The following is a 576,716-nucleotide window of genomic DNA, read 5'->3' as shown; positions in this document are numbered from 1 at the left end:
GATGAGCACACGTCTTTAAGAACACAATTCAAAATACATATTCTTCTGAATAGTCTTTCTCTAGTAGAGGAAAATACTGGCTCCAGTTGAAGTTGATCGCAAAACTCCCATTGACTTTAATGGATCCTGTGTGTCCCATCAACTCCAACTCTCTTACCCACAGACATATCTCACTTAAAGATCCTTGGGTGCTCAGACATTAAGGGGATAAGAGAGGTTATAAAACCACAGAAAGAAAGGAGAATGGCAGAGGGAAAAGAATCCTTACTCAGACTGCTTTCGTGAACCTTTTAATGCTGTACTCAGCACCTAAATATTACAGTGATGGGTACTGTAGAGATAGGTGAACAGATAGGTCCCTGATGATTGTGATGGCTACCTTCTCGCCAGAGATCTCACCTGTGCCATTATACAGGACTTCATCCTCTCTTATTGGGATCATGATCTCACTTAACAGCTGTACTCTTCAGGAACAAGGGAAGGTTCAAGCACGGAGTGAAACACAGAAATCTCTTAAAGCAGCTGGACACATGGGGACTCAATTCTGCAAGAGATCAGGATTACCGTGAGTTTTACAATCTTCAGAACTCATTTGTTATTTCCTCACTTAGTTTTACCACATAAAAATAATTTTAAATTAAAAAAAAATCTAATCAGGGATAGGAAGGCGAGTACCAGTAATTGGATCTGTTGATGGAGTATATAATTGTGTAAGGCACACAGATGGCATGGTGACGAACACTGGGATTCTCAGTTGTACCTTTTAGAATGCCTGTGCATATAGAACAATGATGAGATTTTGCTGATTTACACCAGCTGAGGATCTGGCCCCATCTGTTATATAATATAGAGTGGATATAGGGAGTAGAATATGTCTTTACAAATTCATTTAGTGAATGACCGTTTCATAATGTGAATATTTATTGTAGAGTAGTTTTTTTTTTTCTATAAAGATAAAAAAAATGCAACAACAAAATGGTTGATTAAATTATAAGCATAGTGTTTAATAAAATATAATTGATTTTAAACACTAATAACTATATAATAGTAGTGATAGTATCTTAAACTCTACTACAGATATTCTTGTCTGTAGGCTGTGAAGTAGGACTAATTAAAAGGAACTGTAGTGATGTTCACCCAGCATGTGATATGCCTTATTATAAATTCATTCCCATATTAATTCAGTATACTCTTTGTGGTTTCAGGATTAATAATTAGTAAGGGGGGAGGGGAAATGAAGGTAATTAATTTGCTCTTTCTACAGTACTGACATTTTTCACCTTAATGAGCACTTAAAATGTAAATTATACAGTGAGATTTTTTTAAAAATAGAACAAAGGGTAAGTGTGTGAGGCTCTTTATTATTTTTCCAGTTTGAATTAGACTGCAATTATTATAGGATTTTTTTATGTTCCACAATATTCTATATCCAAAAGTAGCAGGCATGAGGAGAGGGCTCAGTGTTTCCAGGAATCCTGGTTATTTTGCCTAAACTGATGCAAAAACATATGGGAATGTGGTGTGGTGCATGAGCAAATAGTGAATTAACAGGACCCTGAGCCCATTTAGGCCACTAAGTAGCACCTAGAGAGGTGTTAGGCAAAACTGATGCACAAACCCAGATGTGGAGGAGCTGAGTCCTCATAAATAGGAGCAGCACAGAGCAGTGGGAAAGAAGTCTAGAGAGGTGATCCAGGTGTCATGTTACTGGATATTTCCTCTCTTGGGCTAAAAGCTGAGAGAAATCTAGGAGGTCTGAAGTAACTTGAACTAGGAGGCAATTTGGGAGACCACATTCTGAAATCAGAGCAAGAAAGAACTTTGCAGATATTGGGGTAAACCCCAGCAAGAAATCCTGAGTAAGGAGTGTTTGGGGCCTGGGAAGGTGAAGGTGCCAGGAAAAGCCACTAGAGAGAGGGAATCACTTTTTAAAAGGCAAAGGCTACAGGAGCATTGAAAGAGTCTTCAACAGGGAACTGAGACTGAAGGACTACTAAGATGGTGGGAGAGGAGGGGTTCTTGCCATGGTGAAGCTGAGGCAGGGTTTGGTAAAGTACTGGGAGCTGAATGGGACTAGACATACACAAAGTTGAGATATTTTTTTGAGTGGTCTACATTTCTGATCCTGGACCAGGACCTGTGGGTCTTAGTAACCCCCATGAAGAGGGGCTGAAGAGATGTGACTTTTGGATATTATTTTATGTAGACTTTGAATTGGAGTCCTCTGGCAGAGGTGGATTTAAATATGATCTGGACAGAGGATTGAGAGCTGAGTCTCAGAGAGAAAGACTGCCTCAAGATTGGGAGGCAGTGATAGATAAGATAGTTATGACACTATGGCCAGACATGAGGGGTGGATCCCCAGCTGTGAGTGAACTCTTCTCAAGGCTATTTTTATATTTACTTGCACAGGGAATGGTTAGAGTAGAGGATTGATTAGGATAATAGGACCCTGATTAAGGAAAGCACTTAAGTGCTGGCCCAAATAGCAATGCTTTTCCGAATCTGGACCTGGGAGTCCTATACTTCTTCTCAAGATAGTAGTTGACAGGAAGACACACAATCCTTCCAATTTCCTTAATACAAGGCTCTTACAAGGGTGAGGATTGCCCTTTTTCTGTGGCTGCATTGGAATTCAGAGCTTCATTTGGATTCTTTGGTGGTAGTGATGCCACCAAAGAAAAAGTCTCAAGATGGCACATCCCAGCAGAAACCATTAAATCATTCCCTGTTGTTCTGTTCACTTGGATCTCAGGAAGGGTCAGCAGAAACTGATATATCCAGTGCTGCCCAACTGTTCCTTTGACAGGGGAATTATTAAGACGTTTGAAAGCAATTTCAGCAGACTATTTTAAAATGCATTAAAGTTGCAGAATAAAAAACTGACTGGCAGGAAAAATAGAGCTCTCATACACACAAAGACTATGAGAGTGGGAGAGTCTTTTTTTTTTTTTTTGGTCTTAATTTTAGAAAATCAACTGAACTTTTTCAAAAGAACATACAATCATGAGAAAAAACTAACATAATCAAGTAAAGAAAGCGTGAAAATTTCTTCTGTTTGAAAATAAAAAGTATATATATATATATAGATATATATTATAACAATATAATGTTAAACACTGTTATGGAGTCATGCCATTGCCCTCTTCTCCCTGTCTTCCAAGTCAAATGCATATGGGATATGTTCTTCAGAGAAAGAGACTGTATTTTTTTTTATGCTTATACAGTGCCGAGCATGTTGAGATCCCAACCTTAATTTGGCTTTTAGGCACTACCATAATACAAATAACCATATGGACATGACTATCAAATTGGTTATTGAAATAGAGTGTTAATGTGTTTGACAAACTCCACCAAAAAAAATTGAAAAAATATTTTCACCCAAAATGAAAAATGTCAACAATGTCTTTTAAAAACCTCATAATTGATGGGGGAGGGAGGATACAAAAATGTCAACCAGCTATTCTAAGGAACTATTGGAAAACTTGTATAGTAGCCACCTTTAAAATACGTTTTTTTTTCTCCTCTTCCCCTTGCCCCTCAAAAAGAAAACTAACCCTGCTATAACATAGATTAAGGATGATCTAGTATGCAGAGTTGTGCCAATTTAATTGAGAATTTGGCTTGGAAAGCTTGCGGCAAAGTCTACATCCCTTTCTCTATAACTGCTCTTCTCTCTCCCCCGCATTCCTTTGCTCCCTTACTGCAGCCCATGGGTCTCTGGCTGAAGAGCTGATGCTTTATATAATCACTTCAGACACAATTAATTTCTTCATGGAGTAAACTACTAATCAGCACTTTTGGGGGCAACAGAAGGCTGTGGGGTTAGCTAATTACCTGTCAGCAGTTTGATGGTGCCCATGCTGGGTCATGCAACTTTTTCCTGACCCATCTAGAATGAAAACTTGAAGTGAAAAGTCGATTTTGTTTTTTCAAGCCAGCTTTGGCTTAATGTATGAAGGAACAGGAAATTTATTTTTCAATGATTGTAAACTCTAGTGCAATTTATTTTTTTAAAGCTATGTATACAGTCCTGACATCTTACATTTCCAGTTGTCCTGCAGGGGATTTTGTACCTGCGATTTTTCTGCAAGATATGGGGGTGTATATAGTAACTATATTTAGTATAGAAAGGGGAAAATGAATTGATCAAACTCAGATTATTTATTTAATTTAGAGTATGAAAGTGCTATCCAAAGCCCTACTGATGGCAGCATATTTGTCTTCTGATTAAATTAATATTTATGGTCCAGAGAACCATTAATAATTTCAACAGTTGTCTTGAAATATAATTGTGTAGCTTTCAATTATTCACCTTTTGGTTGATTTCTTATTAATAGTGTCCTTTTAAAACAGAAATGACACTGGATATGAAAACATCATGTTCTGAATAAGTTCTAAGATTTTTGAAAGGTTGACTTTATTTTTTTTTTATATTGCTATACAAAATATTGGCAGAAAGTAGGTCTGGTTTCCATTTGAGGTTTGTGCAAAATCTCTTAGTAGGTGCTGCATGCTTTAAACTCAAGCCTCATCACGACTTGCCTCTTGTTCTCAAATCATTCCTCCTCATCATCTTTTGAGCACCCATCTGTTCCAATAGATTGACAAAACCTGGGTACTGAAAATTGATTGTGTTTGTTCTTCTGGATACTGGTACACTTGGACAGTTTACTCATGGGTGACTAACTTCATTGCTTCTGCTGTATTATCACTGTGTGACATATGGGAATGTATACAACCATTGATTGGAATTCTCTCAAGCTGTTTTCCAAAAAGGACTAAGAGGAAGAAGATAAACATAGGGTTTGAGCTCTTACTTTCAGCAGGCTCTATTTACAACCCATCACAATTTATTTAAAAATAAGTCATAAATAAAAGTGAATTTAGTTGCAAAAGTATGAGAATTTGAGCTTGAATCATGAAATTGAAACATAAATATTGGCTGCTGGTTGTTCCTAATCTTTTGAAACATCATGAAAAATGAATCTGCTACTAGCATTGAATGTATGGTGTGAGTAATTCATATTTAACCCCCCTATTCACTTTAGATAATATTCCGATTGACACAAATCAGCAAGAGCAAAGTACCCTAGCATGTAGCGCTTTGACTTCACAGCACATGTAGCGTGATGTTCTGGATATACCTGTGAGCCCTTCAATATCTAATATCTTCATAAAGCTAGTTAAAGAAGGGTCCTAGTTTCAGAACACAGCTTAATTTAAATTATACACCCATAAACATGCTTAATAATGTTCAAGTTGCATAGTCAAACACACAAGTTAGGAAATGCTAGAATTAAGACTGCTTCTGCACCCTCTGCCTCTTGGGCATATGCATTGTAAGCCACTCTTTAATTACATGGTATTTTTTCCACAGGATCTCTGCCTCCTTTTAGCGCATAGTAGTTTGTGGAAGAACAGGGAAACTAACTCTGGTCTTCTCAGTCATAGGCTAGCACCTGAACCACTGGACCATCCTTCCTTCCCCTCTGGGTCATCTCAGGGGGGGTGAATAAGGGTTGTGTGGTGAAGGAGGCTATTGTCTCCAGTACCCTGCCTCACTTGTAGAAGTTGGATAGTGATTGAGGTGAGAGATTGGATTGTATCCCAGCTTGTGCCACAGCATTACTATTAGTGCTGGGCAAAGAAGTGGGGAAATAGTTATTTGATAAGAGAGTCAGTTTCAGTCATCTTGAAACTATCAGTGAATTTGACACCAATAATTTCTGCCATTCACAAAACAGCAGGAGGAGGAAGAAGAGGTGTTGGTGCTGCTATTGTGGCCAGTCTCCCTTTTAGCTTTTATCCATAGGTTAGAAAACTCCCCTGGGTCTTGATAGACCCAGGTTAGAATTTCCACTCTAAAGCAGACCCAAAATGGACATTTTCAAAAAAATGTTCAGATTCTGTTAGACCTGAACCAATTGGCTTATTTTTCAGAACTTCCACCAAAGTGAAAAATGAGTTCTGTTCTCAGCTCTAGTTTGGTTTAGGTGAAATACCTAGAATCAACAGAGTCTTCTCACAATGTGTTCCTCATTTTTTGGGGTGCCTAACTTGAGATACTTAGTCTGATTTTGTGGAATTATTGAGCACTTAGAACTGAAACTCAAGTCAATGAGCTATGCTTTGAACACAAAGTGTCTCTTAGAAATCAGGTCCTAGATGTTTCAAATGGGGCACCTAAAATTAGTGGCTACTTTTGACCTTAATTTCTGTATCAGTTCCTGATTGGGAAAATACCCCCTTCATTTCACAGGGATGTAGTGAAAATAAATCTATTATGTGTGAAGCACTGTTTATAATACAGGGATAAGCACCATAGAAATGATCGTGAGACAATTATTCATTCTGTCTTCAGAGCAGGGTTTGAATAGAGTGCAGGAAATAAGCCATTGAGAGAAACACACTGAACAATTAGGAGAAAATAAAATATTGAATATCTGCTTGCGGAGTGAGTATCGTCTATCCTGGGCACTGAAGGAAATGGGGAGGAAGGGGATCCTGGGGAAAAATATAGTATATGATATAATTAAAGACTCTCGATGTCTATGCACGAGGGAGACAAATTAAGGTTGCCATAGGCATTATAGCATTTTCTAACTTTGGAGTCCTTGACTTTTCAACCTTAATGTTCTTTAAATGAGGGGGTAGGGGTTGTAATTTCCCAGGTTTAAAAAAAAAACTTCATCACATGGCAGCATGCTTACACACACAAGAGTCATCAGCAGGACTGGAACTTTTTGATCCACCTGACAGACATCAGCAGTTTTTAGCTAATAGAGTAACTGATAACAGTTATAGGTTATCTTCTGTGAATCAGCACTACAGGGGCATGAGACTTTCAGTGGGTTTCACAAATATATGCTAACAGCAGAAGACTAGTCATTCTACTTTTCATTCAAAGTTCTGGAAGGGCATGTGCTCTATGCATAGGGCTTCTCTGTCCACTCCCCTCCATTCTGTCTTTGTCCCAGTCCTGTCTCTTCCCCTTTCAGCTGCTCATATCAATCCTAATTTCCACTCCTCAGGCTTCTTGTCGTAGTCTCTTTACCCAGCAAGTTCTAGTCTCACCCTCGGAACTCCACATCCCAGTCTCCATTCCCAGTTCCTCCTTCCCTAGGCTCCTCATCTGATCTGTTTCTCTACCCTACCCTGACTTTCAGTCATTGAGCATTGCAGCATCTAAATCCCTTTATGGATCTTACTAAAGATACCACAGGGAACTGAACGTAAGTCTTCAAAGTCTTAAACTAGCACCCAAACCACTGGAGCCTTCCTTTCAGTGGGTAAGAGCAACTGGTAACAATTTCACTAGTAATCAACTAAAATTGGGCTGAGTCCTCAGCTGCATCATTTAAAAGGGCCAATCATCACTTAAAAAGACGTCTTGCATGTTGGAAACTCCATTCTGCATGCTGAGTAGAGTAGTGCTTTTCTATGGGACTCTGACTTCATTTGGCAAAATGTAAACAGCTGATACTGAATCAAATTGGTTAATTTTTTAATTACTGCATTTGCATTTGTGTGTACACTCAAACTGGATAAGGGTGCACCATACCTCTAAAAATATCATAAATAAAATACATTAAATGGAATAAATAATCGGTCTTACTCCTTCTGTATGCTCCTGATGTTCCATGGTGACTTGTTTCTGAGAGTGTGTGTATCTCTATTTCACTTTTGTCCTGCTGATGTTTGATATTTCACTACACATCCATATATATAATTTTAAATCCCCAGCTTCCTGCCTTTTAAATTCATCAATACAACCTCACAATTAGTCAGGGGCTCAGAGCTACAACTGTGCGAAACATTCACATCAAACCCACCATCCAATCAAACCCACCATCCAATCAAACACAACCTGGGTTTGCAATTCTTTGCATGTGGCTGTGAAAAGTTAGTAAGCACAAATTGCGACTGTTCATAAAGCACTTTGGTTCACAACAGCTGTCTTCCTTCCTTCACAAAATCCAGCACTTTAATTGCATGTAATGAATTCATGGGGCTAATGGCATAGCTTTCCCCCCCCGCTTTCCCTTTTCAAAGGAGGGTGGGGTGGCTCCCTTCTTCCTCACAAAAGTGAACAAATAGCTCACTTCCTTCCCATCTGTATACGATGGTGCACTGCCTCTACCTCTTATGGAAACTGCCCATCCCCCAGTCAGGATACAGTCTATCCCCCAGTAGTGCAGCCAGAACAGGGAAGTACTCCAACTCTGAGTACCTCTGATCCCCTGAAAGAGCTAATGGCTAGAGACATTCAAAGCTCCATCATTCAGCAGCTGGGGCTGGTGGTGGTAGCTGCATCCCATTGCCAAGAGTCAGCAGCCAGTAGTAAATAGCTGCCTAAAGGACCTGCTTTGAGAAGGGGAACCTAAAAAAAAGACCAAAGCCTTTATTTGGACAAAAGCATAGTGCGAGGAATAGACCCTAAACTGCTAGACATATTAACAGTAAGGAGGTAGGTAGCCAGGACTTACGGGAGTAAGTGATGTGCTTGCTGTGGATGAAGATGTTCCCCTTGGAGTTTTGCATTTAGTGATCTTTAATTTCCAGACCTACACAAAGCAATTAATTCACTGCTAACTCCTGCGAACTCAACTGCAAGAGTCATTTCTCAAACCCTTCTTGAGTCAAACCCTGTGGAGTTTGCACAGCTCTGCTCTGAGCTTCTGATATTTCCTTTGGCAATGTTGCTATTGGCACAGCTGCTTTGTCATGGCTGCAGTGTGCAGCAAGTTTTGCTCAAGTGATATTGGCTGCTATTTGCATTTTAAATTGTTCATGCCTCTTTGTCAGCAGTGAATACCATCGAACATTAAACACTATTATCAGGGCTGGGGACCTCTCTTTTTGACAGCATTGGTACAATTTTAAAACATCAAGCTTATATATAATGTAATTTTATTCTGTTTACAAAAACAACCTTCAGCTGAAAGGGATTGTTTGATTGACTGATGATCTCCCCTTCAGTGCAAACCCTATTTTTAAAAAGCCAGGAAATGCCAAGCCACTTGACACCTCTGTATCATAAAATGGCCATTCATCTTGTTTCCATTGATGACATTCTCCAGAGAACTTCCTTCTGCTTCCAACAGTGAAGAGTGCACACTACTTGTCACACTTTAATTTCCCTTACAGTATAATGCAAAACATTAAGCATAACCTCAACAACACTGGCTGATGTACATATATGTCAACTCTGAATAAGTTAATGTATAGTATGTTGTGTTTTGGTGGGAGAAGCAAAAGGTTGTAATTGTGTTCTTGCACATATGAAAAGTGCAAAACTGATTGAAGTCCTCTGTCCAAGTAACAGGTACAGTATGGGTAGTGGCAATGTATGCTTCCCCAAACAGTGCTTTTTCCAATATGCCTCACTCTCAATGTGGAGGGAACTCCCCTTGGCGTGAAAAGAAACTCAGATCTTGGACTGTATTCAGTCCACAGAGAAGAAAACCAATTATGTGTGTGGTTTTTGCGATATTGATACTTGGCCACTCAGACCTGGACTGCAGAAATAGCAGCAAGTGCAGAATCTCAACCTGATGGATCCAAGTGTCAAAGTGGGCAAAGAAAATGTAAGCAAACCTGAGGTCTGAACTAAATCAGCATTTCTAAGGGTAGGTCTTATGTCCTCACTACTCCTCTCTGGCAGCAGGGCAGGCACTGACCGTGGCTACTGTGAGTCTGTCAGACTGGCAATATCCTGGACAAATCTTACGGAATTAAGATAAACTTTACTGAATTAGGTTAAATCTTATTGAGTTAGGTTTGATATTTTTGGGGTCCATGGTATTAAAAATGAAACTGTGTGTGATCTTGTGGAATTGTATGCAATTCCTCTAGTAGGATGGGGATGCTAACATAATTCCTCCAGTTACCAGGCTTTAAAGCCACCCTCTGGAAATGTTTGGATTTACTGATTCAAACTGGACTCTCCAGGGATCAACAGACAGGATTTTTGGATAAATAGCCTAGTTTAAAACAGTCACATAGCTTTTCTTCCTGATCCAACAAATGGACAGGACCCCTGGTCCATTGAGGGCTCCAATCCTTAGAGAAGGACTGGAAGAACTGGGCCTCCTGAGGCCTCAGGAGGCTGGGTGCTTGTTCTGAGCTGAAGCTGTGGTGAACTTGAAATCACAAGGAAACTGCTTGGGTGGGATTTTTGAAGCACTGCTCCTGCCAGAGCCCATGTTAGGGTTGGGTTGATCTCTGATAAGCTTAATGTGTGGGGTTTTTGTTTGTTTGTTTGTTTTTAATCTCTGTAGTGGTTTTACCTCAAGAATAAACCAGACTTGCATAAAAGAGCTCTGTGGTAACTATAATTGTGGGCAGTCAGACTGTTAATTATCTCTAAAGAGAAAACAAGATGGAGTGCTTGGGCAGCCTGTCTCCACTGGAAATAACACAATGGAAGCAGGGAACCATTCGGCTGGAGATGCCAAATCAGAAGGGAGAAGGACAGGTGAGGTGATGGCCAGGGGAGCCAGATACTGGAGTGGGTGGCCTTGTTGGACCATAGTGAGGAAGTACAGGTGCCCTTCTCTGTGACAGTGAATGAAATGGCCAAAGTAGCTATCACTCTCCTTATTTTTATTTTTGTAAGAGATTCTCAAATGGGCTCAGGGAGCCACTGGCACTCTGAAAACTCTAGCTGGTGGTCTGTAGAGAGACAGCTGGTCTCTTCCTTGTGTCCAAATGTCCATTTACACAGCTAAAAGTATACTAAACACTTCCCTCATATTTTGATTTCATGTAAGCAGTTGCTATAGGGATTCTGCAGGACTATGAATTGGAGCGAAAGTAGTTAACAAGCAAATCTCTCTGTTAATGTGTGGTCCAGCCTGTGAAAACTTTAAGAACCCTTGCTCTAAGACAAGTCAGAATTAAGTCAGGAGATGCCTGTTCATTTGGCTTGGACAATTTAAATTGTCAAGCCTTTCAAGTTATGTAAGCAGTTACAGTGTCTCTGAGAATAAAGATACAGATCTCTGTGGACACTGAAAAGCTATATTACATTGGTAATGTTCTTTTTCAACTTTAAAAGACTGTTCTAGGTAAAAAATAAATTGAGTTCAGAATGTTTTCTTGTCAGGACACTGCTTCAGATGTGACCTAATCTTGCCGTCTCAGCTCTGCTACAGCTCCTAAAACTTGTTATATCAATAGAGCTCTCCTAGTTCTGTCATTTAAAAGTTGTCATTAGGCTGTGATTGATGAGAAAAGATTCTCAACATGCTATTCCTCCTTTTGTTTGTTTAGACTCTACCCAGGTCAGAATAGTTTTCAATTCATCCTAGATTAGCTTTATACTTGCAGAGCTGCCAACAGCACTTGACTGTCTGTTTAAATATTGGCTAGTTAAACTATGAAGATAAGTGGGATTTGGTTTTCTTTTAATCCTTGGGCAACTGCTCATCCATTTTACCTCCAAGACAAGGGAAACTGAATTTACAAACCATTCTGCATTGTGAGGGTAAGGTGTGAAGGTTTGTTTTGGATAACAGATTTTTGCTAACACACATCCTACTTTGATTAGGCCAAAGGGTTAAGAACTAAATAGACACCTTTATCAGGTTGGTTGATTATGTGCAAGGGTTTGTTATTAGGAATGTGCAAATAAGATGCAGATTGGAGAGTCATACATGGACTCCGTAACAATATCTGTCTGCTTCCTTGTACTAGACAAAAAATGAGAAAAAGATCATGAAATTTGAAAATTTCAGAGTAGTTTTCATTTTGCGTGGTTCAAAATGGATCTATTCTAATTTTTTGTGATCATATAATTGTATTTATCAAAATTATTAACAAAAAAGTCACTGACTAAAAGCTGGATTTTCTCTGAATGAAAAATTGATACCCATTCCAATATGATTTTGACATTTTTGGTTTCCGTAATACTGGACTTTCATTAAATGGAAAATTGCTTTAAGCATTTTGATGAAAACGATTAAATATCATGAGAAAATTTCACACACCCCTCCCAAATCAACAATGTTGATAATCTTATATGTAAACTTTTGTTTGAGAAAAAGTCTACCTTTTAATTTGGGGTGGGGGGTGGGGGAGAAAGCATTTGCAAATAAATTTAACCATTTTTACTATTTACCCATTACCATTTCTTCAACCAGGGATGCCATTCTATAAGGAAAAGGGGGAATTTGTGTAATTTGAAGCATTTACAAAGATGGTAGCCTTGCCAAATCTGCCTTTGACCTTTATGAATTCTAACTTGTGGGCAGATTTTTCCTGCGGGAACAGAAAGCCCTGAACACAGTGAAATTCCCAAATCCCGTCCATCCCATCAGTACAATGAAAATCAATGGAATGGCTCTCTATCCATAAGAGAAGCTTTCCCTCTTATGATTTTGCAATTTGTATTTTTTAATTTCAAGTAAATTATAGTCTTGACAAAAATCTTCAATTTGCTCTTAAATTAGCCTACTCATGACAAAAACCAAACAAAATCCATATTCCACCTCATCTACCTAGATTATTTTTTCTGCTCAATGCTCTAGTACATGGGGGCCTCACTTATATTGATGAATTTCTTCTTGCAGCAGCCCTTGATATAATTGTTTTGTTGGTTATATAGATAAACTGTGGTCTCATTTCTACATTTCAGAACCTCTACTAGCTGTTACCCTGTGATAAGTTTGAATTTCCTGGTAGCTTGATTTTCGTTTCCTTTAGGCATTCTTTTTATTGCCAGTCTTAGTGCAATTCACACTAGAAATGAAGAACAAGTCTACTGAGCAAGTGATAGGAAGTTTTCTGAGTTTTATGTGAGATGCTTGTTCACCAGGGTTTGCAGCTGCAGGTATAATTATGAATTCAAAGTGTATATTTCATCTGATAGTAGGCACATCTTTCATGAACCACATTTAGCTGGGATCTGCTTATCTTTTTTGTAAGAATCCATTTAATTGATAAGGAATTGGCTGTGGTTGAGAATGGCAATGACAATAGTTCTGGGCTACTATGAGTACAAGGAAGACAGCAGATCTTCAACATTCACGTTTTGAATGATTGTGAATTTTTAAAGATTTTTTTTATATATTACATCTTATGTTGCATTTAGCCTCAAGGTGTTGCAACCTAGACTCTGCTAAAGCATTAATAATATGGAAGACAAAAAAAGAATCCTGTTCCTAAACATCCAAATTCCATGACTGAAACCGAATAAGAGTCTTCTGTACTGGGTAAAGCATGGTCAGAAGTCTAAGCACTGAGACTTACTGGAGGATTTCAGAACCCAAGAATTGTGAGGCCAGATGTTCAGAATACCTTTTTATCCTCCATTTAGACACCTAGTAAAGGGTTAGCATTTCAGAAAATCTCAGCTTCCATGTAACTACCTAAATGGATCAATAAATAGATTTTCAAAAATGCTCATCAGCCAGCAAGTCCCAGTGCATTCAATGGGAACTAACCTAATCTTTGAAAAATCTGGTCATCATTATGATTACTAAGGACTTCAGTAATCTTATTCCTGGTGTTCAGTAATCTGATCCCTCCATCCTAAGGGATGTCAAATCCAGACACTATAGGATTTGATTTTATCAATTATCTGTCTCTCAGAGCCTTACATAAACGTTTGAAAAATTCTGGAGAGTCTTTGACTTTTAGTGGACTTGTGCTCCGAACTAGAGATGAGTGAATAACTGGTTGGGTGGCTCAACTGAAAAAACAATATTTAAAAATAAAGTTTTGAACCAAAACTGATTTTTTGTTTGTTTGTTTGTTTCTTTTTGTAAGTGAAACAAAAACTGAAAAAATGTGTGGCTCAAAAAAAGTGTTCTGTTTATTCAAAACAACAATTTGAAACAAAACACCAATTAGAATCAATATTTCAGTTTGAAGGTGTCATTTTGAAATGAAATATCAAAATAGTTTTGATATTTTCAAAAATTTTGGATTGGATCCAAATTTGCAAATAGTTTCCATACCTTCCAAAAGAATTTTTCAGAAGATCTGCTATTTGCCAAAACGATTTTGCCCGGTTCTACTCTTGTATCACTAAGGTACTTTTGAAAATCCTCTCGAATGACTCCAGTCTCAACAATGGTCACATAGATACTGCTGCCTCATTGAATCAATATTCTGTTGTTTTCCTGCTTTCTCAATGCTTCCATGAGGCTTACATCTGCATGGAAGAGAACTGGCTGAAATTGGATCCTGGAAAGACAAAAGTGATACTGTGGAGAGAGGATGGCGATTATGACTGGACCTCCAGTTACAGGATATAGCCATCACCTTTCACCAGCATAGTAGGATCCTACTTAAATCCTCATGGCCTCTGGGCAAGCAGATATCAGCAGTGGCTTTTAGTTTGAGGCTAGACAAACTCTGAAGGACTAATTTGAATATTATGGGAAGCAGGTAAAGTGCACCATGTGAAGCTAACACATAGATTAGCAAGTAGGAGCTCACAGAGGGAAGTAAAATGTCACTTTAGGCACCTTATCCCCTTGTGTCAGTGCATGAGATTACTCACAGTAGTGCCTAAATAGACTGGTGATACAAATTGGGTAGGGAAAAAGGAACTTTGCCATCATCTCTAGAGATGGGAAGATTCAAGTCTTGAAGTGAAAGGTTAACAGTCTGACTTCGGCAAACTCCTTTTGGAGTGAAAAGAGAGGCAGCTGGATTTTCCAGTTTTCTTTCTGTTGGAGGCAGCTTAGAACTACCTCCTACAAAAGCTCCTTTCCACCTACTGAGGTTTTATCAATGCATGTTCCCCTTCAAAGAACTGATTGTCATATAAAGGAATACATATTTCAACACTAATATTCTTTAAATGAAGGCTTTCAACTTGCATAAAAGCTCGTATTTAAAGAGAACTTTAGAAGTTAAATTATTGTTTTTGTAATAAAGTCTTCAAATATGATCGTCTGTCAAAATATATCAACACACAGCTCTACATGTCAATTTCAATGGAGAACAAGATGACAGGCATGAATATTTAAGCATAAAACAACACAGCATTAATTTCCATTTTTATTCAAATGAATTTCTAGCTAGGCTCATTCTCATTTAAATAATTCTTCAGTATAGCTTGTAATTTTTATTCATTTTGTTGAACTTTGTTCTCATGAGATAAAAATTGTTTAAAAATAGCAGTTAGTAAATATTCTGTTGCATGTAGACTTCTTGGAGCAGGAATAATGTACCTGATTTTTTGACATGTCTGAATTGATTTTAAGATTAAAGCTATGCAGCCTTCTGTAGGTTATCTTCATTTAGTAAAAGGGCACATAGTTTCAACCAATAACCCATTTAAACTATGGCAATAACTGTGACTATATTCAATTGTCTATAGTAGATTATTGACATTAAAATATATGTCTAAACTACTAGACTGGACAGTATTTGTTATCATTATACTTACATAGATGGCAAATACATCCCATTCCTTGATTATTTTTTTTAAATCGGGAAATGAAGTTTGAAATAGAAAAACTGCCTTTATCCAGCTTCCAATTGAAGATTTATCTGCACATTGACAAACCCCGTTCCACTTTTTTGTGTAAAGAAATACAACAATAAACTCTAATTAATTTTGTTTCCACACTGCTTACCCCTGGTTTTGAAGCATCTCTACCAGAAAAGGGTCAGGTTAACAGTCAATGATCTAAGCAGGCTCTCTGTTGAACCCAAATGCAATGACAAACAGGGCAAAGGTAAAAGGTGGGCCACATATCTAGATGAATAGAAAGGTTAAGCCACTCATTTGATGCAAGCCTATGGGGTTTGTCATAATTCAATTCACTGAATCCAGTTACTATGAATTCCTTCATAGATTTCTCATTGGTGAGAAAAATCAAAAGCAAATATATTCTGTATTTGAGTGCTAAACAGGTCCATATGGTAAGAGTTCATTTCACAAAGAACTTGCCATCTTTTAAAAAGAAAAAAATATTCTGCAAATTTGTATTTAGAATGTTTTAAAATATTATATACATCAGCTTAACTGAGGTGTTTCCATCAATAGCTGAGTTCTTTTCCAAGGTAATATTGTTTAATGTCATGTTTATCCTAACATCTTCATTGCCAGTTCTTTCAACTAAAGTAAATTCAATTAACACTGGTGCCTCTTTACACCACTCTGTGAGAATCATGCTCTATACATATATAATGCGTGTGTGTATGTGTGTGTTCATTCCTGGTCTCTGGAAATTACTAGAAATCAATCTTTGAAATTTTGTGTACTTGGCATTTTCTTTTGTTAGACTCTAGATTGTGAGGAAAGATGATATTTTCATTGGATTTATGTCATCTTTTAGTATCTTTAAATGTTCATTTCTCCTACATATACACAGTCAATTAACATGCTTTAAAAATTCAATCAAACACAAATGACACATCAAGTCTCATGCTTTAAATTATCCAGATGGTATTACAAAAAAAAACTAAAAAAAGGAAAAAACAGTATGCAAAACCAGTAAACTTTACACCTGCAAGTTTCCAGCACCTGTCAAAAGGACAAATTGCAGACAGCATGGATAGCAGTCATGAGGAAAATTGGTAGCACTGTTTGTGAGAGAAAATGGTTAACGATGATCAACTTTTCTTAACAAATGTGTATAGCCCACCTGTACAACAGCAATGAAGTCATTTCAATTTACATGACTTGTTTAGATGTTGGTTAAATCACATATATTATAAAAGTAGACCGCCTTCTTTTTAGTAACATCTGGATAATCTAAAACATGAGAATTGATATGTCATTTGATTTTGCTTGAAGGAACTGACATTGAAGGCGTTAAGATAAACATGGCATGGAACAATGTTACCCAAAGAAGTGATGTAAATTAAAATGACTCCCTCTTCATTGCTATTATATAGGTGAGCTATCAAAAAAGAAAAGCTTAATCAGTTCAGTATAGAACAACAATTCTAAGTAATATGATGTGATGAACTGGGAAAATGTCTGTAATGTTCTTTTATGAATTGTGTGCGTCATTTTCACCATTCAGTTTTGTAGTGCTGCCTGCCTAAATGCATAGAGGTAAATCAAAGGAGGCTGTAAAGGGGTTTTTAAGGATCCAAGAAGGAAAGGTAAAATAATGACACAAACAAGACAGACTCTCAAGTACACAGTTTCAAAGGCGCTAAGAAATACACTGAGTGGGCCATCATTGGGGGAAGATCCTATCTGTGTATCTCCATTGCTGGCCCGAATGGCTTACTCTTCCCAAGGCAAGGTGTGGTATCAAAGAAGATCTAAAAGCTTAAAGATCCTAGAAAGGAGGGAGGAGGTGAGCAGAGAGAGCCTGGCCAGGAGGTGCGAGTGACGAGGCTGACAGTCTAGGCTGAGACAGGGAGGATGCTGCTGCTGCACAATCTGTTTCTTTCTGCCAAAGATGGAAATAGTTGGGCTGAAGGGAATTTACCAAGGTATAAACATACCCATCTTAGTAGGTAATTTATTGTTTTACCCTTTGCTTTGTACCTTTGGCGTAGTGAATAAGATTTTCTATTTTGCAAAAACAAAAACTATTAAACTGTTTCTGTATCACTGCGTGCACACTCTCCCAGGCCCCGAGAGAAAAAGGGGTTACAGGTGTCAAATCCATCTAGACCTGCTAAAACAGTCAATAATGGTTGATTAGAAGGGGTAGAATTCCACAACTCATCCAAAAAGTAGGGTAAACCCTGACACCTTTGCAGGGGTGCACTCTGTGCATCTGGAGAAAGGACAGCAGTGCAGCTAGCCAAGTAACTGTGGCATATGCTCATACATATGGCTTATTGATATGATTTAGAAGAGAGATGTAAACCCTGATTCAGTCAAACAACTAGACTGAGATTTTTCAAAGTTGTTAGGCACCCATTCCCATTGAATTTCAATGAGATTTGGGCACCTAACTACATTTTAAGCACACATTTGTATCCCATTGAAGCAAACTTCTGTTTGAAACTCATTCTTGCTTAAGTATCAGATAGGGACTCAAAATAATGTGGCTGCTTCACCAGGACAGCAATGGCATTACTTTTTAATCATTTCTAGTGAGCCTCTCAACAAATCAAAGGCTACCCCTTCTGCAATCAACAGCAGTACACTGGCCTTCAGGCCACTAACAGTACCAGAGTGCAGTAAGGCAATACTGATGAATATGAAAACAAAACCACAGGCCATTTCTGGAGTGAGGAAAAGTAAGTGAGATAACTTCTGTATGCCAATATAGTCCTTCTGATGGATCTTTCATTTAGCTTTTTTTCAACAAAACAAGATAGATATGATGGGGGGGGGAAATAAAGAATCACTTTCTTGAGCTTAACCATCTAGATCAGCAGTTCTCAAACTGTGGGTTAGGACCCCAAAGTGGTTCAAGACCCTTTTTTCATGGGGTCACCAGGGCCAGTGTTAGACTTGCTGGGGCCTGAGGCTGAAGCCAAAACCTGAGCTCCACCACTCAGGGCTGAAGCTGAAGTATGAGCTTCATCTTTGGCCCTCTTTCCTAGATGCCAGGGCTCAGGCTTCAGTCCCCACTCCCAGGGTAATGTAGTAATTTTTTTTGTCTGAAGGGGGTAGTAGTGCAATGAAATTTGAGAACTGTTGATCTAGATGGACAACAAAAGCATTCACAGTTATATTAGGCCAAAATAATATTGTATGTCCGACTTAATCATGACTCAAGATTGTAAAATAACAGGCTCAACTGGAATTATTTAATCAAAGATTGTCAATCCGAGATTAGTAAAGCATTATATGGAACAAATACATTACCCCTTTTATGTGCTGATACGGTAAAGAGCTTGTTCTGTGTCTCTTCCTCACTATAATGGGAGGGAGGCGGCAGATTTGTTCCCCCACTAAGTTCCCGCATCAGTGTGACAGATCCTCAGGGTACAACCTGGAACTGTGGGACCTCTGTGCCCCCTTTAACTCTCCTCTCTCAATGCTTTGTTAGTGACAAACAGCAACCCCTCCAAATGCTGTTATCACTAGCCACCAGCATACAGAGACACACCCAACTAAATTTCATGAATGCTTTCTAAGGCACTCATAAACTATAAGAGGGAGACACCAGCAAATCCCCCCAGACCTCAAGCTCTGCACCCCAGAAATGTACCGCTTTACACTGCTCAAGACCTTCTCTTCACAATGCAAGATCATTAATTAGTTTGCCACTTGGTCAAAGGATAGTGAAAATGCACCAGCCTTTGTAATCTGAGCCGATTTCCCAAGCACTTTATACAAACTCACTGCTGAAGATAAAACGTTAAAATAAGTTTATTAACAGCGGAAAGATAGATTTTAAGTGATTATAAGTGGTAGGCATAAAAGACAGAGATGGTTACTTAAGAAATAAAAGTAAAATTGCGGTCTAAATACTAAACTTCATCTGGCTAAGCAAGATTTGAATCAAGCACCCCACTAGACAGTGTAGGCAGTTCCCAATTCTTAATGCACAGGCTGAATTCCTTGCTCAGCCTGGGACCAATATCCCCAGTTCAAAGTCTTTTCTTCCAAACATTCTTGTTGCCTTCAGAGTAGGTAGGGGGAGGACAGAGGCCCTGGGCTGATGCCAGTCTCCAATTTATAACCCCCAGTTCATGTGCATGGAAAGATACTGTCCAAAAATGGAGTCGGGGTCACATATTCTACGTGCCCTGCTGAGGCATTGGGCCTCCATTGTCCCCTGGCTTTGGGAGGAGGGCCTGCTGGGAGAGTGGATTCTCCTTCTCCTTAATGGGCTATCAATATATTCTGGCTAGTCCTAATGTAAATCTGTCTTGGGGATGGTAGTTCCTCCTTCTTTGCCACCAAAAGGCTAGCTGTGGGTGTCTCCCAGACTCAAAACATATTTCAGTAACGCATACATAGCAAATCTTCATAACTTCACATACATTTAATTCAACAGGATAGTAATGTTCAACAGATCATGACTTCTCTAATGATACCTCACAAAGTACACTTTGTACAAAACATATATAGTCATCACTGTGGTGAATATGGGAGTTCCACGGTGCTATTTTGAGGTAGTGTCACAACTAGTGTTATTATAAAGCGTTTTCAAAAAAAGAGACCCTCTTTGCCAAAAGAAATATGTTTTGATGTCATTGCTATACAGTCTGTTTACCTGATTTACAGGTGAAGACATAATTTACAATTGAGAGGACTAACAATTCTTCAAGATCATATCTTTCAGTGGGTCTTCCTTCCCCCATAATAATTATTCCCTTTCTGCTGTAACAACCATCTCCTATCAGTGTCCCAGGTCTATATATGCTTATCTAAGCATTACACATACACACACACACACACACACACAGGTCATCGACCAATAAATAACCCTATTCAGGAATTCTGTATGTCTGAAGTTTTTTTAGACATGGAGAGTAAGTAGGAATATGTATATCAACCATTACTAACTGATGAGGTTAGGAAGAACCTTCTCAGTGGTCAGGTTATTCTATAATTAAATTAATTGTCCAGCACAGATTTTCTTACATTTGGTACTGACTTGTCAGGGAAAAAATATTGATATTGATCTAGATCTGGATCTAGATCAGTGGCTTTAAACCTTTCCAAATTATTGTATCCCTTTCAGGAGTCTGATTTGTCTTGCGTACCCCAAAAACTACTCACTTACAAAACCAAACATAAAAAATACAAAACTATCACAGCACACTATTACTAAAAATTGCTTACTTTCTCATTTTTACCATATAATTATAAAATAAATCAATTGAAACATAAATATAGAGCAGTATAACAAGTCAGTATCTAAATTAAATTTTAGTTTTTACTGACTTCACTAACGTTTTTTATGTAGCCTGTTGTAAAAGTAGGTGAATATCTAGATGAGTTGCTGTCCCCCTGGAAGACTTCTGCACAACCCCAGGTGTATACATACCTCTGATTGAGAACCACTGATATAGATCACACATGATTTGGTATGGTTTTCTGGTATGGTTACATACACAGTTGCTGTTATAATCTCCTATTGTAGTTTTGGTTAAGAATTATACCTTATCCACAGCAGTATGTATTTATTTATTTTATTATCTCCAATGTTCCAACTAATACAATATTTGCTTGGCACTCTAAATCTGACTTGAGTTTCCCAGTGAGGTGGTTCATTTAATCACAATGCAATCTAAGCTATTTTTTTTCCTTTGGCATCAATGCAGGATGATGCCATTTACAGAGATTCATAAAATATAATGGGTCTGATTAGATGTCTTCCTGAATAATTCATATGAACACATTGCATGCATTTCTGATACTTAAGCCAATGTATTTTCTATTGGAAAAAAATGTCCACAGAGTATGCTGAATTATTATTATTTTATTTAATTTGGCTGAAGCAAAAAAGGAATCAAAACCACAGATTGTACGCCTTAAATGATGTGTCATATATATATAGTTACTATTCTATTGAAGGTACTGCATAATACATACAATAGCATCAGGAAAATTGCTGAGAAGCTGACATTTGATCCAGCCTAATAACTAGAGGTAGGCAAAAAATTTTTACTGAAACTGTTTTTGGTGAACACTGAAATATTTTGTGAATTCATGTTGGTTTCACTGAATTGTTTTGGTCAGAAAAGGCCTTAAAAATTCTGGGAAAAATTGCAACACTTCCACACTTTCAAAATGAAACATTTTGAATTTTTCATTCAAAATTCCTTTTTCACTTTTCAAATTCCTTTTTTTTTTTTAATGTTAAGTGCTCAAAATCAAAATGTTTAGGGCTGAAGGAAAATTTTTTGTTAAACCCCAAGTTCTGTTAAACTTTCTTTTAAAAAAAAAAAAGTGAAGGGCCAAAGCCTGTCTGCTGTGAAGAGAACTCTTTAGTCTGTGATCAAAAGACAACTATTCTGGACTATGTGCTTCTAGACATGACAAATGGTGGAAAATTTAGACAAGTGATAATTTTGCCAGATCTGATCACTCTGTAGCTGATTCCCTGTTTCCCAATAAATGACATCTTCACCAGGTATTTAACTATCCTGCACACAGTATTGTTGCCTAAATTCACTAGGTATTTAACTAGGTATTCACTAGGTATTTAACTATCCTGCACACAGTATTGTTGCCTAAATTTTAGATAGAGAATATAGGGAATACAAGCAAGTGTTAAAAACCGCCAGACAAAAAGCAGGCATGTGTGACACCAACCATTGTCTATTTATATGTCACTACATAATTTATGAATAGGAAAGAGATGGAAAGATTTGTTGACTGTATTAGGTTAACAATTGATTAGTTTGAGTGGAGATGAAGAAAATGGGACACATCATTTAAAAATGAACAACTGATGTAATTTTATAACAGTATGTTACACTCATTGCTTTCACTGCTCCAACTTTATTGTATTCACTTAGGGCCTGATCAACCTATACTGAAGTCAGTTGAAAGACTCCCATTCACTTGGGCTGGATCATAACTGTTTTATAGATCTAAGGCCTGATTTTCAAAGGTACTCAGCTACCCTGGAGCTGCTGGATGCTCTCCCCCCCACCACCCCCCGTCATGCCCCTTTATTACTGCTTATCCAAGAAAACAAGTTGAACTGCTAACAAGTATGTTTATCTTTATTAAAATAATAGCAACTGAAATATAAGAGGAAAAGACTGAACATTTTTTTTCTCTGTACTGACTTCTTCCATTTATATTGGCTTTAGGAACCTAGAGCAATTATTCCTACTAATTTAAATCTGCTTTAAATATACTTATTTATACTAATTTAAATATAATTTAAATATATTTCATTTTCTTCCTTTCCTAAAATATATTATTTATATCAATTTAAATCTAATTTAAACAATTTTCATTCTCTCCATTTCATTCAATTTCCCCCAATTCTCATTCAATAGTCTAATTTAGCTTTTGCAATAGTCTCAGTGTGGACATAAATATAGCAACAGAGAGGAAATATTTTGAGAATTTTCTTTCGTCAGCTACTTTCTTCTCTTTGAAGATGTCAGGGTCTCTTTCAGATTTATTTCTCCTATTGTACTCTATATCAGGAACATTAAACAGGTTATCATTCAGGCTTTTTAATAGAAAAGGAAACTTAAAAAGAGACCAGGTCATCTGTGGATGGCTCTTCAAGTCAGCTTAGCTGAGAAAAGAATCCAAAGCCAAAAATATCAGAACTAAAATCTAAAATAATGAAACAAACAAACAAAATAAAAACACAGAAAAGAAGTAGTTCTGTTCCATTTTCCCCCCTCATGATTTTTACTATCCTTCTGTTATCTGCTATCTTCCAGCATGGAAACATCTGCTTAACTTTAGTGATATGCAAAAATAAGAATATATATAATAACTGCATTAAGAGGGAGATTTTCCAAAGCCCAAATGACAGCTGGGCATCCAACTCTATTCTAACCCAACCTGATCTAAGAAATACTTAAAATATTGTGAGAAATCTGATTCTTTTGCTATTTTCATTCCAGTTTCTCATACCCAAGAGGCTTTGACAGTTCAAAAAAGCTTTAAAACATCATCTGAACTTGTGGATGATTATCTTAACCAAACTTAGATGTCACACAGCATATTAGGTTTGGCAACTTGTTAAAATTACCTGAAATATAAATCTAATTATCCTTACATGTCTGCTAAGTTTACCTCTTCACAGATTTGTATCTCAGAATTCTTGGAAGTGTTGTAAACCCAGGGAGGAAAAGAAAAGCTTGCTGACCTCATTCTGTAGCAGGAGGATCATCCGATTTAGATCAGTTCTGTAGGTAGATTAACAATCATTTAATAACATAAAATGCAACCTCATTCTCCATGCAGCAAGCAAAACAACTTTGACATTGCTCACGATGATGGGAGTGAAGTGTTACTGATTGATAATACTGTAATATCATTCCAATGTTGCGCTGGATTTTATTTAACATAATATTTAAACAGAGAAAAAACAATTGCTTAACTGCATGTTAGATAATATTTTGGTTTCTTCAGACTTAGTAGAATTTTGAATAGTTCAGCAGTAGACCATTAAAGCCTTGACAGGATTCACTGACAATTTGGTATGTGAGAAATTGAGGCATCATTTGGGCACATTAGTGAAAAATATTGATCTTTCAAAACCTGCTTGTATATTTGGTGCTAATTTTGAAAATCACAATTTATATGGATGGGGGTCGGAGTGAGGCGTGGGTTGCTTCTCTATAAAGAAACAAAAATTAAATGAATTCATATGGGAATTTAATACATCATCCTTTCCAAGTATAAAATTTCAGAGGATTATTTTACTGCTTTTTTTATCACAGTGTGGACTACACCTGAGAATAATTATTAAGACAACATTTTACTGCAGTGAGTCAGTCTTGCGCATTAATGATTCTTAACCATGCTTAGATCTGAAATTGTACTTTTCAGAAAGGATAAAAGAACCATATTGGTAATATGACAATAGTTCAGTGTAATCTCCCAAAGTGCTCATAGTCAGCCCTGAACTATATCTGTGAACCATGAGTGGTTTGCTCACATTTTGTTCACATCCATCTAGAAGCTGTATGCTAATTATCTGTATAGTTATAACCTTTTTCAAGGTACTGTTCACTGTGTATTCAGAGTTTTATTATGTATTGTCACACTTGAGAGCCCTCAATCATGGACTAGGACCCCACTGTGCTAGGCACTGTACAAATGCAAAAGGTGGTCTCTGCCCCAAGAAACTGACAATCTATGTATATGACAAGAGACTACAGATGGAGATAGACAGATGCGGGTACAAGGGAACAAGAAGGCAATATTGGTCAGCATAATGAGGAATTGACTCTGCACAACAGCAGCCTAACTACTGTCAGCTTTTTTTGTAGGCATCACACCAAAGAGGGCTTGGGGAAGAGATTTGAAGGTATATAATGCTGTAGTGTGCAGATGTTTATGGGGAGTGCCTCCCAAGCATGTGAGGCAGCATGGGAGAAAGCATAAAGGTGCTTGTCTGAAAAATCTAAAAAGTGAGCATGAGCAGTTGACATCATGGGCCAGTCAGAGGTAGGAATCTAACCTGGTTCTTTAGGATGGTTCTGGTGATATGTCGCCTTTATCCTTAAGTAGTAGAGATGATCCTATGTAATAAGGAGAGGCAGCCAAGCACAGCAGAAGCGTATTTAATTCTAGAAGAAAGTGCTCTAGTTCATTTTTACTCTACTTTCTGTATTTTCTTTGAGCATTATATTATTTTTACTTTTGTATTTGATTTAATATAAGTTCAGCACCTCCCAGACATACAGTGGGGTATGTACAATATTTCATTCCCTGATACCTAAATTGTATTGTTCTATTAAATTGAGGCTTATAGTGAACTACTGGTTCACTGGTTAGAAGCCCAGAAACATCGCATGCACCCCCCCCCCCCCCCCCCCGCATTTAGTAAGGAGTTGTCTCAGCATCAAGTACAATATTAAATGAAAATGATGCTATTTTCCCCACGCCCAGCCTGTTTGAAAAAGGAGAATTTTCCCTAATATCTGAGTTCAATAGTTGCATTAAACAGAGCCATTAAACTAGTGCCAGACTGAGAGGCATGATATATTATACTTGACCAAAAAAAGAAATGGGAAGAAATGAGAGAGGAGCTTCAGCATATCTCTTTTTAACACCTAGTGCCAGCATCAAGAAAAATTTGTGAACCCAAATATTTATTGAAATGATATCCATATGCATTCATGTCATTGTTATTTCTTTATAGAAAAGCACCCGCGCTTCACTCCCACCCCCAACCATATAAGTTGTGATTTTCAGAATTAGCCACCGAATATACAAGCAGGCTTTGAAAGATCAACATTGCTTTTTATATTTGAGCAACATCTTGCTTTTCCAATCCCACCATCTGGGTGGAGTTAAGTTAGCTGCACCCAAAATTACAGTTTTCCCTACTGTGTTGGCCATAGGCAAGAATTATAATGGAGTTAGTCTGGATTTACATCAGTGAGTACATCACCAGATTCTTGGTTCATGTAGATCAGTCAGTAAAGATTTATTGAAACAGACATTTTATTTTATTATAAGAATCAATTAATCATTGTTAATTGGCTGAAATAGGTGCATTTGTATCTGTAACATCTGCAACAGCAATAAAAGCTTTCTCAAAATAAATGTTTGGAGGTAGTTGTGAGGAATTGGAACCTCTACGTGCTTAATTTAGACTTTTTTTTTCTTTTTGCAACTGATACGACCTGGTTTTCTTCACTGAGTGAATAATCAGAGAAAATCCTGAGGCTTCACTACAATCTGAATGGATGGCCCAGCCTTCAGTGACAGGGAGGATAGTATTTTTTCTACTCTTAACCTTTCCAAAAGAAAGCTGTTTTCTTAATGCACATCCCCAGCTTGTTTCTGACATGCCTGACCTCTCTCACTAATGAAGTAAGATATTTCATAGAATGAATCATCTGGCCAGAATGCTCCTCATGACTTGTCTGTGGAGCTATGGACTATTGTTTTGTGTGATACAATGCTCATCTGGAGTCCATCCAGCATCTGAAGAGCCAGCGTGAAGTATGGCAATAAAATATGCTAGTGCTTGAACCAGTTTTACCAGTTGAATATCTGAGAGGTCATTCCAGTCTGACTTGAGGGTAGGAAAAATCATGGTGTGCAGCATGGAGGAAGTAGAAGAGCAATAATAACACTGATGCATATTGGTGCATTATGTGTGCATAGAACTGTTGTGCGGGTGTTTGGTTTGTGTGTATTTGCCATGGTCACCTTTACCTGTTCCCTAATGCTAATAGTGGAGAGTCCCTTGTCTCTATCATTAATCATCTCTGACCCAGAACTGACACTCTTATAGTTGATCATTTGTCTTAACAGTCATACTATAGTTTGACTTTATATCAGGAGGAAAACATATATACTAAGTTTTTTGTTGCATCTGATTCATTAATGCACTTTATGAGAAGGTCCCTCTTTCATCATGCCTGCCATGTTGTCCACAAATGGCACCACATCATCAATCATTTCACAGTGTTCTTGCATTAAGATTTTCAGTCTTTCTTTCTCTCTTTGATTCCGATTTTGACAAGGTTATCACACGTTTAGCATCTTCTGTGTATCAATAAGCAAAACTCAAATGATTTAGAGTACAGCTGCAATTCAGACAAGCATGTATATTTCAAGTGTATATGTGAACTAGTCAAAACTCTTTAGTCTGCAGAACTGAGCTGGACAATTTGTAAGAAGATACTTTGTCCTCAGATCTTTTGCGTCTGCCTGTGATCCCTTTGTGTCTTGGGGGAGCTGGAGCAGAACGGTGGTTTGGGGAAGGGAGCAGGAATAATCTTTTTTTCATGGCATTCTGACCAGCGAGTTCTTTGTTCTGAATAACGTTTTCATCCACAGATGGATGGCAGCTTTTGGGTTCTTAGTAATATGTGTATGTCATGAACAGGAATAATTTAGTTAGCCACGGAATTCACAATAGAACCTCAGAGTTACGAACACCTTGGGAACGGATGTTGTTTGTAGCTCTGAAATTTTTGTAACTATGAACAAAACGTTATGATTCTTTGAAAAGTTTTCCACTGTATATTGACCTAACACAGCTTTGAAACTTTACTAAGAAGAGAAAAAAGCTGCTTTTAACCATCTTAATTTAAAAGAAATAGGCACAGAAACACTTTCCTTACCTTGTCATTTTTTTTTAACTTTTCCTTTATTTTTTTTAGTAGTTTATGTTTAACACAATATTGAACTGCATTTCCTTTTTTTTTCTCTCTCTCTCTGCTGCTGTCTGATTGCGTACTTCCAATTCCAAATGAGATGTGTTGTTGACCGGTCAGTTCGTAACTCTGAGGCTCTATTGTATATTAAACAGCATGGGTGGCAGGTATAATAGGCCAAGGGAGGCTCTTTTGGCTGGCAGGCTCATCAGAAAGTTCCTGGATTAAATGAATTTTGAGACCAAATTATCCTCTCACTTCTACAAGTTTTGCCTTTAAATCACTCCTGAGCCACATTGCGGTGATAGTTTTGGCCTTGTGCGGCTGCTTATGCCATATGTGTTTTGTGGATAAACAAAGGATTTCATAAACTAGGTCCATCAATTCATTCCCTTCCAAATAGCTCTAAATTCATGTAAAGGTAACATGAAGAAAGGCTGTAAGACTTGGTCTTCCATTAAAATAAATAAAGCACCTCTGTTTGTTAAAGTTATTAAGAACAACTGGTTTCTTATTAATGCATCTGCATACAGCAGGTGGAGTAAAGAGAATGCAATATGGATGTGATCCAATATCCAATTATTATTAGATGGCTTGACTCATTAATGATGTAAACATGATATGTATGTACAGTATAAATCACTCTGGCTTAGTCATTTGTCCCAACAGTAAAAGGACTGTGGTAGTTTCTATAGTTCTATCACAGCTGTTGCTAAGTGCATTGGCAAAGCCAGGATGTTTAACCTCCAACATCCTGTCATGCTGAATTGCAACAATACACTTGCACCTGCTGTGTGGAAAACCATGCAGTAGATTTCTAAATCTATAGCCAGATTTTTTCCCATACAGAGATTTGTTTGGTGCAGGAGATGGGATAGAACAATTACAGCTCACATTAGTCTCTATCCTGCGCAGTTTCAACCCCAACTCCGACCTAAGGATAGCTCTAATCTACGCAGTGTTCTTGAAGAGCTGATCTCTCCTGCCCATGGCATGCCTTTTATATCAGTCAGAAGTTAGCATCAGAGCCAGCTTAGCCAGCTCTACATTACTACCCGGAAAATTCTCAGCCAGCCAGTTATAACCAGTTTCTGATTGCTTTGTACCATCTGAGCAATTCCAAGGGACTGGTTTATAGGAGAAAATTTCCCCCTATCTCATTATATGTAAATCAGGTCTTCAGAGAAGAAATGGGCAGTACTTATCCAAAGATAAACATGCTTAAAATGTACTTTGTTTGGTGCCATAGTAAATTTACAAAGTCTTGTAGTAGCAGAAGTATAAACAACTCAGCATACCGCTTTTCACAGTGGAAATACTAATTTCACTGTGTGCCAAAGTCCCATTGGCTATGATTTTCAAAGAGCCTAAAGGATGTAGGCACCCAAATCCAATTTAAAGTGGGTGTCTAAGTCCCTTAGGTTCCTTTTAAAATTCCATCCATTGACTTCAGTATTTTATTGAACTGGGATGGGTTCAAGCAGGTGCTTATGCTTTGCTGCATTAGAAGCCAAATTACCCTAACAGCCTAGGGTGGGATTTTCAAAAGTGCCTCAGTAATTGAGGTGCATGTCTCCATTGACCTTCAAAATCCCACCCCAGGGAAATATGCTTTGCAAACACATCTCAGACACACTCTCCACAAAATTGCCAATAACATGGGGTAGCAATTTGTCAGGACCTCAGAAGCCAAATTACAGAGATCCTGAATCTTTTTCTTTAATACTCAAATGCCAAATTTGTGTAAAGCTAGATCATACAAAGGGATTGTTAGATGGTCCACTGAATGCTCCGTGCTTTAATGATAGGCTGGAAATTTTAAAGAATTCTCTTGCTAAATTTATTTTTAAAAGGGTCAAATGTTTGTCAGCTAACAGATTTGATAACAGATTGTTCAGATACCCAGTATTTGAAAGAACTATATGACTTTTTCTGCATTGTCCTTTTCTTGCTTGATTTTTTTAAAAACATTTTAACTGATTTAAAGACATCTGTTGCTTTTCCTGAATATATCTACCCTTTGCTCATTAATGGCAGTTTTATAAAACTTCTCCCTATAAATCATCCATAGTTTGGCACATGCTGACTGTACAGCATGTTGGTGAGAACTGCATAGCAATGCTTAATTCAGGTGGCTGGAATATCATACTGCAGATTCAAAGAAAGCGAGAAAGAGCTGTAGCATGGGTCATTTACAGGTTTAAATTAACGTAAATGGTGTGGGTGGATGAGGTTGTGTAGTCTGAAATGTGCAGGAGGTCACTCTAGAATAGATGATAATGATGGTCCCTTCTGGCCTTAAAGCCTATGGGTCTATAAGCTCTGTTTTAAAATAAATCAGAATGGAGTTTATTTCATTAGTCACCAGTTACATTACAACTATTCCCACATTAATATTAATTATAAATTGGGCCACCTTATCTCCTATTTGTTAGGCAGAACACCTCCTGGTGTCACATATTGTCCTGGTAGCACCTACAGCAATGAAGAACACAAATCACATAGTAAAGTACTTAATATATAGTGGCTGGAAATGAAGATGAGAGCAAATAGTGAGTGATCAATAGAGCTGGACAAAAAATGGTCTTGCCATCCTGCAAGATTTCATTCCCCCCCCCCCCCGCCATCCTGATTCAGGACAACAGTAGAAATCTTGAATTTTTGGGGGAATTGATGACTATAAATTAATAAAATAATTCAGATTGTGTCAACTGAAATGTTTTCTTCCTATTTTGATTTAGTTTAGTGTAAATTAACTAAAATTTCTAACCAATAAATCACGTAGAACAAAAAAATATTGTTTTTTTAAAAATGTCAAAATAGGATGTTTAGCCAACTTTGAAATGTTTTTTGAAAAAGTTTTGTCACAGAAATTTGTCAAAACCACCCCCCTTGTATGAATGGCTTTGGTTTGCCAAGGAAAAATGCAAATATTTTATTGGAAATGTCATTTGTCTCCATATGCAGTACAGTTATAGCCATGTTGGTCTCAGGATATTAGAGAAACAAGGTAGGTGAGGTAATATTTTATATTGGACCAAATTCTATTGGTGAGAAAGACAAGCTATCAAGCTTATACAGAGCTGTTCTTCTCCATAGTAATATCCACTCAACCTCTAGTCCTCTGTGGGGGGCATATGTGGTTCTCCAAAGAAGATTCAGATTCTTGTGCCAATTCCTGAGGCTCCTCCATGTTTGGACCAAGGCCTGTTCTCTTTGGGGCAAACCTCATGCCTCAACAAAAGGTCCTGGCAGTAACACTAAGAAAGGGATCCTCACAATATTGCATCCCACAGCACTGCCTCCTCCTGTGATTTTCATTGGTGGGGGTGAGCCAATCCCATATTATTAATTAAAGTTATTTTAAAAAGTATTTCTCTTCTGTATACAAAGGGCCAGATCTTTGGATTGGAGTAAATCAACACAGCTCTACTAAAGTCATGGAACTATGACACTATACACCAGCTAAGGATCTAACGAAGTATTTTCCCTTATACTGTAATGTGTCTCTAGTTCTACCCATTTGCTCCACCCCCTTTTTTTTCATAAACCCTTCATGATCTTAGTAATTGTTTGTACACTTTTACCTTGTAGGATTTTGTGCTAAAGCTAAGAAGAAATTTGTTTTATTAATTATCTTTCTTTCTGTGTCTGTTTTTAACTATGAGTGAAAATGATGGAGAGAGAGAAGCAGTCTACTTTAACAGACTGCAAAATGTATTATTTGTATCATTATAGAAAGATTAAGGAGCCAGCTCTTAGCCATGACGGTATATGAATAAAATAGCTATTATTTGATGGCTTAGATAATATCTAATAAAAAGATACTGAATTCACTTGTCCTGGTTACACTTTTTGGTCTCCACAAGCTGGCCATGAGTCTTCTGCTTATTAAGTAGAACTGGGCAAAAAATTGGAGGTTGTACTTTTTTCCAGTGAAAAATGCAGACGTTTGGTGACACTGAAACATTTCGCAAATCCTTGTCAGTTTCACCAAACTGTTACAAATGGGAAAAAAAATCAAAACATTACCTTTTTTTGGTTTCAAGATGTTCATTCTAGTTTTTAAACAAGTTTTAAAGCAGTTTGAAATCAAAACAGAACATTTTGTTTGACATTTCGATTTTGCAGAAAATTTCAAAAAAATCCATTTTCAATTTCCTCCAAAATATTTTTTCCAATCATGCAGTATTATGCGTGAACCCAAAAATCTATTATACTCATAACTCTATTATTAAGGGCTCAATTGAGAGCCACTTGATGTACCCTTGTGGTGGAATCAATCTTCCCTTACTCATCTGTGCAACCTGCCACCCATGCATTGACCAGTGCTGTGGGAAGAGAAGCCATTGCCAGGTTGCTACTCCCTTTCCATACAGGTGAGCAGGGGAGTTAAGGGACAGAGGCAAGGAATGGGAGGAACTTGTACCCCCCTCAACAGTGTTGCCAGCACAGCACAAACAGAGAAGTAAGGTGTGCTAGGAAAACAACCAGCACAACTTACTTCTCCCTGGAGCAATGGAGAAGTGGATATCAAATTGTGAGTCACAGTTCAGCACCTGCTTTGTTCCTGGGGCAGTGAAGCTATGCGTTGTCCCTTACACTATTGCAAGATGCTAATCCAGCTCCACAGTAAGTAATAAATTCAAGCCAAGTGAAATGTTCGTGCAAACTGAAGAAGATAAATGTGAATATTGTGTTAATAGCAATCTGAGTGAAAAAATGTGACAATGGATTCTCTAGATGCCAGGTCTGACACTCATGTGCATGCATGCACGCACACACACTTTTCATACAGGTCACAACAAAACTTCATTGTCTTCATTCATTACTTTGTTATAATATATTGGTCTGCAACCTATTGTTTATGAATTACATTTGCAACAAATTTTAAGTCCTTTTATCTTCTCTAGTCCTTTGCAAAGAAACCTTTCCTATTTATGAATCTGTGTTCTGTGTGTGAACTAAACCATTCCCTAAACTTCTGTGTGAACAAAATCCCCCTAACAGATAAGAGTGGCTAATTTCAGACGAATGCAATATTTATATATTAAACCATATTTTTTGTGGATTTGCATTCACTGGGCTAAAATCATGCCCAATATAACTCTTTTGAAGTCAATGGATTTCACATCTGGAATGAATCAAATCTGTTCTTTGAGTTTCTATGTTCATTCAAACCTAACAGTCAAAGTGAATCTCTGAGGAAACAATTAAATTTTGCCAGTTTGGGGGTGAAATTATAATTTAGATACATTTTAAACTCTACCTAGGCTTAATCTTTTGTCAAATCCAGCCTGAGATTGAGCTTTGGTTATGAAAGTTCCATATATCTTTACTCATGGGTAAATGATGATGAGCTCCAGCAGAGAAAGCAGGAACGAGTCAGTTACAAAACCAGGAACCTATTCATATTATTACAAATAAATTTGTCCACTCAATGTCAAAGTTGTTCTAACATACATACTATTATACTACACTACTATACTGAGCAGGTTGAAAAATAAAAAATCTAAAAGAAAATTTCAAAATGTTGAAGTTATTTTCATTTCAAAGTGTTTGAAACACATCCATTTTTCAATGTCTTTGATAGTCGAAACATTTTTAATAATCAAAAAAGTTTTCAAAAGTGTGTTGGTTTTGATTAAAACTTTTCCCCAAACCCCATCATAAAAAACAGTGTATATTGTAATAAACAGTGTTCCAATAATGTTGGCAATCTTTGGGGGGTGGGGTGGGGAGAAGGGGAATGTTTGAGGCAGGAGGAAAAGGTCTTTTTTTCACTAATTTCTCGTTCAAAAAATTCTGACCAGGTCTGATACTGCATAAAGGTTTATCTTGGTGCATTGGGATGAAAAAAATATTACAGACTTTTAATAAAATATAACTCAGGTTGTTTAAAATGCTTATCATGTTGGCTGCTACTGTATTGTAATTGAAAAATCTATAAGTGCATAACTCAGCCATTTATCAGGTTTCTCATTTTCATGGTGTGTATGTGATCTATTGATACTGTCTCCAAAACTGCAGCCTTTCTTAAACAAATTGACCCACTGCTAATCAATGCTAAACATTTTTCCATGAATCTTGCTTGCTTGTTGGTATTTACATATCGTCCCCTCTGAATTCCATTAAAAACAAACAACAAAAAATTGTTTTGAGCTTTGTTATTTTTCACTTTTTCTTGGCCATATAAAGGAACAGTCTGCTTAGATTCATCCTGCTGGGGAAATATACTCTGAATCTTCAGCATAGAGCAATGTTCATAATCTCTAGAACTACCTGTAAAACAGTTGTATTTTCCTTTCCCTGCATATACAGGAGGTGCATATATTATTAGAGATGGCTGAGAATTCATGTTAGAAACTAGGACAAAAGATTTGAACATGCTGTAGGATGCAGGAAGTTCATGATTAGATTTTGAGCCAGATGCTGCCACTTCCCCAAAACCCCATCTACCACCAACTTGCTTTGCATCACTCTGGTAGCATACAACAGCTAGAAAGCTGATGGATTTGACTGCAAAGCTAATGGACCTGATTGCCTGAAGATTCCCCCAACTTGTAGGATACTTTGTAGGCCCTCACACATGGAATATGGCCAGGGCATCTACGGACCCAGCAAATGGTCTCTTGAGAGCTAGTCACAAATTAGAGCAGCCCTCAGCCTTCTCTAACTTACCCTAGGTACTGGCAGCATTCCTTAGGCAGCTACAGGATTACTGCATCACAAAAATGGTTTACTGCCACCTTTGCCTTCCCCCTCTGTCCTGCACCATGTATAGCTCCGCTGGACTAATGGGTCCAGTCTTTTATTTATTTCATTTTTTTCATTTAATCATTTTCATGATTAGTATCTTCTATTGAAAACACTAATTTTATCAAAATGTTTATAACATTCATTGCAACTGAAGGCCAGATTCGTATTTATACCATGGCCCTTTTACTTCACTGTATAGGACCCTTTACACTGCCTTGTTATTCAGATACAAGCATGTCAGTTGACTTTAACCAACAGTGCACTGTGAATCCTTTCCTGTGATCTGTACAGAGGCTGGCCTCCGTTATAAATGAAGAGAATTATTCCTTCAAGAACTATGATTAGCTGCTGCTTACTCCCAAGAACTCAGTTTTTTACTTCTCCTGAAGAGAAGTAAAAAACAACAACAACAAATCAGTTGCAATGTCTTGGGGACTTGAACTGTTGTTATCTTAATGAACCCCCTGAAATCTCTCTTCTTACCAAGTCCTGTATCTCCTTCCAATATAATAACTCTAAAAGCTTCACTCTACCTCAGTGTATCTAAAGCTAAAACCCCCGTCCACACACTAGTCATCTTTCATCTGCATTACAATAACCTTTTCCTGTCTTACCTTACTGCTATCAAGGGTACCCAACAAAGTCTGTCTAAAATGCTGCTTCTAAAGTGAACTTCCTCTTCCACCACATTATTTCCTGCTTGAATCCCTTCACTGATGTTTTTCCTCTTGCCACATAAAATTAAACCAGCGGCCTATGGCTTGGGCTTCATGGTCCCCTAAATCAGTTATTGCACAGGAGTTATAGGGTTTAATTTTGGTTAAAATGCTTTGAGACCCTTCGATATTATAAGTGCTGAAAGTATTATTCTTCCTAAGAGGCAAACATTCCTTCCTTCATGGTAATTCCAAACTCTGAGACACTCCAATGACCCTGTTATTAACTCTTAAACATAATATAAAATGGAAAAGGAAAATTATGACTATGGATCTTTTAGGTTTTTCTTACTCTGTACTGTATGTTTGGAAGGGTGATCATATCATCTGCTACCTATAGTTCTGCTGAGCTCTTAAAAATTATTATCTTGAGAAATGAATGGCAAAATAAAGCCTTATCTTGATTTAACAAAGCAGGAACATCTGCTAGGGTCAAAATGAATATCTTTCTAAACTAGTTCAACACAAAGAAAGCTACAGCTGATCACTTCTTCTCATCAGCAGTTGCTAGTGTGCTTAATGAGAACAACTAGAGAAAGGAATATAAATATAAAGGAAAATAATGTAACTAGCCAAAAAAACAAGCATGAAGAAAGCTAAAGGAGCAGAGTAGATTACATTGAGGCTGCTAACAGTGTCTCTCTGTTTGGGAAAGACAGAATAGAAGTTTGTACAGTGGTTACTTTTTCTGCTCATTGGACACATTAAATGCATTTTTAGATGAAAAATAAGAACAAAATCAAAACTTGGAGCAGGGTGTACTTCTGATTGGAAAAGCATTGAGTACTCCAATGTTCTCAGAAAGGGTTTAGTGGTTATAGAAAAGCAAATGGATGGGTGCATATAAAAAAGAACAAGATTATTCCAAGCTAGCTGTGAAAGGGAAAAAATATGGAAAATGAAAATGGTTTCCCAGGGGGAATGACAAATGCACAATTCTGAATCCATGCTGTTTCCAAGATATTAATACTAAATATAGTACATCTGCAGTACTGAATCAAGATAATATATCACAGTGTGAAGTTTCATGATGATTATGTGTATTCAGCTGCTTTTCTGTATATTACAATTTCTTTCCTTCATTAACCAAAATTTAGAGAAGCTGCTATTAGGAAACTAGTAAAAATATAAATCTATCCAGGTGCTATAATAATGAAGTGTGTTGTAAAGTGAAAGGCTCATCTTTGACTGGATTTCAGTCCCAGGGCATATTATGTGGCACAATGACTAAACATTTGACGGTTGTGTACTCCGGGGGCTATGGTACTGTTCAGATCACTCACATACTAGTTCAGTCCCGTGCTAAAAATGTTGTGTGGTTTAGGGAAAACTGCTAATCCACCTTCTCTAGGGGCAGAGTAATACAGTGATAGTAACCAGGAAAAAGGAGGTGAATTATAACAGGAGTGTATACTCAAGGGTAAAATAAATGACAAAGGATTGCAAGGTATTAGAGCAACATGCTGCAATTCAGTGCTATCATGGTGCTTATGAAGCGCTCTAGTCACAAAGATACAGATTTCCCATATGGGAAACGTTAACATGAAATGCTATTTCTCTCTGCATTAGATTCAATAAAACTTTGAATTACTCTGTGCAATATAACATAGTGATACAATCCAGAGGAGGGGAAAAACAGTCCCAGATATCTGAGTTCATATCTTCATTATTACTGTCTTTTTATTATTAAATGATATAAGATCACATCATGGGCACTAGTATTAGAAAGAATGTGATGTTGCTTCACATTTTAATAAATAGTGTATGGATTTCTCCTTACTTATATGACACACACTACAGTCAAGAATTTCAAAACTTCCATTATCATGGGCAGAAGCTTATTATTAATGTGTTTTTCTATTTCTCTGAAATAGAATTCAAGACTCATGCTGCGACTCTGCAATGTTTTTCACTGCAAGAAACTATTTTGTTCTGCCTCAGAGGCAATACATTTTTATGTTTAATTTTGCCTTGGGTATATACAACACTTGTTTATGTCCTTAAAATGCCTTTTAAAGAGATTGATTTCAATACATCTCCAGTAAATCCTGCACCAAAGATTTAATTCTCTCATTTATGCAGGAAGACAGAATTTACATTTAATTTTGGGGGCTCACATGTCTATGAGATAAACTACAGACTTAGCCTCTGATCACATGCATGGAGATACATACATATATCTTTTTCATATCCTCAATATTGCTTTAATTATATAATTTTATTTAAAGTTTTATCACTAGCTTCAGATAACTCTTCAGCCTCAAGTGCTGTTACCAACTTTACATCTACAGTAAATTCAGTTCTTGTAAACAGAGCCTTTTTCTTTGAGAACATCAGTAAATAATACATCTATTTTTAAGAAATATTTGTGTTGACCCGCTGTTATTTCTTTGTAAACAGACATAACCAAAATTTAGTGTATATCTTTCTATCTAAAACAAGGCCCCCTAGAGGGTGTGGGTGGACGCATGCATGCATGGGAGAGAGAGAGAGATGTATATAATATGGAATCTGCTCCTGCAAGTGGCTGAGCATGGTGGATCTCTATGCATACATGAAGGCCAATGAACTTTAACGGTGCTCCACCAAGCTTCAGTGATTCACCTGCCTAAAGTAATTTGCAGATGGGGACCTTATTCATTTGAAAATATCCATTTCTTTTCAAGTATTTCCACGTAAAACAATGCCATGTCTGATTTCTGTTTCATTATGTTCTCCTTGTTTCCCTTTATTTAAGTTATGTATTATATTTAGTTAATATTTGATTACATTAAATGTGCTCATATAAAGTGACCAGATGTCCCAATTTTATAGGGACAGTGCTGATATTTGGGGCTTTGTCTTATATAGGTGCTTATTACCCTCCACCCCCGTCCCAATTTTTCACACTTGCTATCTGGTCACCCTATCACACTTTGAGGACAGTCTCCAAAATTTTATAAGATATATGAGGACAGTCTGGAATTTAAACTATGTGGGCCTGATCCCCACACACAATGAAGTCAATGGCAAAATTGCCACTAACTTCAAAGTTTAAGGATCTGAGTTTCTATATTTATATCCCTATTCAGGAAAGCATATAAGCACAAGCTCTCACTGAAAACACATGTTTAAGTCCAATGGAAATTAATGGGATGTGAGCATGTGACTAGGGCCTAAACTGGTATAAATGTTATGTTAGCCATTAAAAAGAAAAGATGATTTTTGTATAGGTTTTGACATTCTGATTATTTTTTTAAAGAAAGGGTTTTTCTTCAATCCTTGGATTCTATAAATACCGTTTAGTTTTGCTATGATTGTTTTTGGTTTAGTGTTTATAATTTTTTCCCAATGGGCTTGTTTTAATTGTAGGATAATCTCCCCATCATATGTACATGTAACTACAGCTTGTTACCTCTGCTGATGAAATAGATAATATCGAAGATTAAAATTAATAGGAACTGGGCATCCCAACCACCTCATTGCAATGAAAATCTCAGCATGCAGTCCTTACTTAGGTACAGATTTCAATGAAAATTTTGTATAACTGAGAATTAACTAAGAACTAGTAAAATGTGTTCTTAATTCTGCTTTTTTATTCTTATATTCGCCTTTCTTTAACAGTTTTACAGGAAACCCAGAACAATGCTATTCAGTTTTTTTCTTTATATAGTATGAGACAGAAATGAGATTTATAGAATGATTCATAAATACAATTTAAGGAGTAACCGACATGCTTTATATTGCAGCTTTTGACTTTGTTTCTCCTGGGAAAGGGGAGAGATAATGGGGAGGAGACATGCATCTTTTTAGTTAGGTACTCTGTGTCTCTGCACAAGTGCAGAGAGAGCAGGACCGGACAACTCAGCTAGAAGGACCACATTGGATACAGGCTGCACTACAGATTTCTGTTTCACCAGAAGCTGAGAGGACCAATCAGCTATTAACCCCAGGGGCTGAATTACTGCTAGCTGTAGAGATCCCTATTTGCTGACAGGGTTCTGAAATATTTCATAGGACTGTGATGCTACCATTTCTCAAGGTCTGAAGAGCCCAGGTGACACACATTACATATTATGGTCACATTATTAAAACTGAAAAATCATCACTGAGAAAAGATCAGAGTGTACTGTGTTTTGGAGTGGGTGGGGGTTGAGCACTTGCATGCTTAAGTATAGAAAACGTTATGTTGAAACCTTATGCTTGAATGTTTGTAACAGACACAAAAGGGGGAAAGTCTGTATAGAGAACACTAATAGATTTACTGTCTAATAGCTTTTGTATTACAATTATTCTTCATATTCCAAAGACTATTTACAGTATTTTATATTATTTACAATATGTTTTGTGTGCATTAAATATTTGTTTTATTGAGAAAATGTATGGTACCCTTTATGTGAAACTGATTGGGACTATTAACATCCACGTATCAGGGTTTTACATACAATAGCTCTGAGGTTTAACTATGTATAATGCTTTTTTGAAAAATCATGAAAAGACAGAACTCTGACATGTGCACCATCAAAGGGTTAAGCTGAGGTTCAGTAAGAGGGAGAGTGCAATAGTTACACAGAATATTGCCTGAGCATCCCCTGCTCCCCTTTACAAAAGCACAGTACAGAATTCAGCTTTAAAATAAGTAAATACTTAACAATGACATTAGGCCCTGGTCTTGCAAACACTTAAGCATTTACCTAACTTACTCATGTAAGGCGGTCCACTGACGCCAATGGAACTACACATGTGAGTAAAGTTAGGCACATGCTTGAATGTTTGCAGGATCAGGGACTTACTTTTTTAAATGTTACTCTGGGATTTGTAGTACTCTAAGTATTCATAAGGGAATATCACAAGTAATGAGATAAACTTAATTATTTATATGTAATAGCAAAGCTGGAATGTTTTCAAGGATGACTATTATACAATAAATTTTTTTAAAAGACTTTCCATATTAGGCACACAATGGTTTCTGTCCTGATATTTAAAACCCTCCATGAGTTACACCTAGTTACTTAAAATACTGCCTCTCCCTCACTTTCTCTTCACGGACAGTCTGCCTTTAACATTCCACTGGACCCATGAAACTGTCAACCAATGGGGAAGGCTCATGAGCAGTGGAGCTGGAACTTTCACTGCAGCTGGACTACTTCTGGTATAACTCCACAGGTATGATTTTGGCCCAATAAATTTGTAAGGTAAATGTAATATGTGTGACTATCTTCACAGTATTAGTTACTATCAGACCAGCACACAGAATCAATTAATTGAAATAGGAGTTTTGCTCAAGTGTTCACTGCAGGACTGGGACCACTACATGTTCTAAACATCAAGGCCTGTTTTCCCGTTGCCCTATAATTTGTAGAGGTGTTTACACTTAGGCAAAGTGGGTGTAAAAATGCTACCAAATGAAAATGGCAGCATTTTATACCTACTTTATACTCACTTTTCCTGATGTAAATGGCTACATGAGGTATAAGATGAAAGAGGATCATGGCCTCTTGCCTATGTCACAGACTTGGCAACACTAGTAGATCAGCTGTGAAGATCCCTTGATAGCAATGATACTAGTTATATGGTAGTTGTGTCTGCACATGTATGGTTAACATAAGAACTGCTCTTGTGGTGATTATGCAATCATCTTTTATTTTCATTCCTACTTGTAAAGAAGATACAGTTAATTGGTGAAATCCTGGCCCCACTGAAATGACTGGCAAAACTCCCATTGACTTCAGTGGGCAAGGATTATACCCAATGCTTTTTGTTTGTTTCAAAGTTGAGGATTCTTTCAACAAATTGCAAGTTTCTTTAAGGTTTCATGAAATTAGTTATTTCTAGATCATTGTTCTGTTGTGCAGAATTAAGTTTTTTGTTTTGTTTGGTTTTACGATCCAATGCCTCAAATGTGTTCATAAAATCTCTCACTGACTACCTGCATAAGTGTGTTAGAACAAAAGAATTAAATGAGGCAAGAATTGGTTCAGAAATAGCTGCTTCCAATAGTAGCATCTATGTCCTCATTTACCTATAGGCACTTCAAACCCAGGAAATGCCTAAATTTTACTATTTTTTATTCAAGGAAGACAACATTTCTGGAAATAAAATCATAACATCAACCAGCAAATAGTTTTCAACAATCCTAAGAGAAGAAATGTCTTGTTCAAAGATCTCGGTGGAATCAGTGATGCTGCATCTGTACACTTAATTTCTTTCCCAGAGGGACAGGAAGTTAAAATGTTTCACATGGTGCTATGTTTAAATGGCTCAATGTGCAGCAGTATATTAGAAAACATATTTAATTATCTGCTTCACATAAGAAAATCAAAGAAAAAATATGTTTCTATTCTATTCTATTCTATTCTATTCAGTGAAGTCCAAGATGTCATTGTTCCTTCCCAAAAGATTGTCACTAAGATTTAGACCCAGATGCAGCAAAGAATATAGGCATGTAAATAGTCCCACTGACTCTTATGGGTCTGCACACATGCTTAAAGTTAACTACATGCTTAAGTACTTCATTGGATTGGAGCCTAAGAAATGAATTATATCCTACCACAGACATACATATGGGAGAATGGATAAGTGGCCCAAGAAACCCCAAAACGGTCACCTTATTAATTCATAGACTGTTTTTACCTTTGATGATTTTTTTAGAAGGCCTGTGTAACAATGTCCCAATCCTGTAGTTCTCTAGGTTTCCTGGGAAAGGATACCCCCTAAACCCACTAACTAGGCCAGGTCTACACTAGTCTAGTCTACTGGTCTAGTAACTAAGCCTGGTCTACACTGCGGCGAAATTCAGCAGCAGTCAATGGGAGAGACGCAAGCTACATAGAGTACATAGTGTAGCTTGCGTATCTCCCATTGACTTTCTAACTTCTCTTACCGCGGCATCCCCACTACACTGCACCGACGGGAAATACCCTCCCTTCGACGCAGCATTACTCTTCTTGCTGAGGTGGATTAATGGCATCGACTTCTGGACTGATTGAGCGGGTCTCCACTGCTGCTCAATCGATCCCGCAGAATCGATCCAGCAGCGCCAACAGTGCTGCCGTCAATATAGATATACCCTAAGTGTTGTTCCACACTGCTGCTCTGAACTTCTCTCCTCTTTGGCAGCAGCTGTGAACCCCTTCCCTCTTCAAAAGCCCCTTTGTTCAGAGATTTCAGGCACAAATCCACATCAAGCACCATTAATGTGAAAGCAAATATCTTTCAGCTAGTGATGTGACAATGGCCTGACCAGCATCTCCTCCCTCACTCAACCTGTACAGCTCCCAGAACTCCAGTGAGGCAGATCCCACAGCTTCCTATGGAGGCATGTGTCATTATCAGGGAGACAACAGTGATTTGCTTCTGTCCCTCACAGGAATCATCCATTCAAGCAGGGTCTCCTACAGTCACAGAAATGGAGATAATCAGGGCCATTATTATGAGTCAGTCAGTTAAGGTATCAACTCAGCCTTAAGTCACAAGTAAAAATAAACCACGGGGTTGTGGAAGGGAGAAAGGCAAGGCCTAGTTCATAGTAGATGCTTCTGGACAAAACTGTCACACAAAGGTCAATCTATTCTCTGGAAAGGATGGATGGATGGAGAAATGTGGTATAGTCGCTCTGTGCTTAACTCTAACCAAAGTGTCATTTCCTTGAGTACCAAGGTTAAACATCAAGGAGTAAAATCTGTTAACTGAAACAAAGGAGAGTGGTTGCTTTTAGTATACTACAGAATTAAAGTTGAGTTATGCTATCATGAATTTATTCAAGATGGTTCTTCTTGAATAATTATGTCCATTCAAGACTTGTCAATACAGTTTGCTATCAATTTTCACTTTTAACAATCTGAAATAAGTTCAGATATGCATAAAATTGACTGTTACATGAATTTATTATTCTGTTCCTGGAAGCAGTAATACCATGATTATTTAATCTGACAATTAAAATTATTCTAACAGTTTGCTTTAGTGCCATACTTTGAATGACTATGCTCAAAAGACTCAATGAAATTTCAAATGTTGATTTAAAAATATTGTTTTGTTTTTACTAAACTTCTACCCATTTTTCAATAATCTCAAAAGCATTTTGTGCAATATTATGTAACCCAAAATAAGAGAGGTTATAGTATTTGTATACATTTTTATGTCATTCATCATAGTATCTGAATGTTGGAATTTAATTGGTATATTGTATATTCCTAAGGATAAAGGGAATTCTAGGAACAGGAAAATGTTATGGGTTTCAAAAAAAAAATTAAGTTTTGTCTTACTTCCACTTTCCTGCTTTGCAATTTTTCCAGACAGTAATCTAGTAAATTTCTTTTATACTCTATAATTATACTATAATTACTTTCCTAAAACAGAATTAAGATTTTTTGTGTCGTAGTTAGATTATTTTCTAGTACCTCGTGTTCTTAGCTAGTTTGATGCAAATCGGCTGATGAAATAGCATGGTTGAAGGAAATCTACAGGTCAGATTCAGACCTCAGTTACTCTGATGAAAATGGGGCATAACTTTACCAATGCAAGTGAAATTATTGCAGATTTACATTGGTGTAACGGAGTTCCAAGTCCAACACCATGTTTTTTAATGCTTGCTGACAAGCACAAAATAATAAATACACTTTATTGCTTTCCCTCAGATGAAATATTTCCCTTATACAGCAGCAGACTTCCTACTTTAATAGTGTTGATTAAAAAAATGTATCTCTGGGATCCAAGAGCACTGTTTTATAAATCTATAGCTAGATGTCCTATCGAAGGCACTTCTTTTCTGTTAAGACACTTGAGGATTAGCCTTCTCAGGATTACAGATTCTCTGACTTTTATCTGTACAATGCCACCAGGTGGAAAGACTGTTAGATGTTGAAATCAACATAGTAATTTATTCAATAAATAAAATCCAGTAGCAAATGCTTATGTCATCTTGTTATGTCAGTAGGATATACTATGAAATGAGATCAGGGATAGTAAATAATTCTGATACCAACTGAGCTGGCTGAGTGAAGGTCATTGGCATGACAATGAGCAATATGATATGATGCCCATATATGTTAATTTGAGGTTTTATGAGCTAGTTCACCTGTCAGTTGTAGCATTATCTCTGTCATTAGGAAAAATAGTATTTTATATTTTGCTTTAGGAAATTGCCGATTTTTATGACAATTTAACATTTCCAGATAGTAGTACAATAGATTATTGAAGATACAACAGTCAAGTAATGTTTTCTACTAAAATGGTAACTCCTATGTTAAAAAAAGAAAAAGGGGAAGATCTCCTAATACTTGGCTGGCAACAGTCCTATAGGAAAACACTATAGGCATGATTCACAGCCAATGTCAATTGATATTGCATCACTGAAGTCAATTTACATCAGCTTAGGATCTTGTCATAAAAGAATTATTCAACTCAAATTTCTCTACTTGTTTTTTTAAAAATGAATGTTAGTGCTGGTGAAAACTGGTGACTAGTCTTTTGTTTATCCATAGAACAGATATAACAATGTAAGCTTGTGGCACCAACTCATTTCATATAAGTCACAAAGCAGCCATCACAGGGTAACCTGTTCTGTTTTGTATCAGCTCACACCAGTAGAGTGCAAAATTACTGGATGTCGCTGCACCAATTCTGCCATGACCACCCCTCACCTCCCCACCACCCATTCGGTGCTAACAGTCAACCTATGACCTGACCTTATTAGGGTATGCCTACGTAATCGGCTGTGCCTTCAGTTCCCACGTCATATATGGGAAACGAAACTTAACAACAACCAGGAAATGAAACCTATTGCTAGTATCCCCCGGCCAATCTGGTGCTGGCACGAAGCCCATAAAAGGGGTCTCATCCGAGCCCCTGGCTGAGAGCCTTCCCGAACTACCAGCCTGATCACCTGGTCCGGACTCTCCCGCTCCCGTGTCCCCCCCGAGCGCGAATCGTCTGTTAGCCGGCCGAGTTCGAGTTCTTTGCTGTGTCCCTTTCGAGTCTGCTTGGTAAGGAGTTAATTATCAGCCCGTGTTCTTTAGCTAGCTGACTGTAACATTCCTTCATATCAGTCTGTGACTCGCAGTTAACTGTCTGTTGTCTCTTTAAAATTAGTCTGTGTCTTCCAGTTAACTGTCTCTTTAAAATTAGTCTGTGCCTTGCAGTTATCTGTCTGTTTAGCATTCCATCATATTAGCTTGTGTATTGTAGTTAATTGTTTGTTTAAATGTGTATAAATAGTTAAAATTCTATATTATTTCTGTTGTCTTATAATAAAATCCAGTTAATTACTAACTGACTCATTATTAACTCTCGGGGATCATTAACCTGTCGGAACACTGGAATTCAAATAGACTGCAAAAACTTATTTTACCTACTTAAGGACCTAATCCAAGGCCCATTCAAGTCCAATGGAAAGATTGTCTTGGACTTGAATGGGCCTTGGATTAGGCCCATTCAGTGTTGTTATATCTATGCAGCTACATTAATAAGAATAACTTAGTTATTACTAGCCTATATCATTGCCTGGATTTAAACCATGGTCTCTGAAGTAAAATGGTCCATAGCAAGGGGCAAATCATACAGACCTTGCTCAGAAAGGACTGAGTACAATATCAATCCTAATTTTCTGAGCCATCTAATCTCCCAAAGTAAACCAAATCATGAAGTGTTTAATTAGTTCAACTCAGTCCTTAGTTAGGCAACATTCCCATTGACTTCCAGTAAGAACTGAGTTAGTGAAAACTGAGAACGGAGTCAGGATTTGGATCTGTGTTTGGGAAATTGAAATGTAAGCTGCATACCTAAATAACAGCAGAATATATATGTCAGTTAATTGTAATATTTTCTATGTATTCTGATCTTTGAATAACACCCAGCAAATTGAGCCAATAGAACAGCTGAATGACACATTCCTAAAATATTTGAATTGATTAATGAAAGCAGATTCTAACATATTTTAATGTGTAAATTGTACTAGGTGCTGAACAGTGAACAACTCTCACTAAGTCATATTTGTTTTAACAGTTTGAATAATAATAGGCCTCAAAAAGTGTGTGCCAAAAATCTATGCATAGCTATTAATGAAAAAAGTAAGCTTTCCATTTTATTTTTGCAAAGATATTATTATGCTGTACTTTAAAGAAGTGAGATAGTTTCACTAGTAAAGAGTATGCTAGTAAAGATATATAAACCAGTATATTTAGAATTTCCTGCATAATGTCTGTATCTCTTTCTATTTAATTAGTCAACCCTCAGTAAATCAGCCTTAATTTATGAGGTTCAACTGGAGATATTGTTCAAATTCTGAATAGTAAGTTATTTATTTTTCCTACTACAAATTGACTCAAAGTCAAAAGTCACATTTTAAAATTGGAAAAGTAAACTCTTTAAAACTGCTTATTTGGGATTTTTCTTTCTTTTCTTTTCTTTTTAATTCCAGTTCTAGCAGCTTGTATCTTCAAGAACCTACCTGATTTGGGATACAAATTAAACAGCTTGCCTAGGGCATATCTGTTCCTTAGCTGTCTAATAGATAATACAATGACCCATTGTAAATTATATATATAATATGTTTGGAAGCTCTTGATACTGAAATCTGAATGCTACTTACAAAATATGCATCTGGGGAGGCATTAGTGACTAAGGAAATATACTCTGAAAATTGTCTCGAAACTAAAATTGTAGAAATATTCAGTTTCAGCTAAAACATATTAAAAATGATTTGAGAGACAACTCTGCTACATTTAAACAATCAAACAACAATGAATATTTCCACTGATCTTGGAAAGGAATGAACTGATCTAACCTATTCATCTACATGGCAATGCTTCGTGATTTTTTAACTCTCGCATATAACTTTCTTACGATAGCTTCTTCTTGAATTAGACTGCTAGGGAGCTAATGTCCATAATTATGTACTGAATTAAGGCTTTGTGTTATAAAAGTACCCTGAAATTTGATAATAACACACTTTGAGTATATTTTTCTGTTTTGAAGGTGAACCATTAAAAGTAACACACACATGCATGAATGCTTGGAAGGACAGGGACATTAATGAATAGGCAGATCTTCTAAAACATGAAATTAGGTATGCATGGGAGTGGCTGGTTGCACAAGAAGTTAGTTAGGAAATGGGAGTCCATTTTCATTTTATTAAAGCCTTTTAGCTAGTCTTGGAGAGGCAATGAACAGATACAAAATGGGGAGAGCATTTTGCAAACAACCCACATCACCTGATTCTATGGACATAAAGCAAACTTATTTCTCAGTTTTGACGAATCATCACATCCTAAGTCTATTGATTACTTTAGCTAAGGAGGGACATAAAATTCAATATATAGTAGATATATGCTTTTACACTTCCTTTATAGTACAAATGAGGCATCTGTAAGCTGCAGAAGGGGAAAGTAGATTTTGATTCCCCACTATAAAGTTGTGGTTGGGCTCTATCAGAGATCCCAAGAGTCTAGTAGATCAATTGTCAGCAGCTGAGATTGTTTATTTTATGGATAGAACCCATGGAATATCGCAATTATTATATTAATGTTATAACAGGCACTGAAAAACCCCAAAAGGTATGAATTTGGCTACATTTAAAAAAAACCTGTAACTGTTAGTTAAATAAATGCTAGCAACTTCACAAACAAAGGAAGGTCTTGAGAGCTCCACATCATAGATGACTTGGCTTGGTGCCTGATCCGTTATGTTGTACAGGTTTGGGTTAAAGCAGTTTGGAGGATACTGAATGACTTAAGGGAGTATAAACTTAAGCTATAGAGTCACCTCTATGCTGCTGTTTTCAAATTCAGTCTGGATTGGTAGGGACTAAATAGTCTGAATAGTATTTCAGTTTGAAAGCTTAAAATGGCTATGTGTAAGAATCAGAACAAATTAGTTCATTTCCCAACCTTGTCCATACCAGGACCCACCTTTTATCTGGACAAGATCTAGCTGGGATTCCCCTTCCATTTAGCAATGTGGGAAGGGCAGGTTGGTTATGACCCCTGACATTTGTTTAGAACCTGTTTGGGAGTTGTGACCCTGAGAAGGAGAATACATGGATTTTTCTGAACATCTATTCTCTGAAGACATTTCCAGAATTCACCCATCTCTCTCCACACATTTTAGAATGCCAATGGGCTGCAGGCAAAAAACGCTGCAGTTTGGGAGAGTGCCAATTAGAGCCAAGTATCACCTGACTCAACTGACTTGCCATGACATTAATACACCTAAACAAATTCACTTTGTATTAGTTGGAATATTGCGTCTATAAGTGTGTCAGTCATGGGAAGTTCCTGTATTTTAAAGGATATCAAGTAGTCTTGATATTGATTGATACATAACCCTCAGTATGACAGTTGCTCACCGTGAAGTTTATAACAGGATTCCGTATACCAGAAAATGTTCACGTGAAATTTTATTTCAATATATGACACAGAAATGTAGGGCAAAATCAATCCCTCATATAACTCCATTGACATCAATGAATTTACACTGGAGATGAATTTTATCCATTAAACCAAATGTGAAAGGATTCCATCACTGTATCTAATGATCATCTTTGTTCATGTAAGCGAGTCTGTTTTTGCACAGCAGAATGCACAGCAGAATGCTTATGTCAATACGTCTAATTGTCATTTAATAATTTCATATCATATTCACTGCCAAGTTGCTGTGTCAACTAAACCATTTTAACATGCTTTTTATGTTCTTCCCCACTTGAAAGTCATGTGTCCCATCAGACCACTGCCATGGGCTACTGATCACTATAGTAGTTTCTACTTCCAAACGTAATGAAAAGAGTAAATTACAAAAGAAAGAATTCTATGCAGCTCCCACTTTCATAGGTTTCACAAATTCTTTGACAATGAGCAAACTGCCTCCAGTAAGGTCACACTTCCATTGTTAGTAACCCTACTAAGAATGATATTGCTTTGATTGTGTTTCAGCTGCTGGGGCTTGCTTTGTCATTAGCAAAAATATTGAAACTCACACTGAAATACAGAGGCAGCTCTGTGTGTGTGCGCACAGAAAGGGCACCTTGCTAAACTTTAAAAAATATTCTAAATCCAGTTTTACATACTTTTTACAGTGCTAGTTACTTTCATCTATAGCCAAGAAATCTTGCTATTCTTAGCTTTAGTATTCACCTTTGGTCCTTCAATAACTTTTCAACTTTCATAATCTCAGAAGTGAAGAAATTATCATCTAATGGGCCAACCTCCAATCTGGGATAAATTGGTGTTGATTTCACTAGGGCTATGCCAATTTACACCAGATGAGGGTCTGGTCCAGTATCTCTACTAATAGTAATTAATATTAAAAAATCATCCTCACATATTTGACTGGAGTTCTAAGATTGTGTTGTTCTATGATTGTGTTTCTTTGTCATATTTTAGAAAGTCAGTCTTAAAGCTAGAAAAATTAAGACTGGAAACAAGATGCAAACTTTTAAGTCAGTACAATTGGCCATTGGAGCAACTTATCTAAGGCTGCGGTGGATGCTCCATCCCTGTCAATTTTTAGATCAAGTTTATTTGTTTTTTAATTCAGGGAAGTCCTATTCCCTCTATTATACAATACATCCAACTAGATGATCACGGTGTTCCCTTCTAGCTGTATGAGCTATGAATAAAAGCTAGACAGATAAAAACTATTTTTATTTATCTCACCTGTCCCCCTTCCTCCCTCCCTCCCTCCGTCCCTGAGTGATAGATTAAAGAATGATACCTACTGATAAACTAAGAATAATTCAGAGTTTGGGGAAAAATCTACAGATCCTGACTAGGACAGTCACTGTTCCTATGTGTTACATTAGCTAGGTATATTCACACTGAACACCACATATTAGCATTGGTAGTGGATCCGAGGGCTATTTTATCTGCCTACACAGTTTTGTGTGCCACCACTATTCAAATCAATCTCAGCTTGGTATGGTCATGCCATATTTGTTTTAATGTATGTATTTATTTAAAACTGTTTTTATTGCTGCAGTTTGCTTTCGAAAATAAGGCTCATTAGGTTAGCAGTATAACACAATTGCACTTGAAAATTTGGATACTCATGTTTTTGCACACACATTTTATACCTTAGTTCCTGCATACACCAACCGTTAATTAGCCATCTATATCCTTGCATACACAAAACTGATTCATTGGAAGCACAAAATCGTGACTGTGAAAAAAATTACATACACTTACCATCCTAAAATTATGGGTGCTATTTAACTGTTCATATTGAGGCCCTTTTGGAAATATAGACCTTTAGAGCCTGAATTAGGAAAGTGAGAATAGAGAACTGAGAAAAATTTCAGTATAATTAAACTGAAAACTATATCACAAAATTTGGAGATCGATATAATTTTGAGTTTTTGAGAACTTGTAACTTTTATCTTCATTTGTATTTTACCTTGTTTAGATTTTATTAAAATCATATTTTAAATTAGCAGTATTTGGTCATTGTTTAGTTTTTAGGTTATGTGGCAGAAGCTTGATATTGACAAAAAAAACTTTGAAAATCTAAAAATACTCATTTGATTTATTCTGGATTAATGGGTACTTCAGTCTAGCCATTTTCTTGTTCAACATCACAAAAGCCAACATCCTTTATCATCCCATCAGCATAATATGCCAGAATGGTCTCATCATTTCACAATTTATAAAGACAAGGTGTTGGGTCTCATCTATTCTGTTTTCTCATTCCAATTTTATTATACATATGGTCTTTCATCAAAGTCATCCTGCTTTATTTTTTTAGCTTTGAACTAACTCCACTCATCTATTACTTTTTAAATGACCCAAGTGGTGTAATCTAGCTGCATTTCTTCCTCATTGCAATGCAATGTATGTTGTCTTCTCAACATCAGCATATTCATGTGACAGAGAAGACTATGTCCATTTCCGCTTAAACTCTTTGATCTGAAAATTGTTTGATAGTGCAGCTAACAATTCACAACAGCATATCACATTGGGCAGGGCTAACTTCTACCTCTGGGTAGCCCCCCAATAAAATGAGACCTGATCATGTTCAGGGCCTCCTGGTACTACTGTGACAGTAAAAACAATAAGTGAAAATATGATTAAGAAGGATGAATTGTGGTTCTCTTCACACAATATATTCATTCAAGAATTATTATCAATATCTCAGCAAATATCTATATTAAAAGCAAAAAAAGAAGCAGCATTAATTTATACCTGAGATAGGGAAATATCACTATGAGAAAGGGCTAGTGTGCTGACTTTTTGTAAAAGTGTTGAGTAATGGAGCAAATTTGTAAGAGGTGATCATTCCCACAGTGCAAAAATAAAAGTATGTAATTGAAAAGATTTACTTAAAATGCACTAAAAAAGTATCCCAATTCTTCCCAATTAACATACAAGTCACTCCCACTGAATTCAGAGCTAATCACATCCTGCCTGGGGATAAATCAGATCCAGATCCCTGCCTGGGGATAATCAGATCCATAATACAGATTTGCCTGATATCAACTGATGAAAGAGTATCCAATTTGATCTGTGAGTGGCTGGTGGCAAAAGTGCTGGAGACTTAAAATTCTCTGCCTCATGTGGAACAAGAGTATGCTTTTTTTGCAGGAACTCATTGTTATTCAGTGGAATTCTCCTTTAGGGCTGAATATCTCCTGCTGGACTGGTAGAATTTTTAAGGCTCCAGGACAGCATTTGGTGATCAACAGAGAAATGTGGAGACAAAAGGACTTACTGATGTTACTGAAGGTATAATAAAACCATGAACAGGCTGGATCCTTTAGTGATATTTCACACTCAACCCATCAAGGCTTGTCTTCACCTACAGTGCTACAGCGGCAGAGCTGCACCTGTGCAGCTGTGCTCCTGTAGCACTGTAGTGAAGATGCTCCTATGCCAACTGGAGAGGTTCTCCCAACAGTGTAGTTAAACCACCTCCCCAAGAGGTGGTAGCTCTGTCAGCAGGAGAAGCTCTCCTGTCAGCATAACTCCTGTCAACATAACATGTTGAGGGTTAGGATGGTAAAACTAAGTCACTCAGAATTGTGGATTTTTCACACCTCTGAGCAACATAGTTCTGCCCATATAGGTCTGTAGTGCAGACCCTGGCTTCAGACATAATCTTCAAGGGCTTGCTCCTACTCCCATTGAAGTCAACTTGAATTCAGTATGAGCATGTCATGCTGTCTGGAGTGGTTCATGACCATGAGTGCCAAACCTCAGGCCAGACAGTCAAGAAGCAAGGCAGAGACCCCTAAACTGGATGTGTATTCCATAATCAGATTTCTCTAGCCCAGTAAAAAGTGTAAACTCCTAAAGCACTATAACAGCCTTACCATGAAGTCACAGACAGTCCCCTTGGGCATTCCAGGCTATCTTGCCACCCAGGCAACTTGGGAGTAATGACTGTTGGTTGCTATACACCACATATCACAAAATATTCAGGTTGCTCCCAGTCCCAAGAGGCCAGTCACTTACCCTAGGTCAACTTATTCTTATTTCTCTCACCAAAGACAATGGTTGTAGCCAATCCTGTAATAAATTAACTAAAGATGTATTGACTAGGAAAAAGAAATCAGAGAGTCATTACAAGGTTAAAGCAGGCAAACATATATACACAAATGAGTTACAGTCTATGGTTTTAAAAGGTGACAGAGTTGTTGTAATCTGTCAGCTCTGAATGTTTTTTAAGGCTAACCCAGGTTAGCCTTGGGGATCTCTGTTTCTGTTTAATAGCTCTGGCCCTGTGAGAGTCCAGTTGGGAAAAGAGAGTTGAAAATATTTCTTGTCAGCTATTTTTATTTCCTTCTTCCAGAATTCAAGCTCATGCACGTAGCCTCTTCATTGGTGTGAAGGGGCAATTAACAAAGTCTTTGTAGTGTGATTCAGCACTGGTCAGGCCTCATTTGTAGTACTGTGTCCAGTTTTGGACCCCCCACTACAGAAAGAATGTGGACAAATTGGAAAGAGTCCAGTGGAGGGCAACAAAAGTGATTAGAGGGATGGAGCACAAGACTTATGAGGAGAGGCTGAGGGAACTAGGCTTGTTTAGCCTGCGGAAGAGAAGAATGGAGGAGGGGGGATTTGATAGCAGCCTTTAACTACCTGAAAGGGGGTTCCAGGGAGGATGGAACTAGGCTGTTTTCAGTGGTAGTAGATGGCAAAACTAGGAACAAAGGTCTCAAGTTGCAGTGGGGATGGTCTAGGTTGGATATTAGGAAAAAGTGGTGAAGCACTGGAATGAGTTACCTAGGGAGTGGTGGAATCTCCATCTTTAGAGGTTTTTAAGCTGCGGCTTGACAAAGCCATGGCTGGGATGATTTAGTTGGGGTTGGTCCTGCTTTGAGCAGGGGGTTGGACTAGATGGCCTCCTGAGGTCCCTTCTAACCCTCATCTTCTATGATTCTATGCCCCACAATGGCCCATTTAGTTTTTCTTGATAAACAGAAAACAATCCCTCCTGACAGGTTCACTGTTTCAAAGCAAACATTTTTTACATTTATAAAGCAAATATTACCTTAAATATTACCTTATAGCATGTAATAATGATATTGTAAATGAGATTAATGGATGACATAACTTACAAGTATTTCATAAAATCTAAATATTAAACACATTGTTATAAGTTCAAAACCCATCTTAACCATACTAATGCACAGGTGAGACTGGTTTCCAGCAATTAATTTGTCAATGTTTGGCTGAAGCCTAAAGTCTTGGCAGGAGTTGGTACCTGGTTTGCCAGCATCAGAGCTGTACAAATACTTAACAAGCCACCTCTTTTCTGTTTTTCATGCCTAAAAGAGTACTCTGATGGGGGCCTGCAGCCAGAAGTGAAGGGGCCTAAAGTCAGGAAACTAGATATTATGTAGTATGGAACTATCAATACGCAGTCAATTTTTTTCAGTGCAGTATATTGCATTAAAGGGTAAAATTCAACCTGGGAGGGCAAATTATCTGAACTGGCAGCAGGATTCTCTCATGTCCACCAGTTCTTCATTTTCATAGGCTCTGGCAGAGCCTGTGCAACCCTTCATTGGTCTGCACTCTTGAAGTGTCCTCCAGTTATTCTACCAGTGTTTCTAAATGAATAAAGCCATCTGAATTCTATTGCAATTGGTCATTTTGACCTTCTGAATACTGCTGTTCTACTTATGCATATGTAGCTTAAGGGCAAAGTTCTCCTCTCCAACCTACAATGAATCTTTTATCTACAGGAAAAATCTTTGTTGTATATTCTGCACTCATGCCATGTAAGGGCATTATTATGTCCAGCTCCACTGGAACCAGGCCTTACAGCAGTTGTTTACATTATGATAATTGCTCGCAACATTTATTCTTTTTGTGTCTTGCTGCAGTATATTGGTGAAATTCAGCCTGGCTTTTATAGATACACTATATGGTTTATCAGTGATTGACACAAAGCTTCTTCTCCATGTACAGCCAAATCAAAGTTAAAGATACTTCAATGTGTTTTTTTTTTCATCTTAGGCAAAAACAGTGTACAACTTAAAAGGATTTTATCAGCTATATTATAAATATTTTTCTTTCTACAAAAAACAAAGATTTCAAATTAATCTTATCTGTAGTTGTCTCCCCTCTCTCTTTTGGCTTACTAGACAAACAACATCAAAGTGCTAAATGGGCAACATAAAGAGAGATTTTTCTGGTACTGGATTTAGTGCTTGTGAGGAGTATCAGGCTGACATCCTTACAGAACTAATCCTTTTTATTCCCAGAACAGTTACAAACTCAGCAGTAGCGGGGCAAATATTGTCATGCTACCTAACCCGGCATTCCAACACTGTCCTGGAAAGTCCCCCGGTTGAGTAGCTTCCCTGTTTTTTCAGCCCTTTTGCCGAGACTGCAAATCTCACTCCAATTGTGGTGATGTTTTTTCTGAGGTGGACACCTGTCTGTTAGAAAACTGGACTGAAACTACCCTCTCATTTCAATTGGCCACCAAACTACTATAAGAAAGTAACAACTTTCATCCTTACCGATCCGAGCAAGATTCAGACTAACAGCCACTGGCAACCCCCTAAACTGTCCAGTGCCCAGGAAATATAGATCTTAATCATTTGCACATTATGTGATTCACAGCTATTTGTCAGTACAAAAATCATAGTAAATGAAAGTTTTATTAAAATTTAAGCAATTTGCTTTGCCATCTGCCTCCTAGACTTGTCAATTAAATTGCTGTTAAATTCTTTAAAAGAAACATCTGAATAACTTTTCCCCCATCTGCCATTTACAAAATTGCTCAGTATGCAAAAATTATCCAAAAAGAATAAATGATCAGTATCGAAATAAACATTCAACAAAAGGGTGGCTGTAGAATCTTATGCTGATATTTCAAGGGAAGAGTTAGAACAAATCAAGTAAATGCTTAGAGTGTTATTTATGGACTGCCAGCTTCCCAAAAGCAAGTGACCAAATGGAGAAAGTGCAATAGATGTTTATTAATATTTGGTAGTCATTTTCCACTAAGTAATTTTATAACATATGCTAAGTACAATAATTACTGTGGCTGGAAATGGTTGAGATTCACGGCCACTGGGATGCTAGATGATACTAGAGAGAGAAAGAGATAAGGACATTACTTGTGTTAAAAAAGTTGAATTGGGTCAGAGGAGTAACCTTCAACTAACATTTTGATCACAAAACATTCAAATATGGTGGAGAGAGTGGCTATGAATCTCAGTCCATATTTCAGAGGTGACTGATACAGATTTAGGGCCAGATCTTCAGTTTGTGAATGTTGGCAAAGCTCCATTAATGTCACTGCAGCTATGCTGATTAAAACTAGCTGAGGCTGTGACAATAAAGCTTTACACAGCTCTGTTGATTTTGGGGACGTATTCATGTTACCCCTTTACACTTTGTTTGTCATCTGTTAGCTTGACAATTATTGCTGGCAGAAGGCCTTAACACATGCTAATCTTCTGAAGAGCATGGTTTTAATTAGGTTTTTGTTATAAAATTGGAATTTTTTCCCCATTTTTACATTACACTACATTAAATTTGGTAACCCCCTTGAAGACTCACTACAACTCAGCTGTGATTTCAAAAGTTTAATAATTCAGAGGAGATATAACTCCCGCCTCAGAGTACCCCAAATTGGTACAATATATTGATTCATTGTCAAGAAGGATATACAGAAAAAATATTCACACTTTCTAAAGAGATGTTTCCCTTTAGGGATATTGGCTCAGAGCACAGACATAAAAAGTACTTGAACTTTAAATATCAATAAGTCTGCTGTTTAATCCTGCAATGCTTCTGGAGATGTTGAACACAAGCCTAGTTGATAAGTTTGTTTTATGTGTCTGGCATTTCGGAAATCATGCTGAAGGACACAGGCACAAAGATTGGAGAAATTATGTTGTTTAGAAGTCAAGTAGGACAGAATGGGCCTGACTTTCCAAAGGGCAGAAGACAAGGTCTGTGTACAAAAATGTGCATGCAAAATTCATTCCTAATTTTTGTGTGAAATTATTGCAGTGGTTCGTACAAATCAGGTATTAGCATATGCAAATGGTCATTTAGCAACAAATTTCCAATCTGTAACCACAATTTTAGTAATTGAATGCATACATTAGGCCCATATTTAGTTACACACACATTGGGCCTCTGGCCTTTTGAAAAAGAAGTCTAGGAGATCTAGAGATCTCTGTTTCAATGGGCAATTTAAGTGATTAATAACATCTCTGCCATAATACATATAGCTCTGCAATATACAGTCTAGTTTCTTCATCATTGGAAAAGGATGGGGGGAAATACCACATCAGAACCTGGTTGTCTGTTCTGAGTGATGTGGTGAAGTACCTGGTAAATTAGAATACTGAAGGTGCTTAGAAAATCCCACAGTAAGAAATATCAAAGAATGGGCCGTGATATGGTAGAATAGGTAGCTATATAAAAGAAACTTGGAAGCTATTGTCAATTTGCTGAGTGGAGTTTTGCTGAAGATAATACTTTCAGTTAAAGGAAGAATCACGAGCATACATTGTGAAGGGAAACTGCTTTTCTGAGCATTCCTAGTAATCTGGAGTGGTCTTCTGGGCCGGTCACAGTTCACATTTGATTTCCATGTCTATCCCTTTTGTTAAAGAAATCTCTAGGGAACACAGAGCATATGGTGGATTACAAGATGCAGAGGGAAATTTTCAGTGTGATATAGGTGCAGAGATGGGTTATCAGATCAAAAGTGAAAAATACATGGAATGGGATTTTCAAATTTAACCAAGGGACACAGACATCTGACTCCCAAATTAGTGGTAAAAGAAGCCAAATTTCTTAGGAATCTGTGAAAATCCCACCCATCATGTCCAATATGCAATGGGAAAACAACTGTAGAGAATTCTTAATATAAAACTTTCTCTGTATATACAGTGAGGTTGGAGAAGTAAAGGCCTGAATTATCCCAATTTATGTACCACTCCATTGACTGGAGTCTCAATTCTCAGTGATGTAACTGGGTAGAAAACAAAGTCTAAAGTATTCCTTGGCTTTTCAACACTCAACATTGAAAGTCTCAAGCAAAATGTTTAGTGTATTGCAAGAGGTCCAAGAGAATATGTTAGGAATCATAAATGGTAAACCACACATCACAGAAAGGATTATCAAAGATGGAGCATTAGAGAATGAAAGATGCAAAGATTTTGGGTATCTTTTATCAATAGACAAACTATCTATCTGTGGATTTCTCTGGGGTAGTTAGTAAGTAGAACATTTTATCCTAAGTGGTATCTATAATTCTCCATAGTATTAGGAAGACTTTCTTCTTGCTCAAGTTACTATTATATTTATATTTACTTTAACCAATCTATGCAATGAGTCAAATTCAGAGCTATTGCCCTTTATATTAAAATATGATGTCAGTTATACATAAATATAAAGGCGAAGTAAAAAATAAAAAAAATCAGATGAAATCTGGCAAATGCTTTTACTTCCTTTTACAGTGTTTACAGAAATGAATATTTTCATCACCATGCAAAAGTGAGGAGAGAAATTTGTGTCATAGCTAGATATGGCTATGATATATATTTTTCATAAGAGAAAAAAATTGCTTTTAGAATACTATGAATCTCAATACATAAACTTAGCAAGATTAGTGATAATTCACTATTAAAATATTAATGACTGAGAATTCTGTTTACAAGTCATGCACAAGCTTATACTCTATTGCAAAATCCTGTAAATCTTAGTCTGACAGTTTGGCAAATTTGAAATATTGTTTTACGAGATGGACAAAATCTTCTGCATTTCATAAATATATAAGACTACTTGTACACCCATAAAGTAATACATGGCAAGAAAAATGTCCCTGGAGCCTTTTCACAAGATTCTTAGTTCAGTAGTGAGATGATTATTCTGATTAAATTAAAAAATAATTAAACTGCCATCAAAATTCCTTTTTCCTATGAGCTCATGCTAAACATGGCCTCTAAGTATACAGCTGAGTATCTTTATATATCAAAATATGGAGAAGGAGCAGAATTTCTCCATTTATGGGAGTAAAAATGCTTCACGTTTCCTAATCAGTTTTTTTTTTCAGAACATTTAATCCCTTGAAAAATTTTAATACTTTGTCTTTTGAGTCCAATTAGGGATGAAAATATATATTTAATTATCGGAATTTCCCATGGAATGGAAATTCTCATTTTTGTTCTGCCTAGATATTTTAGAACCTCAACAATTCTCAGTTGGATGAATGAAATTTTGGGTGGATATCTTTTATCTTCTGAATTGGGTCACCCTTTCCTATACAGTTACTACTGTCATAACAATAAGCGACAAGTTCTGTCTTCTAAAAGTTAATTCACTCAATTAAGACCCACATGAAAAATATGGATCCTAAATACAGGAAATAATTTGAAACTTGTGAAATTCAAAAACCATTTGGTTCTATCAAAGCTTTTGTGTTCCCTGGCTTCTGAGACCATGAAGGAGCCTCCCTGATCATTCAAGAAAGTTAGAGTAACTTCAGGCTTCATGATTGCTCTACATTATAGTCAGCTTTCCATGGTTTAGTGGTCTCTGAGAAGTGGAGGATAGCTATAGTACAATGCATTTCCAGTTGTACCTTGGCCAGAATCCCCCCTGAACAAGGAAAATTCTCAGGGCACCATTTCTACCCATTGCAATGCCTTCACAGTGAGAGGGTCCTAATGTAACTGAGAATTGGGCCTGGAGAGTTTTCACTGGTTTTTTAACATTGCCAGATCACAGAGCTGCTTTTTCTGTTGTATTTTTTTAAGTAAAAAGTTTCTTTGCTTTAATAAATGTGACAACCACATGCTAACACAGGACTGACTCCAGCTCCAGTATGCTGTGAGGCCGCATTTGGTGTAAGTGGTGATTATCTAAAGCTGAGTTTATTATAGCGTGTGTGCTGTTAATAGAACAGCAGGGCTCAAAATGCACACACAGGGCTGCCTGTCAATCTGCTGATGGTGTACAAAGCCCCAAAATAAATGACTGATAACTGGCAAATTGTCAAAGTAATCAGCTACTTAGATCACTTAGGAGCTATGCAGTCAGAACAACAATGTTTATTAGGGGGAGTTAGAAACCACCCTGGTTGTATAATATGCTGATTACCAGTATCAGAAACACACTAGCAAAACCTGCATTCCATGTTACAGCTGCCCAAATCCAAGTGGCTAGATTGAATGGCAGACTCATAACAGGGAAGTGGCACTACAAGCAACATTGTTCCCATTTTGTAGGCAAGATAGAAGTCCAGTCTACCAAATGTATATTTTAAATCTGCTGAATTATTTGAAAGTTTGTACAAATCACTGGCAGTCTCCTATAAAATGGTATAGATAACACAGTTAAGGAAACGGTAATCAGAACAAAATTATTCCTAGGGAGTAGGATGCTCAGTTGGAGACAATAATTAGGTAATGAATGGTTAATTGGAAGACTGAAGAGGTGGTGTGCAGGTATATTAAAGTAAATTAAAGGATCCCAAGAGAAGGAGAGAGAGAGGTTGAATGAGTGAATGCTGTCTTCCCTCCCTCTCAAGAAAACCTAGATCCTGTGGTGTTGCAAAAGAGACTTGGAAACCTGAAGTATCTGATGTCTGCACCAGGAATCATAATAATAATCATAATAATTAATAACTAACAATTAATAAAACCAAGAGCCATTTAAAGGCACAGAAGTCAAGATGATGATAGTGCATTATCTGTGCTGAACAAGAACTGGCTTACGGCTTATTTTCTTGGCCAAGAGAAGAATATGTTTTCTTAAGAAGGGAGGAAACATTTAAATGAGCTTTTAAAATAACTGCAGACTTTATTCCATTTTCCTTTCCCGCTTTAATTAGGATATTAAATAAAAATATCTGAGCTTTGGGAGGATTATGCTAATTCATGTGCATGAGATACATTTTATAAACTATTTTTTACAGTGGGGACTTGAGTTTATTCAGGCATTTTAACTATTGCTTTTTCAGTATTTAGGTGGTTTTATTTTTCAGTTAATGTATGGTGGCATTTGTTAAACATTTGTCACTGTTCTTTAATTGCTTCTTTGGAGGTTAAAGTTGTTTACTGAGAATTTCATTGTTCTTCAGGATGGAAGTAGGACAATTTAAAGCTACTCTTTTTTTCATGTGTCTGCATGTGATTCTCTAGTTTTTTAGTATTTGCTTTGAGATGAAAATTTGCCATGTGATCACATATGCACACGCTCTCTTTTGCTCTCTTTCTCTGTCACACACACACACATCACATTGTATTGAGCGTCAATTTAATAACATATCAGATACTTCAATGTAGACAGGGAGGCTACTGGTTTTTAATTGCCATCTCGGTGACTCTATTGGACTCACAGTAAATAGCATACATACACTCTCTGCGATCTGACGCAATGCACAGATTTTCTTTTCTTTCACACTGCAGAACTTTCCTGTGTCTGCTAGTTGATCTGCCCCGTCAACTGTGTGTTGATTCTATCCCTTCGGTAGCTGTGCTTCAATCAGCCCCACTAGAAGGCTACATTGTTGGCTATATAGGAAAATGAAGTGGGGAGCATAAGCCCCTTTGCCACTCCCCTTCTGGGCCCTGCTCAGATTGTGACTTCTGTAGTGGGGAAGAGAATGGGGCCCACTCACATGCTACCTCCCACTGAAGCCAGGAGACGAGTGGGGAGTAGGAATCCTGCCTCCAGCTCCTCCATTTGCTGTCACGAGTAGACAGCTGGGATAGAATGCACAATGGGGACTAACCTGTTCCAGAAAAAATGGTGAAGTAATTTGCTCCTCACTCAAAACAAGGGTCAAGCAGCAGAGATATTGAGACTCTGTTCCTGGGACAGTGCAGGGAAGATAATAGTCCAGGCCCAGCAGAAAACACTGCTTCTCTAATAGGGAATCCAGACCGAAACACATGAAGGGGCACATGAAGCACAACATTCAGATACAACACAACCTGGCAGTCGAACCTATGGGATAAAGAATTATTCCAATAAATACTGTGTTTCTTTTATAAACAGGACTATTGAAGAGGTGACTGCAATAAAAAAATCATGGGGAAGTATATAAGAATCAGTTGTGATGTCCAGGGGAAGGATGGTGTTGTAGTTAAGACACTAATTTGGGACTCAAGAGACCAAGGATAAATTAATGGCTTTGGCACAGATTTCTTTTGTAATCTTGGGCGAGTCACTTAGTCTCCTTTCTCTTTTCCTCTTCCATAAAATGGAGGTAATAGAACTTTCCTACCTCACAGGGGTGTCATGAGGATAAATTCTTTAGTGAAGGTGAGGAACTCAGATAATAGATTAATAGGAGCTATGTAAGTAGATAGAGTTGGATATCCAGAGTTCTTGAGTCCAGGAAGAGATAACTGAAGTAATAGTGTAATCATAGGTTCTGGAAATACGGGTGCAGGAGGTGTTGCTGTACCTCCTGGCTTGAAGAGGTTTCCATTATATACATGGTTTACAGTTTGGTTCAATGGCTCTCAGCACCCCCGTTATAAAAATTGTTCCAGCACCCCTGAGTGTAATAAACATATCTGGATTTAGAAGGCTGCATTGCACCCCATTATTGGGATTCCAGGTTCTAAATGTCCTCTAAATCTGAATGATACAGTGTTTTCCCCATTTCTAGAGACCCTCTTTCAGAATTCAAATTATTTTTCTTTCTTCCTGAAAGATGATTAAGGCAACAGAAAGCAAAACATAATACAAGTATGTCAAACAATTGGTTAATGCAAACAGAGATATAATTCTTTAGAAATGTTAGTCTATTTGGCTCTATTTTACATAGTTTTTATATTGCCCTCATTGTAGTATTTTAGGCCAGATTTTTAAAGGTATTCAAGTGTTGCACTACTTGGCATGACAAGTCCTCAGGGCAGATTTTTAATGGTCTTTAGGTGCCTAGATGAAAGAGCTGGTTCTGAGAGATTTCCTGTTTGCAGGTGACATGGCCTTGGTCACTACCCACAATGACTCTTCCCTGCATAATCTCTTGGGTTGATTTTCTGTGTCATGCAAGAGCTTCAGATTGACAATTAGTTTCAAGAAGACTGTGATCATGTAGCAAGGGGTGGAAGAATTAATGCCTGACATCACTCTGGAGGTAAATCTCTTGGCGTTGTTGACAGCTTTTTGCCACTTGGATTCTACAATGAGCAGGAATCTTGACCTTCAGACTGAACTGACTAACAGCCTGACAATTCTTATCTGGTTTTCTGATTCTATTACAGAAACATGCATGGAATAATAGCAAATTATCAACTAACGTGAAAATGTGAATCTATGAGACTTGTTTGCTGTCATCTGTGCTTTATGGTGCAGAAATATAGACTACATATGCTACGCACAACAGGACACTGTACAGCTTGCACATGAGATTCCTGAACAAGATCTTGAAAGTAAAGCAGGAAGACAAAATAACATACACACAGATGCTGAAGTGGGCGGGATTGACACACGTAGAAACTACTATCAAGAAGAGGCCTTTGCGATGGCTCGGTCATGTTAGGAGAATGGGAGGAGACCGTATCCCAAAGAATATTTTGTACAGTGAGATTTGAGATGGCTCTAGAAAGTGGGTTCGCCCTTTATGGTGGTACCATGATGTGCAAAAAAGATATGAAGCTGTTCAACATCAAGGTAGAAAGCTGGAGACAAATGCGTAGAATCCTAGCCAATCTATAGGGAATATCTGGCACTGGATGCAACTCAACACAAAGAGACTTTAATCCAGAGGATGGAAGCAAAGCGAGAAAGAAGAAAGCAGTGTGCTATAATCTTGGACTCCAACTCAGACAACACATGGATTTGTGAAATTTGTCACAAGCTATGTCACTCCCAAATTGGGCTTGTCAGCCATAAGCAGATTCATCAGCACCTGAGTAGACATTTTTCGTGTACACTATGATCCAGTGGATCGACGGTTGCCTATTATTAGGTGCCTAAAGATGCACAGAGGCATATAATGAGATTTTCAAAAGTGTCTGGACATCTCACTGCCTTTGACAGATTTCAATAAGAGCTAATTGCTTTTGAAAATCCCACTAGATGCCTATCTGCACCTGCAGACACCTAAATACATTTAAAAACTTAGCCCTAAGTGATTTAGATGCCTAAGTCCCATTTTCAAATGTTATGTAGGCACTTAAGAGGCTGAAACTCATTGAAAGTCAATAAGACATAGGCTCCTAAGTATTTAAGTCACTTTGGAACATGAGACTTAGCTGTCTAAATCACTTACTTAAACCTTGTAACTGAGTGGAACAACACCTTAATACCTTTAAAAATCTGAGTCCTAACACCTTTCAGTTATCCAGTAAGAATGTGACTCTGTCATTATTCTCTCTCTCATCCTCTGCTGAAGGGTAGGTTTATGTGTACAGTATAGTCCTTTCTTTTGAGAGGGATTTGTTTGTTTTGTTTTGTTTTTGTTTAATGCATATGCTGTTTTCTTTATGTTAGAGAAGGCAATGTTGAAATACATATTGTACTTGGAATGGAAGGTGGTGAGATTTATGATAGTTCCTGGCAGAGTTCATTCCACAGTCTTGGACCGGACCTTGAGAAAACTCTGTCTCCTGCACAGATGATCTTTATTCTTATTATAGAGACTTGCATTCTGCCTGAGCAGAGTTAGTGACCACAGTCTTCATCACAGAGTTTTTGGTGATGTTTAAGACATGTTGAGCCCAGGATATTGAGCATAAGGATTAGGACCTTGAACTTGATAAAATATTCTATAAGAAAGCAGTGTAAAGAGTAAAGGATAGGTGTTATGTGTTTGCAGTAACCTGTATTGCTGAGGAGATGTGCTGCAGACATCCTTTACACACCTATGAATTTCACAAGAAAGAATAACTTAAAATGTCAGAATAACACAAAGCTTGAGGAAAGGTATCAGAATCTGGACCATCACAGAGTCTTTGATTTTAATATCTGCATAAACTTATTTTTCTATTTTTATTTCTTTATTTACTTTCTTTAAGAAAACACTTATAAATGGGACAAACCAATTATTTTCCATATGAGATGCATATGGATCCCCTTTTAGAAATATGCTTTTAGACCAGAGCTTATATTTTAATAGAATCCTATCAATAAAAATCTCAACAGATAGATAACAAAGAAAGAAGAAATATTAAGTTAAGCTGTAATGAGAACAATTTTTGAGGGAACTCATTTCCTGCTGATGGTATTTTGTTAATGTAATTTGGATATTATGTAAATGATTCCAATGCGGATTTCTGGAGATCTAGAAAGACTCATGCAATTAAATGTAGATGGGGTATTTTGAAATTTAATTAGTGTTAAACTTGTTGTATATAGCAAAGTTGAAGATCATCCTCTTGTCAGAACATAAAGTTCATAACTGCTGAAGAAAAATAATGAGTGGCACTATAATTATTCAGTCTGATTCATCTGAAGAGTTAATCTCAGTATCCTCTCCAATCTCGAACATCTTGGTGTCTGTGATGGTAAATACCTCCTTTGGAGCTTTGAAATACATAGGAATGAATATCCCGTTCTGTTTCTCTCACCAACAGAAGTTGGTCCAATAAAAGATATTACCTCACCCACCTTCTCTCTAATAACCCATTCTAAATCCATTCTCAATAGAGAGATTGGAGTTGGCTTAAGGCCCAGTCATTTCTGTGCCTCACCAGTACAGATGTTTTAAATTAGAAATATTTTGATCTTTGCTCTCTGATAGTCAAGATGATTCACTAGTCTTGCCACAATGAAAAAAGAAAGTTTCCTGGAATGAAGCAATACATAATAATCAAAATACTTTTGAACTAGACAGGAGCCAACATTCTTTTGAAAGGATGTGTCTGAGAGAATGTTAATAGAGTCTGCAGGTCTGAGAAACAACAGCAAATACATACTTATTGCTAGGAAAACACAGCCATATATAACAGGTAAGTATTATTATTAATATACTGAAATTAAGTTTTCTAGAATGAAGAGATTTATTTCTAACTTCACTTCCATATTCTTAAAGCACTCTGGGCCAGATTTTGAAAGTGAGGTGTGTGCATGCGTATATTTGCATACACCTAATTAATGCATATATTATATATATATATATATATGCAAATATACGCATATATATATATATATATATATACACAAAGTGTCCATACACATATCACGTATTTGCTCATGCACAATGCCAGGTAGGTGCAAAATTTTCTATGTGTGGGAAATACCTGCTCTAAACATTTCCATGGAGTATTTGTATGGATAACTTAGGTAAATTAAATGGGTGCATGAAATTGCATGTATCTAACTTTCAAAGTATAACTTTGTTTCTTTAGGCACAACTGTCTACCTTTGTTATTAACAACTAAGGCAGTTTGCAAGCTAGTAATATGAAGTTCAATAGCTTGCATTTTTCCTGATAATTCTCCACACTCTTGTCATGTCATATCTGAGGATTCCTAGAGGCAAAACAACGTATTGTGAATTAACTCCAAGTCTGCCATAGTAACTTTCACCGTTAGGATCTTGTTTCCATTCTTTTCCTCTCTGCTGTTCATTATGTGGTCTATAAGAATCCGTGGGTATACACTGATATGGCTCCATTGAGTTCCATAGAGCTATATTGATTTACACCAGCTGAGAATCTGGCCCCAGAGATCTTTCAGGGTAGACTAATTAGCTCTAGGCATAATTTTTCCCCCTATACAAAGATGTATATAAAATAAAATATCAAGAAAAGTATTAAAATTAAACTAAGGAACTGATAGAAAATACAAACACTAAAAGTATCAAATCAGATGAGCCATCACTGTAATTTGCATATGCACATTCCATATTCCAGATTGACATTGGGCATCCCTAAATTATTTCTTTTTGAAACATAGATTTCAGCTTGATGGGATTTCATGGAACTATTTGTGGAGTAAAGTGCCATTTAGCTTGAGTAAAGGTATCAGACTCTGAATCACCACAGAGTCTTTCTTTGGCAATGTTGTTGATTTTAATATCTGCATAAATTTATTTTTCTATTTGTATTTCTTTATTTACTTTCTTTTAATTTTTTTTATAAATGGAACAAACCAATTATTTTCCTTATCAGATGCAGCTCTCCCCTTTTAGAAATATGTTTTATAGACCATAGCTTACATTTTAATAAAAACAACGAGAGTTCTGTAGCACTTTAAAGACTAATAAATTTAATTTCAGCAGGCATAAGCTTTCGTGGGCTTCAGCCCACTTCCTCAGATGCAGCTGAAGCCCACGAAAGCTTATGCCTGCTGAAATTAAATTTGTTAGTCTTTAAAGTGCTACAGAACTCTCATTGTTTTTGCTGTATACAGACTAACATGGCTACCCCTCTGGAACTCTTTTACATTTTAATGGAATCCTGACAATAAAAATCTCAGCAGGTAAATTACAAAGTAAAAAATAAAGAAAGAAATATTAAGCTGAGCTCCCGCAAAAAATTATTCTCATTACAGCTTATTTCTTGCTGACAGTATTTTGTTAATGTAACATATATTATGTAAATGATTCCAATGCAGATTTCTAGAGATCTAGAAAGGCTCATGCAATTAAATGTAGATGGGGTATTTTGAAATTTAATTAGTGTTAAACTTGTTGTAATAACGGAGTTGAAGATCATCCTCTTGTCAGAATATAAAGTTTATAACTGCTGAAGAAAAATAATGAGTGGCACTCTAATTGTTACCATGTTGGTAAAAGCACTAACATAAAGTGAACTTTGCATATCTCAGTAAATGAAAGTTAGGGAAAAACCTGTGTAGAAAGGATATGAGAATTCTAAATATTTCTGAGGAGAAAAATGTGGAAACAGAGAAAAATAATGAGCGCTGTCTGGCATGTGTTTTAGATACATAGGCATCAGGAAAGACTAGGAAAGATGACATGGTGTTTGTACATTTGTAAGATCAAATTTGCCTAAGCCCAGTGAGGGATGTCTGAATAAAGAAATCCATAATATGTTTAGTGTGAAATGACAAGGTAGATATATTTGGAAGCAAAAGGCATTTTTTGGGAAATCTATATAAATGGTTAAATGGATAATTTAGTGATTTTAAGTATGTTCTTAAGGACATATCAGAGAAGTCCATTACTATTGTATTACTTGGAAACCATATGTGAAAATTGAAGACACATCCTGGTTTTCACATTTTGGAATTCATAGTCACAAGATATCTTTGATGCCGAGAGCTTGGATGAATTGATTCAAAGGCCAGAAGGTACTATTGCAATCATCTAGTTTGACCTCCTGTACAACACAGGATGTAGAATTTATCCAAAATAATTCCTAGAAAAATTAGAAAAAACATCCAGCCAGTGAAGGAGAATCAACACAATCCTGAGTGAATTGTTCCAGTGGTTAACTATTCTCACTGTTAATAATTTACACCTTATCGCCAGGCCGCATTTGCTTAATTTCAATTTCCAGCTATTGGACCATGTTATACCTTTCTCTGCTAGACTGAAGAGTCAATTATCAAATATTTGTTCCCATGTAGTTTGTAATCAAGTCACTCCTTAATCTTCTTTTTGTTAAACTAACTAGATTGAGCTCCTTGAGCATACCACTAACAGGGATGTTTTCCAATTCTTTAATCATTCCCCTAACTCTTCTCTGAACCCACTCTAATCGTTTATATTCTTCCTGAAATGTGGGCACAAGGACTGGATACACTGTTCCAGTAGCAATCACACCAATGCCCGATACAAAGGTAAAACATGTCTCTCTTCCTACTGAAGAATTCAAAACTTGAGAGAACAATTAGATGGATAACTAGAATAGCCAGAGTTATAATAGTAAAAAGTAAACAAATTTTTTTTAAAAAGAGCTTTGGAAGGTCTATAAACTCTCAAGTAGCTTTCTACTAACAAGACTTTAGAATAAATGTCCTAAAATATATGCTTTACATCAAAGAGAAGTTATGGGTGTGAAGCAGAAAGTACTGGGTGAGGTAGTCTGGCCAGTGTTAAGCAGGAGGTCAGAGCAGATGGTCATAATCGTCCTTTCTGGACTTAAAATTTATGAAACTTTATCTGTGAATTGATTATTCAATAATTGCCTACTGCAAGACATGCCCACTTTCCTATGAAGTAGCTGTTTTAGTTCAATGTTATAGGCAGGATTCTGAAATTCTGGTCTGTACCAGTGTAGCAATTCCTATGTTCGTATTTCAGATCCTTTCACAATAATATAATGGACAGGTTTTGATGGATAACAGAGCACCTAGGCCAAGCTGGATATTCAAGCTGTAGACAGGTTGATTTACTTATATCCTTTCAATAAATTAAGTTAAAATTGGGACGACATACTCAAAGCTCTTTTCTTAAGTCTAGCCATTTGCACAAAGCTGTCACATAACATGTACATGTTAGCTGCAGTTAATGGATTGATATGGGGGGGGGATATCAATTGGGGTAAAGTAGGTAGACGAAACAGACATTTTTTCTCTCTCTTTTTTTCAGTGTTGATAACACAAACACAGACAAAGAAATTTTTTTCAAATACATACAAATTGCCATTGGGCTGAGAATTAGCACAAGCCATTTTATCTCAAGGTTTTTCTGAGGATGTTTCAGCTAATATCTGGCTAGAAGCTCAAATATGTCAGTGGCTAATTAAAGCTTCTTATCAACTGTTGTGCATTAGAACTACCAGAAAATATTTATTTTCCCTCCCAAATTCCAATTTTTTTATGAGAAAAGATTTTGGAGGAGATTTTTTTCAGGAAAATCTAAATGAAATGTTTCAGTTTGCTGACCTTCCATTTCAGGTCAGGTCAACATGAATGTCTGCTCAAATCACCTCAATGTCTCACAAGAGTTGCAGTTCCAGGTCCTTCATGCCCTCACTTTCTGCCATGGACCTGGATGGAGAACATATCTCACTATGCATTACAGTCTCTCCTTGTGGCTGAGCCACCATGGTGCATTATGTTGCTCTGTGGACTAGAGGAGGTCGAGACCACCAAGATTCCTCCTAGTAGCTAAGAAATGTTTTCATATACTGATTTTTTGTCCTGACTTGGGATAAAAACAAATGTCTAAATACAAGGGTTGTCTGTGGGATAGAAATTCTGTTTTTTTAATCAGCTTTCATTAGAACATGTAGATATCAAATTTGAAGCAATAGCTATTGCTTAATTTATAAATTACCTGCAGGTAACCTCTTAAACTGTTTTGAAAAGTGGCCATATATGACTGTTGTTATGATCTACTCCAGATAATAAGGTTATAAATATGTGCTATACTATGTACAGAGAAAAAAGATATCAGAGGACATGATCCATGCCCAGGTTAAACCCATTTGTACTGGTGTGACCTAGTGCAGTGGGTCCCTAATGGTGTAAAGTCCATTTGGAGGAGAGTGGTTCAAGGCAGTCTCAATCCCTTTTATGCCACAGCGGTTGCCAACATTGCACCAAAACTATGAGGCACCAGTCAGGTGTAGCCAGGCAAGCAATGAGATTGATTCTACTCATTTCCTGGGCAGCCTCTGCCAACTGAGTTCTTATAAGGTTCTGGCCAGAACTTAGGTTCCATTGAGGGTGCGGAGCTCTAAGAGATGTCATGAGAACAAACCTCAAATGTCCTCTCACAGACTTCACATTCCTCACTCAGCCACAGTACTTTTAAAAGCCATTGTTAGAAATGTAATAAGTGAGGCCCACAAGCATAAAAACATGAAAGGCAAGTGACTGAATATGTTGTTTAAATATTATGGGCTGGATCCCCAGTTTACATCAATTGAAGATCTATTCCTCCATGTTTGATATACAAAAAATGTGAAAGATAAAACAAAATAATTGGCACTTACTTATTAAAACCCAGTTCATAATAAGACAGAACAGTGTTTAGAATTTTGTATACCAGTTCTGGAAAATAAACAGTCAGCAAGACAGGGGTATGGTTATCTTGACATTCAGAAATGAAAGGAGACCCAGGGGAAATAAAACAGCAGGTCAGCACTGTGGCCCGAGCCATTGTTTAGACAAATGGCCACGGGCGGACTGTAAATAGCCCCAGAGTGGGAATTTATTGGACAAGAAAGTGCACACTTTGCAGTCTCTATCTGATCTGTGATGTAGACAATTTTTCAAAATGGCTTAATTAAACATTCTCAAACAAATCAAACAACCTAGTAAGTTAAAGATGAAACCACAAAGATATGTCAAGATTTCCTACTGGGTTTCAAAAGTGACATATAGAATTTTCTTTGTACATTGTTTTTTCCAGGACTGTTTCCTAGGAAAAGAACGGAAATGGATTATTAAAAGACCTACCATAATCAACGTGTTGGTAAAAGAAGGAACACATATCCATTTATCTTTTGGTCCTTGAACAGAATAATTCTGATGTTGGAGAGACTTAAGTCTGGAGATTAGTCTCCTTGAAGTCACTTCCTTGTGGTAATATCAATAGGACCCATCAATCATGGGCATTTATTAATTATCTTTTCCCCTTCTACCTGAAAAAGATGTCCAATTGTGTTACAACTATAATTATGATATAAATTAGGAATGAACTTTAGTTTCAAACATCCTGTGATGTGACAGCTGTAACCATTCATTGTAACTGGTAGATCTGCTGGAAATCACTTAGAAATTAATATAGTAGGTTTCACTGCTAGAACTAATCAAATCATTTCCACTGTGTTTTGTTTTGTTTTTCGATGAAGAATGGTTTTTCTACAAAATAGAAATTTTCACAAAGATATTTTTGTTTGCATAGACAATTTTTAGGTTTTCAAATTCCATTGGTAGTGATAGTACTCCTGTCTGTTTTTGAAAAAGCAGAAAAGATTCAATGAATGTTGAGAGCCATTTTAATAACAATCATTACATTACTAAAATGAAAACATTAATAAAATAATTGTTAATATACCTTCATAGCTCCTACACTTTAACACCAGAGCCAGGCTCACTGGTCTATATATTAAATTATTCCTTTCCTATTTCCTAAAAGAGTGATATAAATATCCCCTTTCTCTGCAGTTGCTCAGTATGTTGCAACTTTCCAAAAAGCCTTCAAAATCTATTAGTCATTTTCTCTGCTGTTCCCTTCAGATACTGAAGGGGAAACCCACAGTCCTGAAGCTTTATCTGGCTTTAGTGATTTTTAGCTTACACCAGACTTGTTCTGGGGTGATGCGCCTTCATTTTCACTACTCAGCCCCTGGAAAATGAGATTCCATTTATTTATGGCATTTCACCTCAGATTTCGCTCACGAATATTGAGGGGGTAGAAAACTCATTTAATTTTTCTGCTATATCCTCTTTCTTTTGGTATTAAGTTTCTTCCTAATCCCTCGGTGGGTTAATTACTTCAGTCTTCAATCTTTTATCTCTTCCTCTTTATATATTTAAAGAGTCTTATATCTTGTATTGCCTTTTCCTGCTGCTAGAGTCTTTGCCTGTGGCACGTGAAGGCTCTGCAGCAGAAAGCTGTCAGAACCTTTCTCCACTGTCTCCCCACTGATGGAGTCTTTCCCTGCTGTGGGAGAGGGCTCTGGTTGTAGAGAGCTGGCAGGACTTTTTCTCACTGCTGGAGTCTTTCCCCACTGCCTCTTCCTGCCAGAGCCTTTCCCCACTGCCAGAGTCTTTTCTGACGGTGGGGAAAGGCTCCACGTGCGTATATACACAGGCTTCAGGTGTGTCTTTACTTTACTCCCTTAAGCTGTGCTTCATCGTCTTCCCTGCTAACTATACCAGTGCTAGGGATGCTTGCTGTGTATGAAGTGTGCATAGACATACCTTTTGAGAGAGAGCAAAGGTTTTTAATGGTTTTGTAAGGTATCATTAAATAGTCTGGGTGGAATCCAATCACTTTCTAAATTAATATGTATTATTTGGAATAATATTAACATGCTGTATCTGCAGTTCTTGTCAAGGCCATTTAGTATAAGCTTTTAGCTCATCAAAACTAGAACAAAAATAATCGGTTAAACAAGTATGGTAAATAATCTTTAAAATATAATTAGGGTCTCACAGGGTCACTCAATATGGGAATAAGTATGTTTGATGTTCACTACTATTAAATATGCACACTTGGTGCAATAAAGTAATAGATCCCTCATACTGCACTCAACACCCATAGAATGTAGGTGTTGATTCAGGACTTAAAGACTCCATGGCTTGTGCTTTACAAGCAAAGTGTATAACTAGAACAGAACATAGTCACGCATATCTCCTGCCATGTCAATGTATGACACTAATCGGTGTAACACTGATAACCGTTTTTAGACAGAAAATAGATGTTAACCCATAGTTAGGATTACAGCAGACAGACTGACAAGTTTCTAGGAAAAAAGGTGTACTTTTAACCTTTAAAAATTGTGGGTTAATTAACCCATGTTAAAATCCTCATGAAGACAAGGAATTTTTGTTGAAAGTCCTAAGGATACAAGCCCTAGACTGATTAAGCTCTGCCCCCTCTACAGAGAGAAGGTGAATGCAGTGCTAGCCAGCTTCTTTTACATGAATTATAATAATGTTTACCCATAAATCCATGTACTGTGTTTCTTGTTTTGGTTGGATTTTTTTCTGTTTTGATGAGTAAATGCAATAATAGATTATTATCCTTTCTGTATGTGACTCAGGGATCCCTTGTTTCCATCTGGTAGAGGGCATAAGGGTTACATAGGGGGTTCCAAAGATCCCCTGCATCAGATATCTACACAATAGTTTACCAAAGGATGGCATGTACAGTCTCTACCAAGCACTTGTAGCTTACTGATCATCATGATCATTGAAAAATGTATGAATGGATGATATTTGAGGAGTTAATTTACATATCTTAAGAACATATGTATCTATACTTAAAACTAAGACTGAGCACCAGAAAGTGATAAACAGGTTCTTTCCCAGCAGAAGGTAATAAATGCTTGTCTCTCTGGCTGGTCACTATGTGTTGTGTGTTTCACAAAGTAAGTCTGTTTGCTAATGCTAATGAAGAAATTGTGAATTAACATAAGAGAAGACCTGAAGGAAAAAGCAAAAACAACAGGGGGCAAGATCCTGTTTATGAGTAAAGACAATGGATTTTGGGGGTGTAACTGGGGGTAATGACGTACACCAGGATCCTTCACCATGGAGATGAACTGTCAGCATGTTCTGCCTTCTGAAGGAGGTGACAGCCTGCCTGACTGGAAAACATAGCAAAGATTTTTGGGTAAGCTAAACTTAATTAGACAAGACAGTATCTTGTTAATTAAATTAAGGTTCTAGATGGTGTGCTATGATTTTATTTTACATGTAAACATTTGTTTCCATTACTCTGGTTTGCTACTTCTTGAATCACTACGCTTTGTCAAATAAACTTTTTCTTGTTTTCACTATAAACATATCTATGTGCTGTGTGTTTAACCAAAGTGATGATCTGAAGGAAACTTGTGAGCTGGGATGTTTGAACTCTTTGGGAGCAGAAGGTCTGTGAATTCTGTGAGGGTCAAGTGGACTCAGGGGCTGGTCACTCCAGTGGGACACCCAGAGATCTTGAGGATTGGCACGTGCCTATTGCTTACCTGCAGAGAGAGCGGGGCCTGCATAGTCCTGGAGGGCAGTGCTTGTTATTGCCCAGGGCTGGTGGGGCTGAGGAACTGACTGTTAGACAAGGCTTCTTCATGCTAAGGGTAGATGATAGCAAGGTGCCTCATAACCCTAGGTATCATTAGGAAGTATCACGCTGTACACATGGAAGGCCATAGGAATTATGCAAGATATGTTTTCAATAATGGTTTTTGTTTTGTTAATGAAGCTTAGGCTCAGTCAGATGGGAGGGAGAGAGGGGGAAATGGGCTTTGTCCTAGAGATGAGGAGTGCTATTCCAGGGAGCAGAGACTTTACAAAGGGTCCTGTGTTCCTTCTCCCTGTGCAGAGGAATCTGTGGGCGTGGATCAGATAGAGCAGCAGCATGGCTGACCCCACAGCGAGGCTCTTGGAGTGGGACCTTGCACTGCAGTTCTATCAGAAAGTCACTTCCAGACCTCCCTTGTCTACACGACGACTAATGTGACCTGTGATTGGGGGTTTTGGTGGGTGAGGTTAGGGGTGAGGCAGAGTTGAAGATATATTATTATTTGGGACCAGGGGGTTGACTAAACTTCTGATGTACAGATTCAAGTTACACAATTTCTTACCTCTTAACTTTTTTCCCCCCAAATAAAAAGATACTTATGTTCCATGCTCCCAAAGAAACAAGGTATTCCTGCATGTTTGTAAATAGGGAAGAACCACCTAGAAAGACAACCAGGGAGGTTTTATTTTAATTTCCCAGACCCAGAAGAAGAGTATGGATCAGTCAGTAGAGCTGCAAGCAGTCATTAGCTGCAAACCCAGAAAACAAAGCAGCAAAACCTCTACAGGTATAGATTGGTCTGAGAATCCCACCCCAAAACAAGACGTGTGGCTATTGATTTCATGGGACCAAAGTCCAGGCCTGTACCACAATTGAAGATGAAGAGTATGAATGACCTATGACCTTTAGGAAAAGTCATGGCAAATATTTTGAATTCTTGTGATTAGTTTTGATTTTCAAAGCTGTCTCCATTAGGAAATAGGAATAGACACCGACTATATTTAAAATGAAATACAAAATCTGCCTTGACACTGCTAGGTCCCTTAAATTAGAGTTATAGGATATGAGTGTGGGTTCCAAAGACTGACTCTCTCTGTCCTGAAGGGAAAAAAACCAAATCCAGATACGTTACAGGGAAGAAAGACTTCAAACAGCCTTCTGACAAACAATATAGTACATGACTCTAATTGTTCCAGTGCATGATATGGCAAAGTGGAAGCACTTTTAATGTACTCTATGGGAAATGGGCCATACACAGCTTCCATTATGTTTAAAGGAACATGCTTCACTTGGAATGAGCCCTACTCTATATTGTTCTGGAGGATCGAACAGGAATTTTACCCCAGGCCCATATATAATTTAGAAACAAAAAAGGTTTTTATTTTAATTAACAGTCTGTTCCTTCTCTGGTGTCTTCTCTCTCTCTGTCTCCCTCTCTCTCCTCTTTTTGTTCATAATGATTAAAAGACAAAACTATGCCTTGGTTCTGTACATGGAGATTCCATCATGCTTCTGGTCTGATTTCATTAACATTTATTACTCATGTATGTTTGTTTTGTTTGTTTCTACAGGATACCATACAGCGTTATACATCTTTTTTGCAGGAATGTCCTGTCAGCAGAAACAGCAAAGTTCCATCACCAATCATTAATACATAGCTGTTATAAATTTTATATTTCCTATAACAAAAAAAAGAAAAATGGTTTGGTGTTGGATGAAATTTGAAGGACAGAAATGTATTAAACCAATTGCGCATCCTACATATGTTTGCCAATTTGCAGTTTTTGGAATCTTACAGCCAGAAACTAACTATATTTATGTTGTTTCCCTTAGTGAGAGAAGTTACTGTTAAAATTCTGCAGGTGTGTTCATTTGTGGTCAGTGATATGTGCTACTATGCAGAAGAAATGGTTTGATTTCTGATCCTTATAAGTCATAGATGTGGGTCTGGTCCATCTATGCCAAGGATGGCCAAACTTACCCTCCAAGCTGCATACGACAATCTTCAGAATTTTGAGAGCCGAGGAGGCTCCTGCCAAGGCTCAGGGCTGAAACCCCGAGCCCCACCACCCCACCGCAGGGCAGAGGCCCCAACCTCCCCCACGCAGTCTGGTAGGCAGAGAATGGGGAGGCATGGGGGGCTCCGTGAGCTGCATTTTAACTGTAAAAGAGCCACGGTTTGGTCATCCTGATCTATGCCAAATAGTGTAGGTCAGCTGAGTTTTTACTGCTCTACACCACCATAGAATTTTGAGAGCAGTGGGAGTCTTTCTATTGATTTCAGTGGGCTTAGGATCAGGCTGTAGGTGTGTCAATGTGCTCAAGCAGTGAAGTATGTTAATTGTTAATTTCCCTCTTAGCCCCTTTAATTTGCTCCCACACCCGGCTAGATTCCACTTCTGTTGAATTCCTCATCTTTGCCTTTATCTTTTTTCATGTAACAAACAACTAGTCTGTGTAACCTATTGCCATGATAAAGGCCATGAGTTTAACAGAATTCAGAAAAAAAGCTGGACATGTATAATGATAATGAGAACAGCCTGAATAACTTCAGTAAGAAAACCCCCCATACATTTGGGACATAGGACTTCATGCTTCAAGGCAGAAGTCAACTTCTAATTGATAGGGTTAGAACAATCCTTCAACACAGGTTATTCCATAACTGCCTAATACAGGAGTTCCTTGATTTTCCTTTGAAGTAACTGATATTAGCCACTGTCAGGACACTGAACTAAATGAACTATTGCTCTGATCTGGTATTGCAATTCCAATATTCATTTTACCTTAATTGTTTGCTTTCTGCTCTTTAGTTGCTCCAGTCTCATTTATCCAGATGACAGCACATGCAGAATTGTTAGTGCTCATCTTCTTAAGCACACTATTCCTATTTCTGGTTTTAATGGAAACCAGGAAACAGGGAAATGTGCAAATATTGAACTGAACAAATCAACCTTTTCAGATGTTAGAAAAGGTTCAAATCACGTTCAAGATTAGAGCCATAGTTCAGGCCACACCCATGTGTTGCTGTTTCCTAACCAGAGTACCTATTTTAATTATAATTTGCAATAGGTTTTTTAATGAGATGCTATGTTTCTATGACTAGGCTTAACCGAAGATTAGTTTCTTTACACCTTTAAAAATGTAGCAAGTGTATCTAGATTTCCCAGCGCTTCACTAGAGTATTGCATAGGAATTACAGCTGGATCAGAAAATCAGAACACAAACAAAGCCAGATGCATTCAGCAGCCTGGAACTCAACAGTTGGCATTTAAAATTAGGTTGGAAATTAGCTGTGGTACATGGGAATAAGATGTCAAATTATTCTGGTTCATGACACACCCAAGAGTAAGTAGTGTTTGCTCTATGGGAGTAAAGAAAATCAGAGAAGGAAAATGACAGACAGAGTTGGATTACCAAACTGCTGGCCATCCACAAAAGCACCCATGCTGTAGTACAAATTATTTCCAAAACCTGGAGGGAAAAAGAAATAAAAAACTCTGTTGGAGGGGGTTGGATTGACTTTTTCATAATAAGAATCTTCATGAAAGCAACATCTGCTCCGATTTGTATGTTAATTTTTTTAATGTAAAATTTGGCTTTAAAAATCATTCTCTCTCTCTTCCCTTGGAGTGAGAAACTAAATTATAAAACAGGTGCTGCATAAGGCTGAGAGAGAGCACCCCTCTTAAAACTAAATTCAAACTCTCCTAGAGGATTTTCTTCACTGTTTAGCTAATGTCAGTGTCAAATGTCAAACCAAGACATGTTGGTAAATCTAAGCCTGTGAGTTGCCAGAAAAAGAAGTTTAGCATCTGTATGAATATTTTGCCCTGTTTTCCTTTCTTTTTATTAGCTTTGCCCTTCTATTTTTCCTATGACCGTCTCGCCTCCATAAAATTGCTGCAACTGAAAAGGCAGAGATACTGCAGATTCCTCGGTCAACACCACTAATCCCATGGGTCAGATAAGACAGAGGGCTAGCAGTCTTTTGGAGAGAGAGGTTTCACCCTCCTCATTGCATTCAATCCCTGTCTGTTCAAAGGAAATGTTTTTCAACATCCTTTCAAGAGCTCTTTTAAGGCACTCATCTTGCTGTTGAGATTGCTTATCCATTCTTTGGTAATGCAAATTATTCATATTAATATTTTAGAGCTCATAAATCCTAATTCCTCATTTTTGTTAAAGTACTAGTGTAGCATACTGCAGCTAATCCTGCTGCCTTAGTCTCACTGCATCCCTGGAAATCTTATCTTCCACAAGCATATGACAGTGTATTCCTATCCCATGGTCTATCAGCTTGCTGTCCCTAAGGATAACAGGTTAAAGAAGCTGTTATTTTGACTGGTAGAAAAAAGACAGGATGCCTTATGAAGTGCACCCTCTTCATGAGGGTATGGTCTTGTCTCTTGTAGGAACCAAGCACAAAGTCATTACTCAGCAAATATTAATTAAATAATAATAACCAAGTTAAGTCTTACATTTAATACTTATTGTTATAATGAGTCTATCGTACTGCATCTGCACAGTAATACTGGAGAATCTTTGAAACAGTGAGTTGGAGACTTCTGATAACTCTGTGTGAAGCAAAAGTGTGGAAACTATTTAGGATATTCTTCTCATGCTTGTTGCCCCATGCAAAAAAAACCTCAGATAAAACAAAGAATACTTTCCAAATGTAAAGCTTCAGCGAAGGAAAAATATGGATTGATGAAAGATTCATAAACTTAGGTGTAGTATCAGCAGGAACGTCTAGGAACCCTATAAAAAAGACTGTTCAGTAGCACTAATCCTTATATAAAGCTCTCATACACTTGCTTAGCTATGGTAGTGGGACCAATTTTATGAGTTTGTGTATTGTCCTCTCTTTGGCAAACACCAATCAGGTCTCTTAAATTGTATATGCCCCAATGTAGTCACCCTCTGGTGTGTGTTTAAGATTTTTTAAAAAGCCATTAAAACCACATGCCAATGTACACCTCTCTGATCTACAGAAAGCAAATTGATAAGAGCATCATCTACTAATGTAGATACGAGAAGACAGAATTTAAAGAAAGAGAAAACTTACATACCTTGACATTTTCAGTTCCGTATGAATTTCAGAGGGCGACAGCAGTTTGGTATTTCTGCCCGTAAGTGGGGTTGCTCACAGCTATAAATTACTTGCACTGCAAGGCTGACCCACCTTATTTAAATACAGAACACAGGAAGGAAAATATCACAATAGAAATGCTACTATAGCTCCATAATAAAATTTCAGCTACCATAGATTAATTCCACGCAGGACCTCTGTGTTGCCCAGAGGTACAGCCTTGGCCTCAAAACAAAGGAAATCTGGGATGGTGGGGAAAGACGGGGCCAAGCCTGAATCAGCACTTTGTGCCTGCAGGGAGCATGGTATTGCTAATCTTCAACATGTAGTATTTTTCTATAACTTTCCTGCTCAAGATACGATACTATTAGAATGGAGCTGGAAAGCATTCCAGAGGCTCCACTGTGCATGCGTAACTGGATGGGAATGTGTGTGCCCTTTAGAGAGAAAATAGTTTAATATGGTTTAATCTTCTGATTTTTTTTTAAACTCTTGGGTTTGGCAGTCCTGCCACTTGCCAGTCCATTTGTCTCTTGGGCCATGCCTGGCTAAGTCTGAAGAAGGCTGATGCAGTTAGTTGGGAGTGCTGTCTGACAAGTTCCCACCATTTGACATTGGTCTACAGTCAGGATCTACTATCTAATAGTAAAATAAACCTTCTCTGACCCCTCCCCCCAAAGGAAATACATTTATAGAAGCTGACAGAGCCCTGAAATTTTCAAACTAATTAAATAACATCATTGGGCAATGACAGACCCAGTATTACTTTGACACCACTTCAATAAATTAATTTAGTCAAACAATGTCTATCATGAGAACTTGAGTCAAACTGTGTGGTGATGTTACTTAGACATGTAATTACAGCAGAAATCTTGAACAGATAGATGTAATGTATAGCTTTTCATTCCACTATTCCACTTTGCTCTTCTCCTTCAATATCTTTAAGTTACCTTCTTACTTTCTGGTCTTCATGCCAGACAATGCTAAATTTTAATATGGAAAAATAAACCAATGTATGAAAATAAGGTCTACATTTTAGCCCTCTCTTTTACCCTTTGTCTTGTCAGTTTAGGCTGTTGACATGTGATTCTGTGAGAATCTCAGCTGTTCCTTTTTTAAAGGAACATTCTGACCATCACGATATTGGAGAAAAGCTTGCAAATGTCACCTGAATGCTCCCAAAATGCTGAGAAACCATAAATCAGATAAAAAAGAAACCTAAAAGATATTATTTGTTCAGAAATCTCATGACTTTTTGGGACATGACTCATGATTTTAAATACTTGGGATTGGCAGGATTTATCCTTCTTGGGGTATGTCTCAAGAATTACTTCGTGAATTTACCCCAAAATTCTCAGGCTAGCACTATAGATTGTTGTCTGTCCCCCCATACTGTAAATGACTTCTGATCAGACATGTCTTGCAGACAGGGCCATAAAAGTACTAAGGCTGGTTTGTTACCCGACCCAAGTAGCTGTAATTTGAATATGTCAAGTGTCAACACATTTATAACACTATTCAAGACCAACTCATTCCACAAACCTTAATAATAATTTAGTCTTAAAAAGAACCAAAGACAGCTTTATATATTAAGTTTGAATTTTATGGGGACATGTTGAAATCTTTCTTGAGAAGGAATTCCCTTGAAATGTAAGACTGTGAAATGTGATTTGTATTTAAAAATAACAGGCCCCCCACCTTCCTTATGCATTATCCCTGCTAAATGAAAATTAACCAACTCTGTTCGTCCAAACTGAAAAACATTATATGCATTACTCTTGAATGTAAAGTGTTTTTTATTCTAAATGGATTTTGCTAACAGTTTGTGAGCCACAGCTCTTTAGAAAATCAGCATTTTTCATGTTGATTCAAACAAGCATATCAGACAAAATGTTGTTTATCTCCTCTATTTCAATTAAAATGAATGTAGCAAATTGCAAGAAACCTGAATGATTGTTACTCTTAGGTTAAATTAATAGTCATAATTTCAAGCGATTAGATGTAATTGTTTTTGGGTTCTAAGTATCTAAAAAATATACTTTCAGCAGTTCCTCCCCTCAGAACAGCACATTATACTGTGAACATACTTCCTGGCTTTAATTTTGTACAATTTAAAGAGAAGCACAAACTTCCAGCATAGCAGAAACCTGCCAGACATATCTTTTAATCTGCAGGAAGAAAGCTAAAGGTCTGAGATACCATTCTGCAAAAGTCAAAACAAATTTAAAAAATACTCCTTGTACAAGCACAGAATAACTCTGAAGGGCCTGAGCCGGAGCTATGTTTAGCAATTATGACTCCATTAACTGCAATGAGAATGGTAGGTGGTCCCTGGTCTGGATAGTAAATCAGCTAATTGAAGGGCTCATTTCATGGTGGCTCTGCTCCTTGCGTAGTTATTTACACCAGTGCAAATGGTATGCAAAACGCTATCCTTCTGATCTCCTGATGTCAAGGCCTGGGCCTCTGTGAGTATGTCTACACTGTGATAAAAAACCCCTGACACTGATTCTCAGAGCTCTGGTCAGCTGACTCAGGCTCACTGGCTGAGGGGCTAAAAATAGCAGCATAGGTGTTTGGGCTCAAGCTGGAACCTAGGCTCTGAGATCCTCCCCACTGGGATTTCAGAACCCAGCCTGAGACTGAACACCATCTGCACTGTAATTTTGTAGTCCCACAGTCCAAGCACCCTGAGCCCAAGTCATCTTATCCGGGCCAGTAGCAGCCATTCTGCGTCTTTTATTGCAAAGTATATATCCCTTGTGAGGTTACTGGAGTTGCAGCTCTGCCTTGCTGAATTTAAGTGAAGGAATAGACTTGTCTGAGCTCATTGGCTGAACAACTTCAGCTGGTAAGTCTGAGGTGTCTTTAGGAGGTCTATAGGTAGCCTGGGTAGAATTACATTTTTATTTATTTTTTTATCATGCTGATGGACATTATTAATGCTCATTTTAAGCACTTTTTATTTTTATCACTTTTAAATGTCACAAGTTGTGCAGAACTGGTTTTTAAGCATTTTTTAAAATTTTTATCAATTAAATTTTTACAGTTGCGGCAGCTCATGGCGGGGGACAGACAATAATTATTTAGTGACAGTAGACGATGAGATTCAAAAAAATGAAAAGCTTTATAACTGGTAAAAGACAAATTGTCAATATTATATGTCAAAATATTCAAAGTCAATATTTTTAAATCAAATGTTAATAAATTGTCAAGCAGTATTATGTTTTTGCCTATTTGTAAATTTCTATGATCATCAATGGAAATGTGTTTCTCTTTTTGGTCAATTTTGTGTGTGTACGGAATAACTGACCTTTACCAACATTTACTGATAAAAATCTAATCCTTCAAAACCTCTCTATAGGCCAGTATACTTAGCATACTAGTCTAATGCCAAGGCACAGACCTCTGTGCATATTATTTACCCGGTAACTCCAGTTCTCTGAGCTCATTTTAAGACTCAGGCCTCTGTCACCTCTATCATGCTCAACTGATGTCATGGCAGCAGCTTGATCCAATACTTTCTATCAGGGTCACTTAGAGATAAGCAGAAGCAAATAAGGCCTATTCTAAATGAAGATCTGTTTTCTTATGGGTGACCTGCAAATGTTTACACCAAAAAAAAAAAAACCTCAGAGTAGCTTCGGAATTATGTTCTGGATGCTCCAATCACAAGAGTAGAGCTGTCAACAATGAACTGAAAACAAACATTTTTGTTTTTATTTGGAGGTCCTGGATCTTTCTTGAGAATTGCATACTATTGTTCCATGTCAGGAATCAGCATGCATTTTCACCACACACTTCTGTTGCAGCCTGGATCAGTTAAGATCTTTTAGTGCTTTACCAAGCCTTACTTAATATTTGCATTTAACCCAATGTGTTCGTTTTCTGTATGAACTAAAGATATTAACACACACTCAAAAAAACAACCCAATGTCCCTAATCCTTTGATGAGTTAACCCGAGACTGCAATCCGACAGAAGCAGACCCTGCTTAGGGAGATGTTTGGATTGTGCGGAGATGCTGCAGTGGCCAGATTATCCTTATGCTCCAGTGATACCTGGCTGTCTTTGGGACTGTGGGCATCTGGCATGATATATAGCAGCCTTGAGACTGCTGTCCATTATTCCAGGGTGCTAGGATTCAGCACTGCCAACTGCAAGCATTCTAAAATCATAAGATTTGCTTAAGAATCAAGAGATTTTAAAAATAATATATTTCAGGTTCTTTTTATTTGCCTCTTGGTATTCGATCCTTTAGGGCTCACATTTTCAAATTTTTATATGCAATCTTGAGGGCTAGAAACTTACTTTAAAAAATAAAAAGCTGAATATTTTAACTCCAGGAGATGGGGTTTGAAGGAAAAAACCAAAACAAAAACCCCACCACCAATCGTTCCAGGCTTTCAATAAAATCTCAGCAGTTGGCAATTCTGAAACCGTCACCTAGGATCCCCAACATTGTAGGGGACATGAAGGTGGTGGTACTGTAGGAGATATCAGATGGCACCATTACACATAGTCTTAAAGTATTTTTCTCAGCAGCAAGCAAGTTTTTATCTTAGAAAGGAAACTCTCAGCTGTCTACAACAGCTTCTCTCTGAAAATACTGCTCAACCAATCTCACAACAACATAATTTCCTTCTATTTTATTCTCTATAGGTGAAGGCAGTTTTTGAGATAATGTAGCTTCCTGGGAAATAGGTATTAGTCGGCTGGCTGAGATTTCTGAAAGAGAGGATTGCCTAAGTGCTGTTTGTGACTACCTATATTCCAGCAAGTTATACACAGAATATACCTAACTCCACATCACTGATTTCTCCTCCATTAAGATAAAATCCCAGAATTCTTGACCGCCTGGCAGATGGTGACACTGGTGTTAGAAGTGGGACATGGACAAAGGACAAGAGTGGTGTAGAACCACCTTTACATACCTCCCTATAAACTATCATTTTTAAAAGGCACTTGACAAGCTTTTTCTTTTGTTCTTTCTCTTTTAAAATATAGGGAAGAAACAAAGAATAAAATACACATACTGTTGTAGAATAAAATTAGTTAATATAGGTAATAATGAAATGGGAATGGGAGCTGGATATAGTAGCTTAGGTCCTGAAATGCTGAAAAATTGGATACTGCTTATCCATGATATTCCAGCTCCTGACTTGTAGGCTATCCATCAGTACAGTAGGAAGCAACTTTAACATGCTGTGCTAGAGTTTGACAGAACCTACTCCTCATCCCTGTTGCTTGATCCAGACTTTCCCATGTTACCTGCATACAACATAGTTAATAAGTTTCTTTAAATCAATTATTACTCACACACTCTAGGACATGCCACTTTTTCCCAGTCCATAGGGCTCCAGGTATAACCCAATTAATTTAGGCACACCTACCATTTCCCAGTCCCATAGGCACCAGGTGAAAGGCATCTACCCTTACCCAATTTGTAGGGCTCAGAGCCACCCATATCCCATTTGTAGGGCTTGGGGTGAAACTAATCTGGTTAGTTTAAGTACCCACAGCCTTTCCCAATCCATAGGGCTCTGGGTGTACTCTACTGTGGGTTTGCAGAACCTTTTACTAGTGAGAGAGCCTTACACAGTAATATCTTTAACCTTTATTTATTAACAATTACCAAACATAATACACATATTAAGCATACAATGCTATGCTCATTAATTCTGATCAGGCAGGCAGACTTTCACTGTTGGCCATGTTGGGTATATTGTTAATTGTTGTATCCCCCTCAGGGTGGTTTTAAGTTGGGAATACAGGCCCATCTACATCTTGGATTGTTAAAAGGACAGTGAGGACTCCATTTGGGGAAGCTTTCTTTATGGGCTTTCCCACCTTTTCCAGTAGAGGGTGGGAAAGACAGAGAGAGGGAACAACTGAAATCTGCCCAGCAACACTTCTCCCTGCACCTGTTCATTTATGCACACCCCATCCGTGGCCCCACGAAGTCACGGGACCTCCTCATCAACCTCCTCCTGGCCCTGGCCAAATTGGCTATCTACAAGACCAGGGAGAGGAGGTTGGCGGGGGGGGGGGTGCACTCCGCGACTGTGGGGCCTACTTCCGTTCCCTTGTTCACTCACGTATCCAGGCAGAGTTCTTCTGGGCGGCATCCTCTGGCTCCCTCGACGTCTTCTGGGAGCAGTGGACGCTGTCCGGGGTTCCCTGCTTGGTGTCCCCTTCTGGCTCCCATCGTTTAAGCCTTTGACCCTCACGTCCCTTCCTGTTTTTCATTAGTTGTCCCAAGTACTCGGTTGCATTCCAGGCTCAGTGGCTCTCCCCTTAGGCTGGGGGAGAGGCCTTTAGCAGTGGGCGGTCTGCAAATAGACTACTCTCCTGTAGCCATCACATTGTGGCCCTGTCACAATATATTTTCTATAAATATGATATTAAAGGTTTCAACTAAAAAAAAACCCAAAACACCAGGATATAAATGAAAGCGAGACAGATAGCTCGAGGCTGTCCATCCCAGAGACAGATGCATCCCAGAGACATGCATGCACACTGCCCATCCAAGTGGCAGTGCAGATCGCAACAACAACCCAGAAGAACACAGAAGAATGCTGGGCCGAGAACGAGGGCAGCTACTTACCTTCATAGAAGGACATTCCTGTTTCAGCACCAGAGCCTTGAAGCCAAGGACATCTCTTCATTCCGGATGGTCAAAGACAATACCCTGTGGAAGGGAGAAGAATGAATCTTAAGTATTACATCTGGACTTGGCCTGGGTATACTGAGTTTTGGGTAGAACCTGGAGTATACCTCCACTGTATTATAACCCCCCCGAGTGACCCCCTATTATTGTGCATTTATCCTACAATAAATTTGTTTTGGTTTACTTTAAATAGTTTCCTGATTCCTCTCCAGGTCACAGGGACCGGTGATAGATAAGGTGGGGAACCCTTAAATACTACCTCTTGTAGCTGCTGGTGAGTGGGTTTCAGTGTTTACCGCTCTTTCCTGCTAACAGCCAGACAAGGTCAGTCTCATCTCAGTTCTGGTAGCTGCATGTCACAGTCATGCAGAGGATTCTAGCAACTCTGACCTTGGGCTTTGTTTTGGAGGTGAATTCTTCTTTTTCTTTCAAGTCTTTCCATCTTCTTTTTCTTCTTGTTCCAGGTGGTCTCGGACCCCAGTATTATAGTGAAACTTGAGTCCTGCTTAGCTATACCTTAACCAATCATTTTACTAAAATATTACAAAATAATTCTTTGAGCAATCCTAACATAATAAGAAATAATTCTTTAACCAGTCATACCTGACCATAAATCTCAGTTGATTTAAATATTGCACACTTAGTTATGAAGCAGACAGAAACAATCAAAGAACCAGACAGAAACCATACAAATAAACAATAGGAAAATGAGGACTATAAAGACAAAACAATAAAAAGATATAGATTTCACAATCACAACTGTTGATAAGTGATTCCTTGCTAGACAGAATGCTATCAAACAAAGTTTTCTTTAAACATCTTAAGATCTGTTTCTTTATCTGGGGGGGTGTAGATACCTTTAGGACAGTAATGCCTTCTTAACAGCCTGATATTACATTGTTTGATGTAATTTAGATGTGGATGTGAAGATGTGACCACATGCTTTTTAGCTAATGGCTGCTGTCTCATCTAATATGTCTCCTACTGCTTAGTCAAAAAAACAAGGTCTCTTACAGAAACATTTTTGTAGTGCTAGCTTTACAGTTCCACGAAGAAGAGGTTGGAGATAGATACAAAGTTCCAATATATATGCTGGCCTTCAGGAGTCTGTAAAACTTGGGTGGTGGCTGACTAATAAGGTCTTTTTAATGACTATAGTCAGAAAGTATTTTATTAGTAAGGCATTTTTCCAAGTACATTAGATGAACTACATAAATCTCCTTCTGAGGATGTAAAGATTGGCTGATTTGAATGAAATTTCTTTTTTTTTTTTTTTAAACAATGGAGTAAATTGACCATTAAGCAGGGATATTTAGTCTTCTGAAATTGTTTTCTGCTTGGCTGCTCTTGGTCTTAATTTAATTTCCCCTTTGCAGAGTGATTTAAATCAATATGTTTATGATCTAAAGTAAACAGTATGCCCACTTTGTCAACCTCCTCACCATACTCCCTCTGAAAACTAAAACAAGTACATGCTCTTAATTGCACTCTGTTCCAGTTTTTCAGCTAATAGGGAAACAGTGTTTGTGCTACTCCATAGAAGTTAGTGACTGATTTCTCAGCAACATCTTTTAACTGACATTGCTTTATCTTTAATCTGTTTGATACTTTTGTTAGTTTTCACTTATCAGTTTATGGTTCCACTTCTCCTATAATGTGAGCGAATATCCACTGTATATAATCTGCTACACGTGATCTGTTCCTTCATTGCAGCGTAGCGTGATTTGCTGCAGTTAATTAGTTCAGTGTGAAAAATACTTCACTTCTTTCCAAAATTTTTATTTTTAAGCAGGAAAAAAAAGAAAAACTAACTTTGCATTTTAATTAGGTCAATGACGTGTAATTTCCCACTGTGTGCTCCTTCCCCTAGATTTAATTAATTGTGGTCAAATAATTACTAGGCATTGCCTTGAACTAAATTCATAGATTCAAAATGACTGAATTTCATTTGATGAGGTTAGATTTGGGGATTCTATTCTGAACCATCCCCAGGCATTCCAATCTCCGGTTTGGAGGGAAAAAAATCGGTGCCTTGAGGTGAGCAGAACAGAATAATGTTTTGGGCTTATCCAATCTCTGTTGTCTCTTTCCTGAGACATGTACAGCTATTGAATAACACTGCCCTACTTCTCATGAGCCTTTCATGATGACTGCTCCAGGGGCCAGCACCAGGGAACAGTCACAGATATGGCTGGCTTCTACCTGGGAAACTTAAGTGGAGGAAGGCTTTATTCCTTTAGAGCTACCTAATTTACAAGGGATATTATATTATCATCACTCTCCCCACAGACCATACCTCTATGGCAATTTCCTTTTAGAATATCAGTTTAATCTGATCTAGATCTATGTCCAGTTTGGATTGGCAAGGGCTAAAGAGATCTGAGACACCTAGAAATTATGAGGGTTGTCTTGGCACCACCTACTCAATAGCATTATTCAAAAACGAAAGATTGGACACAGGATGGTAACTAGCTTCATCATCAATGGCAAACTATGGTTCTTTGCCCAAAGACCATACCAATGCTTCCTTAATCAGTAGGCAGCCTGTCCTCTCTATGAGCAGCAATGGCAGTCTCTAGCAGTAGTATACCTTGTGTTTCTTCACTAGCCTTCATCAGCCAGAAAGGGCATAGATCCAAAGCAAATCAGTGGTATACAGTTCTCCTAAATTTCTTCTATTTCAGTGAAGGACACAGGCCAAAAGTCAAGAAGAGGTGTCTTGTCATTTACCCTCTTAAAAAAGAAACTCTGATCAATCACTGAATGGAGACAGCTTAGGTTAAAACAGCTATTTACACCCTGAACAAATCTGCTGTCTGAGATTTTTCAGATGCTATGAAGGAGGCAACAAACTCTTATTAAGAGCAAAAGTGTTTAAAAACCTTTATGTTAGAATCAATCATCTCTGGCATAAGCGTATGTGAAATGGGGTTGTAAGTTATTCCTAGTGATCAACACCTGTACTGTAAAGAAAAAACTCCATTTTACAACTGTACCTTGTTGGTGGTTGGAGGTCAAGAGTTAAATGCACATGGAAACCATAAAAGGGAGTCTGCCCACATGATTTATGACTCTGGTGATCGAAGAGACTTTACTGTCATTGTGCCTGCTAACCTGCCATGTTTCATGGGATGTCAATTCACTTAAGAGAAACAAAAACAAAAGTAACATGAAATAATTGAATCGTTGAGGCTTTATAATTGTTGCAAACATCACAGAAAGGTGCTGTTCAGAGAAAAAATGTTATGCTGATCTCATATTCAAAAGCTTATCACTATGTTAACATTGTGTGAAGTAGCAAGAGTACAGCTTTCTAATATCATTAAAACTGGAACGTTTAATTTAAAGCTGTCTTCTTATCTAACAGTATATGACGGGGGATCATACTATTGAGCTGGGTTCAGAAGGTCTTCCAAAAAAATGAAGAATTATTATTGATTTTAATGAGCATGAACCCCAGTAGCTTTAGTCCCTAGTCGGGAAAGGATATAGCTCTATTCTTGATATGCTGGGGATCGTTTTAGCTATTTAGGGCATAGATGATCTTGTTATGATCTAGGAAGAAAAAGGTCATTAAATTGTGATATGAAGTTTGGAATGTTAATGTGTTCGTTTTGTCCCAATTCTCTATTCAGTTCATAATCTTTGTCAGCAGAATGGATTAATGCTGGGTCATTCCCTGCTCTTGAAAAAATCTTTGTCCCAAGTATGTGAAATAAGAATGATGATAATGTGAATTATTATTTTGACCTTTTCAATATGCAGTTTTATTTGACTGACCATACCCTTTTGCCTCAAAAACTTATTACAATCAGTGCCTACCTGCTATAGTCAATGAGGCCTCTTTTTAGAAAAACAGACAATTTAATATACCAGAAGGAGTGCAATATCCACCATGACTGTCATGACATGAGGACAAAGTTTCGGACTTAACTCATTCACATCCCTTGACACGTTGTCTTAATTTAAATGCATTTTCCGCTCTTGCAGCCTGATTATGAAAGGTGCTAAACATTTTGGCCCTTGATCCAGCAAAGCACTTATGCATGTGTTTAGTCCTTACTCATATGTTTTAGTAAGAGCACATAACTAGACTCTTATCTGACATTAGTTTATTCAGATGGCAGCATCCCCTATGATGACTATGTTTAAAATTATAATTAAGAAACTTTATGTTGAAAATGCTTCCATGGTGAATTTAAGTTCCTTAACGCATGGACTTTTTTATTCTTCTGTGTCTTGTACAGTTAGTGCCTAACTAATAATAACTCTAATTACAAAGAGCATGGAATGATTTAATGAGAATATTTTATTTTGCATAATAAATAGCTAACTCTTTTATAGCACATCATAGATACATAGATCTCAAAGAACTTTGCAAAGGAGATAAGTTTTATTTTCCCCATTTTCAGATGGGGAAACTAAAGCATTGATAGATTAAATTATGGGAAAAAGTAGAACTCTTGTGTGACACATACAGCAATTTCCTGAAGTATCCTGGACAAACCTTATTGAGTTAAGTTTAAGTATCTTAGGTGTTCATTGCATTAGAAATTCAAATGTTTGTATATTATTGTAGGATTGCATGTAATGCTTCTATGGAGCCGACCTGACTAATGTAAACCCTGGGAAGTGTTGTGAGCTTCACAGGCCTATTTGAAACAATGTGAAATTTTAAAGTTAAGAGAGTTTCCTAGGAAAAACCTTGCGGGGAGGGAATGTAAATTCCCTACTTCCAGACCCAACATTTTGAAACTATGCCTTGGGGAGAAAAATCATTGCCTGTAGGATTACCTGTCGGATTAGTCTCTAAGGAGCAAAGACCTAAACTGTATAAAGGAGAAAATCATAGATTTGTGGGCATGCAGGTTCTAAGTCAATGTGGTTATGAACTTTTAACCACAGAAAATCCCATGGTGGGGGTTTCAAGGACTATTTACCAGCCAGAGCCCTTGATGGAATTGGGGTGAGCGCTGATTATTTTTAATATATTTTCTCTGTAATACTTTCATTTTAAGAATAAACGTGGTTGCTTAGTAAAAGCCGTTTGATAATTTATAATGGTGGACAATTACACTGTTTATAGCCTCTGGGGAAGGAAGCCAAAGAAGGCCTGTTTAGTCAGTCTGACTTCTGGGGCACTCACAATGCAGTCAGGAAACCATGCAGGTTGAAAATAACCTGATGAGGAAGGAGATAGATGCACAACTCTGAACCAGAGAGGTGACAAGTGGGGAGCCAGAAGCCTAAAACGGGGTGCCCTTGCTGGACCACAGAGCGAGAATACAGATCTAGTTGCCCTGAACTGTGACACCTAGGCCTTGATTCTACAAGTTGATATCTGAGGTAAGGCCCTTATGCCTGTATATAGCCCTGCTGAAGCCAGTGAGACTTGCCACAGGCACAGAAAGAGACCTGTGAGGGTCAGGCTTTCAGAATTGGAGTTCTAAGGGTCGTTCCAGGGTCAAATTAATCTTTAGCCTGTATCTTATGCTGGTTGCCCAGCAGTGGGTTTTGTAATTGAAATGTTAGTGAAATAAGTCTTAAGCGTGAAAAGGATATTGTTACAAAGTGCCCAAATGTTATAATTTAAAGGGCGTATTCTGGCTTTATTTTTAATGTTGGAATAAGTAACTCTGGTGGAGTTCCGTTTCTTTGCTAAGGAAAATATGCACTGTTCATAACATATTGCAAAAGTGTTTACTTTGTGTTTCTGTCACAATTAGATTAGACGTAGTCTCCATTTTCTTGCAAATTAGGTTACATGGCTGTTTTCCACCTCTGTCACTCATCATTTGCGCCAGAAATCTTATTTTCTCTCCTTTCATGCAGGCAGACCAGTGCTATTTATTATTTTATTTCCTGCTGATTATTGATTCTAGTCTGCAACATGAGGTCCTGTTGCCTGCTGTATAATTCTATCCTTTGGAAGACAGAGAAAGGGTTTATAAAAGGAAAGCATTTAGTAGGCTTGTTTCCTATCCTTTTTAATGTCGATGTTCCAAGTCAGGACCCAGCAAACAGTAGCTGGCTGGAGATCTGTTTTTGTTTCATTTATTTAAGTGATTGCACTGGTAATGCCAAACTGACAACTTAGGAGTCAGAAGTGTACATGATGGAATAGCTGTAGCACAAGTAGTGCAAGCTTCCTCATGCCACCGCAAATGTTCCTCTCTCTAGGCCATTATGTCCTCTATGGTATTTGAGTGCCTCACAAACTTTAAAGTATTTAACCTCACAACACCCTTGTGAAGTAGGGGAGTACATTTAAACCTCTTTGTGGATGAAGAACCAGGCACAGAAGTATAAGAGCCTTGCCCAGGCTCTCAGAGGCTAGCAATGCAAGTACATACCCAGGATCCCTGGATGCATTTGTGACACCGGTGTTGGAGCCCATGCCATCACATCTTCACTGCTGCTTTTCGTGAGTTATCTAGATTAAAGCTAGCATGGGTATGCCCCCCTCTGATGTCCTGTCCCTTTAAATGTTTGAGCACTCATCCCTCCCCAGTGCAAAACCCCACTATTGTGTTGGTTTCAGTTTTTTGCAGCAAGAACAACAAAGCATGCACAGCAGACAGCTGTGTTTCTATCAGCTCCCTCTGTGTCTGTGTCGATCTCCTTCTCTGCTGGGTACACCACCCAATCGCACCTCCAGTTGTGGTGTACACATATCCTAAGTGGTACCAAAAACAATGAATCCCTTTGTGAAGAAATGATACTCCCCTAACTCTTCCTTTTAAAGCAATGTATTGTAAAAAATGTTACTGAGAGATGCGCACATGGAAAAACACAAGTCGCTGCAGGCTGATTGTCTTTATCTGAATATTTTTATAGCAGCCCAGCAACTCTCAAAATAACAGTACCCACATTTTTTAAATGGAAACATTAAAGCTGTACAAAGGGTAGTTTTAAAGTTCCATCTAACTCAAGTAACAGTCTTCAGTCTTTTAAATGAAATCTGTCTTTGGAGATACAACATTTCTGAAAAACCCAGGAGATATTAAAATGTAAAATGTCTCTGACAGTATCCTAATTCATCCAAAGTGCACATTTTCATAATAATCCATTAATATTGTGAATGGAATATGGTGTGTTATAAAAGAAAGGTCACATAAGTTGTTTTTATCTCACTCTATCTTAATATAATATATTGAAGGGTCAGATGATACAGTGAAAGATCTATCACCAGAACACATCCAGGCATAAAATAGCCAAAAAGTTTAGCCCTACATATTCTATGTTCACAATGACATGCACATCCATATATTTGCTTAGACAGGAAAAAAACAAACAAATAAAAAAAATCAAACACACGAAGCCTGAGTTTATCAAAGGCTGCCTACAGGATTTAAACACCTGATTTCCATTCAAATAAATTGGATTACTATTAGATATATTTCTGGTTTTATTTAATGTAGCTGTTAAAAGTGACTAGGATATGCATCTATATCAAACTTTTCAAATATAATTCCAGTTAAAACAGCTCATTTGTGGCTTTTTTAGTTTTTAAACACGGGTTTGAAAATGGACATATTCACTCTAACCTGTTCCTAGCAATCACTGTGTGAAAAAAGGGAATTCCTAATAATATTAATATATTACAGTCTCCACCATTTTGCCTACAGCATACTGAATATACCTACCACCGAGGACTGTATGTCCAATCGCTCAGTGGACAGCAGGGCGTCCCTCTGTGCTAGTAAGCTTTTGCTTCATCTTTTTACAAAGGAAGCCTTTTGTTGCCACTAGTCTAGTTTTTCCCTCATGTTCAGTTGTGCTCTTGAGGTCTAAACTCTTCTCAAACATTTTAATCTAACCTGCCTCCTAGCAGTTAGAACTACTCTAGCAATCTGGTCTGAAGGAGGAAAGGCAAAAGGTTGAAATGGTTGCATACTTAACTTAGCGACCTCAGAAATTATGATGCTTGCCATAGTTGTTTTTATTAATTTTATTTATTATTGCAGTGCTGATGGGCCAGCCAAGAACAGAACCCCATTGTGCTAGCCATTGTTCAACAATAATAGACAGGGTCTGCCCCAAACAGCTTATGACATAGAGTTGCTCATACAGATTCTGATTTAGCAAAGCACTTAAGAATGTGCTTAAAATTGAGATGAATGGGAGCATGAAGGACACAAAACTACAGCTCCCACGGGGCCCTCTGTTGGCTCAGGCAGATGAAATGAATAATGGTGTGACCTGAATCAAATGTTGAATCAAAACATATCTTTTCAGGCAGAATATTTTGATTTTGACAAAAGCCCATTTTCCAATGGGAAAAAGTTTCATTCATAATTTTTCAAGCACCGTTGCTCTATTCGTAGTTTGGCCACACACTTAGTACGTGATCTTGGGCACATCACTTTGTGCATAAATTTAATCATCTGTAAAATGGGTATAATATGTGCTGGTCTCTCAGGAGTACTGTGAATCAATTGTAAGTGCTGAAAACAGCTCTGATAAAAAGTGCCGTGTTGTATGTGCAAAGAATCACCTTTGCTACATCACAACCAGCTACCTCAGCAACTCCCATGTAACATGCAAGAAAACCTATATCTGCATGCCAACTGAGCACAAAGTCACAGGAAAAGACTGGCAGTAACCATCAGTGGGAGGAGAGGAATGTCTTATGATCAGTCTCTAAATTTATTTTGGAACAAGGAGATTAGAAATGATGCTGGTGGACATAGAAAATGTGCATCCTTCCTCTCTCTCTGCAACAGCATGTAATTGCTGCTGGCCAGCTAACAATTTTTTTTTCCAGATTCATGCAGCTTTACCATATGCTATGGCTAATCTTCCTGCAGAGCAAGCTGTATACCAGTAGCTTGATTTAGCTACTGAAAATATCTGAGTGTGTGAGGAAGAACAGAAAGTTAGTGGTCTTCAATGTATGCTGTGGAGAGGAACATCTGTTGCGGGCAAAGAGACAAAGACAAAGAATGAGTTAAGAAGCTTTATTTTCTGCCTACTGCTCTCCTTTAATCTCTTCTCCTTTATGCTTGTGGGATGGTTTTCCCCCCAGGTTTATGTCCATGAAATGGAACAGAGAATATTGAATTCACAGAACCTCAATTAGACAGAGAGTATCTTTATGCTACAAATAATGTCAAGTGTGAGATGAAGGAGACACAAGTTTTCTTTCCCAGGTGCTCAGCTGGTTTCTTCTTAAAGATGGCTATTGCTTTGAGATATTGTTTTGCCTCTTTCTCTGCTTCCTTAATTTCTCTTTCCTGCTGTGCTGCATATTGAGAAGTAGTGGATGCTGTTTAAACTCCCATGAACTCCCTGCCTTAAATTCCTGTATTACACTTTGTTCCGCTGCTGTGCTCATAAAATTATGCACAATATTATTATGAAATAATTGATCTTTGAATAAAGAGTGCTAAGACCAAATGAAGTTGGAAGTATTCTTAGTGCAAAGCCTCCCGCAAATGATTGTTTAATTATTTCCAGACCCTTACTTAGCCCTCTATCTTGCACATAGGTGTGTTTTAAGCAAGCAGTCTGGGTAAAATCTGGCAGCGTTTGAACTACAAATGAAGCAAAACTGGACCTGCTTATACATTCTTCTTTCATCAAACTTTGGGGAATTCAGAAAATTCAGTCCTGGAACTAAGCTAGTTCTCTTTTTGATTTTGTAAAACCAACTCCAACTGAATATGTTATATAACTATAAACTCCAAATAACCTCCAAGTCTACTCATCTTTATCTTCTAGACCATATCTCTGCCCAGCCTTTGTCATCTGCGGACAAAGAAGAGCCAGATGAGATAACCTGGAATAATTTGTGGACAGGGCTCTATCGTGCCGTTGGCAATGCACATGCTAGAGTGCTCACCAAAAATTAGGTCGGAGGCCTTTTCATGCGTGTACCGTAGGCATAAGTCTGCATTCTATACTCAGGCCCCACAAACTGCATCAGCATATACTAAAAATACATCCAAGCAGGCTTCCATTGTGCTTGGGTCACTCTGGTCAACAGTAGACAACCACAAACACACTGAAAGCCTGCCTAGAGGTTTTTCTAACAAGTTCATAAGCAGTTTTAAAGACTTAAAAATGACATTTTTGTGCTGACGAACAGTAATATTTCTGTTTTGCCAAAATAGCTAATTTTTTTCCCTATAATTCATTTATATTAATTGTCTTCATGAATCCTTCCAGATACCGAGAGGACATGCAGAGCATGTCCTGAATTCCTTAATTACATACCATGGTCTTTTGAAATGACTAGGTTCCAAAACTCTTTGGAATTATTTGCTAAATTAACTCCTTACTATGTTGCAATAAAATCCTAACATCCTACTGTGAATGCTTGTGACCAAAGAAGGCATTTGAGATCTTTCTTTGAGGAAAATAAATTTTGTGTATTTGTCCTGTGCCACATCTGTAATGTAAATAACATTTCAACCAGTCAAAATAATTCACATTGCCTCTTTGTATTGCTTAAAATGGTTTATTGAAAAGTTTTAGTCTTTCAATTGTTTGGAATGAAAGGAAAAAAGGAAAATAACATAATGGTAAATAAGAGCCCATTAGGTTATATTTTCTCCTAAGAACCAGCCAATCAGTTTTGTGTAATTTTCTAAAAATTGTCTTTTATCAGCCTTTTTCAGATGGTTCCAATTGGAACTGAATGCCTCAGTGAGTTGTTGTCTGTGTACTTTTATAGCAAATTACAGCACTTCTGCAATTTCTTGAATGGTTGAGTGAACATGCTTTTCATTTCATCTTTCAAATGGTTCATTTTGACTAAAACTAGATACCATGATGTACAATTTATAGATTGGTGACCATACAAGTAATGCGAAAGTGTGGCCTACCAATTAGATAAGAGAATCAGGTGTCAGGATTCCTGGATTCTATTCCTGGCTCTGCCATTGACTTGCAGTATACCCTGGCTCACCTGAACATGCTGGCTAAAATTTTCAAAAGCACCTGGGTAAATGAGCGACTACCCACTGATGTTGGTCAGTGAAGATGCCATGTTAATTACCATAAGGCAGGAAGTGGGCAGTCATGTATCAAACGGCACACTATCCGCCATAAAGCTGATAGCAGGCTGTCACGTACACTATGGTATAATTTTCTCAAAATCACTCTCTATGGTGGAACCAGAAGGGGGCGGTAAGAGTACTCCTGGGATTTTAATAAAACCCTGCTGAACCATTGGACAGCGCTTCAGTTGACCTGGGCGCCAACCGTCCCTGATAGCCCACTGAAGCCTGTCAGAACCTGCTGATGCAGCGGTGTTAATTTGCGGTGATCGGGTGAGTCGTCTCTAGACATGGTTGTTGCTTCCCTAATAAATTGGTTTTGCATAAGCCTTGCCTGTCAGATCTCATCTTTCAGACCACAGTAAATTAGCAGCCTATGCCCCATTTTCAAAAGGGATTTAGGAACCTAAGATTCTATAGAAGTAAATGGAAATTAGATAAATACATTATTATGACTTTCAAATGGATAACTTAATAGCTTCCTTACAAGGATGTTTTGAATTATGATTGTTTGTGTGGCGCTATATGATTCTTGGATTAAGGCTTTTTTTAAAGCCAAGAGGTCAGATTCTCATCAGGTGTAAGTCGCCATAGCTGTATCGACCTCCATGGAGCCTCAGCAGTTTATGCCAGCTGGGAATCCTGCCCTATGTAGTGATATACAAATGCCATTGTTGGAAGTAATTAAACTCTTTCTCATAAGTAAGAAAGCCATGGGCCCAGAGAAAATTAGCCTTTTAATAATTTTACAATGAACAATAAGTGGGTTTTACTTTCTCACCATTACATGTGGTTTAATAAAGCTAATAGGTATTGTGTAGTTAAAGACCACCACTGTGCTCTGAAAAGTAACCCTTAAGGAAAGGCAATGTGAGGGTATATAGTACTCAGTGTTTTTATAATGAAAAAGTGCATTTATTTGAGTGTGTCTGTGGGCAGTGATTATCCAAAGCCATGTGACAGCTGCTCTCTGTGTTAGCACAGATCTACATCATCACTGTAGTACTTACGTAGCCCTCCTTGCTGAAATGTTTGAGTGCCTCAAAATGGGGCATTGCAAACTAATATAGTTGGACATACGTTCATTTTGGGCCAGATTCTGTCTTGCCTTTATGCAGATGCACAGAGGAAGGAAAGTTCTCCTTCTCTGTATAGACTGCATGAGGGCCGGACAGAATTCCAGTCACTGTGCTATATATAAAACCAGCCAGAGCTGTGGCTGGCTACATGTAAGTGTGGCACAATTCAATTGTGATTTTTTTTATAATTTCAATGGATAATACCGAAACTTCTTTTTAAGGATTTTTTTTAATGTTTATTTTAATTTTCACATTTGCAGAAAATTATGGAGGGGTCAGACAATAATTATTTAATGATGTTGTGAGTCAAAGAATTAAAGCTTTATAACCATTAAAAACAAATTGTATATTTTGACCTGTGATGGTGTCAAAGTAAACATCCTTAAATCAAACTCTAATGCATTCACAAGCAGCATTTTTCTTACTTTGCATATCTGCAGATTTCTATGGTTAACAATGAAAATGTCTTTTCAGATGGACTCAATTCAGTTTGCCTTAGATAAAGTGCTTCCCAGTTTCCCGCTGTGCTGGGTTGCTGGGCACAGGACTGTTATGTCTTTCTCCTTCACATCACCCTGCTGGAATAAGCTAACAAAATACATTATAAAGGGATTTTATTGTTGTTTTAATTAATTAAAAAATTATAGAGCTATACTCTAGCAACAGTGCAATAAGTTATCAGGCTCTGATTCAGGCGATTCCTCAGCATGGGTTTAATGTTAAACATGAATGTAACACTGCTTGAATGCTTGAAGTTACACATATGCTTAAGTACTTTCCTGAACTGGGGCCTTCTAACTTATTGCATTTGAGTGGCAAATGATGCTCAGACTTCAGCCTCGGAACTCAAAATGCTTCTGATGCTAAGGACTAAGAAGTGTGGGCCTCCTGTTTTTGCTACCACATTGCCCCTACCCTGATTATATTGTGAATGGAAAAGGGTTGACATTGATATCATATTTACCTTGTATTGGAACAACCAGTCATGAGTCTGGAATTCCTTGCTATCTCTGATTGTGATTTTATTTTTCTTGCTGCCTTCTCACACATAACTGAGCACTGATTTTATTTATTTATTGGTAGTATCAGGCAACTTTGGAAGATTTCTTTGACACTTCTGGGTACTGGTCCTGCAAACACTTATGCACATGCATAAATTTACTTACATGAGTAGCCCCATTAAAGTCGATGGGATTACCTAGATAAATAAATCTAGACAAATTCAGAAGTCGTTGCAGGACTGAAGCCGTAGTATACTGGGTTCTTAGATCATGTGCATATCTTTCTGAAGCTTGGTCTCAGAATTACTTACCACCGGAAAAAAGAGGAACTTGTATTTTCAAAGGTATGCAGAATTGGCTCAGCTTTGCTCCCAATACAGCTGGTGATAAAACTCTCCAGGGAGAGCAAATAGCACAATTTAGAATGCTTTTGAAAATCCCACAACGGTAGTTTGACTTTATTACAGGTGTGGGAGTAAACTTCTCAAAATATATTACAAGAATTCTTTCAGGGAGAACCTGTAGGCTATTAAAACTAGCATTTGATTGTGAGGTCCTTCAAGCAAAGGAGGAAAATTAACCTCATTTTCTAGTATAACTTTAGGGCCACATTCTCTCCTGAGAGATATCCATTGCACTCATTTGCTTCCATCTCAGGTCGGAATTTGGTCCTTAGAATTGGAACATAGTTCACATAATAAACTCCAGTCCTGAAGAGGTGTTCTGTGTAGCTCAAATGCTCCAATATTCCATCAACAGAAGTTGGTCCAATAAAATATATTACCTCATCTACTTTGTCTGCCATATCCTGGGACCAACACGGCAACAACAATATTGCAAACAGATAATAAACAAGGTACTTTTGTCTTTTCTCCCTTAAACAATAGATTCTCATTTTGTTTCAAAGGGCTATTTCATCTTCCTTCAAGCTCAAATCAAAATATTTTTTAGATACTAATAAAACTCAACAGCTGTTTGCTAATTATTTAAAGGTTGCAAGAAACATAAGACTAATAACCCTCTCCACACACACCTGACGAGGTACAAAATATTAAAATTGAGATACTTTGACAAAGAGCCATAGAGGATATTGATTATCTAAAACTTTGAAAGATATGTATGCATTCTCTAAGGTCCTGATCCAGCAAAGCACTTAAGTATGTGCTTAACTTTAATCATGTGCGTTAAGTGCTTTGCTGGATAGGGCCTAAATAATTAATCTTCTTAAAACGCCCTTGCATCAGAGTAAAATTGAACCTGAAGAGCATAGTCAAACACAGTTGCCCCAGTTCTGCACTACTTTATGTCATCATGTACCTACGTGCAAAATGGGCATAAAGCACTGCCAAATCCCAGAGACAGCATTTTACACTCATATTTACATTCATTTCGTAAAGGACTTTACAAGTTGCAGAGCAGTGGCTCTGTTTTGTTTATATAGTGCCCCTAAAATGTGACAGGAGCTCTACTGAGCAACTAAAGAGCCCCATTTCCACCCTTTCCAAATGGAATTCACCACAGATATTAGGTGCTTCTGGGCCAATTGGCCCTAAGAACTTGATTCTACCATAAAAACATAATTTTAATGGCATAACGTCTAAAGAACAAAAATATTAAACCACAGCCTCCTATCAACCTGTCTCAACAGGTTATATTAGAATATATTAAAAGTGTTGTAATTCCCCAAGTCATTTGTATATTAAGTGTGATACCAAATTATATCCCTTGCTTTCCTTTAACAGGCAGATTTGGGGATTGCTTGAGGAATTTTTACGATGGAAAAAGGCAGTGAACAAATTGCTTCTTCTAAAACATCTTGATTCGGTTATTTGCTAACCTTTTTTCTCCTCTCTCATTTTTTTTAATGTATTAGACACAAGAGTTAGGGCGCAATCTGGTAAACAGTGACTCACAAGAATAACTTCATGTTTGTGATTAGATTTGCTGCTGCATCTGGGCCCTTTGTGTATTCATCTTTTGTGGACTATAGATTGTGATCTGTAGCCCGCTGAAGTCAGTGGGAGTTTTCGAGTTGCTTCAGTGGACATTAGATTAGGCCCCTAATTATGGATGAAATAAAAAAAACACAAATAAAAAAGATCTAAGTATTAAATACATTTGATAATTAGTTGGATTTAGGCTCCTAAGTGATTTAGGCACTTTTGAAAATTTTACCCTGTGTTATGGCTGGGCAGTAGATGTGTGTGTGCCTCATTTTTCCTTTTAAGAATCCAGGCTACAAAGTTCAGGTGAACTAATGCTTTCACTTTATGAGATTTTTATGTTAAATCTCTACATTTATATAACTAAATGTGGGTGGTGGGTTCAAAGTGTTTTTTTTTTTTAAAACTGACTAAAATTGACAGTTTTCATATAGAATTTAGCAGTTTCTCTGAGAGTTTGTGGGATAAGAATCAGTTTTTTGGACTTAATGCTAAAACCCCCCACCCTTTAATCCCTATTGATACATTAATTTATTCTGCCCTTCTTCGGTAGTTATTTTTAACAATTTTAAATGTACCATTTTAGAATTAGTGATGGCAAGTATTTTAGCAGTTTGCAAAAGGGAGAACCCTGTAGCTTCTACCTATTAAAATAGATAATATAACTTAGCTAATTGCTGTCCATATTCCAAAGTGAATGAAATTAGGCATTATTTGGTATATCATTTGGGTTAATTCTATCTCTTTTTAAAGAACATTTGAAAAGGGAGTTTAGGTAGATTCAATAAAAGCTCTAGCAGATGAACCACTCACTTTACAGATATTCAGAAGGTTCCTAGTGTATCTCACAGAAATGGCTTCAGATTTTCTAAGATGTCAGTACTGCAAATACTTGCACACATGCTCATGACTTTAAGCACCTTGACTCCAGTGGAGCTACTCATGCTTAAAGTATAAGTCACGTGTGCAGTCCATTTCAGAGCTATATACTATGTGAGTGGAAGAACCAGGACACATTGCAGTCGTGGAAGCCATTTGGGAAGTCAGTTTCTGTATAATGGAATCCCATCCAGGACTGGAGAGGGTAGGAGACATACAGGACACAGGAAATGGGGAAGAAACAAGTTTTTAGGGATAGACATCATGAAACCAGCTCACCTTTTGAGGTTTACCCATTTCTCTATGAGATCCCACATCAGATAGGCATTCTACCCACCAAACCTAACTAGGTACGACTTAGCACAAAGCTTATCACTGTTCTTCTTTTACCATTCTGAAGTGTGGAGCAATGTGAGATATGCAAATCTTACCACATTTTATAGCATTTTTAGCCCATCTTGACCCGGAGATCAGGTATCTAACCTATGTCTGCCACATGGCAGTGCAGAGCTTCCACATTCTGACAGTGGTCACATTTAAAAAAAAAAAAAAAAGGTCAGGCATTTTAAGTGTCATCAGCATGTAACGTATGGACAAAAATATGCCAATAAGAAGAAAATATTAAAATAACTCCTGGACGTGACTTCCTGCTGGTACCTTTTTTGTACGCTTGATCCACCTACCCACTGACCTGCTGTACTGTAACATTGTTCCTCTAAATAGTCCCTTTTCTTACATGTAATACTTTGAAGAACAGATTACAGTGCAATAAAAGCATGGCATTTACTTCTGTCTGTGGTTTTTTTATTATGTTTGTAGCAAAGTACTTCCTTTATCCAAAGGTCAACAAGTTCAAATCTTGTACCTTTTGAGCAATTTCTTTAGTTTCTATAGTCCTTAGCTTCCAGCTCATGATATCAGAATGACATTTAGAACTTAAACTGACTGGTTCCAATTAGTGCTAATTTTTCAGTGACTCACTGTGTTTGTGGCTTCCAGAGGAGTCTTCTATTCAGCCTGTGTCATATTGTTCTTACATCAGTATACTTGTGTATGTAATACTTTCATCTCAAAGGGTGGCATTTCTTTGGTCAGTTGTACAGGGAACCTATGTGCAAGCACACTGTTGCTAGCTTTAGGAATTATTTCAGCCACTAAGTATATTTCAGTCTTCAAGAGTGTTTGAGCCACGTTGGCACACCACAAGAAAGCACATTCTATTCTGTAATATGGAAAAGAATTTATTGTCAAGGTGTTCATAAGGAGTTCACAGGTGTGACCTTTCTCTTTTCTCCTCATATCTGCTTCCATAAAGTTATAAAGTACCAATGCCAGATTTCATGAAGTGGATCTCTAAATAATTCTTTAACTAACGACCCCAAGATTCAATAGATGGGGGACAACATACTGCCCTGGATACAAAGGAAGTTACCCCTATTTTTTCTTGCGCCAGATTTTCATTCTGAATATTGTATTATCCTTCTGAATATTGCTATTTCAAAGACAAAATCATAACTATGTAAGAAAGGTTCTGGCATGGGAGCCCTAGTGACTGAAGTCTGTTTAATTACAGAACAGGTACAGTTAGGACAGTAGTAGGGAAAGCTTCCTTAGATTGCCTGCCAAAATGCCTCAATCCTTACCTGAAATGATCATGTCTTTGAGTGGAAAGGAAGTAATCTCCATATCCATTTAACATTTGGCTTTTCTTCCAAGACTACCTATTAAACAGGGCTAAAACAACGGTTCCCAACCTGAGGTGCACGACCCCTTGGGAGGTGAGGTGCCAAAGATGACAGGGGGTCCATGAGGCTTCAGTAATATTGGGGTCATTTAGCACCCCCTGAACCCTGTGCTGGCTGGAGTGGAGGAGCAACACCCCCCTTCCCCCCCCTCCCGAAGGGAGAAGCAGTCCTGAGCTCTGTGCCGGCCAGAGGAGCAGCCCCAAGCAGCCAGGTACCCAGCTGGAGTGGAGTAGCACAATTTTGGTGTGGGTCTACAGCAGATCCGGCCATCCCTTTAGCGCCTTCCACCTACATTACCCTATGTCCATGAGAAATGGAAAGAGGCAGGGCCACAAGGGCATGTGGTGGTGCTGCACCAGGGAAGGCTTAGCTTCTTACTCAGGTAAGAGTAATGTATTTATTTATTTGATTTACTGTTATTACTATCATCATTGTATGTGTTTTATAGGGGCTATATGAGTTTATGGCCGGAGGGGGGGGTGCGGGATTGGTGGGATGCTGGGACACGTCTATTACCTAGTATTAACTAGTAGAACATTCATTCAAAAAGGTTAGGAACCACTGGAAAACATCACCACATAAATTGGTGAAAAAACTAATTTTTAAGATAGAAATAATGCCCCCAAAATTGGTAAATAAATCAACTTTTTGATAAAAAACATGACCAAAAAAACAGTGAAAAATTGACATTTTTTATTGAAAACTTGACCATAAAATTGGTGAATAAATCACCATTCTGATTGAAAACGTAACAAAAGAAAATGGGCCAAAAAATCTACATTTTCTATTGAAACCTTGACAAAAGAAATCAGCAAAATCATATTTTGACTGAAAATAAGACCATAAAATCAGCAAAAGAAACCCAACTTTATCTATTGGAAATATGCCCAAAATAGGCAACATTTTTTAACTTTTTTGGTTGAAAATGTGACCATAAAAATCTGTGAAATAATTGACATTTTGGTCCAAACAATGACCATTAAAGCAATGAAAAAATCAACATTTTCGATCGAAAAATATTAATAAAAATTTCAATATTTTCACTGATTTTTTTGGTCAAGACATGACAATTAAATTGGTGGAAAAAATGAACTTTTTCAATAGAAAAGTGACCCAAAAAGTTTATGTTCGCAATCCAAAAAATGACCACAAAATCAGCAAAAAAATCAACGTTTTTATTGAAAAAGTGACCATAAAACCAACTAAAAGATATATTTTTGACCAATAAATGACCAAAAAAATTGGTGAAAACATTGACTTTTTGATGCAAAACATAAGCAAAAAATCATCAAAAAATTTTACTTTTGGATGGAAAACTGGATGAAAAAATCAGCAAAAAAAATCAACATTTTCAATAGAAAATATGACCAAAACTCAGTGAAAAAACTGATACAAAACACAATGATAAAAATCAGTGAAAACATCAACTTTTTTGATTGAAGACATGACAAAAAAAGGAAGTGATAAATGGTCTTTACTGATGGAAAGCACAGATGTCATTATTTAATCAGTAAAATATGGACTCTTTTGATCGAAGAGTGACAAAATATCACCATTTTTCAATTTAAATATGAAGATAAATCAACAAAAAAATCAACCTTTTCAAACAAAAATGTGACCATAAAATCAGCAAAAAAAAAAAGCGACTTTTTCTATCGTAAACATACTAAAAAATGGTGGAAAAATCAACATTTTCAAGTGGAAAGAATAAACATAAAGTCAGCAAAAAAAAAAAGCTTTTTTGATAAAAAACATGATCATAATGCCAGCAAAACAATAAACTTTTTCCATCAAAAACATGATAAAAAATCAGTGAAAAAATTGACATTTTCAATCCAAAAAATGAACATAAAATCAGTGGAAAAACTCAACTTTTTCAAATGAAAATGTGACTTTCAACTTTTTCAAATGAAAATGTGACCAGAAAAATCAGTGAAAATATCAACTTGCTTGATTGAAAATGTGACCAGAAAAATTGGTGAAATTGTCAATTTTTTTATCCAAAAAATAAACATAAAATCTGCAAAAAAATCAACTTCTTTGATCGAAAGGTGACCAAAAATCACTGTTTTTAAATAAAAATTGAAGATAAAATCATCTAAAAAAATCAACTTTTTCAATGGAAAACATGAGCCCAAAATCAGCTAAAAAAACTCTTTTAATCAAAAAGTGATACAAAATTGATGTTTTTAATAAAAAAGATGACCATAAAATAACTGAAAAATAAACTTTTTTGATAGAAAACATGACCACAATTATCAGCAAAAAAAATCAAATTTTAGATAAAATGTGTGATAAAAATCAGTGAAAATATTGACTTTTTCAATCAAAAACTGACCAAAAATACCAATGTTTTCAAGCCAAAAAAATCAGCAAAAAAATCAACCTTTTCACTCAAAAAGTGACCAAAAATAAGCAAAAAAAAATTAACTTTTTTGATGGAAAACATGAGCACTAAAATCAGTGAAAAAAAATTAAAAAATTTAAAAATCAAAATGTGACAAGAAAATCAGTTAAAATATTGACTTATTGGACCCAAAAAGTGAGCAAAAAATCAGTGAAAAAAAAAAAAGATGTTTTATATACAAGAAATGACCCTAAAATTGTTGGAGAGTAAAGAGTTAAAAGCTGGACAAGTGGCCAGGCCTAAATTACAGGGAAGGGGGTCAAGGCCAGGGCAAACTTTGTCTCTGTTAATTGATGTGAATTTAGTTAGGGTCTGTTGTCTCTCTTCATCTCCTCCCTTCCTTGCCATCTGTGCTGGGAATTAGTCTATTGCTATTTCTGTGCAAGGCCTTTTGGTGGGAAAAAGTATTATCTTTCTTCTCCTGATGGCATGCCTTTACTTCAACTTTATAAGTTTTTAAGGTGATGTGCCCGACCTCTGTATGGTAATCCTGTAAACAACAAACAAGGGTGGGTATAATTATATTAATTGCGTACTTCTTAATATTCATTTTATAGGTGTCAATGTAACCTAATAAGGGTCTATGGGGAGTTTTTGGAAATGTATACATTTACATACTGTTATGGATAAAAGAATTGTAAAGTAACCCCCTCGTTGCTCACTCGCAGCATCCAGGTGGAACAAGCAATAAAGGGTTCCATCTCCCCAATCCACCCCTGGGACAACCTGTTTATTATTTCTAACAAAAATCAGTGAAAAATATCAACTGCTTTGATTGAAGAGACCAAAAAAAAGTGAAAATATCGAATTTTTCCATTAAAGACGATTAAATCAGAAAAAATATGGACTTTTTCAATCAAAATGTGACAAAAATCACCATTTTTCAATCCCAAATATGAAGATAAAGTTAGCAAAAAATCAGCTTTTTAGATCAAAAACAAGACCCAAAAATTGGTGAAAATATCAAATTTTTCATTCAAAGACGTAAAAAAAATCAACTTTTATGATAAAAATAGGGACCATAAAATTGGTGAAAGTATTTTTTAAATGAAAATCATGAGTAAAAAATAGGTGAAATAACCTACTCTTTTGATCGAATGTGTTGCCATAGCAATACACAAAATAATAGACTTTTTTGAATGAAAAGTGACCATAAAATTGGTGAAAAAAATCAACATTTTCAAGTGAAAAAAAAGAACATAAAATAAGCAAATACATTAACCTTTTGATAGAAAAGTGACAAAAAAATCAGTGAAAATATCAACTTTTTTGATGGAAATGTGACCAAAAATCACCATTTTTCAATCCAAAAAATGACTGTAAAATCAGTGGGAAAAAATGAACTTTTTTGATAAAAAAGATAGCCATAAAGTCAGTAAAAAAATCAACTTTTTCTATTGACAAAAGAAATTGGGAAAATGTAACCATAAAATCAGCAAAAACATAGACCTTTTCATTTGAAAACGTGCCCAAAAAGGTCTGTAGAAAAATCAACATTTTTCCACAAATTTTATGAAGAAAATCAAGTTGTTCTATGAAAAACATGACCACAAAATCAATGAAAATATTTACCTTTTTAATTAAAAAGTGTCCAAATAGTTGACTTTTTTAATTGAAAGCATGGCAAAAACATCAGTGAAAATATTGTTTGAAAACATAACCATAAAAATTAGCAAAAAAATCAACATTTTCTATTGAAAACATAACAAAAGAAATCAGCTAAAAACTGTTTTTTCCATTGAAAATGTAACCATAAAATCGGCAAAAAATTGATTTTTTCAATTGAAAATATGCTCCAAAAATTTGCAAAATGTCAACTTTTTCAATTGAAAATATGCCCATAATTATCTGCAAGAAATAAACCTTTTCAACTGAAACCATTACCATAAAATTAGTGAAAAAAATCAACTTTTTTGATAAAAGTTGTGACTACAAAATCAGTGAAAAATCCATATTTTTAATAAAAAATGTGACAAAAATTGTAAAAACATTGATTTTTTCAATTGAAAACATAACAAAAATATGCCTAAGTATCCACTTTTTTTATTGAAAGCATCACCATAAAATTAGTGAAAAAATCAACTTTTTTGATTGGAAACATGGCCATAAAATGAGAGGAAAATATCAACTTTTTCAATTGAAAATATATCCCAAAAATATGCCAAAAAATCTACTTTTTTATGGAAACAATCACCATAAAATAATTTTTAAAATTCAACTTTTTAAATAAAAAATGTGACCACAAAAAATCAGTGAAAAAATCAACTTTTTCTATCAGAAAGGTGACCTAAAAAGGGTGAGAAAAATCAATTTTTTCTATTTCAAAACATTACTACAAAACTGACAAAAAAATCTACATTTTTATTGAAAATGTGACAAAAGAAGTTGGTCAAAACATTGAAAAAGTTGTTATGTTTGCCAATCTTTAGTCATGTTTTAGAACAATAAAGTCAATCAAAAATGTAACCACCAAAATCAGGGAAAAAACACCATTTTTGATTAAAAAAAATGACCATAAAATTGGCAAAAACATCAACGTTTACAATCGAAGAAAAAATCAGCAAAAAACCCTTTCTCAATCTAAAATATGACCATAAACTGGTGAAAAAATTGACTTATTCAATCAAAAATGTCACCACAGAAATGGGGGGAAAAAATGACTTTTCTGATAAAAAATGTGACCAAAAATATCTGCCCAAAAAAATAGACTTTTTTTAATGAAAGCATGACAAAACAGTCAGTGAAAAATCGACTTTTCTATCAAAAATGACCAAAAAAATTGACTTTTTCGAATGAAAAAGGCACAAAAACTGTGAAAAAGTAGATTTCTTCAATCGACCATAAAATTTATGAAAATATCAAAGTTTTCAGTCAAAGACATGACCATTAAATCAATGAAAAAATTGAGTTTTTTGGTTTGAAAGCATGACCAGAGTCGGTGAAGAAATTAAATGTTTCGATAAAAAACATGACAAAAAAATCAGTGAAAATAATTGACTTTTTAATAAAAAATGTGACTGCAAAAATTGATGAAGAAAATCACTTTTCCTTCGAAAATGACCCAAAAAAATGCTAAAAAAATTTGACTCTCTTGATCAAAACAACTGGAGAAAAAAATCAACTATTTCAATCAAACACATGACCATGAAATCTGTGAAAAAATTGACTTTCTTTTAATTGAAAATGTGACTATAAAATTAGAGAAAGTATTAGTAGGAGAGTAAAGAGTTAAAAGCTGGACAAGTAATCAGGCCTAAGCTACAAGGAATGGAGTCATAGCACTGGCAAAACCTTGTTTCTGTTACTTGGTGTGAATTTTAGCTAGAGTCTGTTATCTCTCTTCTTTCCCTCCCTTCCTATCCATTTGCGCAAGGAATGAGACTAACAAATAACTATTCTCCCTTCTGTTCAAGGTCTTGGGTGGCAAAATTATCTTCTTTCCCTCCCTTGCATACAGTATATTTTAAAGAATGTTAGTAAATTTCAAGGTAGTGTGCCTGATATCTGTATGGTAATCCTGTTAACAACAAACAGGGGCGAGTATAATTATATTCATTATGTAATTGTTAATATTCATTTTATAGGTGTCAGTGTAACCAAATCAGGGTCTATGGGGAGTTGCTGAAAATGTATACATTTACATACTGTTATGGATGAAAGAATTGTAAAGTAACCCCCTCGTTGCTCACTTGCGGCTTCGAGGTGGAATGAGCAGGCAATAAAGGGTTCTGTCTCCCCGATCCATCCCCGGGACAACCTGTTTGATTATTTCTAACAGAATTTACATTTTCAATAAAAAACATGACCAAAAATGTCACTGAAAAAAATCGACTTTTTCGATCAAATATGTGACCACAAAAATGAAAGAAAAATCAATTTTTTATTGAAAACATGACCATAAAATCAGCAAACAAATTTTACATTTTTTATTGAAAATGTGACAAAAGAGGTAGACAAAAATACTGCCTTTATTGATCAAAAATGTGACAAAAAATTATTGATAAAAAAATTGATTTTTTTGCCAGTGACCCTAAAATCAATTGAAGAATCTATTTTTTTGATTAAAAAGTGTCCAAAGTTGACTTTTTTGATTGAAACATGACAAAAAAAATCAACAGCAAAATAATGGACTTCTTCAATTTGTGGAAGAACAAAAGCAAGGCCTGGTAGACCTTACACTGAAATGAATGATGGAAATGTAAGTTAGCATGACTATGGATGGAAGAACCCACTGAAGACGGTTGATTGCGCTTAAGCTGTTTTCGAAAGCTGTTTTCGCAACTATCTGCTCTTGTAATCGCTCCTAGCTATTCTTGTAACAGCCAAGAGGATAGCCGTTAGACTTGTGTAATAGATAAGGAAGTGTGTGTCAGACTTGTTTTGCAATGAAGAACTCCACTATGCGATCAGTATGGGAAGAGCTATCCCATATAAGCCATAGGCATTCAAACCTGGGGGACAGGGTGGGTCTCCTGATAGCAGCACAGAAACCCTGTGCTGTCCAGGGCTCCCCTATGCCATAGCTTTGTGTGTGTCTGTCAGAATAAAGCTCTGCTCGATTCGACCCAAAAGAGAATCTGTGTGATCTTTTCCACGACAAATTGAAAACATGACCAAATTTCAGTGAAAATAATTTTTCGATCAAAAATGTGACCCAAAATTTTGCGAAAAAATCTGTTTGTTTGAAAGCATGACCGTAAAATTGGCAAAAAATTGACTTTCCTGATCGAAAATATGACCCTATAATGATTGAAAAAATCAACTTTTTCAATAAAAAATGTGACCAAAAATATCAGCAAAAAATTGACTTCTTTGATTGAAAGCATGAGAAAAAAAATCAATGAAAAAATCAACTTTTTTCAACCAAAAATAAGTAGTGCCAGCCCTGGTTATGGCTTTTACAATGTGGACAACTGTTCACCAGTAACTCTTCTGAGACGATAACCTCAACAGTCATCCAATTGTGTGCCTTGCAACATTAGGTCAATAATGAAAAAATATTTTGTGGAGACACTTACAAAGACATCTTGAATTTTCTCACCTGCTGTTTGTAGGTTCACACTTCATACTATTAATTAATAGTCAGTTGACTTCTGGGTACTCATGAGTTCTGGAGAAAATCAAAACTTGTCTGACATTGAGTTTACCAAATACAATATAATTAACTCTAATCAATTGCAACCTGAATCCATTCACAATTTTTATGAATAGTCTAAATATCAAAATAACCTTTTAGACAAGAGGATTAACTGTGACACTATTTAAAGTATGGTCTCTGTATGATTATTGATTGCCAATAGCTATCAGAATGCAAAAACAGATATATTAAGGGAAAAACTCAAGTTGACATGAGGAAGAATAAAGACAGTGAGCTTGAAACAAAGCCTTGGATGTTAATGAGATTCTTGGCATTGCCATCAATGCATTTTGGGTCAGAATCACTATGATGCAGACCAAGCAGGTAATACATTTCTAAAGAATCAGGTGAGTAGTGAAGGTAGTATTCTACCAATTAGACCAAGTAATCTACGTTGACAGAAGACATGGGGAAAACTGCAAATATTCACAATGACATATTGAAAAGATTGACAGGCCAAGAATTAGTCACTTAAATACCCGTGACTTCAAATAACAGATACATTCTAGCATTCAACAATCCAGCTATGGATAATTTTTGAAGTTTTTAAACAAAAAAGTGAAATGTGTCACATTATTCACTATGAATAATTCAGTAAACCCTACGTACTTCTATGGGGTGATGTAAAGCTTAATTTATTAGCTTTGGAAAGATTCATGGATACTTTAAGATCATTGGATGGTGGTAGAAAACTGCAAAGTCTTATGATTACTTTTTTAAAAAAGAAGACCTCATGGACCTCCAGCATCTCTTATCATTCCTGATCTTTCTAGGAGTTTTGCCTCTAATGTATATATGTCATTGTACCACTTTAATCTTGTGTTGTAATTCAGCTATTCTATTTTGTCACACTCTCATCCATTGTTCAAATATGTAGGCCATTCAGACTAAAGAGTTTCCAGATGTCCATAGTACTAGGGGACAGAGTTATTTCTGATGTTTAAAAGAGCTCTGAGGAAATAAAATTGGAGTCAGTCACTTAGGCCTTGTCCACACTGCCGGCTGCTGTTGATGGGAGATACACAAGCTACGTACTGCCGGCTACCGTCGACTTACTAATGACACCTCACCATGGCGTCTCCACTGTGCTGCGTCAACAACGCTGTGCTGTGTCTGGTTGACGCAGCCTTACTTTTTTCAGGGGCGGAAGGGGGGGCTTTATTGTGTCAACTGGAGAGCACTTCCAGGATCGATTGAATGGGTCTCCATTGCTCACTCAATCAATCCTGCTGCATCGATCCATGCAGCCCCAGCAGTGTAGACATACCTTCTCATATTACTTTTCACACACTGCCAATACATTTCTAAGCTATGTCTGCAAGTATCAATATCAAACTTTCCTGCGTAGTTTATTTTACAAACATGTCAAACAACTGGGCAATAAATCAAATCTAGTTGACACAGAGGTTTGCCTGGAAGTAGCTGAAATAAAGTTCTGCTGCCAATTTTGTTTGTAACAGAAATTTGATTATCTGTAAACCTAAAAACATCTGCATTATATATAGAAAAGGGCATTCAGATGTATAGACTGATGCACGTCTCTTAAATATATTATTAACCTGCAGAGAAGCTATGTTTTTGGAAGAACTTAATGGAATGTAAGATAATTCTTCTTTCAGGCCACAATAATATCTGTAGTAATAATATTTTTACTTTATGGTATTTAGGCCCGGATCCTGCAGAGACGTAAGTAGATGCATAAAGTTATTCAGGTAAGTAGACCTATTGAAATGTATGAGACTACTCATACGCATTAAATTATGAACATGCTTAAGTCTTTGCAAGATTATGGCCTTAGGTTTGATCATACAGGGCTCTCAAAACACTTTGCAAGACGTATCCAAAAGAAAACTCCTTATCTGAAAATTGTCAAATTTTGGAGATTCAAAATTCAGATCTGAATTTTCATCTCTCACAAACACTAATTAAGCCTCTACACTTTTATATGGGTGAAAGTCAGATCCATTTATAAATGGGTAAACTGAGGCATAATGGTGCAAGATAAAGAGAGACCTAAGGCAAAAAAAATCAGATCCAGTAACCCTAAATTTTCAGTCCTGTCATTCTAGTCTAATCTCATTTCTAGTTCAGTGACTTCCCCAATATTTTGGTAAGTGACAGATAAAGCAAGAAAGAATTTGCCTCTTCACCTGCAAAATATCAAGGGGAAAAGTGTGTCTCCCCTCTCCCCAATTTATTGCTAGAAATCAATGACCTGCTCTACAGATTTATCTACTATTAGCCAATTTGAAATATGGATATAATTAGAAGTGGGGTTAGCTGTATCTATTATTTGACTTCTTATCAATAGATATTTAAACTTATCTCTTTGTTCATTCTCTAAAAGACTGCTGAATTGTGTAGGGAATCTGTATTCAATCTACTAAATGTTCATGAAGTTATGCTAAAATTTAAATACAGTATGATGGATTAATAGACTTTATTAATCTGGACATATTTTTTAAAATGACATTTTGGAATGTGTGTGGCTTTGATAAAGGGGAGGTATGGCGTCTTTGACAAGTCAATAACGACTAATAGTTATTACTATCTGTTGGTGCAATTTGTTACTGATCTCAGTTGGCTCCCCATTGGACTAGTGGTTACATCACAAAAGTCACTAGGACTCTCTCATCCACCTTGTCTCACTACCACAGCTGGCGTTCTCTTTAGCAGCCTCAGCAGAGAAGATCAGAATTTGAACATGGAAAAAAAAACTTCTCTCTCATTTCCATAAAAGGTCCCTCTAAAACAGGACTGAGGCACAGTGGCAGAAGATATTTGCTTTGGAATCAAGGGATTATGCAGCACCTCAGCCCCTTGGTTCAGCCAGAGCTGGCTGGGAAGTAGAAGAGGTTGTTTGTTGCTCGCTGCTGCTCTGTAAGGAGCAGGTTGCATGCTTTCCAGTTATCTCCAAAGACTAGGACTTAGTGGTGATAGATAATACTAAAGCAGCTACACTGTGCCCTTGGGAGATGGAAATAGACCACCCAACTGGTATAGCCCTGTGGAAGGTTGAATAAGGACCTCTCTAAACATTTCAAAAGTGAGGACCATGGTTCTGAGCTATGCTGGAGGGAGAGTATCCCCAAACCAAACCTTATTATGAACTTTCAATAACACAAAAGCTGAGGTTCACACCTCCCAGACCGTAAATCAGATCAAATTGACAGTAAGTTGAAATAAAATATCTACAGAATAATTTTTCTCCTGCTCCTGTCTGCACAGAATTTTGTGTGTGCTGCAAATAGGTTGACACTTACCATGTGTCACCACCAAGATGCATGCAGTAAGAAGTATATAACACAAGAGCAGCAAGAATTTTGGATCCTATCTCTTTCTTTATGTCCTCTTCTAAAATTTGTAGTAATACCATGGATTCAAATAGCATGTTATAGCTTTGGCACTAGCAGCTTGAAATTCTGCAAATTGATTGCAGACATTGATTCTAAGTGAATAATATGGATGCTAGATCATTAAGAAAAACTTGCTACAGATACGTGTTGGCTTCCCCCCTAACTGCCCTTTTTCTTTCTTCTTCTTCTAAAGTACATTAATAGGAGGGTTCTGTGGCTGAGGACATTCATACTGGGATACAGAGGCTTTCAGCATTAGGTTGATGGTTCAGATAGACTAGAGGTTGTCTCTGAACAACGGTTCTTTCATTTGCCTAGGTGAAGTGAGTTGGTGATTTCAGTCCAATTCTTATTGGACTAAAGTTTACACTAAAAAGAATCATAACTGATGCCTTTGTTAGTACTCTCATTAAAAGGGCCAAGAATTGGATGGACATACAAAGTGGACTACCTTTAAAAGCTAGAGGTGATCACACCAGGTCAAAATAGGAAGGATGGTGGCTAGCGTAATGGAATGCTAAACTGTATCATCTTGTGCAGCCACTAGGTGGTGCCATGTGTAACATATCGTGCTTAAGCTGACAACAGACATACCTGGCAATGCATTAAAGAATCTAATAGTGATCATATACAGTGTACCATTCTAGGATCTGGCTCTGTAGCCATTCCATATTTGGTCAAGAAGGGGTGACATGATAGTAGCAGCCCTCCAACCTACGATATACAAAGAGTACATGACATAGTATTAGAAGTAAAATAGTGCCAGAGGAGAACAGAAACAGAAGGAAACAGCAACAAAGATTGCAAACAGAAAGAACAAAGCAATAAAGATCACAGCATGGATCTTATCAACATGCCACACTTCGGTGTCCCAGAGAACTTCAGTTTTGATAGATTTTCAAGAATGGCTAGACTGGAAGCATTATTTTGCAAGATTTTGCATTGCTACAAAACTCCACCTAGAAACAAAAGTGGAAATATCCAGGTATCATCTTTAATTATGCTATGGAGAAGGACACAGAGTACATCTTTAAATCCTTTTACTTAACTGAAGACGGTCACAGAGATGACTATGAAAGGGTTCTGGCTGTTTTTAATGCATACTTTCATAAACCACATTTCTCTGAGGTTTAAAGAGCATGTTTTCTCAAGAGACTTCAGGAACCAAGAGAAAATGTTGAAGCTCTTCTAAGAATTCTGCATGTAATGGCTGATGATTTTGGGATTGCAAAACATGAAAATATAAGAGACAAGCTGGTTTGGGGTTAACAGACAAAAGCCTCTCATTGCAACTACAATTAGTAACAGACTTGAAACAATCCACAGCTCTACAGCTAGCAAAGCAGTCTGAACAAGTCAGCCTGCAAAACAAAGGCAGGAGCAACTAGAAAAACCTGAAAGTAGCTTAGAAGCTGTAAACAGACACACCATGAGTGCTACAAGTCATTTTTACAAAAGCCCCGAGTCTAAGACGGAGTCCCAAGGTAACTATAAAACCTTTCAGACTAAATGCACAAGATGTGGGAAAACTTCATAGTTCAAGAGATGTGTGTCCAGCTAAAGGGGAAATATGGAATAAGTGCACAAAATATGCATGTTTTGCAGCTGTTTGCTGAACTAAGGCAGTCAGGGAGCTGACTATGATTACAGACAATCAAGAGCCATTGTGTCTGGAATCTACTGCATGTGATGACACAAAGCCTGCCTGGAAAGTGAAATTGAATAATTCTGGAGAGCCTATTGACTTTCAGACTGACTCAGGGTTAGACATGACAGTTATCTCAGAAGGGATTTACAATCACCTTCAACTTCTCCCAGAGCTGAAATCACCTGACACAGCCTTGACTAGCCCTGGATGTATTCTGAACTATATGGGCCAGTTTACCACAGAAACAACTTACAAAGACATTTTACATTCAGAATGCATGTGAAGACAAACAACCTTCTTAGCCCCAGCATGGCAGCCATATTGTGTACAAACATCTATATCGCACAGACGTTGGAAGAGACTAGCTGCAAATTTATGCCAATTCAGAGGACATCATTACCTGGTCACAGGAGACAATTTTTCCAAGTATATAGAAAGAAAGTACTTCAAAGACATAAAATGTGATGGTGTTATGGAGAAACTGAAGTGCATGTTTCCTCCTTTTGGTATTCCTAACAACTAGCGACAGACAACAGACCACAGAGGAATTTAACAAATATTTAACAAAATATAATTACCTACAAATGAACGGAGAGGCTGAGAGAGCTATACAGACAGTGCAAAAAATTCTACAGCAGAAAGATCTGTTCCATGCTCTTCAGAACTACAGATCAACATCGGCAATAGCTACTCGATACAGTTCAGCATAACTCCTGATGAGAAGACTACTAAGATTCTTTTCCAAAAGTCAGAACGATAGTTCTAGCTCCATGAAGTTCCAGACAGGTCTAGCTCCAGACATGAAGAAAGTAGCCAAATCAAATAAAAAGATAAAAAAGAGCTTGAAAACACATTTTATAACAGTTATCATTCGGTTAAAGAATTGCCAGATCTAGAAACTGGTGACCATGTTTGTGTCAAACCTGATGGAGAAAAAAGATGGACAAATCCAGCTGTCATGCGGAAAAAGAATTCAGTGCCCATATCATGTGTTCAAACCAGACAGTGGAGAGTTCAAAAGAAAGCGTCAGCTCTATAGTTTGTCCCTCAGAAAGAACAGTCACTAGAGCAATCTCTACAGATAGCAGATGCAGAACAAGAAGACGACTGACTGCAAGATTCCAAACTGATCACAGCCAGTTGTTGCAACTAATGGACAAGCAGATGACCAAGTTGTTACATGTTTAGGTCATGTAATTAGAAAACTAGTATGATTCAGAGATACTTAACAGACTGATCTATACTGAACTTTAAAGATAGCATGATAGTGTAAATATTTTGTAAATGGTAAAAATGTAAAACAAAGGGGCACATGTAATTGTAACCCTTCTGCCAGACAGAGTCGGCAGCAGCAAGGACCGGGTTCTATATCTAGGGGTCCCTGTCAATGATACAACACCGAGCCCCCCTCAGTCACCTGGGAAATCACACACTATCCCCTGGGCATCTCAAAGGGCAATACTTCCCCTCTCGCAAGCACAGAGTCCGAGTGTAGAAAGTAAACCTTTTAGTAACAGAAGGGAAGTAACATAGCACTGGTTTGGGAAACAGTGCAAACAGAATTCATGAACTCAATGAGCCAAACCCATCCCAGAGTATGGGGCGTGTCCTTCACTTCTCCCTTCTTGCTTTCCCCTGTACTGACCATCGTAGCTGCAATGTCCACCTCCTGGTTGGGGGCTCAGCCAGTCCTGCTCTGCAAGCTCCTGCCGAACACAGGCTTGACCAGGCCTCCTCAGCTGCTGCCTCCCACCACCTCTGGACCCCACTGAGTCCCTGCTGCTGGCTCTCACCATCTGCTGGCACCAACCGCTCCTGGCTCCCGTGTTTGCTGGCCTCCTCTGTCTACAGATGGTAACCGATCCTGGCATCTGCTGGCGCTGATTGCTCCTGGCTTTCGTTGACCAATCCCACGATCCACTGGCATTGACCGCTGTTGCTCCTGCCAGCTACTGGTGTCAACCGATCCTGCCGCCTCAGGTGCTGCCCACTACTGGCACCTCTCTGGTGGGTGTCAGTCAAGTTTTACCTAGTCTCTCTAGTGATTCAGCTCTTAGTGAATTTCAGCTCTTGGGAAATTCATGGGAAGCTCATGCTCGCACAGAAACCATGTCCCTGCTTTTAAGAAACAAAAGATTCAGAGAGAAATCATTAATTCTACCACTTAACAGTAGGAGAAGATCATCAACCCGGGCCTGAGAGTAGCCCTTTTATAGGGCTAGTGCAATCTCAGTTGGAGACTTCTCCCCCTTCCCTCTCCTTGGAATGCTGAAACATCTGTCCGACACCCTTTTTGGGTTCTATTTGGGGGAGAGTGAATTTTTTTATCAGAACAAGCTAAACACAGATCTAATGCCATTTGTTCATACAATCGAAGAACAACATTTCATTACCCCTGCAGTTAACACAAAAGTGACTTGTAACACAATACCAGACACATTAACCATTTCCCATCGTGCTCAATACCTAGTGTGCTTATGCAATATGCTGAGTACTTAATTGTACTCATGCAAATACAAAGCCCATGCAAATAACGTTCCCGCCTTTCAGCTGCTGAGCAGGGAGAGTGCCACTCAGACACTCAAACCTTGCTTACATAATAAAATGGTGTATTGTATTGCAATCAGTCACTAGGTGGTGCAATGTGTAACATACCTACAACAGCCATTTGCTGTTTAATGCATGGTAGCAAACAAATCCGGCGTATCTCTCTGGGAAGGAAGCGCTGTAGCCATTCATATCTGGTACAGAAGCCTGACTTGCTAGAAGCAGCCCTGCAACCTACTGTGTTGAAGCAGTACATGACAGTTAGGGCACAAGCCTAGTGATTAGGAGACCTGGAAACCACTCGTGGCTCCTCCACAAAAATGTCTTGTGTGTCCTTGCATACTGCAGTTAACCTCTCTGTGCTGCAGTTCCTGTAAAGCAGCGATAATATCACCTCCCTGCCTTAGAGAGTGTTTGCTCTTTATAATCATACACAAACAGTGATTGTGAGGCACTCATATACTGTGATAATGGGGACCACAGATAGTCTAGATTAGATTAATTGGCCAGTATTGGGAAGCTTGCACTAGTACAATGTACTTGATCTGTAGTGGGAGGATTTTAGTCTCCAGAGCTGTTAATTGTAAAGACAGGTGGCTATCCCAGGGAGCTATAATGCCCTGCAATAAACAGAGATACGTCAGTGATAAGACACTAGATGGGGAGGGCTATGGGTTACTACAGAGAATTTTCCCCAGGTATCTGGCTGATGGGTCTTGCCCACATGCTCAGGGTCTAACTGATCACCGTATTTGGGGTCGGGAAGGAATTTTTCCCTGTATCAGATTGGTAGAGACCCTGGGGGGGTTTCACCTTCTTTTGCAGCATGGGGCAAAGGTCACTTGCAGGTTTAAACTACGTAAACGGTGGATTCTCTGTAATTTGAAGTCTTTATATCATGATTTGAGGACTTCAGTAACTCAGCCAGACGTTAGCCGTCTCTTATACCAGTGGATGGTTAAATTTCTGCTGCCTGCAGACTGGCTGACCGGATGACAGTGGCTGACTAGGTGAACATGATAGTCCCTTCTGACCTTAAGAATCTATGCATCTTTCACTGGTCCTAAAAACTGATTTAAAAGTAGTTTAAAAAGCTTCATTCTGAGGAAAGGTTGTTTCAAGCATTTCTGCAGAGATGTGATGGTTCACTCAATGACAATATTCCCTGGTGTACTAGATAGGCATTCATTGTGGAAATTAATATATTAGGAGCAACTCAGGCCCAGCAAATAGGAAGAGCCAGGAGATTATGATCTAAAAATGACAGCTTGAAGAGAAAATATTATATCATTACAATTATTGTCGTCTTCTGTTCTCATTAGAACTTTTGTCAGAAGAACGAAATATTAGCATTGTAATTCTTATTTGAAAGAGAATACTCCTCTACTTTCCTCTGGACATACAAAATATAATTCATGCAAGTATTTTTACACTGTTACAGATAAGGACCGACTGCTCCAGTTTCTGCTAATAAGTGTCTCGTGGTATTGAAATATTCTATCACTCGGTTAAATGCAGAGTGGACGGATGGGCATGCACGCACATTCACTCATATGCACACACACACACCAGAGCCAGTTTGCCATTAACATTGCTGGTTCCTTAATGGTCCCCAAACTTTTTTGGCTGTGCCCACCCCTTACCTGGTGCACACGCTTCCCCATCTTCCCCTCCCCCGGAAGCTGGAACCTGGAGCTGGGGCTAGAGCTGCGGGTGGGGTCGTGGTTGTGGCCAGGACTGGGAACCGGGCTCAGGAGCAGGGCTGCAGTGGGAGCTGGAGGCAGGACCGGAGCTGCAGCCCTTTAAACTGCCTTTAACACCTGGCAGAAGGGTTGCATCCTTCTCTAAAGGCTGCACGGTATTTCATCCCATACACTAATGAGTAAGCAAGTACTATTTGAAATCTCAGTATGACAACATTCTGTCTCTGCTAGTGAAGTGCTAGGAAGACCAAAGTCCTTTAAAAGGTAATTATGGTGGAGCAACAATTATTTGCTTTCAACATTCCCCCTATATAAGTGCATTAATATAATTCACAATTGTTTACAAATAATCTCCTGCTCAGTGTTAAGGATGACTATATTTATTTTTGCAATAAAATAGCATTTACAATCCCAGATTTGCTGGTATGAACTGGGAAGTCTAGGAGCAGAAATGAAATGTATCTAAATAAACTGCAACTCAACTCAAGAGATACTCACAGTCTGTTAGTTTTTATTACCTTTCGGCATCCTTTTGTAAATGTTTACATGGCTCTTGGGCAGATAGCATACACGTATGAAACATAAAAAAAGCCAATTATGGTGCCAAAATAAAGCTGCAGGTGCTTATAAACCCATGTCTTCGTTAAAATTATTCAAGTCTAACAAACTCATTAATTGAGGGTAAGCTTCATTAAGTTTGTAGAGAAATGATAGACATTTCTCTGTGTTATTAAGGGAATGAACCCATTCTTCAGTCCATCCTTTCCTTCCCAAAAGAGTGATGTTTTTATAATTTGGATGGTCGCTTCTCTTTCAAGTTATAAAACCCAAAGCATTAAGCAGGCACTCAGTTCAATTACTCATGCCATTGTTGACAGTAGGTGAAGTCTAGACAGCAAAACACTATCCTAAATCCAAGATAAGAGGAGGTTCTTAAATCCAATTGGCTCAGCCCATCTTTGGTTGCATAATAAAATAATTGAATGCAATAAGCAGTTTTCTTTATAACTGATTCCACAGCATGCATTTACCAAGAACTGAAGCAGCTGAAAGTATTATTGTGCTCAGCATGCTAGGATGTTACATATTCCTGTTTTGCAAGGATTATGTTGGCTTGTTCTAGGTGGCAGTTTTCAGGACTAGCCACATTGATATACACTTCGCCCACAGTGTGCATCTTTTTTTATATTCCCCATCACTCTCATGAATAGTTTGTTCTATCTTGTAGCATTATGTTGCATTATACTCTCGAATGACAGCTCTTGATTAGAGACACTGCAGAACAGAAGCTGTAGCATATGTGCTGATAAATTATGAGCGGCTATCTGAGATGGCTGGAATAGCTAGCACCAAGGTATTTGTTCACTTATCTATTTCATGGGCCATAAGTGGCTAAGGAATATTCCAGGCATAAACATTGTCTCTTTTTGCTCTTTTTAGCTTGATAGACTATAAATTGTCTCTCTTATAAGGACGCGACCATCACAGGAGGAAAAGGTGCAGACTCCGTTCCTAGGACCAGTCTGATGTGGTTTTTGGACACATTTGGGTCTTGCTTGCTGTATGGACTCTGACTGCCTACTAAAAGATCTATTCATGGCAACATGCAGCTGTGGCTCTGCCATGCTTCTACTGCACCTTGCTTGTGAGCTGTTGAATGAGACTTGCAGGGGCAGATGTGATTCCTACCACCAACTCAGCCTCCGATTAGTGTTGATACTGGACGCTTAATGATCAGTGTGGATATCAGTGAGGTTTAATGTGCAAGGTTTTCTATAGATATATTGTAGCTGATTTTAGGCTTTGTATATAACTGGTATAGCATACACAATAAACCTGGGGAGCTAAGCAATCAGTCAGAAGGCTGTATACAGGAATGGCTTTCTTCAGGGACCCCTCCAGGGAGTCAGTGGATCCTCTGGTCCGACTGCCAGCACCTCCCACAGAATCAGGTATTGATGGAGTGCGCCTCTCTGTCTGTGGTAACTTTTTATACATTTCTAGACACAACTTTCACCCAATAACCTATCTATTAATTATTATCTATTCTATTACCTACATAACCCATAACTAGATTCCATTCTCACCATAATAATTGGGGTCGTCAAAACAATATCTGGTAATAGGAAGGGCGATAAACAAAATATGCCCCTTGACAGTGGAAAAATGTTCTCCCAGACTTTCAAGGATAACTTATTAGCCCCATCACCGTTATCTATGTGCATCTGCAAGCATACATGTTATGTATTTCGTCTTATTATGTGCCATGGTATGCAGAAACTGAGACATCTGCAAGGTTACCCAGTATTCCTATTTGTCTCTGACAACCGGAAGATGTCGGGCTGCTGAGGCCAGAATGGTCAAGCAAGCAACTTAAGCTTTGCTGGGCCCCAAAACAGTGGTCAAGCAACTCAAATTGCATTGGGCCTCCAATAATTAGGAAGGTGGGGGTTGCTGCTGCAACAAGCAACTGCTATGTAAATGATAAAGAGTTTCTCTTCTCTACTGTAAGGTATGCCTACAATGCAGTGTAAGCCCAGAGTTAATAGAGCTTGAGTTAGCAGAACCTGGGTTTGTTAACCTAGGGCTTGAGCATCTACACTCATTTGTATCCCCATGTTAGGAACTGTTGAACCCTGGTCCCAGTGTGGGGTTTTAACTGCTATATTCTGTGGGCCCAAGTCCAGCCACCTATATCTCAGACTGCCTAGTGCACTCCCATAAATGTGGCTGTTCTCGCCCTTTGTTTGTGGTGCAGTGTGGGCAAATTTGACTGTTCAGAGGACAAAAAAAGAAGGCCCATGGGATTATGGAATAATTTTGGTGGACTCCCAAAATATAACTGGGGTTGCATCTACAGGCATAGCAATAGGGCTTAAACCTTGGGTCTCAGCTGTCACTCCATTGCTCTGGGACCCTGGATCCCCATAATTTTAGACGAAAGGAGGTTATAGATTTGAGCCTGAGTTCAAATCCTGATCTTACATTGCAATGTAGACATACCTATAGGGTTCTCTCTTTCATTCTCCTGCTGCCATCTATGCTGGGTAACCTCCTTTCCCTTTGCCCCTATAATGATTTCTGTTATAGTTATAATAGAATATCAAATAAGCCAGACTGTTTCCCACCAGAATCCTGAAGTGTAGCCCAAGATTTACTCATTCTTATGACCTGTGACTACAAAGGGGAATAAAACAAATTGCAGAAAACACCATTAACATGGCCAAACTGCTTGTGAACATCTGCAATAAAACAGAATGGCATACAAGCTATATGTAAATGTTTTGTTTGTTTTTTTGAGAGAGGTCTCTCTTGATTATTTATCATGTATGTTTGTCTGTATTTAATTGATATCATTTCACCAAAATGTATCAATTACTCTCTCTCATTCCTGTTGTGTTTGTTTGAAGACCACAATACAATAATCAGGAATTATTAGGCATTCAGATATAGTCATGACCTTATTTTAAAGGCACCAACAATTCTTTACAGTGCAGGTTATTGTATTGGCCCTCTTAGCATTTCCCAAGATGCTCAGCAATGAAAGGTCAATGGCGGAGTTATACTTTAACAGCAAAAGGTGGGCAGCCATGTATGTATGTGTCTTCACCCCATGGATGAGGTGTCACGGAGTGAAAGGTCTCCCAGATGGAAAAGGGACTCGAGGGGATTGGTCATCACTTTAGAAGACAGGGCCTCTAATTAAGAGAATATATTATCTGGAGAAGTTGTTCCCCCGTAGGAAGGGACCAGTGAGGTTCAATGGAAAGAAGACTGTGGGAATGCATTTCTCACAAGAGCTTGGTAGGTCAAAGCCACAGAACTGAAGTCATCAGGTCGCTCTCTCCCCTTGGCTAATCTTGGCAATGTGGAATGGCCCCATAATGAGGTCACCAAATGTGATGAGCCTGTGCACTGCATGAGGAAGAAGTCATGTGGAAAATAAAAACATGCAATCGTGTAGTTAAAGTCTGTATTATAATGCATATGCACAAGCGGGCTGATATCAGGTTGCATTGACAACTTTTCTAATTTTTAGTGTTATTTTGCAACCTTAAGATTCTTTTAATTTAGGTGGGGATTTTTAATGTAATTAATCATATGTTTATTCATTATAGATAAGGAGGAAATGTCTCTGTCTAGCATTGTGTGAGTAGTGTTATATCTGAGAAGTTAGTGGTGTCCGCTTGCATGACAATAGATGACCCTTGTGGTCCCTTCTAACCCCATGGTTCTATGAGATGAGCCTTATTCATAATCATCATTTTTGCATTCAAAATGATCATTCCCTTGTATACTTTCAATTCCCTGGGTCAGCAGCATCCTCTCATAGGCAAAAGAACAAATGTCATACTATAGATGATGGGGAGGTAGAGAGAGAAAAACCCATGCTACTCAGTATACCTAGAGCTCTTAGCAGAAGCAAGATGATTTTTGTTACTTTGACTCAGAAGTTCAAGGGCACATCAAAAGGTACCAGTGTGCTTTGCCATAAATATTACTGACACTTATTCATTGCACTTTCTTTAAAAGCATATTAATATTTCAAAAATAAATTAATAGTAGCATCATTCCTCCACTCAATTATAAAATATGCTAATGCGTTAGACACATTCTTAATACATCAGGATTGGCTGGGGAATGCAGCACAAAGGCAAGAGAGGAATTTAAAGAGCAGGTTCTGAAGTGAGTAATTTAACGCTATGGCTATTTGGCTTGTAACATAATTTATTGAGAGGGGTGTGAGGTATGTTATGTTGCACCTGGAATAGAGACACACTGCCCAAAAAGGGCACTTTAGTAGAAGCAGGGAGCAGAAGAAGTACTATACGATGACAAACTCTCTTTATTATTTTTCATTTCACAGTTCACTATTCTCCCCAGACTCTCTGAGGAAACATATTTCCATATGTATATTATAAATGCCCTGTCCAATTCAGGAGAGTGGCAGGACTATTCAAGCTTCCCATGGAAGGATGAAATAACTATGTTAGATGAATCCTTGCTAAATCAAGATTTTTGCAGTGTGATTCTGTATATGGAAGGGGACACCTTGTAAAGCCAATCCCCATTTAGGCATGACCCTAATTGCATGTGTTCCACTTCACTGGACAGGTGACTGCACAGCTGACTGCACAGTTTCAATAACCCTAATCCAGGTCTTAAAATGGATAGCTGGAAAGCCCCTTCACTCTAGTACCTTGGGCTGAATTACTGGACCATTAAAAGTGAACAGGCAGGTGCTTGCAATTGCTAAATGAGGGTGCATGGAAGTGTGTGTTCACTTAACTGGAAGCCCACTAGAGGCCTTTTGGGAAAATTACCCCTTAACGTTTTAAGGGTTATGCAGGGTTTAGGGAGCTACAAGGGGTGAACTTTGTCTGAAAGCTGTTCAGAGAATACTCATTGTCATCCATTTAACTGTAAGCTGGACTAAATAAATGTGGCACCCATTTGTTCAGTGCAGTACAGCTCAATACAATTGATTTTCAAATAATGGAGACTCACTGGGGTAGAGAGATGCAGTAAGATTGTACCAGATGGCAGAAACTGCAGAAAGATCTCTCGTGACACCAGTGGTCAAGTTGTCTAAAGGGATGGCAATAGATGCAGAGAGGGACTGAGTAGGAAAGCAGAGCGACAAGACCCAGGAAAGAAGTTGGGGAAAATCCATGTAGGCTTTTGAAGATCATTTTGAACTGAATGCTGGAAAGAAGAGGGAACAATGGCATTGTCCGTCGATGGGGTGATGAGGCTGTGCACTATTCTGAAAAACAGCCGGCAAGAACGATTTCTCACTGTGTATCAATTTTACTTAAAGATTATGATTAAAACTGACATTTCTGACCCTTCTGCCTACGGCTATCCTAGCTTCTAAGTAGATATCATTTGTCATGTAAGTATTATGCAGATCCCAGTTACACTAAACTAAAGTACTTTCCATACCGTCAACCTTAATACAAAAATACCAGGGGGAAACAGAATACAAACGTCTGGCTTCTAATCAAAATGGTTAATGATTCAGTAGCTACTCATGGTAAGAAACTAGTGATAGAAGAGCTCGTTTTATCTAACACAGACTTGCCACAGAATTTGCCATTTCTTAAACGTAAGTCCTATTTGGCTCTGTCATACTATGCATTGTGGGATGATGCATGTATTAATAATTTATTATTTCTAATTATTTACTACTATTGGTAGCTGATAAAGCAGGGTAAGGATACATTTCAAGCAAGATATTTATTGTTTGCATACAATACAGACTAGGCATCTGTTGGGCTATTACAAAAACAAAACAAAACAAACTCCTTCAATTAAGCCATTGCTTTTAAGCAGGGAAAACTATTTCACCAAATGTAAAATGTTTTACTAACCCCAGCACTTGAAAGAAAATAAAATTCAAAAAGGTCTATGAAATTCTAAAGATTGTCCCATTCGTATTAAGAATACTATACTAAGCCAATGAGTTGCTGCTTTCTATTAAAAATTCTCTTCCAAGGGCACTTCAGTGATTCCTTTGCCTGGTATTTTACCTTAATTTATCCTCTGAAGTCTATTATTCCATTATGTGGTTGTGTGTTACATAGTGTTAATAAGATTTCAAACTTATCAAATAAGGACCCCATGTGGAGTTGGAAAGGCAAAGTATAAAGTATCAGGAAGATTTGGAACAGCCGACTTAGAACAAGAGTTGCACGTGATGCTAAATAGTTTGTGAAGAAATAGCATAGTTAAAATATGTGTGTTGCATTGTAACTAATACCTTCATACTGCGCTGTGGGGAAACAGAATAGGACTCATCCAGCAGACATACAAAATTTGCTCCTGAAGCGCCATAATTACAGAACAGAGATGTAGGTTGCAGTTTGTTTGTTGACGTTTCTGGGTTGTTTTTTTTTTGAATAGCGGGAGTTGTTCCTCACTGCCCCTCATACACACACTACACAAATCACTAACGTACGCTGGACCAGCAGATTAGTACAAGTGCATGTGGGGGCAGGAGAGGGGACAGGGAGGAATTCTGTTTATGTTTCAATCTGTGTACCCCTGTTCAAATTGGGCTGAATAGCTGTAACTAAGAACAGAATTTGGCCCATGATTCAGTCATCAGATTAGGGAATGGAAATAATATCATGTGCCTTATGTAAATAAATAGCAAGCACCAGTAGCAAAATGTATAATGAACTTTGTATTTCCAAAATGCATTTTTAATGAACATTTCTGCATTTCAGGTAAAAAATTACTATCCATGATTATTCTCAGTAATAAAAGCTAGCAGCCAGAGGAAAATGATTGAAATGCAATCAAATTTGGTTTCAGATTCTTACGAATATTTCGGGAACACTGTTTCCACCCGTCACAAGATTTACGGTTTATCTGAAACTCTGCAAACAGATACAGCTGACATGCTCACAGCTTTGTTGTCAAAACCAGCCTGGATCCTCCAAACACTTATTCATGTCATGTGCTTAACTTTAAGCACGAGTGCTTAACTTTAAGCACATGAGTAATCTCTTTGAACTCAATATTTGCAGGATTCGCTCTTAGTGTATTAACTCACTTTTCTGCTCTATTCAAGTTTGCATGCTGTGCTCATCTGTGTTGCTTTCAAAAATGCATTGTGAAATATGGCTATCATTTCGCATGTTTCCTCTTTTCTATCACTGAAACCTCTAACCTCAATAACCCGCACAAAAAAATAATAGAAAAAATTCTAATTGGTTCAGAAAGAATTAAGTCTTTTAAAAAAGCTTCTTCTTTATCTGCACAGCTTTATCTGTTCCAGAACATTGTCTTTGATTATGAATTTAATTAATCTGCCTCCCAAGTGCATGTGGGAGGTGGGAGATGTATCCATCCTGATGATAAGGCTGTAAAAGATGAAAGCCACAAAACGTCTTTTTTGTTTTTCATTTTCATTTTTCAAAAGAAATAATTTCAGACACACACACGCAATGGGATTAACATAGTTTTAGCAGCTCAGAGTTTTAGTTTAAAGTGAAATGGGAGGCATTTCCTTGGTGAGATATTCCCATCTGATTTAGAGGAGAAAAGTAATAGAGTTTTCAAGATGTTAATGATAGAAACATTTCCTTTGTTTAGACTTCCATCATATCTTAGTGGAGTGTACATACATTTTAGGGTGCCTTAGAACAGCAGCATTTATATGGTCTTTCAGATAACCCTCAAACTAATCTTTCCTTGTGTTATGGAAACAATAACTCTCCCCAAACCGCACAAAAATACTATCCAAAACAAGTATCTCTTCTTTTTCATCACCTATGGTTCTCATATTAGCCTTTTACTGGTTGCTTTTTTATTATTTTACTGACTAGTATATTACCCTTTGCAAATATCAAATTATTCCGCAGAATTAGCATACATTTGTAGTGATTATTTCACACAACACCCAAATTCAGCTGCTTCTGGGCGAGAATGTGGCATCCTTTATAATGGTTTCAGAAGTAGTTTATGATAACACTGTGAATAACTCATCTACCTGAAGTGATAGGGAAATTGTGTTAGGCAGAACTGAATTATCTAATTTGACCAGTAGCACGGATGCCAACACTCCTAGATTTGTAAGAGATTTTTAAAGATTGAACGGTTGGCACTATGCCATCTGCAAGGCTCTCATATATTTCTGCCTTTGTAAGCTACTGTATCACATTGTGATGAAACAGTGTTACTGAGGTGTTAAAGATTTGCAGACAGTGATTTGGAGATGAACCCAAATTGGAAACACAGATGTGAATGCTCCTAAACTTCAGAGAAGTTTGAATCCAGCTAGCTCCATTGCAAATAGTTGTGAAATATATTAAACAAATCTATGGTGTTTGTGAAGGAGGGTCTGGGGACCTATCCCATAATTTATTCATCAGAAAAAGAAAACATTGCTTGGAGGGTTTAATGAGAGATTTTAGTAAAACTATATTCATCCGACAGTCTGGTCTTTGAAACACAGTATCTGAGCTGTCATTAAGCCTTTGAAAGGCAGCCATTAAACACTGTTTTTTGTTTGCTTTCCCCTTAATGAACCAGAGCCTGTGAGGAAACATAGTTGGGAGAAGTTGCAAAACACAGGAGGTAATGAGAAGGCTGGTGTCATAGTTATGTTATGTTTGACAAAGTACAGACTGAGTTACATATGGTAACCTTCTGTATTACAGTTTGGATAATTTCTAACATGCAATAAGTAAAACATTAAGAACACCAGAACGAGTTCTGTACAAATTCTTTATTTGAAAGTTCCATTTCATTGGCCAGTTAGAACAAAGCTTGAGAGCACTGAGTAATAGAAGCCGAGAGAGCGTCCCTCACAGTGTGCTAATTTGTCACAACCTATTAAGGTGCTGTTCAGGCCCTCTTGTGTACTTAGGAGGAAATTGCTCAGAGAAAGTGTTTTAATGTGTTTCATTCCAGTGTGTTCAGTTACAGTATATTTACAATTCTGTGAATTATGGGACACGTGTAAATAAATTTCTCCCTTGTATATATTTTTGGTATATTTCCTGAGAGATTGAAAGCATATAAAATCTGCATTACATTTCTGTGAATCATAATTGGTGCCTTGGATATTGGACTGACGATTTCAAAATGTATCAGCGTATACTGTTATAGAGTAATCAGCATTGCTCAGTTGGTAACCCTCTTGTTCCATGGGCTGGCCTCAGATAAAGTCTGACACCGGTGCTCATGTTACTGCACAGAAGTTCAGAGTGTAGCTCAATGCCGCCCTTCAGATGAGCTCTGGAAGGAAATCGAGATTCCTTCTACTGTTCTCTGGTGTCTATGTAAACACAGTGGAATTTTTCAAAGCAAATGAGCTACTCCCATTGCCCTGATAAACGTCCTCTCTCACACAGTTCAGCAGGTGCCAGTGTTCATATCTGTACATCTGTTCACATACAATAAAGATGCACTTACCCTCAAAGGATCCAGTCCTGCAGGATCATGAAGTCTGAAGTCTTGTTTCCCATTTCGTATGTACATCCCACATTTTATTCAATCAACTTTACAGAAAGCTCTTTTCTAGATCACTTTGACCACTAAACCAGTAAAATCACCCATAAGTCAACTGATATTTTTTCCTGATATGTTTTCTTTAAGTATTATTGGTAATTCCTTTCTCTGAGCTAAATCAGAATCAAAATGTCCATGTTTCTGTTCAACCACACGCCTTTACTACGCACGTCTGATCTTAAATTTCCAGGGATGTCAGAGCACCCTCATTGCATAAGGAACAAGAACCCTTCTCAACTCAGTCCTAGCATGAAATAGCTGGATGCTCCTAGTTTGTTTATTACTGGGGAAATCTCACACTGGTGGAATGGTTTTGCTCAATAATGTTGCATGTGGAGGAGGCTAAAAACTGACAATTTTGAGAAATACATAAGACTATCATTATATGCACTATTCCCAGAATTCCCTATTCTCATGGGGATTATGAAAAAAAATACTCAGGTAATGAGTATAAGTCCTACAGTAGCACATTTTCTGTTCCCATTGTTGTTAGCAATTCATTCTTTATGTAGCATGGGTCAAATTCTCAGCCGGTGTAAGCCAATACAGCCCCAGTGAAGTCAATGGGAATACATGAGCTGAGTATTTGGCCCTTTAAAGTCATAATTATGTTCTATATTGAAAATGATAGAATGGACTTACAGCAAATCTAATGTTCAACTCTTATTTGGGATCTTTCTTTGTATTATCTGCCCATACTTTGATTTGTTTGGATCCTACCTGTGACAGCTAAATGTTCTGGGTGACCATTTTGTGGATGTCACTTCTTAAATAAGGGTGAGGCCCTTGTGACAGAAATTGCAATCTCATGCAGTATCTTCACAGACTATTGTATTAAATTTATGAATGGATTGTGTTCTACTTCATGGGAGAAGGTTACCATAGCTCTTCCAAGAACTAACAATGGAGTGGGGTGATTAAGGTGAGTCTTTGAGACTAAACAACTCTAAAGACGTACCGTACCACCCCGGAGAGGTTTGGGTTGACTGGCTGAAACTGAGTTTCCAGAGACTCAGATATAGAAAGAGTATAGAGACCCACAGCCCCACCTGGCTGGCCTCACAGTAAGTCAAGGTGAATAGTAGTTGCTCCTCTGCTTGGCTTCCTCTTCTTCAGATTTTCACAGACCATTGGATAGTCAGAATGTTAGGGTGGGGTGGGGTAGGGGTGAGGGGGAGGGACAAGTTCCCCCTCTCCCTGGTTATCTTGTTACCTGCAGAGTAACAATCCCATCCCCTCCTTCCCCCCTCCCCCCGCCCGCACACACACACCTCCGATCAACTACTTTATCTGTATTCTCAATTCCACCTACCTCTGAGTGTTTGGAAGTAGCATGTGAGGGAGGCACATAAGGGAGCTTGAGTCACCCTCTGCCCTTCTGAAAGAAAGAGTTGGATTTGGTTTTAAAGCCATAGTATCATTTTCCAAAATAACACATTACAGGATATAACTTCCCACAGTCAGAGACCCCAGAACCGTCTTTGGTGTCCATAGTGACGCAGGCCCATGCATGGCATTGGTATTCATCACAACCACACCTATTTGCCTGCTAGCCCCCGAATAGGTACATCCTCCTATCTTTCCTCCTGGGTCCCATGAGCATGACTTGATCCTTTTCTCCTGTTCTAGCTGGCAGCATTTGCCCTGATCAGTTACCTTCTGTCTCTCCAGCTCCATCTGTCTCTCTTACACGAGCAGCCTTTTCCACTCCAGCTTCCACGTCTCTAGACCTCTCACTGTTGCCACTACCTCTGCTATACCATCCCTGGCACTCTCTCTTCCTGTAGGAGGAAAAGGAAGCTCTCTTGGCCCTATCTGAAGAGGGTACCCCATCCTGCCTCAGATCAGCAACATGCTTACCTCCTACAATTTCTTCAGATCAGCACCAGACAAATCTCGCTGCACACACAAGTTCCACAGCTACTGTTTTTACAGTGGCTCCTAATCCATTTTCCTGGCTTGTTTCACTATTCTTTTCCCCAAAAGGCCACAAGACACTTTTCTCTGTGCTTTTTCCTTCTACTGTATTTTCTTTCAGTGCAGTTAGCACTTTACCGGGAATTCCTTGTTCTCACAGATCCCACTTCTACCACCATATGGTCACAGTAACTGCACATGTACCACCCCTACCCCATGATCCACTCCTGGAGTGATCAGTCAGGTTTCAAGTCTCTAGATATCACTTCTCTCTGGACAGGGATACTTATCCCACTCCCTCCTGATTGGGGGTTTTAAGGCTGCCCAGCTTCCTGCCTTACACTGTGATAACCCCAGCTAGTCAGTATGCCTACTGGCCAGCACCTGTGCATTGCTTTCTGCCCAAGAAAAATGCATTGCTAGCAGTTACAAGTTACTACACAGCTCTTTCTAAGCTAGTACGTTTATTCTTAAAATAAAAGCATTACAGAAAAATACAGAATAGAACCAATAAACAGATTTAAACATGCCCCTAACATACCAGTAGTCACCCACCAGTCATATGTGGTCCTAATTAGCCAAAGTCTTTCCCACCCTTCTGCAATGGTTGAGGCCCTTCTGGGACAGAAGGTCCTCTCTGTTTGCTGGGTCAGAAAGAAGGCCCTGTGTCAGTTCAAACTCAGCCCTTTTATACCAAAAGCTTTTTCTTTGTTTGAGTTCCTAGAAACCCAGTTTCAACCAGTACATGTAAACTTCTCCAGACACTGGGACTTCTCTCAGATTTAGTCTCAGTGACTCACTGAGTCACTCCCCACTCCCCATTATTTTTAGTTCCTGAAGGAACTGTCTTAACCTCCCCCATTAGGTAGAATACAATCACACATAAACCATTCTTACATTTAATACAACAGTCCCCAAAGATACTGCATGGGGTTGCAATATCTGTCACACCTCTTATTTCCACTTGTCTGAATATCCCAGGGGTAGCCAAACCATGGCTCGTGAGCCACATGTGGATCTTTTACAGTTAAAGTGCAGCTCACAGAGCCTTCTACAACCCCCACATTCTCTGCCTACCTGACTGAGGGGGGAGCATGGAGCTTCTGCCCTGCAGCAGGGTGATGGGGACAGAGGAGTCTGCCCAGCAGGGAGAGGTCTTGGGAGGTTAGTACATTTGGTGACCCCTGGACTATCCTAATCTCCTGATCTGTATAACAGAAAGGAAAACAGCTTTCTAATATGTTAGACGAGAATGACAGACAGTGGAAAGTCTCCTATAGAACTTACCTTTTCTATTTTCTATGTCTTTTTACTGACTACATAGAAGCTCCAAATTTGTATTTATAGTTATCTCTTCAGGACAGGTCAAAGTTAGAGGGGCTACAACAAGGCTGCAATTCTTGGTATGATATTTGGAGGTTATTTTGTCAAACCCATATGAAAAGAAATTTGGAAGGTAGCTATATGTTTCTCCCACTTCTCTACATGACTCAAAAACCCAGCACAACTCTTCCATAACCATTAGAATAAAGTGGTGCCATGATGAGACAGGGCAAGGTCTCTGGGACAGGGGAGGAAAATTCAACAAGTAGGTCCACATCTGAGGCAGAGGCTGAACAAGGTTTTCAATGCAGTGTAAGTTTATAAACATACTGTAAACTTTCCATAAACACGGATATAAACCTGAAAGTGTTTAACTTCATTTGATGTCCTGCCAACTTCAGTCCATCTTTTATACTTCTGATGCCTGGTTCTGACAGCTGCTCAGCCTCTGTCCTCGGAAAGCAGATGTTAACCCTATTAGCAGTACAAAAGGAAAAAGCTTAAGTTCAAAACTCTTCTCCCTTGATCTGCACAAACACCTTGAAAGCTGTTACTGTGTTTGGATTAAAGACTAACTCTAAAACACATTAAAACTATATATCTGGCATGAATAATGAGTGTCTTTCAACAGAATTGATTAGCTTGAAATGACAGATTTGAATCATTTTCCAATGGGAACATGCTTGCTGGTAAATGGGGGACTTTTAACCTGCCAGGCAATATCAAATATTTAAGATAGCTGAAATTATTATAGCTGTATAATATCTGAAATAGTAATCTGAAATAATCTGTATAATATCTGAAAATAATAATCTGAAAAAATATAACGCCTGAAAGTGGGTGAGAAGCAGGATTTGGCTTATCCTATAGTTAATTCTCATTTTCTCTTATGTCGGCCAAGTACTTTTTTGTAACCAAAACATATTTTTAACTTTTCAGTTTTACTTTCAAAGTCTCTGTCTCATGGTTCAATGACATTATTTTACGTTAGCTGGACAATGAAAGGGATGAAACCAGATTCAAAGAATCCTTCAGCTCTGGGGGACTGATTCTGGGCTGCAGGTTTAAGAAGCGCAGCACAGAATTCACAGCCAGGAGGAGATAAAGAGGCTTTAAGACATTTAGCACCCTCTTGATCATCTGCTGTTCTGTGGGCTGGAGAGGACCTCAGCCTAAGAGCCCTGGGGACATATCTAAGCTACAGCAATCTCCCCAGGCTGTCTTGTAGCACTGTCTGGAGCCCTGCATGCCCCAACACACAAGTCCCTCTGCCAGCATCCTCTCTATGGATAGAGAACTGGCTAGAGCATAGGGCTCAACGAGTAATGATCAATGGCTCCATGTCTAGCTGGCAGCCGGTCACAAGCGGAGTGCCCCAGGGGTCGGTCCTGGGGCCGGTTTTGTTCAACATCTTCATCAATGATCTGGAGGATGGGGTAGATTGCACCCTCAGCAAGTTTGCAGATGGGGGGAGTGGTAGATACCCTGGAAGATAGGGATAGGATACAGAAGGAGCTAAACAAACTGGAGGATTGGGCCAAAAGAAATCTGATGAGGTTCAACAAGGACAAGTGTAGAGTCCTGCACTTAGGACGGAAGAATCCCATGCATAGTTACAGACTGGGGACCGATAAGCCAGGCAGCAGTTCTGCAGAAAAGGACCTGGGGGTAACAGTGGATAAAAAGCTGGATATGAGTCAGCAGTGTGCCCTGGTTGCCAAGAAGGCTAACAGCATACTGGGCTGCATTAGTAGGAGCATTGCCAGCAGATCACGGGAAGTGATCATTCCCCTCTATTCGGCATTGGTGAGGCCGCATTTGGGGTATTGTGTCCAGTTTTGGGCCCCCCACTACAAAAGAGATGTGGAGAAGTTAGAGAGAGTTCAGCGGAGGGCAACAAAAATGATTAGGGGGCTGGAGCGCAAGACTTATGAGGAGAGGCTGAAGGAACTAGGCTTGTTCAGTCTACAGAAGAGAAGAATGAGGGGGGATTTGAGAGCAGCCTTTAACTACCTGAAAGGGAGTTCCAGGGAGGATGGATCTGGGCTGTTCTCAGTGGTGGCAGATGACAGAACAAGGAGCAACAGTCTCAAATTGCAGTGGGGGAGGTCTAGGTTGGACATTAGGAAAAAGTTTTTCACTAGGAGGGTGGTGAAGCACTGGAATGGGTTACCTAGGGAGGTGGTAGAATCTCCATCTTTAGAGGTTTTTAAGCTGTGGCTTGACAAAACCCTCACTGGGATTATTTAACTGAGGTTAGTCCTGCTCTGAGCAGGGGGTTGGACTAGATGACCTCCTGAGGTCCCTTCCAACTCTAATATTCTATGATTCTATGCTGGGGCTTTGCAGGAGACCTCAGGAGGCAGCCTTACAGCTGTCTACCACAGTACCTACAGCACTGGAATCCCCTCCCAGCTCAGAATGAGGCTTTTAAAGTCCTGATGTCTCTCTGGCTTTGGTACATGGTGTAAAGCAGTTGGAACATGGGTGCAGACTGTCGCAGTTCTGGGGTTATAACTGCACCTCTTTCCCTTCTTTGGTCAGCTCACAGGTGTCCCTTTCATGCCCAGACTTCCAGCTATTACAGCACTATGGGCGGAGAACAGCATCGACTATTTTGCTCTCTCCCAGCGGCTATGACAGTATTTACCAGAGCCCAGCAAGCCTTCACATTTATTTTAGGACAAAAGCATTACAGAGAAAAGAGATAATAAAATAATAAACAGTCTCCACACTTGCTAAGTTCACCAGGTGTCATCCATCTTCCACATGGAGACCCTGGCAGGTGCCAGTCCTTCAAACCCTTCCAGCAGGATTCTTCCTTCTTGGTTACAATCTCTCAACAGTTGCTGGATCACAATGAGTAATTCCTCAGAAAGTTCAGGCTGGACCTTTATACCACAAGATCTGTCTTTGTGTCCTTGGACTCAAACACAGCCTGAACCAGTATAAACAATTCGCCCCCAGGGTGGTACTTCTCTAGAATTGTTTACTTGTCCCAGTGCTAATAATTACCCTTCTTGATTTCACTTCTTGGGAAAAGCTCACTAACCCATTCCATGGAGTTAGCATACAGTGCCAGGCTCACAAGGATACATAGAACATTTATGGACACAACAGTTTATTACAAATCCTGCTGCCTATGTTGTCAGGCACATACCAAAATATTAGTTGTTTGAAGTTTCTACACTTCCAAGGTCTCACATCTGTAATGATTATCTCACCTTATATGTTTGCATATCCTCTTAGCTACTTCTTCCCGCCTCTGAGCTTCCTGATAGATGCATGCAGTATTCGCGAGATGGCACTATGCCACACCTTCAAAACATCTCGAGGGAGTAGCTGGGGAGGCTGACCACTACAAAGTTTTGTGCAGTACTTTGCTGGAAATGCACTTCACTAACAAACAACTTGAACAACAAAAGTAGATATGGGTGGATTTTTTTATCCAGTGGCATTTTTCAGCACAATAATAACAACTTGCTACAGTCAATCAAGCTATTGCTAATCAAGCCCTGCATTTGGATAACAGCTGAGTTTGTGTTTTCTCACTTGGATAAATTGGCAGAGACAGGCAAATTATGTAGTTGCATTTATCACCAAAAACAGATAAAGTAGCCCTGTGAAAAGTTAAAGTACTACATATATAAAGATGTCATCAACCTTAAAAAAAAACAAAAAACAAACAAACAAACAGACTAAGCAGTTGTTTTATAAAATGTATCATTGAGAAAAGTGACTATCACTGAGAAAGTCATACACCAATGCCCACCAACAGGATATTTCAAAACATGCAATAAACATCTCTGCCCTCCCTCCAGAAACAATAGTGAATGCAACCGCTTTCTTTTTCTTTTTTAATATACAGCTTAAGCTTAAAGTAAAACTAATTTCCTTCCAATTTAAAGATTGCATTCCTGGGCTTAATTGCCTATTTCATTAAGAATTGGGGCTGGGATTTTCCATAGGACCCTAATTGAGTTCAGTACCCAACTCTTACAGGATATAGTATCTGAAGGGATACAAAATGCACAACTTCTTTGATCACTCACATGCTGATCTCTGGAGGTGATCTGCAGATCACCTGAATCATACATGAAACAAATGAAAAAAATAGTGCCATATGAAGAAAAAAGCACAATCATTTCCTTGGATTTCTCTGGGTTCCTGCTTCACCAGTATGAAGATGATCATCAGAATTAATTATAGAAAAAAACAAATAGGTGTTCTAATCTTTCCTACAATAATGCAGAACGGTCCCCAACAATATGTTTTCAAACGTTTTTGTCTAGCCTTGTTTGACTGCATGTAAGTGCTGTATACAGACTTTTGTGTAAGCACTGGTGTGTTAGCATGAGCTTGGTCTCTTTAAAAACATTTAGGACACACTCCAGGTAATATAACCCTTCCTTAAATAATACGTGTATCTGTGCTTTAACTCTCAGCAGTTTCATTCTTCATAAGTATTATGACACTGAAAAATGCTTCCATCTCTCTCATCCCCACAGGACAAAGTGTCCCGGAAAAAAAAAAAAACACATTATGTAGAGAGTTTATAGATTGATTTCTTCACCGCTTGATTGGAGGGAGAGGATATTTTTCATTTATTCATCACATAATCTTACATAAGAATGGCATTAAAGGGCTGCAGGACAGTTGAAGTAGCTGGAGAGTAATAGCTAAAATAAAGGAAAAGAGACTATTTTCTTTTTTGTATTTTGCTGCTAATATCTCTGAAGTGCCATGCCCACTAGTAAGAAATATAGCAGCCACATTTATGGGCCATAACTCAAATTGGTCAGAAATTGAAGATCAAAAGTGCTTTGTGTTTCACAAAGTTCAAAATTGACCCCTTTTCCTATTTTAATTTTAATTGTTTATGAAATTTGCATAAAAAGTTTTCTCCTGCCAAAAAACAGATTTTTGAAACTTTTAAAATGTCGTCATTTTATAACATTTTAAAGATTTTTTTCTTAAGAAAAGACAATTTTAAATGAAGAAAACATCTTGTTCAAAAATATCAACCAACTGTATATGTAACCAGGTACCCACACAGAACAGCAAGTTTATTTTCATCCTGTATCCTCTATATGTGTCTTAATTTTTTCCATGTAACCAAGTCTTTTATAGTTGCCTTTGGGAGTGTGTGTAATCTGCACGGCATTCAAAGGTTGAAAGAGGAGCCAGGCACAAGAGGGTCTTTGTCTGGCCACCATGAGGAAGTGTTTGTGATAGAATGGCAGGGCAAATAAGCAGAACACAGACATAGCTGAGATATCTTAGAGAGATTTTACACTATGTCAGTTGAACAGCATATATTCAGTCCTTCTTGTGCTACCTTACGTTTGTGGCTCTAGCTGCTGGATAACTGAGCTAAGGATGACTGTTTCAGATTAGAACAAATGAGAGAATTTGGCAGAGGTTGCCCTCCCATGCTTCAGAGAGCAGAGATTCCCCCCCCCCCTCCCCTTTTATTGACAAAACAGTAGGTAGACAGAGAGGGGAAAATGTCTTGTATAATAGTAATGTTTGGCTTTCCCCATCAGAGAAAGTTATTTTTTGTCTTAAATTAGTAAATGTTTGTGTTGCTAACCTTGTGGCTACAAATTCCTTTTGCTTGATTTAATACATTCAGAGAACAATCAGTCTAGTGTATCCTGTGTGTGTGTGTGTGCGCATATGAAAGAGAGAGAGAGAGAGAGAGAGAATAACATTTTTTCCTCGCTGTGTGATTTGAAAAAGGCATTAAGGATGGAGTGCTTCACAGTTATACAATAGCATATTCCCTGATGCGATACTTTTGCTAGAATCCTTACTGTTGCTCCATTTCATCTCAGACATCCTGTGTGTGTGTGTGTGTGTGTGTGTGTGTGTGTGTGTAAATCTCAGTAAGTAAAATTGGCATTAGAGTGCATGATGCTCTAAAGATACTCTATTTGCTTACCATGGCTTTCCCTTATTACTGGCACTGTGCAGGTTGCAAGGCATTAACATACACCCAGGTTGTCATGTAACTATTTGTTCGCTGCATTAATTGTATCCTAAAAGTTAACAATGTGAACTAGTGTCATGTTTGCAAGGATAATAAGGCATCTTCTTTTCCCTGTAACATATATGTTTGATCCTTAAATATCTGCCTATCTTAAAGTCGGGGTTTTTTTTGGAAAGTTAATGCCCTGTGGTTTTGAGAGCATCCCTCTGGCTTGGGAAAACTTTACAAGTTACGGAGAGCAGTAGCAAAAATAGGGCAGATGGTAGGTGTTTCAATTCACCTGACACAAAAATGTACCTACCTAAAAGGTGTTGTTTAATATTGTGCAGCATCACTACACAGCAGGTCAGGACAACAAATGCCAAAGAATTCAGTATCTAATTGAAACTGCAGGGGATTATATGTAGATAAAATGAAGTTGTGATGTGGTGCTGCTACTAGTTTTGTCTCCAGGAGAAGTGAAAGATGTATCCTAGCTTTGTACATCAGTGGAGTGGTCAGAAAAATAAGTAGGGCAACACAACCATGCCAGTGAAAACACTACGAAAGAAGTTTTCTGTGTTCTCTTATGTTTTTTCATGACCAAGGGGAAAGAACCCAGGCTAAAATTTTCAGAAGTGCCAAAGTTTCCTTTTCAAAAGGACTTACACACTTAAGGGTGGGATTCACAGAAGTATTTAGGCACCTCATTCCCATTAATTTCAATAGGAGTTAGGCACCTAAATACCTTTGTGAATCCTACCATGAAAGCCTAAGTTCCATGAGAGCCTCTCACTTTTGAAAATGAGAATTAGACTCTGAAAATTTTACCTGCAGTTCAGTTTGATAAGCAGTGTTTGCTGATGAATGTAAAAAATTCAAGGTTTTTTCCCCAGAGCAGGTTTTGTCCACATGGTTTGGTTCTGAAAGGGGACTGCTATCCTGTTCCAGTTTGGGTCTCGTTGGATTCTCACATAAGCAACCATTCTTGTGTTTTTTTCACTATTTATCGTGATAGAGTTTACTTGATCTCCACAATTTTGGGCTCATGAAATTAAAACTAAAGTAGCCTTAAAACCACGTCCTAGTCTAAACATGATCTATGCCTGAATGCTAATTCCTTGGTCCATCTCCAGAGATTCAATATTTACCATTTAGGGGAGAGATGAGGAAAGTTCTGTTTGTTTTTCTATTTCTTTATCTTACTGTCATATAAATTAGAAGTAGCTTAGTAATTCCAAAGGGCAGTTTGCAGATGATACCTTTTCTGTAGCTATATGACTTTTTGCACAAAATAAAACCGTGTCTGACAGAGTACTATCAGTTGCATGTGCATTGTTACCATACACTCTTTAAGATACACACTGAGGACTGCTCTGTGCCTAGCTTTAATAATTTTCTAGAGTTAACCAAACAAGGATTGATACAGATTTTGAATTGGCATGGAAAGGTGCTATTGCTCTTGACTTCCCAAACACTGGCATACTAGGTATGTTGTTTTGGTTTGTTTGTTTTTTTTCCATTAGCTTTGCTGTCACACAGAATGCTAGGTCACATTAGATACATCAAGCAAATTGGTCAGCACAGATATAGTCTAAGGTATATACCCCCTGTTCTACCATCTTTCCCTCTCATTGATATAAATTATGTGAAAGCTTACACAACACATTGTTCATGATGTAGAATTTATCTGATAAAATGGCAATTCATACGCATACAAATTGCCAATTATATACACAATATCTTGCAAACCTGCACAGACTCCAGTAATAAATGAAAGCCATGATTAACAAATAGAGTATATTTATAGCATCATGTACTATAATGCTGACAGATTTTATCAGGACATATATTGAAGCTGCTAACCGAATCAATGGCTCAGTAGTAGATGATGACAATCGTACCCAATTAGAACACTTGCAAGGATATGATTACTGGATTCTCAAGAACAAATAATGTTGTGGAAGCTTGGCACAGCTATACTCAAGCTGAACCATGTACGCACCATCAATTCATTTGGAAATGTAGTGCTAGGGTACAAAAGGGTAGAAAGGAAAAGTGATAGGATGCAATGGAGAAATAATAATTGCTTCTACCTTATTCAGAACATAGAAAGACTGACATAAGAATTTCAGCTGCCATGTATCTTTGAGGTCATAAATGTGATGTTTATTTGTGGTGTATAGTTCAGAATGTTGCTTTATTACCAGTTTTTCTTTTGTTTTGTTTTTCAGTAAAACAAGGTGAGTTGCAAAAAATTTCTGATCATATTTTGAAAATATTTGATCATATTTTTTAAAATGAATTCACTTCAGACACTGTTATGCCCCTTTTGTGTTCACTTGCCATGAAAATTCAAATGATTAAATTTATTGGCACAAATGTTGAGTGGGCAGGGTTGGGAATTCATAGTGGCATGAACATGTATTCATGGAAATAATATGTTCACAGGCTAATTTAAAATGTTGCTATGGCAGAGTCACCAGATGACACACAGTTTTACAAGTTCTTAGTGTGTGAGCATAGTTCAATATTTAAGAAATGCAAAATTGTCATTAGCTTTCTGATGTAGGTTCTTTAGGGGAGTTATGACAAACAGCAAAAGAGTTTGCTCTTTGTCTTAAGCTCTAATTAGGGTAAACTCTTGAGACAGAGTTGCTTCCTTGGAACCAAAAACTGGTGTTTCTGATAAGATTCGTGCAAGAATGCATTGTCTTTGTCCTATTAACACCACTAAAAATATGCCCAGACTCCAGCCTGCAGGGCTCCATCATCTGCTACCAACATATCAATAATATGCATGCCAGATGGACACGCAGCCAATTGGGGAAGAGAGATAATATTCTGTGACTTGTCTGACTCAACACAACTCAAACATTGATTGCCCATAGAGACTATTCATGGTTCATCCATAAAGTTAAAAATTATTTACAAACAAAAATTGAGTTGAATAATGACTAAATATGGGCAAATCTTGGCCCTTTTACAAATATTCCACGATCAGAAAAAATGCTTACTGGGGAGGGTGGGGGTCAAATAGTACCTAACAAGGCAATGATTTCCTGGTTTATGACCACCTCATTTCTCACACACCAACTCACTTGAAATTACATTTTGCTTGACAAATGAACAAATTTGTCATTAAAACTAAAGCTAATCATTTGGACAAAATCTGAATAACATAATGGTGCTGAGAGAACACCTGACAGAGAGACTGGATATAGCTCAGTAAGATATTCCAGGTCTTTTTAGAGACATCTCCAAAGTAAACTCTTGTATGGCAGGTTTAGAAAATGAATTGGAGGGACGGGGAAGACTACACCATTCTGTTGAAACTAATGAGTTTAGGGGTAAACTGATCTCAGTGAGAAACTGAACTACTTCACATACAGAGAAGCAAGGTTCCTTGGGAAAATAGATTCAGAAGAATTAGCCTTTGGACAGTTGGCATCACTAAAGGTTTTGAAGGGAAAAATGTTACAAGTTATCTTCAGAAATTTCTCCTGACATATGTAAATTGGGCTCTCAGCTCCTATCAGGAGATGTAGAAAATGCTAAGTGTTTGTCAGGTCCCAAGAAGACAGGATTTGCACAAACTCTGACCTATTATCTTGCAGCTACAGAAATTCAATGAAAATATGATAAACCCTTCCAGGAAAGCAGGGGAAATGAACAATGATGACCTTACAATTTCTATTTTTCTGCTAACCTTCTCCCCCCTACCTCACCACCCAAAGTGTTACATTTAATGAAATAAAGCAGATTCTGAATGACATTGACATTAGATATATCATCAGGTACCTAGTTATCAAACCTAGATTACACAGGATTTTATGAAGCACTAACAGAGGCTTGGCAGACACTTCAAAATCAAAGACCAGATCTGATCAAAATAATAGTACTTTTATTTTTTTTTAGACCTAAAAGCTTGTCCAATCGTGAAGTTTAAGTTTTACCTATAATTTTCAATTTCTAGAGAAACAATGTCCTAATTAAAACACTAGTTCATCAGAGCTTACGCAAACATTGTAACAAAGTACTGTATATATATTTATCTGTTTGCTTGTTCCATTGTGATGTTCAATATTCCTGGTTAAACAACCATCTATATGTGGCATTTATATATGTGTGTATACTGTATATTAATTTACTTTAAACTCTGCAGTGAAGAACGACAAAGCCCTAGTGTTATTCTACTTCATTCTATTCCTTATCTAATTGTTCAGGGTAGTATAGAAGGCCCTTAATTTTTCTCTATTATTCTATTTATTTTACCAAAATATCTTCAGTATTTCAACTCTGACATTGCATAGATTAGGAGGAGAGGGAGGTTTTTATGATAGAGAATCACCTAACTCTTTTGGAAGCGAAATGGCAAGACTACGGAGGAAACCCTTGATTGGTAGGTAATAATCTAATTCAGAATGGACCACTGCAAAGTAGGAAGGATTCATAAAGTGCAGTGAGGGACACTAACAGAAAATATCCCCCAAAGAATCATGAACAAAGTTGAAACAATACTGAGCAATTAATCAGATGAAGCAAACTAGCAAGGTACTATAATTACTACAGTAATATAGCATCTGGTGCCCACCTCTGTAAAATTCTGCTTCATCCCATCACAAGACTGGTAGGTTCTTCAAAGTTTGAAACTAGTCATGTAAAAAGGATACCAGTTTGGTTATTTAAATGGAATCACCTTCCTACAGTATGTTCTCTATCTCAGTCGAAAGTCTCCCTTGAAACTCACAATTCTCACTGCATGGATCACCAGTCCCCCACACCTACAAAAGTGTATGCGCTATAGAGAACCGAAGACTTGAAACATTTTTCCTTCTCAGTTAGGTTTTTACTATGTGGTTTGTTCAATTTGCCAGGTATTGTTTGTATTTCATATCCATCATTTTGTCTCCTCTCTTCACAGACCAGATGAGCAAAGCTGAAGGAAAGGTTATGTAGAATAAAAAACATAGCTCCTTTCAGCTTCAGTATTTTTTGAACAAGCAGTGGGGCTGTTGGTAATATGTTCCATCAGCTGGCCTCAAAAAACTACAGCTGCCTCTGCTGACAGGAAGAGTCCTTAGCTACACACACTATAACATTATCTCCAATACATGTATCGGAAGTGAGATACCATTGCATTCCCCCTTACACATTCTCCCTACAGAGTTCAGGCCACTGCCAGGAGACTTTAGCTCATATAGGCCATGTGTACACTGCAGCACTAATTCAAATTAGCTTAATTCGAATTACAGAAAGCAATTTATAGAAAGCGCTGCAGACTGTCCACCTACAGTGTTTGTGCTGCTTTCTTGCGTCCACACTGGCCAGCCTTAATTCGAATTAGAAAACAATGCAATGTGGGAAGCTATCCCACAGTGCAACTAACCATAGAGGCTGTTGTGACGAGTGTCACCATCCCAGGATGCAGCGGTGCTTCCCCCACCGTCTTCTCCCACCCCCAAACAAACAGAAAAAGGATTTTCATGCTGTTTTTTTACTCCTCTGATCGCCATTGTTGCAGGCACATGGAGCCATCTGAACTATGCTCTCATTTTGACTGTGACAAATACATCACAGCTTATCCTGGATTACTTTAGAACTGTATGCTGTTTGCCTTTTATGCTCCCCCTATCATCCCTTGTATATTGCTTGCCTTTGATTTTGATTCTACAGGTGTCTGTAGAATGTAAGATAAATAACAAGGGAGTCAGTTAATATATTCATACAGTGATACAAATGTTTCCATTTCACTGATGGAAAACATGATATAATGTATCCACATGTAGCACTGTGAATAAACCCTTAAGAAAGTATCAATTTCCATGATTGGCCACTGAAACAATGTAGCAAAGAATTTCCTTTCACTGCTGGCATTTAAAATGCACTCACCACGTGGGGAGGGGGGTGGGTGGTGAAATCTTTCAAAGGGACAAACCTTAAAGGGACAAACTGCAAAGGACTTGCTGGGCAGTTAAAACGCATTCACCACATGGGGAGGAGGTTGGGTGGTGAAATCTTTCAAACCCTTAAAGAGACAAACTGCAAAGGGCTTGTTGTGTGTGTGTGGCAGGGCGGGGGGTGATCGTAGCTTGGATTTTAAACCCATTCACCGCAGGAAATGAAGATTTAAATCTTCCCGGGGCTGCTTTGGGGGAGGGTACTGAAATGGGGCATCATGGGATCCAGTCTGGAGGCCAATTAATTCGAATTAAGTCCCATTGCATCCACACTCACACTAATGCGAATTAACTGATGTGCTTTAGGTGCTAATCCACTTGCAGAGGTGGTTTTATTAATTCGATTTTAAAGGCTCCTTAATTTGAATTAACAATGCACAAGTGTAGATGCGGGAGTAATTAATTTGAATTAAGGGACTTTAATTCGAATTAAGCCACCAGTGTAGACCAGGCCACAGTGATATCCCTCACCAATGCCTTTCGAGCAACAGAAATGTTGTGTTTCCATTGCGTTTGGCTTAAAGTGCCCACATATTTACTTGTGTATTGTACTACACCTCTCAGATTTCCCAGATCTTCCATGAGTCAGAAATGTCAGCATATTTACCTTTCCCTCTTCTTGGTTTCATAAACACCAGAATTCCCCTGATTCACTCCAACTCACTTTTCACTGGTTACTCCTTTGAAATGCCTCCTTTCCCCAGCCTGGCAAGGTATCTTGGAAACATGTTGGTCAAGCTGTGATGGGCCATTCTAGTTAGCATGCTTCTGAAAACCATTAGCATCAATAGGATATGAGACACCTGGCAACACAACTCATGTGCAAAATGGCATTGTAAAGATACAGGATCCCAGGCACTGTGTGCACCAATGAGTCACAGCACCTCTCACTCCACAACGCAGACCGTGCATCAAGGCAGCAGAGCCTGACAAGAGCAGGGCATTCAGCCGTCACCATGCAAACCCAACAGGCATTAGTTGTGAGGAGTGGGAAGCCCCCACCAGGACAAGCCCCTAGAATGGAATGACAGTGATGCTAACATAGGTCTGGGAGGGGGAAAGGGAGACAGGTTGCCATCCAGGTATGCAGCACTGAGCTGTGGCAGGAAGTGGCTGGCAGGGCTGGGAGGTAATTAGCCTTGGCAGCTTTACAGAGGAAAGAAAGTAAAGACAATGGAGTACAGGCCGGCAGCTAGACCTTTGCAAGCTGACCAAAACTGACAGATCCTGACTACAAGTGGCGGGTTCAGGTTGGGTCGGGTATGAAAACAATCTGACAGGCTCAGGTCCAGTTCAGATTGTCTGTGGTTTAATCAGGTTCAGGTTGGGTTTGAAGATAAGGCCCAAGCAAACCTCTAGCTTAATCCAACACACTTCAAAGTCAATAGAAAGAGTCCTACTGATTTCATTGACAGTTGGATTGTGCCCAATCGCTGTGCCCATGGTTAAACCTGAAGTAATAGGACACCAGATAGCCTTCCTGACACTTCCCACGAATACAGATCAGCATATCTACAGAACAAAAATAAATTAGAAAAACATGAAACAAGATGGCATGTTTTGAAAAATGCTAGATTTCTTTTTTTGTTGCATTTGAACATTGACATTGATCTAAACGTATTTGTAAGTTTTAACTACGGTATTGATGTACTTTTTATGTACAGTCTTTAATTTAACCAAGGTTAAAAGTAAGTGAAGCCTCACTTTGCTAGGAAATCACTTACTTTAATATATTCTTCAAGGACTGATTTTAATAATGTTTTAAGATCAAAACCAACAAACTCACATATGTTTGAAGTTAAAATTATCACTACCATGCCCTGCATTCTTTGAGCAATGTGTGTGTAAAATAATTATGCATCCTAGAGTTAGTTCAGTGTTCTGCAAAAATGTATGCCACTGTGGTGAGACTTCTATTATTTTTTGTTGTTCACAGTTCACTTTCACATTCATAATTTGTTAACTAGATCCTTGCAGCTATAGGTGACATTTTCCCTATGTGCTGCACTTTTTCCCCCTAATTTGATAAAATGCCCTATTTTTTCTTTTTCCCCTTAAAAGTAAACTCAGTGTCAGTCAACACTAACATTCAGCAGTTAAATCAGGAGAAACCCCATCCCTGTCATGGAATTCTATTGCCTTATTATGAGCATTTTCATGATTTCTAACAACCTTTGGAGCAACCAGGACTGGAATTGTAGGAAACAAAATGTGCCTGAACTGCAGGTGGATGGAAAACTAATACATGATTTAATCTGCATATTTAGACCCTTTTTTCTGTTCACAAATGATCGGCAAACAGCTCAATATTTTTACTTTTGAGTGATTTGTCATGTATAATTGTTGAATACATGGTTTTTTGTTTTCTCAGGACTAAACATGCCCCTTCTTTAACCTTTCCTCCTAGGTCTGGTTTTCAAAACCTTTTCTTATTTTGTTGCTGTCCTCTCTCCAATTTGTCCATATCTTTCTTAAAGCATGGAGCCCCAAACTGAACACAGTACTCCAGGTGAGGACACATCAGTGCCAAGCAGAGCAGAACAATTACCTCTTGTATCTTACATACAGCTGTCCTGTTAATGCAGCCCAGAATTATATTAGCCTTTTTCACAACTGTATAACTACGTTGGCTCATATTCAACTTGTGGTCCCCTGTAGGTCCCAGATCCTTTTCTGCAATACTGCTGCCTAGTCAGGTATGCCTCATTTTGTACTTGTGCATTTGATTTTTCCTTCCTAAGTGCAGTACTTTGCACTTGTCTTTATTGAATTTCATGTAATTGATTTCAGACCAATTCTCCAATTTGTCAAGGTCATTTTGAATTCTTATCCCATCCTGTGAAATGTTTGTAACCCTCCCATTCCAGTGTAATTCACAAATTATATGAGCATATGTTCCACTCCATTATCCAAGTCATTAATCAGAATGTTGAATAGTATTGGACACAGGACAGCCCCTGTGGGACCCCACTAGATACGCCCTCCCAGTAGGACAGAAAACCATTGATACTTATTCTTTGAGTATGATCTTTCAACCAGTTGTGCAATCACCTAATAATTTTATCTAGAACACATTTTCCTAATTTGGTTCTGAGAATGTAGCACAGTGTCTAAAGAGTTACTATAAATCAAGATAAATCATGTCTATTGCTCCCCCAATCCTCCCATCCAGTAGGCCAGTAACCCTATCAAAGAAGGAAATTAGGTTGGTTTGGAATAATTTGTCCTTGACAAATCCATGTTGGCTATTACTGATCACCATTATCCTCTAGGTGCTTACAAATTGTTTGTTTAATAATTTGTTCAAATGTCTTTCCAGGTATCAAAGTTAGACTGACAGGTCTATAATTCTCTGGATCCTCTTTATTCCCGTTTACTATGTTGGTTCTTCTCCAGTCCTCTGGGCCTCACCCATTCTCCATGAGTTCTTGAAGATAATTACTAACAATTCTAAGATTGCTTTAGCTAGTTCCTTAAGTACCCTACAGTGAATTTCATCAGGCTCTACAGATTCTAATATATCTAATTTATCTAAATATTCTGTAACATATTTGTTCCATATTCTGGCTTGTGTTCCTTCCCCCTTGTTATTAACTGTGTTAAGTATCTGGTCACAATTAACTCTATTTTAGAAATGACTGAAGCAAAATAGGCACTAAACACCCACAGCCTTCTTGGTGTCATCTGTTATTAGTTCTCTTTCCCTGCTAAGTAGCAGACTTACACTTTCCTTTGTCTTTCTCTTATTCCTAATGTATTTATAGAACCTCTTCATATTGCTTTTTATGCCCCTTTCTAGGTGTAGCTCATATCATGCCTTAGCCTTTCTGATTATTTTCCCTGCTACTTGTGCTATTCTTCTGTATCATCTTTAGTAAATCATTCATGTTTCCATTTTTTAAAGGATTTCTTTTTGATTTTCAAGTCATTAAAGAGTTCCTGATACAGCCATATTGGCTTCTTACTTTCTTCCTATCTTTCTTTTGCACTGGGATAGTTTGTTGTTTTGTATTTAATATGATCTTGTGCCACCCAACATAGATGGTTTTGCAGTCAAGGACCCATGCCTAGAACCTGATTTAAAGGGGAGTCAACAGAGAAAGTAGAGTACTCAGGGGAACTACTTCCAGTGACCTGTGTTGCTAAGTGGTTGGGCTAACATGTTTTGAAACAACTGAAATCTTTGTAAGGATTTATTCTTAGTTAAGGCATTCTTAGTTAAAGCATATTGCAACAATCTAGATGGTTATATAAAAATGGTCAGTACTTTTGGCACAGCCTAAAAGATCTGTATCCATCTCATCGTGTTCATCATGTTCTCTGAGAGCTTCTATTACAGTAAAGCATGGCAGTCCCTGCCCTCAGAGGAAGCAGAAAGTGGTGATGTGATGAAATTCTACTCTGCCTGTGTTGGACTGTCTTATTGAGCAGTGTGCTGCCATCCAGGGTTTCAATCTGCATGGATCTCATCACACCCAGAAGTACAGGACTGCATTTCCAACTGGAAGACTGGCTACTGGTGAACCATGAAGCCTTTTAACAATACAATGAGGATCCTCCCTGAGGATAATGACGCCTCCTGCCAAGGCCAAGATTTAAAAAAAAAAAAAGAAAAAAGTTGTCTAAATTTAGGTTCCCAAAGACATTTTTAGACACCCAAATAAGTATTCAACAAGCACGGAGGTCAAAAGATAAACTTGGAGGATCATGGAATAAAACAGCCCTTTAGCCCAAACCCCATGAGCCTGAATCAACTGGCATGGGCCAGACAGTTTTTAATTACAGTATAGATCTATCCTTACAGACAGACAGTAGTGGACTAGATGGTCTTAAATGGCAGGTCACTTCCTATGTTCCGTGTTTTGACCCATGCACACAACTGGGCAAATTGATGTCTGGTATAACTCCACTGAAGTCAAAGGAATTATGCCAGACATAAATTTGACCCAATATATACTGAATAGGACTGTGCTTGCAGAATCAAGAACCTCATGAGTGAAAGTGAGGAAGCGGGTGACTGTCCCTCAATGAAGCAACTCTAGACAATTTCTCCAAACTCCGTTAAATTCATGTAAGAAAATCTCACTTGCTGGAATATCTCAGTTTATTGGAATGACAGAGAGGAAGGTTTTATTAGTGTTGACTCCAGTTAAGGGAATGTACAATGAGATTCTTTAAATTAGCTGAATGTGTTTGGACAGCTAATATCTCAAAAAGTCTATTATATGTGTTGACTACAACACCACAGAATGTGATAAAATTAATTATATTCTTCATAGCTAAACAATGATTGCCTCATTTAGAAATATAATTACCTATCATTGAGGTTTTCAGCAGGAAGGTTTATTTAGTACTGTATAGCAACTTGCTTTTGCCAATCTTAGTTTAAATCCCTTGCTTCTTTCTTCTCCTTGTAAATGTTTGAAAATTGAGACAACTGATTTTTTTAATATCAAATTTTTACTCCATGTATTAAGTGTCATAATACACAAAGGACAATTTGACACTAAAAGAAGAGGAAGGCTAATAAGAGAAGAGACTACCAACTGACAGCCACTTTACAGGATACTCAGGAACAATAATGGGATTTGTGAGCAACATCCTCCTCCTCAAGGTTTAAAAGCAGAACAAATTAATATTCAGGAACAAAAATAACAACCTGGCTCCCCAAGGGGTCATTCAAGGAGAGGCAAGTAGTAAAATGAAAATCCTTCAAGGTTTTCACCAGGCTTGCAAAAACATTTGTGATACAGGTCACGCTGATCCTACAGAAACAGGCATATGGGTCCATCAGAGATGCATTGGACCTGCAAATGGATGGCCTGCATTTACAGTGGGAGACAGTATAAACCAGGTGAGTAGTCATTGAAAGTCACTTTGGAAGGCTGTTTTACAGCACAAGTGAATAGCTTCAGCCTAGTTTCTACTGGACAGTTATTCAAGTTACATCTAGCAACACTGGCACCCTGTTAGTGAGTTCAGGGGATATCCATGCAATATAGACACCCTATCCCCCACAGAGGTGAACTCTCTGGATCAGTTGAGGCCTATTGGAGAAATGTGGAAAATATGTATTGTAACTGTCTGTCCAGGCTCTGTGAACACTGATTTAGCTCCCCGATAATATCAGATGTTTTCATTCTCCAAGGCATATTTATTGACGGTTGTAAAACATACATATATCTCCCTGCTACATTAAAGCACAAATTAGAAAAACAAAAACAAAAAAAGAAGCACTCATATGCCCAAAGCCTTGGAAATAGAGCAACAACAAAGGAAAAATTACTGGATTATATCATAATCTAAGTATAAAGAGTTATATAGGGCAGTTTGTGCAATTGATTATGCACTGTACCATTAAAAAAATCCTATGGACATTAGATATTCAGAGTCCATATTGAATAAAGTGTGTGGATAGGTTTAAACCTCAGCCAAAATTAGGTTTTCAGTCAAATAAAGCATGTCCTCAAGAATTTATGGTTTCCTACTCTGTATATTATGACATTATATGAAAATAAATTAGTTTTTTAAAGGAGACCTGTGATCTCTCATCAATCTGTCACTCCACTTAGGTGCTAGCCTGATAACCAAAACTCCCAATTACTTTAAGCTGAAGACCTACTCCATGGCTTTTTGACTGCTGCAATTACTCAGGGCTTCTCTGATTGATAAGACACTTGATTTAAACTAGACAGCAGGGCTGTTTTCTGCGTGTCATCTTAGCATATTGACTCACATGTGGTATTAGTTTGATTAGCTACTTTCCCAAAGATTTACTCTGTCACTTAGCACTCATTCTTCTTCTAGCTTTTCTTAGTACATCTCATGCTTCCTCTATGCTATTCAACTCTTTGAGGGGAAAAAAGGAGAGAGAAAGAAAGAGAGAGTTTTGTTTATATGTGAACTGTGTATTGAAGAATATTTCTATGTATTGTAAAATACCTATTTTAACTCAAAGGGGAGTTGTGGAACAATTACTTATGTGAGTAGACCCATTGATTTCAGCTGAAATATTTGAAAGTGCTCACCCATAAGTTATACAGCCTAAACCCATTACCAGTAATTTTCTGTTGTATTCAGGAGAAATTCAAATTTAGCTACATAAAGGCTGAAGAGGATTATGTAATTTTTATGAAAATTTCTCCTGTCCCTGGGGGGCGGGGGGACCTGTCTAATTTTTACTAAATTACAGCTGCTAACTTTGTGAAGTGGACTAATATTTATCCAGGGCCTAGCTGAAAAATTCCAACTAATTTAAAAACTCCAAGTTAACTCAGACTCAAGGTATCACATCACTGTTATAGCATTAAGCCACCTAGCTTCTCTAGATTTTTTTAAAATATTTTTTTTAATCTTTGAGTATGGCTGTCTGTTTTGGAAGTGGGTTATTAGACAAGGGATTGCTTTATTCCACAGTAAAAAACTTTGTGTATAGCAAGGCATTAACACAATAGCTAAATTTGTGGTTGCAATTCAGTTTGCCAGTCAAAGGTATATGATCAAAATGCAATATATCACATGACTCTGCAATTTATCTGATGGCTATCACCACCATATAAAAATTTGTGTTTATACAGCACTGTATGCTCAGAACACAGACCAAATCATAGCCACACACACACTTTGGCTGCTACAAATATGGAAGATGCTCCTGGAAAAGTTCAGTACAACTGAGTTGCCTTGGAGGAAAAGTACTTTGAGCTCAGTGATGCCATTTACAGATTGCTGCCACAATGAGGCTATCCGGCATGAAGCTCAATTCAGACAAGAATAAGGTAACAGAGGGAAACAAATGGAAGGAATATATCTGATATCGCTCCTGCATTCAGACACCTTCTCCTCACATCTCTCTCTCCTCATTTGACTCCACATCAGTCTTCACCTCCACTCTCTTCTCCACACTCATGTCTTCTGCTCCCCTTTCTCACTGCTCTGCCTGACTGTTCAACAATCACAAGCTCTGGTTGACATTCTTGCAGCTGAACACCTCTGGAGAAATTCCAGGGATCGTGAGACTTCTTATACTACACATTTGGGGCCAAAACCTCAACTGAAAGCCTATGGTGCTGTGCCAAATTACCCCCGCTCAGGATCTGGCCCTTGTTCTTTTTCCCTTCAACACCATCTTCCTTGCTAAACAACTATTTCTCTTCTTCCCACCCCCAACTGATGCCTGTACATACAACTCCCTTCCTCTCTTCTTTTTCACACATAATTTAGTATGTTCTCCATAAAGTTTTCTCCATGAGTTGAATTCTGCTACCTCAATATTTATTCATGAGCCATTGATGCTGTACAAAATACAGAACAGGACATGATCCATGCTGATTACTGAGAGAAGTAGTCAGCTTTTGGATATTGTTAAGATTGTTGTTGTTTTAAGGGAATTCTAGATTTAAATTATAGCCTTGGACTGTTATATATATCAGGGATACTTGGTATTTCTCTAGAATCAGAACAATACCTGAATATATATGTCTGACTACTTTATATTCCTTCCATTTTTTGCTTTATCCTTTCTCTTTATTTCTTTAATCGTCTTTTCAATGCAAATTTCCTTTCCCATTGTGATCACACTCCTCAGGAATTAACAGTCCTATTCTCAGTGGTTTTGTACAATCAAAACCTACCCATTCAAAAATCATGTGCGATCTATAGGGAGGAATTATTTAAAGTGCTTTGCAGATTTGTTTTACTGCCTGGTACAAAGTGAGGAACTGAGGACTTTCAAGCTGAACAGCTTTAAAGTATTTCTGAATCAAGATCAGATTTTACTGTCCTTTGCAAATAGGTGTGAACTCTTCAGGTCCAGATACTTCACTATTTTTGTGTTTATAAAATGTCTTCCAAAAGCTGTACTTTGAATGTTTTACAGGGTGAGATCCTCAGATGGTAAAAATCAGAGTGCCCCCATTGATTTCAATAACTTTACATTGATTTACATCAGCTGAGTATCTGGCCCTTGGTGTAACTATAGAATTAAAATAAAAGTAGAATGTAGTTTAACATAGCTTGTTTCAAGCTCAAGGTACCCCATGGCACATCAAAGTAACTGGGCAATATGTAAATTGCACTGCAATTATGATTTCAGCAACATCACAAACATGGCTTTTGGTTTTATTATTTGTTTCATTGAAGGGTAAGAAAAAAGGTGGCAGAAAGGACATCAGCTTAATTGTCTCATTTGAAGGACAGCAGCAAATCTTTTTAACTCTACTTAGTACACCCACTTAGTATCACCACTGGGTATACAGTCAAGCCCTGGAGTGAAATTTCAACCTTCTGATGACGAAGTGTGAGTCTGACTAGTATTATGTGTTAATCGACTTGTGTTGTGACCTTGCTGTATGAAATAATTGCTACAAGACCTAGAGTGACAAAGTTCAAATCTTTCCCAAGGTCACTGCTGCTCTGAACCCATTCTTCAGGCATAGCAAAGACTGATTCAAAGGTTTATTTATTTTTGCTTCTAGCCTTTATGGTACTGGTTCTTCCCCGGGTACAGGAAATATAAAATGCATAACTTTTATTAACAGCAGCTTTGTTCAGAATGAACTTACATGATTTACCCCAATTAAATGTAATTAACATTTGTGTAATATTACACTAATTACATTAACATTAATGTAATTGTTTAGTCGGTTTCACCAAAGTTAACTGGAAAAAGATACTGTAACACTACACAGTGCTAGCTTTTCTAAACTTAGGATACCCAGCAAATACCAGGCTAGGTTGTCACTTTCTTTTTTTTAAGTGATTAATTGAAAAAAAAAATTTTTTTCCATTATAGTAGTACCTAAATACCCCAACTGAGATCATGGCCCAATCATGCTAGCTATTGTACAAACACATAATAAGAGACAGTCCCTATCCCAAATAGCTGAAGTAGAAAAACAGATAAAGCATAGGAGGAGAACAGAAAAGTGAAGAAACCCACTCAACATCTAAATGTAGGTAGGTTGCAGAGGTGGGATTTGTATCCAGGTTTCCTTACTCTTAGTCCACTTCTCTACGCACTAGACCACACTGACTCAATTTTAAATATGTCCCGAATCTTTTTTAATGTCTTTAAATAACGGGTTTTTTTAAATGTATATAAAAGGGAAATGTTCTGGACATATCAAAGCACAAATGCAAAGAACAGGCTGTAGTATCTAAGATGGAGCAATCATATTCTATAAGCATATCATTTTATAAATGTTTCCTAGCAAAGATAACTAAACAAGCAAGTGATCACACTTAATTTCTACTAAAAGACATAGATCAGCTAATGCATGGACTTCACTATGGTTCTACTTTACCCTGTCAACAAGGCACGTTTCCCATGCTTGCCTGATTTTCACATGGATAGCTGCTAAATTCAGCCACCATGCTGCTATGGAAGTATATCAAGTAGCTCACAATTTCTTCATTTTGAGTCAAGCACATCAAGTCCCTTTTTTACACACTAACTTAACAGAAAAATTGGAGAATGTTTAAGTAAGTGATGTTACTAGAGCTCCAATGATACTTATATTACATATTAACATATCAAACACAATTTAACATTCAAAATATTCTGTCTAGCAGTTAGGAAATTACATCAATGTTAAGGTATTTGCCCATTCAATAGACAGTCTGCTTTAATGTAAAAAGACTAGCAATTTATCACAAATACAGTTGCACAAAATAGCCATACTTTCAGAGTTACCACTTGAAAATCTTTTTTTCCCCAGAGATATATTTCTTCAAATAAGCCACAGACTTGTACAAGGTCTTGTATATGTACCCCAACTGCTATTTCCTTCAGGTCAGTTAATATAAACAGTTTAGGATTAGGTGCTAGAACAGAAGTACACAGTACTGAAGAGGAAGCTTAAGGGAATTGGAAGCTTAAGGGAAAGAATTGGGTTTTGACCTTGAAATAGATGGAGCAGGCCATTGGATTCATGGGAAGAGAGAAGCTTTTCTAAGAGTAAAAGGTGGCTTGCTGAAATGCATGAAACCAAGGTGGAAAAAGAAAGGACAAGGTCTGATTCTTCTCTGTCTTGCACCATTCATAGCTGGACGTAAAAGTCTGTGGCTCGGATTTGCTTGCATTTATAGATTTGCACAGGTGTAAATGGTGACACAAAAAAGACAATGCAAAGGACAACTGGGTCAACAGCAAACACCAGAAGGAGAGAATTGGGCAGCACATATGATGTGGGGGAATGAAGAAGTAACTGAAAGAGTATGCATTTAATGCAGAAACAGGAAGGGCCGTATAGGAATTTCAGGGGCGTGTAGCCATGGACGCTAACACAGGACAAGATTAGGATTTTAACTGCAACATTTTGGATAGATTGTGATGAAGAGAATGAGGATGCCAAAGAGGAGACATTAGGGTAGTAGGATAAGGGATGATCCAAGCCCACTGTTTTAGATGTAGAAACAATATATTTTAGCACTGGGTTTCTACCTAGTCATAGTTACTGCAAATCCTGGACATGGTTAGTACTTCATGATGGACCTCTAAAAAATAGAATATAGAAGATGTTTTTTACAGTTGTTTGAGCATGTGGTTTAGGATCAGGGTTCTGTTCCAGGCTCTTCCATGGACTTACTACCAACTTTGGCCCCCAAACAAATCATGCAATTTAGCCATCTGTAAAAAGGGTGCAACATAATAGTATCAACCTACATCAAAAGAGCTACTTATGAAGCTTTATTATTAACATTTTAAAGTTCTGTTTGGTCCTTGAATGGAAGTTGCTATCAAAGTGCATAGCCTAATTACTGGAACTTTTAAGGTCTCTTGAAATAAAGTCTTCTCCTAGGACGTTAATTTTTCTGACACATCACTGACGTTTAAAAGCTCAGAAGAATGCAGATTAATGCTAAGCATAGAGGTGGCGCTAGATAGGGCACTGGACTAGGAGTCTGGGGACATGGGTAATGTTCCCAACTTTGCTGTGTAACATTAAGGCAAGTCATTTTAACCTTCCTGTGCTTCCATTTCCCCTCCCATCCTTTGTCCTATCTATTTAGATGTAAGCCCTTACTATGTGTTCGTATTGTGCCTAGCACCATGGAGCTTCATCTCGGTTGGGACATTTACCCACTATCAAAATATAAATAGTAATAATAATAATAATATTTTGCAGAAGTAAATATCCAAGGAGAGTTAATAGATTTTTCTGCTCAGTTCTTTTCTCCAACAAAATAAAAGTGGAATGTCAAATTGTTCAGTTACAGTCAAATGATGCAGCAAATCATTACGGTGCCAGCCTCCATGCACACCTGCTGGCTAATTGGCATTGCCATCCTGCTGTCTTGTCAACCTGCTGATTGGTGCTGCCCTCTAGTCGTCCTGTCCACCTGTTTACATTTTATCTCCAGTGTACGCTATTTTGAGCATCATTTAAAAATAAACTCTGTTAAAAATATTCTCATTTTGGACTTTTTCATTTCTAAAAACTTTGGGCTTGATCCAGACACCAATAAAGTCGATAGGAGGAGTCTTTCCACTGAGTTCAGAGGCCTTTGGAGTAGGCCCCTAATGATCTTTCTGCTATGGCTAATTAATCCCCATCATTAGTTACTCCCCAGATTCCATTCCTCTTCCTCATCACTTCATGCCAGTGCACATTATTCTTGTCTTTTAAACATTAATTGTTGCTGTGCATGCCCTTTCTGTAGAACTTTAAGATTAAATCCCCCCCCCCCCCAGATATCCACCTAATGCTTCCAAGGACGGAGTCAGAATGTGGCAGGTGCAGTGCAGGCCAATTAAAAAACAAATCTGTGCTAACTGAGGGGTAATCTTCAGTAAAAATCACAAGCGACAGTACCAGATGTCTGGGGGAAATTGTCATTGACCAAATACTTCCACTGTTGGAACAGCTTTGATACCTTTGGATGTCATAGCTTTTGTACAGATATGTTCCTTGTATTTTCACCTTTGGACATTTGGCACAATGATTTCTCATGCATGCTACCTACTTTAGCACCTTTCTCAGATTCATAGGATAATGTTTGTCAGATCTGCTATTAATCAGTCATTCATTCATTTTCCCTTCATTTCTCCCAGAGGCATGAAAATCTTCTGTTCCACTAGATATTTCAGTTTGCTTGCTGATGGTTAGAGTTCCAGGTTTATTATGAGTATTTGTAACACAGCAACAATGAGGAGCTCCACCAAGATCAGTGTCTCATTGTGCTAAGCAAAACATATTAAGAAATGGTTTCCTTGCCTAAAAGAGCTTACAATCTAAGCAGACGACAGAAAAAAATACATTATGCTGCAATCGGCAGCTCGGGGCAATAAACACACGCTAGTTTTAATGTAGCTAGCATGCTAAAAATAGCGTTGAAGATGAAGCAGCACAGGCTTCCGTGCATATCCAGGGTCCCTGGGTGGGCTTGTCCAGCCTGAACTGAAGCCCATGCTACAATGTCTTCACTGCTATTTTTAGAGTGCTACCTAGATAAAAGCAAGCAGAGATATGCCTGCTAGGGATGTAAGCAGCTAAATGTTTAAACATAAAGCAGTTGTCTTACTGTTTACTAATTTGTTTAAACATTGCCATGCGGGGGGGATTGGGAGGCGCCGAGCCCAGCACGGTTCCCCACAATCGAGAGTTGCCCACCTGCAGTTCTGCACACGCTGAGCTCAGCGCTGCCCCACACTGTTAACCTATTTTTAGAATGTTTAAACGGATTATTAATTAAAGGAATTTTTACATCCCTAAGGCTTATCCAAGGTGCGGATCACACCTTGGATAGAATTGTAGACATACCCACAGAATGGGAAAGGAAAGAGGTAGGGGAGGTGCCACAGAAGTCAGTGGCAGAGCCAGGAATAGATCTTGGTTTCCTGATTCTAGCCCAGTGCCCTCCCCACTAGGCCACACTCCCCCGTCATTTTTTTTCTTTTTACTGAACATTTCATCACTAGTTCTCCTACATACAGATATTTAAGAGCCTGATCTAAAACCCAGTAAAATCAGTGGAAGTCTTTCATTGGCTTCAATGGGCTTTGGATCAAGTATTAAGGTTCGGGGATAAATTAGAGGCATGTTGAATGGTTTTTAGGACTAACCTAGATGCTGTTGGGTGGGGAGGAGCAGAGAGATGTTTCAGAGACAGAGGTTTAACTAAAAAAAACTAAGTATCCAAACTTCAGGAGTTTGAACTGATCTAAGCTGCTTGATGTTTCTCATCATTAATCACATTCTGCTTTTCAGAAAGTTCAGGAATACTGGACTTCTAAATGAGCTGTTAAGTTAATGACTTGAATGATTTCATTTTCGACAGTCACTGAAACATCTTATAAAAATCATGTGGGAGTTGCAGCAAAAATGAAGGGTTGGGTTTTTTTTTTTTGGTTTTTCTTTTAAAGTCTTTAAACTATTTTTCATCTGTGCTTGAATCTGAGATCAAACCCGTACAGAGAAGGTTGGGCTCTGACAGGGGCTTGATCAAACTTCAATAAGTTTGTAAAATCCCAACACTCCTAAACAGCAACACAGGCTTTGAAAAGCCAGGTTTCTGTCTTCATTCGCTTCATCCCCACAAAGTATTAGCCATATAACCTGGGATTAGAAGCAAATGGTTTTTTTCTTCTTTTTAGGGATTGTCGGCCGGTGGATATACTGTGCATTGATGGAGGGTGACCAAATATTGGAACATCGCCACTCTAGCCAGGAGGAAGAGAAGTTAATTGAAGGTGATCAGAAAGAACTAACAATTGGCTGCAGGAGCTCAGAGAAAACAACTTGGAAAAGAAATCTAAAAAGGCTGTTCTCCACAGTATTGATCCCCGTACAATGCACAAACAGCTTCCCAGCAGTTTTCCCTTCTCCTATAGTTAAAATTTGGCTATAATTTGCTGTGGACAAACAGAAGGAACAATGCATGTTTGATTTTTGGATCTCACCCCATTTTTGATGCTTAATTATTACTGATTGCCTAAATTCTAATGGCATACTGGGCTCCTGGGTATTGTTTTCCCTTAAGACTGCAAATCATCAGGCCCTTTTGAGAATGTTTATCCAATAGTATATTAAAAATTAAACAGCTAAGTCTTCTAGATTTCATAGAGTACACCTAAAAAGGGGGAAAAAAAACCTCTGTAATACAGGACCACTGCACTGACAAGCTAGTGAAACAATATTTTCTTTGAATGTATTTGCAATTCACAAGTGTTCACCATATGGTCTGAATGAATAATTTTAAGACTTGTTCATAAGTGGTTTGTTTTTTTCTATTCATTGCACTTGCTGTGTCACCTAATAAGGCATTTCTACTGCCTGATTGGATGACAAACTTAAATAGGAGAAATAATGAAGAGTTGATGTGCTTCTGATATTTTCAGACAAATGAGTGCCTACTGGGCTGCTGCCAAGGGCAGCCTTTGGCCTTGTGGAAGGGTCTGTGACCTACTCAGAAGTGCAGCTGTTGCTGCAATTCAGATTGAGCCTGGCAAAAGCCCAGCTACCCCAAAAGAGATCTCTTCAAACCGAAAGACAACTGAAGCTACTTCAGACCTACAGCTTCTTCTTAGATAGCGTTTCCTTCCGAGTCCAGTTGAAGATCCTGATCCTAATCTTAAAGGTTCTCAGTGTGCTGGGGTATGGTGATCTCGGAGACCATTTCTCCATTTGCAATCCACAACTGTAGCTGATCAGATGCTATCTATGCCCATGGTAAAGAGCCAGGCAGGGCTGTCATGAGGAAAGGTCCTTGACTGTACAACTCCCAAGCTGAGGAGATTAGAATGAGCTCCCAGATGACTATTTGCAGAGCAAGATAGAAATCTCATCTTTTTGTGGAAATTTCCCTGCAATATCAGACACCGCATTAAGAACATGATTGAAGCCCTTTGCAGTCCGTGGAAAGACTCCCATTGATTTCAGTGGGCTTTGGATCAGGTACTCTATGTTAAAAAAATTAAAAAATCCAAGTACTATATATTTATTGAACCCAGAAATGATAAGTTCATATGCATTATGAACTGGACCATTAGGAAATCGTAACACTGTATTCGGTGCCTAGATACTATAGCAATGGGTGCGCTATAAAAACTTAAGATGGAAAATGGTGAGGAATCAGGGATTGTATGGTGGCTGATTAAAATTAATTTTAAATGATTACTATATGCTTCACATTTCCTTCTTTAAAGTTGACACAAGTAACGTTAAAGTTGACAATTGTAGAGCAGGTGGCTGTCCCTCCCTGTCAGTCTCAGAGGGAGGACACACCCGCTCCCTACCCTGCTCCGGTGGGTATTGGCCCAGTCCGGGGCAGGGAAACAGTCCCCGGGCTCAGGCGGGGCAGCCCGCAGGCAACAGCCCCGAGCCCCAATGGGCAGCAAATAATCACAGGCCCCCAGGCAGGGCAGCAAACAGTTCAGGGCCCCCAGGCAGGGTGGTTAGGGAAGGGGGGATGGGGACACAGGCCCACCTGACTCCACTGCGTCCCAGCCCAGGTCCCTATCAGTGGCAAAGTGTTCTGCCACTTGGTCAGCGGGGATCCAGCTGCAACATTCTGACTCCCTTTCCAGTCCTACAGTCCCTGGACCAGGTTTCCCCTCCCCTGGGCTACCTCCTGCCCCCTTTCCCTTGGGTACCTGGGGGGCCACAGCCCAGTCGACCTTGTCAGCGTAGTCACCCAGGGGTAGATTGCAGAACCCCTTGATATTGTCGGGGGTGGTAGGTCGGGCAGCTCATCAGGGAAGTCGGCGTAGGACAGTTCCTCCAGTTCCAGCCCCGTCAGCACCCTCATCCCGTCGTCAACTTCTGGCACCACCTCCAAGGGCAACTCCTCCATGTCCGGCCCAGTTAGGACCCCTTTCTCATCATCCACATCCTGCAATTCCTCCAGATCCTGGCCCGTATGGATCAGGTCTTCCGGGGTACTCAGTTCCGGGGGTACCTCTGGACCCCAGGCCACCCACTGCTCACACGCCAGTGCCCAGACCCTGGCCCTAGTCTGCTTATCTGGATACCAGGCCTCAGGCAACTCTGGAGGGTGGGGAGAGACGTTCTCCTTCCCCTCCGGGAGCTGGCCACCAACTGAGCTCCTGAGCCTCCCTTTTATACTTCCTGTCCTGCCCCCTCATTTCCAGGTGGGTGGTTAGGCAGTCTCTGGCTCCGTCCCAACAGGCTTGGCCTGTTCCTCCCTGTCAGTGTCAGAGGGAGGCCACACCCACTCACTACACAATGGAAAAATAAACCTGAGAATGAAGAACAGTAAAAGAAGAAAACCTGAAAAATAAATATACAGACAAAAAATCTTCACGTTTGCAGGCACATATCAATATTTTCAGCGTACACTACCTTTCAGGAAGGGTAGCCTACAAAATAAAAAAGGGGGAGAGGGTGGAAAATGCAGCATCTAGATTGTACTTCTCACACAGGGAACTGACTCAGATTCCAATAACAAGCGTCACTTTAACTCTGCCCCAGTTGAGACACACATGCAGTATCTGATAGTTATAGTCATGAATATCATTCCACAAAAATGTCCTCAGCCAGTGCACACAGAGTAATTGTAATACTACTTTTGAAATAAGCCTGTGATAAATTTAGTTCACAATGCAGTCACTTCCAAACTGGTTTCCCATACACAAATTCAAAATACCAAACTTGAAATGAAGTCATTGTGGGCACAGGGGAAACTGTTCTAAAAAATGATGTGTTCTTGTTGCTTTTTTCATGAATTAGAAGGTAAAAGACATTATGAATTCTGAGATCCCAATTTGGCAAGGTACTTACGGATGAGTGAAACTTTCAGCAATTCAATGGGACTACACAGATGCTTAAATTAGACTCATGCATAAGTGTCTTCCTGAGTTGGGGCCTTGTTTAATAAATCTGATATGCTCCAAAGAGTAAAGTTTTATTAATATCAAATCAAAAGCACAAATTGTAAAGTCATTATAATTGTAAAGCCATCTTCCATTCTGATTTGCAAGCATTGTACACTGGCTGCACAGGTGTAAATGATAACATATGTTACAATTCAGTGACGCACCAGGCCGCTAGCATTTCATTTCATCTCATCAACTGATAGCCATACTCTGTGTCCCAGTTTCCAACAGGCTCTTAGGGATGATGTTGTTGCCCTTAACTGTGTATCCAGCCTTAATTACAGATCTGAATGTTTCTATTTAAGATTAAGAACTGAGTTTCTTAATTTAGTGGTAATGCATTTGGAAAATAGCCAATGCATTTCTCTCGTAAAACTTATTAGACTCAAAGATGCTTTCAAATTGTAAAAGCCATACAATTGCTATAAATCTTAAAAATTGTAAGTGTTCAGTTCCTAAAGGCAGAAAGTGTCATGCTATTTTTTTCCTGGGGTTCAACAGTTAATTTTGGATCTATAAATACATTAACATTTCAAAGAACAGATTTATCCAAATGACTGTTTCATTTCTTAGATCCTAATAAAAAGCAAACCAGTTACAAATGACATGATAGTACTTGAAAGGTTTTCAAATACACTAAAGATAAGGAATCAGAATTTGTAATTTTTTCCTTAAAATACTGAGTGATTTCTTGCAAGTGAGAGACATAATGGACCCAATCAACTGCCCTTACAAGTCAATGGAAAAACTCCCATTCACGAACATGGGTGTTGCATCAGGCCCAATACGGGGAGCTTTCATGCAAAGATCCAAATGCAGCTCCATCATTTTGCCTCAACACCCTAAGCGATTCTAATCATTACACAGGACCATTACCCACTTTGGACAGACTCTCTGTGGCCCTACTTAGGGAATGAAACGCTCTATGCACAGGTCAGCAAAAATTGCCATTCCTCCATTCCTTTGGAGAAGTGCAGAGGCTGATCACCCCAGAGGTGCAATGCACCCCAAAGAGTGAAGAGTCAGACAGGGACGTCTTCCTTCCAGTTCCTGAGAATGGAGCCCCAGACATGCCCTTCCCTGCAGGGGGAGAAAAGGAGCAGGATGCAGCCTCAACAGATACCTGGTGGTGCATTTACCAGAATATAATCTCAGTGTTTCTTGACAATACCTTCCTTGTGGGCCCTCCCATTGAAGACATCACATCTGGGTCCTGGAGGAAGTCAGTTTGGGATGACCTGAAGTTGCTAGGAGTCTGGTTCTAGGTGATGAGTAGTAAGCAGTGAAAATCAGGAATGTGTTGGGAAGTGTGTGAAATAGGGGCTGGGTGTCAATGTGTGTGGTGTAATTTGTTGTGAGCTGGGAGAACAATGGGTCAGGTTGCTTAAAAGGCCACGATGTAAGCAGCTGGGAGTAAACCAGAAGAAAAGTATTCAGAGTGGCAGATCCAACAACGTAGCCATGGCCAGAAAGAAAAGATAATAGTGTTGGGGGAGGAAACCTAAATTTAGGTTCTGTAAATTCAGGTACTATTAAGAAAATACTTGGCTCTGCCCCAGAAGAAATTATATCTTTAATGAACTATTAAATAGTTATCTCTGTTTGCAGGGCTATTTTATTTGCTCTTTTAGTACTTGGTTTGGTTTCTATTTGCATTTGTATTTGTATATTCATTATTATGATAATATCTGAATTATTTGTGTAATGGTAGTGTCTAATGGTTCTGCTCCTGGCTCAGCCATTGACTGGCTTTCATGACTGTGGGTCCATCACTTAGGCTAACTTTTGAAAATGTGTCCTCTAGGTCTAACTGGCTCCATTTCTGATAACCACTCAGATGCCTTAAGGCCTGATGTTTAGATATACTGAGGGGTCATAAACTATAGTTAAAGTCTTGGGGAGCTCTTGAAAAATCATGCTGTAAAAAAGTCAAGCACTGAACAATGAGGCACGTGAAGTTAGTGGATGTTTCTGAAACTGTGGCCATAATCTCTCTCTGCTCTAGGCTTCTTAGCTGTGCAATGAGGATATGTATTTACTTACCTCACAGAGTAATTGGGGGCCTAGGCTGGGATTTTTAAATGACCTAAGGAGGTTTGTTGCCCAGCTCCCACTGAATTTCAATGGGATTTGAGTACCCTGCTCTCTTCAGCTCCTCTGCAAACCCCAGACCTAACGTGTTTAAAGCACTTTGAGATGCTCAGAGGACAGCTGCTATATAATTGCAAGGACTTATCAGCCGTATGGTGATATCAGGAGTCCTTTGAGAGGGAAAGGGAAATCTTTTACAAATACAGCCATTGTTAGTTCACTCTGCATTGTGAATTTATGCATTGGGGGACAGAGATGGCTTTTGTTTTGCCCTTGCCCTGTTTTTCCCTTTCCATTTCCCCCAGCATCTCAACAAGTCTGTTTCCCATGTCATACTCCAAGAAATTCCACCACCTTTTGCCTGGCTAGTAAAAGGTTGCCCTGGTATAGGCTGGCTGGCACTCCCAACACCCAGGCAATATGCCATGTTCAAAATAAGCTCAGCCTCCAAAGACATGTTACCTGAAAGCCGTATTCTTTTCCCAAATCTGGTCTCATAGTTATCAGTGTAATAAAACAGCTGCCAAGCTACTGGGCTACCTCCACAGAGAATTATTTTGGATAAACATGCCATATGATTAATAGTTTTTCATAGCAGGTTCACTTCATAGAACATTGCTGGGATAATTCATCATTGTTTTCCTTACTTATGCATCCTTATAAGCACATCCTGACTGTACGAACCATTATTAATAAATCAGAGATTAATTGTAAAAGATTCCTTAATGGTACTTATAGAAAATTTGTTTTTCTTTCTCAGCATTTCAACTCACCTATTGGTAACAATCATACCAAAAATACATATTGAGTTAATAATAGTAATAATAAAGATTATTATACATTATTTATTTTTGCTGTCTCTCATGGGGACATTAGACATCTGGTTTCAAAGATAATGGCAGTAATAATTATTTGCATCATAGCCATAACTAAGTGAGTAGTTGAGAGCATCTGTTATGATCTTTCAGTTTCTCTAACCTGTCCCCAGAGAGGCTATGATGGCTGAAATATTCTTTTCCATTTCTGTCTGCAATAATATTCTTTTTGAAATGCAGATTACCTGACACTTAAGGAAATTGGCTCCAGCGTTGCCTGTTCTTTTTTGTTTTGCATGTGAAAAATGAAAAGAGCAGAACCAATAAAAAATTAGATCCTCTAATAGGGGAGGTAGTTTTGTAAGAAAGGGGAACATGTACCAGTAACAAGTCCCCTTATATTCTGCAAGCCACATATAGCCACTGCGGAATCTAAGATGCTACATCACAAGGAAAACAGAACCAGTGGTGACCTAGAGATGCAAATCAAGTTGACTTTCCTTTTGAGCATCCACAGGTCAAACAGCCCAGTCTTGCGCTGCTCAGTTAAGCCCAGATTCTGCAGCTTTTTGCTGATATGCAGCCACGACAGGTTTATCCTAGTGGAGGGGGCAATGTTCTGGTGGCACAGAACCAGTATAGCTGTTCCCATGTTATCTTCCCACATGTAAGGTGTGATTAAGAAAAAAGGGTGTGAACAGGACATCCATTTATTCCAATGATACCTGAATGTTCTATTTGACCACTTGGGGCTGTTGGCCATCTGTGCAAGTTAGAGCAGCCTTCAGGCAACACTAACCAATGCTGAGGGACTGTAACAGCACACAGCTGGCCTACGATAAAGGAAGAGCAAAGGTGGCTCAAAGATACCATTGCATTCAAGTCCCTCCTTCACCCCTCCAAGTTGTGCTGTGAGCTCCCTGTAATGAGCCCTGAAAAGATGGAAGAGATGAGATGGAATAGGAAATATGTGAAGGGATCCATTTTTAGTACAGCACTTAATAACCAGGGCCTTTCCTTCTCAATCTGACCAAGCTACATTTTGTGATTATCCCAGGAGGAGATAGGTTGGCTGTGTCTGCTGTTGTTTTCAGTGTACTTTCTTTTTTCACCTAATAACAGCACCTTTTTAATATTTAAAGTTGGAATTAGCATTTTATTTTAGCATTCTATTTTAGGCTTTTCTGGAGCCTGATCCTAAACCCATTGAAGTCAAAGGAAATCTTTTGATGGCTTTCTGTGGGTTTTGGATTGGCCCCATGTCATTTACAGTCACTTGCAACTTCAGAAACGAACATTTGGAACTGAACTGCTAAGGCTGAGTGGAGAATTCAATACTCTCTTCTGCATCTGGGTGTGGTTAGCAGATGAACTGATCAACTAGCAACTTCTACTCTGAGATATTCTTTCTATGAGTTTTTGGAACCATCCTATAGAATGCAATAGAGAATTACAATCCCATTACAGAATTCTATAGGATAATTTATATACAAAGACTCTCAGCTTCTATTAGATTCTGTAGGTTTTCACTGTCATTTACATATAACCTTATTACACTTTTATAGAACACTGTTGATTTAATCTCTGTTAAATTCAATGGGCCTTTTCCATAGGATTGACCAAGAAGCGTGTATGTGTGTGCGTGTACTGTTTCCAAGTGGTATTTTTAAAGAAAAATATCTTGCAATGGCTGACATGAATTATTTCACTTTGCAAAAACAGCAATCTGGCATGCACAAAAACTACATTTCAAAAAGCCTTTATCATCAACAAATTATCCCATTGTTACCAAGGCTTTACAATTGTTAGTTATGACAATGGTGTCAGTGTGTGTATCCAATGCTAACATTCTGTCAGGCTCTTCATTATAAATTCCTGTTTAGATGTGCTTACTATCTTAGCCATATCTCTCAATAGTCCCTCATTTTAGTTACAAATTTATCTTCATCCTCTCAGACCTAGCATTCTTTCACTTCTATTATTGTGAAATATTTACATCAGAAATACAGAATTATAAAACTAAGATTAGAGAACAATGCCCTGTATGTGAAATAAATTAATCCCCTTCCCTCATCATTTTCAGATGTCTGCATTTACAATTGTCTTGTGTATTCCTCTTTAGTTTTTTGTGCCATGTTCTGTCTCATACTTAGAACCTGGCAAGGTAAGAAATATGATCTTGGTTATTTCAAACTGTATTTTGCAGAAACTTGGCACAAGTGCATGCACAGATGCAAATATATGTAAATTAAAATGAAAATTGTTAAAGCAGGTTTTAGTCCTATAGCAGTAAATCAAACACTTTCCCTATGACACTTCCATGTTAAAAATACTAGAGTTTAGGAAGATTTTGGGATAGTCTCTTTCATTTTACAAATGTACAACAAGTTTGGGCACCAAGGTGAACATACTTTATATCAAGGGAATATTAAACATGAAGGAACAGATTAGAGCAGCAAGAAAAAATGTGAAAGAAAAATTATTGTACACTGTTCATATGCAGTGGATACCATAATAGCATGCCAAGTATGTGGCAATATTTTGATAAAAATATGTCCCATGAGTTTCATTCATTTTGCTTACTTAAATATCAACCTTAATGTTACGTAAATATATTTTTAAAGGATGCCCTTTTAATATTAATTGTACTCAGATTCTGGGTTGAGTTTAAGAAAGCAGATCCTGATATCCCAGATAAGTGTGCAAAACTATGTATGCGTACAATAGCGTTGTATTACTAATATCCTAGTTGGCTATCTAACCACATGTACATGCAAACATCTGATTTTAACTGAAATTAGTGGTGTTGGGTGAAACCTTGCTGAAGCTGATGAGTATGACAGACACCGTGTGTTCAAGATAAAGGAAGAAGCAGTTAAGTCCCTTTTGGAGTAAAATGGCTGAAAAAATAGAAGCCACTGCCCAGAACACAGGCCACAAGCAAAGTTGGTCAGAAACTGAGTGAAAGGGTTTCACTTGGAGCTGAATGCAAATGCAAGGTCCTGAGTGTTGTTTTAGTGGAGCTGTGTGTCTGTGTGTATGTGTGAGCAAAAGCAGCCAGAAATACCACCAGAGAAGACAGAGAAGGCAATGGAAAGCCAAGGACAGTCAGAAAAGCATTTGTAACGTGAGTCTGAGAAAAAGCTAAGACTAAGAGCTTATTGGGCACAGTGCTGACTGGAAAAAGAGGTTTGAAATATTCAGTAAGGAAGCTGTCTCCTGCTGTTTGATTCCTACTGTGTTCAGAGAAGTGAGACTTGATGTCATTATTTGTAGATAAACAGGATTGCATCAAAGAAATACCTGACTCCCTCATTAGTTTCTCCTTCTAATGGGAACAACCCCCAAGACTCCAAATATTGGTTAACCACTCTGATTAAAAGGGGTAACAGCAGTATTTGCATATAAATTAGATTCTCACAATAGCCTACAATTAGAAAATTAGACTTGCAATATCTTGCTCAAAAATGTAATTTAGAATTATGGGTGAAAGCTATTCTCAGAGTTGCATGGCAGATATTACTGATATATATTCCCTATTTGTGAGAGCTCTTTGTACATAGAATGAGCTGAATATTGTTAGTATTAAGATCTGCTGTATAACTTTGATAGGGCAATTTTGCCCTTTGCATCTGTAACTGAAACAGAGTTAATTCTGATACTCATGCAAAATTAGGAGGGAAAGTGTTATAATATAATCAAATGGACTTTTGGTTCTGCCATGGAAGTACATGAGCTAAATTCTTCTCACAGATGCACTTGCAGGTGAAGTCAATGGGAGACCCTTGCATGAATTTTAGAGATCATTAATGTTCTTGAATCCACTATGCATCTGTGAAGTACAAGGTAAAGTGGGCTGAAGGATGGGACAGAATGGAGGAAAAGAGGATGCTGCCTGGATGAATTAGAGAGAAACTCAGAAGTTAGACCATTCTTCAAACATTTACTCAGTTAAGAAACTTTGATCTGTGTCACTTCCATTAATATGCCAGACATCTTAAGTCTCAAGAATCTTGACAGCATTTCAGTGTCAATCTCACTCTGAATGTTCTATTTTTCTGTAACCAATACAACCACTTTCCCATTGAGATGATCCAAGAGAAAAAAGAAAAACACAAAGGGATCCAAAATAGAATAAGAAAAATGAAAAGGCTCTCTGTCAAACAGTAGATCCTTGCAAGACATTAGATATTTAGCCAGATTTATCTAAAACATGAAAAAATCCAAACAATGAAAGGGTTTCAAGAAAAAGACGGCTTCAGAGAAGAATATGGAACAATATGATAGCACTGCTGTGAAAGTTGGATTTCAAACGCTGAGTCCTGGAGATTAGTTTACAAGTTCTGAGCATGCAGCAAAAAGCTACTTGTACTAGAGATAAAAGTTAGCAGCTATCTGCTAGAAGGAAGAAGGTTCTTTCCTTCAGGCCTACTTGGACACCTCTGTGAGTTAACTAATTTTGCTATTGGTTCAAGGGTGGATTTGATAGGTACCAGCTGCAGAGAAGCAGTAAAATACAGTTTCCTCCCTTCAGGGGCTCCTGCAGAGCTAAGCAGTCAAGATCAAACGGAGTGAGAACATCAGCAAATACCATGCAGGCAAAGCATGACATCATTTTCAAAACCAAATACAGCCAAGCACATGCAGAGCTCACTCATTGTTAGCAAAGGTGTATCCTAAAATCTAACAGTGCTTAATAGTTAGTTTAAAAGTTCTTTTCTCTTTCTTGGCACCTGTAATCTCTGAGGGAAATTTAAAATGAATAATGGAATTAGGGCCCAATTTAGTATTTCTGTTGAGAGTGTGTCGTAAATCTGTGCCGAGCTCTAACTACTTGTAGAAAGGGGGTTAAGACTTCATATACAATCAGAGTCAAAGGCTCAGGCTAAGGATCTAGCTGCATATCCCAGTGGGGGAGGACTTAAAATGATCTTTCGAAAGAAAAAGAAATAAAAGAGGGTATAACAACATCTGGAATTTTAAAGCAAGAGACACTATACAGTGCATATTATTCATCCAGCTATGTAACTAGGTTAGGCAATTGCTTTCAGAAGCCAAAAGCCTATTCTAAATGTGTTTTAAATTCTAAAATACCCTGGGCCACACCCTCAGCTCATGAAAATTGCCTTAGCTCCATTGAAGGCCAAATTACTTCAAGAGAGAACCTGACCCCTATGCGTATGAACAGTATTTTCCTTCTGAATAGCCTTCTATTTCAAGAAGACACAAAAAGTGCTTTATAATCCTGTACCATGGTCACTTCTACCTCCATTCCCTGTTCTGGGGCAAGCATGGAAACAATGTAGCACAACAGTTTTTAGGATAGGAAATGAAGACTAATTTGTGCAAAGTTACTTTTGGAAAGACTTTCTGCCCTAACGAGCTCTAATGACCACAAGTAGCCAAGGGTAATCTTTTGAAAAGTGCCAAAGTGATTTAACTGCATAACTCCCAAGGCCTTTCAGTGAGATTTAGTTCCTATGTAAGTTTGAAAATGGGACATGGGAATAGATGCTTTTGAAAGTTTTACCCAAGGTTTTGGTTTTACACGTCATTCAAAAGACGGCAGCTCCATCTGCGCAGTCCTCCCTGGCTGAGGAGAAGGAAAGCACTGCGTGTCCAAAGAGAATGACGATTGTTTGAACAATGAGCAGAAAATGATGGTTTGCTGATGGCTCTTGCACTGCAGGTCTCTGTACTGCCATTGCGAGAAGCATGGGGCCATGGTGCTAGGGGAAATCATGTGTTCAAGGGCCCCATGCGAGGATGTGTGGTGCTCATCTATAGCTAACAGGTGGCAGTCAATTCTTACCAAAGGACTCTATAATTCATTCCCTTCTGGAGTCTATTAGAACTCAACTTTATCAGTCTTTAAAACATGGAACAAGATTAATCTGTTTGGATCATTGACTGGCAGAGCTTTTCATGTAACAAAAGTTACAATATTTCAAATATGCTGTCATGTTTTATCATACAAAACTCACCAGCCTGAGGATCAACCTCGGAGCCACCTGCTCTCTGAGGCCTGCACAGGGAATACTAAAACTTTCTAGCCATTTAATGAAAAAGTAGCTTTATTTTCAAAGTGATTTGCACTGCTCAGGTTTGGCCCTTGCCATCAGTAGTGCAGGGAGTGATTCGCTGACCCTAGCCTGGCCCAGATCCCACCTTGCTGCTATCATTGCACTAGGTCTAAGGTGAGCCACCAGACTGAGAGCCCAGAGATAGAAGGTAGATCAGGGGTCATGGATGCTGCTCCCGCTGGTGGTGGGGCCAGAGCTCAGGGGGAAACGGGATTGGGAGCAGCTTCCTGGCCCTATGCAGAGCCAAGCGCCCCCATCCCTGTGGGGAGGACACAACATCAGAGGCCTGGGTCTTCTCTGATCCCCCACCCCTGTGGGGAGGGAGGGCAGCAGCCCCACATATGAGCCGTTCTCTGCACTGTGGCAAGTGCCAAACTGAGTGGCCCTGTGACCCTGTGCTCCAGCTCTCAATTTCTCTCTCTCAAATTTGATCCAGCCACCCTTCCATCATTCTGGGGGCTTTCTCAAAGGGCCTTGCGCAAACTAACCCTTTGCCCTCCCGCCCCGCCTCCCATCCCCAGGCAGCCCAAGCACTAGTGGATTGTGAAAATACAAGAAAAAGTAGGCGTCTGATTCTCCTCACACCCCAGTTTTACACTGGTGTAAGGCCACCGATTTCAGTGAATTTACTCCTGATTCTCAACTAGTATAAGTGGAGAACCAGGCCCTAGATATTTAAGATCAAATCTGAAGAGCTTAGACAGGCAAAACTGGCTACAGGCTGCAGGATTTGGTCATTAAATCCGTTGGTCACCTCATGGTCCTCCCATGATAAGACTCATATGAGTGAGTGTCTGGAGAAAGAAATTATGTGAAGATTCTCTTGCAGAATACTCCCCCACTTCCATTAATGAGGCAGGGAGAGGACAGAGCTTGTCATCCCCTCTTCCGCCGTCTCCCACTTCATTACAGAACAGGCTATCCTCACAACTGGGGTATCCATGTGAATCTCTGCTACAGACCAGGGCCAACCATACATATGCCTCCTCATTCCCTCAGGTGGCCTTCAGCCACCATACCACGGCAGCATAGTCCCCTCCTTAGGTGTAGCTGCCCATGGACTTTCAAGAACAGAGGGATCCTTGGTAAGCAAATGCAGCCCTACACCATGTTGTCTTTTCTGATTAAGCTCATCAGGGTTAGAATGGGGACAATGTGCATTAACTTCTTCGGCGCAGTTAGTTTCCATCCATTACCATTGGGACCATAGACAATAGGAATGAGCAGCCATACTAAGTCCTTTTGCTTAATATGATTGTTCAGAAGTGCATTTAAACATCTTTTCCACTCAGTTGCCAAAATCCTTGAATATCTTTATATCTCCCACTTCAGGTAAGTGGCATAAACAAAGCTGTTTAAAAGTCAGTGGAGATGCATTTGCATAAACCAGCTCTGAATTTGGCCCAGTCAAACTGTGTTCACCCCTTTATAATGGAATCTTAGGCCCTAATCTTATAATGATCTCTTTTCCCACCCATAGCCCCACTGAAGTCAGCATCATCCTCCTGCATGAAACTGATTTCAGGATTGGGCTTTAAAATCAATCACATGCATTTAAAAAGGAATGCCACATTTCACTGATATGCTTCTGGTTTTGTTTTGTTTCTGTTTTTTTTGTTTTTCCAATCTACCTTAAACAAAGAGGATGGGCTAAAATATTATTTCAGTTTCTATAGTTTCTATTCCACTATATCACTGGTATGGGAGAAAAATCCTAGTTGTACTTGCTCTGTCAAACGCACCTGATAAAGAGGATTGTGCCATGTATAGTAAATCTATGAGCTTTCTACATGCAAGTTGTCAGAGTATTTAGGTCCATGACATCCAGCTGTCAGCTTCTGTTAAATATTCATAAGTACAATTTGGATATATGCTGAATGAGAAAATACCATTCAGTTTTGGTTGCGGGGGAGGGGTGTTTCATGTTGTTTTCACAGAGATGAGACAACTCTTTTAAGAGGAGGTTAAAAAGGCATATGGGAGAGTTGTTGATAAAAGTGCCTGTATTTTTTCCTAGAGTGACACATTTTTTCTCCATTGTCATAAACTAGCATGAAATCTAGATGCAGAATAAGAAAAAATATAGCTGATGGATCATATCTGTTTAAAAGCAAAAAAGGATAACAGCAGGGCTGTGTCAACAGATACTTTTGTTGTCCACTAGTTAGAATGAGGTGCGGAGTGATGAGGAAAGCAGAGGTACTCTTCACCTGGTAGGACTATTTTATAAAGGGCTGTCCTTTCTGTCTTAATTTACATGCACAGATTAAAAACTCCTTTGAAAGAAAGCATATGAATGGCTTCTATCTGTTCTTAACACTGCATAGTAAAAAATAGAGTTCATTTTATTAAGTGTAATCTTACCAAAACTGGGATCCTTCAGGGGAGCGTGTGTGAATGTTAAACATGTATTGCAAAGAAACCAATCGGTTGGAATATTTTATAATAATATCACTTTGCCTTGTGCTCTCTGGAAAACCATATATGCATAATATAATTTATAACACATTGATCTGCAATGCCTTGGGTGTTGGTGTTGTGTGTTTGTTTTAAGCCTAGGAATGAGAAACTGTACCTTTGTCTGCATGGAAGGGACTTCTTCACCAGATCATACTCTGTTCTCAATTAATGCATGTTATTCCTCTTGTATTCTGGTACTATCTGCTGTTTAAATACGTGCCATGCTGTGGTGGCAGAATGACTCCAACTGCTGGCTTTCTCATCCCACCCAGGAGCTACACATTCATTAAGAGCGTAAGAGACAAAACTAATTGTCTGGGTCCAAAAAGACTCTTTTTTCATTTTATTCTCTGGTATTGACCCTACCGTAGCAAATATAGCTCCTATGGCTAAGGGGGGGCAGGGAGGGGGAATAAAAACGGGCAATTAAGTGAAGCTATATTCTATTGCATGATTTCAGATGGAGCTTTGATTTGATGATATATATCTTTTCACCAGTATGGATTGATATTTGAGACTGGATTGTAATAACTGGGAACAATAGGAGAGCTTTTTGAGGTGATAAATGGATGCGGGAGGAGAGGAGGGGGCAGAATACATGCCACTACTTAAAGGGCAATTAATATATGTTAGGAGAAGAAAGGTTATTTAATGCCAGAAGAACCAGTACTGTACTTAGTGCAGGCCAAATGCTTACCCCACTGGCAAGATAACCCATACATTAATTCATAGTCTAGAAGGTTTTCTTCCCAGTTGCAAAATCTGTCCAATTACTCCATGAGGCCAGAACCCAGTAAGCAGTCTCTCTTTGAGAAATTGTCTCAGAGGGGTAAATTAAAGGAAAGCTAGATAACTAGGAGAGACTGTTGTTGGGCTTAACCTTTTGATATTGGTTTGTTGCTATTCCATATCAGGGCATGTTTTCACGTGGTCTACTTGTCATTCACTGAGGCTCTAGAACAGGAATGCCACATAGTACCACCAAGAGAAATCTACCTCTGATGTATACTGCTCTAAAACATTTAAATCCTGATTTTCTAAGGTGCTGAGCATCTGCAACTCCTACTGAAGTCAATGGGCGCTGTAAGTACTTAGCACTTTCAAAAATAAGACCCCTAATATCCTCAAGTCCGACACTCCAGTAGATAATGCAGATCATGGGACAAAGTTAAACACCAAGATTGCCCCATTAAAAATAAGATAATGAGAAACATTGAATTTATTGGCTACTTACCATTATTTGCATACTCAATGAACAGCCAGGATGTACAGGAAGGAGGGGAAAAGATGAGGCTGTGATCAACAGAAATGATGTTTTCTGCTTTTTAAGTCTGATCCAAAGCCCAGTGAAGTCACTGGAAAGACCTTATCACAGTCTGGGTAAGTCACTCTTGCTCAGTTCTTGACTTTGGGTCAGGCACTTAATGTGTCTTAGCTCAATATTAAAATACTCTGATGCAGTTTTCCTCTTTTTCATGGATATTCCTCTAGAAAATAGTCAGAGGTAGAACTCTAGCATGATCAACTTCTCTTGACGGAAACATTTTATTTTGCCCAAATTTCTATTGATTTGTATGCCCACTGCAAATGCCGTGGAGAGCTGATTTCCATATGAAAAGACTAATCTGCTTTCTCATTGTTGTGGTCAGAAAAGGATGCTGTTTTACCGATTGAAAGGAAGGGAATATTAAAATCTTTAGATTAATGCTCAAGGGCTTTTAAAGTATATAAGATTTGAAGTAATGTCTATAAAGCAGACAGCTCTGTGATCCTGCAGTGTTGCCATTGTAATAACAGCCATAGGCAGATCTAACACCTGGGATTGGATTGATGTACTAATAAGGGTATGATCAAAATCAAGCAGAGAAATAGCAGTAGCCTATTAGACAGTACCAGTCTCACTAACAGACTCATTAAGGACAGTTACTAATGTTACGGTATCTATGAGTGAAATAACAGTAGCATCAGAGGTATTTAGAATGGTTTCAGAATGGGAAACAAAATACAAAAATCATCCTCATCAAAGTCTTGATAATGGCAATTTCCCATTCGTGCTCTCTCTCTTTGAAGGGCGGTTCAGTTTTTACGGTTACCTGAGAATATCATAAATTTTCAACAAAGGAAAAAAATGCAGCAGAATGCAGCCAGGAATCAGCCTCTTCACATTTGCGTATTACAAAAGTTATCCTTACAGAAAACAATCAAAAGACCTGACTGCAGTTACCAACACTGAGACGGTGTCCTCTTTCTATAATCATTGATATACAACACATGTGGCCAATGGCCGGCTTCCCCCTAGTGGATCTCGTGCTTCGCTCCCGTTGGGGGGCCAGGAAGGTGCCCGTCACCCCGTCTTCCCTGGGGGAGGGGGTGAGGGACCCGGGCCCACCCGCTCCTCCGGGCCCCAGCCCAGGGGCCCTATGATCAGCAGCTATAGACTGCTGGCTCTGTAGTTTGAAGCCACAGTCTCTTCCCCTGGGCTACTTTCCCTCCTCAGTCTTTCTGGCCTCTCCAGCCCTATGTCCTTGCCGCCCCTTCCTGGGCTCAGTACCTCCTTTTGGGGTTCCTCCGCTCTCCCACACTCCACTACTTCGGTCTGGTACTTTACTTTACTTTACTTCACTTCACTTCGCTCCGCTCCGCTCTGCACAGCACAGCACCTCTGCTTCCTCCACCTTGTGCCCTGTGTGTTTGGGGCAGAGCCCTTTTATGGAGCACCTGGCTGATCCCTAATTGGCCTCAGCTGGCTCCTAATTGCTCCCTCGTGACTCCAGTTAGGCTGCAGGGAATAAAGCCCTGATCATCCTGGGGCTGATATACCTCCCTTCGTGGATTCTCCTGCCCCCCTATGTCCTTGATATATCACACCATGGAGTTGGGCTACGTGGGATGATAGGCAGTGCCAGCAGGACAGGGCATCAGCGTTGCCGTGCTGGCATCCGGCCCTATGCTGCACCCGAAAGTTGAAAGGCTGCAAGGAGAGGAACCAGCGGGTCACTCGTGCGTTCCTCTCCTTGTTGGTGTGCATCCACCTGAGTGGGGCGTGGTCTGTCACGAGGGTGAATCGTCTCCCCAGCAGATAGTATCGGAGGGTTTCCACAGCCCACTTGACCGCCAGACACTCTTTTTCCACCACCGCATACCTCTGCTCTCTAGGGAGGAGCTTCCTACTGAGATACAGGACCGGGTGCTCCTCACCCTCTAATAGTTGTGTGAGTACAGCCCCGAGCCCCGTCTCCGAGGCATCCGTTTGGAGGATGAACTCCTTCTCGAAATCCGGGGCTATAAGCACCGGATGGCTACACAGGGCTGTCCTTAAGTCCATGAATGCTTTGTCAGCCGCCTCCGTCCACTTTACCATATCCGGGCCCCGAGCTTTTATCAAGTCCGTCAAGGGCCCTGATCTAGCAGCAAAGTGGGGAATAAACCTCCTGTATTACCCTACAATGCCAAGGAACGCCCTAACCTATTTCTTGTGGGCCGGTTGGGGCCAGGCCCTGTTGGCCTCCACCTTGTTCCACTGGGGTTTTACTAGGCCTCTCCCTACCACATAGCCCAGGTATTTAGCCTCTGCCAGCCCTATTGCATACTTAGAGGGGTTTGCAGTGAGGCCTGCCTTTCGGAGGGAGTCGAGTACCGCCTCCACTTTCTCCAGGTGCGTTTCCCAGTCGGGGCTATGAATGACCACATCATCCAGATAGGCAGCCGCATACTTGGTGTGAGGTCTCAGTAGGTGGTCCATCAACCTCTGGAAGGTTGCAGGGGCCCCGTGGAGTCCGAAGGGGAGGACAGTATATTGAAAAAGCCCATCGGGTGTGGAGAAGGCGGTCTTCTCTCTGGCATCTTTGGCTAGGGGGATCTGCCAGTAGCCTTTCATCAGGTCTAAGGTGGTCAGGTAGCGGGCCTTGCCCAACTGGTCCACCAACTCGTCGATACGCGGGATTGGGTAGGCGTCAAATTTAGATATTTCATTCAGCTTCCTGAAGTCGTTACAGAAGCGCAGGGTGCCATCCGGCTTGGGGACTAGGACGATGGGGCTGGACCACTGGCTGTGGGATTCTTCTATCACCCCCAGTTCCAACATCCTTCTTACCTCCGTCCTAATTTCTTCCCTCTTGGCCTCTGGGATCTGGTACGGTTTTATCGTCACCCGTGCTCCTGGGTTGGTGATGATATGATGGTGGACCACCGTTGTCCGACCGGGCTGCTTGGAAAATATGTCCTGGTTTTGCTGGATCATCTCGATCACCTCCACCCGTTGCTCGGGAGTTAATTCAGGGGACATGCTCACCTCCCGCTGTGGAGCGTCTGTCTGGAGGGTCGGTTCTTGGGTGGTCAGGCATGCTTCCCGGTCTTGCCAGGGCTTCAGCAGGTTGATATGATATAGCTGTATCAGCTTCCGGTGGTCTGGTTGCCTCACTTTATAGTTCAGGTCTCCGATGGCTTCCACGACTTCGTAGGCACCTTGCCAACTAGCCAGGAGCTTGCTTTCCGCCGTTGGCACCAGCACCATCACCTGGTCTCCAGGCTGAAACTTCCGTGCCTTGGCCCGTCTATTATAGTAGGTTCGCTGGGCCTCCTGGGCTCTTTCCAGGTGGTCCCTCACAATGGGAGTCACCCAGGCGATCTGCTCTCTCATCTGGGTCACGTGCTCAATGACGTTTCTCCCTGCATTGAGCTGCTCCTCCCAGTCCTCCTTGGCTATGTCTAATATGCCCCAGAGGTGGTGACCATATAATAGTTCGAAGGGGGAGAACCCAGTGGATGCCTGAGGGACCTCCCATACCGCAAACATCAGGTAGGGTAACAGGGCATCCCAATCTTTCCTGTCCTGTGCCACTACCTTCCTTATCATGCTCTTGAGGGTGTGGTTGAACCTCTCGACCAGGCCGTCTGTTTGCGGATGATATACTGAGGTCCGCAGGGCCTGGATATGGAGCAGGGTACAAAGGTCCTTCATTAATCGGGACATAAAAGGCGTCCCTTGGTCCGTCAAAATTTCCTTGGAGATGACCACCCTAGCGAAGACCTGGAGTAGTTCTTTTGCAATCGCTTTTGAGGTGGGGTTCCTTAATGGAATGGCCTCCGGGTACCGTGTGGCATAGTCCAGAATGACGAGTACGTTTCGATGGCCCCATGCAGATCGCTCTAGTGGTCCCACCAGGTCCATAGCGATTCTCTCAAACGGCGCCTCGATGATGGGTAGGGGCACGAATGGTGCTCATAAGTGAGGCCGGGGGCTGTGTAACTGGCACTCGGGCAGGAGAGGCAGTACCTTTGGACCTCCGCCTGTATTCCTGGCCAGTAGAACCTCCTCAAAATTCGGTCCAGGGTCTTGTCTACTCCTAAGTGCCCCCCGAATAAATGACTGTGGGCCAGCTCCAACACTGCCCTGATGTGTTTTCGTGGCACCAAGAGCTGTTGCACCTCCTCCCCCCGTATCAGTGCCACACGGTACAGCAGGTCGCGCCTCAGGACATAGTATGGTCCAGGGCCCTTAGTCCGGCCCTCTACGGGCACGCCATATATTTCTACTACCTCATCCCTCACGTTTACGTAGAGGGGGTCATTGGCCTGGTCTTGCCCAAAATTACCCCGCAGGGGACCTATCTGGCCCTCCTCAAGGGGCTCTACCTCTGCCTCCTCCCCTGGGCCGCTTCGGCTGGTGCTGGGACCTGCCCCTGGGTCCTCGCTAGCTTGAGCAATCCCCTGGCCTGCCGAACGGGTTTGCCTACCAGCCAGGGCAGTTTTCCAGGTGCCAGCTAGTATCCGGGTCCCCAATTCTTTAGCCGCCCTCCTTTCCCGCCAGGACTTTCGGGATCTCCCGTGGGAAGCAAATATTTCTGGAGAAAATTCGGCAAAAGCAGGGGAAGGGCTGACTGCCGGTGCCCTGGTCTCCACCAGGGGTTGGCCATCCACGCCGGGCTCTACTGGGGGGAGTAGGTTCTCGAACCCAGGGAAATCTCTCCCGATCAGGACCGGGTAGGGGAGCTTATGGACTATCCCTGCTGTCACCCGGCTAGTATTCCCCTGGATCTCAATCTTCTGGGATTGAAGGATAGACATTCACAGTCCCGTGCACGCAGGTTATCCCGGTGTGCCTGGCGCGGGTCAGCTGGTCGTACCCCACCAGCTTTCCGGAGACCAGCGTAACTGCACTCCCCGAGTCTACCAGGGCCATGGTCTTGATGCCATTCATCTTTACCGGCCTGGTATACCCATGGGGGGCCTCTATGCCCCCTACCAGGCTGATGAGACTGCAGCACCCCCCGGGACCTCCCAGATTGCACTGCATGGGTTCTTCCCCATTGGGGCACTGGGCTGCTATGTGGCCTAGTTCCCCACACCCATAGCACCGGTATGACCGGTTAGTGGCCCCCCTCTGTCCTGGACTATTTGGTCGGGTTTCTCCGTGCTCGCCCCCTATGCTTCCCAACCCTCTTTGGTCCTCGGGCCGCTCCTCAATGTCCCGGCGCGCGGGTCCCCTCTTCTTGGGCCTCCCGACAGTCCCGGAACCGGAGTTAGGGCCCGGCCTCTGGGCCCGCCATGTCTTCTCCCGGGGCGTCAGGGATAGCTCACGGGCTGCCAACTGTCTTTCGACCAAGATGATCAGTTCGTCATAGGTGGAGGGGTCGTTCTGGCCCACCCAGGCTCGGAGGTCTGGTGGTAACCCCCTCGTGTACCGGTCTAGCACTAGGAGCTCCACTATCTCCTCAGTGCGGAGGGCTTCAGGGCGCAGCCACTTCCGAGCCAGGTGGATCAAGTCGAACAGCTGGGACCGGGGTGCCTTGTCCTCCTGATACCGCCACTCATGGTACCTCTTGGCTCACGTTGCCACCGTCACCCCAGATCGGGCCAGGATTTCAGCCTTGAGCTGGGTGTAGTCTGCAGCGGCTTCCGCCGCCATGTCGTAATAGGCCTTCTGGGCCTCTCCCCCTAGGAACGGGACAAGGATGCTGGCCCACTGACCTTGCGGCCAGGCCTCCCGCAGGGCTGTTCTCTCAAACGAGAGAAGATAGGCCTCTACGTCGTCCTCCCATGTCATTTTCTGTAGGTAGTGGCTGGCCCGTATGGTCTGCCCCCCATCCTGGCTGCCACCTCACTCCACCAGCACCTTCAGCTGGCCTACTACTTCCTGGAGTAGGGCCTGGTTCTGGGCAGCCTGGGTCATCAGCAGGCGATTGGTCTCCTGCTGCAATTGTGCAGCCTCCTGCTGGGCCGCTTCCTGGACCCGAGTAGCTTCCTGTTGGGCCCCTGTGGCTTGGACCAGGGCCTTCACCACGTCCTCCATCTTGGTAGTAGGGTGGGTTGGGACCCACCTGGTTCAACCCCACTGCACGATCAATCCCACTTCTGACACCACGTGTGGCTGATGGCCGGCTTCCCCCTAGTGGATCTCGTGCTTCGCTCCCGTTGGGGGGCCAGGAAGGTGCCCGTCACCCCGTCTTCCCTGGGGGAGGGGGCGAGGGACCCGGGCCCACCCGCTCCTCCGGGCCCCAGCCCAGGGGCCCTATGATCAGAAGCTATAGACTGCTGGCTCTGTAGTTTGAAGCCACAGTCTCTTCCCTTGGGCTACTTTCCCCCCTCAGTCTTTCTGGCCTCTCCAGCCCTATGTCCTTGCCGCCCCTTCCTGGGCTCAGTACCTCCTTTTGGGGTTCCTCTGCTCTCCCACACTCCGCTACTTCGGTCTGCTGCTTCGCTCCGCTCCGCTCCGCTCCGCACAGCACAGCACAGCACAGCACAGCACCTCTGCTTCCTCCACCTTGTGCCCTGTGTGTTTGGGGCGGAGCCCTTTTATTGAGCACCTGGCTGATCCCTAATTGGCCTCAGCTGGCTCCTAATTGCTCCCTCTGACTCCAGTTAGGCTGCAGGGAATAAAGCCCTGATCATCCTGGGGCTGATATACCTCCCTTTGTGGATTCTCCTGCCCCCCCTGCCCTTGATATATCACACACAGAACAGATTAAAATGATAATACTAGTGAATTAAGCATTCAGCTATTTAAAGACATAGTACTTCAGCACCTATAGCTTGCAAATTAGCTGTTTTGGGGTGGATTTTTTTTTGCATTCATGTAACATAAACAGCTAGCTAGACAACAAATGGACTATCAGGCCTCTAAGCTATTTAGAACAACAGTTTGATGATATGGAGTTATTAGTTATTTAACAAGGAGGGAAAACAACTTACAGCTTTAAAATACTTATGGATTTTTAATGACCATTTTTATGAGATATTAATCATTATTTATTGTTATTCTAAATCCTGAATTCATTACCAAGCCAAAACTCCCACTGACTTCAGAATTTACCCCATTATTATTATTAATGTAGCACTGTAGAAATACACAGGGATTTTATAGCACTAAAGAAAAATATGTTCTGAAACAGAAGTCAAGGCCCATTCACCAGAAATAATACAATTTAACATTCCATTAGAATGAGTATTTTAATAAAGGTGTGACAACAGGAATGCAGGTAAAAGATAGTTCTTTGCTTTCCAGATGTGTTCACCAGAGATGGGGCTGGATTCCAAAAAGTTAATACTCTTGTCATATGAGGTCTCCTGTAATGGAGATCAGAGCAAGTGTCCTCCTGAATGCATTGATAATTCAGGTGATTACTTGGCCTGCTCAGTAGTTATTTTTGAACCTTAGTGGCTTTCTGGACACTTCTTCTTCTTGGAACTGTTCCTTCAGAATGGCCTGTTCAGACACTGAGGTGGATCTGCCATCTGGAGCTGCTGGTATTTTTAATTGGCTGTATGGGCATGTGTTATTTCTGTTAGCATAAGACCACGGTCAGTAGCATTCTCAATGTCCTCAAGTAGCATTCTGAATGAAGATCTGGGACATGATTCTTTGCTAGCCCTTGTACCAAGGCAATCCCAAAGGGAAGTCATTTAAACATATCTACCAATGGGGAGACAAAGGGGTAGAATTCTTCATGAGTCAAACTTGCCAAAAACCGTTGGCTTGCATTCCAAACTGAAAACATGCTTTGATTTTAGTAGTGCTTTGATTTTAGCAGTGCTTGAGTTTGATGGCCATACTGAAATCTTTTTTGAATGCATACATGTGTTTGGTTCTGATATGGTTTAAAATTATAATTAGGTAGGTCAAAAAAGAATTTGAAGAGCAACTAACAAAACTAACAAACTAACAAAACAGTTGAGGGGTCAACAAACATGTGGACGAGGATAATTCAGTTGATATAGTGTACTTGGACTTTCAGAAAGCCTTTGACAAGGTCATTCACCAAAGGCTCTTAAGCAAAGTAAACAGTCACAGGATCAAAGGGAAGGTCCTCTCCTGGACCAATAACTGGTTAGAAGACAGGAAACAAAGGGAAGGAATAAATGTTTTTTTTTCAGAATGGAGAAATGGAAATAGTGATATTTGCCAGGGATCTGTAATGGGAACAGAGCTGTTCAACATATTCATAAATGATTTGGAAAAGGGGGTAAACAGTGAGGTGGCAAAGTTTTAAAATATCACTCAAGATCATAGTCTGCTTTGGACTTCACTAAGTGTTAAAAAGGAATCTCACAAAACTGGATGACCGTGCAACAAAATGGCAGATGAATTCAATGTTAATAAATGCAAAGTAATGCACAATGGAAAACACATTCCCAACTATACATACAGAATTATGGGGTCTAAATAAGCTGTTACCACACAAGAAAGATCTTGGAGTCATGGTGGATAGTTCTCTGAAAACATCAGCTCAATTTACTGTGGCAGTCAAAAAAGCTAACAGAATATTAGGAACCATTAGGAAAGGGATAGATAGTAAGACAGTAACTACCATAATGCCACTATATAAATTCATGGTACACCCACGTCTTGAATAGAGCATGCAGTTCTGGTCACCAAATCTCAAAAAAGAAATATTAGAATTGGAAAAGGTATGGAGAAACACAACTAAAATGATTAGGGACATGGAAAAGCCTCCATATGAGGAGAGACTAAAAAAATGAGACTTTTCAGCTTGGAAAAGAGACTACTAAGGAGAGATATGATAGAGGTCTATAAAATCATGAATGTTGTGGAGAAAGTGAATAAGGAAGTGCTACTTACTCCTTCACATAACACCAGCATGGTTTTGCCACCTGGGGTCATTTTTGTGTTCACAATGTGCTAGACTGCCACTTTGTCATGTAAGAGTTAGACCCGTGGGGGGAAGTGTGAGTGAAAATCAATTCTCTCCTTGGCCTCCCCTTGCTCCAGTAACAATCTGTGTCAGTAGCAGATGTTCCCCTTCTATGTCGACTCAGCTGAACTAGCTGGCGCACTGGGGTGACAGTGCCAAGGCTCTGTCCGTTCCCTGCCCCCGCCCACATAGGTAGGAGGGTGAGCAGCGAGCCTGTTGAGGATGCTCTTTCCTCCTGCATGGTAACCTGATGGGCACCCCTTCTTCCCCTTTGTGGGCACATAGGGCAAGGGGCAACCTTGCCCTGTATGAAAGAACCTTAGTATTTTATCTTAACATCAGGCAGTGACTCACTTTTGTCATACCTTGCTGTGTTTATGCACCAGGGTTAGCATGTATTTTAAAATTACCTTTTTGTTGAACTATTTCTCATGACAGACCAATCTGTGGCAGAGCCTTGTTTTGTGAAGTTAGTGAGAACCTCCCCAGCTCCCAAATAATTCTGTTTCTGTATCATCATCCATTTTCCCCCAAGATATATGTTCATGAATGCACTTTTTTTTTTTTTTTTAACTTGCTTGCAATTTGTGCTATGTGACAACCTTCATCAAAATGTTGCTCTCATTTCATATATGACATTGCGCCCCTGGAGCTGAAAAAACTGAACACCATGGTACGATTGTTTCCACATTTACTGAAAGCAAATCTTGACTCTACCTTTTGTTTACTACAGTATTTAATCCATATTTAGGCATTGGTATGTCTTTTCTAATTGAAGGCTCTTCTCTCACTACTTGCTAATGCTTTAATTTGGGAAGCACAGCTTTTCACTTGCCACTGTTCATTGCAAAGCCAACTTCCTTACTTTCATTAACTTTTGTTAGACCTGATTCTTAATTATATCACAATTAATTTTGTTTCTAGATCATCCATCTGTTAACTGGTCAGCCTGACATGCTTAGCTTTATTACACAGGTATGTGGCTAAGTGTATGTCTACATTGCACCTGGGAGGTGTGAAACCCACTGTTGGTACCCCTACTCACACTAGCTCATATCAAGCTAGCCCACTAAAAATAGTAATGTGAATATGTGCTGCAATACCTATATGGCTATTTTTAGTGCACTAGTTTGAGTTCTGCTAACATGGGTCTGTCTACCTGCAGTGGGAACCACACTTCCCAGCTGCAGTGTAAATATACCCATAGTGGCCTATGGTCTCACCAGACAGCTGGCTTCTATAAAGAATAGGTCTTTTTCCAAATGACACTCTTGCCTGAATCCCAGTATTCATAACATTTGTAAAATGACATCGTTTCGTAGTTTTCAGTCACTCATAGCTCCCACTGGAAGACATTGTAGATCATCAGTGCCTTTGTGTCTGCCACATGTCACCTTCGCTGATTTCTTTGCAATACCACTTGCCTTCCAAGAAAGCTGGGAATTGCTGCAACCCCTCCCCCTTCCGATTCTCTGCCAGGTTCTCTTCCGAAAGGAGCAATCAAAAGTTTTCATTTGTCAAAGATTTTGTTTACTTCTGACACCATATAATAAAAACAGGACACACAGGGATACTGGTAAGGGAAAGATTAATTTTTATCTTCCTGGTTCTACTCAAATGGCATGGGTCAGGGTTACCAAATGATTATAACCCTATCTCGGGGGGGGGGGGGGGGGGGGGGGGGGGGGTGTGTGTGTGTGTGTGTGTGTGTGTGTTCATATCCAAAGAGTTACTACAGAGTTGGCTTTCTCCATTGGAAAAGATTAGAAAAGTTGGCTCTGTTCACCATATGAATGCTAATTTCTGATTATTCGTATTCCTCTGATTACATTTTATTTGCTTCTTTCATTGAAATACTTTGAAACACGTAACAAAAGCAAATTCTAACAGTGAAATTAAGCAAAGATGAGCTTTTTTCATAGTAAATATTTAAGCCAATGTCTGGGTAGCTCTGTTCATTTTCTGCTTGATTGTCTCAACAATATATCAATGTGCAGAGTACTTCAATATTAGTATTTCGCCTGAGGGCCAAAGATCTGTATTAACCAATATTTCATAATAGAGTTTAATTTCGTATTTAGAATACCTATAATTTTTGCCTGATGTGATTGCGTATACATATTTTTCTGGGATATATATATCAGCCATGTAAGGTGCGTTTGATATATCACAGGGATCAAATTCAGCAGTAGTGTAGCTCCACTGACTTCAACGGAATTGCTATAAAGGTGAATTTGCCAGATCATCTGCTGGTATAACTTAATCGACTTCAGTGGATCTAAGTTGATTTACACCAGTTGACGACCAGTCACTTTGTTTTAATTCAAACAATTATAGCATACACTATATACATCTATATCCATATGCACTTTGTGTTTGCATAGTATTATCAATACTATTTTACATGGGACAATACAGGCATTAGATGGGGGAAGGGGTGCGTTTGTGTGTGTTTTGATTGCATTGAGATTTGAAGCTAAGCCCGTATTTAGGTCCAATAATTTCTGATTACTCTAGTTGGATATACGCTCCATATTTCACACACTGAAACTACACATTGCTAACATGATTCAGCTTCTTTTGCTTAGTACAATATCCTCTATCAAACATTGCTGCTGCTGTTTTGTTGTCAATGCACATACCAATAATCTAAACAGTAAAATCAAAGACAGCCAGCAGACAGGTCTTTCCTTACCCTTTTCACATTACATATTTCACCATACCTCACCTTTCTCCCACACAATACCCCTTCATCATATAAGCATTCTTCATCAAATTCAACAACAGTTATGAAACCCTTAACTTCCGTCCCACACACAATCCAAGAACCTGTGCCAAATTCATTTCAACACCGTACTTTCATCACACCCCAACAGAGCTTCTGCACATAGCATTCTACATAGCGTTGTATTGTGTGTTCATACTGGCATTTCTAATCAGGGTCAGTTGATCCGTCTAGAACAAGTTCTACACACAGTACATATATCTATATTGATATTTGCTTTATAAATCTTGTTGCTTCTTCCTAGGGGAACACTAACATATTATGGAAAAAATGTTAGCTTTGACATACTGGCTTGTTAACGATATCAAACTGTCAAAACTGAGAAAATATTGTCTGCTTATAGCAGTAACATTTATTACTCTGTTCCTTTCTATCCTTCCTATCTGCATTGATATATACACTGAGGGTGCATGTGTGCACAAGTTTGTTGTTCTCAGAAAAGTTGAATTCAATTAATTAGAATAACTACCACTACTGCTTCAATGCTCGTGTTATTAATAGTCTTAAAAGATTACTTTTAAAGCTTGAGTGTAATATCAATTTTCCATTGTCTAACTGAAGTCTGGAAGGTTTTAAACAATGAATATAGCCATCAAAATATGAGCTGTATAAAATTTCAGGTAGAGTGCATCTATGAATTAGAACTGTTCATATGGGAACTTGACTGACTTTCAAAATATGATGGAAATGTTTCCTTTCCTTTCCTTTATGTTGCAAGTAGTTGTCTTACTAGCTGCACTTTTAGTCAAGTGTTAATGTCCTTCAGTAGAACATAGAAATCAATGTGGAAAATGAATCCCACTATTTTTTTTTTTTTTTTAATTTTAAATTGGGGCAGAAAATTGCTAAGCAATTGAGGCCAGATTCTGCACTGTGATCCACGTGGGTGGACTGCTGAGCCAATACAGAACTGCACTGATTTCATTAACCAATGGGCATATTGGAAACCTATATACTGAAATTGATAAATTTCTCAGGTATATTTATATACCTTCTTGAGAAATCACTACATTTTTCTTTTGTGTTTTGGAGAATAGTGAGAATGTGATATATTTTTCTCTCTTTCATAATAAACTATCAAACCTTTTTGAAAGAAGAGCTAGTAAAAAATGTCATCCTTCTTTCAAAAGGGAAATCAAATTGTTTGTAAACTCAATCTTTAACAACTGAGTTTGGTAACGTAACGCTGGCCACAGCTGAACAGTCAGTGTAGGCAAGGGAGAGGTGTGGTCTGAAGCCCGTCAGTAAGCCATAGGCAAATCTTGGTCCCAGAAAGGTGCTACTTATGGCTAGCCAGCATGATGCCAAGCTAGATTCTTCTTTGCCTGCTCTCAGCACCCAGCAACTTGTCAACTGACTTATTAAAAATGGTCCTTAAACATGAATAACTTTCCCAGTGAAGACAAGACCCTAGAAGAACATTTCAAATATTGTCCATAAATTGCCACTTGCATTAGAGGAAGCTGAAAAATTTGGATCTAGATTGTGTTTTCCTGACCCTGTCCCACCAAGCCCCATGGGTCAGGCATTATCAGACCTCTGGGACTGAGTAAAGTATGTGATGTCTCACTACACTTCAACACCATAACCAAGCTTTGGCCAGCCTTGTAACCTGTCTACATATGGGCTATGGACAATGCTGCAAGTTAAGAGTTGCCACGGTCTACTTTAAATTGCTTTCTTTATATCTTTTTTTTTTTAATTTTATTTTTATTTTCCATTTACAAATACTTGGCTAGATTGTGAATTGGCTATGTACCTGTGCTAGGGAGTAAGGGGAAATTAGAACCCTCTTTATGCCTTAACATGGATTACCTGGAAATTGGATCTAATCTTATAATAGTAAGTGGGGTTACTCTTCTCCTCTTCCCTTTAGTCCTTCTCTGCAGCAAGTGCCCAGGGAGTGGGTGGAGCCTTGGCTCCATCCCTGGCTATTCGCTTGCTGGAGTTGCTGAGCCAGTTTGGAGTGAGTAGTAATTTGCTGATCTGCTGTAGGTCTGCAGTAAACTATTTCCCTTCTCCCCACTGAAGTAAGCAGAGAAGGAATTGTTTTTTCCAGAATTGTGCCTATAAGCCACAACAGGAAAAAAAAAGGGTTCTGACACCATGACACCAAAATAAACAAACTCACACTCTCAAACCATGCTAATACCGATGGTCATTCATTGTTCTAGAGAAATGCCCACAAGACAAATAAACCTGCTTCTGGTTTTATGTTGTGGTATAATAAGTATCTTCTTGTTCTGAATTCACCCTGATGTTGCTTATTTTATTTGTTTTTTTCCCCACGTTAATATAATTGAAAACCCTGTGGCTTCTTTCTGAGCTGACTGCTGATCATCCACAGCTCAGGTTTCTGCTTAGCATCACAACAACCAGGAGATACAGGATGTTTCTTTTGCGTATATCAGGCTATTTGCTTTGGATAATTTTCTTTTTCAACTCACTATGTCTATATGGAGCACCTGTACATCAGAGAGTGAACTGCACTGAGCCCATCAACAGTGAGACAGAAATCCCTCTTCAGTGTATTCTGCCCTCTGTTTTTCAGGCCTAAATAGTAACTAATAGATTGAATGAGAACTGGAGGCAAAAACTAGAAAGATCTTGAACCAAAAGAGAAAAATTGACAGATAAAGTCATATGAGTTCTATAATAATAGGTCTTAAAATTTGCTTGTGGTATATTGCAGTATGTTACAGTTTGCATATTTGATTAGTAATGGCATAACCTCAAAGGTTTAGAGCATGATACTCAGACCTCAGTGGTTCAGGAGCCAAATTAGCAATCAATTTTACCCAAACGAGCCACCGTACTGCGAATTCATTGTTTCATTTACTATATCTATAGATATAGATATTATTCTAACAGCAAAATGTGTGACCAAGTGTGTGGTCTACAATTGGTTAATAACATAGTAAAAAGTATCCTGATTGGTTAATAATTAAATCACAATGTTTTAATATCTTGTACTGCAAAGAGCTTCAGGAGACACATTAAAGAGCCATTTGTGGCTCCTGAGCCTCAGTCTGAGTATCACTGGTTTAGAGAATGTACCTCACTTGGTCTGATTTTAAAAGGTGACTGTGGTCTAGCTGCTGGAGCCCAGCGCTATCAGTCTCAAGCAGAAATGTACCACAAGCCCTACAAGCCCCCCTCAGGGAAATTGAAATGTAAAGGATTTTTTTTAAGGGACGCCTCTAGGTCTTTTCTTTGCAAAGATAACCTTGAAAATGCAAAGTAATGTGACCTGATCACTAATGTTAAAAGGAACAAGTAATAGGGTTCCACTTTCATAGCAGTTGACTAGAGGAGGGGACAAACATCTTTGCTAGCCACGTGTTTTATGTAAAATAAGTTACTAATGTATCATGATGAATCATCCTATTAAATCATCCCATTCCAAAGTACTCAGGCCATCTCAGGGCAGAGTGATGGGAATAATGGAAATGAAGCTGATAATGCTTTTCTCGGTGTTCTTTCTTTCTTTGTTTTGGAGCAGGGGAAATGGGGAAAGAGGGACAAAATTTGTTTTGCCTGCCCCCACAAATACATTACAGCTGCTTCTGGTCATGAGTTCGATTTCTTACTGTGACTTGTTGTGTGATCTTGGACAAGTCAGTTAATGACTCAGTTCTTTAGCTTCCCCTTCATGTGAAACAAAGTTAATAATGTGCCATTGTAAAATGCTGAGAGAGCTATGGGTGAAAAGTGTTTTATAAATGAAAAAAATAGTATATATATCATCATCAGAGCATCTTTCATCTGAAAACTAGATTGGATATCTCACAAGTACTTGCAGAATTTCATCAGGCTAGAAATATTTAGGAAAATAGCCTTTTTTATGACATTTTAGTATTTGCACTTCTGATCCCAGCTGAAGCCAAAAGGTCCACAGGGAGATGAATATTAATAAATAGAGGTAACAGTTGAGAGTGTTTAACCACCCAAAATATAAGCTTGGCTTTCAATTTGGATTAAGTTCTGTTTATTTCTTCTCTTATCTGAACCATTTCTGTTTATTTACCCTTTTTATTCCCATCAAGATTTCCTTGGCATGTTTATATAATTTTAAAACATAAACATAGAATCATAAAACATTAGAGTTGGAAGGGACCTCAGGAGGTCATCTAGTCCAATACCCTGCTCAAAGCACGACTAACCTCAGCTAACCAACATACTACATGCAGGGACCAATGGCTTCTCGAAGCAGGCAACCCAAGCTAAATAACCACATTTTCCACAACTGCACCTCAGGCCCAACCCACAAAGTATTTCAACTCCAAAGTTAAGCACATGCTTAAGTACTTTTCTGGATTAGGGGCTTCAATCAAACACAAAGGAAAAATAGAGAGGGTCTCATACTATGCCATCAAAGTCAAGAAACCCACACACTATCAGACCATCCTAAACTGATGGTCATTCATTATTAACGTTCAGTACTCGCAAGGCAAATAAACCCTTTTCTGGTTTTATGGTAGTCTAGTAAATATCTTCTCCTGGTTCTGAATTCACTTTGATATTGCTTGTTTTGTTATTTTTCCCAAGTTAATACACCTGGAAATCCTATTACATATATGATTATATGAAAACAAAGTATAATCCCTGTTTTTGATACTCCTATCATCACCTAAGCCAGAACCACAGAGTAGATAATTATATATAGTACTCAGGCACCTATGGCTATGAAAAAGTCAGGTGTTTCAAAGCCAGAACAGAGAGAAACTGTGCTGCACAAAAACACCATTAACACAAGAAGAGCCAAAATGATTACAGAAGACTATTAGAAATATGTTCCCAAGAACAACAGAAGGGAAGCTAAGCACCTGTCACAAGATGAATTCCTTCTGTATTCTGTGGGTATAATATGCAAAAAGAATAATAAGGGAACTGCAGGATAAAAACATTTTATATTCAATAAATAAGATTCAGCCAAGTCAAAGATAAACTCTCATCTGAATGCATACAGTGTTTTGTTGAAATACCACATGGAGAACATTATTCTGAATAGGAGGGGGAATCAAAGAGAACGACTTTAAAGAAAACACAAATACAATGCAGGCACTAGCAAAATCTTAGCTACCACCAAGCAATAAAAACAAGTCTTAGCCACAGGGCATTATGTAAATATGGAACCCGCAAAAGCTAACAACTGGGTAAAATCCGAATTTGAATGAGAGATTTATGTAAAAGCATTTTGAGATAAGAAGCATGCTGAACAACACCAATTATACACAACCACAGGAACCTCTCACAGCCCCTTTATGTGCTACTCTGTGGCCAATGCCCAGCGAAAGTTTGCCAGTGTGTTTTGAACTGGGTTTCTTTTAAAGTCATTGCCACTTCAGTTCAATAGAGTGCCATGATGATTCAAGGAGCTTAAATGTGAATCACATGCCTAGTGGAGATAGCCTTATAATAGCCAAAGGAAATAAAGAAGTCAGAGAAAACAATTTGTCAGTATAGTATTCTGTATTCAGAAAAGCTATGTTGTAAGATGTTGCTCACAGAACACTAGCTGGATTTATTTTTTTATGTATTTGTTAGCCACAGATTTCCATTTTATTTTTCCAAGGACTCTAATTTTATGCAACAGTTGTAGATCTTCAAAGGATGCCACCCAATGAAAGAAATATGATCATCTCTTGTCTGGACTTCAGCAAGGCAATATATGTGAGGATGAAACTATCAGCTCTTAGGAAACTCCATGTAGCACAGAACACTGTAGTACATCTCCTCAGCAGTTAGGACTATAATGAGCAAATTACACCTGTCCTCCAGTCTTCTCATAGAACATCAAGTCAAGTTCAAGTCCTCAGTCCCGAACTGCAAGGCACTCAGTGGTCTGGGCTCTGCATCTGTCAAAGATCACTTAAAGCTTTGGGATGAAGACTGTCATTGACATCTCTGGTACTCAGGCATGATAAAACTTTCTATCATATTGGTAAGGTACGTGAATGGAGGAGACAGAGCTTTCTCTGGACCATTGTGAGACTACAGAATGAATTGCTACCAGATTTAACAACCGTCAAAAACCTCATCACATTCCACTCCAAGCTCAAGATGCACTTCTTCAACATTGCCTTCTCTAACATGAGTGCAGAGCAGTGTATACATTTAAAAATAAAATATCCTACCAAAACAAAACACTGCATTACACATACAATTCTCCCCTGGGTAGAGGAGGAGAAAAAACTAACCACACATAACTAATGTTAGTCACACTGCTTAATGCATTACTGCATGGTGTTCAGATATTGCAGTGATGAGGTGGTATAAGCATCTACATGGACAAGACAATGTAAAAGTGGTGTGAAAAAGAGGAGAATTGGGCCCATTGTGCTTTGACAGTAGAGAATACAATGAACTCCCAACAATGATTTTGGATAGTGAGTCATAAAGGAAAGTAAAATGAAATAAATATAATATCAAAAGCATTTTCTCTGGAAGTAGTTAACTGGATAAAACCACCTGAGAAAATAAACAACATAGAAAAGTGTGGACCTTTTTCAAGAAGTGCAAAATGGGAGCCAAAATAAAGTAGGTAAGAATTAAAGTATGGTGGTTGTCATTAGAAAGTCAGCAATTACAACATAATATGTTTAAAATACCACATAGTTATTTTCTAACTGAGTACAGGGGGAAACTGCGGCATCAGACTCCAACACATTGTAACTACTGGCAAATACTGTATCTCATTCTCTAGTGGCTTGCACCTAGAATGTTCCTTGACATCTGTAAAAACTACTTGCATGAAATTGCTGCTAGGTTTGCACTCACTCACACAGTCTCTGTATGAATATAAATGACTACAGGATATATAAGATAGTGGAGAATGAGAAATATTGACCTATTTATGGTGACCACACCATCATAAAAAGTGTTTATGCTATTGTCATGAAGATGAGTTATGAGGCCATGTGGCCTAAAGAATAGAGCACTGGAGTGAGACTCAGAAGATTTTGGTTTTATTCCTGGCTCTGCCTCTGGCCTCCTGGGTGGCCTGGAACAAATCAATTCACTTCTCTGTACCTCAGTTTCCCCATCTGTAAAATAGGTACAATGATGCATATCTGCTTTGTAAAGCTCTATGAGATCCACTGATGAAAAGAGCTACTGTAAGAACTAGGTATTATTATTAACATCACATTTTCCCACACTGGTTCAGTTCAAAGATTTACAATCACAATCTGCTAAACACTTTACATGAAGTGATTTAGTTGGAATCCTAAAATGGAAACAATCATAACTGTCAGTAAGATCAGCAAGTCAGTAGTGAACATTTCTCACTTTCAATGAGACTTAGCTACTAAATCATTTAAGACCAGATTTTTTAAAAAGTATTTTTAAAAGGTACAGAAAAGCATGTAGAGCCTAGGCACTTTTGAAAACTCCCACTAGACGTTTATCTGTGTCTCTAGGCACCAAAATACCTTTAAAAAGCCTAACCTTGGGACTTGCAAGGCTGAATGAGCAACACCTAAATATCTTTTAAAATAGATGCTTTTGAAAATTTCACCATAAATCTGCAGACAGCACCCGGCTCCAAGGACACATGCCGTGCAGACTAGCTGCCATTACAATCAGATTTGTGAATTTCATCCCTATCATGCCCAAGCACACAGCCAGCATTTCACTGACCCTAAACTTTCTCTGGCAATTGATACTGTGGGTCTGTGTGAAGCAAGGGACAAACACTGAGAACATGTTTTGTAACTAAATTAAACCCTAATCAAAATGAGTAGTTCTGAATCTTTTCTCATAACATCTTGCCTTATATTGATGGAATACATCCCAAAAAGCGTTCTGTACCCCAGATTGAGGTAATTTTTTTTTAAAACAGTGTGCTAAGAATAATGGATATTTTATTGCAACCTTTAAATTAGCACCCCGGAATGCACCCAGCGAAGAATATATGGTGATACTATAACTAAAACAAAAAGGGGCCAATTTCACAATGGAAGGAATGCAATGATTTAAAATGTGTACAAGGCAATTTGCAACAAATTACTCTAATGAACATTACTGAATAAATGAAAGGGTGATTTCACCTACAGCTGCATTGCTTTAGTACTTATAAACCCCTTTGACTGATACAGCTGAAATATTTTCATTATTTTAGTTAAAAATATGCCCATTTTTATAGCATCAAGCATAATAAATGTATAAGCTTTAAGCTGTTTTTGTAAATTCATAGGAACTCTGTTTTCCTTAATGTGTAATCATGACAAAGAAAATTAAAAACATCTTATTAAAGCAAATGCTGAAGCTAAAGATGTACTAATTATACTTTTATATAACCCTCTTCATCAGTAGATCTCAAAGGGGGTAATCACCATCTCCATTTTACAGATGGGGAAACTGCGGCACAGAGCAGTGAAATGACTTGCTCAATTTCACACAGTAGGCCCATAGCCAACCCTGGAATAGAACTCAGGTCCGCAGTCTAGTATGTTATCCACTAGGCCCCAGTGCCTTCCTACAGGGGGAGAATTTCAAAAGCAGATTTCAGAGTACAAGTCACAATGATATTCTATAGGACTAGATACATAGGAAAATTTGCCTCATAACTGAGCTAGTCATAACATAGCTAGTCTGGCCAGCAAATGGAGGCGTAGATAGTCTGGGTTTCTTTTTTCAGCTGAAATTGGGTTTTTGCAATTAAAATTTGCACAGGAAGCTTCTATTTTTGTTGAATTTTCAATTTTTGTCAGAAGACCAAAAAAAAAAAAAAAAAAATTACTTTTCTGTTGCTGAAAAAAAACAAAGAATAGTTTTGGGGTTTTCAGTCTTTGAACAACAAAAAAAAAATTCCATTGAAAATTTTGACAAAAAACTAATTGTTTTCACTTTCAAATTTTCTGTGGAGAAAGCTTGATTTTCTGACCATCTCTGAGTGCGAACGTCACCAAACTATGTCATGGATTATCTGGTATCATATACAGGGACATATCTGTATGGGACTGCATGGATCAAAAGTTGAAGATTTCCAGTTAACTACATGGAAATCAGAAGCAACTAACATATTTGTTCAGGTGCGAGATGGACAGTACAGCTACTTTAGTCTTGAATTTCTGTTCCATCAAGAGATCTGTAATGGTTTAAATGCAGTATGTTTTCACACAACGCACAAGAATTACTGTTGAGATCCTCTAACAGCCAACAAAAAAAAGAAGCAATAGAAATATGATATTTCTGCCCTATCTGAGTTTAAGTGTATTAACAAATTTGGAGACAACATCACTGAATGAACAACAGGCCCAATGTAAAAAATATGATCAGATATTTTGGAAGCTGTTAATTTGAATACTAGCACTTAGAGCTGGTTGGGAAATAGAATTTCCATTCCAAAGGGAATTCCAACATTTCAAAATTTGTTTTTGTTACAAATCAGTATAAAAAGAAATTTCAGGAATGATTAATATTCAGCCAGGCAGAATGCATTTCTTTTTCCATTAGTTCCTTGCCTTGTTGCTCTTTGATAAACTCCTACAAGTATTTTAGCTGTAGAGAAGGAAATCAAGGCCAATGAGTCAAAATGGCAACGATGATTGATTTTTAATGGTGCTCTCAAACTGCTGTGGGGAGCAATTTTGAGTGACAGCACTGATAAAGAATAGGTCCGATTATAGTGGGGAATCCGAAGAATGATGATGGCAGAAAAGAATGAGCTAGGAAAGCTAAGTTATGCAGAGGTCCCCATTCAGCAAAGCATTTAAGCACATCCTTAATTCCTATTTATTTTAATGGGCAAACAGGTTGGGAGAGAAGAGGAGGATTGGAAGAAAGAAACAAGCCACATAGTAAAGAATATCTATAAAGAATCAAGGCCTAAGATAATTTTAAATGCAGAAGCCTGCCACTTTAAGATTTTTTGTTTGTTTCTTTTATTTATGCAATGTGATACAAGGTACTCTGTTTTAGTTCTACAACACATGTTCCACTTCATTCTTAGTACTTTGGATCCATATAAACACAGTTATTTCCTTTTAAAACATGTTTTGCTTTCTGGGATGCATTTACTCAGTGTTAGTACTTAGAAGCTTTTAAGTTTCTCCTACTTCCCTCCCTACAAGAAATAAAGCAAGGTGAATACTTGGGCGAAAACTCATCTGGTGGGCCTCATTTTCCTCTCACTTACACCTGGGGAAGCTAGGTGTAATTAGGTAAAATCACTGTAAATTAAAGGACAATTGGCCTTAGGTTGTATGGAGCATATAATATTATTCGTTTTTTGCATGCTGCCACTTTCAAGTTCTAGCTATGTAATGTCACTGAAACCAGTGCTATTTTGTGTTCAGCAGGGTTGCTACTGGACAGGGGAGATTTGCCAACTCAGGCCATGGCTACACTTTCAGCAGCCGATTTTTAGAAGTTGCAGCAGCGTGTACACACTACACTGTTTGTGCAGGTCTCCTGTGTCCACACTCACCACGCTTATTTCAACTTTCAAAGCAGTGCAATGTGGGTCTCTATGCCACAGTGCAACTAGCTGCAGTGGCTGTTGGGACGAGTGTCATCGTCCCATGATGCAACGCTGCTTCCCCCTCCCTTCTTCCCCCAAACAAACAGGAAAAGTATTTTCACGCCCTTTTTTACTCCCCAAGCTCGCCATTGCTGCGGAGACATGGAGGCAGCTCAACTCTGCACTATTATTGTGAGCATCACAAATATACACAGCTTATCATTGAATATTTTAGAAGTAGAGCAAGAAGCCAAAGCAGAGACAACAGCAATGCCACCAAGGCTGCCCTGCTACAAGCCATCGAGCAGAACAATTCCCAATTGCTGCAGGCTGTAAGGCATCATCTGCAGTCTGTGGAGCGCTGGTTCTGGTGCAGGGAAACAAACACAGACTGTGAGACCACATCGTTATGCGGTTGTGGGATGATGACTAGTGGCTGCAAAACTTTCGTATGCAAAAGGCAACTTTCCTGGAACTGTGCTCGGAGCTGAAGCACATCATCCCTGAAGCACATGAATACTTGCTTGAGATAAGCTCTGATGGTGGAGAAGAGAGTCGCCATCACTCTGTGGAAGCTGAAAACCCCAGACTGTTACTGTTCGGTTGGGAATCAATTCAGAATTGATAAATCTACAGTGGGCACTGCCGTGATTCAAGTGTGCAGGGTCATCAATAGACTTCTGCTATGAAGGATAGTGACTTTGGGAAATGTGCAGGACATAGTGGATGGGTTTGCCACGATGGCCTTCCCAAACAGTGGGAGGGCCATTGATGGAACGCACATCCCTATTTTAGTGCCTGCCCACCTAGCAACCAAATACATAAACTGCAAGGGGTGCTTTTCCATGGTCCTGCAGTGTGTTGTGGATCACAGTGGTCATTTCACCGACATCTATATGGGGTGCTCTGGGAAGGTGCAGGACGCGCGTATTTCAAGCCTGTTCTCTAATATGCAGGTGGGCACTTTTTTCACCAACCAAAAAATTGACATTGGGGGTGTGGAAATGCCCATAGTGATCCTGGGGGATCCTGCATACCCCTTGCTCCTTTGGCTAATGAAGCCATACACCGGGAACCTTGACAGCGACAAAGACTGTATTAATAACAGGTCAAGAAGTTGCAGAATGGTTGTAGAATGTGCCTTTGGACATTTAAAGGGTAGATGGAGGAGTCTCCTCACTAGGCTGGACATGAGTGAAAAGAACTTCACTTCGGTGATATCTGTGTGCTGTGTTCTTCATAATGTGTGTGAAGCGAAGGGGGAAAGGTTCCCCCCGGGTTGGGCTGTGGAGGCAGAAAGACTGGCCGCCAATTATGAGCAGCCAGATACCAGCACTACACGGAGCACTTTGAATTAGGGAAACTTTGAAAACCAGGTTCTGCAATGAGATGCAGGACTGATTTCTGTTCCTGTATGTTGTTTGCCTTTGGTGAACATCTCCCTCTTCCCCCAATCAATATCTGTACCCTCCATATCTCTCCAGAATGAGATATAATTTAATAAAGAAATGTGTTGAGATGATGCAAACTTTTATTTATGAACATTCAAGTCATGGGGGAAGGGGGAGAGTGTTCATTCGCTGTCTCAAGGATAGCATGGTAGCTTGCTGGCCAGCTGTCAGCATGTCCGCCACTGCTTTCTGCTCACCTCCACGTACTGCAGCCTGGCCAATCTCCTCCGAGACCTCTTGGGGGTGGGGGGGGCAGCAAAGCCCTCGGTTGAGGAGCATTATGGAGCAGCTGCAGTGGGACTCTGTCCTGCCTCCGCTCCTCCTGAAGCTACACAAGCTGCCAGAGCACATCTGCCTAGTCCTGCATGATTTGCAGCATCTCCTGCATGGTACTGCAATCATGTGCCTGAAATTCTCTGCGACTCTCCCTGTCCATGTCCATATTTTGGGACAAGATCAGTTGCCATGTTCCGAGCTTGGTTTCTGCAGCTGCTGAGGCATTCATGAGCTCACCAAACATGTCATCTCTTGGGTTTTTTTTCCTCTTTCTAATCTGGGATAGTCTTTCCAACAGCAGTAGTGCTGCCCTGTGTGCTGCTGGACTGCACTGGGGTCAGGAAGATGTCCTGACTTTCAGGGAGAACTGACACTCCGTTCTCGTGCACCCTGCTCTCCTCAGCCTCCTCTTCCTCCTCGTCCATGGAGTCCTCATCATTGTCCATGGACTGTGACCTAGAGGAGGTATTGATGCTGTGTGGTAGCACCATTGTGGGATCGCCACCAAGAATTGCATGCACCTCTTTGTAGAAGCGGCATGTTTTGGGCAAGGAGACAAAATGGCTGTTAGCTTCCCTGGATTTCTGATATGACTGACACAGCTCCTTGATCTCCATGCAGCACTGCTGCATGTCCCTCTTGTGTCCCTTCTCCAGCATGCCCTGGGATATCTTCCCGTAAATGTCCAGATTCCTTTTGCTGGCTCTGAAATGAGCCAGATCGGACTCTTCACCCCACAGACCGATGAGATCTAAGACCTCTGGTCAACTCCATGCTGGAGCGTGTTTGGGCTTTGCAGTAGCTATGAGGAGTATTTTCTCCACGCTGGCAGCCCAGGAAATGAAAATTCAAATCTTCCTGGGGCTTTAGGTGAGGGGACATTTCCTGGTAACGTGACCACAGTACAGCACAGCACAAAAGCCCAGAGCAGTCACAAGGTGGCATTGTGGGATACCTCCCGGAGGCCAATTAAGTTGATTTAAGTGAAGTTGTATATACACTGACACTAAATTGAATTAATAAATTTGAATTAGGCACTACGCCACTTGCAGAGGTGGTCTTATTAAGTCGACTTTTGATGTGACTTAAGTTGACTTAACAGTAGTGCCAGTGGAGACGTAGGTGTTCGGAGATCGATGTAAGTGACTTTACGTCAACCTCCGTCGCCAGTGTAGACCAGGCCTTACTCATCCCAGGACCTTGGCTCGGAGGGTAGCTCAGTGTATCTGCAGTAGCAGAAGCAGTTCTGATTGGTTGCCGATAGTGTTGAGAGCAGTTCAGAAGATGTGCTGAAGATTCCCCAACACACACACACTCTCTCTCTCTCGTGGGGAATCCGCAGGAAGCCAGTTAACCCTGAGAGAGTTAATTGACCTAATTCAGCTAGGCTGAATTAGGCTAATTAAATGTATTCATAGTTAAACAATATAAATATTGAAAAATTGCCCCAAAGAGATTGCAGAAACGATGGGGTTTTGCTCTGTATGCAAGGGAGTATTTTTAATTTCCAATGTGATAAAATCCCAGAGAATGGAAAGGAAGATGCTAACATCCCAAATTACACTTTTAAGTGCTTTCATTCAATATGTATCCAAAAACTTGTGTATATGTTATATAATGAGCACATGCAGTTTGGCTCCAGGGTCAATTCCAATTTCTTGGCAAAGCAGCTCCAGTATAGACTTTCTACTGGGGATACTCTGCCTGTGACTTTCCTTGGACAACCCCCCACTTTAAAGTGAGGTTCTACAGGGCAGAGCAACAAGCCAGCATGATTTAATACTGCTGCATCTCTAGCAATAGGTGTCAGGGCCTTGTAGATTGGCTTCCTGTTGGAGGAAAAAATCAGTGACACAGGGTCTTTCTTACTCTAGTTTATTACATTATGCATACCAGTCCTTAAACAGACATGGTCACAAACAGCATGCAGACAAACCCATCTTTCAGAAATCTCAGTCAAAACACAAACTCTTCATTGCCAGTGTTGATAAATTGATAGTCAGTTGCTAGACCACACTTTGATTCATTATGAAATATATTCAAAAGGCCAAACAACAAATGTCAGTCAGGTTTTTTGCTCCAAGCCAATAACATGGGGGGGAGGGGGGGAGGGGGAAGGAAGGGTCTATATGATACCAGTCTCCAGGAAACACCTTGCAAAAAGTTACATTCACCTTATGCAGAAGGTGTGCCCCCCAAAGTTACACTCTAAAAGCCATCTTTTTATACCCTACCTGTTCACAAGTAAAAAGTACTGTGAACATCATTTGAAACTAGATTTAACCAGTCAGCTTTCTACCTTGTTTTTCTGATACCATGGTGTACTCCTTATGTCTTTGTTCTGAATATATGTATTTCAGGTGCCAACCAGTGTGAAGGCACTTTCTAGGTTTATATTTGGGTAGAACAAACATATGTCTTGTTCTCTTCCTTTGAGACATTCTATTACAGACCTGTGAGAGTATCTCCCTTTCTATTACTATAATAAAGCACTCACTTGTCCTGATCTTGTCAACTTCCTTATTTGCTCAAGCCAAAATATACTTCAGTGAATGCAAGGGGTTATGGGATACTTAGCATATATGATCAGGATTATACAAAAATCATAGGCCAATTTAGGCTATATAACTACTATATTATTTGTGTTTAATACTATTTGTGCTTAATGCATACTAATATATATGGCGTGGATAATACATATTATTAATATGATATATATATATTTTAGCCAGCACATATAGTCAACACCAGAAAGCAACTCTGTCCCAAGAAATCGCCTCTAGTTAGAGAGATTATTGCAAAGAAAGAACAAACTTTCTTCCTGTTGTTACAGCTCCTTGCAAAGAAACCACAGCAAAAAAGCAAACAACAATACAACATTTCTTCAAGGACTGTACACTACTTGCATGCTAAGAAAAAGAATTTACAAGACTTTGTGTAACAGAGCCGCTTGCTGATTCCCACCATAACTGTGTAATGCAGTCAGAGGAACTTCCATGAAGTGGAGGGAAGGGAGAGCATGGAAAAGAGGTGTAACTTTCCTGGGTTCTCTTCACACATGTACATGGAGGGAAACATAAAGCTCTAATTAAACTAAAATATAATTGCTGGAATAGTAAACATCTGTGTCTTATGCTCTGCAACCTAAAGAATTGGTTAGGTGGCAATTAGCAAACAGCTGATGGACACTTTATAGAAACAAATTCCATTGTCCCTCTATTTTCCCATTGCCAAATCATTACCAATACATCCAAGAATGATACAGACTTTGGGCAAGGTGTCCAGACATCTTTTTTATTTTCTTTTTATATTGGCACCCATTCTTCCACATGCCTCAATGGGATGTTAAAATACTGCAGCTTAGCTCTGACAGCAATACCCTTTTCTTTATTGCCAGCTATTAATTTACACAAAAGTAAATGCAGGAAAGGTTGAGTTGACCTCTGAAATGATTGACTGTCATGATGGGAAAATGTGACATGAGACAGAGAATCTTTATGGGACAATATTTTAATTATTTAGACAGAAATCTCAGCTGACCAGACTGCATAGCACAAGTTCTCAGTCTAGTTTTAGACAGAAATGTTGCTGGATTTAGCTTGTTGGATTATGTAAGTGTAGAATGGATTTTTTTTTTAAAGCACTGCTCTAGGGGGTCAATAAACTGGAGACAGAATCCAAAACTTCTGGCATAAATTCAATATGTTTTTCTCTTTTTCCCCTTACCTGACATTGAGAATACAAATTTGATTTGTTATCGTTCAAATCATCCATGAAATTACTCTGCAAAGATCACAGTAATGGAGATAAGTGAAGCAGACCCTAATACTTGGAATGCTTGTTTAATATTGTCTTTTTCCCAAAAAAAATATTATTTTCCAAAATCAGGCTGTGGAACAAGTACATTAAATTTGCAAAGACTGATGGTGATACTCAACAGTAAACAAAGACTGAATAAGGAAGAAGCTCATAAACTACATTGTATCAATATTGTGGGAGGCAGCCTGTCTATTCCTGACTCGCAGGCTAACCTTGTGCAAGTTATGAATCTTCTGTGTCTCAGTTTCCCTAGCTATAAACTGGAAATACTAATGCCCACCTGCAGCTGTGTGAGTATAACTGATCTGAATTTTATATGGCATTTGTTTCCAGTGCATAAATTTGGGATTTAGAAAACATGCATGAAATTGGTGAATTTGGAAAAAAACAATTTTGTTTATTTACAAGTAGTTATGAAGGGAACATTGTTCCAATTCTCTTTCTGACCTAACTTGTCTTCCTGGGCCAAAACTCCCTGAGTTCACTCACTCACCCTTCTATGCCACAAAATCCATATTGGGGAAGAGGAACAGCTCCTGCTGAATCTGTCTAGGTCATATATGGCCCACATCGTTGCAGTATTGGAGTATTTCCTAGCAGTTAAATGTACCAAAATAATTTCTGTCTCTTCCTTCATTGACTCTGGAAGGAAAAACATGAACTTGCCATTGGGCACACTTTAGGTACCTGCTTTTAGAAAATGCTGACCTTAGAGACAAGTCAGGTGGCATGTCCCTCCTTAAACAATGGAGAAAGCAGAAGACTGGGTGACTCTCAGTCTTCTGAACAATGGAATAGGGACAAAAGGGATCTAGTCCTTTCCTGAAGAGGACACTACAGCTTGTTCTTCTTGAAGAGAAAGTAGGTTGCCTTATGGCAAGACATAAAAAGCATTCTCTTTCAGAACAATTGCAGATCTATGAGTGGGCTTAGCTACCAGGAAATAGGATTTGAGTGGCTGGGCATGGATCGCATTCTACCTACTTCACAGAAATACAGGGAAAAGCTGTGATCATTTGGAGAAATTTACATAATCTACAGATAAGTATTGAGTTAAGATTTTCAAAAATTTCTAGTGGTGTAGGAGAGTAAAGAGTTAAAAGCTGGACAAGTAGTCAGGCCTAAATTATAGGGACAGGGTCAAGACAAGGGCAAATCTTGTTTCTGTTAATTGGTATGAATGAGGCACTATCACCATTTCTGAGTAAGGCCTTGAAGGGAAAAAAGCATTATCTTCCTTCTCCCCCTGGCATACCTTTACTTCAAAGAATGTTAGTGTAAAATTTATAGGTTTTAAGGTGATGTGCCGGACCTCTGTAAAGTAATCCTCTAAACAACAAATGGGGCGGGTATAATTATATTCATTATGTAGTTGTTAGTATTCATTTTATAGGTGCCAATGTAACCAAGTAAGGGTCTATGGGGAGCTGCTGAAAATGTAGACATTTACATACTGTAATGGATAAGAGAATTGCAAAGTAACCCCCTTGTTGCTCACCCGCAGCGTCGAGGTGGAACAAACAGGCAATAAAGGGTTCCATCTCCCCAATCCACCACCAGGACAACCTGTTTGATTATTTCTAACAAGTGGTTTTGGATGTCCCAATTTTTGAGTGGCCAGTTAGAGCTACCTCAAAGGAGTCTGTTTTTCAGAAGGCAGGTACTCAAAACTTTTTAAAACTCAGGCCTCTTTAAGGCATCTCAAATTGGGCACCCAAATATTGAGACAACAATAAGTAGTCATGTTTGAATCCTTAAACCTTTGGGTGTTTAACTGGACTGAACTTCCAAAGCTCTGGATGATTTATCTATCATTAATTTTGACAGAGACTGTTTTAACTATTTAACTCTACAGTGAATGAATGAATTAATATCTAATTGTAATAAGTATCCTTAAAAAAAAGGAAAGACTGCTAACTATAAGTGTATAGTGCTGCCCTAGGAATGGGTATATCTTTTTTTTTTTTTAAATGATATTACGTTATCTAAATGAAAAGAAAAATATACTTTATACTGTCTCTTCCCACCCCACGCCCCCGAATTTCTGGTAAATTGTCAATCATGTCAGTGGTTTTATGACTTTTTATGCTGCTTTGGTAGCATTTTCTATACTTAACATCAGCACGCCCTGTAATTTTACTGCAGCAACATCAATCTAAAATGATCTTATTGCCATAAAGCAAGGAATTGTCATTAAGGCATCATTTCAAACAATAAAATTGTTTAAATAGGGGAAGCAGGCCAAAAAGATAAGTTCCCTCAGCACTGAAAGACTTTTGAAAAGATAACATGGGGGTTTTGGAAAACTCCAAACTGTGTTCAGATGAAGGATAGGTAAAGGGTGAAAATTAGAAAGAAGAACCTCTTGCTCCTCTCCTTGTTTCTCCTTGTTTCTTCTTTCCCACTCTTATTATAACTATCCTGGACATCTCTGTTTTCACTATACATAGTCAACATTTCAGAAGCAAGGCCTTCTATTCAATGCCTCTTTGACCCATGAAGAACATTTGCCTCATTCACCATTGTATGCAAAAAACAAAATAATGGGAGCCAAATGGTGCCCCCAAAGCCTTGACGTGGGCCAGAGGAGCTGGAAAACATCCTGCAGCTTGCATCACTGGGGGCAAGAATGCACCAGGGTCTTCCTCTCTACAATAATTGACATGATACAGCCGAGCAATCTAAGTCCTTTAAACTTATTGCGTCAGTCCCTGGGTTGTATGAGGAGAAACTCATGCCACTTCTGTGGGAGAAAGAGCAATCCCTGCCCTTCCTGAATCACCCAAGAATTTGAAGGCAACTGCAAGTGAAACTTTTATGAGGCTTCCCACCTACAAAGGTCATGTTAAAGATTTGCAGGAATGTGACTTTGCAGAGACAAGAGATGATTACTTACCACTGTGCCAGCTGGCTGTGGTTAAACCTGTGGTCCCATTTGGACTTAGGGTATTTCTGCACTGCAAAAAAACAAAAAACAAACCACAGTGAGTAGACTCAAGCTCTAAGACATGTCACTGCAGGGTTTCTTTTGCATTGTTAAAGATGTATTGTCACCCACAATCAGCTGACATAGTTAAACACAGCATGTTCCTGTCCCCACTGACTTAAAAGTTGTGTTTAGGATGTGTAATGTTGATAAATTAATTTGATTTTTTTTTATACCTAGAAAATGATATGTAAATAATAATGGACTGTCTATCTAGGTCTAGGTGGCCACTCTGAGGATCTACAGTAAGGATCTCAAGGATCTCAAGTGAAGATAAAACTCTGTATGGGATTTTGGGCAGGGGAGAATCTAGCCTTCATAACCAAGATGTAGTCAGCATAGTATATAATGGAGTGCTGCTGCTCTGTAACCTAATCTTTGCAGAAAACATCTGCAGTCAAACAGAAACAAGAGAGTTATGAATCCAGCCATCTTCCCCCCATGCACTTCAGTGAGGTGTGAACATCAAAGCCCAAGAGCTAAATTGTGAATCTGCCACAAACTCCATGTAAGGATCAACAAGCAATCACAGAGAGCCACAATTTATTTCCTAGTTCCTTCCTTTCTCCTACACTATACTGTCTCTATTCTTGGCATAGATTATTTCCACCTCCGTGCTGGGTCATTTGTGGGAAGGCTCCAGCCAATCCCTACCCTACCGTGCAGGGGGGGAAGTAGAAGGTGTGAAGAATTTGCTGTCCACTCCACACTGCAACCCGTGATTGAGATAGCCTGCACAGAGGAAAAAAAAGGGGGTACTTTACACCCCTTATCCTGTGCATGGGTCTGTAAGGTGGGTCACATGTTTTAAATGTTAACATTAAGGTTGAGCAATTTTTTTCTTTTTCATTTTAATGTTTTTAAAGGAAATTAAATATAAAAAATAATGTTACTATAATGTTAAGTTTGCCCCATTCAAAAAGAAGAGGCAAGAAATTCAAAGTGAAGTGTATTAAAGTGCTGAGAGATTCTGCCTCTAGATTTGGCTGGTCTCCTGAGATATTCCAGGAAGATTTCATTTAAAGTTGAAGTATCAATTTTTCTCCTTAGGTGAAGGATTCTATCAGTGAAAGTCCTGGGCAGCTTTGGAGTTGCCTTTGAAGTTGTGCAAGTTGGAACTAAACTGGAGACATCTAGAGCAAAATGTTCTTGATTCCTCACTTTTCCTTGTAGTTTCTTCTCATCTAAGTCTGCCTTTCATTATCCTAGATCCCCAGAGTGGCCACCTAGACTCAAAAAGACAGTCTATTATTTACATGTTATTTCCTAAGTAAAAAAACCCAAAAAAATAAAATAAAATTAATTTGGCAACTTTACACATTCTATACATTTTATGAGATAAAGTTTAAGAACATAGAAAAGAAGATATATATTTAACAGGAACAAAGAGCAACAGAAAATACATACATCATATGTGAACTATGGTTATAGGACAATTAACTTTTTTCAATTTCTGACTTTTCATTCTGACACATAGGAATAGAGCTAGTCAAATAATACGTTTTTCAGTTCATTAGCAAATCCAAAATAATAATAATATAGTTTCAAGGAAAACCAGAAATGATTTATTTTAATTTCAACAAATCAAAAATTTAAAAATCATTCTGGTTAAACAAAATTCCTTTGGTCTGAAGCAAGTTTTATTTTCAGTTTTACCTTTTTTTAAATGATTTTAGTTTTAAAAAAATTAAAGGAAATTTCAAAATGAAAAGACACTTTGAATCAAAATATCAAAAAACTTCATTTTGAAACTATTAAAATGAAATGTTTTAATTATGTTGAGGATTATTTTTGGACATAATTTGGTGAAATTGACATGAATGCATACTATATATCTGTGTTGTCAAATGTGCATTTTTCTGTGGAAAAAAAGTTTGTTGAAAACTTTTGTCCACACAGAGATTATTCCATAAAAAAAGTTTAAAGGAAATATGTTGTAGTAATAAAATAATAATAATAGTAATAAACTTCTATTAAGAGAATTTGAAAGATAAAATGTTTCAGATTTCTTCAGAGTCATCTATGTGTAACAAATATTACTCTGAAATTTAAGGCCAGAACCTAAACTGCTGTAAATCAGTGTAGCTTAACCGAATCAATAGAATTACACCAATTTATGCCATCTGAAACACTGTCCAGTGTATTTTATTTATATTGAGGCAGCTCAGACAACCAAATCTTACATTTTTTTCTTCAAATTTAGTTTAAAAATAGTGCAGGAGAAGTGGGGGGTTATCTTTGGGCTCAAACCAAACATACCAATTTTCACTTTGCAAAGAATAGTCTCTCCAGAGTTGATAGTGACTAAATTTAGGAAGTTATCCACTGTACCTAGTATAATAGAAGTGTCATCTCTACATTAACTATGCACCAGACAAAAATCTTTAAGGCTGAGAGTAAATATCAGTAATTTAGGGGTTAAAAAAATCTTATACAATTGTTGTAGATATCAAATTCAAGCCTTAGAAACTCAGAAAATTCAGAGTTAAGGTTAAATTTAAAAGGAAATCAGAACACTGGTCAGCATGAAAATGCATTGTTAAGGGATGCAAACAGCCCTAACTCTAACCCTGAAACAATGTATTGTCTGAAATTATAAAGTTTCTACAGGCCAAATTAGGCTTTCATTTACATCTGTTCAAACCCCTTCTCATCAAATTACTGAATGGTGACAGAGAGCAGATCGGCTGGGTGAGCAGATATCAAGGCCTTTATGATCATGATCAATCCGCATCATGCCTGTCATCTCTCATTAAATATAGTGATGTCCATGCTCACCTCTGATCAGCCCACGATGTCAGCCTATATTGCCCTGAAGTTACATTTTTAAACAAGCAGCTTCAGGCTTTCTTCTATGCTGCCCCTCATGCTTGAAAGGAACTCTCTCTAACATCTGCATATCTACCTCATTATCTTCCTTCAAATTCCTACAACTCTCCTTTGGTGTCATGCCTACAAAAAACTGGATAACAGTTAGGCTGCTGGTGTGCAGAAGCCACAGTTTAATCACACTGACCTATTTTCCCACTGTTTACTTGTACTCCCTTATCTCTCTGGATCCATCTGTTGTCTCGTCTTATACTTAGATTGGAAGCTTGGGGCAGGGACTCTCTTTTGTCTTGTGTGTGTACAATGCTTAGCACAATGGAGTCCTGGTCTATGACTAGGACTCCTTACATGTTATGGTAATACAAATCATAAAAAATAATTTCTTTATAGCCACTTTTTAGAACAGAACAGCACTCTAAGTGGAGTTCATGGTGAATAGGGCCCCATGCAGGTGTTCTACACAGGTGCAAATTTTATGCATGGTGAATTATTTAATCATTTGTCTTTCTAATTTTCATAAATGTACCTTTATGCAAGCTTCTTGCTATATATAGGAATACAACCAAATATTAGCTTTAATTACAACTGATTTTTTTTAATATTAAAGACAATTCCTAAATTTACACAATTTTAAGCCTAACCCTTTCTCTCCTTCCTTTCCATTATGGAAAGTCCAACAACATTTAAAAGGAATGAAGACAGTAGGATTTTGTAGAATGTGATAGAGTTTTCTAGAAATTATTTAAAAAATCTATAAAGTTATATCCTTTCTTTTGGGCTGCTTTTTTTTTTTTTTTTTAAATATCCAATAGAATTCTTTAGCCAATTTATAGCCCTCTATTAAATTCAAAGGAAAGTTCAAAAGTTTGTTAAAACGTTAACATTTTCCAGTAAATTCTTTTCCATCTGCATTTTGATTAAAAGGAAATGTAGCACTTACTCTCTTAAGCATATTCCTTTGTGGAAATATTTTGACTGAAATATATCTTAGTATAAAAATGCTATGTTAAGACTACAGATGATCTATTGGTGGATATTGCTAGTAAACTCCTTATATTACTCCAACATGTTTTTTGCATGGAAGGAATTCAATAGAAAAGCATAAGGGTTTGGTTTTTTTAAGTTTAAAATGCAAAGTTGGTTACAAAAATAAAATAAAGGTAATTTATTATATTTAAAAGGCTGAAAGAAAAGTTAAAATATTTTGTTAGAGGAAAGCCATCACTGAAGTTATAAATTCACATAAATCAATGCACTATTGTTGAAAATTAATCTCATTTGTCTTTGAATGTGTTATATTGGTCATGACGTTAGAGTAACCTGGAATAACTTACTTTTCCAATTAACTGAAAGTTTTCAGACAGTCTGCTCACTATACCCAGAACTTGCTAAACTCATGTACCAAGCTGTGAGGCTAAAGTTTAAAGATGGGAAATCCTGATGATTAATCAGTTTGGCCTGATATTTTCTGTAGTTATTTAAGCAAAAATAAAACTGTGGGTTGGGGAATTTCAAATTCATACTCACACTAGTAGCAAAAGACAACACAGGGCTGAGAAGCTGAAACTAATGTGCCTAGGAAATGGCAAAGGACTGTATATAGAGCAATCTATTTTCATTGTAATGGTGAAAAACACAATGTTTTAGGTTCTTGGACCCTGTATATTTCATAATTCCAACCACCATGGAATTGGCTGCAGATTCCATCCTCTGCTACAGAAATCGAACTTTCATTTTTAAAATAGGTTTCTTGCTCAAAGGGTGAAAAGAAACTCGACTGCACATAAATTGAATGAAAATGAGTGCACTGCTGTACTCAAGAAGCTGCAGTCAGATGTAAAAACAATAGCCACAAGAGAGCGGTAGCTCAAAGGGTGTTGACACTAAACCCTAATGTCCACTTAAATGTCCACATCATTAATTAAGTCATGGCTGATAATTTTACCTGAAACATCAAGCTAATGTGCATATTCCTAATTTTTGTGTACTGTAATAACTAGAGAGTCAGGGTCACTAGCCCCACCATAAAACCCCAAAGTCATATGTAACTATGCCCACAAAAGAGAATGAGAAAAAGAAGATTCAATCCCTTCCCAATGCCAGAAGCTCCAAATGAAGCCTGGGTGTCAAACCCACACGCTTCCGCTTCCACCATTCCATGTGCTCAAGGCCTCATCTGTCACCGCTGGCTCCCCTTCACAACTTCTATAGTGCAGTTAACATCATCAGTATAAAAATGTGCTGGAAGCTGAACCCTGAAACTTGAGAACAACAAAGAATCATAGAAATGTAGGGCTGGAAGGGACCTTGAGACGTCGACAAGTTCAGCCCCCTGTGATGATCCAGGAGCAGGTATACCTCATATAACTAGTATATATTTTATTGATATTCATATAAAAATAAATAACACCAGGGATATAGTATGATTGGAGTACTCATCATACTGAATTCAATAAACTTCTAGTATCTTAAGTGAACTGGTTCTGGAGTAAAATTTTCAGTTTACTGCTCTTGCAGATTAATTTAAATCCTAATTGCCATGGAGATGTTGTGCAAAAACTGCAAAAGTGTCTAAGTGAGTTAGGAGCCCATATCCAAATTATAATACTGATTTGGGAGTTAGACACCTAAATACCTCTGAGGAGCTGGGCCTAAGGAGTCTAAATCTCTTTGAAAGTCAATGGAACTTGGACATCTATGTATCTAAATCACATTAGTCTTGTAAGCCACCTAGGTTCTGTCGAAAATATCTAACATGCCTGCTCCTCCTCATATTGAGGTCAATGGTAAAACTCCCATTTACATCAATGGAAGCCAGCCCATGTTCGAGGTGATTGCTTTCTTAATGTGAGCAGCTGAGAAAGCTGGCCTAGACACTAAGGTAAAGCTGAGCACAACAGTGGTGTGCCAAATATTCACAACAAATGTGAAATTGCTTAACATTCATTTGATTTGGCAACCCATTAAGGAATGGGTATTGGACCCCATTTCAAGTAAACAAATCCTTTCCAAGCTAAAGGTAGATACGACGTTGGAATTTCTATATGCTTTCCATGAATAAATAAATAAAAATCACCACAGCTCACAGAAAAGCTAAATTTGAGAAGTGAAGAATAGCCCAAAATGGAAAAGTGATTCCCTTCCCTTCCCTCCCCCCAGGGTCACTCCTTGTGACATCTTCACTTCAGAACTCTGTGCTTCTAGCATGATTAACACCCACCCCACACCTGTACTCCCTTGGAAATGTGACAATGCAGGTGTAGTCACAAGATTAAATTAAAGTGAGGCTCTTAAAGGTGCCATGGTATCAGGCAGAGAATCAGGGGGTATTATGGAGAGGTTAGCACACTGTGAGGATGGAGCTTTATCTCCTTAGAGAGCCACAAAAACTTTTGGAGAGTTCATTCCCTACCTGCTGTGTGACCCTTACACTCCTTCACTCTTAAGAGGAGGACTGAGACACGCTCCAGAGTGTTTCCAGTATTATCTGCCACCCACTTTACCATGGAAGGGTATAAATAGTACTCAGGGCCAATTCTTTGACGTTTCCTGAAAGATGCCAAGTATCCTAAGGTCTCAGTGGTCTTCAGGAACTGAAGCAGATCAGCAATTCACAGGATCAGGCCATTAGCCATTTGCCAAAGAATTATAGCATGAGGTACAGTAGTAAAATTATCAAAGTAGATAATCTTGCTTCTCGTAAACCAAATAAAGTTTGGCTTTTAATAAACTGATTTTTTTAATTGAATATATCTCTGGTATTGTAAAATTTCCATTTTCCCAGCAACAGAATCAATGGGCTATTATATCTAGAATCTGTTAAATTATTTAAATGTGCCAAATGATTTGTGTAAGTCATTTTAAAAGGCAAATAACTGCACAGTTCCGTTTCGGAAAAGTTCATAATGACAGTACAGCCCCCCTCTCCTGTTATAGAGTTCTTTCATAGGAGATACGGAAACATGATGATATTGTCAACAAGAGAACAGTTGCATGGGAAATTATAGCATACCAAGCCTATCTGTTACCGAAGTGCATACCTAAAATAAACCATTATTCCATCCAGGCAGAGACAGGAAATATACTCTCACTGAAATGATTTTAATACATCTTGGGCACGTAAGAATGACCATTATTGTTTGCAATTAAATACACTGAATGATATATTCATATACAATTTGTATTACAGCAAGCACATAAGTAAAATCCTTTGCATTGAACTGTCCATTCACACTGCATAATATATTTAGTAGTAAACTCTGTGGAGTGCAATGAATTGTTTTAGTAGCTTTACTGCAATTCAATTCAATTTTAATTTGATACAATGTATCTTGAAATGTTTGATGGTGAGCAAAAACAATGAAACTGGGAGAGCTGGGAACAGCTATTCCTGTTTTACAACAGCAAGGCAAATGATGGAACAGACATGGCCTGGAATAAAAAGAAAATTAGTTTGTTTCTCATCAGGAATAATAAAACATTTAAATACTAGTCTGCTGACATTCTGCATTCCTTCATTAAATTTTTCTGCAAAAAGAATTTATAAAAATCACTTTAGAAAGACGCCTATCATTTGACCCAGATAAGGAAATATGTTTTCTTTGTGGGTTTATAATTATATTGCATACTGCTCTCTCATGATCTTCGTTACAGCATTGCACAGCAGCAGTGCCATCCCAGAAGCAGAGACTGGAGGCATAGTGTTTCAAGCAGACATAAAGCCAGAGCATATAGAAGAAACATGGAAACTCTGGGTATTTGGTTTTGATTTAGAGAACTGGACTGGGAAGTAGAAGGTGGGGAGAGTAAGGACATGCAGCCAAGAGAACAGAAAAGTTAGAACTATATCTGTCTACTCAATCATATGCTATTGGACTTGATTCAGGAATTCTGGGATGAATTTCTATCTATCATGTCATTCAGTAGGTCAGAGTAAACAATCATAATCTCTGTTTAAAATCTATTAAATCTATGAAGCATGGGGGGAGGAGATAGAATTAAGGCTGCAATTGACTGACCATAAATATAACAACCCCTCCCCCACATTCATATTTCAGTTCTGAAATTTCTACATGAAAATTACAGTTATATTTGGAACAATCACTAACACCACAGACCATTCAACCTCAGAACTTTTCCTAGTCATTCAAGAAACAAATATCTTATAATTTATTTCTGCAGTCTGAATTCATACCTCTCTGACTTCTACAAACCAATACAAAAGAACCTATATGAAACTTCTGAGAGACACATTAGCACTATGTTAAAACACATGAACTTTATAAATACAGCAAAGTTTGGAATTTAATATTTTAACTTTAATTTATTATTTTGTCAGAAAATGCCAATTCATCAAAATTTAAAACTGTTCATGGAAAAAGTTCAATTTTGACAAATTTCTTATTTCTAAATAACTTTGGGAAAAAAAGTTTCAAAATTGTTGAAATGTCCCTTTTTGACATTTTCAAAATGAAAAATTCTGGGAGTTCTTTGTGGGTTGTTTTTCCCCCCATTTTGTAATTTAAGCTAATTATAGTAAAAAATTTAAATAAAAAAGTTGAAATGAAAACTAAACATTTCACAATTCTATTTTAAAAACGTTGCAATTAACCCACACTTCCCCCATCACCATCACCCCCTTCTTGATTGCCCGTTCATGACAATTTTCAAGATTTCAACTTTTCATACTGATTCAACACAGGAAACGTTTTTTGAAACCTCAAAAATTTTCCTGGGATGCAAAAAACATTTGCTTCCTAACTTTGCTATTAACCAATAAACTGGCAGGAATTAAGGCTGCATTTTGGTTGTTGAAAATCAGGGTGAAGACATGTATGGAAGAGAGGAGTAGCTGATGTTGAGAAGTGGAGTATACTGTGATGTCAAATAGAGAACTTCTTATTTCCTTTGGTCTTATGACATGTGCTAGTGGGATATTGTGACATAGCTGCCTTAAATAAAAGTTAACCAAACATTTTGTTTGGAGCTCTCATATCTTTTCCAAAAAGATTGCAGCATTTCCAGCTCTCGTTGTTTTATTACAGGTCTTGGGATATTTGGGATTTTCTTAACTTGATGTGAGACATTCATCTTTCATTTTTAAAAAGTAAATTTCTAGTCTTCATGATTGCAGAGAAAATGTTATAAGTTCAAAGCTTGATGGGTTCAAAGTTCAGAAGGAAAATAAATTTATCATTAAAAATATCTCCTACCCTCTCGGTGACTAGCTGGTTGGAGGGCAGGTGGAGGAAACACAGGCTTCTTTGTCAGGCATGGTGGCATTGCATAGCCAGCAATCAAGGGCTACAGCAGTGGCCACAGAAGCAAGCTATTGCAAGCAAGCAAGCAAATAGGTCAGCTTTATGCAAACAAATAATCTCCTCCCATTTCCAATAGTTCAGGCTAGTCCACAGACCCAAAAATACGCTGTCAGTCAGTAGGTCTATGGGTCTTTTGAAACATTTGTGGTCATGCATCAGTCAACCAACATTATTTCACCCATCCTAAAATGTCTCCTAAAAACAACTGGAAAACGCAAATATGGCAAAAAGCTGTAACTGAAATCATAGGACTACACCAATCACCTATCCACTCAGCTATATTCAGAGCGGGGCATTTCTTGCTTTACAGACAGATGTTTATAATCTTCCCTTTATATATTGGTACTCAGCAGTCAGCTGGGCAGCTTTTTTGAGCAAATAGGAAATTCACCAGAAAATGCATTTTAGGGGGCACCGTAACTATTCAGGAATTTGGGTTGAATTTGGCAGAGAGTTTTTGCCAAAAAACCACAAACCAAATAAAAACATTGAAAATATTGAAACATTTTATTTCAAAGTTTTCTAATCAAACTGTTTTGACATTTTGTTTTGAAACGACATTTTCAAATCAAAATGTCATTTCAAATTGACCTTTTCAAAACATTTTGTTTGACCCAAATGAATTTTTTTCAAGGTTTTGTTTCAATGAGAAACTGAAACCAAAAATTCAGTTTTTGGGTTTGAAACAGATTTTTTTTCTAGATTTTTTTATTCAGCCACTGAACTAAAAAAGACAAGTATTCACTCAGTCTTGTTCAGCAGCTCAATTTTGGACAACATTTTTTTTATGCAAAAATTCTGGGAGAAAGGTTAATTCAGCCAAAAGAAAGTTTTTACCTCCTACATTTTGGGGCTCAATTTTAATATGCAGGCCTATCTGCCTCACCTCAGTTATCAAGCCTTGACCAAATCAATTTGATACACCATAAATGTTATAGCAATCCCTTTTAAAAACATGTGCTCTGAAATATCTTTTTCTATTAAAGGAAACACGATAACAATTGCAAAGGGAAATATCTTCTTGGAAATAATATCCCTTTGGATACTCTAAACAAAAATGTAACCAAAATATATTAAAAGCCTTTATTATACAAAATAGTGCTGGAGGAATTTTAAAAAATCCATAGCAACCTGAATTAAGAAATACAACAGAATCTCCTTCTAGACAATCAAAATAAGGTTAGTAGAGTATAAAACAGATAAACTACCAACCCATTAAAAGGCTGTAAAGTAATGTGAAAAGTTCACCTGTGACAATTTATAAACAAAACAGCAAAAGATACCAGGAAATACCAATGAAAAGCTAAAGAATAAAAAGAGCAATAGAACAGTAGAAGGTTTCAGTCATAAGTGGATTGATGCTTGACTAGAAGACTCTGGTCAGAATAAATTAAAATATAAATAAAAGTGTTGCCAGTTAAATGCATGGAGCTGATCAGTAAAAATCAACTAAACCTTTTTTGTCAAAATTTGCTGATTCAGCAGAATCCAGCCATTCTATGGAAACCTGTCAATTTCAAAGAAATCACAATGGAAATCAGGCAGGTTTTCTCCTGGTCCCTCAGAAGTCTCTCTGGAGGCCTACGGGGGAGCCCAGGCTTTCAAGGTCACAACTCAGCAGCCCAGCCTCCCAGAGCTTCTAGGCAACCATTTCCATCTGTCCATCTGGCAATTATTCAGTTAATTATTTGCCCTACTATTGATAAGAATCACTTTTCCTATTTTAATAAGAGGCCGGCACATGACTGAGGGGAAAGAAGATAAAAGGGAGCTACTTTTGTTTAAGCATAGGTTACATATTTTGTAGAGAGTGAGAACTTAGCTCAATACTTTTTGCTCTAACCAGTAAAGGGGGGGAAATGCCTAGCCTGCGTAAACACAGTAGCAAACTTTTAAATCAGGAGATGAGGAATGAAAGACAAACTATTCTCCTGGAAGGTTTTATTGTTGCAGTGAAAGTCTTTGTTCATTAATGTGGCTTATGACTCCTTATAGGATTGCTGCTAAATGGGATTTCCTTAATACTTTCATGCTTTCTTAGCTTTAGGTGTTGCTGTGCATTGTGGACCAATCTAACTTACTGATGGGACAAAGGAAATTCTGTCTATCTATCCAGGTACTTATGTTACCCACATCATCACAGCATCAGAGCAGCTTTTCCTTTTCCCCTCCTTACTTCATATCAGAACAGGGCCTGCCTGCAGAAAGTTAACGCATTCCATACTGCAAAGATGGGCCATGGCAATTGTCTCTTGGATGTTCCCAATTGTGCATATTCTTTATAATGATATTTATTGCAATGGGAACCTGCTATATTTCTGCACATTTCTTTTACTAGCTGTTAACCACGACCCTCAAACACTCTTGGTAGTTTGGACCCCAATTCTTTTTTTTACACATTGTTGGTGTACTGACGACTTTTGACTCGGTCACCTTTATTATTATTATTAGTTTATTGTTTGTAGTACAGAACCATCTAGGAGCCCCAGTTGTGGACCAGGACCCCATTGTTCTGGGCACTGTACAAACAAAATGTACACACCTCAGAAGAAAGTGCTTCTTCTAGCTTTCTTCCTTCTTTTCTCTATTCCCACTTCCTCCAACCCCAGCCTTCCCTCCTGGATCTCCAGCTAAATGAAACCATTTTTAATATAGTTCCACTGCCCCAAACACACTGAAATTCCAACGTATAAGAAAGACCAGTTTTCTGGCCCCATTAATTTAGCTTTCAGTGCTGGGAGAATTTACCCCTTGACCTCATTATTATACATATTAAATCAATGACCATAATGACCTGGGGCTCTTTTCTGTTCCTATCTGAGAAATTCATTACAAAATTAAAAACTGGGACTGTCATCTGTCAGATAGTTAAGCCAATTTTAGCTGTTTTGCACAACCATACTTTGTGTACTACATAGCCACAATGACAGGTCATGCTGAAGCAGATCACACAGTTTAATAACAAAACAAAATAAAAAAAGAGCTAGAGAATGCTTTATAAAAGGAATCGGTTGATGAGATACAAAGATGCTCTTGGAGGTCTGAAAAAGGTCAGTTTTAAGATCTGTCAATCAGTTTTGAAGATTGTAAAATAGCTAAAGAAGATAGGATCATGCTATGTAAGCAGGCTGCATGGTTTACTTAGACTAAAGCATAAAGGGCTGAATTCTCTGCTGGCGTAACTCCAGTCTGATATAATTGGCTTCACTGGAGATACTCCTGATGTAAAATACTATTCAGCATGAGCAAGGTTGTCAGAGGTCAATGGCAATAGACTAGCAGAGAATTTGACCCTACAACTCCAATACTGAGGAAACTTTTTTTCATGTGCACTAAGGTCCCTTTCTAGCAGTCTGGCAGTGTAAAGACTCCTCAAAGTGGCACTAACTTTTAGTTAAGTTCACTTTAAGGCAATTTTACACTGCTAGAAGGGTGTAATGGAACCCTCATGTGAATGAAAATCAGGCCCAGGGTGTCCATTTTATGGCTGACAATATCAATCTCTCAGCTTGATGACAATGAAACTAAGCTTCAAATCAATTCAAATTTTAGACAATCCAGTTCCCTGATTCTCGGTTATGATCTGTTTTATGAGATTTAGGGAGTTTCCACTCTTGCCCGTCAGGTTATTAACAAATTCTACTTTTTTTATGCTTGACTATATATGTGAAACATTTGTCATTGGCTTCTGCATAAGACTTATCTGAGACTGTTGCATTTTCTTTGACCTACACCAGATTTAAAGACAGGAAGGGGGAAGGGGAGCAGCAGCAGCAAATCAGAACTCTGTAGTTAGCACAGTGTTTCTACACAAACCTGACCTTCACTTGACAATACAGAAGCCAGATCTATCTCCACAGTATGGATGTTGAGCCAGAGGCAGAAAGAAAAAGAAAGATTTTTGAAAAAAAGGAAGTTTTTAAATGAAGATTGGAAGAAATGTTACTCACACTATTTTAGGGCAGAAAAAGCTCCCCCACCTCCCAAATTGTTAAGCATAAAGCACAGTATCACACCATGATTACACATAAAATGCATTAGTCTATTTTTAGTTCTACCCAGCCGTGAGCCATCCGCTGTTCCATACAAGATAAATGAATCGCACTCTAATTGCCTTTCACATGTCTCACTCTATTCTGAATCTTAAAGTTTCAAGAATCGAATGTCAAAGCACTTTGGGCCAAATCTTAGGCAACTTGCCTAAGATTTGGCCAAAGTAATTCTTTGGGAGGAATATTAATTATGCAGGATATGAAGCCTTCAATCTGTTCTCTGGTTTAAGTAGCATACTATGCTTAAACATCAATTTGAACCACATAAATCATAAACGAGGTAGGTCAGCATGATGTTAACTCTTCCCTCTGTGAAAGCAGTGTGATCACCCGTAATAGTCTAATCAGTTCACATTTTACATAAATCACCTATCTCCAGCCGACAGGCCTCTAGCACATTATTGTAGAAGCCCAGTGTGCTGCATCCCTGCACACACTGTATCTCAGAGGATCTCTTTATTGGGTTGGATTAAATTCAATTACTTTGCTAACATTAAACATCAAACTGGAGCAGACTCTCCCACATAGGATTACAATTTAGAGATGGCAATATTCTGCTCACGGTCTAAATGCTCAATTAGCTAATTGAGAAAGGAGGATCCATCTGGAATTTCTCCTTACTGGCCTGGTTCTGAGGCAGAGATCAGATGATTATTTTTCTAGTGACTTTTTTTAATTGCAAATTCATATCCTCTCTGAAGAATCCATGGGGCCAGATGCTGGGATGTGTGGTGGCTGTTTTAGGCAATACTGTCGGCAGATTTTGGCTTCAAAGCCAAGGTATCCCTCTGTACTATGACCCTCCAGTGGTATAGAGCAGTAGCTCTCAACCTTTCCAGACACCGTCCCCTTTCAGGAGTCTAATTTGTCTTGTGTACCCCCAAAATTTTACCTCATGTAAAAACTCCTTGCTTACAAAATCAGACATAAAAATACAGAAGTGTCACAGCACGCTATTACTGAATAATTGCTCACTTTCTCATTTTAACCATAACATTATCAAATAAATCAATTGCAATATAAATATTGTACTTACATTTCATTGCATAGATATAGAGTAGTATAAACAAGTCACTGTCTGTATGAAATTTTAGTTTGTAGTGATTTAGCTAATGCTTTTTATGTAGCCTGTTGTAAAACTCGGCAAATATTTAAATGAGTTGATGTACCCCGGAGATACTTCTGCAGGGGTAGGTGTACCCCTGGTTGAGAACCAGTAGTATAGAGCCAGCACAGACTCATACTGCTGGTGGAGGCATGCCTGCAGGGAAAGGGGAATGGCTTGAATGTCTACACTGTGCTGATCTCAGCACACAAAACCTTGCGGCTATTTGCAGCCAGTTTAAATTCATACCATCCAAGGACCTCATGTACAGAGGACTGTCAGAGTGCAAGCTGAACTTTGTCACATTTGCACACACGTGGGCATGCATGCGTGCCCACACACAATACCTTGAATTTTCATGGTCTTTTGCTGAGGATATGGCCACAGAGTTACCCATAAGAAAGTGTAAACAACTGCTTGTTTGTTTTTCCAATGAAACTGGCTGCTTCTTTCAATATTTTGTCTGTACTATATGTATGATCATATACTATGGGATGACCACATTTTAGCAAGTCTATTTTGTCATATAGATAAATGCAATAGAACTGAAATATAAAAACGTGCTTGACAGTATGTGCTATATTGGTTGTATTAATTTGACCAGAAGGACTCCAGAGAGTGAATTGCACTGCCTATTCATGATTAATTTCCTGTACTTCTGCTAGCGTGTAGCATCAGAGAAGGCCCTTAAAGAGGTAATGATAAATGGAACTCAAGCCTCAGAAGATTCATTTCTGTCTGGAAGCTTGAAAATCACTGTCTTCAAGTGAATTCAAAATTTCCCCAAATATGTTGATACTGTCTATAATATTGAGGTATTTTTAATATTTTTCAAAGCACTCTAAAAGGCTTTTTAAGTTTACGGTAGTGCTAATGATTTTTGGTTATATAGTCACTCCCCCTCTTTTAGCACAGTGTTTTCAACTGGAGAAGAAATGCAACACTCTGTCCATTTGAATGAACATAAGATATGTTTTTAATGCTTCAGGGACTGAATGTCATGGTAATGACCTCAAGCCAAATTAGTTAAGAGAACACGATTGCTATAGATACATGATTATACATGATGGCAAATTTGTGGCATTTCCCTTTCATCATCAAGCATTTAGACTGGGATTTCAGAGAGTTTTAAGAAAGTTAGACAGCCAAATGACATTGAAAGTGAATGAGAGTCAGGCATGTTATTCACTTAGGCTCCTTTGAAAATATTAGGCTTAATTCCCCCTGGATTTTTAGAAAATCCCTTGGGGAAAATATGTGGAGTTATAAGCAGTGAGATACATACAATTTTGTGGGAAGAGAGTTAATAGCTAAGCTATAGAAGATATATTTGGGTTGACTTATCCCCACCATACCAATTCACAACTCCCCTAGGAAAATTTGATTAAAAAATTGAAACTAGACCTTCTTTGGTGAAATGTTTTATATTAATGTTTTTAATTTTTTGGATTGTAAAACCTTTAGTGAGAACAAGTGTTGGTCGGCTGCAGCCTTGATTTCTTTCTTCCCCCCCCCCCCCTCTTTTGCTTATTTAGAGTTATTCTGAAGACACGCTGCCCTCTTTTTAAACAAATTTTAATTATTTTGCATCACAAGTGCAAAGCTGAGCAGCAGCTTTTCACTGCTGTTGAATTAAATCAACAAGCATTTTCTATTCAGCTATCAAAGGTGAAAACTCTGGAATTTAAAATGTAAATATATGATGTTTGTGTGGTCTTTGGACAGGATTTTCCATCCTGGGCACTACCTTACTATGAAAATTAATAATCAGGAAAACCCCTTGGGCATACAGAAGGATTAAATTAAAGGCTCTCTAGGATTGTGCATAGGGATCACATACTTTTTTTTTTTGGTCATGTGACAAAAACCTGGTTTGAGACATGCAAACTCATCCAATTTTAAACCCAAGGCTCCATGGGAGTGAGGCAGATTGTAAATATTTCACATAGTGCAATAGTCATGAATAGGAACTAGTCAATTGGCTTGCTAAGTGTTAGGCAATGTAACTGATAAGAATGTGCATGCTGCGCTGTTCCCATGAGTAAATGTTTAGCTGTTGAGGAGAACGCCTTCTTTATTAGCCATTAATTGTAATGAAAATGGGAACATAGTAAATACAAACCACATTTAGAAACAGAAACAGTGTAATTAAATCCTTCCCTTCTGGATGCCATTTAGTATTTAAGAGAGAACAGCACATTTGAGAGTCCCCTTCTGAATGCCAGCGGGTTTTAAATCTCTTGGGAAGACACTTCCCTGAGTTCTCTAAACCCACATCTGAACTGTATTAATTAATTTCAAAGCAGACAGTCTGTGATATGCTTTAGGTGCTGCATTATTTTCAGAAGTGTAACCAGAGATGACAGCAATCCCGGGGTTCATTTATACCACTGTTGCTTCTTGTATTTCACTATAGTTATTTATCACAGTAAGCATAAGCAAGTAAACTATACATCTAGATCAATCAGTCTTACACTGCTTTAAATGAAAATGATGCCTTATTATAATCTCTCTTAGGATCATAATGTAGTGGTAATAGCATATAAATCTGAAGGAAACAAGAGTTGTTAGATTCAACAACCATTTAAAACATGAGACATGTTATAAACAGGCTTCATTGCGCTCCGATCAATAAGGCCAAAATTAATGGACTCATTTTCCTCTGTGATATCAGGTTTGGTTTCACAGAAGCAGTGCTGTAGATTTATGCAGCAGGAAAGAGACACAGACAGCTTTCCTTCTTGAACTTTTGCACATGAACTCCTAGCAAGTAATGATGACATATTGAAAGATCAGTTTATTTGGATATCTTTTATAAAATATTTTGAAACAATCTTGCTTAGATGTAAATCATCTCTCTCTCTCTCTCTCTATATATATATATACACATACAAACACACACACACACACACACAAAAAAATATACCTATCTAAGTATGTTTGGGAAAACCAGAAAGTTTGCTATAAATAGTTGTAATCTCAGTTATATAAATATTTTTAAATGTTCTTAATAGACATTAACAAACTAGTCTATAATTTAACTGTGTTTTCTGTTTTGTTCATTTAGAGATTTTATTTTACATAGGAATTCTTTCCAGGTTCTTTCACACTATGGGCTAGAGTAAAAACAGAAACCTAACTCTCTTAGACCATTTTGAAAATCCCAGATGTAACTCCCGTCAACTGCTGCCGAATTTCCAGGTAAGTGTAGACCAGGGCTTGGGTCTAACTCCTATTGACTTTCAATGGGATTTGGGCAGTATCAGAGGGCTTCCTTTCACCTACCCTATGAGCACTTCCACCTTTGTTCTCATAATCTCCTAGTCACACACTTTTTATTTTTTCACTATATGTGCTTTTAATCTTCAATTTCAAAGCAAACAGAAAGAACCACAGGTATACAGAAGGAAACTTCCACATAGTTTGTCTCTTGTCCATTGCCCCTCTTACTTCACTGCTCCTCCCAAATGTATCCTCCCAATTGCCTCATTAGCCCAGCAATTCCAATCCAACTGTCACTAATCCCAAAAAACTGGTTAATTAAGTCTGCACCTTTCAAGCACTGCAGCAACCTCAGTGGCCAGAATGCTTCAGATAGTGCCTATGATAGGTGCAATATTGCAACCATTTGCTTGGTCAAGAAACTTTCCCCATGGAGGAACAACAGTATGGAATGTGGTATTCTTGGGAAGGAAGTGATGCAGAAATGTTTCCATTAATATATAAAAGATGATAGCCTTTACATTGTTTCAGAATAATAAATTTCTTTCCACATGAATATTGGTCCTATTTTTTTAAGAGTGTAAAATAATTGGATGCATGAATGAAATCAGAGCCCAGACAAATGTAATATAGAATAATGGGTACATATATAAATAACTCTTAAGGGAGTTATAAAATCGGCTGCCATTTGAGTGTCACTTTATTATGGAAGCATTAAAGCAATTAAATGCTACTCTGAGATGTGCAGAAATGGGAAAGGATAAGCTAAACAGTGTGTGAAATTATATTTCCCAGTAATTTTCATTAATGTTCATTAAAGTTATTTTCAAGTATAATGGGAAATACTCCTCTCTGAAGTGTATGGATTTTACAGTTAGCAACTATCTAACTACACACACATACATATTTTTATAGCTTTAGGCTATATCAATATGTAAAATTATATATGTGTGCAAGTAAAATAATTATAAGATTGGCAACCGATTATTGTTTGGACCAGGCTGTTCTGAAATACTGTACTTTCCATTAACAAAAACAAATTTGTATTCTGTTAAATATAGAGTGTGTGTATCTGTATAACAAGAATTAAGATTATACTAAGAACATAAAAGTTGAGAAATGGACATTGCAAGGCTATACAGACAGACAATCTTAACTCTGACCTTTTCTGCATTAACATTGTGCGGCAAACGCGTGTGCGTGCACACACAAATCAACAAATGTCCATGTTAAATTTACATGTAGAACTGTGTAATTTACTGATTTTTCAGTTCACTGGCTGAACTGGAAAAAAATACCCCATATTATTTCAGTTCAACTTGAAATAAAGAATTTAAATTTTTCAGTGAATTGAAAAAAGTAATATATTCATTTTGGGTCACACAAAACATTTTATGTGACCCAAAATGAAACACTTCATTTTTGAAGATTTTTTTACCTCTTAAAAAAACCCAATACTATTGAAGTAAATATCAAAACAGACCTTTTTAAAAAAAAAAAAAAAAAAAAAATTCGGGGGGATGGCTGAAACAATGTGGTGAATTCAACACAAATTCACAAAATATTTCAGTTGCCCCCACATCTGCATTTTTTGGATGAAAAAAAGATTTGGAGAAAAAATTTTGTCCAACTGAATTTGCATGTACATCCACTGTACTCCATAAAACCACGGCCATACACTAATACCAAAATCCTTTAAGGTGCTGAAAGCCCTCAACCACCATTTCAAGTTCTGTTTAAACAAAGCAGGTGGGTAAAGCTACATGCTGAAGTTATTTTCTGAACTGGCGCTCATATGTGGAAGGGGATCTAAACTTCATGGAGGACAATGGTTGGCTCACAAAGACAAGGGATTATGGCAGCCTCCTCAGGCCACTATAGGGGCCACAGCACTACCTGGAACCTCCACGGTGCTGGTGCTATTGCTTTTTTTGGGGGGGGGCCATAGATTGTTTAGTATCTAATAAGGCACAACATATGCAATAAAACTGATCTGTGATTTCTTGCATAGACATTCAAGCTAAGGCAAAACACTTTGCAATACAGTCCTTTTCTGTACAAAATTTTATGCAAAACTATACATTTACTCTACACAATTCAGCCCTTTCAACATTTAAAACCACAGGGTTTCTTTTCTGAAAACATAAGTTGTCATGCTCAAAACTCAATAATTGCCTTCCTCGCCCATTCACTTAATACAAAATCTAGATAGGAGAGTAGTCTGTGCTGAAATAAGATCAAGAAGAGGTTCCAGAAAATTGAGCACTACAACAGTGATTTAATACCCTTGGAACAGTGGAACATGGTGCTTATCTTATCTTATGTGCGTATCTTATAGCTTCTTTTATTAGTGCGCTGGTTCCCATCTCTAACATCTGTAGAAGAGTAAAGAGTTAAAAGCTGGACAAGTGGTCAGGCCTAAGCTACAGGGAATGGGGTCAAGGCATGGGCAAACCTAGTTTCTGTTAATTGGTGTGAATTCTAGTTAGAGTCTGTTATTTCTCTTCTTTTCCTCCCTCCCTGGCCATCTGTGACAGGAATGAGGCTAATAAAATAACTATGGCCATTTCTGTGCAAGGGCTTTTGGTGGGAAGAAAGCATTATCTTCCTTCTCCCTTTACTTCATACCTTTACTTCAAAGAATGTTAGTGTAAAATGTATAGGTTTTAAGGTGATGTGCCTGACCTCTGTATGGTAATCCTGTAAACAACCAACGGGGGGGAAGGGGAGGTATAATTGTATTCATTATGTAGCTGTTAATATTTATTTTATAGGGATCAATGTAACCAAATAAGGGTCTATGGGGAGTTGCTAAATATGTATACATTTACATACTGTTATTGATAAAAGAATTGTAAAGTAACCCCCTCGTTGCTCACTCACGGCATCGAGGTGGAACGAGCAGGCAATAAAGGGTTCCGTCTCCCCAGTCTGCCCCAGGGACAACCTGTTTGGTTATTTCTAACAACGAAAGTCATTGCACTGGAAATTTAAGTTGAATGAGAGAGCAAGCTTTATAGTCTCACATATTAATTCTAGGCTTTGACTGCCTTCTTTTCTGGCTCTTCTTTCTTAGGATCCTGTTTCATCTTACAATCTGCCAAGGCAGCCTTGATTGCACAGCCAGCATAGAGCAGAGTAGTTTAACTGGCGGAAGGCAGAGTTCTTTAGCAATACCAGAATTTCTGATCATCAAGTCTTCATCAACTGCTTTTGTTTTTTCTTTAATCCACTCCGTGGCCAGTGATCTTGAGGCAATTGACTATCCATAGTCAAGTGTTTTGAATCTTGCATCAACATTCCCTGCCCCCTCCTACCCGCATTTTTTGTCCACTTCAACCTATAGTTTCATCACATCTCCACAAGCAGGAACACCAACTAATTCAGTGCCAATATCCTTATCATTCTTCTCCAGGGAGCTCATGTTTCTGATTGTCCTAGTGATCCACTAATTCCTAATGATACATTGTGATGCAAGCATCAGGGCCAATGCCCCCAGTCTGAGTCTCAGCAGAGTAGCAGCTCTGCCCACCCGTTACCTGCAGCGCTTCCATCTTGTGTCAGAGGAGCCGACATACTCAGTGTTGCAGCACCCTTCCCCCGCCTTTACTTCATTCAGCCCCCAACATGCCCCCTATACCAGGACTTTGAGGGAAGTCCTTGGGGGGCAGCTGTATTGCTGTCTTCTACAGTGACTGCCAGGGAGATCTTCCTCCATCTGGATTCAGGGTTATCAGAGCCCCTTTACACTGCTCTGGCCCTTTTACTTGGCATACAGGGGCAGGATCAGAGTCTTACCCTTGCTCCCTGTCCTATAGCATTTACTGGTAATGAGTTTACAGGTGGCCAAAGTTTACAAACATAAGAGGCACAAATAATCTTCAAATAAACACTCCAACTGATTTGTCCTTATCTAAGCCAAACCTAAGCGCCAAGCCATTGAGCTTAAGCCATGATTATTCAATGAGTCTATCCAAAGCCTACTGAAGTCAATATAAAGACTCCAGCTGACTTCAGTTGGCTTTGGATCAGGCCCTGTACAGTTAAATCCAACAGGACATCAGTTACAAGCACAGCCAGGGAGAGCAGACCTTTCTTTCTTCATTTTCCCTTCCCTAATGTTCCATATTGTAATACCTCAGGTAATTGAGCCCCACTCTGCAGGTTTCTTATTTAGTATGAAAAATTCAATGAAATGTGTGATATAGCATCTCCCAGTGAATCGATTCCTCTTGCACCCTGGCACAAGCACATTGAAATGATATTTTATTCTCAGCTGGCCTACACAGTAAGTTATTTATATTTTCAGGATATGAAATCAAAAGAAAAAAGTGAACAAGTTTTTTCACTGTGGCTATTTAAAACTTTTTTAGCCTTTTCCCCCACCCGCCAAAAAATATTATATAATGATCTGGCCGTATATGATGGATGTTACATCTATATAAACCTCTGTAATCCTGCTCGCTATCATTTCTTTTAAAAACTCCCTGTGGCAATCTCTTTGAAGGTGGCTGGCAAGGTTTTGTTTATAGATCTCTTATTAGCACAGAACCAGACAACTGAGAGCCGGAGTCTGCCAATCTTACTCATTCTGGCAACTACTCAGGGTAAGAATGGCAGAATATGGCCATATTTGAATTAAGGATTGTACTGTGTGTAATGTACAACTGGTCTGAAAATTGGAAGGGTGGGGTTTGCAGAAAATCTGGAAAAAAATGAAAAACATTGTGTCAGAGATTTTTCATAGAATTAAACTTATTGTCAAAAAACAAAATTTTGGGATGTGCCACTGCTAGGATGGTGCTGCCTCCTGATCACTCTGATCATTTACATGTCAGTGAAATTGGTTGTAACTGGGGAATAGTTCAACTCTTCCTGTGGTTGCACTACATCTCTCTGTCTCTCTCTCTGTTTTGTTCCAAGATCTGCTGCTGCCTCTTTGTGATTTTGCCCTTGGCCAGGTCACTCAATGATTTCCGCTTCTAGGGTATAGTACTTCAATGTCTCTGTCATTCCCACAGTGGCCCAAGAAGTCTTGCAGTTCACTGCCACCCATGCCACTTTCCCAGTAGTGGGTAGGGGAACCTGGACCCACCCCCTACTCTCGGCCCAGCCCAGGGACCCTACAACAAACAGCCAAGGTCTGTTCAGTCCCTAACCTTGCTGCTTACTAGCTGGGATGCTTCCTTCCCCAGCACTCCCCCCTTTCTGAGGTTTCCTGGCCTCTCTATTCCTTCCTCCCAGGGAACAACTGTGGGTTACTTGTCTCTACAGCCCCCAATACACTTCCTTTCTCCCAAGGAGGGACTTCAGACTCATTTTCTGCAGTGTCCTTCCTTCTATCAGCTCCCTCATTTTATGGAAGCACTGCCAGTTCCTGCCCAGGTGAACTTCCCTTAATTAAGGCTTTCCTCTCAGCTTTCAGCCTAATAGGTTAATTGGTCTATCCGGCCTCCATTAACCTCTTCAGGCCTAGTGTGGGGTGTCCCCCCATCACAGGGGGTTTCAGGTGTTCAGGATTGTTATTTTCCATAAAAAACAGACACTTTTTGGAAAACAAATTTAGTCAACACCCTCCCCCCCATTTTTCATTAAAAATCAGTTTTGACAGAAAATTTTCAAGCAGCTCTAGTGTGACCATCTGAAGGTAATCATTTCAGGGGGACACTGAGACATTAGCTTCAGTGCATAGTACAAAGTAGGATGCAGAAGCACCACCACATCAGGAGCCCCAGGAAGGAATTTTGCCACAGTCAATCACAATTCCTCCTCTACTGCTCCCTTCTTCAAGTACCTGATCAGATACTTTGGCTGAAGGGTGGGTGGAGCCAAGGCTTCTCCCTGCCCTTCTCCGCCCCATCCTGGCCTACAGCAGAGAGCACCTTCTGCTCTCCTCCACTCCTCTGGAGCTACAATCTGAGTAGCCCTTACTTGGAGAGGAGAAGGAGAGGAGAAAGAAGAGTCTTTCTACTAATTACTTCCCTGTGCAGCAGAGTATTGTAGACACAGACATCAATTCCATAGACAGATTTCTGAAACTTTCTGCCTCTGTTCAGATGAGAAATACCATGAGCAAGATTTCAACACCCTCACCAGACAGGGCCAAGTTCTCTGCTGATATACACAAACTCCATAGAGATGTGTCACTTTACACCAGCTAAGGTTCTGATCAATTGCAGTGGGATCACTTGTAGAGTACGGTGCTATTCAGTGCATGTAAGAGTATCAGAATCTGGTCTTGTAATCTCTCTCATAGAATTTCAACATTTCTTTTGCACTCCTGACTGGAACCTAGATGTGCAGAGGTGGTGAAAGAAAAACCAATAAATGAAAGGGCAGGGAAAGAAGTTACTAAAAATCCCAGAAAGTGTTGAGTTTAGTTCAGAGCTATAGAAAGGGGAGAGTGTATTATTGCCTGCAAATAAGTTGGATCATCCATAAAAGTGACACTTCACGATCTCAAAAATTTGATTGAACATTTGTTAAAAATATCTGCTTCTAGTTAAGAAGAATGTACACCAACCAAATTGATTTTTCAATGGATAATTGGGTTTTCAACTACAATTTTTTTCATGAAAAATGTCTGGTTTCTACAGAAGATTTTTACCTTTTCATCAACAAACAACAAATTCAGAAAATGAAAAGTCTGACCAAAAACTGAAAACTTTCACCCCAAAATTTCAATTTGTTCAATCAAAAGTCAACATCTTCTGTAAGGGAAATATATTCTGAACAGCTCTAATAAATTAATTATTATGAGGTTCTCAGATGTAATGGTGGGGATGGGGTAGAGGGTCATAAGTGTTTATATAGGTGTATATATGATACAGTACATGCACACCGCTCCACTTTCACTTGGGCAGTGGCTGCATTCCATTATGTTCCTCCACAAATCCACTATATTGGTGGTAAACAGTCTTGCTTAATGGGAATCGTGCAAGAAAGCCAACTTCTGACATGTTTTCAAACAGACTTTCTTATGTGCATTTCTGGGTAACACCAGCCAGAATCTGACCCATTGTGTATAATACAGTTGTTTTCTGTACCTATATATTTGGTAATTGGTTTCACACTTTAGATACAGTCTAAACAAAGTGGAAAAAACTGCCAACTTCTTGGTTTCTTTTTACTCCATTTTATTTTATTTTATTTTATTTTTTTACTATAGCTGTTTGGGTTACCTGGGAAACAGCTGCAAAATGAAATTGAATTTGTTGTCATATTGACAGCAGTAAAGGTAGAATTTTTAAGACACAAGATGCACAAAAAGGGAATACGTGTCAATGAAATTGGTTGAAAGTTTTATTTGAAATATGAAACTAATGGCACTCAACCCTAGGTAGGCTATACTTTTGAAGAATTTCTTAGCAAATTGATCTTGTTGTAGTAGCATGTTAATTTTGTTGAATTGGGGGAAAAATAGTTCCAATTGCTTTAGAGTCTTTTTTTCTTTTTTAAAAGAAGGGATTTAGGTTGAGAGTATTGTATAAATACCTTTATACCAGTGTCAAAAATAATTTCAGTATATAAAAACTGTTGCTGTTTTATCAACAGTTTTATGGTTGCATTTGTAAAGTAACTGTAATGCAAAAAGAAAAAAAGAAAGAGAAACATCCCCAGTTAAGCTTCCAGTTACTTAACCTAAATGATACAAGTGCCAAGAAACAATTAGCATTTTCCTAAAAGAATCTGCATTACTACAATAGAAGCTAACATAAAAAATGCACAGATTAAAAGGAACTAACAACATATGCCTGCAGCCCAGTGGTAAAAATGAGGTTTCCCTGAGTAGAACTTTTATTAAAGGAATAAAAAATAAAACTTGAAGAAAATAGTCAAAACAACCTGGGGAAAATGTTTTAAACTCCATTGATTCTAGACTTTTAGTTGTGAACTTAGTTGTGAACTTAGTTGTGAACTTTCTAAAGTAAAATTAGGCACCCAAGACCCATTGAAATTCTGGGGGATTTGGGCACCTTACTCCTTTTGTCTCCTTTGGAATCCCAGACTTATTTATTTTAAATACGAAAAAGACCTTAACTCCAATTCTATGGATTGCAACAATTGTTTATTATTATTAACAACCAGTAAACAAAGATTACCATCCAGCAGTACTCTCACATTCCTTGATACTCATAAAAAGAACCTCTGGCCAAGCTCTATGTACCAACTGAAGAGATAGAGGTAGATAATATATCACTGGTTTTCATATGCAATAGAGTGTATGATATGAGTCAAAAGAATTTCTTGTCAATGATCTTTGTTTTCTATACAGTTAATGATGGTTAATATTTAGCTGTTCCCAAAGAAGATATCACTCCAGCATTCTGCAGTCATCCTGACAATACCAAAGATGTACGTACAGTACGTATTTCCAAAAGCTGGCTGTCAAGTAACTGACAGACATTAATGTGCCCTCTGGAAACATTCAGAATGACAGGTGATGATCATTTCCCCATGTTTAAAACATGAACAATGCAATGAAACCTATTAATATGAACTTACCACTACTAATAAAGGAAATGGAATGTGAGTTCAGAATGTTTATCTGATTTAAATTCTTTGTAGAGTTTTCTGGGATTTGCAATCATTTGTACGGGGGGAATCATCTTATTCAAGATGAGCTGCAAAATGTGTGTTTTGCCTCTCCTGTGTTGATGTATTTCTTCCACTGATCCTTACTGATTTACAGAAGGGTAGAGCTGCGGGTTGACTATTTCAGAAGAGTCTACCAAGAAAGCAGTTGTTTTATGCTCATGAAGAGGGGGAGGGGAAGAAACGCATTTAGCCTCAGAGAATCCAAAGCCATAACTCCCCTTCTGCAGAAAGTAACTATTTTTACAAGCCTTCAAACTAGTGTGTTTTCATTTATTTAATAGAAAGTAATTTTTACATTTACTTTGTGACTAAAGCCATTGAATCAAAAAACAAAACAAAAATCCCTATAACCAATCTCACCTTCATCACATTTTTATACAATAAAAAGCTTAATAAGTTGGAGTTCGAAAATCTATTTACCATTATATCCTCTCTCCCACCTACTTCTTGCATGGTGCTATGTTCCTTGCTAATGATGAGGCCAAGTTACAAATTTTGAATCAGATCCAAAGTCTTCCAAAGTTCAGGGGTGTTTGATTTACGGACTGTGGTTCAGGCTATGATAGAGAATAGTTAAGTGAGAAATTTATATTCTGATCTGAACTTCCTTAACATTTGGTAGCCTTGGGATCGAGGGAGTTGGTTCAGGCCCATCACTAGCTGTTACATGTCATAGCTGCACTTCTACAATGACTTTACTAGATGATTGTTTCAGAATGTGATGGCCATGACAGAATTTGTTAATGTCTGCTATTTATTCAATCACATTCCCATTCCCTCACTACAACAGTTGCATATCTGCATTATTTACTGAATCCATACACACACTATTTATAGTGATAGCAATTTTAAATAATTGCATCTGATCTTTAATTACATAGACCACATTGTACAATCTTATAATGGTAGGTCCTGTAGGGTTGTTAAGAAATTATGTCATTTTGTAAGCAGGAACAACAGAATAAACTGAAGTCTCTATAACTAAAGAATTATCCTCTTGCTTAGAAATCGATTCCCCATGCTTGGTTCCTTAATTGTTTTCTACTACCTACGTGTAAACAAACAGCTCACAGGCCCAACATTCTTGGTTCCAAGTGGTAGTTATCTTTGCAATGGTTTTGAGACCCATGACCGATTATGTAGTCTGTAATTATTTTAAGCGGTGTTCACGGAAATAATGTTTAAATCTGCACACTTTCAAGCAGTTGAAAAAAGCTCTTTCTGAGAGGCAGGTCAGCATTCTATTCTACTCTGGTTATCATACTGTGCCATTAGTATCTCAACATTTCTCCAGAGTGCACAAGAAAGAATTCAAATGATATACCCTTTCCAGTGAGAATACAAAATGTGTGTATCTGAAAAAAGTTGTGTGTAAATCACCCACACTACAAAAAGAGTATCTCTGGGAGCATGGGTTCATAACCCATTTTGCCACCAGAATATGTGAGCATGGAAATAAGTAGAGTCCTATCTTCTGATTAACACCAGGATTTTCTTATAAAATGAAGGGCTTACATACAGGAGAGAGAGTCAAGCCAGCAGGCACAGAGTTGAATCTTGTATTTCAACAAAATAAGGACAGGTAGCCTGATGCACCACTCCCTTATTCCAATATAGCTCCAGTGATTTCAGTTGAGTTACATCACTGTAAAACCTTTCTAACAGAGTAAAGGAGCAGGCCCAGGATATAGAAGTGCTATGAGTTCCTTTCTCTCTCTCGTGTGTTTTTGGCAAGGTAATATCACTGTACTGAATACTCTAAATGTTAGTATCCTGTAGCATCTACTCCTAGAAAATCTTCCATTGCTAGGAATGCATTTCTCCCTCTTAAAATTATCCTCCTTCATGTGAACTATCAGCCAGATTCTCAAAAGATCTCAGCTTCCATTTAAGCAAGAAAATAAGAGACCAGATTTTCAGTGGATTTAAGCATATTGGATGCTGAACTCTTTTGAAAATCGAGCTAGAAGTATTACAGTGAGAGCTGCTGAGTCCTGAGCTGTTTTGGGAAAAAATGGCCCTTATTAAAGATAAATAATTCTTTTGAAATTTTAGTCCCCGTTGTCGGCGCAGAGTATTTGAAAACCTGGCCTTTCAAACCTAAATTGTCACATGTATAATTTACATAAAAAATACCCAGTCCACCACTAATGTATCAGACTTATCTCAAAAAGATACTGAAAAATCCTAGGTGTTCCTAACTATTGTGCAAATAGAATAGGTCATATCGTTAGTGGATTTCCAAACTGTTTAGGCAGTTTACTTTTCATTACTAGGGTGTTAACTATAAACCAAGAATCATAGTTTATAATTGCCTGTGGAGCTCAAGTTATGTATAGATGGGAAAGATTTAACTGATGCAGATGCAATCTATAAAATAGGAGATATGGAGAATACAAAGAGATAGTTGCTGTCTAGGGAGTTGTGGAGTAAAGTGCTACCAGTAGAAAATTTTCCAGGGAAATTTCTCTCTCAACTAATTTAGGTGCTTTAAATAACAAATTCTCCTAGCTAGCAGGAATTCCAGATTGGACAAATTGTTCATTTCTTGGGGGCTCATTGCTAAATGGAGGTTTCTTTGTAAAAGAGTTGTCTTGGGGGTAGGAGAGAGGCATGCATGTAACTCTCTTTTGCAACAGGGCCCTAGAACCACTTCCTGGTCAGGGGAAGCAGGAGGTATGATGATCCCCTGACTGACTGGTCTTCTGGGATCTCATTGCTAAGTTTGTAAGCTCCTGGCATTCAGATAGACATCCAAACTTTTGAGGCCATCTCCAGACCTGTCAAGTGTTATGCAAATCACATGACACTCGTTCCCTCATCCCTCTGGAATCTTTCAGTCATCAGTAAGGCAGTGTACTTTCCTCTGTAGATTGTCTGCTAGACAGCCAGGAAGCCAAACATTCATCCTCTTCTCAATGGAGTCATTGTGGGGAAGAGAAGGGAAGGAGAGAGAATGGTATGGAAATTTTGAGAGCTGGGGCAGGGGACTGTATGGAAGAAAACCTGTAGATGTAGAAGAAAGAAATTTTGGGTACAGTCAGGTGTAAGGGGAAACCGTAAAGGTGAGATGGATGAAAGACAACATGAAGACAAGATGAAGAGGAATTACAGTCAGGGAGGAAGATTTGTGGCCAATTTTGGGAGGAGCAATGCACAGGAAGGTTTCAAGGGTCACTGTGTACGTCTGAGGTAGGCACAGGAGGAAGAGAGAGAGAGAAAGAGGATTCCTGTGAGAAGAACTTGACCAGCTGGGGGTTGATGGAGGGCATGCCCCTGGATGTCCACTTTGCCCCTCACACCCTGTAAAGTTTCATAATGAGAAGCACTCTGTCCTTTGCAGTTCTGTAAATCTGAACCTGTGAGTTTTCCCAACGAATGCATCGTCTTGGGGTGATTAAATTAACAGCTCCTGTGTTCAGTTATCAGGAAACTGATAGTATTCTTTCAGCAAGGGCCGTAGGCTTTTGGGTTCATTTCACCTCATTGGTCCAACAAAATTCAAGTTTGTTGATCTTTAGACATGCTGCCAGGTCAATCTATTCTGAGGCTTTTGCTTAGGGTGGGGCTTGGGATTTTTTTTGGAGATGAAGATTTAGGGTCCTTAAATTGATTGAGTCAGTTCATTTTTGTTTAATTAGTGATTGCATAGCCTTATGCACACATTTAGCCTTTCATCAGCACATTTTATAAGAAAAGAATGTACTTATTACACACTATGTTTCCTGCAAGAAGATCTTAAACTAAAGACCTGAATATTCTACAATTCAGCAAAGGTTTAAGCAAATACTGGAATTAAAAAGCAACCAAACCCTCAACTTGATGAAATGAGTTACTTCAAAGCTAATCAGACAATAGAAGGCTAGGATTTATTTAAAAGACTGAGATTACAGTAATTGATTGTACTAAAAAACATGCCCCTTAAGTAAAATTCACAAAGGGTTTTTCTTTAGTTTAAACTTTATAATGTTATCATTATATTGCACACACTTGATTTTATATATTCTGATCATTATACACATTCAAATTCTGAAAATCTGCAGTGCCCTGAGCACTGACTTTGCATAATAAGAAAATAATAAAGCAATTGTACCTGATAGAGTTCATTCTCAGTTCACACTAGTCCATTCTATAGATTCCTCAGATCTTCATACTTTATGTGGAATCATCATGTGTCAGATTAATGCTCTCATATTTCAACTTCCATTAAAAAACTAATACATAAATCTAGGTTGAAAGTAGCAGACACACCTGTAAAGATTCTGACAAGTCTGTGTCAAACTACTTTACAGAAGATACTGGAGTTCTAGGGAATTTAGTACAATAGTCTTAAAGAATCTAGACTCAGTTCCCAGCTTTCCCACAGATTTCCTTCTACTTACCCTTTAAAAACAGATTTCCTCAGATTGTGGGCAAGTTACTTGGGCCACAGTTTTCAATGGTGATCACTTGAGACACCTTGGGTTTGATTTATAGAACTCCTGGCCACATATAATTCTAATTGGAATCAAGGGAAATAGTAGATGCTCAGTACTTCTGAAAGCCAAGGTGATAGAATCAGTTCTTGCAGCACAATGTGAATTTTCAACACTATTCATATACCACTAACTGAGTATACACACCCTCCATTGACGATATATGCTTAGCTATTGTATAAAGGTGTGACGTCCAGGACTGCTGGTAAGAAACTTCTGGTATTTTTGCCGTAGCCCCAGTCACATATAATAGGCCAAGAGTATATCCTCTATCATATTTTTGCAGGCCTGTTTTGCTCAGAGCACATATAATTTATAATATACATTTAAAAAAAAAGTGAAACAATTTTTTCCAGAAAAATTAAAAGTCAAAATATTTCATTTCAAAATTATCAAAACGGAATGTTTTGGCAGTCTTGGAATGTTCTTTCCTAGTTTTCTTCTGAAACAAAATTCCAGTGAAAATCAACTCAATCTTGCAAAGTGTTTTAATTTAGATAGAAATTCATCTTCCAACAGAATACAAGAAATTTCTTCACCCAGCTCTTAATCCAATTTCCCAGTATAGATCAATTCCAGTTTTATATTGTTAAAATAAATATTATATTTCAGTGTATCGTTTTAATAAATTAGTGCCTAATATTTAACTATATTTTAATTGCACTTTGGACATAACCCTTTTCAGGGAACAAGCCATTTTTAAAGAAGGTGTTTTTAAGTAAAATGTTACAAGGGTAAGAGCAGAGATTAAAGGTATGGAGAGAAGTCCTAATTAATACACTAGATTTGTGAACAATTTCTAGGTTTAAGGGGAAAATACACATTGTAGTTGCCAAATCAATACAGCATTTAAAATAAATTTCCTATTGCTGAACTTCAATGAAGCCTGATATTGATTCTGCATAATTTATATGAAATAACTCTCAAATTGCTTTCTCTTAAATGTGAAATAAACAGAATGTACAGTAAAAAAAATCAGAGAATAAGAATATGTGCTAGAACTTTTATGACTTTGATCCAGTAGTGTACATCAGCATGTGCTTAAATTTTAAAGTCAATGGGACTACTCAAGCACTTAAAGTTAAGCATGTGCTGAAGTGCACTGCTGTGTTGGAGCCTATACCAGTTGCTGAATTGAAGCCAGATCTAGGAACCTTTACTCATGCAACTAGCCCCATGACTCCCTGTCAAGTAAATGGGACTGCTCATGAGAGTATGGGCTATTTATGTGTGCAAAAGTGGGCCATCCTATTTTAGTATAGATGCAAAACGGATAGAACTATTTAAAAGAAGACTGTAGGGGGAGGGATTGTTCCAGGGACTGGTTGTGAGACATAAATATTTCAACTCTAGGTAACCAAATTCAGTGCTGTTGGTTAGTAGTCCCAGTCCAGTTCTAAAGATACTTCTGGCACAAATTTGCCAATATCTCAGCATCTCTGAGCTTGAAAGGAATCAGACAGATAAATACCGTTTAACTATGGATATATACAAAGTAGCATGTATGGTGCATAGAACTAGAAATCATGAGTGACATTCTGACTCCACTGAAATCTGTGGGAGTTTTGCTATTGATTTCAATGTGACCAGGGTTTCAACCCAAGGCTGTTAGGTTTTGTATGTGGCTCTCCATTGACTCATACACCAGCTTTGGACAAATCACTTAAGCACAGATTATTAAAGGTATTTAGGCATTGCTGCAGTCAGTGTTTCAATGCCTAACTGATCAGGATCTTAAATTTCATTTTCAAAAGAGATTAAGGCACTCAAAATCTCATTGGAATATAGGCTCCTAAGTACCAAAATGACTTCTGAAAATGAAGTGTAGGCATACTTTAAAAATCTGGGCCTTAATCTTATTGTTCCTCACTTACACATCCACATTGTATATAATAATGCTTACCATTAAGAAGTCAGAATTTACCCAGCTTCCACACTTCTAGATTTACTGGTTTAAACTAATGAACACTACACCTTTCTCAGCAGAATGTAGTAAGATTAATTAGTGTTTTTAAAGTGCTTTGAGAGCTTTGAATGAAAAGTCCTATTGGGGCAAGTAGGTAATATATGCATGTGTGTTCTGATTGAAATTCTAGAACTTGCATAGCTCAGATATGGCTGATATTATAAACTTCATATCTAGTTTCCATATTAAAGTCTTTACTTGACAAAGGAGAAACTCTAAGTTTGAAGAAAACCTGTGTAGTAATTAAATATTTGAATTTGCATTGTTCGCACAGCCCTATTTGAATATTCTCTCTCTCATTCTCCCCCAGAACAATTTACTACATTGATCATGAACAGTTAAGGTGTCACTTCTATAGTGTAATATTCAGATCCAGAAAACAAGTGTGTCTAAAAGTTGAGAAACTCAAAGCCAGCTTCTGTGGCATTACAGCCATTTAGTGTGGGCTAAATACACTTGTGCCCTGTCTACAGTAATGTTAATTTAGCCATGTTGATTGTATTGTGTAATCTTATATAGTGTTTTCTATTCCTGTTTTTCTGGTATAATGTATCCTTAGCATATTCATTTGTGCTGTTAAATGAATGTAACAAACATACATAGTTTGAGTTAATATTTCCATAGGAATTTCCTGTATTTTTGGGCTTACTTTTCCAACCTTAATTCTGCACTGAATTTGGATTTTGAATTGAATTATAATCACTTAATTGAAAGATTTAACCTTTCTACTTATGCATATTCATATTTTGTAATAATGAGCCATGTATTATATGAATGATAACATTGATCATTTGTGGATTTTTCTTGGCTTTGTTTGCTTCCCATTACAATAGAAGAATATTTGCAATATGTAGGCAATCTTCTGTGAGCAGAGAGCAGAACAGAAATCTTCCTTATGAATGTCTCTTTCCTGAGTTTAAATCAGATCTTTTAACATTACTTTAACATAGTTTGTCTGTACGTTAATCATATCATTAGTGTTATGACTGACAGATAGGAATTAGTTTAATGGAGAGTTCAGGGTTCTTAAATCAAGACAGGCCTTTGGGTTCTCATGATTAATAGAGCAATACCCCAGCCACATATGCTCTAACTGAAAAAGAAAGAAAGATAATGAGCTCATGCATGCGTTAAAGGAATTTTAAAATATATGATGGCTTCCATTACAGTGATAGCATACTATGCTAGAATTAACACATGAACATTTGTTCATATTTATCATTGAAGAAAAAAAAAGGTGTAAGCAGGGATATTCACAATTCAGTCTTTGGTTTTTTGTTTGTTTGTTTGTTTTTTAAACACAGGGGTAGGGAAAAGAACCAGAAGATTAATATGGATCCCAGCTCAGAATCTCAGACATGAAAGATTCTTTTAGGGTACTCAATAAAAAATATGGTCCAGTGTGGAAACAAACAAAGTATAATTATTTTCACATGGGAAGGGGAATATGCTATACCTGCATAAAGCACTTTTATACTAATATAACTGTGTCCACACTAAGAGTTGTACTATATTAGTTAAAAAATTGCACATCCCAGATCAAAATAAGATACAACAATACAAAAAATGTGTGCATACAAGGACTTACTTCAGCGACACTATTTATGTGGGTTAAGTTAAACACATTCATCAAGTTTGTAGGATCAGAAGCTAAGAAGGGGATATAGGGTTGAATTAGGCGCCTAAATACTTTTTTGTATCCCCAGTATAGTCTACAAATAATAAGCATGGAGAGGAATTATTTTGGATGGTACAAGAATGTTTAAGAGTAACAAGATGAGATTGACAGAGCAAATGTTAGCTGAATATCAGGAAGAGTTTCCTGATAATGAAACCTTTCAGGGTTCAAAAATATCCCACAGGAAAATAGTGAAAGCACCATAATCTAGCTTTATAGTTTAAATTATAAAATGGACAATACAAAAGGAGACAAGTGATTGGCTGACATAGTTTCAGCTATGAGAGTATCTAATCACAAACCTTTTTCCATTACCTTGTTGTGTTTTATTGCTTGCTTGTCTACTGAAATACAGTCTGTCAATTCTAAATGTTATTGGGCTCATAATTATGTAATAAATGTCAATATTAGGACTCCTTTTTAGACAGTTACACAAAGGAATTATAGCAGCCAGGAACTTAAATTAATTGGGGGAAAAAGTGTAAAGCAGAAATTACTTAAAATTAATAACAAACCCTGATGTAAGAAAGTATCTTTATTCAGGAAAGCATTTAGGTATGAGCTTAGCTTTAAGAATATGCTCAACTCCAACTGAAGTTGAATAACACTTCAGCATGTGCTTAAAATTAAGGACATGCATATGTACTCTTCTGAATTGGGACCATATTCAAGAACGGGAGAATATTATAATACCTAACAAATATTGAGGCTACAGTACCTTAAAATCTTTTAAAAATAAATCAGAAGAAATGTAATAGAAAGAAATTACTCTACATGAATCAAGAAATAAACACTGCTTATTCCGCACCACTTTTGATTTATTCAAACAAAGGTTTTAAGTTGCAAAGAAAAAAAATCAAGTATCAAACCTCAGTCTCTGCAACAAATATCAAGAACAATTACTTTTTGTGCAAAACTAGCAAAGTGTATAAACTAATTTACTGCACCAGTGCCTGTAATTAATGTTTTTTCACTCTTCTCAGATCGTATATAGTACATTACATCTGTAATTTTCCCAGGTCATTTGTAATACATTCCTTGCAGTGATACTAGAAATTCACATGTTCTTATATTTGCTTCCTCTAAAGAAAAGATTATTGTTTGTGCAATCTCAGGATTTGTTTCCATGAAAAAGATATACTCTTCAAAGTCTGTATGGACTTGGTAAAGAATTAAACAAACAGATGCAACAATGAGAGATTGAGGGGAGAATTGAGATGATCTTCTTTACTCTCCCAACACCTCAAGATAGATAAATCCTGAGAGTCGACAGACACAAAGGATGACTAAGGCATGGAGAAGCACATGGGAGGATCCTGCATCCACAGGGAGCCCTCTTGTAATCATAGGTTTTAGCAGAGGCAAAAATATTCTCTTGTGTAGTTATCAGTGCAGGATGGAGGCCAAAAACTTTAACTGGGAGATCAAACAGGTTACTGGTTCAGCTAAACAGTTTTAAAACTGATTGGAGCTGTAGTATAGACCAGGTTCAGGCAGCCTAAATAATTTTAATTAACTATTTACAATACCACCTTTAGGTCTATTCCAGCCAGTTTTAAATCGCTTTTAACTCAACTGGATATACAAGAAGTTATAATTTGGGAAATTTCCTTAGTGTAGACAGACCTTGCGAGTCCTCATAATGGCTTTAGACATCATGATCCACACTACTTTCTTGATCTGAACTAACTCTGTTCATTCAGATTCCTCTGATATACATGCGTGCTCTCTGACACATCGATGCCCACAGCCAGACCCTGAAAACAAAAAGTCTAGATAGGCTGGGAGGGCTCCTAGCGAAGAAAAACAAAGGACAAGAACAGAAAAAAAAAGGAAAGAAAACTAAAATATGTAAGATAATAGGGAGGTTGCAAAGTCTGCAGCTCTCCCCATCTTCTGTATTCTTGCAGAGCAGGAACTGGCCCTGCAGTCAAGGAGCCAGATGTTCTGCTGGCGCAGCATTTCTTGCTAGCAGGTCATCTTCTGGTGTAAGGAAAGAGTGATGAAAATGGCTTGGTGGTTGGCCCCTCCCCATTATGCTCATTCTTGAGGCTTCCAAAACATCCGTCTTCCCTCATGTAGCTTGTTAACCCAAAGAGGAGGCTTCTCAGCCTTGCCCTAAATTCTTATGGTTTGCAAACTTTTCTCTGTCATGTAGTGCATCCCTCCAAGGCCTTCATACAAATCAGATGTGAGGCTTACCTTGGAGCCTTTCAATTTGGTCCACTGAGTTTTGAGTTAGATCACCCTTAGCTAGTATCAATTTAAATCAACATTTAAAAAGTATTCAGTATTTTACATACCACAGGGACTATAAGATTGTGATAAGTCTATAAGATAAGACTATTTTCTCCTCTCCTAAAAATAAAAATAAAGTGGACAGAAGGCCACTTTTGAAGAAGGTGACATGGTGAGAAGTTCTTGCGATGACATTGCTCCTCCAGTTTATGGAAAGTTCAATACAAAAATAATCTGTAAACATACTAGGGCTCTCTTTCAACAGCCAGTCATTCCACATTCTTCCATCAGCAAGATCAAAAATAAGTTCAAACTTATTATCAATTTAATCAATTCCAGTTTCTTCTCTGCTACATCAAAAACAGACAAATGGTCTTTCTGAAACTGGGCTATAGGTCAAACAGCTTCTGGAATCTTCATCTCACTAGAAAAAAGTTACTTAGAAATTTATCAAGATGAAACCCCTCTAAAACATACTCCCCCCTCTCTTTTATATAGGGGCAGCAATCCCATAAAACTTATGGGCCTCAAAAAAAAAAAACCAACAAAAAAACCACCACTTTCTGAAACTCGGGTCTCACACTTCATCTATTCCATGAAACCAAAAACTTACTGCACAACTAAAATTCCACAATTTCATCTCAAGTTATTGCTGAGATATTGCCTTTTCAATTTTTGACCTATACAGTTAGATGTCAAGCATTCAATTATATCCTCACATCACAAAGTTCTCCCAGGAATTGATTGAATTATTCTGAAGTGAATTTTTGCTGAGACACACCAAAATCTCTTATAAGGCTATTTCATGTTGCACTGTAGTAACACCATTACACAAAACCTACCTATTAAATGCATCTGGCTGTAAAACAAACAGGTTAGCTTCCATAAACGACCTTGCAAAGAGATGGTGTGAATACTGAACATCTCTGTATTTTATTTCTATAGGTTACTGGAATATTAGTCTGTATTTTTATAATGGAAAAAGTTCTATAAAGTTTAATAGAGAAACAAAAACTTTCTGTTGATTTTTATGGCAGTTTATAGAGGTTCTACAAGTTGGTTTATAAATTCTAGAAAGAGAGGTTATTAATTCCATAGAACATGGGACAGGTTTCATAGTAATTTGTACAGAACCCAGTTGGTGTCATCACTATTACATTCCATATGACTGTATCAGCAATACCGAGGGCACTCCGTACTGGTCTTTATATATATATATAAAATCCCAATCATTCATAATATCTGAGATGTTTAAAAGGTAGATCAGAAGAGACACTATACTACTCAAATGTAATTTGAATGGTTGGAAATAGGGGATGCTCCTAAATTATCTGAACACTATTGGAGTGTGTATCCTGATTCACCAGGTTGCAGATTTTGCCAAAACGTAACAAAAAGACACACCCACACACACACACTTCATCTTCAGTCAAGATTAAAACCAACTTAAAGTTGTGGGTTGTCACATTTACAGTTAAACAGCAAGCAAAAAGTTTGTACTACTCACCCTTTAAAATACAGGGGACCAGATTCTTATTAGCACTAAGACCCAAAGGCATGTCTTTACATTTAAACCCAGTTTAGGGCCATTTATACTGCCAAAGATTTAGGTTGAGCGCAATGAACTGATATTAATAGCATATTCAAAAATTTGTAATGGAAACATTTTCCCTTCTTATTAAGATATATGGAATATGTTTATAGTCTAGGGACTGGTTTTGGTTACGTAATAGAAACAAAACCTTGGATATTATTTTTATTTTTAAAAAATTAAGGCTAAACACACAAACCAGGAAATGCAAATTTAATTTTGAATAGATAACTAACTGTTCATTCTACATTGGCATTATTATACGGTGTTAATTATGTAGTCACACAGTTATTTGAAAAAAAGTTTTTCCTTTCATAACTGTAGTTGCACATGTGTATTTAAGTGAATCTCTGATCACTTTTTCTTGAAGAGACCACCGCCACCACCAATCTCTTTTCTGCCAGCTAAATTTATGGCATAATCCTAAAATGCCTGGGTAAATTCTGCAATCCTCACTCAATAAAAATTCCTTTTTAAAACCAATGGAAATTTTGCATAAGAACTGCAAAATGTTGTCCTGTGCTTTTAGGAAGATCAGTTTCTCTCATCCCTTGCTAGACAAAATTTTAAAGCTGTTTTCTTTGAAGATGATTTGGCCTAAGCAATCTGAACATCTCTCATTCCTAGCTATCAGCTCTGATTCTTCTGTGAGCATCAGGTTGCAATTTCACTTTAATATCTGCCTTTTACAGTTTTGTTCTGTGTTTGGCATGAATTGTTATCATAGACCTTTGCTCCAGTTTATATGCAAATTTTCATTAGGCAGCCAAAACAAAAGACCCACACAAAGAATGTGAGATACTTGATCATACTCTCATGGTTGATTTTTTTTGTTTTGGTTTTTCGGTTTTGTTTTTTCATATAGCCTACAGCACTACACTGAGTGTTTTGGGAAAACACACACACTCACACTCACACACGACTATATCCTCTTCCATTCTCCAGTGCAAAGAACTATTTTATTTTGTTTTAGAGGATTATCTGGAAAGTCTGTAGTTTAAAACAAACAAAATGAAGGTCTTTAACATGACCATGACACTACAAGAATGTTCTAGTCATCTTATTTACATGCTAAAGATACATATCAACAATGTGAATGCATATCTTGGGTCTAATTTTCTGTCAGGCTGATGTAAATCAGGAGTAAGTCTGTTGAATTCAATGGCGCTAAACCAGAATAAAGCACTTTGGCAGAAGAATCAGGATCACAATATTTTGAAAAATAACAAAAGTCAAAAAAAGACTTGTATAAATAAATACAAGTTAGTTATGCAAAGCTGCAACAGATTTTATAATCTCTTAAATCCTTTATTTTTTGTTCAAAGTAGCTTGATTAATGCTTAGCTTGATTAATGCTTTATAATCTGTTAAATCCTTTATTTTTTTGTTCAAAGCAGCTTGATTAATGCTTGATTAATGCTGAAATACATTGTATCAGAAGAAAATATCATTAGTAGTAGTAAATCTCAGTTTCTTAATGTGCTGCAGTGCGTAGAAGTGGAGGGAATTCTACTGTATTTCATAACAACATTGCTTTTTGGATTGCTGCAGAATTGTTGTCAGAACTTCAGGTCTCTTGTAACATACAATATTTACCAAAATACATGAAAATGGAGTAGCTTCTTAGTGGTCATATATTAACTTTTACATAGAGATTATTCCTTTACATTGGCAGTTCTATTATAATATCATGCAATAGAATGAGACATGACCAATGCAACCAAAATTAAAAAACATTTCTTTATCTTGCTACTGAAAAAAAAAAAAATCAAAACAGCGCAGCCTTGCTCTCAGCAATGGAAATGTTTCTACAATGATGAGACCAATGTGCTTCCCCTCAACCCCCAGTAGCTGATGATCACAGTCTCCCTTGTCTCAGAAGTGAGGTTGTTATAAAGTCACACTGGCTCATAATGGATAGTCTAAAATAGCCATTTGCCATCCTAACAAGCAGATTTTTTTTTTAAAAAAGTGTAACTATTAAAACAAAAGTCTTTAATTTTGAATACCATGTGTCAAAATATTTTTATTTATTTATTCTAAAGAAATCTATATAGTGTGGACAAGTCCTCTCTGGATTTCAGAATGGTAGACAGTTTCTGCTCCAAGTATCTTTTTGAGGTTGTCTGGATAGAATTTATTAACATATATAACCAAAGTTCTATCCCTTTATTGAAAGGCCATAAAACACATTCCTTGACAGATTAAAGAAAGCTGTATCATACAATGTGCAGATTGAGCTCCTCTTACCCAGCTTATCCTAATCATAGCTCTGCCATTTGCTTCTCATGACAGGATAAAAAGAAAAGTCCCATGAAACTAAAACAAAATAGACAGTCTGCCATTCCTCCCTTACAAAACATTTGTCAGAATCCCTTCAAAAATAATTGGAAAGAAAATGTGCTGAATTCTACAATCCACTGAGTCATTTTTAAAGCTCGTCTGGGGGAATGTTAAAAGGCGGTATTCTTTATCATCAGCCAGCTTGGGAAGGGATGTATTTTACATTGTCAAAGGCTTTTCACAGTTTTCACTTTTTTTTTTTTTTTAAACAATACATTTTCCTTGACTTCAAACTTAAATATTTATACAGCAAGAAAAGAATTTAGGTTCATTTACTGTTCAGCATATATAACCCTCCATGTTCTAAGCTGCTCTTTTTCCTGTAAATTTTTACAGCACTATGATTTACATTTTCTGCTTTTGAACTTTCTGCTGTTTAATAAATGCACTATTGAAAAGTCACGTTTTGCCATATCTGAAAAGTAGCTCACCAGAATGTCCCAATACCCATCCTCAATTCCTACTGCTAATAAACAACCAAATCAAACTAATTTTTTGTGTTGTTGCATACGGAAAGAGCTGAGGTTGGCATCTTAGGTAAGGATTGTAGCTTGTCTCTCTCAAAATCAGCACCTTGCTAGTGAGAAGATGGGCTATAGAAGTAATTAAGAGCTACATTTACAAAAGAGCAAATTTGCAAGTGCATTTATGTGTGCAGAGGCCAACATCTGGGGGTACACTGATGTACCATCAACTTAGGGAAAGGCAAAAATATTTGAAAACAAGTGACACCTTCCAGACAGTGTGGTGGCAGGTACATGCACAAATGGCATTGGATGTTTCTTTCCTCTGCAGGGAACTGTACCAGTGTCATTTTCAAACACACCCCTTGTAACAAGATATGGTGCGAGACAAGTTGAGTTGAAATGATCTGTAGCCATTATCATGGTGAGGATGAACTTCCTGTGGAACTCCTGGCCACGCTAGCTCTAAGCAACAGCTACAATACTATACTTTTCATTGCCATCAGAAAGGAAAGGTCCCTACACAAATAAGGGACCTTTTAGGAAGGAAAGATCAGGGAAGAATCAGCTGAGACAAATATACGGGAATGCTTCTTGACAGAAACATTGCAGGGAGCAGATAGACACTACGCTCTCCAATGAACTCAGACAGAAAAAATATAAATGACAAAAAACACCCTACTTTTCACAAAATAATCATTCCATATCTGACCTCTCAGTCTTTTGTCCTGCACACCACCTTCAAACAAGCCTGGGAGATTAAATTCATAACTTCACTAGACTCTAAACTTGTGGTCTGAATAAAGACACTGGATATATGGCTTATTACAACAGTCTGTAACCTAATAACCTCCCCGCTCCCTTTTTTTGTCCTATTATTGCAAAGGTGTTAACAGGACACTTCACTTTGAATGGTCCTTTTACAATATGTGTAACTATTTATGCTAAACAATCTGTTCCATCTTGTATTTAGCTGTGACACTCTCAGTACCTTTCTCAGACCTGAAGAAGAGCTCTGTATAGCACAAAAAGCTTGTCTCTTTCACCAATGGAAGTTAGTCCAATAAAAAATATTATCTCACTCATCTTGTCTCTCTAGATAAATATCAAGAAGTTTCTGCAGAGGCAGAAGTATCCCCCTCCAACCATTGCTGCCCCCCTGCATGGATTCCAACTTCAGCCCTCAATGGAACGATGGAGGCGCTGTAATAGAAACCTTCACATAGATACCCAGAACACAGAAATCCACAGGTTTCATTGATTCATGGCTATTATGAGTAGAAGGCTCTGTTATGATGATCTAGCCTGATCTCCTGAATAACACTGGCCATAGAATGTCATAGTTATTCATAAGAACGGCCATACTTGCTCAGACTAAGGGTCTGTCTAGCTCAGTATCCTGTCTTCCAACAGTACCCAGTGCCAGATTCGTCAAAGGGACTGAACAGAATAGGCCAATTTATCAAGTGATCCATTCCCTGCTGTCCAGTCCAAACTTCTAGCAATGAGAGGTTGACACACACCAAGAGCTTGTGTTTGCATCCATGACCATCTTGGATAATAGCCATTGATGGACCTATCCTCCATAAAATTATCTAATTCTTTCTTTGAACCAACTTATACTTTTGGCCTTCACAATATCTCCTGGCAATGACTTTCACAGGTTGACTGTGCATTGTGTAAAGAAGTACTTCCTTATGTTTATTTTAAACCTGCTAATTTAATTAACCTATTAATTTCACCAGGTAACCCTGGTTCTTGAGTTCAAAACCATTTGTGATTTATATCAGCCCTAAATCATCTCTTTTCTAATTGGAACAGTCCTAATATTGTTAATCTCTCCTCATATAGCAGCTGTTCCATATCCCTAATCAACTGCTGAAGTTTTCTGTACTTTTTTTTCAATTTTAAAGTATCATTTTTACCAGAATTGTATAGAGTATTCAAGGGATGGGCGTATTACAGATTTATATAGTGGCATTATGATATTCTGTCTATCTCCTTCTTAATAGTTCCTAAATTATTTTGTATAAGCCTCAAAATTGATTGAATTAGAGTGTATCTTTTATAAACATACATATTTATCCTGATTTAAAGATTTCAGATAATGGAGAATCCACTACATCTTTTAGAAAATTATGCCAATATTAATTATCCTCACTGTTGAAAAAAAATTGCACCTTATTTCTTGTTTGAATTTGTCTTGTTTGAATTTGTCAAGTTTAAACTTGTGGGCATTTGATCTTATACCTTAACTGCTAATTTAAAGAGTACTCTGTTACCAGAAATCTTCTCCCCATGTACAAAATAAACATTCAGTAGAATATATATGAGAAATACAAGAGAGAAATGGCAACAAAACAGAAATAGCAATGAGTGTGTGAAGTTTTTGCAACTCTTTCTGTTTTAAAAAGTTACACAGCTGTAGAAGTACAGATTTTTTTTTTGCAGGTACATGCAAATCAGAAGGGAACACAGAGTTGAGTGAAGTTATTCTCCTAGTGGTTGGCTTCCCAAATGGTAGCCAACTTTGTCAATAGGTTACACTGTGGACTTGGTTTACTTTGGGCTACATTCAAGTCTTGAGGGACCCTGATTTCATCAATGAGGCTCTTACCAGTGTAACTACTAGCAAGGAAAGATAGTATCCAGTATTCAATCAACTAAGGTTACACTATGTATGAATAGCAATTGTACAGTCTTTTTCAGAGGGGTAAGGGGGGAGTGAGTGATATAACCAACACTCATCTTTCCAAGTATTCTTCATATATCATATCTTGGTGTATTAAGAGAAAGTCCTCAGATCCCTGAAATCTAGCCTGGACAAAGTCCTCCAATTTGCAGCAACTGATCCACAGATACAATGTGCAGGATCTAATGTGCAGAAGAATAGAAGGACATTATGTACCTTAGTGACGCTTTCAAGTTCTATCATCTGACGTTTCTGACACACCTGAAGGAAGAGTTTCAGAACACAAACATTAAATGGTAGAATTCACACTGCCTGTGGCTCAAGGAATTTGACCAGCAGGAGCTACATACATAAACACAAGCTCCCCTTTCCCCTCCATGATACGAGTCAAATCTAAACCCTCTTCCATGTCTATATGATGCTCTGTGATCTTTGACCAGTAAGTGTAGAGTGGGCAAGATAAAGGTACTTGAACTATACTTGATCCCCATCAGGAAGATGATACAGGATTTTTGGCTCTCCGGGGCTGTCATGAAATAGTTGATCATGGAAAAGTGTTGCCTCTGGACTGTATGTGCATGAAGGGTAAGATATCAGAAGCTTAGGCCATAGCAAGAGAGTGGAGTTTCTGATATATGTGATAAATAATTCACCAATATCATTCATATGCAGAGTGCAGTAGGAACAGTGGGATCCAAATACAGATGGATGTCAGCAGTGTCTAGCCTGTGTCTGAGAAATGGGCAGATTTAAAGCTAGTGTTGATTTGCTTAAGAAGGAAAAATTCAATAGAAGACAGAGGATTAGAACTTGGAAAATTCCAGGCTTGCTGCCCTTTACTCACTCCTCCAGGACACGCTACCATGTTTTATTTGTTTCTCTCTCCCCCAGTCACTTTTTCAGTTTTTTTACTTCTTGAAGATTAAAACCTACAGATTTAATAGTTACATAGCTTACTGAAAATAATAAAGCATTGTGGAAATTTAACCTGTTTCTACAATGACTGTGTGGTACTTTATTTATTCAAATCCTATCATCTTTGTGGTCAAATATTCCAGTACCTCTGTTGGTGCCCTCCACTGTATGTGAACATATTGCATATCTACAGAAAAAAATGTCACTAGTTTCATCCCCTTGAAAGTATTTAATGCAAACCAAGTTCACGTACAGTTAGAGCTCCGCAAAATCAGCAAAGTAATTGCAGCAGAAAGCAATAAAGCCAGACAAAGGTATAGTGTTTTCCTTGGATTTGTCATATCTGATTGGATTAATGTCAGTCAATAGCTACAGGCAAGTCAGGTAATTTTAAATGCACATCAATTACGAAATAAAAAGGACTCCACGCTTGACACATACAAAACCACTGACAGAATGGGCTTGGATTATAACTACATAGACTTTTTATTGTGCATCAGAAATGGCAGATGTTACCCAATGACTAAGAAACCATAGAGATCAAAGACCTGAACCTGGAAGGTGCAGTGTACAATCAGTACATAACTAAGTCCTCCAGTCACCTCTGTTTTCATGGAAAAGACACGATATACTCAAGTTATAAGGTTTTTAAAAAACACCTATAAAAACACTGAGCCCAAATCTCCCCAGCACTACTCCTCTTTTAAATCAGTGCAACTTTACTACTAAAATCAGTAGAGTCACACCATCATAAAACCAAATTGCCACTCCATTACTCAAGGCTGCTTACTGGTCTGGGAGCCCATTCAGTCAGACACACACACAGCATTTTAATGTCTAATTCTTGCAGTCAACTATGTACATGAGACAGAAAGGGCAAACTAAGCATATGGCTTCTAATAAAAAAAACAAAAATTGCATTCAGTCTGTTTTATATTCAGTGTCCATTGTGGCATATTAATATATCACAGATTTAGTTCCATAATAATATTCAGTGACACAATATGTAGAGCATGTGTGTGATTACTCTTTTCAAAAGCATTAGCTCAATGGAATTCCATTAAAGCACAAAGTTAGCAATTCAGTCATAACCTTATTGTTAAGATATATGTGCCATTAAATTATAATGGACCTCTCCAGAGTTTCATATGACTGCTCTGTTCCCTTTGACAGGCAAGTTAAACCATGCTTACACAGAAAGTACAGAATTCATCTAGGAAGAAAAATTTCACATTGGAGTAGCAAAGGCAAGCAGACTCCATTTGATTATGCTGCAGGTTCAATGGAGTTATTCTGAACCTGCTACAAATAATCAGTTCTCTGAAATGTACCACTTTTTCTATGGCAGAATCAAGTTTGTGATATAAGTATGTGTTCACAGAATTAGTGATCGTTCAATTTCAGAAATAGAGATGGGCTTGAGCTGCAAAGTCCAGATCTAGAGCAAAAAGTTCCTCAAGTTTCAGATCCAGTGTTTTGGTTTGGTCCATCATTGAGATCAGAGCCAGCTCAGAAGTCAGGAATTTGTACCTGGAATTGAACTTCTGCATTTAGATGAGTGCCCCAATCTGGTGGGGGTTTGTGTCCTTCTCTATTCAGAAATTGGGTTAGAATAATTTTTTAATGCTCCCATGAACTTTAGCCCACCATTTTTGTTTTGGTCTAGAAACCTCAATGGAGATCATAATTTCTTCCAAGACTTACTGCTTCTTCTTTTCACTTGGCTGAAAAGAACTGAAAGAGCAAAAAGATAAGAGTGGTGACAGATCAAAAGTTCCTGAAACTGCAAGAAAAGGCTTAGGTTCAGTTTGGCTAAAGCCCCAGGTCATTTTTAACTAAAAGCCATCTCTTAGTGGCCCAGGGCACAGTGGGTCCATGTACCGAGCATTATCTGAATGCAACTGATCCAGGCATTGCAAAGGATCAGTTCCTGAACCATTTTGAGCACAAGGAATTTAATTATGAAAAGCCTTTTTATGAGCCATGAAAGTGGAGAGAGGCTCTTTGTCCACACACTTCATATCCACTACCTCCAGAGAAAGGCTGTGACTCTCAGTCCCTAAGCAAGAAATAATGGCTGATATACTTTCATAATTCAGGACCAGTAAATATGCATAGATTATGTAGCGCTTGATCCTGCCACATGCTGAGTATTCCTGTGTGGTGTTGAATCCCCTCACCCACACTGAAGTCAACAAATTGAGGGCACTCAGCCTCTGATGGCCCACATAGTTCAACCTTCTATATTTGGAACACACGTCACATGGTTCAGTTTCACATGGTCATGGAACAGAAGGAGGAGACTTTTTCTGAATGTAATCCAGGGGTGGTAATGAACATTAACTATGAAGTGTAATCTGTGGAATCAGTAAGGAAAGGAAAGAGGAAAAGGAAAAAGTCAGTCCTTATGATGAATTATACAATTGTTATTAATTTAACAGAGAGTACTTTAACCATAGCAAATTTACTTCTCAACCTCTAACAATGGAATTTCTTTAAAATCATGACAAATATGGAAACTGCTCAGATTTAGTACTTTGTCAGGCTTCAATGGTTTTGCTGTGTTTTATATCCATATAAGTCACATTGATTACTAATGTAAGTTACAGACAGAACAGCAATATCATCAGAAGTTAGAATATAAACTAAAGCTACTTTGGAACCATTTGATTTTTCCTAAAAGATTCAGAGATCATCTGTGCATCATGTTTTTAATGTATCAGGTATAATGTGCTAAATGTTCATGATTACATTTTAAGGGTTTACTAGCTTACAATATTTTTAATGTAAGAAACAGTGGTTTTAATGGATATATACATACCCTCTACTAGACAGCTAGTTCCCTGGCTGATTTTATATATATATGAGTGATTCAGTGTTCCTGAGGGGGCACCACAGTGTTGTAAAAGTATCAAAGTTAATTGTCTGAATTATTAGGACACTTTTTTGAATTAGTTGCAGTTGTTAAAATGGGAGGACTTGTGCAGCTCAGCTTTAGATGCATCCTTTTATTTAAAAAGCATAAGCTTGGTCAGGAAAGCAATTTTCAACAGTGCCATGAAGGAAAGTTCTGTGGCTCATTAGAGCCAGTCTATTGATTGGATAAATCTCAGGATCACCATTTAATTAGGTATTGAGTAGCTTGGAAATTTTTGGATGAATTTTTTTCTTTTGGTCAAAAAATGCCAACCCCTCACAACTGAAGTTGCTCATGAGGCAGGGTCAGTTCTGATGAATTTCCTGACAAAAAGTGTTGATGGAAAAAAATTTAAAAATTGTCAAAGTTTTTTGTTTTGACTTTCCTAAACAAATCTCAGAATTGATTAAAAAAATTCAGAATTCCAGCTCAGAAATGACTTTTTGGTTTTAGAGACAAGGAGGGTGAAGTAATATCTTTCACTGGATCAACTACTGTTGGTAGAGAGACAGGCTTTCAAGCTTACACAGAGCTCTTCTTCATAAGCTTGAAAAACGGTCTCTCTCTCATCAGTAGGAGTTGGTCCAATAAAAGATATTACCTCATCCATCTTGAGGATGGGACCCATAGGGGACCTATAGGGTTATGACAAATAATTTTTTATTTTGAAATTTAAGCTAATTGGATTGGAAAAAAGAAAATTTTAACAAAAAATTTTGGAATGTTTCAGTTGACCTGAAAAAAAAAACAAAAACTAAAAATACTGTTGGTTTCCCCCCCAGTTCACCAGTATTTTTGAGATTGACTTTTTGTCCCCATTCAAGATAGGAAAACATTTTGAACTCTAGAAAATGTTCATGAGACAGGAAAACCTTTTCCCACTCAGCTCTAGTATTGAGACCTGTAAGTGTTCTCTTACTATAGAATGGACTGTGTTTCCCTTGGAAGGGTGTCGGGATACCCTGATCTAGATGATAGATGTGTTCTAATTTATGTATTTTTATGTATTTTTATTCAAATTTTGAAAATAATTACAAGTATGGATTCTTTCCAAAGCTCAAATGCAGCAGCTGAATAAATAGGAGAAGCTATTAAAGGAGTACATCAAATTGCGCTAGAAAAATAGATAAAAATAATCACTAGTGAGACAGTTAAGAGTAGGGGGAAAATGACTTTGTGGCCAAGAATTTCAAAAGTAACTACTTATGTTTGGTACCTAACTCAAAACACCTTAGAAGGTCCTGATATTCCCAGGGCAGGTGCTCAACAGTTTCTCATAATCAGGAACCTTTAAAGAATCTCAAAGTGGGCAGCCAACATCATTAGTTTTGAATATTGTGGCCTAAAGCAGTGTTTCTCAATGACTGGTCTGTGGACCGGATGCTGGTCCCTGAGATCTCCCTGACACCATTTAGGAAGATAGCAAGCCAGTCCCTGACATCAAAAAGGTTGAAAAACGCTGACCTAGAGTTTTAGGTTGTTTTAAAGCTAGTGAGAGAAGACTGAATTAGAAGGTAATTATAGGGTTAACTTTTAAATATATTAAATATAAAATAGCAAACAGGAACGTTCAATTCCTGGAAGAGCCATGTATTTTTGTATTAATGAAGCTCTCTGAAGAAGAGAATTTTTTTTTTTAAGAGAATAGTTCACATACAATTAAATCCATAGTGACTTAAATAGCAGTAAATAGTCTTAATCTGCATTTTTTTGAAGAACTGCTATACATATTTTTATGAATAAATAGGTTTTGTGGTGTGGTATTTAGAAATAGCTAACATATTAGGCAAGATGAATCTCATTCTCATTTTTACTTATGGTAATGCCCACTATGCAGTAGGTGCTGTCCAAACACTCAGGAAAAATGGTCCCTGCTCTGAAGAATTTTCAATCTACAGACAGACAAAAGGTTAGGGCAACCTTAATAATCTTCTCTTAATGTAGAGTGCAATTGTGTGTGTAATTTCCTAGGCTTTAAAAAAAGCAAACTGGAAAAACAAATTCTGTCCTGTGGCATCATATTGATACACACATGAGCCATCAGCAGAGTTGGAACCTTTACTTCCATCACACAGACCTCTACCATCTGAGCTAACAAAGTAACTGAGAGCAATAATGTCAACCTCTATATAGAGAAGCACTAGAGGGAGATAGGACACATTTTGCCAGTGGGTTTCAGATATTTGCAGATAGCAGAGGAATGGTGAGATTCTAATCTCTGGTTCCATTCCAGCATCTAATGGGTACAGACTCCTCTGCAAGTTTCTTCCAAGCTTGCCCCCTTCTGCACCATCCCTTTGAACTTGTCCCTGTCCCAGCCCCATATCTTCTCTACACCTGGTTCCTTGTCCCATTCACCTTTCTCCTGCCTACCCAGTCTAAGTCTCCAGTACTTTTCATCCTAGTGCCAGTCCCAGTTTCCTCCTCATGTCTCCTTGTTCAACCTCTCTCTCCCTTCTACCCACCCTCCTCTGGCTACTAGTTCTAGTCTCCCTCCATAGGCTTCTCATCCAATCCCTATCCCCTCCCCTCCCCAGCTCCTTTGCTCAGCCAGTCCCAGTTTTCCCACCACACTCCAGCTCCTTGTCAGATCGGTCTCCACCACTACCACCCTCCCCCATTTCCTAGTCCCAAGTCCCCATCTCAACCAACTGGCTCCCAGTCATACCCCCTCCATTTCCCTCAGTGGCTCCAAGTCTCAATCTTCCCGTTGCTCTCAGCCACAGTCTCCTTGCATAACTATTCCCAGACTCCTCTCCTATGCTGGCTCCCAGACCCTGTGTCCTCACCATAACCAGTTCTGGCCTCTCCTCCCCAACACCTGGCTCCCAGTCTCTGTCTCCTTACCCAGCTAATCCAATTTCTCTCCCCACTCCTTCAGTCCCAGCCTCACTAAACTCATCTCAATCTATTTGTTTCCTTTCCCCCCAGTTCAACTTTTGGGCCCTCTACCTTTGAATCAGATGGCTTCCTTCTCCACTTTGCCTGGGTGACAACAAGGAAGGTCTTTGACAACACAGCAGAGACAGGTTCCCTGCTCATAGTTCTGGTGCCTCGCTACACTCTGGGCGGAGCAGCTAGGAATCAACTTTACAGGGAAAATTGATCTTCATCCCTGTAACCCTGGGCTGGATGGAACATGGTTAGTAACTGTGAGGATTGCTCAGGTGCAGTGTTGTCAGCCTTGCACAGTGTGGTCAGCACTAGAGGCTGTCGGAAGGTCAAGCATGTTCAGGGAGGCTGGAATCTTCTTTGATTTTAGCAGCTGAAAATCGAAGAATCACAGTTAGCGTTTGGCCACAGTTGGGTGGATTTTCACAAAGTTGGCAAAAAGGCACTTGCCTGACACCCGATGCCACATTTCAAGTCCCTACTGAAAAGCCAGGGGGTGCTAGAACCATTCAAAGAAAAGGTCACCACATTTTTTCAACAAGCAAAAGAGTATTTTTCTCCTAGTCTCTCTGGTACATCTACATAGCAAACAAACAAAGTGGCAGTGAGTCTCAGAGCCTGTCAACTGACTTGAGCTTTCAGGTCAAATTCTGCAGAACTAAACATAGCAGTGTAGACATCTGAGCTCAAGCTGTCTCTGAAACGCAGCAAGGAAGGAAATATCTTGGACCACAGGCTCCAGCCCAAGCCTGGTCATCTACACTGCTTTTTTTAGTCTCACAGCACAAACCAGTGAGCCCACATCAGTTGACCTGGGTTCTGAGACTTGCTGCTGTGTTTTGTTTTGCTATGTACCCTTTCTCAGAAGCAGCTTTACTTTTTGGCTGAAATTTCCTCCCCTTCTCCTCACCCCCCAAAATACCCACAGTCTGAGGCAGACACCCAGCATGGAAAACTTTAGTCCAAATCGTAAAAGACTGCAAAGTTGTGAGCAACCAAAAACAGGGTCTTTAATAGGAAGCTTCAAAGAACCTCAGTCATAGCTGACACTGCCAGGCTGGGATCACTGAAAGCAACATGGCAGAAGCGGGTCTTGAAGAAGAACTTAATTGTGGCAGGTTAGGGGCTTTGCAGATGAACTCAGGGAGGTCTTACCATTCAGAGGGGACCACACAAAAGAAATCACAGTGGTGACTGTGTGAGATACTGACAAATTGGAAGGCAGGGCTAGGAACATTAGTGGGCAGAGGAGATGGGGAACAAAATGAAGCTTGACAAGGAAGGGTAAGAGCTATTGTACACCTTTCAATTCAACACAAGAAACATTGAAGCTCCCCGGTAGGCAGAGACAATCTTTGCCTCTGGCAGTTTGGTGTGTTTCTATGACTGCACTTCTGGATGAGGCTGTTTAATTCAATTAAGGTGACAGGATGATGTACTCAGGCTTTCCCCTTTTAACACTCCTGAAGTAAAATGGCCTCAGAAAAGAGAACGGCCTGTCACTGAGAGAAATGAAGTGTTTCATTAAGGACTCTGTTATCTTATTACCTTAACAAAAGGCTTGGCTGCTAGGTGGGTCTCGGCCCCCCTTTCAGTTGCAATCTCTAAGAGTATGTCTAGAAAATATGGACACCTCATTTAAATCAGTGGGAAAGATCTTTTAGCCAGTGTTGCCTGGACCCCAAAGCTAAAGAAACTGTACCTCTGAGTAAGCAGATAACTAAGGCAGCAGCCTCCTACATTATTCTGGGGCCTGATCCAAAACCCATTGATATCAAGTCTTGAGACCAACATTGGGGCTGATTCAAAGCCAATGAAAAAGAGTCTCACAGATTGTAGTGGGCTTTGGATCAGATACATAGGCATGACAATGTATTTGAGCATTGAATTATATTTTTAGGATAGCATCTAACTCTTTTCATCAGTCGATCTCAAAGCATGTCACAGTCTTTAATGCATTTATACTCACAGCACTCACATGAAGTCGGGCAGTGCCATTCACCCCATTTTACAGCTGGGGACTGATGCTCAGCAAGGTGACTAAGTGACTTGACCAAGATTGTACAGAAAGTCTGTAGTGGAGCCTGGAATTGAACCCAGGTTTCCCAAGTCCTTGGGAAATGGGTCCTAACCACTAGACCATCCTTCCTCTGAGGAGGAGAGAATTTTGACACTGATTTAATGGGCACAGCAGTGGGTTTTTAAATGAGTGACCTGTTAACAAATATCTTTAGTCAAAATGCAATAGGAAATATTTTCAGGCTGCTTTGCCCAGTCCCAGATTCGGTCTTTCTACTGCCTTCCCCCCCACACCCCCACCCCATTCCTGCTTTTTTGTGTGACAAAACGGATGTGCAGGGGGAGGACTAGTGGGAGCCCTTTGTGAAAGATGCCATATTGATGGGAGAGTTGGGGTGATTTTCATTCCTCTAATGGAATTAACCTCTTACTCCATACTAATTAATTTTTCCTGATAGAGATGGCTTATTCTTGGGGTCCACAGAAATACTTCTTCAAAGATAATTGGTTGTCTATGGAATACCCAAATCGCATAAAATGTCAGATCAAACAAAAGTCTTATGAAAGGCAAGATTCATATACAATAAACTCCAGGGTTCCCCCCCCCCCATTCCATTATTCTTAGGCAGACTCAAGAAAAATAAATTTGCTAAAATTCATAGCAAGATTATCCTCAAAATTTGTAGGCCCATGGATTTTCCTTATCTGCAAGATATACACACCATCCAAACCCAGTAAACTGAAATTTATCCTCCTCACTATCACTGTCCGGCCCGCCGTGCAGGAGCACTATGCGGGAGCTTTCAGGCAGCTTTCAGCCAGTCAGTCGCTTCCCGAACTTCTTGCTTCTGGTCATGTGACTGGAAGCCAGAAATTCGGACAGCGACTGGCCAAAAGCTGCCTGCTGCTCCAGCTTCATGTGGCCCGCAAGAGTTACCAGAATTCGTGGAGTGGCCCCTCTGCAAAAATTATTGCCCACCCCTGATTTAGATTGTAAGCTCTTCAGTATCAGAACAATCTTATTTCTCTGTATAGTTCCTGGCACAACAGGATCACAATCTCAGAGGAAGCCTCCATTTTTATACATTTTAAAAATCATAAATACAGGATGAGACCTTGGGTCAATAGCCAGATAAACTGGCATAGCCAAGTCTGTGCTATCGGAGGATTTCCCCTATGCTAGGGAATACTCATCTTCCCCTTGAAGGTAGCTTGAAGTGACTTTTGCATATAGGAGTGAAAGCCAAGAATTTGGTGCTGGACATTTGGGTCTTCAATGCCAATTCTGAAAGTGTTCTTTATTGTTCTGAAAGTGGTTTTTAGCCACTGGGAACTGAACTGAGACTATAAGTTTCTTTTGGACAGCCAAGCAGACAGCTTGTCGTCCACTGATCTGAATTTCTCTCTCTTTCTCTAGAATAGACAAATCAGACAAATAATCTAATCACAAAGGACCTGATGGAGTTGTACCATCATAGAGTGGAGCATCAACTGTAATCTCTTCCGTCAGAGGAAACACACCTGATTCTCCACCTCTGTAAATTCCATTAACTTTATTAAAATCCATGGGACAGGTCCTCATCTAGTGTAAATGAGCACAGCGCCACTGACTTCAGTGGATTGCACTGATTTACGCCTGCTGAGGATCTTCCCCAATGGAACCATACTGGTATACAACTGGTGCAATGAAGTGACTCATTAAGTCCCTATGTTTTAAGAATCTGGGAATATGGGGAATTTTCTTAGAGAAGAGGTGGAGAATGAAGCTTCTAAAACAGACAAGATAATCCATGCAAGTAAAATGTATCCAAATCACAATAATATACACTTTCAGCACTCTAAATGAAACTGTGTTAGATGAAAGGCTTAGAGCTTGCACAAGATCTGTGTAAACTATTAAATCAGATGTAAGTACATTAGTATTCACTTCACACTCCTCCTAAGTTATACATGAAAGTAAAGTAACAGCTTATAGACTAGTTTCTGTGGCATAACAGTATAATATTTGAGGAGAAAGTAAAATATTGCATTTTAAAATCACTTTTTAAAGTTTAAAGTGGGTTTGTACATCTATGGATAGCTATTTTTCAGCCCCCTGTCTTGTAGCACATTTTTCAGGCACCTCTTGCATTTTTAAACACTACAAAAAATGCATGACTCCACAAGTAAACTGCCAACGGTCACATTTCTTTTCATATGTGCAGTATTAATCAAAGTTCAGGTGGAATTTAATTCTGCTGTTTTCATTTGTGCACTAAAAAAATTGGACTGTTTGGGAGGCCTACATTGTCATTAGTTTCCAAGAAAGCATCACCTTGTCTATAATCCTGCTCCTTCCCTGCCCTCCTCTCACCTTGTCTCAGAGCTTTATTCCACTTAAGACCAGCAGCCTTTTTCCTATCCCTAGCCATAATCTTTTTGTGCAGGCATCTGAGGGTCCATGAAAATCTCAGAGCCCAATTCTCAATTACTCTGTTCCATTCTGAGCTAGCTATATCGGACCTCACCTTCACACTGGTGAAAGCACCTTCCCAAGGTTCAAGATAATGGAGAATGAAACCCTCAATCAGTACCTATGACACAGTGATTCTCTATGCAATACTGATGTAAATCAGGAGTAATTCCTTGTAAATCAATTTATACAGTTATCAGTTAGAGAATTTTTCAAGCAACTCCCAGCTTAGAGCAGTTTCCCAATTATTATTTGGTGTCATCTAGTACCATAGTTGGTGGGAAAGTGGCAGTTTTCCTTTGAACCGCTTGAAACATTGCTAAGATTAATATGGTTTTCCTCAAGCTTCTCTCTGCCTGTGTATTGACCCTTTTGGGCCATTGGCACAGAGTACAGCAACTGTTGCATTTGCATCACCTGCTCTAGCTGAAACCAGTGCTCCTTAGCAGCAGCTGGGGATCTGCCTCTTGGTTTATGAAGTGATGGAACACAGGTTTTTATGTAAAGACCATATTATGTTTATCAAAGAAAGATCAGAAATCAGGAGATTCTAATGGTTCTAATGTAAGTGGCTGGGGCGTTTGGTCAGCCTGTTTTTTGGGGGGGCTTTTCTCATCTTGTTTTCTTTTTATCATCTATTTTCAAAAGCTGTAGATATAACTCTGAAAAGGTTTGTGTGTAAGGGCTGACTCCAAATAAAGAATTGAGAGATTAACAATGAAACAATACATAAATTAGCACCCATACATTTAATGCCCCTTTTGCCACTTTGCAATTTGAATTAATCAGACAATTCCAGTATTGCAGCATTTTTGAAGACTGCATATTAACAGAATATTTCAAATGCTAAAAAGGCATGTACTGAGAACTGGATACTAATCTGGGATGAGTGGCCTACTGGATAGGACACAGACTCAGGAGACCCCAGTTTTATTCCCAGCTCTGCCACTGTGTGTGAACTTAGCTGAGCCTCTTCACCTCTCTGCATCTGTTTTCCCATCTGAAAAATTAAGATAATGAGGGATGCTTACCTACTTTGTAAAATGCTTAGAGATCTATAAATCTAAAGCACCATGTAAAAACTAGGAGGAAAAGCCTCCAGTATGTTGTCAGGTTTTTTTTTTTTGTTTTTTTTTTTAAATTTCAATTTTGTTAATAAATTTGTTTACTGTTACTCTGTTACTGCATTTGAATAAAGTGAATGTTAACTCTAGTTTATGCGGCAAGATGGTTGGTTTTGTGCCCTTAGAGGAACAAACAAAACTTTTTTATTTCTCTGAACTATCCCAGAGAGAACTCAACATTACAGAGCACAGAATTTTTGGAAAATTTGGGACTGTGAATGTCTTGGGGTCACCCTGCAAGTAGCAACAGGACTGATAAGAACCAGACGATGTGCTTGGTGTATTGCTGGCAGGCTGCTGGGGCCAGAGTTGCTGGACCAGTGCTTCAGATACACACAGACACTCAGGATGTGACCTGCATGCTTGTTGCTGACTGTTACAGGGCAAGCAGTGACTCAACCCCTCACTGGTCTTGATTGCATCCCAAACTGCCACCACATAATCCTTTGGAAAAATCAGGCTCCTTTATGGAGTCTCAAGTTGGGCACCTAAACTCTGAGGCTCACGAAATCACTAGTCACCATAAGCCTTCTATTTCATATGCAATCGATTAAATTACCAATAAGTCTTGTCCCATAACTATTGAAGATCCAAATGATCCCAACCTGCAGTATTCTTTTTAAGTAGTGCTTTGTGCTACTGAAGCTATCACTCAATCACCAAATATTATAAGCCCTAAGTTCACTATGTAAACTCCAGTGAATGCCAGTGTTGATTGGGTGGTGGGGTAGTTTTTTGTTGTTATTCTTGCTGGGGGATTTCTGGTATCAAGTTCAATATCCAGTACAGTATACAGTTTTAAACAGCAAAATCAATTCTTCTCTGCAAGATGTAGATGGAACTTTCCAACACTTTGAACTAGACTAGAGGGTTAAAAAGAAGGCTACTCAGATGCTCTCACTTCTGCAAATAGCTTTATACTGTAATAGATGTTTCTTTCACAATAGAGAGGAAAAATGGTAACTTCAATTCCAGCAACTGACAAGATCATTTTGATCTGGTTAAATATTTCACACAGTCAGCAATATGGAAAAAATCAGACTAGACAAGTGCACAAACAATTGGTGCTCTCTTACATACCCTAGACGTAGAAAAATATTAATTCTGCATTCGGAGTGGTGAATATAACAGACACCCTTTAAAGTGTCACAGTGGATATGTTTCATATGCTGGATACCAAAGGAAACCTCCTTGCAGCTGCAGCACATGTGCTCATGAAATAATTCTAATAACTGCCTTGTTGTCATAAGGCCCAGCTGCTTCATGGATGCATAAGGGTGAAGGAAATTGCAAGGAGCTCCCATCACCACTTGGATCTCTACACAGGGTCTTCTGAGATCCCACCCTTTTTCCTGCAGCCACTGAAGATGCTAGGAGTCAGAAATGCAGCTGAGAGGAGGCGGAAAGGGTGAGGCTATGACTCTGTCCCTACTTCCCAGCAGCCTTGTGGCGATGGCATAGAGGGAACATTGCATTGCTTCGATAGTAGTGCAGCAGGTACACAAGCGTGCCCTGCCTAGGAGTCCCGAAGAAGGATTCTGGCCAACTCAAGCAGAATTCCTCCTGGAAGCTCCAACAGCAGTACAGTCCCCCATGCCACCTCTAATGTGCCTGAGGGCATTAGAAACAAGAAATCTTGCCTTTTAGGGGATTCCTTTACCATTAGCAGCAGATGGACAGTACAGCACCAGGCCCACTCCCTCAGCCAGCTACAATACATTGTATACCTGGAATCGAGTGAGTCCTCCCAAGTTCATTCCAAAATGGGTTTGCAAATTGTCCTAGCCAGTTCATATAATATTCACCTGTGTTCTCACACCCTTGTATGGTTACACACCCATTCACTGGAAGTGAGACTATTAGAACCCATCCTCCAGTTCACCAGATTAGAGTGGTCTGGGATTTTGCTGCAGAATGTAGCAAACACAATTTATTTCTACTTCTGATGGAATCTTTAACAGTCTAGTCTAGGACATTGCCCACTAGAGTCAGGCAGGCAGAGGGTATGATTTTTCTTTAACTTTTTTTTTTCCCCACTTGCATCAGAAAGCTCATCCCTCTAAGAAACTGAATAAAATGAATTCTGCTGTTTCTCTGGAACACACTGAGGATGCCCGCTCAGTCAGAGATACCAGAGAAATACTTGTATCAATTGTTCCATGTGACTTTTCTGGCAATCAATGTTTCAGCTCAGAATTCTCCAGAAAAAGGCATCTTCAAAATGTTTGTGGATATCCAAATGGAAACAAAAGCATTACAATTGTCTAAGTAATAACTTAGGTTGCAGAAACGATGAACAAATCCATGCTTCATGAATTCACGCTAAAGTTAAACCAAAACTGATTTTGATTGTATACTAGTTTCATATGCCTTCCCTGCTTTCTTTACAGTGGGTGCCTATAAATGGACTATATACATTCATTTTGAAATGACTGTTTTTAAAGCCCTAAATTATACTGCTGTGCACTTCCTCAGGCACTTTCCATTTTTGGAAATCAAAGCACTTTACAAACTTCCATGAATTAAACTCCTCAGTGCTGCTGTTAAGCTAGATATTACCACCATTATACAAATGGGTGTGTCATAGGATGGTTAAGTGACTTGCCCAAGGTCATGTGGGAAGATTAGCAGAGTCAGGGCTCGAACCTATATCTGTTGAATGCAGATCCAGCTTTCTTTTCTCCAACAGACCCATACCACGTTTCCTTTTCACAAGGACAAATGCACCATTTCCCCTAAAGTGTAAGCAGCAATATATGTCTATTACTTTCTCCTTAAAATCTCAACTCATGCTCATGATAGCGGCAGTTTGACACAGTAGTCTATGTTACTCTTTCCTTCCTGTTAGCTATAACACGCTCCCATTCTTCCTAGATGCACCATTCAGAAACTGGCAATATGGATTTAAATGTGAATTGAGGGCTGCTCTGCCAGTGAACTAAATATTATTCTTCAAATTACTAGACAGGGTTTTGGCCATGTATACAGTTATTAGGAATTGAATGGTTATAGCTCTGCATTTATCTTGTTGATGTTGACAATGGCCACTAAACATTGGAACAAGCCAGCTGACATATCTGATTAAGGTTAGTAACATCCTGTAGTGCACTTTCCCAGGAAAACAGAAAAAAAACAAGGTGGATGGAAAAAAGACGTGGATACCATAAAGCACCACTTTAATAATCCTCATCCAGATTAGATGCAGTTTGTTTGCAAACCTTCTTGTTTCACTGATTCTCATAAAAAACATTAAGCATTAGACTTTGATAAGTGTAAAATCTTTGTGGTTTGTCTTTGAAAAAAACACGTCCTCTCTCCCTCTTCAGAATATTTGATTTTTAGGCTTCTCTTTGCCTATGCATGTATCGGGGATATATATGCAACATTAATCTGCCCTGATGTACAGGAGGTCATAGTGATTACTATGCTTAGGATGCTGAGTACTTTCCATTATAAAATTTCTCCCAATCATTTTTAAATAACTATTTTGCACCAGGAATTTGAAATTTGGCAGGAGAATAGTCCTGGGTCAGGGAGGGGCCTTTTCTTGACCCATGAAAGTCATTTCAGATTTGGACAAGTTCTGACAACTATCAACAGTTCATTTTCTATCCGTGTTTGTCTCTGTATAGTTTGTTCCTGGCTTGCTGGCCAAAACCATGAACATTCCAGTAGCACTGTGCATGCACTAACTTGATATCTCACTTGTTGATAAATTGTATGGTCAATTGCTTGATCACACTTTGGTTCATTATTTTGTTATGAAATATACTCAAGAGACCAAATAAGCAATGTCAGTCAGGTGTATTAATGTGGTACAGTAAAAAGGTTCTATATGATACTAGTCTCCTAAGAGCAGTCCCATGCAGCAATGTTACCTTGAGCTTACACAAAAGGTGTGCTCCCCAAGTTACACATTTCTTTACATGTCACTAAAATCCAACCCATCCATTTGTTCCAATTCCCTAACTTGTTCTGTTCCTTCTTTATCTTTATTTTAGATACAAGCATTCCAGGTACTGATTTGTGATTCCCTAGCTTGCAGTAAGACAAAGAATGAACGTATCTTGATTTTGACAAGTTTCCTACCTGCCTGTGCCAAATATTTACTTCAGCAAACGCAAGGTGTTACAGGTTATGAAGCATAAGTGAACAGGATTATGGTATATGCCAGTTTAGGCTATATCACTGTTACAATATTGGTGCTCAATGCATATTTATACTCATTAGGTGTGTATATATATATATATAATTATAGCATAAAATGGTAGCCAGCATAGTCAACACTTCAGCATATCATACAGCAATTTGATGAATTTGAGTCACGCTTAAAGGGTTAGACAGCTGATGCACTGTGACCATTCCTTACACACTAATCATAAACTATCTAACTGGTACTTTCTGTTCCCTTCCAGTTGTTGGTTATATTCACCTGTTGTCTCCCATTTTCTATAGTTAGCCCTTTGGGGCAGGGACTGCAGGTAACACAACACAAAAAAGATTAAATGTTATTTAAAAATGGCCTTTATTCTAACATGAAATATTTCATTATCAATTTTGAACACTCACTGACTTTGGCTATTCACGAACAGCTCCTTTTAAAAAATTTTTTTTCATTTTTTGTAATAGAAGATGTCATCTAAATGGTTACTGAAAATTAGCTTAGAAAAGAAGGCAAAATTTTTTTAAAAAGAAGAGTAGTTTCTTTTCAAGCACTTTAAAATGTAAATGGAGTTCAGAATGTTTTGTAAAACTACTTTTGGATTTTTCAAGCAGTTCTAGTATTAATTCTGCCAGGATTGACACCACTCTGCCAGCAATGAACAACTCCAACATAGCAACATAATTCCGTGAAGCATCACTTCCAAGAGATGGATGACATCATGGTTTTCCCTTCATAGTGAGATTGGGCATTGGCTTAAGCTGTGTAGTCACGTAAAAATGTGATATCTGATGATAACACCTCACTGAAGAGGTACAACACCCAGTGAATTTCTTCTACAATAGAGCTGTTGATTAAGGCATTAAAATGTATGTAGTTAAGGACCCAATGGGCCAAATCCTCAGATGGTGTAAATTGGCCTGACTCCGTTGACAGCAAGAGTGCTATGTCATCTTACTCTAGCTGAAGATCTCCCATGAATGTTTATGATGTGTTCCCCCCATCCCTAACCTCCTCAACACACACACTGATTACCAGTTTATTCCTTGGAAACACTACACAGCTTGTTAGCATACTTCTGCTCCTATTAATGCTTCCCTCGGGAAACACTTTTACATACTTGTTTGTTTCTGTTGCAAAGCAGTTTCCATAGCCTGGCCTTCCCTGAACTTTCATCATAATCAGGAGAAACAGTTCCAACTGTTCAGACTAGAAGAAGCATCTGGTGCAATGATGAGTAATTGTTGGATGAGTTCACTAGAAGTATGTTTGATTGGGTAATAATCGCTTTAACAGAAAGGATTATAGCAAGTGCCCCATCATTTCTTTTAAACCTAATGCTGAATTGTACTGCTCCACAAAAAGGCTTTGCTTATTTAATAGGAAAGCAGAGGTGTTTAGGAATTTAAAGGAATTAGTGTACTCATTAGGTAAATTAATATATAAATCCAAATTCAACAACAAGCAAACAACACATGCTGCAACAAGCAAACAACAAGAGTCTAGTTTGTTAAGAAGACTGATGTTTAGATGTTCACAAACATCATCAAGATAACTCTCCTATTGGGCCAAGGTATCAAAATGATGCTTTAGGATTGAGAAACAGTGCTGTCCAGCAAGGAGTATGTGAAAAATTTGGAAACAGCTAGGACTTCTGCAGCTGGACACCTGGGCCCAGATTTTCAAGTCAGCGCTCCCAGTCACATGTGCAGTGTCCAATGTTCAGATGCAATCCAGGGATTTGGGTGAGAAAGGAAGGATAGACGGACTGCTAGCCTGGGACTCAACCTAGATTCAACACCCTGATCCACCATTGACTTCCTGTGTGATCTTGGACAAGCCAATATTTCCTGTGTGATCTTGGACAAGCCAACTGTCTTTCAGTTCCCTCATCTGTAAAATGGGGATAATATTTATCTACCCCACAGCGGTTTTGAGTGGTTAAGATATGAGGTACTGAGATTGTTGTAATGAGGGCCATATAAGTATCTTAGATGGTAGCAGTCCTTCACACGGGCACCCTCACTAGTCACTGCACATTGGTCAGGGCAAAAGTATGCCTGTGTTTTTGCGTACATGTTTTTGAAAGCTTGACCCTCAATATCTGCTTCTGCTCTTGTTTGTGATCAAGCTAACACTTCTCAAAACCTGAAAAGAAGGTCTCTAGCAAACACAATTAGAGAGGGTATACTGGGGAAACCTACAGTGCTACTTGCCAGGTATAATTGGTTTTGCTCACTCATTTAAAAGACAAGACAGAGTCAACTAGAGCTTCTCAAGAAGGTGATGGATTTTCTCTACATTAATAAGAGAATGGAGAATAGCTGTATTCAGATATTATTAAAATGCTTGTTTTCAGATTGAGTGGTCTGTTTCCAAAAGGAGAGTGTAAAAGTGTTTCCAGGCAGGACTTTTTTTAAAAAACAAAAAACTAGTAAGTTTGGTGCCTTCCTTTTTTAAGACCTCAACTTGACTCACTTTAAAGGGGGCTGATTCTCAGTGAGCAATACGGAGCAATTTTTTAAAATGAGGCCCTTTTTATATGCACCAAGAGTTGGACATCCAGAAATTGAGGCACTCAAAAAAAAATTACTGGTCCCTTTTGAAAATCTTGGCCAAATCTTAAAACAAGTAAATATTTTAATCTCAGATGCACAAAAATGTTGTAATTTACTTTAAGACCTTGGGCAGGTATCAGTCTAAAATAAAACTAATCTCCCTATAACCTGACCTGTGCTCAGTCCACTAGAAGGCAGCTGCTCCCCTTAGTCTGATGAGATTGTCCATCAGATATGAAGTAGTCAGTTTGTAACAGATTTCTGAAAGAAAAAAAGTGTGATATCAGTGCCACAGAGGATTCCAACCGCTGTTCCTCATTAGTTCTAGAATTCATCAGGGTGGAATATACTCATCTGAGATATTTCAGTAAGATAAAATCGGATTAAAAAATTCTATATCATCAACCTAAATGGTCCTGGGAAGAATGTTTTAGAGAAGACCAAAATGTCCATATTATAGCCTCTCTGTTGTGCAAATTAGGCCACTATTCACTCCTGTTTATATCATTTGCATAAATGATATCTGATAAATGGTAAATCATATAAATCTGGCTTTCCTGATTCCTCATGCACCAATTTTAGAAGTGGACTCTAAGTATTGGGTGAAGGAATGTAGAATTGCACCTATGTACCTGTGAATGTTTGCTCTCTGGGGGAATTAAGTGCCTAAATCCTATTGACCTAATGGGAGCTGGGCACCTCCATCCTATGTAAGACTTTGAAAATCTCCCCATGCGTATATCATTAATTTGTTATATATCAGTTATTCTCTCAGTCACTTCTTTAGCTGGGTCATGCATTGTTTGCTGTGCCCAACTAAGTGCTAGGCATATTGACTTATCCAGCCAAAGGTGTCTCTCTCTGTGGTTTATAGGTAACTTGTTGTCATGAATTTGTTTTCACTAGTCATGCACAGTTGTCTCTAGTGATGATATCTTGCATTTAGTAGTGAATTACTGTAAATTTGTCATTGCTGTGTAGCCATGAATTACATTTATTTGCTTTCCCTACTGTTCATTTGCTATATGGCTAAATTGCCTAGGTACCAAAAGCTTTAAATGTAGGGACCTGAAATATTAACAGGTTACATCACCTCATTAAGCAAAAGAAAATGCTGTCTTGCTCAAAGTCTACGTTATATAAGCTTTATATGCTGACACTGCATTTTTCGAAGAAATTCTTAATGCCTGTTGAATCTTTAAAACATGAGAGACTGGGTGTGAAGTGTTTTCTCTTCAACTCCAATATGAGCTGGCATTCTTAGAGCTTGTCTTTATGAACATTTAGTTCACAGCAAGCCGGGATGTAAATCTACTCCATAGTAGCCTGCTGTGAACTATGTGTGGGCCCAGCGGCTTCACATGAGAAGTTCCCTAATGCGAACTGTCCTACTCCCATTTCAAAGCGTAGTAGATAAACATGCACCAAATAATTTTTAGTGTGCCGTAAAAGGCCAACACTGCCAGCTTGTTCATGGTAAACTGTGCTGTACAACTACCCCACACTAATTCATATAGATAAGCCCTTAGAGGGGATTGGGTCCTTGCTATTATTTTGTTCTCCACAATCTGTTTATTAGGTTTTTCATTTTCTTGCACAGAACCTTCCTGTTTTTCAGTACACATATTAGTTTTTGTTTTGTTCTTTCTTAGAGCATAGCTTCACTGCCCTATGATATTTCCCCTTGATACTGTTCAGATTTAAGTGAGACCCATATTCCAGCCTGTGCAGTGTCTCTCTAATCCAGAGCCATAAAAGGTTGAGAGTCAACGTATGGCTCATTTCCCTTCATGCTGAAATTTCCCTCATTTCCAGTTGAAACAATCTTACAGATAGGACAACCTTAGACCATTTCAATTAAGCTCTGCAATTGATGAGGGCAGCCCCCATTTTTTTCCCTATCACTACCCCAATATGGTGCCCAGTCATCTCTCTCCACTCCCTCAGATGTTTACATCTTTTCTTTCAGACAGAAAATCCAGATAAAACTATTTTCTCAATCTCAGCTGCTCCAGGATTTTGCTCTTGCTCTTTTGGGCATTGTCTCTTTGCTGTGTAGGTATTGTTATGCCTTCATAGTGTCTGCCTACTCCATAACCTGTCATTGAAACAGATCTTTTCATATTTAGTAGCAATAGGAAAAATATATTTTAATGTATTTTCACCAGTGGAATTGCTCTCTTGGACCTTAGCTGCTTACTAAGTTGACAGTTGCAGGCCGTAGCTTATTGGTAGAGCCCCAGGTATTAGTTAAATAAATACAAACCTGTAATTATTATTAATAAATTATATACTGGGGAAAATGCGGTCTGGACAATTATGGGGTTTTTAGGATAGGAGGAGATTTAATTTTGCTGCTAATCTTCAATTATGTATTGAAAACTGTGGTAGGTGGGATTGAGCAGTATGGCATAATGGAACAGAAAAGTGACTTTAGCGTGACCAAAAATTTTATCTGAAACAAGAAACCCTGAAAAAGAGGGGAAAGGTGGACCTAGATGTTCAGCCTACTCTATGCTATTTGAATTTCAATCTGAATACTGAATGCAACTGTCAGAGCATGAATATATGATCAATGCAATTTTTGCCTGGTCTAAAGATGGACCATTCCTCACCTACTGCCTAAAACTGGGATTAATCAATTAGCATTTACTTTCCCAGTATTGACAATAAGTTTATACTTCTAATTATTCAGATTGGCAGGATCTACTTTTTTCAAGGTTATTTCATTTAGCTAGCTGTAACAGTGATCAGGTACCTCTTCTTGTTCCCACACCTTTTTGTATTTTTTTAATAATGCTTTGATAGCACTTGTGTCATCAGCTTTTAGCAGCTCAGCTTGTCCTTAAAAAGTGATAAAAAGAACAGTGATTGAAAACAACTTTTTTTTTGATTTCATGAAGGATTTTGATAGTTTGCAGTGAAGCATTATGGAAGGTAGTAAAGTCATATGACATCACAGATAATTGCAGTTATAAAAGCTATTTATGAAGATTCCTGCACTGTTGTAAGAATTGGTGGAAAATTAAGTGACAGGTTCAAGCCAAAGTCTGGTGTAAGACAAAGGGTAGAATCACATCACTTATGTTTTTAAACTGGACATTAAAAATGTTAGATGAGTTGGAATGCATGACAGTGGATGATTTAGATTAAAGCTCCTTAGCTCATGCAGAAGACAATGTATAGATGTCAGACACATTTCAATTAATGAGGATACTTTTTGCTAAATCAGAGAATTTTGTAGTCAACTTGGACTTGTAAGGAATGCCAAGAAGCTGAACTAAGTTTTGGAAAAGGTATAAATAGATGCCGTGTTGAAATGCAGCAGTGAAGTCTTAGAACAAGTAAAATCTTTTGTCTACCTAACAAGCTTGATCTGTGCCGATGGTTCCATCAAGGATGAGGTTAAAAGGGGATGGGCTTTAGCTACACGTGCTGGACAGAAATTAATGACATTATAGACTGACAAACATTAAATTTTCATTTGGGGATCAAATCAGTATAACAGTATTATTTTATGGTCTGGAAGCAGCTGCATTAATTAAACATATCAGAAGTCTGGAGACAGATGAGAATTCTTCAGGTGATGGCTGGTGTAAAACAATGATTTTAAGGCAAATTAAGACGTTAAAAGAGTTGGATGTGAAATCAGCATACGGGATTGACAGTAGTTGAAAAATTATGATGGTGGGAGACCATGGAAGACCAACAGATGACAGAATGCCAGAGAAGAGACAAAAAGAACCAAGGTCAGTTCGGCTGATGGTGGAGCATTGTTTGCAGGGACATGACCAGGCTTGATTTAATGGAGGAATAAGCCCTGGACAGGAATAAATGGTGGTGCTGTTCTGCTCCCAGTGTCTGGAAAAATACTTTGGGAAGAAAAGACGGAACACAAGGAACAAAGTGGGATTGGTTGGCAAGGGAAGGAACAGATTTGATAGTGGGAAATGGATGCTAGCAATACTGGCAAACAAAAATTGTTTTGAAGATAGATTTTGGATCATTAAAGCTGGGAACGTAGGTCAGTGAATGGCTTTGGGCTGCAGGAAGATGAAGAGCACAAACTGGAGGGAGAAGGGATTTTGTGGGAAGATCGTTAACATATCATTTTCCTATCTAGATAAAGTGCAAAACCATGAAACCGCAACACTGGCAGAGTTAATAGGACAGACCATAGTCAGTCCGTCTCATCAGGACCTATCCAGAGACCTGGTGTGGGTTGTTTTATAATCTGTAGCTATCTACTGCTGAACATTTGAATCTCAGTTTAAGGACCTGTGCATATCTACCCCCCCGCCCCCACAGTGCATGTGTCAAATCATATCCCAAGAGTAATTATAAACAAAACTGGACAGTTGGTGTTTCAGAGTAAAAGTTAATGCCACAAAATATAAGCTAAAATTGTATCTTCTATTTAACTTTGTGAACAAAATGTAAAGCAATTTAGCTTTATCTTCATGTCATCGGCTTGACTTTACTACGTTAGAGTTCTTACCATGCGAGTCACAAGTTTGATTTTAGGTTTTTCTGTTCATTGATACTAACATTTTTTCAAAGCACAGTTAATAAGCGTCACAAGCTCTGCCGTTGATTCTGTTCCTTTGTAGTATCAGATATAACTAAGTTTGGAAGTGTCAGTGTGGTAGACCCACCATTTGAAATAACTGAGTTTTTGTGGAGTGGTAGGGGAGGGGAAGTCTGTTTTGACAGAGAGAGGGTCAATCCACAAGATGCTGATGGTGTAACATGAGGGCAGCTGATTCTGAATAGCATTGAGTAGGGATTATGGAAAAATATCCAAAGAAACAAAATTCATCTTTAAAAATAAAAGGCTACTTAAATGCAACTGGTTCCCACTAATTTCTCCAGGCTCCCCAGCCACCTCTGAGTGCATCCAACTCCCACTTCTGCAAGGTGGAAAAGATAGGCTTTTGCTTTTTCCTGCATCCTCCCTACTAAAGGGTACCCTAAGGAGGAAATAAATGACTGTTTCTTCTTAGTGCTGGGAAATGTCACATCTGGAGCTGCCAAAACCTGACAGCTAGGGAGAATGGTAATTCTATTCTCCTGTGGGTTCTAAGCCTGGCATCTAAGCGCAGGCTGCGAGCCAACAATAACAGTGTGTGAGGTGAGCTGTCTACCGCTTCTCTCCTACTCCTACAGTTTCACTACTGGATTCTATTTTGGATATTGAGTCCCCACAGGTTCCAAGGATCCATTGTCAATCCTCCTTGATTCTCCTATCCTTGCTTCCATCCTATTTTCCCCTTTCAATTGCTCTAGCTCTATACATGCCATCTTTATTTCCTCTGATTTCTCCCCTCCCACTGCTCTGTGCTCCACTAAGGTGAACCTAAATTTAAACATAACTAGGAACAAAGGTTTGCTTTTTGTCTGCACTGCAGTTTATAGTCATGGGTTTTAACATGTGCTAACGAACAAGTAGCGGTTTTAGCACATATGCTTTTGGGGAATCTGCTTCTCAGCCTTGCCAACAGTAAAAAGGAGTGTACGGCTGCGTAGAGTACAAGAACACATTTTCATTTATTTAAACATGCTGAGATGGAGCTCATTTTCTCCACAAAAAGCAATATGTTATTTTTCTGAGCTCTTGACCTGTGAAGGGACAGCTCAGTGTTTGTTTGGGTTTACTTTAAATCTAGCCAAACTGAGTAATAATTGCTTAGAAAAGTGTAGCTTGAGGAAAATATATATCTAAAGCCCTAACCCAGCCTTAGAGAAATGCAGACTTTAAATAAGAGGAAACTAATAAAAGATTCGACTGTTCAAAAGAAATGCATGGATTTCTAATTTCCCAGGTTGAGACACTTTGGATTAGTTTATAAATTTCAAAGCCTTTACTAATTAGTCTGATCTTTCTCATGAAAACCCCAAACACTTTTTGCAGATAGACATACTGTAATTGCACAAGAAGACTCAAATGTTTATGAACAAGTGTTTTAAAGAATGGAGGGACAGTTATGCTTTCTGGGACTTGATTTGTCTTATAGCTTGTGTGGCAGGCTAAGATTCTATATTGTGGTGGGTATTATTAGACCTGGATTCAGTGAGATGGGTGGGATTAGGTAAACTCTGCTAATAGATGCTTACCCAGTGGCTGAAACAAATTAGGATGTCTAATGTGTTATTTGACATTGATTGACTAGAAAGCATGTTGTAAACTGGGGAATTGTTTGATCAGTATGGAGAAGCAAGGTCATTTTATATAAAGATTTTAAGAGGATATTTATTGGAGGAGGTTGTGTGTTATTGTACTAAAGCAGGTTTATAATAAATCATATGAAACACAAAGCATTATTCACCTCAGTTAACAGGATCAAATTATTGAAAAAGAGTGGCACTTTTGTACACTGATTTCCCCCCCGTAACATTCACAATCAATCAACAGATGTTCACAATAATGGAAGTGGCAATTCATATACTAGAATCCACTGCAGCTATTTGGAATTTCATTCTACTTGACTCTAAGATGGATTTCACTGTAAATGGAATTCACTGTATTTATGGACACACTATTCATAGGTGCCCTGGGGCTTTACAACTCTCATTTGAACCCAGTCTTCATAGTACATACCTGGGAAGGGACCTATATTTTATCTGACTAGGTAGCAAAGAGTCACATTCAAAGACAAGCACAAATTCATTTGGAGCTCTCATCTGGCCTGGATATCTGAAGCTTGATGAAATAGTTAGCTTCCCTCCTCCCCTCCACCCACACACGCTTTTGAATAGTGTCATCCATTATTCAAAGATGGAAAATGAACCAGGTTTCAGATGTCTTATGGCCAAGCCAGGCAAAGTTAGGGGCCAGAATGGAAACAATACGCCTGGATGACATTTTGGAGTGTAGTATATTACCCTTTAGTGGAAACTTGCAGTAACTACAAAGAAGGAAAGCAAACAATGTGGTTAGAGCAAGATGCTTGCTTATCTAGATATCTATACCACATTCCTCAATGTAGATCTAAACACCATGGAGCCACACAGTAACTTTAGTCCTGTCTGAATGAAATTATGAGCTTATTTCCATCCATAATTTTTTTTTTTAAATAAAAGTAACTTTTGGACATTGGATTCTCTGCTGGCTGAAATACTATGACATTGTGTGTATGTATGCGTTGCAGAACAGGGGTTCGATTTTGCGTAGCTTGTTGGTTTACATTTATCAAAGGTTAAGAAATCAGCGCAACAAGTTACTCTGACTACATGGACTGCTAAAGAATAACAAAATGGTTCATGTATTTGATATCAGACTGAACAGGACCAATTCAAATTCTGATTCAGTGATGCTCCTCTAATTTGTGATTTCTTTTATGATGACCCTTTGTTTTGAAGAGGAATGCTTTCTCCTCCATACTTAGGACTAGACTCCGCAACCCTTACTCATGTGATGGGACTATTAGTGGCAGTAATTACCCACCAAAACAAGTGTCAGTTGCACAATCTAGCCCTGGTTTTCTCTTCCACTGCAGACCAGTAGGAGTGGGGGAAGGAACAAATGCACGGCAAGTTCTATAAAATATATAAAAAATTTCTTCAGGATGCACAAAAACAGCCCCAAACAAGATTGTCCTGAAAAAAAAGCCTTCTCTAGGAAGAGACCAACAGAACACACAGTTCCATACAATACTAACTTAACAGCAGCTGTTTAACCCTCCTTAAAATCTTAATAAATGAACTGCCATACTAGATAAGACCAGTGGTTCAATTAACCTAGTATCCTGACACTATTAGTAATTGTCGCTGCACCAATTCTGCCATGAACACCCCTCGCCCCCCCGACCCATTCGGTGCTAACAGTCAACCCACGACCTGACCTTATTAGGGTATACCTATGTGATTGGCCGTGCCTTCGGCTCCCACGTCATATATGGGAAATGAAACTGACCATGGGAAATGAAACTTAACAGCAACCAGGAAACCAAACTTATTGCAAGTGTCCCCCGGCCAATCTGGTGCTGGCACGAAGCCCATAGCCCCATCCCTTGCTGCATCTCTGACCAATCAGTTAACCATTCATGTCCCATTCAGCCCATAAAAAGGGGTCTTTCCCAAGCCCCCTCTGAGAGCCTTCCCGAACTACCAGCCTGATCACCTGGTCCAGACTCTCCCGCTCCCGTGTACCCCCCCGCCCCCCCCCCAGCGCGAATCGTTTGTTAGCTGGCCGAGTTCGAGTTTTTGTGTTCATTATGCTGTGTCCCATTCCCATCTGAGTGGTAAGGAGTTAATTATCAGCCCGTGTCCTCCAGCTAGCTGACTGTAACATTCCTTCGTATCAGTCTGTGACTCGCAGTTAACTCTCTGTTGTTTCTTTAAAATTAGTCTGTCTTCAAGTTAACTGTCTCTTTAAAATTAGTCTGTGCCTTGCAGTTAACTGTCTGTTTAGCATTCCATCATATTAGCTTGTGTATTGTAGTTAATTGTTTGTTTAAATGTGTATAAATAGTTAAAATTCTATATTATTTCTGTTGTCTTATAATAAATCCAGTTAATTACTAACCGACTCATTATTAACTCTAGGGGATCGTTAACCTGTTGGAACAGTAACCTGACCAAATTCTTTAGCAAAAGGTGCAAAAAAGAGCCTACAATAGTTGGCTGTGGAATTACTTGTCCATGACGAATGTTTATCTTATGCCCTCAGACATAATAGTTGTATGAGATATAAACTATTTTAAAAAGTATTTAGTATTCTAAATCTGGATGTTTTCTTTGTTATACTTCCCCTAATTACTAGTTGAATAAGCTCAAGAACTCTAGTTACTGAACATATTCAATACATCTCCTAGGATTTATAATGATAAAAATATTCAAAATATTATGTAATGTATTACAGCACAGTGTTTCTTTTATTACAGGGAACAAAGCATCCTCACTTGCTCATTGTATTTTAGAGTGCATATATAGTCGTGTATTCAAATTAACAGAAAACTTGCCATAGCTCAGAATTAGCAGTGTCTCACAGTGTTATTTCAGATGACTTAAGTTCCTACAGTTTTGCAGATTTTTATTAGTGGCATAAAAAATTAAAGAGTAGTTTTCTTCCTTTCAAGTCTTTTAAGAATATTTTTGCCTTAATCCAAGCAAATTTTCTCTCACATAAAACAAGTCGACTTTAATTAGTAAAATATATATATATATCTTTTTCCCAAAGGAATGGACTGCTTAGTTTCCTAACATGTTGTAGTTTACCCTATTTTACTGACAAAGTGCCTTTGAAAACCACTTTCTATATGATTTAGAAAGGCATATTTTGCAAGTGCAGTAAGTGAATGGCATACAGGGAGATGAGCTCTCAGATTAGTGTGTGCATTTACATATCCAACAAGGCAATTCATGAAGTACCCAGGTTTCTTTTAAATAAAAAATATAGGTTTCTCAGGAGGCATTTGACCTGTAATTAAGAAGCTAGCATATTATGTGTACACACACACACACACACACACACACGGAATAATTGATAATGATGTTGAAAGTGTTGGCTCATATGGCTAAATAAGAACTACATTACCACCATAGGCCAATTCATATTGACCAGTGAAATGAATTAACCTCAATCAGGAAAACCAAAAAATGTCACAATTGCCAGAAATAGCCATTAAGGGTGGTCCAAGGCAGGGATGATATTTGGGTGATGGAAGGGAACTTTAACATTGTTGCCACCTGCATCAGACATTTTCTGTGTAGAAACAAAAGGACTTTAGAGGGTCACAGTCTTAGATGCTTAAGAGAAAGTTGTAGAATTCCATAACTGATAGTGTTATACTTAGAAAAGACTAGCAGGATCTTATTCAAGGGGACAAGGCAATATGCCACATTTATTGTTCATGTAAGAATATCTAAAAGCAGTCACATTCACACACACATTCATAAAGTTCTGCAAGCTGTTGTGATATAATTACCAGTCCTTTTATGCATTGCTCAAGCCAGCCTAGTGGCCAGCTGGGCTGGGCACAAGGAAGGAGCCAGAACTCTGTCAGATGCGAATCCGATGCTCCAAGATGACAATTGCAGAATGAGACCCAAAGTTTCCATGTTTTTACCCCATCTTTTATATTTGCTGCTGGCTCTCCCGTAAGTCTATGGGCCTTTCTGTGTCATGCTGCCTCTGTGTTCAGTATACTTGTTAATCACCAGCTAATTGAAAGCCTGAGGATTCTCTTATTTCTGAACTTTCTTTGTTTCCAGGGTGGATCCTTCTGTACTTTAGAGTCATTAACTTGCACTATAGCATTGTTAGGTATTCTTCCACCTTCAGGGTTAGGATGGCAGTTGGTGTCTTCACTCCCCTTTCAGTTGTTAGAGCAGTTTAGGTTGGTGTCATTTTATGCCCTGCACATACATTCCTCACTCACACACAGATAATTTATCAAAATATTTTTAGTTTTAATAGTAAAAGTGTCAGGAAAGAGCTCACTTCAAGAAACTAACAGGATGGAGTCCACTTATGCCCCACTAAACAGTACCATACCATTATCATACATATTTCTCTCTGCCTCTATCTCATTTATACAATAGAACAAGGAGGCTACATCTGATTTGTTCGCACAGCTCCTGGGGAGGGCTCACAATAGGAGTGGATAATGGATCATTGATAATAGATAATTAATTAATTAATGGATAATTTCCAAGGTGGACATTTCTTCCTAACTCCAGAGGCCTGCATATGTGTTTATATTATAAATGTTTCTTCTTGCTTATCTAGCTGTTGATTATATTTTTATTCCTTTAGTTAGATTCCCAGAAGGACTAGACAGGCCCTTTGCCTCAATATAGTTGTAAAGGCAGTGAGTTCCACAGGTTAATTTATGCATTCTGCTAAAGTGCTGCTTATGATCAATTTAAAGTGCCTTCCTGATGTTGCTTCTTTTTAACAAAGTAGAAACTCCTCTCCAAGAATCACAGTTAATCTTTTCTCCCACATGATACTTTCCTCTAGTAAATCCCATTGTATTCTAAAAGGCAGTTCCTGGAACTCATAGTTTGTATGTCAGAAATAAGAATTCCCTAAACAAAAGAATGTGATGTGTTTAAGAATCTAGGCTAAGTTGAACTTTGAAACACACATACTTGGAAATATTTTTAATTAGAAATGTGAATGGTATGGATGGCCAGCATTAAATGCCACCTGGAATTATGTCTGGTTGGGTATTTTGTTAATTTTTTTAAAATGAAAAATTATGAATTGTGTATCATTCCTTAAAAGTTATTCATTTTTATAAGAATCAATAGAAGTTATTTTTAAAACTCCATGTACCATTTCTTGTAACAAAAATGCTTATCTTAGTTTGAAGACCTCAGAGAAAATCTTAGAGTTGTGTAAATGACTGCGAACAAACAGAAAAGTCAAGAAAGACAGATAAGAACTGATACTACTTTTTTATATTTGCTGAAAGAGAATTTTCAGAGCATTCAGAAAGAAGTGAAGCAAGACATATCTACATGCCTATAAAGGTATCATAGAAGTATATAGTATATATATTTATATTATAAGTATATACAAGTAAATTGGAACCATCTATATGCCGTGCAAAATGATTTAAAAACAATAAATGATCATTAATATACCTGGCTGGTCTCTGTTTCTGTGTGATAGCCAATAAAGCATGGTGATATAGTATGATCTTCAGACACATTCCACAGTAGGCTGGATGACTCCAGTGGAATCAGTGCATAAGAAATAGGTTAATTCCCAGACAATTTCATGACTCTTCTAAACTGGAAGAAACCTAAGAAGAATGGTTTCAAATTCTCCTAATTAATTAAATGCCTACATCCCATTTTTTAAATTGATTAAGAGTAAAAGTTTTAAAAGTACCTGATTCTTCTAATGACCATCAAGGAACTATGGTGTTTCCAAGGAGATCCCGAATTGCTTTAAAAATAAATACACATTCCCAAATGAAAGAATTCCTTTGCATGTGCCCTAGATAATTCTGTAGATCCTCTGGTAGTGAGTTTGAATATGGTATGCATTGTAAAATGTTTTAGTCCAAGTTAAATAAAACTTACTATGAAAGAATAACTGAGCTTCAAAAGGAAGAACAACTGGCTAATTTAAACAGAACAGGACATGTTACTAGTACTGAGCATTAATTAGTTCAGTTGGAAACTCCTGTTCGGGCAATGGCTGATCTCCAAGAGAAAACTGGTATTCTTAAGAGAATATATTGATGTATTGGCAACTGACAATGAGAACTACCTCCCTACTGACACTCAAACTCTTTCCATTTCAGATTAATCTCAGAGAGATGGTACTGGTGGCATGTAGGCTTCATTTTCCATTAGTTACAAAGAGTTGAGTAACTTGCATAACACCATTTAACTCCCGCTTTTTAGTTTTGCCACCCCAGAAAGGAGCAATACAAAGAGCTCTCTCTTTAAGGTAAAGGTCAATATCGAACATCTTTCTATTATTCTTCTTCCCTGGAGGAAGATTGAAAAAGATGACAAAATTTAAACAAATGAATTAGCATAATTTTTTATGTAATATATACCTTCTGATAGAATAGAGTTGTTCATTTTTATTATGGTAGTACCCAAGGTCCCTCAACCAAAATGAGGATTATGGTCATCATCTCATGATTTCCTAAATTAATTTACTCAATTAGGGCCTCCTCCAAAAAATCTGATAGTCAATGGGAGTTTTTTCTATTGACTTTAATGGATCAAGCCATAAAGACTTAATAAAAAATAAGAGCTGAGATTTTTCAAAATGCGTAAGAGACCTGGATACCCAATTCACCTTAAAAGTTAATGGCAATTGGGCATCAAAGTGCCTTGAGCAGAGCTGGGTGATTTTTGTTTGTTTGGGCAAATAGTAAATGTGAACCCAAACTGTTCATCAATATGACATGAAATTCCTGAATAGATCACACACTTTTTCTGGGGGGGAAATTGAGGCACTATTTATCAAATAGCCAGAGAAGAAGATGGTGATGCATGCCACACCTAGGATATAGGAGATCCACATTCAATTTTGCCTTCTGCCTGATATGAAGAAGGGAATTTGAATTTGGTCTCCTACCTACTAGAGAAGTGTTGTAATCACCAGGAAGTCATTCTCTCTCTGACCCACCTAAAAAGTATACTATAATTGGCTTGAAGGTGAATCAGACACACATAGCTCCACCTCTGATTTCTGTGATTCCAAATGTTTTTTTGTAGATTTTGGACAATATATTCAGGTTTGTTGTGTAATTGTTTATATTACAAGATACTGTATTCAGCTTGAAAGCTCATTTAACAAGAGAGCCAAGCACAGGAAGTCACATACAGAAGCTTGAATGCAGGTCAAGGTTTTAAACCAAGAATACATGTTCATACAAACCAGCGCCCCTCCAACATTTATAGACAATGTACTGTGCATAAGAGTTTCCATTTAAACTGGAAGGACTGCTGGGCTGTTGGCTGGCAGTATGTTATAGGGAACTAATCTAGTATAGACAAGAGCTGCTTTTGCAATTATAACCAACCTCGGGAATATCATTTTTTCTTCTAATGTTATTCTAAAGCCAGTAATTATGGAATTATAGTAGGGACTTTAAATGGTGGGTAAGGTAAGCTTGACCCATATCTTTTAAATATAATTAGAGCTATGTGCATTTTAAATCTAAGAGTAAGAGTTATCCATTTAGACTCTTGGACACTTTCCCAGATGTAGAAGTGCCCTATGTGGAACATGTTTTATCTTTAAAGAATACGCCTCACCTCATTGGCACAACCACAGGTGTTTGGTGTGTGGGGAGAGGGGGAGAGAGAAGAGGCCATACCTGACAGCGTGAGGAACAGTTGCGTGTTTTCTACCCGCTCCCAATTCTCAACTGAACTATTCACTGCCCTCCCTTCCCATGGGCCACTGCTAACAGCAAGAGGACGAAGTTCTAATGCTCGCAGAGTTTCCTTACCCATCGCAGGAATCACTCGTCATGGGAGGCTAGACAGCTGTTCCTCAGCTGCGCCTCTTGCACCCTCCTCACGTAGCCACCTTTGAAAGGAGCAGGACTCTGCACGAGCAGGAAGCACAGTAGAGACAAGAAAATCCCAAAGGGAGGGAATAACAGAGGAATGAGCAAGACAGGGAAAGTCTCTTGGTATATGTTTGTACATTACCTATCACAGTGGAGTCCTTATCTCAGCTGGAGAGGGATGGGTGGCATGAGAGTGTGAATGAGAAGAATAGGAAGAGAAATCAATGAGAGTGTGAGTGAGGGGAATCTATGGCAGAGTGGTAAATTTTAGTGTGTTGCCATTGTCTAAATGTGGGGCTTGTATGGGTTAGGTGGGACCTGTAAGTGTAACATATTGCTAAAAAATAGCCAACTGGTTGACTACTGTGGTTAGGTATTACAAATGTTGAAGAAACCAAATAACCAAGCTTAACCATTCTATTATCCAAAACCAAAGCAGTATAGCACAGAAAAGAAAGAGTTAATGTGTTACTAATCCTTCTGGGAAGCAGTTTCCTCACAGCATGTTTGGTTCACCTGACACACAAGGTGTGCTCCCAAAATATGTCCCCCACCAAGTCTATCTAGACCAGACCTGTTTACAAGTTAGAGGAGCTTTTCATGCTATATTGAGTTCTAACCCACCAGTCCAAACCTATTCTATATCTTTGCTTGTCTCGTTTTGGATTCTACATTCCAAACCAGTTGCCCATGAAAGTACCTCCCAAGCTTGTACCAGCACAGAACATTCATGTATCTTGTCTTTGACAGAGTTTGTATTTTCCCATGCCAGGGCAGACTTCTTCTGTGAAGGGTATTGGGGATATATATCTTGACATGTGTGAACTGCATTCTGGGAAAAGCATTCAGTTAGTATACATTTCCTTCCCTGCTTGTGCACATGCGCACGCGCGCACACACACACACACGCACAATATGTATCACATGACTGCCTTGTGCATGGCACCAATTAATGTGTGTAGTACACCTAATATGTATTGGCTAACAAACATGAAAAACATTCTCCTAGTCCTTCTTCCAACTTTCTCAGCCATGTTGACAGGGCCTCCAGAAATCCTGCTTATTACATAACAGAATCACACTGCTATCCATTGCTAGCAGTTCACCTGCATCCACAAATAGCAGGTGGGATTTTCCACAGAGAGAGGCAAAAGATTCTGGAGGCAGAAGCAGTGTTGGCTACTGCACATAGGAATGGGTAATCACTAATGAAGTTTCACTGTGGCATACAATACCATCTAAGAAAATCAGGACTAGTGGAAAGATGAAGGCACCATGTTCTGGACCTCTCTGAGCCATCTGGGGACAAAGATAAATGGACAGTCTATAACTCCTGTTGTTAGAAATCCTGCAACCAAGCACTTTCCCTCTTGCTGGCAGCACTACTGATGCTATCATGATTTTAACTGTGTCCCATTTTGCTAAAAACAAACATTCACTTTCAAAAACTTGTGAAAAGACAGCACTTGATGTTCAGTTATTTCCCAACAGATGGAAAATAAGACCTCCAGTATTTGCTTCAATCTTTAGAAACCTGTTACACTGGGGTTAGTAAAAAGTAACAATCAAGAGCAGCTGAGGAGGAAACGAATGTTCGCTGTAAAGAACCAGGTGGTCAGCAAGGAAGGGCAAGTGCATCAGGGAGTTCCCTGGGAGAGGCTGCAAGAATCCTCTAGGAGGGGAGGCAGTGAGAACATGCTGGGGAAAAAAGCGGCCTTCAGGGAGAAAACTGAGCACTGCTTCCCAAGGCTAAGAGCAAGGAAGAATCATGCAGTAGACCCTGAAGCAGTATGGACAGAGAGGAAAAGGGTGAAAATCCCCTGGGGGTGATAGCCCGGGGTGAGCTGAGGAAGAACTATGTGTGTGTGTTTTTTGCTCATATTTACAAAACAATACTGTACCTGAAAATAGGGAGACTGGATGTAGCAATGGCCCCTTTGTGGGCCAGGGACAAGCCAGAGTCTTACGCTCAGATTTTTAGCTGCACTGTTGTACCGTTCCTTTGTATAGCCATGGATAAGAAACTATTGTCAAAGCATACTGTGCCCCACTTTACAATGGTATTTGGATGGGCACTGATACAGGCATTTCAGGAACGTCTAACAGCATATTTATCACAGGTGGCACTTGGTGATGAAAACACTGGAGACATGCTAAGAGGCTAAGCAGATCACAACGCCACTTAAGTTTGGCTCAGCCACCCCTCCTTAAATGAGGATGTAGGGCGGGAGAGCCAAACTTGATTAGTGGTGCTACCCTGTTTGCCATATCACAACGCCATTCTGTTTGGGGCCCTGGGGGCAAACTATCTTCAACCAGGACCAGAATGGGGAGAAGCTTAGCATCAAAGCAGGACTATCCCACAAAATCCAGGACTGTTGAGAGGTATGTGATAGGAATCCATATGCCAAGTTAGCCATACTTCTCAAATTATTTGGCAGACTATATAAAAAGCATGCTTATATCTTGATCTATTCTATGACAGACAATTATGGGCTGTAAAGGCCAGTGTTGATGGGTACACTAATAACCTCTGTACCTATGCATACACAGGCACAAAATCCAGCAGTTAGATAATCAAATGGCAACATACACACTTATTTAGCTACTTCATAATCGTGTTGAGTGAGAGCTGTGCATTTTTGATAATTCCATCAAAGCCCGTGAATATCTAGAGTATCAAATTGGGACACAGGTTACCTAGCTTTCTCTGAGACGGGATGATTTAACTTCAAGACATTTATTGCTTGCAGCTTTAAACTAATGTAAAAGGTGGATTTTCTGCAACCTGAAGTCTAATTCATGATTTGAGGGCTTCAGTAACTCAGTCAGAGGTTATGGGTCTATCACAGGAGTAGGTGGGAGAGGTTCTGTGCAGGAGGTCAGTCTAGATGATCATGATGATCTCTTCTGGCCTTAAAGTCTATGAGTCTATTTTGAAATTATTTATTGAGTAGAAAATGGCTGCTTCAGTCAGGCCTCTCAGGCATGACCCTGTAGACACTCTCTGAGTGACAGAGTGATAAACGTCCCTTTCAAGGTCTTTCACAACTTATTCCCTATCCACCTGCAACTGGCCCATGATATCAGCCTCCAAAACTCACTTATTTGAAGGTGTTTATTTGGTAATTTAAGCACCTTTATGCTTTATCCCATGCTGCCCTTCATACTTGGGAAGAGCTCCTCATCAACATCCCAAAACTAATGCATTAATCTCCTTCAGCTGTCTCCTTAACACTCTTTGCCGTGATGCCTACAAAAATCTTGTCAATGGTAGAGCTGATGATATTCTGAGGGAGCTTTCTCCCATGCTGACCATTGTTGCCTCATTCTCTCCTTGTTCTCCATCTAGTCTGTATCAGATGTCTCTTGTCTTATACTTGGATTGTCTTTGGCCCAGGGACAGTCTTTTTATTCTGTATATGACTTGGGATCCTAGGCGCTATGGTAATAATACAGTCAACTTTTTTACTTTTCTATTATTCATGAGAGTAAGCTTGAAAGTAAAACAGAGTAAAACCTTGAATGGCCAAACAAAATTTCATAAGAGCAATTCAACATTTTTCTTGCTTTTTTAAACAACATGAACTCCAAATTGAATGCTAATGCTACACCTCACATATATAGCTGTGGGTTTTGGGGTTTTTTAAACTGTTTTCAAAGTACAGAATCTAATGCAGGATAAATTCGTATTTTATTTCAAAACAATTTCACCTAATAATTAGCCAGTCAGCTAAATCCTAACAAAGGATTTTTTTCAAGTTAATCTCTCTGTTAAAATACTCTTTTTAAGGGACCATAACTGGTGTTTACTCAAGGACCTTTTGAAATGTAAATCATTTATGCAAACCAGCAAATCCCAAAATTCAGTTTGGATTCATTTGTAAGTATTTAAAGATCAAAGCCATTGTTCAATTCTTTGCACCAGAAAAGCAACACAAAAAACAATAAAAGTTGTTTTCCAAAGTGTCTGACTTTTCTTGCAAACTGTTGCAGAAATATTTTGTCTAGTAACTTTTACTGGTAGTTGCTACATAGTTTTGCAATCATCAGACCTTATAAAGATGCTTTGGCCCGAAATCCTCCTATACAACCATTAATCTGCAAACAGACATGCTGTAATATACTTTTCTCTACTACATAATCTATAGCATTTCAAAGGATCCTTTAAGCCTGCATGTGTGTCAGCTAACAACAACATAACTTCTACATACTACTTGGTTATCTTGAGATATATATTTATAACATAGCTCTCAACCTTTTCCATAGCAACACCCTATCTCCCCTGTAACTGGATCTTGCTACCTCATCTATTTAGCTGTAATAAGGGCAAAATCCCAACACCAGGTTTGTAAGATCCCTGTTCTTGCAAGCTATTAGGTGTGTTCACCTTAAGAGCTAGAAAGAAGGCAAGTTTCCATTGGCCTTATTTGAAAATTTGATCCATAATTTAAAAAACACAGGAGCCTAAAGTTAGACATTTAAATAAATACTTAAGCAACAAATGAAGTTAACCAGAGTGCCGCACCTCTGAAAATCAGGCCGTTTTTATTTAGACTCTCCTATTGGGGTACCAAGGAGGATGGATCTGGGCTGTTCTCAGTGGTGGCAGATGACAGAACAAGGAGCAACGGTCTCAAGTTGCAGTGGAGGAGGTCTAGGTTGGACATAAGGAAAGTTTTTCACTAGGAGGGTGGTGAAGCACTGGAATGGGTTACCTAGGGAGGTGGTGGAATCTCCATCTTTAGAGGTTTTTAAGATGCGGCTTGACAAAGCCCTGCTGGGATTATTTAACTGAGGTTAGTCCTGGTTAGTCCTGCTTTGAGCAGGAGGTTGGATTAGATGACCTCCTGAGGTCCCTTCCAACTCTATGATTCCATGATTTGAAGTTTCCAGGTTGGCCTATGTTTTCATGTCCAAAATTACCAATAATTACAATATCAGATTCTGGTTCTTCTGGATGTTATCCACTCCAGTGCATGCTCTGTATCAGATCCCTCAGAGGCACAAATTTACATCTAGTATTTCAGTTTCTATTTCAGTGTTATTTCCCATTTTTTGCAGTTAACATTAAAAAGACTTTCCAAGACCAACAAAACATAAAAAAGTAAGCAATTTATCTATTTTAAAATAAGACTGCTCTACCCAAAGATTGAACCCACCAGCTGCTGACTTAAAAGCATTACACAGGAATATCAGCTTCCTGATGTAACCACCAGTGCAATTGCCAGGCATATAAATTTGCCCCACCAAGAGACCTAATGTGGAAGAGTATGAAATACTGTAGCCCTGATTTTACCATGAGCTACAAAGCAGGAGGAGCCCCCACTTCAGTATGGTTCTGAGTGAATGCAAATGTCTGCCCATGAAGACATCATTGCAGGATTAGTACTCACAATATTAACATTTATACCAGCGTCGCGGTTTACATGCATCACATACATGAATTGGATGGGGAATTTCTTACCAATCTTCATGATACCAGTACTCAGTGCCAGAAACATTTTTTACCAGGAGTCCAATACCAAGCATTTGATTTCATGGTAATGACTGGAAAAAAAACACATTAGTATTATTTAAAAGGGAGGCAGCATGGTACAGTGGAAAGGGTGCAGGACAGACTGAGAAGACCCAGTGTGACAGATAGGCCCAATGGTGGTTCACTACTCTGTCAGCATCTCTTGTCATACCTGACATACTCATCACACCTAACACACACACCATTGTCATATAGATATACCTAAAAGATGTCAAGTAAGATATCATTGGAAAACTAATAACTCACTGGATCATTAATATTCTTGTGTGATGTATGTACAGGGTGTGTACAAGAAGTTGTGGAGGTGTGTAAGAATGTGTTCAGCAAACAATGGATACGCCCAGTCTCCCATGCACAATGGATTGTATGCATTTGCTTGGCTGACCAGCCTGTTCATCAGGCAGAGACAATTCAGTTATATTTACATAAAAAGTTAAAAGCCATCAAGCTAACCAGGGGAGGAGGTAATGCCTAAACTATCACTGGGTGGCGGGAGGAAGGAGAAAACAGCCTGAAGTCTCAACTAGACCACATGGTGTTTCTTCTCAAAAGGATAAAAAGAACTTCATTAAAAATATATTTCCATGGTTCCCTGGACTATAAAGACAGGGAGTCTGAACCTCAAATAAGTGATTGAATCAACTGATTATACACTTTTATAGTACAGTAATATTGTATATCAGGAGAGGTCTTTTCTGAAAGCCAGTGACTCATTGGTGATCACAATCATTGTGAAATGTACATATTAACACTAGATGAGGAAAACTGGATATTCAGTGCTATTAATGCTTTAAAGTCTGTGACCAAACACACAGTGAAACAGGCTTTCCCTCAGACAGGAGGGACAGAAGTATTGTGGAACTCAAACAACAGAAGCCTGATATACATACAAGTCACTTGGTGGATGGGAAATCCACAGAAAGGGACAAAGAGTTTGAGGTCATCCTGAGTCTGGGGACAATCGAGAGTATAGGAAGATAAGGAGAGAGAAGCCATCTTGCCATTAATCATTTAACAGAAACAAGAAGCCAGAGCTCTTGCAAGCTGAAAAAGTTGGGTCCTTCAACCAAGGAAGTCTCTGGGAACTGAATATAAGTGAGAAACCTGTTTAGGCAAAGATTTTTCACCAAGGAAGAGAAGGTAAACCACCACCTTGTTCTTCTATAGAGGGTCCAGACTGAGAGAAAAAGTCAGCCATGGCGGGAAAGAAAAAGACTTAAATCTACCTTGAACCAAGGCTATAACTTGTTAAGTCTTAGCCACTAGAAAGTGTTTTTTACTTTTATTTGCTTGTAAACATTCTCTTTATCCCTTGTACTTGAACTCACTTAAACCTCTCTCTTTTGTCAATAAACTTGTTTTATTTTTAGTCTAGTTTAGTGTTTGAATTGCAGTGATTGTTAACTCCACCTAAGGCAACAAACTACTGTGTTTCTGTTTTTTTAAAGGAACAATGAGCCTTTCTAATTCTTTGAGTGTTCCAGAAGAGTGCTGGACACTTCAGAGCAGGTGGTTTTGGGGAAAGTCAGGGCTGCGGGTGCGTTGGGGTCACCCTGCAAGTAGTAACCAAGGCTGGTGGAGAAATAGGTGGGGCTATTGTGTTGTAGGCTAGCTGCTGGGGTCAAAGTGCTGAACCAGGGCTTCAAAGCACACAGATACTCAAGGAACTGCATGTTTGTCTGCTGGCTGTTGGTGCCCAGGCTGCAAGCCACAGCAGCAAAGTATTTAAGGTACCTTGGGTTACAAGGCAGGTAGTGACAATCCCTCACTGGTCTGAGTTGAACCTCAAAAACATGAAACTTGGGTTCATAGATTCCAGTACGAGAAGGGACCATTGTGATCTAGTCTGACCAGAACTTTCCCAAAATAATTCCTAGGCCATATCTATTAGAAAAACATCCAATCTTGATTTAAAAATTGGTAGTAATGGAGAATTCACCACAACCTTTAGTAAATTGTTCAAAAGGTTAATTGCTCTCATCATTAAAAAAAGATTGACACTTTATTATCAATTTGTCTAGCTTCAAATTCCAGCTATTGGATCATGTTAAATCTCTCTCTGCTAGACCAAAGAGTCATCATTAAATATTTGCTCCCCATGTAAATTATGGACTGCAAGCAAGTTACCCCTTAACCTTCTTTTTGTTCAACAAAATAGATTGAGATCTTTGACTTTATCACTACAAAGCAGGTTTTCTAATCCTTTAATAATTCTTGTGGCTCTTCTTTGAACAACGAGGATGTTGATAAATTAGAGATTGAAGTGTGGACACCAGAACAGGACACAGTAGTCCAACAGCAGTCACAACAGTGCCAAAAACAGAGGTAAAATAACCTTTTTACTCCTACTCATGATTCCCCTGTTTATGCATCCAAGAATCATATTAGCCATTTTGGCCACATTATTGCACTGGGAGCTTAGCTGATTAGCCACCACAACCTCCACATATTTTTCACAATCAGGGTTCTGTTCCTGGCTGTGCCACTGGTCTGCTGGGTGACCTTGGTTAGTCACTTCACCTCTCTCTGACTTTATTGGGTTGGTGGGGCTCATCAGCCATGGCAGGCTGTCCTCATAGGAAAAGGAAAACTGCAATTTCAAACTAAGAACATCAGCCTTGGCCAGACAGTTTGTAAAAGTTGTGACAATCACTTGTGCTCTATCGGTCTGCACCACTGACCCTGGCTAACAGGGAAGGAGAAGGAGAAGCATTAGTGTTATTAAAAACTTTGCTATGGCTACACAGACGGTGGCAAAGTTGCTGCCGTCAGATCGACTTCTCTGGATTGACTGAGCGGTCAGTGAAGACCTGCTCAGTTGATCCAGAAATCAACGTACTAAGACCACCTTCTCAAGTGGCATAGCGCTGCAACGACAGGAACGCAGGTCCTGCACACCGTCTTCACTGCACTGTGCCGACAGAACAGAATCAGAGAAGTCAACGGGAGTTACGCAAGTTTTTGGGTAGCTTGCGTAACTCCTGTCAGCTCCCACTGAATCTTGGAGGTAAGTGTAGACAAGCCCCCAGAGTATCTTTCAGAAGCAGAGAGGTATTTTACAATTGAACAGACAAGCACGTGCAATGAAAAATACAAATAATAAGTGAAAATAACCAGGATCATTTTAAGGCACAGCTTAGCAGAACTAAGACTCAGCTGTTCAAATATTGAATGGTAGAATATGCCAAGTGAGGGCCACAGCTGCTAGACCTCATTATCTAAATACAGCAAACAGTACAGAAGGTACCACAAGAGTTAGGTGAGTGTGAATAAAGAGAAAAGCAGGAACATAAACAGATTACGTTCTACAGATCAGAGGGTATTGAAGTAAGGTCTATTGCCAATGTCAGTAGAAAAGATGTGCCAAGATTTCCACTGAAGTCAATGCAGCTGTGCCCACTTATACTGGCAGAAAGATTGGTCCTAATATTCTTCCCACAGGTAAGCAAATTTTTGGCCTGCTAATTGTGTATTTTTCCTGCATTCTGCTACCAAACCCACCCTGGCCTGCAGTTCTACCTACAACTTCTAACTGTTCTTCATATTATCCCCTTTTGTTCTCAATATCTTTTACTAACTTAAATTTTGAGGGAAGACCGTAATTCTAATAAAAAAGATAAACTCTCTAGAGTGTCATTTTCAAAGAGAAGATTAAAGAGGTTGAAACAGTTGGTAAGATATGTTTGAAAGCACAGAAATTCACAGATCTGCACAGGAGGTACAGAGAGGTTAATACACTGTTGAAATGTTAATAGAGAAACTTAAATTGAAAGTGTCCTTTGAATAATATCCAGTACTAATAAGATATGCCATAGTACCTTAAAATTCCTCACTCTCTTTCCCCCCGCCCCCCCATACCTTTAGTGAGTCCTGACTCTGCCTAAAGCACCTAACAAAAAGCCTCAAACGCTGAAACTTCCCTAGGAAAGAGAAAAATGTTCCCTCTCCTCTCCCCTTGAATACAGACTGCCCTACAGAAACACTTAGCTACAGCTCTTCATAGAAGAGCTCAAGCCATTGAAACAGCCATAACATTCAGAAACAAAACTGCTAGAAAGCAAAATGGTGAACAAAGTTCCCTTACTATTGTTGGAAAAAGATTCCCAAGAGTTCATTTCCCTGCACCGATAGAGACCCACACAGATGCAGTCTGGACGGTCTCCATATAAACAATTTATTCTGCAGAGGTCAGTCTCAAAGCCCACAAGTAGGCAGTGGAAAAAGACCCCGAATTCAAAGTTACAGACAGTTTTATACCTTATTACCTAAATGCAAACACCACAAGCATACATATCCCCCTTACAAGGGCACAAACTTATTTCTCCTACAATTATTGGCCTACCTTATCTTTTACTCTACGTATAAAGGCATTACATATTCATAAGATGCTTTTAGGATGGTTTACTTCTAGCTACACCTTATCTATCAAGGTAGCATAGCTTGCTTAATCCGGCCAAGGCTTATCTTCTTTGCATTCCTGTGAAAACTTTCCATGAGCCTTGCACAGAGTGGAACGGCCTTGCACTTATGAACAAAGAAACTAGCTAAAAATGGAGTAACTATAGTCAAGCAACAAAAAATCATCCTACACTATAGAGGTAACGTTCTCTGCTCATCATTTATTTTGAACCACAGGAAAAACCTAATATCTATAAAATGTTTTCTTAATGGTAAAAATGGCACATCATTTGTTTGGTTACCCTGCACTGATTTGAGAAGGGAGGTTATCTTTGCACCACTTCTTTGCAACAAGTGGACAGCTGACTTTGGGAAATGGTTTGCAGATTTATCAGCAATGGTTTTTTTTCCAAATGATCACACATGGCAGTAAATATTTAGACAATGTCCCCCTCTCCTCTTTTGCATATACAAAATTGCACAAGCACACCGTCACAGGCAAGCTAACGTAACTCACATTAACACTGTGTAGTCATTTGTCCTCATTTAGTGGCTAATCCACAGGATGAGACTTGCAAATCTACAACAGCCTCTAACTAAATCAACCTTTTAGCTCAGACCACAGAGGTTCCTGCTTTTAGATACAGAAGTCCTGAGTTCAATCCAGGCACATGATCTGTCCAGGGGTGAAGTTAAACCATTTAAAGTACATATGCAAGTGTTAGTGTACTGTCGGGGCAAATGTTGTTGGCTTCTCTGGGTTTTGTAGGAGAAAGTGGGACTCCTTCAATGGTAGATGTTAGACTACTTAAGGTGCACACACATTAGAACATTTTGAAAGTTGCTTCTAGAAAGTGTAAGGACAAGTACACGTGCACACAGTTGTTTTGCATGTGACCCTCTATGCGTACGAGTCCAGGTAGAGGGTCAGATGAAAATCTGCCCCACAGTGTCAGCTAAAATGCTTTCGCAACATGTTCAGTACAAAGATCTGACCCATTCCATTTATACTCAGGCAGTTACTAAGTCCAGAAAAAAATTCATCCTACAAAGTTAGTGTTTCAGAATCACAGCCCTGTAAGTTTTTAGTTGAGGGAAGCTGAGTAGAAGATTTTTCAGGATCAGATTCCATAAAGGTGTTCATAAATGAAATGAACATGCTACCAAAAAAACCCCACAAAACCCCACACTGGTCAAATTCTAGGATCTAGCAAACCCCTTTACCCCACCCTAAAACCGTGCCCCAGCTAGCAGTTCAAAGCTAATTATGAAATGAAAGTCTGCTTTTGGGAACCAAATGGAATCCCCCCCATCCCTAATTCAAAGAAGTTATCATTCCTGCTTGTGTCAAACTAATTCATACCATGTGGTCGTATAATCAGTTGCTATCCCTGTCACCTGGAACAAATCTATCTCCATTCATATTTGACAAACAGAAGGCAAATTTGACAAACAGAAGATATTCAGAGAAATTGTAAACATACTTTTTCATTTCATCCTAGGGTGAGATTTAAAACAAAACAAAACCACACCCTCAGCACTGGCAAAAGTCTGCTCTTATTAAAATCATTGGCGAAATTTCCTTTTGACATCAATATGAGCAGCCTTCCATCCACACAGAGAGCTTTAGAAGTTCCAGCCTTAGTGTCTCCACTGCCTTTAATTAAGTTTTCCTTCTGTTCCTAAACCTATTTTAAAAAAAAAATTGTCAGGTTGATGTTTACGAGGTCCCACACTGATAATTTTAACATAGAGCAATTGAGTTATGAGACACATCTTGAACTCAGAATAGCTACAATTATATTACTTATATTCAGAATAAATACACTTTAAATAAATTTTCAGTTCAGATTAATGCAGTAGCAAGCCCTCTTCTACTCAGACAGATTACATTTTAAATGGGGCTTCCGTGTAGAATGATTAATATTTCATTTTAATTATTTGTTCCAATTAAATGCAAAATGATGAAGTGCTTTTCCCTGTGCTGGTAAACTGCAGTTTTCTCCCTCCATATAATAGTGAGGAAATTAATTAAGAGGTTTGTTTGCTTATTTTACAGGTGAAACATCTTTATCTTTATTTTTAAAATTATTACTTGAGAAATTTACAATAGTACTATTTTGGAGAAATTAAATATTAAAAGTAGCTATGACATGTTAATTTAAAAGAAAGTGTATATTATATTCAAGTATAACAACACCCCATGTAAAAGTCCCCATTGAGTATGGGCTGTAGTGTTTGATGATACTCTGTATGGGTTCCAATGAAGAGTGGTTTGTGACAACTAGTGGTATGTGGTCAGAGGGGGAGTTATTTCTGTATTGAAGCAGGTTCTCTCAGGATATTTGGGTGGCATGTTCCATGATGTGATCAACTTCTCTAGTGGAGTGTCCTTGTTTGGTGAAGGTGGGTTTGAGCATGTTAAGGTGTATGTCCTAGACTTTCTCCTCAAAGCATATTCTGTGATAGCTGAGTGCCTGGCAATAGAGAACAGATTTCTTGGTGTGTTTGGGGTGTTTACTGGATCTGTGAAGATAGGTGTGGTGATCTGCGGGTTTCTTGTGTATGGTGATCTGCAGGGTTCCACTGTTGAACACATCCTTAAAAAAAAAAACACTTTTCCTGAACCCCTCTTCTGGCCCTCAAATAATCTCTCCAAGCTCATTATCAGAACCAGGACACACCAAATCAAAGCAGCACCAGACCCTGTCAGAACAGATGCAAAACCTGCAGACACATCTCCATGGTTACAATGATTTGCACCCCCCAACACACTTTTCAAGATCCATGGGGTCCTACTTATGCCTATCACAACATGTGGTGTACCTCATCCAGTGCACTAAATGCCCTGAATAGCGACTAAGTGAGTAAAACCGGGTAATCACTACGCTCTCAAATGAACTCACCCAGGAAAATAATAAGATAAACACACCACATCACCCATGAGAGTGAACACTTTTCACAAAACCATCGCTCTATATGTGACCTCTCAGTCCTCATCCTCAAAGGAAACCTGCACAACACTTTTAAAAGACGAGTCTGGGAGCTTAAATTCATAACTTTGCTAGATACTAAAAATCATGGATTGAATAGCGACTCTGGATTTATGGCTTATTATAACCATCTGTAACCTACTAACAACCGCCACCCAGCTGCTTCTCCCTCACCTTCCCTTTCTTCCTAAAATTGGGGAAGGAGAGGGTTACTGGGCTACTTTACCTTGAATGGTCCCTTGAAATATATGTTCACTACTTATACTAAACAATCTGTTCAAATCTTGTAATTAGCTGTGACACAGAGTAAATTTCCCACGTCTCAGGAAGAACTCTGTGTAAACTTGAAAGCGTCTCTCTCTCACACCAACAGAAGTTGGTCCAATAAAAGATGTTACTTCACCCATCTTGTCTCTCTTAATTCCCAGTGGCAATGAACCCTCACCACTTTGTAGAATCACTACCATAATTTGCAACCTCCTCAGGTTTCATCCACTGGTTCCTGGTTCTTAGTTAGTAGCTTTGCCCCATGGATCATCTGTTGCTGACCAGGAGTCCGCAGCCATTCCTCTAATACAGGTATTCCAAAAAACCAACCATGTCCGTGTCACCCCTAAACTATAATATACTCCAGTTACATTACCTTTGAAATCCACACTGTAGCTCCAGCTAAGGCAGAATTCAGCTACCTGAATTGTGAATGCCACAGACTGCTGTTATCTAGTCTGTTTTCTGCGTTCCTATTTGCTTCAGTATTCAATTCAAGTTGATCAGATTTGAAGATCCCTGTTGTCTGGGACCAGGTTTTTTGAGAAATCGCCTTTTACCATATTCAGTGATGATCAGCTAATGGATTTTTATTTAAAAAATTCTCCACAAACAACAGAAGAGCTTTCTCAGCTGAGTAGTGTTAGCCTACTCTGGAATTTTTCCCTTTGCTATTCATTACATATTTTTAAACCTGCCTGTGGGATCTGGATGCCTAAATCCCATTAATATTAGTGTGAATTAATGGGAAGTGGGTATTCAAATTAATTAAGCTAGTTAATTCAAATTAATGAGGATTGGGGATCCAAACCCTTTAGGCAACTTTTAAAGTTTCAGCCTAGTGAGCTTCAGGGTACAGTGCAAGACCAAAAAAAAAAAAATGTATTTCAGATATGTTTGTGCCATGCCATCTCAGAACTAGGGAGGATTTAGTTCTGCAGATAATTTAAAAACAGATCTAGACACAACTCAATATTGTAAAAGAGTTGTTTCTCCAAAGATGGAGAAATGTAAAATATTGATAATGAAATAAAGAAATGGCTGTTCATAATGTGGTTTAATTTAAAAGAGTTAAAGCTATCAAAAGTTGATTTAAAGCCACATTTTGAATTTAAGAGGCTTGTTGGAATAAGGTTAAACAATCATATTTACTATTATTCATACTATTTTTATCCCCCGACTTCCTGCTGATTTCAGTATCTGATATTCACTCAGCTATTTCCAACAGTGACATTTTATGAATGGTAATTCTAGAATATATCGATCACCTGTATAATGCTTTAAGTCTCTGTAGATCTAGTATGTTGGCCTACTAACTAGCTTAGCCTGTACAAGCTGTGTTATGGTATGGCACAATGCATAAAGTCAGTAGGTCAGCTAAATGCATATCAAGGGCTAGAGTTTTACTCTTGGTGCAAATGCTGGTCTCAGTAAAGTCTCTTTTTGCTTTTGCTGATGAATCAAAATTAAACATTAATTGCAAGCAACTAACTGATTTTTTCTGTTTTGGTGTGTATTCTTTAGAGACACCTCAGTCTTCTTCCTGCTCTTCCACAAGCTTTAATTATAAAAAAGACAGTTACAGCAAGTTTCCCGGTCTCCTCACCCTAAAAGAACATTTTGAAATAATCTATGCCCCTGCTATCAAGGAAATGCTGATTTTAATCTACGTGTATTAGAACACCTTTGCCTCTAACAAGGAAAAACTAAAGATTTTAAAGACAGTTGGAATGGTATTTCATTCCCTCATTGCTCAGTTTTCAAACAATGATTTCCTGTAAACAATGAAATCTCTATTTTTGTCTTTTTCAAACAGAATGCTAGATACCCTGACAGCAGAGGAAGCTTCTTGTGAGTTGCAAGTACAATAGGCACGAGGCTTCGTGTATTTTTTGTTGTTTCTATTAAATTATGTAAAGTAGCTTTATAATACAAACATATGTGGTAGCCAGACTAACTACAAAGTTAAGTTACATATTCCAAGGAAGTGTATTAAATTCAAAGTCCTTTATAATAAAAGAAAAGGGCTTTTCATTTTTGAAGGATGTCAGAGAACAAAGAGGTTTTTTTGCACCACAAAAACACTTGCAAAAGACTCTTTAATCTGAAAATCTCTCTCATTAAAAACAAAGGTGCCACAGAACTCTGTTTTATTAAAAAAAATAAAAAATGAACAAGAAGTATATCAATTGGCCACATCAAATGCTAGGTCTAGGACCCAATTTGCCAGAAATTTAGCACTTTAACATATGTACTCAGGGTTTGCTTTCAGACTGACTTATTCAAATCCTAAAGCTATATGTAATTTTTAGGTACATATGGTGTAAGAAAAACTAGTCACAAAAAGACTTGCTTTGAGAGATGCTCAAGCAACAAACCTGGAAATCCCAGCCTTCATTAACTCCTTCCACTGTATCAGAGCACTGATAATATCTCAAAGTGTGAACATGAACAGTGAACTGTGTCACAAAACCTTTCCACTATAAGAATGATGTGCATGCATAAGCGTGCACACACACAACCCTCTGACAGGGATATTACTCCAAGCAGAGTTTTGACTCCAAAACTGAGGCATGCCAGACACTCCAAGTGCACTAGGAACTTCACATAGAAGGCACACAGTGATGCGTGACAGCATGAATCCCTAAGGTAGAGCTGGTTGAACTATTAGTCGTAAGTACATTATCCAGCAAGTTCAGTATGTGTCTATAATAGCATTTTTTCCTCAGTTTTTCCATTAAGGTATTTGTCTGTACAACAACTTCACTGGTGTCAGCAACAGTGGGAAATTTCAAGAAAATGTCCTTTTATATAAAGACCATAGTGACTTGATTGACTCAGTGTGAATCAGTACACAAGAGCCTTCTAATTTCTACACCTTTTACTCCAATTACTATACCATTCAGACCTCTCAATATTAAATCAATGTTTTAAGAGATGCAGTCTCTTTCCCCTTCCACCAACATTTTGCCTGGGCATTTCTTGTCCCTCTATTGTCTACAATTCAGACTTGGCAAAGCCTGTGCATTCTCTGCCCCAAAACATCTATAACACTTCGTATCACTTTTTTTTTTTTATTTATGTCTTATCAATTTTATTTTTCTAATATGAATCAATACATATTTAATAAAAAGGTGTGCCATTTTAATCACTTGAAAAGCTTTTTCATTACGTCTATTACCCTAATAAGTAAAAACTACTGGTAATTATGCATACCTCTGGAGTTGGAAGTATATGCACCTGGCAAAGTTCATAGCTCCTAAATTTCATGACAAATTCATATTCATAAGATCATCGCAGAGAATATCATGAAGGGCAATTCTCTACTGTACTCCTGGTAATTACTGTCCAACGATTTACTGAAAACTTTTGCTTCCTATAGGAAACAATATTATGTTTCAGAGCAAATATAGCACAAATCGACTTTTTACTTTGTTCATAGGCTAAATGTGCTTTTCTATTAAATAAAAAGATAATTTTAAATCTTTGGGACACTGCTTATCAATTACATTTGAGAGTTATGTAAATAACTGATGTTTTTTTAGAGTGTAGGAATAAGCCTCCACAATGAATCTGGCCTAGATGCCCAGAAAGTTCCTTTATAGCCTGCCTACAAATAATGATCAGATCCTGCACACCTTGTTTGATTGCCTCATCTTAAGAGATTACATGAGTAGAGCTTGGTGGAAAGTGATTTTCTTCCCCCTGCCTCACAAAACAAAAAAAAACATTTCATCAAAAAAATTGAAAACCCCGAAACTACAAAATGTTTCTTTTAGCAGTCCGCAAATAAAAATTCAGCCAAAATCTGGTACTGAAAAATGATTATGGTCAAAAGACTACCTTCCCTCCCCTAGTGTATTTTTGGCCAAAAATTCTGTTTTGATGTGGGGGAAATAATCCAACATTTCATACAAGAACAGATACTTCCTGCAAAAAAGTTTTTGTGTTGCTGGAAAAATTTGACCAGTTCTGTGTAACTGATATCTAACGCTAAACTTCAAATTCAGTGTTGGCCTTTTCATGTGATTAAGAGTCATTTATTCATGTTTTCATTTCACTGTAATGATGTGATTTAAAAGTTTTATCGCCTGTTGTAAAGTTTTACATTACAATCAGGGCCCAAGCATAATTTTTTCAGGCCCAGTACAAACTTGCAACATGGGCCCTCTTCCACCCACATAATGGGGGTTGCAGCCTGGGCCGGGCCCACCAGGACCTCCGGGCCCCGGTATTGTACCCTTCCCCCCCACATATGGGGACCCTGATTACAATACTAGATCAATTCAATAGTACATCTTATTTCAGAAGTATGGTTTTTATAGATTATAGCCAAGATATTTCAAAATAGGTGGCCTGACTTCCAGAGCTGCTGAATTCCTGTAGGTCTCATGGGAATCTGATTTAGCATCTGTAACTAACATTTTTAAAAATAAATGAGAAGCATACAAGGTAATATTCTTACCCCTGGAACACTGGGTAAAGAAGATAATCTGAAACACGCAGCTCTGGCTTGGGGATAATTCCCCAGGCACAGGAACGCTCTTCCAAAGATCCACTCCCCACTCCTGGTATAAAGTCTTTGCTGGTGGTGGGAGTGATCTATCAGAGAAGGGCCACAACACATAGTGCTGCTACCCATAATAAACAGCCAGAATCTTACACCTGGGACCATTTCAGTCCACCAAGAATTGGGAGGGGAAAAAGGTGGCTGCAAATTTTGTTTCATGCCTCTTAAAGACAAAGCAAATCACGGAGTAACACTCATTAATATTCCCCCAAATCCAGACACAAATAAATGAAAACCCCATTGATTTATTTTTTAAAGCTATCATTATACAGCTGTTTTTACACAAAGGAAATAGGGTTGCTCAGTTAAGGAAACATTATTCAAAGTGCATCAGTTATCTGTGAGATCCCAACCTCTTTGTGCTTCTTTGCCATTGTTTTCTGAAGTAGTTCAAATTGTTGAAGAAGTGCCTCAGTGTGTGTGTTAACACTGTGCCCTAGCCAGACTTTGGCAGGGTTCAGGCCTATATAAGTTACTTGTTGATAGGAGGATGGGAGGGGAAAAAAAAAGCCCTTCTCTGCAATTCCTCATCAAATTTATGTCACTAATGCCCTGCATTACCAGGAAAGCCTAGCATGTCCAGGACTTACAATAACTGCTCCCTCCTGGGAAACCTCAGCCTAAGCTTTATAGATGTTAAAATGCTCCAGTTTGATCAGATCTTTACCTATGATGCTGTCATTCACTGAGCCATTACAAGCTTCCCACAGATCTCCAAAGACCTGAAGTTACCACAGTATTATTCTTCCTTGAGGCCAGATAATTGGAACAATCCAATTTATGTAGTCACTGACAATAGTAACGCATGCTGTTACATTGGACCTTCAACATGATATATCTGTCAATACTGTATCTAACTAAACTATCTATATATACACAAAAAAAGGTAAAAATAGACCCTACAGCGCTTGAAATAGATTTCCCCCAAAAGATTGCATACTTCTGTTTGAATGACAGGCATGTCATTTTATCCATACTGTAGACAGAGTGATTCATTAAGTGTATGCTTTGTATGTTTTTTTTCTTTCCAGCTGTTCTGGATGTCTTGCTTTTCCATTAGCAGAAAGCTAGCTGCTGGTTTTGGGACACTAAAGCGAGATTAGCAAATGCTTTGACCACATTAGAAAGTCTTTTTGTGTGGCCTGCACTCTGAAAGTCTAATCCTGTGCACTTTGTGTAGCTTTCTCAGTATTTCAGTTTACTGCCACCAAGCGTGTTTTCTGGCCTTTGCCAGTGTTAGTAAATAACAACCTTTTTAGTCCATTTTTGTATATTAATTTCATTTGCATATTAACTATTGTCCCAGAATCTTTATAGTATTAGCAAAGAATGTGTTTGAATTGTAAGGCCCAGAGTATTGGTTCTTAACTTGTACTCAGGAATTTTTATGAAATTGAGTGTTGAGCACTCAGCATCTGCAGGTCTGTGGGAGTCCAGGTGTCCAAGGGTTAGACACTCCCCACTCCCCTCAAACTACTGAAAGTGTAATCAGAAGTATAAACAAACCTGAGTGATTGACAATGGATACTTGTTATAGCAGATATTTTATGTAATGGGCTGGGTACTCAACAAAGGATAATAGTACAGATAGGGTCTGTAAAGGATGAAAAACCAGAAGCGTAGAGCAGGAAGGGACATCAGTAGTCATCTAGTCCATTCCCCTGCTCTCAAGGCAGGATTAAGTAACAACTAGACTATCACTGACCAGTGTGTGTCTAACCTGTTCTTAAAAACCTCCAATGACAGATTCCACAACCTCCCAAGACAAATCGTGCCAATGACTCATTGAAACATGTTTTTAACTCATTAAGAACTGTCTGTTGTCACAGCTATTAGTAATAAGGACCTGATTAGATATTACTTTTTACTCAAATAAGTAAACCAAAGACTGTAAAATAAATTCTACTGATAATTAGGAAAACAGAGCTCAGGATAAATTTAGCCATGGAAAAGTATTTTCCCTCCAAAAAGGGGTCTCTGTGTCTTATATCCTATATAAAAATAGGTTGTCCAGAGGTTTGGGGAACCAGGTGGGGAGTGCAAACTGCCAGCATCCCACCAGTTACAGAGGAGAGGGAGACAGAAGCCTGCTCTTTACCTTACACCAATGGGGGTAATGTATCCATCATTTGTATAGTACTGTACTAATTCAATATTTTTTTACTCTGTTTTCTGACAATCTCAAGTTATTAAATTCAAACACCAACACAATACCAGTCACTGATCATTATGAATTGTCTCTCCATGGAGAGAACATGGAGAGAACCTGCATCATTTTCTAATAAATGAAGTCATATTTGTAGTCATGCCTGCTTAGATAGGCATGCTTGGTTCATAAGAGGATTGCTGCACAGGTTAAAAAATAAATTTTCCCCATTGTGTGTACATGCAACACTCAGCCACATTTGGGAAAGCAAAGGCATTTCCATGAAGTGTAAAATGAAACTGATGTGTCTCTTGTCTCTTGTCTTCAGTATCATCCTATACTTATGTAAGACATGGACATTAAGGAAACAGAACATTGAGAGGCTTTCTGCCTTCGAATTGAAATGCTACAGGTGATTGCTACATGTTAGCAATACTTTGCACATGACTAATATGGAGGTAATCCCCTGAGTTTACACCATAACTAGAGTTTCATGTTCTGGGGTGCAATCCACACCAGGTATTGTGTCATCACTTGCTCTGTAATCCTGGTTGCCTTAACATGCTCTGTTTCTGTAGCTCCCTCCTGTAGATGCTCCCAGCCAATATACATGCATGCACTAAGCATCTCTGTGCTAAGCCTCCCTGGACCAGCAGCTCTGACTCCAGTAGCCAACTTGTTACACCACAGCCATGCTCTGGTCTCCACTCACCTTGGTTATACCTGGCAAGACAACTCCAACACCTCTCCCTCGTCCTCCCCCCCATTCTGAATTTCCCCAAAACTGTGTGCTCCGCAATGTCCAGCCCTTTCTTGGACCATTTAGAGGAATAATAAAATACAAGAAGTGCAGCTAACCAGTTAACTATCACTTCAGTTAAAAGACAGCATTGGGTTGGTTTAGGTTAAAATCATATAGCTTGTTTTACTTTTAAGTGATTTCAAGTACAAAGGATAACGTTAGAAATGATTATAAGCAAATAAAAGTGAAAATATGCTTTCTGGAGACCAAGACTCAACACAATTACTGTCTTGGTTCAAGGTAAGATTGTTACCACTCTACCTTCCAGCAAGACTGCTGACCATCTTTGTGATCAGGATCTTCCCACAAAGTCTTAAGTTCTTGGTTCCTTTATTGTCTTAGATGAAAGATAACTTGGGTTCTTTGAGCCTGTCTTTTATAGTCCAGTGAACCTTTGAAAAGGATTCCTTTGAAGGTTACCTCCTAAAATAAATTTCATTCATGTGAGGAAGGAGACGAGTCTTGTGGTGCAGGGAGTTATAAACTGGTGTTTGCTAAAATGCAAATTGATCTGTTGTTGAAATCTCCTCTCCTGTTAGCTTGATGGTTTTGTTTAACTTTTATGTAAATACAACCCCACTGTCTCTTAACGTACCTTGGAAGTACCTTCAAGGTGGCAGAACCACATTTCTTCAGCTGGGGGGAGGGGGGGGTAACTTCAGCCCTGCCTAGCAGACACTTTAAGAACCTAATTTCCCATATGTTTGCAATTTTGCATTTGTCCTCCATGCATACTCCATGCGATAATATTCATGAACAGTATGTTAGCTTTCTATTGAAATCTTACATGGACAGCTTTTAGATACAGGCTGATATTAGAGAGCTGTGTTTCACCTCGTCTGACCCGTTCAGTGTAACTCTCTACCAAATACCACTGAGCCCCTTCCCGTCTTGCACTGGGATGTTGTTAGGGTCTCACAGAATGATACCAGCTGTCACAATGATCAGACAAAGAAAACTTGAGTTTGCAGGACATGTGGGTCAGATGAGTGGAGGAAGATGTCAAAAGCAAACTTTTGCAGGCACTGGTGCTGGGTGCCAGGGAAGGCCGCAGCGAATGGTTTGAACAGTGTGGCTGATTGGATGGGATGCAGTATGACACACTTTTCAGGACTGTGGGAAGACAGTGAAACATGGAGGAAGATTGCTAGCAAATGATTCCTGAATGTTGTCTGTATTGTTCCTCGGGGTGTGGCTTTGGTGCATTGTGCTGTGAGAGATGGTATATATACACATTCATGTGCAACTGGCCAGAAGAATTGTGGGTTTTGCTCACTTTCTTCTGCAGCATGAAAAATGGGCCACTGCTGAAAGCAGGATGCCTATATGATCCGGGAGGCCATATTTTCCATTCTGGTCATATTACAATTCACAAAAACTTCTACAGGTCAAGAATAGAATCATGTTGTAGTTTGGGGGAGATTTGCAAAGGCACAAATGGTAGACAGGTAGTCCACTGACTTTCAATGGAAGTTTGCACCTAGCAACCATTTCTGCCTTTGAAAATCTCCCCTTTGGCCATCACTGACTTTTGGAACTCTGAGCAGTGAGCTCTTTCTGACATAAAACATTCAAAGTTAAACTTTGTCCCTGTTTCCTTATTTTTAGCATCATTATATAAATGTAGGGATTATAATTTAATTTATTTTAAAATATTTGATGGAACATTAACAATGAAAATATTTCTCCCCTATTTTCCCCAGCCACCTCAGTGCTTTCTTTTGAAAACCTGCACTTATTTGGTTTAATATTTAATAACATCTAAACATGTAATCTATTCAGTACAGTAGAAGGGCTCATTCTGACCTGGTCTGATACGGCAGATATATATTTCTTGCAAGTGTTTGCAGAAGACATATACCCAGATGAACACAACTACAATCATTTAAGTTTTCATGCTTAAAGGTTAGACACGCTTTTAGATGCAGCTATAGATTGCAGGTGGCTAGTGCTAGAGGGACTTTGATCCTCAGATCTGAAACCCCTCTCGCCCGTATACTCCCGCTGCCCGTATGCACAGCCCAGCTGTGGAGGCAGAGCCCTGCCTCCTGAGGTGTTTGGGCCAGCTTGTGGGTTCTCCGTCATGGCACTGCAGGCAGAGTCCATCCCAAGTGCTGCCAGTGCACAAAGAGCCAACTTCATGCCTGATGGGAAAGTGATGAATCCATCCCTACCCTGGGGCCTGAAAATAGAGCTGGTGCTGGTGCTAGCAAGGCCAGGAGGGAGAGAGAGAGAGAAGAGAGTAGGGAGCCAGACATAGTCCCAGCCAGCTGCAGGCATTAACACAACCACATGGCTCCCTTGTGCTCCCACCCTCTCTTTCTCCCAGTCTCCAGTCAGCCCCTGGTGCCATTTCCCTATGTTAACCCAACCTCACACAGCCTCCTCCGGCCACCTCCCCCCAAGTAAATCCACCTCATTACTCAACCTGCCCCCCTTAAATAACTCTGCCAAAACCCTCCCTCCGCTCCCCAAATCCCCATATTCCCATTGCACACCACCACTCCAGCCCCACCCCTACCTCTTAAAGCGCCTTCCCTATTCCTCCATCCCCAAAGCACTTCCCTCTCCCCAAACCTGCCCTCTGCCACCCCCCTTAACTCCCTGAAATGCTCTTCTGCTGCCCCCAGCACTCACGTCTATCTACCATACAGCTCAGCTCCAACTCCTGGGGGCACCAACACCCTCCCCGCGCCCCCTTCAATTGCTCCAGTCCTCTGTACGGCTCACCCACAACTTCCCCCCACCCATGACCCCTCACCCCTTTTGACCTGGCACCAGCATCTCCTCTTCACTTTGGAGAGTTATGTAGCCGGTGACCTTTCCCCACCTCCTCTCCCCTCCTCCTCCTGTGTTCTTGGGGTGACCCGATGGCTAGCCGTCCCCTCATTCGGCAGACCCTGCTGCAATAAATCTGAGCAGCAAGATCCAACTAGAGTGGGGAGCCAGGGACAGGAGCCACTGCTGTGGGCATGTCAGGACAGTGACAGTAACCCTTCCCTGCCCGAGAGCAGGACCTGACAAGTTTTACTCAGTCCCACCCCCAAGCATATATTCACCAGCCAGCTATGGATGCAGCCTGTGCAAGGTGGCAGCCTATAGGATGCACTCCCTCAGGTACAACCATGGGAATTGCATTGTCTTTTAGAGGGGGTGTTTCTGGGACAATTCCCTTTTTACTTCTCCCTTACTCTAGAGAGAGAGTACTTTGCTGCTGGCCTGCATGTTCAATGCAGGCAGTGCAAAGACTCTAGTTATCCCTGCCTACTGCCCACCCACCTGCTAAGCATGGTAGAGCATAAGGAGAATAAGCAGATGGGAAGTGGTTCTTTTAGTGCCGTGATAGTATGTGTCCTGCATCACAATCTGTCAATGTGATATGGCAAGGTGATTAAAAATACAGCAGTGTGAGGAGATAAAAAATACAGCTGAAAGAAGTCTGGGAAAGTCTATATTAAGAAACACTGAATGAATGAACACAAGATGAGCACAAGATGTAGAAAGTGTTTGCCTTGCAAGCTTGACTTTTCAGCAATGCTGAAGGCTAGCTCAAGAAGGGAGAAGGCTAGAATAAAAAAAAATGTGGAACCATGAATTTTAGATTTGTGATTAAAGTGATCCTCAGAAGTCTTATTATGGCAACAATTTTCCTATTAGGGAGTATGTGAAAAGAAAACAGTGCGGAGGTTTTTCTATTCAGTGGTTCGCTCAAGTTTCTTTTCCTACTTCTAATAAAATGGAGGAGGAGAGCTGTTGGACATCTGGACTGATTTTTTGCACGTTCAGTGAAAAGTTCCCAGGTTTGAACCTATTGGTCAGATCCTCAGCTAGTGTAAATTGAAGTCAAAGTAACTGAGCTTACCTAGAGTGCAGGCTCTTTAGGGTAGAAACCATTCTGTGTTCTGTATTTGTACAGAACCTGCCACTGGCATGCCCAGGTCCTATTGTAATACAAATTGGTAGCTGAGGATTTGGCTCATTAAGGGTATTTTCTGTAGGGTGAGCATATGTCCCGTTTTGGCCAGGACAGTTTCTTTTTTAAACCCTGTCCCATATGTCCCGACTTTTTTGGCAAAATGGGCATTTGTCCCGTTGGCCAGTTGGCAAGAACAAATGGGACAAATGTCCTGTTCTGCCAAAAAAGTGAGGTGTCCCCACTAGTGGGGCACAGAGGAACATGGGGGGGGGAGGAAGAGAGACAAGCAGCAACATCAGCCCCGCATGGCAGAGCTTAGACTAGCAACAATGACAGGCGGCTCTGGCCAGTCATGCTCGGGGGAGGCGGGGCTCGGGCAAGCTCTGTGCAGGTGCCGGGGGACTCGAGTGAGCCCCATTCAGGGGAAGCCAGGGAGGCTCGGGTGAGTGACTCAGGCCAGATCCTTGTGGGGATGGTGGGGGGCTCAGACCAGCTCTGTGCAGGAGAAGGGGGCTCATGTGAGCAGCTTGGGCCAACCCCACATGGGGACGGGGCCACTGCGCAGTGTCACATTTTCCCTTTAGCTAATATGGTCACCCTAATTTTCTGTACATATGATCTTGCTCCCAGCTAATGCTTCCTACATTTGCTAAAAGGAAGTTTCCATTTGAGCTACTGGCACTTCAGATGATGACCTAATCTTTTCAACAGAAAGATCTGTTATTTATGTAACTGTTCTTCATAGGTTTTCCCACTGATTAGGCAAATTTGTGTGCCCCCCCCCCCACCCATGAAGCACATGTTCTCTCTTTAAGACAAACTTACATCCACTTTAAGGCTCCTTTTCACTGCCAGTGTGTAAGTGGAATCAGGCCCATTGACTGCAACATGGCCAATAATACTGGAAGAATCCTTCCTTTCATTTCATTTCATATTACCCAAAGTGGGGCAGCTCTTCAGTTCAGGCTCTTGCTCCAGTTCCATGCCATTTTTTAAATGGTTTTCCCAACTATGTAGAAACAGCTTGTGAGTGACTTTCAACACCAGTGGTTCTGTTTTAGCATTTAACATGATTTTATTTTGCCACAGAAAGACCTGGGGCCAGATCCTCAGCAGAAAGATCTATAACAATTTACACTGGTTGAGGATCTGGCCCATTGCTGTGATTTCAAGACCAGTCATACCAGAAGCTGTGAAAGCACAAGCAGAGAGCCTGAAGCCCTAGTTCGGAAGGGCACAAAGAGACCTGTATCTCCTGGGTTACTTAGGGAAGTGGTGGAATCTTCATCCTTAAAGGTTTTTAAGGTGTGGCTTGACAAAGCCCTGGGATGATTTAGTTGGGGTTGGTCCTGCTTTGAGCAGGAGGTTAGACTAGATGACCTCCTGAGGTCCCTTCCAACCCTATTCTTCTATGATTCTATGATCTGCATCTGTTGCCTAAAGGCAATATGATGCATATTTCTGATGTCAAGTGGCCCCCCAGTGGCCTCAGATACAGCAAGTGGCTGCGGTACAGCACTGGCCTTACAGATCTTAGTTCTGTCATGTGGCTGACACCCAGGGCACAATTGCAGTGTTTTAGTTCCACCAGCCCTTAATGACCTCCATTGGACATTCTAAAGATTGTTCTGCCACCCTCACTCAGGCCAAGCAGTTCCCTTACTTCACAAATTTGAATAAAGGTGGCAGAATCAAGCCCTTCCCACATGCTTTGGTGCATCTCTCTCATACTGGATGTGCCTTCTGTTAGATTTTGCATAATACAAGAGTAATGAAAGCTTCACTTCCTTCATCCCTCTAAAGCTGACTGATCTGATAAAGCTTTCTATCTGACTGTCCACAGGCCTTCCATATTATGTGGAATATTATCGCTAAACCTACTAAATCCATTATTTTCCCATGTAATATTGTTCAGGGGCAAAATCTAAACAAACAATTTTTAAATACATCTTCAGATCCTAATCATATGCATAATCTTTCATTCTGTCTCCATTGGGCTAGGTTTCTCTATTTTAAAATGAGAAAGCTGAAATTCATAATGATGGTCTTTGCACAGTAGTATTACCTCATTACAGAGTGTTTTATTCTTTATTCTGTTTGCCTTGGGGCTATTAAATGTAATGCTTTTTCTCTAGCCATTTGATTTTCCTGTTTACAAGCTTAGCCCAGAGTTTTGTTTTGTTTTTACTTTTCACTTAGACATCCAGTGTGTATGTGAGATAGAAAAGCCAAGTGTTTATATATAAACAGATGTGAATATAAGTTATAATTTCTATTACACTTGTGCCCTGAGGCCCAACCCACATCAGGAACCCATTGTGCTAGGTGCTTTACATTTATAAAAGAGAGTCCCTTACAGTCTAATCAGGCAACACAAAGGAAGTGTTATATATATACTTTGAGATCAGGGGAGTAGCCAGACATATCTTCTGGCAGGGCCTCTGGCTGATGGGGGTGGGCCAGCTGAAACACTCAAATGTCCTGCTTCCGGTCATGTGACTGGAAGCAGGAAGTTTGGGAATCCTGATGCTCCACTTGCCCTTGGCAACTGGAGCATCCGGCAGCTTAGTGATTCTGGGCTGGTGGCTTCCCAAACTTCCTGCTTCCGGCCACGTGACCGGACGCAGGAAGTTTGGGAAGCCACCAGCTGAGGAAGCTCCAGTTGCACAAGTAATTTAAGCGGATCTTGGGGGGCCCCGGCCCACCCAGACCTACCAGTAGTTATGCCCCTATTTGAGATTCCCAGCCAGAGATTTCAAGTGACTTGCCTAAAGTCACACAAGAAGCTGAGAAATGAATCCACATCTGAGTCACAGTCCAGTGTTTTAGCTGCTTGACCATCCTCCTTCTATAGGCTCATAATTCAGCCAATTTTATTAAAACCTATGGAAAATAACGTTGTCCATAGTGGAGTAGGGTATGACACAAAGATAGAACCAGTGAAGATTGCACTTTGACATGTCCAGGTTTTAATTCCTGACTCCTTCCTAAAAAAACATCTACAACTGTATTAGGTCTTGAATGCACACCTTCCACATCAAGAGAAAAATAAAAGCAAAGTCTTCTTAAGGAGCCCTATACCACCATCTCCTCACACAGAGACTGGAGGTGAGAGAATAAAGAGGTCATTTCCCATAAAGGTTTATTTAAAAGTTTACATTAACCTTTTTTTTTTTCGGTTTCCTAGAAAAAAATGAAGTCAGTGTCCAATGTTCTACGGCTAGCCACAGAAGCTGGAGTTGAAATTTGTATACACAGACAGCCACTCTAGCAGCCCTTGGACAAGCATCCAGAAAACCAGTTCCATCTGACAGATACTGTCCTGAGACCTAATCTACCCTAATAGAGCTTATTTGTTTCACTTGGGTGAATCACAAGTACATCAATGTCAGATAGTGCAAGTTAGTGATATGTGGCATCAGTAAGTCAATAAATCGAGGCTCTGGCCCAAAGCCACTGAAATCAATGAGAAACTATATATAAGAAAAAATACCTCCTGATTCAGCAAGTAATCCCATCTGAGATCAACCATTTCTTGGAATTATTCACATGCTTACAGTTAGGCAAATACTTAACTAGCTAACTTAATTGGGGCCATCATTAACAGTTATAAACATGTCTACAAACTTTGCTGTGTAAATTTGAGCCTGTGCAGATATTTTATATGTACTTTAGCATTCCAGATGTACCTTGTTATTGCCTTTGTGACATGCTATTTGGGGACTACATCGGTCAACTTACAAATCCCATTTTGGCTTTGCGAATGCCATGTTATGTTTCAACCTCCATTTTGAATGCAGCTATTAGTGTGACTTTGAGTATCCATTACAAAAAAACTGACAGACAGTGTTGGAAGTGGGGGCAGAAATCAAAAGCCATCAACATTAAGTGGCTCTCTCCTAGATAAACATTGGGTTTTCTGTCAGCAGGGCCTTTAACACTGAACAATTTTCTGGCCAGCAGCAGACCTGGCTGAGGGTAGGAACCTGGAAACTCCCCAGCAGAAGTGCAGACAGAAGTAATAAAGGCAACAGAGGCTTTGGAAAAAAAAAAAAAAAAAGAAAAAGAAAAAAAGGAATGCTGTTCATCTTGTTTCTGGCAGTGGAATACTGTCTCTTCAGTGAGACCAAGACGACAAGAAGGGTTACCTGGCCTATGGACTTTGACCAAACCCAGAACTTGTAGGGGTGAGCTCAGACTAGAGGTACTGCATTCAGGAGGTTTCCATAGATCTAAATAGCCACTGTAAAACAACAAATAATAAAAGTCACAGGAGCATGTGTAAGAAATCCCTTTGCTAAGTCTGTTTCCTTGCTTTCGTGTCACATTAACTCCAAAAGGGTGCAAATTAGAAATCCAGATCTCCCATTGCCAGGGAAGGGAGTGCATGAACTATTGGGAGACTCAGGAGGGCTGAAGCACTGGTTCTAGGGGCTCAAGTGACTGGACTGCAGGGTCGAATCCCAAGAAGGTTGTCGGCCCTGCGTTCTGCAGCTTGGAATGTGTCTGAGACCCCCCCAGAGCCAGGCAAGGCATAATGAGCAGTGACTACCCAGACCCTGCATGTGGAATCCAGTTGCTCGTGTTCATCCAGGGAGGAGGATGAGGCCAGGTTGTGACAACTATTATCCAAGTCAGTTTGAGAGTTTGTGTTTTTATTTTCTGGACTTCTATACGACAGAACATATAAAGCACTATTACTATCTTTTCACCTGATTGGTATAGTTAGCTAGTTAGAATAAAAGCTATAGTAATAGTGAAACCAGGGCTGGAGAGAATAGTCATATGTGACTGCCTTCAGAACTAGGCTAAGCAGTATTGAAAGAGGGATCCAGAAAGATACCGTTTAGTCATGGAGAATTTAAAACAATTAAAATAATCTGACAGCAATGAAAGTATTAAAAAGATGCATCAAGTTGTAATGGGATGGGATGACTGGACCGGCAATAGGAGCCATCATCTTAGACAGCCCTTATCAGGTTTATTACTTTGTAAGTCTATTACGATCTATTCATTTGGGACCAAAATCAGCTACCACAACAAAGGCATACTCGTGCTTAAAATTAAAATAAATTCTATTTAAGGATTATCCTGGTCACTAGATAACTCATTAGCCAATTGCATAAAATGAGAGATATCTGAGTAAACAGATTTTATGGTGGTTTGGTCTGGAGGGGGAGGAGGGAGAAACACAGATGAAGGTGCATAACACATACCCCAGGGTGATTCATCAGTAGTAGTGATAGAGCCTGGGACCTCTGGATTTTAATGTATGGGCCTCTATGGCCTGAGCTAGGAGACTGAGATCTGTTAACAAGGCTACAGCTGGATCAATCTTTGTGGCCTAACCTCCACCAGAGGGGGACAAAGCACCACCTTCAATGGGTGGTGGCTTACACTATGACTAGTTCATCTCACAATGCAGCCAATGAGAAAAATGATTGTACTACTTCAGTTTCATGCTGGTGCAGCTACACCTGGTGTTGGACCAGTGTAAAACTGGGGTAAGGATGGCGAGTCAGGCTGTATGGCTGCCTTGGTACTGTTGTGCAATAGTGGGGGGAAGGGGTAGAGTGTCTTCCCACATGGCCCTTGTGATGATTGCTCCCTCACTATTCCCCAGTGAGCTGCGGGAGACAGTGAGCTTGGCGCGGGGGGGCGTGTCTATTGGGAGTGGAGTGCAACTGCACCAGCCCGCATGGGACTGCACGTAAAGGACATGATCAAGACTGTCAGTGTGTACTGGGACATGTCGCACTCCCTGAAAAGTTAAATCTCATTTTTAAATATTTATGCATGCTATCATAGAAGGCATGTAAAGTGGTTAAACCAAATGAAGACAGACATTTGAAGGACAATATCATGATGACCCTATAAAATAAATACAGCAAATATAGGAAAAATCCTTCCAAGAGTTATGCACATTCTTCACTTTATCCACGGAGTAGTGTCATCGAAGGCAATAGGACTACTTAGGGTCCATCAAGTTAAATGGACGTTCCTTCATTTGGGTGTTGGAGAATATTTGTTTTTAAGAGTCTTACTTCAATTCATTTCCAAGAATACACATTCTACAAACACACTATTCTGGGGCAGCCTATCAGCTAGAGGTGCTGATCACAAAAGTTACACATCCAAAACTTTCGCAGCAGATGGAAGGTGGAAACCAGAGGTCATTGAAGAAAACAAATCAGTCTTTTCATAAAGTTTCAGAAATGCCATAATTCAGAGTTTCCTTAATAGCATCTACAAAACTATAAATCCACAACCACTAACACATTTAATACCTTGAATAATCTCTAAAGACTATCAAGCAGAAGAAAAGAGGAGGAAGTGTGTGGCTTATTACTTTTCCAATTGATTTACCACCACAATACAAGATTTATTACCCAAACTCCTCAAACAAACCCCTTGAGATAAATCTTATCTTGCTAAAATCCATATTCATATACCTGTAACTTCAAAACCACCACTATCCACAATATATCCATGATCATATCTGTTTACCCAGACGTACCAGGTTGTTGTAGGTAAGAGTTGGTGAAACATAGATAAATATTATCAGAAATTGATGAAAACTACTCTTCACTTCCTCTGACATTGTTTTCCAAAGTATTTATTGAGTTTGATGGATGAGAAAGCAATCCTTTCAAATTCTTAGGCACTTTGTAGCTCTGGCTGTGTCCCAAATACCAGAACAACCTCTCCTGTAGTATTACTGCACCTTTGAATAGTTTTTAAGTGTCCGTCATTTTAGCCCAAAATTATATTCCACACAAAGTAGTAATCCTCACTTTCATGATTCTTCCAGCAATAAGAGAGAGAGAGAGAGAGAGAGAGAGAGAGAGAGAGAGAGACTTATTTACACTGAAGGAATAAATTCCAAATTAGGTAAAATTTCCAACTTGAATAATTTCTTAGTTGTCCCCCATTTTGATTCTTTGGGTCCTACATCTGGGTCTTGGCAGGTTGAGAGGCATATACCCTATTTTCAGGGTTTCATTCTGGGGTTATTCAGTCAATAGAAGTTTTGCTTGAGTAAGGAATGCATAGTATGCATCTCATTCTTGATGACAAAATGAGTTTGTCTTAAAAGCGTCATTGAATTTTTTGGAGCTCCAGAAAAGTTTCAGAGTTTTATTTAAAGTCATTTTTACTTTTAAACAACTTTTGCCTATTCTTAATTATGATCTGTCCCAAATACTAAGTTTGCAAAGACTCCTTTCATTTGGAAACAATTAAAACTTCCTTACCTTATAGAAAGAGTATTTAGTCGAGGACATTCTGTTCAGTTTAATTGGCACATCACTATAATATATTCTTATGCAGAAACTAATTGTTAGAGTTTTATTACTCAAGTCACAGCTCTTTCCCTGTCCTACACTAAAACTAGGTTTTGTTTCTTCTTAGAAGCCAGTGATTTTGGGTGTTAACAAGACAATCTTCACCCGCTGAATTGTGATATTAGGTTGATTTCCTTTCCTCTGAGATTGCAATTTGAAAATCCCTCCATCAAGGTGTGTCTAATTAGGAAACTAAGTAAAGATGTGTTTGAACCAGATATCTAAGATTACTGAGGGACTGGGGAATTCAATCAGTACTTCAGACATATCAAATTATTTAATGATTTGGGGAGCTTTATTCTACAAAAGCATGTACATTTAAAAAAAGAAAAATGAAATTTCTTAATGCTCATTAGTATGGAGAAAGGAGGACATTTGGGTCCTACTGCATGTAATTTTAGGCATCTGTTTCATCTGAATAGAGTAACAAAAACCTAGGGGAAAAGTTCTCTTGTAGATTTAGTTCTTTTTACATCAAATGCAGGTGACTACAGTCTTCAGTATCTCTTTTGATCTAGGCACCTGAAGAAAACACTGCAAGCATACAAGGTGACATATGGTAGGGTGCTATAGGTTGTTCAGTAGTGATAATTTTAGATCTTGCATATCCAACCTGCAGGTAGCTTGGCTTGCATTTCCTAGCCAGTAAGCAGATGCTTTTTGAAGGGGTAGGTGGGAAATGAGAAGGTTGGAGGACTCCCCACAGTGATGAACAGAAAGAGTTGACAGATAGAAGTGTGTAGTAGATGTTTCCTTTGCAACAGCTGTAAGCCTCTATACACTTACAATGAAGATTTAGGCCAGATGGTTAGATCCAGTGCAGGTATTACCATTATATTAATTGCAACTGTGTATGATATCTTTGTCGACTCAGTTTATTGAATATTTTTATACCACCATTTTGGTGCAGAGAAAGTCTGGGATACATGAACTACATCCTGAACTAATATATAGAAAGTGACTACACAATAGCATATCTGCACTGTGTTATGACAAGCAAGACTGAGTGATGCCTACAAAGAATTGATTTCTTACTACAGGAGGAATAGTAGAGAGCCACTTTATCCATCTGTTTTCAGTTACATGTCAGTTCTATTCCAGGTCCGATCAAGTTTAAGCATGGACAGAAGATTACGTCTGTTAACTGTCTGAGCAGTAAGGACTTTGCTAACTGGATTGTTTCCTTGTGATACAGTTACAAAGTTGGATAAAAGGGTATGATAGGTGTCATGCTGGCTGGATTGGGGGTCGGGGGGATCATTTAGGATATGGTTTGACATCAGTATGTCAGAATCATAATAATTCATGTGAGATATGCCATGTCAGGTACTGTTAGAAAGGCTATAATATGCTAAGTAAGATGAGGATGTTTATGTTCATGTGTTATATGTGAGATGGAAGTTATGGATATGTTTGGTATATCAATATTTCAAATTGTGCTGTCTCAGGGACATCTCAGACAGGATGGCTGCAGAACAATAGCCTGCTTGATGGCCCATTGAGACATTCACAGGTGCAAGTGGCCCAGGGGGAGAAGCCAGGGATATACCTGATGAGTCACCAAGACTTGCTCATGTGACTCTGGACTCCATTTTGGTTCCTGTGAAATTCCACAAGCAGCATGGAAAGGGCCGGAGGGTATAAGGCGAAGGCCTGGGAATCCATTTTGTCTTTTAGTCAGGATTCAGCTTCAGCTACCAACCTACCTCTGGATCAGCTCATCTACAACTGAACTGAACCTGTGAAACAAAGTACTGAGGCCCATCCAAGTATTGGATGTATACCAGAGGAACCATACAAGTCTGCAAACTTACAATTCTTCTAGAAACCTGATGTATATGGACTTTCAAATCATTTGTATGTATCTGATTACTTTAATTCTTTAAGATTTCTGTTATTGTTTGTTTCTTTCTTTTATAATAAACCTTTATTTTAGTTACTAAAGGCTTGGCTGGCAGTGTGGTATTTTGGGTAAGATCCAAACTTATATTGATCTGATACTGTGGCTGACCCTTTGGGATCAGAGGGAACCTTTTTAGTAAAGAGCATAGAGTTTAAATAACTAGTCTCTTTACTGAACCTAGTGGCTGATTGGGAGCCAGAGAATGGAATGCAGTAGAGGGGGCTGTGCGTATTTGTATACTGGCTTCTTGATAACCGGTGTGGGGAATCAAAAGCACAGTTTGTGGTTGGTTGGGAAATCTGGCTTCAGTGCCACGCCCCAGTGCTGGGAGACTCCTTTTACAGCCTTCCCTGACTTGGCATTCTCAGGTGGCTGCCCTGGGCATGGGACGGGTCACAATAGGTACTTAAAAAAACTGGCACAAACCCAACACTGACGGCTTTTTAAGGATATGTAGGGTCTGTCTATACTGCAATTAAAAATCTGCAGCTAGTACAGACCAGCTGATTCACACTCACAGGGCATGAACTAAAGGGTAGTTGAATTGCAGTGTAGACATTCAGGTGCAGGCTGGAGTCCAGGCTCTAGATCTTGATCCCCAGGATCCTGTGAAGGGGAGAGTCCCAGTGCCTGGGCTTGGACTAGAGCCCAAATGTCTACACCACAATTAAACAGCCCCGCGAGCCCAAGCCAGCCACAGGTATCTAATTACAGTGTAGACATACCCATAGCATCTAGTTTCTCATCTAAAGCAAACACTCAAGTTTGCCAAGGAAAAAAGAATCTAGATATAGTTCTTATATGGAGTGCATTGTGTGCTGCACAATAAAGTGCACCAGAACCTTTGCTGATGTAAACTGGCGTAGCGCCATTGGCTTCAGGATCTGGCCTAGAATGCATATACATAAAAATTAAGGCTGATCCATCCCAAAGTACCTATTTTACACTCATCCTGACAACTGGTGAATAGCTAGTAGTCAAGGATATACTCCATTTCTTCAAGAGACGTTATTTGTTTGCAAGTGAGAGATACCTGCCTGAAACAATCTGATTAGATTTTATATGAAGCAAGTATTCATTGGCTGTGTTTACCAAACTGCTGTAATACTGTCAGGGAACATCATATACTATCCCAAGCATTTTCCTGTTGGGCTTCATTCAGAGTAAATCATTTCAAAGAAATGGAGAATTAGCAGCTAAATCCTTCTTCTTACAAAAAAAACCCTCCCAAAGAGCTTTGACAGGTAAAGGATTACATCTCTAAGTGAAGGCCATAGCAAATAGCATGCAAGATTAGAACAGCAGCAGCTTCATATAATGGTCAGTGAAAGTTGCAACTTGCTTTAAAAGGATTCATGACCAAGTTCACAATTCTAAAATTTTACTGTTTTCTGCCTTCCTTAAGTAGACACAATCTCTGAATGATCTTGCATTCCTGAAGTTAAATCCTTGCATGCTACTATTTGGGTTCTGGAACATGGGTGGACTTGTGCTAAAAGCCCCTTTCCCCAGCCTAAGGGGAGGAACTACCAGGCCTGGGATTCAACCAGTTTTAGGGGACAACAGATCATAAAACAGGAACAGGCATGAAGGTCAAAGGGCTAAATGGAGGGAACCTGAAGGGGACACCAAACAGAGAGCCCCGGACAGTGCCCACTGCTCGTCAAAAAGTAGCTAAGGAGTCAGAGGATATGGCCCAGAGGAACTCCGCCCAGATACGTGATCGAATGGAGGAACGGAAATAGGCCCCACAGTGGCAAAGCACCTTCTAAGCCAACATCCTCTCCCTGGTATTATAGATGGCCACCTTGGCCAAAGCAACGAGGAGGTCCTGTGACTTTGTGGAGCCATGGATGGGGTGTGCATGCAGCAAGAGGTGTAGGGAGAAGTGCAGCCAAAACCTTAGGAGAAGGTTCTGGAGGAACCAGAATAGGGGCTTCAAGCTGGCACACTCCAGATATACATGCACCAGAGTCTCCCTCACACTGCAAAAGGGACAGGTGTCAGGACGAGGGGTGAAGCTCGCCAGGTACATGTCCATGTTCACGGTTCTAGAATAGACTTTTTTCTAATCACTTTCCTGAATAACTTTACCACGGAAGAGAGCAGAAGCCTAAAACTGAAGTGATTGTGAACCCAAAACTACCTCTGTTTGCTAAATCTGTTCAAGCCACTTTCAATGAGCAGTTAGTTCATTAGTCCTAGGAACATTAGAACAAGTTAAGTTAAATGCCATGGGTTCATGCAGACACTCAATGAAAGAATTTGCATTACAAGATGGTTCCAAGCCTGTTTTTTTGGATAACTAAGGGTCCTAGACCAGACATTCCTGAGGACTGCTGCCAAAGAATCAGCCTGTGTGAAATTTAAGAATGCGATTTTTCAAGCAGTGCAGCTTCCGGTGAAACAGGCAATTAAGTTCTGCAGCCAGTGTGCTAACATACTGTGTAGAAACCCTGTATTATTTGCTTTTATTTTTGCTAAGACTGGTGAGCCTAACTGGCCATTTACATTTACAACCATTTTACATCACTTTGGTATGCACTTTAAGGCTCCTTCACACTGGCAGAGCAATATCAAGTGGCCTTTGTGTAAATAGAAATCAGGTCTGTGTTTGGTTGTGGTCTGAAGATTGCGCTCATGATCATCAGAATGTATCCTGATCCGAATATTATCAGTCCCTTCCCATAAAAGTGGACCCATAGAGCAGTCTGCAGGAATTCTGAGGTGTGTACATGTTGCAATGAATGAGTGAGCTCCCTGGTGATACCCCCCAAGTGAGTAACCATGTGATCCTGAAGCCAGAAATGTTGCTGGTTCAAGGACAAGTCACAAAAGAGTCAGTTTGTAGAATAACTCAGCAGTTCCAGTGGTCCTGATAGACAAAACTTTCATCTGACTATTAGTTTTCCTTCCTACCTTGATTGTCTTTTACCCCTTCTGCCATGTGAAATAACTATGCACCTACAAAATTCAACTCTAGATGTATATATTTTAATGTTTTGAAGTTTTCAAGAAGTCCTACATGAGTTAGAAGTCTAAATGTAACTGTTTCAATGAGACTTGGGAGGCTAACTGCCAGAATCACTTTTAAAAATGGGGCTTAGGCACTTTAGAAAATTCTACCCCTTGCTCATAAAGGAAATAAGGATAAGAATACCAGATGAACTTTTTTATGATAATTTATACAGAAATAGCCTTGGATAAAAGACTATGTATATTTTTCATTAAATAAAAATATTGGTTTGGATTTCCAAACAGGCCCAAGCCTTTTAGTCCCCTTTGAAAATTCCAGTCAGTGTGGATATTTCTTGTTTTATCTCTAAATTTGTAAATTAGGTTCCACTAAAGCTTTAAAATAGTTTCAGCAAAAATGCCATTTTTCATATGTAAATGTAAGAGTCTAAACTAAATTATGCTTTTTAGACACTTTTGTAATGTAAAAGTTATTAACTAAGCACAACTTTCTGTCATGCATGAATGGCAGAACGTTTTATAGTCAGACAGATGACAGTTTTGAATGATTTCTTGTTTCCTATGCTGTTTATAAACATTGTAGCAAAATTTGTGTTGCCAAGGGCAAACATTGCCTCTGGAAATTATTTAGCTATCATGAGAAAAAGAAAAAAACCAAAAGAAACAAACCACACTGTATTTTAGGAACTATCTGCAGCATTTCCATTATCCAAAGGTACATTACACATATCACCAAGGTTACATGCTCTCCAAGGCACATTATTAAATATCTGCAAGGTTTCCATTTTCCTGACAGAAACAATTACAAATGCCATGCAAGAATAATTTCAAACAGAAGTGAGGCAGGCATCGGAAAGTCTCTTAGGTAACAGTTGCAAATATCTATGCTAATGTTATAGTTCAACTTTTATAAAGAAAACCAAATGGTGTACCACAAAAATAAGTTCTGAGGTTCTGCAGCCAGGCACTATGCAAGCATAGCATGAGCTGAATATACAACAAAGTCTTGTAACACTCTTTAAACTTAAATTGTTTCAGCCCTCAACCATTCTCCCCTTCCTCCCCCATTCAGTTTCTATTTCAATAGAATGGTGAAGTGTAGCTAGGTATTCTTTGAAGACTGCAGAGCACCACATGGGCACTTCATACAAAGTAAAGCAGATGGAAAGGGGAGTCTGGTTTTGAATCTGTTACTCCTGGAAGTCTGATGAATAGATTAAATTGTTCTCACCTCCCCTGTTGACTTATTTTGCCTTTGGTTTGTAGTCATAAAAATAGTAGATAAGCCTTTCCTACAGTAGGATTTCCCCCTCCTTAAACAGAAACAGTTAAAGCTGATTTACTTTCTGCATTATAGCACTAACTAAATAAAATTTGTTCAGCTCAATTTCTATTTTGCTTTGACTGGATAATGCACCGAAGTCTGTACGTTTATTTCTAATTTCACTGTAGACAGCTCCAGTGTACAATGAAATTTGCACGTGTTCCACCCCTTCTCTTGGCTATTCCTCATCCTTTAGGCAAAGCAGCCAAGTGGAACATTTCTTTATTGAAACTCGTAACCAGAGCAAGGAAGATATATAACTAAGGGCGAGTTGTAACTCATTTGCGCAGGACACCAGCAAATGCAAATGGATTCATTTGGACATGGGTAGGCAAAAGGTATGCTCAGAGTTGATAAAGATCCCACTAAATCCGATTGAAAAGAAAAGTAGATAGGAAACCTTCATTGTTATTTGTTTCACTGGTCCTTATTGTGTTTTGTTATACTCAGCTGAATCCTGATTTCTTTGTAGACTGTTTTCCTTAATGCCTCAATTTAGCAAGCTACCGCAGCACTAGAGCAGGTTTTTGTTTTTTTTAAACCAGACAGCTCATTTCCACTGAAACCAAAGCGCTTCATGGGAACATATTGATTTTGACTAAAGTCATTGGGAAGCTATTAGGTCAAGGATGGAATTTCTAGTCAACATGAGAGGCAAAACATTCCAGAATAGCCAAGAGCTTAGTGGTTAGGGCTCTGGTTTGGGGTGTGGAAGACCCAGATTTGAGTTTGGGCTCCAAGTCAGTCAGATAAGAGACTTGTGTTTAAGCTGAAGTATTTGAGAAACAATTTAAAATAAAATGGCATACTAGTCCCATAAAGAAATAACTGACTTAATATAGTTGTACTGTCCAGGAGAGGGCTGGGCAGTACAGGACATACATTTCAGGGGGAAGATCCAGGACTGGGGTATTTTGGGATCATCCTGCAGAATAACCAAGGTTAGTAAGAGTAGGGTGACCAGATAGCAAGTGAGAAAAATCAAGACTGGGGTTGGGAGGGATGGAGTGAGCAATGTGTCCCTATATTAGAAAAAGCCTCAGATAGCAGGACTGTCCCTATAAAAATCGGAAAATCTGGTCATCCTAAGTAAGAGCCAAGGTGTGGCTGGCTGGCGCATGCACAAACATAGCTGGCAATGACTTATATCTGGGAGGCTGTGATCAGTCCACATTGGAGGCTACAGCAGCAAAGCATTGTAAAGGGCACCCCAGTTACAGGGCAGGGGTAACAGCCCCCCCCCCCCCACTAGTCTGGATAATGCCCTGGTATATCACAGGGATATGATCTTATTCAAGGCCACAGCTCCTGACACTACTATTATGTGTGCATCTGTGCAAAGATATGGGCCATGCATTAGGTTGCTTCTTCTGTCAGATGTCTGAAGTTAAACCATAGGCATAATTCAGTCATTTTCCTCTTCTTTGAGAGTAAGCAGTCTTAGTATTAACAATACAGAAAAAGGTTGCTGGACTTGTGTTTTCATCCAAAGATTGTTTTATCTGGAATGCTCAGTCTCAGCCTGACACCTCTCTGTAACAGGCATGGGGTGGAAATACCACCATTCATAACTGCCCCAGAAATCAGGTTAGAATATAAGAGCTTAATCCAACCAGTACATTGATTTATCACAAATGAGAATTTTTTCAGTCACATAGCAAGAGCTGTAGTTACATTCTTTAATCAATTGTGATGCAAAGACATTCTCCGGTAATTACTACACAGTACAAAGTTTTTCCCACATTTAGGAATAACTGAAGTTACAGCTTCTTTTCAACCAGGTGGGAAAGTTTGCTCATTCTTAGCCCCACTGAACGTATTCAATAATCTAGGGGTTAGAGTTTGAGCGTGCTTTTGGTAAAATTCGACTGGGAACCCATCTTCATTTTTCTTATAGCCTGAGTAAGTGCCATTATTTCTAAAGGGGCATCTAAAAGTTTCTAAAAGATTTGGGGTAGATACAATCCACTAAAAAAAAAAAAGTTATCTATGGCATCTTTATTCATTCCCTCTTCAGCTCAATATAGTTTTGAATAAAACTGTTGAAACTGTTTATTAATATCTGACTGGAATGTATATAGTTTATACTACTGTTTGGGAGTGGCAGCAAATCTTATTTTGTTTTGCTTAAATTTGTATGCCAACAGCTTGCCAGCTCTCTCAGACTCCCAGTAGTTTTGCTTCAAACAGAAAAAAGCAACCTCAGCTGTTTGGAACAGAAGTTTGTCAATTTCATCTTAGGTTGAGGGATCTGAGTTTCTTTGGGGACGGGGCTGAAGTGTAGTCTATATCCAAAGCCTGAGTTTCTTTCATAACAGTATCAATTCTGTGTTCTCTCTGTTTCTTTTTAAAGGTAACATAGGAGATATAACTTCTGATGAAGGTTTTAAAGAAAGACTTTCCCAGCTGTGGCACCTGATGAAGCTGTGGGGGCATTTGTTTTAAGAAAGCTCTAACTCCTGCTGGATAAAGTTAACAAACAACCAATCTATAAAAAAGCAGGAGTATTTAATCTCCACATTTTAGTTGGGATGTATTTCCTGACAGCCTAACAGATGCACGTATAGGAGCATGGTCAGATATAACAGAAGTACCAATGCCACAATCAGTGACAAAACTGATCAAGTCTCATGACACTAGGAAATAGTCCAATCTCAAATATATTGAATGAGCTGCAGGAGGAGGGGGGGAAAAAAAAAAAAAAAAAAAAAAAAACAACCAACTATAGCCTTTGACTGTAGATTACACAATCTCTACACATTTTGTAGATTTAAATCAGCCATGTATGAAGTACTTGATAAGTACTGGTGTATTTATGTGGAGATAGAGAAGATCAAGGACTGGGTCTAGAGTTTTATTAAAGTCTCCAGCTGTAATAGGTTGATGGCCCCTGGTATTTATACTCTATATTTACGAAAGATTTGAGATCATCCTGGTTTGGCCTGTAGAGAGTGGTAAAGAGGATTATAGAATTGCCAATTTCAGCCTCGAGGACAGCAAATTTGCTCACTGTCAGACCTTGTGCTCAGAATATTAACAATGTTCAACTTATGTATGAGTATAGTAACAACCCTTGGTTCAGAAACAAAGCAACTAGAAATTGAGATACCTACATAATCTATTCAGTTTAGAAGCTTCATGTTCTGTGAGTTGTGTCTCCTGGAGGAAGGCAACATCAACATTCTCTTTTTTAAACCATTGAATATAGATCTTCCTTTTAATTGGGTTATTAAAATCCCTTATGTTCCAGGAGACACTGAATTATCACAGCCATCATTGTTAAAATATACCAGATAAAAATATAAAGTTGCTTTGTGAATAAATGAAGAACCACAAGTTTTCCTGAGCAGCATGGCGTTCTTGCAGATCTGAGCAGTAAAAATTATATGATCCAGGGGTAGAATGTCACTTCCCAGTACATATTCTACAAGTGTGGGGAAAAAAAATTCCCAAGGTGGAATGGTAACACAGGGAACATTTGGGGGAGGGGGATTGGGAATAGGATGATGTTTGCAGGCCATTCTGCAAGAAAAATCTAGCCTCAAGTTGTTTTGCTTGAAGCTCAGACACCTCAATGTGTCATATTGCTCCTTCATAATCCACAGCATCTTGTCCTTCATGGCACACTCATGCTTCTGGGATGCTCGCTGTCCAATTTTCCAGATAGACAAAACCCTTTAGGCTCTTAGTTCCAGTCAGCTGTCCCAGAAGCATTCATTATCTCGCTGAACATGTAATCATGCATTCTCTTTTTCTGTCTTCTCATCTGCAATGGTGGGGAGGAAGTGCCGAAGGCCAATCTTTCCACTGTAAGGCATACAAAGCACAAGGCAACCATTGTCAGTGCCTACCCTGGCTCTACTACAAAGTTGCTATTTAAAAAGTCACTCCCCTTATTACACTGAAGTGAAAGCCACAACGTAATCAGTATCCTTAGCTAGTCAATGAACAGGTTTGCTGTTCCAGTTATGGTGAGCATGGCCCAATGGCATGGGTGACAGGCCTTGTGCTGAAACATACGAGCAACCCACAGATAGACAACGCTCCCTCCTCTTAGCTACATGTATTTCAGAGTTACAGGTTTTTCCTTTTACATCTGCAGGGTTAGGATCATAAGCAATTAAAAGAAGCAAACTAGATAGTGTGAAAAAAGTCTGAGCCTGTATTAGAAGTGTGATCGTGCACACTTCCAAGCTGGAAACATCAAACACGATCAAATAAAGGAAAACAAGGTTTGTTGCCTACTACCATATATGCCTTCCGATCCTTCCTTGTTTAAATAAGATTTGTATTCCACTATACATTTCAGGTTCTCATAGCCATAGATTTACTCTTACTACTATAACAGATACAATCATAGAATCATAGAATATTAGAATATTAGAGTTGGAAGGGACCTCAGGAGGTCATCTAGTCCAACCCCCTGCTCAAAGCAGGACTAACCTCAGCTATATCATCCCAACCAGGGCTTTGTCAAGCCTCAGCTTAAAAACCTCTAAGGATGGAGATTCCACCACCTCCCTAATTAACCTATTCCAGTGCTTCACCACCCTCCTAGTAAAAAACTTTTTCCTAATGTCCAACCTAGACATCCCGCCCTGCAACTTGAGACTGTTGCTCCTTGTTCTGTCATCTGCCACCACCGAGAACAGCCTAGCCCCATCCTCCCTGGAACCCCCTTTCAGGTAGTTAAAGGCCGCTATCAAATCCCCCCTCACTTTTCTCTTTTGCAGACTAAACAAGCCCAGTTCCCTCAGCCTCTCCTCATAAGTCCTGTGCTCCAGCCCCCTAATCATTTTTGTTGCCCTCTGCTGCACTCTCTCCAACTTGTCCACATCCTTTTTGTAGTGGGGGGCCCAAAACTGGACACAATATTCGGCATTGGTGATGCCGCATTTAGAATAGAGGGGAATAATCACTTCCCGTGACCTGCTGGCAATGCCCCTCCTAATGCAGCCCAATATGCCATTAGCCTTCTTGACAACCAGGGCACACTGCTGACTCATATCCAGCTTTTTATCCACCATTACCCCCAGGTCCCTTTCTGCAGAGCTGCTGCCCAGTTCGTCGGTCCCCAGTCTATAGTTGTGCATGGGATTCTTCCTTCCCAAGTGGAGGACTTAGGACTGCACTTATCTTTGTTGAACCTCATTAGATTTATTTTGGCCCAATCCTCCAGTTTGTTTAGGTCACTGTATCCTATCCTTACCTTGCAGGGTATCTACCACTCCCCCTAGCTTAGTGTCATCCGCAAACTTGCTGAGGGTATAATCTACCCCATCTTCCAGATCATTAATAAAGATGTTGAACAAAACTGGCCCCAGGACCGACCCCTGGGACACGCCACTTGTGATCGGTTGCCAGCTAGACATGGAGCCATTGATCACTACTCGTTGAGCCCTATGCCCTAGCCAGTTCTCTATCCATTTTATAGTCCATTCATCCAACCCATACTTCTTTAACTTGCCGATAAGAATACCGTGAGAGACCGTATCAAAAGCTTTGCTAAAGTCAAGATATATCACATCCACCGCCTTCCCTACATCCACAGAGCCAAAGGTGCAAAAAGTCCAAACAATTTCAAGGCCTAAAAATATCAGTTGGAATGTCAGACTACTAACAAACTAAGTAAGGAGCCATTTTTAACCTAGATGATTTTGCTCAGTGAGCATCATGATTAGGGTCTCTCAGAAAGCTAATATGTCAAGCACAAGAGCTACTGTATTTCAGAACTTTGTAGGTCAGACTGACTGATATTCATTGCAATGGATAGATTTTCAAGCAGGTTCATGCAACTATTAGGCATTCACCAGCCAACAATGAAGCCCAATTCTTCAGCAACAAAGTAGCATAATCAGAAGCAGAGAAGCCCAATCCTGACATCCTGATTGACCCTGATTTAAATGGAGCCTATTGAATAAGATACTCCTCATGGTAAATAAAGGTATCCACAATAAGAAGGGACCACTTCCTTTTGCCATGAAGCAGGTGTTCCTGCGTTTTTTTTCTAAGAACTTGGTTTAGATGGTAAAACAGTGCTTGACACTGAAAAATGATCCTTACTAGCATGAACATATTTAAGCCGTTATTTTATTCCATATGACAGATAGTGCAATCAACAGGCAGATCCTGAAGTCCCTGCACAGTCTGATTGTCATTGAGGTTGAGTTGGTTCTTATTTTCTCTCAACACTTACCCCCTCCCTAACTGCTGTCTTTTTGTAACTAAGAATTGAGCTACCAAAGCAAAGACTAATTCCATCCCCTAAAGGACTTGATTAGGTCCATAATGCAAAGGTTAAAATTAAGCCTAAAGAGGTACGAGAGAGAAGACTTATCACTGAAAGATATAAGGGCATTCAAAAGAAAACAGGAAACTCATTACAATAGAATATTCTCTTCCTTTCCCTCTGAGGTTGTTTACTAACTTTAGGTTATTCTGCAGAAACTTTTGTATTTTTTTCCATTTATGGAATAAAGAGGGCTGTCTGTGACATTTAGCATCCCTGACACACAGCACAATAATTTTAAAGGTAGTTTACTCTGACCACCAGCAGAACTCTCACTCCCTTTCACACAGAGCTAAATGGAACAGACACAACTGAAATACAAAGTAAATCTATGTCTTAAAAAAATAAAACCCAAGAGTATATTTAAAGCCAGAAGATTACATGGACTTTGTTTTTTATGTTTAAAACAAACAAACAAACAAAAAACAGCTGCTTATTCTGGGGAGAAAACATATCTTATTATTTAAAAATAAATGGAACACATTTTGAACAATATAGAAATATCCTATAGCAATTTCCCTTTCCAAGGTTTAAGAAAATGCTCTATTCATCCATTATGGAAATATATTTGAAGGTTGTTTTTTTTAATACTCATTTTATATCGTCTCTTAAACATAGTTAAGGATATTTACAGAAGAACTTCATGTTCATAATCTTAGGATTGGTTCATGTTTGGAAAAAGTATAAGCCTCAAGTCACAAGTACAGTAATGATAAGATCTATAAACATTTGTAAACCCCTGTTATATGAGGTTATAGAAAATGCATAGTATTGTTTACAAATCAGGACCAGTACTGGTTGCTCAAGTTCCAATATAAAGGTCTTGCAAAGAAGGTCAAATTTATTCTTTAAGACTCATATCTAGAGAAATCTCTTAAAAGATAAGAGTTTATAATGCTACTGCATTGTTAAGAATGAGCTTGGAATACTGTGGGCAAATGCAAATAGTCAATAGATTTGATGTTAATGGGAGTTTTGTATAAAAGCATGCAGGTTTGCATCCCAAATTCACCATTTTTGCATTCCATACAATAATGACCATCCTACCTCAAATACTATGTTATATTGCTGTCTTACTTAGCTCAGCTACTAAAGTAATCTAGTAGATTAGAAGATTAAAACCACTTTTCAGACTTCAGGGACTACCTTGGTATCCAGCTAGGATCAGGAAAAAAAGTGACTTTTACAGTGTAGTTGAAGAACTAAATCTTGTAGCATTGGCTACACATGAAACAAGGGTATTAGACTAAATGGGCCATCATTCTGTTACTGTATTATAATTCTATGCCATTTCATTCTTTCTTAGATTTCAGATAACCAAATTCTTTTGCAATGCTTTCAATTTACAGTTGAATACAGGATTACTAAAAAGAACAAAATATGAGAGAATAAATGTCTTTAAACCAACTCACCAGCCAGTGCATCACATAACATTCCAAGCAGCACCAAGATTTCATTCCTTTTTCTTGCATGTTGAATTTTATTTCTCTAAAACAAAACCATTCAACAGAGGGCCCAAGCACTTTCCCACAACCAGACAATTGCCCCCTTGCAAATATCCCTAGCACCTGAAAGGAGCATTACCCTGCTATTTAAGCCTGCAGGTCACATGGTCCTATCACCTGATCCTTGGCCTCAAACACATCACCTGGGAGGCAGCTAATCAGTTACAGAGGGTCTAAACCCACCTCTCTTAAAGGGCCAGCCTGCCATGTGGCAGAGTCCTAAAAGATATTAGATGAATTACAATCATTGTAAAACATGTAATGGGACTGTAAAGTGAGTGTGGGTGAAATATTTTCTTGTCTTTTTCCATTACCCACCTAAGCTGCCAAACCCTCTCAGTCACGTACACTGGGTACCAAAAATGAATTATGTCATGTGAATGACAGCAGGATAAGGCTCATAAACTTTAATAAGTGTCACAGAAGACACCTGTAGAATGAATTACAAATATAGAGGCAATTAATTATATCCCACCTCCAGCCCATAAAATAAAATAAACAGAAAGACAAGGAGGACATGCTTTATTCCATCAAAATTTAATTGTACCATTATTTTATCCAGCTCTTTACAAGCCTAGATAATAATCTTTTCAGATGCATCTGCCAGATAAAATCAATCATTAATTTATAATATATGATGTGTAACCTGGTTCCCTCTCCCAACTATCAGTTACTGAAATTACAGCAAGCTAAACCATAAACATTATATGCTGTCTCTTCAAAGTCCTCATATTGTTTATAGCTATTAATAAACTTGCATCCTTTGTTGATTGTAGTTGTCTGATTTAGTTGTGTCTATTAATTGTTTGTTTGACATAAAAAATCAACAGATGAAATGGATGCCAGCACTAATAGTATCTGGAGCCCGGTTTATGCTAAACATGCATATCTGAGCACTCTAGTCTTTTATTTCTGAGTTGGAAGAAAGCAGCAAGTGGAATAGTTTTGAAATCTAAACAAAAATAACTACATCTGGAGAAAGCAATTAAACTTAGAAAGCCAAGCGGCCACTGAATCAGTTGTGCAATATACAAGTCTGTTGGAGCTTTGCCCCACCAGCTAGAGAGGAAAGTGTTTTTCATTACATTAGAAGATAGGTGGAGGATAATGGTCTGCAGTGACTGGAGAGGGATCATTTGGATTCAAGTCCCAGCACAGAGAAAAACTGTGAACTGTTAAGTAGCCACGGATTTGTGACTGAATAAAAACCTTAGGGTCCCATTTTAAAAAGGGTCCTCAGAGAGTTAGATACACATTTCCTCGTTGACTTTTAACAAGAGTTGGATGCTAATTCCCATAAACCTTCTTTGAAAATCCCAGGGTAAGAGTTATTATTCTTCATAATTAGATTCATAGGACCTGAATCTCATTTATACCACTCCAGCAGTGTGAACCAGTGAGCAAAAATGACAGTTGCACTCACTGTCATGCCCTTGTACATTGTCAGTGCAGTACAAAGGGGCTTTAGTGTAAATGAGACTCTCCCATAGATTTCAAGGGCAGAAGGAACTATTATGATCTAGTCTGATCATCTGCATAATACATGCCACAGAACCTCAGCTGACTTGGGAGAAAGTGGTTAGTTATTCCTTCCTAAAGCCAATAACAAGAACTAGATCTTTTACAAAGACTTGCTTTAGAGACTACATGTGATACTGAGAATGAACCATATTCTTGGTAAGCAGTTCCTATTGTGAAATTATCCTCATAGTTAAGCATCTTATTTCCAGTTCGAACTTTGCTGACTTTAGCCTTGTCTACACTTACTGGCAAATTCGGCGGCAATTGAAGGGAGATACGCAAGCTACACAGAGTAGTTTGCATATCTTACGTTGACTTCCTAAAGTCCGTTCTGCGTGCCGTCTCCACAATGTTGCGCCGACAGAAATGTATACCCGTCGATGCATTACTCTTTTTCCAGAGGTGGTTTTATTAAATCGACTTCCGGATCAAGTGAGCGGGTCTTCACTGCCGCTCAATCGATCTGGATAAATCGATCGCTGCCGTCAGTGTAGACATACTCTTTATTATTATTATTATTATTTGACATGGACCAAGGCCTAATCAAGATTGGACCCCACCGGGTTAGGTGCTGTACAAACATAAGGAAACAGAGCCTGTGTGAAACATTTTAGAAAGAAAAGCAGATGAAGGGTGAGGTAAAGGGATACAATATTCAAGCAAAGAGGCCATGGCATCAGTTGGCACATCTTGTTTGATCCATGTCCTTTTTTGGTACTGATTTGTTTCCATATTTATTTTACTTATATTACACGCACACACGGACAAACCAGTTCATTGCTACTTTAGTTGGATAGGACCTAGGACACAGTGCAGTAGATCTTATATCATCCAGCAGAGAGGTATAGTGCACATACACCATTATCATCACCCTTGGGATGGGAACTCTGAATTCAGGGTATCCCAGGCTGCAGAACACTCTTTGAAAGATGCAACTAAAATTTTTACCTTTCTTTAAAGGGAACATTTCCCATTAACATTGTTTCTATTAAGCTACCTCCAACACTGAGTATTTGCAATAAATTGGGATCCCTATTCAAAATCTGACTTAAAAATCCTCAAAAAACACACAAACCCTTTACAGTTAATTCACATTTTCCCCAAAATACCTGAATTGCATTTTCCCAGTTTCCCAGCAAGATGCAATACATGTATAATTTCTCCAAATACTTCTCGCCCCATTAAGACATTAAGCATTCCATCCCACTAGACATTAAATAACACATTTCTGAAATGAGATGAATTGCTGAAATTTCGTTTTACTTAATTTGAATAAAAGTATTTGAAAGTATTGTACAGATCATGTTTGCATGAATAAGTGAAAGGCCGTGGATGTCACAGAGGTATCTTGGGAACCAATTAAACTCTTCTATAAGATAATTATACTGAAAGGAAGCATTGTAATCCATATTTTTACAAGTTTATGAAAATTTATAAATTATATTGAAATGGCTTAATGCCTCCTGCTGGGTAACCTCAGTTGCACAGGAAGATATTGAAAGGATGACTTAGCCCATTTTGGACACTGATTGATATTTACAAAAGAGATTTTTTTTAAAGGGGTAAATGTCATAAGGCTGATGATTGTTTCACATTAAAGCAGTATTGTATTCTTATTGGCCTTAAAAAGTTATCAGAAAGAAACTTTTCAAGAGAGATGCACTTATGAATTTTGACACTTTCCCTCATCTTTGCTCATTGCTTTTTAAAGTTTTTACTTTCACTGAAGGGTTTGAACTTTGCTTTTGTTTGGGTCTCTCGGCCAGATATGCAGTTCACTTACAGGGGTGTACATTGAAATCACTGCAGTTACACCAGCATAAAACCGTACAAACAAGATCAGAATCAGCTCCTGCCTTCTAATTAATTAAGACCAATTAGGTCTCACATTAATCAGTTTTTTGGGGGGTAGGGGCAGAGAGGAAGTCCTTATGGTTGAACAATGGAGGACACAGGAAACTTTGAGCCCCCTGCTCCTCAAATGCAGATGAGGCCATGGATCTAAGACTAACATCTAAGACTTCCCTGACCCTGTGGCTGCTCTGTGCTGAGCTAGTCCCCTAGCACAGGTAAGAGCAACTTATGGATCTCTTGAGCACAGAAGAGCCTCTGCCATGTCCACTATGGCTGGAAATCATAACTCAGAGGAAAAGGCGTGCAAAGATGGCTTTAAGTCACTTCTGCCCTCTCCACATCCTGGTCAACTCTGTGCTTGGCTAATTCCCTGGTTTTAATTAGAGAAGCTTGAGAGCTACTTTAACTTGTACCATCTGCAAAAGCCCCAAAGGTCCAGAACAGTAGCTGCAGATCACAGGGGCACAAGAAGGTCGTGGTCACGCCCATTTTCACTATACCAGCTTCCTATTTCCTATACCAGCTGCCAGGAGGAGAATATGTGATATGCACTAGCCCAATGTAGCCAGAACAGCCCCTGCAACTGGGATTATGCCAGCTTTAGGGTTGATTTGCACGAGTGAGGCAGAAGAAAGAGGATGTAACACCTCACAGGATCAGGCCCAGAATATCTATTTTAGTTTTTTATATGATGCCAATTAGCATAGTAGGTAGGCACTGACCTTTTTAGGGTCATATTCTTTTAGGGTCCTAAAAAGAAATATGACATGCTGCTAGAGGGTTGAATGGGAATATTCCATTCTTCATACCTGAAGCCAAGTGTTAAAGCCAAAATGAACAATGCCTATGATATCTCAGGCTGCAGCCAATTGACTGAAAGTTAGGTCATGAGCAGAGCCAGGTGAATTATTGACAGTTTGGTTTAGGCAATGAACTGAAAAAAAAATCAGGAAAAATATTCAGTTCTGAAAATGTTTGCAAGTTGGAAAAATCCATTTTTGGACCAGTTAAAACATGTGTGCCCCCTTTAGCCCAGTGTTTGGGTTACTTGCCTGGAATTTGAGAGAGACATGTTAAAATTGCCACTCTGGAGCAGACACTTGAACTCAGATCTCCCCTGCCTAGTCATCCTACTACAGGCCTCTTTATTTTAACAGGTTTTGCTGTTTGGCTAATATCTCTTGACAATATGCTCTTGTTGAAAGGAGTAGGGAGAATGAGGTATAAACCCAATCTCCTGTTCAATTGATCCAATTAATTTAAGCATTATGCAGTGAATAAGGAGATCAAGTCACAGGAAAAAAGGACAGGAAAGGGGGTGCGTGGTGACAAAATAAGAGGAGAGAGGGAATGCTATCTATTTATTCCCAGTCAATTAAAATATTTAATATACTTTCCATATTGTGATTAGGTATATTCTACACTGTACAGTATAGACACAGTATGCCTCATATAAAACACATGTGGCAAATGCTCTAGATAGATGGTTTTGTCAGACCACAGCATTCTGCACAACTATCTAAATTACAATTTTAAAACAAGTAAATCGCCACATTAACCTTTTGAAAGTACAATTTAATTATTCTCTACACCATGATTCGCATTTATGCAAGCTTTTCTTTGGAATTAATATGTCATTTATCTTAATTGCTTTCAATGGCATTCGGAGATCTAATTGCTACACGCTCACATCCGTTTATTTTTGGAAACACTGTGGTCATCCTTAACCAGCTTTTACAATACTAAAATCACTATAGTTGATGTTTTAAGTAAAGCAGAGTCCTATTGTGTGGGAGTATCGCTACTGTAACCTATTACTGGCACATACATGTGTAAGGAAATATTTAGCTTAAAGTTCATTCCATGGAGGTTTTGGCAATACAATGGCCCCTATCTTCCCCCTCATTTAAAAAATGGTAATGATTCCCAATGATTTGAATGTAATAGGAAGAAGCCACTGTCTGGAATGATAGCAAGTATAACATAGCCATTTATGTCAGGTGACTAAAGATCCCTCACTTGCCCGTATGTAGAACATTATTTTCCTCTGAATCACATACATAAAATCAGCGTGGATATCAGCAGTATCGGGCATATGTTTATTTTCTTTATGAATTTTTGACATCAGTGTTACTGTCTGCACTTTAATGCAGCCACAAGAACTTTTAGAATTTAGAATAGTATAAGAGTTCTCATCAGCAAAAGGAGTGTACAGTTAGTAGACAGCACAGCTGAGTGTGGATGTCAAACATAGGGATGGGGAAGTATTATCTTTTCTACAATATTGTTTTCAGATAAGACCATTTCTTGTAGTGGAATCCCAGCCACAAAAATACATTGACTATACAATCAGAGATGAGAAATGGAAAACAACCTATTAAATCATTTTTTGCCACCCACCTACAAAACACGATTTCCCCCATACTCCATACTCAAGTGTTTTAAAATTATTTAGAGTGGGCTTCCCTTGAGAGCCTAACAGATTCTCACAAGCTATTTTCCCTACTATTATTTTATGACTTATTTCAAACTAAGTCACCCCTTTGGAAATGCAGTACATTGAAGCAGTGCATTTCATATTTAATACATCAGACCACTATTCAAAACTCTTGACTATCCAGTCCTCATCCTTCAGAGTGAAATAGCACATTTTAGATTTAACATATTAGTGCTCTTTTCTGTAAGAGAGTCCTTATTTAGCAGTTACTTGTGAGGGTAGCTCTGTCTGATTTCCCCCATTCCTAGTAATAACCACACTTATTGTTTTCCAACATCCCTTCTGCAGAAAACCTCTCTTGCTCAGAGTACCTGGCTCTTCTCTTGGGATTTTGGACATTTCTCAGAGGCCCTCTATAGATAGAAACAACTAAAATGAGTAAGGCTTTCTTTAGCCTTCTGTTAATTATATTAAAATATGAAAGGGAACATTTGGTTGGTGTATCTGAGCAAGATAATACAATGCACTACAAAAGGACAGAAACAGTCAGGTAGGAATATGTTTCAGGCTGGATTAGTGCACTCATTTCAGACATCAGATTTCTAATTTTCCATGACAAGCAGTCACGACTTTCTCTCTGCACTCACAAGTGGTATCCAGGAACACGCAATAACCAAAAGCTGACCATAACAATTACTTCCCAATTACAAGTAATTTTTGTATTGAAGTTTCGCTTTTAAATCTTTATGCAGGAGAATCTGTACACAGAAGTAATGTAACAATTAAAAAGATGTATCATGCACTGTATAATGTTGCCCCATTATTTCAGCTAAATACAAGACAGTTTGTTTAGCACTAGGTCTGGTATGTCACATTGAGAGTTATGAACTAGTAAAATGCTTTTAAAGGGTATTAGCAGTATAGTTTGACTAATATTAGTTAATGGGAAAATATTTTGGGTCTGGTACTATACAACTAATTTCTTAGTTGCACAGTGGAAAATGAACTTCAGGTGGAAGTCCTTTTGAGCTCCCTTCACCCTCTAGGAATGAATTAGTCCATGTTATTTTGGATTAATATTAACTAAAAAAGATAAAGCACCATGTGGAAAAGCACATAAAGGGTGTTCACTCTACTTATTGTTCTGTACTAGATCAAGCTACGTGTTTAGAACTAGATTGCTCATTACAAATTATCAGGGCATGCATAAAGAGCTAAAAATATTACTAATGGACAAATAATATGGCCCAAAACAAACTAAGCCACCCATTCACCCTCCTACCCTGCTGAATCTGAAATCTTCCTGCACCACCAAATGTCTTTTGGGGCACAAACAAGGCTCCACCATCTCTGTCTATCCTAGGCTGCTTTTTGCATGTCTTCTATGTTATGTCCCATAAGTTTTCCCCCTCTGAGCGGAGTTCAGAGGAATTCTTTCACTCAGCCCCTTCTGCATGTTCCTCCAGCTGCCCTAGGGCAGATGCCCTAGTTTAATTCTCAACACGTCCTAGATATTTCCATCTTCATTTCTGGATAATTCTGCAGATAAGGAGTTGTTGAACTTTGAGGGACATTGGCATTGTTATAGATTCATTCCATTTAATTATCCATTTAATCTAGTATTTTCCTGAGATATTTGCTTTCAAAAATCAGACATTTGTGTATGCCTTTAGGTGATTTCTAGCTTTCAAATCCATATGTTAAGATGGAAATAACTTAGGAGTTGAAGATTTATAGTTTGGTCTTTAACTTGTTTTTCGATGACCAAACCTTGTTTTGCTCATGAATGCAGCTGTCGCCTTGTAACTTTGTGATTTTTTATCTTCTGGATATCTCCATTGACTTGCACATTCCTGCCTAAGTACGTGAATTGATTCAACTCTTGTATACCTTTGTCATCTAACCTAACGCTTGAGTTGTGAGTAGCTGGGGTTTTCCTTACATTTCCCCCCTACCCAAGAACTAGTTAACTCTTTTTTGCAAGTCTGGATAGTTTTTTGTCTTTACTTGGAAGCTGGTTGAGTTGTCACTGAGAAGAGCTATGTTGTCATCAAAATCTAAATCATTCACTGTGCCACTGTTAAGCCATGCAATCTCTGTGTTGTATCGATCTGCATATTTTTCTCATGATGAAGTCAATGGCAATTTCAAACAGGACAAGTAAGAAAATGCATTTTTTTTTACACAATTTTCTGTTTAACAATTCACTCAAGTGTGCATTTCACGATTTGATGGAAAATTATGTTTGACAAAATAAAGCTTTTGCAAGAAATGTCTTCTTTCCATGACAAAATGAAAAACCAAACACCTGAAAACCAAAAATTTGTAATTCACTTTATTAACTTTAAATATAAAATTAAATAAATATGACATGTCACAAAATGAAATATTTCAACTTTCCAGAATTTAAATGTGTCCTCCTGAATTGTTGCAACACATCATCTGAGTGGTAGTTTGGTGTCTCCTGTCCCCATTTTCCTCAATGAGCAAAGCCCCTTGGCTGGACAACATCTCCTATGACGCATCATGATATCAGCAACAGGGGAGGTCATGGTGCATTATGGGGAGATGTATTCCAGCCAAACCCCAGTCGATAGGGGAGAATGAGGGCATGAGAGCATCTGAACAATGTCCATGAGTCACCACAACAGTGCAAGTAGGCATAGTTTAATGTCAAACATTTAAATTAAGTTCAACAAACAAATATTTTGATTCAGGGATTATCTACATGGACATTAATTCGCAGTAAAATGGGCTATGAATCTACTACACACTGGTGTGCCTTAGACCAGCAGTGACTGTGTATCCTGCTGACATGTATTAAAAGTTCATTAATGCATTTTTATCTAGATATCTTTGAAACAGAAAGAGATTAAAGCGCATTCAAAAGCTTTTCGTACTCATCAGCAGGGTGCACATGGACAGTTGGCTTGTGGCAGGCTAGTTTGGGATAGATTCACACTCCAGCTTGCTGTGAAGTGAGTGTTCATGTAGACAAGCTCTTGGGTTGACTTACCACCAAATGAAATATTTTGTTTCAATTTCCCCCATGGAAATTTTCAGTTTTCACCTAAAGATTTTATGTTTTCAATGAAAAGTTGAAGTTTTCTTTGAAAAATTGAACAAAAAGACTTTTTTGGTTTCAGCAAAGTTTTCCATAAGAAAAAGAAAAAACATTTTTTGACTACCAGGAAAGATATGGTTTCTCAGTAGCCAGGGCCAAAACCACACAATTAGACAAACCTATGGCTATCTAGAACATTTCCATCAAAGTTAAATTTAAAAGAAAATCCACAAAAATTTCAAGAAAAATGTTTTCCAATCATTTCTTTTGATCAAAACACAAACCTTAATGTCCACTCAGAAATGAACTAGAAGCCAGTACTCGTGATGTGACTTTGGCACTTCAATGCCTCCATTTGTTTTTCCATTCTCTGATTAACAGTAGTTTGCATGCTGAAATAATGGTGCAGATAAATGTTGTACTGATGGTACCATAACGCTCCCCTTCAAAAGAAAAGGAATCAAATGTACAAGGACAAAAGTCTGTTTTCAGATTAACAGGATGGAGCCCTCCTTACATATTTTGTTCACAAATACTGTTAACATTAAAGTGAAATCTGTTCACCCAAAGAGAGCAAAATGTCAAAGTAGAATTTTGCTACTAAACCCTGCATCTAACATTAGTGTACTTCATGTACATCTCTCAAAAACTGAAGAATTATTAGCATTTTAGATGGTGGTCAGGTGGTGTTGTCATTTTTAGTCTTATGTAATTAAAATGCATGGGAACAAGGAAAGAAGGCTCTTACTTCACCCAGAGTGCATCATAAGTAAGGGCAAGCTGATGTCTGATAGTATGTTAATAACGAGGCAGCAGTGTTCTGCCGTTTGAAATAGAATCATTCTATTCATGCTGTTGCAATGGATTAGCTTTCATCTATACCTATCCAAAAACATTCTCAGGATTCCTTCCAGACAATAGTAGAAAAAGTGTGGCATGCTTTTAGAACACCTTACTTGACACTTTTTTAAAGTGCTATCATAAATTAACACTTTTTCATCTCTAACATGATTTAAAATGGGGTGACCAGCAATGGAAGAACACACAAGTCTTTCAAACTGACAAATCTGTATTAAAACCACCACTACTGAAAACCATTGATCAACAGGCTATTTCCTTCATCCCAGGCGCTGTAGGCTTGACAAGGTGTCCTTAGGCTGACTCATTTTCTCATGCTTCATATTAAATTGCAATGAGACATAAAGATTCCTAATGTGTACGGTAATGTTTGTATGGTGCCTTGCTTCACCCCAGGGATGCCCTTGGAAAAAGGATTTATAGATATAATAAAAAAGTCTCAACAGCACAGCGAGCCTATCCTGCTGAGATAAGATGTCATCAACAAAATGGTGTTTAACCTATACATTGTATATGCATGGAAAGTACACATTGGTCTAATTTTGCCCTCCTGTGCAATCCCAGGCCAAATATTTTAAAATTTTTAGTCTGTAAGAGACAGTAACAGTTCTAGCATAGCAACACATTACCCAAAGGATTGAATTTACATTTCCGTCCTTTATAAAAATAGGCTATTCTATCAGGCACATCAGTTCACAGCAGAAAGTTACTAAATATTTTAATTCTACTTATTTTCTTGGTACTGTGTGGGCCCAATTGTCAAAGTAGCTAAGAGATATTTTCAAGTACTCAGAAACTACCACTGGAGATATATTGTCAGCGGTTCTCAGCATCCAGAAGCTCCCATTGTGACACTTATAAGCAGAATTTTCAAACACTCAGTACCAACATGATGAGCAAATTTGAAAGCCTGTGAACCCATTTTAGTGCCTGAATAGCTGACAACTTGGAAAGTCTGACCTCCATTTTGGGGCAAGCACTTTTGAAAATCTGGCCATGTATGTTTAAGAGAACAGGTATTCAAGAGTTATGTTAACACATCCATTCTCGTTGCACGTACAATGCAATTAACATGCAGAATAAACGTGAAACAGTGGAATTTAAAGGATTTTTTCAATCCCCCAGTGAGTGTTATTTTATTATATCTGAATCCAGTTAGGAAGAAAAGAAAGCATATTGTAACTGAGCTTTGGCATCAGGTTCAATGACTTGAGACTCTAATTTAAAGAAAAAAGACAACATGTTTACTTCACTGTTGGAGAGAGCCTTCACCCTGTTCAGATCCCTATTGTGTGTGTTACTTCCATTATGGGGGACCCTAGTTACCATTGATCCTATCCCTTCAAGGAAACAAATCAATCTTAAAACAAATCAAATCTTAAAAATGGAAGTGAGAATTCTGGCTGAGCGGGAAGGGTATTAGGTGGTTTCAGATTATTTAACAATAATTCTTTTAGATGCTCTTATTTCTATTGTTCTAGATGAGCAAATACAGATTTACAATAATTCGCCGTAACAGTTCAGGCTAATGGCAAGAGAGCAATATAAGCTGAATATACAATAGATGGCCTTATGATTTGGGAGAGCTCCACTGACATTCAGAGAAAATATATGGCTTTGACTAAAGTTCCTCACAGATATTTGTTAAAGAAAATAAAAAGCAACAAACAAGAAATTATGTATTTACCAAAGCTGCATTTCTTCTTAAATACAGTAAAACAATGAATATATTGAAATCTGAATTGGATTTTACCAAAGCAAGAAAGACACCAAGTGGGAAAGAGCCTGGCAGATATGCAAATCAACCCTGTATTTAAATATTATTACAATGTAATTAATTGTAAGAAGGTACCTGGGCAGGAGAAAAGGTTGTTGCTATGGAAAGCATTTTGCACTTTTAAGCATCTTCCTTGTAAATTTAGTTTTTCCTTCATTGAACAGAAAAAAATCAGAGCTATAAAAAGCTCATTTAACACTACAGTCAGATAAATTGGAACACATTTACTCTATGCCATATTTACTGTCTGAATGTTTCTGCTCAGCAGGCTAGTTAAAATTAACATACTATAAGTCACCAAGTGGAACTTCAGAAGGCAAAAGGTGAATGTGTCATTTGCCAACAGATCTGCACTTAACTGAAATCACAAGTGTAAATGAGAAAACTTATACCTCCCTCCAAAAATATCAACCCATCCACAGAAATGACAAGAGCCTTCCACTCCTATTGAAGTCAACAGGAATTGGGTCTGAAGTAAATACAACAACAAATGCAAGGCTGTTGGGATAGAAACAAATACAACCAAGCAGAATGAGAGTTAAGGCTTTCCGTTCTAATTTACTCCAGTTGCCTAGTCATTTACACAATTCTGAGAACCTCTCTCTGAGATCAGTGAGAATTTTGCCACTGTCTTCAATGCGGCCATGATTCCGCCCAGTGCATGCTATATAGACAAAAAGGGGTACAACACAGATACAAGCCACGACCCTTGGATTTTACTGAAGTGCACAGTTCAGGAAGGGGAAGTGCTTGGGGGAGCCTACGTGCTTCCTCAGTCCTGGCTGTGTAGCTAAGACAGTCCCTGGCATAAATTACATCAACATAGGCTATGTTCAGTGAGACCTGCTCAATCGATCAGGAAGTCGACTGAGTAAATCCACCCCCTCAAGTAGCGCAGTGAGAACAGTGCGCATAAGGGAAGCAGAGCAGTCAAATCACACGGTCAGTGTGAATCAACCCAATGGCAGGTGTGTCACTGGTGCACGCATCCATCTGGAGTCTGATTATCCACGTTAGCTGAGAAATCAGCCTCTTTTGGGGGTATTGTATAATTTTTCAGCCAGGAACATTACTAATCTAGTCACCGGCTCTCACCCTCAATTGTTGACCTCTCAGTTCTCCATTTCAGCTTTCTGAGCCTTCAGAGAAAGCTTTCCAGTCTCTCATGTCAGTGTATAAACTGACAAGCTCTTGTGTTTCTTAACTGCAGCTTACTTCTTTACGGAAAGCAGAGTCTCATTTTCCTTTTGTTGCTTCAGTCTTTACTTCCCTGTCTTTCACACATAAAATTTATATATTTATTTATTTTTAAAAAGACTACCAAGGGTATTATTGGCAATGCTGCTGCTACCAACGGCTCCATACACTCAAGTTATTTTTATGAAGGCTGAATTAGTAAAGTAAAGATTTCTGACCCTTCTTTTACTGTGCTCCTGCAAAGCAGTATTTCTCTGTGCTAATATCTTAGTGCTACTTATACAATTCATGTAAAACAAAGAGAGCTCTTCTATTGCAGGGGAATTCTCTGCTGGGCATTTGTGGCCAGATTATGCCCCTCTTGTTCCATCTGAGTTCTGACAGATAAGAATCTGGTCCAGAGTGATCTGCAGTTACAGTCTTGTTATCTACAGCATACGATCAATGAAGCTTGGACTAATAGCAGAGAGCCAAATCGTCAGCTGTTGTAAGTCAGCTAAGATCCATGTACTTCATTGGAGATGCCAGTATACAGCAGTTAAGTGTCTGTTGCAGAGAGAGCATGCGGAGGGGAGAGTGGGTGTCTCCTGTAAACAAAACAACAAAACCAAAAAAAAACCAAAAACCAAAAACAAAACAAAAAAATCAATCAATCATTTCTAGCGAGCAGGGACAATTGACCAATTGCCATAATTCACCTACTTCACATTGTTCTGTTGTTAGAGATGGTGGAAAAATTAACAGCATTTTAAAAATCAGGTTTTCAGAAGAGTTTCTGTTAGGGCTATCAAATAATTAAAAAATAATCGCAATTAATCATGAGATTAAAAAAATCAGACATGATTAATTGCAGTTTTAATCAAATGTTAAACAATAATAGAATACCAATTTAAATATGTTATAAATATTTTGGATGTTTTTCTACATTTTCAAATATATTGATTTCAGTTACAACACAGAATACAAAGTGTACAGGGCTCACTTTGTATTATTTCTATTTGCACTGTAAAAGAGATAAAGAAATAATATTTTTCAGTGCACCACAAGTACTGTCATGCAATCTCCATAGTGAAAGTGCAATTTACAAATGAAGGTATTTTTGTTTGTTTTTTTTAAACATAGCTTCACTCAAAACCAAAACAATATAAAACTTTAGAGCCTACAAGTTGAAACATGAAAGGGTATATGAATATTTAGCATATCTGGCACAAAAATACCTGGTAATGCTGGCTACAACAGTGCCATATGAATGGCTGTTCTCACTTTCAGGTGACATTGTAAACAAGAACCAGGCAGCATTATTTCCCGTAAATGTAAACAAACTTGTTATTTTAATGATTGGCTGAACAAGAAATAGGACTGAGTGGACTTGTATGAAGTGAATTGAAAAATACTATTTCTTTTGTTTATCTTTTTTACAGTGCAATTAATCATGGCTATTTTTAAAATCTAGTTAATTTGTTTTGCATTAATTGCATGCATTAACTGCCATTAATTGGTAGCCCTAGTTTCTGTTACCTTCCTACTTCTTGTAAAAAGCAACTATTTCAGAGATCCTGCTATCTTTCTGTAGATCCAGGAGGATAAGGTTTCTTAGTGTTTACATTTCTTCTCTTAGCCATGATTTGTAACACTCTTTGTAGTAAATGTAAAAACAAAACAGGAGGGGGAACTGGATGGCTCAGAAGGTTTGACAATGGACTATGAAAGCTTTGACTCCAGGGTCATTAATTCATATATACCAGACATTATATATCATATATAGCAGACATTAATTGTGCTAAAAGCCAATACCTCATGACTGATTGGTGACCTGTGTTTTTATGTCAATCCAATACTATAGGTCTACATCATCACAACAGGCAGGCCCATGGCAGAGACACTGGAATGGTCTTTCCAGGTCAGGTGGGAAGTACATGATCAGAGTAGAGTGAAGGAAGTTTGCACTCCTGCTCTGGTGATAAATATGACTTCAGTCTCCAGCATTAAGAGAAAACATTTTATGACAACTGAAGTCAGTCAGAAATAAAGAGAAGAGAAAAATAAAAGCAGGTGGATCATCCCAACTATGTGTTTGCCAGAAGAGGGGAGAGGAGTATACTGCATGCCTGAGGCCTGCGGTTTTCAGTTGTTACCTTATTTCCCTGCAAAATTCATGGATTTTCAAAAAGCAAGTATTTTGGTTTGATCAATTTTAACCCAAATTCTGCAGTGCTGGAACTCACTGGATCCAACTCCCCCACTCTTCCGCCACACCACCTCTTTCCAGACAGCACAGTGCACCTGTGCCATGGAGAATATGTGCCAGTTGGTGACTGTTGCTGTGATGTGGGCGAGCGAGACATGCAACAAGCTGGTTCCCGGAAACTGAGAGGGGCTCCCTGCCTGTTTTGCTCTTCTATCACCCGTCTGCCTGCCCATCTCATCTGTCTCGCTCCCCAAGCGGGGAGCGAGGTGTGCAGGAAGCCAGGTGATAGCCCTACTCTGCTGGACAGAGCATGCTACTGACCCCAATCCTTCAGTGTGGCCCTGTCCTTCCCATTCCCTGAGGGAACAAGGTGGGAAAGGAGCTAGGTCCCAGAAGCCAAGACAGCCTGACTGCTGCAGCAACAGGCCCACCTGGAGCAGAAGGTTCACTTCATACCCCATCTCCCCTGCTGCCTCCCATGACAGCCAGGCACCGAAGGCCTTATGCATATCTTAGAAAGGCATAACAGCGTGTTTAAGTTCCTCTGTGTTCCTGGGAACTCTAGGAGGCATTCTGGCTCCAGTGAAGAGCTTTCTGGCCCAAGTGCTTCCACTGGCTTGAAGGAGCACAATCCCCACCTCGGGTATTTATAAAAGGGTTGCTCTAGCTCAGATAAAAAAAAAAGTCATAGGCTTGATGCAGAAATTACTGGGTGAGATTTTATAGCCTGAGATATGCAGCAGGTCATACTAGATAGTCATAATGGTCCCTTGACCAGCTATTCCGGAAAAAGGACAAGAGATTCTGGATGTGGTTTAATTAGGCTGCAACTTGATTCCTAAATGTCTAGGAGTACCTAGCAGATACAAGTGTAGCGTGCAGGTAATTCCATAATCATTTACATATACCCAGGGTGAGGCTGCTGTCAGGCCACTCCCTTTACCACTCCTGGGACCTACTGCCCCCCCTCTTGAATGACAGTTGAGAGGGTCTCTAAAGGAGGGGTGTGGCTCCCTTCCATTCCGTCTTTAAATCCTTTCCCAATCTATTTTATCTGGTCACCATATCCCTTCCCTACAGAGTACCTGCACTAGACACCTATCCCAAAGAGGTGCAAGCCATTATTTTGTCTGCCTCCCATCCCCCCACATACCTAACCAGGCTCCCATAATACCCTCTCTAATATTGGCCAAAAGATGTCAGCTCCCAAGTCTGACAGGTGGACCTCATCCTCCTGAATAATCTGGTGCCCCAAATGCTATGTCCGGATGAGAAATTACCAATCCCCTATGCTAACTATGAATTTGGCCACATACCTCCTAGCCTTCTCAACCTGAGGGAGCTCCCCACCACACCATGTGTTGCAAGATGTCCAACCAAAGAACTTTTACTCTTGGTAAAAGTACCAGGATCTGCTCCAAGTCCCTCTTAGCTCTGATTGAGTTCACTCCAATACATATTCCCAAATCATCCCCCCCATGTGACCTACAGTCAAATCTGGTGCTTGTTCATGGGCCACCAGAGTGTACAGAAGGGGCATCAACTGGTCCCATAGCATGCCCCTTCTGCCATGCCAGGGCAGGACTGCTTCATCACTGAAGCACAGCTGCAAAGCTCCAGACAACCCAGAAACCAGTTTATACACCCAGTAAACAGTACCATGCCCACAGATGCACACCGCCATCTGCCTGACCTGTCTGCTGACACCTGGAATGCAAACACTGATTCCCCATGAAGGATCTCACATACATTCTGTACGCTACAGAACACCAAAGCCCAATTGCCTGAATGCCACTCCACTGGCTCTCAGGCCTAGCTGGGCCACGACTGTCACCGCCATGATCTCTCAATTCCAAAGTCTTTCCAGAAGAGCCCCTACAGGACCCAGGTACTGGTTCGCTGACCCTAAAAGCTTAAAGGATGCTACCAGAAATGCCGCTCTGAACAAGGCCAGTATTTGTCCAATGACCTATGGGCTCTAGGATCTGCACCAAATCCCTTAATGTGTTAACAGCGATGGGGCAACATGCATCCTCCCTAGGGCTGGTGCTTCATGACCACCCTGTCAGAAACCTCTGAACTAAAAATCCAATATAAGGATCCGGGTAAGGGTTCATCCCACTGACAAACGTTAGGGCCGATATGTGAATGCAGATGATTTCTGACATCAGTTGCTGGGTTGCTAGCAACACCAGGTACTGATGCATTCCTCCATAATGGGCCATATCGGTGACAGAACGTCCCGCTCCTGAAATTGCCCAAAATCATTAAACTTTCTCTCAAAACTGTGCAATGTTCACAGAGCCACAGATCTCTGCACTGCACTACTCAGGCATGTATCTGAAGACAAATAGATGTTAAAACTTAAACACTATAATACAAATGTACTTACCAACCTCAAGTATCCATTCCTCCCTGCCCAACGACTCTCCATTGAAATGGCTCAGAAACTGGTTCCACCGCCCCAGTAACTCTGATAAAATGGGAAGGTCTAGCTATACCTGTGGCAGCCACTGCAAGCCAAGCTCAGAATGCCCACCCTGGTCTACTATATGGCAGGCAAAGTTAAGATGCCCAATAACAGATTGCAGCTTATCCAGTGTAACTTTCCTGATCACTCTACCTCCCCTAATCAAATCCAGTTCTGTTGAAGGTTATCCTGAGGGAATTGCAATATGCCCGCGAGTGTGTCTAGCTCAATTCCCAGCTAGGTCAGCGTAGTGGCAGGTCCCTATTTTTAACTCTGTTAGGGGTATCCCCAGTTTTTTAGCTGGGCCTTGAAAAGTGTCTGTCAGGCTAACACACTAATCTGAATTAACCCTACCTACAAACAAAGACTCACCTAAGTAATGCCCTATCTGCCATAGACCAGCTTCCCACATCACTGCCCAGTGTATCGTTGTACTAAATTTCTTAAATGCCAAACAGGTTATTACCCATCCAATGGGCATAGATATATCAAAACAAAAAATTATCCTTCAGAAGAGATACCCAAAAGGATAAAGTCAGAAGGATGCACTGGCAGCAGTCAAAAAACAGACTTGACAACACATTCAGCCATCAGCACCCTGGGCCACAAGACCTAACCATGTGCACAGTTTCATCAATGGAGGAATAGTGCCCAGAATCCATGACTGGATCTATTCCATCATTAACTGAGCTACCCCAGGGTATGACAGGTAGTGAATTAAGCGATATTCACACAGCACTGTCTTAAGGACCAAACATAGAGGAGAAAATCGCAAATTCTGTATAGGTAGATGACTGAATGGCCCTGCTACCCTTAATTCTTGTGTACATTTATTTTTACAAGATGACCTATTCCTACTAAGAACTTCAAATTTTTGGCCCTCACATAGATTCTTTCATCTGTAAAGGGGATCCTAAACCCTGCATTATCCCACAAATGTGCCCCATCTACCTTGTTAGGGTAATTCCAAAGGAGCACCCTTAACACTTCCAGTTTAACCAGAGATGGTGCTCTTACCTGGCCCTTTATTTTCAGCTTGTCTTCCACCCCTTCCTGTGCCTTCGCCCCCATACTTTGCTCCAGCCCCCATTGGTCTGCAGGCAGCACCTGACCTATCCCCCATTTTGTTTCCCCACGGTCCTCATGGCAGCCTACCTCAACGGCTCTGTCAATTGCAGGTTCTATGGGCCTCAAAGCACATTTTGCAAGCACGCGTAAATTTGCAGATGCTACAAAATCAACCGCTTTCATTAGATGCCCAGAAAATGTCATTATCAGCCACAGGCCTCCAGTGGGCTTACTTTGGAATGAAGAGGAGACCACTGTCAGTGTGGAAAACCGGCCTCCATGGTGTTATCCACACTAACCACAGCATACGTCCCACTGGATTCCAGTTTGTGTTGCTGCCCTCAATCTAAGCTCTATGTCATAGTTAAACCAAGCCATGTTCCCAAATGTTTTACATGCCTGCCTGATTACAGCCATGCTGGGCTTCAGTCTGGATAAGCCTATGCAATGACGCCCAGCATAACTATACTCAGGACTAATCATTGTGGCACCTTCGGTGCTCTATTGCTCCCCACCTATCCAGAGGGCAGCAATCTATCCCACAGATTCACATTCCTTGTCAGTGGGTGACATAGGGGGTAGGTGCTCATAAAACAGGGCTTTTTCTATACCAGTGTGGACCTTGATAGCCTCTCCCCTTTCAGGCACCTGGGGAGGATGGGTCAGCGTCCCCATGCTGACCTGGTCTGAGGCTGATGCAAGTCACTTTGGCTTTCTAGCCTTTAAAGGGGCCACACACCTTTTCCTACCAGCCAGACAACAGCCCCCACCACTTAGGGTGTGGTGAGGTAATCCTTAAAATTTATGGAGCTATAAATGACATGATTGATCCCTTCCTATTTTATTATTAAGCCGATTTCCAGGCTGTATCTTGTGATGAAGCAGGAATGCAACATTTTTTGACATCTTTGTTACAAAGAAGGGTTTGTTTGGGTTTATTTTATTTTTTATAGCTTTCTAATTGTTTTTAAAAATAAGTTATTTGAACATTTACAGCCAGACAGAAATTAAAGCAAATGTCTGTCTTCTCATTAAATCAATATTTTTTTAACTTCTTTTGCTGTCAAACTCTGTTACAGATAAAGGGTATCCGATTATTAATTAACCACAAATAAACCTGTTGAGACTTTCATCTCATTTCTAAGGGTTTTTTTCCTTCTTGGAGGGCAATAATAATCAAGCACGCTAGTTATAAATCAATTAAATGACATAATAATACATTTAAAAGACCCACACTATCCCAGGCATGCCAATGACTTCAAAATTATTGAAGTCAAGCATTGAGCTAAAGCTACTTTCTCCCAGCCATGTCTGGGGAGGATTTACTCTTCTCCCTCCCTTGGAAATTAATGTGAATTACACATTGGACTCCCCCACTCTACTTCAGGGATGGACCACTTGTGGGGGTGCGGGGAGGGGAGGGAAGAAGTACCTTGTACCAGCACCAATACCTGGCTCAATGTATGTCTCCTGGTACAGCAGCCCCACCCAGTAAACTGGGGAGGCAAAACCAAGGCTCTGCTCACTCCTCATCCCGTATATGCCCAATTCCCACCTACCTGCATAAAATGGGGAATAACATCTCGTCCCGCCCCACCTCACCCTGCACTGTTACCTTCCCTTAACTATGCAGGCACACGGGAGAGGCCATAATTTGGCTTTATATATATGATGTAATGATCACACAGTCAAAAGCACTACAATGGGTTGAAAAATTCCAAACACATAGGCAATTATTATTGACTCTAATGTAATCCAGGGTTTTGAAAAAGTACTAGAAACATTACTTTCAGGGTTTAGCTTCACTGCAGTGCCAGCTCAAGATATGAATCAACTGTTGCTCCCAAACCGACTCACATCCACACAAACAATTTTGTAGCATGAGCTAAGCAGTGCTTTAATCTCAAGGTAGGTGACCCAGCAGGGGAGGCAGGGTGAATCTCCAATGCTGCTGATGTTTGAGCTACAAATACAGTGGGAGTGACACTTTAGTACTAGCATATGGACAGCTCTGGTTTCTATCGACAACTCAAAGCAAGGCAATAATTTCAAACCAAAGGGTCCATAGGTGCCAAGAATACAAAAATATTCACCAGGAAAGTGCATAAGATCAGAAAAAGCTCTCTCACTTCGGGGTTCTTCATAAACTGCCATCATCAGTCTCCATTGTATTCAGAGTTGTTTGTAGCACTGGCCCAAATGATTTCCATGGGTTACAAAAATGTATTTGACCCAGGAAGTACTTTATGTACCTCCTCAAGCCCTGAGATTTACAGTTGAGGAAGAGAAGGAGATGACTACAGAGTCAATGACCGGGCCAATTTAGCAAACAACTCAGGCTACAATGATGCATTTGGATACTGAAATTTCCACTGCCTTCTTGAAGTACCACACAGGCAAAACTTCCAAGTAACCTAAAATGGGTAAGGGTGATGTACATTCATAGATTTTTAAAGGCCAAAATCCACCATTAGATCATCTAGTCTGACCTCCCATATATCCAGGCCACAGAACTGCACAGTTGTTACCTCAGTATTGAACCCACTAACTTATATTTAGCTGAAGCACATCTTCCATAGTCATCCAGTTTTCATATTAAGTTTTAAGAAATGGAGAATCCAGCACTTCCCTTGGTAGTTCATTCCAATGGTTAACTTTAAAATAAAATGTGCCTTAACTTCCAGACATTATCTGAGCACTACATGTCTGTCTGCTGCACAGGGTGCTGGCAATTGAACTAGCATGTTAGAAACATTTAAGATGTTTACAGGTGTGAGAAAAAAAGCTGTAAAACAGAAGCAGGCATGCATTTTCCAGTCCTTGATCATGTCATAGAGTGGTACTTAATAACTAACAACATAATAGTACTCTGCAGTTATATAAACAACTTGCATGTGACTCCTTTTGTTACATAAAAGATCCCCAAAACATCTTGTTAATGGTTTAATTAGTTCGATTTTTAGCTCTTTGAAAGCTTTGAAAGACAGTCTGTGTGTTTGTACTATGTGTTTGTACAATGCTTATGATAATCGAAACCCAATCTCAATTGGGCTCTCTAAGTGCTATAGGAATAGAAATAATTAATAGCTTCTGGATTTGGGGTAGACAGTCAAATTTTCCATAGTGAATACATTACCTGAATAGAAGTTGATGTTTCACTCTCCATATTTGTAATCATTCAATCAACTGTTTATTCAAATAAGTTTCAACCCACAAGTTGTCTGGAAACTATTCACTTTGACAATTTGTTAAAATTCACTCTTCATGGTGTATGAATGGTTACCCAAGTCTCTTGATATTGTTTCTGCTTGGATGACTGACATTTTAAAGCAGAATAATGAATAACAAATGATGAATAGCAAATAAGAAACAGTGAATAAAGAATAATGAATACTTTTATTCATGCAGGATATATGCATTTTTTTTTGTATGTCAATATGGATATTTGTATGTAGTGAAGTTCACCCCTGTGCAGAGAGCAAGCATGTAGTTTATGCATCACTTAGTTCCACTTAACTCCTCAAATAGAGTTAAAATGGGACTTAAGTGAGGCATAAGCCACACACTGGCTGAAGCAAAGGGGTGAATCTTACCCACTAAGAATAGCCATTCCCAAAATATTTGTTTCATCAAATTTCACTTGCACAAATGTTCAGGAATTGTGAATACAAAGGAGCATGTATATCATGCACTGAACAGCTGTTTGGAATATAATCAAATCTTTGAACAGTTTTAGCAGCATTTGACCGGTTTTCCATTGTAGTATGAATTACTGCTAACAAAGATTTACAACACACTTCAAGTCATATATACAGGGAGAGCTGCTAAGTTTTTGTCTTTGCCCAGAGCCAATTGAGTTCAGGGTAAGTAGAAGTGATTCGGCCAGGACTAGAACTGATTCTCTATAAGTGGTACTGGGGTGGGTCCACTGTGCCAGAGTGTGGAAAGTTTGGGGATGGGGTTGTGTGGGGGCAGTACACAGTGTGATGCTCTGGTTTCTACGTAGAATTTCCACAACCACTCTGCAGCCTGGGAAAAACTTCCTCGATCTGTCCATGTATTAGTCCAGTGCTCCTCCCACCTACTGCTACCAGGTCCTGTGGTCAGGATTTGGCCAGCAAAACACGTAAACACATGCTTCACTTTAAACCTGTGCTTAAATCCCATTGACTTTGATGCTTTGAACCATGTTAAATTTAAACATATGCTTAGTGCCTTGCTGAATTGGGATCAATGGGGAAAATCCCAAATTCATTTCCTAACTGAAGTACTCAATGCTTTTTTTGCCTCTGTCTTCCCGGACAAGGTCAGCTCCCGGACCAATGCACTGGGCAGCACCATATGGGGAGGAGATGAGCAGTAGGGTCAGGACTATTTAGAAATGCTGGACATGCACAAGTCCATGGGGTGCTGAAGGAGTCACTGAGGAGTTGCAGAGCCATTGGCAATTATCTTTGAAAACTTATGCTGATCAGGGGAGGTCCTGGACGATAGAAAAAAGGCAAATATAGTGCCATCTTTAAAACAGCAAAGGAGGAGGATCCAGCGAACTACAGGCCAGTCAGCCTCACCTCAGTCCCCAGAAAAATCATGCAGCAGGTCCTTAAGGAATCCAGTTTGAAGCACTTGGAGGAGAGGAAGGTGATCAGGAACAGTCAGCATGAATTCACTAAGCATAAGTCATTCCTGACCAACCTGATTACTTTCCACGATGAGATAACTGGTTCTGTGGATGTGTGGAATGTGGTGGACGTGATATACCATGACTTTAGCAAAGCTTTGAATACGATCTCCCACAGTATTCTTGCCAGCAAGTTAAAATCATATGGATTGGATGAATGGACTATAAAGCAGACAGAAAGCTGGCTAGATCATATGGCTCAACGGGTATTGATCAATGACTTGATGTCTAGTTGGCAGCTTGTATCAAGCGGAGTGCCCCAGCAGTCCTGGGGCTGGTTTTGTTCAACATATTTATTAATGATCTGGATGATGGGGTGGATTGCACCCTCAGCAAGTTCATGGATGACACTGAAATGAGGGGAGTGGTAGATACACCAGAGGGTAAGGATAGGATACAGAATGATCTAGACAAATTGGAGGATTGGACCAAAAGAAATCTGATGCGGTTCAACAAAGACCAGTGCAGAATTCTGCACTTAGGATGGAAGAATCCCATGCACTGCTACAGATTTGGGACTAACTGGCTAAACAGCAGTTCTGCAGAAAAGGACCTGGAGGTTACAGTGGACAAGAAGCTGGATCTGAGTCAACAGTGTGCCCTTGTTGCCAAGAAAGCTAACAGCATATTGGGCTGCATTTAGAGGTTGAGCAGCAGATTGAGGGAAGTGATTATTCCCCTCTATTTGGCACTGGTCAGGCCACATTTGGAGTATTGTGTCCAGTTTTGGGGCCCCCACAACAGGAAGGATGTGGATAAATTGCAGAGAGTCCATTAGAGGGCAATGAAAATGATTAAGGGGCTGGGAAACATGACTTATGAGGAGAGGCTGAGGGAACTGGCTTATTTAGCCTGCAGAAGAGAAGAGTGAGGCTGGATTTGATAGCAGCCTTCAACTACCTGAAGGGGGATTACAAAGAGGATGGAGCTAGGTTGTTCTCAGTGGTGCAGGTTCCTCATCCTTGAGTAATGGATCTGATCCTGAAAAGGGCTGAGGGTGTTTCAGCAGCTGACAGGATAAGGCCATAATCTGGGTACCAATAGATAGAAATTAGTAGCAAGCAATTTGGTACCCACATATACTGTAACTTTATTACACAGGATGAATAGTAGTTCTAGATAAACAAAAAACACTGTTTTCCCAGAATAATTGGCTTTATCTTTTGCCTGCCAGCTAAAAACTATACTTTTAATTTACTCTTTTTCTTACTCGCTTTTTGATGTAACAGTTCAATAGGAGTTTAAATTCCTTTTTCCATGCTTTCCTTTTTTATCATGCTTCTAATTACCTAGCTAATTGCTCTCAACCTATATGAGCCTGTGCATTTTTAAAATGGTTTTCTTTAATTACAACTCTTTACTGAAGAACATGCCACTGGAATTTTTTTTTTTTTTAACAAAACATCTTGAAAACTCAGATCCACAAGCTAAAAGTTTAATATATTCAATTTTCACTCCCAACTTGTTCACTAAAAAGAAAAAATAGCAAACAAACAAAAGGGTCCACCAGCGAAAAACATTACTAAATTAGAGAAAATTAGAGAAAATTAAAGGAAAAAGTTAAGTGAAATTAGCGATCATAAATGGAGCTGAATTAGCAGCCATGTAAAGAAATTAAATTCCTTGTCCATTCACAAGACAATACAGTAGCAGTAGAATCTTCCCCATATAATTTTCAGTGTGTCTAAAACTTGGCCTGGAAGTACTATCTTCCATGGAAGAAAAGCACTAAACGATTCTACTCAGTAGTATATCTTTATTATATTAGACTCTATTGGTGAAAATGTGGAACTGAATAATAATCTTTTAATATGCATATTCCCCCAAAAGGGTAAAATGGGAAAAATTAGTGACCGCTTATTATAGCTATTCCTTTATATGCTGGCTGATGACTTGTATTTTTATTTTGTCTATGCTATAGGTTAAATAAATATTTTGCACCACAGTGTCAGTTGGTGTGTATCCATGATTTACACCAGATGCAGATCTGGCTCCATGACTTTAAAAGTAGCAATGACATTATAACAATATGGCAGTAAAATGTAAGCAACTTGCAAATATAGGCATAGGGACTGAACGTAACTGAAGTAAAAGTTAAGCTCCGATAGAGTTCTGTAGAGAGAGGAAACTGTGATTTTTCAGATTTGTGTTTCTGCAACCATACATCTTTATTTGGTAATCCACAGTTGTCTGATTATTTTTTTTTAAAGTAAAAATAAACAGTTATTGCTTCAGATTATTTATGTATAAATCCATCACTGTTTGTTTAATAACAATTCAGAGTACAAGTGTGGTGAACAATATATGTATATATACATGTCTCAGGCTATTCCTTGGCTTGAAAATAGATGCTTTTACTTTTTTCCTGTATATTGTTTTCCATTGACCATCAACATGAAAACTAGAATTAGTCACTTCTATTTTTCTAGGATATTCCTTTGTAATCTATATCACAGATACTCAATGGATGAAAGTTATCCCTCATTGGTATTCCCTACTTTTTAATCAGTTTCCCAGTAGTATGTTAATTAATTAACATGAGTGATCTAGAACTCTGATACTTGTTAATGAAATTAATAATTTATTATATCTACATTTTAATGCTACAACTCAAAGTCATTTAAAAGAGTATTACCTACATATCAAATTCATCAAGTGTCTATAGTTAAATTGCAATAGGAGGTTCAGCACATATTTCAACAAGTAAGACATCCAAGTTTTGTTTAACCCATGTTTATACCATGTGGCTTTCTGTCCAACTCTAATGACTGGATCACATTCAGTTTTATGAGTCAGCTACTGGCTAACAGAGTTCAGTGGGATTTAATCACATGCTGAAGTGCTTTGGCTAAATCAGGGCTCAAATGGTTACTTCTTAGAACAGTCAGATCTAGAGCATACCAAGTAAGATTATTCTCAATTTAGATCCCAGTCCAGTAAGATTTATTCACATTCTTAGTGCATAAGTATTTGCTGGATTAGGGTCTGAGTCATAGTACATGAGAGTTGCTTCGAGACATACCTATTGTTGAGCCACTAACAGTACAGCCAACTCTAAATATTCAAAAATCTTGAGTCAGGGCCTTGCAAAATATGAGATTGAAGTAAAATTGAGATTTTTATTTAAAATAACCTCTTTTTTGTACATTTTGCTTTCTAGTGTCTGAGCCATTAGGCTCATTTTCAAGCTTTTCTCTGCAGCCATGAGGGCTAGAAACTTATTACTTTTAAAGAATGAAAGCTGAAATTCTATTGTAATAAAAGGATTCCAGGAGCTAAGACTTTAGGGAAAAATCCAACACAAATGTGATGAAATCATGAGTGTGGGCAATACTGCACTAAGTGACCACAATATAAATTGATCCTACATAGAAGGGTATGTGAAAATTAGTACGGTGATATTTTAGAAGAGGACATTTAAAATAAATGACAATGTTAGTCAAAGAGAACTTATATTCAGAAGTAAGGAAATTAAAACTCTTTAGATCAATGTGGCAGCTACTTCTGCTTTCTATAACAGTTGTAGAACACATGTTTGCCCCCTGAGGAACACAGAAACAGGAAAATGGAAAAAAAAAAAAAAGGTTAAATGGCAAGGTTTAGTAGGTTATCTGAGTCAAGCAAGTATCCTTCAGTAACGGGAAATCCAGTCCAACTGAAACAAATAGGAAGGAGCATTAACCAAAGCATGTTAAATGTAAGAGGAAAATTAGGAAGACTAATAGGGCAATTAAAGAGTTGATAGCCAAAGACATAAAAAGACTAACAGGGAGTTGAAGGAGAAATTGAAGAGGATAAGACGACTACAGAAAAGCTACATGTTTTCTTTATGTCTGTCTTTACCACCATGTGTTGTTGGGCTGATACCTAGTCTCAGGTCATTTTTTTTTCCAGGTAATAAAGATGTGGCAGCATCCAATGTTGTAACTAGCTTTAAAAGAAGCACTAGAGGTAATTCTGAGAATGAAAGACTAGTGAGTCTTATTGCAGTATCTGGTAAATTAGTTGAATGATAATTAAAAATAGAATGAGTAACACTGGTATTTGTATTGCAGAAGTGATACCTCAAGATCTCAGCTAAGATTAGGACCCTATTGTGCTAATTGCTCTACACATTTATAACAAAAGAAACAGTCCTTGCCTCAAACAGTTTGCAATCTCAGCAAACACCTAGATAAATACGGTATGATGGAGACAAACCAGCATGGCTTCTGTAAAGAAAAGAAAAAAATCACACCCCTCTAATCTATTAGCATTCTTTTGAACATGTCCACAAAATAGCAGTTAAAATTATTCAATATATTATTTTATTTTAAAATTATGTTTCAAAATCCTTCACAAGAGGATATGAAAGAATCTAAGTAGTTGTGTGATAAGAGAGAAAATATTTTCATAAATGAAAACCTGAGTAGGAGACAGGAAACAAGAAAATAAATGGTCTACTTTCTCCATGGCAAAAGGCTCACAATGAGGTGCTACAAGGTCTCCACACTATGACAGTTGTTAATATACTTATTAATATTTTTGGAAAAGGGTGGAACATGAGGTGACAAAAAGCTACCACTGATACTAAATTAGTCAAATTAGTTAAGGTACACAAGACATCATGATGAAATTCAGAGGGACCGAATATAAGCGAACATGGGTGAATGAGGAACAAGATGGCAGATGAAATTCAGTGTCAACAAATGCCAGGTAATGTGCATTAGAAGGAATAATTTAAACTAGTCAAACACATTGCTAAGTTCTAAACTAACTGACATCACTCAGGGAAAAAAGAGCTCTGCTTCAGTGTGAGAAGCTCAAAACAACGTTTCCTCCCTCCCCCGAAACTGAACCTTGGGACTGAAGTTTTTTTTTTTTTTTAAGCCAGAAGACATTTTACAGCTGAATTAGAAATAACAGAAATAGGGGTTTCTAATAGAAAGACTGATAAAATCAGCTCAGACTGCAACATTCATATCCAGATGTCAAACTCTCCAATATTAGGATCCAGGGTTTTGATGACGCCTCTTATTAAAAGTTCTACATGCAAAATTCAGTTCTGAATCTGTGTCGTAGGTCTGATTCTATCCCTAAGACTTATCAGCCCTTTCCTGTGGTGTAGGAATGCAAATCATTCTTCTGTTATAGACATTATATATCTTATTGGAACTTCATATGGTGTGAGCAGATCATTATTTAAACAGTAAGTGAAAATCTGCTCTGAACTGCTTATCCAGTTGTCTTTATTGTTTGCTTGCTTTCATCTCTGTTCATTTAATTGGAACGAAAGGCTACATGCTCTACTTTGCTGTTTAATTTTTAAAACATAATTGCTCTCAGCTGCTTTTATTTATATCACAATAACCTTTTCTACTATAGTATTTTAATGAACAATTCTTCATTTCTCCAATATCCTTGGATCTATTTAATGGGGTTTTATTTGTTACCAAGTATTTCCTTTCAAAGTTAGTGAAATAAAAATAATTGTTGTCTTTTGTGCAGTTAATGGTCAATTATTATTTGAATGGGATATCCAAGATTCATGTCCGAGCCCACAACAGCAGATAATTTATGGTTGCATTATGAGAAACAATACATGAAGATCGCAGACTTGTATTTATGACTGTTTGCAGTATGCTTAATTATTAAGTTTTGCAAAATAAAATACATTGTTCTGATTATTAAACAAACTTAGCATGAACATTATTATGGATGTGCTGTACGGACTACAAATATATAAGCTATTAAACTGAAGCCTCCTTGAATTTTTTTTACACAATCAGATTTCAATAATTCTAGTACTTTTTCAAGGTTCAGAGTTTGGTATTTTTCATATCATTATAAGAGACCTCTGGCAGACAGAAATCTATTTAGTAAGCTAGGTGTTCATAAAATGGATATTTGTTATAGCTCTGCTGCCATCTACCCTCTGAATCATGCATGTGCAGAAAAGATACTGCTAGGTTTAAAACCTTTTCAATAAACTGACGACAGCAAACAAAAGCCCCCAACAATATATAGTTGCACAAATTCTAATCTCCTTCAGTGATCAAGAAAGGTATAATACTAAGCTAAAAAATAAAAAAGCATTACTTGAACCATTACCCATGATAAAGAAAATTAATTGTAGTCCCAACAAAAACAAGTGAAATTTCAAATTTTATAACAGTATCCTTTTAAGAGTAGGCTCAGCTTGTTTAATTTAGTGGGCACATTCAGAGCTTTTGGTCCGACAGTTGTTGTTAGTAATAACTAACAAACAAAAGGTTGTTGGATCTCCTCTATAAATACACTATCCTCTTCAGAGCGCTGTCTAACTTTTATTCTGACTCAGATTTTGTTCATCCCCTATAGCAAGGATTTCCAAGAAACCACAGCAAGCGGTGCCTCCACTCCTTTGAAGATTTTTCTGTCAATGAGAACATATTGAGTCAAATGTGCTCTTGCGATGCAGCCCCATCATGCTGCTCTGGTTGTCTAGAGGGTCCAGAAACTAGCCATGTCTCCCCAGCTAAGAACTCCGCAAGAAGGGGGACGAAGTTTTCAAATGGTGTAGAACTGGCATTGCTGACTTAGTCACAGTTACGCTCTTGACTGCAGTGCAGTGGGGTGTGTCCAAGGTGGGAGGGGGCAGGGCCCAGTGCTATAGTTGTAAAAGAAGTGGGTAAACTAGCCTAAACTAAACTCCATATTCCTCAAATGAGAAGTGGATAAACTCCATTTACCCAAGTTTACCCTCAACTACACTAATGCTGTGGTCACAGTATTTCTACGTCTCAGCCATCTTCTGCTGATGCATAACTCCTTGGGGCCTGTACCCACTGACCTAGTTTAGAGTAAACCGCAGGCTGTTTTAAACTCTGCCATTCCAATGTAAAGCCAGTCGGAGATCAGGGACAGGCAACCAGCTTCCCACACCTTTCTGTGCCAAGCAGAGACTGGGTCCGGTAAACCATCTGGCTTTTTAAAAAAGAAAAAAAAAAAATGCAACTTCAAGCATGCCTTGTATCTTCCAAATCAAGTGGAAAATCATCATGGGATAGAAATAAGATGTTTTATATTGTCTTCTGCTTTTAAACTTTGTCTCAAGGTCATGCCACATATTTAGGAAGTTGTGACCTTACTGTGACTGCGCTACTGTAAACGGAATAATTTTATATTATTTTATATTATGGATCCAATATGTTATTGATATAAAAATTAGTACTGAGATTGGATGTTATTGGTCACTCTTGCTGCTCCCCCTTTCTTAAATGGGGTACGATATATTGCTGAGACTCAAAAACGAATTTTGTTAGCATTCCTGCTGATAGAGTTCTCTTGCAAATCAGTTGGAAAGAATAATCACAAAGCAAATAGAACAACAGGATAACCTTACTGTGAATTTCTTTATGGACAAAGAAATATTTAAAACTTTGTAGAACCAGAGACTGTTGATCTTTCTTCTTCTGGAAAGGGATGTACTTTATGTGTAATAGAGTGTGTCTCTATTTATTTTTCAGTTTAACATCTTTTCCCTCCTACCGTGTGATCTTTAGAAGTCAATTTCTAAACCAACACCTATGATTAAAATACAAGTTCCATGGTATTTATATTCCAATCTACAGTAAATCTTAAATAAGTTTCATAAAAGAGCAAAAAACATTTCTGATTCTTTTTACCAAGAGCAGCACTGGCTGAACTACAGTGCAAGAGGTTACATCTCTCCTTAACATAATGAAAACAAGTGATACAAATATTTCCTTAAGGATATTTTTTCCCTCAACTAGCATAACACAAGTTACACTCAAATGTAAAGAGGAATAATTAACATTTGGTGCTTGATACTGCATTCCTAGTGCATCCAATCTCCCAAGTGAAATCAAAGAGTTATAGATGTCCAGTGAATGCAGGACAAAACCAAAGTAAACAGAAAGAACTTTTTGTTGCATTTATAATATTCTGTCTTGGCACATTTAGCATGGATTTCAATTCACTGGCCTGGTACAAACTGCTGCTGTTTTTCAAATGGCTGCAACAAATTCAGATGCCATAGTGACCGGGCATGCTAAAATGGATGCAACTTATTGTTGGACTATACCAGATACAAAATTACGTCCCCTTCCACAACAGCTCAGCTGCTTTTTTGCTGGCTCCTTCCATTCCCCATCCACCTGATGACTGATATTTGTACATTACATTTAAGGAGGCATTTGCCTGCTCTAAATGTTCCTTACTTTAAAATGAATGAACAGATTTTTCTTGAACCAAAGCTAAGTTTTATAGGTCTCACCAAGATTTAAAAAACAAAGCACACGATTCTGTGAATACTTACGAAAGTGTTGAATTTTAACTTCGACTTCAATGGAAAGACCAGTGCAATTGACACCATGTCAATTGCAGAGCTGGGAACCCAGCCTAGGTCCTGCAGTTCCCTGTCCAATGCCCTATCTATTAGGGCACACAACCCCAGTGACTGTGGTGTCATATTTTCGTGATTTTGTATCTAAGTGTTTTACAATAGTCCATAAAAATTATGCAATACAAAAATAAACTTTGATTGTACTGCATAAATTGAGATATCAGAGACCAAATATACCTTTGCTGATTAGAATTTTCCCTCAGTGAGCTCCTAGCAACATGAATTGCCAAAAGGAAAGAAAGAAAGGATTAGACACAATTCAGTTCAAAGCCACCCTGACAAAAATCCAGATATGATTCTAACTGTTTTTTTTCCAGACACTAATGCTCCTCAACCAGCTATTGGTGCCAATAGCTGCATTGCCAGAATTCTAGCAAAAAAAAAAAACTGATCCAGAAAATATATACCAGTGTACTTGCACCATCTGCCATGCAAGAGTTAGATATGCTTGAGTGTCTGATACACACAGCTGTAGATATGCTGATGATGATCCATCTGCAAAACATGCCCCATGCCAGTTGCTTGAGTTATGGTAAGTTGAGAAGGTTAGTATGTAGGAAATACCCAGAGTACAGTTAAGCACTTTCCCTTTCTTTTCTATTTTTTAATTCTCTCTCCCCCCATTTTGTACAGCATTAATAGTACAGAACGCTGTTGAATCGATTCTCCATCAAGCCATGTTAATTTATTGGGAGCTCAATTTCTTTGTGTGCTAATTTCGCACTCAGACTTTATACAGGACCTGACATTTGGGTTTGGATATTTAGGTATATATACACTGGGTTCTAAATAGGTGCATAAATATTTATGCTGCGGTTTATTTTCAGTGGAACATCGCTGTTTTCAGTCTAATTAGACAAATGCCATTGAATTTAATTTTATTTCTTACAATAGGGATAGTAAATAAAAGATTTAGTCATATTACAGAGACTTTTAAAAAAAGAGTAATGCATTGTCTGATTCAGTTTTGCTGCAAAGCAGTCACACAAAGTGATAAATTACTTCATCAGATTAAGTCCAGATGTCACATCTGATGCATAATGTGGAAATACACAGACTAAATTAGCAATGTTCCTTGTGCATAGGTTAGGTGTGAGCAAAGTGATCAGAGATATCTCTGCATTCCCTATCTTTTTTCTGCAGCTACAAGTAATGCACACTAAAATGTAACAATTTCTATGAAAGAAGTGTTGATTAAATCAAAACAAAATGGAACTCTTTTTAGAGGTCAGTAAGAGATACACTTTTTAGAGAGGCCTACAAAGTCCCTTGTGAGCACAATTTTTGCATGTACACAAAAGATAGAATTTACATGCCCAGAATCCAGTTGTGTGCAGATTCCACTGAATCTGTGCTCGGTTTATGCACCTCTATATGTTAAGTGTCTATAATTCTGTGGACTCAATTTATAGACAGAGCTGTTAGGAGGAACACCAGACAAGTAGTGAGGGACAGAGGCATTGTTCCATATAGAAATGCATTGAAGGACTGTGCGTAACCCACACTAGGAGAGTGTGAATCTTAATCCTCCCTCTAACGGGCAGTCCACATAAAAGGATTACAGGTCTGCAACAACATTCAGCTAACAGATTTCACCAGGTCTACACTACAATCTTATATCAGTATAACTATGTCTCTCAGAGGTATAAAAAAAATCTAGTAGAAACCACCGGTGTAGACAGCACTATGTCCACTGGAGGGTTTCTCCCATCATAGCTAGTGCTTCTCACTGAGATGGATTAACTATGCCAATAGGAGAAGCTCTCCCGTAAGCGTAGTAGCATCTTCATTAAAGCACTACAGTGGCACAGCTGCAGAGTCTTAAGTGTAGATCTGCCCTTCACCCTTTACCTCAAGGGAGTGGAGCAGCTGTTCGATGTTTTAGTACTGAAAGCCCTGGGTTCAAAACTATGCTGCAGATTCAGGCAGGGCCACTAATACGTACTAACCAGTGACCTTAGGAACAGATGTCAATCGCACCTGCCAGTGCAAACTTCTAGCCATAAGTTAGTGTTCTTGGAGCATGATGGTTACTGCCTGTCCAGGCACAAGCCTTTTGGGAAGTTGAGAGTTGCCAATTGGGATAAAGATCCCACCAGTGTGTTCTCAAGGGGTGAAATCCTGGCTCCATTGAAATCAATATCTTCCCACTGAAGTCACTGGGATTAAGGTTTCATCCAAGGACTGCAAGCAGACTTATTATAGCTGTTTCCCCTATGATAGTACAAAGATGGGAAAAAAGTTCTCTAGCAATCATTTGTCCCTTTGTGTGATCACACAGCTACACCATCCCTGTGTGTGTAAAATCAAAGTTGTGTGCACATGACTTGGTTGTATTTTGTAAATACATCCCCAAAAAAGGACTAGAAAACAGAGTTTATTGTAGTCTGTCTAAAAGAAAATGAATGGTTTCAGTAGAAGGAACATGGTTGGCTCAATGAATAGGTTTACAGTAAACAAACAAAAAGAAAGAAAAGAAAACCAACTGTGATCCCCTAGAATGGCTGCACCAGGAAAAAAAATATGGTAAACAGATTTCTTTTTCTTGATCAGCATTAGGTACCAGATGGGGGATCCAACTGATATTTCTCATCATGTGCAATCCCCAGAAATGGTATATCTGTAATATGAAAAGATAACACCATATGTGCTTGGAGAATTAACTGAAATAAAAAAAAAACTGCTTGTTCACTTTATTTTCATTTAACTGGTCTCATCCACAAACTCCCAATTTAAAAGCACTGAAGGTGAAAGCCAAACCGCGATCCCAATCACTGTTCTCTGCATAACATATTGGTTTCTGCAAGGGTTTTGCAAGTACAGATAATTTGCAAGACAATTAAGGAGATCCTGACCAAAACAAAGAATATTATGTGAGAGAAAGAGTTTGTAGTTAGAACAAGGGACTGGACATCAGAATTCCTACCTTCTATTCCTGACTCTGCGGCTGTTTGAACTTGGGTGCGTCTGGGACCGATATGGCAATTTCCTGCATCATCCTGGACAAACCTTATTGAATTAAGTGTAAGTATTTTAAGAGTTTGTTATCTTAAAAATGCAAATATGTATGTATTCTGATGGTACTGTATTTAACGTCTCTAGGGAGGAAACATGACTAGTGTAAACCCTAGGAAGTTTTATGAACTTCAAAAGGATGCTTAAAGAAGGGGCCAGGCAAGAAGGAACATCAGAGATAAACGAAGTTGAGATTGGGAGTTGGGAGGAAGTGAATGCAAATTTCCGCCTCTGGACCCCACCTTCCAAAGCTACGCTCTGAGGAGAAACCTATTGCCTACGGATTACGTATTCCGTATATAGGTCAAAGACCCAAGCTGTATGTAGGAGTGGCTCACTGATGCATGAGGGTTTTGGTTATGGGCGGGGCGGGGGAAAGTATTATGAACTTATAACCACAGAACACTCTGTTTGAAGGCTGTTCCCCTGACAGAGCCCCTGCTGGAGTTGGGGTAATCTCTGGTAAGCATATTAGTCTGTGCCCCAGTTCTTTTATTGTTTTAATATGTTTTTTCCTCTGATGTTACTTGAGAATAAATGTATTTGCTTAGTAAGGCCTGTGTGGTGACTTAACTGTGGGCAATTACATTGTTTTTAGCCTCTGTGGAGAAAAGCAAAGCTGGCCTGTTAAAACAGACAAGTTGCCCAGGGAATTCACAGTGTAGGCAGGGAACTGTGCAGCCTAGAAACACTCTAGTCAGGAGAGGGAGAGGGGGAGAGAGAGACGCATATCTCCACCCAAGAGAGGTGATGGAATGGGGAGCCAGAAACCTAAGAGTGAATACTATTGCTGGACCATGGAGAGGAAATGCAGGTGCTGTTACTCTGAACTGTGACACTATGATGTAGAGTGAAATTCACCCTGTTGCAGATAGATCTGCCCAAGTCCAGCCACTCCACTTAAATTCTTAGTGTGGGTCCTCAGTGAGTAGAAGGCCTTGTGCAATGTCTGTGCACCTGGGTTAACCACCCTTAATCTCTCTGTGCCTTTTTGAAAAATGAGTTTAATTATACTTATCTAAAATAGTTGAGTTACTTAATTCCCTGCTGCTTTGAGATCTTCAGATGAAAATTGTTTCATGTACTGAAGTCAGTGAAGAAAAATGAAAAAAATTAAGCAAAAACAGAGATACATTCATTAAGCAATACCGTGCAAAGTCTTTGCAATTATTCAGGAATATTTTACTTTTAGTCTCTATTGACACATCCAGTATACAATGCATATCCACTCACCCTTTCAGACCTGTACACTACATTAGAATAATTCACCTCAATAACCATCCTACCATCTAAGTTACTTGCTCAGTCATAATATTTCACATGGATAGGGATCGCCATTGTTGAGAATGAAGTAGGATGACTGGAACTGAAGTAAGGTTTCAGGAAGATCTAGTACAGGATGACACCATGGTGCTCTTGAATGTAAGTAGAGCCCAAGCTGCTAACTCTCAAACTCCTGAGCACTCACATACTCAATAAGGATCTCTTTCCTGTTACTACTTTTGACCCAAGGAGTTAGCCAAAATTTGAGCTCTTGTGGGTTGTGTCCATTAAGAGGAGATATTAATGATAAAACCGGTGTTTTTTTTAATGCAATCCCATTTACTGACAAAGGATGTATACAATGTTCTGTTTCTCTGAACAGAGTAGGATCAAACAACAAGAGGCAATTTCCTTGCTCACAGTTCAAAGCCTGACAGTCAGCATTCTGCCCAAAAGGCTCTCTCCCGGTATTCTCTGAAAGCCACACTACCTGCACTTCTGTTGCGGTCTCATTCTTTCAGGCGGCTTTCTGGTTCACAGACACACAGCTGCACCAGTGAATCCCCCATCCTGTGTTTTCATTCTGTCTCATCTTTGGACAGTGGCTTCCTTTGTTTCGGCTGTCGCTAAATGGATATTTAATTGTTCCCTTATTTATCTTAATGGAAGATGTCTAGCACACCCATCCATTTCAATGAGGTTTGCAACTGCCCATAGGTCAGGCATACTTGCTGGGAGCCAACCAGCTCCAGCATAACATTATTAATGGAATAGGTAGATGAAAGGGACATGTTCTCCTTCTTTTTATTATTCTGTTGCTGTTCCTCAAAGATCTGCTGCACCCTTAGGCACTCTCATCCTTCATCTGTTTTATGGGGAGGGCCCGAAATATTTTGAAAAGTGCTGGGAGATCCTCTGGTGAAAATTTTTTCATATCTGTAAACATAAATTAAGTTGCACAATGAGTACAGATAAGTATGATTATGCCTATTCTACAAAGAGAATAAGAGTGAAATTACCCCAGGGCACACAGCCTAGGCAAGGATCTCTGCCCACTTGCGAATGGTGCTTAAAAGGAGCAATGGTCCTTGTGGAGCCATCTGTAATTGAGTGAATTTCACCCTAAGTGACTCAAGGTCATACAGCTAATCAGTGACAGTCAGAAGTAAAACTGAAATTTTGATCTCCAAAGCTTCTAATACAAGTTTGGCACTTCTCGATCTGACATATATTTTAAGAAGGATTGAAATAATTCCTGTACAGAAGTACATATCTTGGAGATTGTATAAATAGGTTAAAGACTGACCAGGACAAATAATCAGCAAAAGGAACCAAAACTGTTCTCCAATTCCAATGAGTTGTTGTTAATGCAACTTCTACCTTGTCTGTCTTGTGCTTGCCCATGTATTAAGGCACAGCTTTGTGCTGTTTCAAGATTCTCTCAAGCATATAATAAATAGAGTTCCCACTCACTGGAACCTCCTGCTACAGCTGATATTATAAGTTGTTTTTCTGCTACTGCTCATTTTAAATTTTTCTGGTCTTGGCACAGTGGCTAAAGTAACCACAGTTGAAAACACACAGTATAAAGTGGGTAATTTTCAAGCAAACTTCTGCTAAATCTGCAAACAGACCAAACTGCTTCCAAAGTCTTCCTGTTTGGGCTACCTAATTACGTCCTTCCAGAACAAAAGGCAGCCTTCATAACCTCCAAAAAGGGAAGGAGGGGGTTGAAGTTTATGAGTATAAAATGCACGTGCATGCACACATGGAGTAGGGATGGTTACAGTTTCTGGAGATGTGTAATTTTCTGCCACTAGGTGGTGTACATGCTAAAAGAGGATGCATCCTCTTTCATTCTCTTTTTCATATGCTGTGGTCAGAGATTTGTTAGCCTTGGATATGTTGTGATTTGGGAGTCCACGATGAGACTTCACTCACCTTCCTTCCTCCCCCAGGGAGTTTTCTGCCATAGAGAGAATTTAAAAAAAAAAAATCTGCCACCAAAACCAAAATTGTTCTAATTTATAGCAGTAGCCTATGAAAGCACCAGGCTGTTTGGGCTTGATTCTGATACCCTTACACTTAACACCTTTCTCCATTAATAGTCCCATTGACTTGAATAAGAGTATCAGAATCTGATACATCGTCATCGGGGCTCACCACTTCTGGTCATGTTTAGCTTCTCATCACCCTTGTTGTGCCTTCCCTTTGACTGTTGTGCCAAGTGTTGTGATTTTTCTAAATTGATAGACACAGATCTCCTTAAATATCTTCAAAGCTGCTTAAGATGAACAGTTCTACATATAACTTTTTTTTTAATATTGGGCCAGATTGTGATAGCTGCCTTTGTCAATGGATAAAGTAGTATAAATATTAAATGTTTTGGATTGCTGGCAGTTCTGGAGGAGGGTGGGGGGGGGGGGGAAATAATGTTTTGGATCAAATGAAACATTTCATTTTGATTTCAAGTATTTGAACGTTATTTAATTTGATATAAGTTTGAAGGAAATTTCTGAATGAAAAGTCATTTGGAACTGAAAAAACAAAACCTTTAATTTATGAAGTATCAAAACAAAATGTTTAGACTTTTTCAGATTTGATTTTAGTTTTGCTTTTTTGCAAGAACAATTCAGCAAAGATGGCACACATTGACACATTTTGGGTATGCTGAATCTTCATTTTTGACCAAAATGTGCAAGGGCTCCACAATCTGATCCACAATCTGATCCAATGTTTGTTGAACCAAAAGCCTCTTTATGATTCACAAAGCATTCTCTACCTATTCCTGATTTCCATGAGTGCATTTGTTGTTTATAAGTGTTTGTCTGAACTGTTTCATAAATAATCTTCAGGCACTGGAATGTTTGCAAAGTGTTCATGGATGTGATTTGGTCATAGAGTATATTCCGTTTCCTGATTGGATGAGGGAAACTATTTAATGGAATAATAATGAAGGGACAATAAGAAAGTTATCTTTTTAAAAATCTTTCATTTTTCAACTCTGCATACAAAGAGCTAAAGAACATAATATATCAGTCCCATCGATTTGTTGCATATGACATAGGTTGAGCATGTCTGCCTTTGTTAAAAAGCTCTTCTCATGTAAGCTTTATTTAATTTGTCTCACATCATCTCTTTACTACAGGTACAAAATAGAATCTGGGAAGCCAAATGCAGCACCCAAGGTCACACCAATCACTTCCTAGTCTCCTCTAGGAAGTCAAGGAACAGGTTCTAGATCACTTGGAACAACTGCCATCCTCACTTCTAAGATGGGTTGCAGACTTTCAGCAATAGGATATCAGTTTAATCTGTGTCTTTGCATTCATCACCACAAGGTCTGTTTGGAGGGTGTGACTTAACTCTTGTCCGCTGGCAGCACTACAGACATGGTTCTTCTGCACCAGAGAGAGAGAGGGAGTGTGCACAAAGGGAGGTGCACTACCGGTAAGGGGGTCCTGAATGGACTGTGCCCACAGCCAGCTCTGCACAGGGCACAGAATGTAGACCATTTTCATACCCGTGTAGAAGGGCACTTGAGGTGGGGCTAGACCCACTGTTGCACGGCAAATGTTTTATGGCAGCAGAGGCTACTCTACCAAATAAGCTGCTGTTCTTTAGCTTTGGAAGGAGGGGGAAATCTAGGGTTTGCTTCCCACTTTCTCTTGTAGATCTCACCAGCACGTAAGGTAAACAGACTGGGTTGCTGGCATGCGGATTCCCCCCCCCCCCCCAAAGGCATTACATGCAGCAAAGATAGATTTTGTGCACATGTGTACGCATGCAATTGTTGAAAACTTGCCTATGAACCTGCTTCTAGGATTTCATTACATCTGTAGAGCCAGCGACTCACTTGAAATACTAGCTGTAGCTGGCTCCTAAGCTACCTAAACAGCTGAACAAACACATATGGCAATATATTATTTTCCTCTGCAATCCACCTCCTTGTAGCCATTGAAAACAAGAGTAGAGTTAAAAATCCAATCAATGCAATACCAAGAAACCAAAGGCAATCGCTGGGCACAAATCAGGCAAAGTTCTGTCATTTAACCTATCTTCTTTGCTCACTTCAAATCCTTGTTCTGACAGGTAATCTCCTGTTTTACCAAATCCTCCTTTCCTGTGCAAATGGACACTGAATAGAGCTGGGAACAAAGTACTGCCTGCAATATTCAGCATTTGTTATAATCCAATTAACTGAAACATTCCTGATGACAAGGAGTAACTGCTGATAAAAATGCACTATTCAGCTTTTAAGTGCTCATACAGCTACTTCTAGAAACATGCCCTGCCAGCTTTATTTTTTTTTTCTAACTTTGGATACACCACTCATCACCATAGCATCCAAGTACTGTTTCTAAGACTGCTTCCTTTTGCAATCACAAGGCCCATAACTGGCATGTGAACAGTAAGAGTTCAATTTCATCTTTCAGAGGATGAATGTCCAGTTTATCTGTGGATTCTCAAGTGTGATCAGTGCAGCAGAAATTAATCCATATCATGTTAAGGTTGAGTAAGCATCAATAAATTTAGGGCTATATTATAGCCACAAATTTTCCAAATTCTGGATGCAAACACAGCTATATGCAACAGTCACAACCAAGCTCATACTGACTGGAGCGGAGGCTTGGATTTGAGAACTGGTACCTTCTCACATGCATGCCACACTAACAAAAGTTCAGAGAATATGGTCTGAGATTCCTTCCACAGCTGAAAGGACAGTGAAACTCACTGCCATCATTGACGGACTCCTTTATCTCCCTCCTAGCCAACACAAGGATAACTCAAGTGGCATTTCAAAGCTTTTTAAAAAAAGACTTTGGTAATGTTGGGAGAAAGCAGGAAGAGATTCTAGTAAAGGGGGAGGTTCCCCTTGAAGATTTGTGTGTGTTGACTTCCCACATGCACCCATATCTAGAGAGTTGCTAGGGTTGAGTTGCTTTCAACCTTTATTGAGTATTTAAAGGCCTGGTGGGTATTAATTAATGATAATGTCACTTTCAAACATCCTCCGATTATGAAACTAGTGCAGAACAGTCTCTGCAAGCCATCACTGGAGTGCAGGGAATAAGATCGGAGAAGGAAGAAAAGGTATTTCTGGGCAGGCTAGCAGACCAGTTCCCTCTTTCTAGAGCACACAGGGTGCCACATTGTCATAATGCAAACATCTGCCAAAACTGACACTACACTGGGAAATAAAAGCCAAGCGGATTTTATTTAATCTATTCACTCACACAGCTCTACCATATTCTGAACAACAGCACTTAAGGCCTGATCCATGCCTCACTGAAGACAATGGTAGCTTTTCGATTGACTTCAGATCAGGCCCTAAGTCCTAAAACCTTGAAAGAAAGGGGGAGTTTGAATAATAAAATTACTTCCTTCCCAGGGAGTTTATTTCCCATTCAGTCAAAGTTACTCCTTTTTCATGTGTGTTTCACACCTTATCTGCAAAAGATGTAGAAATGTCATGGGGCAGCAAAGAAAGGAAACAATTTGTTCTGACTTCGGCCCTATGTGTTTTTCTTTCTGTGCAGAGAATAACTGAAAAATGACTGTGCTTGAAATGTAGACGTGTGATTCATTGCTCATCTGTAGGTTCACATATCATTGCTGACATGCACACAATGGCCTTCTGCTTGCTTCAGGTCACATATGACTTCTGTCCACTGATTCATACCATACAATATTGGAACATCATTTCTTTACAAACAAGGCTCTGGAAGAAGAAAAAAAAAAAAACCCACAAAACCACACATTTTTAAAAAAACATGTTTATAGAAGAAATAACTAAATATGAGATAACTAACTAACTGCTGAGGCTAGATTGTTCCCACTAACTCACACAGAATACAGGTTTACTCTGTCAATACCCCCACTGAAATAAATGGGAATATTTGCAGAACAAGCAATACTTAGGGGGAGTAAGGATGACAGAATCTGACCCTCAATCTGTGGCAGAACTCTTTAAGGACAATCCAGCTTCCATGTGCAGATTGAGGTGACTAGATCACTGTATAATAAATAAAATCCATATTGATTGTCATAACACTAACTGAGTTACATTCTGTGGGTTTACAAGCTCCAATCTTTCTCACATATAGAAGGGTTATATGTTTCATGGGAGTTTGGGGGGGTTTTCCTACTAAAAAGGTACACATTTTTTAAACAGTGACGGTGATTAACCGATAGAAAAAACTATCAAGGGAAATGATGGACTCTTCACCTCTTGAAGTCTTCAAATCAAGACTTGGTTCCTTTTTTCTACGCTTTAGTCAAACAAGTTATTAGGTTTAATATACGGGTAACAGGGTGAAATTATCACTTGTGTTACATAAGAGGATAGACTAGATAATCCCTTCTGGCATTAAAATCTATCAAAAGCCCCCTACCACTGTACACTTCTCCAACTGTCCAAAGATCTCAAAGCACTTTGCAAACATTTATTAAGGTGACCTTAGACAATTCAGTTTATTTCTCTGTGCCTCAGTTTCCTCATCTGTAAAATGGGGATAATGATACTGATACTCCTTTGTAAAGTGTTTTGCGATCTACTGATAAGAGCTAGGTATCATTATTACTAACAAAACCTCAAAAGACATCTGTAATAAAGGATCTACATTAGAAGTAGGCATCACATACTAATACCAAAGAAATGTTACAGGTATTTAATATGGCAAACCTACATAGCAGCACAGGGCAAGGAGCAAGGAACAATAGCATAAACTGGATGAGACTGACAATAGGAGTCAGAATTTTCTCTGTGGCTGACCCCAAGACTGTGGAATGAACTTCCTGAGGAAATAAGCCCCATTGCAATCATCATAACCTTCCTCTCTAAGGGCGAGTTGCATTTCTTTGACTTTCCCAAACAAAACTCCTCTGTAGAGCTGCTCAAAAATTCTCCACCATAATGTGTTCTTGCTGGAAAATACCAATTACTCAAAATCAAAACCTTCTACATAAGGGAGTTGCTTCTGATGAGATTTGATGAAAATTAATAGATAAAAATAAAAAATGGAATTATTTGAATTAAATGTTGACTTTTATTTCATTGTGACTTGTTTTGTGTAGTTGCTTCCCATTTCATTTCTGTAGGACTTCAACATTTTGGGGTGTTTCAAAATACATGCACTCCACCTCTGCACTCCCTTACCTACAACGATGCAGTGAAACTAGAAATCAAAATACCCCTGAAGGAGTTCCTGTTCTAAGTCAAAATGTTTCATTTCAACATTTTCAAATGAATTGAAATGGAACATTTTGATGTTTCTGAAATGAAGTTTTCCTGGCATTTCCATCTCATAAAAATTTTCAAAAAATTGTCCCAAAATTTCAGTCATTAAATATTTAGCAAGATAGAAAATCCATTTTCTAGCCAGCTCCACTCCTCTGCACACACTGCTCCCCTGGGCAAGAGAATGAGAGAACAAGCACATGATAGATGTTAGTCATGTTTCTTAATGCACTAGTGGATGGCACTCAGTTACTACAGTAATGAGTGCAGTATAAAAATCTATATAGAGTAGGAATGGAATGGGGAATTTGGGAAGGGAGGAAAATTGCATGGTGTGCTCAACTAGGAGTTTGTCCAGGACATCATCTAAAAAGTTAGATTTTGTTTAGGACCCTGAAAAGTGCTGGAGGGGAGAAGGGAGGAGGTGCCTCTGACAAGGTAAGGACACTGTAGTCTCTAAAGGGCTAATAGCAGAAGTAATCCCAAAAATGCTCCCCTCTCTCCCTCCCAGCCCCAGAAAATCAAAATAATTCAGTTTTCAGTCAAAGGGTTCGGGGTTTTTTTTCCTTCAAATGAAGAGTCAAAATTTCCTTCAGAGAGCAGACACTTCCATATAAAATGTCATTTAATCAAAACCCCAGTTTTCCATTGAAAAGCAGTTGACAAAATTTTCTGACCAGCCTTGGTTAACCGGTCCCATAGCTTGTCACAGTGCTGCTCAAACTGAAAGAAAAGAAACTGGGACAGAAGTAAACTAAGGAAAAAGGCGTGACATCTTTCTTGGGTAATTAAACAGACAAAGGCTTCTATGGTTTTTCATTTTGTAGGCAATAAAATAAACCCTGAGATAAAGCTACCTGAAGTTTTTTGTTTCCCTTCCGTGGCTGGTGAAAGAACCTGTTAGCTTACAGGCTCTTAAGTGATCACAAAAGTTCAAGACTCTATTCTTTAATGTCCTATCTAATAGCACCTGCAGCAGCCCACCGTCCTGTAGAGACTATGATGGGAATCAAGGGGGCTCAAAGTGAAGAATGTCACCTACTGATTCATTAATACCACTTACTGCAGCACCTAACTTTCCCTGGAAATCTTCAGTATATGTACATGATGACCCTGACCCCACTTAGTTTGTGAGATCTGGATCAAAGTAGAAAGAAGTATAGAATCAGGTTTGTATTTAAAAGAAAAAAAACAACCAAGTGGGCAAAGCGGGTAGAGGAAAAACTTCTTGGAGTTCTTTAAAGTATATAAAATAACTTTTCACACAGTAGGTATTCATATTTCACTTATTCTGGGCTATAAAAAGAAGTTGTTTATTCTGTTTCATTTTGAATCAAATATGCAGTTTCTATAGCAACTTTCATACATCATAGTTCTAATGCTATCACTTAAACAATGTACTTAACCTTATGAAATTTGTGGGTCTGACACTTCCACTATCAAACACTAAAATATTTTGCAGTTTATCACATTGTCAAAATACATCTCTCAGTGCTTAGGGGTTAAATAACAATTCTGTGCATGGTTTTAGTTTACTTTGTGAAAATAAACTGGCTAAAGGTATGAATTTTTTGAACGAGACACAATGTACTAATCATTAATACACTGGAATTTATGGGCACACCATGCACAGAATCCTTAGACCAACTTAACAAAAAAGCTGTAAAACATAGCTAACGAATGGTGTTACAAGTAAGAGGATAGTATTGTTAGCTAATAATGTTGCAAATTTAGCATCAGATCTAAGAGCCTAGCTGTGTTCTGAGTCCTGCATCACCCTGAATGGCCATGAACCAACCCAGGAGTATCATAGATGCAACTGAGGTTTCATGTGATATATTTAATAGAGATGTGCCATGGAAGCTGTATTTTGCATTTGGTTCTGCAAGCCTTCAGCAGTCAGGATTTGGATATTTTAAAACACAAATAAAACCATGGATGGTTTGTGAACGGCATCCATTTTATTTAAACTACCTAACTTCAGAGTTCCTGGTGCTGGATAAGAGGTCCAGGTTTGGGCCTCCTGCTAGAATTCAAAGACAGTGCAGGATGGGAAAATATAGATTAGGACGTGGTGGATGAATCTGGGAAGGGTTCTCCTAGTTTATCTGCTAGAGATACTGTCTACAAGCCATAAGGCTCCAGGTTTGTTTCTCAGCTGAGGTAATGTATGAATGCACATACATGGAATCCAGACAATGGATGCCATGCTCATCTATTCAATTCATGTGGTTCTAATGTCTGACCATCATCTGGCAGAAACATGGCCTGATTTAAGAGGTGCTGAGCACTTTTGACAAAAAATCAGGCCAGTAACATCTAACACAGGAGGATCACAATTGCTAAACTGTGTCTGAACAAGGACATTGAATCTTCACTCAGGCCTGGAACTACTATTGAGAGTAGTGCTTCAGTGAAACATTGGTGGTAGTGCCCCAGAATTAATACACCATTTTCTTTTATAATCCTGGAGGATTCTCTTCCTTCCATGACCTCAGAGTCTTGCCCTTTATATTGGGATCTATTTGGAACAAATACTTAACAAGTAGAGCTGATCAGGACATTTTCTTCCATGACCATTTTCAAACCTTTTTTTTTTTTTTTTTTTAAGTTTTGTTGAAATTGAGTTTTGTTTGAATATAATTTTGGGACTGTCAAAAACGGGGTGGGGTTAGCTGCTGAAAACTGTCAGGTTGTTGAGTTTGGGGATTTTGGGGCGGGGGGTATGAAAATCTATAACATTTAGTGGGGGGAAAAAACATTTCAACAGAATAGCCATCTTCCCTTGATAAGAGTTTAACAGAAAATATTTGAATAGCAGTAGTAAATAGACTGGATGATCCTGAAAAAGAATCCAAGACCCCAATACCCTTAAACTGTGGAATCATTTGGGTCTAGAGTCAAACTTTGTGACTAGTGAATGGCTCTAATCAGCTAGATCCTACAATATCTGGTGAAAAAAATTTGTAATGGAAAATTCAAGGCTAAAGAGATGGATTTGTGAAGCTGGCATGCTGGCTAGAATTATCTAGTGTACAAAAACAAACTGTCTCATTTCCTACATTTAAAATGGATGGTCTGCTGGGGTGAGAAATGTGCAGTGTGTCTGTATTTTCTGCTTTCTGACTTTACCAGCGATTGGTCCCCTCATTCCAAACTTCATTACATGGTATAACTTGACAATGCTATCAGTTATGATGCATCACTTGGGAAAAAATGCTTCAGCCTTATGTAACTACAGAACCAAAAGCCTGATATGGGGAAAAAACCCTCAGTTTTAAAATAAATTCAAGGAGACGATGACAGATCAAATGAGGAATCCATTCATTCTGATATAACCTAAGTATATTTGTGGGTTTTTCGATGATACTTTCTCAAAAGCAAACTTCGCTTTCTTCCGGAGAAATTTCTGTAGTCCTTATCCAGGGCAGCAGTACTGACTATAATATGTTTAATTAATTTTTTGTCTTAAAATGTCAGGCCATCAGGATAAATACATGCAGATCTGAATCTTACAGCCTTGTCTAGAACTTTGTGTGCAAAGTTTAGACTCCAGCTGGCAGCTGTGCAGCTGGCTTACCTAAGGGGCTGATATTCATGAGATGGGTCAGACCAGGACCCAGCTGGGGAAACAAACACATTGCGAAGAAGGCAACTGAAGAACATCTTGATGAGAGAAAACCATTTTTGATAGAAGCAGTCTTCATGTTCGCACAGACCATGGGAGGCACAAAGATTCCGATGTTCTGCAGCCACAAGCTGTTGTGGAACGAATAGCATTTGAGGCAAAATTCACCCCAGTGCAGACATCCACCAATAGAGTGCCACTTAATCCTTCACGGTAGGGCCGTAAGAGGACTTAAGTGATTTATAGGTCTTTTGTTGTCTCTTTCCATGGGGTGAATTTCACTTTTAGTGAATAAACAAATTCATACAATTTAGGACAGAAGGGATCATTATGATCACCTAGTCCGACCTCCTGCATAACACAAGCCATAAAATATCACCCAGTAAATTTCTGCATCACACTCATAACTTTTGTTTGAAAACTGCAGTCAGGCAAAATCTGATCCTTCTCTGTATTTATGAGAGCTTATACTGCTAAAAAACTCTCCAAGTGTCACAATCAGAAACACGGATTTTTAAGAGAAGAATTTTATCTAGGGTTGGTGAAGTGATTTGGACTCTAGCAGTGATCTCAGGATTATTTTTATTTGTTCCCCATGAAAATGCTTGAAAAATTGATCGTTGGTATGAGGTTTGAAAAAAATGACAACTGGTTAAGGTACTAGGATTGCTATCATCCATACACTAATGGAGGTTATTGGGTTTCTATTTTTTTGTCCTCCATAGTCAGAACTAAACACTACATATGTCCCATCAAATCATTTTAGTCATCTCTGCCCTTAATTGCTTCTATGAAAAAAATAGAAGTATCAAGGCAATTGAAGAGAACTGGCTGCAATATACAAGACACACCATAACAACCTAGGTACTATATATTGTATATAGAACAATAGCTATGTAGTCTATAGCTGGGGCTTAGTTTTGCTAATTAATTTGACAGAGAAGTCTCCCAGTCAGACCCAAAGCACCAGCTGCTGGACTCCCAAGTGACTTTAGCTTCCAGCATTCGGACCTAAATCTCAAAATATATTAAATTATATTTACCGGGACTAGTATGAAAGCTTAGCACATTAGTGAGATGACCCTTTAGATTGCCATACTGAGTTCAAGCCCCAACATTGTCAGGAATGCATGAATTCAATCAAAGTGTGGGACAGAGTGATTCTGGATTTTGATTGCACCAGACAAGGGTGATGATGAGAAACAGTGGTTGTTCACCCAGGAGAAATTTGAGATGAGCATCTAGCCACATACCGTACTTGAAGCCAATTTATTAGGATTCAAGGGAAAACTTAGAGGAAAAATTAAAGTAAAATGCACATCTATATAGCTGCAGCACCTAGCATATATATATTATGAAAGAAAAAGTGTGCACGCATATGTATAATTACCCATGTCACACCTCTGCCCAAGAAATTAGTACATAATTAATAAGAAATCAAAATTAAGATTGTATTATTATATAGAACTGTAAAAAAAGAATCATGTACACTATGTCCTATCTTAAATTATACCTACCAGGCAGGACAAAATTGATTGCCTAACTGACATTAGTCTTTAGTGCTCTGATTCAGCACAGAATTAATGGACATCGCTTTATGCAGGTGAATAGTAGTTCCGTTAAAGTAAAAGTTGCTTAAAGTTATACCCCTACTAAAGTGCTTTCCTGAATTTGGGGTCTAACTGAACCAAATCATCCTGGAAATGTTGGGGATATTGGTTCCTCGGTGTGCACCTTCATGTAGATTTCACTAAGATTTATTTCAATAGCAGTTAAATAAGAAATTTAAAGGACTATCCAATAAACTTTTGACCTTTTTGTCTGTGTGTTTATAAAGAACAAAATTTGGTTAAAAATTGAATTTTAAAAAGTCAGATTAATAGTAAATTTTAGTGATTTGTCTAAAAGTATAGGTAATTTGAATTAGTATATCTGCATTATAGCAATCTTTTTACTGAAACCAGGCTTATTAAGCTTAACTGCATATACACTAATGAAAGCATCTCTCATCCTGCTCCTCTTCTGCAGAATTACAATTCAGGCTTAAAATAACTTTTACAAGGCTAGAGCAGCAACAAACATTAATAGCATTGTATTTCCAAAATATGGGGAGGATACTAATGCAGTGTGCTGCTCTGGTTGCAGCACACAGCCTCTTAGAAGATGCACAAGAACTAGGACCAGTTATGAAATGCACTCATGTTGTCACTGTCTCACACTTTGTATCCAAAAGCCTGACCATAAAGCTTTTGAATATGGCTCAAGGGATGGTGTTGATAGTGGACACTTAGAGTAAGTCGCAGCTGCCAGATCAATCTTTTTGGATCGACTGAGCGGTCAATGTAGACCCGCTCAATCGATCAGGAAGTCGACTGAGTAAATCCACCCCTTCAAGTAGCATAATGCTGCGTACCTTGCGTAACTCCCGTCGACTGCCGCCAAATCGCCAGGTCAGTGTAGACCAGTGCTTAGTGATTAGTGTGGACACTAGTGAGACATAGTATACAGATTAATAAGGTTTAATGTGCAATATTTTTTATAAATATATTAGTTAAATATAAAGCTTAAAATTAATTACAATATATTATACTTATTAAGTTTAGAGAACTAAGCAGTTACTTAGAAGGCTGTATAAAGGAACGGCTTTTTTTTAAGGGCTTTGCCAGGGAGTTAGTGGATTTTCTGGTTCAACAGGCAGCAACTCTCGTGGAGTTGGGTGTTGATGGAGCATGCTTTTTTGTTTAAATAGTGATTTTTAATATTTTTATAAACATCTTTTATTTAAATACTTTTTTATTTATTATTATATATGCTAATTATTTACATTGGGTTTTTACTTTTAATTATATTTTATTTTTACTATGATAATTGGGATTGTTAAAACAACATCTGGTGATAGGAGGGGCAGTGTAAAAGTATGCCTCTGGGCAATGAAATAGTGTACCCTCAAGACGTTCAAGGATAACTTGTTGTTCCCATCACCATTACCTATGTGCAGCTGCAAGCATACATGTTGTGTATTTTGTCTTGTTATGTGCCGTGGTGTGCAGAAACTGAGACATCTACAAGGTTACTCAATAGTCTTATTCATCTCTGCCAACTAAAAAATGTTATGCTACAAAAATTAAAATAGCCAAGCAAGCAACTAAAGCTATGCTAGGCCTGTAAAACAATGGTCAAGCAACTCAGATTGTACTAAGTCTCCAACCGATGTAGATATCCAGACATTTGCACCCAAGGTTGTTTTGTGCACGTCTGTAGTGGAGTAATTATAGCAGTACCTGAGATATTCAAGCAGGTAGGTGCATTTAATTGGAAGACCATACAAGGTAGACTGACCAGATAGTAAATGTGAAAAATCAGGATGGAGGTGTTGGGGGATAATAGGCATCTATATACAACAAAGTCCCAAATATCAGGAATGTCCCTATAAAATCAAGACATCTGGTCACCCTAATAAAAGGAGAAATAGAGCAAGGGATTCTGATGTGAGTAAATGAGACAATTATCAGTTAAAAGCAGCAAGCTCTATAGGATATATAAATAAAATAGGAGCCTTTCAGAATAGACTTCTCTGTCAGTTTCTTACAGATTTATGCGACTGGTCCCATTAATGTTAATGGGAGTTTACAAGGATTAAATTTGAGAAGTAAGACCAAAAAATGTTCGACAGTAGAAGACCGAGAGCTATTTATAGATAAAAGCAGACCCACATGTAGAAGAAGTTTGTCTCACCTCTTTACTTAGGCTGAGCTATGGTTTTCAGTTATTCTAGATCCATACTACAGCATATTTTGACGCAGAACTGCTACTGTGAATAGCAGAATACACCACAATAAACTTTCTTTCCACTACTGAAGGTCTTTAGTACCTGCCTGTTTGGAAGAGGCAGTGTGACATAGTGGATACAGCATGGGAGTGGGCTCTCAGGAGAGTTGGATTCTATTCCCAGCTTTTCCACTGACATGATGAGTGATCTTAGATCACTCCACTTGTCTTCACTGCCATTTCCCCGCCTGTAAAGTGAGGGTAATGACAGTAGCCTAGAGATCTTAGAGATCTGAGGATGAAAACCCTAGTAAGAAAAGAAAGAACTAGGTATTACTGTCTGGGCATCTTTTGAATAAGAGTCATGTTTTAAAAGCAAGTTGTTTCTTAGCAACTCAGGCTGCCAATCTCCAAGCAAACAGTGAAAAATACATCATTTTCTACACACTGATTTTGAAATTTGGATTAGTCAATGATCATGCTCTGCTTGGATTATCCAAGGAACAACTGAATAGCATGGCAGCTGTGCTTGTTTAATAATTTCTATCCAGTTAACCTGCAATGTCATACATACTGTGCTATCATTTTAACAGTGCAGTGCATGAGGAACTGGTTACCTCAAACAGTCAACAGGATACAGATCCTTTCACAGTTAGGCACCTAACTGAAATCTAGTGCAGGTCAGTAGCGACTGAAAGATGTTACTGCTGAAAAGGCTGCTATCATGGACAGGTGCTCATAGTCCAGAGAGCACTGTTGCACAGAGGTCAGGGACTGAACAGCCATAGAAAATAAATTCCCCTCTGATCTTACATCTTTGCTGCCTAGGGGTCTAATTCTGATAGGTGTTAAGGACTTCCAAGAGGGGAAGTCTTTTTACTTTGTCTTTTACCCTCCAGGGCTATCGTCCTATAGCATTTCACCAACAGAGCTTCTACCAAAAAAAATGATGCTTCAATCTTTTTTGAAATCTTGCACAGACCATGCTCAAATAGGCTTGTACCATCCCAGAACAAAATGCAGAACTTAAAGCTTTAAAACTGACAGCTTGATTCTGCAGAATCCTGAGCACCCTCACTTCCCACTGGCTTCAGTATCAGTTGAAGGCACACCTAGCCTGATGCAAGTGCTCAGCACCTTTCAGGATCAGCGTTCTCTCTTTAGAGAAATGATTTCAAGAGGATAGTAAAATGTTTGGGGCTCTCTGAAACCCACCAAAATTCTAGACTGTCCAATCAGCCCACCCCTTTTACCCAATAAGCATCTCTGAGCCAAATTCTGTAGGTGTGAATGGGTGGAACTCTATCAAAAGTCAACGGAGCTGTACTCATTTACACCAGAAGAGTTATGTTGGTGTATTTTTGTGGCCCTCATCACTATAATATCTGTGTGATTCTCAATCATTAATGGATTTTATCTCATTACATCTTAGTGAGGTAAGAAGGCTTTTCTTTTGCTTTAAGATCAGATGGAGAATTGAGGCACAAAGCAGATTACGTGATTTGCCCAAGATCACAAAAGGAAATGTGTGGCTCAGTCAGAAACTGAACTTAGGTTTCCCAAGTCCCAATACGCTCTTCACTAAGCCATCTTTCCTACACATTGTGAACATAAAATACTTGTATGCTTTTTCATACATGCATGCATTTCTTCTCTCATGGAGAAAGAGGATAGTATAACCCCTTTGATCTCTTAAGGAAAGACCACATTTTAAATTCCTCCCACTCCCTGTGAAAGTTAATTGTGCTTAAACTGGAAGATCTATTTTGTAAATACTGAAAACAGTTGCTTTCCTTTGGATATTAAAAATGTCCTAAATTTAGTCTGGATTATATTGAGTATCTGGGAGAGAATATTTTTATTCCAATAAAAACCAAGTGTTATGTCTATTCCTAATGAGTAACAGTTGAGAGGCATGCTGCAAGGGCATGAACAGATAGTGAAACACAGTGAGAGAAGCCAATATACAGTGATTCCTATCAGCTTCTGGAATTCATTTAAGAATGCCTCCATTATAAAAGTCAGTGGAAAATAGAGTTCCCAGCTCTGTAAATATTAGGAGCTCAGCCTGTAACCTACATTTGCACACACATCCAAATAGATAAATAAATATGAAAGCTAATGGCTAAATAAGGGAGTGTAAATTTCAAAGAACATGGCCATGGTTTCAAAACAAAAAACAACAAGCATTCTAAGAAATAGCTGTTACTCTAAAATGGCATATCTCTTAAGAAAGTTTGATTATTCATTTATTACTTCCAGTCAAACAAATGAGAAAAAAAAGACCATTGATCTGCCATGTCTTTCACAAGACACCCAAAAAGATGTGAAGATTCTTTAAAAAAGTAGCTTCAAATTTGTTTCAAATCTAATTCTCCCAGACAGTTGTACTCTGTCAGCCTGACCTGGATCTATGAGCTCTATAATCTGTCCAGTACTTAAATGCATTAATGTTTAGTCTTTAAACTGGAAGAAATCATTGAGTATGATAATCCTAGGATCAGCCTGTGACCCATTACACCTCAGCGGATTTGACTGCCTGATCTTTTCTCATTCATGTGTAACCCCAGCATCCCTGGTTCATTTAATTCCTTAAGCTTTAATTAAAAAGCAGTAGTGAAAGCCAACAAGACTAAAGTAGCCAAAAATTCCTTTATAGCCTGTAGAACAACTAATATGTTTTGAGAGATGAAAACGAGCATGGCCTTCAGATACAAAGATGACCTACTAAAACCTCTCTTTCCATTGTATCCTTCTGCAGAGGTCTTCTTTTCAGAGCTGGTCTTTTATTTATACGCTCGCATCAGGAGTTTAAATGAGACAAAGAAATCAAAGTTTGTGTTGGAGTTTATGCATCACACACACAATATTCTTTTATCAATGTACATTTTCCCCTGGATGTTCCTTGGAAAGCTTGAATATGTTTAACTTCAGCAAAAGAATAAAAAGGTTTTATTCATTGAGTGCTGGATTGCCACCAGCTATGAATAAGAGGTAGTACTGCCCGAGGAGCAAAAAAAGGAATCTGGATCCTGATCCCCACCTGCTCCAGGGGAGGCAAAGGCAGTAATCTGTGCAATCCTTAAACCCTTTTTTCAGGTTCTTTCCCACCACCCCCCTAAATGTTGACCCAGCTGCAGTAGCCAGTGCATAGGGGGTGGGAGCAAAGAGGTGGGTAGAGTCAAAACTCCATTCACTCCCCACCCACTTGTAGAGGCATTTCTTCCCCTCATGCTGGTGACCTGCAATACAGGAAGACCACACAGGGAAGTAGAGAGGCATTTTACCAGCCCTTACACTCCTGTGTTAGAGTGTACAGTGGATCCCAATCTGACCCTGAGCTAGTGCTGAAGTTATTTGTCTGTAAAACACTAGAATGTACAGTAGTTACTAGTGTGGGTGACCTTGCTCAGAAAATAAGTCACAACCCCCCAACTTCCCCACAGCTTATTTATTGAACCAAGTCTGAATGCAACCTACAGAGGCTGGAAACACTAAATACCAAGTCCTGTTCTCATGAAATAATTGCACCAACAAGCACTGCCAAAGAATTTGCAGAAAGCCTGATGCCATAGTCAAGCTGAGGGTGTACAGCATGTCTGAAAACTAGGCCACCCTTACTTTAGGTGTTTAATATGACTGCAAGGCCTTCAGCCTATATATATTTATTTCATGCACAAGGGTATTTGTGCCCACATGAACCAGGGCAAAACTTGGCATAGAGTCTTCTCTGAAGAGTGAAGGGTGGTTTTGTGTTTAGCACACTGGATGGGACTCCAGTTCAATTCTTTACTGTGTGTGTGTCTGTCTCTCAGTGTCAGAATTGCTCCTGCGTCAGCACAGCAGCCCCACTAAACACTGCCCTTGCTTTCAGGCCAATCTAAATGTCAATCTTCCCCGTGAGTTGATGACAGCACTTTAACATTTGCTTTTTTTCCATTTGTGATTTTAGCTGTGAAAACTTAACACTGAAATAAGGCATGTTTCTGCCTTTTTTATGGGCTTGACTTCTTTTAGTTCAATAGTATTTAAAAAGTCAAATTGAAAACCGTAAAACAAGTGTATAGTGTTCACCTTTTTCTCAAATGGATAAGCTTATAAGAAATTTGCTGTTTGATTAAGTTATCATGCATGAAGAACCAGAAAAATTTAAGGCAATCGTTCATTTAAATGGCTGCTAATTACGCCTCCTGACATAGTTATTGTACTATAAGCACACTTAGGATAAAACGGCTGCACTACCTAATTGAACTCAAAAATATTTCTGACATTTTAATGAACACACCAATTAGTTTTATTTTACAAGACTTTCAAATGAACCACAGGAGGGTTAGAAAATGACATTCAAGGTCTGCATATAATTTAAGGTGCCTAACATAGAAGGGGGAGTGGTAGCATCATGACAGAGTGAAAATATGCAGGGATGCATTAGCATTCAAGCTATACTGGAATACATAAGGAGAATGTGGAAACTGCATATACCCTTTTCTTCCCTTGGACTCTAAAGTTCACATAAGTCAGTGGAATAGATTCCACCACTGAGACCAGCCGCTATGGAACATTCTGGAGACTCCTGAACCCACTCTATGTTCCTCACCAGGGGCCTGTTTGGGTCTCAGTTACATTGTATGAGTACAAGGGCTTCCACTAAAGTTGATGGAGTTGCACTGATGTAATACTGGGACAAGAAGAGAATAAGGACCCTGGACTTCAGTACAGTCAAATCAGAGACCAACCATAAGGAGTCTGAGGCTTTTTACAAGCAACCCAGGTGCATGCTAAATAGGATACTTAGGGTAATTTAAACTTAATTTTATACAGATATCCAGGCAGGTTGGATCTATTCCATTCAGCTGTTAGCATTACACTAATACTGAGTCAAAGGACAAGATGCTTAGCTTGTGCTCCAGCTCCTTTGCACCAGTTACATGGAGATAGCCATATTCCCATATCAAAGGGCCTGCGCTGTACCATACGCTCTGGGGCCCCTTGGCCTCAGAGGCAGGTCAGGGCATGATAAGGTGTGTTGGGGCATATTGCTGGAACCCGAAGCTGCCAAGTGATCACCAGCTGCAAAAAGTGAATGAAAAAAGGTATAAAATAGATACATATACCTAAGTACTGTACTCATCCTAGCATACAGTGATTTAAATATCTAATGCCTTGAGTTTCTCTTTAGAAGGCAGGCCCTCAACCTCTTGATGCATTGCTGCAACCCTCCATTCTCTCTAGGTATTTTTTGTATTATGAAGACCAATGCTAAATGTATTTCTCCGTCTGCGATCTGAATAAGGCAAAGTTAAGAAAAATTATCACTTTCTTGATCATGCAGACACTCCCTTTAGATATATCTCAGAATGGCACCTGCTTCCTTTGCATCAGCACCATACTGCATGTCAATATTTAATTCATTCATTGTATTTCTTACTTTACCCAGGACTAAGAAAACCCAATAATAGAGAAACAACATTCAATTATACAATGGAGAAATAACTCACTCATTCATAAATACTCATCAGCATTTAATAAGACATTAAGGAAGTAATTCTCCCTAATTATTTTTAAGTGTGCAAACGTTCTTGGATAAAGTATTGCATGATCAGCCCATGATGAAAAACTAGAATAACTGAGTCAATTAACTTTTTTTTTTTTTTTTTTTTTTTTTTTTTTAAAGAACAAAGGCATAAAAAGCTTGTCTCCGAAATTTGATGGCAGTCAACTGGAGTTACGCAAGCTACGCAAAAAACTTGCATACCTCCCATCGACTTGTCTGCTTCTCTTCTGCGCTCCGTCTTCATTGCATTGCGCCGATGGGAACAGTGTTCCCGTTGACGCAGCACTATGTTACTTGAGGAGGTGGTCTTAATATGTGGATTTCTGAATCCCGCTCAGTTGATCCAAAGAAATCAATCTGACGGCGGCGAATTTGCCACCTCAGTGAAGACATAGCCTTAGCAGCAAATTTTCAAACAGGTGTAAAGTGGTATTGAAACCCAGAACTTTTGGTTTCTAATTAGCAAAAACTGAAAAGTTTTCATTTTTATAATAACCTTAAACTTTTCTTGGGGAAGAAGCCATTTCCTAAAGCTGTAGTGTTTAATATCTTAGACTCTCAGCTTCTTATAGTTCCAAACCAGAGGTCCTATTGCTGAATTCAAAATATCTTTAGTCTTTTAAATCTGTCACGCTCATCTGTCCTTGTCTAGGTTTCTCCTTGAAGCAGGAGATTGCGGAGAAGATTCAGCAATAACCTGATGAGGTAGAATGAATCCATAGTTCAGTAATCCTCGAGCAACTATCGTTGACTCACTTTTTCCTTAAATTGGGCATCCTCTCTATAACCTTCACTTTTGCACATGCCTTGAAGTGACATAATGAAATGGTCTTAATATTCAGTTCTCCTCTTACACTGGCTAAAATCGGGAGTAACTCTATGGAAGTCTTTCACCAGTATAAAATCAGTATAAGTGGAAAAATCAAGCCCTTAATCTTAATTTTTGTCAGTAACTCAGAAAAAAAAATGTTTCATAACTGTGTATGAAATTGTCTAAACTGAGGGCCAGATTTTTACCCAATGTAAATCAGAGTAGCTCTGCTAAAACTAATGAAATTATGATTTTACACCAGATGAGGCTCTTGCCCTAAAAAGGTCTTCACTCCATAAAGCCTACAAAATAGTGTACTTATTGATTGCTGATATAATTTAGAATTTAGCAGGCAAAATATAGGCTTTTCAGCACCAAGGTTAAAAATTCAGGAGTCAGTAAATCAGATATATGCCTTTGAATCTGGATTGCCCCAGTTACATCAGGAAACAAAAGATTCCTGAAAATATTTAAAAGAAAAAAAAAAAAAAAAAAAGGCTCACTCCTTACCCAACGAGGACAGAAAAGAGATTGAGAGTTTGACCATTACTGGGTTTTGAACAAAACCAAACTGGGGAAAAAAGAAACACAAGAGTTAGACAATGTATTAGCATCATGAGAATACAGTATGGGTATATCTAGACTTGGCTTTGTATAGTTGTTTATTACTACATGTTAAACATATCTATAAATACTACTGCAAACAAGATACAAACATATGTTGCTAGACATGTTTAAATTGAGGTTTCAACCTAGAATTCAGTGTGTCTAGGAACAAATGTTTGTGTCCTGAAACAACTTGGGTTAGAGTCTACACTATTTCATTGACTTCAATGGAGCTGTGCCACTTTAGAACCGCAGAAAATTTGACGTATTTTTTTACTCTTCACTGATTGCCAGCCCATTCCTTTAGATTTTCACCTGATGTGTTGAGATAGCTCTCAGGATATAGAGTCAGATGGACAGTGAGTGATGCTATTGGGTATACCAGATTGAGGCTACACAATGGAATGTAGCTCCATTTAATATTGATCTTCCCTTTTTTTCTTAGTCTTCTTCAATGCCCTTCTTGAAGGAATTGTAACAAAATGGTTTATTGCCTTATCCTTTGAAACAATATTTGCAGTAGTATGGATTTGTGTGTAACCAACTTTGGTGTTATCAGTACTCTACAGGCATTCTACAAGATAATTTACTGTGAAGGAGATATTCCAAAATCCTTGTGGTAACAAGTTTGAATGCTACTAGTTTCATCCCACACTCATGTATATGGCATCTGCAGAGCCACATTCTATAGATGCAGTTGTAGGTGCATAAGCCACTTCAAAGCCTTCTCTGTAACACTGTCAATATCATCCAATTCACCTTTTAATCCATATTTTGGACATTGCATTATAATGTATTTGATGTTCTCACCAGTCACACAAAGGGGAGTCTTTTATTTTCCACTTGTGCATAAGGTAGCCACATCTAACATGGTTTGTTTGGATGCGGTCCAATGAGCTCCAAAGTCTGCATGGCAGGTCGAAACCAGGAAGGTGGCTTGTTGGTTCTGTAATAATGTAGTAGTTTGGAACAGTAGATAAGGTCCAGACACTTTGCCGTTCTCTGATCTGATCCGGAGACATGAAGCTATCATGTTCAATTTCAGGCATTGTTGTGATGTTTTCCATAATCTGCTGGATGGGAAATTCTGAGTTGTTTTTGGCATGTTTGAGTTCTTGTGATTTGGCTATATGTCAGTGAACAACTGGAGGTTTGATGTTTGCTAATACAGAAAGCTGTGGTAGAGGTGTTCATTTTAAAGTTTCTGTGATGACTTGCATAGCCTTATTCCACAAATTGGGTATGGCAGTTTCAGTTTCCACACTGGTACACAGTACTCTGCAACTGAGTACACCAGGCCTAAGGCCTGTGTTCATAGCACCAAGGCAGTTTATCTGCAGCTTGTTCCCACTAACTTCTGAATGTTGATGTGAATCTTTGTTTTAGAGGCTACTTTCTTGAGGTGGTGATGAAAGGTCAGTATGCAGTCAAGAACGACACCGAGACATGTTGGCTTTGGGTCACAATGCACAGTTTAACCACAAAACTTGAGTATTTTGTATGATTCTATTATCAAGGTGGAAAGTAGAGACTACCAGTTTGCTTAGATTTTGTCTCAGTCATCACTTTTCCAAGTGGTCCTCCATGAGCTTAAGGTCAGATGTAAGGGTCACTTCAAGTTCTTTAAAGCTGCAGGCCTAAGTTATGAGAGCTAAATCAACAGCATATACAAACTTCTGAGCTATCATTTCACGCTTATAAACTGTGTATACGCTGAAGAGTGTCAGAGCAAGTACAGAGATTTGTCGTAACCCATTACTCAAAGTGCACAGCTTGCTGGTTTGACCCCTGAGATATCCTCACATTTCTTTGTCCATGAAACATGGTGTTCAGTAGCCCAAGAATCCACACACAGCATCACTTTGGCCAGTTTCAGTAACAGACCATCGTTCCAGTCATTTGGTCATTGGTTTGATGGTGTTAGTCATGGTTTCCCACTTAGCAGGGTGGACCATGTGAAAGTTATCACCTTCCACCCCTTCATCCCTTAATACCCATCTATTTTTTTCTACCATGCCTATCACTGTGGTGTCCGAGTGTTTTATACATTTACTAAACTGACTACTAGAAGATTTCTGCATTCCTCCCCTCGCCACCATATTATGTAGAGCATTTGTTTTCCTGCCTATTTAATGGCAAAATGTGGATGGGGTTATTGAGAAGAAATAGGGATGAAGAAGCAGATTTTCCATTTTGTTCTCAAGGACCTGAGGTTTGTGGTCATTCTAATTTCTTTGGAAAGCAAGTTGGGCTGGTTTCTGAGAAAACTCCTTCTCCATTGTATGTGGCTTCCATCTTGGAAAGACTGTTCTACTGCTCCAGGTGAACAACATCATCATCATCATGATCACACAGGATGTTACAGTCCCTTAGCTATTTTGCACCAATCCCATGAAAGACTTTGAAGAGAAAGTCACTCTTGGGCCTTGGGAAGAGCCACTAAAAAGAACTTTGTTGCGTGTAACAAATAAAAAGGGGAATATTTGGCTGTGACAGCCTTCAGAGTGGACACCACTTGTCACAGCCTTAGTGCACAGCAACAGCCAAGGCACTGGTAGCAAATAGTCCCAAGTCAGGTCTTCCTTCCTGAAGGGAAGCTCTGGCAGGTGACAATCTCTCTAGCAGGCTAAGGTTATCTCAGAGAGAGAGAGAGACCTAACCTTCTCAGATAATCTACATCTAAACTGTGCGCTCCCCTTGTAATCCATCCATCCAGATGTGGAAGGGTAGGGATGACTACCACAAAGCAACTCATTAACCCTTTCCTAACTATTGAGGTATTTGTATATCCGAAAATATTCAATTTGAGCTGATATTTAATGAGAAGACAGTGAGAGACTGGGGTGATATATTCTTGGCAGACTGGGTTACCAAGCAGATTGGCTGCTGTATTCTAAATGAATTGAAATATTTGAATCAGTGGTTTAACTCCTAAACTGCTGTCTGACTGGCCACGTATGCAAATACTTAGCTACTAGTTTAAAAAATATATAAATAAAAGTATCAGATTTTTATTTCAGTACATTTTTCTTTTTTGAAAAGAAGCTTGTTTAAAATTAAATTTGAAATTATGACAACCTATAATAAGGCCTAATCTTCCTATTACATTTTAAAATATACTGCATCAATGAGCCCTTACATTTTACAGAGTTGAAGGGTGCTGGGTTTTTATAACTGTGTACAGAATCACAGGGGAAAATATCCTTGAGGTCAGTCAAGGTTTATAAATATGTCACAATATCATGGGCTGTATTATACATTTCTATTATTTTCAGTCTTTACAATGAAGCAAAAGCTGGTAATTACTTATTTCCAAAATATAAGTATTTTCAGTATCTATGGGGCAGAAAAGCTTTTCTGCATTTGAACTTCTTCATTTAAGGTGAGAAATTGTCCGGAAGTTGAAAAAGCAGGAAAGCTAGTTTTCCTCTTCCGCATGATGAATAAAGCCAGGTAGGAGAGTTTGACAATCAGAGTACATGCACCCCAAGGGATGTAGGTACTTTTGAAAAAAATTAGGGACCTCCCTGCATCTTTAGGTGCCAAAATACCTTTGAAATCTGGCCCATGGTGACAAGAAATAAACTGTCAATTCACTAACTGCAGTTAATACTCTAATAAGTCAATTTTTTGCTTGGAGATTTGTGTTCTGCTACATTTGGATGAAAATTGGAATTCAATTAAGTGTACAAAATGTTTTAAAATAGTTTTAACTAATGAACTATTAAAATGTATTGGATATGAAAGAAAAAAGGCTTATCAAAACGTGACTTGCATTTAAAACTATCTAGTAATTAAGAAATACATCATTTTACATTGCTAGAAAACTGAATTAAGAATCTGAATAAATGTATGTTAGCCTATATATCTGCTTAAACAAATGTGTGTAGGTATAGTATATCTTCCTGGTGGCAAAAAGGACCAAATTGAATATAAACGCTGCTATATTTGGTTGCAAGTTAACATGTTTTCATGATTTGATCAACAAATGAGAATGAACCTTTCTTAGGAAAAAGCTAATTAAACAATCTTTGCACACTCCCACACCTGGGCTGCTCCAGAGGCTGGAGAAGACACTAGCACAACTTAGAGACAGGCCCTCCAGGGTTATAAGTTATGGCAGCTTCTCTGGACTGCCATATAAGTAGCAGCCCTACCTAAAATCTACATAGAGAGACAAAGTGGGTGAGGTAATCTCTTTCATTCAGCCAACTTCCACTGGTGAGAGAGGCAAGCTTTCGAGACACACAGAGCTCTTCCTCAGGTCTGGGAGAGGTACACCGAGTGTTACAGCGACATGAAAGGTGGAACAGCTTGTTTAGCATAAATAGTTACGTCACCCACCTTGTCTCTAATATCTTGGGACCAACCTGGCTACAGCTACACTGCATAAAATCTCCATAGCCCAGCAAGATACTTCTCTTGCCCTGAGCCCTGGCATGTCCCCTATGACGGAGCTTGTTATGACACTCTTGGAAGGCAATCTTATGGCCATCTTCCACAGCATCTATGCAGAGGGAATCCACCCCCAGCCACAATGGAACACTCGGGGCTCCATTATGTTGTTCAAAGCTTTTTACCTGACAAAGGGTCTGAATCTCATTCTTTAGCATGGAGGTCCTGAATTCAATCCCTGCTGAGGACCAAGATGCATAATACATTTGTATGTACATTCAACCCACGGAACAAGTGCATTTTCAGAGCCATAAATAATTATAACAGGCCAGAGACATATGCCAGGCATAGTCTTTCATGAATACTACCACTTGAGGAACAGAAATATTTCTGAAGCACACATAGGCATTGACAGAGGGAGAAAGGAAGCATGATGCTCATTGAACAATCACAAAGGAGAATTACTTAAGAACCAAAAAATGTGATTCAATTGCAAAGGTATTGCAAAGCTTTTGTATACAATATGAATATAGCCTTTAGTTTGAGTTTAAGAAATCAAAGCTACTGTATTATTAATATGCCTTAAATAGCAAGTAAACTAGCCATTTCTTCCTCTATGTGTACCTGCTGTTCCTCACAAAACACTAAGTTTTGACATCTTAGTTATTTGGCACAGCCTATCTGTCAAGAACATAAGATAACATCAGAAGGATCCTAGTGTGTCTTTTACATCCGTTATTATATGCACCTTAAAATGGGAAGAATAGATCAGCCCTCTCTTTATGGATACTGACATCTTTAATAGTAACGTCCCATGAAACACTTTATCAGTGTCACCTTTTAATTCCTTGCTCAAATTAAATAGCTCTCCTTTTGGTCTCAAGTCCTGCATCTGAACTTCGAGAAATTTTTTATCTTAGGCCATTTCTATTCCATGAATATTTTGAGTCCAATTCTGCAGAATAAAAGCAGCCAAAGCTGCATTATTTCTTAGGAGTCTTGCCAGTGTTGAATCTAGCTTCGTTCTTTCTGATTTTCTTTTCCCAATATTTCTTTTTATGTCCTTTGCAAAAGTAAATCAAGGGCAAGATTCTGATAACTTACTACAGTTTAGGAGAAATTGACTCCACAAGTATTCACACTGACCTCATTGGAACTATTCATGAAGAACAGTAGTTATCAGTAGGAACAAGGGAATTCAAATCTGGCCCTCAGGAAAGGAGAGCAAGTGATCGTCTCCCCCAGTTGATTTATTTTGTATGAACTATTTATTCTGCAAAGGAAGCTTCCACCACTGCTCTATGGCCATTAACAAAGCTTTTTAAAAAAATCTGGGCATTCTTTTTATTACAGACTCTTTTAGCTAAATAAAAGGGATCTGACTGAACTGCTGAGGAGTCAGAGGGGAGCAAATTTGCTCATAGGATTAGTCTTCAAAGCTTTTGAGGTTGAAGAAATGGTCATTCAATATCTTTTTGGAAATACACTTTGCTGCAGCCTAAGAGATTTCTACTTAATTTTGATAATTGATATTTTACAAAACTTAATAAATCTTTGTACTAAGTTGTTTCAACCCTAAATGAGCTCCTGTTCCTGAACACTCACCAGGCTGCTGTACTGGCCCCACACTTTGGGTCCCACATGCTCATACTCCAGTGCAGACTCAACATCTGACACCCTCTTGGACTATGGGAACCCCATAGTCCAACTGTTTAAGCCTTAAAACTAAACAGCTATCTCAAGGCCCCATTTCCTCTTTCCAGTAGCTGCAGCATGCTCCTAGGGTTCCAATGAAGCTGGGAGCCCCTTGTTTACTGTTCCCCTCCCAAAGGAACATGTGAGGGTGTAACCAAGTAACACAGAGACTCACAGGACAAAACACACACACACATTAGTCACACAAGAGATATACAGAAAAATCCTCCATGTTCATCCAACACTTTAATTCTGTTAATTCAAAACAGAAGGATAGCCAGACTAAGCCGACACAAATCCCAGGCTGAACTGCTCTCCTTTTCAGGCACACATCCTAAATATCCCTCCTTGGAGAGACCTTCTGCTAGAAGACAAGTAAATGAATGCCCATTAAAATTGTAGTTAATACTTATACCTTTATCAGGACCAGCTAAACATGTCTTCTTTCGCTATTTTCTTCCAAGGTGTGAGGAAAATAAGGATTGCTAGATATTCTGACATGCATTACAGTTGCTTGAACTTTGTGGATACATTCTGATCTCTGCAATGGCTATTTAAAAGTCTATGCAAAATGTCATTGTAGATTAGGCTTTCTATTATGGAGTTACTGTGTGTTGTATGAGTTGAGCCACTAAAGTACATTGTCCCTTCTATTTGTTACTCATTTGGAATTAAATGTGTATGCTTAAAAATATAAAATGTTCTAAGAAGTCAATTCTTTGCTGTCTAGTTAGCTGCTCTGTCACCTAAAGTTTAAAGAAAATAAAGACATGTGGTGAGTTGGAAGACTTTAAAGTCATTTTTTAACTGAACTCAAGTGTTTATAGTTTGTGAAGTTTATGTGGACCATCACAGACAGACAGAAGGATAAAAACTTGTAGGATGCATTTTACAAAAGTCTATATAGCCTGGGCTGTTGCTTCAATTCCTTTTGCTTATGACCCCTATTTTGACTGGTACAACCAGAGATTTGTTTAGTGTGTTACTCACAGGTATTACTATCTGGTTTTCCTAATTTAATACACTTTCAAGCTCAGAATCCAAAGCGCGCGCACGCACGCATGCACGCACGCAGAGTTCCATCCGCATCCCCAGTCATAATTTCAGCTCAGCTCCCTAATCAGATTTTTCATTGTTGGACCATCCTCTCTCAACCTTTAAGCATTCCTACCCCTTTTTGATTTGTACAAGATCATAATGAGAAAAAAAATGTAGGCCACGTTTAAGGACAACATGGGGAAAAACAGAAAAAAGAAAAGGAGTATAACCCAAAATAGCTAAATATATAACATAGAAGAGTCTTGGCATCTCCCTAGTTTAGTTTCTCACCATCCAGGAACTTGACAAAACAGAAGCATGGAACATATGATGAAGATACATTTCTGAAATTTTAACTAGTAGTCCCTCAGTTTTTACTTGGCTAAACACCAGTGGATGCTTTACCTACGTTGTCATAACAAATATGTTCGTCCTGGCAATCCAATGCCTTCTATTTAGTGCTATATTGACAACACCTCCTATCCTTTTGAAATAAAGCTAGAATGCAGCTTTAATTTGAAACAGGACTGTAATATCTCTAGGTAAAACTTTTGTTTTTAATTTAGGCCAGCAACACAATTTTTCTAAATTCAGGTGCCCTGAATAATTAAATCCCAGAGACAATTGCTACAGCTGAATTCTCAACCCCGAAAACAGGACTGTCTCAGTATTGTCATTATACATGGTGCACCATGAAATGTTCTGTAATAACATTTAATTTTTAAGTGAATATTCAAGTTACACTGAATATTAAAAATGCCAGACTGAAGACTGCATGTGACTTCAGAGTCCTAAAGTGTATGAGAGTTTGGTTTCTGGCTACATACCTCATAAAGATCTGTCAGGGACTACCTGATCCAATGTACTTTGAAATCAAAAGAAAAGCTCTCAGAGACTTCAAAAGGCATTGATCAGGCCCCCGCAGAGCCAGGGGTTCTTACAGAACCGCTCTCAGTTTCTGCACACTTTACAACATATGCAGCAATCTTCCCTTATCAGGTCTGCTGGGAACGTTCATCCAAGCCCTCTGTTCCTTTCAGCACTTCCAAAACAAATTAGACCCATTGTGTGTCAAGTTGGGGACCCAACAACTGAAACAGCCACAAACCAATTCGAAGTGTTGAACTAAACCTTCATTTCAGTTTCTCTTCCTACAAAATTGGGATAACAGTTATATCTGATGGGTGTTGAAAGGTTTCATTAGTTAATATTAGAAAAGGTCTCTGAAAGGCTTATACATACAAAGGAGTATTAAGATGTAACAACATTTATAAGAATAGGTTAAACTCACTGGCATTTCAAAAATCACTTCAAAAATACAGCTTTAAGATGTATTTTATATTCTCTAAACCCTTTGCTATATCTATACTTAGATTTTTGGCCAATTATTAGATTGTAATAAATTGCACTGCAGCATGATTCAGCTTGTCTATGCACAGCTAAATCTGCATATTTTTACATCAGCAAAGAATTCCTAAAGAGTCCAAGAAGTCCATCGGTGCTGCTATTCCTAAGCATTGGTGAAAAATGAGACCAGTAATGAAAATCTATCTTTTCAAGAATGGCTTCTCAACCTGGAGGTCACAACCCCAACAGGCTTCAAGGGTACATGTCCACCTCCCTTTAGCTAGATGGGAATGGGATCCTGGCACTTCTCTGTTAACATGGATGAGAACCACTGGTACAGAATATTAATTTCTGGGGGCCTTTTCTTCTTTCAAAAGGTAATTTATTATCTTTTTAAGATATGTTGAGGCTAGAGCTTTTAGAGTAAAACCCATCTGGTGAGAAATCTTGCTTTCTTTTAAAATCCAGTTAAGATTGTAGTTCACAGTGAGCATTTTTCAGGACAATGGAGGAATCACAAGTGAGAGAAAATGTGTAGATGACATAATAAATAGAAGATAAGGGATCCCAGGAGAAACCAGAAGGGCTTGATGGTAGTTGTTATTGATAAGAGTGATGAGATCTGACAGAGATAAGGATTATAGTGTGGGATCTGCAATCAAAACACAGAGCTGCATATCCAGCCCCTCTCTAATAGCAGAGCACACAAATGCTTATGCATGGACATTTGCTTTGTAATATTTCTTGTAGAACTGCTAACCCAAAAATACACCCAGGAGAACTATATTTTCTCCCATCCATAGTTCAGCCAGATTCATCTTCATTCACTCCAGTGAATGGATGCCACACAAGGCCTGTTCTCTCTTTGTCAGAGCTCGTAAATGGTGCTATGGTACCATGGGATTCTTCTTCAGGAGGTTTGTTTTGACTTTTAGGCCTCTAATATTCATCAGATAATACATACCACTTAATGCTTCTGATAGTGACCATGATATCAGCATCTGTGGCCTTACTAGCAGACCAGCTTAAGAAGGTGAATCATTCTGGAGCTCATGCTCAGTATTCAGACTTGCCTGACAGCATGAATTCTAAAAGCTTCTCACAACCTCTTTGAACTTGCTCTTTAACCATTCAGTACTATCCAGATGACACGGAAAGGGCAGAGTTTTTTTTAAAAATAAATCACCCAGTAGTACAAATTAAAAGACACTTCAAAATCTACATATTTAATATGGGTGACCTTACCAGTGAGCAGGCATTACCCAGAATTAAGATTCCACTCAAACTACAGGGGTGCACAGTGCTTCCGCATAAAAAGAACAGGGGACACCACCTTCAAAAATATTCCTTGTCCAAAACTCCTACTCCATATGAACTGCCCAGTCTAGTCTAGACTTCAATGGGAGCTGAAGATCCCAAATAGCTTCTGAGGCTAAGGGTTTTTATACATGAACATCCTTCTAAAATGTCCAAAAAAAGACCATATCTAACTCTTACATAGTGCTTTCTAGCCATACATCTCAAAGTGCTTTACAAGAGAGATCAGTACCATCAGCTGCCATTTCACAGATAGGGAAACTGAGGCATGAAGAGGGGAAATCATAGAAATGAATAGCTGGAAGGGAGCCTGAGAAATCATCAAGTCCAGCTCTCTGCATTGAGGCAGAACCAAGCAAACCTAGACCATCCCTGACAGATGTTCAATCTGTTCTTAAAAACCTCCAGTGGTGGCAACTCCACAACTTCCCTTGGAGGGCTACTGCAGGACTTAACTACCTTTATAGTTATAAAGCTTTTCCTAATATCTAACCTAAACCTCCATTGCTGCAGATTAAGTCCATTACTTCTTGTCCTACCTTCACTGGACATGGAAAATAATTGATCCCAGTTCTCTTTATAATAGCCCTTCACATACTTGAAGATTTACCAGGTCCCCCTTCGACCTTCTTTGCAGAAGACTAAACATGCCCAGTTTTTTTAGTGTTCCTCCTGGATCAAGTTTTTTAAACCTGTCATCAGTTTTGTTGCTCTGATCTGGACTCTTTCCAATTTGTCCACATCTTTCCTGAAATGTGGCACCTAGAACTGGACACAGTACCTAGCTGAGGCCTCACCAGTGCGGAGTAGCGCTGGATAATAACCTGCTGTGTGTTTCACATGGTAGAGCTAAGAATAGTATCCAGCCCACTACTCCCATTGCCCGTTAAAGCTATCACAGGACAGTAATATCTTACTTAGTAATGTTCACCATATGACAGCAACAATGCAAATACTGAATCAGGTAAAGCTCCACCTGCAAGTCCCAGGTAGATATGGAATTTCAATAGTTAAAATTAATGACAGACACTGTTTTAACAATGAGAGTCCTGTAGCACCTTAAAGACTAACAAATTTCTGCGGGCATAAGCTTTCGTGGACTGCAACCCACTTTGCCAGATGCATGAAGTGGAATCACAGATAAGAGATATATATTTACATCCAAAGGTGAGAAACAACAATGGGGAGGGCAAGTGCTAACAAAGTCAGTTCAGTTAGGGTAGATGAGGCCTATTCACAACCATTGATTAGAAGGTGAGAATGTGTGAACAGTGACAATTACTTCTTGTAATAAGAGAACCATTCCAAGTCCCCATTCTGACCCAGTCTGATTGTGTCAAGTTTGCATATGAGTTCCAGCTCTGCAGTTTCTTGCTGAAGTCTGTTTCTGAAGTTTTTTTTGTTGAAGAATGGCAACTTTCAAGTCAGCTACAGAGGGGCATGTACATTGGCCAAACCGGACAGTCACTACGCAAAAGAATAAATGGACACAAATCAAACATAAAAAATGGTAACATCCATAAGCCAGTAGGAGAGCACTTCAATCTCCCAGGACACTCTGTAGCTGACTTGAAATTTGTTAGTCTTTAGGGTGCTACAAGACTCTCATTGTTTTTGCTGTATACAGACTAACACGGCTACCTCTCTGGAACTTTTCACTCTGTTTTAACAAAGTCATGATGCAAGAAAACTAAGTTTTAGATAGCAATAGCTACTATTTCCCTGTCCTTTTTAGATTTTTGCTTGTCTCACTCTTAGATTCCCTCATCACCTGTTATGCTTCTGTTCTAGACCAAAATAAAACTGCTTTATCAAACAAGTGGATTACAACACTGCCAAAGACTGTTGAAACAAGTAATTTGGAGATTAGGATTCTTGACTGACAGAAGTTGTTGTTTATATAAGAAATAAAAGTGCTTAATTAATAGTATCTGGTATTATGTATTAAGAAGAGTGACACTGTAGTGTGAATGGAAAAGCTGATTTATCATGGGAAATTATGGTGCTATCTTTCTATTGCTTCTTATGTTTCTCTCACACATTCGGAATAGTAGATCTGGTTAAGAAAAATCCCCTGCAAAAAAGAACCCCTCACACCCTCCTCCTCCCCAGTGGGAAAGATTAAAAAAAAAAAAAAGGAAAGTGGGAGAAACATAAAAAGAGAAGGAAGGGGAAAAAACCCTGAACATCTAATAGACATTTTTCAGATAAAAAAAGAAAAAGCACTTTTTAAATAAAATGAAAAGCATAAAGCATTATTTTCAATGTTTCCCCGGGGGAAAAATCATTTGAGGAAAAACTTTTTCAATCAGGTAAATTTTGACAACTTCTATGTAGGTCTGAGGATCATCACAGCTTATCTTTTGACATAGAACTCTGCTATTATCTGATTTAAGTAAGCAATCAGGTAGAATTCAAGTGACTTCTATGATGAGGTGACTGGCTCTGTGGATGTAGGGAAGATGGTAGATGTGATATACCTTGACTTTAGCAAAGCTTTTGATACGGTCTCTCACAGTATTCTTATCTGCAAGTTAAAGAAGTATGGGTTGGATGAATGGACTATAAAATGGATAGAGAACTGGCTAAAGCATAGGGCTCAACGAGTAGTAATCAATGGCTCCATGTCTAGCTGGCAACCGGTCACAAGCGGAGTGCCCCAGGGGTCGGTCCTGGGGCCGATTTTGTTCAACATCTTCATTAATGATCTGGAAGATGGGGTAAATTGTACCCTCAGCAAGTTTGCGGATGACACTAAGCTGGACGGAGTGGTAGATACTCTAATAAATGAGCATACCCCAAGGTGACTGGCAAATCTGGTAACACAGATTCTGTGGAAGTGTAAAACAAGTGCAGAGGTATTTTTTGACCCATCACTCCTAACCTGCCTGATGTCATTCCTGGATCCACACATTGCAGTCTGCTAATCTACCCAGTACTGCAACACTTACATGGACAGAACATTTTTCAAGACATTCACCAAGATGAAGCTTCCAAATGCATTTTCCCTTTCTGAAGGTGCAGAAGTGGATATTCCTAAAACAAATGAACCTTTTATCTGCTAATTTGCCTAATCCTGCACACTGGCAGGCCTATCTAGGCAGTGGATATGAATTCCTTTATCCTAGAAGATCTAAATCTTTGGCCAGCAGCAAATATCGGCATAGTTTCCTGATATATTTAAATGTGAGGGCAAGCTCCCTGCCTGAAAACGCTCAGTGCAGTATACCCCCATCCCACACTTGGCTCCAGTGTTCTTCCTGCCTGAACATTCAGCAGTCAGTAAGATTTGTTCAATTACATGGACAGTCTATTCAAATGATTAAAAAACAGATGAGGAACGTGGAGAAGCAGCCCTTATAGGTAACTCAGAAGCACCAAACGGATGGGTATTCCAACCAAAGAGAGAAGATAGAGAGTCTTTGGGGGTGGGGGCAGGGAACAGTGCACTCAGTTGTCCTCTTCTAAGCATGTAGGACTGGAGTCTCCTATAGGCCACTTCCTGTGTAGCCTTAATATCTTAAGACAGCAAAAGAAGTCATAGTCATATTTAGAAACAAAAAACAAAAAAAATCAGAATGATCAATTGTTTTATAGCTATTTCTATTCAAAACTGTTGTGATCTTAACACTATTGCCCTTGTCCTTCTTCACCATTCTCGCTCTTACTGCGTTTGTTACAGCTTGTGGTGTAAACACTGGTGTCGTGTGTTAAATTAGGCCTCAGTCCTGGAAACACAAAGTGAGTTCACTTACTGAACCATTCACAAGCATAAAAAGTGACTCACCCAAGTATATGTTTACAGCATCAGGGTCTGAGACTAAATTCTTCATGGTGTGAACAGTCTTCACTCTGTTTGTCTTGACACCTAGAACCATGAGGGTCCACTCCCAACAGGCACCATTATGAGCTACAATACAAATAAAGATGAAGGTCTCAGTTCACACAATTGCAATTCATATCTTGGTCATAGCAAGCTGCACATTCATCTGTTAAAAATATTAACTGTGGAACAGATTTTTAATGCCTTTATTTATTGGACAAGTTCTCTAGACTTTTATAATCCATAACTCATACCTCTGAATTGATTTGCTACTGCTTCCCAAAAGTCATGTAGTGAAGATCTTGACGTATTGTAGTTCTAAAATACCACTTTTAAAAATTTCAATTTACATGTATGCCATCTACACACTGCAGACATTAAATATCATAAATGTAGAGTTAATGTCTCATTTCTAGAAATTATGTATTTTAGTAATTAAATTAAATGCAGGGATATTGACTTTTAGAGACTAAATTCCAAGTCCCTTTCTATTGCCAAAGCAGTCAGGAACATCTTTAAATAAACTATGTTACAAAGACACTTTAATGATCCATCTGCTAAAACTGAGAGGAAGAGAAATAGTCATCCCTAGGAACTAACAGAATTATAATTAACCAAACACTAATGGAAAGCTCTAAGCAGGTAGAGATACAGGATCAAATGCTCAGCTACTGATAATGAGCAACGCTCTATTGAAGTCTGAAAAGGTATGTGTTTTATGCCAGCTAAGGAACTTGCTCATAATAGATTCTACTAGAACTATAAAGAGAACTGAACATCAGAGTAAGACAATATTACAAGGACCTCAGAATGAATATAAATTTTTTTCCCTGCCTGAATTATTGTGTTTTTCCATTAGATCCTGTGTAACTGCTTAGATTCCTTGCATACTTCAGTATATCATTTATCTTCACAAATACTAAGAGTACGTGGCCACTTCCTCTGCTTGAGATTGACTTTAGCCTTTTTATTTATTTACTTATTTTTAAACAGGGAGAGTGATTAACCAGTGGAACAAACCATGAGGAGAAGTGGTGGATTCTTCATCTCTTGATTCCTTCAGAGCAAGAGCTGGATGCAATCAGGAAGCCAAAACACAAGTCACAAGTTATAGGGTTCAGTGAAGGAGTAACGGGTTGAAGTTCTCTACAGGAAATTGGACTGGGTAATTTAATGGTTCTTTCTGGCTTCAAAACTTATGAATGTGTAGCTTCCACATGTATTCCACTACAATGATGTAATACAAGTATTTTTAGGGTGCATCTTCACTGCACAATCCTTACAATGGCATGTAGAGTGTATACACTGCACCCCAGCACAGCAGTGAGGCACTTAGATATGTACCCTCTATGTCTTTCTACATGCCCAAGCAGAGCCTCCACTATCTATACCACTCTTTTTTAGCAATGTAGTATTCTACTGCCTCTCCAGGATCAAAGTCTTTCCCTACTACAGGGAAAAGATTCAGAAACAGGGAAAAAGATCTGGCAAAGGGGAGGCAGCAGGGAGAAGCTCCAGCAGCTCCCTGCTGCCAGAGAGTTTCCCCATCGCCTCCTCCACACCAGAGGCTTTCACTGAGACATGTAGCTACATACCACAGTGTGGATTCAACCTGCTTTTCAGTGCAGTGTGTAGCTACACCTATTGTACACACCACCACCAGTGGTGTGCAATGTACATATAGCCTAATGGTATATGCTCCAAGGATGAAACTTATTCCAGTCAGTGGGCTGCCACAAGAACTATGCATCACTTTATACCTAAAAATAAGGCTAAAGAGAGAAATGTGACATCTAGAATGTGTGGGACTGTCTGCACAAAGGTGATTTTCACCATAATACTTTGTCTACTGAAGTCTATCCTCCTTCCCCAAGTGTGCATTTCTTTTGTAGCAAGGGTTGCCATGGCAAAAAGAGAAATTCCCCACCAGTTCTCTTTTTTAATCATTATGCTGTTTCTGCCGGTTCTATTTCTAGTGGGTAATGAAGAAACATTTGCTTGTAGTTTCCTGTTGCTTATGCTGTTTGCTGAGAGTAATCCTCATTCCTCGGAAGCAGAGAGCTGTTTTTGTTGCCTCAGTGTATCACTTTCATAGTGATTATTAACAGACAATAGGGCTGATTTTCTTATCACAGTGTAAAGTAGTAGCTACTCCCTTGCTGATAAAATTGGTAGGAGATATGAATTTTTTTAAGCAAAAAACTACATGTTTTACTCCAGAATAGTAAGAGGCAGAAGAGAGGGCTCCCAAATAAGGATTTTTAAAAAGCCTCTTTTGAGACATATTTTGGTTGTTATCCTTCATGGCTCAAGTGAATTAACAGGACTGACTCCTTTGTATAGCACAGGTGCAAACTTGTTAAGCCATGTATCTGCTGTAGTCACCACAGTGCCTTATACTGCTCTCATCATAGCATCTGAGTGACTTCGAATGCTGTGCTAAGCAACAGGACTAGTATGCGTCATTTATTTGATCTCTTATCCGCTCCCCTCCGGAAGAAGATAATGCAGGAGAATGTTAGGTTCTGGATTTTTCACACAGACTCAACCTGCATGTGTTTGTTGGAGAAGGAAGAGTAAAAGAAATGCATTTTGCACATAGAGCAGAAGGTGGTGAGGTTTAGAATAATCATGAGCTTCTGGGGGAATTCAGCTCAGTGTTGCGGGCCAATCCCAAAACCCAGTTCAGGTTTAAGGCCTACAATAATGAATTCTGGCAGCTTTGGTTGAAGAGCCCGCTGGCAACAATCTTAAGGTCCCAAAGAGTGAAAACAAGTTTGTTTTCATTGACAAAAAACCTGCTCAATTACGTGATGTAGCAAAATTCTGCCAAAGTGGTTTAAAAATAATTAAATGAGATCAGCGAGTTTGATAAACTGGGTGCCTTTGGCATATGACTTTATACTTAATTGTATTTTTTTTAAACTTTCAAGCTTAGTATTGACCCTGAAAATATCTTTACGAATCCCCCATCAGTTTGAAAGGTGCCTCTAAATTTTGCATTTGAGAAAATTACTGTAAATCAATGGCATTCTGCTATCCACTTCTCCATAACGTTAGTATATAGCTCCATTTGTTTTGTAGATGCAGTAGAATCTCAGAATTACAAACAAACATCAGAGTTATGAACAGACCAGTCAACCACACACCTCATTTGGAACCCAAAGTGCAGAGTTTGGCAGCAGCAGCGAGAAAAGCAAAGCAAATGCAGTACAGTACTGGGTTTAAACATAAACCACTAAAAAAGGGAAAGTCATTTAAATTGAGGGTTAAAAGCAGCATTTTTCTTCTGCATAATAAAGTTTCAAAGCTCTGTTAAGTCAATGTTCAATTGTACTCTTTGAAAGGACTGTAACATTTTGTTCAGAGTTACGACCATTTCAGAGTTATGAACAACCTCCGTTCCCAAGGTGTTCCTAACTTGGAGGATCTACTGCATTGACAGCCAATATGTTGCCAGAGTTTTCACATCTGGTCATCACATATTTAAATGCCACTTTTGAATTGTTTTGTGCACTCCCTTAATTTCATAACTGCATTCAAATTGTGTGCATACCTCTGAGCATGATTCTCATTTGCACTAAGGCCACATTACACCACCATAATCCTGTAAAGGTGATGCACGCTTAAAAAAACCCCACAAGTTTAATCATGGAAAACCATACTGACTCCCCAGATATGTCAGCAGCAGAGTTGGGTCCTTTAGACCCCACAGTTCTCTACCATTTGTGCTACTGAAGTAACAGGCAGAAGAAGAAGTCTGTTATCTTCTACATGGACCCACCCCTTGAGGGGAATAGAGAACTTCTTTGCCAATGGGATTCACAGCTATTTCTAGACAGAGTAATGTTAGCAGCTAATAAAGGGGGAGTACAGCTATTTCCACTTCAGGGGGCTTTAATGCCTGGAGAGAATATGTGGCCTTACCGTAAATGAGAATTAGTCCTAGTACTTCTGTGAAATGCTCTTTTCTGAAAAGAGACTATTTCATAGTTAGTTAATGGAACAAATCCTGTGGTCCTTGTTCAATCTTGTTAGAAATTTTGCCTGAGAGTTCTGGTGAGAACATATAATTTTTTATTTGAGGCTGGTGTGAAGAAAAGGTGGTAGATGGCACAGGGCCTGTCATGTTTGCAGTCCAGATCTTTAGCTGATATAAACTGAAGTCAAGGGAGCTACACCAATTAACACTAGCTGGAATCTGTCTCAGCCCTAAATTCTTCCCTAGCATAAGTCCTAATGTTGCCAAAAGAAGTTGCAGAAGTTTGTGCCTGAGCTGAATTCGGTTAGCAGTCTTATCCAAGTTTGGATTTTTTTTAAGTTTGCTTTTTTTGACACACACACACTTAACTTCATTTAATTTTGTTGTTCACAAAGGCTAGGAGCTACTTTTTCTGAAATAGAAAGATTTGAAGGTGCACCTTTCAGTTGGGATCTTTTTCCTTTGATTTTGTACTCTAGCCAAAGTGTTCATTAAAGACATAGGGCAACAACCTCCACTGGCATAAATTGGTGACTTCAGATGAGCCACACAGATTTACACCAACTAAGGACCTGGCCCTTCCATCCCAGTGGTCTCATCTCTTATACCAAGTTTCATGCTGGAGTGATTTTCATTTTGTTAAGCTCGACTTGTAGACCCCTGAAAATGGATGGCAGAAACAACAACTTTAAGCAAAGCATCATAAATATATATAAAAAATAAGTTCTTCAGTTAATGACAAAAGCACTTTAGCAGCATTTTGAGTGAAGGGCTGTATTTTATAAACTGTAGATAAACCTTATAGTTTAAATATTTGATGTGTTGTAGATAAGAGAAAAGCTACAGTACCATATCTCAAAAATTAATATAAAGAAAGGTCTTAAATCAAAAGGTTGTTTTTGCTATCTATATTATAATATGGGAACACAGCTCTCTCCCAGCCAAGATTTTTACAGCAATGGGTTTTAAATGTGAACAAAATATGGAGAACATCCAAATGTAAAATCAGGGTGTTGCTCTGGAAATAGACCTTTTGGCTAGAAGAATTAGAAAGGTAACATTTCTCAATGTTAGAGGTAGCTTTTAAATCCCCAATTAGAAGATCCAGAACAGTTCATTTTACTGCAGGGCAAAAGACATTATAGAGAAGGGCAAAAGAGAAATACCCCTTTTTATGGAAAAGAAAAGCAATTACACTATTTTTAATGCATAGTATGGATTTCATTTAAGTTTTACCACATGGAAGAGATTGACATTTTTGCATGTTGTATAAAATTGTGCTCTTTTAAGACATTGTGCTAGGACTATAATACCTCTAATTCAGTATCATAAATGTAGCTTTTAAAATAGGAAAGAATGAAAAGTCTGAAAGTTTATGGGCTGATTCTCAGAGGAGTCAAGTACCTGCTGCTTCCAAAGAAGTCACAGGAAGCAGTGGGGGCTCAGCACCTCTGGGGAAAAAAATAAAAAAATCAGTACTTAATTCAAAGCCGATGGCCATCTTCCCACTGACTTTGGATCAAGCCATTGGAATGTACATAATGGATCATTTGTCAGAGAATCAAAGTCCTGAAGTTTGTTTTTATTTTGAGATGCACTGAACACAATTTCTGCAGTGCAGGAATAGCAGTTCCACATTGTCCTAAAATGCAGGGTGATAATTTACTCAGCTTTCCTTCCTTATTTCTAAACAGTTGAGCTTTGGCCATTTTAACCTTCTGTGGTGAGGTGGGCCTGTTTGGCCCTGTGGGTCTGCGCTCCCTACGGCTATGCCGGTGGTGTGGCTGGAGGGTGAGGGGGCCCAGTCCCGCCCTCTACCCCGGGGCCCTAACCCAGAGACCCTGCAAGGAGTAGCCTCAAACAGCTTAGTCCAGGGGCTACCACCTTCCCTGGGTCACTCGTCTGTAGCCCCCCCGGCTTGTGGTCCTCCTTCAGTCTCTTGGGGGCCGGCGTCCTCTGGTCTTGCCTGGACAGGCTCCTTCTTAGCTTCCGTGGCTGGGTGCTCTCGCCACACCCACACTAGCTTCTCCACCAGCTCCACACCTTGCAGCAGCTATGCTCCACTCTACTCCACTGTCTCCATGCCTCACAGCAGCCTTACTCCACTCAGCTCCCTCTCAGCTGCCCCCATCTACCTGACTGGGAGGCTTTTAATTGCTGGGGCAAGCTCCTTGATTGGCCCCAGCTGGCCTGATTGGCATAATTGGCCTAATTGCCCTGGAGTGGCCCCAGCTGGCCTTATTGGCTTGGAGTGGCCGCAGCTGGATCACCCAGGGAACAAGGATTTGCTAAGCCTGGGGCTGATATATATGCCTTCCAGCACCCTCCTATAGCCGTCAGGGCTGGCCCCGTCACACTTCACAAAAGCATAGTAGAAGTCACCCTGGTCCCTAGTTTGTTGGTAACTGCATTTCCTTTTTTAGGGCCTGATTCAGCAAAGCACTTAACCAAGTACTTAATTACAAGCATATGCTCAAATGCTTTTGAGAACAGCAATGGAATTACTCATATGTTGAAAGTTAAGCACATGATTAAATACTCTGCTGGACAGGCCCCACAGTACTCAAAACCTTGCACCTTCAGGGCCTTAATTCCCCAAAAGCTAGACAAGTGTTACATTTATGATTATAAAATACGCAGAATGAAGAGATCAGTTTAATCCCTTTGAAACCCTCATAACCCAACATGCTTCTCTAGAGAGATCCTCTGCTGATACAAGTCATTGTAGCTCCATTGTGGATGGTAAACTCAGTTGCATGAAAGATGCATGTGGATTCCTCTCATAGTGCAGTAAAAGGTTTGGTTGAGTTGAGAGGAGTGCTTTTAAGCTCGGATGCTTCAGTGTAGTCTAGTCAAGCCACCCAAAATAAATTTAGTCAACAGAGCTGGAATGGATTTTTCTTTTGAGATTTACAACAGTGCCTGCCTGTGGCCAAGCTAGCACTATCAGGGGATCAGCCTCTCTCAGCACTTTCCGTTTCATTTTGGGGAGTAAAAAGCACAGAACAGCTAAAAAAACAAATAATGGAAAAAGCCTCCAAATTAACTAGTGTCTTTAAAACTTAAGAGATTCCAGTTGGATTCTGTGAGATATTTGGCATGGGGGAAAATAGGTAAGAGATTGTTTAAAAGAACCATCCAAGACTTTCAGGTAGACTCTGCCTTTGCAGTATTACCTAAGCTTCCCCATATTACTACAAAAGGAAGAGTTTGAATGCTGCAAATATTGTGATATAATTATCTAAGACATTACCTAGTACAATTAGCAGGACTTTAGAGCAGTATAGGAGTCAAGGGATAAAATTGTGTAATTCCAAACATTTGAGATTATACCAAGATTGTACTAAAATAAGTGAGATTTTTAGAAATATTTTAATGGCATATCAATAGCACTGGAGCCTGAATTCCTCTAATTATTGAGATAACAATCAAAGCACTGAAGCAGTGTGATTCACTGAACAGTTTACTGGGGTGAGACTCAAAAGGTCTCTTCCCAGCTCTGCCATAGGACCTTGCTCTAGTCACTTAATCTTTGTGTCTGTTCTCTTGCTTCCCCAATTACTCTTCTGGAATACTTCACCTGTAAGTGCATAGAAATAGGGACAGTCTCTCACTCGGTTTATAAAACAGTATGACTGATCTCAGGTGGGACTTGTAGGGCAATTAATACCAATAGAGAGTAAGCATGGCAAGTAGCAGTGCAACTTTCTGCTCCCACTGCCTTCCTCGGAAGGCCTCTCCTCTAGTGGTAGAGAGAAGGAGTTCAGTCTGCGTGGTTTGGTACGTCTGCTATTCCAGTCGTACTGGGACTTGATTTTAGATATGCAGCCTGCAAAGGTTCCTGATTTAATCTGGCCCACTGCATTCTTTAATTTTAAAACAATGTTCTTGTAATTGAAGTAGATCTTTATGGTAAAGGGAGGTATGAGAATTTTTTAGAATGCATTTAAATCCCACTGGATACATCAAAAGCATGTGCACGCGTAGAGGTGAGAGGGAGGGTTAGTAATCCTCACTTTTCCATTTGACCAGCTCTTAGCCAAGATCGTGAAAATTCAGTTTGGAGAACCGGTTTAGATTCATTTGCTGGAATAGACAAGAGAAAGTAGCGTTCTAAATATCAGGCAGGCATTGATCCTCTGAAGAAAAGGGGGACATGCAGATATTTTACTGGAACTATGTATAGTACCAAGCACGTTGTTCAGCATGCTGTACTGTAAATCACATGCAACTATTTATCACAGTCTTAAAGTTGGAGTGAAGGCAAGTGAGGCACAAGCATAATGGGCTTGAATCAAGCATATTACAGTCAAACACTCTTCATGCTAGCTTCCTATTCATTTCTGTTAATGCACTTCAGCCTTCACCTGCAACAACGTTGCTGTGATGTACTGAGTCTCTCCTGTCACCAGAGATGTTAGCTATATCCAGTTACATGGTAGCTTTCTGACTGGTACAAATGAGGATTAATTTTAACTGCTATTTTGTGCAAAGGCTGTGATCCTACCCAGCGCTATGTTTTTTGCCCATTTAAAAGAATAAAGTAAAGGGTAGACAAAAATGTGAATCCAGACAATTTGTTGCTTGGATTTCCTTAAGAAATTCTTGTTGTTTTATTATTAAAATCATTTATTTTGTAATATGGGTCTGACCCAAAGCTCATTGCAGTCAATGGGAGTCTTTCCATCTGGTCCTAAAAACCAGAAATGTACCTTAATAATCTACACATATACATTAGGGACAGCTGCAAACTGATCTTTTGTAGCCCAGCCATTTCCTCCTCCCTCCTCTGTGACTGGCTTCTCCTCCCTGGTAGGTCTGTGTTTGAAATTTCCATGATGCAAAAAAGGCAAAATGCAGCAAAGGAAAAATACCAATCAGATGACTTATGGCTACGTTGTTTTGCTATCTCTACAAAACAGGAGTAGGGAAGTTGCCAACATATGTAAAGGGGAGACATAATACTGATTACCCCAAGTCTGGTTCAGATGCTATTGGAGAAATAATTGATTACATCTGTTCTTTCAGAAGCTTTATTACTGATGGAATCTTTAGAACTGTCACCAAGCTTTAAAGGCTGATAACTGTGTACACATGATATAATTTGTTTATTCTTATTTCAGTAAATAAACTAAACTGATTGAAGCACTTTAATTTATATATAATTTTTAAAATAATATCTGCTCTTACTGTACACACACAGGGATGTATGATCATGGAAAAATACTTGTCTCAATACTTATTCACTACCTCCCTTTCACCTCAGCTTTTTTTTTTTTTTTTATTTAATTCTATTAAGGTTGTTGGATCATCCCAATAGGATGAATTTAAAGAACTGTCAAGCTCTTCTCTATTATTTTGATCTGTTGTGAACAAGCCTGGCCCTAGGCATTTGACCAGCCATGGCAGAGAACATTTTCAGCTCCCCTTCATACTCCTCCATAGAAACCGAAAGGAAAAAAATTAAAAAAGCTGAGTAACAGATGTAGTTGGCGCACACGGCAACAACCCCACTTACCTGCCCCAAAAACCAACCCTGGCTGCATGTTATGCAGAACCTGAAAAATCTCTCAATGAAGATATTTGGTGGAGGGAACGGGGAGGAAGCTAAACCACACACACAAAAATATTCCTTCAGGCTTACATGCCCAGTAAGATCACCACCACAACTCCTCAACTGACATTTTCCAGAAGTTGCACAATTTTGGATGGTTGGGTTAATATATGGTAGCCATGTAACTTTGGCTTTATCTATACACAAAGTTGTACTGGTTTAACTGTACCTGTGCAATTAAAGTGGCACAACCCCCCTTGTGTGAATGCAGTTCAACTGGTGTAAGTGAGCTTATACCAGTACAGCTTATTCCTCAACTATTTATATATGGCACTTTTATACTGATAACACTGGGTCCGTTTTAGTTCCAGCACTTTTTGACCTATATACCAGCGATATTCCACCACTAGTCTCCTGCAAGTTCATATATGCAGATGACAGGACACTGGCTACTTCGTTTTCCTCATTTGAAACTGAGAACAGGACCTTAAAAAAAAAGTCTGTGGAAACCTATTTCAAGGCATGTCTATAAAAGGCAAATGCCTTGAAAATAGGGGTCTTAGGTTTCCATTTGAATACTACCCAGGCCAACAAAACATTAAAACACCAATTTCTGTTTAATGCATGATCATAATCCATGGTACTGGGAATAACCCTGGACTACTTACTCTTCTCCTGTCACCACCTTGAACAAATCAAGAGGAAAAAGGCTAGAATTATCATCATCATACAGAAACTTGAAGGAACATTTTGGGGGAAAGGGACATCCTCACACTCCAAATATCAAAAACTAGCCTTGTTCCATTTCACAGTGGAAAACTATGCCCCAGTTTGGAGCGGAAGCCCACATACCATTTTAGTAAACACCAAAATTAATGACACTCTTCATATACTCAGCAGCACCCTTGCATCAATACCACTTCCATAGCTATTGGTACTGGCTAACATTGTGCCAGCAAATAACTGACGTGATGGTGAGAGTTAGGGAGTACGTAAAGATCATGGCAAATACCACAGTGCTCCACCATGACTTAGAACACCTCTCTCACCACCAACAAAAAACCCACCAAGAAAACTCTTCTGGTCTTATGCCACAGACCTCCTTGCTGAAGATAAGGATGTTCACAGAAGATGGTCTGAAGCCTGTGTGGCAGCCACCCAACCATACACAAAAAAATCTAATTGATGACCCTGCTTTGCAAGTGCCAAGCTTCTTCTCCCCACTGTGAACATGAACAGCTCTAAGTTGTGTCTGCACCCGACATGGAAGATTCCATTTACAGAGTAAGTATGTGCATGTGAGGGAATCGCCAAACTGCAACTGGTGTGGTGAAAAGTGTTAGACACATGATGGGTGACTGGACAATCTATGCTCATCACAGGGGTATTGTTAAGGGAGACATTGGCAGCACAGCAGCATGCTTAGGCCACTGCCAATACTAAAATATTGATTATTATGCCGATGGCCAAAAGCATCTGTAAGGCCACTATACCAGTCTTAACAATCAGGGAGGCCAGGAAAGGGGGGCATGAGAACTGAGCATGAGCCTGCACCATCCTATCCTGCTTCTTTCAAACTGCTGAAGTGAGTGGCTTTGAAAAGACAGGAAGTCTATCTATATTTGACTTCTGGGGTGGGTGAGTATCAGGGCCAATGAGACTGCAAACTCTGCAAAAAAATACAGCTGTATAACAACTTTAAAGTGCTTGCTTAATGTTTTTTCTTTGACTTGATGTCATTGTAGCAGTTACTTGCATAAAAGGGGTAGGCAAGTCTGAGGAATTTGGACGTGACCTTCTGGACATTTCTTAGAATCCCCAGCAATAAGCGGATAGCTGGCCACTTGAAACTTGTTTGACCACTCAAGGCCCCTCCAGACCGTGGGACAGAGGTGCTGCATCTCCGTTGGTTTATTTTCTAATGCTCCGTTGCAGAGTAAAATTAGTGAGAGCTTTGGGTTTGAGGAAACCTGGGTAAGTGTCACAGCCATTCACAGGGCTACAGCTCTGTTCTGGGTAAGATAAGAAACCTTAAGATCCAACTGAAGCCATGCTGTTGCTTTCACTGTTCCACTATCACCTTACACAAGGCAATGATTGGTAAAACAGCATCCAAACAAAGGGGTTGTACTAGTATAAATACAAATTTAAAAACTAGCCCCAACCAACAAATGTAGCACTAAACAAAAAACCCAAAAAACACACCTATTGACCAGACCTTAAAGGAGATTTCACTGCGTACTGCATTTTTAAGGACAAAGTAATCACCCTGTTTGCAACAGAGATAGCTATTAGGTAGCAACAACTGTTACTGATCAGGCGTGCCAGAGTCTAGCCGCTTTCACACAGCCTCTAGTTACTTTTCCTTAATCTGAAAGTAAAGTTCTCCTAACACCCCCATCCCAATGTTTTGGGCTTTGAATACATGCAGACACAATAGCATTGAGGCCATAGAGATTGTTTTAGCTAATACTGTAGTGCACTTAGCCAAAATACACATGCCAAAAACCTTGTTTGATCAGTTCTAGTAATCCATAGTACATAATTTGACATGTTTCACTTTTAAAAAAAAGTGTAGTTAGCTTCATAATTTGTGCCATTGGGGAACAGAAGCAGTTAGATGCAGCTAATGTAACATGAAGCAAGCTGTGAATTGAGGGTGAAATCACAACTCTACTAAATTCAAAAGCAAAATTTCTATCAACTTCAGTGGGGCCAGGACTTCATCTTGAGACTTTTAAAAGATGGACAATTGAATTTTGCTTTGGACAACTACACGTTTAAGAAAGAGGGCTGAAATATATTCATATGGAAACACATGGATACATTTTTCCAGTTGGAATTTAAGTTGGTCTTATTAAATAAGCATTATTAATGCAGATATCAGAAGAATCTAATGGAAATGATAGATTCTTAGAAATTTGAGTAGGATATTAAACAAGGGTTTTTACTTAAGGAAGATATTGTACTCTGAGGAAAACAAATTCTTGTACTGATGATCACTTTCACAAAATGATCATGCCACATCTGACCTCTCAGTCCTCATTCTCAAAGGCAATTGGCAAGTCACCTTCAAAAGATGTGCCTGGAAGCTTACATTCATAGCTTTGCTAGACACTAAAAATCACAGACTGAATATAGACACTGGATTTATGGTGTACTAGCCCACTAACACACACATTGGCAAGCTACCTTTTTTCCCCCTCCTTACCTTCCCTTTTATTACTGGAGTGGTGTTAATGGGCCACTCATCTTGAATAGTCCTTTGAAATGTGTATTAACTTATGCTAACAATCTGTTCCACCTTGTATTTAGCTGCAACACTGGGTATGTTTCCCAGACCTAAAAAAAGAGCTCAGTGTTGGCTTGAAAGCTTGTTTCATCAACAGAAGCTGATCTAAAAAGTTAGATCACCAACCTTGTTTCTCTAGTCTTATTTAGGAGACAGACTGCATCCCATGAATAGCAAATAACTCAAAATGGAGATGTGACAGCTTCCTCCACCCACCACTGCCTGGTAGTGCTTTCTGTGGGTTAGCTTTCAGTCAGGAAGATGCCCCTTCCTGCAGTTACCCCCATCAGCTTCTCTAGCCAGGTCACTATTGTGGCTCCCCTTACATGGGGGGAAATAAGGAGAAGTGCAGTAAAGTTATGATTTCTCAGGCAGTCTTCTACTCCACAGAAGTGTTCCCACAATAGCTGGCAGGGAAATGCAGACCCACCTTCAACTCCAGGTTCCAGCTCAGGACCCCTCTACACAGCAGCCAAGCTCTATTCCTTACACCTAGCTGCCTTTTCCTGAGCCATTTCCATACCTCCTGCCCTTCCACCCCTTTCTGGGTCTGCCAGTCTCTTCTATGCCTGCTACAAACTTCAGGCTGCTTGTCTCTACAATCCCTCAAACACCTCTTCCCACAAAGAGACTATAATCATCTCCCTACTACCCCCTTTACCATTGCCTGTCTTTTGTAGAAGTGCCACATGTTCCTCACAGGTGAGCTTCTCTCTAATTAATTAATTAATTAATCCTCTCTAATTGCCTCCAGCCTAAAGCCCCCCTCTCCCTTGCAGCTTTATTAGGTTATTGAGCCCACCTAGCCCCACTCAGCTCTTGGAGTTCCCATTAGACTGTTTCTGCCCAGCAAATCCAGGGCAAATTCTACTTAATAGTAGTAGAAGTAGTAGTGGTATTATCTAGCACCTAGGAATTCTAGTCATGGAGCAGAATCCCATTGTACTGGGCACTACATTCAAAACAAAGGTTTGTTGAGGTGGTACAAAGAGGATGAGCCTATGTCTCAATTTTATAGGGACAGTCCCAATATTCAGGGTTTTGTCTTATATAGGGACCTATTGCTCCCCACCCCTATCCATTTTTCACACTTGCTATCTAGTCACCCTAATTATAAAAGCCCAAATATTTAGACCAATGAAATAAAAAACCACAACATTTCATGTGTACTGAAAGAAATTATTGGGATACTGTGTGAAAATCTAGGAGTGTTCTGGTCAAACCAGGATGCCTAGAAGACCAGTCCTCCATTTCTTAAACAGAAAAAAAACCTCACCCCATTAAATCAGTATTTGCTTCTGTTTGAAAAAGGGGGACTAGAGAATATATTATGATCTTTTAATGATTCAATTGAGTGTATCCTGTAAAACAAACCTTTTCCTTTTCCAATATCCAGACACTGCATTACATTTCCCTAGCAGCGATTTTCCCTCATACAAAATTAACCCACTTATTAAACCATTTTAGAGTGCTCTTTATTATTTGAGTCACCTGACTGTAAAAATGGAAATTTTTATTTATACTTTTGTTTTCAATCTGTACAGTATTTATATTAACTTTTTAGTTTAAAGTTACTCTTACTTTCTTGCCAGGGACACACTTTAAATCAGATTTATGATTTGAAAGAGTTCTTCACCTGCTCAAATGAAATCAATAATAGAAAACATTTCCAAAGCAAACGAACACTTTAAAAGTTTTGATGTTATTCACCCAGGAAGTAGATATTCTTCACCCAGAAAGTTTAGCTTGTGTATTTATACAATTGATTGCAATGACTTTGGATCAAATTCTGCCTTAGTTACATGCAATAAATTTACATAAATTTACATAAATATAATCAACACATATGTCTGTGGGCAAAATCTGGACCACTTTGTTCAGATCATTTACTAGCTTCTTATTTTTCCTTTTTAAGATAAGTTTAGTATTAGGAATAGATGCACGTATTCAATAAACAGACTCCATGAGTAACTTTAGATAATTTTACATCTTTACATTGGTATTTGTTCCTGGAAACTGTTATAAATGGGATAAACTGATTCTTGGATTGAAGTAAATGGAGCTGTGTGTGCATAAAAGCTTGGTCCAGTATGATTACTCAAAACCAGAATACCCTTTCCCCATATGACTCTGTGTACCTGCCTATTAGTGATATTTCTAATACATCCATCACCCTAGTATCTAATGTAGGGTTTTGTAATGTACTAGTTAGTGTTGTGTGTGTATAATATTATATAAATACAAACACACTCCTGGTGTACTAAAGATAAGAACTCTACCACTATTAATAATAGAGGAGATTCCCCTTATTTTAATTAGTAGAAACTGATGATTTTGGAAGAGGGTGTCATAATCTCTGATTTTGCTACTGCCCAGGATAACTGAATATAGGCAATCTTGGATTTAACATCTTCAGTACTCTGGAATGATACATTTTGCATTAGTCATTTCACTGAGTTTTTCTCCAGTTCCCCTGTTTACCACTATCAGTTAGGCACCATGCAGCTACCTCAGCAAACCAATAGCAGCATTTGCAAGGAGTTTGTTTTATGTCCATGTGCTTGCGTGCCTTTCCCTTGCTGAGGCTGGAAATAGTTTCTCAGTCAGTTCCATAAGCAGTCCTTGACACTTTCTACATGCAATATGGAGAATGAATGAGCATTTTCCCCCGCCATGCAGGCCCATCCACACTCCTCCCACAGCTTGATCTCCTCATAAGTTTATGTACATTTATGTCCTGGGTATAGAATAGAGAGAGGAATTCTTACCATGAGAAGGTCTTTAATTGGTCGTACTAATAAGCCTCATTTTTAAGTGCAGGATTAGGTGCTTAAACCGAGAGAAACAAGAAAAAAAAAGCATGGCCAACATTGCACTTGTTCTTCTTTAACTCATACTAAGTTTACACAGGCAGATAGTGTGGCGAATATGTTGTGTATAAAGTCTGAACATAGAATTTAAACTTGAACTCCAGATCAGGTTAGCCCGTAGCCTGAAGGTGGATAGGGCCCTTACCACAGATGTCAGAAACACAGGTCCAACTCCATGCTCTCCCTGCTACAGAGCAGGGACTAGAATCTAGGTCTCCCATACCCTAGGCAGTGGTTCAGTGGAGTCAAAACTCCATTGTGGAACTTTTGCGAGGTCATGCTTTGTGGAGACTGACATTTTACTCCACAGAATGGCGTCCTTCACACAGCGTGACCTCGTATGCACCATATATATGAGGTCACAGTACATGAAGGAGGCCATTTTCTAGAGCAAAATGACATCCTACACACACAATGTCTATGAGGTCACACTGGCAGGGTGGGATCACGCTGTTCCAGAAGAAACTGTATGTGCACATTCAGGATTACACACTGATCCTAGGTGAGGACCTGATGCACCAAGCTATTGGATATTCTGTGGTCTCTTTCACAGTGACCAAAAATTCCATCTTGGACCTGAAAAACCCTTCCACCAAAACTTTTGTTAAACAGATATGCTTCTGCAATTTCTGCTTCTGCACTTTCAGTTTTGATACAAAAAAAACTGTTTTGTTTTTTGATCAGATTGCCATGGTTGGTTCTTTAGCTCCCATAACCACTCATTGTCACTGAAACAGCTTTTTTTAGTTAATATTAAAGATCCATATCTATTTTTATCAGGTACCATAAAACAAATACACTACATCACTTCTACACCATAAGTTACAGTTGCCTCACTGAGGCATCTTAATATAAAGAATCACTGGTGCGCTGCATATTTAAATAGAAGGGGACACATACATTTATTCAGTTGCAATCTATTACAGCTCAAATTGAAAGTATGTAATCAGCTAGATGATTTGCCTGATAATGTATTTATCTTCTTAATGAGCTTTGTTGAAGTGGTTAGAATGATTAATGTGTCTGAGCACATCATCAGTAACCTTGACCATCAAAAGTCAATATCTGGAAAAAAAATCCTTACACGGTGATGTATGGTACTTAAAGTTGCAGAAATCTCTGTAGGGACACCTGCTAGTTGATTAGCAGGTATGTTTGACACATTGTTATTTAAATAGGATTAAGTATACAGGATAAATGACGAGGGGGTATTTAAAAAGCTCTTTTAACAGGAGAATTGCTGAGCCTCAATATTTCCAAGAGGATTTCATTGTTTTCATGCTTCTGCTAATCACCATTGGCCAGATTCTGCAGCCTTTCATATACCTCAGTGAGATGACTCATTAATAAAGGGTCATATTTTCTGTCCTGGCAATGCAAGCTTAAATTGTGTTCATAGAATTATCTGATAAAATAATAATTCCTTTCTATCAAATAAAGAAAACACCACTAAAGCAATGCTAATACGCTTTGCTTTTTAAATAAGTCATTTAACATAAAGATGTCACAACATGATTTGTTTAATTTATAATGAGGTTCCTGAGAAGGGGGGTTGAAATAGGGAAGGCAAGATGCTGAGATATAAAATTTACGTTAGTTTGATTTGCGGTTTGTTTGCCACTCATTAATTAGGCAGATGGTGTCAAATGAGTGTGCTAATATAGCCTTTATACAACATGAACCATTCTGTACTCTCTCTATGCCATAGATATAAGATACAAGATGATCTAGTGAATGGCACACTGGATTTGGGACTCTGCGGACTAGGATGCTGACCAGTCTCTGCCACTGACCAGCTGCATGATCTTGGCTAAGTCATTTCACCTTTCTGTGCCTCTTTCACCTAGAGCTGGTTGAAAAAATTTCCAGTGGAGCAATTTTACCATTAGAAAATGCTAATTCCATCAAAAATTTAGACAGAAGCTGGTCAAGCAGGGGGCCTAGTTCCTGCCAGTCCACAGATGGGGGCCTGACTACCAGTTTCTAAGCTCCTCAGACTATAAATCCTTTGAGACCGTTTCTTACTATGTTTGTACCATGCCAAGCACCGTGAGGTCACAGTCTCAGTTGATGTCCCTGGACTGTATTGCAGTACAGTAATAAATAAGAGCCTATTTACTGGTGCTTTATACCCTGATTCTGAAGAAAACTCTGTGTAGGTGGATTCCAGGGCTCACATGGAGCTCATTGTAGGACACCTTAGAGACTTTATGAGTATGTCTACACTGCAGAGAGAAATTGACTTACTTAAAGTCAACTTTCACCCGCCTATTTTTAGAAGTCACTGGAGCATGTACACGCCACACTCTTTGCACTGGGCTCGTCCATCCACACGCGCCACGCTTGTACTGAAAGTAGTGCATTGTGGATTGCTATCCCACAGTGCAACTAGCTGCAGTGGCTGTTGGGACGAGTTTCATCATCCCACGATGCAACACTCCTTCCCCCCTCCCTGCTTCCCCCAAACAAACAGGAAACCGATTTTCACGCTGTTTGTTTATGCTATGTGCTCGCCATTGCTGCGGAGACATGGAGCCAGCTCAACTCTGCACTATTATTGTGAGCATCTCAAATGCATCGCGGCTTATCACTGAGTATTTTTGAAGTACAGCAAGAAGCCGAAGCACAGTCAACAGCGATGCCACCAAGGCTACCCTGCTACAAGCCATCGAGCAGAACAATTCCCGATTGCTGCAGGCTGTGATACGACCCGTGCCCAGGGTGGCCAACTGATAATGCCAAGGTCAGGGCAGGCTGCAAAAGGAGAGCAGATTCTCCTCACGCTGGTGGGTGACACTGAAGCCCGGCTTCCCAACCAGCCACGAACTGCTTCTGATTACCCCTCACTGGGTATCAGGAAGCCAGTCCACGAATGCCCACAGCCCCCTTCACTGCATTTCAGCTCCAGGCTCCCAAATCAGCACCAGGTCCAGCAAAGAGACCAGTTACTCAAACTCTCTGCTCTTTGCTAAAAAGGTTCCCTCTGACCCCAAAGGGTCAGCCACAGCACCAGTTCAATATAAGTTTGGATCTTACCTAAAATACCACGCTGGCAGCCAATCCTTTAGTGTCTAAACTAAAGGTTTATTGTAAAAAGAAAGAAATAAACCCTGAGAGAAATGTTAAAGTAAATCACAGATATACAAATGATTAAAAGTCCATTTACATCAGGTTTCTAGAAGAAACGTGGATTTGCAGGCTTGTGTAGTTCTCTCTGGTTCACATCCAGTACCTGGATGGGTCTGAGTCCTTCGGTTCAGTTGCAAGATGAATTGTTCCAGAGATAGGTGTATGTCCGCAGACTGGACAGGCGCAAAGACCAAGATGGATCCTGTGGTTTGATCTTATAAACCCCCTCCCCCGGCCATGCGGCCTGCGGACAGTCACAAGACCCAAAATGGAGTCCATAGTCACATGGGCCAATCCTGGTGACTCTTCAGGTGTGCCTGGGGTCCAGTCACGTAAGCAGGTTCTGGTGACTCATTGGTGATGCTGGCCTTTCTCTCTAGGCCCCTTGCACCTGGGGAGGCCTTAATGGGCCATTAAGCAGGCCACTGTTCTGCAGCCTTCCTATCTGGGGTGTTGCCCAGGCAGCCCAATTGAAACACAGACACATCAAATACATCTATAACTTCCATGTCACATATTACACAAGAACATAAGTAATATTCTCTTACTTAGCATATCATAATCTTCCTAACCGCACCTGACATGGCCTATCCACATGGATTATTATGATTCTGCCATGCTGATGTCACACAATATATTAGCTGCCCCCCCTCTCTAGCCAGCCCGCATGACACAGGCCGTAACGCATCATCTGCAGTCTATGGAGTGCCGGTTCTGGTCCCAGGAAACAAGCACAGACTGGTGGGACTGCATTGTTATGCAGCTGTGGGATGATGACCAGTGGCTGCAAAACTTTCATATGCGAAAGGCCACTTTCCTTGAACTTTAGTTGGAGCTGGCCCTGTCCCTGTCCCTGAAGCATGTGAATACTCGCTTGAGACAAGCTCTGACGGTGAAGAAGAGAGTCGCCATCGCTCTGTGGAAGCTGGCAACCCCTGACTGTTACCACTCGGTTGGGAATCAATTCAGAGTTGGTAAATCTACAGTGGATGCTGCCGTGATTCAAGTGTGCAGGGCCATCAATAGACTTCTGCTATGAAGAATAGTGATTTTGGGAAATGTGCAGGACATAGTGGAGGGGCTTGCGCGGTTCCCAAACTGCGGGGGGGCCATTGATGGGATGCACATCCCTATCTTAGCGCCTGCCCACCTAACAACCGAGTACATAAACTGCAACGGGTACTTTTCCATGGTCCTGCGGGGCCTTGTGGATCACAGACATCTATGTGGGGTAGTCTGGGAAGGTTCATGACACACGCGTATTTCGGAATTTGGGGCTATTCTCTAACATGCAGGCCGGCGCTTTCTTCTCTGACCAAACAATTCACATTGGGGGTGTGAAAATGCCAGTAGGATCCTGCTTACCCCTTGCTCCTTTGGCTAATGAAGCCATACACCGGGCATCTTGACAGCGACAAGGACTGTTTTAATAACAGGTCAAGCAGTTGCAGAATGGTTGTAGAATGTGCCTTTGGGCATTTAAAGGGTAGATGGAGGAGTCTCCTCACTAGGCTGGACATGAGTGAAAAGAACCTCCCCTCAGTGATATGTGTGTGCTGTGTTCTTCATAATGTGCGTGAAGCGAAGGGTGAGAGGTTCCCCCAGGGTTGGTCTGTAGCAGCAGAAAGACTGGCCACCAATTATGAGCAGCCAGATGCCAGCAATACGCTGAGAGCTAACCGCAGAGTGCTTTGCATTAGGGAAGCTTTGAAAACCAGGTTCTGCAATGAGATGCAGGACTGATTTCTGTTCCTGTATGTTGTTTGCCTTTGGTGAAACCTCCCCCGCCCCCTTCGATATCAGTACCCTCCAAATCCCTCCCAAACAAGATATGAATTAATAAAGAAATGTGTTGAAATGATGCAAACTTTTATTTATGAACATTCAAGTCGTGGGGGTAGGGCGGTAGTGTTCATTCACAGTCTCAAGGGGTAGCGTGGTTTCCTGCAGGCCAGCTATCAGCGGGGCCACTGCTGCTTTCTGCTCGCCTCCACCGGGGTGGAGTGCACCACATACTGTAGCCTGGCCATTCTCCTCTGAGACCTCTTGGGGGTGGGGGAGAGACAGGGCAGCAAAGCCATAGGTGGAGGAGCATTATGGAGGGGCTGCAGCGGGACTCTGTCCAGCCTCCGCTCCTCCTGAAGCTCCACAAGCCGTTGGAGCATGTCTGCCTGGTTGCGCATGATTCACAGCATCTCCTGTGTGGTACTGAGATCATGCTCCTGCATTGCTCTGTGACTCTCCCTGCCCATGTCCATATTCTGCGACAAGGTCAGCCGTCACATTCAGAGCTCTGTCTCTGTGGCCATGGAGGCGTTCATGAGCTCACCAAACATCTCTTGATTTTTTTTCCTCCTTTTAATCTGCGATAGTCTTTCCGCAGCATTTCTAGAGGGTTGGGCCAAGGCCAAAGAAATGCACAATGTTGCCATTGCTAGCAGATGCAGGAACATGAAACAACTGCAACAATGTATAAAATACTCCCCTTGCAGTGCACAAGGCAAACCCAGACCCTCATTCCATTCCTAACATCCCAGAATGGTCGGCTCACTGTGCTGTTACAGAGATGGTAAACCAGGGGCACTTTACTCTGCTATAGAGAGGATTAATGATCTTTAAAAAGCTCATTTCAAATGCCCTGTATTAGAGTGGTGCCTGGGCAACATGGTTTAATTTGGATGACCATTTTGTCACGAGGCGACCACAGGGGATCTGAGGACAGAATAGGGGGATTAATAGTCTCTTCTGAAACCAAATCAAAATAATTAAGGTGACTTTAGTAGGACAATACAATGGGGAATAGAGAGGTACAGGGTATCTGCTGTGTAGCTCGGGTATTTAAAACATGCGCCGTCTTCCCTAGGTGACCATGAGCAATGTCAGTCTCCTGAGGGTAACGCGTGAGGAAAGGGAAGATTTGCTGCATGCAGCAGGGTACCGGCCTGGCCTTTATGCCACTATGCTGTGTTCCGCCATGATGCTGGCTCCCTTGATTGCAGCATGGCATGGCAAAGTATCCTACCGGAGAGGAAGGAACAAGGCTGCCCTCCCCCGAAACCTTGTGCAAAGGATAACAGATTACCTACATGAAAGTTTCCTTTAGATATCAATGGATGATTCTTGGAGCATATCTCTGCACACAAATAATCTGTTCTGGGGGTAACCCCCCAGTAAAGCCCACTAAATGCCTGAAATCCCCTTCCTGGCCCCACTCCCCCCTTTAAAAGGTCAGAACTGCTAAGAAGAAGAAAAAAACTCACTAGATGTGCCTTCCCTGGGATCATTATTGCTGTCCTGTGTGCTGCTGGACTGCTCTGGGGTCAGGAATAGGTCCTGACTGCCTGGGAGAACAGACACCCCGCTCTCCTGCACCCCTCAGCCTCCTCCTCCTCGTCCATAGAGTCTTCATCATTGTCCATGGACTGTGACCTAGAGGAGGTATCAATGCTGCGGGGCGGCACCGAGGTGGGTTGCTGCCAAGAATTGCATGCAGCTCCTCATAGAAGCGGCATGTTTTTGGCAAGGAGCCAGAATGGCTGTTAGCTTCCCTGGATTTCTGATATGACTGTTGCAGCTCTTTGATCTCCATGCGGCACTGCTGCATGTCTCTGTTGTGCCCCTTCTCCAGCATGCCCTGGGATATCTTCCTGTAAATGTCCAAATTCCTTTTGCTGGCTCTGAGCTGAGCCATAACAGACTCCTCGCCCCACAGACCGATGAGATCTAAGACCTCTGGTCGACTCCATGCTGGAGCGGGTTTGGGCCTTGCAGTAGCCATGAGGAGTACTCTCTCCACGCTGGCAGCCAGGAAATGAAAATTCAAATCTTCCCAGGGCATGAGGGGAGGGGACATTTCCGAGTAGCGTGACCACATAACAGCAGAGTGTGAATGTCCAGAGCGGTCACAACGGGGCATTGTGGGATACCTTCTGGAGGCCATTAATGTCGAATAATGTTACGCTCTGTCTACTCTGAGGCAAAATCGACCCAATAAAATTGAATCAGGCGCTACGCCACTTGCAGAGGTGGTTTTATTACATCGACTTTTGCCACGGTTTAAGTTGATGGAACTGCTGTACTAGCGTAGACACAGGCTTTCAGAGATCGACATAAGTGACGTTATGTCAACCTCCGTCACCAGGGTAGACCAGGCCTGGATGTGGTGTTGGGACCATTTTTCACATCCCCTGTCTGTAAAGTCGAGTGCCTTAGTTTCTACAGTTTCAACTGTGCATGACTCAGAGAATAATGTAAAGCCAATATATTAAAATACCACAACCCCCCACCACCACAACCCATCCTCTCCTACACAGACAATAGCTTTGCTTTTAATAAAAACAAAATTACTTAGAAGGCAGGTATCTTTGGCATTTTATCTACAGGCAAGTGCTAGCCCCACTAGGACATTGGGACTCTCACAAAGATCAATCAGTTAGTGATTTAATCATCCATAGTACAGTTTTGAAATGAGGGAGTGTGAATATTATTGATAAAATATAAAATATTGTTTTTCATTATTACGCTATTCACATACCAATGTCTGAAAACAAATGCTTGATGGACGTTACCTAAGACATAGGGCAAGGTTAAAAGTGTTCAGAAGTAATTGATTTCATGCACAAACTGTTGTGTGATAGATATTCTGTCTTAAGTAAATTTTAATTATAGTGTTTTTCAGATATTCAAGGCCTAGACACAGGCAGTTCCCTTCCATTTTTCCTTGTTGATCATGTAGGAGATAACTGCAGCTTATGTTTATCAGATACTTGTATTATACCAGAGCTAACATGCTCTGATAACCTCAGTGCTCTAAGAGTATTGAAAAAAAAAAATCTTGAAAAATGACAAAGTTGGCAGCTCTGCTGTAATAGTGGAGCCAGCAGAATACATTTTGGAGTGGCAATCAATATTAACTTTAATCATGTTTTGGAAAGAAAACAGATTTGACAAATCATATCAAAAGAACAACTGCTAATTGACTGTTTTAAGGAATTTGTCCTACATGTCATTCATCATGTTTCTACTGGTCATTGTGATTGTATAATAACCTTTCAGTACCATCAAATATTTATGGGCACAACTGTGTTTTCATTTTGTACCAAACCAAAAGATAGTGTGAATTGATTTTAAAAGTACATGCTTTAAAAATTATGATCAAAATAAGTCAGCCTTCTCTATGTAAGTTACAAGAACTGTTATTGTGAAGAAAAAATTACTGTCACTCTCATTGTAAAGAGATTTTCTTACTAAACCTGCTAGGAAACCCAGAAACAACAAGACACCTATATGTGGGTGCAACAGATATTTTAATATTATTGAGCCAAACACTTTGATACTTATTCAGAAGATTCAGCACATTATCAATGATTAATAGAGTGCTGCAATTTGTGTATATACCGGTGCCATACAAAAACTACATTTAATTATTTTATTTCAATAGCACCCTCTGTGTGTTAGGTAACAACACACATATAGTGAAGTATAGTCTCTTCCTTAAAGAATTTTCAATCAACCTCCTGATCCTGCACCGATAGTCCCCTAAGCTCAATCAAAGCCTTGCAGAACACGGGGGGCACTGATCAAGAGAAGGCATCTGGCAGCATAGTTTGAAATGCAGGATTGGGACCTAAAAAGATAAGCCACATGTAAAGAATGGGGGAAAGGGATAGTCTACCAAGGCAAGCTCTAGTTTTGCTGCCCAGGGCAGAACATGTTTTTGGTGCTGCCTCCCTCCTCCATCCCCAAAAAGGTGCAAGCAAAAACCAAAACAAAACAAAACAGAAGCCTAAAAAACAAGTCAAATAAAACTATAGCAAACCCACACCATGGGATTTGGTTCTCTCAAATGCAAAGATTTGGCACTCATAAGTGTTGGTGCCCAGGTTGTCTGCACCTAAGGGCAGCCTGCAAAATAGATATGTTGTTTTATATGTACTGAAATATATACAACAATTACAAAACAACATACATAAAAACAATGGTATAATGGGACTGAACTTGGCCTAACAGTTTACAATCTAATTAAGATAGTGTTGATATTGTACAAGGGGGGGAAATGGGTCAAATACAAAACTATGCAGAGACGATCTTGGTGACAACATCGATACTGATTTTATAAATATAGTATTTGAATATTCTTGCTGCTTCTTCAAAGCACTGTCAGACTTAAGCCAAGCATTTGGTCATTAGATCTGGTCTAGAAAAAGGCTTTTCTACATCTGTCATTCTGCCAAGTCCTTCATCTCTCATTCCAGGCTCAATCTATGCATATATATCATGACACAAACACTAGAGCTGTGGTAGACAAGTGTAATAGTCTCAAGCCCACTCAAACATATCCTATGTTATGCCTTCATGAACAGCAGCTTATGTTACTGGTTAGCTTGTTGGGCTGCACAACTATGCCTGAGTCTCCTCATTCTACTGTTGGTTGAGTGTGTCGATATCTTGACAGTTTGGGTCCGCTCACCAAATCATCCCTTTCAATGGCAACCAAAAACAATCTAAGCCACAACATACTTCATTCCTTGTTCTCCCTAGGCTAAACTATTCAGTTAGTCCTTCCCATAGGTCCCTGAACCTTACTCTAGCTTCTTCAGACAAACCTATCTCAAATTCCCTTCTTGGCTTCCTCTCTTCAGGTCATTCCTCACTCACTGGAGAGTCTCCCAGCAAGAAGCTGAAGCAACAGCAGCAAACTCTCTTCCTTGATTGAGACCTAGGACCTGCCTTTTATATAGTTTCCCTCTGCCCAGCAGGCCTTGCTCCCAGCTGCCCACAGTCACCTCATCCTTCTAGAGACTACAGTTACCCGAATGCTTGTCCTTAAAGGGACAGAACTTGGAGCAGGACTTAGGCCAGCTCTTCAGGATAAACCTGCCCCTGATAAGGACTCTTAGGGGAAATTAATCACTTTTAAAAAAAATATTTGTTACAAGGAAAAATTCAAATTTTCATCACAAAAATTCCAAATTTCACCCAGCATCCAGTTATCTCTTCCTAAAGTGCAACCCCAGACCTGAATGGAGAAACTTCAGTGCAGAAAATATCATAGCTCTAGAAACCTTAATGATTAATTTTCATTTAACTAAATACCAACACCTATTAATGCTTGGTATAGCATTCATTTAGTGTGTATCGGATATCCTGGAAATACTTCATACCAGGCATGAAATCTGGCCCCATTCATGGCAAAACTCCCATTGACTTCACCAAGCCAGGATTTCACCCCAGGTGTTTAACTCAATTCTAGGTTTTATAGGGCTAGGATTTTCCAAGAGGCCTAGGGAAATCCAGTTTCCCAAATCCCATTGAAATTCAATGGGACTTAGGCACCTAACTCTCTTAGGAGATTGAAAATCTCAGCCTAAAGGCATGAATACTAAAATTGCATAAACTGCACGGCTCTGATGGCTATTTGTTAATAAGATGAAGATGGATAATTGGAATATTTATTTGAAATAGATGATAACTTGTTTGATATTTCAATATAACAACTTTCTATAGAATCTCTTGTATCACAGAACTATAGAAATAGAAAAGAACTATTCCATCAGCCACTTCATCAGCCTGCAAATGCTGCATTGGTCCCTACATGGTGATTAAAAGGTCATCGTGTCTATCAAATGCTTTTGATGTGAAGACCCAACAAAATTTATTGGTTAATCTAGCATTGTTCTTTCTCTACACTCAGAGCTCCTAATGTCCATAAAAAATGGTGTGATTATGCAAATTCACGCTCATTATGAAGAAGGAAAATCATATAACTGTAAAATAAGGGGCAAATATACATACTTATATGCTGAATTTAAGAAGTGTGTCTCATTGATTCCATATGTTTGCAGTAGCCGTTTAAGTAGAATGAAAGAAAGTGATCAAGTTTATTGATTAATATTGGAGATACACCTAGTACATTAGTTAAAAATTCATACTGTTTGACACGGTTAGGCTAAATAAAAATTATGTAGGTGTTTAAACACAGAGAACCTAATTCTCCATTGCCTAGCACCTTGTAGAGTACTTATACCACTGCAAAGAGAGTGCAACATGCTACCAAATAAGAATGGTACCATTTTACACTCACTTTGTACTAGTGTAAATGATTACAGGGCAATAGAGAATTAGACCTGGAGTGCTATGGCTGCTAAAATCCTCAAAGACAAATATGCCAGTTATCTCCAATGGTCAGCATAATAAACACAGAAAAATAAAGCAACAAATGAATCAAGTTAGCACAGTGGTAGGGTCCTTCTTTACCAGCATCTTCCAGCCCCATTTCATTCCTAGGTTCAGGCTCCAGCTCTAGTTGCAGTCACCTCCAACAAACACATCTTTTCTACTCTGCCAGCCCAGACTGCTGCTGACAATGCAGTGATAGTGCACAGTCATCACAGTTCTTAACTCTCACTACCCCAGAGAGTTCAATGAAGATTCCTTTCATTCAGTTACTGCACTTTCACAAAGCATAATAGACTGCAGTTTGACTTAGAGGGAGAGATAGGCATAGGTATAATGGCCTAGTTATGTATAGGGTTACCATATGTTTGGGGTTTCCTGGACATGACCTCTTTTTTGATCATCCACCCTCTGTTCGGAAGGATTTTTCAAATAAAAGGCAATGTCTGGGATTTTTGCAGAGCAAACGTTGCAGCTCAGAAAGAACTATTTATGTGCTCTGATTCGTCCCTTCCCTTGCAACCATAGCTGTCAGATCCCACCCACCCAGGCCTCGGCTCCCAGCCCTGGGAAGGGGGGAGAAGCCCACAGGTAGGTATTGACTGACGGCTGGCACTGTGTCCCAGGATGTGCCAGCCATTCCACCACCATGATATGGAACGACACTGCCCCCAACTCAAGAGTGAAGTCGCAGGTACCCCCTCCAGCACTTCCCCCAAATACCCCTCCCAGTACACACACACACACACACCCAGCACCCTTCAAATACCCCCTCTAGCATCCCCTCCAGCAGTGTGCTCTTTTGGGGAATCTGAAATATAGTAATCCTAGTTATGCAGAGACATGGTTACTCCAGCTCTGTACTTGAGGATTTTTATCTTGTCTCTTCAGGGCACAGGTTGAAAGCCACACAGGCATACAGTATGTTATATTGTGGTGCTGCTCCCATCCTATCTCAACCCTTGACGTGACTAGTGTAGTCTATAAAGATTCTGCCTGGTTTGGATTGTACTGTTGAGGACTATTCTATATAAATCTTGGTATAGGATATGGAACAGTGTATGTTTGGCAAGCTAGCTATTTTACTCACCTTAAGCTCTGTACATTTACCTCACTTTTGTAGATAAATTTTTTTCCTGAATATCCCAGTGCAAGATTTGGCATATTCTTATTATTTTATTCCATGCTGTATTGTTTAGTTACTAGAAAGCCAAATCTGATTAATTACATAAAACCATACCAGTAACAATCCTGACACTGCAAAAACCCATCTGGGTAGCTTCTGAACATTTTGGAAAGGAGGGTAGAGGGGGGATAAACAGTGGTTGCTCTGGATCAATCGTCCCACTGCAAGCATGCATTGACAGGTTACAAATTGGTATTCTAACCTTTTGACACCAACCACCAGTATGACATTTGTGTGTTTTATTTTAGGTTCTGCATGCATCTCAGACAAGTAAGCAGCAGCATTGGGGTCTGATTGTGCTTTAAGGTAGACTGCTGTAAATCAGGAGTGAGTTCACCAACAGTGGGATTACACTAGTGTAAATTCGGGATCAGTCCCATGGTCAGTTAGAGCAAATGAAAGAATTGAATCAGGTGCATATTTATACAGCATGTAAAAACAAAATAGATTTAGACAAAAACTTGGCCAACATACCTATTTGTGACTTGTCACAGTAAATTGTCTTTGCCACATTCTTTAAGCTAGCAGCATGACATAAAGCAACATGACCAGTATAGAGAGCTTTGGTTTCTCCAAATTCCCTCCCAGATATGCTGTGTTATAACTTAACCATTCACCTACGCAAGGCACTATTTAAAAATGCAGTAAAGTGACTTCAGCCAAACTTCATTGAGAAAAGCAAAACAAAATATATATTTTGCAGTAAGATTTGAGTCAGAAATTCATGTAATACATTTTGATCAGTAATAGGATCGTAGGACATGCTATAAAATAGCAGCATGTAATTGGTTCTTTGTGAAAAGCTGCATGAAAGGAATTTTTATTTGAGGAAATTTTCATTGAAAACCACAGAACTAGAGATAATCAACTTGGTTGGTTAAGTGAACTGCACTCTAAATTAAATATTTCAACACAGCCAGCCCCCACTTTTCATCAAGAGTGTGCACATTTTTATCCATGCCAGACCTACAAGTGCTGTGGTGTGCACATGTCAGACTTGTGTGCAGATCCAAATGCTCATCCTTCCAGGATGGCATGAACAAACATGAAGGAACACTTTGGAAAAGCTAAATCTTCATTCACAGCTTCACCTATTACCTTCTTTTGATGAGTTGTTCCCAAGGGACCTGATCCAAAGCCCTTTGAAGTTAATAGAAAGGCTCCTATGGACTTCGATGATCTTTGTATCAGGCAACTTGATACTTTATTATTTGTATAATGTAGTACCTAGGAGCCCTAGTCATGGATCCCATTGTGCTAGGTGCTGTATAGAGCCTGATAGCAGTCCAATGCCGTCCTGGGCACAAGGGCTCATGTAGGTATCTCCAGCGCCCTACTCCACATCCATGATAGATGGGTCTTTTGTCTTTTCCCCTGTACATTTCTGGTGCTATAATGAATAATTTATTAATAATCCTTTCTTTTTTCTGAAGCACTGACTTTATGCTTGGACAGGTTCACACTTATCTGATTTGACACAAAGGCCATATAAGGAAATAGGGGTAAAAAGCCTGGAGAAGTTTTTAATATTTTTGAACTCATGTAAACAAAAGCAGATGCTAACTGAATCATAGTGTGGCACTGAGAGAGCGTCAATGAAATTAAAAAGCAACAATACTCAAATATTGATGGATTTAGTTTCACATTATTCAAAGTCTAAATTTTTGTTTTCATGAAGCGAATGAATGTTGAATCCGTGTAACAGGTAAAAATCAAACAAAAAGTAACTAAAAACACTTTTCAAATGTTCATTATATTATTTTATAAATATAAGTCATCCCATTATAATCTAAAAGACAGCAAAAGGAGCTATTCCAAGCATGAAGTGTATAGAGTACAGCCATCCTCTATGTACCCAGTCTATAGTTCTACACAGAAAAATGTTATAGGGGTCCACTGCATGCATCCCTTGCTCAGTGTTTGTATCTATCTAGGGTCTTACATTGAACACATACACTAACATTTGCTCATTATATTGTCTATTTTGAGCAGTAGTGCCTCAAAGCCAGTTAGAAAAGGTGCACCACTGTTACCATGTGTGGAGAACTGGACTTGATAGTGGTTCTTGGTATTCTCACAATACCAAATATTCTAGTCTAGCCTAGTCAGTTTATATTCTTATACCACACGCATCTGGTGGGTTCTGTGCTGCAGGGGAGGGGGGGAATAGCACTCAACTCCTGCTTCAGAGCTTGCTTAGTGCTCCCTTTTGTCTTCTACTCATGTACTTCCCTGCCTTTTCATTCTCTTCATCTATCTTCATAAATGCCACCTGCGTCTTGTTTGGAATGACACTTCAGCAGCCCCTGTTGGATCGTTCAGGTACGGACATATAAGTCTTCTGGCTCTTTGGCCTTTTGTTCAGAATCTTTCTTGTTTGGAGCCTAAATAAAGCTTGTAAGCTTCTAGGCCCTTATTCACCTGAATGGGGCGAACAATTTGTTTTAAATCTAGTGCTACAGTGCTTTAGTAATTAGTTGCAGAACTTATTCTGGCACTTAGGGATCATCACTTGGCAATGATCAAGTTCAGGGCAAGACAAAATTATGGCCTTGAGTGGCAAGCTTCTACATCTTAGCCAAGAATGGCTTCTTGGTGAGAGAAAAAGAAGTAATGTAGACCATTTAATTAACCTGAAATTTCACATTGGCATAAAATTCAGGATGATCTGCCAGAATCATTAGTAATTTGCAAGCTCTGTTCAGCAAGAGAGAAGCAGATATTTGACCACATGTGCCCTTTCCAGTAAATGACAGCCGTTATTGTGGGAGAAAAGAAGTACTTCAAAATTCATTCTATCAAGGGTAGCAATTTGATTAGTGGTTTGCTCAAAAGCCTGTTAACCCTGGGTTTCACTTCGCATAACATTTTGTAGGATCAGGATACTACACTCTCAGACGATTCTGTAGTCCCCCTCATACTTGAGACACCAGCTTGATTTTTTATATTTTGTGAGGAGCCATTTTTACACTGCAACAAAACAAAAAAATACAGTATTTTGGGGAGATCTTGGATAGTAACCATGGCTAAATCATTCCCTCCTACCATTTCCTAGATCTGCACATGGATGCGATCATCTGTATGTATAGATTTCATCTCTCCCATATGAAAGGAGTGTTGGGAAAGAGAAGGACTCAGCCATCTTCTTGGCAATGCCCTGCTCCTTTTCCTGTGATCCTGAAGTCTTTGAGGGAATGGGGACAGCATGGGCTGAGGAAGGGAGTAGGCAACCCTATATTGGATGGGATATTTTCGGGAGGTACATATCATTCTGAAGCTGTATTACTAATTATAAGGCATGCCCTCTGCAGTGAGAATCCCCTAAAAGGGATCCTGGGGACAGCCATGGTCAGCAGGTCTGCTGGAGCCATGTTATTAGTAGCACTTAATAAAAATAATCCATACACATTTCTGTCAAAAAATCCAGTTTGTCAAAATAGAAACAATTGTCAGAATGTGTTGATTCTGACACCATTTTTCAATGCGAAAAAATTGAAATGACTCATTTCCTGGTTTTTGTTTCATTATATTAATGTATAAACATTTTATTCCAATCGAGTAAAAACATTTTATTTTGACTCTCTCAGTTCAATTAATTAGGTTGCATTTTTTATTATATCAAAATATCACCTGAGTTATATTTAATAATCTATATATTATTGTTATGCTGGGGGTAGGGTGAAACCTCATTGACCCTGGTGGGCATAACTACCACCCTTCATTCATGATAAATGTAAGAAGCAATCCGGCTCCTTTATGGAACCAGACAGCTGAATCAAAAGAAACCACCAGCTAAAATGCAGACACATGGCCTGGCCAAGCTTGAGTAGAAGCAGAACCATGTGGCCCAATGCGTTTCCCTGAGGGCAGATATAACAAATGCAGGTGCTGGGACATTGGTGAAGCCGAGTGCGTCTGTGTGTATAGGAGAAGGAGCAGACACCCACTGAAGGGAACAGAGATGGAACAAAAGATGCTCTGGACATGATCAGGGATGCCCCAGTAGCGTAACTCTGAGAAAAAAGCTAAGAGCGTTTTGGGCAGAGTGCTGGCTGGAAAAAGGTTTAGAACTGTGAACAAAAACTGCCTCCTGTTTGATTCCTACTGTTTAGGAAAACAGGACTTTGTACATTCTTGTAAAATTAACTGTATTACATCAAAGAAACATCAGACTCCATCATAAATTTCTCCTCCTAACAGAAATAACCACCTAGACCCCCAAAATTGACTAACCGCTCAGGTAAAAAAAGGGTAATATAATAATGTTTCAACGTTATTGAAAGAAAACTATTTGATACATCAAAATGTGTTTCAATAATTCACAATAGATATTTTTCAGAATTTTGTTTCACAGGAAATTTTGGCTTTTCATTCCAATAGAGAATGAAAACAAGTTTTGAATTGTTGTTATTTCCTAAGAAATGGAACAGTTCTGGTTTCCAACCAGCTCTAACAATTAGTGAGCAAAAGGATTGCTGGGGACACAGTGCTAAAATAATGCACAGGGCCTCTGTGAGGACCCTTTGTGATCTTCATGGATCCCCTCAGATTGTTCTATGTGGCAAAACCTATCTGGAACGATTTAAACAAAGGACACCCCAGGAGGTTTTCCTTCCTTTTGCCTTCTCCTGTGTTTGCCATGGGGGGACCAATCTCACCTTGCATAACAATTGTTGCACGACACAAAGAAGACAAAACTAGGGGGCATACATTTTGTGTGTTCGTGTGTGTGTGTCCGCCCTCTAGTTTTGTCTCCTCTGTGTCGTGCAACAATTTGGTATAAACATACACACATACACACACACACACACACCCTTTCTCGACATTTGCTGATACATATATAAAAATATGCATACTCACATAAGAGAGAGAGAGAGAGAGATTATATATATATATATATATTATATATATATAGGAGCAAATGTCAAGAATTCATTCATCATGGATTTCTTGAGGTAAGCTTACTCTTGGAAGCACAAATGTACCTGATAAAATCTGTATTCCTTTATCCACTTTGTAAAGTTAAAGAAAGGTTTGAAAGATCTGACACAAGACGACATTTTTCCCCCTGTATCTTTAGCTGTAACAAGTGTTTCCCGTTAGCTGGAGCTGGGTTTAATTAAATTAAAAAGCTATATAATTGACAGCTCTGTAATACAGAGGAAAAATTGGACTCAGCTAAAGATACTTAATGCAGATTTTTCTATGATTTTACTTAACTCATTTTAACAGTCTTAAGCACTCTCCTTCTGGTAGATCACTGCAAGGACAAGTATTTTGTAACCTTCACCTTTATCTAGCAACAGAAGGAATTCCAGGTGTCTTAATATAATTCCAATAACTGCTGCTTTCATAAGAACCTCCTTTTGGGGATCACATCACTGCAATTACACTTTGGCAGCCTCTAGATATACAGGTGGATCTGAATTGTGGATATTTAAATGTCTGCATATCTCGAACACCTTTATGACCTAAATAGCAATCTAGATTATTAAATCAATTCTTCTTCATCATCTGATTTAATTTTCACTGTTTATGCTGTCTGCTTGCTTTCATATTCATCTCAGCTTGGACAATTAAAGTACACTAGTCAGTTTCTATCTGAGGTATTTATATGGCCTCTCTTACCATATTATCTGAATTGCTTCCACATACTTTAATGTACTTATCTTTACAACACCCCTACGATATCCCCATTTTACGATGGGAAGGTGAAGCACGCAGGGATCTAGGCCCAGATTTTTAAAGGGATTTAGGCATTGCAGTACTCAATGTTGCAACACGTAACTGATTTAGGAGCCTAAATTTCATTTTCAAAGGGATTTAGGCACTTAAAAGCCTAAATCCCATTGATCCAGTACTTTAGCGTTGTTAATCTCTTGTTCCATAATATATTTTATCCAATATTAAACACATTTTGCTTTTTCTCAGACAAGCTCTTCATATTAACAGATAAGTTTTGACAATTGGAAATTCTCATATTCTAATATCTCTCATTTTGTTCTACACTTATATTTTCATTGGAACTCCAAATGGAGTGAGAACCTTGTAATTTTAGGGCATTGATAGAGCTGGTTGAAATATGGGAACATTTCATGTGAAAACTTTCACAATAATTGTACCCATTTTTTGTGAAAAAAATTGAAATTCAAAACTTTTGGAATTGACCCCCCATAGAGGGTAAAAAATAGGATGATGAATTTGTTTTGCAAAATGTCAATTTTTTTGAAAATGTTTTGACAAAAATTGAAAGATTTCAGACAAAATCTAGCAGCTGTTTTAAATGCAGCCCAGGTTGAAATGATAAAATGGAATGAATATATAGGTAGACTTCACTTGGATAACTGAATTCCATTTAGTGGTCTAGGAGAAACGAGCTGGTAGTCTCAGTCCAGTCAGAACAGTTCAGAGATGTCAAGGAATGAGTTGACTTAAGTTCTGATGTTTAGAGCTGCTTCTTTCACATCAGGGTTAGAGCACATTGCTGGAGGACAGTGTAGGGGAAAGCTTACACTGCCAATACCCCTGCTGTAGCTTTCCTCTGAATAGGAGAATTCACTCCAAATCTTGGATCAAACGCCCAGCCGAGTAAATAAGCTGCATCCCTATGTGGATCATAAAAGGTCAAAGGGAGGAAGAAAGTTTGTAAGAAATTCCTCCTCCTCCCCCACCCTACAACTCCCAAACCACAGTGCTCTAGGCCTTTGCCTTTACTAAGTGGCTAAGAGCCACTCCTACCACATACACCCTGCCCCAACATAGGGAGGAATAGCCCATACATCTATGCAGTGGCTGATTCTTCTAGCTTCTCAGCTATTCACCATTTGCATGCCGTCACAGCAAAGTCCAAAAAAGCTGCATTTCACAGAGCATACATGGTGAGGATCCCATGACCTCCTCCTCCTCAGTTCTCCTGTGATCAGATTTGCCATTCTCATGAAGGCGGTGGGGAACCGGATTTGCCTCTAAATGCAAAGCAAAAATGCCCATTTCCCTTCCACGTTTTTCTAATTCTTTCATGCTTCCCATACTCTCAGGCAGAATCACGTTCTGAACCATCTCCTTCCCCCAGCTCTCTCTCTCTTCTGTTTGGTTGTTATGGCAAAAGCTGGTGAGGCAATGCATGTTATGAGTCATCAATGTATAAGCACTCAGTAAGAATTTCCATAGAGAGTTCAAGGTGGTAACTGTAACCAGAGAGTCATAAAGGGGATTACTCTCCTTTGGATGGGCAGTCATACTTTTCCAAGACTCCTCAGTTTTGCAGAGCAGCTTCACAAAAGGAGGCCACAAGGTCCTAGGTGACAGTTTTGCACTGTGACTGTCAGGAGGAAAAGCTTTGCAGCTGAGGCAGTGTGTTAGTAGGCAGAAGAGCCCATGAGAGAGAGGGACTAAGACAGCAGCTTCTTAGTGACTGGGCGGTGGTGCCTGTTTCTGCAAGAGGAAATTGCCTGGGTGCAGTATGGGACCATCTCTGTTCCAAGTAATAGGACTTGTGCACATTTTATAAATTAAGTTACACTAGAAAACATATGACTGGACTGATCCAAATTTTTTCACTGAAGCTTTTTTCCAACTGAAAATTGGGATTTCTATTAAATGGGGGAAAAAATTCAGAAAGTGTCTGCTTGATGTTCTGTCCCCCTTGTTGGAAAATCAAATATTTCTGAGCGAAAAAGGAAAATGTTTTTTATTTCAGTAGTTTTTGATTGCTTAATGTAGGGTTGCGGGACCGCCCCCCTTGTCAGTCCGTGAAAGAGGCTACACCCTCTTGCTGTTGCACCTGTGTAGGCAGGCTCAAAGCAAGGAATTAGCCTCTGGTGCCCAGACCTTTGGACTGGGCAGGGCCACTAAGCAGTCTATGGCCCCATTTGCAGGGGTGAACACCAAATACAGTCTAGGGAGTCACAGGCAGGGGTGAGCACCAAACATAGGCCTCCTGGCCTAGTGTGGGAAATCTGCCACACCAGAAGTAGGATGGCAGTGGACAGGGGGACCCAGTCCAGGGCCCTAACAGTGGTGGAGCATTCCACCACTGGGTCAATGGGGCTCCAGCCAAAACACGCCAATTGATGCTTGTGCAGAAGCAGAGCTAGACTATAGTTGGCTAGCCCTCGGGGTGTACCTGCATCCAGGGTCATCCTCCTCCTCCCCAGGTAAGTAGCCAGTGATAATCCCAGTAGCGATTCAGCATCTGGATTGTCGGGCAACTCAGGTGGATCAGGCAAGTCCTCAGTGCAGCCAGAGTCCTCTCCAGGTTCCCACTCCAGCACAGGCAAGAGAGGTCCTTCTCCAGTGGTGGTTCTCTCCCAACTGAGCTGGAGGGTCCATCATTTATACTTCCTGTTCCTGTCCCGCCTTTCTGCTTCTGGCATGTGGGGCATGACCTTTCTGGCTCTGCCCACCAGGAGGTGGATGGTGGTCTTTCCTTGTAAGTCTCGGAGGGAGGCCATGCCCCATCTCTACACTCAAAGTAAAAAATTCTTTAGTTATTTTTTATGAAAATTTCATTTTCTGCCAACCTCCCTCCCTTCTTTTTCTGACTAGCTCTGAGCTTGACTCTATGTCACTGTTTCTCCTCCAAAAGGAAAGTGAACTACAAGGACCTAAATCTACTACTTCTTAGCAAAGGGGCACCACAGTACACGTATTGTATAATATAGTCTATTCTCTTCCCTACATCTTCCAGAAGAAAGGCTGCCTCCAGGACCTTTATCTCCTTTCTTTTTGCCCTATTGTGTAGCCTCTTCTTCACAATCACATTCATTTCTATTTTTCCAGATTTCTCTTTTCTCTCAGAACCACCTGACCCACATCAGCAGAGAATATGGGCTCTCCTGAGAAACACCAATCAGAGATGAGAGAAATGTGCTCCCATTTCTTGTCCTTTAACCAAATGCTGCTCCTTTCAATACAGGATTATTATCATTATATTACAAATTATGTGATACAAACTATCTAGCTTTGTAAACTGGGAAAATAGAGAAGCAATCACAGCTTTCAGCAATGTACTGTCCTTGAACTGTTAAGGAACTCAGTGACAGCATTTGATTCATTGTCTGCTTGTATTTACTTAAAATAAAAAGAATTTAACAACAGAACCCAATACACTGCAGTTGTAGTCCATAGGATATTTCTGCTTTTCCTGTGTAACTTTCACTTTCCCTCAATGATAATAAACTATTGTAACTACCAATATGAGCATATTTATGGTTGTTTATTTTCAGTGCTCAATATGCCACTATCCAGTTTTGCCATTGCAAATACAACATTGAAGTTGAAGTTTGCAAGACCTTTAACAGGAAAAATAACAGCTTTTTGGGTGACTTTAAATAGCATATATTAAACAAAAATCACATCAGAAAAGCACAAAAAGATTTGTTCAGGTGTCATTGAAGACAGAGTCTGACTTATTGTAAAATCCCAAAAAAGCAATTAAATGGCTGGAACCGTTTCCTTAACCTAAGCTGCTGGGGTCAGGTATTTTATCCCATACTGCATATGCTGCTGCATTGAAGGTCACTCACATGTAGAGATCTCTGTGATGCATAAGTAAAGGAACAGATTAAAGGCAGAGGGGTTGATCCTCTTTTTTATACTGGTTTAATTCCATTAACTTCCCTGGAGTTACTCCTGATTTGAATAAACGAAATCAGAATCAGACCCAGAGGCTGCCTTAACTCGGAATGTCTTCGCTCTTGAAGATTTAAGACCCTTAAAATGATTTTACTATACTTTTTTTAAGTACTAAAAATAATTACTTGGGAAATATTGCAAAGGTGGTGACAGAGAGATTTGCAGGCCACTGAAAAATGTGGGAGGAGGGACAAGAAGAGTCAAGGAGACTGTCAACGATATATACAGAGAGGACAAATGGTAAGCCTCAGTGGAGGAGAAAAGGCAGAACAGAAGGGATGGTGTGGGAAAAGTCTCATAGTGAAATAACACAGAAAGGAAACCTGCCTTATGGTTAAAGTATGGTGCTAGGCTCTATTTCTTTGTCACAGGTTTCCTTAGGCAAGTTCCTAGATCTTGCTCTATCTTGGTGTCACCACCTGTAAAATGAGCACAATACTGATCCTTTTGATAGTATTAGTTATTTGCTTTGTGGTAGTTCCTCCATAAGAATCTGGGCCTCATTGTGCTGGATGCTGTACAAACACACAGGAAGACATGGCTACTTACTTACTTAATATATTATTATTTATATTACAGTAGAACCTAGTGGCCCTGATCTCAAGCCAGAGCCCAGTTGTGTTAGCACTATAGTTAGCTACAGTTTTGTATTTATAGGGCAGCCATAACATTAGTATCTAGGACCTCAGAAGGGTTTGCTGATACTTAAGTAATAATGTAAAGCACACGGGAAAAGGTTCTCAGAGGCACAAATAGCAGCTAGGCACCTAAACTCCCATGCTTTTTAATTCGTGCCTTTGGATAGTATTGTGTTCTAAAACTTATGTGAAGAGGGTGTCACCCTCCACATTCACTCAAGCTTCCCTCTCCACATCAGTAGCAGCCAGATCACCCAATGGCTGTCTGGCTATGACCTAGAAACTTTTTTGTGCCATCTGGCATAAGGTGGTGCATAAGGTTTAACAGGGATCCTCCAAAATGAATATATGCACAATAATTCACCAAAGGATGGCATGTAATGTCTCTACCGAGAGCCAGTAGACCCTGGTCATCATAATCATTTTGAAATGTATGTACATATAATATTTAATATAATAATTATGTATCTAGAGTGAAAATTATGTTCTTCATACCTTAAAAGGGAGGTCACCAGGAGATGATGTGCCTCAGACCAGTTCTGTTCATGCAGGGAGTAGCAGAGTTTACCTCTATGCCTAGTCATTGAGAGCCTCACAACCTGAGTGTATTTGCATACGGAGCCACCAGCTAATCAAGCCTGCAAAATCAAACAGAGGTCACATCATCTACGGAAAGGAATACACAGCAGGACGGTAGAGCAGGAGGACTAAGATCAAAAGATTGGTGTTGTGTATTAGGAGATTGCAAGGTAACACACAGGAGCCTTCACTAAGGAGAAAACATGGCTTGTCTCCTGAAAAAGGGATCAGTGCCTGCCTGGCTCAAAAACACTGGTGAGCAATTGGACATGATACTATCTTCTTAATTAGGTCTAGAATGCACGTTATGGTTTTATTTTATATGTAACCATTTGTTTCCAGTATTTCCACTTGCTACCATCTGAATCTCTATACGGTGCTAAGTAAAACTTTGGTTGTTTTTATTATAAACTTACCTAAGTGCTGCATGTTAAGTGGAGCAGGGATGGGAGGTATAGCTGATAAGCTGGGAAGTACTGAGGTTGGTCCTGCTTTGAGCAGGGGGCTGGACTAGATGACCCCAAGGTCCCTTTCAACGCTAATCGTCTATGATTCTATGATACCGCTTCTTTGGTGACAGGGAATCTGGGAATACTATGCGTCGCCAATGACAAGGGAGCCGGACACTCTTGGGATTCGCTTGGAGTGTGCCTATCGCTAACCTGCAAGGGGACAGAGGAGTCTGCGTAGGCTGAGAGGGAGTGACTGTGCCACCCGTGGCTGGTGGACTCAGAGAGCTTACTCATGGCAGGTATAGACAAGGCTTCCTCATGCTAAGGCAGATGGCAGTGAGGTGCCTCAGAACCCTGGGTACCACAGAAAGTGTCACAATGGCTCCTGCTTCACGGTCACTACTTTGTGTGACTGCCCCCTACTGGGATGCTTGCAGAGAGCAGAGGAACAGTTGATGCTCTGAGCAGCATGAACTAACCCTGTGTTCTTACACACACTTTGGTTTGCAGAAGACAGAGATGACACCAATTAGAACATTTGCTCCCCTACTCTTTCCTCCTCTTTCCTGGCACCTCTCTTATACCATCTGCCCCATACACATTGGCTAGGTAGTGTTTTTCTGCAGCTGGCAGTGTTGCCTAGACAGAGGAGAATAATTTGCCTCTCTTTTCTGTGCGACTCTCTGCCATTTTTCCATGGGCATGTTCCCACTCAGGCTTGCTTCAGAGAGAGGATGGCCAATAGGTCTTAGTGAAAGACTAGGACTAGAAGGGAGGGAGGAGATGCCACACAACACTTAATATAGCTTTAGGCTGTATTAACTTTCAAGAATATTCACTATGACTTGCTGCAGGGGATAAGCTGGATCCCTGTCAATCCTACCTCTAAAGTGCTCTATCCCCACACATGGCTCCTGGACCACACATAAGATGCTGCACGGGATCTGGGCAAATGGGGAATTCAGAAACAACAAATTCCATATTGTAAAAGTCTCCATGGGTCGATATGACCCATTGTTGTTTATTAAAGGCCCAAACCGCCAAAGCACTTAAGCACACAACTTTAAGCATGCCAGTAGTCCCATTAACTCCAGTAGGTACCATATGCATGGTTGAAGTTATGCACATGCTTAAGGGTTTTTGCTAGATCACAGCCCACTATGCTAGTTGTAAGTCGATTAACTTTCACTGCACCAAACTGATATACAGATTGACAGATGGAAGACCACTGCATGGTATTAGGCTGACAAAGTCAAGGAAACATGGTTATGAAGAACATGATGAATGTTGCCCTGTAATTATTCCATATGGAACAATTCAAATGAAAACAATTTGCAAATAATACAAGAGCAGAAGTATAATTGTCTCACATTGAACCAACTCTATTCACCTGTCAGCTGTTTAATTAAATTTTCATCAAATAAAAGGTTATAATACCTGGTGGCACAGTATATAGATTCTCATTTCTAGTCTTCTTTACTTGCTGTATTAGTATCAATATTATGTAGTCAGGGACCAGACTTTCAGCTGGTATAAATCAGCGCAATGGAGTCAGTGGAGACATGCTGATTTACACTAGCTGAGGCTTTGCCCCTGATAGGCAGATTTTAAGAGTCTCGGGGCCAGATTTTCAAAGGTTATCAGCACTCAGTGGCTGGCACTGTGACATGTATGGTCAGATTTTCAAAAGAGCTCAACACCCAATATGCGAACATCTTTTGGAAAATCTGTCCCAGGTTCAAAATTTAATTTAAACTTGGAAACAATGTGACTGCTTCCCACCCATGGCAAAACACTCACAGACTCCAGTGGCATCAGAATCAGGCTTTATTTATATTTGTTCCAATTGCCAGGGTTTCACATCCCCTATTTTACATACAACATAGAATTTTTAGTGACTATTTTGATATTTTTTTGGTAGCCAGATACTACTGTGATGAGTATCTGGCCTAAATAGACAGACAGGATAAATTAAATTGTAAAAAAGTGACCATGATTGCATTACAGTTTCATAGATTATAAAGCCAAAAGAACCATTGTGATAATCTAATCTAACCTCGTACATAACACATGACATAGGATTTTCCTGAATTAATTCCTGTTTGAATTAGAGCATATTTTTTAGAAAAACATCCAATCTTGATTTTAAAATTTACAGTAACGGAGAATCAACCGCTGTCCTTAATAAGTTGCTCCAATGGTTAAATTATCCTCCTGGGGCCAGGGAAGCACTTTATTTCTAGTTTTATCTTGATTAGAGTAGAAAGAATTAAATGCTCCCATGATTTTGATTTTTTTTTTAATTGACAGAAAACATTAACAAACATTAATGTAAAGGATAAGCGAAGGGCCCCTTGTCATAGGAGGCCCTTTATAAATTGCACTTGCACCTTATCTGAACATGGAAATGTGTTAGACAGCAAAGATGTCTGGAATTGTCCCTGTAAACCTGTGTTCAAGTCAATTAACTGTATTGTAAGATATGAAGTGCCAGCAACACATTCTAATTCTAATTAAGCAGACACCCTTACAAACAATATTCCCTATATTACAGCAGTGGTATTAGTTTTTATTGTGGTATACTCACAAAATAATCATTGGTATAGAAGTTTCACTCAACTCCACCGACTAGTACAATATAGAAGGTTTTGGGTGCAGTGAAGAAACACTTCACATTATTAAGTACAGGTTTATGAGGCAGAAGTCTTAACAGCCCAGAGACAGAGGCCAATGGGGACTAGTGGAGTTTTCAGAGGAATCTGATTGTGTGGAAAGAAAGGGATAGCATCACGGGAAAGCAAACAGCTTATCAAAAATCTAACTAAATGTATCTGTTTCAGGAAAACACATAAGCACATGCTTAAGTCCCACTGACTACATGTTTAAAGTTATGCCTGTCTTTAAGTGTTTTCCTGAGTAGGGATGCTTTCCTGAATCAAGGCCTATATCTAAACAAAATATAAAACATTAATAAGGCAGAGATTCAGTTTAAACACTTTTAAAAAAGGCTGGTTTGGAAGATTCAAGGCTCCCCCTTCCGACCCCAAATTGGATCTCCATCCCTATGAACTACAGATATTTCTGTTATATATCTGGAAGTAAGCTTTTTACATTCACTTCACTGGTCCACCTTTAATCACCAGAGTGCAGACCCAACATTATAAGCTATGCTCACAAACGTATTACATCTCAACCACTAAAAGAAACACTTACCATTTGGGAATTTCTCTCATCAGTCCTAATATTACAGCTTCCATACAAGATCCTAGGGGCTGAGGTTTGTAATATAATTCACAGTACAGAATCTGTCAACAAGCTGAAAGCTCTAATCTTTAACAGATTGTGAAAGTGAATTTAGAGATACATGCTCTGAATTATTTTGTACAAATGATGTTTTCTTTACATATCTCTTTCAGTTTGTTTTGCACACAGCAGTATTTAGATAAAGAATGAGCTTCCAATCAAGGAAATTTAGGGTAGGATTTTCAAAAGCGTTCAACATTTGATTAACTCTCCTCCACTGAAGTCAGTAGGAAGTTTGATGTTTCTTTCTTTAATGTTTGCAAAGGAGCTGTGGCGCACTCTGCAGAATCTGCATGTAACTTGGAGGGAGAAGCATAAGTTGCATGAGAAAAGGGTTTGGAGAAGGCACCAGATGGTCAGTCTGCATGCACATGACTTGCATGCTAGCTGCAGTTGCAGCATCTCAGTAAATAATTCTATTAATAAAGAGCCATGCTAATTTTAGAAACATGGAGTCTTCTTATGTTATTACCCAGGTACATGAAGCACACTCTGGGAAGAGGTGTGAAATCCAGTTCAGAAAAGATACAAATGCATTGAATATAACTAGATACGTCCACATATTGAACTGAGTATAAATTCTGTACATTTCCACCAGTTATATTACTTATGTTATCTTGCATTGCATTTGTAACTTTTTACTGCAGTATTTTGGAATTTAAGATTATACTAATCCTGCTCCCTTTTGTAGATTCTTCTTGAAAATCTGACGCATATCTCATGTCGCACTTAAGCACAATGAAAATTGAAAATGAATACATTCATTTTCCCTGAATTTGTGAAGTTAAGTTCTAACTGCAGTTCTCGCCCCCTCAAAAAAACCTTCAAAAGTAAAAAGTTGTACTCACCTAGTTGTAGTCATTGGCAGCTACAATTATTACCCCTATTATAATGATTGTCTTCAACAACAACCACAGGGCTTTATCCCCGGGGATGGTTTTATAATGATCATAGCCTATGCTGAGAAAATGGTATAACTTGCTTCATTCCTAATGGAGTGTGAAATTTTTGCTTACAAGGTGAGGACTTATTGTGTAAGAGTAATTTATATCACTCAAAGAACATATATGCTTCATGCTACTAATTAAAGGGGTTCAAGGAATGTTTAGTTGACAAGAAGTAGGGAATTTCACATTTCAAGCCAAATGAAGGGCAGTGAGTCTTTCACTTGAGAAGTTCATATTATCACTAGACAAAAGCAAATTGTTTATTATAGGTAGTGTAAGGTCATATGAAAGAATGTGCTTGGCCTTCAGAGATCTTGGTATTGATATAATTAAAGTAACTAATCAATTGTGAACCAGTGGTCAAAAGTCAACTCTTAATGAACTGGAAAAAATTATACTTAAATTTTCCATTGCAAATCCCCAATTAGCATAATAAACCCAACATATTTCTATTAAATGAAAAAAATGAATACTGTTTTTCTTACTTATTCTTAGGTAGGAATTGTATATTGTGCTTCAAACATATGGAAAAATCTTAGTTGCATTGTTATAGTTAAACGGCAGCAGTTATACCGTTTAATTGAAAGAATGTACTGATCCACTGTATTAAATAGTGCATTTTTTTCTCCTTATACCCGTATTGAAAATAACTCTTCTCGCTCTCTCTTTTTGGCACCACACTTCATTTCCATTCAGTAGTCATCTATTGTTAAATACACACAATTCTATATCTGGGAAATTCATGTTAGTATTGTGTTACACATCCCTTTTCGGCCAACCCAACGGAGATATGGGTCTGCTACATCTCTCAGCATGAAAGCCTGGTTCTTTAGTTCAAGCTTTCAGCTCTGGAGTGCCCTGGTCCAATCCCCAATGTGTGGGCTTAGATGGCAGCCATCACACGTTTGTACACTGTTCCCAGCCAGTGACATTCTGAATTTACAACAGTATAAAGCTCCAGTCCTGGCTGAAGATGGTTCCCTTCCCCCCCATCCACCAGCAAAGTTCTGTTGACTTCAAAGGGGTTCCGCACAAGGATAGGGGTCTGCTGGCAAGCATCTCTGTAGGATTGGGGCCTCAGTGAGATCAGAATTTGGCCCCTGGATTATATCCAGCAAGACCACATCCTATCTCTCTAAGAACACATACATTAGTTCATTAATTATTATTGGATTTTTAATGATCCCTATTATCTGAGAACCTGACAAACACTAAATGAATTTATCTCCATTATTGTTAATGTGGTAACAAAGTATCATTATGCTTATTTTCAAGCTGGGAAACTGAGAAACCAAGAGAGTAAGACCTATATCTGCAAAAGCATCCACCAATGTTGGGTCCTTTCCTTTTTGGGTGCCAAGCTTTAAACCGGGAGGGCTTGATTTTCAGAGGTGCTGAGCACCCACTCTACTATTGATTTAGTGGATTTAGCTTTTGTGGATCGTAGATCAATGTAGCTTTATATCAAGTTATACTAGGAAAGCAACTTAGCACAGAGAAAAGCAAACAAGAGACTATTTTTATTGCAAAGTTGAGTTAAATGACATTGGGGATGTAATGATTTTTTCTAGCCAGAATAAGTGTGAAGAATTCCATCAGGTGCAATGCATGTCAATGAGCAAAGTAAGTTGTCTGGCTTTCTAGAATTTATTTCCAAAACAAAGCATTTTCTCTAAAAAGTATCTGTCCGACAAGTCTGTCATTAACCAAAAAAACCAGCCTGACACCCATTCCATTTACTAGCAGCTCCTTGACAAGCGCTTTATAGAGCAAAGGAGAGAGATGGCTCTGTTTTTATACCAGCCATATGAATCAGCATGCAACCAAGTGTTCGTATTTAGATGTTCTCTGAGAAGAGAGACTCTTATCTCTCATTTGGGAACTGTATACAAGTCACTTGTAAATATTTTAAATGGTTCTTTAAACAAGAATTTGTGGGCTTATTCATCATGTCCCGCTGAGCTGTACTTAGAGGAGAGCCCAAAGGGGGCACATGGGGTAAAAGTAATGGTATACAACCCTTGAATTGCCCCAATCCTCAAAATTGCCAAGGGTCAATTTTTCCCCTGGGACAAGTTAGTGCAGCCTTAGCTCTTCTCTGACCTGTGCTGGCTGATAGCCCCAAGGGGACATTATGCCAGCCAAGAAATTCTGAAGTGTACCAGTACTTCAATCACATGTCGTTCCTTGCCCAGGCCCTCTACATTGGGAGCCTGCAAGGGAGGTGGTATCAGGAGTCTATATCAGCCCTACAGCACCTATCTGTTCCCCCAGATGAGGAGAATCCTTACTTGCCCAGTTAGGGAAGTGTCACAACAATTTAAACTTCCAGAAGAGAGAAAAGAGACATTTTCAAAGGATCTAGAACTTTTACAAAGATATCCTTGCAAATGTAACTGACGTAAATCAACCATGTAGGTTGAACATCAGTTACTACTCTTTTTTTCCTCTACAGGTTATGATTTAGTCACTATTTTTCACAGAATCGATTTTGGGGTCAGTAAAATCTGTGGCTATAGTAGCCAATGGATCTGGTAAACCTAATCTAGAGGAAACTGCCCTTGCTGAATTTCTTTCTTTGTATTCCTATTCTTCTATTAATGCTCTTAATTTTGTATGTCAGGTTAGAAGGGGCAGGACTGTACAGAACACAAAATGTCAAGGCTTCAGTGCCCATTTAAATCTGATCCTGTCTAGTAGTAATGACAGATCTCTTTTACTAATTTGGTTTTGAGACACTGTGACACTCAGTTTTACTTTTTGTTTTTGTTTTAATGTTTGCGAGTACACAGACGAGCAAATAAGTTGTTTCACTTAGAAGACAGGGCTTGACTGTGATCCCATTTATAAAAGCATAAACCAGGAATGACTACTGAGGTTGGTGGAGTGTTAAACTAGCACACATTATCATCGTGTACTATAGTAGCACATAGATACCCCAAGCGCCATTGTACTAGACACTCTTCCAACACATAGTAAGAGAGAGTCCCTGCCCCAAAGTACTTACAATCTAAATAGATAAGGCAGACAACGGCAGCGTTATCATCATCATTTTTCAGATGGGAAACTGAGGCACAGAGCTGAAGTAACATTCACCACTCTGTGGAAGTCTGTGGTGGCACCAAGAACTGTACCTAGAGTGCCTGAGTTCCATCCCAGTGCCTTAATCTTAAAACCATTGTTCTTCTCCATTGAAGAGCAGACTTCAATCCTACGGCTTTGCAAAACCAACAAGCTTCAGATAAGCCTTCTCTAAGTCCTAAATTCACCTGCAATTTTCAGTGAACACCGTCTTCTTCCTAAACTAAAGCCATTGGGCTCTCTCACCAGCATATTTTAAACGCATCTATCAAATCTGTTTCAAATACAAATCATGGGAAATTATTTTTAATGGAGAAAAATAACCCTAAAATAGACCTTCTAAAATGATTAATAAAGAATTGCTTCTTTTTCCTCCTCCCCCGACACCTAACTTCCTTGACAGGCAAAGTTATGGATTTTATTGCTGCCAATTCTTAATAATAAACCTATTCCATACTGTAATATTAGCCTACCTCATACTAGCATTGCAAAATATGCCAAACTTGTGAGAATAAATCAGCCATCTGGGCCTGCAGGTGTTTACAATATAGAATAAATTAAGAAGTGAAAAGGCATTGAGAAGGTTACAGTTGAATAATTACTGTGGAAAGCTGAAAATCGTATGCACCAGTTCAACCACTGAAGATGCATTACACTGCCCTTTTAAGATTAGCTTCCACTCTCGTTACATTAGCCCTCCTGTCTGACAGTCTTTTCTCTCCTTCAAATATATTCTTCCCACAGAATGTTTGCTGAAATTAAACCGTGTCGATACTTGTTCTTACAGGTTTTTTTGTTGTTGTTTAACTGATGTGATAAACTCCGTTATGACTGTTGAGAGGAAAGACTCCTGCTTGCCTGACAGGCTGTTTCATGTGAGCCCCTGCTGGTTTGGTTATTCATTTCATTCCCTGCAAATTTCAAGGAGGATGGTTGCACTTCATTGTAATCAGAACAAACCACGGAAATGTTTAGGACAGGATGTGGACACATTATAACTAACTTCTGGGATATGATCCTGCACCATTGAATGGCAGGAGATTTGCCACTGACGTCAATGAGCTCAGGATCAGATCTCTATTTAGCTCACACACCGGGGTGGTGAGCGCTATGTAGGTAAATATTAAAGAGCCAGATTGTAGATAGATAATGATGTAAAATATACTGCATCTATTTTTATATTTTCAGTATAGTAACGTGCAGACTGCGATTCTGCTTATGACTTTATAGTCAAATTCCACATTCATCCATGATGTCCCTCCCACTGAAGGGAATGGGCATTTGTAGACACATTTGAGGGCAGAATTTAGCTTCTGAATGAGCCTAACAGAATATTCCCATGAAATCTGGAACAGTAACACCACAATAGGAACGCAGACAGTCCTCAGCTCCCATTGGAATTTGAATACCCTTTTAAGAAAAAAAAGTTTAAAAAAGTGTCCTATTTTCTGAGTATGCAAGGCTAATGATTGCTTGAGTTGATTGAAATGTTTACTTAAAAAAAAAAAACAGTGATGAAAAAATTGAAATTTTTTTTTATATATATACTTTTTCAACCATCTCTAATCATTATAAATAAAATAGTAAGTACACAGTGAGATGTCACACCTGCATCACTTCACTAACAGAGAACTCAAAGTTATTTCATATAAGTATCGCTTACTCTGTCTAGCAGTGGCCTTCCATTGGAACAGAAATCACTGATGGGGAGTTTCTGTCTATTCTTAGTGTAACTTATTTTAGTTTACACTGTATACACCAGTCCTTGAACAGCAGTGGTCACAAACAGCACATAAGCAAACCCATCTTTTAGGAATCTCAACTAAAAACAAATCAATGCACAGTTCCTAGGGAGTAACTGTGTCTCAAGAACTGACACAAGTTAGAAAGATTAAGAACAGAGCAAAATCCCTTGCTGCTCATCACGGAATGCTCCAAAAAAGAAACTGCACTTCAAAACAACAATACAGCATTTCTTCAAAGACTGAGCAGTACCCATATTCTATGAATAAAAGTGCAACAACGCCCTCTGGTGACTCTGGTAACATAATTAGCCAAGCAAGTGAATCCCTACACTCACCTTGATGACATTTCTCTCTGTTTGTATGCATCCAAAAAACGCCAAAATTTCAGGATGTTCTAGACATCAGTGAGCAGATTCCCTCATGCCATTGGTCCCATGAGGATTTCCCAAAAGAGAAAATTATACCTGATTTCATTGTGTTTCTAACCCTCCGATCATGGCCAGAGGGAGTACTAGGAATGCAGCTCTAGTGGAGTATTACTTCTATGGTCTGGAGGAGTGCCATCAAAAATTAGAGGCATAAGGTCTCCAACTGATAGCTCTGGGTGAAATTTGCATAGATCCCCCTGGATATGCTGTAGATTAGGGGCTGGCTTGCTCTTTGGGGGAACAGGAAACTCTGCCTCCAGAGAGCATGTTTGGAGAGGAACTTCCTGAGGGAATCACCACAGAGATTTGCTGCCTCAGAGACCCATGGATTTTTCTGCTGAAGAGCACAATCCAGCTTCATGTTATAAGTTTACTGCAGGCTTTACTTCCCCATACAATGGGTACTATTAAAAAGAGACCACAGTGTGGTAAGTGGATATTGAGATATCCCCGTTATTCCAATTATTTGTACAGGGAATACTGAAGTATCTCCAGTACCACTGTGTGATAGCTATGGATAAAACCTGATTTTTTAATGATGACAACCGTAGCTTGTTCTTCTACCCAGGGCGTGGTTTAAGAGGCAGAAGATTTTAGAAGCTGAATGGGAGATCCTGCCCACATGCTTTAGTACCGAGCATATTGACCTGTCTAGAGGAGAATTTTTAGAGTTCTGAGAATAATACAAAAACCCTATTTTTCAGCTGAAAGCAACTTCTCTCATTTTACCACCTGGCAAATCAGATACCTGTTGAATCTGATGGGATGTTTTCACAATGATTTTTGCTGAATGCATCATTCAGCAGGAATGTCTTTTAAAATAAAAATCTAAGAGATTGATTGCTTTGGTGTTTTTTTAAATCAGCAATAAAATATTCTTTAGTAAAGATTTTATGTCTTGTTAAAATAAATACAGTTTGCTGTATTTTAGTATTTTCATTATTTCTAATACTTTGGAAGCATTCACTATGAAATTTCCATCCCCCCTCAAAATCAAATAATCTTGTCTGGTTTGGTAGCTGAATTATAAATATGTCCCTGACTCTGCAATTGGATTCATGAAAGTAGACTTTTGTACCTGAATGGAGCTTCATTGTTTTCAAATGGGACTCCATGGTGGCAAAAATGCTATCTGAATGAATGCAACTGTAGGATCAAATGCAGCTTGAGTGTCTACTATATGCTTCCCCCAGCCCACCAATGGTAGATCCACATAAAAGGATAAGACCCTATTCCTACCACCACCAGCTAATGGAGTTACTACTTCAGTTCAACTGGCTGTGGTCCATGATTTTATTGCTGAAGATTCTGGCATTAATCTTAGCTGATGGCCAAAAGCGATGAGATTGTTACACAAGGGGCCTCTTGTGCATATCCAACTGCACAATCGGTGCCTTGGCCAGGTTTGTTGAAATGTTCATAAACTTTGGAGAGAACCTGGGCTCAGTTCTGAGTGAATCCAGTCATGGATCTGAATGAGTGTAAGGTGATACACAGTTTCATATCAAAATCATAAGAAATATAATGTCACTGGTTTTAGAAGTGATTAGTCTAATGATTTGGATTTGAATTTTTGCTTTAGGATTTTGATGCATTTGAACTGGAACTTGGCAAAAAATTTCCAACAGAATAGTTTTGCCATCAGAAAATGCTAATGATTCGACAAAATCAAAATGATTAATGTCAATGAAAATCATTGAATGAAATGAAAATAGATTCTCATTTAAGAAAAATCATCAATACATTTTATTTTGATAAGGTCGAAGCAATATCTTTCAACTTTATCACTTTGACTTTTATATTATAATTTATATTACACAGTCAAAACGTTTAGTATTATATCTTATACAGTCAAAATGAAGCACTTTGACCTTATTGAAATAAAAGATTTAGCTAAGGTCATTTTGATATTTCCAAAATGAAATTTTTCATGGAATTTTTTATTTCACAGGGAAATTCAACTCTTTGTTCCTATTCAGGACAAAAGGACAATTTGAAATGTCAATTTCCTATAGGACAGAAATTCTGAGTTTCAAACAGCTCCAATTAAAACATCAGATTCAAAGCAGAGATTATGTGATGGATGCACATGCAGATTAAAAGCATCATAAATCTTTGCATAAATACCTCGGAAGAGAAAAGGAGTTTCCCTTTCTGTAATGATTACCCTTATTGAGGCTCAGCTCTCTACCTGTCGCCACCTGCTACCAACATTAGCAACAACAATAAAAACATCTCAATGCCCTAAGACAGTCTGTGGAACTTCTTTTGATTTATTTACCTTTAGTTGTCCCTTGCTCAAATTTCAGGTTGCCATGAGGAGGCACAGCCTATTTTAGTCTATCATCCATACATCACTTCAGGTTTGATATTTCAAATTGCTGTCTATTTTTAAATGGGAACGACAGATTTTTTTTTAAACAGGATTAGTTTATGAGTATTTTTTCTTCCCATATTATTTCTTAAATTGCCTACTTTAGTCGGTCCTAAAGTCTAGCAGTCATTACAGACCTAGATATTTATATTGATAACAAGAATATTCAGATTTATAATTAATATTAAGATATATAAACAAGAGTTTTGGAGGGGATATAAACCATCAAGTTTCAGGGCATAAGCAAACTATAACTATTGTGGGTTAGGAGCAACCATCACTAGGAAGGTTGTCCATGACTGCAGGATCTCTTCCTATGAAGAAGTTGGTACTATAAAAGACAGGTCACTGGGTTGATTGCATAGAGCACTGGTCAGTACGGCAAATTTTCTGTTTTCACATTATGTTTTAATCTCCAGTACGGCAAGGAATTCAATGTCATTTATTAATTTCTTTGAGCTGCATTCTTTTGTCCATCTAAAAAGGTAAATGACAAAATCTTTTAGAAAATATGTCAGTTTCTTTCCCCTCAGCTCCCCACCCTTTATGCATTAAAAAAGGCCTCTGATGTTTCTGTTTCTTCCAAAATGTGATTGGTTTTTATCTAGAACTATTCATAATGTCAAGTCTGATCTTAACTCTTATGAGGTTTGTTCTCCAGTTAACAGTCTTTTAGACTTGACAAGATCTGAAGTTCTAATGTAAAAATCAAATAGAGAAAAAAATCTTTATTGAAAAAATACCATGCACAGAAATTGACCTTCTTTATACATCACAAAGAACCAAAAGGGCATGTGCCCAATTTCTCTTCCTTTGCAAGTCACCTTTAAGACTCCTGAATTTCATTCCCAACCCTATGCTGATGATATTCAGGTGAATGTATTATTTATTTTCAAGTTTTTCCAGGGACTTTGATTTTTTTATTTAATAATGTATGACCAATATCACAAACTAGCCATGTCATTATTCCCTGTTATAAAAACAGTGGAAGAACTAATTCCTGCTTAAGATCAAGTATTGCTCTGTCAAGATTAATTTTTTTTCTCATGATGTTCCCCCTCTCCCCCAATGGTGAGCAAACATCAATTCCTCTCTTGATTCTGATTGCTATTAAGAGAGTTGCCAACTCCTATCAACTGTCAATATTGTCAAGGATTAATTATTTGGTTTACTGTCAACTTGAGGAAGGAATTTGCTCTAAAACAAAATGTAATTGTGAATCTAAAGGAAAAGACCATCATTAATTTTTGTTAAAACAATGAGAGTCCTGTAGCACCTTAAAGGCTAACAAATTTCTGCGGGCATAAGCTTTCGTGGGCTGCAAACCACTTCGTCAGATGCATGAAATGGAAATCACAGAATGGAGGTATATATATATACACATCCAAGGGTAAGAAACATAATAATGAGAGTTGTGTCAGATTCTGTCAGATTGGGTCTGAATAGGGACTTGGAAAGGTTATCTCATTACAAGAAGCAATTGTCACTGTTCACACATTCTCACCTTCTAATCAACAGTTGTGAATAGACCTCATCTACCCTAACTGAACTGACTTTGTTAGCACTTGACCTCCCCATTATTTTGTTTCTTCCCCTTGGATGTATATATATACCTCCATTCTGTGATTTCCACTTCAAGCATCTGACAAAGTGGGTTGCAGCCCACAAAAGCTTATGCCCACAGAAATTTGTTAGTCTTTAAGGTGCTACAGGACTCTTGTTGTTTTTGCTGTATGCAGACTAACATGGCTACCCTCTGGAACTTTTCATTAATTTTTGTTGTTGCAGATGTTGTAAACTCACAGAGTTTAGCCTATCTTTTGAATGTAAGTCAGCTGTCAAACAAAGGTTCAAGAAAAGGAAAGCAGTTCTTGGGTGCACTTTCTTTGAACTGTTTTGCCTTTTGTGTTTCTAAGCAAAGTTCCATCTTTCATGTAGTATGGTACTTTGCCTGTTTGGTCAGAACTATGTTTCTAAACAAATCTTTGGAGACCTTTGCCTTTCATGAGCTATCTGTGCAGGTATTTATACACCCTGCATCCCACATATCTGAGCATCTAAATGAATTCTTCTAATGTTATGGAGAATATAATGTACACATTCCTTAGCTGCATTGAGTTCATCCTTTGTGTAGCTGAATGGAGATAGGCCTTCCCTAAACAGGAGTGGCCTGGGTATTGAACCCCCTCCTGTAACAAGTTAAAGCAGCTACATGGCTGATCTGAGTTGCCCTGGATAGAACTATCCCTACAGGCCTCTCTGGCCCTCATGAAAAACTCTACCCTGCCCCAACTTGCTTCTTCCCCACCTCCAGCTGGCCCTACCCTGCTACCTGTTCCAGGGCATTACATACATTGCATAACAAGTATGACAAGGAGCACACACTGCTCGAGAAAGCTATTCAACAACATAAAGAATAATCACTTTGGAAAGCCGTTTTCATTACATGAGGCCAGCTGCCAGGATACATCACTGACTGCTGTATTATAGGCAGTTGCAGTAAAGCTAAGTCAGATGTATTTGAACAATCATCAGATGGACTTATGATTGGGTATTTGTAGGACTAGCCAAAAAACTACTTCCCAAATTAAAAATCTACTGAGCAACAGAACAGATTAGAAATTCCAAATTTTACCCACAGAAAGTTTTCTAGGAAAAATCTCATTCCAAAAATTTCTACAGCCGAAAAAATGCAGGTTTTCCCATGCAATATCATTCTGAAAAATATTCTCTCCTTTCATTTTGACTTAAAATGCTTGTTTCAGTTTTCTGCTTCATTTCTGCCCCCCCTCCCCCCCACACACACACACCCGCCTTTTCTCCCATTTTGATTTTTTCTACTAGAAAAATGGGGAGAAAGGCTAAAAACAGCATGCACACGTATCTCACTTTTCATACTACTTTTACCCAACTGAGAAAAGATGGAAACCAGTTTTTAAAAAAAGAAGGGGGGGCAAAACTGTGTGTGTGTGGGGGGGGGGGGGGGAATCTACATCTAATTAAAAATTAGGTACAACAAGCCATGCCAAGGATAAACAAATGTGGAGGAAGTTTGCTTGTAATGGGTGTAGAGGCAATCACAAAATGCCACAGAAAGTGTCCAGTAGAATTGGTGTGGTAGAGTACACGCAAAATATTAAGCACTTTCAAAAAGTGCATGTCTGTCAGTGCACGAAGATACTAAACCTGAAGGTGGATCAGAATCCGGGCATTCATGATCAGAAACTCCTAGAATCCCACAGTGTTCATATCTGTTCTCAGTTCAGGTCTACCCCTTGCTTCTTTTATCAAACCTGATGGGCTGGCAGGCAGGCAAACATATCTATCAGTCTCCATGGTCCTGGCTGAAATTTGGCGTAGAAATTAATGCCATCTTCACATTGTTCTCATGTATAATTCATTCTTCCTCTGCAAAGTGACTCTGTTGTAGACATGCAAACATTTACTCTCAAAAGGTTAATCATAAAAATTACATGTAAAATTCTATTTCATACTCACTGAAACATTTTTTAAATTGGATCCAATGAAGACTTGCAGATCCTGTTCATGTTTAAGTTTGGTTATGTTGGAAACTGTTTAAGAACATTTTTACAGGGTTTGGGAGAGAATTTGAGTGGCAATCATAACTTATTTTTTATTTTGTGAAAGTGTGCATTTTATGTGAAAAATAAACTATAGTTTTATGTTTGCCACTATGAATTAAGAGAGATGAATGTCTCTGCATGAGCAACTTTTCATATTTTGTCTTTTATGATGGTAATTTAGGCTGCCTGCTTTATCATCACTTTAGCTTGTCTAACTCAGATCAATGGGAGCTTGAAATTAACTTAAGGTAGAAATCACATTGAGAAAGGAGCTTTGACAATACAGATGTATATATAGGGGAGGAGAAAACAATTTCACTGCATTATAACACAGCACATTGGATTTTACAATTGCATCAAGTATATGATATGTGGCAAAAAAAATGCAACAAACAAGGAGCATTCTGTTTTCTGTGTTTACTGTTTTGTAATTTTTTTATATTTTAGGTGCTTTGATACAGTCCATCCTATAGAAAAAAGCCAAAAATGATTACATATCTTGTTTAGTTGCTCAATAGAATTGAAATGGGTAAATTTTCCCAAAGTTAGTCAATGATTTCACTGTGAATTAGAGTAGTGTATTCACAAATACTAATCCAAGGCAGATTCTGATACTCTTATTCATATGACCTTACTCCACGAGTGATTTTATTCAATACTTATTGAACATGTGCAAAGATATCAGAATCTGAAGCTTAATTATTTAGCGCCTGAGCCAATGACCGTAGACTGGAGAGGCAGTGGTTTCTAGTGATTAGAGCACTGGGTTGAGACTCAGGAATCTATTCCCAGCTCTGCCTTTGGCTGCTGGCTGATTTAGGGCAAGTCATGTCATCTTTGTGTGAGCAGGTGCTAAAACAAACATTTGGTGGCTTGTTAAGAAAAAAAAATATCATGGCATGAAATGAAATGTTATTTATCACCATGACTCTTTTAGATGTGGGGGAAAATACTACATTGTACATGTACTTACTGGTCTGTGATTTTAAGGCACATTTTCCTCTGTACCGCAGAAAAACAAAGCTATAAATAAAATAAAAATAAAAGTGTGTGCGTGCTCTCAGAAGATCATACATCCAAGACAGCAAGAATAACTGACAAATATGTGGACCTAGAAAGTCTGCACACATTTGATATCTCAGTCAGAAAAAGATAGATGCAGATTGTGGGGAAGAAACAAAGAGATATGAGAGGCAAAGAAACATGCCCCAATTCTACAAAGACTTACCTAAGTGCTTTAACATCCACATATTGATTGTAATAGACCTATTCACAATGCGGTGAGTTAGCCTTTGCAGAGCAAGGGCCTAACTATTTAAATTATTTAAATATTATATGCCTAATCTCAGATTCCTACTGAAGTCAACCTGGCTTCACATGGGCCCTACACAGATCAGGTTACATGACTGGAGCCTAACCATTACTTGTACTGGAGTTTGGTTTATTTTGCTTCAGTAATAAAACAAAGAAGTTGCGCTGATGTAATATCAGCCTAGAAGTTTAACCCAACAGCCATAAAAAATATTGCAAAAGAAGTTGATGGTCACATTTCAGAAAATGGGTAAGTGGCACTGAGCTGAAATAAGGGTATTTCATAAAAAGAGACAAATTAAGGCAAGAGCTCTATTCTAGCCACAGCTGCTACTCCACAGACTGTCATGCTCTGCTGTGGTAGAAGCTACTCCCCAATGAGGCTACATCCCCATTGGGAATGGCCATGCAAAATCCAGTTAATTAGGAAACCACCTAAGTCTGTTCTCCTGAATAATCCTATGGTCAAATCTGCAGGGCAGACTTTTTCATTTCAGCCTTTGCAGCAGGCCAGTCTTATCTATAGGTAAAGGGTAGGTCTACACTGCAATTAGACACCAGTGGCTGGCTCGTGCCAGCTGACTCAGGCTTGGGCTGCAGGGCTGTTGAATCACAGTGTAGACTTCCGGGCTCAGCTGGAGCCCATGCTCTAAGACCCTGTGAGGCACAGTCCCTTCTGCAGTCATCAGGCATGCAATTCTGTCTTTTGAGGAGCATATGTCTCAATCTGAAATGTTAGCTGACTGAAACCCTAAGAAAAAGGCAAACTGAGGAGGAACAGTGATCATACAATGGCACCTGAGCACCACACAATGGTAAATGTATTTCCCCTCACAGCACCCTTGTGAGACAGGGCAGTGCTATTGTCCTCATTTGAGTCTATGGCAGAGCAGAGATTGAACAACCCTCAGAGGTTTACCTGGCCAAGTGAATTACTTGCACTGAGAGCAAAAAGCCAACATAAAATAAAGAGGATTTAACATTTTTTAAAAATATTATTAGAGTAAGACAACAATATTCAAGCCTTTTTGTAAAACAAAATGCCTTTTTTCCAATTTTTTCCCCCAATTAAACTGGAAAATGAAAACTATTATGGTTGATTATTTTACCTTTGCCCCCTTTTCCTTTCCCCCTCCATTTTAGGGAAAATGGAAAAAGAAAAACCTTGTACACAAGGCAGTCCTTGCCTTCCAGTCTTGGAATTGCTGCATAGTGGAATTGCTATTTAGATTCCAAAGCTATTTAGATCACTCACTTGTACTTGCACTAAAAAACAAACCAACCAACCAACCATTTCAAGCCCATTCAAGGGTTGACATCATTTCATCATCAATAAAGACTTTACATTACACAATTTGCTGCCAACTTGGCAGAGTGGAGATTATGTGGACAACAGTATGTAATATGACAAGCGGCATTCCTACAAATAACAACAAGCACCATGTATGGCTTATGTTGAGACTGTAAATAACCAGTACAGAAAAATCTATTTTGTTTAGACGGAAAGGTCTCAGAGAGATTGAGAGAGCACACACGTGTGTGGAGAGAGAGAAGGCCGCAATCCCTAAATTGCTAATAATATGTCTATCCATGCTTAAAAAAAAAGTCATACCATCACTTGCAGTGTAGACATACCCTGACATTGCAGATGCATTGGCTGCCATGGTTTCTGCTTGAAGGTGAAGTTTTCTAGAATGTTTAAAATGGCTGAACCACCTCCACCATTAAGGAGAGTGGGAGTTTGGGGAGTGAGGGAAATTCCACATAAGAATTCCACACATCCCACCCTACCCAGCTAGGGGCAGAAATTTGGCCTGGAAATATCCCTCACTGTGAAAATGAAAATGAGCCTTCTGGTGAAAATTGGTTTTGATTTGTTTAGTTATAGCCCACAGTAAATCTTCTTGGATGCATGTGTAGGACATTATGCACAAGTTTGGTTTTGAAACTCGTGCAGCGTCTAGCTAGGGAAGATGCATTTTGCAGAGTGCAGTGCTCAAGTCCTTTTAAAAAAAAAAAAAAAAAAAAAAGTGTCAGAATAGACTCCTGATACTTCCACTACCATTGCTCATTACCAGAAGTACAGCAATGCTGACCCAATGCCCCCCAAAAGTGCCGAAGCAGAGCTCCAGAATGACTTGAGCCCTGGCACTTGCTGGGTAGTTCTCTAATAAATAATTCACATAACCTCCATCAGCCTAACTGCAAAATGGGGATCTTATCATGTATCTACCTCACTGAGGGGCTGTGAGAATTAATTAGCAATATTTGCACAGTTTGTTGAAAAGATACTGCTTTGTATAAGTCAGTTTTATTTTCCCTTGAAGGCTGAGGGGAGCAGGGACCACAGTACTGGAAAAATTTACATCCCTTCATCTATTCTGTCCCCTACACTAGGGCACAGTATTGTTATTTTTGCCCCAATATAACAGCCAAATTTTACTTCCTTTCCATTAAATATTACGAAATTACTTACAAAATTACTTACAGAAAGCAGAGGATGTAATTTTCTCTATCCCACACCCCGAACAAGAAAATGCCCCCAACTTGAAATTGCTTTCTCTGACCAGTGTCACACTTACTCTTTATGAAAAGTAACTTTAAAAAGTTAATAGCCCAACAACTAATGTGTTTCTTTCTGCATTGTTTTGTCTGTCTGATCTGCATCATCTAATAGATCAGAAGAGCTGACGTTTAACAGATGATGTGCTTAGTGTCACTATCCCTTTGAATTCCACAGTATGCAATATGCTAATAAGTGGAAATCGCTATCTGTGGTATTGTACTTTGCTGCAACCATGAAAAAAGCATTCCACAGAGCTGACTGAGAATGACTGACAGACACTCCCGTGATTTGGGACATGTGCTTCTTAGCTAGCAGATTAGTTGTTCTTTACCCACTACTTTCCTTGGGACTGATCCTACATGATGCTCAGCATCTTGCAAGATTGGGCCTCTGCCCAGGCATTGATTTCACCCACACATTTTGGATTAAAAAGGCAGGATTTTGATTTTAAAATATTTATAGAAATCTCCCCTGGAGTGAAAATACTTCAAAAGAGCTTGGCTGAAAGCTGAAAATTACTAGAAGGGCTTTCTACAAAGATTTTATATTCAGTAATTCTTGAGCTAGAGAATACAAATGTGGGAAAGTCAGTGATACCAGTTCCTCTGGATTCCTGGGCATATTGGTCTTTGATTTCCATTTCCATTGTTTTGCAGCCCATTGGCATAGCTCTGAGTCTGAGTGAACCCAAACTCTCAGATTGTAATCCTGTCAAAAGCCCTGAGTCTCACCATGGTTTGAACAATCTGGGCCCATGTTAGCTTGAAACATTCTAACACCTTTTGATGAACATGGTTGGAGTTTCAATTTCGTAATGAAACCAGAAGCCATGTGAGTAGGTTTTCGGCAAATTTCTTATACAGCTCGGTTAGGGCTTATCTAAATGGGGACACTCTGCAATGTTATAATGAATTAACTAAAGGTGTGAAGTTAAAGTTAATTAAACCCCTTTGTGGATGCTCTCATTCAGTAATAGTTCGCTTTAGTTTAATTCTGGGAATAGTCCAACCCTCCTACTCTGGATCCATTATAATGGTATAAAGGTGTTTCTATCATTATAGTTTATTCCCATATAGTAATAACTACAACCACAGTAGGGGGTTGTACTACTGTAACTTTTGTATTTTAAAATAAAAATAAAAAAGTCATATTCCTACCCAAAATAGTTATACTGGTACAAACACTGGGTGTAGACCAGCCTAGGAATAAGTGTGAAGCATCCTTGTGTAAATGAACTTCCACTGCCAGACCTCTGTAAATCATTCTATTAAACTATCTAATTTAAACACTGTAGGGGTTAATTCCTATTGACAGATTTATTGTATAGGCATCACATCAAAATGTATTTTTAATCTGTTCAGTTTAGCCCTCTATATTTCAGTAAATATAAAGTTTTAGCAAGGATACGTTATGTCAGCATTTGTTTGCATCGCACAAATATGTTATTTGCTTATGTGGCAAATCAGAAGCTGGTTAATTGCATCAAATTTCTCACTGAAAAGCCTTCTTAACTACCCTCAAATATCATCAAGGCTGAGACTAAGTACATATTTGAATATTCTTTGCAATTCTGTGATGACAGAAATGCTGATCTAGTTGTTCTAACATCTATGATTGATCAAAAGAAATGCAAAATTTTAATCCTAAAGTAAACACACAGATGAGCTACCCTTCAAAGAAGGCAATTTTGTATGGCACAAATTTTCTTAAAGATTTTCAAGCATTTGTTCTTTAATGTTTGGTCCCAAACATCTTCCACTAAAGTAAATTAAGTTCCCTCTTATCGGAAATTGTTTGGGGGACTTTTGACCATATCATACCTTGTAATTCTTTATCATCTGCAAATTCAAGAGGAAGGCTTGATCATTTTCCAAATAGCTTTTTTCCTTGATAGGATCTCAAGCTTTTCTTACTTATTTTGCTCTGTTAATGTGAACTTATCCAAGAAGCAGCTTTCTCATTGCCATCAGTCGAAGATAGGCTGGTCATTTCTTTTTCATAAATGCTATAAACTAAACATGTCCATTTTGGTGGACCACTGCCTGTCTCTCTGATTTGCCACCTCCATTACTCACCCAGCCCTTGGAACCCTGGTAAAGAAGAACTTGAACCCTTCCGCTGGGACGTAGTATTTCTTTTCAGTGCCCTTGGAAGTAGGGGCGACCAAGGCAGGTTAAGGACACTGTCATGCACAGGCAGGGCCACCCTTGATGGTCCCTATGCCCCCAAAACACCAAAAAGGGGATCCTCCTCCTCGGAGAGTTCCCTGACCTCCAGATTGAGGTTGGAGGCCACCCTTTTGAGGAGCTCTTGATGTGTCTTTAAGTCTCTCAGTGGCGCCCTGTGGTCCCTAGAAGCCGCCTCATCTGGGGAGGAGGAGGAAGAGGATTGTGGGTGCTTGCCCCCTTGTTGACGGGGCCCCGTGGAGGGTCCCTCCCCAGGGTCCAATTCCTCATCCGAGGAATGGTCCTTGCGCTCTGTGTCTGGCGTGGGGGGCACCAACAGTGCCAAGGACACTGTACCCTGTCTGGGACTGACACCGTACCCTGTCCCATATGAGCCCCCCATGGGCCCCAATAGGGCCATTGCCAGGGACCTGGGGCCAGTCCGGTGTGGGATCAGCACCGGATGGTGAGGATCCTGGTGGCGTCAGCTGGACCCTTGAGCATCCGCTTTCCGGGACCCCGAGCCACTGGAGCGGTGCCTTCGAGCTTGTCTCCAGCTCTTGCCCCTCTGTTTTGGGGACCGGCCCCTTGATGACTCTGAGGAGGCAGAAGAGCATCGCTGCTGCCGTGAAAGGTGCCAACAGGAGGAGGTACACGCTGAAGAACTTGAGGACAACGTCCATCGCCTCGGCACCGAGGACTGGAAGTGCCGCTTGCCCTTGGGGAACCGGGAATGGTGCTGTTTGGAGCCTCGCGGTGCCGAGCCCAACTCTGAAGACCTACAACACGCTGAGGTGGAAGAGTCCTTCGGTGTCAGGCTCCGTGCCAGTGATCAGGTCCAGTGCCGCCTTGACAAACAGCTCGGTGCCAGGGATTGGAAGTGAGAGCTGTCTCTGTACCACGAGGTGTTCCTCGAGTGGCGCAACCTTGAATGCATTGCCTCTGGTGCCAGGGACCGTTCTTGGTGCCGCTGGGAGGATCGGCTCGACGAGGAAGACTTGGAGCTAGGAGGGGAGCTTCCACGCTCTATCCTCGGTGACTGTCTAGCAGGAGACTTTTCCCCTGCCGGGGGTCTCGACGGAACCCAGCGCGGGTTTGCCCCAGGACATCAGCCCTCTTTTCTTCGGCGGAGAGGGAGGCGGAGGTGTGGGTAGGGCCATCAAGGCTCGTGCCGCCTGACAAGCCTCCAGTGTTGACGGCACCTGCAGGGGCACTCCTCCACCCTCAGGACTCGGGGGAGGCTCCCTGCACAGAGATGCAGGCACCAAAGCATGCTTTATGGGCCATGGCTGGTGCACCTACGCACTCGATCCCGCCCGTGCAGGTGGTGTGGAGGAATGTGAGCGCTCCGCATGCTGACGCCTCTTCTTTTTCGGCACCAGGGATGTTGCCTTGCGTCGGGACAACTCCAGTGCCAGTGATGCGCTCTGCACTGAGGAGACGGTCAGTGCTGAGGTAGAACGAGGTGGCTCGGAGGCCGGTTGGAGCGCCACTTCCATGAGAATAGCTTTCAGCCGAAAGTCCCGCTCCTTTTGAGTCCGAGGCTTGAAAGCTTTGCAAATTCGGCACTTTTCCCTCCGGTGCTGCTCTCCCAAGCATTTGAGGCAGCAATCATGAGGGTCAATGACTAGAAAAGCCTTGCTGCAAGCATTGCAAGGCTTGAAGCCAGGTGACCCAGGCATGGCCCGGCCACCCTAAGCCCCTAAGGGTTCCTAATCTATCCTAAACTACTCTACTTAACTATTCAACACTTAACACTATTGATAACACTTAACTAACTACGCACAACAAAGCTCTAACAGGGAAAGTACTTGCAAAGCAAGAGACGTTCCATCAACCGTCACGGGCGAAAAGAAGGAACTGAGGGGCTGTAGGGTCGGCGGTGCCTCATATACAGCGGCATGCGCGTGGCACTCCAGGGGGCACCGGAGCCGACCCTACGGAGTCTGCTAAGGGGAAAAAAGTTCCGGGAACCCATGCATGGTGGCGTGCACTCACCTATATTGGAATGGATATGAGCAATCACTCGAAGTAGAAACATCCTTATGCAGCCTATGTGTGCATGTATAAAGCCAGATACTTTGGCCCTCTGATAGCACTAAGTCTATATCTACACTTATGGCAGCGTGTAGAGAACAGACATTACACTTGTAGTTACATGCTGCAGAGAAAGGCAGGCTGCATCTACACTTGTCACTGAAGTGTGTACCTACTCACCACACTGAAAAGCTGTGGCAGCAGAGAACAGCTCTGATAGCAGGGCCTTTTCCCTGCTGCCTTCACCAGACAGAGCCTTTTTCCCCACTGACGGAGCCTTTCACTGCCGGGGAAGCAAGACGACAGCTACACTGCTAAAAATAGCAGTGCAGACATGGGATGCACAATGCACTGCTTGGGTGAATAGAAGGACATGTAGGGCACATTCGCTGGGGGGGGGGGGGGCGGGGTTCAGGCATATAGGACACTCTACTTGCATAGGCTATTTCTCACTGTCTACAGTGCTATTTATACCCACAATAGCTGGGTGTGCAGTATCTGTACACTCCACCATAAGTGTACACATAGCCTAACAGTGGCTAAATGAGCATGTCTTAGAAAACAGAAGGCTGGAGCTCCTTTCTATTTTCACAATGGCTAACTGAATTACGACACATAGTCCTGCTGGAGAAACTCTCACAATTTGTTTAAGGGATAGTTGGGGGAAAAAATTGTGCCCCCGCATCTGTCGTCACATACACGGACTACAGACTCTATATATCCTGTTGAGGCTACCATCCCTAGATTCTAAAGTTATCATTTCAATTAGTACCGAATTGATCTTGAGCCCTCTAATTCTGCTAAACTTCTTTTGTGTCAGAACCGCTATAGTAAGCAGGGCTGTGCTCCAGTGTTTCAAACTACATCAGTGTACTGAGAATGCTCGCTCAGAGTTCAGGATCTAATTCGTTTTCTTCACTTGCATACTGTGTAGCTGTGGCATTTTGTTCTGTTTAAAAAATAATCAATGAAATAAAAGGACCAATTACTCAGCTGGTGAAAATCAACACTGAGCTCTATCCCCTGCGAATATGGCCCAGGCTACAAAAAAAAGAATGTATTTGGGGAATTAAGTACAATTGTAACAGATCAATAGGTAAGTTAAAAATACATTTATGCCACTCTTTTTCATGCACAGTGAGCAATTCAGCAAAATACTAAGCCATTTGAAGGGGAAAAAAAACCTGCTTGACTAACGTCAAGAAATTGAAGAAATTCTTCAAGAAATTTGAAGAAAGTTTAATTACATTTTTTCAAAGAAAGGTACAATATTAACATTGTCCCGCTGTATATTGTTCCATTTGTATCAATTTCTATTAGCACACTAAATTCATCACATACGGGTTTATGACATGCTGAAATGTAACAATGCAGTAGCTCCCTACTGACTAATATAAGCTAGTTAATTCAACTATAACAAAAGTTTGACAGATGGGAAGCCAACAGAAATTGCAGGAGGCTGTTGATCTAATTTCTGTACCATTTTATACCAAAATATACAACTGACAATGACAATTTTTAATAGTTAGGCTAAATATCACTGGAAGAGATTTCCTAGGGATGTGATAAATTCTCCATCTCTTTGGAGTTTTTGAGCTTGTCAACACACAAAAATTGTAACACTTTATGTGGGTACGGTTAAAAAACCCAATTTGCCATTGAATAACAATTTCAACCGGGAATTTTTGACCAGCCCCTTACTTTTCATTGGCTTACAGTCATGAACTGCTAACAAGATCTTCTTCACACAATACACAGTCTATCCCCCCTCCCCACACAAACACACTCCCGTGGGGATGCACTTACACAAGTATAATAAATACATAAATAATAGATCTCAAATCTCTTTACAAAAGAAGTAAGCATTATCCCCATTTTACAGGTGGGGAACAGAGAGAGATGACATGATTTTTTCAAGGTTATAAATATAAAACAAGACATACTCATGTAAAATTATTCCCAAAAGGGAAGGGGATTAAGCTATGAGACACCAGTGTATTGGTATAACTGTGTCAACACTCGGTATTGTACCAATTTAAACTATTCCTGTAGAAAATTCCATCACTAACTGAAATAAATTGGTACAGAAATATGTAGACCAAACCTTTAAAGCAAGACAGGATGACATTTTAAAAGGTCTGCTACATTCAGCTATATCACAATGGGTTAGGATTTCATTGAGCATTCCTGCATGTCTTGCCTGTGTTACATAGGAGGTCAGACTAGCTAATCAAAATCATTCCTTTTGGCCTTAAAAGCCATGAAACATTATTAATAGAACTAGTTGGATATGGGGGGGGGGGACTAATGCTTGTGGATATTCATTCAAATTCCAGGTATCCAGGCAGTTTGATTGCATTTGTACCCCTTATTATCTGACAAATGTTTGCACACCTTGGATTTTGTTCACACACATTTGAAGAGTGGCTGTCCCTTGTTTATAAACAAATACAGACAAGAGTATTGGCTCCTCATCATTCATTAGTTCTCCTAGTTAAAGAATTGAAGTCATCCAATCAGGAAGCAGAAACAAAACCCAGCAATACAGGTGACCAGACACCATGAATAGTGAAGTCAGATTGAACAATTTACAAACCCACCATAGGTTAAAATTTGTTTGCAGAGCTATTAGGGAACAGAAAAACAGCTTGAATTTGATGAATTTACTCACCATGAGTAGAACCAGCCCTGAGTGAAGCCCACAAGGGATACGATTTGCTGTAGGAAAGCCAATGCAGAGAGAAGAAAGGAGGACAGGCAAAGACAAGGACAGGGGAAAGAGAGAGAAGAAGATGGAGAAGGAAGGGTAACAGAAGGTAGAAATAGCAGTGTTCCCAAAAAAAGAGACCATATTTTTGCATTGGATGATACTTGAATGTGACAGTAAGAGAGTGAACCTATAACTGACAGTTTAGATACTACATAAAAGCCAGCCTTTTGTTCTGTGTTTGTACATAGCTTAGCATAATGGGGTCCTGCTCCATGACTGGGGCTCCCAGGTGCTACTGCAATACAAATACATACTATATTTTATCTTTGATTTTTGTGTCTAACCTTCTATTAACATCAGTGGGGAAATCTGCTGCAAATTGAAGGAAATATGTCATTCTAGGCATATACCCAAGACCACAGACAATAATTACAACTAAAATTCAGCCATCCCTGCTAAGTTAACTTAACACTCCCAGTTTATGTAGTGTCACTCTCCCCCACATGTTTTTTCCCAAGGCATCAGATGCTTTGCTGAAATTTGTGTTCCTCTTCCCATTCTAACATTCTCTATGTAGGTAAGAAGATAAATTTGTACATGAGTAGTTTCTTCTCTTTCTTCCTTCCTACAAAACCTCAATAAAATGTGAACATAAAAAGAAAAAAAAAAAAAAAGCAGGCTGTATGAGATTCATCAACAAAAATCAAGCTTGCTTTTTAACCTACTAAAACCATGGGTGCAGGGATTGCCAAAAATAATGTTTATAGTTCATGCTGATTCCAAGGTTTGGGGTACTTGTATATTCAATAATTATTTAAGGAAGGGACTCTTAAGAGACAAAAAGCCTAATAGCTAACAATCTCAATTTTGACTCTGATGGGTTAGTTAAGAATTTAAAGAAGATATTCAAAGGGATTCGGAATAGACAAGCAATCCTTTGATGCTGTTTAAGAATGGTGGATAGAAATCCAATTTCAAACCTCAAGGCTGAAGCCAAAGATGGGAAAGTTAGACCCTGGTTAGGAGCTGAATGTCTTTCTGGAGCTTCCCAATAGTGGGTTCTGTATATAGCTACAGCCTACCCCTGGCCTAGGCTTCAGAGCCCGAGGTCCTGCAGAAGGCACCACTTCAAAGCACTGTCTACACAGACATTTTTAGAGCACTAGCAGAAGCCCACATCTGTGGATCCAGGCTGGGCAGCTCCCTGCCTTGGATTGGTACATGTACCTTATGACCACACTTCCTAGTCTGCACAAGTTTATGATCCTGGTTCTTATGGGACATTCACCATGTTTGCTTTGTAATATCCATTACTGAGGGCTTCTCTACACTTACCTCGGAAATTCGGTGGCAGTTGACCGGAGTTACGCAAACTACGCAAAAAACTTGCGTAACTCCTGTTGACTTCTGTGCTTCTGTTCTGCGCGCCATCTTCACTGCACTGTGCCGACAGGACCTGCGTTCCCAGCAACACAGGGCTACGCCACTTGAGAAGGTGGTCTTAATACATCGATTTCTGGATCAACTGAGCGGGTCTTCACTGACCGCTCAGTCGATCCAGATAAGTCGATCTGACGGTGGTGAATTTGCCACCATCAGTGAGGACACAGCCTGACGTTTCTCTCTTCTTTCTGTTTTAGCAAATTAAGTCCTTCCAGGATGGCATGAGTATCTTCTCATTCCACCATCCATTATATGTAGCAGCAAGATTGAATTGCTATATAATCCCGGAAAACTGCATCCTTTGTATTACTATATCCATCTGGTCTTTCTTCCTTCGCATGTTGTCTCTTTCCTGTGAAGACATCTGTTGCTATTTTTCCACTTCCATTCTCTCCCCCACTCTGCATCACCCCTTCCTGGAAAGAAAATTATGGAATGGGGCCAGAGGGACAGGAAAATTCCACAAGGTGAATTGAACCCAGAGTTCCCATAAAATTGTCTTCTCATGGAGAAGAGACAGAGGGAAGGTGCAAGGCTTTCAGTGAGGAAGAGCAAGGATACAAATCTGCATGGGCAGCTGCTTCAGTGGTTCCTCTATCCTGGCAACATGGCTCCACTGGGGATTGCTCTGTAGTAGCAGAAGTGAAGCAATGCTGCTCCCAGCTATACTAAATACCTGGCTGCCTTCATATCTGGAAAACCAGCTCGCTTTCAGGAAATGGTGCTACAGAGAGTAACTCTCCCATGCCACTTCCCACCTCCCATGCCCAATTCAATCCCTGAAATTGCATAGCTACGATGAATCAGGAAGGCTATCAAGGCTTCTGTTAGAGGGCTGCCAGTATGACAAGATATCTCTTCTGTAAGGATGCATTTTTCAACCGGAAATATCTTCCCAGGGTCCTGCAGGACACTGGTTTGTAAAGTTTATTTTTTTTAAATAATCATTTTACAGAAAAATTCATTGTTTTTTCAAGTGTCAACCAAGCAGTCCGGATATTGCGGATTTTTTTTCAGTGTAATTAACCATCTAGAAAATTATGCTTCCATTCAAATGTGCTATTTTAGCTTACCCATCTTTGTATTGCATTCAAATAGCGACAGAGCCAAGCTTTTCTGTGTCAGTACATCTCATCATTATTCTTCCATTTTTCAGTTAAAATCCCACATGGAGTTACTGCTGTTAAAGAAAAGGTTTCTATTTTTCACTATGGACATACAGCTTTTATCATCACTGAATAATTGGGCTATAAAAGTTAAAGGCAGCAAACCTGAAGATAAGAGGCAAAAGAAAAACAGACTTTTAATAGAGGCTAGCCACAATTTGGATTTCCATATGAAAAAAAAAAATGAACAGAGCAACTCAGTTTTAACTAGCATTCAGTGGCTCCGGATACCTATCTGGTCACTGGTTGAAAGTGAGTTGGAATTTTGTGATGCAATTTAATGACCATTCAGCTGAAATTCGAAAGAATGACTCCTTTAACCAGCACGCAATCAGAGCTCTCAATCAGCATGCAGTTCTCTGTACAAGAAAAAGTTTGCTTTGTTTATGTACGTGTAGAAACTTCCTCTAGGATGACAGAGAAAAGCAGAAATCAAAGTGACAAGTGAGAAATAAAAAGTAAGTAGCAGAAAGAAAACAAGTGTGGAATGAGCGTTAACTCCTCTCCAGTAAAACTATTCCTGTATTCTGGAAAGAGATTGAATCTAGGGCGACCAAAAGACTTGTCCACATGGAGTCTGCTACTGCATACTGGAAGTTCTATAGTGCTCGTTGACCGTTGCATACTGTTCTTTCAGCTGTGGAACTTTTAGTGCACAATAGCAGGATCCATGCAGCCAGCTAATATGTGGCAAACTAGTGCACTGTAAATATACCCCCTGGATTGCCATGCACCAAGTCTCTGTGTAGACAAACCCTGAGTGTATTTCTACACGGCATTGTAAGCCTGGGTGTGTGGGACCCTTGCTTTAGGACTTGGTGTTTCAAAGCCTGAGCTATAGTGCCCACACTGCATTGTAAACCTGGGTTTACAGTAGCTGGAGCCAAGTCTCACAGCCATGCTGACACATCCATACTGCACTTCGCAGATCTTCTGACTTGGATCTGAGACTTCAATTCCATCCACATTGCAAAATGACAGGCCTTGGACCTGAGGCTCAGCAAGACTGAGGCTCAGACCTATCCCTGGGGTGTGTCTCAAGTTCTTGTTGACCCAAATCAGACAGATTTGTGCGTGGATGATAGGGTGGTTTGGGCTCAAGCCTGAGTCTGAGCCCAGGTTTCCAATGCAATATAGACATATCTTAAGTGACTTGCCTAAGGTCACACCGCAGGTCACTGAAAGAGTGTGGAATATACCATTGGAGCTGTGATGTCCACAGGAATCTGCTCTGACTACAAAAACCACATCTTATCTGTGCCTGTACTCTACAGCCTGTCCTTACCAAATGCAATATGTGAGTTTGCAGCCTCTGTACAGCCTCCTTCACAACCTCAAATGGTCAAGTCAGTCTGCAGCATTCTACCATCTCGGCTGGTTAGGAGACTGTCTCATCCTGACAGATGATGGTCCGGCCTCAGAAACAAATGCCATTATCAACTCTCAGCTGCACAATGACAATGACAATGTACATGGAAAAGGAACTGTCAGCCCTTACGGAACTAAATAGTAGAGAAGTGCCAACACAACTCCTCAGCAGCAGGGGTCCCTGGATATACACCTTAATACACTCAAAACTGCCTTCACCAAATAAGGACACTCACCATAGTATAGATTGCATCATGGAACAGATCACCCAAATACCCTGAGAGAATTTGCTTCAATACAGAAATAAAAACCCCTCCAACTGCACACCCCTACTTATTTCATGCCACTCCACATTGGAATCCATATGGGGTATCATCAAAAAACCACAGCCCATACTCGATGGGGACCCCATCCTGAAAGAAATCTTTCCTGTATCTCTTCTTCTGGCCTTCAAACAATCCCCAACCCCAACCCCACCTCTCCAAGCTCGTCATCCTCAGAAACAAACTCCTCACAGACCAGGATATACCAGCTCAAAGCGGCACCAGACCCTGCCAGAACAACAGATGCAAAACCTGCAGACACATCTCCACTGCTATGATGATTAACACACCCACACACACACCTCTCAAGATTCATGGGTTTTGTGCATGCCAAACAACTTGTGGTGTATCTCATCCAATGCGCTAAATGCCACAAACCCAACCCAAAATTATTTTTTCTGATCCACATGGCAGATCTTCACTGTTCAATATTCTTTTTATTTGTGTGGCTCTCACACTGAAGTCAAAAGGGTTATTATAACCCCTGTTTGTGTTTAGATTCTATAGAAGTTGATCTAAAAATATAAAATACATGAGTAAAAAAAAAAAAAAAAATAAAATAAATCAGTCTTCCTAAGGATAATGGATAGGACCTGGCTGAAATCCAAAACTACTGAGGAAAGCAGATCCAGCCAAAGTGGAAGGAAAGGATTAAGAACTGTGAAATATTTAAATAGGCAGAGTATCTATTGTTTCATTCTGCTTAGCCACTCAAAGGCAGTTTACTGTGAGGATTAGTTGAGTCATTCATTTAAGTTCAATAATAAATGAGCCCATCAATTCAACATTAGTCTGTGAATGTCCTACATCTGTTCTACACCTACATACACATACACAAATATCTAACCATACAATGCAACAACTAATGGACAAGAGCCCTTCTCTGATTCAACAGTACCAGCTGGCAATCAGCACAATGTCTACTGATGTGCCAATGGAAGCAAGAGAGAAATGCCCTGGAATACACATATGGACACTCCCCTAATATTGATAATAAAAACAATAAATTAATAAAATTTAGCGTAGAAATCTCCAAGTGGGAAACTGTGTCAAAAGGGATACTCACCAGGGAGGTTATGACTAGAATTACAGGCCTAAAGCAAAAACATTCAAAATCATTCAGAGAGATGAAGCTTGGTCTTGCCGTTAAGACACTGAACTGAGCCTTAGGAGATCTATGTTTAATTCCCAGCTATGCCACAGATTCCCAATCTGACCATGGCTGAATCACAAACTCTGGCCTCAGTTTCTCCTCTGTAAAATGGGGATAATAGTGTCTCCCGCAAACATTTTGATTGCCTATTTAGATTGTAAGATCTTCTAGTTAGGCACTGTCTCTCACTTTGTGTGTCAATGGGTCACTGACCTTGGCTGGGGATAGTAAATGACAAAATTAGCAATGGAATGCTAGGGACCAAACAAAACAAAACTTCATTTTTGTGTGCAGATGTAGCCATTCCACTAATTCCTTCAGGGCCAAAATCTTATTCAGGTAAAGATCCCAAGTGAGTAAGGACAACTTTGCATGCAGAGCTGGCAGGAAGGAAATCTCTGAGTTGTACTCCCAAGCAATAGATAATAAACCTTGACTTGAGCAATACTGACAGGTGAGAGTTGAATAGAAGATCCTGATGATAATTATAGGTGCTATTTCAGGGATCTGGAGTTGATTTAGAAGGGTATTTCAGAAGAAAACAAAAACAATACAAGGTTTGTTTTGTCCCCCTTCTACCTTCCCCATGGATGCACAGAGACACAAAGCGAGACCTGAAGCTATGTGGAGGACAGATTCTAGTAGTTTATCTTTTACTCTGGCATTACTTTGCAGCGCTGTCAGTAAAGGGAGTTAAGTATGAATAAATGTTGCCATTTGCAAGACTGAAACATAACTCTTAGTTAAACCATCAATACCACGACTACCCTTTATGACTATGTCTATTCTGTTTTAAGTTAGTTATTTCTTACATCAGATACTGCACAGAGGACAATTTATTTTTCTGTATTTTTACATTATTAGTTTATTAAAAAAAGTTTATACTGACTCAAAAATTGACAGCATTTCCTTGCTTTACAGTAAATACTAGCTGTAGTCAGTTCCCATATTACTAATATTTCATTATAACTACAATATACCATACTACATTTGCTCTTATACTATAATAAATAATCAAAATAATTATTAATAATTAAAATTCAGTTGACAAATTAACCAAGTATATTTGGCATTATCCTTGCTGGGTATGAATGTGTAGTGAAACATAACCACACATCCAACATTCATTTGTTTTATTTCCCTCCTCTCCTTCTTGCATACATACACCTATTGTACTGGGAAATGTTCTTAGGGCCATGTCAATTGCATAATCACCTAATAATTTCCACAAGCCCCACTTCCTTCTGAAGAGCCATCAGAGAGGGACAGAAAGGGATCTGGAACTCACATGTCATCCACACAATCACAACTTTAATGTGCTGTAGTATTACAATGAATTGGCCGCATTAAGTATTAACCCATGTCCTTGTGTGTGACAAACAAACACACTCGGTCGGCCTGATTCTCCACTTCCTTAGCAATTTACATCTTCAGAAATGAGCAAAATGGGTGTTACACACTACCATCAGTGATGGAGGAATTCTGATTTGGTAGCATTTTACATGCATTTTGCAGTTACGCACAAAGGGGGTAGATCACTACACAAGGTGCAAGGCAATGGAGAATTAAGCCCTTGGGACCATCTCTTCCACCACTGTGAAGCAGCAGATTTCCACTGAAGTCCATCTGTGGTCACTGAAGTCAATTAGTCAATCAGCTGTGCTGATTTGCGCCAGCCAAAGTTCCATCTCATATCCCTGTGACAGACATGTTCTCAGATGAGCTATGGTGACACAAGGCAAATTGATGCTGTGATTTAAGAAGCTGAAATCATTTTGATAAGTAGTGTAATGTAGCATTTTCCTTATCACCATTTCAAAGTGTTTGGTTACCATTCAGAAAGAGCTTCACACCATCACCTCCTTCATTTATCACTGGTTAAGGATACAGTGCTTCAGACTTCATTACCACCTGCAGTCAAAGAGCTCAGTGAATGATTATTTGGTTTTCTTTTCTTTTTTTTTTTAAGCCACACTTGTCTAGCTGACAGGAACTAAGCAGCTATACCTGCGGTAGCTTTCCTCCTTATCAACACTGTTCTATTGTCACCTAATAAAGAAGGAATTAGGTGTAAAGTGTAGAATAAGACCAAACTGATTCTAAAAGAAGCTTTTCCCATCCCTGCATGTCACAGCATTGTCCCTATTTATTAATGGTGACGTGAAAAATTTCTATACATGTTCTCCACATCAACGCTATACGGCAAATCCTCATAATCTTCCCATACAGCCTGCATGATAGGAACCACAGAATTTCCCTCCCACTCCTCCCCACATAGTCTGAATGATAACAGCAAAAATGTAGTATTCAGTTTCTTCTGTGTATGCTCTCCCCATCTCTCCTCACCAAAATTCACTTTTTTTTGGCTGTCATTCTTTTAAATACTGAACTGTTCCTTATATTGTGTTGAGTGTCCCATACACATCTGCGGTCAGTGTGAAAATGAGACTGCACTGTATGCAAAAGCTATAGGATGTGAGCAAAAGCTGATTTTGATTGCTCATCCATATGAGGCAGTCCATTCCTAAGACAGACAAAAGGAAATGTTGACATACTGTGAAAGCCCTGAGTAGGAAAGTCGGAAGAAAAAAAAGGAATCAAAAGGAAGCAAAAATACAGATAAATTACTTGTGGTGGCTGTATTCAGAAATAGCATGAGTTCACAGTGTTATGTTTGGGTTGTCAAAACGTGGGTAGGGAAAATCTAGAAGATTCTGAATTTGCTCGGTTTTTATGGTGGTGGATAGAGTCTGATAAGTCAAATGTTGTTAAGCTACAGTTCGAACTTAGATAGTGCCTGCTGAAGCAGCAATACGGTCTGTATCATAAATCTAAATGTAGAAGGCAGAATGGTCTTGGGGTTAAGGGGTGAGACCTGGGTTCAGTTCCCAGCATGGCCTTCAACTCTCTATGTGAGCTTAGGCAAGTCATTTAATCTCTCCATGCCTCAGTTCCCCATATGAACAATGGGGATAATACTTTCCTCTCTCCAAGCATTTGTCTGTCTTACCTATTTAGATTTTCAAGGGAGGGTCTATTCTTTACTATATGTTTTGTACAGCACCTAACTCATGACGCCCTGACTTTGACCTCAAAGCATCATTGTAATACAAATAGTGAGCCACCACCATATTAATGAGTATGAAAACTCTGACTCTGGACATTAAGGAATTAAATTGAAAGATATGTCCTGAAATTAGCAATATACAAATCAAAGACCAACAAATGGTTATTCTACATAAAGGTTCCTACTCTCCTTCAAATAAAACATGTACTCCTCTAAAGTGACATTACCCTGAGATAACAGGTGTCAGAAAATAGCTTTTGGAAAAAGCTTTCAAGTTGAAATAGTGATCATATTTGTATCTATGACTGAACTGTGACAACAGAAGAGAAGGCATTAAGATAACATATAAATAAATTAATCAGTTAGGTTTAATGCTGTTTTTCTATACCACCCCTGTGGGTTTGAATTATGCATCAGGTTGTAACATTTCACTTATCTGATCACTTTACGCATGCTAACACCCATGAGCAACAATATGATAGCAATACCAGGAGACTACTACATCAGACTCTTGCTGCCTAAATTACAATAGATTTCCAGTCTGATAGAAAATACACAAACACATTTTCTTATTGCTCAGCACACAGTCCCAAAACCAGCAAAGAAATGGTTTTAAATTCAGTTCCTAGAATTTCCAGCTATTGTTCTGTTTCAGCTTTACATCATCTTTGTCTAGCTTTCTGCCAGTCCAAGCAATAGATAGCATTAGTGACTGGATAATAAAAGGCTCTCAACTAACAAATATCCAGTCAACTAAAAGATTTTTTTTTTAATATTATCTTTCAGAAACCAATTCTCCCTACTAAAATGATAGGTCCATACTACAGTAGAAGTAGTAGTAGTAGTAGTACATTAGCATCTACGAGCCCCAGTCATGGAACGGGACCCCATTGTGCTAGACATGCATTCACAGAGTTAGAAGATGGTCCTTGTCCCAAAGAGCTTACAATCTGAACACTATTGGAAGGGAACAATACCCTTAGATACAAGGGCTGGAAACAGGAAGCAAGCACTCTGCAACATGCTTTCTTTCTTCTCCCACCCCTATGGTGATCCATCTGCCCCAAATCAGCAGAACCCAGGGTTCCACAAGTAAGAAGAGAGAGAGACTGGATTGGCAGAAGGGGTGGGGCTAGCAGTTATTTGTTCTCCACACAGCATCATTTGCCCCATCTATGGGGTTATCCCTGTGGAAGTTAACATTGTCAATATTATCCTCCTTTTTATTCAAGAGACTTTTTCATGACTCAGCTCCACTCAAATTCATAATGAACATACATATTCCCTTCTTATCTGCAAATCACACAAACACCCGTGACAGCTACTGCAATTGCTTACATGAAAAAATAGTATTAAGAAAGTATTTATTGTATTTGTAACTTCTTTTAGGCCCCAGTTCACCAAGGAATTAATTAATTAGGCAGGTGCCTAATTTTAAGCATGAAACTAGCCCCATTGACTTCAATGGGTCTATTCATATACTTAAAGTTAGGCACATGCTTAAGTGTAATTTCAAATCAGGGCCTTAATGGAATTTAACAGCTGAAAACAGGGGAAAAACAGTAGGACCAACTGTCTGTAAGCCATCAGCAAGTAGCCCAAGCCCCAGAGATCACAGTTGATAATGTCCGTGAATTTCCATCTAATCATCTTTTTAATACACTGTGGTGAGTTGTTTCCTAATAGGTAGAAAATGCTATGATAAGGCATATTATTTTGCCATTGTATGTTAGCTTGAATAATTGTCTTTGGAAGCAACAGTGATCAAAAAATTTCACTCATGCTTCCTATTTCAAAGCTGTCATGTTGTTGTGTTAAAATACCACCACCTGTGTCACTATCACCGTCGTGCCAATAGATTATACTACCAATGAGCAATATGATGATTAAGTATCATTCATTTTAAGATACTGTCGGAAAAATTTGATGATTGGAACTAGCTACCCATTGTTTCAAAGTGTATACAGAATCAATTAAAATAATTGTTTCTCTTTGCAATTTAGTCAATATTGTATTTATAAAAGGGAAGGGTTTAGGATGTGATTCCAAACATATTGGAGACAATGGGAATCTTTCCACTGACTTCAGTGGACTTTTGATCAGGCCCTAATTCACCAGTTTGGCTCAGACATAGTATCAGCAGGTGTTGAATACATAACTGCAATGAATTTGAATCCTGACCTGTCACACTGCTATTATTCTACTCCAGGGCTTCTGTTGAACAAAGACTGAAAATCATACCAAGCTATGTAGTATCTTTCAATTAGGTAGGCAAATGTCCAGTAGGACATCTATGTTTTCAAATAAATAACGTTTTAAAATGATAATTCAGTTCAGTAAATTTAAAGCCAGATTCCATCCAACTTCAATTTTCCTTGCCAGAAATAAATGAAATATACCAGACTGTTTTCAGTTGAATTAATCATCACATTATCCTGGGAACTTTGCAATTACATCAATTATACTGTACTTATCACAATAAATAACCTGCATATTAAATGAATGAAAGCTTTTCTATTAATAAAGATTAAATCATTTTCTGTTGATGCTCAAACAGCAGGATGTGTGCAGTCAATAGCTCCCAGACTAGATACAAAAATCAAGCTATGTCAAAAAAATCCATGCACTGCTTGCTGTTGATATAGTAAATCTTCATGAAATCTAATATAATGATTTGTTTTCTTTAGGAGTGGATCTATGAATCGAGTATTACATTCAGTCATGGTAGACTGCACAATGCCTAGCAAAATTCAGTTATCTGAAATGACTCCATTGCTGGTGAACGTAATGCTGAGGTGACTGTCAAATATGGTCATTTTAACTGAGATCTAATATTTTCCACTTGGCTGATCAATAACTTAGAGCAGTTGTTTTCTGACTTCTAAAAATAAATGTGTAACACAGAAGAACACCTTCACTGTTCTTAAGCTGCCATGAAGAAGCACCGTTATTAAGGCACATGCCCTTCCCCAATTAGCCATCGCTGATTATTAAAGATTAGAAGCAATTGAATGGCAGGACTTGTTTAAGTGTACTCTTCAGAGCGCATTTCATGATATAATAGGATTTTAACCATTATAAAAATGTCTTTCCTTTGTCCCTTAACACAGAATTGACTAGCAAGGGAGCTCTGCAATCATAGCTCCTGCAAACCTGCTTGGAAGAAAATGCAAGTTCTACCTGAACCCAAATCTCCAAGAACACTCTCTCCAGACCCAAGAACCCTCTTCCCTTTGCTCCCCCACTCCACCTCCTATCAAAAAGGAGGCTTTTTATCCCTGTCTGTCAGCTTTTTACAACCCTTCTTCCAATGCTCAGAACTACTCAGAACCTTTCACCTGCTCCACCTACCATTTTAGAGTGTCCTATTTAACTCCTTTTTTCCCAACTTAACCATAATGCTCCTCATCTTCTAAATGTACTATCACAACTAAAGTGCTCTTCCACTGCACCAGCAACAGCTATTTTTTAAAAGTAATGCTTATTATTAAACATGTATATCGAGATACCCCTTAAAAAGACTAACCAGATCAGAGATCCATTTTGCTAGGTACCTTACAAATATAGAAAACATTCCCGGTCACAAAGAGTTAGGGCCTGATTTTAAAAGAGATTTGGATATCTAACTCCCTGGGAGTTGGGTTACCTCTGTAGGCCAAGAGCAACTAATTTGCCTTGTTACCAGTATTCAGGAGGCAGAATTAATTGTAACATCCTAGGACTCTATTGCTGTAATGATGTTTACATGTGTTTGCATTTTGCCTGTAATATTTCACATTTCAATCTGCTGTTTAAAAATATTTTGAGGCTTTTTGTTACACGAGCAACTGTCTGTCCCATGTCTAAGAACACTGACCGTGAATGTGCTTCGTTATTCTTTGTCAGTGGAATAATCCATATCGATGGCTAATTCCACTTTAATATTTTTAGAATTGTAATTATGTTTACTCCCCTTTTTTTCTGAAAGTATATATTATTTAGTTGGAATGTAGTTTTAATTGGAAGTTGTAATTTTTCTTTTGAGTTTGTTTTTCTTTGACATAGAAATTAGTTAGCGTGACTGAGGAATGAATGGTGTGTGTGCGATAATGAAGTAAAAAAGGCAGCAACTCTAAGTCCCCCTGACTTAGACAAAAGGGAGCGAAGACTTCGTTGTAACAACTTTTATGATCCAGATGGCCGAAGAATGTAGATCAAGATAACTCCAAGTCCAGAGGAGTCCACCCCAAGGGCAGGAACAAGACAAAGTGTGAGAGATAACATGGAAAAGGTCATGCTTGCAAAAACAGACAGGTGACTGATGATCACACCAGGATGCAAAAGTGGCATGACACAGCAAGACGCATAGATCTGCATGGGGATGGAGCTGTATAAAAATGGGGTGAGGATATGGAGATTTTGGGTTCGTTCTGCAAACCTCTAGGAGCACTGGATACGCGTGCGACAGAGCCCAGTTCCGTCCTCGTGTTCAGCCCACCTGGCCAATGGCCTGGCTCACACAACTCACAGGCTGGTAAATTATATGCTGCCTGCAGAACATTTGTGTGTGCTCACATGTGTGTAGGCAATTGCTTTTTGACACTTCTGTATTCACAATAAATGCGGCGTATTGCGTTGTCCCCCTGAATAAGAGCCTGCTGTTTATTTCCATTCATAAGTGTAACACCTCAATACCTTTTAAAATGTGGCCCTTCCAATTTAAAAGATGAGGCATTAGGTGTGAGACACACTAGCAGGTTGGGGTGGAGTCAAGGGAGACAGGGTAACAAAAAGAATAGGGTGTTAGCAATTCTTAGCCAATCTGAAGTAGTGATCAGAAATCACTGCCTACCTGGCAATTATCAGGTTACAGCTTGATTTCAGTTGAAATATGGACATGGCTTAGATGTTTACTCTGATGGTCTGTTCAATAATTGTTATATCAAATATAAAAAATGAAGTTTAAGTGAAACTACTGACTTATAGTGAGCCTATAAATACACATATTCTCCTTAATCTGCATGCTGCTATTGGAGCTCTGCCATGGACTGAGGAAAGCGGAAGTCCCAATGGAAGTAAGACTCCCCTAAAGCCATAGGTTTCCTCATAAAACTATGGCAAAACTATATCTCTGGTTAAGCTACTGTTAATACCGAACTATAACTGAACATATTTTATCACAACAACCAAGTGCCTACAATCGGATTATAGTTTATGCTCCTACTACACTTGTGACAGATTTACTATGGTATAGTTTTAATCTAATAGAGTGGATTTTATGTCAGTTTCCCCTATGGTTCCCTTATTGTTACTACATAAACTATAGCCCAAATATAACTGTCATCCTGTCACTGCATAAAATCTCTGCTACCCAACAGAACTATCATGTGCTAGTAACAGAATTAACCAACACACAATCATGCAGCCCTGATGTGTGCATAAATTTCATTGAAGATAGTGGGAGTAAAGACTTTGTGAATAAAGACTTCAGGCTAACTAAAGATTCTTGTTGTGTAAAGGCTTTATCCAAAGGTCAGCAAAATCAATGGACAGACTCCCATTGACTTCACACTGTTTGGTTGAGGCTCCAAGGTGGTATGCCAGGAGAAGCCTTCATAATGAATATTGAACAAGAAGTAAAACTGTGAAATGAATGCATGTTACCCATACCACTTATAGGCAGAATGTGTCACATCTAGCATGAACACTAGTTTTTTTTAGTGCCATGCAGAAATACCGGGGAGGTTGTTCACTCTTAATACAGCTTCCAAAAAAAATGTTACGGAAATCCAATTGTCCTGTGATTTTCAGTGAATGAATTTCATTCTCCAATGTAATAAAAGGATTTTAATCCTGTTTAAATGCAAATCTCATCTCAACTTTAACTGTGGAGTTACTGATGACACTTCCCATAATAAGTGCATAGTTCTGACAACAGCACGGAGTAAAGCTTTAGGCCAACATCTTAATTTTCAATTGGCCTGAATGTCAAAGGTTCTGAATACCTGCAGTTTAAGTTAATGACATGTGTGAGGGCTCAGTCACATGGAGGGAGTGGGGAAGAAGGGGGAATGGGGAGAAAAAAAAATCAATTGGGCTCCATGCTTCTTGACTCCATACATGACTGGTTAACCCAGTTAACCCTGAGTAAACTTAGGACTTGTCTACTCTTAAAATGCTGCAATGTAGACGCTACCTATGCTGAGTACCTATGCTATTCTCCCATTAGCCTAGGTACTCTACCTTCCCAGGAGGCAGTAGCTAAGTCAACAGAAGAATTACTCCAGAGGTTAGGTTGGCATAGCTACATATCTCAGGGTGTGGATTTTTTGTATGTCTCTCACCATGTTGCCAGATTTATTATCTCTAGCCCACCATATTTTTTCCCAATCCTTCAGTCACTCCTACATTGTTATCTGAAATCTTTCTTGCCAGGTTAGCATCATAGTGGTTCGTTGCCTTGGGCTTTTCTAGATCTTAACATAAAAAAGCTTCTCCTTTGTTGGCACTGTGATGTAAACATTCTCAAATTTGTTCCAACTAATGAAGACTAGCATATTCAGCCATAATGGCTGCACTCACTTTCAGGAGAGGTACAAAGAGTGAATTCCTTTGAATATACAGTCAGTGAGGTTTATAGCTATAGGATTTATTTATAGGCTTTACAAAGACAAAAATAATAAATAAAACCAATACAATTGGATTATAGAAAAAATGCATTACTGAAAACTAGCTAAAAGGTTTTGAGATAGAAACTTAGCAAAGGAAAAGATAAAGACACTTACAAAAACTTACAACCCATTCTCCTTGAAATCTCATTTAGAATGACTCATGAGGACCATGGGACCTGGGAGAATGAGAGATCTGGAGATAAAAGCATTTGCCTTTTATACTCCCAAACCCTAGGTGCATATTTAAGTGGAAAACACATACAATGAGAAAATGAATTATGGGTGGCCCAGTGGTAATACCTAGGAATGCGTTTGCTATGTGGAAGAACTGGAGATTTGAATTGTCTCCACATGCACGCCCTGTTATTGTGCTCTGTCTGTATATGTTAGTTAATGGATAAAGTGATAAAGTGCTAGTAGATGGCACACACGAATATGTAGTCTCATGACTAGGTTCTGTAGGAATGAAAACGTATGTACTGCAAATGGCTTCTTCTGTATAGCTGTTTATATCAGTTCTTAACACACCTCTTACATTCTCAAACTTTCCACATCAGGAGGTCTGTCATCAGGAGGATCTTGACCTCATCCCACCAAGGTTTAAAGGGAGGGGGATGGAAGCAGTCAATGGGAAAACATCCACCGAGGGCATAAGGAGTCTGGAGGGTCCAACAAAGGGGTAGCAGAGGCGAGGCGTTCTCCAGTAAGCTTTGCCTTCAGAGATTAAAGGGTTTATATGACTTCATTGGAGTTGTCCCAAGGATGGATTTAGCTCAATACTTTTGACATTCAAAGCAGGAAGCTTATTCACTAGATCATTTAGTAATAGTAATGTCCAAGCTAACTGCATTCCAATAGCTGCTTTTATTAAATATTCTGCACAAAATACTGTGTTTCAAATGGAGAAGGATTGGTTTTCAATATGTGAATATAAGCAGAAGCTGCTTGAGAATTGGGGTTGAATGATTAGAACCTTTAGCTTGGCACTTGGCATGTAAGGGACAGCCAAGCTCACCTTAGAAACAAACACACACATAGCTGACATTTGTTAAGCTTTAGTTATTTGCTTCTCTAACAAACTGGGATATGTCTTGGGTCCAATCTACCACAAAAAGTGAGGGGGGGGAAAAGAGAAAACACGAGACACTTTTCAAAGATATTATTTTGAGTACGTTAGGCAGCATGTAATTGATAATGGAACTGTAAACCAGTCTTAAGTCATTTACAATTTAATTTACTCACTAATTTGACCAGCCCATACTGCATATATTTTTTTACAATGTGGCTATTTACCTTCCCAAACAAGGGAAAAAAGATGCATTAAGGGCTACTCTTCAAATCAGCTAATGTAATTTAAAGGCTTGCAAATTGATTTTCCTTAATGAACTTTATATCCTGACATCCTTTTTTTCCCCTAGTACATTCAATTATGCTATAATCAGTTATTAAGGGTTAGATAACAGAAGCGTGACATCATCCACATGAGGAAAAAATTTTACAGGAGGATTAATTAAAATCTAATTTTCATGTGAGACTAGACCATCTGAGCCAAGAGGCATTAAAGTAATTGCAAAAAACCAGAAGGGGGAAGGAAGAACACCTTGCCTAGTATAGCTATCCAAATGAAAGCAAAACACAACATAGCCTTCTTGTGGGTTTCATTGTCAGGGAAATATCCTTCCAAGAAAATGAAGTTACCATATTCCTCAATGTTAAACAAGTGGCCACCTCACAGTGACCCTTAGACACCTCAGAGGAGCCCTGCACGCAGCCCCTCATATCCATTTCCTTTCTTGGATCCCCATACCACACAGGGCTTTTCCAGTCCAATCACAACAGCCCTCCTTAGGGTCTGACTCATTTAAGTTAAAGTTCAGAGTTAAACATCAAAATCTTCGCTCCAGCCATGTACAGCCCAACCTCCCATGTTCTGGTCTGAGTCCTTCCTACCTTAGTAGGCTACTACCAGCCCTTCCTAGCTGAAGAAAGTCCTCCAGTCTCGGTGTCTTCCTTGCGGGAACCTCTCTCATTCTCCACTATCTCATTGCAGCCTTCTAAGCCTCCCCCTTCTGTGGGCACCTTCTGCTCTTTAAAGGAAATTGCCTGATTCTCCTCAGGTGGGGCTCATTCTGTAATCAGGGTTGTTTTAACCCCCAGGCTCTCCAGCTCATGGGAAAGCCACCCCCGTTACACTCAGTAATAATCTAAGCACACAGAGTTAACAATGTTGTGAACTAAAGCAACTGGAATAATTTCTGTAGAAAATATATTTCTAACAATGTTAGAAAAGGGAAAATTTATTTGTATAACATTTTCTGGCAGGCACACATTTTATTAATTAATATTTTTAAAGTCAAGGCGACAGTTTCTTTTTAAGACCATCTGATATGGTGAGCAGGGCTAAGCCCAAACCATGTACCTAGTAATGAACCAACAATACGACTCAGCAATTCCATTTGCCCCACATCAAAGTGGGAAAGAAATGTTGTTATTCTGCTGAGAAAATTGATTTATCTGATGCACCAGGATTTTAAAAACATTCCCTGTCAGCATTCTGTACAGCTCTCCCCACTCAATATCACTGTATGACATTAGCACAGGATTCAGAACTTCAAGTCAATGTGTCTGTCCCAGGACAGTGCTTATTTTCTTGACCAGCATATTCTAGCTTTTGAAACTACAAGCAGATGGGGGGAGGAGTATTATGGCTGCATTAACAAATAAAAAGGTATTTCATAATATTCTAAAGTGATACCAGAATTTCTGTCAGAACTTGTATTTCAGGAGGTTGAACTCAGCCTTAACCTACTGTGAGTTAAAATTTAGTATGCAAATGTTTAGCGAAGAAGCATTCTGTTACAGCTTTTCAAAAAGCAACAATACAAAGTATGTAATCCTATAAAGCGTTTTGGGACCCCATTAATACAAAAAAACGCTATACCAGATAAAACCTAATCCCACCGTTCCGACCTACCTGAATAGTCCTTATTCCTATAAATTGTCACATTGAAGACAAGGTTTGAAGAGAGAGAAAAGAAATTGAAAGAGAAGGAATAATTTGCCTAGCACTGTTTGATGAACAGCATGAAATTCACCCCTGTAGGAAGGCTCAGTGGCCTTCCTCTGAGCCTGGGCCTGAGGAAGGGCCGCAAGGGCACGATCAGACCCTAAACAGGCCGGCAGCACAGTCTGCCCAGCACCTGGGCAGCTGGCCACCGATAGGTCCTGCCGGCCGGCCAACCCGGCAGCAGGGGGGCAGAGCCTCAGTAAGGACTGCAGCTACAAAAAATAGGCCCTGTGGCTCAGAAGGGAGAGGGCTGCCACCGGAGGCAGATGTGCTGTCTTGCCAGCTGCAGTGAAGGTCCGAACTGGGTCAGGCCTCCGCCCCAGGCAACCGCCTCCCAGCCTCGAGGCCCCAGAAGCGACCCCAGCGGTCCTCCTCTAAGGCCTGGATCAGGCCTCTGGGCCCTTGACTGGCCGAGGCCTAAAGGCCTGAAAGACTAGGCCCGGTCTCGGGGCCGCAACGACTGGGACGAGCTTCCTGAACCAGAGGGCTGGGAGCTCCCCCCGGAAGCTGGCCTGGACTTGGAGTAGCTGCTGGACGCCAAACCCCTGGAGGCAGGATCAGACCTGGAGGAGTTGCTGGAGGCTGATCCCTACCCCGAGCCCTGGGACCTGGAGGAGCTGCCCCTCGCCGAGGAGTTCCCCGCCCTACCACCCGTGGACGAAGAGGGACTGGCTGGTCTACCCAGGGCGGTGTATCCCGATGACCCGGAGGAACCAGCGGATGCAGGTACCGGGGAATATGGGGAGGAAGGAGCCCAGGGACAGCCATAAGCGTGGCTGTACAAGGGGTAAGCCCAGTCGGCGTGTTGCAGCGGGAGCCCCGCTGACTGAGTGGCAATGCCTTTGCCACTGCTAAGGCCCTGGGCTGGGATGCAGTGGAGTTGGGCAAAGAGCAATTATCGTCTCCTGCCCACTTGACTCAAGGTCACTGCTTCTTACTTGCCCGCCCTGTCTGAAGGGCCAGGGCGAAAGATTCCTTGCTCGCCCGCCCTGCCTGAAGGGCCGGGGCGATAGTCTACGGACGCTAATATCCCCTCTTTGGTGGAGGGCGCAGTGGGCTTCTGCCGAGCCTGGGCCCGAGGAAGGGCCACCAGGACCAGACCGGGCAGGAGCCCGTTCTACACATGGTAGAGAATGCAGGCAACCCCCCCTGACACAAAGAGGGGCTGCCAGTGTCGACTCTCCCTAGGAGTGTGGGCGTCGATTGACCCGACTATAATGGATGCCGAGAAGTTGATTAAGTGGTGGACCGAGGCACAGCAGCAGCAACAAACGGCTCAACTGCAGCAGCAACAGCAACTCCTGCAGACACTTGGTTCCCAGCAGCAGCAATTGTTGCGAGACCTGGGGGCCCAGCAACAGGAGCTCCAATGGCAACTCATGCAGCAGCTGAATGGCCGTACGGGGCTGGTAAGCCCCGGGCCAGACAAGACTTCAGGCCGAGGCTCACCCATCATGTGGCTTCAGCCACACCTCACTAAAATGGGACCCACAGATGACCCCGAGGCGTTTTTAGTGACATTCGAGCGGGTGTCCACGGCTGTGGGTTGGGACCCAGCCCAGTGGGCAATCCTCCTGGCTCTCTACTTGACTGGGGCCTCCCAGGCAGCCTATCGGGCCCTGGGCAGTGAAGAGGCCCAGGACCATGCAACTGTGAGAGCCGCGATCATGGATGCTCTCAACATTAGTCCGGAGACCTACAGACGGCAGTTTCGGGAGAACACTTTCCCCCCCAGGTCCCAATGCCAGGCCATGGCCCAGGAGCTCCAGGACGCCAGCTGGCGCTGGCTCCAGCCCGAGCAGAACATGGTGTCCACCGTGGCAGAACAGGTAATCCTAGAACAGTTTTTACACATCTTCCTGGCCCAGGGGAGGACCTGGGTGATCAGGCACCGCCACACCACCCTGACGGGGGTGGTCCGCCTGACGGAGGACTTTCTGGCCCCTGAGAGGCCCATTGGACCCACGACTACAGGCCCCGGCCAGGCCAGACCTGTTGGGGCGGGGAAACCGCCGCCCGGGCCGAGCCCCCGACCCCCCAACACTCTGGAGCCCAGCCACATCCGGCCCCTGAATCGACTGCCCCAGGGACCTGGGGACCCAGGACCCTGCTTCGCTTGCAGACAGTGGGGACACATGCGCCAGCAATGCCCAACCCTAAGCTGCACCTACAGAATGGTGTACACCGGAGAAGGGTGAGCTCGGGGCCCCTTTGGCCCGAAGCCCACTATCCCGGTGGGCCTGGCTGGCAGACGGGTCGAGGCCCTCATTGACTCCGGGTGTGGGCAGACCCTGATCCTGCAGGGTCTGGTTCCCGAGGATGGGAAACCACTGGGCAAAGTTGGCCTGCGTTGTATTCAGAGGGACCTGTGATATTATCTGACCATGCCGGTCCCTCTAACCATCGGGCCTCAGACCCGCGTCCTATCCGTAGGGCTGGCGTCTCATCTGCCCTACCTGGTGATCCTCGGGTGGGACTGACCCGACTTGGCGGGGGTCCTTCAACGAGCCAGTACCACCGAAGACCCTGATGCTGGGGACCCCGAGGGAGGATCCACCAGAGGGTGAGGACCAGCCAGACTCTGTCGCCGTGCCAGACCCAGAGACCCAGGAACCCGAAGGCGAGACGGACCCGACAGGCAGAAATCCGCCACCCTCAGGCGACCCCATGGCTGATTTCTGCCGAGACCAGAGGGAGGACCCCACCCTAAGCCGGGCATATGAACAGCTGGCTGCGGTGGACAGGACCCCAACCAACCCCCAACGAGATGCTCAATGGCCTCGGTTCGAGCTGTGGCGGGACTGGCTATACCGCCTGGAGAGAAACCCACAAACCCAGGAACCCCACACCCAGTTGGTGGTGCCTCGGGCCCACCGTAAGGCCGTTTTAGAGTTGGCCCATGATGTCCCGGCAGCTGGGCACCTAGGTGTGGACAAGACCCTAGCCCGAGTCCTCTCCCGATTTTTATTGGCCGGGTATACACCGGGAGGTCCAGAACTACTGCGCCTCCTGCCCTGAATGCCAGCGAGTGGCAGAAGCAGGAATCCCGCGGGCACCCCTTGTCCCTATCCCGGTGGTCGGGACCCCCTTTGAAAGGGTGGCTGTAGACCTGGTGGGGCCCCTAGAATGGAGTGTGGCCGGGTTCCGCTACCTCCTGGTCCTAGTTGATTATGCCACCCCGGTTCCCCAAGGCCATCCCCCTGAGGAATGCCACCGCCCAGACGGTGGCCAGTGAACTCGTTAAAGTGTTCACCCGAGTTGGACTCCCCCAGGAGCTACTAACCGACCAGGGAACCAACTTTATATCCCGATTGCTATGAGAAGTGTGCGCCATCCTCGGGATTCAGAAACTACCATCCCCAAACTGACAGCCTAGTCGAACGGTTCAACCGCACACTAAAACACATGATGCGGAAGTTCCCACCAGAGGACCTGCGGTGGTGGGACTAACTCATCCCACCCTTACTCCTTGCCATCCGAGAAGTTCCACAGGCCTCTACGCAGTTTTCCCCATTCGAGCTTTTGTATGGCCGTCAACCCCGAGGGATCCTGGACTTAATGAGGGAACACTGGGAGCAGGCTCCCTCAGCCTCAGAGGGGATGCTCCAATATGTGCTCACCCTCCAGGAGAACCTCCGCCAGGCAGGGATGTTGGCCCAGGAAAACCTGCAAGCTGCACAGCAGAGGCAGGCCCAGTCATACAATCAGGGGGCCCGCACTCAATCTTTTGAGCCTGGGAACCGGGTCCTAGTACTGTTGCCCTCCACAGAGTCCAAGCTCCTCGCCCGATGGCAGGGACCCTATGAGATCCTTCGGGCTGTGGGACCCGTGAATTATGAGGTCCGCCAACCCGACTGGCGGAAAAGAGGCAGGTGTATCACGTGAACCTGTTAAAACCCTGGCGGGAGCGAGAAGGACTCCTGATCAACCCGTAGCCTCCTGACCCAGAGCTGGGCCCCCTGATACCCGAACAGGAAGAACCAGGAGAACCCCAACTTGGGGATGCCCTGAGTGGACCCCAGCTCCGACAGGCGAGACACCTAATTGAGACCTTCGCCACCACCTTCACCATCACTCCTGGACACACCGACTGGGTATACCATGTCATAGAGACTCAACCCGGCAAGATTGTGTAGTCAGGGGCCCGCTTACAACCCCGCCACCTTCAAGCTGTGGTAGAGGAGTAGGTCCGGGCCATGTTACACCTGGGAGTCATCAATCCCTCGACGAGTGAGTGGCAGAGCCCAGTGGTGCTAGTGCCCAAGACTGACGGATCCCAGCGCTTTTGTATTGATTTTCGGCGCGTCAATGAAATCTCCAAGTTCGACGCATACCCCATGCCTCGTATTGACGAGCTACTTGACCGGCTTGGGGAAGCCCAGTACTTCTCTACGCTCGACCTAACCAAGGGGTACTGGCAGATCCCCCTGGCTGCCAGCTCTTGGGAGAAAACAACCTTCGCAACACCTAGCGGCCTATACCATTTCATCCGGATGCCCTTCGGATTACACGGGGCCCCCGCGACCTTCCAGAGGCTGATGGATCAGCTTCTGGCCCCCCATATAAATTACACTGCCGCCTACTTGGACGATGTTGTAATCTATAGGTCAAGACTGGGGTGACCACCAACCCACGGAAGTGCCGCATTGGGTGGTGAGAGACGACATACCTGGGCTATACGTTGGGCCAAGGGACCTTGCGACCCCTAATTAGCAAGGTACAAGCTCTGCGGGAATGTACATGACTGACCACCAAGAAACAGGTCAGGCAGTTTCTAGGGCTGGCCGGATATTATCGACGGTTTGTGCCAAACTTCACTACCCTCGCGGCACCGCTTACGGATGCCATGCGGAAGGACCAACCAATCCACGTCCAGTGGACTTCGGATCGTAACCGGGCCTTCATCGCGCTCAAAGAGGCCCTGTGTCACGAGCCTGTTCTCCACAGCCCTGATTTTTCTCAACCCTCCATAGTGCAAATGGACGCCTCAGCCATTGGGCTGGGGGCCGTACTGACACAGGTATTTGACAGGGAGGAGCACCCCATCCTCTACCTAAGCCGCCGGCTATTCCCTTGGGAGGAGCGTTACACCACGGTGGAAAAGGAGGCACTAGCCGTGAAGTGGGCCCTGGAAGCGCTGCGATATTACCTACTGGGGAGCCCCTTCACCGTTGTTACGGAATACGCCCCCCCCTTCGCTGGCTCCAATATATGAAAGAGACCAACGCACAGGTGATGAGGTGGTACCTTGCCCTGCAGTCCTTCGTCTTTACCGTCTAACACCGCGCAGGGAGGAACCATGCAAATGCGGATGCCTTATCCTGGAAAGACCTACCAGAGCCAGCCAGCCCCAGAGACCAGGGGCTGGACTTGAGGGTGAGGGTGTGTAGGAAGGCGCAGTGGCCTTCCTCCAAGCCTGGGCCGAAGGAAGGGCCGCAAGGGCACGATCAGACCCTAAACAGGCCGGCAGCACAGTCTGCCCGGCAACTGGGCAGCCAGCCACCGATAGGTCCTGCCGGCCGGCCAACACAGCAGCAGGGAGGCGGAGCCTCAGTAAGGACTGCAGCTACAAAAAACAGGCCCTGTGGCTCAGAAGGGAGAGGGCTGCTGCCGGAGACAGACGTGCTGTTTCGCCGGCTGCAGCGAAGATCCGAACCGGGCCAGGCTCCATCCCAGGCAACCGCCTCCCATCCTCGAGGCCCCAGGAGCGACCCCGGCGGCCCTCCTCTAAGGCCTGGATCAGGCCTCCGGGCCCCCTTGACTGGCCGAGGCCTAAAGGCCTGAAAGACTAGACCCGGTCTCGGGGCCGCAACGACTGGGACGAGCTTCCTGAACCAGAGGGCTGGGAGCTCCCCCTGGAAGCTGGCCCGGACTTGGAGTAGCTGCTGGACGCCAAACCCCTGGAGGCAGGACCAGACCTGGAGGAGTTGTCGGAGGCTGAGCCCTACCCCGAGCCCTGGGACCTGGAGGAGCTGCCCCTCGCCGAGGAGCTCCCTGCCCTACCACCCGGACAAAGAGGGACTGGCTGGTCTACCCCAGGCGGTGTATTCCGATGACCCGGAAGAACCTGCGGATGCAGGTTCCAGGGACTACGGGGAGGAAGGAGCCCAGGTACAGCCATAGGCGTGGCTGTACAAGGGGTAAGCCTAGTCGGTGTGTTGAGGCGGGAGCCCTGCTGACTGAGTGGCAACGCCTTTGCCACTGCTAGGGCCCTGGGCTGGGACAGAGTGGAGTTGGGTGGGCCTGCGTCCCCCTCCCCTCCCCGCTATCCTTGCCAACCCCAAAGAGCAAATATCGTCTCCTGCCCACTTGACTCGAGGTCACTGCTTCTTACTCGCCCACCCTGCCTGAAGGGCCGGGGTGAAAGATTCCTTGCTCGCCCGCCCTGCCTGAAGGGCCGGGGCGATAGTCTACAGACGCTAAATATCCCCTTTTTGGTGGAGGGCGCAGTGGGCTTATGCCGAACCTGGGCCAGAGGAAGGGCCACCAGGACCAGACCGGGCAGGAGCCTGTTCTACAACCCCTGAGAGTGTTACATAGCATTGGGCCAGCCCTCTGCTGTCAGATGAATTTCACCCATAGGGCCTGATTCTCCTTTCAGTTACACCATTTTTACGCTGGCATATGTCCATTGACTTCACTCGCATTACTCCTGATTCTCACTTGGACAGGTACAAATCAAGACCATAGTTCATTGTAGTCTGATCTGCGTACTTGGCATTGTGTGAATTTCCTTGATTATATTTTTACAAGACTAGAGAAGGCAAATCTCTTACCAATAAACATTGAACTTTTGAATCCTTACCCCAAACCAAAAGCTTATTCTGAGGATTAAACCTATTGATTGATTTATTTTTACAAATCAAGTAGAAGCACCAAATCCCACAGAATATATTTCTGGTCTGATTTAAAAGAAAAAATTGATATCCTGGAAATCTCATTCCAAAGTCTGTTTTCCCATGAGATTTTCAGATCAAAGAACATCCAGTACATACATTTTTTCTGCACTGAACCAAATTTCCAAACCTTCTGCGGCTTCCAGTAACTACTTAAAACCATACAGTTACTTAAAAAGAAAAGTGTTTTTATTTGTAAGTCTAGACCTGTTTGGGTAAATTGTTACAAAATTGTAACTTCAATGACTGTATTTCTTCTCCAGAGATAAGGTAATTAAAGTAATTTTGCAGAAAACCAATCTTTTCCCCATTGCCTCAGTGTAGGTGCTCAGAAGTAAGAATGAATCAATATAAGAAAATCTATTCACAGAGAAAAAGAAACAACTATATCTTTATAATTATAATACACAACACATTCCACAGCTGCATGCCTCTTGTGAATAGCTCTGATCTGAATGTAAATAAATGTTTAACGCTGAGGAAAAATTAAAGGAAGAAATGGAAACCCACTCAAAAGCTCAACTTTTTAAAATAATTATTACATTTGATTTTAAAAGCAACCTGCCTGATATTTATTTATTTGCTCTGGATTCTCAAAATACACTCAAGTGTAGCGTATACATTACTGCATCACACTTATGGATGAGTTAACTAATTGGGTAAAATAAGAACCAGTGCCCTCATCAAGATTCTTGCAAAACTACAACCAAACCTAACCAATTCTTGTCCAGGACCATGCTTCCCTGGGTCCACTTATCTTGTCTGACCCCAGAAAGGAAGTAAGGTCTAGCCTGGTTACTGCTTATATAGGAGATTATCAGGTAACACCAGTTATTTCAGGCTTTCAGATTTAAAACTAGGCTGACCAAAATACTTGAGACCAAGTCCTAAAGTTGTTTACTCAATGACTTCAAACTCCCCATTGATTTTATACTTTGTCATTGGATGCTTTTATGAGCCGCTAAAAAGAACTATAGAACCCAATTTTGCTATCATTTAAGATACATTATAAACCAGAAGTAACTCCACAGAAGCTAAAGGGAAGAGAATAAACTACATAGAATCGAGAAAAGGCTAAGAGACTACATGACTTAATATATCTCCCTGTCAGTTCAGGTTTGTTTCCTACTACATATTTACTTGGGCCAAACCTTAAGGGCCTTTAATTGAGACAAATTCCCACTGCGGTTGTCACAGATCTGTTAACAGTCAAAGCACAGTTAAAGTTAAGCACTCCCCTTTTTCCTCAGTCTGGTGTGCAGCTGCTGCAGGTCTTGTCCACATGAATGGGGGATATACATTAAAACGGGAGCGTTCCATGAGATGACAATTTCATGATAACAATTTCATAACATCAATTAGAATTCATGAATTTCACAGCAAGATCCCCAAATCATCACAAAAGTTATCTTTCATCTAGGGCCTCCGTACTCTGAATGCTATAATATAAGCCCCCTTAATCTCAGCTCAAAGTCAGAACTAGGATGGGAGAGTGCTGAATACTGCAGGATTTCACACGTAAAGACAGACAGGATGAAATATTAGGATCAAATCCTGAGATCTTTATTCAGTATTTTCTCAGGCATACCTCATACTAAGCCTCTCAGAATGGAGTTCTCTCTGTCAGTGTAAAGCCCACGTGAGAAAAAGCAAATATTTTTCCTACCCCTCAGTCAGTGTATTTACTTTGTTCTTCTGCCCCTAAGAGCTTTGGTTTATTTTATCCTTACTGACTGCTCACCAGCAGCATCACTGTTTCCCATAAAGCTTTGTTCCTGTCAATCACAGTGAAAGCATCCCTTTGGATGCATCAGCTCTGTTGGGGAGCAGCAGCCCAGGAAAGAAGCTATCATACCTTTACAGATGGATATTGCAAAATGAGGCAAAGTATTGAGAACTTTCAAGGGAAATTCTAGCCAACACACCTTTTTTTTGCACTGCACTGAATAAGAACTGGGTGCAAAGATGTGACAACCCAGGCTCAAGAGCCCATTGAAGGACTTGGGACTTTCAGAGAGAATCCCAATTCCTTCCATCCCCCCTCTTGCTCTTGAGGGGAAGTAATTTGCAACTGTCCATTACCAGTAGCAGATTATTTTCCTTTCCTTCCCCACTCTGGCCAGAAGAAAGCTCCACCCAATCTCCATTCCACTACGGTGGGACAAGGAAAGCACTGGGCACGCAGGCCCTGATCTTCCTTCTCTCCTCCATGTCTGCAGCTGAGATGCAACCAAGGCAAGACTGGAGTGAGGGGTATGGAGGTCTTACTCCCCTTTGTACTCCTACTCAGCCATGTAAGTCTTGGCCACAATCTTGCTCAAAGAGGGTGTAGCTTAATGGCAGTACTTTTGAAACACAAAAAATGATTCAGAATAGGGGCTTGCTCTTTCTACCATCTGCATCCTTTGGCCTTTTTTTCCTGAAGTTGTCTCAAATTTATACATGTGTAAATTTATACCATTAATTAAATATAAAATGAGCAAAACATCTAGTGACAGAGGAACAAATTGATTTTCAACCATCATGTTTTATCGGGGGAGGCGGGGGGAGGAGGGCATGATTTTCTTCTTTTTCTAAAGAACTTCTACAGAAACTTTCCCCACTCTCTGATGTTTCAACTATTGTGGCAAGGTTTTTTACATTAGCCAACATAAGCAATATTTGTTTTTCATGGCAAAATTAGATCATTTCTAGCTTAATCTACAGTAGACTAATTGGAGGTTGATGGATCTGCAGTATAAATTCTGACTATGCTTTTTTCTCTCTAAAATACACCAGAAGCTCATATCCCTAAATAAAAAACAAATGTTAATTTCACTTTAAAAGCCCTGCTGAGTGTCCTGTTGTTCAGTCTAGGACTTGTGCTGAGACCTCCTTTTGCCTCTTTACTTTTATTTATATCTCCTCAAAGAACTTTGTTTCTACAAGGATCATCCCCGGAAGAATTTTCAGTTCTCGAGATTCCCATTTCACTAAGGTGTTGTTTCAAGACTGCAGGATGACTGGTTTTTAATCAGCCTAGCAAATCACTCGGGATCCCTTACAGCCTGGTGGAGATTTACTTTAGGATTTTCAATTTTGATGAAAACAAGAGAGGGAAGAAGCAAAGCTTCAATTTCCTTTGCAATTAATGGTAGGTTAAAGTGCTGTGTGAAATATACAAGCCTCAGGAGGGACATCATTTTTTGAACTTTTAACAAAGCATCCAACTTAAGAAATACATTGCATTGTGTATTTGTCTAATAGAAACATTAGTCTGTGATATGCAGAAGAAAGTGTTCATATTTGGAAGTAACCTTGACAATCTACGCCACATCAGTCAGAGACAGCACAACTGAGCAGTACCTGTAGTGAATGGTTTATCATATTACACTTCAGAACATTCAGCATGAAATGCGTAATCACTAAGTCAGATATATATGCTTTTTCAAATATATCACTCATATTTTGAGAATATCTGACAAAAAAAATCAAGATAATAGTAGTGCTAGCGGGTAGTATTTACAGCCTGTTATTTATACATCTTTAGCAAGTCTGTCAGTAGTTATCACAATGGCTTTTAACATTGTTCATTGCTTTAATTCCAGGCCTTTGTCTGTATCTCAGTATTCATACTACACTAATTAAGATGACAGTTGTTTAATACATGGGATACTGTCACTATAACAGGCAACTCTTCAATGGTGTGAAATTTTACCATATGTGCCAATTTCACTGATCGTAATGGATTTAAACTTTATTTTGCTTTCCATAGCAAAGCTTAAAATAGGCTGACAGACAATTCTACTGAACAAGTCCAATCAGATTAACATTAAAAGATATTTTACTCAAATATAAATCCTTCATTAGAGCAATTGAGAGCAAAGCAACAAATAAAAGGGTAATGACAAAGTAAAATAAGATTTAAAAAAGTAGAGTTGCCCAAAAATGTTTGCCTAAGCCTTTTTTCCCCCAAAAAAGGAAAATTCAGGTTGATCAAAACATTTCATGAATTTGGGCAAATTCATCAATTTCTTTTGGTCCCCAACCCACCCCCTCAAAAAAACCCACCGGCTTTCAAAAATCCCCCTCAAACAATTTTTCACAATTTTAGACAAAGTTTTGTTTCAAAATTACTTTAAATTTACTTAATTCGTATTTTTTTAATTAAAAAGCTAAAACAAAACTTTGAATACAAAATATTCTGTGTCAATGGAAACATTGTTTGACCCAAAAATACTTTTCAACTTTTCAGTTTACCCCTGCCTCCCCCCCAGTATTTAAAATGTTGTTTTGAGTCAACTCAAAACAATTTATTGGTCAAATTGCAACATGTAACTTGAACTGAAAAAAAACAGAACAAATTCACTCCATCTACCCTGTCTGCCTCTTCCAAAGTGCAAATCAGAATTAAGGTAGATAGCTCTTGTGTACTTAATTTCCATTTTAGTGCATAAAAGACTACCCAGTTGTCTGAATTTTAAGTCATTGGATTATTATTTTTCTAAGATATAATTAAGAACTTTACAGAATATAAACATATTTGCAAATTGTTAAGGGAAAGAGGATTTTCCCTAGCATGATTTATACATTGTTTTAAAAAAAAAAAAAAAACAACAGTGTAGAACTGTTCAGTTCCTTTCCTTTCTCCTCCTCATCACAAAATGGCTTTTTTCTTGTAATTAGCACATTCTTTTTAAACTTGTTTCAAAAATAAAAGAGAGCATGTTTTCCATACTTTGACGCTGAGAATTTGTTACATGAATGGAATTACAAACAGACCTTGAAATGCAGATATATGCAAATACTTTGTCTTTTGATTACTTCCAACAAAACTGCTTTTTCTGTACATTGAATAATGCATAGTTTACAAAAAACATTAAAAAGTTGAGCTCTCTCTAATAGCACCAGCACAAACCTATGCAACTCCTAGGCAGCATAAGATGATAACATACCAGAAGTGTAAAACAGTTATTGCCAGATTTCAAGTCAGCAGGAGCTTCAGGCATAAGGGCAGAAATTAGCACCCAACATATAATAATAAATTCACTTAACTGTAGAGCACAACCTGACTAATCTTAAATATCAGAGTTTTCACAATACAATCTAACACCTGATCCAAAAACAGAGAAATTCCCATTGGACTGCAATAGACTTTGGATCAGGCCCTAAGGGATGAATCCTGGCGCTGTCTGTGTGCATTTCCACTGACACCATTATTTTTTTTTTTTTTTTTTTTTTTTTTTGGTGCGGGGGAAGGTTGTCTTCTCTTGCTTATTTTTACAAGAAACAGTTGCATTAAAATAGGATCTGTGGGTCTTCAGAGTTTATCAATTCCTGGAGTCTGATTGGTTGCCCACAGGGCATCTTGCATTGAGCGACTGTTTCCTAATTCGTTCCCTTCTAAGACCAATGCAGCACCCTGGAAAACACAAAGAAACCTAACAATGTAGTGCTCCTTTGAGAAACTTCCATAATTTCAAAAGAGGGATAATCATCCTTAAGACCTGCTCCTCTTCTTCATGCATGTCCCAGGTCATTTGCACAAGGGCTGCCTTTTTTGATCCCCTCCACGTCCCTAACAAGAAATGAATGTTTGTGCCTATGGCCTTCATATACATTTTCAGAAATTTGCCTGCTACCTTGACTGATCAATGAGGATTTTCTACTTTCTCATTTCATCTAACACGGAAGGGATCATCTGGAATTTGTGACAAAAATAATTCCAATGGCAACACATTTGTTATCCTGAGTGGATGGTGATTTATACTGCACTCTTGGATTATTCCCATTCCACATAAGTCTTGAGATGTTTATTAATTTCTAAGCCCCAGAGCTAGAAGGCTTACAGGGAAAATAGGAAAAGTCATCTCGTTTACATAAATTATAATGCCGCTTACCCATAATTTTGTGTATAGTGTTTTGTTGCTTTAGATGGAATATGTTTATGTTCTGACTGTATGTAGGAGAGTAAATTATTATTGTAACGGTACTCATGATGGTCATAGAAACTTTGTTGTAGTTTGCAGCAAGACTGACCACCAGCAACAATGCAGAGCTCATTTTCAAGCAGCCTGATAAATGGGATGGCACAGAGCAGACTTTCCACAACTGGGTCAGGTAGCTGCCTCTTGGAGCAGGATGCAATGGCACCAACACCTGGGGCACAAAGGCTGAGGAGAGCCACCTCCTGATATCCTTGGAAACCCATTGAATCTAGTACTCAGAAGTGGAGTTTAGCTGGGTAAAGTTTGCTTTAAGACTAAGAGTTCTGGACCTCAACAAGACAAACAAGTAGTACTTGACTATACTGACGGTGGGTGGGATTTGTTCATTTATTGTATGGAAACACAGATGTGTTGCTGGCTGGATTAGGGGGGGCATTTGTGATATTATTTAACATCAATATCAAAGTCATAATAATAATTCATGTGAGATATGCCTTGTCAGGTATTGTTAGAAAGGCTATAATGTGCTAAGTAAGATGATAATGTTTATGTTCATGTGTTATATGTGTATTGGGAGTTATGGATATGTTTGAATATATCTATTTCAACTTGTGCTGTGTTTCTGGGTGACACCCCAGACAGGATGGCTGCAGCACTAGCCTGCTTAATAGCCCATTAAGAAAACTCACAGGTACCAATGGGCCCGGGGGAGAAGCCAATGATACACCTGATGTATCGCCATGACTTGTTTATGTGACCCTGGACTGCATCTTATTACTGTAAATTTCCACAAGCAGCATGGCAAAAGCCAAAGGACATAAAAGACAGCTGCACCACATGCATTTTGTCGTCAGTCTTCAGCCTTCATCTACCTCTGGATCAACTCATCTACAAACTGAAGCGGTGAAACAAAGGATTGAGACCCATCCAGGTACTGGATGTATACCAGAGGAACTATACAAGCCTGCTAACTCCACAATTCTACTAGAAACCTGATATATATGGACTTTCAAACCAATTGTATGTGTCTGATTGCTTTAATCATTTAACATTTTTCTTATAGTTTTGTTTCTTTCCTTTTATAATAAACCTTTAGGTTTAGTTACTAAAGTATTGGCTGGCAGCATGGTATTTTGGGTAAGATCCAAACTTACATTGATCTGGTAACATGGCTGAAAGGGATCAGGAAGAGTAGAGTTGATTTCCCAGAGCCAGAAAGTAAGAGTCCATCTCCGGGTGGGGACGCAAGCTACAGTTTTCTTTATTTTAGAAGAGAATCCATACACAGATTGAACCCAGCCCTTTTTGCTGCAATTAGCTCGGGCACAACAGCTACAATTTAATTTTTTCATAAGGATTTATTAGTGAAAGGTCAGGTTACTTCTCATGTTGTTGGTTGGACAGCATAAAGGCCACCAACTGCTTTATGAGCCTCCATGATGTTCTATCCCAAGCCAAATCTGGAGCATTACTGGGTAGAATGCCTGTGAGGGACAGCATTATGTTTTAGGTCTACCAGGAGGCCTTTTCTAGCCTGCTTTTGGGTCTAAGCCAAAGATGATTTTCACAATTTGGTAGGCATTTGGAGCAGATGACCATAGACCTTGTCTTCACTTGTGGCAGCACCTAGTGTACATGTAGCTACAGGCAGCACTGAAAGATTCCTGCAAGGAATGGGGGAAAAACTCTGGCAGGGGGCAGCTGCTAGAGCTTTCCCCACTGCCTTCCCCCTGCCAGATCATCTCACTGCAGCAAGGAAAGATTCCAGCAGTGCTCTACTCTATGCTCCACTACTAAAAATGGCAGCATAGACATGGGAGGCATTGGCTGGGCATTTTGAGAGCCTTAGAGGGTATATAGCCTAAGGGGTCAAACCTGTAGGTCACTCTACTCTACTCACCTAAGCAGTGCTTCAATCTACACTGCTATTTATACCCATGCTAGTTGCGGGTTCGCTGTATGTACTGTATATCCTGACTCAAGAGTAGACCTACCCTAAAAGAGGGACCTCTTTAGTTAAATGAGATCTCTTGGAGGGATTGCAGGGAAGGGGGAACACAGCTGCACATGCGGTAGTTGTAGTCAGGAATTAGATGGTTTAGGAAGGAAATTATTAAGAGATTCATCTTATGACAAAATGCTGGCTTCCCCTCACTGGCTCTAGTAAAGAATTTGCATTTTAAACAGAACAAGAAATTAATTTTTTTGTTAGCAGCTAGACTCCATATCTCACATTGTTGGAAAAATGTGACCCCCTCCTCCAATGAACGTGTGATGTAGTAAAATATGGACTGATCTTGCAATGGAAAAGCTCTCTCACTAAGTACATAGCTAAGAGAAGCTCCAAACAAGATGATAGGTAAAAATTTGGTCACCCTTTCCAGCATATTCAAAAGATGATGACTCCTCGTCTGGCAAGCCAGAATCTTTAGCCAGGTACTCTGATCTAACAATATAGTGAGTTATGTTTTATTGTAACTTTGCCTTAATAAAAAGTTGCAAAATAAAAAAAAGAAAATGGATCTCTTCATTCAGCTTGAATTTGTACCATTTGATGTTTTCAATCATTTGGAGAAGCAGCCTCTGAATGGTTAAAGGCATTGGTATAAAAAGAACATACTCTCTAGTAGGTGGCAACATGATCTACTGGATGAGGCACTGGCCTGGGAATCGGGAGACCTGGGTTCTCTTCTTAACTCTGTCACCAACATTAGGCAAGGTGCTTCACCCCTCAACCTCACTTTTTCTTCCTTATCTATTTAGGTTGTAAGCTCTTGGGGGGGTAGGACAGAAGAGAACTGTCTTTTACTCCTTGTTTCTAACACAATGGGATGCCAACCTCAATTGGGGCCTGTAGGTACTACAGTAATACACAATAGTCTAGGGGGAACTTGCACTTTAACTCTTTCTATGCTGCTCAGCAAAGAAAAGGGCAAGCATTCTAACTCATTATTCCACAAGATAAGAGATAACTAATGTGCAGACATTTTCTAGGAGTCTTTTCAGTCTGGTGTTCTTTGCTCATCCTGAACCCTTTGTTACCTGTACTTCAGAAACCTTCTTGGTTCCACTTTAATTTATTCCCAACATCTATATCTTTTGTTTTAGTTCAAAGAAGTGAGTAACTTGATTGAATGAGAGCTATTTCCCCTGATAAGCAAAGATATAGCATTTCCAATGGAAGAAAATTAGTACAGAAACAACAGCAGTTGTAAATGGTCTCATTTGTCAAACTTGCCCCAGCACCACGGTCCCTCAGAAAAGAAAATAAAGCCTAAAACCAATACCCATTAGCACAGTCCATTGGCAATAGACAGCATTTGTTAATTTTTCACAGAAAATAATTACATATATTCCATCAATTGGATACTTTGGTGAATTCATGCAAATGGCAAGAATGCCCACCCCTCACTCTGCATTACAGAAACCCTATGAAATTCTGCAGTAATCTCATAAAGCTCCCCAGGAACACAGGATTAGATTAATCCAGTTCATCAAGCCACTGGCAATGGATGATATCTGGTGCTTCAAAGAAAGGTGAAAAGAGAAAAACAATGTACCTCATTAACTGTTCAGAATTGCCTGACAGTAGTGAGGGCTACCGCCTCATACAGAGAATTGTTGTTCCAAATCCCATGCTGTCCTACCTCTGTTTCTCCCTCTTTATACTTGGGCTTCCCCTCATTAGCTACAGCAGCTGAGAACATCTCTCCATAATTGACATTTCTCACAGGTGAGCCAGATTGGGGCTGGTTTTGTTGTCTGTCAGTGGGGTAGGTTCCTACCCCCTTCTTGCCTGTGTTTTGTGTGAGCTTCATAGACCCTATCCTTAGGAAGAAAATCCTTCCTAACCCCATTGATTAGTTTGTGTCCTGAAAGACATGGCTTGCTTACTATTATCTTAGCCTATGTCCTCTAACACAAATACTATTGATCATGGTACTTTTGAGATGCTTGTTATTGGGCATATATTTCTTCCTTTTTAACATGATAGCCAGTGATCTGAAAAATGAGTGGGAAAATTGAAGACAAAGAACATATTAAAATTCTATATTGCTCAACAACTATTGAGGGCCACATTTTAGGTGGCTTAAAATGAGCCTGTAATTTTTGCCACCATGAAAATATACATTTACTTATGCAAGTGGTTACATCTGGAAAACAGCACACATGCCTGAATTTGAGCTCATAAGTGTCCACTTATGCACTTAAAACAGGTATGCACAGAGGCTGTTGGTGTAACTTTGCAGTTGTATGTTTATTTTTATTGATGCATAATTAGATGTATATTTGGAACTTATAATTAATTATCTTGTTTTGATTGGGGTAAGCCAATGACATTCTATTTCAAGAAAGGAGAAGTGACAGGAAGGACTGGGAGAAAGGGGCAGAGAGATTGCAGGGAATATAACTACAAAAAAGGGCATCAGAGAAAGATAAAAGTAGGAGGAGGAAGAGGAGTGGCAGAATGTTAGAGAGTCAAAAACAGAAAAGCATGGAAATTGCCAGTAGCTCTAAATAGAAAGCATGGAAAGAAAATAAAGTCTAGAAATGAGTATCTCACTAAAAAGAATCAAGAAGGAAAAACAAACACCCTATCTTTTCAAAATCAATTTAGGAAGTAAAAGATGGAGAGGGGGGTTAGCTGTGATCTGTTAATCCTTTCTGATAATGTTTTCATTTTCCATACTCTTAAATTTGTCTTTGCTGCACTTGGTCAAACGCTTGCTAAAAATGACATACAAAATGCCAATACACAAACATTGGAGAGGACAGAATCTTCAGTCTGAAATAGATTAGGAACATTTGCGATGGTAGTTCTGACCAAGGAAGGCAATTCTTAATTGTTCTGAATGTACTTTTGTAGGCACCAGAAGCAAAAGTCATGACTGAGATCCTAAGACTTCTGGTATGTTGAACTATTTTGGTGATGCCATTTCCATCAGAAGTTTCCTAATGTGCTGCACATGACCAGCATGTTTACCAGTCTCCTAAACTACTTTAATCCACTCTGTACTGACCTTCAGATCCAATTAACTTCCAGATAATGGAACACTATGTTCAAAGGAATTTCTGATATTACTTGAAATTCCCAGATGACACCTATAGCCAACTACATTAGAGGAGCAGAAAAGTAGCATAAGTGTGAGGCCTAATGTGAGAGCATAATTTAGGTCTGCCTCTAATTTAGGTTGCTTATACTTTGGACACAAGTTACAATTCCAGTTCCTTGTTTGGACAAGTCATGTTGATGGCACCTCATCCTACTGTACATTTCTTTCTTGGACATGAAGCCCACTCGCACATTTGAATACAAATCACAGTGTCCCTATGAAAAAATAACAGCTTGATGTTGAAGAAGAGCCATGCTTTATGTATTGACGACTGGGGCAGACATCATGGTCAGTTTCCTGCACCCAGTTGAGGACAAAGCTACCTTTGAGACTCCCTAATTCTGGCACTGGCAGGGGAGCCTGCCTGATCCTGGTCTCAGGACTGCTCTAAGTTGCAACAGCTTATAATGGCCCTCTCTGGACTGTTATACTAGCACAGAATAGCCATAGGCCATTGTGCTCTGGCCATGTCCCTTCCTCCACTGGCTTGCCCCATTACTGCCCTTACAGAATGTGGTCTCTAGCCTGACTTAGGATGCTCCCCTCCTCATGACAGGGTATTCTTCAGGAGGTCTTATAGCCCCATTTACAGTGCCTGAGCAGCATGAATGAGCTATATCGTCATAAAGAATCAGGGATTGTGTGCACTACCATAACACAAACAAATTGTAAACTTTATTACTAAGGGGGAGGGGAGTAGGCAGAGAAAGTCATCTTTGCTAAGTAGGAAAATAACTGTGGAGTACCATACAGCCCTATCAGCACATTGCTCTAACCTCACAGTTCCTATAATGAAGGCCCAAATGCTTTTCGACCATGCACAGCCCAAATACCAAGCTGTGTGCTGGGCAGCAGGTGGGAAAGGAATCCTCCTCCCAGACCTCGAAAGGTACATAGACACAGCCTGCAGCAGCAAGGTCAACAGATTTGGATTTGGGCTACAGTGCTACAGCTAGCTGTGTAGACATTTGGGCTCAGGCTGGAGCTAGGGCTCTGAAGCTTATCATGGGGGCTGGACTTCAGAGCCTGAGCCGCAATGTCTGCACAGCTGCTTTTAGTGCTCTGGAGGGAGCCCAAGTTTTGACTCAGTTTCCACAACTCGCTGCTGCAGGCTGCTGCTTGCTGTGCAGACACACCCTGAGCGTCTGTGGAGCCATTCTGACGACACTACTGAAGCCCTGGCACAGCGTAGGGGAAGGGAACGTGGAAGCAGGAGATGCTCCTCTCCCTGACCTATCCCATGCAGACTGGTGTGCAAGGAGCTGTGACTGAGCTAAACTCCCAACAGGGCTTCTCACAGGGGATGTGCACCCCAACATGCCCTGTTCTCCTGATAGCAACTGCTCCCCCTCACCCATACACTGACACTGCACTACTTCAGTGTACTTTGGCGGAAGTTCTGCTACAGGTGCAGAGGATAGTGTGGGATTTGCCCATCAGGCAAACCAGATGGGTGATCAGAAATGATCCATTCTACAGCTGTGCATTTTGAGCTAGATTTTTAGCTGGTGTAAGTCTGTCTAGACCCACTGACTTCAATGGATCTTTTTTTATTCACATCAGTTGTTCTTCCATTGTCTAAGAACTTTCTAAGCAATAAAAGTCCTTTAAAAACTAAACCACTGGAGGATGAGAAAGAAATCAATTAAGAAAAACCTCCTTTACTCCAAAGTGTGTGGTGTTCTCAGTCTTTCTGCCTACATATGCACTGTGCGCCTGGAGCCACACATCTTATTACACACTCATGTTGTCATTACTGGCTTATCAGGATTTATAGCATATATCCTTAAGGTCATGCTAATAGAATGCTACTTCATAGAATGGATGCTTTGTAACCTCAGGTGCTCAAGTGATGAACAGCCTTTTGCAATACTCTGGTGGAAATACAATTTTGAATAATCTTTCTAGAACATGTCAACTCTCTATTGAAGTGACTTGATTTTTTTTCTAGAAAAAGAATCTCATTTAGCAGCTTCAGCCTTCATAAATCTACTTCTACATTTTGATGTTGAAAAATATTAGGCCTAACTATTTTGGAAATCAACCATGCTTTCTGCTTCATTCTTTAAATGTGAAAGTTTTCTGGAGTGCTTTTAGTCAATGATATACATATTTTTGGCTCCATTTACTGATCTGCATTCTAAGAGTTCCTTCAAGTGGTTCTAGTGACTTCCCCTTCAAACCCAAGATGAAATGTTGCTAGAGCCAAAATCACTTCTCCCCGGTAGAATTATTTCTATGTAATACAACAAAGTCCATTTGGTATTTTGATGTAATCAAGATTCATGACAATATTCAGCATAAAATATTCTTGAATAGTAATATTGTGAGAGAGCTGCTCTCATATTAAAAATCAATTGACACATTTTAAATACATACAATGGGCTAGGAACAAAGATGGCAATTTCAGCTGTCTCTGAGCCCACTTCTCAGTTTCCACTTAAGTTCAACAGCAAGTCTTGAAGTCCTTACTGAGGCAAACTCCCATGGAAGTGTTAGATGTCATGAGGCTTAAGGAATCAATGATGTACCATCAATAGCACAAAAAGTTTAATAGCCTACAAAAACCTTCACAGCTGTTAGGCAGCTGGCAATCCTTGAAACAGGCCTTAGGTGAAGCATAGGTTCTGCACTGGATTGAATCCACCTGGGGACAAATTTTCCACTCTGCTATGGTGTGTTCCACGCTTGCTCTCATGTGGTGGGACTGTTGCTCTGTCTCTGGATGTCAGTACCTCTGTAGTGCACAGTGAGGGGAGAGGCAGAAGGGACCTGGGCCCACCCTCTACTCTGGGCTCCAACCCAGGGGCCCTATGAATAGCAGCTATGTGCTGCTGACACTGTTCGCAGCTGAACTTCTTTCCCCTGGGCTATTTCCCCCTCTCTGTTCTCTTGTACCTTTCTCATGACTCTTGGTCCTCTGGTTGATCGCAACACTCCTCCCATACTATTACTAGTTCTCCTTCCTTTTTCCCCCATCTGGTTGGAGCAGGGTTTTTTATCAGGATTCTAGCTGGGCCTTAATGGGCCTCAGGTGCTCCTAATTAACCTGTAGAAACCCCTGCTCACTTAGCAGGGAACAAGGCCCAGAACATTCTGGGGCTTATACATCTCCCTTCTTTGATCCTCCTGCCCCCAGTGGGTCAGTCTCTATTCTACCTTGACCTCATGGCCCACCGGGGATGTCAGTTGGCGGCTCCTTCATGGAGCCGTGAGCACGGGCGTGTACTTGGCGCGGTTCACCCCTCACCCCAACACCTGCGGCATGGGGGACACCCTGGTGCACATTTACCTCGAGTGCACCAGGCTGCAACCTCTGTTCTAGCTCTTCCAGTACCTCCTGCTGAGGTTCTGGCTGCACTTTTCCCTGCACCTGTTCCGATACGCACACCCCATCCGTGGCCCCACAAAGTTGCAGGACCTCCTTGTCAACCTCCTCCTAACCCTGGCCAAAGTGGCCATCTACAAGGCCAGGGAGAGGAGGTTGGCTGGGGGGATGCTCTGTGACTGTGGGGCCTATTTCTATTCTTCTGTCCATTCATGCATCCAAACAGAGTTCCTCTGGGCAGCGTCTGCTGGCTCCTTAGATACTTTCCAGGAGCAGTGGATGCGGTCTGGGGTTCTCTGCTTGGTGTCCCCTTCCAGTTCCCTTCATTTGACCCTGTGAACCCCATGCCAGTTCCTGTTTTTTCATTAGTTGTCCCACGGAATCAGTCGTGTCCTGGGTCCAGTGACTCCTCCCCTTAGGCTGGGGGAGGGGCTTTTAGCAGTGCGCCCGCCCACTTTCCCAGAACACAAATACGATGACCCTCCTATTGCCTGGCCTGACTGTGTGGCACTGACGTCTCACAACCCCAATATTTGTAAAACACTCAGATCCTCAAATGGATGTGGCTCTAAGTGCAGAGTATTATAATAATGAATAAAATGACTGATATGACAGCCCAGTTCACAAACACTATGTAAAGAAGAAATGTATTGTCAACAAGTTGTGTTAGGATTATTACAAACTGAATTTATAGCTGGTACAAATGTAAAGGGCTAATATTGTGTGTCAATAATCCTTAAATCCATCAACTACCATCCTGTTTATTCTTAAAAACATAGGAGATTATCTGCCAAAGTAAACTAAAATGTGAAGCAAATATGCTACCCACTGTTGTGGTAGTCAGTGCTAATTGAACAAAACACTGGGACAGGATTTCATGAAAGAGCACTTTCCCTGCTACTAGCAATAGGCTTTTGGGTGGAAATTTGACCGAAGTCCTTAATCCAACTCAGAATCTTTAATCTTCTATGAGATTCAAGAAAGTTTGTGTGCCTGACCTCCTCCTTCCCTGGATATTTGCCTTCCTGTTTAACATCCTGGTTTTGGCAAGGACTGGAAGAGCGGATACCAGAACACCACAGACCTAATTTCACAATATTCACAACACTGCTGGTAACAGCAAGGACTGGAAATATCAAAATAGCCTCTAAAAATTCCCTCCAATTTCAAGATGAAAGTCTACATTTATGCTTAATATGCCTTACACTTTTGTGGGTGCAACTTTTGAAAATGAGGTTGAGGATATAAATCAATAGAGATACCTTTTGCTTAAGAGTAATAATATTTGGGAGATTACCATTTAGTGCTCTCTCTCTCTTTAGTTCTTACACCCCGATGTCATGATTTTATTTCAAGCCTTGTGATATTTGGAGTTTTTCTTAAAGCTCTTGCTCCACAATCTTGTAGTTAATGTGAGAATCTGAGCTTTCATTTAAAATAAAAAGAGTTGATAACCCTCATAACTTCAGAGAAGAGATCCTAAACATGACCCAAAGGAACCCAAACACCCAAAAACTAGAAGAAATTAAAAGAACTCAACCTTATTACTAAAATCTCATGATTCTTGAACATGTGGGGATTAGCAATAAACATGTGTGAAATACATGAAAATATAAAGAGGAGTTCTTATTTCTTCCACCGCTTTCTAGCTTCTGAACACAAAAGCCTAAACCCCTATGTCAATATTTTTAACAAGAGTAGCCTAGCCCCATTTTAAAGCTCTGACCTAACAAGACTCAAATGCTCCTAATTGTTTCAGCTCAGGGAGGACTCTGAAACATCTACTGGAATTTAATCTCCCCAAACCTACATCCTTATCTGACAGGAGGTCCTCTGGGGGCAACAATGTAGTCAGGCTGAAGGCTGAAGGATTACCTCTGGGTGGCAAGTTATGACCTGGAGATCCCATAACACTGACAGTGCCCTCTAAATTGCTTTTAAACTAGCAAACTGTCAAAACACCTAATGAGAGAGAGGATGATCTTATTATGAAAGCACAAGAGATCTCGGTTCAGTTCTCAGCTCTTCCCATGTGCCCTTGAGAAAGTCACTTAATCTTTGGGCCTCAGTTCCTCAGCTGTAAAATGGGGATAATAATTAATTTTGCCACCTTTTGTCTGGCTTGTCTACTCACAATGTAAAATCTTCTGGGCTGGGACTGACCTTTCCTATGTGTCTGTAAACATCTAGCACGATAAGGCCTCAATTTGAGTAGGGCTTCTAGGTGCTATTGTAATACAAATAAATAACAACAAGTAGCAAGCAATTCTGCCCCTCAGAAATGATATTAACCAGGTAGAATACTTTATACTTTTGTTTGTCTCTGCCCTTCCCAGATCTGTCTGAGAACCAGATGTGCACATTACTAAAAGGTTGGGAGAAAGGCTGTTCTCATGACATTTTCAGTCCATTTGTATAGATACAGAGGATTTGAGTAGTTCAGACATGCTTCGGGGGAGCAGGCAAAATTTGTTTTGCTCATCCAAACCTTCTGAAGTTCCCCAGTTAGATGTAGTAAAATCACAATAACAATACTTCAGTTATGAAAATTCTGGGAGTGCCTCCATCCAGAATTATGCTCACAGTTCTCAAAAGAATTCAGAGAGTCATAATTTATTATTGCAAGTGTCTGTCTCTGGAAACACAAGAGCCACCGTTTGTGCAGCGTGATTTCTTTGTGAATAGCACCCTCTACATCTGAGAATTAAATATTGGAGTAGAGGCTGCACAAGCACTTGTGACGGCCAGATATGTCAATTGTTCATTTAGTCAAAACTACTAATTGTGCTGTCATGAGGTCAGAGACCAGCCTCAGAGAGAAGTCTGTGCCTCTGCGCTGTAAAAGCTACTGGAGATCATGGATGACATGAAAGGTGATATACTTTGCCTCAGGAAGGAGGGAACCTTGCAAAGTCATTCACTGCACCTGTCCTCAGAAATCATTTCATGCAGATAATCTGATGGAAAGCACGATCTGTGTTCTACTCTCCAGGCTGGAGAGAAGAGTTCAGCTATGGGCCAAGAGAACCAGGGAAAGAATAAGTGAATCAAGAATGAAGAGTGGGGATGGCAGCTGCTTCAGTTCTTGAGGATGCTCAAAAAGAGCAAAATGTAAGAATGATAATTCTATCGGGGCATGAGTTTGTGTCTATATATATATATAAAGATGGTTAGGGCTACTTTCTAGGTAGTTCAAAAGGGTATAGGGAAGCTTTCCACGTTATCCCTTTCATAACTTAATAGGACCAAGGCAGAATGCTGTATCTAGCACTCCCTGAATAGAGGCAATGAACTGGCAGAGCTTGTGGCTGTTTGTACAACATGGGGGTACAACATGCACACACACTCTGGCTCTCTTTCATTAAAAATCTTAAATGAACCAGACTGTGACATAGAATTTCTGTGGATAGTAATTCCATGCTTGAATAACAAGAATATAGCAGTAGGGATATACTACCGACCACCTGACTAGGACGGTGATAGTGACTGAGAAACGCACAGGGAGATTAGAGAGGTTATACAAAAAAATTCAATAATAACAGGGGATTTCTACTATCCTCATATTGACTGGGCACATGTCACCTCGGAGATAAAGTTTCTTGACACCTTAAATGACTGCTTCTTGGAGAAGGTAGTCCTGGAACCCATAAGAGAAGAGGCAATTCGTGATTTAGTCTTAAGTGGAGCACAGGATCTGGTCCAAGAGGTGAATATAGCTGAACTGCTTGGTAATAGTGACCATAACATAAAAAAATTTAACATCCCTGTGGGGGAAGGGAAGCAAAGCAAAGCATCCCACCATGGTAGCATTTCAGAAAGGGGAACTACACAAAAATGAGGACGTTAGTTAAACAGAAATTAAAAGGTACAGTGCCAAAAGTGAAATCCCTATAAGCTGCATGGAAAGATACCATAATAGAGGCTCAATTTAAATGTACACCCCAAATTAAAAACCATAGTAAGAGAAACAAAAAAGTGCCACTGTGACAAAACAACCAAGTAAAAGAAGCAGAGGCAAAAAGGCATCCTTTAACAAGTGGAAGTTAAATCCTATTGAGGAAAATTGAAAGCAGCATAAACTCTAGCAAGTGAAATGTAAAAATGTACTAAGAAGACCAAAAAAGAATTTGAAGAACAGCTAGCCAAAGGCTCAAAAAGTAACAGCAAAAAATTGAAATACATCAGAAGCATGAAGCCTGCTAAACAACCAATGGAGCCACTAGATGATCAAGACGCTAAAGGAGCACTTTAGGAAGATAAAGCTATTGCGGAGAAATTAAATGAATTCTTCCATCAGTCTTCATGACTGAGGATGTAAGAAAGATTCCCAAACCTGCCCCATTCTTTTTAGGTGAAAAATCTGAGGAACTGTCCCAGATTGAGGTGTCATTAGAGGAGGTTTTGGAACAAATTGATAAATTAAACAGTAATAAGTCATCAGGGCCAGATGGTATCCACCCAAGAATTCTGAAGGAATTCAAATGTGAAATTGCGGAACTAACTGTGGTATGTAACCTATCACTTAAATCAGTTTCTGTACCAGATGACTAGAGGATAGCTAATGTGACATCAATTTTTTAATTGAAAAGGCGATCCTGGCAATCACAGGCCAGTAAGCCTAACTTCAGTACCAGGCAAATTGATCGAAAGTATAGTAACGAACAGAATTATCAGACCCATAGATTAATATGATTTGTTGGGGAAGAGTCAACACGCTTTTTGTAAAGGGAAATGATGTCTCACCAATCTACTAGAATTCTTTTAGGGGGTCAACAAGCATGTGCACAAGGGTGAAACAGTGGATATAGTGTACTTAGATTTTCAGAAAGCCTTTGACAAGTCTCTCACCAAAGGCTCTTAAGCAAAGTAAACTGTTAGGGGATAAGAGGGAAGGTTCTTTCTTGGGTCAGTAACTGGTGAAAAGATAGGAAACAAAGGGTAGGAATAAATTATCAGTTTTCAGAATGGAGAGAAGTATCCCCCCAGGGGTCTGTACTTGGACCAGCACTGTTCAACATATTCATAAATGATCTGGAAAAAGGGGTAAACAGTGAGGTGGCAAAATTTGCAGATGATACAAAAATACTCAAGATAGTTAAGTCCAAAGCAGACTGCGAAGAGTTACAAAGGGACCTCACAAAACTGGGTGATGGGGCAACAAAATGAAATTCAATGTCGATAAATGCAAAGTAATGCACATTATAAAACATAATCCCAACTATACATACAAAATGCTGGGATCTAAATTAGCTGTTATCACTCATGAAAGAGAGCTTGGGGTCATTGCAGATAGTTCTCTGAAAACATCCACACAATGTGGAGCAGCAGTCAAAAAAGCTAACAGAATGATGGGAATCATTGGATAGATAATGAGACAGAAAACATCATATTGCCCCTTTATAAATCCATGGTACACCCACATCTTGAATACAGAGCGCAACTCTGGTCATCCCATCGCAAAAATGATATATCAGAATTGGAAAGGTCACAGAAAAGGGCAACTAAAATTATTAAGGGTATGGAAAAGCTTCCATATGAGGAAAGATTGATAAGACTGGGCTTTTTCAGCTTGGAAAAGAGATGACTAAGGGGGGATATGATAGAGGTCTATAAAATCATGACTGGTATGGCGAAAGTAAATGAGGAAGGGTTATTTACACCTTCTCATAACACAAGATCTAGGGGTCACCAAAATAAATCAATAGGCAGCAGTTTTAAAACGAACAAAAGGAAGTATTTCTTCATGCAATGCAGAGTCAATCTGTGAAACTCCTTGCGAGAGGATGTTGGAAGGCCAAGACTATAATGGGGTTCAAAAAAGAACTACATGGAAGATAAGGCCATAAATGGCTATTAGCCAGAATAGGCAGGGATTGCTGTTTGCCAGAGGTTGGGAATGGCTGATGGGACGGATCACTTGATGATTACCTGTTCTGTTCATTCCCTCTGCAGCACCTGGCATTGGCCACTGTCACAAGACAGGATACTGGGCTAGCTGGACCATTGGTCTGACCCCAGTATGGCTGTTCTTATGTTTTTATTCACTCATGAGCTGCTCTGCCTGTACCTCCAAGGCAGCTTGGCTCAAGGAACATCTGATTTTCTACTCACCTGTCCAGTGCTTCTTACATGGAAAGCACCTGAATTTCTCTATTTGTCCCCAATTCTTCAAAGAGCTTCACACAGGCAGACCCCCTGTGCAGAACCTTTTAGAAGTCAATGAGGAGCTTGTATGGAGCAGGGGTCTGCCCACACTAAGCTGGAGTACGAATGGGGCCTAAGTGTGACTGCATTTCTACGAACTCATAAAAAGAAGTGACTATGAATATTATAGTCGCATGTAGAGGCCCCAACCCAACCACCGACCCATTATGTGAGGCACTTACAAACAGAGAGCAACAGACAATCCCTGCCTGGAAAAAATTACAATTGAAATAGGCAAGGCAGACAGAGGATAGGAGAAAGAAAAGATTAGCATCATCATTTCACAGATGGGGAACGAGGCACAGTGAGATTAAGTGACTTGCCCTAAATCACAAAAGGAGTTAGTGGCAAAGCTGAGAATAAAACCTGAATATCCCAAGTCCCAGTCTAATAGATTTCCACCAGACCATCTTTCCTTGTGCTTCAGCTTGCTCTGTTTTCCCTCTTGTAGTTAAACATATGGCTTTATTTATGTATGCTACTGTAAGGTTTATTTTAATGAATACGAAGATTTGACTTATTCTGAATACATGTCTAATAAGCGTGATTATGACTTGGACGTAGTAATAGATGAATGGCACATGGAAATCTTCCCACTGGCAGTTCTCATCCAAAGTGACCCCCAACAGTTTAAATGTTTTTCTGAAGTATGATATACTGAGCCAGATCTACTGAGACCTCGGAACCAAACTGCAAATATCAGAAGAATAGTCTCCCCTCACAAGATTTCTGGTACATCTGGTTTCTGGCTTAGCTGCAATCTTTACAAGCACAGCTGCTCTTACAGCCTGTGGTACACCCACTGCTATTCCAATGTCGTAGCTACAAGTTCAGAGGCATTATAATGGGAAATAATGGGCGGGTTCAGAGGGGCTGGAAGAGATTAGCCAAACATTGTAGACTTTCAAAAGTTTGGCTTGAATTTGATTCTACAGGAAATACCAGTAGTCCAGGATCAAGGAGAGAAGCCATCGTGTGTATGTGAGCATGAGAGAGAAATTGGGTTTACCCATCCCCACTGACAGTTCAGAAAAGCCGAATGTTATAGCAAGAATTAGAAGATAAATATAGAAAGACGTGCAAACCCCTACTGTCATGTTTACAATAAAAAATACCAACTCTTAATAAGTTTAATATTGAATTCAAATGATGGTTGTGTGCACTTTATGAGGATGGTTTACTGCTAGGCTTTTGCCTCAGCATGTTATTCTGAGTTCAGACGTTGTTTTTCTTTTCTGCTTAGCTGTGATGTTTCCAGTATATGACATTCCTGTAAGATATATTTTCAAGTGGGTTGTAGACTATGCTGTAGGGCTGATAGGCAGCTGGTGACAGAATAAAAGGTCATTTTGAAAGTTAGATGTTAATGTATTCCATTTTTCATCACTGGACACATTAGCTTGTCTAATGTATTATGTAAAATGTTTATCTTTATTAGCTATTAGTTACCAGAACACAGCTACTGGCTCACTCAGTGATGAGTTAAGAATGTGCCTGGTGGAGAAACTGCAAAGCTGACCATTAGTTAGAAACTTGGATTAGGATCACAAAAGAGCAATTTAAAATCATGTGCATATCCTACAGGGCAAGCATTGTTGAGAAGAAATATTGTTTTGTATGCAGATTATTTTCATATAATGTCCCCAAGATCATAGCAAATATAGTAAATTAGTAAAAGTAAATCCCTAATTGGGTGGGACAGTCCCGAAATATACATGTCAAGTCCCAGTCCTGGGCTGAATGACTCCAGGACAGCATTTGTCTTGGATTCCCTGCAGCAGCTCTCTGCGCCTGCTCGAGGCAGCACCAGCCTCATCCTGGCAAGGAAGAGGGGGGCTGAGGTGGGCCTTAACCCCTCTCCACAAGGTCCCACCCCTTGGTCTTCCTCTTCCCCCTGAAGCCCCACCCCTGGCCAGGCCAAAGCTGAAGCCAGGCAGTAGTAAGAGCCACCCAGGGAGCTCGGCTGCTGTGGGGAGCCCTGGACCCTCCTTCTCCCCTGAGGTGCATGCTCTGGGGGACAGGGTATGGGCCAAAGGCTGCTCTTGGGTACTCCATCGCCCCGCCCAGGGCAGGAGGGGGATGCTGGGCTCCCCACAGCAGCCCACGCTCCCTGGAAGGCTCTCATCACTGCCCAGATCTGGCTTCCGGCCTGGCCAGGGCCTCAGGGCGAAAAGGAGGAGCAGGGGCGGGGCCCCTGCATGTGTCTCATTTTTGCATTTTGTAAAGGTGGTCACTTTCCTCTAGGCATCTAAATCTCATTGATTGGACTGGGCGTTGGGCCCCTAGACACTTTTTAAAATCCCACCAGGTGCCTATCTGCATTTTTAGATGCCAGACTACCTTACAAATCTGGCCCCAAGGGACTTAGATGACTAAGGAGCTTAAAGAGATTTAAGTGCCAAAGTCATTGCTGAAAATGGGACTTAGGCCTTTAAAAACCCCAGCCTCACTGGAGTGCTCAAGCACCTCAAAGGATTGAGCCCTGTCTACTCAAAGCAGGACTATCCCTATAGCTGTCAGTGTACATGTAGCAAACTCTACCCGCATGTCTGAGGAAACCAGGCATTTTCTTTCTAGAAAACACTTTAAATGTCCCCCCTTGCTGCCTCAAAGAATGTGCTCCAATCCCTTTTCCGTTAAATGATTATAAACCCTCATTTAATGAAATGTTAGGAAACAATAAATATTTACCTTTCAGAACTCTTAACTTTATGACTACTGGGAATGTGCAGGAAGGCAGGCAAGGTTTATGGTTAGGGCACTGGCATCTGGCCTCGGTACAAGGAGACCTGAGTTCAACCTCTGGCTGTGTCATCGACTTCCTAGTCAGGTCACGTAGAGCTTATTCCTGACACCGCATAGATCTCAGGCCACTGCAGAAGTGTGCTGAGGACCTTGTGGAATGGCACACCAACCAAAGCCTGTGCACGAAGCATGGAGAGATGGTACACACACTGCAGAGAAGAGCCCGGGGCTTTGCAGCAGGGCAGGGGATTCTGTCTGTTGATCCCTCTCTTCCTGGCTGAGGTAGGACAGGCTAGTCAGCTTTCAGACATGTCCCTTTTCCAGCAGGCCTGCCTGCAGTCATGTTCATGGTACTCATGATGCATTGCCAGGACCCTGCTTGTGCAGAATGCCCCTACACAAGCAGCCAATATGCCGAGGGTCATTTGCTTGCACATACCCTCTCCCTCCTGGATGGTAAGTGCAGCCACTCAGCTATACATCCCGTCTGCCCTCCACATGATCCTGTGGAGATGTGTGTGTGCAAACCACCTGCAGCGAAGGGGTGGCCATGCGTGCATAGTTTTCCGCCCCTGATGCAATGGGGGACCCACACTGAGAGGATTGCCATGCTGTGCTCAGCAGTGTTGCAGATCTCATCTGCATGGCGGTGCTACACTTGTGCCATAGAAAGAATCAAGCCCTTAATCTCTGTGTCTCTGATCCACAGCCCATTGAAGGTAATGGAAAACCTCCTGCTGGCTTCACTGTGCTTTGAATCATACCCTATGAACTTCATTTCCCCGCTCCATAAAGGTAAATGATGCATTAATAATTCTCAGGTATGTAAGTGCTGAGGTGATGGGGAACCAGTAAGTACATGCATATCTACCAAAATATCTTGGAGGAATAATTTAATTAGACAAGGTGTTTATAGCAATGACAAGCAGATGGTATTTCCCATGAAACAAGAAAGAAAAGAAAATTAACAGTCATGCAAAGAGGTGGGAAAGGGCTGAACAAAATATACTGCTTTGTTTAAATTGTACTGTTTAAATTCCTAACTGCGGGCGGACACAATTTGTCCATGGCAGGCAACTGCAATTATTAATTCAATGCCACCACATGCTAAGTGTTGACAGTCAAAACTCAACTGAGAACTGAAATGCCTGCTTTCCCCACTGGACCCTGTGAACTACAGCTCCTTCACACCCTGCAAAAATGTTTTATTAAAACTGTCTGTGTGCTGTAAAGTGGTGACAGGAGTTACACAAATCGGGATACTTTTTATTCAGCAAAATGTTGGATCCTACTCTAAGTAACAAGCTAAAAAAATAAAACACAAAAACCCCCAAACCACCAAATGAGATCAACTTTCCTTCACCAAAAATAAGGTGAAAAGAAGATATTCTGCCACACAAGCTGTTAATAGACAATGCAAGATATATAACACTAATTATATTATCTCTTTTTGTTTGTATTTTTTTTCAGTGCTGTAAAATGGCATCACATTAAAAAGAGAAATAACCATGTAGTTTGTGTTGGTGTCCAGGAATTGGTGGGGTGCTAGAGAGGCATACTTTCTACATTATGCTGGTAAACGCATTAACATTCCCTAATACGCCATTCTATTACCCATCAGAATTAAGGCTCCAGTTCAGCATCCCTTAAGCAGTTGCCTAGTTTTAAGCACATGAGTATTTTCATTGACTTGAATGAGACTACTGGCATGATTTAAATTAAGCACAAACTTAAGGATCTTGCTGGATCAGGATCCCAAATACATAGGACAATTCCTATGGTCTGTGGGTAAAATAAATTCAGATATAAAGATAGCTACACTGCAGCCATTTTCCCATTTCCTGTTTGTATAGCAAGTTGCGTTGAGCTATAACAAATTCAGTCTCCACTTCTAGAAGCCCATGTCTCCTGTTATGCAGGATGTAGCAATCAAGGAGTTTATAGTTGGTAGGAAAAGGATAAGCAAGGCAAACACAACCCAGTTTAGCATGTTAAGTAGAATCTATTAGAGGCAGGTATGTGTTGTATTACATGGCATTCATATTCACCAGTAGTATACATGAGGATCTGATAGTGCTTCCAAAGCTGAAATCTATCTCCACAAGGTGGTGTGGTACTTTCAGAAATACCTTACAATATTAGAAAAATAAGCACTCTCTACCCTGTAACGTAGTGAACAGATGTTCACCCTTTCACATGACATTCATGAATGGCGTCAGAAACAAAAACTTTACTCCTCCTTTTAAGTAGACATGTTTGTTGTTAAATAAGGAGAAGATAACAGAACTCAGAAACAAGAAATTATATTACAGCCAATAATATCCTAAAGTAGTTTCATTGTCCTCAAAAAATTCAGAGTTTTTCTCCTCCTCAGTATATATTTGCCAATTATCCAAGAGGCATCCTAAATTACATACAGCAATTTTCAGTTACAAAATAACCTTTTTTATCATTTTCTTATCCAAACCTCCATTTTCTGAAAATGGGTTATAACTCCTATTGTGCATCATTTGCAATGCAAGGCCCTGTTTATCCAAAATGCACATCACATCCCTCTTTCTATTTCAATAAATGGAATTCTGTATCCGTAAAAGGTGCCTGTTTTCTTATTCTGAACGCCTACTCTGTAATACTCAACATTAGCATTTTGGGTACAAAAAATGGAGTTCAAAAGATTAGGGGGTCCTTTTTTAAGATTAGTCTCAAACTAGAATATGTGGCTTTTATTGTAAAAACCAAGATCTTGCAACAGCAAATGTTTAACTTCTTAGGCTACTGTCAGTGCAAACAGAACTCCATCTAAGTCATTTGGCTGACAAAACAGAGCAAACTTGGCATGTGGATTTGAAGTGCAAGGTCTTCTCCAAAAACCCCTTCAGTGCCTAACACATTTAGGGAAGGAACCTAATTTATTTTCAGTAAGGGCTAGATTTTGACTTGAATCACACACCATTGCAAAGGGGGTTAAGGCATAAGCACCCCACCACCCACCCACACCAACCCCATGAGTAGTCTATCCAGAGCTTGTGTCTAGGCCTATAGGACTAAGAGGATATAGCCGATCTGCTGCCCACCCCCAGAGTAGGTGGATGAAAGGGCAGAAACTTAGCTTCACGTCCTAGTGCTCTGGAAAGGGGAAGAAGTCAACGTTTTTACTGAAATAAGCCAGGTGCCAGCAGCAAGTTATTACACCTTTTCCTCAGAGCAACGTGGAAGCCAGGCGGAATTAGAACTCAGAGGTATGTCTGAAGTGAGAGGATGCTGGTTAGCCACTACTTTTGAGAGGATGCTGATTAGCCACTACCTAAAGGCACAATGTAGCCATAAATGAATCTGTAAATGTTTTTGAAAGATTATCACATACTTGTTTATGCAGAATACTTTAGCATCAATAGCATTTCAGATTTAGAGAGACTTATATTTTCCATGTATTATCTAGAAGGTTTTGCCCATGAGTTTCTTGTTACCTGTCATGGGAGTCTTCTGGCTGAATCTCCATGCAGATGCATTGAAAATGTAGCCCATGATGCATTTTAAAAAGTTGCTAATACATAAAAGGCATAGTCTATGTTATCTGATACGTTGTCAAGTCTGAGATTGTTACTATTAACAAAATGCAGCATTATTCACAAACCATTTTATCTCTGAAAGGCCATCGCTATTGAGAATTACCACAGACAAGGATTCCCACAAACGGGGCCATCACAGTCTAAATGTCTGGCTGATAAGCCAGGAATGCACAATGAGGGAAGATGCTTTTGAAAAAACAAAACAAAATGCTGGATATGATCATTTGTAAGTAAATTATCCATAGTTCTGTTTTCCTACAAGTAGGGCCAGATTTTCAAAACAGCTCAACATGCGAGGTGGTGAGCTCCTTAGAAAACTTGGCTGTAAGTGACACAAAGTGAGCTGCTAGGTTCAGAGCACATGTGAAAATCTGGTCCCAGTTTCAGATGTTGAACACTTCAAAGAAGTGGGAGAACTCTTTTGGAAATCTGGTTCCATAGGTCTGATTTTAAGAAATCAGTAGGGATGGCATTAAACTGATGCTACGGCTCCTCTAAATGGTTCCACATTGAGTATTTGGACAATCTGCAAAATGCGAAGTAGAGGTAGTTGGGCATTTTCTGTCCTTTTTTTTCCAGATAGAAAATGCAATGTATGAGTTTGTTAAAATATAATAATTATAATTTTCCATCAAGAAAAATCAAAATGAAATGCTTCATTTCAAGTTGAGTTCACCTGAGCTGAAACATCTTATTTTAGTTCAGATTGACATTAATGTACTTCTCCCTGAACCAATTGTGTGCCTCGGAATTGTACTTGGGCCCCCCTTTTTTTTATGGGCTGGAACACTGGTTGGACTACATTTTCCACAGTACATTGTTGTCTCCTCTCTGGTTGAACCACCACTATGCCAGTGCCATAGTGGATCCTGGGAAATGTAGTCTGGTAAAGGAGCCTGGCCCATAGAGAAGAAAGCAGTCACAAATCCCCACCATGACAGATGCAATTCAATTTGTCAAAATAAAACAAATGGGGCCAGATTTTCAAAAGTGTTCTGTTTATCCGATAGCATTAGTGTGTTTTGTTTTGATTCAAAGCATTAAAAACAAAACATTGCCATTTCCACATTGAAATTTTTCAGAACTTTCCTTTCTACGAAAAGTTGGATATTTTCATTTTACAGGATGAAAACGTATGTCAAAATATTGAAATATCCCAGCGGGCAGAAATTCTGCTTTTCAACCAGCTCTTACATTAAGAGTCATAGCCTGGTCACATTGAAATCACTGGGAGTTTTACCACTGATTTCAGTAGAGACCAGGTGCCAACCCTAAGGAGTCTGGTCCTGAAAGCAATACTTAATACTTAATGAAATTGTTACTCTTCCTCTCCTCCACCCCAAGAAACCTCTCCCCAAGGAGAGAGGTGAGAATTTAATTTCTACTGAATTTTGACAATTAAAAGGGAAATCTATATATTGTCTGTTAACTACAATTGCTTCTTTCCTCACAAAGAGGTCCAGACCCCTATCTCTGACTGGTGAGTAGTTAACTTCAGTGGGATTATTTGTGTGAGTAGCTGCTCACCAATGTAAGGGATTCATAATCTAGGCCAAAAGAAGATATAAAAAGGTGAAAGGTTTTATTTCTAGCCAACCAAGCTGAAAAGCACCCATCCACTGAAGAGCACACTTAACTCCTCAAAAAATATTTTAAAAGTTAAGATCTTAATTTATTTGCCCCCACTCCCATCACAAATATTTCCACTGTGTACTGCTGACTTTATTATCAATAATAAAGACTTATTTTGCACTTCACAAAAGCAAAAACTTTAGTAATGAAATTAAACCCTCCGGCCAGCCATGTCCATTACATTTTTGGGCAACCCTGGACTAAATGCTGAGAATTTCTAGCTGTGAATTACAGCCCACCTAAGGGCTTTGAATGAAAACTCACGACTTGTCTATATTATAAATTGCACAAGTTTAACTGAATGTGTGTGATTAAACCAGGTTAGTTAAACTAGTGCAAGTCTGTGTATAGACACACTTATTTCAGTTTAAGAGTGGCGCATATCTATTTAGATTAATGCTGTAGAAAATGGGTTAATAATAACACCTAGTTCTTATATTTCATCTACCAGTAGATAACAAAGCAGTTTGCAAAGGAGATCAGTGTCATTGTCGCCATTGTGCTGATGCAGAAACTGAGGCACAGGGTAGTGTAATGACTGTTAAACTGAAATTAGCCAGACTCTTGTGCCAAATGGTCTGAAAGACAAAGAAAAGGCTCACACAAAACCCCTAAAAACTGAACGACTGAAATGCTAACTTTAATTAGCAGTGCTCTCCTTGTTTCTGTCTGTTCAAAGCTAGGAATATCAAATCAGATGTAATGGTTGAACAGAATTACTCAATCTGTTTGGTAGCACTGCCTCCAAGCCATGTATGGGTTGTGACAAAGTTTTTTAATTAAACAGTTTCATTAAGCAGCAGAGCATACCTTCTAAATCCCAGGGCTGCTAGCTTGGAGCACAATCCCACTCTCCTTGTGCTTAATAGCTGCAGGATCAGATCCTGGTCTTGCATTACTCTGTTATGGATATTTTAAGAAATGATGGGCAAGGTTACTGTTAACCTCAGAACCTGGATATTCTCTTTGGGATTCTCTAGGCAAATTGCTTATTGATTTTCCTCAGCAGGCAATGATGGTTTTCATAGGTTCCCACTGATAATATGGATATAATCCTAATTTTCATGTGTTTAAAACAATATAAAAAGAGTGTTCTGTGCCAGAACACCATGGTATAATTAGCAATGGGGCCTGGATAGTGGGAGTTTTGCAATAGGCAGTATTAACAGAGATAGGTTACTCATTTCAGAAACACAGACACCCACAAACTACAAATCATGTCCATAGCCACAACAAAATACAACCCCTTGGGGAAGCTGTGAAAAGTCTGGCTAATTTTCCCCCCTCCATTAAATTTAATTTTCCTTTAACATTCCTTTGCACATCCCAAACTTCCAGCCAGAACTGGAGACGAAAGTGAATTATGAAAAGGCTATGCCTTTGTTTTCTAATCCAAACAGAAGCAGGAGGCACAAGAAATGTTTATGAGAAAGATTGTTTGCACAAAATTCCCAGCCAAATTTTTGCAGACTGAAGGGGCCAAGTTTTCAGCTGGTATAAATCAAGGTAGCTCCACTAATTTCAAGATGTGACTCATGAGCTCTGGATAGTTTGGAACAGCATTAAGAGACATGTTTCAGAGGCTTTTTCAGACTGAGTAAGCTTCACATTGACTAAATGGTCCTCATTAATTACTCCACAGCTGTTGGTCTGCACAAGATATGTTGTAAACACAATATATGTTTATAATAGGAAATCTCACTGGACTGATTGGTCATAAATCAGGGTTTACAAAGATATATAGCAGTTGGCATAATAAAGTTGTTGGAATTATCCTGTCTAGCCCCTTTTCAAAACTCCAAGGAATGCCATTATGTCATCTATTTGACTCCCCTTTTTTTTTTTTTTAAATATATGCTACACCAGGGAAGAGTTTGCATGAAACAATGCAATGAGAAGGAGGGCCAGAAACTAGAAACCTGGAACTATAAAATTCTAATTACCTCTTTCCTGGTTTTTTTAAAAAACAAACAGGAACTCAATGCTCTTCAATGCAAATCACCCTGCAGAAAAGGAAATCATGTGTACTATAGATAAAAGGCTTGTACATGTAATTGCTTATTAGGAAGCACACAATGCAAGATGTGGGAAAACAAAACATAGAAAACAAAAGAGCAACAATATAATATTGTGCACATGAATTTAGTGAAGCGGCAGGAAATCTGATCATCAAGTCATGAGTGGAGCAACAACTCTTTACTGGTCAGTTAAAAAAACAGGAGAGGGAATGTCTTTGATGGAGCATCTAAAACATGAAACTCATCAGTAAGGGTTAGAGTGCCGCTGAGGTCAGGGACTCCTGGGGTTTCCCCTTCAGAAAGGATTATGAATTTTGTGGTTAATCCCTAACTGGAAAGAAACCAAATTTCAAAATATCTAAAATCTTCCATGAAATGGAATTATCTTTGTCCACCCAGCTCTAATTATTATTATTATTTTATGAAAGTTTTGGTTCTGGAACACAAGATGGCAGCCACCAAGTAGTAGTACAAGTCACTGATCATCTGGCATATTGAACCTCTGCTCACATCTAAGTACTGATTAGATCCAACCATATATAATCTGTGATATTGGACAAGATCACTGGTCATAATAGTATGGGTAGACACTGATCCAATTTGAATCCTGGGGAATCTATTAATAAAATAAAATGTACTCATTATTCATATTGTTCCTAAAGAAAACCCAAAAATATGAACCCCATTTAAAATTCACCTTGAACTCAGAGATCCAGTCACAATGGTGCCAAAAACTAAGAAGGATCTAAATCACGATATTATCCTTACTCATATTAAATAGCACCTTACTCCACAGACGTTAATGGGGCTACCTCCATAGGATGGTATGCAACGTGATTAAGGGTGTTAGAATCAAGATCGTCGGTGCCAAATCTTTTCACAGCACTAATTTTTGAGTGTTGTGCAAAGCTCCTAATTTTAACTTTGCTCTTGTTTTTCTAAGAAAATGTTCCAAGTTTTGGCAAGTGGGGAAAGTTCTTGTTTAAAGAGATTTTTAGTCTGGCTCACCTGGGAGGAAGGAAGAAATCTTTTTTTTTTCCTAAGCAGCCTGTTGTATTTGATTGTCCCTGCAGCAACTCTATGTCTGGTCTGCATGGGGATGTCTGCACTGCAGTTAAACATCTGTGGCTGATCGATGTCAACTGACTCAGGCTCATGGGACTCAGGCTATGGGGTTGTAAAATTGTGGTGTAAATGTTCAGGCTCAGGCTGGAACCCAGGCTTTGACACGTTCCCACCTTAAAGGGTCTCAGAGACCAGGTTCCAGCCTAAGCCTGAACGTCTACACTGCAATTTTATAGCCCCAGCCCTAGAGAGCTGATCTAGACCAGCCAAGGGTATTTTATTGCAGGGTAGACACACCCCAATATAAGCTCAACGTTGATAGAACTCAAGTTAGCAGACACTAATATTTTGTGTAAAGTCTAAAAATATGTTTAATTCCTTAAATAACTGCCTCATGAGCCTTTGCTAGAAAAAATTTAAAAAAAAAAGGGGGGGGGGGGGATATTTGCCTTGGCAATGTCTAGTAAGCTATATGTCTACAGCCAGCTCTGGCAAATCTTCTTAGATTTGCACAGTATTCTTAGGCTTGTATATGATTTCAACAGATTTTATATTTATTTTTTTCTGTGTTTATCAATTTAAATTTTCACAGTTGCATGAACGTATGTGGAGGTCAGACACTGAGATTCAAAAATTTAAAGCTTTAGAAGCATCGAAACACAAACTGTCAATATCGCATGTCAACATATACAAAGTAAATATACTTATCAAAATCTAATAAATTCTCAAGCAGCACTTTTTTTACTTTGCCTATCAGTAAACTTAGATTATTACCAATGGCAACATTTTTTTTGCTGGTTTCTGCATGTACGGTGAAATTGATGTTTACCAATAAAACCTAATCCTGCCAACCCTAAGTAAATTCACCTGGTTCATGGTGTCAGTCTGTGCATTTAATAGAAGATAGAGTACATTTAACCACTTTTCCATCTATAGAGCCAGTTCACCACCTACCCTGGGAGGGGACTAGGGTGTGATGATAACTTAAAGATGCTCTTCACTGGGTTTTCCTGGCACTAGATACTCTGGTGGGGTGGGTTTGGTGAAGCCACATATTTTAAAGGATATTTTCTCCCAACACATGGAGCTCTAAGGCTTTTACTGAGAGGCATTTTTTCTTCAGCCCTCAAAACATTTCTGGGACCCTTTACTGCACTCTTAAGTTTCCAATATCCTTTTAAAAATGTTGATATCAGAATTGTAGGCAGTATTCTACTAGTGGTCTCACCAATACTATATAGGCAGAGGTAAAAATCAGCTCCCTACTCCAGTATTTACACATCCAAGGAGTATGTAGGCCCTTTTTGCCACAGCATTGCACTGGGAACTCATGTTGAGTTGCTTTTCCACTATGACCTCTAAATCCTTTTCAAAGTCACTATTTTTCAGGATACAGTCCCCAATTCCTTGTTTCTAGATTTGTGGCCTTGCATTTGGCTGTATTTCTTTGAATGGGCCCAGCTTACCAAGTGAGCCAAATCTCTGTATGACTGCCCTGTCCTCAATTATTTACCACTCTGGCAATCTTTATATCATCTGCACATTTTATTCGCAGTGATTTTATGCTTAAATCCAGATCCAAGTGTTGAATAGCCTTGGACCTTGTACTGATCTGTGCAGAACTCCACTAGAAAAACCTCCATTTGATGATGATTACCCAACAAGTACTTTGAGATTTGGTGGTTAGCCTGTTCTTAGATGCTTTATTGAAATGCTTTTTTTTTTAAATCAAAATGTCATGCAATATTAAATTAAATACCTTACATAAGTTAATGCTAATTGTATAGATGTAACTTAATCAACCACATTATAATCTCATCAACAAACGAAGTCACCTTTATAAGACCTACATCCATAAAACCTGGTTGACTGGTGTTAATTATAGTCCCATCTTTTAATTGTTCATTAATTTAATTCCATATCAGCTTTTCCATTATTTTGCCTGGGATTGATGTCATATCAATTTGTCTGTAGTTGCCTGGTCTTCTGGTTTAGCTCTTTTGAATATTGGCACAATGTTATCACTCTTCCAGTCTTTCTGAAGTAATGTGTAAAATATAAAGTTTAATTTACAAAGGAGATTTGAAAGCAGCTGCATGCTCAATTTTCTTTAGAACTTGCCACACCCAGCAGGTTTCTTTAAAACACTACAGAGTAGGGCAGGTCAGATGCTTAAAGGTGATGGATATGGTGGGGTCTGAAAAATGGTGTTGGGCCAGATTATGTCTATGTCCTCAACCAGATAAAACAAAAGTATGTGAACATTAAAAGCAGGGGCCTCTCCCTTCTACCATCCCTGCAGGTGGTGCAGAATGTGCATTCTACTGAACTGGGGAAGGGATTATTGAATGTTTGTGAATTTTTCCCCTCTCCTTCTGTGCTTCTGTTTAACCCATTTATCATCCAACTTGTTTATTGTATTGCAAAACCTAATGTGCAGTATATAACTGAAAGGATTTCATAGGTTTCTTTCCCATGCTGTCATCCCTTCTGTGTATAAAAGTGTATAAAAACATTTATAGCAAAGGGCATGACTCTGACCAAGCTCCCCTTCTGCCAAGTTTGCTAAATTAGCGTGGTATCTTGAAAATAGTTGTAAGCCTTTTTTCCTTTCTTCTTTTATCTGTAACAGCAGAACCAACCTGTGAGAACAGATTTCATTTCTGAAGCTGGCCAACAGTAAGTTTTGTGCTGCACTATATTTATTTCTGTGTTTCCAAAAGTTTCCAGTCAGTGTATCAAGTTTAGCTCTTATCAGATAATTAAAGAGCGCTTGCCTCCTGAGGCAATTTTAAATCAATCTCAGGAAAGGCAGTAACTATACACTGTAGATAATTATAGTCCATTAAATACCTTAAGATTAGATCCAGAGATCACTAATCACACAAGGTCATAAATGCACTGCACCCTTCTTTGGCAGTGTCTAAATTTTGATATATAGTCCTTTTGCACAAAAATATTTTCCAGGTTTTATATTAAACAAAATATTTAGGATAAATACCAACTAAAGAAAAATCCAAAATTCTTTTCCAGAATGTGAATTAAAATCCACCCATTAGTAATAAGGACAAATCATGCCACAAGCCAATAGCGTAACACTAATGAAGCTTTTGACAGAACATGACATCTGGTTTCTGATAGAACATATATGGAGCATGTTTGGTAAGCATTTGATTAAATCAAGTTTTCTTGTGAGTAGAGCTGGTTGGGAATTTTCCAAAGTGTTTTTTTTTAACAGAAAAACACAAAACCCAAAGATTTCCTGCAGAAAAATTTTGATTCTGAAAGCTTATTGATTTTCCAACAGGGAAAATTTTTAAAAAATTGTGTTTCAGGTCACGTTATCCCACACTGAAACATTTTGTTTTGTCCTGGTTTGACATCATCTGACTGAGCTGCTGTGGTGCCTTGTGGGAGTTGTAGTTTGGTTGCCTCATGCCTCCATCATCATCACCATTTATGGGCCAGACTTGACTACACCTCAATGCACCACAGGGGACTGAATTGCATAGTGGCGTCTGCAGCACCACATGCACTGCCCCCCACCACGTGGATAAAGAGACAGCCTAGGGAGGGTTGACTCAGCAGCACGAGCCACATGTACCTGTCTCCTTATAAGGAAATGAAGTGACCCCACCTGCTGGTGCATGGTCAGCAACTGCCCAGGATAATTGTAATCACGATTGGCTGGTTCATACCTGCCCGGGAAATCAGGAGCACCTGGTTGGCTAAACTCCAAGCCATGACCTTAGAAGGTCATGCAGCAAATAGCACTGCTGACCAGGGGAAACTCAAACCCAGGTGGCAGAAGGATATAGTCAGGCATCCTGCATATCCCCCGGTCTTGTCGGCCCAGCCCACATCACTGTGAACTGATCACTCACAGGGCTCTCTCCCGGACAAACTACCAAATTTCATGAGGCATTACAGTAGTTCAGGTAGATATGGTTCAGTGTCATGCCTATCCCAAATGAAATGTTTCAACATTTCTAATTGAAACTGTTTATTATAGAAATAGATCTTTTCATTTTGGGGGAATCAAAATGGACTTTTTCCACACATTTCTAATTGAAATTTTTTGGATCTTTTCATTTTGGGGGCAAAATGGACTTTTTGTCCCAGTTCAGGATGAAAAGTGCAGAGATATCAGAATTTCTCAGGAGACAGATATTTCAATCTTTGATAAGCTCTAATTGTGAGTGCTTTGTAAAACTGACATAAAAAAAATCAAACAGACAATTTATCTGTCTGCACAAAATGCCCTATTTAGAGTCTGTTTACTTCTTAACACACAGATAATTAATCAATTATTTTTGGTCTGTGAAGAATTTTTCCTAGTGTTCAGCGTATAGAGCTGAAACTCAGGACAGCTGAGTTTAATCTTGCCTCTGCCACTAATTTCCTGTGTGAGCATCATTCAGCCACTTACCATGTCTGTGCTTCTATTTACCCATTTGTAAAATGGGCATAATAAAAATTGAAAAAATGCAATGAGATCTTGGAATGAAAGTCACGACAGAAGTCACTACAAACTGACTTTGTATGTAGAGTAATGACAATCATGCTGCTAGTAGAAATATCATGTCATAAACATCTTGTTTTGGGGCCTTATAATTCAGTCCTAAGAATTCATATCTATAGTGAACCTAACAGCCCAATTCTGCAAGGCACTGAAATCCAAGGGAATTTAGGATCCTCACTATATCTCACAGGATCATATTGTTTCTGTGCAAACTCTCAAGCCTATAGCATTTACACAAAATGAAAAAAAAATTGAATTATATTTTATGCCCAATTTTGCAATGGCATCTATATATACATGACTTTGAAAACATGAGTAGCCCACTGAAATCAATAGAGCTACTCATGTGCATAAACTTAAGCACATTTACAAAGAATTGTATGATATGGGCTTTAGGTAGCAGAATGTAAAAAAAGGAACCATCACTGGCCCTGTAGCACCCCCCTTTGGCTAAATGTGGTTCTGTAGGTACTCCCTGTCTTAGTTTCCCCGATATAAATAAGTTCATTGAGGTTTTACAAAGGGAACAATGCCCCCTTCTGAGGGATCTAGTTTATTAACCAGTGGCCCAACCTTCACCACAACCTCTTGGCTGGGAATGAAAATCAGTCTTAGTTTATCCATTTCCCCCCTGGGTGCACCTCTTCCCTTCAACAAGGCTCAGTTGGCTCAGGTTCCTTTCTGGAATCAGGCTTCTTGCCACTGTCTAGGGAGAATCCTTCCCTGGAACCAGGGATCTGTAGAAATCTGTCAAGTGCAGATCTTCTTTAAGGCAGCCTGTAGTTAGAATCATAGAATATTAGAGTTGGAAGGGACCTCGGGAGGTCATCTGTTCTGTCATCTACTACCATTGAGAACAGCCTAGCTCCATTCTCCTTAGAACTCCCTTTCAGATAGTTAAAGGCTGCTATGAAATCCCCCCTCATTCTTCTCTTCTGCAGACTAAACAAGCCTAGTTCCCTCAGCCTCTCCTCATAATTCTTGTGCTCCAGCCCCCTAATCATTTTTGTTGCCCTCCGCTGGACTCTCTCCAACTTGTCCACATCCTTTTTGTAGTGGGGGGACCAAAACTGGACACAATACTACAAATGCGGACTCACCAATGCCGAATAGAGGGGAATAATCACTTCCCTCGATCTGCTGGCAAAACTCCTACTAATGCAGCCCAATATGCTATTAACCTTCTTGGCAACCAGGGTACACTGCTGACTCATATCCAGCTTCTTATCCATTGTAACCCCCAGGTCTTTTTCTGCAGAACTGCTGCCTAGCCCATCAGTCCCCAGTCTGTAGCTGTGCATGGGATTCTTCCGTCCTAAGTGGAGGACTCTGCACTTGTGCTTCCTGCCACTGTTTGGGAATTTCCTGTCCCTCTGAGCACATCTTCCAAGCCTGTTGCTCTGGTCACCTCACCTGATCAGCGCTGTTGGGACTTCGCTGCTCAGGATCTCCTTGGCTCAAGAAAAATAAACTTTTAATTGAGCCCTGGTAACTTTTTATCAGGCTTATTACCTACTCAGCTCTCACCATCCCTGTAGGGATTTAATTACATCCAGATGGCTGAGTTGGCTTCTTCTTCTTCACAGGATCCTGTCACAGTTAGACTGATCCCTGCTTCCCCTGACAGGGCCATTCCCTGAGACAGAAACATCGAGCAGTTGGTTCCAGAGGGGTTGTGCGCTTGTAATACTTATGAACTGCCTTAACTTCAAAAGGGAACTTTTGCAGGTCTGTCCAAATGTATTATTTTTGTATTATGCTATCACCTAAGGGCTCCAACTGCGATCAGGGCAACATAATGTTATGTAGTATACACACACATGCACTCATTAATAACCCAAAGAGCTAGACAAGACAGACAAGGGATGAGAGGAGAGACACAGGCAAAAAGAGATGAAGTGAAGTGTCCATGGCAAAACAGCGGGTCAGCGGTAAAGCCAGAAATAGAATTCTTGTTTCCCAAGTCCCAGTCCAGTGGTTTACACACTGAATCACTTTAGAGTTGATTAAAACTTTATATAAGCACCACGGAATTTTTTTAAAAGTAGCTTCTACACATTCAGAGTAGGCGAATAGAACTGTCACATAGATTGGGAAGCATCTGTTTAGTTCATTATTCTAATTCCATAAGCTGTAAAGACTGCTATCTAAAAACAAATTTTTCTGGAACACTTTTTAACCATGATTCATAGATGGCAATGTATTTTTCAGATTCATGGATTTGTTTTACCCATGATATATTGAGTGTCAACCATTTTTTAAAAATAATTAAAAAGCTATTTTTTAAAAAAAATCTATCAAGTTTAGGCTCATTATAAAACAGGCACATGTTCAAAAAACCTTATCCTGCAGTTCTTATTCATAACTTTAGGATTGGGCTCTATGGATCTAATCTAAATTCATTTATGTCATTGTGAACATTCCTATTGACATCAGTTTACATTGGGTCAAACCCTGTGGAATTTTCCTGAGTAAGGAATGCAGGATTGGATGCAGTCTCCATACATTTGAAATCATAGGGTGAAATTGTGAGCACACTGAACTGAATAAGAGCATTGCCATTCACTTCACTGGGGCTAGGATTTCACCCTTTGGCTTTCCCCCAAAACAAACTAAGCCTCTGATCCTGCAATTGACTGCTGTTTCTGTGTGCATCCATAGCCAGTGAGTTGCAGGACTGGAGGCTCAAGTGATTTTATTTAATGGTCAACACAACATCAGTTTAAAAAACGCTTAGACAAAGAAAAGCGCCTCACATTACATTCTGTGGGCCAGCAGATTTAAGCTCTGCAGGACCACCAATGAGAACGAGCTTCAAAGGTCAGGGTCCTCTGCCACCACTGCTCTAGAGTTTAACAGCAGGAATTAATAGTGAGGGTATCCCAATGAATCTGTCGTAGCAGGATATGATGTGTAAAGCAGTCAATCAGGTCCTGCACCATTTAAGCTCATAAAAATGGTCATGAGCATCTCGAATTACATGTAGGCTAGAAGCAGCAGCCAGTGCAGAACTTTGAGCACAGGTCAGAAACTAAAAGGCAGACAACTGCATTCTTTTCCAGTTGACTTCAGATAGTATTCAAGAGTAGCCCTAAAGAGAATACGTTACAATCTAGCCCGCACCTAACAACAGCATGGATAACACTGTTATGAGGTCTGGATTAAAGAGAAAATGTCACAATATCTTGGCTATCCACAGAAGGAACACAAAAGAAACCTTCAATGGATGGATGATCAGTTACTGTCTGTGCCCAGGAGGGGTTGATAAGAAAAATGAAGAACTTTGCTAGTGGAGCCATCATGGAGTGATTTTCCAGCTCTGCTACTTGGGATCTTTAAAAGAACTCTTCATCATAGTTGCAAGAGCCGATAGAAAAAGTTACTAATGCCTCATGGTCAATGGCATCAAAAGGTGCTAACAGCTAACAAAGTCAGCATAGAATCATAGAAGCGTAGGATCGGAAGGGACATTAAGAGGTCATCTAGTCCACAAGGCAGAACTATGTAACAACTAAACCGTCCCTGACAGGTGTATGTCTAACCTGTTCTTAAAAACCTTCTGTAATAGAGATTCCACAACCTCCCTAGGTAATTTGTTCCAGTGCTTAACTGCCCTGACAGTTAGGAAGTTTTTCCTAATCTCCAACCTAAACCTCCCTCACTGCAATTTAAACCCATTGTTTCTTGTCCTATCCTCAGAAGTTAAGGAGATCGATTTTTCTTCCTCTGTCTTATCAACCTTTTATGTACTTGAAAATTATCACACCCCTCCTCAGTCTTCTCTTCTCCAGACCAAACAAACCAAATTTTTCAATCTTTCCTCATGGGTCACGTTTTCTAGACCTTTAATCATTTTTGTTGCTCTCCTCTGGACCGCCTCCAAATTTGGGCCATTATCATCAGTGCACTCTGTTTCAAACCAAAGTCTAAATGCAGAGTTTTAGGTATCAAATCTGTGAAATCCAAGTGTAACTGGCCTAATCATCACTTTCTAAGTTATCTTGCCCCCCAAAAAGACATAGGACAGGATGGAAATTGGAGGAGTTAATATCCAAAAAAAAATATCATGAATAAGGATCTAATCAATCCTTTTATTTAAATGTGGCTGCAAGCTTGCTGTTCCAAAAGAGGCATTGGCAATATTCATCAATGATGGGTCCAAAGTCTCTTTTATAGCCATATACATATCATAGGTGTTTGTTAATAGTTCCTGAAATACCTAAAACCTCAGTTAGCAAAGCTGAGAGAAAGGAACAATGATGGTACTAGGTTTTTCTTTTCCCACTCTGCCATTCTCCCCAGGAGAGTGGACAAATTGACATAAATCCTATCATTTTATAAAACAGGTACATAACTCCTTATAGTGAAACACACTAGACTGTGGCTCCATTCTGACTTGAGAGAGGCAGGATTAATCAAACTGTCCAACAGTTGGAATGGTTCCAAGTTTCATATGCTATACTCAAGTAGAAAAAACTCTTTCCTTGGCCACAGCCACACACAGAAATGCAAAAATTCTCTCTGACACATATCATCTACCACCTGTACTCCAGTCTTGTCCATTACCACACCTTCTCTCTCATGTTCTCTGTATAGCATGGTGAACTGCAAGAGCAACATAACGAGAAAAAGGCATGCAGGCGGTATACAATAAAGTATGACAAAGAGGCTAGGACCATGGTGTCTTTACTCACAGCCCTTGCTTTTAACAGTATATCACCCTGACTGCCTGGCAAACTTGAGAATGGTGTCGTTCAGAGAATTCCAAAAATGAATCCTTTATCCAGGCCCAAATTCCCTAACAGCATAATATCTGATTCTAAAAAGCTGATATTTACAAAATCCATTAATCAGATAGACACAGTGTCCCTCAAATAATATTACAGAAGAAAAATATGTAATAATAAGTAACTGATCAATTTTGAAAATGTGCTTTGTGCATGAAGAAGCAATTCAAATGAAAGAGAAAAGAGGCCAAGGCAGTGGCTTAATAGAAGAAGTCATAAGAAAAATTGGTGGGGAAAAAGTTTATTTCTGAACAAGAATATACTTCATGGGAAAATAAGTGACAAAACAGAAGGTCATAGCTCAAGAAAAGCAGTGTCCAGATAATAGTTTATAGGAAGAGCAAACAAAAAATTGTTTCCCCTTTTCTGGCCATCAGCCTTTCATTCCCAATACTCTTGACTTATACTAAGAGAAGGATAAGTCAAGCAAGAAGGCCATTGTAATTGATGGCTGCATTAGGCAGGACCATTTGAAGAATTCTGTCCTTCGCAACTTTCTCATGAATCAATTTCAAAACATGGCTCTTTTCACATCACCTTTGAGTAAAGCAATTTTTCTATGAGGCCATATTGCTTAGCTGTTGTTGTGATTTAACTGGTGTTGCAAATAGTTATCAGGAGCAGTGATTAAAAATGCAGCAAAGCCCACTCTTTTAAAAACAAATATCATGAATCAGATCAGTGTTTCCCAAACTTTTGAAAGCTGAGCCTCTCCCCTTCAGGAAATAAAATCAGCCATGTCCCCCCTCAACCCTGACGTGTTAAAAATCTAAATAGTTTAATGTATACACCTTTTGTACCTCATCTCCCCTGACTAGTCCATTGTGGCTCTCCACGCTAAGAAACATTGAATATTTCCTCTTGTTTCGTATCTTTTAACAATATTAACATTTGAAGCGTCATCTTAGAAATCAGAATTAGCTTCCATTGAAATGAAGGCCAGTTCACACCTAAGAGCTGTTGTTTCAGGCTCTCCCTGCAATGACAGAGAGACATGGCTGCATGAGTTGCACTTGCTTCATGTTTTGAAGGTTTTCTTTGCAACCATAATAGATAACGTTTTAAATAAAAGCCAACACCATATAGAACAACAAGTCTGCCTGTCTGACTGTGAGAAACCCTGGATTAGATTAACCTGTACCTCACTTCATCTCCATGAATAATTAGGTTCACGCTTTATAAAGGTGGGACAAATGTATTCTTATATTGCAGCAACAATTGAGGCAACGTGTACTGGTGAAAATCCAGTCAGCAATATAATTACCTGTTTGCTGGACCTGTGTGTTAGGTCCTTAATTATTATTAATTACAGCAGAACATAGAGACCTCAAACAAGACTGGGGTTCTAGTCAGCTAGTCACCACATAAACACAGGAAGAGACAGTCTCTGCCCCAAAGAGCTTACACAAATAAACAAGACAAACGATGTGTGGGAGGGAGAATTATAGCAAGAGATTAAGCAATTTGCCAAAAGTCACACAGCAAGTCACTAGCAGAGCTGGGAGTAGAACTCAGGTCTCCTGAGACCCCGTCCAGTGCCCAATGCACTGGAACATGGTCATGGGGCAATTAAATGATCGCAGTTCTTGGAAAGGTGCAGATTATTCAACCTCACCCCAGTTTAACTCTCTGCTCCACCCCTACCTCAAACTTGCTCACAGCAGGGGAGAGAGAAGTGTAGTATCTTTGCAGAGCCTGATGTCCCCCCACAGGTGTACAAAAACTCATGATAGGGCAGCTTGCATCAGGGTGATTTGCCCACTCTGAATCCCTGATTATCAATGCAAAGGCAAACAGTAAGCAGTAGCTAATACTACTTTGCACCTGCAAGTTTCATTAGAAAGAAGATCAAACCACTCAATCTATGCAAGGGGGTACCCGATTTCCATCTTGCCATTATTTCATCCCCAGTGGCTGCTTCTAATCTGTGCATGACAGAGTGAGCAGACCCACCCCAGGACAGGCCCAGGGCCACAGCTATCGCCCTCCAGCCCCACAGGGAATGGAGCATGGGGCCCAACGCAGACAGGGCATGGGCTGCACCCCCAGAAAGCAGAGGGTGCCCATCCTCCCTGTGGGGTGGCATTGAATTCATACACTGAATCACATATGGTCTCAGAGATATTGCAGGAAGTTCCCCTTATCTGTTATAGAGTGAAAAAAGAACGGTCTGCTGGCTCAACTACACTAAGAACAATGTTCACTCTTGGCCTGCATCAGAGAATACTGATTGAAACCCCTGGGAATTCATTTCAAAACACTTTGGAGGGAATTACAGTGGTTACTTGCTCTCCTTCAAAAAAATGCCCACAAACAACTCTAGTCTATAGGGCACCATTTTTGAAAGCATGCACTAGCAATTAGTGGAAACGAAATGTGTGCCTAAAGGAGTAATTAATTAGAAATATGACCAGCAAATTGGCACAAATAGTGAACACGAATAACAGTTGTCTCAACAAGCACTGATAATTTCCTTTTAAATTTTCAAAGGAAAACCCTACAAAGAATAGCACAGGACTAAATGTTGAAGCTCTTATTTCTTGGGCTTGTCTACATCTTTTTGACTTCCTTTAATTGTAACACTTAAGAAACTGATGTAGTTAAATCAGCATAACGTCATACTGTGGATGCAGCTCTTTTAGTAGTTTGCCTGATAAATGACTGGGTAAAACTGGGGGATAGATCATGACTTTAAGATCCAACCCCTTCCCCTCCCAATGCAGAATGGGTAGGGTCATCACTGCATCTCTCCCTACTCCCTGGAGAGCTCTCCATGGGCCAGTGATGCATAAGTGGAGAAGAAAGTGAACAGGAGATGAGAGACTGGATGCACATAATCCCTTGCCCCACTGCACCCGGTGGAAAAAAGCAGAGGAAAGTTGTTACAGCAGCAATCTAGGTATGCCCTTCCATACTGGGAAATCCATTTACAGTGGGGTTCTGCTACCTGAGAGATGTTACCGGCCCTCTTCCCCTGAAATAACTCCAAGACCTGCACAGGTCTCAGGGGTCTGTAGGATTTGTGGGCAGGTCTGTAGTTTTGTTTTCCCTGTGAGGAGGTGGTTGACGGACAGCCCTTTGTGGAGCTTTCTAACTCCTATGTGGTAGTCCACTTTCTGCAAGAGTCCCAGCCTCTTCTTACCTTGATCCATTATCCTGGGGAGACCCACTGCTCCTTTCCCTCCTGACGCTTTTAGGGATGCCTAATGGAACATTCAAGGTGGCTGGTTGGCCCTTCCTCCTTCTCTGGGAGCTTGGATATGTAGTCTTGCTCTCTCCTAAAGTGATAGGAATCTTCAGCCCATTCTGCTCCTCCATATTCTATAGCAATGGGGCTATCCAGAAGCATATGCAAATGTGTGTATATTCTGCGTTTTCAAGGACACATGGTTACTATACGTACATGTAACAACTAAGGTCAGATCTACAGAAGAAACTTTTGCTGGTATAGTAACATTGGCAAGCAGGGTGATTTTTTTTTATTACATTTCTATACTGGCAAAAGCCCTAGCGTAGGCACTGTTATACTGGCATAAAAGTCTTTTTGATGGTATAGCTTATTTAGTTTAGGGAAGTGGTTTAAATTATACCAGCAAAAGCACTCTTTTTACCAGTATAAACTATGTCTGCAGGTGGAGGGCATGCTGGTATAGCTACTCTGGCAAATTTTTTCTAGAACAGACCTTGCCAGAGATGGCTCTCATTATAGGGGTACTTGAGGATGATGGAACCCTGGAGTCAGTGAAGATTGACCATCCAATCAGTTCATTTACTTTTTGCTGGGAGGGTGGAATATGAGTTAGCACTTCTTTGGGGGGGCGGGAGGGAGGGGAGAATTTAGTAGTGAAATGTTTCTCATGCTTGACAAAATATGCCAAGGGCAGGCTGGTTTTTCACAGCTCTGCACTTCTGACAAAACACTATACACACTGATATTAAAAAAAAAACAAAAAAAAAACAGATCTCTCAGCTAGAAAATAACCATACACTGCCTTCTTTTTCTTGCTGGAATGCTCACAGTCAGAGTCTAGAACTACAAGTTTTGATGAATAAAAGTATAAAGGGTTTGAGAAGGATCTGCAGTGAATTTAAAAAAAAACCCAAGATGACTTATAGCAGTACTTGAACTGGACACGATTAGCCATGAGAAAAGGTAACTGAGCAGGAATCTAATCGCATTCTACAAGTATGCAAAGGACTGGCTGGCGTTCATCCAAGAGTTCTGAGGGAACTAAAGAACAAAGTAGTCAAGCTGCTACCCAAAATATGTAATTTATTACTATATCCTGCTATTATACCGCAGGATTGGAGGGTAGCCAAGAGTATACCCATCTTTCTAAAGATACCTAGGAATGATTGACTGGTGAAACTTATTTTAGTACAAAGAAAAGAAAGTGGAGAAAACTGATAAAGCCCAATTAATGTGGAAAGCACTTGGAGACGTATAAAAAGGAAGGGATAAAAATGTATGGACCTGACACTTGATAACTTGCTCACAATGAAGAGCACTCTGCTCATTGAACAGTCTCACAGTCTTCAATAAGACTATCTGCCAAGTAGAGCTGGTTGAACATTTACTGTCAATGGGTTCCCTGTCCCCCAGAAAATTGGATTTAACTAAACAAGATTTTTTTGTGGAAAGTGTCTACTTTCCCCAAGAAATTTTGATCTTTCATCAGAAAAAACAAAAACAGATTTTTTTTTCTTTTTTAATGAAAAGTCAAAAATTTTTTCTGGAAATTTTGCCAAAAGTGAATTTTCATGGAAATTTTCTGCAGGGAAAAAAAAAAACCCACAATCAAACCACACGACATTTTCTGAGCAACCCCACTGCCAATTAAGGTGCTACTCACTCGGAGTGAAAGTATCTCAATCTGTCCTTACATCTTTGATGAAAGCAAGTTTTGCCCTTTGCTTAAAGAGAACAAGGTCAAGATTTTCAGAGGCATCTGGTGATTTCGGGCACCTGATTCAAGACACTAAAGCAAGCTGAATTTTCACTTTCTAAAAACAGGCTCTTTTTAGCTGTCTCACACTGACTACCCCAAAATCACTGGTCACTTTTGAAAACCTTGGCCCAGTTGCATATAATTAAGGTCTTCCTTTTTTGGCTTTTACCATTTTTTACAAAAGCCATTATTGAGTTTATTGATTTTTCACCCCAATTTTGGAAGTGCCAGCATTCCTCAGTCCTGGCTTCTCACTCAGGAAGGACAGATAGCGATTACTGAGCCACCATCTTTCCTTCCAGAGTAGGCCCTGAAGTGGAACAGGTGGAGGATGTGATGATGCCTCCTCCACCTCTTCCACTTCTGGGTGCTCTCCAGAAGGAGAGATAGCAGCTCAGTAACCTGAGCAGCCCAGTTTACCAAGCCACCATATCTCCTTCTAGAGCAAGTCAAGAATTAAACCATAGCATTAAAAACTCTTTTTACTTTCACTACTCTTACTTTTCTCAATTTGTTGCTTTTTTCTGTCCTCCCTTCCCGCTATATCCCCTGATATTTACCCAGAAAATTGTGTTCAGCACTGATTTTCACCTTTTTTTAAAAAAAAAAATTTGCAATCAACACTTACAAATCCCTGGGAAATTTTAAACAAAATTAAAACCAGAAATAAAAGGCATTACACATAGTTTATTGTTCATAAAGACAGTTATTCACATTTACAAAACTATGCATTATAACATTGAGAAGTAAATATGTCCTCTATATGTTATACCATATTTTGAATGCAGAGGAATTCTGACACTTAACTCCATAACCTATATTTTTTGGAACATTTATAAAACAAATGCAGACATTTTTGTATGGTTAGTAGTTTCCCATGAGCAATCATTTACTTGTGTAGATTCTAACTATCAAGTATATATAGCATTTTAAAAGTGGGGATGGGATCACAAAAAGAAATAGAAATTCCTTGCACAAAGAGTTTACAAGGCAAAAATGTGCTCAACCAGAGAAGGGGTGAAATAAACTAAAGTTATATTTTTTAAAATACTCTAGTTCTTACTACTTCCCAGGGAATCCTTTTATTATTCAACTTAGAGAATATGAGATGAATACATTTGAAAAATGACAAGAAACAAACCCAAAACAACAGCTAAACATCTGAAAACAAAGACCAAAAGCTTCCTTCAAGTTTGTTTTCACTACTGAGATCACAATAAAATAATAATAAATAATAATTTGGTCTGTCTTCATTCATTTCAGGGGGGAAAAGAATTAAGAATATAGGGGGGAGTTGGTTTTGTTTTTTTTAAGAACAGGACAATATATCTAGAAGGACTCACAGCTTTTTATTTTTATTTATTTATTTTCTAAGTAGTATCGGGTAAATTCCTTGTAGTGTTATAACAAACTATGAACTACAGGGAAATGAGGAGTAATCAGACTGTAACAATGGCCTTAGGTCTTGTTTTTTAAATTTATGTAATACACCCAACAACGTCTAAGTGAAACATTCATTAAAAGCTGATGGCATTATTTTTTAATGGAAAAAATTCAATAGTACCATAAGATTTCTCCCACCAGGTTAGTGTTTGGAATTTTAACGGAGGCCCTAATTGGATGTCATTACTTGAAAGAAAGCACGATGAAAGATTGAGACAGACTTTTGTCTCAGAAATTGTAACTCTTGCCAAGTGTGGAAAGGAAAAAGACTGCAAGAGATCTGAGAAATGTTCTTAGCTGATGTGTGAAATTAACATTTATCTATCTAGATTGCCCCCATCACTGTAGTATCTGAATGCCTCCAAAGTATTTAAAAATAGAAATAACAGTCCGTCTTTCTTTCTTCTCAGTCTGTAGGAGAAATAGTGGGATGATGACAGGGCCTTTTTGTTTGTTTTTTCTTACCTGTTTATGTTGATTTGTGAATGGGCACAGTCTGTTTATTGAAAAAAAGCTAAATTGAAGGAACTAGTGCTGTACTTTTTTCATAAAATAGCGTGGTCTGTGGTCATTCCTCTCTCGCATGTCAGAGATATCCATAGCCCAGATCCAGCTTCTGCGAAGGAAAGACATTTTGTACTCTGACTGGTGCAAATTAGTCCATACTAGTAAAACATCTTATCCCTGTGTAACCAACACTGCAAAGTGGTGAGACAATGGCTTGGCAAGCCAGTGGTGAGATTGTGACAAACCAGTCTGAATTAAATAAAAAAAACACCTTAGCCTTTGCTCAAAATGCAAATGAAACCTAAACCGGATTTTTTTTGTTTTGAGGTTTGAAAGAGTTTGATTAATTCCCCCTACCTGCCACCCGTTTTTCCCCCACTTTTGCACGTTTCTGCATGTCCATGTTCTAGATAGAACCTCAAGCAGAAGCGTCCAAAACAGAGGTGTGAAAATCCACTGTTGGATCTGGGTTACTTCAAAAGGAGAGCCTGTGCCCATGAGCCTTCCATACTCATTTGATGATTTCAGCAGCTCTGGATGACTTCATCTTGGTTCAGATAAGCATGCCATGCCTGATCCCACATGCTTTACCCATGTGAGTAATTCTTACCTGTTAACTAATAAAATATTTGCATATTTATATTGTATATAAATCTATGTCTCAGAAATCTTGACCAGGTGAGGACCTATCGTACTAGGCACTGGACAAACATATGGTTAGCTGAGGATAGAGAACTGGACAGGGATTCAGGAGACCTAGGTTCTATGTGGAGCTCTTCTGTGTGAGCGTCACCTGTCTCCCCTCCCACCATTTGTCTATACCAGTGTTTCTCAAATAGTGTTCCGTGGAACCCTGGGGTTCCGCGGGCTGAGTTGAAGGGTTCCATGAAAAAGCAGAACTGCGCCACCGAAATCAACACAAATCACGCACCGCCGAACAGCTGGCAGCGTGCCGCCGAACAGCTGTGAGCACGCCGCCGAAAAGCTGATGGCGCCACCGAAAAACCGTGAGCGCGCCGCTGAACAGCTGATCACGCCACAGAAAACTGCTTACAGAGCGCGCCACTGAAACCAGCCTGCACCGCCACCGAAAAGGGGAAGATTTCCTGGACTTGTCGGTGGAGGGTATCGCATGGCCGCACAAGGGTGCCGCGGCGAAATATAATTAAGGAACACTGGTCTATACAGAGCTCTTCAGAGTGCAGAATGTCTTTTACTGCCTGTTTGTACAGTGCCTAGCATAATGGGCCTACCATCCCAGCTGGAGCCTCCAGACTCTACCATAAAACAAATAATAAATGACAATCCCTGAATAGTCACATTGTCTTCAGTCAGACAATCTGCATGAGTAAGGATTACTAGACTAGGCCTTCAACTTTTCAGTGCTTATCTAAACAGAAGGCAGCCTCTTGTGATTTGCCCAACAGCCATTATATATTTGAAGCCTGTTTATGAATATTAGTACAGTAACACGACAAACATGCTACTGGAAGACTCTTATTACATTTTATTGCCATTTTCCATGATGCATAGGTTTGTGAAGAATCCAGATATTATTCACAAGAAAAATGCTTTAGGATATTTTTCAATCCTCTGAAGGAACTTTCCAGCTAGCAAGAAGAAAATATCCTGAAGCCTCCACGTTATTATTACTCTCTGACTTATTGAATATTTTATAAGAATTCCATAACAGGATTGAAAATGTCTTCAAAACCCAGTGCATGAAGAATGATGCATTGATCAGAGGGCTGAGATCAATTTAATTCCCCTTCGTTATAAAATATAGACTAACTACCACAGAATAAACTTTCCCCAGCTTTCTATTGTCATATTTCATATTCTACTTCAGGTGCATAGGCCAGTTATCATGTATCATGAGAGTTCATCAGCTGGAAGTTTTCTAAATAGTGGCTAGAAGATCCTTTTTCCCCATTCATAATTCAGCATTAAAAAGCAGATGTAGGTGAATTCGCCAACAATGATTTGTATGTATATTGAATTTAAGACAATAGCCTCATGATGATTGGGGTCTCTTTGAACCACTACATAAATTGGTAAAAATGATCAAGTGTTTCCTAAGCACAACAGAATGAATGCAATGGTACTGATTCTTCCTCTCATTTCCGCCAATATAAAATGTGAATAATTCCACTGAAGCCAACGAAGATGCACCAATGTACAGAAAGCATAATCAAGTACTATGACGACTAGATTGTTGGAACCATATCATCAAAGCACAGCCATTACAGGTATCTAACCTCCTTTTAAAAATTTTCCACAGCTTCTTTAGATAATTTGTTCCAGTGGTTGTTCATTTAACATTTAAAGAGTAAAATAAAAGTATCTGCATCTAACAGCGAGGCAAGCTTGTGTTTGCACATCTTGGAAGGATCATGACTGGGTTTCATACACAACATACATTTGCCTTTCAGAAGGTTGTTGTGGTTGTTGAGATATGTCCTTTAATAGAATTAGAAATGCTACTTAAGTTATTTGTCAGTTATGATTAGCATTGACACAACCATGCAATCAGCAAGCTAACAACTTCAGCTTCTCCAATGAGATGGTATAATAAACTATTTAATACCAGGTCTGAATACTTTTCTGTAAAAAAGGGGAAGTGATTCAAAGGTTCATCCTTTACAGATCACAGACTCCATTTTACCAGCTTTATATATGTAACCCTTCTGCCAGACCACGTCGGCAGCAGCAAGGGCTGGGTTCTATATCTAGGGGTCCCTGTAAATGATGCAACACTAAACTGGCTCGAGCCCCCACCCAATCACCTGGGAAATTACACACTATCCCCTGGGCACCCTCCCAAAGGTCAATACTTTCCCTCTCGCAAGCACAGAGTCTGAGTGTAGAAAGAAACCTTTTAATAGCAAAACAGAGATAACACTGCACTGGTTTGGGAAACAGTGCAGACAGAGTTAATGAACTCAATGAGTCCAAACCCATCCCAGAGTACAGGGTGTGTCCTTCGCCTCTCCCTTCCTTCTTGCCCCTGTACTGACCGTCGTAGTTGCAATATCCACCTCTCAGGTGTGACTCCGCCCCGTAGGCCGCATCGGTCCAACACAGGCTTGTCCAGGCCCCCTCTGGCGCTGTCTCCTATTGCCTGTGGGCCTCACTGAGTCCCCCACCGCTGGCAATGACCACGCCGATCTCCCACCAACTGCTGGCACCGACTGTGCCGGCCCCTCCGCCGACCGCTGGCCGCCCTGGGCTGGCACCGACTGTGCCGGCCCCTCCGCCGACCGCTGGCCGCCCTGGGCTGGCACCGACTGTGCCGGCCCCTCCGCCGACCGCCCTGGGCTGGCACCGACTGTGCCGGCCCCTCCGCCGACCGCCCTGGGCTGGCACCGACTGTGCCGGCCTCCTTGTTGACTGGGCTGGCACCGACTGTGCTAGCCTCCTACCAGAGTTTCCTATTGCCCACTCAGCTCTGTTAGTGGTCAGGAAAAGTTCAGCTCTTAGTGATTTCAGCTCATAGGTAAACCTTCTGCTGTCATACAGGGAATGTCCCTGCTTTCAAGAGACAAAAGACTCCAAGGTGAGTCATTAAGTCTACCTTTTAACAATGGGAGGTGAGAGTCACTCCCTGCCAGGGGGCCACCCTTTCGCTTGGCCCCTGCAATCCCAATAGGAGATTCCTCCACCTCCACCTTTTCCAGGCTGAAACATCGGCCTGCCATCCTTGGGGAGCTCTGTCTATTTTAGGGTGAAGTGTTCTATCATAACAGACTAAATACAGTTTTGCTGACATCTGTTCATACAATTGAAGGACAACATTTCATTACCCCAGCAGTTAACACAAAAGTGGTTTGTAACCCAAACCCAGCCCTGCTAACCATTTCCCATTATGCTCAGCACCTAGGTAAATTATGCTAAATACTTAATTGTACTCATGCAGATACAAAGCCCATGCAAATAATGTGCCCCCCTTTACTCAGACACTCAGACCTTGCTTACATATACAAACTCAGATATGCTACTTTTGATTTATATCAGAACCAGGGCCTCATTCAATAAAAGCCACTAACTTCTGCAATGCAGTCATTGAGAAAAAATGCTTCCATTCTAATCCATAGTCTTGGTTCTGGATACAAGAGTCCTATTTGGCATTTAGTCCATCTGTGTTAGTATTCAATTGTTCCCTATGGTACATAGGAATAGGTGCTTTAAAAAGAATGGGTACTCTTAATGGAGGACGAAGGATAGATCAATGGTTGTGGCACCAGCCCAGCATACCGGAGATCCAGGCTCAGTTCCCTGCTCTGCTATAACTTTCCTGAGTGATCTTGCGCAGGTCACTCAGCTCCTCTATGCCTCAGTTCCCCATTTGTATACAGGGATGATAATGCTTCCCTACCTCACAGGGTTTTGGACAAGAGATGGACCCCACCCATTGAAACATTATGAAATGACAACACAAGAACTCTGTTAGTCAAATAGCACTCCTATTCCCAACAAGAGTATTTCATGTAGTGATAACAGAAATCCAGAAAGTAGAGTGGTTTGATCACCCAAGTGTTGTTGGTGAGTTATTAATGATGTCCAGTATCTCAGTAATATTATCACATAACATCTTAATAAAAATTAGGAGACAAGTAACAGGTGGAGATTTGATCAGGATGACACTAGACTAACTCCTGGTGAAAGAGGGCAAAACCACAGAGATAATAAGCAAAGAACAAGATCAGAGTCTCGTTCATGGCCCATGGCATCAGTATGAAACTATACCACAAAATGACATGCCTGATTCTTCACTGCCTTGCGCCTTGTGTCATCATTTACCTATGCAAAGTGCTATTAAACCAGAACACTGTCATTTACACTATTTGCACTGAGGTAAGTGATTACACCCACTGCAGGGGGATGGAGAATCAAGCCTAACATATTTAAGAACATGAGCTGGGGAAGGCTACAGCACCAGCAACAGAGGGAAGAATACTACTAGATAATAGAAAAATAAGGGCATCAGAATGAGCTCTCTTACAAACAGGAAACACTACAGTACCTGAGACGCTGTAGTATGGTGACTACTGCTAAACATCAGTTACTTTAATGGGACCCCTTGAATTGTGCTTTACAAAAAAAAAAAAAAAAAAAAAAAAAAAAAAAGGTACTGTGAGCTTGTAATGTTGGTAATAATATGAATCCCCAAAGCTTCAGACTATACATGAGGCATTTTATTCTGCCATAGAGAGAGCAAAGAAATTTAAATGGGACAATAATACAATAATAGTCTATTGCCTATTTAAATTGCATATTCTTTGGGCCAAGGGCTGTTAGGCTTAGACAGTGCATAGCACAATTTATCTGAGGCCTCTGAGCACTACTGAAACACAAATTAATACATTCAAACTACGTATCATTAAGGATGTGACACCAACCAATAAAGGCCTGGAAATACCAAACTAAAGTGATCTAACAGCATGTTTAATTCACCCCATTTCATTTAACCTCTACATTGCATAATAGCTCTCTTTTCTTGGAGATCTTCAAGTTAGGAACAACTCAGTAAGGACTGATCTACATGGGGGACAACCAGGACAGTTCATCTGAATTACCGAAAGGTGTGAGTTTGAAGTGGAATGGTTAACACGCATTAAACCTTGGTGTGGACATTCCCTATGCAGAATTAAAGTAATCCTAGACTGGTTTAGTTTAATCCATTTTCAAAGTGAATTACCTAGCCCAAATTAAAGACCCTTCAATTGTTAATAACATTGTCTACACAGGGACTTAATGAGGTTTAACTAACCTACTTCAAATTCCCAGCTTTAGTTAATTCAGATGAACTGTCTTGGATTTCCTTGTATAAATTTAGAAGGGATGGAGAGAGGTATCACTTGGAATTCCTTTGCTTCACTTATTTCACCATTTGTAAAGGTAATGATAAGCAGTTTCATATACCTAGTATGAAAGTGCCATTCTGCTCTGTAACACAGCTCTAAAAATAGCACCCAAGGGTTCCTCAAGTATTATGTTTTCCGATCAAGTTTGCTCAGTCCACAAGTAATACCATATTGTTTTCTTTTCCGCTGCCAGCCACACAAACTCACCCTGTGATCTGCAATTCCATCTCAATCCCAGCATCATCAGTAAGAGAATCTACAGGCCCCAAATTCTTCCCTTACTTAAATTTTTCTAGCAGGGATGTATAGTGCAAATAAAGACAGAATTTGGCTCTGCAACTTTAGTGCAGGTGCAGGGTACAGAAATGGAACAGGAGTTTCTCACTAGGCTGTAAAAAAATCAAAACCTCTTTTTTTTTAGGCTGAGAGTTTATTTAGGTTTTGATTTTTGCAAGCCAATCCAACTCAAGGTCTCTAGCTACATTCCTTTCATACACCCAACTTTCTTAAAACTCAAATGCAAACAATATAAACAAGCAGCTCATAGCATCCTACTAGCATTCTGTAAATCCCTATATGCTTCCTCCCTCACATTTCCCTGTAAAAGCACTAAGCACCTTTTTGTGCCTATTAGCCTAATTAGAACTTATGGCCTCAAAGACATGTAGGAAGCTCAGATTAATCCTAAAATCCCCTGCTACTGCCTGGATCTATTGTCCTTCCGATTTAGGTTGTGTCACAGCTCCAGTTGTTCTCCAGGGGGCAACAATGGATCTGTGCAATCCACCACAACATCAGAATATAATACAATTCTGAGAATGATGCAAAGGATTTGACGACCTCCCCCTCTATGTTGGCTTCAAAGAACTAAAAGAAGTGAATTCTATCACACAGCCTCAACTTGTTTTAGTCACTAAAGTCAGCAAATATGACTCTAGTTGCACAAAAGTAGTGTTCTGTTGAATAAGAAGGTGTTATTTCATAGTTTCCTTTCAGGCTAGAACTGCACTTTAAAATATGATGTGTATGTCCTTAACCAAAACCTGTAAGCAAGACAAATATCTTTACCTTTGTTTTGAGGGAATGTATTTGACAAAGAAGGCTGATGCCCAAGCTTTTCATTTCTGCACAGAGCTCTGATCCCTGCCTCTCCCAAAAGCACTTCACACAACGTAATCCAAGTGAAGGGAGCTATTTAGAATTTGAAAGGCATCATATTCAATCTTGACCTTGAAGGGCTCAGCAATCACACATGCTGAAGAATCCTTTGGCTAGAGCGAGGTTGTGATGCCTGAAGTATGTGGAAAATGTACTTGCCTAGAAGGTGTTTTCTTGTTGAATGAGGAGATTGGTAGGTATTTGTAATACTTGGTGCAGAATGGGCTCACTTGACCATGAATGTGATTTTCTGAGTATGTGCTGAGAATTATTGTTCAGATACATTCCTATATGTACATACACATCTTGCAGTATTCTAGAGAATGTATTCTTTTTGGCTCATCAATAGGGAAAAGTTTCTAACTGTAACAGCTTTAGATACCTTAAAAACAAGAAATGCATTAGCATCTTTATTACAAATATAATTGGTTTTCTTTTATATGTGATTGGGGAAAAGGGTCACCAGTTAAAATACACCACTGTAAAATTTGCAATTTAAATTTCATTTCATACCAGAGTGTAGAAACAGTTTAAATAAATAGTATCCATTAATCATTAAAAAGAAAGGTTAGATGTAAACTATACCACTGTTATTTTTCACATATGATTATTTCTAGTTTTGTAATTAAATTTGTTTTCCCAAGGAAGAATTAAAGCTTTTTGAAAGTGAAAGCACATTTTTATATAAAAAAAAAGCAGACACTTCAAGTGAGCAAAGTGTGGCCTTTATTGCTTTGACCCACAAGGGCAACCACAATATTCCACAGTTCATCATTTGCACACATCTTTGAAGCAAAACCTTGTCACTCGTGCCAAATGCTATGAACATCTTTTGTATTCCAAGCTGCTGCCTGAACTGAGATCGCCAAGTTCAGTCGCTTCCCTTGCCAACCTCTCTTTGAAATATCTTTCTTCAAGTTTCTTCCCTTTAATATTAAAAATATATAAATTCTGAAAGAAGACTTTGTGCTAGATCATCAGCTGGTGTAAACTGGCCTACCTCCACTGAAATCAATGGAGTTAGGCCATTTTATGTCATCAGAGGACCTGGACTTTAAGGGGAGATTTTATAAGGGACATCCAGTTCTTTGAATTAGGGACAAAGATGTCTTTTCTGTATCAACTCTGAAATGCAGGGGAATAAGATGCGTATTATGTCATAAGAATTATCCAACCCAGGGTGGGGCAAGCTAATCTGGAATCCTCTGCAAAGCCATTCAGCTAGGGGGTCGCTGCCGAAAGCTGCAAGATTCAAAGTGCAACCTTTCCTTCCCCGAATTTCTATGTCAAGCCAAACAGGTGGGGCTCGGGCTCAGTGCTGTGGGCCCAAGCAGGGGTTGCATTTGGCAGTGTGATCAGAACTGGTGTGTCCGTGTCTTTTGAGGATGTACTTAGAGGAACAGTGGGTCAAGTTTTCCATTGAAGCAAGAAAAATGCGGAACCTATGAGATGCCACAACCAGAGTTTAACAGAAGGAGAGAGAGAGAAGCTTTAGGGGTCTTCATTTATAGCCATAAAGTTTTCACTCTGCTCAGAGCAACTAATTCTTCAAACCAGGTGGGAGCGGACCATGAACAGTAAATACCATATTTGTATCTGGACCCCCATGAACTGGGAATCTGCTGCATGTTTGGCAGCACTAACTAACCCACTCCCGTGATTAGCAGTTTCTCTTCAAGTGCACGTATAAGAGTGGTGTCAGTTGACCCCGTCCCCACCCCCCCATCATTTTGAGGACTACACATATTCGCTTTCCTTAATGCTCCTGGAAGTTTAGAACAGTAGGATGTCACTAAGCCAGAATTCACATCTTTTGTAACTCACACACAAAAATTGCTGTTCTCCCCCTTCTTCTCAGCAAGAAATTCAAGTGAGGTTTCATAATATCCAGCTAGGGTGACCAGATAGCAAGTGTGAAAAATCAAGACAAGGTGGGGGAAGGGGGGGGGTAATAGGGGTCTATATAAGGAAAATCTATACCCACTCTATACCCACCTTTATTATTTTGCAAGTGAGTGTTTAGCATATTTACTCATGAACTCTCAAGTAGAATAATAAATAATTAAAATCAGCCTGCAATTGTCAAAGTGACAATTAGTATCCTTGGTTTGTTTCTTCCCTGTTGTGCTTGCTTACTCACTTGTTACTTCACAGACTATGATAATGCAGTCTTTAGTGAGGTCCATCTGTGTGTAACATTGGACATTCCACTGGGAATCAATTTACAGCCCAACCAACCTTGAAGGCAATTTATGAAGCATAAGATAGAGCCTGCTAGCCCTGGAGGCAATAATGCAGCATATCTGCATGGGTTGGGCATATAGCTCATTTTTTTCATATTTTAAAAGCTACGGTCGTGTGTGTGTGTGTGTGTGTGTGTGTGTGTGTGTGTGTGAGAGAGAGAGAGAGAGAAAGAAAGAAAGAAAGAAAGAAAGAAAGAAAAAGAAATACCATGTTTTAAAATTCAATAATTTTAAAGGTTTTTTCCCTCCTTCAGAAGAACATAATTCATGAGCAGTCATGATAACAAAGTCATGAGTCACATAAATCATAGGGCAGAAATTACTAGCTGTCATGGTATGGTAAAACAACCCAAAGGCTTCTGAAGTAACTTTTCTTTAGGTTTGGAATGCCTCATCATCTCCCATACCCATCTATACACCCATGCACAGGAATGCGTGTAAAATTCTCCTTTTTCCTGACCACAATCCTGCATAGGCTGTGTAGGCTGTATAGGCAACTCAGTATGTTGGTCCAACTGCACAGAACTATACATATGCAGGGGGGGAAGAATCTTGCCTCTGACAATATGCTGGCCAATGCAACTGAGCTGGCACAGGACTATAGCAACTGCTGAGGTTATGCCCAAGCTGCAAACTACTCTCTTCCCTTTGAGCAAGGAGAAGTGGAGGAAAAAAACATGGGAAAAAAGATGCCTAATGCCTCTCAAGGCTTTTTCTAGATTGGAGCACTTTACGTGTTACAGTTCAAAAGGCACAATTTATACCCTAACAAATAACAGAAACTTTACCAAAAGCTGTTTGTTTTCACTGTGCATCTTTCTGCTTTCCTTTGGGTATTAAAGGCAGCAAGGGTGACAGTGATTTAATGTGTTTTGGAATCTGACTGCAGACGCCGGTAGAGGGAAAACACTTTAGTCAACAGCATATTGGAACTTGACCATTGACATGAGCCTGTTCTAACGTATTTTTTCTTCCATGAGAAGTAGAAAATCAAATACAAATCTTACTTTAATGTACCCATTGGAGTGGAAAAATAATAACAACTTACACTGGGGGGAAGAATTATTTAAGTTATTCTGGAAGGGCAGACCCCAGCCCTTGAACTCGGTATGTGGTCTTCATTATGGCATCTTGGCACCAGTCCCATTGCTGTCTCCTACAGACACCTCTTCAAAAATTTATGAAGGCACAGCAGGGCAGCAAAAAACCACTTGATTTCGGCAAATTAGCATATTCATTAAGCCCAATCAATAATTAATATATCACTTGCATGAAACATATGGGTTAAATTACATCTTGGCTAAGACTCTTCAGGAATGATACGTAAGTATTTTGCTTTGTTGTTTATTTTGTCAACATCGATCTCAAAACAGAAATGGTAATAGATTCTTGGAAAAAACTACTCTCACTCTCAGCAATGCTGTAGCCATCACTCGAGTGTCCCCTCATGGGCAGGGGTGCCTCTGCAGTGTCATGTTCTGTTTTCCCCTTCTTCGGGGCTCCTTAAACTCCGCACAGCCATGCTCATCCGCTCACAGCCCTTCTTGGGGTCAGGTTTTCATATTAACAAAGTTCTAATAAAGCAAACAAAAAAATCTGCCACCCAGCTTTAATGTGGGCACATCCCCTCCTCTCTGAGGTACTGTCCTGTCCTGCTAGGTAAGCAGCCAACAACTCCCTTCTTTAGGGACCACAGCAGGAAACGCCCCCGCCGTCTTGCTGCAGCTTCACTCTGCAGTTCCTCTTCTAACACTGCCTTGACTGAACGCCCACTGCCCCTTTATAGCCCAGCCCCCTTACCTGGCTCAAGTAGGCACCCATGCTCGGCTATTCAATCACAGGGAACCAACCATCTTGTGTGTGTGTCTCTCTCTCACACAATCTCACACACAGTCTTTCTGCCTCTTCAAAACTTAATTCATCAGAATGCCTCCTGAGCATTTTTGCTGAATTGTTCAAACAAGTGTTTATATCTGAGATGTGCCTGAACCAAAACCTCGAATCGGTGCCAGCCTGAGCTTTGAGGAAGTTCAGGTCCATCTTGAATTTTAATAAAAATCTAGAAAGAGAAAATTATAAAAAGGGTTTTATTCTGGAAAGTTTACAAATAACCTTTTTGATAAAAGAAAGCTCTAAGTATCCAATTCGGCCACCCTATTACACTGAAAAAATTCCCTGCTGCTGAGCCAGGAGCCTAGTCTCCAAGGTGTGGTTTCCTCTTTGCTGAGGCACCAGGAGCCGAGCCCTAGCCACAGACAGGGATCCCAGGGCTTCTGGGCTTCCAGCTCTACAGCAAGGAACTGGGGAGTCCTAGAGTGCCCATGTCCAGGGTAGACTATATGACAGGGCTGCATCAGAGGCATGGATCCTGGAAGCTCTGGGTCCCCAGTAGCTTTCCAGGTGAGTTGATGTAAACCTGCCCGGCCCTTTGGAATCGTGCATGTAGTATATCAAATATTCATCTTGCCCAATATGTTTCCAGAAAACCTTTCAAGACTGATGTATTGGCTTTTCCCACCAAAACCATTTCTCCTCAGAAAATTCCTAACCAGCTCTATTCGTGAGATTTTCAGAAGGGCTAAATACTTGTACAATGTTAAAAGGTGTTCTTGTGAGCTTTCCCACTCAATTGGCTCATCCAGATGTAAGCGATTTGAACAAACGTCCAAACTTTGAGGCTTCTTCAAATATTACTTGTCTTTCAGTAGTGCCTAGAGGCTCCATCAAAGAGTAGGTGCTGAATATACACATAAAAAGACAGCACCTGCCCTGAGGTTTCAAGACAAGACAAGACATTTCAAGACAAGGCAGACAAATGACTGGAGAAGTAACTGAGGCACAAAGAGGTGGAGGGACTTTCAGAAAGTCATACAGCAGAGCCAAGAATAGAAACCAGTTCGCTTGACTCCCAGTCTAGTGCTCTAGCCACTGGATCATGCTACCTCTTACTGAGCCTGACCTCCAAAATGTTAGGGATTTGCATATCCCTGATTAGCATGAGCCCTAATTTCAATCCAAATGGCTAAAAACCCTGTAAGAGCAGCAGTGTGCTGGTGTAAGCCTTTAAAGGACCCTTTTTCAAATGATTCCCCTGTTCTCATTCTAGGCATGAAATGTGATTTCGTTCCCCTCTACTATTCAGGACTGAGGTTTTTGGGAATGTATAACAGTGAAATAAAAATACAAAGTGTTTTTCATTCTCCTTCAGCTCCTTGCGCTGAGCAATGAGCACAACAATAATGTAAATTGCAAATGATATTGGAGAAGTGGGTCACTGCTAGGTTATCAGCTAGAAGAGGGGAAAAAAGATGAGATAAAAATGTCACCGTGAAAATGAGAATTTGCTGATTTTTTTCCCTTTGTATTTGACTCTGTCTGTCTCTTCATTATTGGATGTTTAAATGATGTTCTTTTGAGTTCTCCCCGTTGAATAACAAAACATATTATTATAACTTTGCAAATGGTACAAGTCCATGCTCCTAATAAACAATGCTGTAATCTATTTTGCAGCAAATGCAGATTTAAAATGTGGTATGAAGTTTTAATACACGAGATAGAGAACCCTACAGAAAGATTATATAAGGTGCTCAGGTTGTTCTTCTAAAAATCCATTAACATTGAATTATTAGCTCTGAGAAATGAAATATTTCTGAATGATGATTTAATTTCCCCAAGAGTTATTGGTCTGTGCTTGAAATGGAATATTGGGTTCTTTCCAGATGATTAATTGGGATGTAATGAATAGTGTCAGATACGGAAGTTGTATTTGGCATATATTAATAATATTAGAACTTAGGCATTTATTTCACATTTCAAAAAAAAGTGTAACGACAGCTAGGAAATAGGAAGAATACAAGTGCATTATTTAAAACATGATTTATGACAAATATTCAAACTGAGAGACCCATCTTCCAAACACAAAGCCCCATGAGTAACTTTATTCATGTGAGTAAGGGTTTGCAAGACTGAGCCCTACAGTTGGTAGCATTAGACAGAGCTGGGTGGGTGATGACAATTCCGTTCCATGGCAAATGTTAAGGTTTCAAAATTTTCTTTCATTCCACCCTGGACCAAAACCAAAACTGTTTGAACATTTTTACAAATACAAGAGCATAAATGTCTGTCACTGTAAAGCCTGGTGGTTAGGACATTGGCTGATATGACCTATGTTCAAGTCCCTGCTCTTCCTGATGAGGAGTGATCTGAGATGAAGAATTCTGCTCTGAATCACAGAAGACCAGGGACTTGAACTTTGTTTTCTACACCCCAATACCCTAGTCACCCAACCATCAAGCCACTCTCTCCCTTTTCTAACTAAAGTCTCGTGGAAACAGATGGAACTTTTTGGCCAAAATGTTCCAACTAGCTATAATATTTAAACCTTTTCTCAAATGAATACACTGAGGTTTGCTTTAGTAGTAGTAGTATTATCAGCAGCAGCTGCTGCTGTGGGATCTTTATGCTCTAATATTTGATATCTTGACTTTTTAATAGGCTAACCACCCGTTCACCACCAAACATTGTTCTATCTGCAATAGGATACTGACAATATAATGAGCCTCTGGTATCCATGATAAGGAATGGACACTACACTCCAAAACTTTGGCTGAACATGAGAATCTTTCAACCTGACAGATTATTGTGATGCTAAAATCACTTCCATTTGATAAATCTGGAAGAAATACTGGATGATTTAGACATAACTGCCAGTACTCAGGGTAATATTTAAGCCACAGTGCATTCAGTATTTGCCTACAAAGTTCTACTAATTAGAACCAAAACATATCAAATACATCTCAAGAATAAATATGCATAGAAAAATAAAAGATGGCAGCATATTAAAATCACCTCCTTATCCATCCATTGCCTAATGGAGCACAGAATAAGAATCTCCTATTTCCCCTGTCCACTTTAGAAACACTCCCTACAACAATAAAATATAAGAATCAATCCATATTTTGCTCGTGTCTCATATTATTAGTTTTATGGAAATGATTCATGGATTTTAAGTTCACAGGGGTCCTATTATGATCATCCAGTGTGAATTACTGAATAACAAGCCATAGAATTTCGCCTAGAAATTTCAGCATCAAGCCCATAACTTCTGGTTCAGCTAGAGCATATATCTTTCAGACAGACAGACACATGCAATTTTGATTTAAAGATTTCAAGTGATGGAAAACCCACCACATCCCTAGGTAAGTGGTTCTAATGTTTAATTACCCTAGCAGTTAAAATTTTTCACCCTATATCTAGTCTGAAATTGCCTATCTTCAGCTTCCAGCCATTGGATCCTAATAAACTAAATGTAATACACTACATAGTAGAAGGATAATGACTTTGGAAGTGCAGAGTAGAACATGTTATGTGATCTGTGTATTAGAGGTAGAGCTGTGTGAAAAATTGATTAAAAAACAAAACAAAACCAGAATAGTTTTACCATTAAAAAAATCCAACAAATTCTAACTGACCCAAGTGTCATGGGGTGATTTACTCACCACTGGAGTGACTCATTGTGGCCATGCCTGGGGATTATTTGTGCCAGTTTGATGCTTCCTGTGTGTGCTCACTCGCTCTCCCTCTGGGGACTCAACTGTTCCCTGTCCATAGCATGGGCCTCTGGCCAGGTCATTGTAATTTTCCCCTTCCGGGGCTGGGGTACCAAATTCTCTCTCTACCAACCACCCTAGGAAGGCTTCCAATTCACTGCCCCTCAATGGTGCCATGTCCCCAGTGGCTGGTAGGGGAATCCAGGTCCTCCTTCTCTGGGTTCCAGCTCTGGGATCCTACAGCCAGTGGAAAGGTCTGCACTATCCCACACCTTGCTGCTGTTTTCCTGGACTGTTTCCTATGCTGCCTCTATCATGCTCCTTCTCCACCCTCCTCCAGGTATACCCTTCTCTCCAGGACAAACTCTTTTCTCTCCCTAGCATCAGACAGTGATTTCAAACCTTCTCCATGTAGCCCCCTTCTGCCCTCAGCTACCTGGCTTTATACAAGCCCTGCTTATTCCTGTCCAGGTGAGCTTCATCCTTTAATTAGTCCTCATTGCTCCCTGGCTTCTCCTCCAGGTGCAACCTAGGCCATTAATTGGCACAACTAGCAATCTTAATCCCTTCAGGGGTGATGTAGGGTGAACACCCCATTATGCCAAGTTTGCCTAATTTCAAGTAACCAAGTCAGGGACCTCTCCCTTCTTGCTCTTAGAATCCCCATCCCCCTTTATCCTTTGCTGCCCTCTTGAGAGGGCAAGGGTGGAAATCTGTAACGCCCTCTCCTCTCTGACTGCCCCTCTGAAGATCATCCTGGACACTTCATGAGTGGCTAGTCTACCTTGCTAGTATCCAGAAAACCAAAGATGTTGCAGTGAGTTAAATCAGTCCCCTCCTGAAGAACCAAGGTAGCCACTTCAAAGATATCAGAAGTGACGAAGGTGGCAAGAAGTGTTGGATAGAAGTTTTTGGATGTAACTTCTTTTGCTGAAAAATGCAGATCCAGTGGCACCACAGTGTTTCATGAATTCATATCAGTTCCACCAAAATGTTAGTGTTGAAAACATCCAAAGAATTCAGAAAAAGAGTCAAAATGAAAGTCTGACATTTTTTAAATAAAATATTTTGATTTGAAACAAATTTTTGTGTGGAAATTTCCTTTAATTTTATTTTTAAAAATAAACTGTAAAAACCACACAACATGAAAAGGAAGCATTGGTTTTGGTCAAATAAAATGTTTCATTTGACCCAACTCTTTTTTTTTTTTTTTTTCCCCCAGAATTGCAAGTGAACTGAAAAACCAGTTTTTCCCACACCTGTAGTTGCAAGTCAGCTTTCTCCGATCTCCAGCTACCAGCAAAAGGCAAAGGGGAACCTGGAGGAGGCCTTGTAAGGGAAAGAAGGATGCAGTGATTTATGATTTCAGGGGGAAAGTATGTGTGAAATCCCAGCCTCACTAAAATCAATGGTAAAACTCCCTTTGACTTCAGTGATGTTGCCTAATCTATTGATTATGTATTAATTCCCAGTTAGTATTCTGTGATTTGGCAGGATTCTGCTTCAGAACCAGACCCAGAAATATTAAAATTATTATGAAGACCTTGGTGCGCACAAGGGAGACAATTACATTTAGGAAAGGCATTCTGTCCTTGTAATATTTTTATTAGCACAGTTAACAAAATCACAAACACTTCAACCCAGGAAAGCAGAGAGATAATATAAAATAGCAAAATGTCCCACCTCTGAGCATCCTTATACTCACACCCTCTCTTGCAGAAAAACCCACTGTCAGTCATCATCCTCACCATAATCACGACCACCAGTGATCATCATCCTGGCATCCCCCAAGGCATGCAGACAGGGTTACAGCTTTTATAAAGTGTTATGCTGATGCCCACCTTTCCTAATACATATTTACTAGGGGTTTCAGCCCCTTTTCCTTTTCTGTATTTCCTCACTTTATAAACATTGGGAGGCCTTTCTCTCATAGGTTACTAGGCCTTTTACCTCAAACTCATTAGACTATATGTCAATTAATTACCATTAGATTCTTGTGGTTGGACATCTGCTGATGTTTCTAACTTAAAATATCCAAAGCTGATATCAACTGGCGTCTTGTGGTTACCTGTCAGCAGTTTAGTCATAATGGTTTATTACAGCATTATATTTTGTGATATCTTATGATCTAGGGTTACTCCTGGTTAGCTACTTATGCTAAGCCTTATGCCTTCATTAGTTTAGCTAAGCTATTGTGTTACAGGCTTGGCGTCATGTAGGCTCATTGTGTTACTGCCTTACTCCATACCTGTGTCTTACCTAGGCTACAGTGGGGCCAGGATTTCATTATATGTAAGTAATTTTAACTGATTTAGATTGAATTTATCAGTTCACTTGACCCTGAATACAGAGGTCCTTCAGGCTACAACTTGTGTCATCATTTACCTTAGTACAAGTGAATGCAAAGTGTGTGTAAATCAGAATGGTAACATTTTGCAACCACTTTCTACGAGTGCAAATGACTGCACAAAGCTCAGAGCTGAGAATCAGGCCCAGTGTGTGTAAGTGACATCAAGTGAGAACAGCAAAAAGTGTGTTAAGCCCCTGTGAACACAGATCAGGACCTCAGTATGCTAAGTGCTATACATACACAAAAGAAAAAGACGGTCCCTGCCCCAACTTCCATGTTTCAGAGTTCTAATGGTAAGAACCCACATCCATTTCTTAATTCCACATTGAGCTACAACGGTTGTATTATTTGAAAGACAAAGTGGGTAAGATTTTATTGGAGCAACATCTGTTGGTGAAAGAAATGAGCTTTCAAGATGCTCAGAGCTCTTCTTCAGGTCTAGGAAAGGTACTCAGAGTGTCACAGCTAAATACAAAGCAGAACAGATTGTTTAGATAAGTAATTAACACATATTCTAAGGGACCATTTAAGGTAAAGTGGCCCATTAACACCTGTGCAGTCATAGGACAAAAGAAGGGGTAATGAATTATAGATTGTTATAATAAGCCATAAATCCAGTGTCTTTATTAAAACCATGATTTTTAGACCCTATCATAGTTATGAATTTAAGGTCCCTGGCTTGTCTTTTGAAAGGGTTGTGCAGGTTTCCTTTGAGGACAAGGACTAAGAAAAGATCAGATATGGAATGACTGTTTTCTGAAAAGTGTTCACCCACAGGTGATAGGATGGTTTTGTCTTTTATCATTGTGTGTGTGTGTGTGTGTGAATGCGTTCATGGAGTGTAGTGATAGTCTGGTTTCACCCACATAGCTGATTAAGGCAGTTAGTGCACTGGATGAGGTACATCACATGTTTGAACATTTTTATGCCACATTCCATAGTTTTAGACATTCTGCGCTCACCCAAGATGGAAGATTCCTGGGCTGCTTTCATGGTGAATACTTCAAGAGAAAAATATATAATTTCTGTATATTAAAACCACCACAAAACTAATGTGAACTGTGAATATCTGAACCTGAGATTTCCATTCCTAAATTGGAATTGAATTCTGTTGTTTGATTTAGACATCGTCCCATCTCTGCTGGAATCAACTGTTCTGAAAATGTCCATTATCTGTGTATGTGCAAGTGTGTGTGAGAGATGAGATGACTGAACCATCTCATCTTGTGTTATTGTTCCCAGTCCCACAAGTAGTTGTATCTATCCTACAGAATATATTTGAAAATTGAACTGCCATTAGTAAAACATGAACATTTGCCTACAATACCAAAGAAAATTAATCTTCAGTTCGTGAAATGTGTTCAATATTAGAACCTTTTCCTGAACTCCCACTACACTCTCCTCTGATAAATGGATTACCTGTTTCCAACAGCATTTACATTGCTGTCCTTTTAGCAGTCTATAAACAGTACTGATTGCGTAATGAATTGTACTTTCCCATCATATATATATATAACAGGCAAATTATATATATATATATATATATATATATATATATATATATATATATATATATGATATTTAGGTATTGAAATAGGACTTCTTTTATACACATGCACACACATATGAAGTCCTATTTCAATTGCAAAATAGCATCATTATCCCACTTAGAATAGCTTAGAATTTGCCTGTTAAAAATGCAGAGATTTTGGACATTGGTACTAAAGAATTCATTAGCTTTTTGTGCATTATTTAAACATACATCACAAATACTTAAAAATATAAATGAGGGAAATGCATCTAGAATTAAATTTAAAAATGGTGACTAGAAAAATGATTAAATTAGACATCTGTAATTTAGTTAATAACCTCACTCCACTTCATTTCTTTAGCACAAACTTGGTAGCTATTTTCCAGATGTAATATTTTAGTTTCTCTCCTTGATTAAACATTATGAAGTAATATATTACACTGCAAACTCTGAGTGCTAATGATAATTATAATTCATTAAATATTGATCAAATTAAAACTCAGATTGCTTGGATGCCATTCATTTGCCAAGTATAAAAGAAAATAAAAATTTACACATAAAAAGAAATGAAAATATGAATTCTTGATAATATTCTAAGTGAGAAAATGGTCTTATTCAATTTTTTTTTTAAATCAAATCAAATCTGGGGTTTAAAAGATTTCATGACCTTGCCCTTGAAAAAGTGTAGATGGAAAGCCTCTCACTGATTTCAATGGACTTTGGTCAGATCTAAGGGGAGGAGGGTCTCAGAGCTTGGGCTCCAACCTAAGCCCAAATCTTTACACTGAAATGGTCACATTTTTTATTCAGGTCCCTCTAGAAGAGAGCAGAGGGTCCACCCTGGACCTCAGAAACCTTCCCATCAAAAACTTAATTGAAATCCGTAAATCTCCACAAAACATTTTGACTTTGACAAAACAGCATGTTCTGACAAAAAAATATTTCATCAAAATTATTCAGACCAGCTTCTGCAACTTACGTGTGGGTAGACCGCTGAGTCCACGTAGCACATGGCTGAACAAGACTAGATATAAGTACAATATGCTGGAGGTTATTAAAAGGTGTAAACAAGTTGATATTAAGGACATCAGTTACCCCTGTTGGCTCATAGTTTCCAAGGACAGAAGGCACCATTGTGATAATCTAGTCTGATTTAAATGTATAGCACAGGCCATAGAGCTTCCCTAAAATATTTCCTAGAGCATATCTTTTTAAAAAAACATCCAATCCTGATTTAAAATTTGAAAGGGATGGAGAATCCACCATGATCCTTGGTAAATTGTTCAAATGGTTAATTACCCACACTGTCAAAAATGTATGCCTTATTTCCAGACTGAATTTTCAACTAGCTTCAACTTCCAGCCATTGGAACTTTCTCTACTAGACTGAAAAGTCCATTATTAAGTATTTTCTCCCCATATACATACTTATAGACTGTAATCAACCCTCTCTTTAAGATAAACAAATTGAACTCTTTGAGTCTCTCTCTATAAGGCATGCTTTTTAATTTTTTAATCATTCTCGTTGCTCTTCTCTGAACCCTCTCCAATCACCAACATCCTTCTTGAATTGTGGGCACCAGATCTGGACACAGTATTCCAGCAGTGGGCACACCACTGCCAAATACAGAGAGAAAATAACTTCTCTGCTCTTAGTAGAGATTCCCCTGTTTAGGTATCCGATGATCACATTAGCTCTTTTGGCCACAGCATCACACTTGGAACTCATTTTTAGCTGATTATCCACCACAACCACCAAATCTTTTTCAGAATCACTGCTTCCTAGGATAGAAGTACTGTAATTATGGCCTACATTCTTTGTTCCTAGATGTATACATTTGCATTGAGCCATACTAAAACACATATTGTTTTCTTATGCCCAGTTTACTCAGCAATCCAGATCACTCTGAATCAGTGACCTGCCCTCTTCATTATTTACCACTGCCCCAATTTTTGGGTCATCTACAAGCCTTATCAGTGATTATTTTATGTTTTCTTCCAGGTCACTGATAAAAGAGTTAAATAGCATAAGGCCAAGAACCAATTACAGTGGGTCTCCACTGGAAACACACCCAGCCACTATTTACAACTCCATTGTGAGACCTATCAGTTTTTAATACATTTAATGTGTGCCATGTTAGTTTTATATAATTCTAGTTTTTTCAGTCAAAATGTTGCGCTTCACTAAGTAAAACACCTTACAGATATCTAAGTATCTTGCATCAACATTATTACCTTTATCAACAAAATTTATCATCTCATAAAAAAAGATAAACAGGATCTATTTTTCATAAACCCATGTTGATTGGCATTAATTACATTATGCTCCTTTAATTCTTTATTAATCAAGTCCCATATCAGCCATTCCATAATCTTGCCTGGGATCCATGTCAGGTTGACAGACCTCAATTACAAGGGTCATCCCATTTACCTGCCTAGCCATTAGTAGTTGGATATTAACTGCAGCCATCATGATACAAGTGGGTCTTGGGGGAAGACTTGAAGGACACTTTATAAGTTTGGGGAGGGTGTTCCATGCATAAGGAACAGCATAAAAAAAGTATGACGGTGCCTGTGGGAGACAGACAGACAGATGATGGAGACTGGTATCATTGGTAGAACAGAGAGAGTGACATGATGATACACTAACATAAGATATGGACATTCTACTCATGTCATGCTATTGAATTACAGAAGTAAATAAATGTATAGATCACACACACTGATCACTTCAGCCTCCAGTGAAATGTAGCAACTGTTTAACAGTGTACAGCAGCATATAATTGCTTACAACACAATGTGAAGAATATCATACCCAACAGACATCGCAGTGTAATTTAAGGAGCTAGGATTTGTTGCCCACAAGTGTATTTTGGCTAGAGCCTTTGGGCTTACACCACGTATCTTACCACAAGTGCCATGAGATTTTTCACGACAAGCAAAAGGGTCCTTGGAAGACAACACACCAAGCAGCACAGTGCCATTTACCGTCCCACTGGCTGATCACTCATGCATATTAAACCTCACTTAAATCTGTTTTGAGGTTTACATTTTTATATTTATTTTTTCCCATGCACTCCTGAACTTCCTAGTTTCAGCGTTGAATGGACAGGGAAGTCATGCCCATATTATGAGAAATGTTATCATCATCTGTTTCTGGCCTAGTAAAAAGCAAGGTGGGATGTGAAATCTTTCAAGAACATTTGATCTTCAACCCTATTTCCACACCCAAATGAATAGGTTCCGTAGTGTATAGGAATAGGATAGCATTCCTTTAAATAGTTTGTGAGCCCTTTAATGGCACTCACTGTGTTCTCTGTTGCAGAAGCCAGCCAGAGTAGCAGTTTATATATGTAGCTGGTCTTATATGCTTTGCGTATGGACCTCATGATTGTTGTATAAAGAGCTAAAGACACAACAGTTTTCGATACTACATGTTAAGCAGCCCAAACCTTTACATGCTTATCCAAATAAACACGCAAGGTTTTCAAAATTTGCCTTTAACTTTCTATCTATTTGCAAACCATAATTTCAGTGCAAGTTGAGCACCTAATCCTTTTAGGCTGTTCTGAAAATACTAGCCTCTTCCAAAACCATAGCCATAATGGGCACTTTACAATAACAGTAAAACCTATTCCTGCCTCTTCCCTCATTTTTACTGACACCTTCTTTATTTCTCTGTAAAAAAATCCATTCCATGCCACAGTTTCTTTCTTTGTAAATTGGACTGTTATGTGCTACAGTTTCAAGCACTTTCATGAGAAGCAGATAAATTATTCATCCTTGTTTAGCAATATAAAATATTCAGAAATTTCAAATATATTTCATGGCTCAACTTTCCTGTGATTTTCCAGCCTTTCAGTTAAAAATTGCACATTTCAGAACATCTTATTTATATGTTTGTTCCTTATTACAATTACAATAGTTTGATTAGAAAAGAAATACAGTATTTAATTTTCTGTATAACCCAATTGAAATCTTAAATTCTAACAATTCCAGCTGAAAATGTTTAAAGTTGCAGGTACCACCATCTTCCTATTGAGCTATCAAAAAATAGCTGCCACCCATTTTTCTTTTTCCACATTCACTTCTCTTGGCCCCAATTCAATGAAGTGCAAAAGCACTTGCTTAAAGTTAAACACATTCTTCACAGTTTTTCTGAGTAGGATGGATTTAAACTTATGCTTAACTTGAAGCAGGTACTAAAGTGCTTTGCTTAACTGAGCCCACAAAAATTCAAGCATGTAGTAATTAAGAAAAAATGGAACACTGCCAATGAGTTGATCATAATTTGACCTGTTTTAAAACTGTTAAAATATCTTTGGAAATATCCTCCGGGTCATAAATATCTTTTTTTTTTTTAAGTATCAGATGACAGAGGGTTTTTTTTTTTTTTAAATGGCTCTGTATTTCATCCCTTGCAATCATCAAGTCTGCAGATGCAGCATTCCAGCCAGCAGAGGGAGCACAAATTTATCATCAGTAAATGTGAGCATTCTACAAACAACATTTATCATCATCCTTCAGCCTGATGATTTTTGAAGAACTAAAAAACCAACAGTCCATTTTACTCTTGGCTAATACCAAGAGATAGAATACTAGGACATCAGGAATAAAGAATGATTACAAGAGAAATTATTTTAAAAATCTTAAATTGTTTGTTATATTAAAATAACAAATAAACAACGGAAAGAACAAATTAAAATAAATGTTGTGTGTGCCTGAAAGCCAGAGAAGTTGATGTTATAAATACCCTGATATTAGATAGATGTATAGATAAAATGGCACATTAAATCTGTATTTGACAATACCACTCTCTCTCTGTCAATTGATTTGGGGCAAGGTAATGGCATTTTCTTTACTTTTCCAAGCAAGGTGGTGTACCACTCCAGTGGAAGTTCTTGGAGGTATTGTGCCACAATTCAGCACAAAGCCTTTAGGAGTACAAATTAGAGAAGGTGTAGCAAGCTTGTCCCGGTGCAAACGTATGTCTGGTAGATGATGCAGAAGAATTTGGAACAAAGCCCAATCTTATCCCAGCCCTTCCTGAACCCTTTTTGGAGTCTGGTGTTGTCGTCAGTTCCTATGCACCAGCTCCTTTTTGGTGAATGTAAGAACTAGGGTGCTGATCCTGAAACTATCCCTGCATCTATGTTTTGCCCTCACTGAAGTCAGTAGGGCTCTGTACAGGCAGGGGTCCACTCACATAGAACAACTTGCAGAACCCGGTCCAGCATTGTGACTGAGTCCTCTGCAAGGTCATGGGGTGCTGAGGAGGCGGAAAAGGCAGGCCTCTTGTTAAGCCACTGTGAACCTGAACCCCAGTAGTCAAAATTTAGCACTTGGTGAATAAATTATTGTAATAAATGAACTGCAGATTAGGGCACTTCTTTGATTCAAAGGTTATGCTATAGGGGATAGACATAATTTGAAGCCTGTTGTTCTCTCTCTCTAAAGACTTAATCCACAGTCCACTGAAGTCAATGGAAAGACTCCCATTAACTTCAGTGGGCTTTGGATGAGGCCCTAAATTGGATATCCTGATTCAAAACGGGAGCTTAAGCAATGTTTATATAACACAAAAATATCTGACTAAATGAGAACTTCATTGTGTCCTTTACTCTAATGGAGACAGGGGGTGAGGCAGAGACATACAAACAGGCTTTTGTATACAGCACTTAATGTTAATGATGGAAACCCTTTTCATTCACGATGTTATCATTACATATTTCTCACTCCCCTATAAACACTGTTAACCTATAAATATAATTCTTCAGTCCACTTTTATGTTTCTTTATCTTAAATTACCACATATATATAATTGAAGGAAAAAATAAAATGCTAACAACATAAAAGAAACAGTATAAAGGAAGCCAGCAGATGTTTTCATTGAAACTTTTGGCTTTACCACACACTGAAATTTCTGACAATTAAAATTAAGTTATTGAATTTCTCTTGCACCCTAATGTATTCTCTGTACAGTTGCCTATAAATAAAGTAATTGCAAAGTAGTTATGTCTGCCATGGTGTCCTGTGCATTGCAGCCTAAATTAGTGTAGCAAAGTATGGCTTGATGACTTTGTTTCAAAATAAGAATTGGTTTCCTAATAAATTCCAAGACTGGAGTTTGGTTCCTGTTGGCATTGACTCAAAAAATGAATAGCAAGAGATTTTCTAAGTTTAATTATTCACAATGGAAAATGTTTCCAATAGGAAATATTTGTAAGTTGAGGGTCTTAATTAAACAACTGTTTGCAGAAGGTAAAGTCGCAAGGTCTGATTTTCATTTACACAAAGGCCACCTTACACCACTCTAGCAGTGGGAATGAAGACTAGTGTAATGGGACCTCAAAACTGACCCCTTACACTTCTAGTGGCAGATCATCAGTTGGAGCAATGACAATTTTACGTCAGCTGGGGATCTGCTCTTGGTTTAAAGGGGACTTACTGTAACTGAGAATCAGGCCCACAGCACGTAGACAAATATATCCTTGACATTATCAAATGTCATGTCATGTCACATCACAATAGGAATTTCAATATAGCTAGCCTTTGAAATACAGGAGAATACTTACAATACTTATTTAAGCTCGAGAAAATCCAGATAGTATGAAGAACAGCTTGGCATCTTCAGTACACAGGGAAACAATCCTTTTTTAAACTGAGGTCTATTTTTGTTATAAAAATTCTACACAAAGTATTAAAATAAATCAACCTTTATGCCTCATACTGCAAGCAAATGTCACTCTTGTCCATACCTGGCTTATGCCTTTAATTTTAATAACTCCTTTTCTTTTATCTGCATTTATAGGTAAACAGGACTGGAAGAGATCTCCTCAGTTATTGAACTATTGTAGGCAGCTTTGTCATATAATCCTATTCCCATATTCATATCAATCTCCATCTTAAAACTATTCATTTAGGTTGTTCACCCCACTACTCTTTTTCAAAGGCTGTTGCAGAATCTCACTCCTCTAATGATTGAAACCTCCTTCTAATTTCCATCTTAAATTTATTTATGGCCAAGTTATACCCATTTGTTCTTGTTCATTGTTGCATATAAAGTCTTACTCTGCTCCCAGGGTAGTCAATAGCAAGACTCCCATTAGCTTTAAAGGAAGTGGAACTGTGGCTACTAGTGATAATAGCTTTGAAATCTGAGTTTAAAGTAAAAGCAATTTCTCTTATGGTGAACTCTATAAATAGCTACAGATATGTCAAATCACTGCCAGGTAATGAAAATAATGTTGATGGAGACCCAGGGAAGCCCTAGCATAAGCAGTCTGAATTCCAAGTAAGTCAGTAGGATCTGCATCACTTTTATGCTATAGTAAGTATAAAAAGTTGATTAAGCATAGCATCCATATTCAGGAATAGCACTGAAGCACATATTTAAAATGATTGCCAAACTGATATAAATTATGGAAGAGGCCTATCAAATTCCAGAGAGAATTCTGCAGAGCCTTTCTATAATATTCTATAACTCACATATCAGTCTCAAATGATACAGGTTAGTTCGACAACCATATAAGAAAAAACAAAATTCTCTATTCGATTCTACAGGATTTTAGACAAACTTCTATAGATCCCAACTGAATTTCTATAGAATCCTATTAGCTTCATCCCTATTCCATTCTTTAGGACTTCTGCAATGGGGACTTTTACACCAGCTATTAATACTTGTATAGTTGTCAATCTAAGACCTGTCTAGTAGAGTTAATAGGCAGAAATATTCTTAAATGTATTCTAAGTTATCTTGTATACATTTTAAGCCATTCCAGGTCCAACTCAGGGTTTTATTCAAGTACCATTAATTACATAATAAATGCAACATTTTGTCTATTAAATACTGTTTTACTAGACAAGACAGAACACGTGAGTTGGGTTAGATGAAAATATCTTCTTTAAAGATCACTCTTACTAATGAGAAAACAATTTAATTAGACTAAGAATGCTCAAAAGCATCATTTTGATTAAACCTCATTCTATCAGGAAAAAGACTGTAAAAAGAAGCCTTTTCAAGTAACCTTTCTGAAGATGGTAGATGGAAATCCTGAAGTACAGTGTTTGGTAAAGTATAACCATCTTTTTTCATCTATGTTTGCCAAAGCCATAGTATTAGGCCTCAGAGAATGATTTAAATAATTCCATTCAAATCAACTGTACCTGTCAGACATTTATATCCTATGAAAATACTGCTTTCTGTTCTTCATTCATAGACAAGTAGTTTAAAAGACTGCTAGGAAACAGGTAATCTAACAGCCATTAAATGTTTAAATTATGTAGTAATTTACAGATGAGAAATGTTAGACAAATCTGTTAAGCACTTTGGTAACACCATAATTTGAAAGCCATCACTATTTGCATGTCCATAAAATGACATTATCAAACCTTTTCACAGTTCAGCAGAGCTAATGCACTCAAATCCAACACAGTAAATTCATTAAAACCATCAAATCCATGCTCTTGATTCAAATACTGCTAATCTGCCATGGGCAAATGTTTACATTATCATTTCTTCCAAGATATTCCCATTTTATATAGCAAGTAACGGAAGCATCAGTAATTTTAGTACATTTAATAAACCAGATCATTGTATTTCGGTGTCCACTAGTGAGTTAGCTATTTGGTAACTAGTAATTGCAGACTTTTGGAAATATTAATCTTACTTAAAGCCTTACTCAAGCAAAACTCTGAATGAGACCAAATGGGAGCTACATGAATAAGAATCAGGGCATAGCTAACGTGACATATAATTAAAATACATGCCTAAAACAATTAATGTTTTGTGAAATCATCACCACCCTCTGTTTTATATTTTACTTTTTTAAAACTTTTTTAAAACTTTCTGCAAAGGTGGTGTTTAGCATCTGTGTTTCTTTTCCTTATGTAGCTTTGTGTTTTACATTGCGTTTAACAGTTTCCCAAATTGTGCCACGTTTACAGGAGATTAAAAATCCCAAACGATTATCATTCTTTCCAATATATTTCTGTTTTGCAGATCAAATCTCAATAGAAATTTTAGCACATTTTATAAAGCCAAATCATTGTACTTCATTCTCCACTGGCGAATTAGTTAGCTTGAATATTATCTTGGATTTTGCCCTCTACCTGTAGCTATACATCAAGGCTGTGTCCAGATCTCATTTCTTTTTCTATAACATCTTTAAGATCCAACCTTTTCTCTCTGTCCACACCATTAAAACTCCTGGCCAGCATCTCATCATCTCCCATCTTGACTAATGCAAATTCTTCCTTTCTGTACTTCCTGAAATCCACTTTGCTCCACTAGAGTCCATTCAACACAAGCCTACTAAGACAACCTTTCTAGTCAGTAATGCTGACCATATCAGCCCCCATTCACTAGCTCCCCTTCACCAGTGTATCAGATAGAAGTTCATGGTTTTAATTTTTAAAGTACTTCACAACTTTGCCTCTCCCTACATCTCTGCTGTCATCCACTCGCTTCATCAATAATGCCAGCTTCCATTACCCAGTTTTCAGTTTCTCTTACAAGTATCTTAGAACTTTCTTCCACTCTCCATGGAAAGCTCCTTGAATTAGATAGACTTTAATGCCACTCTCCTGGCCTCCTTCATATCCCTCCTTAGTGCCCACTTCTATCTTGGTGCCTTTCAGAAACAGTCAACTGACAATGCTAGGTAGATGGTCAATGAAACACTATGATACATGCCTTAGTTATTCATTGCCAATATATTTTAAGAACAGGAGAATGGCCACAGTGGGTCACAACAATGGATCATTTAGCCATCTAGTCTTCCAACAGTTGCTCGTAGCAGATGCTTCAGAGGGAATGAACAGAACAGGGCAATTTATCAAGTGATAACATCCTCTGTCATTCAGTCACAGCTTCTGGCAGTCAGAGGTCTGGGGACAACCGAAGCATGGGATTATATCCCTGACTATCTTGGGTAATAGCTCCTATCCTCCATGTACTCATCTAATTCTTTTGTGAACCTAGTTATACTTTTGGCCTTCACAATAACCCCTGACAAGAAGTTCCATGGGTTGACTGCATGTTGTGTGAAGTAGTACTTCCTTGTGTTTGTTGTAAACATGATGCCTATTCATTTTATAGGATGACTTCCGTTTCTAGCGTTATGCAAAAGGGTAAACCAATACTTTCTTGTTCACTTTCTCCACACCATTCTTGATTTTATAGATTTTATAGATTTTCATATGCCTCTGTCATCTCTTTCCTAAAATGAACAGTCTCCATTTTTTTAATCTCTCCTTGTGGAAGCTGTCCCATACCCCTAATAATTTTGTTGCCCTTCTCTATATACCTATTTTGATATATCTTACTATACCTTTTTTGAGATGAATATTGCATGCAGTTCTGGTCAGTCCAAGATATGGGCATATCATGGATTCATATAGTCGCATTATGATTTTTTCTGTCTAACTATCCATTCTTAATTTGACTACCACTGCATATTGTGCAACTGTTTCCAAAGAATTATTCACAGTGACCCCAAGATTATTTTCTTGAGTAGTAACAGCTAGTTTAGACCCCATCATTTTGGATGTATAGTTGGGATTATGTTTTCCGATGTGGATTACTTTGAATTTATCAATACTGAATTTCATCTACTATTTCGTTGGCCAGTCATCTAGTTTTGAGAGATCCCTTTGTACCTCTTCTCAGTCAGCTTTGGACGTAACTATCTTCAGTAATTTTGTATCATTTGAAAACTGTCATTTTGCCATTTACCTTTTTTTCCATAGACTCATGATTCAGACTATAATGTCAGAAGGGACCACTATGATAATCTAGTCTGACCTCCTGCACAATGCAGGCCACAGAACATCACCCACCCACTCCTGTAATAGACCCCTAGCCTAAGACTGAGTTATTGAAGTCCTCAAATAATGATTTAAAGACTTCCATGTACAGAGAATCCACCAGCAAGTGACCCATGCCCCATGCTGCAGAGGAATGCAAAAAACCACCAGGACCTATGCAAATCTGCCCTGGGGGAAAATTCCTTCCCTTTCCAGATAATTTATGAATATGTTGCACAGCACTTGTCCCTGTGTGCCAGTTAGGATTAAATCAAGAATTGTCTCTCCCTTTGTGGGTTCCAGGACTAGTTGCTCCAAGAAGCAGTAATTAATGGTGTCTAGAAACTTTCTCTCTATATCCCATCCTGAGGTGATACATTCCCAGTCCACTTGAGGATAGTTGAAATCCCCCTCTCTGATCTGCCTGAGCATTTCACAATCACCATCACCATCCTAGTTATGTGGTCAATAGTGTTTTCCTACTGTTATACTCATCATTCAAGCATGGAATTTCTATCCATGGAGACACTATGGTATTATTTGATTCATTTAAGATCTTTACTATATTTGACTCTATGCTTTCTTTCACATATGGTACCATTCCCTTATCATTGCAACCTACTCTGTCATTCCTACATACTTTGTACCTCGGTATTTTATATCAATATTTTCATTTAATACCAGGTTCTCAAGTTCACCCATCTTAGTATTTAGACTTTTTGCATTTGCACACAATCACTTATAAAATTGTCAATATTTAGTTACCTGCCTTCATGTGATGTAAATGAATGGGATTCTTCTTTCATTTGACTGTTTCTGTTAAGTGCCTATATATACTTTTTCAACGTCTATTCTCTCCTCTTTACTAGGATATATAATATCCTCTTTAATAAATCCTCCCCTAAGGGATGTGTCTGTCTTAACTGTGTGCTCCACAGCCCCTAGTTTAAAAATCCTCTATGATCTTTTAATTTTACATGCCAGCAATCTAGTTCCATTATGGAGTAGATGGAACCCATCCTTTCTATACAGGCTCTTCCTTTCCCCAAAAGTTCTCCAGCTCCTATTAAACCTAAATCCATCCTACTAATACAATTGTTTCTTTCACACATTAAGACCTTGCAGTTCTGCCTGACTAACTGGCCTTACATATGGAACTGGAAGCTTTTCAGATAATGCTACCATGGAGGTCCCGGATATTAATCTCTTTCCTAGCAACCTAAATTTGGCCTCTGGGACCTCTTTCTTACCTTTTCCTATGTCACTGATATCTACATGTACCACAATCACCAGCTCCTCCCCAGCACTGTACATAAGTCTGTCTAGATGTCTCAAGAGGTCCACAACCTTCACAAACAACAGGCAATTCAATTTTGTTTTTAAATTAATCTACTTCAAACCATCTAGCTGGCCTGTGTAAACCCATGTTATTTTTCCTGTTACTACCCTAGTCCTACCTCACTCCCTCATTTTTTTCAGTTGTTTATTATTCTCATTTTTTGGTACTGCCAATTACATTGTAATTTCTGTGAAATAAAGAAAAAAATTTCCCTTGTAGATTTGCACAGCTGTTAATACAATTGGACCCCAATTCAGTGCTAATACAATGGAAATAGTAATACTAATTAATATCCAATCCACTTAAATTTTTATGGACACCAGCTCGAACACTGGTTTGTCAGCCACATTGGGCTAGATTCAAAAGTTAACTTGGGCGTAGTGACACTGAGCATCATGATGCCTAACTTTTAGGTACCTAAGAAACCACTGGGAATCACAATGCTAATTATATACCTATGCTCCCTTAGGGAAAGGGGGGACTCGAAGCAGGGGTGTCCCACATCCCAGGAGAATACTCTAACCATTGGACTAAAAGTTATGGGGGAATGCTCTTCATCTTCTCCTCCCATTTTGTGTAAGCTCACTTCTAGGGGCCCAGACTAGCAGACAAGCTCTGAACACCCTTGCAGGCTTGGGCCTCACAGAAGAGTTAAGTGGATAAACACCCACCTTCCCCCAATTCATGAATCCCGCTGGGGCTTAGGTGCCCAGAGGCCTGGCATGGGGTTGCAGTGGGTGTGCCCTGAGGGAGAAATGTAGGGGCCTTAGGTAATTTGTACTGCAAAAGACTAGGTGCCAAGCAAGTGCAGGGCCAACAGGGTTCAGCAGCAGCTGAGCAGGAACTTTGTGAATCCCACTGAGGCCTGATTCTGGGATTTAGGCACCTAAAATGGCAATTAGGGGCCCAAGCTGTTTTGTGAGTCTAGCCTATTGTATCTAAAAACCTTTGGATAAAGCTTTTTGGGATCCATCAGTAATACCTGCCAAAAGGGCTCCAGTGGTAGGAATTTACATTTTTAAGTCATTGGAAATTAAAGGCAGAAAAGTAAGAGGGACTTGGCTAAACCTTTAAAACGTTTTTAGTCCGTTTACATGTCTCCTATGATACTAACCAGTGTTATTTGTTGTGGGTATGTCCTTTTTCAGTTTTTCCTGTATTGTAGTCTTTCAGGTGTCATTGGTCATCTACCTAAACAACACTAAAGCTAACATTAATACTTAGAAATATTATATGCAAATTCAGACTAGGTCCAAACTTTCTTTTGGGGCATTCAGATTCAGGCTTTTAGCCCACCACAAGATACAAAACAACTACTGTGTTTTGATCCAGATTCCAAACACAATTCTCCCCAACGTTCTGGGGCAGTCAAGTACACACTTTTGGTTTCAGCCCTGCTCTCCTAAATGTATAACAGATGCACATGTGTATACATGGATTTTGAATAAGAAACAATCATCCGGTAGCCACATTTTCAGCTGTTTAAAGGTTACAGATAATGAGAAACTCACTAGTCACTTTACACTTTACTAGTCAGTACATCCTGGTTTTGTACTGCTGCAGTCCAAATACTGCTTCCAGTGAAGACAATGGGAGTTTTGCTATTTACTAAAATGAAATGTTGATCAGACCGTATGTCTGAACTTATTTAACTTACTTCCATCAAAAAAACCCAGGGTTGTCTTTGATGTATCAGAACCTGCTATTAGCCTTTCTCTGTCTCTGACACTTTTCAAAGCTCTCTACTTTTTACTCATCTGACATATTTTCCCACCTTTTAATAGTTAAATCGGTGCCAAATCACTGAAAATGTCTCTGGAATTCCCCTCATTTGTTGCCTATCAAAAAAATGTCTCTCTAGGCCTACTTCAAAAGAAAAGCAACCATACTTCATTGAACTGTACAGCAAGCATTCTCCAGGAGAATAGAAGCTATTACATTAGTGGGCAATTAAAATGTTCCGATTTGTTCCATATTCCATTCACATGTAGATACTTAAGCAGCTGCCAGATAGCAGGTGGTTTGTAAATCATTATCCTTTCAAATTACGCTGCTGATGGCATGTGTGAAATGACTGAAAAATTACAGTTTAGCACTTTCCCATTCTACACCATTAAAATAAAATAAATTGCTGCAATACATTATCTCAATCTTGTAAGCCATCATACTCCAGCAAACATGCATTTTTCCCCTTTTCACTATACCTTCTCTCCTAGAGGTTCCTCATCCCCAAACACAGGATAATAAAAGCTGTGGGACCTGACTATTTTGACACTTTGCTCTATATACTCCTAATGGAAAGTGTTAGGCAACCCTAACTACAGGCGTTGCCACCAGCTCTAGCTATAAAATGAACACAAACTATTAATTTGAAACAAATCGACCAATTCCTTGAACAGTGTTTACAGACAAGAGATATATTCTATCGAGATGAAAGTTATACATGACCGTAGCAAAGACAGAGATGGCCAGGTGAGAAGGCCGTTAGCAAAAACAACTTATTAAACAAAAGTATAATAAGAACCATTATTCGGTTTTATACCAGAAGTGGTTGATACCAATGGGCCTCGAATGTCATTGAAAGTATGTATGAACCTTGTGGCGTTTGGAGTTTTACGAATTTCTCAGGCTATGCCTTTGGTTTATAGAGTTCACATTTCATAGCTGCGGTTAGGCACAATGACCCATATTTTCAAAGAGAGCTCAGCAAGTTAGGTGATTTAAGGTTTTTTTTTAAATCTGGCCATAAGTGTCACATGGGAAGTCATCCTTAAGCATCTGCTCAATAATTTGCCAGGCACTTGATGTCTTCAAAATTATGTTGCCTGGGTGAAACGGCTGAAACTGTGGGGTGTGGTGCACCTTTGAAAATATGGCCTTTATTTACATGCCTGGACTCGAAGCACTTTGAGATTTAGTTCTGTTTCTCTATAATCTGTAGCTCAGTTTACCAGTTGGGACTGGTCAGGTGATGCAACTGTTCTGAATATACACCTGAAGCAGCTAGAAAGTTCCCTTGATTTGAGCTTCCACCAGAGGAAACAGGATTCAACCTGGGATAAGAGGGACAACACTATAATTTGTTCCTGTTGTTTTGAAAGGCGGAAGAACAGATTTCTTGTTCCTAGTGGGACTTGATGGTTCACAAGTCTGGTGCCCATCTCACATAAATACACAAAAGAGGGGAGGACCCAAGATCACTGAGGTAGAATTGCCCTGCCAGAAAGTGCTCTAAAATGAGGGAGGGTCTTTACATACCAGGCTTTTGACCACCTTAGGTATTAGAAATGGACGGCAGATGAAGAAAGCTCCTACTCTCAGAGCTCTGGCCAGCAATCAAATGTTTGGCCAGTTTGTTTTTATATTAGGAAAACTTACTGACTTGCATGCATAATGAAAGATTTTTTTTTTCATACTAAGTTTACATCACTTAACATTAATAACGAATACTTGTTTTTCCACTGTTCTTATCTCCAAATCTGTTTTCTGAAGGTATTCCTGTTCCTCTCTAATACTGCAGCCACAGGTTCTAAAGTTTACAAAACCCAATAGAGCAATACATCTGCTCTGCAGTTAAATTACCTAGGAGTAATCTCAGAGTACTTCTAAGTATTGGCAAGTAGAAGGCAACTTTTTTTAGTTTGTCCTCCCAGGGGAACAAATATAAAATATAACAATGTGAAAAAATTCAAAGGGGAGCTGACATTAAACAAGCCTTTAATCAGTGAAAAAGTGTGTCCTTCAATGCAGACTGAAGTACTATACAATATTAAGCTGTTTCTATCAAAGTATCTAACTCAAGGATCTTGGGTCAGATGATTTCATTTAGCAGAGAGGATTTTTACACCTGAGAAGGTAAAAAACACCCTTAACACTTTCTAAGGAACTCATACACACCTCACAATGAGCTCAAATATCCTGGCAGCCTCATTTATCTCCACTACAATTTTATTATATCCCATCCTTTATCCCTCATTCCATATTACTGAGAAGCAACATAAGATCTTTATTTCATTTTCTTTAATTAAAAAGTTCTTCTCAAGTACTGCCAGTTAATATTTAGTCTAAATTAAGAGCTCCATTAGAGATCTCAGATGATTACACTTAACAGAGCTCAAACAGTTGAAAGGCAAATAACAAATTCAAAATTGATGTAATAAAGTCTGAAAGAGTGCTTTTTTCTCCTAATATTTAAAAGCTTATTTTTTTAATCATCATTAAGAGAGTCTGATCCAAAGCCCAGTGAAATAAATAGAAGACTTTTAATGGGTTTTGGATTAGACCCACAAAATATCAGTTTAGTTGGATCAATGTATGTATGGAATTGTTTGACGGGAAGGCACAATACAGACACACATAGGAAATTATCTATTTCTGTGATTTTTTAAAAAAGAGTTATTTACTGCATTTCAACTAACATTTTTTGATAAACTTCAAATGAAAGTAAGTTGTGCCTTTTGTACTATTTGCCCACATTTTTCAGTTTGCTTGCTGCTTTCAAATCACTTTCAAATGAGGTGGTTAGTTATCTATTTTGATGTTTGCACAATATCCCACCCTGGAATCTGCAATGTCTCGGTTAAGTGTTCAAACATATTTCAAATGTCATACCACTGATGCATGTGGATCTGAACCACAACACCTAGATGTTACATATAATCATATAGCAATACCACCTCCATCTGTGATCTTATCATATATCACCAGGTAAGGAAGGTTGGGCTGGGTGAGAATATTTGAATGGGAGACTCCATGAAAAACCTAAGTGCTTGCTGGTGATACAATACAGTAGGTGGCACTTATCACTGAGAGTCAAGTTTGAACTCATCCTAGAATGCTGGGTGATATTAGATGATATTGCTGGAGGTGGCATGTATTAGGTGAGACATGTTTTCCTATCCATCCATGAGACAGAGAGTGGCCCTCTTCATAATAACAGGGGTTTTATACCCAGTATACTAGTCAAATTCCATTGTGGACAGTTACAGTCTACCCCCTAAAACTTTCATCTGCCATTTCAGTGGGATATGAAATTCTTCCCTTCCTATCCCATCCCGTCCCAAAATATTGCTTAGTATTGTTGAACTCTGTTTAAGAGTTGTCACCTCATTGTGTCTGCAGGTCAAGAACAGATAAAATTATTCTGTTTAGAATATAGATTCTGGGTAAAATTTTCAAAAGCTCCTAAATTCCATTTTAAAATATGATGTAAGCATGTAGAAGCCTAAATGCCAGATTTTTAAAAGTATTTAGGCACCTACAGATGCAGAAGGTGCCTAGTAAGATATTCAAAAGCACCTGACCTTTTGAAATCTGGCCCTTAAGCACTTTTGAAAATGGGATTTAAGAACCTAATTTACTCAGGACCTTTAGAAAGATTTTACCCTTTATGTAGTTTTCAAACTCCTTTAAGTTGAAAGGTATTATAAAAATAATGCACCCTACATTTATATTATTAAAAGGACAACAAGGTTGTGACTTAAACAGAGCATTTTTTTATTGAAGTTTTACAAATTAAGGATAAAATGTCTAATATCTAGACCTAAGGGAGCAGGAAGTAGGATTTTGTGGTTAGGGCACTGACATAGAACATAGGAGACCTGGTTCAATTTCCTTCCTCTGCCATGGACTTCCTGTGTGACTTTGGGCAAGTCACTTAGCTTCTCTGTGTCTCAGTTCCCCATCAGTAAAATGGGGACAATAATGCTTCCCTATTTCACTGGCAGGTTGTAAGGATACATACATTAAAGACTGTGAAGTGCTTTGAAACCTACTGATGGAAAGTGCTTTATAAGAAATAGGCATTATTTTATTATTAGTGTTTTGACAAATATTAGGTCTTAATATATCAAATGAATCTCCTCCTGTGGAGTGAAAGAAGAAATGCTGCAAAAGAAAAGGTAGGGGAATTAGAATATAGTATGGAATTAAAACAATGGCCCATAGGTCTGGTTTGATTAGTTTGACACCCAAAATAATTATCATGCATGTCTGAGTCCTGATAGAAGCAGACAAGCGGGCCTAACATTTATATACCATAATAAATTTCAACAACAGAACCGTGCCAGTGTATGAGCACTATCAATAAATCTATACCTTTAAGACAGCCCATCTCTTCGCTACCGGTGTCGTGCTTGTTACTCCAAGATCACAGACTTTAATATGATCCCCTGTTTTTGAGCTACATTTGGATCCTTTCAATTCAGTTTTCCAGAGTTGGTCACCAATACTATCTGCTGTTCATTCGGTATAGAGAGAGCTTTTACATAGATGCAGTTGAATCAGTGGGACAAATAAAATTGAAATGAAACTGACAGACTTTGCAGACAAATCCTTCTCTTAATATATCATTGAAGGTTCCACCTTTGTACAGCATCAGAAGCCAGCTTTCAGGATTAAAACTTAACGACTTAGTATAAAAGAGAACATTCTTTACTGCTAAGAAGCAAAGAGCTACCATGCCAGTGCATGCAGTTGCATCTTAAAGAATGGTCATATTGCAATGGCATTATGCTGGATTATTTCAGTCTTGCCTACTGGTACAGACTTGCTCTTCATGGGCTAACTCCTACTGAGTTCCACTCATACAACCTGCCCAAAAGATATTAAAGTCAGGGAGAGCACAGCTCTTCTTCCTCCATTAAAAATAGAGGGAGAGTTTCCCACTTCTCTCTCTCTGCCCCTGGTTTGTGGAAGCTCATCTTTCCTACAGCTTCTGCCTTCTACCTCTTCAATGACTGGTGAATCTGAGGATTTATTGGGAAGGTGATTAATTGGGAGCAGTAAATAGAGCTGGCGCTTAGGTGGAGACTTATGGAGCTCCAAGATTTTCTACCACTACTTTCCAGACTACT

At 39.4% G+C, this 576,716-nt stretch overlaps 1 pseudogene; it reads right to left on the bottom strand.

Annotated features, from left to right (window-relative positions):
* Positions 1 to 227,321: 227,321 nt before the first annotated feature.
* On the bottom strand, positions 227,322 to 227,840 carry LOC137144703 (iron-sulfur cluster assembly enzyme ISCU pseudogene; annotated as a pseudogene).
* Positions 227,841 to 576,716: the final 348,876 nt, after the last annotated feature.

The sequence above is a fragment of the Emydura macquarii genome, unplaced genomic scaffold, assembly GCF_026122565.2.
Source record: "Emydura macquarii macquarii isolate MOO-44397 ecotype Brisbane River unplaced genomic scaffold, CSIRO-AGI_Emac_v2 contig_3477, whole genome shotgun sequence".
In the NCBI taxonomy this organism is placed as follows: domain Eukaryota; kingdom Metazoa; phylum Chordata; order Testudines; family Chelidae; genus Emydura; species Emydura macquarii.
Note: the sequence above shows the minus strand (reverse complement) of the source record. Positions and strands in the feature narration are given on the sequence as shown.